Consider the following 558383-nt stretch of genomic DNA (forward strand, 5'->3'; position numbering starts at 1 on the left):
TGGGCGTTATAGGTTGTTTAGCAGCGTCTCTAGTCTCTACTGCTAGATGCCGATAGGGCTCCAGCCCCAGCCATGACAACCAAAAATGTCTCCAGACATTGGCAAATGTGCCTGGTGGGCAATACCAGCCCCTTTGAGAACCACTGGCCTAGAATACTTTTTGTTCAGCATGCAACCTAATTTTCTCTTTGTAAAAAACAACTCCAGAGACCAACAACCAATATTTTTCTCCTTCCCCAGCATATAAGATAATCTCTTGAAGGCAGGTAGAACACATATTTCAATATCTACCTTTGGCATCTTTTTCAAAGTATATCTAGGGTGACAGGTGGGAGGAAATGAGAAAAAATATTTGAACACAGGCCGTATTTTCCACTGGGCTTTGAGAAAATCCCCATCTTGTGTATTCCTAGTATATCTCTGGTCGATAAGCACGCTCATAAAAATAGGGCCTTTACCAAGGCCATGCTTACAGGCCTCCTACGGACACACCATGATCAGGACACTACTGCTTTCTGCATTGGTGGCTGGAGGTAAACGCTGCCTTCCGGAGGCACCGTCCTGCTCCCACTGCGCTCAGTGCTCTGGTTATAAGAAAGCTGGAGTGAAGTTCCGAAGAAGTAGTCAAAGGGTTGGATTCTGGAACCTCTTGGGATCCTTCCAGAAAAGAAATCTCCTCTTTGGGGTCTGGGTGTGTGGCAAGTATAGTTACATGGTTTTGGTCACTGCTTCCTGGACTCACAACCCTTTCTCTTTTCACAGCTCTCAGCTGTGGGCTCCCCACATACCTGCCTCACCTGCCCAGAGTGGTTGGAGGTGAAAATGTGAGGCCCAACAGCTGGCCCTGGCAGGTGAGTCACCCACGCTCCGTTTCTTCCCTCCCTGCCCCCACCACCTCCCATCACCCCTTTGCCCCCCATCATGGGATCTATTGTATTGGTAAAGATGGGAAAATTCACCAATAAAATACATTTCTGTGGCCTTGGTCAACCTTGGACGTGCCTTCTCCAGCTGCAGTAAGGAGCAGCCCCACCCTACCACCCACACACCTGTGTGTCCGTGTGTGTACGGACATAAGTGTGCACATATCCTGTGCAGGGTGGTCCTAGAAGCTTCTTGGAGAAGGTGACCTTGACTACACACCTGTAGGAAGTGAAGGAGGAAACTAAGCTAATATCTGGGAGGAGACTATTCCAGGTAGGAGGAAAAGCAAGTGCAAAGGCCCTGTGGCAGAAGGGAGCTTGGTGTGTTTGCAGAACCTCCTGGAAGTTCATGTGGCTGGATCGGAGGGGAGTGGGAGCCGATGAGGTCAGGGCGGTCATGTAAAGCCTTGTAGGCCAGCATACGGTTTAAGATTTTACACTTTGTAAAAATGGGGAGCCACTGGAGTGTCTGAGCTGAGAAGAGACATAATCAGACTTACATTTAAAAAGGGTAATTCTGACCGTGGTGTGGAGAAAATATGGGGTGAGGGATGGGTCAGGGTGAGGGCAGGAAGAGCAAATAGAAAACTGCAATAATCATCCAGGTGAGAGATGATGGTGGTTAGGACTAACCGTTGAGCTGGCAAGAGATGTAGCATCCTCTCCACATATTCTGCAAGTAGAGCTGGTGGGGTTTGCTGGTGGGTTTGAATGCGGGATCTGAGAGAAAGGCGTCAAGGATAACACCAAGAGTTTCCGGCTGAGCAGCTGGTAAAGCAGGGTTGCCATTTCTGAGAGGAAGAAGCCTGAGAAAAGAGCAGATTCAGGAAGGTGGGGAGCGGTCAAGATTTTGGTTTTAGACCTTAAACTGGAGGGCTATGTCCTAAGGAAATAGCTCCCAAGAAGGGGAAAATCCCAGCAAATCCCATTACAGAAAGATGTTCAAAACAGAGTTATTTTTCAATAGTGTCTTTATTTAAATGGGTGATATTTTGTTCATCATGGATGTGTTTGTGTTAAATTTTTATTCTTTTAATATTGCATCAAAATGTTATTTATCCTGATGACTGAGTTTCTTGGTGCCCCCTTAAATTTTGCACCTGCGACAAGTGCCTTGCTCACCTCACCCTAGCCCTGCTCTCAGGGACACTGAAAAAGCAGAGAGGCCCAGCTCCTTCAGCTACCAGAGTACCCACCCTTCTTCCAGGTTTCCCTGCAGTACCTCTCCAAAGACCAATGGCGCCACACCTGCGGAGGGTCCCTGGTGGCCCAGAACTGGGTCCTAACAGCTGCCCACTGCATCAGGTAACTTGTTTCCTAGTCACCGAGCCCGTTCATCCCACCAGCTAGCTGAGAGCTAGAGACCAAACCACCCTGTGTAAAGGAGCCTTGCAAATAACCACTTGTCTGGCCGCGAAACAAGCTTCTGTCTGTTGGGCACTTGATGGATCAATACATGACAGACTGACTGCCCTGTGCAAGGCACTGAGGGGGAATAGAGGGGCGGGGGAGGCCCATTTCCTGCCCTCTTGGCGTACTACATGCAGCCTCCAGATGTGGAGTTGCATTTTCTTAAACAACTTGATGACTGCTCCAAGCCTTGATACCATCACCTGCAAAACAGCAGATAATATAGTGTAGGTTAAATGAAATGATGCATTAAAGGGCCTGGCACTTAGTAAGTGCTCAATAAAGTGAACTGTTACCGTTCTAAAGGCCCATGGGGAAAGAAAAGTTCCTGCAACATTCATTGTTCACCTGTCTTTTTCCCTTCCTACATAAGACCTTTGCTTATCTCACCCCAGCTGGCACTCACTGGAGTTTTCCTTGGGTCTGTGTGACTCTCATTGCAGGGAGAGGTCCCTTCTCACCACCTAATTTATAAGCTTTATGAGGTGGTGGGGAAAATAATAGAGGTCTGGGAGGCAGGAGTCCTGGCTTCTAGTTCTGGAGTCTCACTAACTAGCCGTATGACTTTGGACCAGTTATACCTCTCCGGGTCTCAGTTTCCCCATCTAAAAATGAGAGGTGGGGGATTAAAGTAGAAAATGCCCTTTGAGGGCAAATGACATCTCATTTCCCCCATAACGACATAGAGTTTACATTATTCTAACTTTTATTTTATATTATAGTTTATAGTTAGTGTAGTGTAATTATAATTGTTATATAGTTATAATGTTATATTTGTAACTAACCAATTGCTCCGGGGAAGAAAAATTCCCAAGTGCCAACTAGGGGCTTACTTGGGCCCATCCCAGCATCATCCAAAGCCAGGCCTCTGCAGACCGTGCACTGAGGTGTCCCTGTCTATCGCAGGGATGGGGACAGAGAGAGGACAGGGCAGCCAGGAGCTGACCCTCCCCACTCGACCCCCTTTCTCCCAGCTCCTCCAGGACCTACAGGGTGATGCTCGGCCGACACAGTCTCTCCACTGAGGAGCCTGGCTCGCTGGCGGTCGCGGTCTCCAAGCTCGTGGTCCATGAAGACTGGAACCCCAACAAGCTCTCCAAAGGGTACCTTCTGTCTGGGTGCATTTGGGGGTTGGGTCGGCAGAGACATACAATCGGGGGTGTCCCACACAGAGCAGTAGGCACCACCCTACCCCGTCTTTTGCTCCTTTTGTAAGGAGAGGGAAAACAACTCTGACCTTTAGAAGTGGAGCCAGCCCCAAAGAGCTCTGACCTTTAGGGTGTAAGCTGGTGGAAGGGAGAGGCAAAGATTGGCAGAGCCACCTGTGTGTCCTGTCAGGTGAGCCTGTAGATTCCCTGTCCACCTCAGGCACTCGCTGGCAGTACATCTGCACTGCGCCCAGCCCTGGGGACACAGGAATGGGTCTGCTGGCCCCATGATTGTCAGTGGAGCAGGACACTTGCCTCCTGCCTTCCCCCACCCTGTGCCCCCTCCCAACAAGGCCGTTTACATTTCAAAGATTCCCTGATACCTGTGCAGGGACAGCCTGGGAGGAACGTGCACAGGGAGATGACAGGGGTCTCAGCTCTGCAAAGCCCAAGAGTAACGATCCCCCTCCCTTACCAGGAAGTGACAACAGCCGCATCCCACTTTTCCTCCCAGATGATCAGATACACTCACACACATACACACACATACTCACACACGTACACACACACTCACACACACATACACACATACACACATACACATATACACACACACACACACACACACACACACACCCCACCACGACCAGAAAGCCATAGAAAGACACAGGAATGCTTTGGGAGATGGGGAGGACATGGGTGAGCAGAAAGTGCAGAAGGGGCCTTACAAGGGGCTTTTCAAGTCAGGAGAACTGCTAGGACAGGTCACAGAATGGGCTAGTGGTCCTGGGGCAGTGACCAGAGCAGTCCAGCGGGAATGGAGAACAAGTGAAGAGGATTATGGGAGCGAGATAGCTAAGAATATGTGTTAGAACTGAGAAGGCCATCAGCCCTAAGGACCTCCTGGTTACCTTTTTTTTTTTGGTTAAATGCTAACCAGTTTTATTATTTTAATTGGGGAATAGTGTGTTTCTCCAGGGCCCATCAGCTCCAAGTCATTGTCCTTCAATCTAGTTGTGGAGGGCGCAGCTCAGCTCCACGTCCAGTCACTATTTTCAATCTCTAGTTGCAGGGGGCACAGCCCACCATCCCATGTGGGAATTGAACCGGCAACCTTGTTGTTGAGAGCTCGCGCTCTAACCAACTGAGCCATCCAGCTGCCCTTTCTGGTTATCTATTGCTGTATAACAAATGACCCCAAAACTTAATGGTTTAAAACAGCAATAATCACTTATAATTCTCTTTCATGGTCTGACTGGGCTCAGCTGGGCAGTTCTCACTCAGGTGTCTCATGAAGTTGTAGATGGACAGTGGTGGCTCATTGGGTGACCAATGAGGGGGTTTAATGGTTCCAGCTAGGACTAGATCAGACACGAAATCAAGGCAGGAACGGTCAACCCTGTCTTTACGCTCTGCCTCTTTGCCAACCCAGGAACGACATTGCCATGCTCAAACTGGCCACACCAGTCTCCCTGAGCGATAAGATCCAGCTGGGCTGCCTCCCTCGTGCTGGTACCATCCTACCCAACAACTACGCCTGCTACGTCACCGGCTGGGGACGGCTGCAGAGTAAGTGGGCCCTGGGAACTCCAAGGCTTGGGAGGCAGGCGTTATCACCCCTGTCCACTCAGGGGATCTCTCCACACTTATCATGCCAGGGCATCTGGGAAAAAATGGGGGCTGTCTTGAAGAGGCAGAATAGTGTAGACTGATGAGAGGTCAGACTGCCTGGGTTTGAATCCCAGCTCCAACGCATACCACCTGTGTAAACTTGGGCACATTACTTCACCTCTCCATGCCAGTTTCCTCATCTGTAAAATGGGAATAATAACAGCACATGTGTCACAGGGTTGTCAAGTGGATTGAAGGAGATAATTCATGGGAAGCCCTTAGACCGGTACCTGACACACAGTAGGTGCTGTGTGTTGGTTGTCACTGTCACTATGATGGAACGAGAGATTACATGACATTAGGCAAAGAAGTTCATCTTTATGGACCAAGGCCGGAGTCCAGAACAGCATTCGCCTCAGGCTTTGGGGGTTCCCACAAAGGTCCCTGGGGTCCGCGTCAGACCCCCCAACTTAACTCTCCCATGTGCCACCTGATCTTGCTGCTCAGAACCTGGCTGCATGTGAGTCTCCTTTGGACAGAAACTCCAAAGTTCAGAAATCCGATGATGCTAAGCCATCAGGAAGGAACAGAGGCGCTGTCCTTCCCTGGTAATATCCCCAGACATCTGGAAGACTCTAGGAAGACTCATGCAGGCGATTGTTCTTTGAGAATGACATAAACCTTTAAGTATAAGTGACATATTTTTCCCAGAGGTACATCAACACACATACACTCACGTAAATTAGTATTGCCCTCTTGACGGGCGTATCTGCAAAAGCAAGGACACATAAAAACTCAGCAGAAATGAGGAGGAGGAAGCATCTCATGCTTATCAAGCTACAAGCACCACCTCTTGTTCATTTACCCAGAAAACACCGAGGCAGAATGCATTTCATTGGAGGCAGTGAGAGCCAAGGAAAGGTCCAAATGCTTGGAGTTTAGTCCCAGCTCTTCTGGTTAGCTATGTCACCTTGGGCAAGCCACTTTGGAGCCTCTGTTTTCTCACCTGTGAAATTGAAATAGCAATTGGCAAGATTAAAAGAGATGACAAAAAAGATATAAAAATGCTTTATACATTTTAAAATAATATGCAAGTATTCATTACTTATTAATCAAAGCGGTCTTGGGCAAGCTGCTTAACTTCTCTCAGGTTCAATATCCCATCTGTCATATAGGAATAAATATTTACTGTGAGGTTTAGCAGGTTTTGAAAAGCCTAAGAAAGCACAGTGAAGCATTGTAATATTACAAATCCTTGCCATTAATAGCAGTGATAGTAATGGAGATTATGGTGACAGTGTCATTAGGGGCCATTAGGAAAACTCTCCCTTCACCACATTAGAATATTTTTCTCAACCTGGGGCCCCAAATGCCAGAAGGTTCACTGTTATATTTAAGGTAACTGATAGAAAACCATGAAGCTAGCTAGTCTCAACCAAGGACAGAGACATAGCCAAGTTTCAGGAACAGGATAGAATCAGGGGCTGGAAGACTGTAAGAAACTTTAGAAACCCTCTCTCAGAATTTCTTTCTTGGTGGATCTACTTCATTCTTCTCTTCCTAGAAGGAAATGGCAGCCATTGCCAACAGCTCCCAGGTTTACATTCTCTCTGGCTGGGATTTCTTAATCTCAATCCCAAATTCCCAGGGAAGGAGCTCATTGGCTTAGGTTGAGTCAGATATTAAGTCCTGAACCAATCATCAGTGGCCTGCCTGAACACTAACCAATCAACTGTGAGGGCACAGTATACACAAGCGTGGTTACTCCCATTGCAGCCATGGATGGATAGGAAGTAAGAGTGACCAGAAAAAAAAGGGGGCTGGCCAAAAAAACCAGTAGGTGTCCACTACTTCCTTTATTCTCAGGCGTTCCTTTGTCCCTTTAACACCTTTTCTCTCATGCAGCCAATGGGGCTCTTCCTGACATCCTGCAGCAAGGTCAGCTGCTAGTTGTGGACTATGCCACGTGTTCCAGTCCTGACTGGTGGGGCAGCTCCGTGAAGACTAATATGATCTGTGCTGGGGGTGATGGCATCCTCTCCAGCTGCAATGTGAGTGCTAAGTGTCGTCCCTCCACAATGAAATGGGGCAGGGGATGGGGAGAGGCTCTCGGGGTCCTAGAATCCATCCTCCCGCGTGCTGGCAGAAGAACTAGGAAACAGCTCCAGACATTTGAGACCCTGACCTTTGTCCTTGTAGTCTCCAGAAAATATGCTTTGAGATTTTCCTCGTAATATTCTCCACACTCCCAGTGCTGGGAAGTCCATCCTTGGATTTCATTGCGGTCTGTCATTACCTTCATCTCTCTTATTCTTTCCTCTGTGTAGGAAGAGAGCCAAGGGGATGTATTCTCTGGGTTAGGGCCTTTCTAAGGTGACATGGAGTTCATTTGTTGAATTAATCCCATTAGTGGCTCAATGTGTCCCCTTATGGTAGCTGCCACAGAGCCTTCCTGGAGACAGGGTCTTAACCAAAAGGAATTGCTATGTGGCGGACTTTGCAGTAGAGTGAGGACAAAGTAAGAACAAGCCTCACAAGTTCCTAAGATCACACTGTGCCCACACAACTCTCTGGCCTAGTGCAGACCGGCCTCCAAGAAAGTCCCTCATCACGGGTGGAAACGGCCAGTGGTGGTTGAGCGCCTGACATTCCAGCTGTGGGACACAGTCTCAGCTCCTTCACTGTCTGTCTGTACAACCCCAAGCAGGTCACAACCTCTGAGAGCTTCAGTTTTCCCTCTTTAGTGAAGTGGAGATGCTAACAATACTTACCCCATAGGCTTTTATGAGGATTCAATGAGGTAAGGCATAGGAAGTGCTCGGCTCAGTTCCAGGCACACAAAGAGAATACATGTTAGCTCTTGTTGGTCTTGTGGTGCCATCTTGAGCTGTGACCACTAGGGCTGGTCCGAGAACATGGCAACTTGCAGTGGGACAATAAAAATGCACGGCAAACATGTGAAACATGGGGCTCTATGGGCAGCCCCTTCCCCTCCTATCGCCCTCCCAAGCTCCCAGAGCCCTCCTGACAGAACTCTGGCCTTCCCCAGGGAGACTCAGGAGGACCACTGAACTGCCAAGCGGATAACGGCCAGTGGGAAGTGCATGGCGTGGTCAGCTTCGGGTCCTCCCTTGGCTGCAACTACTACCATAAGCCCTCTGTCTTCACACGGGTCTCCGACTACATCGACTGGATCAATTCGGTAAGACCTAGACAAGCCCTGGGCTCCACGGGCCCTGCCCTGCTGACCTAACCCCACGAGGGCAATGCCCACCGGGTCTGAGAACCCCCCTCCTTCCTCTTGAGAGCCAGGCAGGAGCCCCTGAAGGAGGCTATAGACCTGAGAAACCCCTGCTGGGTACCCCCATGTGTCCCCACAATTTCTGTGTAGACAAAGTTGGGTGAAAAGACACATGGAGGGTGGACTTGTCCAAAGAGGTTGGAAACAAAGGACACTCCTTGGGCGGTAAGGGGTTTCTTAGGGTTCAGGGGATGTGCTATTTTTGCTTATCTGTGTAGGCCCAGACCCCGTCACCCAATGCTATAAACGTATTTACCTGCAAACCCCTAAACCTGGTAGGTGATGACCGCCACAGCCTTAATTATTGGAAATGATTCCCCCAAACGGTCCCCCAACTATTCTGTAGGTGACAACCATCTTGGTTTGCCCTGGACTAGAAGGTTTCTTAGGTTTCTGTTCACATTTTAGACTGGGACAGGCCAGGCAGTGGGGCTGAGTCGGTCCTCCTCTTTTTGTGAATGTGTCCCCAGAAAGCTGTCTCCTGGGAACTCAAAACCAGTACCTCATAGGTTTCCACACCAGCTCACTACCTATTTTAACAAGGAACACATATTTATAATAAAGACCATAAAAATTACTGTAAAAAAAAAAACAAACAAAAAAAAACTGGCACCAATCTTGGGAGAAGCCATGGTTACAATCAGCAGCAGGTGTAAGCAGTCACCAAGGGAGGGTCCTCACAAGAAAGGCAGGCCTGGGGGTGTCTGGGGAGGGGAGGCAGAGTGAAGTAGAGCAGGGATGAGGAGTCACTGTGTCTGGTGATGAATGGTGGGAGGGAAGAAGACACTCTGCCAATAAGGGGCACTTTTTTTACTCATCTCTTGGCATCACCACCTCAGTTTGCTCTTCTGTAAAATGGGATTTGAACTAGACCAGGTTCCCTCCACATTTTTAGGAGCCAGAGCTCCCAAAGAAGGGGAAGCTGGCATCCGATTTCATTTAATTTTTGGAGAACTGTTCGATTGACTCAAACTAACATTCCGTTACAAAATCAAATATGAAACCACAGCCACGAGCATGTGGTCACAGGAGGAAAACTATGCTATCAAATGGGCATTGTCAAAATAAGCAGGTGGCTGCCTCCAAGTTTCCCATTAATATTTGCCGGCTCCTTGTTCATTTGTCTGTCTGCTGGCATTTCTTTGCCAACAAGTAGCCACAGACACCCAACATTCCAGAAAAGTTTGTTGGAGAAAAGTGTAAGATCTAGAAGAGAGTAGCTATTCATTTGAAGGGTTTGTTTTTTGTTTTGTTTTTGGTAAATTGGGAGAAAGCCACGATTCCGTTTTGGCAGAGGAAAATGTGAGTCTGGCTTTTGAAGTGTCGCCAGCATTTCAAAGGAGTCTGGCCCAAGACTGACTGGACGTAAGGGTGCTTGGGGGCCTTTCCCCAGACAATCCCTAGGATCTTTTTCCAGCCTCAGCTGCTGCGTGAGTCATGGTGCAGCTGGTCCTGGCAACACCGTGAGGGCCCAAACGGGGGCCGGGGCGATTGTCCCGATGTTTTGTCCTAGCATCAGCTGTTTCCAGCCAAAGACACAGCGCAACAGAGTAGGCCACAGCAGAAAGTATGGCCAGATGTCAAGGGGATCCCCGGGAAGAGCAAGCTTCATGAGGCAGCTAGGCAGGGGCCGTGCGTTCTGGGGACAGTACCAGGGCAGGCACGTATGCCTGGTGATGGGTTCCAGGAGTGGCAGAGCCAAGCAACCAGCTGTCCTCTGGTGGAGGCTGCCCCGGCAGCTGCAATGGGCTAGTGAAACCCTGCCGTGGTCTCAGCCCAGGGGCATGCCAGGAGTCCCACACAGGTGCTTGGGAACACCTGCCCAGACAAACCCAGAGAGGTGACGAGTCAAGGTCAGGAAGTTGCCAACAAAAGACTCGAGCAAGAAGGTGACAGGCGAAGACAGGTGGCCAAGGACATTCATCCTCTCAACAAATGTTCACTGAATGACAGTAACACATGGCTCTTCAGCACTCATCATTTTTTAGTTTTTATATTAGAAGATAATACTCTGTAAAAACATGAATATAGGAGTATATCAAGTAAAAACGCATAATGCCCCCCTTGTACATCTCCAATTCCACCACGCCCCCAACCCCAGCCCCCGGAGCTAGTCACCATTATCAGTATCATTTTCTGGAGACTATTTATGACGCATATACACACACGGTCTTCTAGCCAATAGACTTTCATGCTTCCTGGTTCTGCAACTTAGTTTTTTCACTTAACACCACTTCACATTGTACATGTCAGCACTTATATTTATGGCATTCTGTTGAACAGCTAAATAACATTCCACAGTATGAATAGAATGAATGAAACTTTCATGTGGTTCCTATTTTCCACGCTCACACCGCCGCCGCCATCAACATCCTGGGACATACATTCTTGCGCGTTGGTTGAGTATGTGTGCTCCAGAGATCCAGCAGCATCTCTGGCCCATGGAGCTGGCGTGTTAAAATGTGGAAGAGAACACTGCTGACCAGCCTCTGCAAGCAGGTTACAGCCCCGCCCACGGGGCATAATAGCGCCATATAAACAGCAGCGTTTGTTAACAATTTCAGGGCTGTCAAACTCTTGGAGAAACAAATGAAATCTGAGTCTGCCCATCCACACATGCAGCGTATAATTTGTAGTTGCCCTAGCAGATCCGTGAAAAGCTGTGATAACATCTTTTTCCCCTGAACACCATCAGAGCTGCACAGAGTGGCTGTTTCATTGCAGGCCACCTCTGATTGACACAGCAGCAAGGAGCCTGGAGGGAGAAAGGTGGGGACACTGCCAAGCACAGGTCTCCACTCTGCTAGGTTAACCTGGTTCTTTTCTTGTTATGTGTCCTGCAGGTGATGGCAAATAACTAACCCCCAGAAGTCCCCAGGACTGTTTCAGACTTGGAAAGGTCACAGAAGGAAAATAAAGTGACAACTACATAAATCACATCTGGGTGACAGTCTTATTAGTGAACTATCCTCACATCCGGGGCTCTAAAAGCAAGAAAGAGGCCGGGGTCAGGACAGCCTCAAAGACCTCAGGGTCGGGGCCATCTCTGGGGAAGCCCAACGTGTCACTGTCACATAGCACAGTCACCCTGCAGTGCGGGGCCTTCAGCCAGGAAGGCACCTGGAGGCACAGGCTGGACTGAGAATACCCAGGTCTGGCCAGGTCTCTCCCCCGGCTAACTGTGTTCCCCTGGACAAGCAACGTGACCTCCCTGAGCACGTGGCTCCCACTCCAGTCACCTTCCTGGGAGATGAGGCTCAAATGAAATGGGACCGGGAAATGTTTAGAAAAAAGCAAAAGTCTCCTTTATAAGAAAGAACAAACGGTTGAAGCGAAATGGGGATGGGGGGAGAATAGGCAAACGAGAGTTCATATTCACCTCAGATGTTTTCAAAGAACACTGCAATACAGGAAAAATGAGTAATTTTTAAGACTTCATTTAAGATTCACAGATTCCAACTGTCCAGGCTCCAGTAGCCCCAAACTTGCTGATCTCAGAGAGATGCTGGTTGGCGTGTAGCTAAAAACGTTCCCATAGTTCGGTGGTTCTCAAGCGGGGCCCACCCAGGGACATTTGGCAATGTCTGAAGACACTGTTAGCTGTCACTATTCAGGGAGGGGGGCTCCTGGCATGTGGGTAGAGGCCAGGGCTGCTTCTAGACCTCCTACAGTGCACAGGACAGCCCCACAACAAAGGATTATCTGGCCCCAAGTGGCAGTGGTGCCAAGGTTGAAAAGCCCTGCTCTAGAGAAAACGCAAAGATCACAGGCCTCGGTCATCAGCCAGGGAACCAGCCACTGGTGAAAAGCTGTGTGTTGTCCACGGCGTTCTTCAGCTCCTCTTCCTCCATCACTGGTCATTTGTCCCGTTTGGAAGCTGCTAAGAGCCTGTCTGCTGCCAGTGGGGAAAGAACAGACCCTCAGCGGGCTACAGCATCCTTCAGTGTGTGACAGCCGTAGTTGAAGGAAAGCCCAGGCCTCAGCGCCGGGCCTGTAGCACGAAGGTTTTGGGGTGAAACAAGGCAGGATGAGGGGCCCTGGGTTCATTACGTTTTAAAGAAAAGTTTTTTCCGGAGAAAATTAAAACAACCAGGAATCTGTTTGTAAATCCCTTTCTCCGAAACAGCATTAGCGACCTGCGAAAACATAACCACCAGGAGGTCTGTCAGTTTTATTGATCGAAGTAAGAATCCCTTCTATTTCTATTAGGTTGGTGCAAAAGGAATTGGTTTTTGCAACTTGTAAACCGGAATTACTTTTGCACCAACCTAATAGAATCGAAGAGGGGCTGGGGGGAATGTCCCCTGAATGAGTATTTTAAATGGCTCTACCCGCAGCTCCTTGGGGGGGGGGGGGCCGGGGGGGTTAAAAGACAAACATTGTAACCATAAGTTTAGAAAACTCAATTCAAAATTTCAAAATTTCAAAATTCACAAAATTTGAATCAGATTGAAAGGGCTGCTTGGAGAAAAGTTGAGAGAAGCGATGGGACAGGGAGCTGAGTGCACTGCTGGGCCCCAACGAATCCCCCCCCCCCCAGGGCCCCAGGAGGACACTGAGGGTCACATGCCAGGGCCATGGTGCATGGTGGCCTCACTTGGCTTTTCTCCTCCGCTCCACTCAGCAAAGCAGAGCCAGAGCCTACTCAGGAGAAAGGAGTGGTCCCAGCCCTTACAGCCCCTTGTCATGGCACAAAGTGCCTGGGCAGAGCAGGAGGGGCCCACGTGTGCTCTGGGATCTCACTAAGTGAGGCCGGAGCCCTATCGGGCCATCCACCTCTGTTCTCTATTTGGGGCCTCCCAAGGAGGGGACATACTAAGGAGGATTCACGATTCCTGAGGGTCAAGAGTAGATGACCAGGGTGAAGGGTGCAGGGACAGCGCCACCACGTGCCTTCAGGGGTGCCATGCTGTGTCCACTGAGCCATCCAACCCTGGTCAGTGGGGGGAGCGGGAGGTGTCAGCCTGGGGATCCCAGAGCAGCAGTGGAAGGCAGCCCTTGGAATAAGGGGCAAATGTCACCGCAGGCAGTAACATCTTACGGACCCGTAGCAAGCCATTGTGCAGAAGCAGACGGGGTTTCACCATCTTTTACCTGTGGTCTACCTGCTCCCCCCACCAGCCCGCCCTGTGGAGGACACACTGCCCCTCCCAGCAGCCTCTCCCTCCTTGGAGGAAGGTACCACTTACCCTGAGCAGGAGGCTCTGCAGGTCGTCAGAGTGAGCCCACTGCTCAAAGACTCTATCCAGGGTCTCGATGTACCAGGAGCCGCTGTTGGGATCCCTCCAGGAGACAAAACCTTGGGAAAGAGTAAGGCTGAAGTTTGTTGGAGAGCCGCCCCCTCCCCACGCATGCAGGCAGGGGCCACCTCCGGACTCTGGCCCATTTACACCTCCAGCAGAACAGCCCACATCGCTGCGCTCTGTCCCACTCGTGATCTTATTTCATCCTCACCACCACCTTGTGACGTTCGTTATGATTCCCGTTTCCCAACTAGGAAACCAAGGCTTGGAGAAGTCAAGTGACTCCCCTGAGGGACAAGAAAGGAAGGACACTAACAGCTGTCCCACCTGCTATGTGCCAGGCACTGCACTCTGTGATCTGCCAGCCACCGTGTTAATCCCCATGACAACCCGAGGTATGTGTGCCTCCTTAAATTTTGCATCCTAGACGCCCTGCCTGCCTTGCCCTGGGCTGAGGCTTAGAGAGGTGAAGTAACTTGCTCAGGGTCACACAGATGGCAAGAGGCAGAACCAAGACTCACATCCAGGTCTTCTCTTTTACAACACCGTTGCTTTTAGGGCAGATGGGGGGACCCACCGGCTGATGCACTCACCTGGGAAGGTGGAGTAGGACACAAAGATATCACTGGGTGTGGGCAAACTAGATATGGCATCTGGCTGGTCACAGTTGCCTGGGTTGTCCTGGAATGGAGCAGCGTCTGGCTCGGGATTACTGCGAGGGGCCCTGTCCTCAGAGGAAGTGGAGGCCACCTCAAACCCAGGGTCCCTCTGCTCTGTAGGAAGCAAAAACAGACACCACTTGTCACTGAAACACACAGACCGGAGCTCCTGCTCCATGCAGCCTGTCCCCAAGCCAAGCCTGCCTGACTCCCTCCGGAGCCAGGGTGCCGTGCTGGGCAAACACATAGGAAACTGAAATAGAAGCTTTACTTTTTTCTACAACAAAAGTTTTATACAGCCATTAAGTAAAACGGGGGGCGGGGGGCCGGACAGGGGAGGAGTATAGAAATTTAAAAAACAGCTATAAAAATTTACAAGATATATACCCAAAAGCATTGACAACAGGGGTCCACAAATGTTCGCAGCAGCATTATTCACAATAGGCAAAAGGTGGAAACAACCCACGTGTCCATCAACAGATGAATGGATAAACAAAATGTGGTATAGACATCCAATGGAATATTCCTCAGGCTTAAAATGGAAGAAAGTAACTGATACATAATACGTGTGGCTGAAACTTGAAAGCATGCTAAGTGAAAGAAGCCAGAAACAAAAGACCTCATAATATGATTCCATTTACATGAACTATCCAGAATAGGCAAATCCATAGAGAAGAAAGCAAGTTGTTGCCTGGGGCTGGCAGGAGGCAGGAATGGAGAGTAACTCCTAATGGTATGGAGTTTCTTTTTGGGGTGATGAAAATATTCTGGAATAAAACAGTGTGATGGTTGCACAAGGTAAATGTATTTAATGTCACTGAACTGTACACTTTAAAATGGCAAATTTTATGTCATTAAAAAACAAGTCACATTATTCAGCCTTACAAAGGAAGGAAATTCTGATACATGTTACAACAGAGATGAGCCTTGAGGACATTATGCTGAGTGACATAAGCCAGACACAGGAAGACAAACACTGCATGATGCTACTTCTATGAGGAGCCTAGAGTGGTCCAATTCATAGAGACAGAAAATGGAATTGTGGGTACGAGGGGCTGGGGTGGGGGTGGGTACTTAGTGTTTCATGGGGACAGAGTTTCAGTTTTGCAAAATGAAAAGTGTGCTGGAGATGGACGGTGGTGATGGTGGCACAAGGTGAATGTATTTAACGCCACTGAGCTACACACTTAAAAATGGTTAAGATGGCAAATTTTATGAGTATGGTATGTACCACAACGTTTTTAAATTTTTTAAAAATTACCAAAAGAGAAAAAAGAAAGAACAAAAAAAGAGAAACTAGAAAGAAAAAAAATTACCAAAAACAGGTCACCGAATAGCATATAAAATATGACCCATTTGGCATATAGATCATAAATAAAAAGATAGGAAAGAGAGAGGAGAAAAAACAAATCTGGAAGAAAACACATCAATTGTTGCCAGTCGCTACCTTTGAGGTACAAGCCTGGGAGTAGGGATGACAGAGGACTTTTACTTTTTCACCTTTTTATACCTCTGAAGTCTTTGATCCTTTTGTATGTTCTTTTAATGAGCATGAACCACTTTTCATCTCATCAGTTTACACGGGTCACTTTGTAATCGGCTGTTGTAAACATTGATGGCCTCCTCCACACCACACATTACATCTCAACATAATGATTCAAAAACAAAACATAGCCCAGCCATGTTGGCCGCACCCAGAGACAATCAGGGCTAACAGTCTCGGCTGTCTCTTTGCAGTCGTTGGTCGATTTTTTACCTGGTGATTCGCAGGGTCAACTAATCGTGCTTTATTCCCCAGTCACAACCTCACGAGGATTTTCCTCGGGTTATTATAAAGCCTTCTTTAAAATCATGGGTTATAACACAGATGACGACACATACACATAGGGGGTACCCCTGGGGTACAGAGCACCAACACAGGCACTGAGGAAGACATAAAGTAAGAAGACGGGGTCCTCTGTCTAGAGAGCTAAACGCCCAAACTGAAAACACATGCATTGAGACTTGGATAGAAATTTTTTAAAAAACTATACAAAACTCAGCTTTTTGGGGGCGTTGGGAGGTGGGGATAGGAATATAGTTGCGCAAGTTTCCACTATTATCACACAGTGCCCCCTTTAACACAACCGAGGGGAGAAAAATCGCCATTCTTGGCTTCTGTCTTACAAATACCACATGAGGTGGGTCTTCTGTGTGATTCTGTCTTATCTTATCTTACCTCAGCTGCTGGAAAAGCACAAGCCAAACTTGCAAGCCACCTCTGCCAGCAGGCAGGACCTCGCAGGACGCATTTCTAGATTCCAAACGTATTCTTCCTCGCAGCTCCTCTATTTTGTTCTGTATCATTTGTATTTCTGAAGCTATCGCAAATCCTCTTACGGGAATCAAAGAAAGCATCACGTCATAGGTAACGGTATCCATGGAGATGCTTACAGCTTCTGACCCAGTAATATGTTAAGGAAATAATTCAGCCAAAGCGCTCTTTATAAAGACATTTGTGGTCATGTGAGCCAAAAATTAGATTATCACCTAAATGGCTTACATTACAGCAGTGGTTTAGTAAGTGACTGCATATCACTGAAATGGAAGAGTATAAAGCCATTTGAACTAGGGATGACGAAGACTGTGGAGATGTGGGGAAAGGCTTAAGGGATAATGTCAGATGAGTGAAGCAGACTGAGCCCGTGAGCCAAGAGCAAAAGGTAAAAGCCAAAAATGAAATAGTTGTGTCGGCCTCGCAGGTGTCTGCATGACTTTAAGTTGTCATATTTTCTGTCTTTTCAGTTGTAAAATCCAAACTCCCCCAAAGCAGTGGAAGGCCTGGTAAACAGAGGGGTCAGGGCAGGATGGGAGCCACACACAGCTCAACCGCAGAGCCATGGGGGTGGCGATGCTGCAGGAGGTGTCCCAAGGTGAGTTCCTCGGAGTAGAGCTCCCTGCAGGGTACAACGGGCCCCTCCACAAAGAAGGCAGCTAACAAGAGCTTCGGTAAAAACAAGCAAAGGGCAGAGTGGCCCGGAGTGTTCCTTCCGGAGCAGGGGACTGGGACCCAGGCTCCGATGTGAAAAAGGGGAACAGTCCAGTGGGAGAAAAGGCACCCGGCAGACAGGCCCATGAGCAGGAGAGCAGACATCTGTGGTGGGAAACAGCCAGGAGGGAGGGAGGTTCACCCAGGGAAGCTGGGGTCCCATCTTCAGGACACAGTGACAGTTCTGGCAACCCCATAATAATAACCCCAACACCTACTGATCTCTCACCCCAGACAGCTGAAGCTCAGAAACTTGGTCGTTTGTATTCTCACCGCTAATGTGCAGGGACCAGGATTCTGCCTTATTATCGTTTTGCCTCTCAACCCCCCTGCTGTACTGCACGGAGGCCCCCCCAAGCCTGCAAAGGGGGCTTCGTAAATCTATGAAAGCTGGACTATTCTACAGCTGACTTGTGTCACTGCTTCTGGTTGTTTACTTGGTCAAGATCCTGGAATGTGCCCCACGTGTCTGGGGATGACTTGAAGTGGAACAGGGGAAGGGACCTGAGATGTGAGCATGGGACTATGGCTGGGTCCACCTGGAGAGCTGGGTACCGCAGGGGGGAGGGGGCACTCCAGTGGAGGATGACCTAAGAACCGCCTAAGGAGACAGGGATGGACAGAGGGACTGCCTGTGAAAAATGGAGCAGAGACAATGGGATGTGAGAGGGGAATATGGTGACAAGAGAAAGGGTGGGTCAGACAGGATGCTAACTGTTTCTTCATTCATGGGTCAGCCTCATCCTACAAATCTGACGCAAAGGCCTAGCTACAGGGTTATACATTTCCTACATGGCTTTGTTCTTAAAGTGCCTCGATAACTCAAAACCCTCTGTGAGGCAGGACTAACTTCCCATAAGAATAAATATACAGAGGGGAGAGGGGCTGTTTGCTCAGCACATAAATTCCACCACCACTGTCTCATACTGCTCTTCCTTCTGCCTTCCCAGCATGATCGCTAAAATTCTGAAGAGGCGTGACCCAAAATGAACAGCTTGGCCCAACAGAGGCTGCCCAGCTTTGGCCAAGACCATCACCACGCCATGTCACCTTGTATCATGCTCCTTGTTCAATGACATTCCACACCAAAGTTACTGACTTAGAGGTACGTGTTTCTGCGCTGGTGCCCGCACTACCTCTTAATGAAGGGGTGGATGACCATGTTAGAGGACTTTAAAATGGTTTTAAACTGTAACAACAGTGAACTTTAAAATAGCAACATAAGAGTCACCAAAATCCAGGGCAGACAGTTCTGAGGCAGGTAAACCACAGGACACCCCACCAGACACAGACAAAGACAAGGACATTTGGGTATTTCTGTCCTCAGCTGACGTGCCACCCTCCATGTGGCAACAGCGTTAAACACAAGATCACACAGCCAGCTGGGGGCTAAGCAGGGACCGGATGGAACTCCAAAAGCAGCTATTAGGTTGGTGCAAAAGTAACTGCAGCTTAAAAGGTTAAAAAAAATTTTTTTGCAAAAACCGCAATTACTTTTGCACTAACCTAATACATTCCAACTTTGGAATCTTGCTGTTCCCACTGAGTCATGTTGCTTTGTTTTTAAATGAAGGGAGTCTATGTTATTTCAAATTTTGCTCACAGCTATTTTTCTATGGTTTTGTTTCAAATTTAAATAATTAGAATCAACATAAGATGCAACCATACCATGACCTTTGTGCCAGGCCGGGGACTCAGCTGTAGGGCAGACAGGCCTAGCCCTGACCTTGGGGATGAGGCCATGTTAGTACAAGGACAAAGTACTGTGACAGGGAAGAACAGGCGCTGCATGAGCACAAGGGCTGGTTAATCCTGACTGTGCAAGGAAGTGGGTATTGAGGGAAGACTTCCTGGAGGAGGTGACAATAAGTTGTCACCAGAAGGATGGACGAGGAAGAGTTGGCCAGGAGACAAGGCAGAGGAATGGCACATGGAAAGCCTGAGGAGCAAGCCAGAGCCTGTGACCTCCTGGGAAAGCTGAGTGGTGCTGGGGCGAGCACAGCATGCCAGACTAGGGGAAGCACAGTGGCTGGGACCAGATCACCCAGGGGCCCATGGGCCCCACCAGTGAGTCCAAAACCACCATGAAGATCCTCCGTGCTGCTGAGAATGGATATGGCATGGGCACTAGACCAGAAGACCAGCTAACTTGAACTTTCCCAGAAAACTGGCCCCCCCTTTCTCTGGGGTAGTGGAAAGGGGGTCTAGTTGATGGAGGTCAGGAGAATGATGATAAAGAAAATGGAAGAGTATTTTTCTTTCTCTTCCACGTTGTTGATTTTTGTCAAGTCTCTGGAGTTGAAGTTGCCAAAGTTACAGGAGTCCCTGCTTCTACTGCATTGTGAGAGAAAGACTCTCACCTCGCAAGGCGGGACAAAGTGGAGGCTGCTCTAGCCAGATGCAGGTGCTGCCATCCGGACAACTGTGACCCCTGGAAGACCCCTTGGACGTGGTGAGGGGCTGGATGGAGAAGGAAGCCGCTCCTTCCCCCCTAGATTCACCTGCAGAGGGGCTGAGGGCCTGCTTACCTCCACCACAGGCCTGGATGAAAAAGAGCTTGGGCTTCCCTCCCAAGCTGGGGCAGCTGGTTCCGTTGAAGATGTTCACAATTCTCTCGACGGGCACAGGACACCCATCTGTGCCATAAATAGCCCCTGGGAACTGGCGGTGGCTGGCCTGGAAGACCAAGAATCCTGGTCATAAAACCAAGAAGTTGGGTAGGAATCCCTGTCCTGAAGCTTTGGGGGGGGGGGGGGGGCCATGCATTACAGAGCAGGTTCATTCTGGATGGGCCCTGGGCAGCTTCTATTCCAGGGGTCTCAAAGTCACACATGCCTACAGGGACCAAGACAGCCTAATGAGAGTGCCGGCCAGCCTCTTCTGGATCCGTGGCTCTCCAAGTGTGGTCCCTGGGCCATCAGCATCTGCATCGCATGGGACTCGTAAGACATGCAAATTCCTGGGCCCCACCCAAACCTCCTAAATCAATCACCCTGAGAGTAGAGACCAGCAATAGGGTCCTTCAGGTACCTCTGCTGCTGCTAGACGTTGAGAACCCCTGCTCTAGATCGAGTCCTTGGCAACGTTACGTGTATGGCTCTGCATGAAGAGGTCTGGGGTAGGGCCCGAGAGCCTGCCCTCCCACAAGCTGCTGGGCGATGCTCATGCTGCCAGTCCAGGGGCCACACTGGGAAGGATCTAAGGGGCAGGCCCTGCCCAGCTTCAGGCCGCACATGTAACCCAGAGGGGGACTACAGGACCCCAGCTTGTAACCTCTGATCTATCCAACGCTCAACTTACAAGATGAGGAAACTGAGGACGAGGAAGGGGAAGGGGATTGGCCACAATGACCCAGCACACTCGTGGCCGAGCCCAGAGTGTCCTGACTCCCAGCCAGTGGCAAAGGGCCCAGAACAACACCCAGCAGGACCGAGGCAGGAGCTGGGAGCTGTTCTGTGCTGTGCCTGCTCTGAACAAAACCCGGGGGAAGGAGCTTTGTGAGCAGCTTGTCTCCTCCCTGCCTCTCCCAGACGGCTTCTCCCTGGAACACCCCACCCAGGAGGAGCATCCAACTCCTCCGAGAGCCAGGTGGCTCCCAAGAAAACAACAGGAGGTAGACACGACCCCACGGCTCTACCCACAAAGCCCCGGGTAACTTGGACACAGGAAGGAATGGGGCTCCCGCACAGCCTCTCGCTACAGCCTTTCTGGGGCACCTGCCCAAGGAGCTGAGGCCTCCTACCTCACAACCGTGAGAGAGGATGACCACCACACAGCAGTCCAGAGCGCCATGGTCCCGCCGTGCCAGCTCCACCAAAGCCTGGACCATTTGCTACAAGAGAAGGTTACAGGTGAGCTGGAACTTTGATGGATCCAGGTTCCCCTCCTGGGCCCACCTGAAGGCCTAGGAGCACCTTCCGTCCTCCCAGGGCCAATACTGAAGGTATGGCAGTCATAACGGTCTCAAGTCACCGTTCTTGGGGAAAAGGTGCTATGCTTGGGCACTACTCATTTAATCCTCACGACGACCCTAGGAGGTGAGGACTCTTCTTGCTGTCTAGACGAGGAAACTAAGGCTCAGGGGTCACACAGCAGGGAGCAGGAGAGCCAGTCCTCCGCCCAGGTCTGTCTGAGTCTGAAGCTTAAACTGGTAACCACTGAACCACGCTGCCTCTAATGATCCTACAGACCTATGGGCTCGTCTTAGGGAGTCACTTGCTTTTGGGGTCCTTCATAGGACAATGTTCCACCCTGGCCCCCACCCCGCATCTCCACAGACAGCGCTCACACCTTGCTCGTCAGGTTGCACTTCACCTCCACCGAGAAATGGAGCAAGCGGAAACGGTGCGTCAGCTTCTCACAGTCGACATTGGAGCCCGAGCGGGTGCTGAGCCCCAAGCTGAAGTTCACATTGTTGATAATGAGGCAGTAGCCACAGGGGTCTGCGTTCAGGACGTATGCCTGCCAAGCACAGGAACCAACGTAAACCAGGGCCTCCCTGCACGCCTCAGGAGGGGAGGCGACCCCCTGGTTTTCACTCGTGGGGTTGACAGTCTGGAGGGATAAGACAGGAAACGGGGTCTGCCCTCCCCCTGAAGGAGTAGCAGGGTCTACACGCAGCACAGCAGGGCAGGAGCAGAGACTGCAAACCAGACTGGGGTGAGCCCGAGCTGTGTGACGTACGAATAGCTAAACGTGGGAGAGGAGATTAGCTCCCATCACAATACTCAAGGATGGGACTGCTAGCTCAGAAATCTAGCACCCATAGGTAGTCACCCCAAAAGGACCTTATAGACCATCTAGTCCAGGGGAGCACCTGAGTCATGTGGGCAGCTCTGTCGGCAGACTCATGCCCAGACCTACCATCAGAACGTTGACAGTTTCCTTGTAATTCTCTCCCATATCAGTCTGTTCTTTTTGTTCACGGTACTTCACATTATTTATATGTATATATTTCTTTGTATAATGAGCCTCTGCTAGGCTGATGGCTTCACGAGCAGGGGACTAGGGGACTAGAAACACGAGTGGTCTGTTCCCAGGTATCCCAGCACGGAACCCAGGGCTGTCACAGAAGTCACACAATAATGAGTGAATGAGTGAGTGGCTAGGTCTGGGGTGGGTGCCATAGCTGATTCTGATGCCCACCCCTCATTAGGTCTGACCCCCTGACTTCACAGATGAGGAAAGAGCAGGGTTGACAATCTGCTCCAGGAAGAACTGGGCTCGAGTCAGGGAGCTGTAGAGAGTCTGGGCCTGGGACCCTCTCTCCAGCTGGGCTGGGTTCCCTGGGCTCCTGACACAGCTGCAGGGAAAGACCTGGGGAGTGGAGAGCCGAAGGGCCCAAAGCCAAGACAACTAGCCCCAAATCATCTGAAGACTCACCACATCGGCGTTTCCCCTCAATTCCCTCTGAGCACCTGGAGAGAGAAAGAAAGAGGAAAAACATGAATGTCAGGGTCTAACAGGGCAGGAGCAAGGGACTATGTGAGGACAGCCACCACAGAAACATAGGAGTGGGAACTTGGGAACCTTCAGACACTGCTGGTGGGAGACAAGGGGCACAGCCACCTTGGAGAACTGTTTCTAATAATTAAACACACACCTACCCTCTGACCAGCAATTCCACTCCCAGGTGTACACCCAAAAGAACTGGGCACAAAAAGACTTGGCCCCCAGTGTTAATAATAATGCCCCAAACTAGAAACAACCCAAACATCCGTCAACAAGTTGATGGAGAAACAAACCGCGATACAGCCATACAATGGAACACCACACAGCCTAAAAAGGAATGAGCTACTGACTGATACGTGCAACACCAAATAACCTCAAAAACATTATGCCTAGTAAAAAAGAAAAGAAAAAAAAAAAGCCAGAAAAGTAACTATATATGGTGCAATTTCATTTATGTGAAATCCTAGAACAGAAGGGAGAAAGGGGAGCTCCAGGAGAGTAGGTGCTTCCACTCTGTGGAACTCATGGGACCCAACACACAGTAGGTCCTCAGGAAATATTTGCAGAATGAATAAGGGAGTAAAATTGTCATTTTGTCCTTCAATGTCAAACGTTTTCATTTCAATTAGCTAGAAGTCAACTAGCCACCAGTCTTAAAGGTCATGGGGTATTTTTTTCTTTTTTAAGCAAAGAGAACATGGTGGCTACCTCCATGTCATGTTGTTTCATGTCACTTATGTGCCAATGATGGTGACATTCATTGCTCAGAGCAGGCCTAAACCCCTTGTTGGAACTATTCTCTCGTCAATGTAAAAGTCATGGCAGAAAAGCATTCACATCCCGTTTTTAAAAAAAGAAATGGTTTTCCCTAGCCTGAAGACTTCAATTAGTCCACAGGCTTAATTCTGAAACAATTGCTCATTTTCAAAATTTTACTGTACCCTAAAAAATATAACCATTATCCACTACTGAGGAATTTATTCATGTCCCAAATTAGCAATAATGATCCACACTATGAGAAAGTGACATCAAAATGGCAGCATAGGAATTTTCTACTGCCTTCTGCCACAAAGAACTCCGACTTTGACAATCACCCACAGACCAGCATGCCTTTGTAGAAGTCCAGGAATCTAGTGGAGAAGATCTAGGACACTGCTGATGCAAAAATAAAATAAAATAAAATAAATAAAATAAAATATCCAAATCAGATGCACTGAAGAAGCCAGTCAGCAATGATTGGATGAGGTAAGGCTTCTTCAAATGCAAAGACAGCAACACAAAACTTCAAGGAACATGAAAAATCAAGAAACATGACTCCACCAAAGGAACACAGTCGTTTTCCAGTAATCGACCCCAAAGAATGGAAATATGAACTCTGTCCAATAAAGAATTAAAAATCATTGTTTAAAGGAAGCTCAGTTACCTACAACAGAAAGATAACTCAACAAAATTGGGAAAACAATACACAAATAAAACGAGAATTTTAAAAGAGAGGTAGAAATCATAAAACAGAACCAAACAGAGAAATTCTGGAGCTGTGGAATACAATGAATAAAATGAAAAACTGCAATGGACAGCATCAATATCAGACTAGATTGCACAAAAGAAAGAATCTGTGAAGCAGAAGACAAGTCATTTGAAATTACCCATTCAGAAGAGAACACTTGCTTTTCAGAGGAGGGGCTGCCAAAATTAAATCTCCTGAAGGGCTACCAGAATATTCCACCCATCCCCTACGAGTACTCAGAAAGACAACACCAAAATTAAATTCTGAATCTCAGCCTGCCCAGCTGTACCAATGGTCATTTCCCAGTGACCATTTGTTATGCCCACCCACCAATCACTCTCTCGGTACTCACGGACATCATTGAGTCCTCCAGGACCAATGTCCTCTGGCCCCAGCACCTCTGAAGTGAGTTTTCCTGGGATCGGCTTTGATGGATACTGCTTTGCCATTCTCAGCTCCTCTCGTTTGAGATCAACTGGTCCGAGCACCACAGGGATGGGATCCAAGGGTCTGATGGCCTTCGGATCCTGCTTGGCTGCCTGGCTACTTGTTCTCAACAATGAAGCCAGGCTGGTCTGGCCTGTGTCCTCTAAGCAGGAGATGAACAAAGGAAGGGCCTGCCTCCCTCGAGTCTCCAGATCTATGACCAGCTGCCTGGCCTGATCGGGCCGAGACCCAGAGCCTGCTTGCTGTTTGGAAAGAAAGACATGGAACTATTACTCACACACTTTCCTGTGATGCTCACCTCATCCCTCCACTTCCCTTATAGCATAAATCTAAACAATCAGGCACGTGGGTAAAAATTGAGACTGCCTTAGCGTATCTATTTAGTATTTTGGAGGCGTCTACTATGTGCCCAGCACTATGCTAAGTGCTGACAATACAGCAGCAAACAGTCTCAGTTCTCAAGGGGCAAACGACGGGTGGGGAATGAAACAGACACATCAATGATGACACAACAAGGAGAGATGTGCCACAGGGAAAGCACATGGGACTAGGAAGGTACACGGGCACCTGAAAAGCCCTGGGGGTCAGAGGGTTCCAAGAGGGGATCTTAGCTGAGGCCCCAGGGAACATTAGGAAATGAATAGTGAATTCCAAGAAATGAGAACTGTAAGTAGGGGGTGGGGAGCAGGAGTGAGGGAGGAGGCATTTGTGTGGTCCTGCCAAGAAAGCGGTGAGAAGCCACTAAAGAGTTCTAAGGGGGTGACAGAGTCAGATCTGCCTTTCAGGAGTTATCCTGGGGGACAGGGTGGACAATTATAGGGAGTAAAACCATAGCCAGGTCAGGTGGCAGCAAAAATGGTGTAGGTGGAATATAGAGAAGTGAGAGGACAGACCAGAGAAATAAGGAGGGAGAATCTACAGGACTTGGTCGTTGATTGGGTAGCCTGTGAAGAAGGAGAAATGGTCATGGTCAAGATTGACAGGTGTGGGGATGGTGGGGCCTGTCACTGAGACAGAGAGCAGGGTGGAAGCAGGAAGAAGATGCTGGTTAACTGCTGGCTGTCCTTTGAGATCCAGCACTGGGCCAAGTTCCTCAGGAAGCACAGGAATAAGACACCACCCTGTCCTCAAATATCCTACAGCAGCACTGTCCAAGGGAACTTTTCAAGATGAGGGAAATGTCCTTTATTTGTGCAGTCCAATAGGGCTGTCCAATCAGCCACGTGCGGCTACTGAGCACGTGGGTCCTATGACTGGGGAACTGAATGTTTTATTTTGTTTAATCTTAATTACTTCAGGTTTACATTGAAATAGCCACATGTGGCTAATGGCTACTATATTGAACAGCACAGACCTAAATATATAGTGTCACTGAGAAGATAATTCTCACTAGAAAAACAGTTAGGTACATGTCTACTTCTCTACAAATAGATTGTGGTGTTTTGATTTCTCTCAACAGTTACTAAACCCTCACAACAAGGCAGACACTTGTTACATGCATCATTTTATTTAGTGCCCCTCAACAACCTTTAATTACAATGATCCCCACTTTCAGGAAGAGGGAAACTGAGTCACAGAAAAGTGTTGCAACTTGTTAATATATAACAAAGCCAGGATGAGGGCCCGGATCCATGTGGTTCCAAAGTCTGTGTGTTTATCAGCCAAACCAGTGTGGTGAAAGGGCGGCCTGTTGTTCACACAGCGTTCTTTACAAATTCTGAATTGTTACTAACATTTAAAGTCAGGGACTTTGACATCAAAATCATGATTTCCAGCTTCTCTTTAAAGACATGAAAAATCTGGCAGCACCAGCCCAGCATTCTGGCATGACTGTTACCAGTGCAGAGGTCCTTGCCCCTCTTGGGAGAGAAATCAAGAGAATGGGCGTAACAGTTTTGCAGACAAAAAGGTTTATTAAAGCAAAAGCTTGACGCATTGAGGGAGCACATCTCGAAAGAGAATGGGTGTGGCTCACTCAGGTTTATAGGCACAGTGGCTTTATGGGCTCTTGGGGTTGGGGGCCATTCCTTCCTCTTTCCCTTCTCCCTCCCCAAAGTATATTGAGGCTGGTCCAACACTGCTGCCAGGCCAGAGCAATGGAACCCCGATGTTCATTAGCATTTTAAATCTCCACCTAAGGGAATGTTTTTCACCATGATAATGAGGAAAAGTTAACAACTATAGGACAGCTCTTTTAATCAATGTGCTTGTGACTAGAAACGTTCCCTGGACCACTCATCTCTCCTGCAATTATGGTATTGTTTCTTATAGGCCTGGGGATGTGGTTCGAGATTGTTCTCCCCAGCTGCAGGCTTGGCTAGGGCTACTGTGACCACCTACTTGACTACCGGCCATATAACAGAGACAGCGAGCAGGGCAGGAGCAGGAAGAAAGAAGCTGGAGGTGGAGCTGGAGGGCAGGGCAGAGACTGCCTGCTGTAGTGCCCACACGTTGGGCATGTGAATGGGTGACCACTGTGGATGTATCTGAAGGCAAGGATATGGTCTCACACCATTTCCACCACTCAGTATAGGCCACACAGCAGATGCGCAAAAGGCTTCTTTTAATATTAGTCATTGCTAATTTTCCACACGACACTTGTCCTATTAAAGACTTCCTCACTGGGTCAGGCCAAGCTCCTGGGTGATGCAGAAACTGGACACTCGGCCTGTAAGCAGCCCACAGGACACTGGCCAGGGGCCTCCAGGAAGCCACACACACCCACTGCAGCCCATGGTAGGAAATCCCCGGTGAACTTGCCTCACCTCACAGGCCTGTGGTAAGGGTCAAATAAGACAAAGATATGAAAGTGCTTTTAAAGAGAACCTCCAAGGTTTGACTTCATTATTCCCTCCATTACCTGAATTAAACCGTTCATCTCCAAAACCCCTTACAAAACATAAACTTAACATGAGGGGCTGGCCAAGGAGGACAGGGCAGCCAACCACCATATGTTGAGCCCTTACTCTGTGCCTGACACTCCACTGTTTCACATCCGTTATCACATTTAGCCCTCAGGACAATACTACTGTTGTTCCCGTTTCACGGCCCAGGAAACGGGCTCAAAGAGTACAGGTGACTTGTCCAAGGACAGGGTGCCAGGTAGTCTGATGCCCTGGATCTCCGTGCTAGAGGAGGAAAAAACACACATGCCTCCTTGCTGGCAAGAGCACAACGCCGCAGCAGCTTGCACGCTGGTGGTGCAGGGCGCCGAATGGCTTCAGCAAGCCCTCAGGTAGGTGCCTGGGATTGTTTGGGTCGGCTGGGCAATTTAGTGGGCTCGCCGCCGTGAGGGAAATCGGGGTTCCCACACAGCCGTGCCCCAAACGGGGGTGGGTACTGGGTGGTACAGATAGGAGAGGAAGAAGTGGGAGCTCCGCCATTAAGTTACGCTGTCCCCATCTGTAACAGAAGTATGCGCGCGATGCGGGAAGCCGGGGGCGCCGGCTGGATGGGGGCGCACCTGGATGTCCTCGATCATGCCGGGCGTGAAGAGCTCGCGGCTCAGCAGAACGTCCCAGAGAGGGGCCACCTGAAGCTCGCTGACCAGCCGCACCCGGCACCGCCGCAGGACCTGCCGGTCAGCGTCGTCCATGGCGAGCAGACGGCGGGGACACCGGCCGCCTCCGGCCGCTTCCGGGCCACGGCTACTGCGCCCAGCCTGCTCCCCAGGACCCGCCCGAGGTCCAGCCACCGCGTTGCGCTCCACCCCCGAATCTTCCTCACCCCGAGGTTCCAACTCCCCGGCCAGGCCACTTCCGGCCCATTTGGCTCCGCCTCTGAGCCCTGTCCAGCCCCCAGGACCCACCCCCCGTGGCACCGCCCCCAGTACACACCCACTCGTCGACGCCCCGCCCCACGTCAACGCCCCGCCCCAGACACACCCTCGCGTCACTGACGCATGCCCCTCGCCAAAATTCAAGACCACTCACTTTTACCGAGAGTCGGGGTGGGTCACTCTACTAATAAGAGAGACAGCCCTGCCTCGAGCCACAGTCTGTCCCCGCCCCCACTCAACCCCCTTCCGGGTATGGCTCCCCTCTAGGCACCCCTGCCCCCAATTAAACCTTCCACTCGGGTGTCCGGATCTTATCGTTTACTGTTCCAAATTCGTGTGTCTCATCCAACCAGCCCACACTTCATGGTTTTCCATTCCCCTCGTCCCTCCCTCCCACCCTTGCTCCTCCCAAACAACGACAGAAAACGGGCAGAAATCTCGTCCTCTGAACTCCCAATTTGTACGGCTCATCTGAGAAGTAATTGATCCTGTTTATTGAGCATTTGCTAGGTCTCAGCCATTATGCTAGCCACTTTGCATTGCATTATCTCATTTATCCCTGACTACAATCCTACCAGGGAAGTATTTCCCCCCATTTTATATATGTGGATGCTGGGGCTCAAGGAAGGAAAGTCACCGTTCAAGAGCACGGAGGTAGAAAGTGGCAGAGGGGGGCAAGACGTAAACTCGAACCTAACTCAAAGCCCACACTCTTAACCGGGAGTCCACCTTTAATGTATTCTTTTGAGTAGCAAAATTTCAGCCCCATTTATTCATTTATTCCACAAATATTTACTGCGATCTTGCCTGTGCCGACGTCTGTGCAGGCATCGAGAATACAGAGGTGAAACAAAGCAGACACAGCCCTGCCATAGGAGCTTACATTCCAGTAGGAGGAGACAGACGATAAAATAAAAGATATAGTATGTTAGTGATAGATACAAGGAGATCTAAATAAATAAGTACATACATACATGCATACATACATACATATATACAAGGCAGGGCGGTATGAAATGTAACTCTCTATATCCCTAAAGAATCTGTCTCTGGCTCAATGAAAGTTTTCCTCAGTCACCTGTGCCCTCTCCCTCTTACCCCCACCACACACATCCCTTTCCTTTGCTAAAGGCAGGGATTGGCACATTCTAGGGTGGAGCTCGCTTTTTGGTAAACGGGTTTAGAAGTCCTGGGTTCTAGGCCTTGGGCAAGTCCCTGCCCATCTCTGGGCCTCAGTCTACCCATCAGCATATGGAGGAGTTGGACTAGAAAGGATCCCTAAGGTCCCTTCCAACTCTGACGCTCTAGAATTCTATGAATAGGCTTAAAGAGAACGGAGACCAGCGTTTGCTTCCCCACCCTAACAACCGTTGCTAGACGAGGGCCATCTCCTGGTAGGACTGGAAACTCCTCCCTGGATCGGGGAGGTCTTTTTCGCATCCCATCATGCATCGCGACTTAGCCTCGCTAGGAGGCACGTTTTGACCTCTTTGGTCACGACCATGCCTTTTGGGCCCGCCAAGGAGCGCGCCTCGTTCCTATGGCAACCGCGCCAGGTCCACGCGCAGACGGTGGGTGACAAGGGTCAAAATAGATTCGCAAGTAGAGGCCCTCAGCCGGTTCAGTGCGCGCCTTTGGTGAGCGGGGCCTTTAAGTATCACGTGACTCCCTTCAATCTTTTCCCCTCCCCAGGCCCCGAAGAGCGCTGGTGTGGACCAGAGGCTACCTGCCAGCGGACTAACTGGATGTCGGAAGCTGCCGCCGTTTAGGCTGGTGCCCTTTCCCGGTAACTCCTTCCCGGCGTGACGCGCGGAGCCGCGAACGCGGCGGGACCGGGCAGGCTCAGGAATCTCCCTTCCGTTCCTCCTCGTTCCCGGTCCCTGCTGGGCCTGCGAGGAAAGGGGAACCGACTGGGCCCGGCCAAGGGCTCTCGGAGGAGGCGGCCGTCTCCTGGAGGGTTGCGACCTCCGGCGGGTGTTCGAAGCGGGGCTCAGACCCAGAGTGTGTCTCCGGCAGCAGCCGCTTAGTTTAGGGAATATTGCCTGAGGTTGGTAGCCTACCTGTTGGGCAGGTTGTTTTCTGCCCTGGGGCCGGCGTCGTCAGGCGGTCAGCAAAAGAACTTCACAGCCCCCACCCACCCCGCACTTGGGGCCTCTAACGAACTCTGGAAGCGACTGACACAGTTGAATAAGGCAGTGGTTGCACAGCACGGCAGAAAAAACTACCAAGTACCACTTACTGACTGTTGACCCTATGCTCAGTAAATCCTTTACATACATTTAACCCCCATGTTGATCCTTTCTGGATGGTATTATTCACCCCCCTTTTTTGAATAAGGACAATGAGGCTTAACAAGTTTAACTAACTTGCCCAAGGTCATAAAGTGGTGGAGGATGGCTCCCAATCTTCGTCTGATTCCAGAGCCCAAGTGCTTACCCAGCAGCTACATCACCTTCGGATTTTTAGCGCGCTGGACCTGTTTTGTAGGCTAGAATAGGTTCTAGGTCACCTTAACAAAGAAACTGGTTTGTTTTTGGATTTTATTCAGCATGCGTGCAATCCTAAACATTGGTCATCAGGTTAGTCAATTTTGTGAGGACTCCCAGTCAGTATTTAGACTTCCACCTGTTAAAATCCACCGCTGTTAACAGCTTTTGCCCACCCTCTTAAGTAAGCTATCAACAATTGACACTCGAACCTTGAAACTTTAGTGATTTATGGGAGTCAAGATAAATTTGGCCTTGATAAAACTTTGTATAACATCCCAAAAAGCATAATCCTGGAGTGTGTCAGGGCAGTCATACAGCACTACCTTGTTCGTAAAGCAGCCAGGATTATTTCCAAAACCCACAATGAATGCAGTCACTACACTCACCAAAGATGGAGCTTTAATATTTGAAGACTGTGTCTGTCTGGTCTACAGTCTTTGCCATTAATTCCCCTTCATGTGGAAAACTAAATTTTTTCTCACCACTTTTTCTCAAATAGTGAAAAAAAAGTTGAGCATTTCCTGAGGCCTCCATTTATAATGACCATATTGCTAATGATCAGCTTCTCATTTTCTTGTTCAAATGCACTAGGTAAGAAAGAATAGAATTGGGGCATATTAAATCATAATTGCATAGTTTTTAAAGAGCATTTCACTTTCGTGTTTGTACTTATTTAACACCCAAGAATGTCACAACTATCTCATTTTGTGGTTTTGCACATGGTAAATCTTAGGATTTCATGAATTTATTTAGCATATACTCAGTGAAGTATTCTTAAGTCTCATATTTTAAGTTTAAACTATCACCAGTATAAGGGAAATAGTGTATTGAGATGTAGTCACCTTGATTTTCCTATGTATTTTTCCCCACATTCGCTTATTATTTCATCTCATTCATTTTCAGTCATTTCTAAAGCGTTTCTAATCCAAGGATCCTGGAGAGTCGCTATTAATTCTTATTGCTCATCTTTTCATCTATAATAGTTCTCGTTTGTGATATAAATAGTAGCGAGATTATTGATTTTTTTTAAATATGGTCTAACAGCTTGACGCTTTTCCTGCAAAATACCTTTTGTTTGTTTTGTTTTTCATCTCTGTATCTTATACCTTTACCTAAAAAAGCAAGACTTTCCAGGTTTCTACCACTGAAACTTGTTGCCTCTTCAATCATTTCAGCTCTGGAAAGGAAGAGAAATGGAAGTGAAAAAGTTGAGCATTTCCTGGCAGTTCTTGATAGTTCTGGTTCTGATCCTGCAAATTCTGTCTGCGTTGGATTTTGACCCATACAGAGTCCTAGGGGTCAGCCGAACAGCCAGTCAGGCTGACATTAAAAAGGCTTATAAGAAGCTCGCCCGGGAATGGTAGGTGAAACAAAGAAATAGTTTAATATAAACTAAGCAGTTTTAGCAGGGGAATGAAGCCTAAATTATGATTAGCTTTTATTTGTCTCTGTTTCTGTGTTCAATAAATATATAATATATCTGTCTAAAATATTTTATTTGGGAGAACTAATGTTCATGTTATTCTATAATTTTTAGTGATGTGACCCAAAGCCTGTATTACTGTGAAACCCCTTTAATTGCCCTACATACTGTTAGCATATTTAATGTTAAAGTAAAGTAGGAGGGGAACTTTAATTTTTAAAATATGTATGTAATCGACAAGGGATAAGCTACCCTTCCCATGATGTTATTCATAAAGTAACTCTTTATGAGTGTCATTGCTAATGGGAACACTATCCAATCCTATTTTCTAGATTATTAACTTTTTAAGCTTTCACAAAAATTTTACATTAAGAGCTTTTTGCCCTTGATTTAAAGGGACTATTCAGGAATTGAGTACATTACTTTTAAAAATTATAGCAAAATCATAATTTTACCTATGGATATGGAATATGCTAGAGAATATATTAATACAAGTGTTTGTGAATTAGCAGGATAGCAATAAATTTAAAACTTATTTTGGACAGACATGATCAATTTCTTCCACTAATGCTGTGGACTTACCAAAGAAGTAGAAGTGTTGGATTATATAGCTGGAGGGGAGCAGCAGGAGGAGGAAAGGAGGGAAAGGACACCAGCGACTACAAGCTGGGTAAACCAAGCATCAGTAATGAAAGGCTTGGGACGGGAACCATCATTGATGGCCTTCTGCATGCGAGGCTCCAGGTCCTATGTTTTCTATCTCATTTAACTCTCATGATTAGCCTATGAGGGAGGGTACTGCTGTCCCTGTTTTACGAGTGAGGAGATCTATGCTCAGAGTTAAGCCTCTATTACCTTTGGGTTCCATAGTTTGACCCTCTGGACCAACAGGTAGTTTATTGCTTTTTTGCTTTTTGATCACTTACCCATCTGGGCAGAAGTAAGAGTGAGTGGGTTAGTGTGTGGGTGGGTAGGAAGTTATGCAGGAACAAAACTGCCACTTGTAGATGACATTGCAAGCTGCGCATGACTGCCTGACACCATTCTTCTTCAATCAAAGGTGTATCTTAGTTTTAAACTGATTGCAATAAAGGTAAAAGATAGTTTTAAAACATAATGTTTTGAATAGACAGATATTTTAGACCATATTCATATCGGTGAGGAAACCAGAATTGGATACTAAAAACCCAATCTCTCGTTATGCGTGGCCTCTTTCCAGGGACTCTTTACAGCAAAGTTGCTTTCAACATCATTTCCGACTCTTGCCTCATGATGTTTAAAGCAAAATGTATAAATCTGCAATGAATTCATAAGGTAGCAACATTCTTTTAGACAGGATATGGCCTTTGACAACGTTTTAAACACAGAAATGATAGCTTAGGACCTATTTAAAATGTATAGTTTTAACTGCTGTCTTCCAGAGCTGAAAAGGGTGTTATGATATTAATTAAATGAGTCATATGCTTCTCTTCCTTCATTAGAGTCTCTCTAGGAGTAATTCATCACCATAGAAATATATAGAGTATCATCCAGTGAAAGTCTAAAATTTTACTTTATGATTGTATTTTTACTATACTGTTATTTTCTGCTGTGTTGGCATTGGCAGTGTTTTATCGCGGAAATAGTTTGTTTCATTTTGTAATGGTTTCATATGCAGTGAACATAGTAGTGTTTCTTCCCAGTTTGACTTTTCAGAATGAGCTACTAATTGTTGAATTGGATCTGTAGCCTTTCTCTACTGTGGTTTACTACTTAATAGTGTTGCTTACACTTCTCAAGAGCTTTCCCCTCCCTTGCTTGGTAAAACCATTTAAAATTGGATTTTCTCTCAAGAAAACTGTTTCTCTCCCAATAATTAAGTTTTATCATAAGTACTTTTCTTTTGTCATCTACATTGGCAAGATAACTTCTACCAAAGAAAAAGGCATAATAAAATTTGATTTGAAGCACATGGTCAGTCACCTGAGCAATAATTGATTTGTCTAATACTTTACTGTGTTATTTTTTTATGTTTATTATCATTATTTTTTGTATTTTTCATTTATTTTTCAATTACAGTTGACATTCAAACTATATTACTTTTTCTACCTTCATTTTTATTCCCTTAGAGGTAGGTAGACTGACAGTAGATACCAAATACAATATTTTCTTCATTTTGAAATGTAAAGGATGTGTATTATATTGCAGTTTGTGAAACATTTCCTATACACTGAAAATAGCATTGGACGGTTCTTTCCTAGAGCTGAATTTATCCTTTCCTAAAGTGTTTTCAACTTTGTGGTGTCTCCCTGCGATTAGGAGAATATTCCTTATACGCTGAAACTGTCCTGTGGTTTCCTCCCAATTCTTGGGCCTTGGTTTCCTCTGTTCCAAGATCTGTGGTTTTAACCCAGCTGCCCTCAAAACTCTCTCTCTGGTTCAGTCTCTTTATAAGTCCCTTCCTTCCCTTCTCCCCCTACAGAGTTCTTTCTGTGTGTTAAGTCTTCATTTGTATGATCGCATAATTTTAGCTTCTCAGCCTTTAGCCTAAGTTTGAATATTTAAAGCACTTTTTTTTTTGTCCTCCAGAAACATGCTTGAAACTGCCATCTTGTTTCGTTAAGCTGTACTATTTTCACTATACCTAGCTGATATTTTTCCCACTAATATTCATAACAAGGATTAAACAGTTGAGGAAGGAGTGATGTCCAAATTCAATAGCCAACTGTTTGAAGTTTCTTTATTTTTAGAGAAATCAGAATATGTGGTATTATTCTTTCAGATGTGATCCTGTTGGAATAAGTTGGTCAGGTTGTAAATTTTTCTTATTCCAATGTACTTGATGCTGTTTTCAGGAGTCATTTGCTTCCCAGTAGATTGTTTCTCTTTCCAGAACTTTTGCTTGAGGAAATTTATTAGAAGTTAGCAGAAGTGATTACTTAAAGAATAAGCTCTGTAACAGTCTCTTAATAAAATGAACATTGAAAAATTAGTTCAGCCTCTGCTTTCCAGGACTTTAAAATTCCCAAAGCTAAAATTGATGATAAGCAGATTACAGAATAATATATGACTGCAAAATGGATAATTGCCAGTTGCGCATAGTAGCAAATATTAATTCTAATATTAGTTGAAATCACTTTACATAAACTGTAGACTTTGCTCACATCTTATCCATTTATAGGTAAAAGTCAATCATACGTAGGTAGAATGGGATAACCACAGTAGTAATGAAAATTAAAATGTTCTAATTTGAACATCAGCAGCAAGATGTTATGTTTTTACTAAACAAATTCATGTTGCAGCTAAAGCTATTTCCTATGTCTGCCTGAGTTGTCAGAAGAAATACCTTCATTGATATCATTCTAACATTGGGCTGAAGTGCTGCCACCCTGGGAAAAGCAGTTGGTTCTTATGGATAAGTGACTTCAGCCTTGAGCCAGCTTTAGCCATGTTTAGGAGCAGTGTAAAGGCTTATACATTTCCCACTGTTCCTCAGTGAAATGCTGCAGCACTGTCTCGTGTTGTACTTTGAAAACGTGCCCAGCTAAAGTGCTGTTAGAAGAACTTGCGCTTTTTGTGTGTGTGTGTATTTTTTATTTTATTTTATTTTTTCAGTTGTGTTTTTCCAGGACCCATCAGTTCCAAGTCACGTAGTTGTTTCAATCTAGTTGTGGAGGGCGCAGCTCACAGTGGCCCATGTGGGGATCGAACCAGCAACCTTGTTGTTAAGAGTACTGCATTCTAACCAACTGCGCTAACTGGCCGCCCCCAGAACTTGCCCATTTTAAAGTTGCATTTAATATCGTCATGTGAAGCAACTGATTGCTTCTACCATTTATTTTTAAGACACTGTCCTAACAGGATAGCCTTCCTGTTGCCTCTGATATAGTGAACTGTGTGTATAACGATGTTAATTGACCACGTGTGGAATATTAAACCCATTCTCACTGCCTGCCCATTTGTGTTTCAGGCATCCTGACAAAAACAAAGATCCTGGAGCAGAAGACAAGTTCATTCAAATTAGCAAGGCCTACGAGGTACCGTGTCAAACTTTGTGATGCATCCATTACCTCTTATAAGATATGCCTTAGGTAATGAGTTTTATAAAGTCCTCTCATATGGGACATGCTCCCTGTAGCCTTGACCCAGTTTCTAGACGATGGTCGAGAGACCGTATTTGGCCACATCCAGTAAGTTGAAACTAGTGCCTGAACACTTCAGCTCTTGGAAGAAAAATGGCCTAGTTTAAAGGTTTGAATTGGAATTTTAGAATTACCCTGAATGTATGTTTCTATTGCTTTTCCTTTTTAAAAACTTGTGTTACATGCTCACTTTGGCAGCACATATCTAGAAACTTAAATAACTATAGACCAATTTGCCTGTATTTATTAAAGTGACACAAGGTTACAAATACATTTAAACACAAGATTTTCAACTATTTTCCAACATGTCAGCTAAAGTAGGTTGATCGTAAAGACTCGTACAAGATAAGTCCACGGCAGCCTGATTTATGTGGGGTAATGTGCTTCAACAGACAGAGCTTAGTGTCTAGAACGACACATCATCCTAAAACAGGTTCTCAAGTTTTAGACTTCAAAGTTGTTTCTAAGTTAAAACAAAGCTACGTGCAAGACACTGAACTCAATTCTGCTGTTACTTTTTGATATTCACAGATTTTCATATTCTGGTTTGAATTCTTCCAACTTAAAGGGTGTGACCTAGTCAGTTTTCTTGTGGTTGAATCCTAGTGATGAACATTATGTTAAGTTTTATTCGTTTTACTGAGGTGTTTAGTATTGTGACAGCTCAAAATCTTTAAATCCAAGATGAACGTGAGTATCTCAACAACTGAAGTAATTTGGTCTTGAAATACTCAGTGTTTCTATGGGAAGAAGAGTTTCCTGGTATGTTGAGTGACTGCATTTAGAATATCTAATCGTGTCAGATCTTTACATTTATTTTCTTATGTCTTCTAAGCTGCTTACAGGAAAGTTCTTTGAGTAAACCTTTTTTTGTTCTTTAATTTCTTATTTTTTTTCTTTCCCTGTAGATTCTTTCCAATGAAGAAAAGAGATCAAATTATGATCACTATGGAGATGCTGGAGAGAACCAGGGCTACCAGAAGCAGCAACAGCAGCGAGAGTATCGCTTCCGCCATTTCCATGAAAATTTTTATTTTGATGAATCTTTTTTTCACTTCCCTTTTAATTCTGAGAGGCGGGACTCGATGGATGAAAAGTATTTATTGCACTTTTCACATTATGTGAACGAAGTGGTTCCAGATAGCTTCAAGAAACCCTACCTCATTAAGATCACCTCAGATTGGTGCTTTAGCTGTATCCATATCGAGCCTGTTTGGAAAGAAGTAGTTCAAGAACTGGAAGAATTGGGTAAGATAATTTTATTCATTGGAAGATGTTTATATAAGAGAAGGTAACTTTTAAATCTTGAATTTTATGGGGTATTGGGGAGAAGGAACAGTGCGGTTTCTCTTCACAAGCTCACAGTGACTGCTGTTTTCCAAGGGTACATTTTCACAGAAGGGAAATGTATCAGCCACTTTCATTTTGCATTACTAATTTGAAGCTTTTTCTGTTTAGCCTCCCAACACCTATTTGGGAGCCTACTACGTAGGGGAAGCTTAAATTTATTGGTGAACAAAGCAGCCCTCAAGCATCAGTTTTAAGGCTGGGAGGATTTGCAGATTATTCTTTTTTTTTTTTTTAATTTATTGGGGTGACAATTGTTAGTAAAATTACATAGATTTCAGGTGTACAATTCTGTATTACATCATCTATAAATCCCATTGTGTGTTCACCACCCAGAGTCAGTTCTCCTTCCATCACCATATATTTGATCCCCCTTACCCTCATCTCCCACCCCCCCACCCCTTACCCTCTGGTAACCACTAAACTATTGTCTGTGTCTATGAGTTTTTGTTTCTCATTTGTTTGTCTTGTTCTTTTGTTGTTTCTGGTTTACATACCACATATCAGTGAAATCATATGGTTCTTTGCTTTTTCTGTCTGACTTATTTCGCTTAGCATTGTACTCTCAAGATCCATCCATGTTGTCACAAATGTTCCTATATCATCTTTTCTTACTGCCGAATAGTATTCCATTGTGTATATATACCACAACTTCTTTATCCATTCATCTATCGAAGGACATTTTGGTTGTTTACATGTCTTGGCCACCGTAAACAAAGCTGCAATGAACATTGGAGCTCACGTGTCTTTATGTATAAATGTTTTCCGATTTTTGGGTAGATTATTCTTACAGTACTTACGATTTCACTCTGTGGATTAATTTGCTAGGGCTGCCATAAGAAAATATCACATAAGCAGCAGAAATTGATTTCCTCACAGTTGTCGAGAAGTCCAAGATCGAGGTGTCGGCAGGTTGGTTTCTTCTGAGGTCTCTCCCCTTGGCTTGTAGATGGTCCTCTTCTCCCTGTGTGTTCACATGGTCGTCTCTCTATGTGCACATGTGTCTGGTGTCTCACTCTCTCTTTCTGTGTCCTAAACTCTTCTTATAAAGACACCAATCATATTGGATTAGGGCCCACCCTAACGACCCCATTTTAACTTAATTACCTCTTTAAAAGCCCTGTCTCCAAATACAGTCACATTCTGAAGTTCAGGGGCTTAGGCTTCAACAGATGAATTTAGAGGGCGGGGACAGAATTCAACCCATAATGGTCAATGGGTCATTCAACCCATTCTTGATTATGGATTAGCCTTGTCTTTGTTTACAGTTACCATTTAGTGCCAAGCAGATTTTAGTGATCCAGGGAAGATACTTATAACTCTTAAAAGTTGGAATTACTGAAGTGTGTGTGTGTGTGTGTGTGTGTGTGTGTGTGTGTTACAGGCATTAGCAGACCTATTTTTGAGTAAAAAGGGACAGACTCAATCATAGCAGCTGAGGGACCGGGAGGTCTCTGGAGAGAGCGTACCACTAAAAACCATCAGTTCATTTATTCTAAAACAGACATTTCAACCTGTTGTTCAGAAGCACCCAGGTACTCAGATTTGCCAAAATGCTTTCCTGAGACTGAATAAAGAAGATCTTGGAAAGTGAAAGAACCTGTTTGGCACAATGTCTGACATGTGGCAGGCAGTCAGTAGATGCTTGCTGATGGTGCAGGATGAGTGAATGAGCGGGTAAGATCAAGTAGGAGTCACTGATTGACCAGCTCCTTCATCACAAAGCTTAACTGCAATATACCATTCTAGGTGGTATATTGGAAACTATTTAACGTCCCTAGTCTAGGAGCTGACATTAAAAGCCAACAGCAGAACATAAAGATTAAACCATTGCATAATTCAGGACAATAATGCATTTACACCAAAGTGCAACATTATATTTCAAGCCTTCCAAGCAAGCATACATGATGTGAGATTATGTTATGACCACGTGCTTTGGAGTCAGATAGACCAGAGTTCAAATCTCAGCTCTGTCATTTACTGTCTTTGTGTCCATAGAGAAATTACTTACCCCAGGTTTCTTCATCTCTAAAATGGGTGTAATACTGTCAGACCAACAGGATTGTTACGAATATTAAATGAGAAAAGTTTTTATTAAGGACCTTATACATATTAAGCACTTAATAAATGAACAGAGAATTTCTGATTGATTGAGTTTTCTGGTTTACCAAACTAATTTATTTTTTTTAAAGATTTTATTGGGGAAGGGGAACAGGACTTTATTGGGGAACAGTGTGTACTTCCAGGACTTTTTTCTAAGTCAAGTTGTTGTCCTTTCAATCTTAGTTGTGGAGGGTACCCTTCAGCTTCAGGTTGTTGTCCTTTCAGTCTTAGTTGTGGAGGGTGCAGCTCAGCTCCAGGTCCAGTTGCTGTTGCTAGTTGCAGGGGTGCAGCCCACCATCCCTTGTGGGAGTGGAACTGGCAACCTTGTGGTTGAGAGGACGCGCTCCAACCAACTGAGCCATCCGGGAGCTCAGCGGCAGCTCAGCTCAAGGTGCTGTGTTCAATCTTAGTTGCAGGGGGCACTGCCCACCATCCCTTGCGGGATTCGAGGAATCGAACTGGCAACCTTGTGGTTGAGAGCCCACTGGCCCAAGTGGGAATCAAACCGGCAGCCTTTAGAGTTAGGAGCATGGAGCTCTAACCGCCTGAGCCACTGGGCCCCAAACTAAAATTTTTGAAAGCACCTATTCTATAAACTCATTTGAAAATTCTTAAATGTACTAGTCAACTTTCTTCAAGTCACTCACAAGCAAGCACCAGCTTTTAACTTATTTTCAGCTGAGTCTTGAAAGGTGATTAGCAGTTGGCTGGGCAGGAAAGGGGAAGGAACACCACAGGCAGAGGGCGCAGTGCAGGCCAGGAACCGGATTTTCAGGAGAGCCAGCAGCAGGTGTAGGTGAGAGAAGCTGAAGCAGAAGAGCATGCTGAGAGCCAGGTAGTAAGAAGCCTTAAATTCCATGCTAAGGATGCTTGGCTTTATTTTATAGTATATAATAAAGCCAGGGAAAGTTTTTACATCGAAGAGTGATCTAATTAGATCTACGCTAACGGTTAAAGCTATGTGAAGAACAAATTAAAGGTGAGGATGGAGGCTGGGAGGTTACCAGCCCTGGCAAGACAGCGACCACTGGCCTCAACTGGGGCAGTCGAAATAGAGAGAGGTAGACAAGTGTCAGGTCTTTTGTGGGTAGGATCGTGGCGGCCTGGAGGGACCTGGCTCCTGGAGACCATTTGAATGTGAGAAATGAGAAAAAAGAAGGTGAGGGGCGGTCACGATGGACTCTGCATTCTGACTCAGGCTACTGGATGGGCAGGGAAAAATGGAATAATTGAATTTGGGGAGAAGTGGTTCTCAATAGTAACTACAGTTTAGACATACTGAATATGATGATGTGAAAATAATACAAGAAAAATAATAGCTTATATTTGTTGAGAGTTTACCATATGCTAAGCACTATTATAAATATCAACTCATATTAGACAACCCTTTGAGGCAGGCGCTATTGTCATCCCTTCTACAGATTCTTAGCTCCCTGTTGACCTTGTCAAAGTCCCACAGTTGGTGCTGGGATTTGAACCCATGTAGTGTGGCTCTATAGTCCATATACTGAACCCGATGCTGTGCTGCCTTTCAGGTCCATAAATCTTTGATGACTATCTTTCCATTTTTTTTGGTTCATAATCCTAATGAGTCAGGACTCAAAATGACAAGGATGGAAGGAGCTGGATTTAGATCCATAGAAGTAATATTGATTAGTCTGTTCCCCTGCTCCACAAACCTCCTCCCAGCCCCACCCTTTGGAACATCCAGATTAGTTGAAGATGCCTGATAGTCAGGTTCCGCTTGATTACAGTTGGGCGACATTGAGATGAGATCATTACAACATTCGTGGCCGTGCCCTGTCCACATGAAGCAGCCCTACCCTTTAAGACAAATACTGCAGAAAATGTTTCTATTCTGAGTTGACAGAATGAGCAGACATTCTTAAAGATCAGCTGAGTGGTCTGGGGAGGCTTGGACGTTCTCTCAGAATAACATAAAATGCCCGAATTGCCACGCATGAACGAACTAGAACAGTTCTACCCCGAGGAGAAATGGTGCTATTTAGGGGGAATCTACAGTCATGCAGTGCGGTAATAACTAGTGTGCAAAAGCATCAGCATTTAGAGAAGGCCGTGCTGTGGAGGAGGGCCCACAAACAGTCAGCACTGCCCCTGACCTTGAGGACCGTACCATTTAGTTGAAGAGCAGATACGTACCCCGAGAATTCACACCAGCCTCACATGTGCAAGTTCAGGACACTATAGTCAGTAGAGGATGATTAGGAATTCATTCCATGTTCTCATTTAAAACTTTTTCCTTGATGACCTAGTACTATGTTAGACACTACATATGTTCTAGTAATAATAATAGTTTTTATGGAGAATTTCATTTGTTTTTCATTGTGCTAAATGCTTTGTATGGATTATCTTACCCCCAAAGCAATCCAATGAGGGAGGGACTGTTGTTATCCCTATTTTACAGATGAGCAAACTGAGGCCCAGGAAGGTTAAGGAACTAATAGAGGTCACACTGTCCATAAGCAGCAGTGTTGGGCTATGGACCCCGGAATCGAACTCCAGATTCACTCTTTGAACCACTGTGCTGCACTGCTTCAGAAATAAGTCAGACTTGGTCCTTGTACCCAGGACACCAAAATGAGAGACACACCTGAATCATCACAGCACACACAATGCAGGCAGAGCTACCAGGGTGGGGAGGAGGTTCGTGTCTTGAAATCAAAACTCATTTTAGGGAAACCCAATTTAAATAATCATGCAGTGATTATTCACCATGCCTTCTTATTTAAAAAGAAGGAGTAATGCCTCTCTTTCAAGGAATTGCTAAATATCTAACAAATTCATACTGTCTAGGTAAAGGGTCTACCTAGAAATTGGTAAAAAAAGAAAAAAAAAACCTGCTTTAGCTCCATGTCCTTGATTTTGTTTTATTTCACATTATTTTGCATCTCAGTAGTTTGCTTCTTAACAGGGTGTATTTAGCCAGATTTGAGAATGGCATGTTCTTCCATTGGGCTCCCTTAAGGCATATGTGAAAACTGAAAGAAAAATGAATGTGTGTGTGCTACAGAGGGGAAAAAGGGTTCCCCTACACATTTTGGAGTGTGTAATGAAAGCAAATAGAATTTGGCACCTCAAAACAGAGTCATGACTCAGAGATGTTTAGTACTATACAGAAAGAAGACCCTCTTACAACCTAAAAAAAGAATTTTAAAAGTATTTTTGATTCCCCTGGATCGGCACCTTAGCCAGAAACATCAATAACGCCTATAAAAATCTAATAATGTTTCTGAAATAGGTCACATGTGCTTTGCCTCTTTTAAAGTTTCAACCCCAGTTCGTTTGGATTCTGGGTTATGCGGAATCAAGATAAGAATACCTAAACAGTCTCACTCGCTGTTGGCCCAGCCGAGCTCCCTCTGTGAATCCTGAAGTTTGGAGTGTAGAGAATTTGAAGGCAGAGGAAGAGACAATGGAAAGTGTTGTTCACTGTGACTCAGCGACCCTAAGTCACCACCCGTCATTATGGTCATTTTCCAGCCTGAGTCCCAGGGAGAAAAGAGTGCCTTACTCGGCTTTCACAGCTTGGAGGGCGGCTGTGGAGGGCTTCGGTCTGGACTTTAAATGACTTTTGGAATCCTTATTATGCTCTTAAATACCTTCCCAGGAGGAAAAATACCACCAATGGAGACAGCGGATATTTATCATTCTTTATTCTATTCTAATCCTTATGATAGTTAATCTATAGGGGAGAAGTAAAATTCCTCCAGAGTTTAGAAATGGGACTATAATAGTTAGTCTTAGTCCTTTGTAGAAATGATCCAAGAAAATAGCCTTTATAGATTGGAAACGCTGACTATAATGAAGGTGATGTGTGTAATTCCAAGGACTCAAAAGTAATTTTAAGTCAAAGAAATGAAACCTAATCACTTGTATTCTATTTTCACTGGAAAAAAGCTATATTGATGGGAGAATAGGACAGGTGGGGAAAGGACAACCTAAAGATGGAGGGTTTGGCATTGTTTATCTCACTCTGTACAAGGAAGAGGCAGAGTCTGTTGGAGGATAAAATCCCACTCACAGAAGAGACAGTCTCAGCCTCAGACTTCACATGGTCTGGATGACGTCATAATAATAGTAGTTATAATTCATTAGGCACCTACTCTATCCCAGGTTCCGGGTTAGGTTCTTTTTTATACTGTCATTGAATCCTCAAGAGCTTATCTCTCTTTTACAACTAAAGAAACAGACGCTCAGAGAGGTTAAATGACTTATCTAAAGTTACACAGCTAATGGGTAGCAGAGCTGGGCTTTCAATCTGGATCTGACTTTGAATACTTCATTTATTTGTTTAAGAAAACAGTGAGTGCCTACTAAGTGCCAAGAACTGTTCTAGATATCAGGAATACAGTAGTGAGCAAAGTAGCCCAAAATCCCTGCATTCGTTGAGTTTATATTCTAGTGAGTGGACACAAACAAACAAACAAAATATGCAGTCTGTCAGATGGTGACACAGCATGATAAAGCAGGGTGGTACTGGGGACTGCTGGGCTGACTGGTTGCTGTATTAAACTGGGCAGACGAGGAAGGTCTTCCTTAGAAGGCGGCCCGGCCCACAGGAGGTGAGACAGTGTTTCAGGGATACCTGGGGGAAGAGAAGGAGCAGCAGGTGCAGAGATCTCTTCAATTCTCCTTTGCTCTCCAAAGGCTGCCTGTATCCCGCATCCTGACTTCAGGCCCGTCAGCCACCTTTCCGATGACTCATTCGGTCCTTGTGTGTCCCAAAATCTGGTAGCGGGCACCCTGAATGACACCTTTACTAGAAAGGCGTGCTCCGCAGGCTCGGGTAGTAAATTGGCATCTGGTCTGTGCAGCAGTCCCTGGGAAGGTCCTTCAGGGTGAGGCGGTCGCTAAGAAATGGATCCCTCCAGTGTTCAGAACCTGGGCTGGAGGAGGTCGATGGAGAGGGGGGGATGCCGGCTTCGCACTCAGATGGGCCTGGGTTCACATCTTGGCTCCACCACATACTGACTGTGATGCCAGCTTCTCTCAGCACCAGTGTCCTCATCCATGGAAAGTACAATACTCACACTCAGGTGTTTGCGAGTATGAAAAGTGCTAGTATCTGGGAAGTTCTGGGTGCGCTGCCTAACTTAGAGGGGCTTAAGGCCCCGGGGCTGGTGCTGTGTGGCCGCTTGCCCTCCCTTGGTGATGTCTCTTCTGGCTTTGCATAAAACCACGTCTCTCCGTGTATACTCTTGTTCTTGCTTCTGCCTACATAATTCTTACGTGTACTTGGATTTATTGGCCTTGTTCCATTTTATTGTTAACTCCTATGAGTGATATAATAGTGCACCAGACTTGGCCCTAAAACATCCAGTTTAGATTCTTGTTCTACAATGTTATTAGCTCGACAAAGTGGGATAAATCCCTTAATTTCTCTGAATCTCTTTCTTTACCTGTAAAGTGAGGGAAGGGGATTATGTGATGTCTAGGCTTCCTCCTTTCCTGCCCTTGAGATACTCCAGGGGTCACACCTGCAGATAGATTTGTTTAGTCTACTCAGCAGTTTTAAAAGTAGTAAGTTTGTGACCCCTGCCATTTACTCAGCAATTCCATTTTTGGAATTTAATTAGGAAAGAAGCACACAAATGTACAAAGATGTATATGCAAAGATGTACAAGAATGCCCATCAAAATATTCTCTATAACAGTGAAAGCCAAAAGCAACTTCAGTGTGCAAAACGAAAGAATTGGATAAATCGAGTGATGGCCCAGTTTCAGTGAGCTCCGCCTGCATGCCAAGTTCTGTTCCGGTGTTTGGGATGCATCAGTGAACTAAACAGAGATCCCTGCCTTGCATTTTAGAAGGGGAAGACAGACAATAAAAAAACCGACAGGAAAACAAAAGTGGGTGATATGTCAGAAGATGGTAAGTTCTATGAAAAAAGGGAAAGTGAGTGGGTTGAGGGGGTTCCTGAGGGGAGAGGGAGCTTTGAAAGCGGGAGCCGGGAGTCTCCTCGAGAACAACTTGCAGATGGTGAGTCAGTCAGCTATGCAGATGTCATACGCACTCCAGGCAGGAAAGCCAGCGCCAAGGCCCCGAGGCAGGAACATGCCAGCATGTTTAAAAAAGAGCAAAGATGCTGGGGGCTGGAGCGAGGTGAGTGTGAGGAGGGACCAGAGAGGAAAGAGGTGGGGGGCAGGAGGGGAACCAAGGGCCAAATACAAATGGGACTGGCCTTTGTGAAGATGGAGGCTTTTATTCTGAGAGAAACGGGGAGTCTTGGCAGGGTTTGGGCAGAGGAGTGATACGCGTATGACCCATGCTTATGTCTTAGAAGGGACAGTCTGGCTACTGTGTTGACAATAGATTGTGGGGAGACAAGGAGAGACGATGACCATTTAGGAGGAGTTGCAGCAACACAAGGAAGAGAGATGATGACTCAGACGAGTTTGCAAGGAAAATGGAGAAAAATCGTCAAATTCCTGGCATAATTTGAAGACAGAACCCACAGGACTTGGTGACAGATTGGCTGTGGGCTGTGAGAGACAAGAGAAGTCAAAGATGACTCAAGATTTTCAGCCTAAGTAATGGGGAGGAGGGAGCTGCCATCCATGAAATGGTGAAGGCCTGGGAGGGAATAGTTTGAGGGAGGAGATCACGAGTTCGATTTTAGAAATGTTGACTTCCAATTACAGAGAATATTTGGATGGGCATTATGGTACATCTTGGTATACACATCGTTGTGCGCTTGTGTGATCCTTTCCTAATGAAGTTCCAAATGTTAAGCTTGAGAAGTCTGTTAGACATGCAAGAGAAAAATGTATATTTACTTACTATTAATATTTAATGTACCTCCAGTATTTAGCAGAGTAACTGAATAACCAAATACATTGGTTGAGTGAAAGAACAAGAAAAGTTATTCAAGTATTACATGAAATAAGTATCAGATGCTCCCATTGTATTGTGTGCCTGCGTGCGTGTATTTGTGTGCAGACACACATATATTTGTATAAGAAAAGGTATAAACAGATAGATGCCAAAGTAGCAGCAGTACTTATATGGGATATGGCTTTTGAGTGATTTTAACTTAATTTCTTTCTCCTTTTGAGAATCTGTATTTTCTAGTATCTTCATAAAATGATTTCTAGAAAAACGAGACATGCTCTGGAGAGTGAGAAGACTATGACTCATATCGATAAATCATTTTTTCCAACCATTACTGAGTTGTTGAACCCTTGGATTATTTACATATTTCTTCTTTATGAGTAGGAACACTAAACATATTGTTCTCTTTTCTTTTGAAGTATTTCATGGTCTACTCCCAAAATTAGAAACAACAGATAAAGAGATAGAAAGATTTGTAGCTCTTCTTAAATATTGCCAGATTGCTCTGCAGAAAAACTGAAACTGGATTTAGAATTCCAGCAGTGAAAGAATGTTAGACAGTCTGCTAGAAAAGATAGCCCCTCCTAGTAAGTCGGAATTTCAATTTCACACCAAAAAATTGCTTAGCAACATTGCTTCAACTGCCAGGGGCACAAAAAGGCTTCATGGAGGTCTCCATACTTTTCAGGTGTGGGAATCGGCGTGGTTCATGCTGGGTATGAGAGGCGCCTGGCTCATCACCTGGGAGCACACAGCACACCCTCTATCCTAGGAATCATAAATGGGAAAATCTCCTTCTTCCACAACGCCGTTGTCCGTGAGAATCTACGGCAGTTTGTAGAGAGTCTTCTTCCAGGGAACTTGGTGGAGAAAGTAAGTACCTGGCTGAGAAGTAGAGGTGCCTGGGACTGCTAACTGCCCTCTCTGTGGTCATCTCAGACCTGAGTTTCATTTCAAGCAGGGCAAGACACATATTAATTAATTAATTACTCAAACTAAATCATTTCAGTGAAGCCTGTCAGAGACTGAAAATTGAAACAGATGAATTTGAGAGACTGAAAGAATTCCTCCCTGTTAATAACCACTGTGAAGATTTTCACTGTCATAGGAATCTGAGCCTAAAATGACAGTGACTTATTTTCTAAACAACAAAAAAAATCAGACCACAGCATAGGATAAAGGGCTTCTTTCCGACTCATGAATTTGTTCATTTAAAGATACTTCTCCTATGAGTATTCAAATTATATCTGATTATATATTTAATGATCCTATCTATAGAAAACACCAGATTCCATGAAATCAAATATTATTTTTGGAACTTTCAAGACTTAGTGATGCAATAGTATGAATAAATTTTATAAACAAAAGGTTGAGCTAAAGAAGCCAGGTACAAACAGTTAACACTAGTTTATGATTTTTATATTTAAGAAGCATTTTTTTCTTAAGTTAGGGATCAGAGAAACTAGAACAGGATTCTGGTTTGCATTCAATGATTTATTCCTTTAACAATACCAAGGAGACTGAACATAGCAGACATTGCCATTGTATTCCTACATGTACCATATTCACAGACTGTCCTGCCAGGATCATTGTCCACAGAATATTTGTTGGGATTAGCCTGAAAGGAAATTGTCAGAGAGCATTGTAGGCTCGTAAAACAATGACAGGTTGTCCTGCTAGGTCCTCAAACCTTTATGTAATAGCTGTTCTGTGCCAGGCACTGTGGTAAGTGTTGAGGACACTTTCCAAGGAGCTCCCAGTCTAGTGGGTGATTATTTCCATCCGATGTGTTAAGAGCCTGTCCTAAAGAGTTGAGAAAGGCTTCCTGGCGGAAATGAGCCCTATACTGAATTCACCAGGTGAGGAGAGAGAAGTAGGGAGTGAGCGCCAGACCAGCAGAGGTCTGGGACACGAGACAGTCCACTTTGTATGAGGTAGTCATTAGTGAGTGGGAGAGGACCAGATGAGAGCGGTTAACAGGAAAGCCCGCTGTGGGGGCCTCAGAGGGCCTCACGCCCCTTTAAGGAATTCGGGCCTTGGCTTGCAGGTGATGGAGCCGTTGAAGGGGGTTGAGCAATGCGGTGAGATGATCAGGTTGAGGTTTTATGTAGATCACTTTGGAAGCAGAGTGGAAAGATACTTTTTTGAATTACTATAGAAAAATTTCTAGATAGAAATTTTATTATGCATGTTTTTAATTTGTTCCCTCAGTAAGATTATTTTAAGTCATAAACAGGGAAACACTAAAGTAGCAATTCAGATGGCAATAAATGAAATTATATAATGTATAGATGGGGTGGGCCCACTTATTTTTATTTAAGCCATTTTGAACAGCAATTGTATTATCTTCTGCATTACATTAAGGTTAGTAAGTGTGGTCTATAATTAAGCAAGAACCAACTTTGAAACCTCAATTTTTTAATAATATGGTCAGTAATTGTTTTAGAAAAGATTATGATTTCAGTCCGTAAGAGTTAGAACACATGAAAATACGAGATCAATATCTGTTCTTTAAGTAATTTTAGTCAAATGAAGACAAAAGATTAGTTATCTGGATTTCTTATTTTTACAAAATATTTTATACATATTTGATTTTATTTATCTATTGGCTGGATTATAATACAGCTGTTGAAAAGTAAATATTGAAACTAACATCCTCTTTTCAATTTAAGGTTACAAATAAAAATTATGTCAGATTCCTCTCTGGCTGGCAGCAGGAGAATAAACCACACGTCCTTCTGTTTGATCAAATGCCTGTTGTACCACTGCTATACAAGGTACTTTATGTGCCGGGGTAATGTTTCCTCTTATTTTGGTGGAAAGAACTTGTACTCTGATTGTCCTTTCTGTAACTAGAAGCTTATCTCATGAGAAATGTTTGAAGACCACACATTTGCCTGAACCGCCATACACTGAGCACCCACTAGTGCTATTGTTATGCTAGTGCTTTCCATACACATAATATCATTTCATCTTTTGAAGAGCCCAATGATATAGATATTATCCCTATTTTATAGACCAAGATACTGAAGCTTAGAGTAATTGTATAACCGACTAAGGTCTCCGTACAGTATGGGGAATATTGATTCCCTTGAAGCCTGTCTGACTCCAGACCTGCCCTCTGAATGACACCCTATTCTACATAGCACACCTCTGGTTGTCACTGTGACATGAGACCCGAGAGGGAAGTGTCCTGCTTGACCCTTGGCACGGCACTGCCATCCTACATAATTGGGGTACAGGTAATTCCTCCAATACTCCATGTCTCCGACCCAGTACAGATCTCAGTAAGATGCATATTTTGCTCTAGCTGAAAAAAAAGAATTAGTTGTGTTCAGCTTTGTTGACACAGTGTTCGTGCATGGAACACCATAGAATTCCGACAAGTGTACAGAGGTCTGTAGCGGCCCAGGCGAGCTGTACAGTAGCATCATCCCCACCCACTGATGTGAGCTGGTCCCTCCTGATTGGTCATTTAGACGCCGTGCTGTCAATCTCATTTCTGCCTGTCTGTTGTGCCCTAACAGCTGACTGCGTTTGCGCACAAAGACTACTTGTCATTCGGGTACGTCTGTGTCGGCGTGAGAGGAGCGGAAGAGATGACGAGGCAGTACAACGTCAATGTCTATGCCCCCGCCATCTTGGTCTTTAAAGAACACGTGAATAAGCCTGCAGATGTCATCCAGGTACGTGAGAGTCGCCTGGTCTCAAGAGCACGCTCACATTTTATCTCGGGCCTTCATATACATACTAAACAGCAAAACTGAACAAAGCCGGCGAGGAGGAGAAACTAGTAGTTAATTTCTTCCTTCAGGGGCACACAATTTAAAAACAAGTTTGGTTTTCATCTGATTTGATACTATTTTGCTTAAAAAATAATCTTTTGACAGAAAGTAGAATGGTGGTTGCCAAGGGGTGGGGGAGGAGGGAAAAAGCAGTTAGTGTTTAATGGGTGTGTTTTCAGTTTGGGAAGATGAAAATGTTCGGGGAGATGGATGGTGGTGATGGTTGCAGAACAACGGGAATGTACTTAATGCCACAGAATTATACACTTGAAAATGGTTAAAATAGTAGATTTCATGTTATGTATATTTTACCACAAAAATAAAATAATAAATAGTAATAACTTTTTACCTATAAAGTACTCCTGTTGGAAAATCAATAACGTTATTCTAAAATAAATTACAAAAAAATTTTTTGGTTAATTATAAAACAATAGTAAAAAAGGAATTTAAAAACCATAAACTAACTCAGATAGCATATAGTGAATATCTGATCTTAAGATAGGAAAGGGCTAAAGTCATTGGGAAAGCATTGTTGAAAAATCTTAATAACTTGGTTATAAGTTTTAAATTTTTATATAAATACTTTAAAATTTAAAGTTAAACAATAAGCTGGGGGACTCTTTACAGCCAATATAAAAAAGTTGATACCTTTAATTTCAAAAGAGCTTCTTTTAGAGTGATGAAAATGTTTTGGAACTAGGTAGAGGTGATGGTTACATGACATGGTGAATATATGCAGTGCTGCTGAGTTGTACACTTTAAAATGGTTTATTTTAAATTATGTAAATTTCACCTAAAAAAATTTTAAATAAACCTCCCCCCCCCCCAAGATGGGCTAAGAATATGAACAAAATTCTGAGAAGAGATTCAAGTGACTAATAAACACTTTTAAAAATTAAATCTCACTAATAATCAGAGAAAAGCAAATTTAACATTTTCTTCTCCCATTATATTGTTAAAGATTTTCAAAGTAAAAACACTCAGCAGTGTTGAAGGTATAGAGAAACAGGCATTCTTTTTTTTTTTTTTTAACTTGCTGGAGGAAGCTTCAAAAGTTTTCCAAAAAGCGATTGGGTGATAACTGCCTGGATTCATACAGCAAGAGTACTTCTAAGTACCTGATAGTATGTGCCAGACACTGCTCAGCGTGCCAGGATCCACCCCGAACAAAACCAACAGACCTCACCACCCTGTGTTCTAGTGGGGAAGTGAGACACTCAGCGTAACGTACTATTGGGGTATGTTACACAGTGATAAGTGCAAAGGAGGAAAATGAAGTGGGAAAGAGGAATGTGGAAGATTGGGTGAAAAGGTTCACGTTTTTAAGGTAAAGTGGCCAAGAAGGACCTCATTAAGATGACGCTTGAGTAGAGACCTGAGGGAGATGAGATTACCTTTTAGGAATCTGTCCTCAGGGAAGAGGAACTCAGACAAAGAACTACACACAGAGATGTTAAGTATCATTCATAATAGCCAAAATGAAGGGAAATATAAATATTCCAGCAGTGGGATAATTGTCGGGTACGTCCCAAACAGGGTCTATTCTATAGCCATTTAAAATGACAATACAAGAATACTTAATGATGGGGAGAATTTTCATAACATAATGATAAAGAGCAAGCAGGATGCAAAATTGTATGTGCAATTTAAATGCTGATCCCAATTTTACAAGAGAGAGAGAGAGAGAGAGAGAGCATGCATGCATGCATGCATGTGTGCACACACACTCAATGTGTACACAGGAGAAAACTGGAAATAAATACATCAAAGCAGTAGTGATTATCTCTTAATGGAAAAATTATACATTAATATTTGTATTTTCAAAAATCCCTATAATGAACGTGTATTCTTTTATATTTTAATGTTATTTTTAAAAAATCAACAATGACCCTTTGACTTACTTTCTCTTAAAGGAGACTAGAATGGGAAGAATGAGAAATTCTATAAAGTCCTTTATTTCATTCATTCAGTAAATTCATTGCCTGCCTGCTGTGTAGTAAATACAGAGCCAGTTCTGACATCTAGAGATAGTTTCTGTCCTCAAGCAACTCACAGTCAGGAGAGGAGAAAGACCTAAAGGCAATTTCCACCCACCATAATAGGCATCTCACTTAGATATATGGTAAACTCTGGGTGCCATGTGGACATGGAAGGGTACCTGAGACTAGGGAAAGAAGGGAAGGACATTGTGTGTGGCAGAACCAGACAAATTGGATAATAAGGAAAGAAAAGCAGGTTTAGGAAGAAGGTGATCAATTCCGTTATGGACGTATTGAATTAGATCTGCCTATAGGACACCTAAGGGGAGCTGTCCATCAGGCAGTCAGGTATAGAGATGTAGGTGCTAGGACAGGCGGCTAGCTGGGGATAGAGATTTGTGGGTCATCGATGAATGGTTAGAGGTTGAAGTCTGGAGTATGGGGAGATCTCCCAGGCATCATACGTAAAATAAGGAGTGAAGGGGGCCAGGGACAAAACTCAGGACAACCACCAGCAAATAAAAAGAGAGGGTGCCTGGTGGTGACTGAGAAGGAGCTGAGAGTCAGGAAGAGAACAAATGCCAGTGGTGGGAGAGAGAAAAGATCATCCCCATCCGAGGTTAATCTACTCGTGTGAAGATTGCCTAAATTGCTTTTTAATAATAGCTTATACACTTGAGAATTGTTTTTTATTCTCTGGGGGAAATTGTAAATCAAGTACATTTGCAAAATTGCTGGTACAGTGGATGCTTTACCAGTGTGCTGTTTCTGGATGTGAAAATGCATGCTTGACATAACCCAGGTCTTCCTAATGGCAAGTGGCTTAGTTAACCCCAGAAGCACTGGTTATTTCATGCAGCTGTATCGAATCTGTTTTCATCTGCTACACAGTATTTGTGCTACACCTATTATTGTAATTTGTTTTTCATTCTTCTGTTCATGGACATGTCAGTGCTTCAGGAGCAGTGCTACCACGCACATCGCACATCGTATGTGTCCCAGTGGCCTGAGCACAAGTTTCTCTAGGGCAGCAGTTTTCAGAATGTGGTTCACAGACCCCGGGGTGGGCGTGGGATGGGGGTCCCAAAGGCCCCTTAAGGGAGTCTGTGAGATCAGAACTATCCTCATAATGATGCTCAGGCGTAATTTGTCCTTTTTCTCTGTTGACGCTTGCACTGATGGTGCAAAAGCAACAGTGGGTAAAACTAGCAAGTGTAAACTCAGGCCCGGGCCCCAGACCCCCATTGACCGTGCTCTCCACCTGCCGTGAAAATAAACCAACAACACGTATGTCACTCCTAGCCTTGATGAAGCAGTAAGACATGTTAACTTTATTAATAAACAAACTGACCCAGAATACACGTCTTTTGATAATTTTAATATTCTGTGTGACAAAATGGGAAGTATGCAGAAAGCAGTCAGCTTCATGTCAAAGCACCAAAGGTTGTCTTGAGAACAAGCATTTGTATGATTGTGAGATTTGAACTAGAAGGAATTTTTATATTTCATCTAAATGTTCCAGTTTAAATAACTTTCTTTTTTTTACTACGGTCAAGCTTATAAAGTAGTTTACAGAACCTACGGGTTTATTAGCAAAGCATGGCTTTTCACAGCTCATGGATAATCTAACATGGCTGAAATAAAGCTGAAAACGTTGTTTTTTTTAAATAACTTTTTTCTTTAACTTCTGCAACATAGGTAGTGATTCCTCCTCGTCATCCTCGATAGTGGTTATTTGTGCCTTCTCTTATTTTCATGATTGGTTTTACCAGAGGTTTGTCTCTTTTATTAGCTCTCCTAAAGAACCAGTTTTGGCTTTGTTAATTCTTCATTTCTTTTTCTGTAGTTTTGTTTAGTTGATTTCTATTTTTATCTTTATGATTTCCTTCTTTCTACTTTTATTTTTTGCTGTTTCTTTTTAATTTCTTGATATGGATATCTAGTTCATTAATTTCTTTTCTATTATAGTTATTTTGACATTACCCTCCAATTACTACTTTATCTGCCTCCCAAAGTTTTTTTTTTTTAATTTATTTTTTAAATTTATTGGGGTGACAATTCTTAGTAAAATTACATAGATTTCAGGTGTACAATTCCAAAGTTTTAATAAGTAGTATTTTCATTATTCATTCAAATTTAAAATATTTCCCAATATCTGATATATTGTCTACTTAGATCAATAGGTTATTCAGAGTGTGTTTCCTAACATGAAAGAATTTTCTGGTTTACATTTTATATGGATTTCTAGATTGTGGTTAGAGAACCTGCTATATATAATTTCAGTCCTTCAAAATGTATGAAAGTTAGTAATAAAGTGGTTATCATATAATTTTGTAGTCCACCTTTTGTACTTTGTAACTTTGTTACTTTGGAGTTTATCTTAATTGTTCACTTTGCTACAAATCTTAAATAGAAGTAAATTTGCCTAAAATTCAAAATGATTGGCTTTTTAAATCTGCCAACATAAAACAGTATACAAAGGTTAACCATGGAAAGAGCACTTGACTTTTCTTTGACCTCAAATAACTACACCATTGCTTTCAGCCTGACATTGTTGTAATAGATCACATGTTTATTTGTTCAAACAGATCTTTCTTATTTTGTTATATTACTGTAGCCAGGGTCAGCCATATTTTTATTAAGCTTATAAGTAAAGCCCGTTTACAGTGAGAAAACTAAACGAAAATCAACTGTTTTCTTCGTTTTTCTGTAGGCCCGCAATATGAAGAAACAGATCATTGATGATTTCATCACCCAAAACAAGTACCTATTGGCAGCCAGGCTCACCAACCAGAAGTTGTTCCATGAACTCTGCCCTGTGAAACGGTCTCACCGACAGAGGAAGTAAGGACTCAAGCCTTTTCCTCTGCTTGTCATTGCGATAGAGGGGCCGTGTCACATTTTATTACAGGGCAATTAAACATCTACTCTGTGACAGTCAGAATTTATGCTTTCTGTAACAAATATTGACTAACTACTATAATAGTGGTGGGGGGCAGATTAAGCCAGGGTCCCTTAAGACCAAATTATTGCATGTGCCAGCCTAGCCTAGGGGTCAGACAAGATCTCCCTGGGGTGTAACACTTTAGCTGAGATCTGACGAATGAGTAGACTTGAGCCAGGTGTCAGGGAGAGATGGTTACTTTAAAGAAGCATGGAGTATGAAAGAGTTATTATTCCGACTAGACTATTCCATGCAGGGTGAGTCTTTGCAGGTCTTGGAGGGGGTCTTGGAGAAGAGCCAGGATAACAACTAAACAATGAGGAAGTATAGGATACTGAGGAAATGTTAAAATAATTAGCTGGGAATGGGAAGACCGAAGCATACTTACTCATACAAATTTGTTATCAAAAAATATAGTGAACATTTAAATTTTTAAAAATTTATTACAGTAAAAGACACATTGTGATTAATCCCTCTCAAAATACTCCCCCTCACTTCGAACATACTTATCCCATCATTCTTACCACTTTCTGAAGCAGTTCTGGAAGTCCTCTTTCGTAAGTATCTTTACTTGCACTGTCATGGCTGCCTCAGTGGCCTGAATCGATTCAAAATGTTTGCCTTTCATGGTCATTTTGACTTCGGGGAAGAGCTAGAAGTCTCACGGTGCCAGATACAGTGAATAAGGTAGGACACACCATAATGGTTTTATTTGACAGAAATTGCCGTATCAGAAGCGATGTGTGACATGGAGCCTTCCCGTTGTGATCACAAAATACAGTGAATGCTGCTACCGAGTGCCATCCAACTGAAAGGCAGGGATCTTCAATACGGGAAGCGGCGCGTCAAACCATAGTAACAGTGTGTGACAAGTTTCAGCTTGTTTGGTACAGTCAGTCAGGTGTGATCTACGGTTGAGAGAAGGTGTGTTTTAAAGTGTGCTGTAAATCATCCTCCATCATCACAACGCTCCGTGTCACACATCTGATACAGCAATTTCATATAAAAACATTACAGTGTGTCCTCATCCACCTTATTCACCAGAATTGGGATCGTGTGATTTCTGGCTCTTCCCCAAAGTCAAAATGACCATGAAAGGTAAACATTTTGAATCGATTCAGGACATGGAGGCGGCCATGACAGCGCAACTAAAGACACTCACAAAAGAGGACTTCCAGAACTGCTTCAGAAAGTGGCAAGAATGAAGGATTAAGTGTGTTCAAAGCAAGGGGGAATATTTTGAGGGGGATTAATGGCAATGTGTCTTTTACTGTAATACATTTTTTAAAATTTAAACATTCACCGTATTGTTTGATCACACCTCGTATCTAAAAACTCTGGAATACAGGGAAAATATTTGTTATACCTTTAAATTAGGATTGTTTTACCTATGAAAGGTATCTAGATATGTAAGGAAAAAATATTGGTCATATTATTTGAAAAGATCGCTAAAATAGTGTTTAAAGTAAGAAAATTTCCCTATATTTCCAGACTTTTCATATTCTTTTATAGATTAAGAAAGAAGAAAGACTTGATTAGATAAAAAGGAGAATATGCTGGACTTTAAGGATTGTTATTTACACAGCCTTCAAAAAATATCCCAAACCCACGTACTTCTCACTTTTTACCACTGCCAGCCTAGAACAGGCCACTGTCACCTCTCATCAAGACCACCACGTTAGCCTTCTAACCAGTGTCTGCTTCCATTCCACTCTTGTACCTTCCGGTCAGTTCTCCACACATCAGCCAGGATATTTCTAAAACCATGAATTGGGTCAAGTCACTCCCCAGCTCGAGGTCTTTGCCCTTGTAGTTCTCTGCCTGGAATGCTCTGACCCCATTTTCTCTTATGGCACATTTTATTCAAGTCTCTGCTCAAACGTCACCTTCTCAGGTGAGCAACCTGTCTAACGGAATATGACTCCCACCCCACGCTGGACTCTCTCTCCCCTCTTCTCTTCTTTAGTTTTCCATAACACTTGTCACTGCTTGTCATGATCTATCTATTCACTTATTGCCTGTCTTCCCCACTGGAATATAATCTCCACAAGGGTAAGAACGTTGTATGTCTTACCTGGCATATAGTAAGTGCTCAGTAAATATTTGGGGGAGTGAATGAATGAGTGATTAGCTAAACTTCCCATTGAAACCATTCCAGTGGAAGCCCTTCAGAATCAGACTCAGTGGCCTCTGGCCTGAGAGATTCGACCAGCCCTGCCTGTGGTGGAAAAACTAGAACAGATGGCTTCTGACAGGCCCTTCTGCACCAAGGATTCAGTGACCATTGCCTTAAAAGAAATCCCTAAGTATGGGAAAGTTTGGTTTGGGGGAGACATCACCAGTCTCCCCCAAAAGAAGCAGGTCATGAATGCCTTGTAACACACAGCTTTCAGTAGTGACGTGTGTTCACTTCTGCAGATGAGCCCTCTCCTTCTTCAGTCACTCGCTGTTAAAGGTTCTAGTCATGGCCTCGGGGACTGGTTATAAAGCCTTCTCTTGTGTTGTGCAGATACTGTGTGGTGTTACTGACTGCCGAGGCCGCCCAGCTGGGCACACCCTTTGAGGCCTTCCTGTCCTTCGCCCGGGCAAACACACAGGACACAGTGAGGTTCGTGCATGTCTACAGCGATCGGCAGCCAGAGTTTGCCAACACCTTACGACCAGACAGTGGGACATTCGGAGGAAAGTCAGCAGTGAGTCGTGATGTCTCTCCTGATCCCAAGCTCTTCACAAGCACGTGGCCCTTGATTCTGTTTCCTCCTTCCTCAGGGTTGTTTTTGGTTTTGTTTTGTTTTTAAGATTTTATTGGGGAAGGGGAACAGGACTTTATTGGGGAATAGTGTGTACTTCCAGGCCTTTTTTCCAAGTCAAGTTGTTGTCCTTTCAGTCTTAGTTGTGGCGGGCGCAGCTCAGCTCCAGGTCCAGTTGCCGTTGCTAGTTGCAGGGGGCGCAGCCCACCATCCCTTGCGGGAGTTGAACTGGCAACCTTGTGGTTGAGAGGACACGCTCCCACCAACTGAGCCATCTGGGAGCTCAGTGTCAGCTCAGCTCAAGGTGCCCTGTTCAATCTTAGTTCCAGGGGGCACTGCCCACCATCCCTTGCGGGACTCGAGGACTCGAACTGGCAACCTTGTGGTTGAGAGCCCACTGGTCCATGTGGGAATCGAACCGGCAGCCTTTGGAGTTAGGAGCATGGAGCTCTAACCGCCTGAGCCACCGGGCCGGCCCCCTCAGGGGTTTTGAATACAGATTCCAGCAAATCCAGAAACCTCTGAGCCTGTTTTGAAAGCCTACTCTTTTTTTATTATTATTATTAGTTTCAGGTGTACAAAACAATGTAATAGTTAGTAGACATTTCACCCCTCACAAAGTGGTAACTCCCCTCCCCCAATCTACTACCCCTCTGACATCGTATATAGCTGTTAAAATTCCATTGATTCTATGCCCTACGCTGTACTCCACATCCCATGACCATATATATATTAAACTATGGTTGACATTGTTAGTCAGCTTCAGCTTCAGGTGTGCACTGCAGTGTCCCTGAAGGCATCTCCCTAATAAGACAAGTGTCCATCGGATACCCTATAAAATCTTTACAGCTTTATTGATTATATTCCCCAAACTGTCTTTCGTATCCCCGTGGCAATCTTGTGGTTACCAATTTATGAAAGCCTTCTCTTCTTAAGACAGTCTTTCACCCTGGTGATTTCACCTCTGAGATTGTCAGCCGTGGGCCTTCACAGAAACTACTTTTCTTATGGCTAAAGATTACAGAGCATCAGCCTTTTCACCAGTTTTTCCCCGCGGCAGGTCCAGTCTTGCAGAATGCAGTTTGCCAAATCTTCCTGAGACTACCAGTACTATACTTTCGACATTTCTCCCTCCTTCACTTCTGCCTTTCACATCATCCTAATTGTCTGTCCTTCCTTCCACATCCTCTGTCATCACTCTCTAGAGAAGCATGAAATTCTTCTCTGTCTCATCATTTTCGTAATCATGGAAAATCTCTAAAAAACAAACACTTCCTTTCTTATTAAATTAAGGCAGAAATTGTAGAACAAAGTTTATTGAGAAAAAAAGAGCTTTATCTTTTAACAGAAGCTTTGGAAATTCATAAAAATAATTTCTCCTGTCAGAAAAATTTAAATCTCTTGCAGATGCTTTATACTGATCCCTATTTGTATTTGAGCTTATTGCTGACTTCACCAGACCCTTTTTTCCATCCTCCCTGTAACTTACCGTTCTTTTGAGGCTTCTAATGGTTTTTTCTCTTTTTCTCCCAGGTTTCTATCTTAGAAAGACGCAACATGGCAGGCAGGGTGGTCTATAAAACCCTGGAAGATCCCTGGACTGGGAGCGAGAAGGATAAATTCATCCTTCTGGGTTATCTCGACCAACTGCGGAAAGACCCAGCTCTTCTGTCCTCGGAAGCTGTGCTCCCTGACTTGACCGATGAGCTTGCCCCTGTAAGCATGTGGCCCAGGAGCGTGGGCACTGGGCAGGGCTGGTGAGCCCCCAGGGCCCAAGCATAGGTTCAGCACCAGCGCTGTGCTGAGAAAGGGCTCCCCCCACCGGCACTTGGGAGTCCGGTCCTGACCGTCATCCATTTTCTCTCTCTAGATTTTTCTCCTTCGGTGGCTGTACTCTGCCTCTGACTACATCTCAGACTGCTGGGATAGCATCTTTCACAACAACTGGTAGGAATATTGTTAGATTGCATTTCTTTTGCTCCATTAATAGCAGGACCACTGTTTTTCTTTTGGAAAGAATCTATCCTTTGCTATGAGTGTATACTCAATATGGGCAAGTAGAAGAATGTTTATACATTTTCAACAATGGTTCCACTTTTCTTTCTGTAACTTCACTTATTTCATGTTTGCTGATTGAGACTTTCCCACTGGTTGGGAAAGAAAAGATCAGCACCGGCTGCCCTTCCAGACAGAAAAGTTTGGGACCATCCTCTTCATCAGGGCACCTCTGGTGCCCAGCCCAGGGCCTGACCCGCATGGAGTCCAGTGTAGAGATATACAAACCCATTGATGAATTAATCAGAGATGGAAGGGATATACCACTCCCACCCCAAGAAGATTGTGGGCTTCTGAAGGATGGAAGCCCATCTCATTTGTGTTTGTGATTCCTGGCACCCTGCACAGCTCCTGGAAAATGGCGGGCCTTTGATGAGTGTTCGTGGGTGAATAAAATTTTAGAACACCAGTCCTGTAGGAAATTGTGAAAGGTCAACTTGTTCTCCCTACTCCACCCCTCTGGGCCACATTTGAATTAGTCCAGCCAGGAACAAAACATTCAAAATCAAGGAAATAACTCCACAGACTTTTTAGTCACTGAGACTACCCTTAATATCCGAATGTTCTTCCATGATCACAAGTTAAATCCTTTGTTACCCCTCTTACTGTTCCTTTTGCAGGATGTTTTAAGCACCACCTGTGGTACTGAGATCTAAAATCAAACTTACAGAATAAGCCATTTGCAAATTAAAACAGTGAGGGGAAAATCTCCGCTTATCCCACAACACCACCACCCCCCCAAAAAAAATAAAAAACCCTCTATTTGTATGAAATTAGAAAGTTGCTATGAAAGCTTTTTGGTTTGGGCTTTTTTGGGTTTTGTTTTTTTGAGCCAGAGAGAGGAAACCTAAAATCATTAATTGATACGTCACAGCAGCCCATCTCGAGCTGAGCAGAGTCTGTAAATTCGTTCACTTTGTTTTAGGAGAGAAATGATGCCCCTTCTGTCCCTGGTCTTCTCTGCCCTCTTCATCCTCTTCGGCACTGTCATCGTTCAGGCTTTCAGGTAACAGCCTCCATCCCTCTCCATGCACTTTCTCAAGGGAGAGCCCCAAACCTCATGGTGGTTTGTCCTCTTGTGCTGTAAAACTCTTTTTTTCTCACTTTAGTGACTCAAACGATGAGCGCGAGTCAAACCCTCCAGGTAAAGAAGAAGCCCACGAGAATGCCGGGAAGACTGAGCCCAGCATCACCAAAGAAAACAGCAGGTTTCTCGAACAAAACACCAAACCCACCTCCCCTCAGCAGCAGACCCACAGTCTATGTGGTCTAATAAAGCAGTGTTTGAATATGGACATATTCAAACATATAAGAACTCTGGTTCAGCTCCTTGTGCGTGAGATGTGGGCGTAGGGAAAAGTCACCGCCGATCCGTGTTCACTGAGACCCTCTAGGCATTTAGACACTGGACCTCCATCCACTCAGCACCATTGGTTTCTCAGTCTCAGATTTAATAATGAGGGCAGGAAGCAAAGAAGCGTGTCAGAGATGCTAGATGAGCCAGAAGAAGAAAGTGATGAGTCACTATAACTGTCAGTGACCTTCATCCTGTCCTAAAGCTGCTTCTACACCGACTGAATGGCTCTTTGTAGGCCCGGGATTGCCCAGTCGTCGGGACCACCCCCGTCCTGCCAGAGTGTCAGGCTCGAGAACATTAAATCACATATGTTGTCTGATTAGAGCATAGCATTTTCTTCCACTTGTTCCTTTTAAAAGTTACGGCCTTCCCCTATCCTGATAATATCCTAACTCCTCACTATTTCTCCACAGCAAGCTTCCTAAAAAAGGCTTTGTGGAGGTAACTGAACTCACGGATGTGACGTACACCAGTAACTTGGTGCGCCTGAGGCCAGGCCACATGAACGTGGTCCTTATCCTGTCGAATTCCACCAAGACCAGCCTGCTGCAGAAATTCGCTTTGGAGGTCTACACGTTTACCGGGTAAGCTCGAGTGTGTGAGCGACAGATGGAGAAAAAGGGACACAGAGCAAGCACATTTGCGTAAGGAGGGGACCAGAGGAAAACCCCATCCTTTCCTCTTGTATCTGTGCAGCGAGAGGTTGGCTGTGACCTTTCTAACCCAGAAATCTAAGCCATCATGAGGGGACCTTTTTCACTCCTTGACTTCATTGTCCTGTTGGTTCTTCCCTGAGCCCTTTCAGGAAACTATTCTGGAGATCTTGTGTATTTTTCTGAAGCTGGACACTGAGAATGACGTTAAGTGACACCCAGCAAGGGACGGGGAAATGGATGAGCGGAGTGTTGCAGCCCTTGTAGCAGCCCTTGTAGCAGCCCTTGTAGCAGCCCTCCGACCCCCACAGAAATCCGTCACATTTTTTCTACATCCTGGCCCATATGACACGCAACCCTTCCTATTACTTGAAGTCTGACTCAGGTATTTCTGTTCCCTGCAATTGAATGTGTCCGGAAATACCCTAAATCCTCATTCTCTTCTTCCTACAGGAGCAGCTGCCTACACTTCTCCTTCCTGAGTCTAGATAAACACAGAGAATGGCTCGAATACTTACTAGAATTTGCTCAAGATGTAGCCCCAATCCCAAACCAGTATGACAAGCACTTCATGGAACGTGACTACACTGGTTATGTACTGGCTCTGAATGGCCACAAGAAATACTTCTGCCTTTTCAAGCCCCAAAAAACAGTGGAAGAGGAGGAAGCCATGGGGGCCTGCGGCGGTCTTGACTCTCCCCTCCATTTGGGTGAATCTCGGGGAAAATCTTCGTGTGGCCTTGGATCCAGGCCCATCAAAGGAAAACTGAGCAAGTTGTCCTTATGGATGGAACGCCTGTTGGAAGGCTCCTTACAGAGGTTTTATATCCCATCTTGGCCTGAACTAGACTGAGAGGATTTCAGAAAGAGACTTGAACTCTTCAGGCTTTTTAACAGGCCCCTGTGAACAGGTATTTTCAGGATTCAAACTATCACAATGGACAGAGTATAGATTTTAGATGATTCTTCTAGAACAGTGGCTAGAAGAATCTTTCTTTTGTCCCGTTCTAACCTAGGAGTAAAAAACACCACAAGTTGAATTCCCTAGATCAAAATATTTTCCTTTGGGTTTTTTTCCCTCATTTGAATGCCGCACTATTTAAAATAGACTGCTCATTTCCGCTCCCTTTCTTGTCCCCTGCCGTGCTCACAGCACCCTCCCCTGTCCTGTCTGCTATGGGAGAAGCACCCTATAGCGGTACCTAGCCGGAACCTCCCAGAGCCTGGTGTGCTCATTGCTGGGTGGGTCATGTACCCCCCCTCCCTGTCCTGCTCCCGGCCCCGCGTGCTGCTGCCACGGTGCATGCTGTAACGGTGGGGCGACCCACAGCAGCTTCTAGGCCCTGCATCTTGAAAGGGGCCTGGTTCCAAGCAATCTTACATTTGATGGTTTTTCTGGTAGTAAGTAGCTAAAGTCTATTTGGGGGTATCCCCCTACAGCAGTTTGTCAGCCACGGTTTTAAAAGGATGGGATGAGTGGGGGTTCTGCATGTGAGTTTGGTTTTCTCCCCAAGGCAAGAACAGGGACAGCTGGGCAGTGACTGAAGGGGACCCCGTTGTGAGCGTCCCATCAGCCACCTCCCCAGCACCAAACGTAGCCAGGAAGGATTCACACGGCAAGAAGTACTGTAATGACTTGAGCCATTTACGTTTTCGGATGCCTTTCTGCCTCTGTGAGTTTTAGGGTATGGATATTAGGAGCCATAACTTTAATCTTGTTCTCTGAATGTAGAGATAAGCTGCTATAAGCCAGTAGATGTTCAACTGAAGACACATTATTCCCACCTGCCATGAGTCAGGCTCAAGGAAACTTTTCACTCCAGTGATGTCTCTTTAGTAAAATACCAGACGTGTCTTTGTATCAAGAAACCTAACATTTCTCAACAATTGTATTTTGAACACTGTTACCCCAAAAGTGCTGTATCTTCAACTTCTCTTTTGTGACAAGTGAACCAAGACTTGTTCTAGACTCCTGTTTTGCAAAAGGCTTAACTTTGAGCTTCTGGCCTATATTTTGATGTCTCATCTTAATTGTTTCACTTGTGACTTACAGCTGCTTCACTAGTAACAGGATCAGACCTGTCATTAGCTTGCTGAGCTGCAGTGCACGATGGACTCCAGGCTGGATCATACCAGCCAATTAAAGAGCTTACCTTTTCTTTTCAGGGCAAAACCACCAGTGGAGTTCGGACGACCTCAAAGAGTGGTCTGTTCAAATGTCACAGCAAATTGCTCTTTAAAGGCAATTTGTAAAGTGAAGGGTCAAAATCAGTGATGGGACAAAATAAGTTAGTATTTTCTTCAAACATAATTGCTTTAAACTAAACCATTTGGATCCTGAATGATTTAAATATTGAGCTACAGTGGCAAGTAATAAATTATTTGAGCCCAGGAATTCCTATAGTTTTCACGGAATCGATAGCTTTATGGAAAAAAATAAATCACTGCCAGGCTCTATTGTTCCACATGATCCCCTAAAAGTGGATGCTTACTGATTGCCATAGCTCACGGCACCGGCCCAGGTAGAAATGATCACGGAGTTCATTTGGATGCTTGATGCACCAGTCCTCAAAATTATTCTCTGGGTCTTTTATGGCCAGGTTGCTTATATGACTATGTTTTGATTCAGTGGTAGGTTTTCATTTTTAATTTCTGGTATTAATGGAATTCCTGACCTTAATTTCTGAAAACCAAAAACTCCCCAGATTTATTCATTTAAAAAAATGTTTTATCATTAAAATAAAAAGCACCTTCAGACAGCTGTACCTTCCATTTGTACTAAGAAAGGAGAGTGAGAATAGGATTGGCAAATATTTCAGTCCAAAAACTGGCAAATATTTGGCAAATATTTCAGTCCAAATCCTGGCAAATATTTCAGTCCAAAAACTCTTCTACAGATCTCTTTGGGGGCTGTTAGAGCTGTTGCCCAAGAGGACACTAGGGAGCTTTTATTTTAAAATGAACTTTACCCTTGACCTCCCACGCCTTTCCTCCCGAATGCTGTTCCCATTAATTTGTATACTTCTGTGTCAAATGTACAAGCCATCCATCGTCATGCTCAGCCTGTGCCACCATTTCTCTTTCTGATGTATGGAATCACACAGACCCAGTTTCGGTTTTAACTTCCTAGTCTTCCGCTATGTATCTTGCAACTGACAACACTGATACTTTTCGAGGTAGGTTTTACTGGTTGATAGAGACTGTATGTCATGTTTAGCAGATGGAGATGAAAACTGAACTTAAAAAAAAAAAGTCTTTGTAGAATACATGCCCATTTGAAAAATATTTTTTTATTGCCAAGGTGTCAGTTGCACAATTTTGTCTAACAGAGAGGTCGGCAGCCCCAACTTAGCAGTTTCAATGCACAAGAAATGCCCTAGCTTCATTAGGCACTACAGTCTCGCTGTCATCACTTATTGACCATGAAAATTTGGTTGTAGTTTTCAAACAATAGGTTGATTTCCTCCACGTTCAGTATATAAATGTTTTCCTGATACAAAGAAAAATGGGATCTGTATGTGTTTTAAGTGATTTGCTTTGTTTGGGAAATGGGATTAGCAGTAAACCCTCAAACTTTTTTTAAAGTAAAATTCTCTGAAAGCTGATGCAAAACATTTTAACAAATGAAATATTGTTCACATCCGAATACCTGCCATTGTCCCTTGAAAACAAACGCAGTGCGGCAGCTGCTGCATCTATCTGTTCAGTTTGTCAAGGAGAATAATTATACTTTTGAGACAGATCTGAAAAGAAGGTGAATATTTTGCACTTTTGATACTCTTAGGAACAAATAACTTATTTGGCAAATGGTGTCTTTTTTATGTTGTTTTTGTTTTGTTTTGTATTGTGAACAGGCACTGAAGCTGATGTTACTTTCGTTTTAAGAATATTACCAAGTGGAAACAAAAATAAACTATTTTAATGTGTGATGATTACTTGTATCTCCTCCTGCATGACAAGGTGATGATTTGATCATGGACATATCGATACAACTGAATTTGCATGAAACTCAGCCCAGGCTTAAGATCAGCGCATCCTCACTACAGATTTCGGGGACTGCTGTCACAGAAGATGTGTCAGCTTTGAAGAGTAGGTGACACAACACTGAGGCTTGCAGGCAGTGGTTAAAGAGGTGTCATCAAGGGCTCTCTGGAGGCCACCTGGTGTCATCTGGTTTCAGAGCCATTTCATGTACCCTCCTGGGCTTGTGAGTGTGAAGTTTATTAGGACCTGCGTGTTACTTTCAAACCTTTTGTTTATGTTCAGGATGGTCCTGAAACCAAGATGCAGCCCTCGGCTCCTCAGAGGAGGAGCTATATTTTGAAGGAAGGTACTATAGAAATGTGGAAAGTTTATGCAGTGCTATTTCACGGTCTTTCTTTTATTTAATTCCTCCAGTTTTTAGACAACCTTGACCTAAATTCTCCATCCCTTTCCCCTTTATCCTCCATCATCTTTCATTAAAGGAAAAAAATCAATGCAGCACAAGCACTTCTTTTTTTTTTTTAGAGTTGTACTGAAGGCCCTGATTTTACAGCCACCAGTGACACTTGCAGCACACTTGCAGCAGAAAGTTTTATTGGCATAAACTCTTTAGTACTCAGACTGCTTGCTCTTGAAAATTTGTCATTGATGCAATCTGTTTTATCTTGAAGAGCACGAGATTCAAACGACTGTCACTTTGGGGAGAACACACAGCATCTCAAACAGCAGGTTAGCTGCCAGGAGGGCCGTGTTCCCTACAAAGAGGTAAAACCCGATGTAAAGACCCCAAGCCTCTCAGGGCCCTTCAGCCTTCCTCCCTTGGTGCTTCCTTTCCAGGGTCCCGCCTTCCATACTTTGTGGGGCAGGGGGCCTGACCATCCACCCTGCAGACATGCTTTCCCAGGCATTCTGCTCCATCAAGCGTCATTTGGAAATAGTATTTTAAAATTCAAAAGGTTCTTCGTTTTTTCTGAGAACAAATTTTCCCTCAAAGGAAAACCGATAATAATGGTGCGTATTGTCTTTATTGTATACCCTCTGAGGCTAATTGGCCTAACTCTATAAGGTTTTCTAAATTAAAATTACTGGGATGGCATGTGTACTAAATCTCTCTCCTAAGCCAGCTAACTCCCCACTTTATTAATTTTAATAAGTATTATTTATCCTTTGAGAATCTCCCCACTTTATTAATTTTAATAAGTATTATTTAGCCTTTGAGAATTCACTTTTCAATGAAATATCAAAGGAGGATGGAACTGTGCCACCAGATCTCCAAACCGAGAGCTGTTTTTCTTTCTCTTGCGGACTGGTGGGCAAGCTCATAATCCTTAGCTACCTCCCAGGGGTTTGTTAGGGTTCATTAGGTCATGTTTGTAAGGTGTGTAATAATAGGTTTATTTTCTTCATTGTAGGTTGTACTCAGCAGGTTCCCAAGTTATCCAAAAGGACCCATCCATCTGCTACTTGCTAAATAAATTAATATCATTTAAACTAGCAGCTGCCTAAAGATCACAGATTTCTTGCTTACTCACCCGAAGGATCGTATGGCGGTGAAACTTCCACAAGGTCACAACCTACCACATTCAGGCCTTGACAACCCCGGATGATCTCCAGAGCCTGTCCAAGACCAAGCCACAGTGTAATCGTTCCCAGTGAAAAGCAACCAGGAGAGGCCTCAGTGGATTTCTCCCAGCACGTGCCTGCCTTCTGACTGGAACTGTTGCTGGAACTGTGGCTTTCCCTCAGTAAACATTTATTGACTGCCAGAGGCACAAATGACCAACGCACAGCCCCTGCTCCCGAGGGCACCACAGTGTGATCATGGAGACAAGCAAACCAACCATTCCTATGCCAAGTGAAGGGCTTCAAGGAAACCAGGGTAGAATAGTATAAAGTACACATAACAGAAGAGGGGGCAGAAGGCCACCCCAAGGTGGAGACACTTAGCTCAAGAACTTAACCAAGCAGATGAGCAGGGGAAGGGCAGCCCAGGCAGAGGGAAAGGGAAAGACACGTGCGAAAGGCGCTGATGTGGAAGGAGAACCAGTAGTTAGACGGGGCCGGAAGACAACAGAAGTGAGGGGAAGCGGTGGTAGGAAGAGAGTTGCTTTGTCTGCAGGTGAAAAGCCCAGAAGGATGATTAGTGGAGGAATGAGGATTGTGTTTCAGAAATCTCTCTTGATGGGAACTGAGAATGGCTTTGGAGAGGCAGGTACGACCATCCTTTTTTCGAGGATGTGAGATAATTAAGTTTAAGCAGTCTTCATTTCCTCACAAGTGGAGTCCCTACTAGTTATTATGTCAGGCGCTATTCTAGGCTCCAAGGATAGAGGAGTGAACAACACAAAGACCCTCCCCTCCTGGACTTACCCTTCTACTTATAACCTCACTCCAATTCTGCCTCCCCGGGTTCACGCTCAGCCCACCCTATGGGAGCTTCATTTGGGTATTTCTAAAACTCTTGAATTACCTTGGTAGCTGGTTAATCCCACTGTGCGCACTTTTAAAATATAACCACAAAAATGTAATATCCCCATGAACCGACTGCAGGTAGACCAGAGGCAGAAAAATCAGGTAAAGAACCGTGAGATCCCAGATAAGAAATGGGCCCTTGCTAAAATCAGCCACTCTTCAATAAGTGAGTATTCAAACCTGCAGTCGGCCCAGTAAAGGTCTGCGTGCTCTGCTTTGAAAATCCCATCCTGACTCCCGAAGACTCACTACAAGGCCCAGAAAAGTAGGGAGTTAAAAATCCTCCCTCCCAGGAATGGTCACTGGTGGAGCCTCCTTACCTGACTGGGAGTGAGACCAGCAATTTCAGGAGTCCCCGTCCCTGGGGCATAGGCAGGATCCAAGCCATCAATATCAAAGCTAATATAAATGGGTTTGCCTCCCATCTGCTGCCTCACTTCCCCCATCAGAGGAACCAACGACTTCATCCAGCAGTCTTCAGCCAGGACCACCCGGAAGCCCTGAGAAGGTAGGAATTGAAGGGCGAGAAGTCAAGGCCTCTGCATGGCAGCACTTCCTGGGCATTTCCTATGTGCCAAACCCCATGCTAAGCTCTTCATGTGCATGTCACATCGGACCCTCAGTCTTCGTGAGGAGGGAACTGTCATCCCCATTTTACAGGTAAGGAAGGGAGAGACGATGGCTGGTAAAGAAGCAGGGAGAATGTCAAAGCTGACCTATGGAGATGGGATCAGAGAGAAGCCTGGCCACAGCAAGAGTGAGAAACTCAGGACAGCTCATGCCAGCACCTCCTGAATAGCTCTGTACAGGAGACTGGCCTTTGCACACTCTAAAAGCAGGGGATGTGGGTCTTTCCTGTTGGGATCTGGTCCTACGTGTGTACCTGAGAGCCACTCCGCCTAGTGGGCATGAGGATGAGAACTAAGATGGCGGCCACCTGCCTTGGGTTTGGACTGCCTCAGCTCTTTTCCAAGGCAGCACCAACCAGGGGTTGGCTTGTTTCTGCTTGCCTCCCCACCCCAACAAGAGGCCGATTCTACCTCATGAACTAACATCCTCTCTCCTCTCTGCTCCACGCGACCCTCGTGATGCCAGCTCAGCCTTTCATCCCCATTTTCTGAAGTTGATTCTTAAAGCCCCTGTTGAATCCGTAGACACCATTGAGTGGGCAACGGAGAGAAAGGTCATTTGTGGGCAAAGGACAGTGGGAGGGCCGTTCGGTCTGTCACCTGGCTCCGGCTGTATCTGTAGGGATCCACGGTCGCGGAAGAGCCCCGGATGCCAATCTGCACTACACGCTTACAGTCCAGGAGTCCCTCGTCCACGCACCGGCGGAAGGGCGTCCCGTGATAGATCTTCTCTCCCAGGGCTTTGTCGGCCGTGTCCGTGTGGGCATCCACGTGCAGCAGCCCCACAGGGCCATGCCTGATGACAACAGGGCAGCTCAGAGGCCATGCTTCCTTATGGGGCCTGAGCACAGCCACCCTCCAGGCCACCAAAACTTGATGACAGTTCATGGCCAAGGAGGGGAGCCCTGGCATCAATCACCAGCTTTGCAACTGGTTTCTGTCTTCAAATGACTTAGCATCTCAGAACAATAAACTCAGAGAAGTCAGGTCAAAAATAGACATGTGCTTTAGCTGCCACCCACTACCTAGCACCCAGAATTTTCTTCACTTAGAGATGGAGAGAGCTGGGAGGATGACAACGAAGGGTGAGCTCCGCTGACCCAATCAGCCACCTTGTCTCCGGCTGTGGCACCAAACGGCAGCTTCCGCCCAGCTCTCTCCATAATCTCCATCAACCCTGCTGGCCACCCAAAAGAAACATACAATCCAAAGCAATGCTAGGCAAACACAGCTTTGAGAAAAGACTTGTACCCACGCACCCCAAATTAGAATTCTACCCACATGTCTTTCCCATCTATGAATTCTGGAGCTGCCACCACCTTGGCCCATCGCTCTTTCTCAAACTAATTAACCAAAGTTAGTCAATCCCTGGTAGACTTCCACTACCAGGAAAGCCAGCTTCTCATTTTCTGGGAAAGGTGCCCTTGCAGGAAAAACCAGGGCCTCAGCAGCCTCACCACTGAGACTGTCAGTATTTGTGTTTGGCCTTTGAGAAAAAAAAAAAAAACAAGTTAACTCGGGTTGTGGATTTCACTAGGGGCTCATTTTCTAAAAACAGAGGCAAATGCTGAGCGTGCATACCAAAGAAGAGCTGGAGCAAGGCAGAAGTGTTAATAATAAATTGTCTTGGCTTCCAGCTGGTGACTGACAGAGACACCTGGAGCCCAACCTTAATTTTGATCCACAGAAGCAACTCACTCGGGAAGTTCCTATCACCCCCAATAACCTGAGCCAGCAGAGGTCACCTGATGCCATCCTGCTGCAAACAACTTATTCCCTAGCTCCCGAATGTTGAAACCTTGCTTGGGCCCAGACATTTGAGACTTACTTTTTTGCCATGGCTTGCAATATAGGATATGTAATTGTGTGATCTCCACCTGCAAAAAAGAAAAAAGACATCTGGAATGTGGGTAAGATTAGAGGACCGTGTATTACACAGAATAATCTTCAATTTGTCCAATTCTGCCTCCCTTTCTATTAGAATGAAGAACTGTAGTCCCAGCTAAAATAAGATCTTATTCAGCAGTGGGGAAACGGCCACTGGATGTTTGAAATTACATTGTCACTTAAAAATTAAGTGAATCAAGGCATACAGGTAAAATACCCAGAACAGCTCTGTCTGATAGAACTTTCTGAGATAATGGTGTGCTCTCTAAATGTACTGGCCAATATGGTAGCCACTGGCCACATGGGGCTATTAAAATGTGGCTCATGCAACTGAGGAACTAAATTTTTAATTTTATCTAAATCAATAATTAATTATTTAATTAATTAAATAATTAATTTAAAATTAATTTGAATTTAAATAGCCACATGCAGCTAGTGGCTGCCATATTGAATAGCACAGGCCTAGAATAGTATTGCCATTGATAACTATTAATAAAAACAATAGCTAACATTAATTAAAGCTCAAAATATGCCAGGGATAATGCTGGCATTTTGGATGCACTTTCATTATATGTCCCTCACACAATATAATGTGGTAGATGTTGTTATAATTATTATTCCCATTGAACAGGTGAGAAAATGAAGCACAAATAGCTAGTGAGAGGTGGAGCTGAGATTCTAAACTATGCCATCCAGAAACCACACTTCTTACTATTATGCTCTGCAGCCTAAGCCCTCTAATTTGGCAAAAATAAATTTGATATTTAGAAAAAGGTCTATGTCATTTTAACTATTTGTGAACCAGCAGAGAAAGTAATGCTGCAGTCAGAGTGGGGCAGTAGCGGGGCGGTGGAGAAGGGGAAAGCCGCCCGATAGATTGATATAGACCTTGATGAGGAGGGAACTGCGCTGTGCAGGTCTCCTCTCCAAGTCAAACAATGTCCTTGAGATAGTTCAGAAGTCACACTGAACCCCTGTTGGCAGCCTTCCCTAGGCCTGGGACCAAGGGCTGGGCAAAGGTAAGGAGGGTGAGGCCTCTGCTTGCAGGGATGCAAAATGTAAGGGATGCCAAAAAACTCAGTAATCAAGGTGAATTCTGTTTTAATGTAATATTTTTAAAACTCAAAACCAATGCAAAAAAAAAAAAAATCCATGATGAATTTTACAGAAAGATGAGACCAGTAACTACTATTGAACCTTACTGGAGCTTGAGGCAAAAGGGGAAAATCAGTAATCCTGTTGACTTTTTTGGCACCCCTTAAATTTTGCATGGAGGCAAATGCTAGTCTTCGTCCATCCCTGTTAGTCAAAGTAGTCCAACAGTTAAATATCCTCTCCCCACGGGTTCAAATACATAAATTAATGATGTTCTCTATCCTACATCTCCACATTCACAGTGGCTTGCCCTGGACAAGTAGCTGTACCCCAGCCCAAGATGAATAAACCCTGAGCGAAGAGACCTGCACTTGCCCTTGAAGATGCCATTACCCAAGGTCAGAGGAATACAGCCAGCGGCCACAATTTTCTGATAGGCCTCTTGAATTAGGCGGCAGCTGTCCTGAAGGTTGTAAAGATTGACATTCACATCGCCGAGGTCTGCAACCATGAGGGACTGGAAGGGGAGGGCTCCTGTGCTCGGGTTGACTGTCCGAAGCATCACTGATTCTTCCCGGATCCGTCGGGGTCCAAATCTGGAAGAAGAACCATCCCTAACGGCTTAGAGGTCCTGCCTAGGCGGTGGCTTCTCAGACTCTGCACTGGTGACATTTGGAGCTAGATGTTGTGGGGAGCCACACTTTGAATTGTAGGATGTTTAGCAGCATCCCCCGTCTGTCCCCACTAGATGCCAGTAGCACCCCTTCTCCCAAGTTGTGACAACCAAAAATGCTTCCAGACACTGCCAAATGTCCCCTGGAGGCAAAAATAACCCTGGTTGAGAACCACTGATCCAGGCTACAGATTGAAGAGATTAAAGGCACAGATTTAGGAACCCACGCATCACCAATTTACTAAATGGCATTCGATAATCTCTTAATCTTCCTGGGCCTTAATCTTCCTAACCTGTAAAATAATTATGATATTTACTTTACCTTGTTGTAAGAATTAAATGAGCTCATCCGTGCAAAGCGCCTTGCGCTTAGACATTTAATAAATGGTGGCATTTAAAATTTAGACCAGGAGTCAAATGTAATGTGGCTGAGCTGAATCAGAAAAAGCAGAAGCTCAATAACTAGGAAAATGAACTTCCTCTGACTTGATCTTAGGAAAACTGCCTTAATTTGAGCAATTCTTGCGTCAGGTGACATCTAGAGGTTTTCAGAAGGGGCAACCAGCTTCTTCTGTTCTCCAATGTAATGCCCCCTGCCACTGTAAACTGAGGGTAACCCTAGCCACCACCCCAGCAATATCGGGGATCAGGCTGTGGAGAAGGTCTCTGAATTACCTTTCTTTACCAATGGATGACACAGGACACACGTGTTCAGTCCTCAGGATTGCTCGATGAGGAAGGATGGAAATAAACTTTCTCTCAAACTGGCATTTTGGGGCGAGGCACCAGCTTGCACCCCACCCCCCTTGAGGTGAGCGGAGTCGCCACTTTGTGCCCAGTGACCCTCATGCTGTTCTGCCACGTGTCCCTGAGCCCTTAGGCCTTACCTAGCCCCTGGCCTGTTGGAGGTCCCAATGTCCAGGGGCACCCCGACGAAGGCGGCGTCCAGCCCCTCAGGGGAGGCCTGCACAGGCAGCCGCATCATGGAGCAGACGCCCACTGGCCGGGCCACGAACTCGGAGCTGGGGGGCTGGTTCCGGGGGGCATCAGAGGCCTGGCGGTTGAGGCTGTGGCCGGGGTTGTGGAGCCCCGAGACAGGACGCGAGCCCCCGCCTCCACAGCGGGACACTAGCAGCCGCAGCATGCCCCCTGTCCCCAGCCTGCCGGACGGCTGGTCCCCGCAGTGGCCAGGGCACGTGTGCCAGCGCCCAAGCCGCCCTGGGCTCAAAGGGCAGGGGTGTTCGGGGGATCAAGGGTGGGGGAGGGGCCCCAGGGACCCGGCCGCGCGCTCCCCACACCTCTGTGTGGACTTTGGCCCCTGGCTTCTTTTATCAGTAGAGCCAGGCGCGGGGCTTCCCGCTCAGGCCCACACTCGCTGTCCAGTGAGTCTGTGCCCTCCAGGGCCCTTGTAGTTTCTCCTATTCAGAGTAGTAGTTTTTAAAACCCGAAAGATCAGAAGACCTTTCTCTAAGAGAGAGAAATTGGACATTTAAAAAAATAATAATGTATTGAGAAATGTCTGGGTAGGATTCTCAGGAAGCAGAGTCTTTCTAAATCACCTTTTAAAAAATGGACAGGTGAGCCTACTGAGCTGCGGTCCTCATTATTTCTAAGAGGGGGAAAGGCACATGGGGGGGGAAAAGCGATTTGTAATGAAGTAAGGTAAGCCATTTCGTGGTGTTATATATTTTTTAATCTCTAGAAGTTGAGATTGTATTAAAAAGACCCCAGTTTGCATTACCTTGTAACCTTGACTCGAAAGTCACACATTAAATTGCACACCACCGCAGCCTCCACTCTGCAGGGCCGCATGCAAAGTTTCCTAACGGTTCATAAGGGATGGTCAGTGCTGGAAGGCTGTGTAGGAAGTAAGTCCCCACCATTTTCTGGAACAAATGCAACAATCTCTTGGTTATCCTTTTAACATCCCATGCCCAGGTTCTGCCACTATTTCTTTCATATTGCTTGTCCTGAATGTATCATTTCCTTACTTCTGGTTTTTCTTTTCTTCTCACAAATATTTGAGTGTCTACTATGTGGCAAGCACTATGTGCCAATTCTCCAGCCTCTCTCCATCTTTCGCTACTGCTGAACACTCCCTCCTGTTGAACTTTCCTCAGTGGCCTCTTTGACCAAATGTGGTCCTGCTCTCCTTACACCTCTTAGGCGGCTCCTTCTCGAATGGCAATCTCTTTCAATATCAAGGTGACAGTTTTCACTTATAGGCAGATAATCCACAACCCAAATCCTACCTCGCCCTGGACTCAGTCACTTGTTTGCTAACTCCCGACCTGGATGTTTTGACAGCACCTCAGGAGGGCTGCAAGTTCAGCAACTTCCCACCTCCCTCTCGGATCCTGCCCCCGGCCCCATCCTTTGGTAAGTCCTGATGGCTTCCTGCATGCAAGCCCCCCACTCCTTCCCTCTGCTGCCCCTCCAACTGGGCTCACCACTGCTAGTATCACGTAGATTTCTCTGACAGAGAAGACTTCCCAAAGCCAGTCCAACTTTCTAATCGTATTTCCCATTACACATCTTCATGTACTTGTCTCTCCAGCCATTGCCCACCTTCCACAGACCCGCTGTCTTGCCCCCTAACTTTGCACCTGCCACATCCTGTGCCTGGGATGCTCTCGCCCCACTTCCTGTCTCTACAGGATCAATGTGCAGCTGAAGCCCATGCTCAAAGTACTCTCTCTGAAACTCTCTTAAAACCTTAACAATTTTCTACATGGGATAAATATGGGATCTGGAATCAGAAAAAAAAAAAATAAGTTACATCAGTGTATCTCAATCATTCCTGGCAGAAGAGCTGTCATCCCCATTCCCATGGGTCTGGGGGCGCAGCTCAGAGTAGCGCTCCATGAGCCACAACATCTCTTTGAAATTTCATGTTTGCTTTTGCACATTTGTGCAGTTACTAGATTTCATAACACATGTCTATTTTAGCATAAAAATATATTATTGACCAGTTAAATTTCCCCAAAAAACTTGCAAGTAAAGCTGTCACCCCAATAACTTAGATTTAACTCAGTCCCCCAATGTGTACATCCCTGAGGCTCCCAGTCAGGGACGTGTGGATGAAGCAGGTCAACCTGAGCGACTCTCCCTTTTGAACCAATTTCCTACTCTGTAAGTGGGATGATAATCCATACTGGTTGTTCTTGTGAGGATTAAATGAGGCCGACTGTGAACGACCACTGTAAACCACACATAGATAAGTAATAGGTAGTGTTATCATTGTACGTTTTATTTCCTCTGCTGCAGAGTGTCCCAACCAATGGTCATAGCACACTGGTGTATTGCAATTGGGTGACAGGTGGGACACCACATAAAGATCCCATGGCCCTTGGGGCCACCAGCTAGGCCAGCCACCTCTGGGCCATCCAAGAAGAGGACGATTGAAGCAGAGCAGAATCTGACATCCTGACCTGTGATGCCCACAAGTTGGTAGCAGGATCAGTGGCATTCGCTGCTTGCCATGTGTTCCCACCTGGACATCCACCCCAGGGGGCCAGCTGCAGGATGCACGGCTGCACAGCATGGACAAGGGCCTGGGCCCCTGCTGGAGGAGTTGGTTGCCAGGGACCCAAGAGGAGCAAGAACCCAAGGTACAACTGGTCAGGGTGAAGGGGCAGGGAGACTGGTTGGGGGGGGTCTGGCCAGAGCAGGCCCAGATGACTGACCCAAACCTGTCTTCACGTAGTATCAGATATTTCAGTCCATTTTTTGGCTGATATCCAAGCAATGTCGAAGCTAACTTCAGAATAACTGCTTTAACAATGCTTGTGGGCAGGGTGATATTAAAAATATTCAACATCTGAGATGGCACAGACATTGACCAATGAGAACAGATGCCAGCTAGACATAGACAAAGAATACCAGTACATAGCAAGGGGAGAGCAACCCTGAAAGAACCCTGAAAGAAATCAGAGCTCTGTCACTATTTAAAAATGCTTGTTATAAAAGAATTTGATGGGCTTCAAAATCTGTTAATGTTATCATAAGAAATTTCCATTGTACAATTGTTAGTGAAAGAAAAACAAGACATTCCTTTAAATATTTTCACGTTTGTAAATTTTTTAACATTAAAGTGTTTAAAGTTTTTATTACCTACTTGAGTTTCTAATTATTCATGGCTATCAAAAACTTGAAGAGACCCTTCTTAAAAAGTCCTGGTCACTTATTGCACATAGCCATTTCAAGCATAAAACCTGATATTTAAAAAAGTTATAGTCAAAGAAGAAAGCTAAAATTTTGAAAATATTTTATTTGGAAAATTTTGTATCAGCTCAATATTTGATACTGTCTCTAATACTTTAAATCACAAATCACAATTATACAATATGTAGAAAATGTAATTGATTGTTTTACCAAAACATACTGATGTCCCTAAATGCACACATCCCCCCCCCCCCCCCCGCCCCAGCATACCTTGGTGGGACAACAAATTGGTCACTTCTGTGCGCACCATGACAGAATGAAGGTTCCACAGCACCATCCTAGTAAACTGTAAGTTCCAATATCGGCGGCCTCCTTTCAGCCAGCCACTGAGGGCAGTGCCCTGTAACAAACACGTAGTATAATAAATGTTCGGTGAGCGAGTGAATGATTGAACAGAACTTCTGGAAGCTCTGAAGAGCAGCTCTGGGGAGATGACTGTTTCAGCCCAAACACTGTGACAACCATAGAGCACGAGGAAAACACCAGGTACATTTCAGCTGTCTCCCCGGATTCCCTTTGGCCTGGAGCATGACACAAGGGTTCCACAGGAGTCAATACTTAGAACTTATCTGTGCGTACACAGGCTCAGCGATGGTCTTGCAGCAACTCCAGCCCCCACGGGACACCTGACACTTATCTTTAGCTTCCTTTGTCCCTGGCCATAAAGAAAAATGCAGATGTTCAGAATACTTTTATTGAAGTTTGTCTACATCTCTTCTATTTATTTTACTGACAAACTTGCACACTCAGCAATGCCTCAGGGTATGCTTTACACACTCACATGGCGTTCCCTCCAATAATAGCATCATTTTTTAATATACAAAATAAGAATATGTACTATTTACGATAAGAATAGTTGTTTGGTCTCTCTATTCAGCTTGTCAAATGGACATCTGGAGCCTGATTAATCCAACCACTTTTATCCAGACACCAAGTAATTAGTCCTCTTGGTGTCCATCTAGTCCAAAAGGAGAAAAAGAGGGGAAAGCGTGACTTTATCTAAGGAATGACCCACCCAGTGAAGTTTAAGTAATTTCACTGTTACGCAGTTTCAAAGTCAAGCCAGGAGAGGGCACAGAAAACTTTTGCTTGGTCATCTAACAAAGAAAAGAAGAGAATTCAGGAAATGGACAGAGCTCTCCCTCAATCAGCCGTCAGGTGACACACGGGTAGGTTGCTTATTCAGTCTGATTTGAACCTGAGATCACAACAATTGTATTATAAAGTAGGCTATCTTAATGCAATCTTTGCACTATTTCATTTTTTCTTGGAGAAAATGTTCAGATTTTTGCAAACCCCAGCCAGTGTCCTGTGCATTTCTTTTAGATGGGATTCCTCGTTGTCTCTCTAAGGAAGTCAACTGCTTCTGAGTAGCTCCTTTTCATCTGCAAAGTGGAAACTGTAAGAGCTAACCTGTCCTGACTTCCTGGTGACGATGTACAGCTGAAAGTACACCACCAACCTGGTCCTTAGAGAGAAAGGCATTAGACAAATGCTACTTATTAATTATAAACTATATACTCTGGGTAAATAGATCTGGCTCAAGTTATTAGTGACTGAATATTCAATATTTGATGACTAAAGGGACTGTAGCTTAAAACTGAGGTTCTAAAGTGACACAAAGCTACATGACACGTGGGAAAATGCTGTTTAGACAAATCCATCTATGAGCCAACTCATGCAATTCAAACCAGGAGAACATCATTATACGTGTTTCAAAGGTAAGAATGAATGCTTCAAGTACAGATAGAGATCTCATGCAAATAAAGCACGCATGACACAATGTTTCCTGTAGTATAATAATCAGTGGTATAAGTATTTGTTTTAATGACTTGCTTTTACATCCCAATGTCCTTGAATTCAACACGATATAGGTTACATTGCATTTGTCCTTCCTATAAAATAAATAATACATATTATTTATATTTGATAAGGAAACTGAAGTGCCAAGCTAGTGATGTCACTGTATAATGCATGACAACTTCCTCTCCAGCATCCAGAATTGGAGATGGTCTTACCCGACAAAGGTCTCAGTCAGACCGGTTGGGAGGGCATGTCATCATTTACTGGTAGCTGAGAGGAGGAAGGTATTCCCTTGTATTGACGTCATTCTCATAGCTCTCAAAATTATTTCAGAGCACCACTTTTAACACTTAAGTTTCAGATCCAGGCTCCAAATATTCACTTCATTACTTAAACCTGGTTGCTGTAATAGCTGGAAGCTAAATAATTTATCTCAGCTCAGAGTTCACAGAACTGAACAAGAATTCAGGCTTTCTGATTTCTAATCTAACATCCTGTCCCCTGCCTTGTGGATGAGTCAGACAGACACTTTTTCTTTTGGCATCACCCTTTATTTTCTCTCTTAATTTAAACATTTTAATCTTCCTTTTAAGATCTTTTAATTTTTTCTGATTACAGAAGTAATGCATGTGTGTTGGACAACGCGAAAATCCACCATAGTCTCTGCCTACCGAATCAAGGTTATATTTTAATGCATATAAGGCTTTTGAAATAAATCAAAGCTGGGTTTAGCCTATATAAAGTGGTTGGCAACTTCCTTTTTCGCCTTAAAATGCCTTGGAAATCTTTACCATAAGCTTTTCTAAAAATCTGCTTTACTTAGCTGTAACTTATATACCACAAAATTTACCTATTTTTAAGTGTACAATTCAATGATTTTTTTTTGGTAAATTTGTGCATCCATCACCATAACTTAGTTTTAGAACATTTCTGTCATCCCCAAAAGTGCCCTCATGCCTGTAAATAAGCTTTTTTAAACACGCATTGTTTTTGATAATTATAATCATGAATAACAAGTCCCAGAAATTTCCATTTTGTCTAGCTTTCATTTGCTGCTGGCAGACAAGAAGAAAATTGCAAAAGCCAATCAACAAATGTTGGAAGAAAACACCATAAGCTGATCGACAGCTGTTTGCTCAAAATAGTTTATTCATCCACTCCAGCTTTTCCTGAGTGTCAGCCAAGTGCCAGGCTATTGGTTAAGTCTGTAGGAATATAAAGACAAGATAATAGCTGTCTTCTCCTGGAATAAACTGGATTTCAGTATTGTGTTCAATAGTTTGCAACCTAACTTAAAAGTTTCAATATTCAATGGTTTTGAGTGGTAAGTGTTCCATCCAGATGGATGGGTGTGATATATATTTTTAAACTTTTATTTATTTTAAGTATGTTTTTCCAGGACCCATCAGCTCTAAGTCAAGCAGTTATTTCAATCTAGTTGTGGAGGGCACAGCTCACATGGCCCATGCGGGGATCGAACCGGCAACCTTGTTAAGAGCATCACGCTCTAACCAACTGAGCTAACTGGCTACCCACAGATGGATGTGATATTTTGATTTCCACTTCTGAAAGTCAAGATAGAGAAACAAAGACCAGATTTACTTTCCCACCTAAAACAACCAAAAGAGTGACCGAGAAATATGAAACAATGGGTTTTCAATATAGTGGACATTGGGCCACCAAGGACAGTAATCCCTGAGAAAAGGACAACAAACGAGGTGAGCCCTAGTACTGCCTGGTTTACTGCATTGTTTCCAGGCTACAGTGCAGGGAAGGAAACTGAGGCAGAGCTCAGTGCAGTCCCTGAATTGAGGAGACAGAACTGAAGAGTCCAGGGAGACCAAGTCAGCTAGAGTTCACAGGACAAAGTACCAGACAGGAGAGAGTTGTACAGAGAGAGGGAGGCTCCCAGAGACGTGGAGAGGGTTTTTCCAGTATTCAGCAAAGTACTGCTTTGCACACGTGTGTAAGAAAACTACCTGAGGCTGGGGAAAGAACCATTTGGAAGGATTAGAGGGGAAGGTGCTTGATGCACATACTGGGCTGGGAATAGTGCCAATCCCATTGCCAGAATAGAAAAGCTTATAATTTATGGGACCCTGGGAAGAATGCTCATGATGTTCTTGCCTCAGGGAGAAAAATCAGCCCTAGAGTTGGCAGTGCTCGGGTCATGTCTAACAAATCTTAAAAAGCAAGACCCAAAAGAATCAACCTATTAGGTTGGTGCAAAAGTAATTGCGATTTAAAAGGTTAAAAATAATTGCAAAAATCACAGTTACTTTTGCACCAAGCTAATCTTTGCAAGTAACTTCACTGCACTCCAAAACAAAGCTCAAGATTTACAAAACTATCCAGCACTGAACAAGGTGAAATTCACAATATCTGGCATCCAATCAAATATTAGCAGGCATGCAGAGAAACAGGAAAATGTGACCCATAATGAGTAGACAAATCAATCAATAAAAACTGACCCAGAAAATGACATAAACGTAAGAATTAGCAGCAAAGACATTAAAACTGTTATTATAACCATATTCTGTATGTTCAAAACGTTAAGTAGAGTCATGGGAAAATATTTTTTAAAAATTATAATTGAACTTTTAGGGACAAAAACTACAATCTGGGGGGTATAATTATCTCCTTTATATTGGATATGACCATTTTATATGTGCAACATAAAGCTGCAAAAACGGTTTTTCTCTCTCTTCTAACAAATATGTCATGCTAGTAATTCAACCAAAATCACTGCTTTCATGTTTCAGGCATGAACTCGTCTCCCTTCCCTAGTGCATTGGACTCAACTTTGGACTCTATAATTCATTTTGTTAGCTCTGGTCCATCATTCTAACCTGTCTAGATCTCTTTGAATCTTGTTCCTGTTGGCTGACTTATTAGTGCTATCTCCTGACTCTGTGTCAACTGAACACTTGACAAGCCTGGTGTCTTTCACTTCATCCAAGTTGCCAGTAAAAAATGCTGAACAAGGCAGAGTGCTTTAGCACAATCTAGATAGATCTCCTCCAAATGAAATGGTGCCTTAGTCACTATGCTTTGGGAAAACTACAATTCTGAGATTAAAATCACATTGGATAGAATTAGTGGTAGATTAACTATTGCCCCCTCCTCTCCTGCAAAAAAAGATTACTAAACTTGAAGACATAGCAATAGGAGTTATCTAAAATTGATGAAAGAAAAAATATTTTTTTAAAAAGGACATATCAACATCGAGCTTTGGGACAACTTCAGGTAGCCTAATATATGTGTACTTGGAGACCTCAAAGGAGAGAGGTGGACAGAAGCATTTGAAGAAAGGCTGGCCAAATTTTTTCCAAATTTAATGAAAACAAAAACCCATACATCCAAACAGCTCATTGAACCCCAAGTACAATAAACATTAAGAAAACCATAGTAGCATACCTGTGTCAAAGACCCTTCTTGGGACATTCAAATCTCTCATTAATGGTAATATAACGATTTTCATTAATTTTTACATACTCGTATATGAAACCCCATCAATTCTATAAATCATTGTGCTGCATTCCTGGATATCTAATTTTTCTTATACCATTTAAAATTTCTTCTTTTGTAAATACAGCATAAATTGGTTGGTCTTCACTGCTTAGTCTCTGTGTTCAGACCTGCATTTGTGTTCTCAGTGAAGAAACTTTTTAAAGAACCAAAAGACTTTGGTTCCTCCTCCAAAGAGATGCTTGGTGAGTCAGTGGACGTCAACTCTGGGTCTCTGGGTCCTCTGAGTTAAATATGTCCGCCAGTGTCAAGAAATTTCACCTTCTCTACTTAGTTAAAGCCTTTAACAGTGAAAAGGTTGATAGTTTTAAGCCCATTATTTCAAATATTGTAAATTCTCTGATGTTCAAACTAACGAAATAACCAAAATGGATCCTGAATTCTATGTGGACAACTTTACCTGCTATTTGTCATTTTCCATCACTATGACTTTGCCTTCACATGTAACTGAAAGTTCACAGATGTTAAGAAATTGTTATTTTGGCCTACAATCAGAAAAGGAAAGGAGGCAGTTGTGCCATTAACTAGGAATAGCAATTACCGAGGGCCATTACTATTCTATGTATGCATCAGGCCAACAGTGTCACACGCACCTAGGAGCTTGTGAGATACGCAGAAACTCTCAGGCCCTGCTCCAGACCCACAGATTCTTAATATGCATTTTGACAACATCCCCAAGTGTTTGCTATACACACACATTCAAGCTTGGAAAACACTGACGTCTGGGAAATAATTTCTTGGATCACGTTTTCTTATGCATGCAACAAAGGATAGTGAAACCTGCCCACCTTATTTCACAAGTTGATTAGAATGAAATAAGTGAAACCCAATCCAAATATGTTAGGTACACATGAAATATCAAACTGTCTAACAAACAGTGAGCTATATAAACAAGTCTCACGCACACCGCAAGTATTTCTAGATTGAAAATGCTGACCAGCAGAAAGACTACCACTGTTCTTAGAAATTCCAAAGCCAAAGCCTTTAAAAAACAAAAATCTAATATATAAAGTAAAAGAAAAAAATGCATTTGACGCTTCACTTCTGGGAATAGTGGTTGGTTGTTTGTTTTCAATCGAAATGTGTTATCCTTCACTCTACAACTATTCCAGACACAGTCGTTTCAGGAAAGTAGTACCGAGTCCCATTTCCCTTCTGTGGCCAAAGCGACGAGCCTAAATCTTGACGTAAACTGTAAGGAAGCGGCAGGAAGCCACGCCTGGGCCTTCTACCAGGCACTAGTTTCTTGGCCCTGCCAACGCCTCAGTCGTACACCTCTGCCCGAACTCAGAACTAGAATCTGAGCGGGTTCTCTCGAGCTGAGCTGCGCAAGGCAGGAAGCTGGTGAGTGAGCGGGCATGACCACCACGGCCCTCCTGCACTCCGGTCGCCAAGTACTTCCCGAAGGACCAGGAGCCCACCTAACCGCGGATGCTGGGATGCCCGAGTTCAAGCTCGAAGTCGCAAGGGGGTGGGGGCGGCCACCAGGGCTTCCGCCACAGGGGACGCGGCAGCATCTAAAAGCCCTCGCAGACACCAGAGCGTCCAACAGCACGGGCCAGGTCTGAGGCTTCAAACACTACTTCCCGGAAAAAGCCGAGTAGTCGCAGACTCGCCCCGGCAGGAGTCGCCTAGCAACCAGGAGCCCAGAGCGCGGGCGCCTTGCATTGGCCGGCGTGTGTCACGTGGGAAGGCGCCACTGCCCACTGGGAGGTTACGTTATAGGCAAGTGAAACGGCGCAGGCGCCTGTCCGCAAAGCTCTCGGGAGGCGGTCGTGGTGACCGAGACCTCGGAGCACTGTCTGGAGATTCGGCTAGGTCCTTGCAGAAAGTCCTGGCCTTGGCTGGCATGACCAAGATGGATGAAACGGGCAGTTGGGACTTTTCTGCACTGGCTATAGTGGACCGATGAAGCGGTGCTAAATGTGCTCGTGAAAGTAATTTCTCGTTCAGGAGCATTTCCTAAGAATAAGACTTGTCACATGCTGAAAAGCGACCTCCCGGAACAAAGTTCTGAACAACCGGTTCAACACCAGCAAATGTTAGGATGGCAAGAAGAGTCGTGACAAATAAGGGGTGGAAATTAGGGATGCTAAGGGTATTGAGCCTGGAAGTATATTCAGCGCTGGCTTGAAGAGACACTGCATCTAGGGCAAGAGGAGATTTGGGGGGAAGGGTGGAGAGCCTTCTGGCTGAAGTAGTTACTGGAAAGGTAGAACTTCCATTGTGAATTTCGAGAACTAATTCAACTCCTCGTGAGCAAGGGGGCTGGACCTGGTCATCCCCATGTTAATGAAATCTAGGTCCCAAGCGTGCGCACCAAGGCGTGTGGGGACCCCGCCACAGGCCTGTGAGTCCTGGCCAAGGAAACGTCGAGTGTGAGTGGGATTTGAGATAACTGGGGTGGCCTAGCTCTTCTTTTTCAAAACTGCCCGGGAGTTTGTTGGTGATACCGTCTTCATTCTAATCAATTTCCCTCTAGCAAGCAGAGGAGCTCTAGAATACCGGCGTATACCTGGTGGCCGGCCTTCATTCCTTTCTTTCACACCCCAATTCTAATGCATCAGCGAGTGCTCTACCTTCAAAATGAGTTAAGAATCACCACCTCTCACTACTGCACACCCTGGTCATAACCCCCATGATTTTCCACCTGGGTTATTGCAATTGCCTTCTAACTAGTCCACTTTTGCCTTCCTCCACAAGTCAGCCAGCGTGATCTTTTAACACACATATCACATCATGTCACTTCTCTGCTCAGCACCCTCCAGTCGCTTCCTATTTCAGTCAGTAAACGCCAAGGTCCTTGTAATCGCTCATCACAAAATACAGTCTCATGAGCTCCTGTCGGCTCCTCATTCATTGCTTTCCAGAAGTGCTATTCATGCTGTTTCTTGAACAGGGTAAGTATGCCTTTTGTATTTTGTGTTTTGCACCTGCTGTTAACCTGTGCTGAGGATTCTCCCCTGATGTCCACATGACTTACTCCTTCACTTCTCAGATGTCATCTGCTCAGATGTCACCTTACAAGATAGACTGTCCCTGACCACCCACTGCATGCCCCAATTCCCCACTCCACCCTTTCTACCACTCCCTATCTGCAGCTTGCTTTTCCTCCTTCTATAGCACTTACCGACACCTGACACATTTAATATGTTGTCTACCACCCCGTACTAGAACGCGAGCTCCAGTGTGGATTGGAACTTTGTCTTGTTTCCTCCTGTACCATAGTACCTAGAGCAGTGTCTGGCATGCAATAGGTGTTAATAATTGTTTTTTGAAGAAATGAACAAATGGTCTATGCCTAGTATGGTTCTGTTGCTAATTATGGTGAGTGGACCAAAGCTGTTCCAAGTGGTTAAAAGACTTTGAACATATAATATTGTAATGATTTTGACATTGGCAGTAACCACTCTCAGAATGCTTTGTATCCACTTTGTATCTTAAATGCTGGCTCTATACTTTTAGCCATGACTGAGATTCCTCCCTACTGTGATGTGATGTTCCAAGAAGAAAGACACTCACGGTTTTCATGAAAAAACCAGGAGCTTCTTGAAGAGAATGAATAGAAAAGAGCAATGTAACTACTGAGGTGGGTATTGAATAGGTATATATCAAGAATAGATCAATAAAGCCCTGCTCAGATGTCAACAGAGTAGGTGCAGTAGGCTTGTGTCAATCCAGAAGCTTCTTGGGGAAATATACCTTCCCCACCAAATTCCCTTAAGCCTAGAAATGTGCAGCGGATGATGAATCCTTTATTCTCTATTAAAATGCAATACCCAAGGGAAATAATATTGGGTTTCAGCAGTCATTAGTAATTTAGTGTGAATTAGTCCAGATCCCCCCCCCCTTTTTTTTTTAAGATAACTCTTTTATATTTTTTTTTATTGGGGAAGGGGAACAGGACTTTATTGGGGAACAGTGTGTACTTCCAGGCTTTTTTTCCAAGTCAAGTTGTCCTTTCAATCTTAGTTGTGGAGGGCGCAGCTTAGCTCCAGGTCCAGTTGCCGTTCCTAGTTGCAGGGGGCACAGCCCACCATCCCTTGCGGGAATCAAACCGGCAACCTTGTGGTTGAGAGGACACGCTCCAACCAACTGAGCCATCCGGGAACTCAGCGGCAGCTCAGCTCAAGGTGCCATGTTCAATTTTAGTTGCAGGGGGCGCTGCCCACCATCCCTTGCGGGACTGGATGAATTGAACTGGCAACCTTGGGGTTGAGAGCCCATGCTCCAACCAACCGCCTGAGCCACAGGGCAGGCCCCAGATCCTTTCTTGAGAGCAGGTTTTGAAAAGGCAAGGGAGGAAAGTAGGAGCACATGAGAACTAAGGAACAGGTGGAGAGAAAGTTCCAGAGCCAAGGAAGGAGCATAATGTTGAGCTTGCCAAGGACAAACTTTGGCCTATTTTGTAGTTTTGCCTAGGACTGACTCTGGTAATTAAAGTACAGCAGGTTCTCAAATAACATTGTTTCATTTTAACACTGATGAGAAAAAAGAAAAAATTGATTCCCAGCTGGGGTTACTGTCTGTGTGGAGTTTGCAAGTTCTCCCTATGTCTGCGTAGGTTTTCTCCGGATACTCGTTTCCTCTCACATCCCAAAGATGTGCACATGAGGTGAATTGGTGTGTCTAAGTTGTCCCAATCTGAGTGAATGTGGCTGTGTGTGTGAGTGCACCCTGCAATGGAGGGGCATCCTGCCCAGAGTGGGTTCCCGCCTGGCACCCTGAGCTGCCGGTTGCAGGCTCCAGCCACCCACAACCCTGAACTGGAATACAGGGTTAGAAAATAATTATCTTACTTGTTTTGATTAATCTTTCTTAAATGTATAGCTCACATTTATTTCAATGTTTAATATTAGAAGTGTTTGGGGTCTTTATTCAGATGTTTTTGTGACCAGAAATATACCATGGGAACTTCACTCTTGTTTATATTAAAAAATCTGTGGTGAAATTGGTTTCATTATACCTCGTTTTGCCTAAAGTCATTTTCCAAGAACCTATCAATGATGTTCAGTGAGGACTTACTGTACATAATAATCTCTAGCTCCAAATTTCTCAATAGGCAAATTATGGCACTTATGATTATAGCTATAATTACCTGAAAGTTTTGATAGCCTGATGGGTACAAAGTACATTGGAAATGAAGAGGAAGCGTTGACCTAGAATATAGTGGGACTGCAGCGCTATCAGATTTTAGGAAAGACAAGCAGGACAAGGAGGAGGCGTTGCATTATACATACGCACATGATCCTGGCTGGCCTAAGAAACAGGAAACCAAATGAAAAGAGTGTTTGTGTTCAGGTAAAATGAGTAAAATGGGGCACTATCTGCTATCAGTTGACATGCCAGAAACAATAAGGTGAGATAAGCTTCTTTGAGCAACCAGGAATGGATGATGGAAAATTTTAAAGAATATATACACATGCTTAAAAAAAAAAAAAAAAAAAAAGGCAACAGGTCACAAATATCAAACAAGCACCTCAGTGTTTGGGGGATGAAATTCTTTTTTTTTTTTTTTTCCGATCTCAAGCAGTTTAATAGTCTAGTAGAGAGGGACAACAAGCAATCAAGTAAATGCAATCAAGTTCTCTGAGTTCTGTAGATTACAGTGAGAGCACATAGAGGGTGTGTGTGTGTGTGTGTGTGTTCAATTATAGAAGTGAAGAAAAAAATCATTTCCTTTACTAGAGAAATTTATGTTAACCTTTGTAAGTCACCCTTCATTTTATTTTTATTTTTATTTATTTTTATTTTTTTTTTGCCCAGGTTTTTTATTATTATTTTTTTTTAATTTTTATTTTTTATTAGTTTCAGGTGCACAAGACAAAGCAAAACTTAGACGTTTATCATTTACATCCCTCACACTGTGTGAACCCCCCTCCCCCCATCCACCATCCCCCGTACGTTCCCAAAACCTCTCACCTTCCCCTTATCCCCACCCCCCCACCCCCCGCCCCTCTAGCAACCCTCTGTTTTTCCTCCATGTTTCCAAAACTGCCTCTGATTAGTTCATTCACTTATTGTTTTCTTTAGATTCCGCATATAAGTGAGATCATATGGCATTTGTCTTTCTCTTTCTGACTTATTTGGGGGATGAAATTCTTATTGTAGGAGTTTCTCTGCTCAACCAGGGTAGATGCCTTTACCGATTTGTACTTTCTGGTAGAAAAGAATTAGGCAATAATCTAGAGGGAGACAGAAACTTTGCTGGTAGTGACCATATGGTAATGAAAGCGAGGGGTCTCCGCACATAACATGCAGGGCATTTGTGCTCTAGTTAAAGGTTGGAAATAGATATTTTCACCCTTAAAGTTTCTTCCAGTTAAGAGACTGCCACTCACTAGTTGTATGAACTTGGGCAAGTTGATTAAAACGCCCACACTTCAGTTTCCTTATCCATGAAATGGGAATGAATACTAAGAGTTCCTGTCTGAGGTCTTTTAGAAGGATGAAATGAGGTCGGACTCGTAGCAGTGTAAAGTAATGGTTAAGACTGTGGGCTCCAGTCAGATTGCCTGGTTTGAATCCAGGAGCTGCCATTTATTGTGTTTTTGGTCAAATGACTGCCCCCTCTCTGTGACTCAGTTTCTTTATCTGTGAAATGGAGAGAACACCTCAGGATTCTTGTGAGGATTAAATGATTCAACACACAAAATGCTTAGAAGAGTATCTGGCACAAAGTGAGCATTTGGTAAATGTTAGCAATCGTTGGCAAGATTTTTGACACTGCGTGGGACTCCTTCTGTCTGGTAGCCCTGTTTGTCTAGGCTTTCTCTCAAGGTCCACCCCACCCCATTCTGACTTAGAATTAAGTACTAGAAATGTCTCCAGCCATTTATGGTTGCAAGTAATAGAGGTGCAAAGTCTGTCTCAGAGTGATGAGAGAGAAGTGGGAGTCCCGGCTGTGAGCCAGATCCCCAGAGGCAACTGAGCAGAGTCCAAAAGGTATGAAGCCCAAGGGGAAAGGAGCTCATTGGTGAAAAGCTGTGGGAACCTTCTTCTCTAGAAGTGGTTCTCTCAAGAGAGGTGGGAGGGGAGGGAATGAGGAGTTCAGGGAGATTAGACCAGTGAGCAGAGCTGTTGGCAGAGGGCTCTGCCACGTGGCTTGGTGGATCCAGGGGGGAGGGTGTAGCACTGTGTTTCCCCGAAAATAAGACCTAGTCGGACCATCAGCTCTAATGCGTCTTTTGGAGCAAAAATTAATATAAGACCCGGTCTCATAATTTTTGCTCCAAAAGACGCATTAGAGCTGATGGTCTGGCTAGGTCTTATTTTCGGGGAAACACGGTAGAAGATCCTACCATTCCTAGAACTAGGGGTCTGAATGCTGATGCTATAGACAGAATACATCTGGGTCACTAGGATATGTTGAGTGTATTTTGCTTCTTGAGTTTCCTTTCTCTTAACTCATGAGTCATTCCTCCTTCTCCCTCAATCCATTAGCAAGTCCTGTTGACTCTTCAGAATACCTCTCTAACCCACCTTCTTCTCTCAGTCTCAGCTGCTATCTCTCTAGTCCATCATTTCTCTCATCAAGACTCCTGTTGTAGCCCCCTAAACATTTCCCTGTTACTCTTTTTGCCCCCAGTAAAACCCATTCTCCACTTAGCAGCCAGTGTGAACTTTACAAATTTTTTACTAGCTTTATTGAGATATAAATCACATATACAAATCGCCCAAATGTTTTATTCAGTGGTTTTTCGTGTACTCACTTGCTTGTAAAACCATTACCACAATCAATTTTAGAACATTTTCATCACCCCAAAAAGAAACTGTACTCATTAGCAGTCACTCCATCCCCCACCAGCTTTAAGCAACCACTGATATACTTTCTGTCTCAATGGATTTGCCTTTTCTGGATATTTCATATAATTGGAATCATATAATATGTGTCTTTTGTGACTTGTTTCCTTCACTTAGCATAATGTTTTCAAGCTTCATCTATGTTGCAGCATGTATCAACACTTCTTTTTTATTGCCAAATAATCTATTATATGGATAATACCACATTTATTTATTAATTCATCAGGTGATGGATGCGTGGGTTGTTTCCACATATTGGTTATTGTGAATAATGCTGTTCTGAACATTTGCATACAAGCTTTGTGTGGATGCATTTTCATTTCTCTTGGGTGTACACTTAGGAGTGGAATTGCTGGATCATATGATGATTCTGTGCCTAACTTTTTGAGGAACTGCCAAACTCTTTTCCAATGTGGCTGCACCATTTTAAGTTCCCAACAGCAGTGTATTGGGGTTCCAATTTCCCCACCTCTTCACCACCTCTTGTTATTTATGTCTTTTTTACTATACTCATCCTAGTGATTGTAAAATCATACCTCATTATGGGTTTGATTTGCATTTCTCTGATGGCTGATGATGTTGGGAATCTTTTCACATTGGCCATTTGTATAGCATCTTTAGAAGAAAGAAGAAATTCTCTTCATAAGCGCAATGTCGCATCTTTAGAAGAAAGAAGAAATTCTCTTCATAAGCGCAATGTCTTTTAGAATCCTTTTAAAAAATTGGGTTGTCTTTTTATTGTTGAACTGTAAGAGTTCTTTATATATTTTAGATACAAGTCCTTATCAAATATATGATTTGCAAATATTGTCTCCTAGTCTGTGGGTTTTCTTTTCATTTTCTTGATGGTGTCCTCTGGACCACAGACGTTGGACCACGGAAGTTTCTAGTGTTGATAAAGTCCAATTTATTTTTTTCTTTCATGTGCTTTTGGTGTCCTATATAAGAAGGCTTTGCCTAATCTAAGGTTACAAAGATTTACTTCTGCATTTTTGTCTAAGAGTTTTATACTTTTAGTCTGTGATCCATTTTGAGTTAGTTTTGTATATGGTGTGAGGTAGGGGTCCAACTTCATTCTTTTGCATGTGGAGACCCAGTTATCCCAACCATTTGTTGAAGGGACTATTCTTCCCCCATTATATTGTCTTGGAACCCTTACTGAAAATTAATTAGCTATAAATGTGAGGGTTTATTTCTGGACAGCATGAACTTTTAAAAACATAAATCTGATGATACAGTTTTCCTACTTAAAACCATCATAATGGCTTCCCTTTGTAAGAGTCAAATGCCTCACACTGGCCTACAAGGCAGTACATGATCTGGTGCCTTCTTACCTCTCTGACTCATTTACCACCTTTTCCTCTCTCCCGCTCACTCCAGCCCCACTAGCCTCCTTTCTTCTAACAAGATGCTAAGCTCTTCTTACCTAGGGACCTCTGTATTTCCTATTTATTCTGCCTGAAAACTCATCCTCTAGGTGCTTCAAATGGCTGATTTCTAATTCCTCAGGTATCAGCTCAAATATCACCTCCTCAGAGAAGTCTTCACCGAAACATCCTTCCTAAGGTATGTCCCTTCCACAAACTTCCATCCTCCAGTTACTCTCTATGACATCACTCTATTTCTTCTAAAGTAGTTACCAAATCCTGTACTTATTTTGTTGATGTTTGTGTTATTGTCTGTCGCTTCTACTAGAATGTGCACTTTATGAGACGGGCCTTATCTGTCTGCTTAGGCTTCAAGTCCGTCTGTCCAAAATGATATATTGCACGTAGTAGGTGCTCAAAATAAATGTTGAATGAGTATGTGAATAACTTAAACTTTCTTCTAACTCTTAATGAGTAGAGTATATGAAAGTGGGGGAGCTCAGAACTGCTCAGTGGTGTGTGTACCCTGGGTGAGCAGGTGTGGGTTTATATCAGTTAGGACTCTGAGTTACAAATTTTGGAAACCATAATTCAATATGGTTGAAGGAAAAATGTATCTCCTCAAATGCCCATCAACACAGAATGGATGAATTGTGGTATATTCATGAAAACAAAATGTAAAACAATGAGAAGGTACAAGCTACAATTATATGCAATGATATGGACAAAACCCCCTTACTGTTGAGTGAAAGAAGGCAGACACAAGGCTCCATGCTACCTGAGTCTGTGTACATAGAAAAACAAGCAAAACTAATCTATGCTGTTAAAAATCAGGATAGTGATTACACTTGCAAGGGGTGTGGGAGGGAGAGTTAGTGATTGGAGGGGAGTATAAGGGAGGCTTCTGAGGTACTGGTAAAGTTCTGTTTCATGAACTGAGTGCTGGTTACACCGGTCTGTTTAGTTTGTGAAAACTCATGTACACTTACGATATATGCACTTTTCTTTTTGTATATTATACTGCAATTAAAAGTTCTCTTTTTTAAAAGTTTATTCACTGTACCAGTTATTGTTGCTTTGTAAAAAAAAAAAAAAACACAAAACACCCAAACTTAGTCATGTAAAATAATCATTTTATTGTGCTCATAGATTCTGTGGGTCAGGAATTCAAAAAGAGTACAGTGGAGACAGCTCCATGACGTCTGAGGCCTCAGCTAGGAAGACTCAAAGGCTGGAGATGACTCAATAGCTGAGGTTGAAATCAACTGGAATTCTCTTCATTCATGCGCTTGGTGGGTTTTCCTGGTAACTGGCTTTGATCTCAGCTGGGTTGTTGCCTGGAATATCTATACATGTTCTCTCCATGTGGCCTCACTACCTGGGGTAGTTTGGGCTTCCTCACAGCATGGCTGTTGAGTTCCAAAAGCAAATGTTCCAAGAGAACCAGGCAGACCTTATATTGCCTTTTAGGACCTAGCCTCAGAAGTCACACAGTGACACTTATGCTAGGTCAGTCTGCCATGATTCAAATGGAGGGACATATGCCCCATCTCTTAATGGGAGGAATATCATGATCACATCATAAGAAGAAAATATAGATGGGAGATACTATCATAGTCATCTTTGGAAAATAAAATCTGTTACACCTGGGCACCTGAGCACTACCTAGGAAGAAAATGTAACAGAAAAATTAATCAATTCATTATTTCAATTTCAACTGAATCTTTGATACCACCTGGCAATCCTATTTCATTTTTCTACTGAACTTGCTTTAATTTGGCAATGGTTATTTCAAAACTTCTCTGCTGTAGTAGGTACTATGTATGTCTCACCTAACACCCATTCCCAACCTCCTTTCTCCCGTCCGTGTCCTTTAAGAAGGTGAAAAAAGCTAAACACTCACTTTCCTAGCCTTTCTTACCTCTGTGTGACAGTTCTGGCTAGTGAGATGTAAGCAGAAACATACTGGGGAACTTCTGAGCAAGCTCTTACCTTGAACAAGAAAATTATGCATGGAGAAGAGGCAGCCAGCCATACTGTGACTCTCAGGGAAAGGCCAAAATATATGCAGAAATATTGGCTCTGACACAGTCGAGTCACTGAACCAGTGCAGCTGTCTACCTCGAGGCTTCCTATCTTGGGAGAAAAATGAACCCTTATTTAAGCCACTGTTAGACTTTCTTTAGCTCATACAACCACACTTTTCCATACCCTGCTCCTCCATCTTCTCTCTCTAGTATCCTCAGATGGCCTTCCCTCCTCCTTTATAGAGAAAAGTCTTCAGCTGGTCATTCTCTCACTTTCTTGCCACCAAACCTACCTACTTACCTGCTTCCATAGTCATCCTGTTTCCTCCTTGCCTTCCATTATAACAGGAGATGAGTCCCTATTCCATGGATGGGGGAGTGGGGGGTATATGCCAGTGTTGCATCCATTTTATCTTCCTCTTTGTTTTGGTTTTCTGACTCATCCTCATGTTCTGGGCCTCTATCACTCATCAGCTATGTGGCCTTAAATAGGCCATTAGAGTAGCAGATATTTTATCCAGTGGATTCTAAGCCCAATAAAGTCACTGCACTAGGTGCTGGGGTATGCCTGGGCTAGGAAAGAGACACCCCAAGTAGAGAGAAAACAGTTTACGAGGCAGGGCAATGGAGCCTTGGAGGAACTGAAAGTCACAACGTGGCTGGGAGGACAGAGCCTAGCACGGAGGGCTCAGGAGGCAGGGCTGGAGAGGAAGACGGGCCAGAGCCAACGGGGCTTCTATAGACTAGGCAGGATGATGAATTTGGTGTTCACTCTAAATCATCGGGACAGGAAGTGAATTAATCTCTCTGAGCCTCAATCTCTACTTCGGAAAATATGTTTTAGAACTATGCGCTTAGTTCTCAGTCGACTATACTCGCTTCAGTTTCTTAAAGGCGAAGACTGGTATTTTTATGCAGCTTTGTATCCACATGGTGGCGCTTAATAAATGCCTACTGGATGAATAAATGAGATTGCGGAATCCCCCACAGACTATTACATCAATCAATCAATACGTTTTATCTTCATTGCTCTCCTTACTCTCCTTCCCTCGTCCTTCCTCCGTCTCCCGTCTCGTACCCACCCCTCCGACACTCTTCTGGCTTCCCGCCTCCCTGCCCGGCCCCGCCCCCAGCTGCGTCGCGAAGGCAGGAGAGGTCAAGGCGGGCTTTACGGCAGCCGCGTTGCGGCGGGGCGGGGCGCTGGGCGGCCGCTGCGCTTGGCGGCAGGGGCGGGAGGCAGGCCGGCAGGCAGGCTGGCGGACTCGCGGGCGGGTGGCGGCGGCTGTGCTCGCTAGTGAGGGAGGGAGGGAGTGAGTCACTGAGCGTGTGTGAGGGAGGGAAGGAGCGAGCCGGCGAGCAAGCAGCCGGCGCCGTCCGCCTGCAGCGCGAGCCAGGCCCCGCCGCCATCCGCATCCCTGCGCTGAAGCCGGGCCGAGCCGAGCCGAGTTGGGTCGGGCCCGGGCCATGCTGCTCACCGTGTACTGTGTGCGGAGGGACCTCTCCGAGGTGACCTTTTCCCTCCAGGTCGACGCCGACTTCGAGCTGCACAACTTCCGCGCGCTGTGCGAACTCGAGTCCGGCATCCCCGCAGCCGAGAGCCAGGTATGCCGGGCAGCGAGCGGGGCCTCTTTCCGGAGCTAGTCCTCCCGCTTCGGGGCCTCACGTCCTCCCTTTGCTACCGATGAAGAATTGGGGGTGGAGGGAGCAGGATGGCCATTCCCAGCTCGCCCCCGCATCCGGGAGGGAGCCGGAATCGGTAGCTGCCCCCACACACTCCGAGCTTGGGGTGGGGTATCGCGGAGAGAGTGGAGAACCTGACCGTAGACGCACCCGAAGCAGCTTGAGGGACTCGTGGACTGTTGTTGGGCGGCCTGCCCCACCTTCTGGCTCATTGGCCCCTTCTCCCCAATATCCCCAGTTTTGGGTGTCGTGGACCTAAGAAGAAACCCTAGGTTTGCAAGAGTTCATACATCCTGCTTCCCCAACCAGAAATACCAGTTAAGATCGCTGGTAGATAGATGTTCATCTGCTTTTTGGAGAGGGTTCCTGTTTAAGTAAACACAATTTACCTTTAAATGTACAGATTTGCACTCTGAGTGAAGGAAAAAGTTTGAGACTGGCACTACCTTTTTTTGAGGCCTTTGGATATGCTCTATCCCTTTTCCCTACCACATTGGTTTCTGGTTAAATTCTTTAAAAAAAAAAAAAAAAAAAAAAAAAGCACTTATTAGTGCAACTCAAACTATTTGTTTCTCTGGTTTCTTCCCTGGTAATAGGCCCAAATCCCTCTTTCTTTCAGATCACAATTCAGAGTTTGGGTCAATTCAAAGCTCAGTGCTTTATGAGGATATTTGCTTTAAAATGGCCTAGTATCTTCTCAGTGTGATTTGCTTGTTTCATTTCCCTACCCTGCTGGATAGAAGTTAAGCTGCTCTTACATTGTAAATAAGCAAAGTAATTTATTCTCAAAATGCTTTGGGGCTGCCCCCAAACAGAATGAGTGACAATAGCACTGTGGCCTTCATACTGTAACAGTTAAATCCTGACTTGATAAGCAGACCTTGGAAGACATAGTTTAAATATTAAGAAAATTGTAGAAGTCCTCCAAAGCCCCAGAATGTAAATCTTGATTTCCTACTGCAGTTATGAAATAGTTCCAAAAACTATTGCCCAACTACTGCTTGTTCTGCCCTGTGTTATAGTAAACAAATGGGTCAATATTTTCTTCAGCAGTGAGTATGATTCCTTTACACTGCTAACTTTAGAACGTTGGCATAAAGCTGAATAGCAAGAAAGCATTTCAGGGCACAAAGTGTCACTTAAATACGCAGTCTGGCAAAAGCTAAAAAGAAATTGGTGAAGGGATTTTTTGCAACTTCTATAAAAAAGCAAATCCACAAACACTTTCTGTCAATGAATTCTTCAAGTGGAGAGCTGGGAAAGGAGTTTAAGTAGGGAGGGGAGATCAACTTAAGTTTTTGAAGGTGGCTTTTTCCATTGCTGTCTTCTTCCTGGCTATTGTATTACGCTGGTTATAATCACCAACTGGTAAAGGAAATAAAAAAATTAAAATGTAAGTGGATTTTGTTGTTATTAGGGCTTGGAAGAAGACAAAGACTGAGATTGTCTCTATTCCTTCACTTTTTGAGATGGCTGTAACAAAAAAATAAAGAGGGTGTCAGATTGAAAAATAAATAATTGCATGGTGAAAGCAGGCACTGTCCTTTGCCAGCTCAGAATGTTAGGAATACCTAGTAATTGAACAACTAGGACAACTCCAAATTCTTATTTGTTAGGTCAACATTTTGGCATTTACTTCCAAGTCAAATTAGCATATGGAAACCTGGGCTCCAACTAGCCCTAAGCCTGTGTTACATAGCTATAAACAGCTCCTGTTTTTCAAGTTTGTTCTGTTGGCTCCATTGTAACCTAACACAGTATCTATTTTAAGATGTCTGGTGGTCTGTTGTCTTTCAGTTGCTCACCCATCAGGCAGGAACAGTATCCACCCTAGACATTTGAGTCATTTCCTTTCGCAAAATCATAATAGTAAACATCGTTATAGTTTTTACCCACAAACATATCTTCACTCACTTGAGGTCCATCCCACCTTTACGTCCCAGGTTCTCCTGCAATTACCCATCTTCCCTTCCTCCCTCTCATAGTTCCCCTGGTCTCTTTACCTCTCCTTTTGTTTACCTTCCCCATTCGCATCTTTCACCTCCATTTCTAAAGGGAATATATTTTTTTAAATGTTCCTGGCTATTCTTTTCTGTCACCGTGTGTCCAGACCACTAGTCTCCAAACTTTTTCGGTGATGTATCCCTCTGAGTAAAATGTTTTAGAACATGCATCTTTGTGATGTATATAAAATATATACACAAACTAACGCGTATTATGTATATGCATGTATATTACAAGTACACTATATACATGAAGAAATACCTTATGTGCATTACAAACAGGCCCAGAATAGAATTTAAGGAAGAATGAAAAATGGAAATGGAAATACAGATATTTTCTATTTTCTTCCTAAATCCTTAAAGAATTATCTTGCGAGGATCACTGGTTTAGAATTCAGTCTTTCACATCAGCGTCAGTTGTGCAGAAGCATACACTTGGAAAAGGTGTTAATTTTTAACAGTTCTGGTCTGATTATAGTAGTTATAATGCGATGATAACAAATTTAGAACAGAAACCATCTCTACTTGTACATGTGATTTAAGCTGGGTGTGTTCCGTCTCTTCATACAAGTGTGGACTTGGAAGCCAGTCATGACTGTGTTTGATGCTTTGATGCAGACGTGGCTGGGCAAACTTCAAACAGTTATCAGAATTTAGCTTCACTTTAATGTCCTTGTTTTTGAAACATTGTTATAATTTACCCCTGTAGGTGGCATGTGGTAAAAAACGGGTGCAGAATATGTAAGGACTCTCAAATGAAAGACATATTTAAATGCCAAATAATGGCAGTAACTATGATCCTAGAAAGGCAGCTCGGCACACAGCATCATTTGCGGTTTGTAAGACACTATTTTAAACCAGTGGAAACTGAAATTTTCTTCTGTAGCTATCTTCTATTGTAGGAAACATAGAAAACAAACTTTCTGTATGCTTATTTTTACAGGTAATTTTCATGTATTTTCTTCCTGATAAATATGTATTCATTTTAGAAAACTTGTAACAAAGAAAAGGGTAAAGAAGAACACAATTACTTATCTCCTCATAACCCAGAGATAACCGCAGTTTACTTTTTAGCGTATTTTTTCCCTAACCTTTTTTCCCTTTATATAGTTAAAATGTATCTTTTACACATGATGGTCTGAACTTATTTCATATCTTTCTTCAGTCAACACTACATTGTCAACATTTTTCCATATGTTATAAATTCTTCAAATTTATAATTTTAATGGTCACATGATATACCATTATATAGACATACTGCAGTTTATTTAACAATTTCCTTATTGCTGGGTATTTGAATTGGAGAAAATTGAAAACAGTTATGAGTAACATTTCCATGGATCTCTATATACTTAAGGCTTTGTCTTCGTTTCTGATCATTTTCTCAGGATAAATTCTTAGGGAGTTGCCAAGTCTTTTGAAAGACTTTTACTAACTTGCCAAATTATCTTCCAGAAGGGTTGTGAAAGTCAAGCTGACTATTACATGGATTGTAATATGTAGATCACTTAGCATACAGTGGGCTTTCAGTTAATGGTAGATACTATTATGAAGCCATTCAGATGTGATTCCAAGGGTTTTGTGGCCATTTTATTGTCCCTAATGCTAGAAATAATATGATTTCTGTTGATTGAAGGTGCTCGTTCAGAGACCAGAAAGCATTGGACATCATGCTTAAAGGTCTTGGAGTTGTATTAATTAATTGTGAAATGTTGATTAAGATTAGAATTCAATCTCTAGGGGGCCTCCTCTGGGTTGAGAGCTAGTAGTTGTGCCACTTCTGCAGATTGAAACCTGTAGCTGTATACATTTTCCAGTTGTATGTTTTTGTAACTGTCAAAACTTGAATTTTGAGCTTTGTAGCTTTTGAGTTGGGTATTATGAATGGTGGAAAGCATCACCAATGCCATTACCGAAACTCATTTTGTTTTAACTATGTAGGAGAAATTTGAAAGCATTGGTCTCGTAGATACTAATATTAAGTTGGAAAATTGGTCTGATTTATTCTGGGACTTAAGCTGTAAAATAATTGTCTTTCTTAGACTCTTAAGGCTATTTTGACAAAAAACAGTTCTCTGTGGCAATGATAATTTCATTCAAGCTTTTGTTTATTTCATTTGTGTCCTTGGATTAAAATGGAATACACCTACTGCTTTGTCATTGTGAAGAATGTTTGCTCCTCACCCACGTTCTCCAGTCTAGTATTTTTAGGAAGTCAGGGCAGATAGGAATATTCCATATTTCACATACACATTTGACGTTAGTGATTATCTGGATTTTACATTTTTATTGTTAGGTCAAGCTGCTCTCCTTTAAAAAAGCAATGCCATTGTCTTCTGACGAAAGGATGTGCTAGCTGAGCGGTGGAGTGGTGTGTGGCATCTGTAAAGTGGGAGTCCAGAGAGTGAGGGAGGGATCGGCAGTGTTCCTTTCTTCGTGTTCAGCGCAGGGAATACATTGAGCAGTGGATCCCCCTAGTGAGTATAGGCCCTTCGTGGTGATGATGGCTTAATAGCTCTTGCTAAGGTCACCCAGCTAATTCACCAGGCCACACTGGACTTGGGTTTGGGAAAGTCGTAAGTGGTACTAGGGAAGAACGTGGGCTTGAAAGTCAGGCAGATGTGGCTCCAGTCCCATTTCTCTTAGTAGCTATGTAGCCTCATTCTATATCTGTTTTCCTTTCCATAAAATGAGACAAATAATGCCTGAAATGAGAGCATGTGAGGATTAAGTGGGAGATGAGAGCCTAGTATGATGCTGGCTCTTCGTAGAAGCTCACTCAGTGGTAGTCTACTGTTTTATGGTTGTTGAATTTTTTGTTTTTTTCGCTCTTGAGGATCGTTTTAATAATATATTTGGGGATATATTTGAAATGGAACAAGCGTATTGTGACTCTGGACCATTTATTTATAGTTAAGTCTCTTTAGCTATTGTGTTGTTGTTGTTGTTGTTTTTATTACTTTCAGGTGCACAAGACAAAGTAATACTTAGACGTTTATCGTTTATATCCCTCACACTGTGTGAACCCCCTCCCCCATCCACTCTCCCTCTGACATCGCACAGAGCCATTACATTTCCACTGTCTCTATTCCTAATGCTGTACGCCGCTTCTTGTAAGTATATATAGATATAGATACACAAATATATACAAACTTGTAGTTGGCATTCATTATTGTTCAGCTTCAGGTGGACAGTGCAGAGATCAGGCATCTACATCATCCCTGAGGTGGTCTCCCAAATGGGACACGTGTCCATCGGATACCCTACAAAATCTTTACAACATTATTGATTACATTCCCCAAATTAATTTTCAAAACTCCGTGGCAACCTTGTGGTTACCGCCTGTTTTCTAATCCCCTCACCTTCCCCCTTATCCCCACCCCACAGCCCCTCTAGCAACCCTCAGTTTTTCCTCCATGTTTCCAAAACTGTTTCTGATTAGTTCATTCACTTATTCTTTTCTTTAGATTCCACATAGAAGTGAGATCATATGGTATTTGTCTTTCTCTGTCTGACTTATTTCACTTCTGGTTGTTGAATTTTTGTAAGAGTTTACTTGAGCCAAGCTGACGACATGTGCCGGGAGCAAGAGCTCATGCTCCCCGCTGTCTGCTGTTTCGTCAGGCTCTCCGTGTAGCTTTTCCAGCTTGAAGAGAATCCAGTGAGCTTGTGGCTGGAGCTTTCTGATTCTCCTGGGTTTGATGTCTTGTTGTAGGTACATAAATGTTCGAAGTACAGTTAGGTATGTTGAGTGATTGTGTGTCTCTAAATATACTGATTGAATTTCTGAGCCTGGGAAATTAAAGAATAGGCCTTGGATCTCTGGTACCTTCATTGTGGTGGCTTCACGATGCTGATGCCACCTTGTGAGAGCTGCCTGCGTGGCATTTCTCTTGGCACGCCTCCTCTTTCTTGCTGCACACCTCAACCTGCGACACTTGTCACTTCAGATTGGTGGTTTTTCCAAGCAGTCCCACAAGTTATAAAATGACTGTCGGGTTGTATTGCAAACAGTCTGTGTCGATTCTAGCGTACTTTTACAGTGAGGTAAATACTTATATGACAGAGTACTAACGGGTTGATAAAATTACGGTTGAAATCTGTTGTAACATGTTTTAACTTTGCAGGTGAGGGGAAGAACTAACAATACTTTTTCTAGCCATATATAGAACTTACAAAGTATAATTGGACCTAAAAAACTCTGCAAATCAGTTTTTTGCTCATGCCCAGAAGTGTTTGATTTTTGGAAGGAACTAAATTCAGTTTCCTGTTAGTTCTGTTCATCCTTTCAGTGCACTTTCTGAGACCAGATGTGGCAGATCATTTTTTCCCCAGTTTAAATCCTATCTTTTTCAGGTTCTGTGTCAGGCAGTCTTAACTATGAGACCTATGAGGACATGTGAGGCAACATTGTAAAATGGTAGTGGAGCAGAGAGACCTGGAAGGGGCAGCTATAATGATTACCTAGCTCCAACTGCTTGCTTGACAAATGGGAAATGTGAAGCCTGGACCAGCTGAGGGACGGGGCCCCCGTCCGAGCCAGGACACAACTCAAGTTCCTCAGTTCGTATGTGGCCTGGTGAAAAGCGAATTGTTAGGAAGAAAACCTTTCAAAGCCTGAGTCTATTCTGAATGCCCCCCTGGAGTATATGATGATGCAGGGTACGTTTTATGTTCCTTCATGGTAAAATTACAGTGTGCCTGCCCTTCATGCGTTCCTCTTCTTGCCACAGCACATTGTTTCACCTGTATTTATGCTCTCAGGCTTTCTTCAGTGTTTGTGTGTCATAAAAATATTTTTATTAGTAGTCCATCCTTGTTCTTTTTGTCCATCTGTGTTTAATTGTTCTTTTCTGAATATCTTCCACTTTTATCTTCCACTCATAAACATGAGTGATCAATCTTTGGGTGGTAAAAAAGAAAGAAGAATGCGAGAAGGTTGGGGTTGGGAACCTTGTAGACTTGCCAGTGTGCAAGAGGATTTAAAAGTGGACACATTGGGATATAATGTTTGGTGTAGTAACTAAAGTTAACAATACTGTATCACATGTTTGGCAGTTACTAAGATAGTAAAAGGTTCTCATCACAAGAAAAATAATTGTGTAACTGTGAGATGATGGATGTTAAGTAGACTTATTGTGCGGACCATTTTGCAATATGTACAAATATCAAACCATCGTGTTGTATACATGAAACTAACAGTGTTCATATGTCAGTTCTGTCTCACCAAAACTGGGGATGGAGGTGGGGTAGTGGCCACATTACATTATTTAATAGTATTAGTTAGCATACCCAGAGTAAATCATTCCCATTCCCTCCCCGCTCAAAAGTCAATCTAAAATTACATCTACTACTTCCATAGATTCATTTGTCCTTTAATTCAGCAAATTTGGGGGTATTATTTATTTAACAGGCCCTGTTCAATATATAATATGTGAGGTGAGGGTGATTAGAGAAGGTCTCTGAAGAGGTAATGTTTGGTTGGAGACCTAAAAATGACGGAAGAAAGGACATTCTTCAGAGAGAGAGGGGAGCATGTGAAACAGCCTTGAAAGGGAAGTCATTATTCGAGAAACAGCAATCATGGTATGAGATCAGGTCAGAGGGAGATCCAGGGGCCAACTTATTTGGGCCTAGAGGTGACGGGGAGGACTTTGGCTCTTATTCTGGGTGTGAGGGGAAACCGTTGGAGGGTTTTGAGCAGGAAGCGACATTATCTGATGAAAAGGAAAACTGGTATTTCTGTTTTGCCCCATGTTACTACTCAGTGCTTTGTTCTGTGAAATCTTTCTCATTGTAGATCGTCTATGCTGAAAGACCTCTCACAGACAACCACAGGTCACTGGCTTCTTATGGCTTGAAAGATGGAGATGTTGTGATTTTGCGACAGAAGGAGAATGCAGATCCTCGACCTCCAGTGCATTTTCCAAGTAAGACATCTCAGAATGACATAAGCATCAGTCAAAGCGTAGTGGTTCAGTTTTAGGTTAGCTTTGGATTCAGGCTGTCAGGATACAGATCCTGACTTTGCCCTGTGCTTGCTGTGTAACCTTGGACAAGTTAATTCCTGAAAATCAGTTTCCTCATCCGCAAGATAGGTGCTATCATTAACCCAACTCCTGGAGTTGATGAGAAAAGAAGACATGTAAAACCTTCAGCACATAATATGAATGTAAGCTTCTGTTGTCACCAATGGTAATTCTGTCCTTGGGAAGGACGGGAGAACCTACATGTGCCTGGGCCCTGACTGACTTTTGCTGCTTGGCGTCTGGAGTTCAGTGGCGGGCCTTTGGGGAGCATTTTACAGTCAGTCAGGCACTTGTACCCACTTGTCACATGATCTCTTAAGCCAGATGTAAGGGAAGAGATTCCTCTTTACAATTTATTATCAGTAACAGATGAAACTCTGATTTTAAATAATGTCTTCCAAGTTACCTAGCTAATAAGTGAAGGGATAGGAATTAAAATTTGGTGCTTTTTCCATTACAGTGAGCTTTAATGAACATTAAGTGGCTAGACCACCAACTTCGGGTTCTTTCTCTTAATCATGTAAACAGAAACTTATTTTTCTTAAACGCTCCATCCAGAATAGGTGTTTATAATATGGAATCTCTGCATCAGAATTTAGGAGGTTTGTGTCCCAGAAATAAGAAACAATTGTGGGACGGTGGCCATGGAAGTCGGAATCCGCTAAGGAGTGTGTAACAACTCACCTGCCGAATCAACTAGCCCTGAAAATGGATGGCGCTGGAGCGTCGGGCCCATACCCAGCCGTCGCTGGAAAAAAAAAAAAAGAAAGAAAGAAACAATTGTGTGGGCATGTGTGCATTACACAGGGACAGGGCCCAGATTTCTTAAGATACTCCAAGGGGTTTATGATCTACAAACGTTTGTCAGGTTCTAATGTGGAACTACTTGATGAAATGTCTTAGTTTTTTTCCATTCCCTGCCGTATCCTGATAGACTTCTTTAAACAGGGTTTAGTCTCTAGGTCACTTGGTTTTAAAAGTTACGGTAACAGCTGATAGGTGTCCGGGTGATGACAGACTCCACTTAGAACACAGTCTTCCATTCAGCCTGAAACTGGGGCTATAAGAGATGAGCAGGCACTGTTCCTCCCAGATTTGGGTTACCTTGCTCCCTGGGGACGACTGTTAAACTGTAGAGAGAGGAGTGGTTCAGACACGCCAGTCAATAAAAAGCAAATCTTCCTTTGATCAATTTGATGCAAATGTTAGTTCTGGAGATGTACTTCTTTTTTTTGGTACTGTCCCGTGTGGACAAGAGAGCCAGTAGGTGAAAGAGAGGATGGGATCTGGTCTATAAGGGAAACAGGTTTTTCAGAATTATTCTGAAGTAAATGGACTCAAGATAAATGTAACGGGGTTGAAGAAAAAAAATTTTTAACCCACAAAGAAAGCCTGCCTGTGTGTGTTTTGCTAGTGGGTATAGATTACCTCACAGAGAGCATGCCACTCACATCACCTTTTCATGGTTGGAAGTTCATGCACATATGCGGGCTGCACCACACCCACACACTCGTACTAGCTAGCAGCGGAGGGCTGTCTGAAGAAAGTGACTCGTTGAACCCATGCTAAGATGCAGAGTTGAAGCATCCCGTTTATATGTGGTCCAAGCAGCTTGGCCCAGACTTGGGACAAGTGTGACCATTAAATAACACTTTGGGATTAAAGACATGTAGATTCACTTTGGGATTAAAGACATTAAAGACATGTAGAGTCCTAGCCCTCATTCTGGCTCTACTTTTCTATTTTTTTCCTTTTCCTTTAAAAAAAAATAAAACTTTTAAATAACAGTTTTATTGAGATCATTCACCTACCGTACAGTTCACTCATTTGAAGGATATAGTTCAATGGTTTTTAGTATATTCAGAGTTGTGCAGCCATCACTACAATCAATTTTAGCACTTTTTTTTTTAATTTTTATTGGGGAATATTGGGGAACAGTGTGTTTTTCCAGGACCCATCAGCTCCAAGTCAAGTCGTTGTTTTCAATCTAGTTGTTGGGGGGGGATGGGTAGCTCACTGGCCCATGTGGGAATCGAACCATAACCTTGATGTTATGAGCACTGTGTTCTAACCAACTGAGCCAACCGGCCGCCCCAATTTTAGCACATTTTATCACCTTAAAAAGAAACCGTGTTCCCATTAGCAGTCATTCCCCATCTGCCCTCAAACCTCCTTCCTAGTCCTGGGCAGCCATCAGTCTACTTTCTGTCTCTGTATTTTCCTATTCTGGACACTTCATATAAATGGACTCATACAATATTTGGGTCCTTTGTGTAAGGTCCCCTTTCATTTTACTTTGCTTATCAAAGTCAGCTGAACCTGAAGTACAGAACCTGGCGTTGTAGTTTCTAAACCTGTTACGTCTTTTGGTGTCCTCAGCACCGAGAACCTGTGCGGGTTCCTTGTCTTCTGTTTTCCTCTCCCGTGAAATGATTACACCTGCTGGCTCCCCTGGGGTCTAAGACGTGTCAGCAGTGATACACAGATGAAAGTGCCAATTGGAAGAGCTAACGTGCAGCACAGAACTTGACAGCTAACATTTGTGCTGTTGACTTGATATGGGTGGTATTCTTTGCTCAAGGTGTCGGGGCTCTTCTAAGCATGTGGCAAAGCAGACCGGGACGTTTTTAAGAACCGCATCCAAATCCACGCAGTTACATTTGTTGAGACTAGCTTTAATGTTTTTTACACAAAAATAAATGAAAACTTTTCTAGGATATTTTATAAACCAAAGATTTGGGGTTACTACCTTTGTCTGTGGCCCCCCACACACACCCAACACACTTCTTTCCTTCTTGTTCACTTTCAGACTGCAATCTTTATATTCAAAGTCAGCATGAGGAAAAGCAAGGGGGGAGGCTTAGAGCATGAGGAAAAGCAAGGGGGGAGGCTTAGAGCATTACCGCTTGCTGCTATTACATGCCACGCATGAACAAATGTTCTGCTGTTTCCTTCAGATGCTTGTTTTCATGGAGTCGTTTGAAGTAAACTGAATCGATTTTCCCCAACAGACTTACCCCGAATAGACTTCCGTAGTATAGCTGTGCCTGGCACGTCAGGTTCCCGGCAGCGGCAGCCACCGGGAGCACAGCAGTCCCACTCATCTCCCGGAGACATAGCTTCATCCCCTCAGGGCTTGGACAATCCTGCCTTGCTCCGAGACATGTTGCTGGCCAACCCCCATGAGCTGTCCTTGCTGAAGGAACGCAATCCGCCCCTGGCAGACGCTCTGCTCAGCGGAGATCTTGGTAAGCTTATCAGTTTGGAAGGCCATCGACTGACCTGAGGTGAAGTGCTTGTGTCACAGCCAATGTGGAGAAACTCAGGCCTAACTAGTGTGTTCAGCCCACTGTGTCACATGATTCCTTGAACATATGTGTTGGTCTAGGAGAGAGAAATTGGTGCTGATGTCAAAGGCTAAGTTAATTGGCAATAGCAACAGAATTTCAGGGCTACAGACAGTTCAGAAGTCCAGGTAGACCAGCCCCTTCCATTTACATGTTTTTCCCTAATTATTTTAGCAGCATATACCCAGGTACTGATATTTTGACCTATTTAATTAAACCCTTAATTAAAGAAAACACCAGTAAGTCACCTGATGACTTTCAGTTCCAGGAAATGGCCAGAACCATCAGCCTGGATGGCAAAATGGAACCCCCTTATTCTCTCGCCCCCCCCCCCCAAGTTTAATGATAGCAGGGTTGTTACCAACAGTTTTTTGGGAGCTTAATTGAGCCATTCTTTTATTTAACAGGACATTTATTTTTAGTCATCTTTATGAATAAAGTTTTCTCTGTAAATTTCTCCAATTTTACTCTTGGGTTTAATATTTGTGATTAAATTTTAAAATATTTCAGAATAACTCATTCCTCAAGTAACCATTTTTTTAAATTGAAGTAATAATTTACCTACAGAGAAATACACGAATTTAAGTATACAGTTCGTTGAGTTTTGGCAAACTCATGCAACCACCACCCCAATCAAGATACAGAACATTTCTGTCTCACGCCAGAAAGTTCCATCATGTTCTCTCATAGTCAGTTTTCTCCCTTTATCATAGGCTGTCACTATTGTGATAATCATTATAGGTTAGTTTTGCTTATTTTTGATCTTGATGTAAATGGAATCATATAGTATGTCCCCATGTCAGGCGTGTTTCACTCGACTTAATGTTTCTTAGATTCATCCATGTTGTGTGTAGTAAGTAGTTCACGTGACCATTATCTTGGTTTCTTTAATTTCTTATGCAGCGTATCTAATTGCCAGAGACCATGATGATGGCACATTCAAGCTTATACATTTAAATGCACCCCCATTTAAGAATGAGCAAAACAAAGATTCTTGTGACATGTATCTTAACAGTAAGCACTATTTTCTCTACTAGTTTTCCTGCCTATTACCTATCAGGTGCTATCGATCGGCCAACAGTAGTTTGCATTTAATTTGTCTGCTTTAAGGCAGACAGTGTCAGAAAGCTAATGAAACTAAAAGAGGAAAAGGGGGTTCATCGTGCTCTATTTTATTTCTAGGGAATAGAGCAATCAGAGCAATGGGGACAGGAGGAGTGGGGTCACTTCTCTGCCACACAGATGTCATTCCCCACTGATTTAAATTGAAAAGTCGTTATCTCTGAGCAGAAACAAATGTGATGCATAACTTCTTATAAGACTAAATGATTTTTGCAGGTACTTTATTTCTTTACACCAAATTTAGGTGAAGAAGTAGTCTGGCCTCAGATAGAAAGTAAATGTAATTGCTCATTAATTTGGGGGCATCCTTTCTGCATCTCTTACAGTTCTGTTTGAGAAATTGTTTGATGTGGAGAAGCACTAATAAAGAATGAAATGTAGTGGTACTTAAGATGTTTCCCTTATTTTTGTAGAGAAATTTTCTAGGGTCCTGGTGGAGCAGCAGCAGGACCGAGCCCGGAGAGAGCAAGAAAGGATTCGTCTCTTTTCTGCTGACCCTTTTGATCTTGAAGCTCAGGCAAAAATAGAAGAAGATATAAGGTAATGGCACCTTCACCTCAAGAGTAAGAGAGTCCATATCTCCCAAACTACAGGGTTCAGTTATTAGTTAGGCACCTGCTTTGAGGTGCATTCCTTATTTTGCATTTGAGATAATAACTTCAGTCTTTGCGGTTATTCTCTCTTCCAGTTTCCTCCTATTTTGATGCAACCTTGCAAAGGTACCAGGTACCTAACTTAATGACTTTCTCGTCTAAAATCTTAATAAAGACTCCCTCATTAGCCCACAGTTCATCATTAAAGCAGCCCCAGGCAGATGACCTCAGGACTGAGCAGAAGCCCCCAGTTTGGTGAGGCTGCGAGGCTGGCTACACAGGCTGGTTGGAATCCCTTTCCTTACGCATTATGCGGGAGCCCTGATAAAATCCAGGGCTAGAACTTGATTAGATCAGGAGAGAGAGAGAGAGAGGCCTGTGTATAAATGCAACCTTGTAGTCCTGAGTCTTTCCTTGCGCAATTCTTGGATAAACTGACTGCCGGACACATTCCCAGCTCCAGGTTTTGAATGCTGTGGTTCTCACCTGAGGCTGCATTCATGTCACATGAAAAGCTTTTAAAAATGCAGATGCCTGGGCTCTACTCCCAAATGTGAGGAATCAGAGTCTGAGGGGTGGGGCCTCAGCATCAGCTCACGCCTCCCGTGGTCACATCTCTAGTCACAAGCAAGACGCCGTTCAGTCAGTGCCTTTGAATAAAGCTGCTTTTTCCCCCCAGGATTCACTTTTTGTTGCTAGTTGTGAAGGCCTTAGTGTAACTAAGAAGAATATAACTAATGATCCTACTTTTAGGGGCTTTGTCGTCCTCTTTGGTCACTAAATGAAGTCTGAGTTTGTCACTACATTATACTGTCAACTTGGAAGTCAAATAATGGTTTTCTTATTTCTCTGATGACATTTGAAATCAAAGAAACGTACATTGTCCTCCAGAATCACTTGACAGCCCTAAGCCGTTCACCTGTGTTTTTGTTGATTTTGTGTCCCCATTAATTGTACCAGAACTAATGACTATCTGTGAGAAACATCTCACTAGTTAAATCTATCCAGAGAAATAGGAAGACATTTGTGTTCTCTGAACTAGACCACATTGCAGCTAGAAGGGAACCTGACATAGTTCTCAAGAATAATTGCATTCAACCCAGGAAGCAGGAGGGGTGGGAGGCAGTGTGGGAGGTCTCGTGGCCAAACCACGGCACTTAGCTATTGGAAGAGAAAAAGTGAAATGAGGCATATCCATATGCTTTATGTTTCTTTCCAGGGGGAGGTAAAGGAAACGGGGTAACGCATACATTCTTCTAAAGGGGAAAACCTTGTGCCTGTAAAGAGACTCTGTATACAGAGCCCAGAATAGCCAAAGTAACTGGTATTATCTCAAGATTTTTTGCTGCGGCTTACCTTGTTTGGAGTCAGTGCAAGGTCAGGAGTGTGCAACTAATTTTAGGTTATTTCTAAATAACATGGCACAGGAGAAAAACTGTGTAATTATATCAAATGCCTATTAAAGTTTTATTTGGTATGCTACACCAGCAATTACACAGGGTGTATGTACGCCGAAGTGTAATAGCTTGCATATTTGCCTGTCTAAATGAGTGTGCCTTAGACTTTCTGAGAAGTTTAATATTTTATTACAGAATGGCCAGTGAAACCATCAATTCAATTGGGCTAGAGTATTACTACTAAAAGGATAGGCACTACAGTTTAGGGCAGGGGTCAGCCAACCTTTTCTGTTCAGGGCTAGATAGTAAACATTTTAGGCTGTGTAGGCTATACTGTCTCTGTCGCTGGTGCCCGGCTCTGGCAGCGCAGTACGAAGCAGCCGTAGGTAATACCTGTATGTAAATGAACGGTGTGGCCGTGTTCCCACAGACAGACTGGGGGCTGTAGTTTGCCAGCCCCTGGTTTACAGTATAATTTACCTAAACCTTGGACCCTATTCTGTTAGGTCTCAGCCTTCAGGTAAGTGGCCCAGCCACTGCTCAGTGTCTGTTAATGTTGGTAGTTTTGGGTTATGTTTTTAAAAGGAGGTTGGGGATTAAGACATGAGATGTTGGAGTAAGCTGGAACTCCTTTTATATGCTTTTCTCATATGGTAATTAGAATAGGTTCAATTTCTGAAGAAATGATTTGATGAACCAGGTGAACTGTGATACAAATGTGTGTCATTTTCTAACTGGTAGCTAAGTAGGTAGATGGATATTTTCTGAGCATTTTTTGAACATCTGCTCTTACGTTGGCATTGTATAATGGATGCTTTATACTTTTCAGCAATCCTGTAATAGGAATTATCCTCATTTTACAGATTAGAAAACTCAATCTGGAGATTAAGCAGCAGATACAATACACGCAGTTGAAACATCTGTGTATTATATTTGCAAACAATGTTTAATGCACTGGACACAGGAAAGGTACCCAAATACCTAAAAACCCTCAGTTAAAATTGGAGCATTCATGAAATTCTAACGTTCTACGGGATAAAAAGGGTTGTGACCCTTACTCTCCAGAAGTTTATTTTCCTGAGTTTCTGAGTTTGTAAAGAGAACAAATGCAGTCATTTTACAAGAGGGTAATATGTATGCTTTTTTATTTTCTGCTAACTGTACGTCTATTCTCACTGCCTCCTCCTGGATCACGTATTGCAGGAGAGGGCACCAATTTCCATTTCTATGACTCAGCTGCAAATTGGGGCAAAAGATACATACAAATCTGTTTTTAATATGTGACTTTGAAACAGATTTCCCTTCATGAAAATAATGCTTTTAGTGTACCTGGTTTTGGTTTGTTACAGGCAACAGAACATTGAGGAAAACATGACAATAGCTATGGAAGAGGCTCCGGAAAGTTTTGGCCAAGTAGTGATGCTTTATATTAACTGCAAAGTGAATGGACATCCTGTGAAAGCCTTTGTTGACTCAGGTGACATCTCCGTCTTTTGTGTTTTTGTCTCTCCATCCACCCTTCTGACCTCATACAGGGAGAAGGGGAGACTCCGGTGTCCGTTAAAGATGGCAGTAGTCCTTTGGACTGCTAATCAGTAAGCCTGGGGGTTACTACTTCACTGGCAAGTCTTTTTTGGTTTGTGATAGGTTTGTTTCTTTAATAATTTCATAACCAGTTTTGTGTTTTGTGGTGTCTCCTTTATATCTTCCTATCTCCCCTTATTTGGCATCCTGGGTTCCTGGGGGAGTCAGTGGGTTTAGAGTAAGGAGTATAAGAAAGAGCTGTGTGGAGTGAAGGTCAAACAATTATTCCCCCCTGGTCTGTGTGCATCACTCTGCCGGGAGCTGTGAGGAGTGTAGGCTGTAGGGGGCATGGCTCTTGCCCTTAAAGAACTTAACAGGTCAGGAGGCAGGGAGTTTCGCACCTGAGAGTTCACGTAATCCCTGTACTGACTGGCACCGTATCTCTCAGTAACAACTCTGCTTTTTAGTAAGACCACACATAGGGCAGCACCAGGTGGGTGTGACAGTGGTCTCGTGTGTCTTGATTCTGGGTCTCACGCAAGGCTGTGAGATAGGATGAGATCCTAAAATATAAAAGCTCCTGCTTGAGTACATTTTCCTCCATTTGTTCACCCACAAGTACTTGAGCACATGCTAGGTTTCAGTCATCGTTAAGAAATTGTATCTTGAGATGTGTATATTCTTAGGAGAAGTAAGCTGCTGATTATTCAGTTTTAAAAAATGTCTGTTGAGTGCTGTGTGCAGGGCCTTGTGCTGAGTGTGTGAAGGTAAGACCGACTAACTGATGCTTCTCAGGGCCCCTATGAGTGAGAGAGACAAGTGCATAAGAGACCCTAGTATAACACTCAGCGTTTATTGAACCCCTGCTATGTGCCAAGCACCATGCGAATTCATGCTAAATTAACTAAGGTGCTTAATATTATACCATCTTACTCAGTTTTATTCAATCCTCATACTATCCCTGTGAGCTGTGTTCTACCATTATCCCTATTTTATAGATGAGGAAACTCAGAGAGCAGTGAAGTCTCTCTCCTAGGCACACACAGTTCACGAGTAGTAGACTTTGGATTCAGCCCCTGAGCTGCTCGATTCCAGAACTCTTAACCACTGTTCAACAATCAGGTGCATGTTGGATTCACATAGAGACCACATTCTTACACTGCCTGGGCGCTCAGGGGTGCCTTCAAAAGGGCATTTGCGCTGAGCTTCTCCACGGGCAGAGGACTGGGGCTTCGCGCTGAGGCTTGAGAAGAGGCGGGAGAGCAGTGCAGAGGACCCTTCTCATCCTGGGCTTGCTTCCTTTATATCAGTAACTAGCTTTTGTGGAGTAGAGTGGGGAGGGAGAAAGAAAAAAGGAAATTGCCTTCCCAAACTCCCTTTTCCTTCCTCATTGCTGGGCCTTCTTCAATCTAACCTTCCCCAAATGGCAAGAGCTTTCAGTGTCCACAAAGTTGAAGTTGCCTAATATGAACAAGAAATGTTGGAATTGATTTGAGGGGAGATCACTGGGAAAGGACAGTGAGTTGGGGAGGAGGTGGGTCTTGAGCTGGGCCTTAAAGCATAAGTGGAATTCAGAGAAAATGACAGCAGAGAAGGGAGGACTCTACAGGAGGGTCCAAGTGAGTAAGTGGCAAAGGGAACAAACTCCCCCTCATAAAGCAGGGGGTTTAGATTAGAGCATTTGGAATATAAGGCTGTCGTCTGTGTCTGTTCGGGTTGCTGTAACACAACACCATAAACTGGGTGGCTTATAAACAACACAGATTTATTTCTCATAGTTCTGGAGGCTGGAAAGTCCAGGATCAAGACGCTGGAAGATTCGTGTCTGATGATGGCCCGATTCCTAGTTCATAGATGGCAGTCTTCTCTAGGCCCTCACACGGTGGAAGGGGTGAGGGAGCTCTCTGGGGTCTCCTCTAGGGGCACCAATCCCCTTCGTAAAGGCTCCACTCTCATGACCTAATCACCTCCCAGAAGGCCCTACCTCCTAATATCACATTGGGAATTAGGTTTTAACGTGAATTTTGGAAGCATACAAACATTCAGGCTATAGCAACTGGAAATAGCTGGGCCAGAATGAGGTGGGATCTGAAGCTGTGTCGATGTGATTTGAAGCTGATCTTACAAAGAGGAGGTAGGAGCCATTGAGTATCTGAGCAAATGAATGGGTGATCCGAAGGAGGTGATATTTTATGAAGACAGTGACAGATCTGGAGAATTCTGTACCTTAGGGTCAGAACAATTTCCTTGCTTTAAATTATACATCTGCAGAGTGGTTTGGAAACTGGAGAAATTACCCACTAGCAAGGGGGACAGAATATGAGCTAGGCTGATCGCTGTGGTTAGAAGGAGGGTCAGAAATAGCAGAAATTGCATAGAAGTTACTAACAGGATTGGAACCGTTTGAGAGGGGGAGGAGACTAAAAGAAGAGGACTCAAGCGAACAATGCCTAAGTTTTATGATTGCAGGAAAACAATTCCGTTGGCAAGGAGAGGAATCCAAAGAGAATTATTTGGGGAGAAAGTTTTACAGCTGTTGGCTTTTAAGATAGAAATGTCCAACACACAGGAATGCAGAACTAGAGTCCATGAGAGAGATTAGCTCTGTAGGTAAAGATTAGAGAAGTGTGTCTTCCGCACAGGCCAACTCCAGTGGGGGTGAGTACACGTCACTAGGAGAGAGAAGACCCTCGTTGCCCGCTTCCTGAGAGGGAAGAGGGTCTGGTTGTTGGAGCAGAAAATGGGGAATTCAGTTCCAGTTTTTTGAGAGACTGTATGATGTGTTTTTAAAAAATTAGAGCATCCCAAAGTTTGAAATAAAAATAGCTTAATGTGATGTTAGAGATACTCAGTGAAAACGGATCTGAATGTAAAGTCGTGCTTACTTGAGCCTTTCCATCTGTAGACAGTTTGAGTTTTTGGAAGTGCTTTCCAGGTAGTTTTGCTTCCTATTGGTCAAGTTTTTCAATATCATTTAATTATTACATTTAAACAGAACATATTCTTTCCCTCAATGTCAGGTTTCTGCACTGTTTCAGATTTCAGTGTGGAACTGAAAATGGAACTAAGTGTGGCAGGAAACCTGCTAGGTAGGGATAATGTCACACAGACAAAAGCCTGGGGTTAGACTTGCTTTCTGCCCTGTTCTTAGTGCTGCATTTTTAATCTTATCACAAATGTGGATTTTGTCTTTGTCATCTGATGTTTTCCTCCACCTCTAGGTGCCCAGATGACTATTATGAGCCAAGCGTGTGCAGAAAGGTGTAATATAATGAGGCTGGTGGATCGTCGGTGGGCAGGGATCGCCAAAGGAGTGGGCACCCAGAAGATTATTGGAAGGGTACATCTAGGTGAGCAAAAGGCGCTGGGAATCTTCGTAGGGTAGCAGTTAAACAGTTTTCTTTTGGGCAGGTGCATCTAATCCACACAGCCTAAGCCCTAGAAATTGTAAACCCTATGTTAGAGTAACATGTATGTGCGTGTTTCAGCAGGTTACAAAAAAATCAGTCTTCTGTGTACTTCTGTTTCCTGTTCCTTACAGATAATCCCTTTCAATGGTTTCAGCTGATTTCTTTTGGTGCTTCCCTCCATATTTCTAAATAACATGTTCATGGTGCTGTGTACTGATAGGACTGGTTAATACTATTGAGAGCATAGCCATCTAATTGAAAATAATTGCTCTTCCTTTTCTTGGAATTAATAATGATCTCTTTTTTTGATCATTGAGATTTTTTTGTGTGTTACCCTCCCCAAACACTTACCAGGTTGTGTAAATCTCCTTTATGCCTTTCATCCTATTGAAGATGCTTCTTTCACAGCCTGGACTGGTGGCTCAAGGCTGCTTCATAGCTGCTGTTTGGGAATTTCCCTTCACCAGGTCTTGAAAATTTCCTTTCCCGTTGGGCTTACGTTAGATTACGTGAATTCCCGTGTCTTCCTCTTTTTATTTGTTCCTCAGTTCCCAGTAAGTTCCTGAGAAAAAGTGCATGGGAGTAAATTGAGTCCTTAACTATCAGAACATGGCGTGTTTGGCTACATTGTGCCAGTCTGGCTGAGTTGGAAATCCTTTTCCTTCACAATTTGTGTCAGTGTTGCTATGGAGAAGCTGGCTGCTATTCTGATTTTTGATCCTTTATGTGAAAGATTTCTTTTCCATTTCTAAAGCTTATAGAATCTTCTCTTTGACCTCAGTGTTTTAAAATTTTACAATAATGTACTTGGGTATAGTAGGTAGATCTCTTTTCATCCACTGTGCTGTGTACCTTTCAATCCGGAAAAGTGATTCTGCTAATGGCTTCCTCCCCTCTGGGATGTCTGTTACTCAAGTAGGATAACCTCCTCTCCTGGACTTGTCCTGTAGTTTTCCTTCTTTTTCTTGTTTTCATTGCGTCCTGGGGTTTTTTTGGCAAGGTTTCAACTTTGCCTTCCAACTTTTCTGTTAACGTTTTATATTTTTTTGTCTTTTGTGTTAAATGGTTTTCTCACATGTCTGGTGATCCTTGGCAGCTGCTCACATTGAAGAGTAGGGCACCAAAAGTCTTTATGGAAGGTTACTCGGGTGGGCAGCCATGGCGTTCGTGGGTGATCTGTTGGGAGGGAGGAAAAGGTCTGAGTCAGTAAGCTTTCACTGAATCCCCCAGTTTTCAGTTAGGTGCTTGTGGTGTCCTAGTCCGTCTTCCTCCATGCCCACCTCTATGGCAAGAGCCTCTATTTCACCCTTTTGAGAAAATAAACCACCCGAGGTAGTTACCTCGCTGAGCAGAGTACAGAAGAGGAACCCCAACATCTAACTGCCTACCTAGACCTTCAACCAGTCTTTCTGCTTTGGACCCTCCTACCCCTATTTGCAGAGACACTTGTTTTAACCAGTTAATCAGCCTCTGGGGAGTTCTGTGATGTTAATTGGGTTGCTTCTTAGTTTTCCTTACCATCATGTGGTTTTCAGTTGAAAAACTGTGTTTCACTTGTCTATTCCATTATTTTTGGCCTTACTGATTTTTACCGTTAATTGAAAAAAAAGCTTTTATTGTGATTTTTTTTTTCCTTTTAAGAGTAAATGGAGATAAATACATGTTTAATCATCTCTAATCAAATTGTTCTTTTTGGGTTTTTTTCTTTAATTATCTATTTAATGCTCATTGTAGAGAATTTTGAAAGTGTAGAAATGTGAAAATACGTTAAATCCTTTTAGTTGAGAATCAACCATTAATAGCATTTGGACATATCTCTTTTTGGCCTTATTTACATGCATTTTTTTCCTTGTAAAAGGTGGTCATATGATGTATAAAATTTTATATTCTGCTTTAAGAAAAATTAACATTCATAACATTTTCCCAATGTTACTGTAAATTTCATAAACATCATTTAAATAAATGAATAGCATTCTGTTTTTTAGGTTTAATGGTCAACTTTTGGGATATTCTTTTTTTCCCTAATATTTTGTCATTGAAACATGTCAGTGGATTTTTGTGTAGTTTTATGCATACTTTGATTTTTTTTTCCCTTAGTCAAGATTCCTGTAAGTAAAACTACTGAATCAAAGGTTATGAATACTTTAAGACTCGGTATTGCTAACTGGTACCAGTCTGATTTCTCTAGCACTTAACGAATATTCATCTTAAAGTCCTTCTACCATCAAGTATTATTAGTTTTTACTCCTTTAATTTGCAGATAAAAAAGCAGTTTCTTATTGTAAGTTACTTTTCTTTCATTGCCAGTGATAGTTTTTTCTATTCACTTTCCTTTTTCATATTTATTTTTTAATTTATTATTATTTTTTTACATTGAATATTATTTTATATTAGTTTCCGGTATACAGCATAGTGGTTAGATATTTATATAATTTACGAAGTGATCCCCCTAATAAGTCTAGTACCCACCTGACACCATACATAGTTATTACAATATTATTGACTATATTCTCTGTGCTGTAGTTTACATCCCCATGATTATTTCATAACTACCAATTTGTATTTCTTAATCCCTTCACCTTTTTCATCCAGCTCCCAACACACACACACCCCCCAGCCCCCCCATCTGGTAACCATTAGTTCTCTGTGTCAGAGTCTGTTTCTGGTTTTTTGGTTTTTGGTTTTGTTTGTTGTTGTTGTTCTTTAGATACCACATATAAGTGAGATCAAATGGTATTTGTCTCTCTCTGTCTGACTTATTTCTCTTAGCATAATACTCTCTAGGGCCATCCATGTTGTTGCAAAAGGTAAGATTTCTTTTTTTTTTTTTTTTTAATGGCTGAGTAATAAATATTCCATTGTCTATATGTACCACATCTTTATCCAGTCGTCTACTGATGGACACTTAGGTTGCTTCTGTATCTTGGCTATTTTAAATAGTGCTGCAGTGAACACAGGGGTACATATATCTTTACGGATTAGTGTTTGGATTTCTTTGGATAAATACCCAGAAGTGGAATTGCTGGGTCACAAGGTAATTTTTTTTTTTTTTTTTTTTTTTTTTTAAATTTTTGAGGAACTTCCAAACTGTTTTCCATAGTGGCTGCAACAATTTGCAGTCCCACCAACAGTGCACAAGGGTTCCCTTTTCTCCACACTCGCCAATGCTTGTTTTTTGATTTATCGATGATAGCCATTCTGACAGGTGTGAGATGGTATCACATTGTAGTTTTAATTTGCATTTCTCTGATGATTAGCGATAATTGAGCATCTTTTCATATGTGTGTTGGTCATCTCTTTGGAGAAATGTCTATTCAGACCCTTTGCCCATTTTTTAACTTGTATTTGTTGTTTTGGTGTTGAGTTGTGTGAGGTCTTTCTAAACTTTGGATATTAACCCCGTATCAGATGTAACATTGGCAAATATCTTCTCCCATTCAGTAGGCTGTCTTTTTGTTTTGTTGATGGTTTCCTTTGCTGTGCAAAAACTTTTTAATTTGATGTAGTCCCATTTGTGTATTTTTTTCTTTTGTTTCTCTTGCCCGAGGAGACATCAGTAAAAATATCACTAAAGGCAATGTCGGAGAGTTTGCTGCCTGTTTTCTTCTAGGAATTTTATGGTTTCAGGTCTTACATTTAAGTCTTGAATCCATTTTGAGTTTATTCTTGTATATGGAGTAAGAAGATTGTCCAATTTAATTTTTTTTTTGCATGTATCTGTCCATTTTTCCCAGCGCCATTTATTGAATAGACTGACTTTACTCCATTGTATATTCTTGCCTCCTTTGTCATAAGTTAAATGACCATATAGGCATGGGCTTATTTCTGGGCTCTCTATTCTGAGCCATTGATCTATGTGTCTTTTTTAAGCCAATACCTTGATGTTTTGATGACTGTGGCCTTGTAGTATAGTTTGATATCAGGTAGCATGATACCTCCAACTTTGTTCTCTCTCAAGATTGCCATGGCTTTTTGAGGTCTTTTATGGTTCCATATAAATTTTAGGATTATTTGTTCTACTTCTGTGAAAAATGCCATTGGTATTTTGATAGGGATTGCATTGAATCTATAGATTGGTTTGGATAGTATGGACATTTTAACTATGTTACTTCTTCTTGTCCATGAACATGGTGTATGCTTCCATTTATTTGTATCATCTTCAGTTTCTTCAATGTCTTATCATTTTCTGAGTACCTTTCCTTTTTGATATATGTGTCTATTTACTAGAGTTCCCATTTTCTCTTTGATTGATTTGTACAGAATAAGATAATTTGAATCCCTTATTCTCGTATGCTTTCCCTACACGTGCTGTGTTTTCCCGAAAATAAGACTTAGCCGGACCATCAGCTCTAATACATCTTTTGGAGCCAAAATTAATGTAAGACCTGGTCTTATTTTACTATAATATAAGACCAGGTATGATATAATATAATATAAAACCAGGTCTTATGTTGATTTTTGCTCCAAAAGACACATTAGAACTGATGGTCCATCTAGGTCTTATTTGTGAGGAAACAGGGTAGTGGGATTGAAATTGGGTAGGAATAGCACAAATTGGTAAATTGGTTGCTTCAGAGTCTAAAATCCTAGACTTTTCATGGTTTTAAGTGAAAAAATAATAGGAGGAGACAAAAATAGTACCGGTTCCTTGTGGTTGGACAAGTTGTATACTATTGTGCAACTTTGACTGTGATAGGCATGAAGAAAACCATACAACAATGAGGGAATCTAAACAGGGAGAGCTGTACCATGGATAGGAAGACTCAATATGTTGAAGGTGGTAATTCTTCCACAGTCATCAACAGAATCCTTGTTAATACCATCAGCATTCCAATAGGTTGGTGGTTCTTTTGTTTTGGTTTTTGAGACTTGATGTGCTGACTTTAATTTTTTTGGTGGGGGGTGGGTAGAATATTGGGAAACAGTGTGTTTCTCCAGGACCCATCAGCTCCAAGTCAAGTTGTTTCCAATGTAGTTGTGGAGGGCGCAGCTCACTGGCCCATGTGGGAATCGAACTAGTGACCTTGGGGTTATGAGCACTACGCTCTAACCACGGAGCCAGCCTGCCGCCCCTGGTGATTTTAAATTTTATATGGACGCTTATTGAAGAAGTAGTCATTATACTCGGAATAACTTCCCCTTCTAGATATCAAGACGAAAGGACTAGAACAGAAACAAATTATGCTTATGTGAAACTTGATAAATAAAAAGAGGAAGTATAGAGCAATGGGGAAAGTTTCAGGAAATGGTGCTAGGGCAATTGGGTATCCATGTGGAAAAAATGAATTGGAAATTGAACCCGGCCGGCTTCACATCACACACAAAAGTCAACTCAAGGTTGATTAAAGACCTAGATGTGGAAGTCAAGTCAAAGCTTTCAGGAGAAAATAGAGAATATCTTGCATAGGGAAGGGGTTCTTTCAAAGACAGGAAGGAAGTTATTTGATAAATTCAATCACATTAAGATTATATGTTGCCTTACAGCTGCCAAGCCATTTGTTCCCCCGTGCTCTTCCCAGGATTTCACAAGGGAGTGCCTCAGCAAACTGAGGCCCGATAGAATTATATCAGTCCTTCCCCTTCAATGGATTCCTTGGAGTTGTGCGTGTGTGTGAAGGCAAAGTACAAGCTGGAACACAATGGGAACTTTCGGAAAGACAGCCAGCAGGCTACTAACACACAGATCTTGAGATTAACAATCTTTTACTGCCTTAGAAGTTAACCAATAAAAGCTATGCGTTGGCCCGATTCAGGGCTCAGTCCTGGAGGCTTGAGTCCCTTCCCGATTTGGGGTTCAGTCATTGAGGTGTGAGTCCCTTGGCCCCGCTTGCGCACTATTCTTGACTACTGTCTTTTCTCAGCCCTGCTCCGCCCTTCTCGCTTCCCACAGCTCGTGTTATGCTGGACGCGACAATTAAGAACTTTTCATCAAAAGATATCATAAAATGAGCAAACACAAGCTGGGAAAGAATTTTAGTAATACATATAACTAATAAAGGATTCATATTCAGAATATACACAAATTCTGTGTTTGTCTTTCCTCCAACTCAGTAAGAAAGACAATATAAAAAAATTACGGAAGCAGTTCGAGAGGAAACCCAAATGGCTAATAAGTATATGAAAAGTTGCCTAACCTCATTATTAATCAGGGAAACACAAAATTACTCCCAGATTAGCAAGATTTTAATCTAATAGTATTGAGTTGGTGAGAATGTGGAGCAATGGGAACGTTCATGCACTGCTGGAAACATTTTAGAAAATAATTCAACATCATCAAGCAAAGTTGAGCCCAACATCCCATAGAACCTAGTAATTCCGCTTTTTAGAACATACCTTAGAGGAACGCCTGGCACACCAGGCGACAAGTACAAGAACGGTCCTGTTAGCGCTGCTGTGACAGCAGAAGCTGGAAGCAACCTGGAAAGTCCTGCAGGAACGGAATGGGCACATCAGTTCTGGTGTGTTAGACATGACAGTGCTCTCGGGGAAAGTAAAGTGAAACATACAGCCTGCAGGGATCAAGTAGCTCAAAATTTTTTTTTCGAGTAGAAGAGCAAGTCACAGTTTAGAAACACAAAACTAAACAATGTGTTGCTTAGAAATCATACAAAGCTGGTAAGAACTGTAAGAAAAGCTGCGGACAGTTAACACAAAATGCAAGATCGTGGGGAGGGTGGGAGGAGGCACAGAATAAGTTGTGACCAGTAGGACATGTAGGAGAGCTCTGACTTTTCTATTTAACTTGTGGAAAAGATGTGTGGGTGTTTGTCTTATGCTTTATACTGTACACATATTTCATACACTCTTCTGTTTATAAGATATACTTAGTAACAAAGTAAAATTTTTACTCTTACGTATAAAGAGGAGTAATTGATGAAAGAGGCAAGGCAGGAGGCTCCAGGCAAGCACAGGCCCTGGTGCTGTCTTTGGTTTGGCAAATAGAAACTTGATTATGACAGGTAATGATAAACAGTTGATTTTTTGGAGGCTAATTTAAAAGGTTTAAAGTATACTTATTTTATTTCCCTTTTAGAAAACCTTTTGTAAGTGTATAGGAAGTGGGTAGTTTACTGGGCTCTTTCTTTTTTAATCCACATTACCAGCTGGTGCCTTCACTGGCTTATAAGCTGATTAGTTTTATAGGATCTTCTTTTCATAGTTAATTCACCTGTTTGCATACTTTGCCTTGGCTTTGACTGATTGCAAGAAGCAAGGCACAGAATGATAGATATTTCCAAAGCTTGCCTGGGGCTTTTGCCACAAAAATCAGTAACCTCTTCTCCATGTGCTTTAGCTCAGGTTCAAATTGAAGGAGACTTCCTGGCGTGTTCCTTCTCTATACTTGAGGAGCAGCCCATGGACATGCTTCTGGGACTGGACATGCTGAAACGACATCAGGTAATGAAGAGCTTTCCTTTCTTTTTGCATTGGCTTTTTGTATGTTATGTGGTGATTGTTGCATCATTTCTCTCAGCTGTGTATACTGGAAACTAAGAAGCATGACTCCTCAAACCTGGAAAGGTCCTTAATGGATGATGTCATGCAAAGTTTGAAATTATAAGTAGAAACAGAATCTGTTTTTGTGAAATCTCTCTGAATCTTAAATCATACCATCTGTTTTGAGATTATAATGGGCAATTTGGTTCTCTTATGTAATTTTTAGTTTCTGATCAGAACTCAAGTAATTTTTTGATGGGTTTGTAGGGAAGTGTAATTAACACACTGTTTTACCGCAAGTGTAAATTTAGTAAGTTCTTAGTAACTGGTCAAACAATATACTTGGGAAGAAGAGCTTTGAGATTAAGGAAGAAGGTATACATAAGATGTTGGGAATGGAAATGTTTATTTAGTACAGGGACAATGATTTGTAACTATTCATTTGCAGTGATATTTATATTTCTACTCTGAAGCCTAATAATTTGTTTAAGATAAATTCCTCTCAGTGAAGAAGCAATCCGTCTATATCCACTGGGTAGTCAAATTTTTCACAGCAAGGTGTCATATCTAGTCAATATTTTTTATGTCACTTATACTCTTTAAAATTTTTTAATATTAAATTCCTGCAAAATATATATTACATTGGTGTTCTAATCAGGGTACAGGATTTTAAGTAGAAGGAATGAGTGAATGCATGTATAAATAAAACCTTTTTTGTCACTATCTTTCCTTAATTTTTTAGTCACGGTATAGACCAACTTTATAGATACAAAGCATATGTACGTGTAACTGTCCTATATTAAGTTATAAAAACACACAGAAAAGGAGGATAACATAAGTACGAAATAAAGAATACTTTTGTAGACATTGCCTTGCCTCTGTACCACTTTTGAAACCATTATTATAGAGTTTCAATATGAGCTATACTTTTACACAGTAAACGAGAAGTGAAATATAAAACTGTGTAAATGGTATGTCTCAGTTTTATAAGGAAAAGTCATGTTTGTAAAAGGTGGGGCTGCTGATTATGACGGACATTTTCCCAAATTTTGTACAATGAACATGTACTACATTTAAACTCAGAAATGAACAAATGTTTTGTTAGACAAATAAAGATTATTTTGCTATAAAGTTTAAGTATTTAAAAAATTCTAAATTAAAAGGCAGTGTCACCTAGGTTAACATTTAAATACTTTTAGGTAAGGTCGTTTGAGCCATCTCTCTCTGTCAGTGTTGCTCTTTATGAATGGAGTTTTAAATTCGGGATCATAATTTTTCTGCATGGTGTTTTACCTGCTGTCATCAGTCTGTGGTTTCTTCCTCTTAAGTGTTCCATTGACCTCAAGAAAAATGTACTGGTGATTGGCACCACAGGCTCGCAGACCACCTTCCTTCCCGAGGGAGAGTTACCAGAGTGTGCCCGGTTGGCATATGGGGCCGGCCGAGAGGACGTGAGGCCAGAGGAGATTGCAGACCAAGAATTAGCAGAAGCCCTTCAAAAATCCGTACAGGATGCAGGTACTTGCAATGTCCAGGCTCTCGAGTAATACTCTTGTGATTGATGGTAAGCCAGTGAAGTTCAAGTCTCAGGGGATAGGGACCTTTCCAGTTCGTCATCAGTCTCATCGTCCTGTCACACGTGTTCCCTTGTCCTTCTACCACCTCCTTCCATCTCTGAATACAGTAAAGAACAACTCCGTGTTCAACCGATCAAGAAACAGCAATTCATTGCTGTGTGCAAGATAGATGGGGCGTTACTTGCTCAGGCGCATTTTGGTAGGCTTCCTAATAAAAAGTCTTGTCTTTTTTTTGGTTTTCCTTGAGAAAATTATAACAGTAAGTAGACGCTTCCTGTTGAGTTTAACAGTATTTCCCTGAAAATTTCTTTTCCTTAGGTTCATTTATATTGAAGAGTAGCGTTGTCAATGTGACTAAGCAGCCCTAACCTTTTTCATATCTACTGTAAGTACTGTCACCAAAGACAGAAGAAGCAACGATAAGAAGCATAATTGAACATTAAGCAAAATACAGTTTTTATGCTATTAATGAGATCACACTAGTGTATCATTAGGTCAAATTAGAATAGTATGGAAGCTATTGAGAAGAAGCTACCTAATACTTTTTTTTTTCTAAGTCTCAATTGTTGTAGCTTGTTTAAATCTAAAGACCCAAGCCAAGTTTTCTGGGTACAATGGAAGGACACAGTTTTGCTGAGATCCCACTTCCACGGGTAATTTTTCCCCATATTTTCCAGAACAATGACTCTGGGATGCATTTTCTAGAAGCTGAAGAGAATTAACTTTTAAGTTTGGGTTATTGTAAAATCTTGAGCTCTGATTATTCATCAGTGACTAATATCACACATTGTGTTTTCTGGTAGTGAAATGTATTAGAGCTACAAGTTCAGAGAATAGCTTTCTGCTAGACAAAAAAGCTAAGAGCTTTAAAAATAAGCAGCCAGATTTTGCCCATGTTTATTAATGGAGACCATCCAATGGTTTAACCCGGAGCCTCTTTAGAATGGGCGTGGGTAGCAGGTTGAATTTTCCAAGCTGGCCTTGTTCAGAATCTAGTCTACCACCACCTTTTAGCTCAGTTTTTCATACAAAGTACAGTTTGGGTTGTGGCTTAAGTCTTTTGTAGGAAGGGGAGAATTTTGAACAACCAGACAGAGAGAGAATAAATTCACAGTTTTAGTTTTCTCTGCAAGACAAGCTTGAATAAGTTTGACATACCTGCTTAGAAAGTTTTACATCGTCTTAGAACCTGTCAGCTACTATGTATTAATAAAATGGGATCTATTATCATTTTATGAAATCTATTCCCCCACCACACACACACACACACACACACACACACACAGTTTGGTGCTTTTGAGAAGCACTCGCTGATGGTAGCAGTGTTTTCTAACCTCATAACAGTTACTCTTTGGTTAATTACCTTCTTTTAATAAAAAGTTTAGGAGATGAAAATGGAAAGCACAGATGTTTTTAGGCATAGTGAAGGCGATGTGTCAATTTTAAAAGATTAAAAGGAAATGGCTCTTCACCCATGTGACATTTTGTTACTGACAGTGGCTTGTGCTGATTTCTGTGATGTTTAAATATGAAGTAATTCTGCAACAGCAGGTCCTCTTTGTTTGGAACATTGACTTCCTAGTATCATCAAAATCAAAACTGCGGACATAGTAGGTGAAAGTATTTTTGCTAAAAACAGTTTCTTTGGTTGCTACTCTATACCAAAGTATCTTAATCTTTTCTATCAATTGAAAAATAATTCAGAGTAGGGGCTGTATGTGATACGTTTTCTAAAAACTGATTTAAAGATAAAGAAGCTAAGCCAGGTTAGATAATCAGGTTCGGTTTGTTTTTGTTCTAAAAAGAAATCTCCACTGAGAAAGAAATTTGGAAAGTGACTGTTACGTGTGTTCGTTCACCTTTACTCCATAAGATGTCCGTGTCATGTGATTCTGTCTGTGGGTCGACTTTTTTTCACTTGTCTCACACGTTTGCCCCTGAATTCTCTGTGTGTAAAACTAATGTCTTTTCAAGTTCCATTGAAAATCTGTTGAAGTTGACACATTAACTTTGTGTGTTGTGAGAGAACTGAAGCAACCAACAAATCTTTTGGATATTCAAACGACAGAAACATTCCCCAGCTTTGACTCTACCAGTTCCTGATGTTAAAGATGGCAAAGGAATGGAGACTATAACCCCGCATGCTGTGTGGTTTGCATTGTTAACCCGAGTTTGCTTGTCTGTTTCCTAATTCAAACAGAGCGTCAGAAGCCATGATGCATGTAGTGTGTGTGTACTGCAGCTGGAGTGGGCCCCAGACCAGGTATTTATAGACACCGCCTTAAGCCTTCCATCCAGTCGTCTGTTGTCTACAAGTCTGTATCTGCAGCAGTTTGGGAATATAGCGTCTGTCATTCACCATTTCACCTTGTTTAATCTGGTTACAACTAGCCTGTAAATATGTTTGTATGTTGGCATACATACATATCTAATCATAATTTCCTTTTAAATATTTTATCAATTATTAGAACAGTCCAAGGTGGGGAAATGCTGGTAAAAGCAGCATCCATCTGACTATTGAAAATATCAAACCAAGAATATCAGCATCGCAGACACACTTGGTTGTTGGCGATAGCTACGCTGTCAGGGGTTTCCTAAGTCCTTCTTCTGAAAAACTGGAAGTTCTTTTTTCACATTACTGCCCAAAACTACCTGGAGTTACAGAGGGGCAGAAAATGTCCTTATGGTGAAGAAGGAATGGAAACTTGGGCCGGGGGACTTGCCCAGGGCCACAGAGTCAGTAGTACAGGCAGGACTGTAGTTTTCCCTCTCCCTCACCCGACAAGTTTCCCACAGGAGGCACTCTGCTTCCATTGTCCTGTAGTGTAAATATGGTGAATGTCGGCCTGAGCACATTGGCTGATTTATCAAGAGGAGGAAAGGCGGTCCTTTCAACTGTCAACCTAGGACTTTATAGAGTTTTGCAGGCTGGTTGTAATTAGATGCATAGCACCTAATTTCTTCTTTCTTTTTCTCATAAGGATGGGTTAAAAGCAAGCATAGTTGAATTATTGTTAATATCCATTGTCCTCATCCTCTTCTCCTGTCCTATAGTACTGACCCAGTCCTCCCCCATGTTTAGGACTTAGGCCAGTGAAACTGATCATCTCAGCTACAGGACTAGATTCTGCTTTCATAGTGAGAACAGAATCCATTGAGGCCGTGTTCACCTTGACCTCACCCAGTTGTTACTGTCATACCAGTTGCCAGAAGGCCATTATCATACCCCTCCCCATGCTGCTAGCCTGGATATTTCACTGCAGTGCGTCTTTTCTGTTCACATTAACTCAAAATTGAATCTCTTTCAGAGTCAGCCTTAGGGATTGAGAAATAAAACTAATAACTGTCTTAGACGCAAATGGATGTAGTTTGCACTGAGATAAATGCTGTTTTCCCGTTTACCCGTAAACTATAAGATGATTTCACAGGAGTCAGTGACTTTCCTGACATAATGCCTTATCATCCCATGCTGGTCCTCAGTGCTGGGTTAGAATAATTGAGATCCCTTTGAATTGCAACTGCGTTGCTCTGTGACTTAATTAAGTCACGATCATGCCCCCATGTCAGAGGCTAACGTTCAGCATCAGCCCTAATAGATCAAATTGGGAAATGATTTCTGTGACCAGCCTTTGAGTTTTAAAAGTCGTATAATAATTGCATAGAGGTTACGTTTTAACTGGATCAGTGGCAAAAGGAGTTGAAACTGATGTTTAATGACATTGTGATGTTTACACTGAGGTGACGTTTAAGCCCGCCATCTTGTGTGAGTTGTCAGTAAGTTGCAATGGATCTAAATCATCATTGCCTATTGAAAAACTATTATGAACCATCTCCTTCCACTGCCCACACAACCTCCCACCCCCCATTCCCCTGCCCTTAAAATACTTAAATGTTCTTACTTAGCTATACTATGTTAGTGTGATAGATAAAGCAACTGATAATCATTCTTAAAGCTTCATTATTTGGTAAGATGATGATTGGGATTTACTCTGTTTGATCTTTAGCTATATTTTTGTTCTCTGAGTCATGCTCACATAGTTTTATCATGATTTTCAGGACATTTAGGTAGAAATAAATTAAGTAGAATGTTTGCTTCTCTGTCTTCTGGAGGTCCCCAAGTATTATATTCTTCTTTCTCTTTATAATTCCCGCTCTGTCCTAAATAATGCCTGGTTTTAGACTTCTCCTTTGTAACCTCAGTGTTCACATTTGAAACACTAAGCACGCATTGTGATAAGAACCCTTCTCATGCAGAGAGCTTCAGAATTTGTAATGTGCTTAAGAATCACCTGAGGAGCTTATTGAAAATGCAGATTCCTAGGTTTACTCCCAACGATGGTGCCCCAGAATCTGTATGTTTAGCAGACATCCCAGGTGATTTTAGGGCAAGTGGTAGAGAGAACACACTTCATGAAACTATTTTGAGGTTCTGAACTCACTGAAGATAAAGATACATAAATGTCCTTCAGTCTTGGGCACTAACCCAGCCATTATGTGGATGTTTATTAATAGCATTTAAGTTAAAATGTTGAATTACAATACACACATTTTATTAAGAACCTGCTTTCCTCTTATTTTGATGCTGTGATGTTAAATTGCCTACCACGGTGGGAATGATTCTTGTATGAGTCTATGAATATAAACAAACCCAAGCTTACGGACCTGATTTTGTTGTATCCTGTTCAGATTTGTATCCTCTGATAATATGGTGGCCTTTGTAACCTGCAAATTAATCTTTTTTCCTTTCCCTTGTGTTCCATGTAGAGAAAAGCGGTGAAGAAACTACCTCACTGGGAATGTCATCATTACCAACTTCAGATGGATTTAACCATCCAGCCCGTCCTCCAGGGCAGAGTCCTGAGATTGGTAATCCTGCGCGTCTTGCTCACTCTGTCTCTGCTTCAGTCTGCTCTATCAAGCCCAGTGACCCAGACAGCATCGAACCCAAGGCTGCGAAGGCTGTGAAGGCTTCGGCTGACTTCCAGATAGCCTCTGAAAAGGAAGACCATCTTCCTCTACAGGACCTTTCTGATCGTGCTTCTCTAGCAGACCAGAGTCCCGCTATGCCTTTGCAGAATTCATCCGAAGAAGCCATTCTTGCAGATAATCTGGAGAAATCTCCTGCTGAAAGAAGCACCCAAGGCCTCAAGTCTCATCTCCACACAAGACAGGAAGCTAGTTTGTCTGTCACAACTACCAGGATGCAAGAACCCCAGAGGGCCCTAGGTGAAAAGGGTTGGCATCCAGAATGTCAGAATCTGCGTCAAGTGAATGGCCTTCAGCATGAAGAACCAGGAAACGGACGGCATGAGGTTGTACAACAGAATGCTCCACATGACCAAGAACATCTTTGTAACACAGGGGACCTTGAACTTCATGGAGAAGGGCAACAGAATCAACCAAAAAGCGTTGATGTGGAAGCTGCAATGAAAGGAGACAGGCTACAGCAGAATGTGGACCTTCCAAACACACAGAAAAATATTCTACGTTCAGGATGCTTTGACTGCTCAAATTCCGAAACATTTATGGAAGTAGATATAGTTGAACAGTCCCTAGTGGCTGTGCTTAATTCAGCAGGCAGTCAGAATGCCAATGTCAAGAACATTGGTGCAGCTGATCTCACCTTAGATAACCCTTTAATGGAAGTAGAAACATCAAAATGTACCCCTTCATCTGAAATTTTGAGTAATTCCATTTCTACTCAGAATTTGCAACTCCCAGAAAGGAATGCTGAAATGTCTGGAACCAATAAAGCATATGGCAATGGCTCCCCCTCTTTAAGCCTTTATGGCAGTTGTCAGCCCTCTGTGGAGTCAGCAGAGGAATCTTGCTCATCCATAACAGCAGCCTTGAAGGAACTTCATGAACTTTTGGTCATTAGTAGTAAACCAGCTTCAGAAAATACATCTGAAGAAGTTGCCTGTCAATCAGAAACGGTAACTGAGGGCCAAACAGGTGTTGAGGACCTTTCTGAAAGATGGACCCAAAATAAGCATCTCCCAGCTACCCAGAATGAACAGTGTTCCCAGGTCTCTTTTCATCAGGCCATATCTGTATCAGTGAAGACAGAAAAATTAACAAACACCTCAACTGGCACTGGAATAGAAGATGTAGAAAGTATTAACTTCAAGGATTCAGGTGATGGCCTATTAACTGATAAGGAAGGTGTCCCCAAGTCTAGGGAATCAGTAAGCAGGAGCAGTTCTGTCACTCGAGCCTCTGCCAAAACGTCAGATCAATTACATTGCACCTTAGGTGTAGAAATTTCACCCAAACGTTTAGCAGGTGAGGAGGATGCACTCAACCAGACTTCGGAGCAAACTACACCCTTGTCGTCAAATTTCGTATTGGTTAAAGATTTGGGTCAGGGCACGCAGAACCCAGTGACAGACAGGCCTGAGACCAGAGACGATGTCTGTCCGGAAGCAGGACCTGCCAGCTATCCCTCAAGTCCCTCCATTCTTCCACCATTAATTTTTCCTGCCGCAGACATTGACCGGATTCTCCGTGCCGGCTTTACTTTGCAGGAAGCTCTTGGGGCTTTGCATCAAGTTGGTGGAAATGCAGACCTTGCACTTCTTGTTTTGCTAGCAAAGAACATTGTAGTTCCTACATAACCATGGAAAAGTGGGCTAGACCATACTCCATTCCCTTTAAAAAAAAAAAAAAAAAAAGCTATATATACACACTCACCACAAATACAGTATATGTAGAAACCTGCAAGCAGAATGTTGAGCCAGATTTTTTTTTAAAGATTTTTTTCGGCCAAAGTAATTTATGATCTCTTGTCTGATGAATTTGTCTATTCTATTTGTTAAATTTTGGGCCTTTTTAAATGTATTGGCAGTATGTGCATACAAAAGCTTTTTATTCTCATTGAGATGATGTATTCTGGAATAAAATTGATGGTTTTCCGTATAGTATACCAGTTTAGAATGAGAGTGAATGCTTTGAACAGCAGAAGCCATGAGAAATCCCACCACCCGTGCAGCTGAAAGCTGATCATCTTCACACTTTGGCTGCGTCTGTGCTATAGGCAGGTATGGCTTGCTGATTCAGTTGTCAGTTTACAAACTTCTGACCGCATGGTTTGGTGTTTGGAATTCCACCCAGTGCTCTGTATATTCTGATCCATCAGTTATAACGGGAAATTGAAGAATAATGGAGTAATATCTCCTACAGTGGTGTGTTATTGTGCGTGTGGTTAGGATTTGAGATTTTAAAGGGATGAGTCAAAAGGATTTAAAACTTGGGTTACTTTGTATATCACAGGCTGCTGCGTGGATTGGCAAATATCTTGGATGGGATATTATGGGGGAATTAACATTCAATTGAAACATGGTGCTACCCAGATTTAAGAAAACTAATTCCATTTGCAAATGTCTTGATGACGTTTCAAGAACTGTGAGTGAAAAATAATGGCTTAAAACACTGGAATTTACTAGAGACTGGGTTTGCTGGCATCTCATTGATCACACCTCAACCCCTACTGACTAATGGTGAACTTAAGTTCAGCTAATGGGCTGGTCGCCAGCAGTTTATTTCCCTTCTAAACTCGGCTTCTACTAGAAGTTCTAAAACTCAGTCTGAGCTGTGATCTGGGTGAAATGTTGAAGTGTGAACCTTGTCACACGGGTTCATCTTGGTGCTTGACATCGTCAGTCTATTTTGGTGAGTGCCCTTCATGGCAATGGAAATAGTAATTGCAGTTTCTGACTTAAGTGGCCTTGGTAGAGTTTTCCATCCCTTTCTTTCCTCAGGAGTTTCTTTTTTTAAACAAGATTTGTCATGTTTGTGTTTACCATGTCAAGTTAGAGTGGGGCATAGTACGTAGATGTATTTATTGTGGCCTTTTTTTGTATGAGGACTAGCCATGGAAGACACTGTCCTGTGGGCCCCACGGTGCAATAATCCTACTGGATAGATTTTAGATATTTTTTTTTCTTTGGGGGAAAAAAAAATCCCTGCTCTCTTATGTACTTAGCAGGAATCTGAAATGTTGGCTTTATGGAAAAGAATTTTGAGTATGATAATTCCCAATTCCAGGTTACTGTTTGCAGTGTGTTTGAAACATAACCTTTGAAAGGGTGATTTGTGAACCTAGTGTTACATGATTTTGTCTAAAGTCTGACTCTCTGAAAGCTTGTTCTTTCCATCAAAATTCAAGTCATTTAGCACAATCAAAATGGAGGCTCACATCTCAGGAGTTTTTGAAATTTTAATTTGAGGCACTTAGAGACATTTCTACCCTATTTCATATCCTTTCTTTTGGCTACGGGGTGGTGTGTGTGTGTGTGTGTGTGTGTGTGTGTGTGTGTTACGGAGACTCTAGTAATGTGATGGAAAGTCGCATAGATCCATCATGATCTTCTAAAGTTAGGAAATGGTTGACGGGAGTTGCAGTTCACTGTTTTCAAGAGGGTGCTCAGAGCAACAGGCTAGCCAGATTGTCTTTAAAATGTTCTTTGAGACAATCACATGTTGCAGACCCTTTCGCCTGCCCTACACCAAAGATGTAAGATGCACTAGGAAACTGCTTATAGGATTTCTGTCAACCGACTCTTAGAGCTGTGATTGTAATTAAGTAGTTGGTGCTATGACTGAAGCAAAATCTAGTGGCAATGCAGTGGGCCCTTGTATTTGTTTTATGTGTGGTGATTGGGAATTTATTCTAAGCTTATAAATCTTTAGGGCCAGGCAGTGGGGTAACTTGGATGGGGGGACTTACCAGTGACAGTAGACCCCTCCATAGAGGCTTGTGTGAAGATGGGCCTCGGGGTTTTCAGTGTGAGAAGGTGGCATAGTCCAGTCAGAGGCGTGGCCACTGACTTCACAATATGGAGATTTGGGAATCAGTCCTAGGGGGAATAGGAAATACCAGTCTGGAAGAGGTTTCATTGCAATAGCTTTTTTATGTGTATGTATATTTATTTTGAGGAAAAGAACTGAATAGGCCTAGAATTGTACATGTGTCCTTGTTAGGAATACTTTGAATGAGCTTAACCCACTTGCCAAATATTCTTGTCCTTTTCACCTTTTCATCATTTAGTTTTTGATGTATAATTGCTTTTGAGTTTTAAGATCTCATTTCCTGTCCATCAAGTAAAGTTGTTGATATTGGTAGGGTTTTGAATCATTTTTATATTCCACAGTTCTGGAACGCAAAGGGAATTAAGGATCATGACACTAGTGAACCTTCATTATCAATTTTTAGTCAAAGTGCAGAAATCAGAGATTAACTTCTCCAAGAATAAGATAAAATCATTGTGAAACTCGTTGCCAACAGAACTGATAGCGGCCGGCCAGTATAAAGGGCCACTTCACTGGACAGCTCCTTAGCCATAACCAGTACTGGACAGCTCTCTGGTTAGCGCTTACCTCTAAGGGTGGGCTCAGTTTATTCACCAAAGAGAGATTTTTATTTTATTTTATTTTTATGTATTGGGGAACTGTGTTTTTCCAGGACCCATCAACTCCAAGTCAAGTCGTTGTTTTCAGTCTAGTTGTGGAGGGCGCAGCTCACTGGCCCATGTGGGAATTGAACTGGCGACCTTGGTGTTAGGAGCACTGTGCTCTAACCACTGAGCAACCGGCCACCCCAGAGAAGATTTTTATGTATAACTTACACATTTTCTCTGAAGTTGGTTCCTGTGTGTGAGAATGTGCTTGGTAACCAGACAGCCATATCTAGGCTATAGATTTTGCCCTTTGAAGCTGGTGAGAAGTCTCCATTTGTACCTATTTAGGCCTCCAGACCTTAGCCAATAGTCTTCATCCCACAGTTTGGGCTTTCGCTGTTAATATACAAAGATTATCAGATGCTTGGCAAAGGGAACCGGAGTGATGGTATGTGTTAAAACTGTTTTGCCTTGAAGCCTATTAAACTTTCTAGAACTCCTCACCTCCATATGTACTAAAGGGAGACAAACCCCATGCATATTTTCCCAAAGCATTTCTCCCTCTTGCTTTGGAAAGATACATGAGACTTTGTGTCGCTGATTTTATAAACCAGTTAAAGTGGAATCTGCCTGTTCTTCCCTTAGCACTTCTAGCTCTAGTAAAAGCCATAAAAATTTAATTGGTTTAACCGTCAGCTCATGTGTATATATACATGTGTGACTGACAGATATCCTACAGTTAATTTTACAGTTTAAAAAGCAAACAATTTTTTTAAACAATTTTCGTATCTACAGATATATGGTTCATTTGTGGTGGTTTTTACCCCACCATATATATAAAAAACAGCCTTCCAAATAACTAGCCAGGAGAGTCGCAGTGTGTTCTGATTTCCTTTTCTTAACTCTTTGCCACCTGACCATAACAGGATAATTGAGCTGTTACATATTTCAAACTTGTCATCACTGGTAGCGTTTCATAAGGGAAGCTAACTGGATTATGGATTCTGCCGTTCTCTAGCACAATACCAAAAAGCCAGCTTTCTGCTTTGAATTGGGTGACTTAGTGTAGTCTGTGGCTGAACAAGAAAAAAACAAGAGTTATCAAGAGTTTCCCTTCCTAGAAGATGAATGTTACCTCTCAGGAGTTGCATCAAGTAGCTTTTTCTCTGAAAGAATTAAAGTAAATTCAAAGCATATCCTTGAGAACTGGCAATGTAAAATCGTGGCTCAAACCCTATACTTTCGTGGTCCCTTGGTGGGTGTCACGAGGAGGAGTTCATGGAATAAAGTGAAGAACTTAGGGGGTGAACCTTCGATGTGCTTGACCCTCTCTTGTGCCTTAGTTTCTCCAAATAACAGAGGCATCAACTTTCGGTGGGGAATGAATGTGGAGGTATCAAGGGGAAAAGCTTGGAAACACCCTGGAGATAGAGCCGTGCATGGAAGGGTCCTAAGGCTCACCTTGATTCATCCAGAATTATCCTGCATGAAATCATTAGGTCTCCCCAGACAGAAGGATGATGATACGGCTTTTTTTGCATCAGGAGTACTGAAGAAAAAAAAAAAAGTTTCTAGATGTTTATTATGTTCTTTGCTGTATTATCTATGGTGGTGGTTAAGGCCGGAAGGAGTTCAAGAAAATCATCTATTTGAACAGGAAACCGGCACTCTTGAAGGCTGCGCTGTCTGAGTCTGAACAAGAATTCATTGGTTCATTCATCAGGCATAAGTATCTGTGTGCAGGTACTGGTGAGCCCTGGGGATACAGGGGTCATAAAACAGACTGGCAGCCTGCCCTCGTGAAGCTTTCAGTCTAGTAAGGAGACATGAAACAAATTTTTGCTTCAAGAGCAAGATCTGTGTTTGCCCATTAGCATGCTTTTATTTTAAAAGTCATACTAGAATGATTTTATTTGAATTCAGAGAAGATGGGAAATCAGGCTCAAAATTTATTTAGATGTGAATCAAAAATGCTCTAGAAAATGAAATCTTTTTAAAAAATGGAATCATAGAAACCACTAAAAAATAATTCAACATTTGGTAAAAATACTTGAAGAGAAAAGGTATCAATTTTATACTGCGGATGGGGGGTGTTGGCAGGGTTTAGAAGTGCGAGTAAATGGAAGGTGATAATAAATATATACCAGGGACAGTCAACTTTCCCTGCCATCAGGACCTCCTTCCATGCAGGGTGGAGATACCACGTGTGCTTGGCACCCTTCCTGCTCCCCCTTTGAGCATGGCTACCCTGGAATACTGACCATCTGGACCAACAGGACTTAGCAGTGGACTCTGCAGCTAAGTCAAGATGTGAAAATGGGACTCTAGAGCAGAAAATGTAGCAAGCGAGGGCCTGGGACTGGATGATGGGCAGAATTGAGAAGAAGATTGAAGGCTCTAGCAAATCTTTCTATAGGACAGCTCCATTGCAAGGACATTTATTTGAAATGTCATCACTTATGTTATAATCCTGAGGCGTACAGGGAGAATTCTGGACCTTAACTACTCACGAGATTCACAATGAGAAAGCTCACAGGTTTATCAGTTATGTATTGGTGATTGGTAATCTGGACCCTCTGGAAGCTGTAAGGTGAAAGAATATGGCTGATGTTTTAGGGCACAAGCTCGTGGAATGAAATCTGCGGAGGGAATGGTTGAAAGATGTAGGAGTTAGAGAACATTTCTTTAAAAAGCTAAACATACTATGGAAGACCTGGGATGGGGGCGTGGAATACGAAATTAGATATTTACAGAACTGTATTTCTTTAAATGTATACCATAAGGTTTTCATTAGCTGACTTGGGGAAAGGGCATGCTGGGATATTTTTTCCTGGGAAAATACATGTCTGATGGGAAATGATGTTTACCAGGAGTTTGTTGTACACACCACCTTGAATGAATGCATCTGTGGCTTAAAGAAAGGCAGACCTCGATTCATTTCCTACCAGATGGTCAAACTGGTTTATTTCCAGATTGCTTCGGTCTGAGATCACCTGATGCTGACCAGACTTCTTTTTCCTTCCCTGAAGGCCCCATAGCTGTGGCCCCATAGTTGTCTGAGTTTATGCCACCCATCTGAGACCTTTCCCTCTGAATGATTACATTTCCATTCTCTCTTCTCCTAATCATCCTTTTGAAATAGTTCTGGTGATATACTCAGAGCAATTCACCATACGGATTGCATTGGCTTTTTTCACTGTGCATCTACGATGAAAACTGATTATTTGCTCATTTAATTCAAAATCTCATCTTCTTGTCAAATTGGGCCAATGGCCTTTGCACTCAAGTAAGGTTTGTTTACCAGTTTTGTAGCCATGTTTGGCAAATCTTAGCAAATCGAAACTCCTCTTTCCCCCAACCTTATTTGTTCTTGCGATTACTCATGTATGCCTTCCTGACTTTATGCTTTGAGACTACTGCATCTTACAAGAACTGGGCTGACCGGCAAAATAGGCTTGCCAGTAGCTCAGTCACTCCCATAATGCTTTGGTTTTGAGAGTTGGAAAACTCTGAGAACTTAAGGGAACCAAACTCAGGAATCCCAAAGTTGGTTGCATTGTGCCATTGGTTTAGGGGCTGGACATAGGACCTGTCTGCAGCTGAGTGAACTAGATGCATTTGGGTTTGAGTTTTTGTCACATAATGAAATGTAAGTCAGCCCTAAATAATCAAAACACTTTATTTTGTTTTTCTTTTTTTAATAGGAACTTTCTGAAGAAAAGTGATGTGTAAAACATTTGATATTTAAGACAATAAAGTTTTTATCATAAAACTCTTGTTTGATCAATTTCTTTTAAATTGAGGTGGTTAATTAACTTTTGTCCTTGTCTCTCTCTGCCTGCCCCTTTAAGTAACTTATACTCAAGCTCTGTGACTTGTGGCCGTGTACCTGAACCGCAGAAGAAATGGGCAGCTCCAATCCATTAAAGTAACTTCCAGATAAGCATTGCAGGAGGACTGCTATCTGCTGATGTAAAGACGTATGTTTTGTGACTGCGCCAGCAGCTGATGTTGGATAATAGAAATAACACTGTGACAGGGTATTGTTGTTCACTTTAGTCTCTAGAGCCAGGCTGCGTGGGTATGAATGCCAGTTCGGCCACTTACTAGCTGTGTGACTTTGGATAAGTTGCCTAAACTTTCTGTGCCTCAGTTTCCTTATCTGTAAAATAGGGACTATTAGTGGGGCTATAGGGATTAAATGAATTAATACATTAAAGTCTTTAGAAAAGTTCTAGCCCATAGTAAGTGTTCATTAGATGTTAGCTAGTAGTATTCATTGTATCACGTTAGAGATTTGAGAAAGCTAAGTGGAATTCCAGAAGTTGGGCAATTTTTCTAAGTCTGATAGGAAGGGAGGGCTCTGCTCCATGCAGTCAGTCATGAAGGGTACTAGGCTATTAGGTCTGCCCTCTTCACATGTGGCTTCCAGAATTACTTTGAACATCAGCATCCAGCTGACATACCAGGAAAAGAGGATGAGGGTTGTTCGTGGAAGTTTTTGTACCAGGCCGGGGAGTGGTGTCCATCGCTTCTCTAGCCACAGTTCCCTGGCTGGCGCTCGGTCACGTGGCCATACCAAACTGCAAGCGAGGTTGTGAAACCTAAACTGTAATGAGTAGTTTGGTGGTCAGGCGGCAGGCCTTCGATTTCACCACATATAGACCAGACATACCCTGTCCCCCAAGGAAAGGGCCCCGTTTCCCAGTGGGGCACTCAGCTGACCGCAGCCCAGAGTTCCCTGTGATGCCCTGTTCCCTTCAGGTCTCGATTGTGGCTCTTTATGGTCTCGCAAACTGGAGATTATTCTACTTTATGTACAAGTGTTGGCGCAGGGACAGAATAACTGCAATCAAAATTACAGAAAAGGGCTAAATTATCACCCAATAACTGCTGCTCTGTTCAAAGCTATCAGTGTGCTAATGGGATTAACCAACTATACCAATCTTTACCTGTGGATTTTGTCCAAAAAAAAAATTAGAGCTAGGGTGGCTTGGTTCCTTCTAGAAAGTTACTAAAGCCAACATTTTTCCTCTTCACATACCTGAAATTGAAGTGCCCTTAGTGGGAACTTCTCCGTCACCCCCAGCCTGCTCCTCTCAGTCTTCCCCTGAGAAGTAAATGGTAACTCAGTTGGTCACTCTCAAACCGACTACTTTCACAACCTGTGTCCACTCTACCCTGAATCCTGTTGGCTCCACTTCAAAATATATTCAAAATCTCATTTCTAGGAGCTGGTGTCAGGTACCATCACATCACCTCTCACTTGGGTTATTGCAGTAGGTCTCCCTGCTCCTGCCTTTTACATGCCTACATTCTGTTCTTAGCACAACTGCCAGCATAATTCTGTGAAAGCAGATCACCCCTCTCCTTAAAACCCTTCCGTGGGTCCCCGCCTCACTCAGAATAAAAGCCAAAGCGATCATAATGCCTCCACGCGCTTGTTTTCCTCCCTGCCTCGATCTGCTTCCCGTTCCCTCCCCTCAGCTCTAAGCCACCCTGATCTCCATATTCCTTGAACTCCCCGTGCTCTCTCCCACCTGGGGCCTTTGTTGCTTTTTTAGTCTGGGATGCTCTTTCCCCAGATACTTTTCATGGCTTTTTCTCTCCCTTCAGTTCTTTATCCAAATATCACCTCAGTAAGGCCACTCTGGGGACTTTACCTAAAAGTGAAGTCAACCACTCTTCGTATGTCACTTCCCTTCTTAATTTTTCTCCTTAGCACTGACCACTACCTAACACTCTGCATTTTATTTCTGAGCCTTACCTAGTATCTTTCTCCCCCATTAGGGGGAGGGTAGGGATTTATGTCTGTCCTTTTCATTGCTGTATCTCCCGTGCCTCGGACTGTGACTGGTGCATAGTAGCTACCCAGATAGGTTTTGAGCTGTGCCTACTGCCAAGGATGCTGGGTAATGTAGTCCAGCACTGCCTGGTTCAATGCTATCACTGGAGAGAACAGCTAGAGGCCTCTGCCACACTGGGGAAGAGCATCCCAGCAAAGGCCCTCAGATGTGAACACATTTGCATGTCTAAGAAACAACAGGTTGGTGGGGACTGGCACACGGAGCAGAGAGATGAAATGAGTCAGAGAAACAGGCTGGATCAGATCAGCTCTGGCCTTGGAGGCCAGAGAAAAGAGTAGGCATGTCATTCCAGATGCTATGACATGAAGCTGTTGGAGGCTTTTAAGCTGGGAGGTTAACTATCCAATTTTCACCAACCCATTTTGCTGACCGGACAGTAATGAGGAAAAAACCGGATGTCCAACATTTTAAAATCACCTAGATTAAAGCTGCTTCTTTTGGTTTACCCAGTCCCAGAGTTCTAGATTGTACTCATAGGTGCCCTAGTGAAGGTGTGGGAACCTGGACTAGTGCTGTTATGTACAAACAGTCCTTAGGGATCAGCTTCACAAGCCTGATGGCCAAGGAAATAGTTACTCCCTTCTCTGGAAACACAAATATATTTGCCTTGAGTTGGAGGGAAAGAGGAATTGGTTCCTTAAACCACTTTTTTTTTTTTTTCATTTTTTTACACTCAATTTCCTTTTTTTGACCTTTTAAGGATGTGGCGGGGTGAAGCTGCTAGAATATTTTCCCTATCTTTTTCCTCTCTGAGGCAGTACACAGCTTTGGGAAGAAGAGTGAAGGAGACTGGATGGGCCAGGACTAGGGTCTCTCATTGATCTTGCCTTCTTCCCAACTTCTCTCATCTGATGGAGTTTAGAAGTATGAGACTTAGGTGAGGACAATATTCAAAAAGAAGAAGAACAAGAACAACAACAAACTCATTTTTCCTGTGTCACTGATTTTGAAACCAACAGGGTGATTCGCTCGAGGCCCTCACATGAGTCAGTCAAGGCTTTTGACTCTTGATGCCTCAGAGTCTCATGCACTTTACACGTGATCAGCAAAGTCTTGTGCAATAAATGGGTATCAGTTTTGAGTTTAAATGACTCCCAATAACAGGATTGACAGGCATCCTGGTTTGGTTTTGTTTGTTTGTTTTGGATTTGTTGTTTCATTTTTTGAGTTGCCTTGTTTTTTGACAGGCAAGGATGGATTCCGTATTTAAGCTCTGGACATGGGGCAATTATCTGCACGTGAACACCCACACTTGGCCCCCTCCCCTCTGCTGCAAGAAGTCTTGTGAGACTATAAAGTGTGCCTCGCTTCTCCCACCCACTCACAGACCTATGCAGACCTTAGGAATTTGGTAGGCTATGAGACCGGATGGTCCTCCTGAATGTTGTAAAAAGTTGAATGCGTGAAGATGAAAACAATATGGCAGAAATGCCACCGCCTTCTCACATCACAGGCATATAGCTGAGTGATAAAAATGCCTGTCGACACTGTCATGTGCCCGAGCCATTTATAGGAAGATGGTGCTCAAGAGGAAAGGTTGCCCAGAAGATGGCTTGCTACTTAACATAGTAGAAGAATCACAAACCTGGTTGGTTCTACTTTGGACTAAACAGATTCTCATGAGCCAAAGTTACCTCCAAGAGGTTGGGGCCTGTAGGCACCCTAACCTGGGTGCTATCAGGCTGGTCATTGAAGCCGGCTGTCCCCCTACTTGCCTTCACACACCTTTACACACCTAACTATTTCTTCTCTTGAAGTACCGTGTCCTCTGCTCTCTGCCTTTTCTGTACCTGTCCAGTGACTACAGCCTCCATCCCTACCTTTGCCCAGCTCCATGGAGACTGTTATCTCTTATTTTTCCAAACTCAGTTCTAATAAGAAAATACCCTGGGTATAGAGACTTTGCTTCTTTTCCTAAAGGGTTAGACCAAGCTCCTGTGGAGTCACCTCCTAGAATAATATGAAGAAATGTAGGGGCCGGCCCGGTGGGTCAGGCGGTTGGAGCTCCGTGCTCCTAACTCCAAAGGCTGCCGGTTTGATTCCCACATGGCCCAGTGGGCTCTCAACCACAAGGTTGCTGGTTCAACTCCTTGAGTCTGCAAGGGATGGTGGGCTGTGCCCCTGCAACTAAGATTGAACACGGCTCCTTGAGCTGCGCTGCCTCCTGGATGGCTCAGTTGGTTGGAGCATGTCCTCTCAACCACAAGGTTGCTGGTTCAACTTCTGCAAGGGATGGTGGGCTGTGCCCCCTGCAACTAGCAATGGCAACTGGACCTGGAGCTGAGCTGCGCCCTCCACAACTAAGATTGAAAGGACAACAACTTGACTTGGAAAAAAGGCCTGGAAGTAAACACTGTTCCCCAATAAAGTCCTGTTCCCCTTCCCCAATAAAAATCTTAAAAAAAGAAAAAAAAAAGAAATGTAAAGGGATCCTTGGCTCCGAAAAGGATATAAATGGTTTCTGGGCTCCCCTATTTGCTGTCCGATTTTAGGTAACTTACGCCCATCCCTCAATTTCTTCTGTACAAGAATTGTTGTACGAGGATACGTGAGACAAATGCAAAGCACTGAGTTCAGTGCGTGGCCCATAGTCAGTACTCAACACCTACCATCATCATCATCCTTATAAACAACTCTTGCTCTAGATCCTGAGGTGGTAATTGAATGATGTTAATCCGTTTCTCACGTACTTGTCCTCTTTTCCTTTTCCTCATACTTTGTTGTCCCCTTATCCAGTCACGTAAGAAAACAAAATACCATCATCTTGGGTCTTCCTGGGGAAACTGAGGGATTGCGAGGGATCTTTGGGTGTGTGTGGGGTGGGGTCCATCTAGAATAACCCGTAGAATCAGTGTTTCAGATAGGTACTGGGGTGACTAGGTCTGGGAGGCTGAGAGTGGGGTGGCCTGGGCAGAGAAGAGGGAAATTGGGGAAATGAAGCTGAGAATTGGCGTGTCTCGATGATAAAAAGGGCAGTGATCATTGTCATATATACATATATTGAATTATGTTGTATAACTGAAACTAATATGTGTCAATTATATCTCAATTTTAAAAAGTGGAAAAAAGTATATATTGACATTTAAAGAAAGAATAAAAGGAGAGTCTATGGATGTATCAGGAATATATTTATTTGGGACCAAATGAATTAAGTGAGCCAGGTAGGACACTAAGCACTCTGAGTGCAAGTGGCTGTAAGAGACCGGTGAATTTGGAGAGGGATGTGTTAGGGGGTTAAGGGGATCTGTTATAGTGGGTTTCAGGGCTGAGGGAGTTGGGGCCCTCAGGATATGTGGACCCACTGAAGAAGTGGGATAAGGGTAAACCCAAAGGGGCTTTGGGACTGAAGGTGAAGTAAAGAGGATGTGATTTGGAGGTGGGGAAGAACACCAGGCAGCTGAAACAGCCTGAAAGTTCCCGGCTGGGTGGTGAGGGTGAGGAACTGAGGAGTGGAGCGCCAGGGTGGGGTGACCAGTGAGGGCCAGAGGGCTGGGGTCTCAGGGCAGGCCGAGGGGCGGTACTGGGGTCTCTAAGTTGCCAAAGCCAGGGAGCCGGGGTCTGTAGGCTGAAAGGAGCGGGGGTCCGTGCATTGAGGGGGTCTTGGGGTTGCCGGTATGGCGGGGGGGGGGGGCTCTGGGCCCCCTCTGGGCTAATAAAAGGGAGGGTTCAGGTGGGGTCTGCGGGCTGAAGGGGTCTCTGGGGTCCCCGGGACCTGCGGGCTGAGGCGGGAGTCTCCGGGCGGAGGTCGTGGGCTGACTAGAGTGGGGTGCCGGGGCCCGAGGTCTATGGGGTCCCGGGGTCTGTGGGCTGCCGAGCACAGGGTGCTGGCGGCCCGAGGTCCCTACGGGGATCTCCGGGGCCCGGGAGTGTCCCGGCGCCGGGGCGGGGCCCGCCTCCCAGCTGACAGCCGGCGTAGGCACCGCCCTCTGACGTCAGTTCCGCCGCCGCCGCCGCCGCGGCGCACAGCCCGTGGCCTCCTTCCCCGCCGGCCGCGCTCGGGAGCCGCCGGGCCGAGGCGGAGCGAGGGGCCAGGTGAGGCGAGGGCCGGGCGGCGGGCGCCGGGCCCCGCGGCCGGCACGACGGAGCCCCTGCACGGCCGGCGGCAGCGGTTGGCGGCGGCCCCGGGCCCCAGGCGCGGGAAGCGGCGGCGGCGGGGCGGCGGCGGCAGCGGCGACATGGAGCCGCGGGAGGTGAAGGATCGGATCCTGGAGAACATCTCGCTGTCGGTGAAGAAGGTGAGCACGGCTTGCTCTCCCGGCCCAGCCCCGAACCCCAGCCGGACCCACCGGCCGGGACCCCGACCCCATCCAGCGTCGCCTCCTTACCCCGGTCGCTCCCCCGGGCGGGGGTCCCTCCTGTCACCAGGGCTCGGGGACACCACGCTTCCCCTCCGCGACCCCGAGGTCGAGGAGCCGCCGGGAACCCGGGGCGGATGGAGGGGAAGCGGGGCCACTCACGTGAGCGCCGCGGCCGCACGAGCTATTTTTAAAAAACAAAGTTGAGGTCAGTGTCCTCAGAGCTTTCACCAGACAGGCCCGAGGGTCTTGCCTCCCTTAGAGGGGCCACGATCCGCAAGTACCCCCACTCGAGCTGCAGAGAAGCCGTGGGAGGACGCCGGCCCGCAGCGCATCTCTGGGCCGCATCCCTGTATCCTAGGTCCTCTCTGGGCTCCTGCATCTCCGAGAGTCCACTGTCGGGCCAACGACCGGTGATAAACGGCTTGCAATTTTCAGTTCTGGGTGACATTGCCTCTGGTCCTGGGAACTTCCCGGAACAATCTTGCTCAAGGATGGTAGTTTTAAAGAGGCTTTTCATAGCTTTGATTGAGAACGTGAAGCAGCTGGAGATTGCCTTTTGGATGGTGACTCGCACAACTTGGTGACACCACAGACACTCAATTTGCAGTGTGGAGCTCCTGCAATAGAGATCATTGTCCCAATTCCAGATAGAAAAAAAATATTACCTATTAAGGGTATATAACTACGTGCGAGGAAGTCAGCTTATCTGAAAAAGAGTCCATGCTGGAAAGTAGAATTCATATTCAGTTAAAACCAAATCAGAATTGACAGTCATTTGAGGAATGTTGTTGGATTTTACCCCCCTAATTCCTGGCTCACCTGGAAGTCTTAGAAACTGGGGGTAGGGATGACTTAGAGGGGGTGGAAAGGGTCATCACATTACATTTTATCATTTCGACAAACCAAAATGAAGACAATTAATTAAATCAACAATTAGATTTAAATAACTATTTTTCCCCACTTAAATTCCTCAAAAGTAACATAGGCAAGCAATTTTACCTTTCATAAAGATCAACAAGGCTTAAAAAGAAAAATAGGTTCCAAATGCTCTTACTAAAATGTTCCTCCAAAAGCACAACTAAAAACAGATATCCAACAAAAGTTTTGTTTATTTAATTTTCCTGAGCTTTGCTGATGTAATTGGGGTATAGTTTTTGTTTACTCAAGGAGTGCAGGATGAGCAAATACTACTTTGTTAAAAAGCAGTACATGTTTTGTAATGGAAGAAAAAGAAAGATTGCTGACCTTTTTGATCTAATCTGGGCTGATTATGGCTTCAGGAAGGCCAGGCGTTTTGTCTTTGGATTTCTCACGAATAAATGGGGAAAGTCCGGGGTAGAAAGATGATAGACATGCACACTGCCATCTGTGTGAACACGGATCTTTTGAAGGCAGAGATCCACTCTGTCAATCAGAGGAGTAAATCATGAAAGAGTTGTTTGTCAAGATTCTTATAATTGTATGCGTTTGGACAAGCACTTTTATTGAGCTGTAATGCATGCCAGCCGGAAGATGTAAGTTGCACGCTAGAAACGGGAAACCTGTCCCCAGGTGCATCACAACCGAAGTCCTGACTAGCGTCACGGTTATGAACATGAATTCTGGAGTCTGACTGCCTGGGTTGAATCCCTGCCCTGCCAGTTAATAACCGTGGAACCTTGGAACCTATCCTCACCCTTTCCGTGCCTCAGTTTTCTCACCTGTAAAACAGGGATAAAATGAGGGCTGTTGGGAAGATTTAAGGAGAGTTACATGTATGTAGAGTGTTTTGCACGATGTTTGATCCCATCTTAATAATTTGTCTTAGTCTGTTTGAGCCGCTATAACTAAACTATCATAGAATGGGTGGCTTATAAACAACAAATTTATTTGTCACAGTTTCCCTCTTCCAGGTTGCAGACTGCTGATTTCTCCGTGTCCTCACATGGGGTAAGGGTGTGGGAGCTCTCCTGGGGTCTCTTTTATTAGAGTGCCACCCTCATGATCTCTCAAAGACCCCACCCACCTCCTAATACCATCACATTAGGGGTTAGGATTTCAACAGATGAATGGGGAGGGGGGTGGTACAAATGTTCAGTCTGTAGCATAAGTGGTAGCTTTTTCTGCTTTGTGGTAGAGCCAAGGCCTCACTTTTACAAGGTCTGAAGATGGCTGAATGCCCCACCACCTGAAAGTTGTTATACAACACCATCCGGACTTGTTACCTACTTCCTTTGCGAGCTGTGTTTCAGAGAGCGTTTCAGAGAGTTTTATGAGTTTTGCATCGTGAAGTGCATTTGCTTCTCATAGGAGTCAGTTCAGCTATAGCAGTAGGCGTTGAGGGCTAGCAGCCTTGGGGTCACATCTGTCCTGGAATGCTAGTCTCACCTAAATTTGTTATACGGTATCTTGAGAGTCACTTCAGCTTTTTTCTTCCATCCTACCACTAGTAAAATGGTTTTACTGATCCTCTTAAAAGGATATTGCATGAAGAAAATGAGATGTACATTTCTGCAAAAAAAAGATCCATTGTGTATTACTATGTTTGCAGAGGATATTTTAGAACTTTTTGTTGAAATAGAATATACCTACAGAAACTAGAACATATCTTCTCCAAATGTGTAGCTGGGTGCATTCTCACAACACATCCACATGTCCAGAACCTACTGTGTTTCCCCGAAAGTAAGGCCAGGTCTTGTATTGAGGTTTGCTCCAAAAGACACATTAGGGTTTATGTTCCGGGAATGTCATCCTGAAGAATCATGCTAGGGCTTATTTTCCGGGTAGGTCTTGTTTTGGGGAAAACATGGTACATCAAGAAACAGAACATAATCATCAGCCCATCCCCTGGCTCTTCTCCCAAAAACTATACCGTCAACTGTAACCGCTCCCCAAGCAGTATTGTCAAGTTCGGCTACTTTCACACCTGGATTTTGCGATGGTGAACATGCACTGGAACACCACAGGGGTGACATGGCTGTTATCCTACCGGCATCCAAGGGAACCTGTGTTTTTTTTGTGTGTGTTTTTTTAAAGATTTTTTATTGGGGAAGGGGTACAGGACTTTATTGGGGAACAGTGTGTACTTCCAGGACATTTTTCCAAGTCAAGTTGTTCTTTCAATCTTAGTTGTGGAGGGTGTCATTCAGCTTCAAGTTGTTGTCCTTTCAGTCTTAGTTGTAGAGGGCGCAGCTCAGCTCCAGGTCCAGTTGCCATTGCTAGTTGCAGGGGGCACAGCCCACCATCCCTTGTGGGAGTCGAACTGGCAACCTTGTGGTTGAGAGGACGCACTCCAACCAACTGAGCCATCCGGGAGCTCAGCAGCAGCTCAGCTCAAGGTGCCGTGTTCAATCTTAGTTGCAGGGGGCGCTGCCCACCATCCCTTGCGGGAGTCGAGGAATTGAACTAGCAACCTTGTGGTTGAGAGCCCACTGGCCCATGTGGGAATCGAACCAGCAGCCTTCGGAGTCAGGAGCACGGAGCTCTAACCGCCTGAGCCACCGGGCCGGCCTGGGAACCTGTGTTTTGATGTGAAGGCAGGATTCCCGGAGGGTTAGAGAGATAGGAGAATCTAATAGTACAGGTAAATGAAAATGATAAACATGAAAGCAAGTTCTGTATGTTCTAGAAAGAACGAGAAGCAGAAACAGTCCAGGTACCGATGATAAAAGATTGTGTTTGTTGATTTGTTATGTTTATAATTAAAGAGAAACATCCTAGTCAAAGACAGTGTTGGCATTTTGCATTGGCCCATGGTTCTACTAAGTAACATCTCCATGGGAGGAAACACTGCGATTTTCACGAGAGTTTTGTTTTGTTTTGAGGAGTGGGAGTGCTGCCTGCATCAGCAGTATGAGCAAGGGCTCTGTGCTGTAAGAAGCAGTCACTGCCCTCCAACAGTTTGTATATTGGTTGAAAGGAGAACTTAAAAAATCGCTAGGTTAAAGAGAAGCCCTCAGAGAAGGAGGCCTTAGCTGAGTCTTGACAAATTGGAAGAGTACAAAAAAGAAGCGGGCATCAAGGTAGAAGCAACAGCCTAAGCACCGCGAAGTAAGTGGGGACACCCAGGTGGTCTTCTAAGGACCGTGAGGAGACAGACTAGCCTCAGGAGTGCTGAGGGTTCTGCTACACGTGGCTGGAAAGGGCTGGCCATGGAAGCTGTATAGCACAGTGAACACAAAAGCAGGTTTCAGAGGTGCACAGACCTGGGTCTGGGTTTGTCACGGGCTGTGCTGAACCTGACAAGTTACGGGGCCTCAGTTAGCCTCAGCAGTCACAACTTACTCATGGTGCTCTAATGAGAATGAAGTTACAGGAGCTAATACGCTTAAAGCATTCAGCACAAGAGCTGGCACATAACAGGGCCCAAAGAAAATATTAGCATCATCACCGGCAAGTGTCTGTGTGAATGCTGCAGTTTTCAGTCAGTCTTACACTGCACGTCTCTGTTTCTTCAAGCCCAGAGTTTGTCAAACTTCTTCTTAAAAGGCCAGATGGTAAATATTTTCAGCCCATATGATCTTTGTCGCAGCCACTCAGTTCTGCCCTTGTAGCTGAAAGCAAGCACACACAGTCCATACCTGTCTGGGTGTGGCGATATTCCAGTAACCTTTGTTTACAATGACAGGCAGCAGGCTGGATTTGGCAGGCTGTACTCTGTATACGTACATGTGTGCGCACATGAAAAAGTCCTCGTCAAGGTAGGCTAGGGATCACTTTCAGAGACATTGGTGTGACCCGTCCTATAGTCAACCAAATATGTAGTGTAACTGATTTTGCACATTCTGTCAGGCTTGCGGAATGAATGTGGAATCTAGTAAACTCCATCATGTGCCCATGTATTCAGTTTTTCCGAAATATTTACTGATCACCTTCCAATATGTCCCCGCTGTCCTAGGCCCTGGGAGGGTCATAGTGGCAAGATCCCTGGCCTCACGTCATGAATATTCCAGTAGGAGGAGATGAGTGGTAAGTTAGTAGACAAACCAATACAAAGATGATTTCAGATTGTGTTAAGTGTTAGGAAGGCATTGGGCAGGGTGATGTGACAAAGAAATTGACAGGGGAATTTGCTGTGGACGATGTGGCCAGGAGAGATTGCCTAAGGAGGTGACATTGCATTCACCAAGGGACAGTGACTACTAGGATAGGAGAATTAGACATTAGTCCAAGAAAATGGACTAATTTTAAAAAACACATCAGAAGTGTGTAAAATAAAAGGAAGCGATCCCTGTCCTCCATCTCCTCAGCCCCAATTCCGCTCCCTTTGAACAGGGTAAATAAATGAGACTTGATCACGTAACCCTCCTTCAGGGAAGGCTCCTGGGTCAGGATGAGCTTGCCTCACCCAGGACAACCTAGGCCTCTCACCACCTCAGTTTTGGCTCACACGCTGCCCCCCCAGTGTAGGCTCTCTGAGCTCCTGTTTCTGGCCAGGCACACCCTGCGTGGGGTAGGGGTCTCCAGGTGGGGGCCCACTGATGCTGGCGAATAAGCAGCACTCGTGTCCAGCCTAGCCTGTCACTGCCGCTGGAAAGGCTGTCATGAGTGGTGGGCTTTTTTCCCCATTTTCCCACTCCTTCAGGCAGGTGAGACCTGCCAGTACACTAAAAATCAGCTGGGGCAGCTCATTTCTAGAGAGGGCCTGGTAGTTAGATAGATGTATGTGGGAATTACACTGACCATTTGGTTTCAATCAATACTTTCATTCTCTCTGGCTTTATAGAGAAACTCTTAATAGTTAAAAATCTTAAGAGTTCTAAAAATCCTGACCTGAGTCACCCCGTCAGAGATCTAAATAAAATAATATCTACACACGCATTTTATAAACTGCAGTGCTAAGGGTCGGGATTGCTTCTCACTTCCTCTTCCCCTGCCTGTCCTCATGTTGGCGGTAGCTCTTTCTCTGCGCCTTTCCTCTCTCACAGAAGAGAGGCTGTCTGGTGAGGGATGTGAGGGGCCCAGAGCCCCCAGCCAGGAATTACAGCTGTGCGCACCTGACCCCACGAGGCAGCTCCCAGGGCCAGCATTGGACACTAGTGAAGGGGTAACCGCTTTCTCTGAGCCCTGCCCGCCCATTCCATTTTAAGATATGGTTCTCCTTTTACAAAATGCTTCTCTAACATTAGGTTTCTATTTGGAGCCTTGTGACACTGGGGTGCTTTCTGTCCCCGCGCAGAACGCCCTGGGCCCTCGCTTTCTCTGTGGCGTGGCTCTAGCCTTAGGCCCATCCAGACTGAAGGGCCCTGCCTAGTGAGTGGAGGCCTGGCAGACACCCCCCTGCACCTGGGCTTAGACAGAAACAGGTTGCCACGTGGCAGCACTAGGTCCCCTTTTCAGTCGGGGTGGGCTACAGCTGTCTCTGCAGTCACCCTGTAGTCACAGTTGGCACTCAGAGTTTCAGTTGAAGCGGTGGCGATTCCTGCAGGTCCCCCTGAAAACTCATCCAGCTGGAACCCATTGTGAAAAGAAATTCCCAGCAAAACTGAAAATCTGTTGCTGGCTGACAAAACCCTGAGGTCTGAAAAGTAATGCTGAGTAAGGGACGGAGCGGCGAAGACACGTTTTAATGGGGAAAGAAAGCTGGTGTTGGGAGTGTGGGCACTGAGGGGAGAGGAAGGTTGGCATTTGTAGGTACCGCGGGCTCTTCGGTGGGTCATTCTCCTCCCTCGAGTCTTCCGTGCTCATCTGGGGCATCAGGACTCACCACGGCAAGAGGATGATGCCACTAAAGCTGGCGGTGCCCTTTTGTCCCAGGAAGGCGGTGGGGCTTTTCTCCACTCGGAGAGCAAGCTCTCCCAGGTGGCCTTGCTGCTGAGGAAGCAGGTTTCTCACTTGGGACCTGGAACCCCAAGTGCAGTGTGGAGTGACCAGCTCTGGACCCAGAGCTGTCCTCCTTGGGAGTCTAAAGTAGGCAGCGGGGGGGTTAGTTTGGGTTAACTTTGCTTTCCAGCCCTGTCCTTACTGCTGCTCGCTTAAGGTGCAAACATCCTAGGCCTTCCGAGAACTGTTTGAGGCAGGAGAGTAAGGACAGTTTCTGGGAGAGTCCATTTGGCTGGAGCAGGAAGGTCAGGCCATTGATCTATTGGTTATTATAACTGTCCTGCGTCCTGAGAATGGTTCCTCTAACTTGCTAGCAAAGCAGTTGGCCCTGCCACCTTCTGCCTCGTTTTGTCAAAGTATTTGTTTATCTGTTTCCCCTTTGCTTATAAGTGTTTACAAACATTATAGAAATACATAAGAAAGTCTTAGTTTCCTATCATCTCCCTTCCTGCCTGGGTGACTATACTTAAGAGTTGGAACTAACAGAGGCTAAGAAACCCAGTAATATATGAGAACAAGGAAAGGACTGTTGTATAGTTGAAATCCACAAAAATCTCAAACTCAAGCTTTGTAAATAGTCAGCCTCTCTTCACACTTTCACCCTACGTTCTTTATTTTTGGTGTTACCGACCACGAAGGCATGAAATGTCCGAACACACTGAGAGGAAGGGTGGAATAATACCAGAGGAATCCTCACACTTAACTTACGGAGCACCTGCTGGTTACACACGTTTCCTCAGTCAGGCTCACAACAAACTTGCAGGATAGGTCATGATCCCGGTGTCATACGTGAGGGAAATGAGCTTGAGGGACGTCACTTGCCCAAGATTATAACCCTCCTAAGGGGCAGAGCTGGACCTGAACCATGTTTCTGGCTCTTGCTCTTTCCATTTCTCTGACCCTTATTTATCTCCATGATATCTGCTTGGAAATTACAACAGATAACCCGTCTCCACAGGCCAGTCCTCCATAAAACTGCTATTCATTTCACAGATATTTGTTGCATGCCTGTGATGTGCTGAGCCCTCTTCTTGTCACAGGAATCAGTGAGCAGAACTCACCAAGCCCCTGCCCCTTGGGGCTTACACCCTAGAAGTGGAGACAGGCGTTAAACAAATCCCAGTGGAGTAGGCGTCTACCCCAGGCCTTCCTAATGGCCTTTAATAACCATTCATTTGTGATCCATGGAGTTCTTGTCATGCTTCCTAACTCTATTTACATTTTCAGCCTCTAAAGTCTCGGACTGGATTGCACGGGCCTTGGAGTGGAGGCCAGGGTCCCCCCAGTGTCCTCCCAACCTAATATTGTGATTTAGACAGGGACTTGGTGGCCATTTTCCTTAGCAACAAGAGGGTTGTTCGGGTAGAGGAAGGTTTCATGAGGTCACGTCATAGGTACAGCAGAGGAAGAGGGAAGTGAAAGATGAACACCGAACCAGTGAAGGCTCCCTGTCTTTGAAAGACTGATGAAAATGAGCCTTTGAAAAACTCCCTTCCTCCTCCCATCAGTGCCACACAGAACATTGAACGTGGGGCTCTCAGAAAATAGTACAGGGTTTCTGCCAGCTTCTGCTTCCATTCCAGCAGTGAAAGTGTGGAGTAGAATCGTGAGTGTGCGTGTTCTTTCAGGCCTTTGGTTGGCTTCTAGGTCCCTGGTGTTTGCCTGGGGACCTCTTGGCAGAACCTCTCACCATTTTCCTCCCCACTTTGAAAGCAGTCCTTGGTTCCTTCAGAAGAGGTCAAGCCCTGTGCTGAGTTCAGAGGCAGAACAATCCTAGGACCTTGGGGCTGGGACACTCCCCTTCCAGGAAGGAGAAGCATTTAACCGCTTTTGGAAACCATGTTCTGTCATATTATCCAAAGATCTGTGCCCAACTGAGCCAGTCCCCTTCTGCGATCATTGTTCCAACACCCCAAAGAAAGCATAAAAAAATGAAACCCACGGATCATTCAAGTACCTGCTTTTTTCAGCTTTTCCCCCCTGTATACCATGTTTCCCCAAAAATAAGACTGAGCCAGACCATCAGCTCTAATGTGTCTTTTGGAGCAAAAATTAATATAAGACCGAGTCTTATATTAATTTTTGCTCCAAAAGACGCAGTAAAAAGATGCAGTAGAGCTGATGAGCCAACTAGGTCTTATTTTCGGGGAAACACGGTGACTTGCACTAGCTGCCAGTAAAAGAGAGAGCCTAACAGCTTCCCAGCAAAAGGGCTAATGAGTAATGATTTGGGAGGTGGGAAAGAAAGCTGGATAATTGGGTGTGTTTAGTGACAAATGAATGGTTAAGAAGCATTGGTTTCACCCAGCATGCTTACGGAACAATGCAGGCCCATGGCAAACAAACAGCACATGTTTTATAACAACTCTACATGTGGGGGTCCCAATCAGTCCCAGGATGCCACCCAGCGTGGGCACAAGCCCCTCCTAGACAGGGGCATTGGCTGAAAGAAGTGTTTTTCATGGCCACCGAGAAACCAGTCTGATAGTTTCTGAACTGCGGGAGCTCTGATTGGTTCTCATGTATGGGTGATTTCTGGGTTCTCTAGTTCTGTAATCTCCTGTAATTGATTGTCACTGGAAATGAAAGATTTTTTCAGGCTACAGTGGGGTGGGATCTAAGATATTTTAAGATACGAGAGTAAGTCAGCAGCATCGTGGTTGCCTGGGGTTGGTGGAGCAGTGGACACCCAGCCGTCTGAAGCCTCTGTAGACACTCATGTTTTCTAGGAAAGAAGCCATGAGGACATTCCTGACATTGTCCCCACACTTCGTTACACAGAGTGTTGGGAATGGGCCAAGGCCCCTCTGCCCTCCTCAATGAGGTGTAGGATGAGGACTTTCCAGACGGTTACAGCAGGTGCCCTGAACTTCACTCTATCCCCAGGTGGGATGAAAGCAGAAGGGGCTCCAGGAAAGCTACCTCTGGGTGTCTGAGCACACCTGGCCAAGACTCGCAGTGAAACAGGACCGCTGGACACAGCCAGGAGGTGCCTTCACCTCCCTGGGCCCAGTCTCCCGCCTAAAAATGAGGGTTCTGGCTAAGTGATTCTTTTTCTGATTTTCAGTGCATTCAGAAGCCAAAGTTTCGTTCACTGATAGCCTGTCTCTTGCTTACTCCAACTCCCCGCACGTGCCCTCCTGCTCAAGGCATTCTTACGGAATGAGAGGCCTCAGGAAACTCTGCTTGCAACTCCACCCAGCCTTGTCTGAGATTCCAGTGGAGATTCTCCACAGAAAGCTGTTGGCTGTGGCCTTCCATTCCTTGGATTATGTAAAACAGGCATTATTGCTCTTAGAAGCTTTGCTGAAACTTAAAAGACTCCAGCCTGCTGCCTTATTTTTATTTATTTGTTTACTTGTTTATTTTTGACGGGATGGATGGTCAGCACTGGCCTTTCTCGTCCAATCCATGAGCATCTGTGCCTGAAGCCAGCGCAGGCTGTTGGTGCAAGATCAGGGTGGGGAAGTCGATTTGGTGGCCTCCTAAAGGGGACATTGGGTAGGTCTAACCACACCAACCCTTCTCCAGCTGTGACGACCCCTCTTAGGGTCCCTCTCCCTGGGAGTGTCCAGGTGTCAAGGTTTGGGGACATCCCAACCCCATAGGTAATAAACAGTATCACGTGGCTTGATCTCTGCCTTTCCCCTGAGGGTCTGCCTCCGAAAGAAGGTGAATGTCCCTGAGCCCCTGAGGGGTGGTTTCACCCATCAGTCGCCACTCTGTGAGTAGAATTCCAAAGGCAAGATAGGCAGTGCCCTTGCACTTTCCACAAGACTCAGCTCTCGCCCCCAGCACTCCTGCAGCAGCACCCAGTGAGAGGCAGCCTCGGGGATTAGGTGGCCTGCAGCTCGTGGCTCTGAGTTTGAGTTGAGCTCATGTAACAGGGCCATCCTGGACTTAATTTCTAAAAGAGGTGATTTGAGGTCAGGCAGCAGTCCACCCTTCCTTCATTTGGGCTCTGTTCTGCTTTTGGATTTCCACTCCTAGACCTGGCCTGCTGAGGCTGTTCTAAACATTCTGTCATTTAAATATCCCTGGTCTCCACAAGCCACTAGGGACGCTGCTGTTTCCTGGCGACCTCCTCCCTGGGCAGCGGAAGAGAGAGCAGGTTTCTGGTGCATTGATAGGTCTGTGCCCTCTGTGTGCTGAGCAGGGGTGCAGTGAGCCCCCGCGGTGGTCGGCCAGTTCACACAGGCACGTCTATAGCCCTGTGTCTCTCCAGCCTCGCAGACTCTCCTGCTGTTGTTGGGGCTGGATTTTTATCCTGCTCTGCAAATATAGGAGTGGGACCCTCCCCGCCACAGTTCAGCTTGTGAGCAGGCCGCAGAGTTCGATTTCAGATCTCCCATCTGTTTACTGAGCAATGGCACAGGCTCTTTAGTCTTGACTGACCAGGGAGAAAGAAAGGAGGGCACCTGTGACACTCTTTATTTTCATTTGGCCACTTACAATCTTTCACAGCTACCTGTAAATTAATCTGCTAGGGACCAATTCTGGAAGGAGTTCTTGATACCGACCATAGAACTAGAAATCATTTTGTGGTTGTATGTCTAAAAGAAAGACAAGACGGAGAGGGCTGGTCTGTGGCAGCTCAGAGCAGAGAGTGGGACTAACCCTAATTAAAATGCTCTGAGTCAGGCATTTTTGGCTTGCTGGAGTGTGCCACCCACATTTCCCCACAGCCACGGGGTCTGGCACAGTCTCGTGACGGCCACTCCTCCCAGGGTGCTCTGCGGGGAGCAGTGTCCTCCTGGCTTGGAGAGTCTGGGGTGGGTTGAGCCCAGCTCTTCCCAGCCTGGTGCCTGAGCAAGCCCGGGGCTCAGGAGCCAGGAGAGGAGGGCAGCTGAGTCAATCCAGGGTGTGGTCTGAGAACATGCCTGTGAGGGGAGGCCTGAGTTTCGGGAAACCACGGCTTTTCCCCCCCATTATTATTACTGCTTTAAATCTTAGTCCTTCTCTTCATTCTCAGCTGACCTTGCTTATTTTTAAGTATTCTTCTGATGAGAACTTTTTCACCCTCCCACTATCTAGCTTACCAGCCCACTTGCATCTGGGCTCCCATCTGTGGCCACCACTCTTCTGGGACAGTGGATCCCATCCTGTCTTTCCTGCTCAAGGACTCGACTATTTTGCTCCACCCCCATTTTCTTTTGGCAAAACCGGTGAGAGGGTTTTTCTGGATTGCTGTCTCCTTTCCTTCCTTCTTTCCTTCCTTCCTTCCTTTGTCCCTCTGTCTGTCCCTCCCTCCCTCCTTCCTCTTCCCCTCTCTCTCCTAACCACAAATAGTCAGTGCTGTATAGTATACTGAAGCCCCATGTACAGCTCTTACCATCTCATGGACGGCTTGTGTCTGCTAACCCCACATCCCTCCGTTATTTTGAAGCAGATCCCAGGCATCCATACATTTTTCAGTAAACACTGCTCAAAGATTAGGATTTTTTTCTCGCATAACCCCATACCACTATCACACTTTAAAAATGTAATAATAATTTTTCTTCAATAGCATCAAATATCTATTAAGTTTTCAAGTTCCAATTGCCTCATCAACCTCATTTTAAAAATACCTCGTGGGGCCAGACTGGTGGCTGAGGTGGTTGGAGCGCCCTGCTCCTAACGCCGAGGTCGCCGGTTCGATTCCCATATGGGCCAGTGAGCTGCGCCCTCTACAGCTAAGATTGTGAACAACGGCTCTCCCCAGAGCTGGGCTGCTGTGAGCAGCCAGAGGTGGGCGTGAGCTGCCGTGGGCTACCGTGTGCCGCTGTGAGTGGCCCATGCGGCAGCTGGTGAGAGCTGCCGTGAGCTGCTGTGAGCGGCCAACCAACAACTGGCAACCAACTGCCTCAGCCAGGGGGAGCGCAAGGCTTATAACACCAGCACGGGCCAGGGAGCTGTGTCCTATACAACTAGACTGAGAAACAACGGCTTGAACGGGGCTGAGGGAGGGAGGCAGAAGAAAGGTGCGGGGAACCTCGTTTTCTTGAAGCAGGATTCAGATGAGTTTCGATTCTCCTTGACGAGCTCCTGCCAGGCTTTCTTCCCTACCCCCTCACGGGAACTGCTTTTGCCAAGGTTCCCAGCACCTCCCTTTATGTGGGAATGTGACCCTGATGAACTGATCATTCCTGCCCTTTGGAAACTTCCTTCACTTGTCTACTGGAACTCACCCTGTCCAAATTTTCCGCCCACCTCACTGGCTGTGCCTTCTCAGTCTAAAGCAGTTGTTCTCAGCCCTGGCTGGACATTAGAATTACCTAGAGAGTGCTAAAAAGAAATGCTGGTTCCTGGGCTCCACCTCCAGAGTTTCTGATGTAGCTGATCTGGGAAGGCACCTGGGCATTGTTACGTTCCTCCAGTTCTCCAGGTGGTTCTGTTGTGCAGACTGGGTGAGGATCCCTGATCTGACACTGGACTGGCTCAGTACTCAGATGCTTCTCTTTCTGCGTTTTAAAGATGATCTCATCCAGGTCCACAGCTTTTAATACCATCTAAAGGCTGATGGTGCTGACCTCTCCCTGAACTCCAGAGCCATTTGTGCAGCTGCCCCAGCCTCAGGACCTTTGCACCTGCTGTCCCTCTAACTAGAATACTCTTTTCCCAGAAACCTCAGGGGTCATTTCCTCAGTGAGATCTTCTCTGACCCCATATTTATAACTGACCCCCTGACCTGCTTTGTTTTTTTATAGCATTATTATTCCCTAACATGATATTATATATTTGCACATAGTTTATCTCCATCTGCCACCAGGATGTAAGGGCAAGGATTTCTGTGTAAGAATAGTATCGGATATACACATGGTGTGTACTCAGTAAATATTTGTTGAAATATGTGAATCTCCAAAGCTTGTCTCCCTCTCTAGCCGCGGCTGAACTGAGCTTTGGGCAAAGACACAGCTCCCAGCCCAGCCTGTCACAGATGTGCATTCCTTTCCACCTCTCCTCGGGGCTCTAGACCAGAGGTCAGCTAACTTCTTCTGTAGTAAAGGAGCAGATAGTAAATATTTAGTTCTGCAGGCCATACAGTATCTGTTGCATCTACTCAACTCTGCTGTCATAGCATGAAAGCAGCTGTAGATAGTACAAAAACAACTGACTATATGCCAATAAAACTTTGTTTACAAAAATAGGAGGCAGACCCACTGGCCATAGTCTTCCAACCCTGAAACACTCACAACTACTTGGCAATCTGATCAGCAGGATGAATTTCTTCCCAGAAGTGGGGAAGCTCCTCCTGGAGCAACTGTGACGTGTATTAACCAAATGATACACGTCTTCACTGGGAAGGTGTCATTGTGGGGTGAGAGGATGGAGAGAGTAATGGGCAAACCTTTCTCTTAAAGAAGCCACACTGGCTGTTCTGGGCCTGTCTTCCAAGCAGCAGAGCTGCAGAAGACATTGAGCTTATATCCACCATGTGACATATAAGAGAGCGGGCAGCACTTCTCTTTCTTGGGTTCTACAAGTTAGCATAGAGTGTGACATTTTATATACATTATTCATTTAGGGATCTTGAATCCAGATTGGATTAAATTATTTAAAATCCAGCTCTGCCCCTTACTCTGTGACCAACTTTATGGTGATGATTAAATAATGTGCTGTGATGATTAAATAATGTTTGCAAAGTACGTGATCATCATAGCTGCTAACATTTATTAAGTGTCTTCAAGGTATCATGCACTTTGATAAATATAGTAGAAGTAGTGTCTGAACCCTCACAGAAACGTTTAGAGAGGGTACTATCCTCATTTTACAGATGAGGAAACCGAGGTTAGAGAGGTTAAGTAACTTGCCCAAGGTCACACAGTGAGTAGCAAAGCCCACATTCAAATCCAAGTTGTCTGACTTCAGAATCCATACTCTTAAGCGCTCTGCTGCCTTCCTAGTGCACCTAATAATAAGCACTCAGTAGACGGCGATGACTCTAATTGTAGCCAGTTTTGGCTTCCCCAGCAAGTATTGTATGTGACCGAAGAGTGATTTGGAATAAAAGTCGGTCATTGCGCTTCTAGGCTGAATTATGTTCATTATACCCGGTCCATTAAGTCTGTTGCTCAAGGGCCCTCATTTATTCAGTGTTTGCTTTCCTCCCAGTCCCCACTTTTTCAGAGCCTGCAGATCTTACTGGTGCAACAAGTAGCTACTGGCTGAATACCTCTGTATGTCGTTGACTAACTCTCCAAGTAGGAGCTCAAGCTGTTGACAGCTCCTAAAGTGCTTCCCTCATTGATTCAGAGACATTTCCTCTCTTCTTCCTGCTCCTCTCAAGAACCGTGCTGGGTTGTAGCCTTGATTCAAGATCTCCTTGTCCCCTGAGATCATGGAAAATTTTTATCAACCTGCTGTAAAAGAGCGAAGAAAGACTATGCTTTGGAACCACCTGCTAGTGAGCTAGTGAACAGAAAAGCAGTCATTGAGAGCAGGGTACCTCGTCGTGTCTTTGCACCTGAGCTATGTTTAGCCAAGTGCTGTGTCATTAGTTTGACTAAGACTGGGGTCATTATTCCTAATAACTTTGGTAAATGTTTATTGAGCACTTGCTGCTTCCCAGGACCTATGCTAAGCCTTTTGCGTGCTTTATCATTTGCTCCCCTCCACCAGCACTGTCCAGTGGAACTTTCTGCAGTGATGGAAACTATCTGTAGCTGTATGTCCAGTGCAGTGGCCACTAGCAACGTGTGGTCACTGAGCATTTGAAATATGGCCAGTGCAACTGAAGAACTGAACTTTCTGTTTAATTTTAATTAATTTAAATTTAAATAGTCACATATAGCTAGTGGCTACTGTCTAGAGAGCTCAGCTCTAAGTAATCCTTCTAACCCATTTTACAGAAGAGAAAAATGAGATTTAGAGGTTTAAGTAATTTGCCAAAGGGGCTCAACTCGAGTAGCAGAGCCAGGTTTTGGATCCATGATTCCTGCCCAGAGCCCCCCACTCTTCACCGCCATGTTATACATTCTTTCTATTATATCTTTTGCAGAACTTGTTTCCGTGTTGCAGACTGTTCCCTAATGCATAATACCGTGTATATGTATGCAACCCACCTAGAACTAAATGTGCAAGACCTATGTAAAGAAAGCTATAAAACTTACCAAAGGATATAAAGAAAAGACCTGTATAAGTGGGGAGGGGGGCGGGTGAAATCCATGTTCCTGGATGGAAAGATTCAGTATTATAAGAATACTATTTCTCCCCACAAATAATCTCTGGATTCAGTATAATTCTACTACAGGTCCAAAAGGGAATTGTAATAAAATTTGATTCTAAAGAATGTGCCAGAATAGTGTAAACAGTTTTGAAAAATTATAGTTGGGGGATGGGGTGGACTCGTTCTGCGCATATCAAAATGATGAATAAAGTGAAAATAATTAAAAATAGGGGACAGCTGCAAGGGATGGTGGGCTCCGCCCCCTGCAACTAAGATTGAGCACGGCACCTTGAGCTGAGCTGCCTCCTGGATGGCTCAGTTGGTTGGAGCACGGGCTCTCAACCACAAGGTTGCCAGTTCAATTCCTCGAGTCCCGCAAGGGATAGTGGGCAGCGCCCCCTGCAACTAAGATTGAACACGGCACCTTGAGCTGAGTTGCCGCTGAGCTCCCGGATGGCTCAGTTGGTTGGAGCACATCCTCTCAACCACAAGGTTGCCGGTTCAATTCCTCTGAGTCCCGCAAGGGATGGTGGGCTCGGCCCCCTGCCACTAGAAAACGGCTACTGGACCTGGAGCTGAGCTGTGCCCTCCACAACTAAGACTGAAAGTTCAACTTGAAGCTGAACAGTACCCTCCACAACTAAGATTGAAAGGACAACAACTTGTTTGGAAAAAAGGCCTGGAAGTACACACTGTTCCCCAATAAAGTCCTGTTCCCCTTCCCCAATAAAATCTTTAAAAAAGGAAAAAATAGGGGACTGCCACAGGAATAGACAAAGGACCAGTTAAAATAGTCTAGAAAGGTGGCATAATAAATCACAAATCAGTAAGGGACCATTAATAAATGTGGAAAATGGGTTATCCATCAAAAAAATAATAAGCTGGATCCTTATGCCCTATACAAAGATCTAAACCTAAAAAAGGAAACCAAAGAAGTCCTAAAACTATAGAAGAATAGAGGTACTTTTGTAATATTACACTGAGAAAAATGGAAAACTATAAAGGAAGGTAATGATAGATGTGATTACATAAAAAGTAAAAATTTCTCAATAGGGAAAAAAATACCAAAAGCAAAGTTAAAAGGTCATTTGACACTGGGCAAAACACCAAAAAAACAAAACAGAACAAAAAAACCATAGCAACAAACAGGGTTAAATCCTTAAAAAACAAAGAGCTGTAACAGATAAGTAAGAAAAAGATAGGCAGCCAGAAGAAGATTGAGCAGAAGTATTGAACAGGCATTTCACAGAAAAATGAAATACAAACAGTTAATAAGGATGGTCGACTGCATTAGTGACCAGAGAAATAAAATTTAAAACAATTAGATACTGTTTTTCACCAACTGGACTGGCAAAAATTAGACTGATTATATCCTTGTTGGCCAGCGTGGTGGGAATGTACCGTGTTTCCCCGAAAATAAGACCTAGCCGGACAAACAGCTCTAATGCATCTTTTGGAGCAAAAATTAATATAAGACTGGGTATTATATTATATTATATTATATTATATTATATTATATTATAGGAGACCCAGTCTTACAGTATAGTAAAATAAGACCGGGTCTTAATATAAATTTTTGCCCCAAAAGATGCATTAGAGTTGATTGTCCGGCTAGGTCTTATTTTCGGGGAAACATGGTAAATGAATCCAACCTTTTAGAAGGGCAAATGGCAGGTTCCAGCCCAACTGTAAATGTGCGTGTTCTTTAGCTCTGCTGCTCCACCCTGTGCACTCACTGTACACAATACCCACACAGGGATCCACCCATGTTTGTCACAATAGTTTGTGTAGTAGCAAATTGGAGACAACAGCCATACCTAACAATGGTTAAAGCATGATACATCATATTTTAGAATACAATGTGGCTATGAAAAAATATAGTGAACCTATATATAATGATATGGAAATATGTGCTTAATACAGTGTTAAGAAAAAGCAAATTTTAGAACAATGAGTATAGTATGATCCTAGTTTGCTTTTTTCTTGTTTTTTTAATTAGGGAACAATGTGTTTTTCCAGGACCCATCAGCTCCAAGTCAAGTCGTCGTTGTTTTTTCAATCTAGTTGTGGAGGGCGCAGCTCACTGGCCCATGTGGGAATCGAACCACCAACCTGGGTATTGTGAACACAGTGCTCTAACCAACTGAGCCAACCCAACCGGCCGCCCTGACTTTTTTTTTTTAAGTCTATGTATGCAGGAAAAGAACTGTACACACACCAAAGCTGTTGACAGTGGGGAACAGGGAGCAGGAGGTCTTTGTATATTTATACCCACTTCCATGTCGCTTGCACTTTTATGATGAGCAAATATTGTCAGGGATCTGGCTCTGGATCTGAGTTCCAGCCACGGCTCCCTCACTTAGCTGAAAATCATAGTGAAGGACCTAACTTCTGCTGGCCACCTTCTCTGTTTAAAAATAAATGGATAAAAATGTAAAACTTTTCCATGTTTTCTAAGTGTTATGCTGGGTATGGCTACTTTTATACTAAAGAAAATGCATAAGTCTGTTGTTGTTTTTTCAGTCAGGGAGTTACATGAGATCTCTAAAGATCCTTCTAGCTCTAACATCTAAGACTCTCTGATCTCAGAGTTGCTTGGATTTTGAAATTTGAAAAAAAAAAAAGAAAAACCTGGACACTGACTTTGTGGTTCTAAAGTGTGCAAAACTTTGAGCCATTCTGAGAAGGAGTTGTGCAATTTTCACAGGCACGTTGCCCTTCCTTTCAGTTCTGGAAACCTTTCCTCCTGGGGCTCTGTTTTGCCTGCCTCTCAGGAGGGAGGGCAGACCCAGAAGGACTGAGGTCTGACCCTGGCCAGCAGGGCTGCTGGGCTTACTTTGGGCCACAGAGAAGAGAGACTATTTTTGTTGTGGGGGCTGAATGGTTGGCCTCTCACCAAGAGCGCATGCCTGTTGGTGTGGTTGATGTATCTTGCCTGCTGCTGCCGTCTCCACCACTGCTTCCAGAAAACACTTGAGAACACGTTTGTGCAGCGCCAAGAGCTTAAACCTGAGATGAGTGTACAGGGACGAGTGCTCTTTTTGTGTGTCCTTCCCCATCCTGGCCATTGGAAGGGCAGCAACAGACCAGAGTATGGCTAGAAGGAAGTTGGAAGGACTCCTCCTGGGGCTTTACTTGAAAGGGGCCCCTGCCTCCTAACTGGTTGCAGAGAACTCCATCCAAGTGTCTGGGCTTTCTTAGCCTTACATAAGCTGGTAGAGCTGCCTCACCTTCCTCAGCGGGTTTGCTCAGTGCTACGCTTCATCTCGCCTGCTCAAATCTCCTTTGATCAGTCCAGCCGGAGACCAGTGCCCAGATCCATATCCAGCCTTGTCAGGTTACACAGGCAAACCCAGGGTCCATCAGCCTCTGGCAAGAAGGCATTAGAGCAGGTGCCCCAGGCCATCAGCCCTTAGTTTGTGTAGACGAGCAGCTCGAAGCAGGGCCACCATGTTGCACAAATCCAGGAAGGAAGGCATTTACACTGACACTGCGATTCATTTATGGGGCTAACACTGTATGTGGTGCCCCTGGGGTTGTGCAGCTCGGTGACTCTGGCTCGAAGCCTGGGACCCCCTGAGACCTACCTATGGACTGTGACTGCCTCACCAGCAGTGAGCTGTCCTCGTGCAAAGCCCTTCCTGAGTGCCTCTTGGGGCCTGGGCTCTAAAGATACAGCCTTCGGCCTTCAGACCCTCCAGTGCCGGATGAGCAGGGCGCAGGCAGTTTGAGGTTGATGCCCTCCGTCATCACAAGAACATTGTTTGACTGGTTTTCTCAGCTACCCTCTCGATTCCGGGGCTCCTATAGCCCTCCTCTAATCCATTTCTAACGGGGTTGTTGTTTTGTCCCCTGCAGTTGCAGAGCTACTTTGCTGCATGTGAAGATGAGACCCCCGCCATCCGGAACCATGATAAGGTCCTACAGCGTCTGTGTGAGCACTTGGACCACGCCCTGCTGTACGGGTGAGCTGGGCTGGTTTCTAGAGAAAACAGGGCACAGTGGGGCATGGCCAACGCCGCAAGGAGCCTCCAGAGAGAAGTCCCTAGCCTTGAGGGCCTTTTATTTCTTCTTTTCCTTTCTTCTTTCTTTCAGAAAGAGGTTTGTCTCACTCAAGGGGGGCGTGGGCTGTCTGTAGTTGTCCCAGTAAATTGTCTGAGCAGGCCTCCATGACTGGGAGAAAGTTAGCAATGGATGAAACGATGGTGTGAAGGCTGGTTGCCTGTGGGTCCCACTGGGGATCCATTGCTTCCAGCCTTGAGCTCACTTCTAACACGAGGCTGGTGGACCGAGTGACTGCAGCTTCCCAGGGTGGCCCCGCTTAGGTCACAGCAGCTCCTGTCTTCCTTTCGCAGACTGCAGGACCTCTCATCTGGCTACTGGGTGCTCGTGGTGCATTTCACCCGGAGAGAGGCCATCAAGCAGATCGAGGTGCTGCAGCATGTGGCCACCAACCTGGGGCGCAGTGAGTAGTGGGGCTGCGACGCTCAGAAGGACCAGCCCCGCCCTCCCTGGGGGTAGCTCAGGGCTCATGTGTGGCCTCAGGGTCAGCCCTGGGAGGCAGATTGCCTTGTGGTGCCCAGAGGCAGTGGGGCGTTCCCATGCCACACCCTCCATATGGCCTCTCTCCTCCCTGGGTGACGGACAGTGAGATGCTCAAGAGAACCAGACTCCTATCGAATCCTGGCCCTAGCACGTAATGAGGAGTCTCGCTTCTCTCCCTGAGTGAGGAACAGTGTTAGTTAGCTTATGGGATCCTGCAGAATCCTTGCATTTCTCAATCCATCTGAAGTCTGTAGTCTGCCCTCTTTATCAGAGCTTCCTGGGTAGTGATAGGGCTGGGAAAAGAAAGATTTCAGGGGTTACCGCACTCCAATAGGAGACAAGGCCACTGGGGTATGTGGTCCCCTCAGCCATTCTTTCTTCCTTTCTGCCCTCGCTTGGCACAAAAAAGCCAGCACACTGACAGACCTTCTTTCCTGTTACCCTGCCCTTGTTTGCAGGCCGGGCCTGGCTGTACCTGGCCCTGAATGAGAACTCCCTGGAGAGCTACCTGCGGCTGTTCCAGGAGAACCTGGGTCTGCTGCATAAGTACTACGTCAAGTGAGTGTCTGGAATGGTCCGTCTCCTGTAGCCCCAGAGCTCCCCTTGAGCCTCGTCCCACAGTGTGCCACTTCCGAGGCCTGGCCTGGCATTGCCTGCTGAGGACACGTCATTAGAGACTTGTCTGTTTAGCACTTCGGTGCTCTGCCACTGGCCTATCCTCTACCCAGGCCTCCGACCTGACTAAAGCGTTCAACCTTTGCTGGGGTTGCTGCAGGAACAGAGTATTTATGGCAGCTGCTGAGAGCCGCACGGGCGTTATGCTACAGGCTCCATATTGGAAGACACTGGCAGTACTGTGCTGTATGGCCTCAAACCCAGTAGGAGAATGCTGGAAAGGGGGAGGTGAAGGCTGCATCAAGCTGGGTGCCCTCCAGAGAATGGGGATGTCACATGTCAAATTTCAACACTGAGGCTTGTTGGCGAGGTAGGGCCAAGCTGGTAAGCCTACCCAGAACCGCCATTGTCCCTTCTCATGTCTCACAGGAATGCCCTGGTCTGCAGCCATGACCACCTGACTCTCTTCCTGACCTTGGTGTCTGGGCTGGAATTCATTCGATTCGACCTGGATCTGGTGAGACACCATGGCTCTCGCTGTTTGTGGGGGCAGAGGCGTGGGTGGGGTGGGCTCGGGGTTTCATTTTTCAGGGCCCTGTCAGGGAGGCTGTTGGGTGTGACGGGGCCTGAGCAATGCCTTGTTTATTCAGGTGAGGGAAGGGTTCCGGGTCTGAACAGTAGAAGTGAGTGGAGGCTATGATTCTCTGTTGTTTATTTAAGTCCTGGTTTAGCTGACTCCTTCCGATCTCTGTCCCAACTTGGAGAAAAGCCACACTGCCTGGAGTATTTTAGTGCTGAAGTGCTCTCCTTGATGTTTAGGACATAGTGTTTGAGAGGAATAGGCACAGTCATCCCTGTGCCTGCTGGCGTCCTGGCAGTGTCACCAGTTCCATGCTTTCCAGCCTCTCTCTTCACGCTGTCTGCCCTCCCTCCCTGTCATGCATTAGAGAAATATGGTGCTGGCCCACAACGAGCCGAAGGGGCTCCAGAGTGCCTTCCAGACTCGTCGAGGTGGATGCAGCTGCCCCATCTAATTGAATCACTGTCCTGGGTCCCTGCCCCATCAGCACAGACTGAAAAAGGAACTTGGCTACTGAAAAGTAGTAGAAATTGGAGAAAATGAACAACTACTAGTATAAGAGGTCGAGGAGGACTTTGAAGGCATGGCTGGGTTCTGTCATCTGTCAGCCTCAAGTCCACAGCTTGAAGAGCCATAACCATGCACATTACAGTTTTTAGCAGCTTGTTTCTGAATTTTGCACCTTAAGCCCATTGATTTCCCCAAGAAAAACTAGCATGGGGGAGAGTAGGACAGGCAGACCCATGGCGCACGAACCTGGACTCTGCCATTTGTTTTCGGCCCACCCGAGGCCTCTCCCCACCCAAACCTGCCTTTCCCGCTCTCTCCTTAGGACGCCCCTTATTTAGACTTGGCCCCCTACATGCCTGACTACTACAAACCTCAGTACCTGCTGGACTTTGAAGACCGCCTTCCCAGCTCAGTCCATGGCTCGGACAGCCTGTCCCTCAACTCCTTCAACTCTGTCACCTCCACCAACCTGGAGTGGGACGACAGTGCAATTGCCCCATCTAGTGAGGGTAAGTGGCCCCAGGGCAGGCAGGAGCCCAGAGTGTGCTGTGAAACTGATTCTGGAGTCACTGACGCCTGGCTGGGCCTCGTCTTTCTTGGCTAGTTTTGGTCCGGTGGGTGAAATTTAAAATTAAACAGGATCAGCCGTTTCCCAGCTCTTCATTTCCTCCACGTCCCTGTGGTGGCTAAATAACTGATTCTGGGGACAGAAAGCCAAATGATCTTATTAATGTTAGACCGTTTTCCAGAAGGCTGCAACCACATGCCCGGGGGCAGTTTCCTGAGCTCGGAGGGATTAGCAGTGTGACCTGGAAACTCTTCTTCCCATAGCCGGGGTGAATGTTGCCCATTTTGGGGAGGTCCCATGATTGTAGGCAGAAAGAAGCTAAGGAACCACTGAAAGAAGAGAGCCAGGTGGGTGCAAAGTTTTAGGGGGAAACCTCCAACCTGCCACTGTTTCTCATGAGTCCATCCTATTTCCGAGTCCCTAGTGTGTCAGCCATGATGGCACCCAATGCATCAAAGACTGAAAAAGACTCGTCACGTCTGCAGGTCATTTTGTTGTCTTGATCCAACAACGTATTGGAACAGCCTGATTCCTTTCAAACCTTAGGCCTCTGTGTTCATTTATAAAACTGGCTGTTTGCCCACCTTCATCCCATGGGGAAACCACATCTCTTCATTACTGCATCCCATCTTACCTCCAGGGAAGGGGATCCAAGCACCAGGTCAGCCCCTGGGGCTCACTAGAATTGCATCGGCATTGAGACCTTGACCTTTGTCTTTATTTCTAATTGTGCCATGGGCCATGTCCTGGGAAAAGGGCAGTTACTTTCAGATTTGCTGTTAGCAAGACTTGCGTTGCTTGTTGTCGAAGCAGAAGGTAGCAGCTTAGTCCCCTTGGGTTGGACTCCTGGGCTGCCTCAGAGAAGTTAGAGGGATGGGTCTTGAAGCAGCAGCTAGACTGTCCATGGATGGAGGTGTCCCCCTGAGCCCACCTAATCTCAGCTGCTGGATATGGAGGGAAGGAAGACAAGGGAGAGAAAAGGTCAGGTGCAGGGGGGCCCGCCCACATCGTTCTCTGCCAGAACCAGGTTCTGTGCTCTCAGATGTCTTTCTCATTGGTCAGAGACTACTGGGCCCCTGCCTGAGCTGAGGCAGCTGGGGTCCTAATGAGGTTGTTAGATAAAATGTAGGAAGTTTAATTTTTTCCCTCTCTTGTTTTCTCCCCGTGTCTCCCCCCTATTGTCCCCACCCTCCCTGTCTTTCCACTGCCTGTTTCTAATCTCCAGTTTTGTCCCTCGTTTTTGTAGATTATGATTTTGGAGATGTGTTTCCAGCAGTGCCGTCTGTACCCAGCACAGACTGGGAAGGTGGGACAGAGTCCGCTGTTACCCTCTTTTCCTGTTTTGCAATGTTTCCATGCCAAGCTTGCTGCATGATTCAAAATCAAATCATTATTTATAACAATGTCACTGATCATAATAAAGCCAAGTCTGGTGTTCTAATAGATGGAATTCTGCAGCAGGAGAACTTGATCTTTAGCCCGAGGCAAATTCCTTCTTCTAGGGCAGGATTCCTGCCTTTATGCAGTGGCCATGCAGTCACCAAGTTAACTGCTTTTCAGAGACACACAGATCACCCTTCCTGATTCTGATGTCAGTTGATGCACCGGATGTGTGTAGGGAATTGCCAACTGGTGGTGGTCTGACTTTGCACATGTGAGTTGTAAGCTCCTGTAGGTCAGATGTGCTCCTGTGTCAGAAGCATCAAGAAGCAAAGACAGAGGGCTTGATTCCTTCAGTCCATTCTTAATGGCTTCCTCTTGGATATTTCTGAAAGAGATTGAGGTCCAAATGAGGGAAATTGCCCACACACAGCTGAAATTTCTTACAGGGCAATTCTCTGAAGTTTTAAGGCAAATCAAAATAAAATCTGTCCACCCTCCCACTGTGTCCACTAGGTGGCAGTAATGCTTGGGCATTTTCCTGCCAGTGACCCCACTTCTACTCTTGTGAAAATTCGCAGAGCTATTCCCAATGTTCCCATGATTACTCAAACCATAGGGCATGTTTCTGGAAAGGTTATTGCTTCCTCCTCAAGTCTGAGGCTATAACCAGATCCCCGGATTAAAGAGCTTCTTGCCCTGTGGGCTACTTCTGCCCCAGATGGAGGTGGGGGGTGCAGCCTCTGAAGGAGGAGGTGCAGGTGCTCTCCCCACTGCTTCAGAGCTGGCCCTTCATCATTAAAGCCATGACTTCTGAGTAATGGATGACAGATGATCTTTTCCCAAGTAATGTGCCTTATGAAATTGCTTAAGTTTGAGGGAAATAAGATATAGCATTGGGAAAAATACGTTCTGTCACCTGGCCAAGAGAGTAGCATGGAAGAGTCCCACATTTTAGTTAAGATTAGCTTGAAACCCAGAATTCCATCATGACATCACTTATCCTCTGGCCTCTCTGCTTGCAGCGCACATGCTGGGCGTTGACACTTCCCCCTCTGGTTCTAACAACTAACCCCCTCCTGACCCAGCTACTTGCTGCCTGCTGCAGTCACTTGACAAGCAGGGACTGACCTTCGTCTGAAGCCCTGCAGAGCTCCCTGTGGCCTGAGAACAAACAACCCCGTTGTTGTATTGCTTGTTTGGGCCAGCCAGGCTCCAGGGCAGGGTGAGATTTGTCCCAGCAGTGATCTCCTGCTTTCCCGAGTTCCCCGAGCACGAAAGAAGTCCTGAGCATACCCTGGCCGCCCACCTGTGGAGGCCTGGTCTTCTCCTTAGACCTGGAGGAAAGCAGGATGTGGGGGCAGCTCCAAACTCTGGGTCCCGGGGTGGGGACTGGGACAGCTGTTCCATGGTCCTTGGCTCACAGGATTGGTGGGGGCCCCAGCTTTGACACCCACCATGTCCGGTGGTCTGCTCACTCACCTCTCGCATTCCTCCCATGAGCAACTGCGGATCTCCAGGGGCTGGAACAAGAATGCGTGGGCTTTGCAGAAACCTTTGAGACTGAAGGGCAAGGTTTTCTGCATCTGAGAACTAAGGCTCCATGGTCCCAGGACATCAGAAGAAAGTTTCAAATATTGCTAGTGCTTTTCTGGCAGAGCTGGCAATTACTTTTAGCCCCCTCCTTTGTCCCTATATTAAAACACAATGTACTTTTTTAAAAATATGGCTGATGTGCTGTGTCAGCAGACAGCTAGCTGCCAGTGGTTTCCAACATCCACTAGGAAGCTGACTGCAGTTGGGCCCTTCCAGATGAGGCTGAGGTAGGAAGCATGCTTGTGGCGTCTCCTGGGCAGATAATGGCCAGCAAGATGTGTGTGAACTGGCTAATGGAGCGTGGACAGCCTGTGCCCCTTGCTCTTAACCCGCCAGCCAGGCCTCAGTTCTCTGCTTGGGCGGCTCCATCTGCCACCAGACCAGACAAATGCACTGTGTATGCTTTTCCTGCTGGTGCCACCTCCTCTCCATGTCCTATTCCAGTGACCTGGGATGGATGGCTGGAGTAAACCAGCAACGCTCTGGAGGGGCAGCACCGTCCTCCACCCGCCCGCTCCCCAGGCTGGAGCCAGGGGTGAGAGTGGACCCGTAGGCCAGCAGAGGTCTGAGTGAAATCGGGTTCTCAGGACCCCCCTTCAAGGAGTACTGGTCCTGCCCCCTGGAGTGTGCTGGTGGGTTGTCAGGGAGACAAGCAGCCACTAAAGGGCCCATGAGGCACCTGTTGGGGGGCAGCCCCTCAACACAACTTTCTTGTCTCCTACACATCTTCTCTGGTGCTCTGGCTCCTTTCTGACCCTCCCCATGCTCTTCACTCCTCTTGGGCTCCCTATCTTCTCAGCCTCTGCCCCCCACTCTGTGCCCCTCATTTTCTCTGATCTCTGTTCTCTCTTTTGTTCCTTTTTATCTGCCTCTGTGGGGGACCCTTCAGAGGACTTTGGGTGTCTCAGGCCTGCCAGTGCCTTGTGGTGCTAAAGGGGTTTCCGGGTACCCTCTAACATCCTCTCAATGACGGGCTCCGAGGTTAACCCGAGGGGTGTGTGGCCCATCTCCTCTCAGGCATCACAGCCACTGCCCCTGAGGGACTTCAGCCTGGAGCTCTTAAGTCAACTGTGGCCAAATTGCTGTAGCTCTCAAGAGCCCCCAATGATGGTGATGATGGTTGTCCCTCCAAGTTGCTCTTAAAGCACAAATCCCATGTCCTATTGGGTTGGGGCTTCTACTCTTGAAATACGGCCACGCCCGTCAGATTTCCCTGGGAGGAACTCACCTGCCTTCCTCTTGAGATAAGGCATGGTTTCGGGGCCTGGGGTCCCCAGATGGTGTGTGATGGGCTGTCTCCTGTTTCCTGTTCTCCCAGACGGAGACCTCACAGACACTGTCAGCGGCCCCCGCTCCACTGCCTCAGACCTGACCAGCAGCAAAGCTTCCACCAAGAGTCCCACCCAGCGCCACAACCCCTTCAATGAGGACCAGGCAGAGACTGTGTCCTCCTCTGACACCACCCCTGTGCACAGCGCCTCTCAGGAGAAGGTGGAGCCCCACACCCCGGACCTGCCAGATGCCTGCACAGAGCTCGAAGTCATCAGGTCAGGGGGCGGGGGGGGTAAGGGAGATTGGGTGAGCACCCTCGTGTCCATCCTGTGCGTTCCTAGTATCACGTTTTAGTCAACACAGACAGGGACGTTTTTGAGGGAGTTGGGCGTCTTCCTGAAGACTGAGTACCCCTCCCCTCCTTGGTCGTACTTTGACAAGAGGAAACAGCAGGCCCAAGCCCGGAAGACGGGACACAGGCAACAGCCATGGCGGCCTCTGGGGCCCTGCCCAGGCTGCTGGGATTTGGGTCCCATCCATCCAGGACCAGAAAGCACCTTCAGACTGGGCTTCTTTCCAAGGGAGTTCTTGGACGTTAATGCATAATTTCCGAGATTTGTACTAATTCTAGTTCAGTGTGGCTCATTCAAGGAAAAGTATCTTTGTCATAGCGACAGGGACATTGAAGGGAGGAGGAGGTGGATGACAAGTGGGGAAACTCTTGGCCCAGAACCTCCTGGGCTCCCTGACCTCCCCTGGCTCCTGCTTTTGAAATTCTCCGCACTGAAAAGAAGACGTGTGTGTCCAACCCCCCCAGAGGCTTGCTGGCCCGTGACCGGAGCCAGGACTCCACTCCCACAGGCTGGTTCGCTTGAGCCGCTCAGACCCGGGGTTGCTTAGCCAGGGCGACTCCAGCCAACTTGGAACCAGGGAGTGGGTGCCAGGAGTTGGAGCCCCAAAGACTTTGAGTACATTTCTGGTTGACTTGTCCATGATGATACCTGATGGGAAGTGAGGTCAGCTCAGGGTCCATTGCTCCCGTCCTAAGGGAAGGGCTGAGTAGAAGGGCCACTGGTCTGACAAGCTATGGCCTGTGTTCCCTAGCCCACAGCTAGCTGAATTGTAGGACCTGCTGATGACTTCCTGTGGCTGCTGCCACCTGTGCCTCCTCGGGCTGGTCCCTGCCTCTGCCAGCCATGGGGGATTCTGTGGGGCCTTAGCCGCTATGGCACCTCCCGTGCCCCCCCCCCCCCGGCACAGGGCCTCATACCCAGCACTGCCCAGGACTCTGGACGCTCTGGCCGTGCCCTCAGAGGGCACATGCCCACAATCATCTCTGTGACCATCCCCGCTGGTCTAATTTCCCTCACGACTGCCGTGCTCACATGTTCATTTCTCCCCATCATTTCTGTCCCAGGGTCACCAAGAAAAAGAAAACTGGCAAGAAGAAGAAGGCCAGATCGGATGAGGAAGCAAGTCCACTTCACCCAGCTGCTACCCAGCACACCGATGCCAGGAGGGGGCATGGTGACAGCTGTGTCAGCAGCCCAGGCCTTGGGCAGGGTTCACCAGACACCACCTTTGCTTCTCCCCAAGGGGAGGAAGAGGGGCCCGGCAGCACAGCTGAGAGCAGCGAGCGCTCGGAGCCCAGACAGGTGGGCCTGCTCATCCCTGAAATGAAGGACACCTCCATGGAGCGCTTGGGACAGCCCCTGAGTAAGGTCATCGACCAGCTCAACGGGCAGCTGGACCCTCGCACCTGGTGCTCGCACATCGAGCCTCCAGACCAGTCCTTTCGGACCGGCTCTCCGGGGGATACCCCGGAGAGGCCACCATCTTGCGACTTTAGTGAGGGGCTTCCAGCCCCAATGGACTTCTACCGCTTTACCGTCGAGAGTCCAAGCACTGTTACATCAGGTGGCAGCAACCATGACCCTGCAGGGCCTTGCCAACCGCTGCATGTTCCTGGTAGCCCTGCGGCTGCTGGCCAAGAAGAGGGAGGAGGAGGAGGAGAGGGACAGGCACCTCGGCCCCTAGGGGACACCCTGGGGGAGGCCCAGGAGCCAGAGACCCAGGAACTGGACACCCCGTTACCCCTGGTCAGTGAGAGGCCTGTACCTGAGCCAGAGCCTAGGACCCAGGAGGCTCTCTGCCAGCTCAAGCGAGACCAGCCCAGCCCGTGTCTGAGCAGCGCCGAGGACTCGGGGGTGGATGAGGGGCAGGGGAGCCCTTCTGAGATGACCCACTCGGCGGAGTTCAGGTGAGCAAGGCTGTCAGCCCCTTGCGTGAGAGACGCTCCCAGTCCTTGAAGCAGGGGACACTAGGTATCTGTCCTCCAAGTAAACTAAGCCTAACCCCCAGGAGACCTAACCTGGGCTGGGAGGAGGGAGTGTGATCCTCCCCTCCCTCATTTTGGCTCCTGGTTGGGGACAGAGCCACTACAGCTGTGTTGCCTCTGGGTGCCTGTACCGGCTCCAGGTGCCTGTACCCCTCTGGGTGCCTGTACCCCTCTGGGTGCCTGTACCCCTCCGGGTGCCTGTACCCCCTCCAGGTGCCTGTATACCCTCCGGGTGCCTATACCTCCTCTGGGTGCCTGTACCCCCTCCAGGTCTCTGTTCCCCCTCCGGGTGCCTGTACCCCTCTGGGTGCCTGTAGCCCCTCCAGGTGCCTGTACCCCCTCCGGGTGCCTGTTTCACCTCTCCCACTCCTGCCCTAGCCTGACACATTGTCCTCCCCACACTTGTCCCTCCCACAGAGTAGACAACAATCACTTACTCCTGCTGATGATCCATGTGTTTCGAGAAAACGAGGAGCAGCTCTTCAGAGTAAGTCCCAGGAACTGGAGAACTCGTAAGAGCCAACTGCAGGGCGAGGCGGGACGGGCCCGAGCCTGTTCAGGAGGGGAGCGTGCTGCCCGGGCGGGCCGGCAGCCGCAGTGCCTGACCTGTCTGCTTCGGGCCCGCAGATGATTCGGATGAGCACGGGGCACATGGAGGGCACACTGCAGCTGCTGTACGTGCTGCTCACAGACTGCTACGTCTACCTGCTCCGGAAAGGTGCCTGTGCCCCCTCCCCGAGCCCCCCACACCCCAAGTCCCTCGGCTCCCTGGTGTGTGGTGATGAAAGTGCTCTCCACGGAGGGTATTGCTAGTAGTCCCAGCAGCCCCAAGACATGAGCCTGGGGCCTCCCCTCTATGAGCACCCGTGTCATTCTCCTCCTCCATCATTTCGGGTCACAGGGCATGGACGGGTCTTCTCAACGAGAGGGGCCAGGCCCTAGGAAATGGGGCGGGAGGGCGGAAAGAGGCCAGTGCAGGTACTAAGGCATTGGGGTCTCCTCTCAGGGGCCACGGAGAAGCCGTACCTGGTGGAAGAGGCTGTTTCTTACAATGAACTGGACTATGTATCGGTGAGTTCAGTCCCCACAGTTGGTGTTTGCTGTAGGGCAGGGCTCCCGGAGCCACTCACCCTCAGGGCTGCAGAGCAAGGCCTATCCCCTGTCACAGCCTCTGGGGTTGGGCACCAGCTCATCTGTGAGCAGCTTCTGTACATGATACTGAGGATAAGAACCAAGCTTGAAGACGCCGCTTCGTCCGCCGTATTCCTGACCGCCCCTCCCTAACTCGTGCCAGGGTCCCAGGCCTCTGGAGCTTTACCTCGTGGCGACCCCAGGGTGGGTTTCCTCCCTCCCCAGCGGCCCTCAGTCTGGCCATGGCTGCCTCTTCTGCCAGGCAGCCGCCAAGCCCCGTGTGCATGTGAAGGTGTGGTTTCTGGCAGGTGGGCCTGGACCAGCAGACAGTGAAGCTGGTGTGCACCAACCGCAGGAAGCAGTTTCTGCTGGACACAGCTGATGTGGCCCTAGCTGAGTGAGTGACAGTTCCTGCCTTTCACTGAGCTGCTGTAGCCGTGCCCTGGACTACTCGTCCTTGGGTGGAGGGTGGAAAGTGGGATACAAAGAAGTAGAGAACAGAAATATGTTCCCTCTGGGACCTGTAATCTGGTCAGAGAGGCCGCGAAGAGAATAGGCACACTGACCTGTGTTCGGCCTAAGTGACCTACAGAGAGGAAGGGGGCTGGCATGGGAAGAAGCACAAGCCATGCTGCTGGAGCCTCGCGTGCCCCCACATACGTCCATACAAACGTGCGTGGAATGAGAACGTATTGTTGTACAAGTCCTCGCCGTCAAAACCCAAGGCCCCTTGGCCATTGGGAAGAGTTAGGCCTTTTCCCAGTCACCACTGGATGACCATGGTCTGCTACCACCACATTTCCCCACCCACTGCCCTGAGCTCTGGTTCCAGCCCAGCCCCTCTCCCAAGTTTCTGTGACCCCTGCAGGCCAGGAGCCCTCGGCAGTAAGCCTTGTATCTTTGAGGGGTGGGGGGCCCCCAGGCCTCTGACAGCAAACCGCACTCCCTATGCAGGTTCTTCTTGACGTCCTTGAAGTCAGCCATGATCAAAGGCTGTCGGGAACCACCCTACCCCAGCATCCTGACTGATGCCACCATGGAGAAGCTGGCACTGGCCAAGTTCGTGGCCCAGGAATCTAAGTGTGAGGTAAGAACCTGGGGAGGAGGGGTGGTGTCATCCCTGAGACACCAGCCCTGGTATTAGGGTCAAGTACAAATAGATAGTCTTCAGCATTTCTACATCATCCACCTGGGAGGGGCCCCCCTTCCTTAGGTCCTGTCCCCAAACCTCCACTTGGGGTGTTTCCTTGCTCTTTCAGTGGCCACTCCTGGTGCTGGCCCAGACCTCACCATTCTGTCCTCTGCCCCTCCCCAGGCGACCTCTGTTACTGTGCGCTTCTACGGGCTTGTGCACTGGGAGGACCCCATGGACGAGTCCCTGGGCCCTGTCCCCTGCCACTGCTCACCCCCCGAGGGTGCCATCACCAAAGAAGGCATGCTGCATTACAAGGCGGGCACCTCGTACCTGGGCAAGGAGCACTGGAAGACTTGCTTTGTGGTGCTCAGGTAAGAGTCCCTGCAGCTTTGGCCTTAGGCTGGACCCTGAGGTAGTTGGGCTGTCAGGTCCCCAGTAGGGAGCTCTTTGCGGCAAGTCACTGAGGAGAGGGCGGTGGCTCCCTCCTCCACAGGGCTTAGGATATCAGAGCTTCTCTGTGAAGCCAGCCGTCTTTGGGACCCAAGGAAGCCCGCCTGGAATGCCTTAGGCGAAGACCTGGGCTGGGGCCGCACTAGCTGTCCCCAGGAGAGCCGAGGGTGCAGTGCTCCCTGCTGTCCGTCTGCAGTTCTCGCTTCACGCTCCCTTCCACAGAAGACAGGCCCCTGGCCTCCTTGGCCTCTGGGGTTCAGGCCCCAGTTTGTGGGGAGGGCCAGGCCTCACCCCTGCATGTTGTCCCCCTGCAGCAACGGGATCCTCTACCAGTATCCCGACCGCACCGACGTCATCCCCCTGCTCTCGGTGAACATGGGGTGAGTGTCCCGGGAGATGGGGAGGGGCAGCTCATAGGGTCTGGCATCGCTGCCTGGAGGTCAAGGCTCCGGCTGAGTCTGGGGCCCAAGGCTCCTGTTGCCCTGGCGTTAGCTGGCTCTGCCGCTGTCAGCTCAGCCTGGCCTCTCAGCCCCACCCCGTCCAGCAACCCTGGCCAGTGCCCTGGGTCCTGCCGCGCGAGCGCTGAGGGATACAGGAACCCCAGGGACGGGAAGAGGGGGGCTTCCTCTCAGGGAAGCAAGAAGAGCTTCTGGCTGGAAAGGGTCCAGTCTGATTGGGAGGCAGTCCCTTCCCTGGGAAGCTCCTGACCTGATGGGGAAGATGGACACACGCATACTGTGTTTCCCCGAAAATAAGACCTAGCCGGACCATCAGCTCTAATGCGTCTTTTGGAGCCAAAATTAGTATAAGACCCAGTCCTAATATTATATATATACATATCTATATCTATCTGTCTATCTATCTACATATATACATATATATACATAATACGTATTATATCTTATATTACATTATATTATATAAGACTGGGTCTTATATTATATTAAAATAAGACCGGGTCTTATATTAATTTTTGCTCCAAAAGACGCATTAGAGCTAATGGTCTGGCTAGGGCTGATTTTCAGGGAAACACGGTACTTGGAGAAAACATTGGGCCTGTAGAGGGAACATGAATGAATGTGCACTGATTCTGAAAGGGCCAGAGCTAAGAGCTGATTCTCACCCATCACCTGGCCATGTTTAGGCATCTAGAAGGATCTTGGCGATTCTGGACATAAAAGGTGTTACACAGAAAGGAGTGGGGCTGCCTAGCAGGCCTCTCCGGAGAGCCAGAGGGGTCCTCCAGCCCTTGGCACTGTGGGGCAGGCCCTGTGTCCACACGCCTGGAGCTACCCCAGCCTCCTCACTCCCATTTCACCCCTGTCCTCTGGCCCAGGGGGGAGCAGTGCGGTGGCTGTCGGAGGTCCAACACCACGGATCGGCCCCACGCCTTCCAGGTCATCCTTGCCGACCGGCCCTGCCTGGAGCTGAGCGCCAATAACGAGGCTGAGATGGCCGACTGGATGCAACACCTCTGCCAGGCTGTGTCCAAAGGGGTGAGCCCCTCTTGCTTCCATCGTTCACCTGGCCTCCTGACCCCATCCTGTGTCCCTTCCTCAAACCCATGCCAGTCATGGAGCAACCTGTGAGGACCAAGACGGGGAACCTCCTGGGGACAGCCCAGGAGTGAACCCTAGAGCTCAATGCCACCGGTGGCCTGGACACTCCCACTGTCACCCCATCCCCACCTGTGCTCCTGAGGTGGGCGGAGCCTGCCTGACCACTGGAGGGAGGGGCAGCGGGCTGGCTGGGCCCCTGCAGAGCAGCACCAGGAGCTCCAGCTTGTTTCTCCAGCCCCTCTGCCCATGCCCTTCAGGTCATCCCCCAGGGGGTAACTCCCAGCCCCTGCATCCCCTGCTGCCTGGTGATCACCGACGACCGCCTCTTCACATGCCATGAAGACTGCCAGACCAGCTTCTTCCGCTCCCTGGGCACAGCCGAGCTGGCCGACATCAGCGCCGTTTCCACGGAACCGGGCAGGGAGTACTGTGTCTTGGTGAGCCGGGTCGGGGGCGATGGAGGCCGGCCCTGAGGAAGGAGCACTGCGTCTGCTCACCTGGCCCTGCTCTCCCCAGGAGTTCTCCCAGGACAGCCAGCAGCCTCTGCCTCCCTGGGTCATCTACCTGAGCTGCACCTCCGAACTGGACCGGTTCCTGTCTGCACTGAACTCGGGGTGGAAAACCATCTACCAGGTACCGAACTGCCCGCGGCCCTGTGGAGCGGAGCCATTCCCTAGGGAAAGGAGCTCTGCGTGGCACAGACCGCGGCAGGAGTTGGCCTGGGAACAGCCCTGTACCTGTAGCTCTGGGACAGACATGAGCATTTAGGACCAAAGGGCTGGGCGAGTCTGAGACGAAAGCGGAAAGTGGAACCCAGGAAACACCATTCCTGACCTCGGTTCCACTCAAAGCACAAATGAAGTGCTTCCGGTGGGGCTGAGGCAAAGAGCCCTTCCAGGTAGGCAGGACACTCAGTGCGGGCAGACGAGAGCACAGGGCCTGGTGTGTGGGGCCCACCTGAGAGCTGGGGCGCTCCCGAAAGTAGGAGGCTCAGTGAGAATCACCCCGTCGTCCACTCGAGCCCCTTCTTGAAGGGAGGAGAAGAGCATGTGGACACAGTCCCCGGACCAGGCTGCACCTGGTGCGGAGGGACTCCGTGGCCCTCACGGGTGCCCTGCACGCCCCGCACAGGTGGACCTCCCCCACAAGGCCATCCAGGAAGCCTCCAGCCAGAAGTTCGAGGACGCCCTGAGCCTCATCCACAGCATCTGGCAGCGCAGCGATAGCCTCTGCCGAGGCAGAGCCTCCCGGGACCCCTGGTGTTGAGGTGCTGCCAGCTGCCATCCTGGTGGGGCAGGAGAGAGAGGCACGCCAAGCAGCATGCACTGTCATCGCTGTGTCATTGTGCAGCTCGGGACTAGGCTTCCACCCACCTCCGCAGCCCCTCCCGCCCCAGGCGGCTGAACCACCGAGTGGGGCTTGAGACAGGGTCTGTCCCCTCCTAGGGATCCAGGATGGGTGCTCAACACCCCTGGGCACCCTGCCGGCAGGTGGACACTGGAAAGCACCGGGGGCAGAGGGTCCGAGCCCCATGGGCTCTGTAGTTGCACAGCCTCCTCCCCAGGGCCACTGCCTCAGTCCACGCCATCTCTTCAAGATGGCGATGAGAACAATAGGCCTCTGAGGGGAGCAGAAGGCCTGGGAGGGCCCGAGTCCCTTCTTCCTCTCCTGGGCTGGGAGCCCGGGCAGAGGCTCAGGCCGCCCTGGGGGCCCTGAGTGCCCGGCCATCCTTGTTCATTTTTGAACATTCACATGGCTGTGTAGAGAAACTGGGACACAGGTCTCAGTGCATGTCTCCTCGTCACTAACTCCATCCCCAAATGCACTGCTGCCTGCCTTCCAGGGTCGGGGGCTGGGGGCCAGACTGGCCCTGGCTGCCAGGAGGCGCTGCATGTCCATGGCCCCCTGCTCCTGTCTCTCCCCGACCCTGGCAGTGCCCGTGGACCCAGGAATGAGGCTGTCAGCTTTCGCCAGGAGCAAAGGGGAGGGAGGAGGGCCTGGAGAGGAGTGGAGCCCACCAGCCTGGTGTCCACGTTGGTGCCTCCTGACCATCCCCTGCTTGGCTCGAGTCGGGCCCTTCCCATGGGCCCTCTGGGGGAAGAGGTTAGGTGGTCTGGGTTTTGTTTTTTAAATAAAATAGACATGTTATATTGCCAAGACATCACTGGCCTTTTTTGACCAACGTGGAGGTGGGGGAACTCTAACCCCTCTTCTCAGGCCCCTTGGTCCTTCTTTCAAGAAAGAAGACCCACACATGTTCCTTCGGCTGCCCTGTGCTCACACTGGGAACCAGGTCCCCTGTGGCCCCCATGGCACTGGCTGGCTGGAGGAGCTCAGGCCCAGAAGTTTCCTGGTCTGACCACTGCCCTCCCTCCTGTTTCCTGCAGTGGCCAGGGCCGGGGCAACTCCAGTCCTGGGGCATGTCTCCACTGCCTGGGTGGGGCACTGCCACCTTCCCACCTTGGGGGGTAAATGCCAGTCACTCGGGATAAACCCGAAAGAGTTCAAGCCGTTCCCATCGCCTCTTACTGAGCTGCTGCTCTGGAGGCTGGCCACAGGATGCCAGGCCTGCCAGGCTGGGGAAGCTCTGAAGCCCTCAAGCCATTCATCACTGTGACTTCCAGGGCCTCACACCTGGGAGGAAAGGGGTGGACACAGGAAGAGGTGCGTGTGGAGGCTACAAAGGTGGGGTTCCAGGTAGGGCGGCTCTGCCTCTGGTTTTGACTGGGATGTGGGTGATGCAGGGTGGCCCTGGCAGGAGAAAACTGATCAGGGGGTAGAGGCCAAGGTGGGCAGGGTGGTGCTGGCCCCCTATCTGAGCAGCCTGGGGCTCTCCAGAGACACAGCCCAGGAGGGGTTCCCACCAGGAGGAGGGTAGGACTGGGGGGCAAGTCCTTACCAGGTAAGTAACCAAAGCCACTGGTCACTCCTTGAGACATGACAGCCCTTATTTTTCCCCAGGGTGCCCCCAGGCCGGGGAGATGGGGACCACGTTTTATTGGGTGAAGCAGTATGCTAGGCATGCTCTTCATACATCTCTAATCCTCCAAAGAAACCCTGAAGTGGGTACCAATATTCCAGTCTTACAACTTAAGAGACTAAAGCCCAGAGAGAGGAAGTGACTTGCCAAGGTCACACATAATAGCAGAGCCTGGGATTCAGGATCAGTCCTCTATCTCTGCTCTCACTGACAGTGGGACCATAGATTGTGGGACCCAGATTGAAAGACTGAGGCCGGGAAAGGAGCTGTCACATAGACAGCAGCAGGGGTGGGAGTGGGGCAATTGCTCAGTTGCCCAGGCTCTCTGTGCCAGGAGCCTCCCGGGGCAGTTGCACCATGCCCTGGGCTCTGAGCTGCAGCAGCCCTGACTCAGCCAGCGGTGGGGCGTGGCACCAGCCCTTTGCCCCAGGGAGGGCAGAAGAACAAGAGTGTCAAAAGGAGGTGTCTCGGTTGATTGGCACCTCCTCCCCGCCCTTAATCTCCCACTGGTCCCAGGTAACCTTTCCCCCAGATCCCAGGGTCCAGGCCCGCCCCTGCTGGGAGGTGTGGAACATAGAAGCAGCTGCGATTGGTCAGAGCCGGCGGGGGTGTGTCCCGGGCGCCCGCAGCCAGGCAGCTGAGCTGAGCAGGTGGACTCCGAAGACAGAAGACAGATCAGAGACAGATCAGGGGTCGGTCGTCTGGCAGCGGCAGGCTTGTCCCACTGGATCCCCGTCCTCCAGACATGGCCCCAGGCCCCCTGGATGTCCAGCCCTGTGGCCCTTAGGGGGTGCACACAGCTTAGGTGCCGCCACTCCAGGGCCGGGCACAGCCGGCCACTGGCAAGAACATGGAGACAGTGGCCCCAGCTGTGGACCTGGTGCTGGGCGCCTCGGCCTGTTGCCTGGCCTGCGTCTTCACCAACCCCCTGGAGGTGGTGAAGACGCGGCTGCAGCTGCAGGGGGAGCTGCAGGCCCCGGGCACCTACCCTCGGCACTACCGGGGCCTCGTGGCCTCCGTAGCCGCTGTGGCCCGTGAAGACGGGCTGTGCGGCTTGCAGAAGGGACTGGCCGCCGGCCTCCTCTACCAGGGCCTCATGAACGGCGTCCGCTTCTACTGCTACAGCCTCGCCTGCCAGGCTGGCATCACCCAGCAGCCAGGTGGCACTGTGGTTGCAGGTGCTGTGGCTGGGGCATTGGGAGCTTTCGTGGGGAGCCCTGCTTACCTGGTGAGTCTTGTCTCCATCCTCCACTGCCCAGTGACCCCGTTCCCTCCGGGGCTCCGAAGCTTCCAGGCTGGCTTCAGTGGACAGGTTGCGGGGCAGGCTGGGTGGGGCTGCTCCCTAGAACATCCTGGCCCTGGCCTGGAATCTGTCCCTTGCCCCAGGGCACCAGGCCCTTGCCCTAGCATGGATCATCAATCAGCGCGCCCCTGGGGTCCCCGCCCTGCAGGTCCTGAGTCATCGTAAGGGCAGAGGGTAGCAGGAGGGGTGCCGGCTGAAACCGGCGTGGGCACTTGTGTGGCCCGTGCAAGTTAAGAGTAAAGCTTCCATGGAGCCAGGGCCGGGCATCCTAGGCTGGACGCAGTACCATTATCCTCTCACTCAGTCCTCAGAACAGCTTTTCAAGGGTAAGCAGACAGGCCGGACGTTAAGTAACTTGCCTGAGGTCACTCGAGTGGCAGATCCGGGCCAGCTCCAGAGGTTCACCGCAGCCCTATTCCACACGCCCCCTCAGCCGCTAGTGTGGGCTCATGGAGGTCCAGGTGTCAGGGCACAGGGAGGGATGTCCTCCACACAGAAAGCTCAGCCCTCTGTCACCTCTGCTCTCACAGGTCAAAACTCAGCTGCAGGCTCAGACGGTGGCTGCAATAGCCGTGGGGCACCAGCACCACCACCAGGTGGGACTGTCACTCCCAGAGCTCCCCAGGCTGGGTGGGCTCCTGGGCTGGCAGGGGCTGCCCAGTGACCCTGTACTCTCTCCCCACAGAGCATCCTGGGTGCCATGGAGACCATCTGGCGGCAGCAGGGCCTGGCAGGGCTGTGGCGGGGCGTGGGCGGGGCCGTGCCTCGAGTCATGGTGGGCTCTGCTGCCCAGCTTGCCACCTTCGCCTCTTCCAAGGCCTGGGTGCAGGAGCAACAGGTGAGGAGCTAGGGCCACCTGTGCCCACAGACACACAGGAGTGAGGAGGGCCATTTGCCTTCTCTCTGTCTGTCTAGGCTCAAGTCACCCTCTGACATCTCCAGCTGGACCCCCACACAAGGAATCCCAGGGGGTGGTGACAGCTGGGCCCCTGATGACCTTGGGCCCAGCAGGAGTGGGGAGTCAGCAGTGTACCCTGAAGCTGTGAAGGAGCTTGGGGTGGGGAATGGCTGGAGGGGCCTTGTCTCCTCCCCTTCCCCCAGCTCTTCTAGCCTGCAGGCGCTGGGAAGGTGGGTGGAGGGCAGATACAGGTGTCAGCTGCCTGTACCGTTCTCACAGTGGCTCCCAGAGGACAGCTGGCTGGTGGCCCTGGCTGGAGGCATGATCAGCAGCGTAGCTGTGGTTGCAGTCATGACCCCCTTCGACGTGGTCAGCACGCGGCTATACAATCAGCCTGTGGATGAAGCTGGCAGGGTGAGCAGGGGACCAGGTGGTGAGGATGTAGGGAGCTGGAGAGCATGCCCCCAACACACACACACACACACACACACACACAAACAGGCCAAAAACACACAGGTAGGTGACATACTTGCAATCACATTAATTCAATGTGTGTGCTGAGCATCTATGTCCTAGGCACGTGCTCAGTACTTTCACGTCTGGATTTTATTCTATCCTCACAACCACTTCCATTTTTCTGATGATGAAAATGAGGCTCAGAGATAACAAGTGACTTGCCTGAGGTCACCCAGCTGGTAAGTGGAGGAGCCTGAACTGAAATCCAGGCCTGACCCATGTCCTCAGAGACGCATCCCGGCCATCATGTACACAGCTGCAGTTTGCCCCCCACACGCGCGACAGGCTGAGTTAGGGAGGAAATCCACCTGTGTGCCACTCGCCAAGCTGAGACCCTGGCATGGGGCCGTGGCTGCCTGGAGGAAGAGACCCCTTTTATCATTTCACAACCCAAAGGGCCCTCTCTCTGTAATTTGCCCAGCTTGGGGGGAGTGCCTTTTCTGATGTGCCTCAGAAGCCCCCCCACACAGACATACCCTGTTGTGCCAGCCTGAGCCCCATGGCCCCTGTAGTGATGCCCACCGTGTCTGTCCCCAGGGCCAGCTGTACAGGGGCCTTGCTGACTGCCTGGTGAAGACCTGGCGTCTGGAGGGCCCCCTGGCTCTCTACAAGGGTCTGGGCCCCGCCTACCTGCGCCTGGGCCCCCACACCATCCTCAGCATGCTTTTCTGGGATGAGCTCCGGAAACTGGCTGGGCGGAGCCAGCACCAGGGCACCTAATTGGCATCCCTTGCCCCCGCATCGTGGAGCAGCTCAGCACCTGGTGCCAGCTGGGAATGTGGCCACAGGCCCCGGCCCTGCCACAGGCCTGACAAGAGTGTGGACAACTCTGGTCAACCCAGCCCCGTGGCCCACCGACCTGCTCCAAATCACCACCCTCTTTGTTCTCCAGAAAGTTCTCTTCCCTTCCTTCTCCGTGTGGGGTTGCCTTGTCCCATAGCCTTCCTCATCGTTATGATAACTGCTCCCAAGCATCACCATGAGCTGGGTCACTTACACGCTTTAGTTCGCTTCGTCCTCAAACAACAGTGTGACACGGTAATATCCTCTGTTGCTGATGAGGAGCTGAGGCTCAGAAAGGTGAGGTGCTTTGACCAAAGCCACACAGCTTTGAAGTGGCAGTGCCAGGACTGGAGCGTTCTGCCCAGAACTGTGCCCTTGGCAAGAACCAGGACCAGGGGGGCTGGCGTACATACGAGGAGGCCTGGGGGTGCACCGTGAGGCTGTAGTGTCATCTGTGTTAGTCCACTAGGGCTGCTGTAACAAAGTACCTTAGACTGGGCGGCTTCAACAAGAGAAAGTTCTTTCCTCTCAATTCTGGAGGTTAGATGTCTGAGATCAAGGTGTCGGCAGGGTTGGTTTCTCCTGAGGCCTCTCTGCTTGGCTTGCAGACAGCCGCCTTCTCTCTGTGTCCTCAACATGGTCTCCCCTCTGTGTGTCCGTGCCCTAATCTCCTCTCCTTGTAAGGACACCAGTCACGTTGGATTAGGGTCTACCCCGGTGATCCCATGTTAACTTAATCACTTCTTTAAAGACCCTGTCTCCAAATGCAGTCACATTCTGAGGCACTGCGGGTTAGGACTTCAGCAGACGAATTTGGAGGAGGGACACAGTTCAGCCCACAGCACCGACTAAGGGCTTTTACTGAGGCCCCCTAGGTGCTCAGCACCGTGGGCGTTCACACAAAGCCTCATGACAATCCTGAAAGGGAGCCCTCGAGATGCCCGTTGTTCAGAGGAGGAGGCTGATGCCCAGGGCAGGGAGGTACCGTGCCCAGGTGAGTAGCAGAGCTAGGCGTCCTCATCCTGGCCTTTTCCCCAAGCTGTAGCCACACTCCCTGCCTGGGTGTGTCCCAGGCCAGCACTGACCTTTGTGCTACAGAGGACACCAGAGTCCCAGGAAGGGGCAGGACTGGCCCAGGTCAAGCAGCCTGAACTAGCTTCTGCGCCACACACCCCATGTCTTGGAAAAGCTGTTCCCCAGGGACACTCCTACCACACACTCCAAACCAATAAAGTTTTCTATTTTGTTTACTTCAATGACTCTGCTCTGCAGGCAGCTTCATCTCCTCCACTCCTGAAGCCCCCACCTTGGTTCTCTACCTCGGTCTCCCCCACCCGAACCGCCCTTGGCTCTCCACCTCAGTCTGGGAACGGAGGCTCCAAAATAATTCAACAGGGGAGGCCTGCCACCTAGCGGACACAGGGAGAACTGTCATTGGGGGCTGCCCTGTGGCTGAGAAGGGAAGGGAGGGCCCCAGAGCTGGATCCCAACCTCAGCCTGTGGGAGGAGAGACACCCTCCTCCAGACTTTAGGCCGAGAGAGCAGAGCCTGACCTCGGGAATATGGAGAGATAGATGTCCCCTTCCAGCTCTTAGGCTGAGAGGGCAGAGCCCAGACCTAAGGCTGGGGGACAACAGATGACAGACAAGGCCAGGGGCTTCAGGAAGGCACTAAGAGAGGCTGAAAAAAGTGGGCGCCCAACTTGAGCAGGAATAGAGACAGAGACTAGCCCCAAAGATGCCCTCTGCCCCATGCTGCCAGATGAGCGACAGCTGGGCAACATCGCAGGTTTAAGGCCCCTGGCTCTGCTCTTCTCCCTCCCCTCCCTGCCCTGGGCTTTTGACCCCTCCCACCCTCTTCTCCTCTTGCCTCCACTCACACCTTTGCCCCATGACGTCAGTCTCTCGGGTGCAGAGCTGGCTGTGGCTGGGCCTGGATCCTAGCGGCCATGTTCTCTCTGCCGTCCCTCCCCTCCTGGCTCCCTGGCCTCTCCTCCCTCGAGTGGGGCTCCAGCCTCCTTGACTCCTTCCTGCAAGGTGAGCGCCTCCTCCCCGCCCTCTCCCGGCACCTGCTCCAGGCGGTGCCGGTGGACCCCACCCACGTGGGTCTCCTACCACCTAGGCTGCCCCTCCTTTAACCCGACCAAGCCTGCCTACCCTCCCTCCGTCCCTCCAGGCCTCGTCGGGGCCTTCGGAGTCTCCATCCTGAACAACCTCCTGAAGGTTTACTTCTTTGTGAGCTGTGCCAAGTGAGTGCCCACCAGCCCAGCCGCTTTCGGGGACCCCTAGGCCCCAAGCCATGACTTTGGTCTCTGAGGGAAGACTGGGGGCAGGAGACCACCCGCCCTCCAGGGAGTGTGGCCGGGGGCCCCTGCACCCCTTCCAGGGCCCAGGCTGGTGGTTCTGCCCCTCTGCCTACGCCCACTCTGCCCCACAGCCACCCGGAGCTGCGGCTGGAAAAGGAGCGGCTGCGGGCCCGATGGGCCTCACTGGAGACCGTGCATCTGGCCGGGCTGGCCCTGATCCTGACCGTCATAGGGGCCCGGGTGGCTGCCCTGGTGGTGCTGGAGTTCTCCCTCAGGGCCGTCTCCACAGTGCTCTCCCTGAGCAAGGTGAGGCTGCAGGGAGGTGGGGGGCGTGCACTGCCGGGCCCTGGACCTTGGTTTTCACCCCGGGACATGGGAAGTTGGACCCACTTGAAGTATCTCATCTCCTCACCACCCTCCGTTGTAAGATTGAGACTAGAGTGCAGATTGCTTCCCCGGGTTGTGACCGCCAAGGCAGTCTCCACTCGGAGTGGACGTGACCCCAGTCCATGAAGATGCTAGTGGCAGCTCTTGGATATCAGGAGTTTCCCATATGCTAGATACATTGCACGCATCATGCCACTTGTTCTCACAACCACAGGGGAGAAAGGTTTGTGTGATCTCCATTTCACAGATGGGGAAACTAAGGGTGAGTGGCTTGTCTGTGGTCAACCCGCAAGAAGTAGTCAGGCTTTGAACCCAGGTCTTCATGGCTCTGAGACACCACCCTTCAGCAAGTACATAGTTCCCAAGTAGTAATCAGGATTAAAAGTAAAGCCAGAAGAAATGGTCCCATTATTCCCTCTTTGAGAATGAATCCAAGGGTTCCTTCGGCCTCCAGCCTCCTGTACCTGGAGCGTCTGTACCTTGAGAGCCCTCTCGATGCCCCTGTGGTGAGGGGAGGCCTGAGGCCCACCATTGCGGCCCCTCTTCTGCCACCTCCCCCACCAGGGCTCCCGGGGCACTGAGAGGCTGCAGCTGTACCTGCTGTGCCAGTACTCGCTGGGCTGCGGGCTGACCTGCGGCCTGAGCTTCCTGCAGGAGGGTTCCTCTCACCGCACTCTGAACCTGCTGCTGGGCCTCGGGCTGGCCGCCCTGCTTAGTACGGTCGCCCAGCGCCTCTGCCGTCACGTCTGTCGTCTCTACGAGCTGCACAGCAGCCAGCACTACTGTGGGGTCTGCCTGGGCCTGCTGGCCAGCGCACATGGCCTCCCCCAGCTGCTGGGCCGTGCCCTGGCCGTGGCCTTTGCCGTGGGCGACCTGGCAGCCGTGGCTCTCATCAACCGGGACTTCCTGACCACGTCGGAGGCTGTGCGCTTCTGGACACCACTCACCATCTGCTACACCCTGCTGGTGATCTACATGCAGGGTGAGGGCTACGGGCAGGGCCCCGGGCAGTCGCTGGGCATTCATATCCCACTGTCTGACCTGGGCCCCACAGTGTAGACTCCGGGGAAGCCGACATGTCAGCGACAACCCCGCCATCCTTAGGCAGAGCGTCCAGCCTGGCGGCTACAAGGTGGAGCAGCTCAGAGAAGGGTGCAGCAGGCAGTGGGATCCCCGAGGAGATAGTGTTTGAATTGGATCTTGAAGGATAAGCAGGAGCCCCCTGAGAGAGGGGAGGGAGGAAAGGAGAACCTGGGAGAGGGAACCTTGTGTACCAAAGCCCAGAGGTGAGAGAGAGTTTGGCAGCCTCAGACAACTGAAAACAGCTGAGTGCAGCTGTCACCCCACGGGCATGGAGAGGGGATGAGGCTGGCCAGGTTTACAGGGGCCAGATGGAGAGCCCTCGTCAGTCAGGCTGGGCAGTCTGATGAAAACCCATTGCGGGGTATTAAGCAGGGGAGAGTGACCTGGTTAGATGTGGGCTCTAGGAAGAGCCACCTGGCTGCAGGGTGGGGGTGGGGTAAAAGTGGCAGGCCCAGGAAGGGTGGTCAGGAAGAGAGAGCAGCAAGTGCAAAGGCCCTGAACTGGCAATGAGTTTGGCGTGCTTGGTGAGCAGTAAGGAAAGCAGGATGGCTGGGGGTATGAGCAAAGGGCAACGACTCGGGGATGAGATGAGGCTGGAGAGCAGGCACCGGTCAGATCCGGCAGGACCTGGTAGGCAAGGTAAGGAGTTTATTCCAACTGCAGTGAGAAGTGCTGGAGGATTATAAGCATAGGAATGATTTCATCTTGCTGATGTGTTTAGGTCACTAGCTGCTGAGTAGACACTTGAGTTGTAGGGTCAAGAACGGAAGCCAGGAGCCCAGGCTCCTATGAGAGATGAAGGTGGCTGGGACCAGGGGGCACAGTGGAGTGGCGAGGTGCACTGTGGTGGGGATCTGCTCACCAGAAAGCTTTGGCAGGGCTTACTGATGGGTCAGAGGGGGAGTGCCAGCAAGAGGAGTCAGGCCGACTCCTGTGGCTCAAGGCTGGCGTGCTGTCCTGACTCCAGGAGGAGCACACTAGCAGGAGACTTGCAGGTGGGCAGTGAGGCCTGAGAGGCAGAAGTGCCTGGTGCCCTGTGGATCCCAAGAGTGAGGGTAGGGGCGAGGCGGAAGGGAGAGGGGCTGCAAGGGGAAGGGAGGGCTCACACTAGAGAGGGTGGGGGGAGCTGGGAGGTCCAGCCCCAATCCAGCTGGACCAGTCTGGGCCCCGGGAGCAGGGGGCAGGTGGTGACAGGCACCTCACCCCCCGTAGAGGAGCAGCGGCTACACCCCGGCCTGCAGAGCCAAATCCAGACCGTGCTGGTGCGCATGGGCGGCCTGTTCGTGCTGCTGCTGACCGTCGGCCGCTGGCTGGACCTCCTGGGTATCCTCATCTCCCTGCTGGGAGAGCTCTGGTGCCTGGTGGGCGTCCGCTCTCTGCTTGACCTTTGCCAGATACAGGTGGGCACCCCCACCCCATGTGTCCCCCAGACACTGAAGCCCTGCTCCAGACAGCCCTGGGAGTCCCAACAGGCCCAAGTTTAAGAGTTGGAGCAACCTCTCTTGGGGTGGGGAGCAGAGGGATCTGGAATCCCCTCCCACCTGGTGTTAACCTTTGACCTGTGCCCCAGAGGCCCCAAATGGGGGGAAGGTTTTGGATAAATGAAGGTCTGGGAAAGGCCTGGTGACTCAGGTGGTTGGAGCACCGGTGCTCCTAATCCCGAGGTCATGGGTTGGATTCCCACATGGGCCAGTGAGCTGCGCCCTCTACAGCTAAGATTGTGAACAACAGCTCTCCCTGGAGCTGGGCTGCCATGAATAGCCGGAGGATAGTTTGAGCTGCTGTGGGCTACCGTGGTCTATCCTGTGCTGCCATCAGTGGCCGGTGACCAGCGTGGGTGGCCGGCAGCCAAAGTGAGTGGCCGGCAGCCAGCGAGAGCTGCCGTGAGATGCTGTGAGCAGCCGACTGACTACCGGGGACCAACTGCCTCATCCAGGGGGAGCGCAAGGCTCATAATACCAGAATGGGCCAGGGAGCTGTGTCCTACACAGCTAGACTGAGAAACAACGGCTTGAACCGGAGTGGTGGGGGGAGGCGGAAGGGAAGGAAAAAAAATGAAGGTCTCAGGCCCCCCAGGGGGTGGGGAATTGGGTGGTGACCTCCATCATTCCTCCCATCTCCCCTCAGGGTTTTTCATCCCAGAAGCCCTTCGTGTCAGCTCCAGTCCAGCCCCGGTCCTCAGCACCTGCCCAGCCGCAGGGGACAGCTGCCTCCTGACCTGCCTCAGCAAGGACTCAGTCTGTCTCAGGCCCACCCAGGCTCACCTGGGGGCCTTGACCCCAGCATGCTGCCTGGAGACAGAGTGCCAGGTGGGCCCCCACCTGAAATTTGGGGCGGGCACTGGAGCCCCTGAGGTGGAGGAGAAGGTTTAGGGCTGGGGCCCCCAAAAGTGGGGCACCTAGAGGCCACTAGGTTAACCTTTCTTTTTCTCAGGGTGGGCAACGGACCCACAGCACTCTCAGACCTGCCTTTGGGGGCAATGGAGATGGGGGACAAGTACAGCCTTAGAACGGCTTCCCCCTTTACTGGCCTGTCTTGCCTTCTCCACGAACAATAAAGATGGTTTTCTCAACCTGTGCTTAGCATCATGAATACACAGAAAGGAAGATGCTTTTTTGAGACCAAATAGCTCTTCTGGCTGGGGCAGGCTCCTGGGATATGTGTCAGGAGTTTACTATAGAAGTGGCTCCGGAGGTGACGGGGGTGTGATCGGATGGCCACGTGGTCTAGTATCCACTTGCAGTCTTAGGTGGATGGTGCCCATCCTGTCCCTTCCGAGACTGAGATACAGCTGAAGGGAGCACGATGCTGAAAAGGCCTCTGTCGGTGCTCTTGGGTGCCCTGCCCCTGCCCCTGACTTGTCTAAGACCGTGAGGATGCTTCCCATCTCAGCCCTGTTGAGCCTTACGTCCCCTGCAGGACCCAGCTCCAGGCCACAGAGTGTGTAGGAAAAAGTTGGTTCCCAAAGCTTCTGCTTACCTGCTCTGTGCCCTTGGGTAGGCTGCTGCCCCTCTCTGAACCTGTCAGCACAACTGCCGTGTTTTAGGTGCTTCCCATGTGCCAGGCCCTGCGCTGAGCATTTTTATGATCTCATTTTATTCTGACGTGATTCCCATGGCTGTGTGGGACTCACATGACATCACATGAAAATCACATGACATCATGTGGGAATCAGGTACTATTCCCTGAGGTAGGGACTAGTATCCCTTTTTACAGATTCAGAAACTGAGGCTCAGAGAGGTAAAGTAACTTTCTCAAGGGCACACAACTAGTTAGTGGCAAAGTCAGGATTTGAATCCGGATGGCCAAACCCCCAGAGCTCAAGTGCTTTGCATGCTCTTCTTGTTGAATGAAGAATTGGGGCCAGGAAGACTAACAGAGGTAGGCATGAAAAATATGGCAGGTCCACTCCTAGCAGGTTCTGGAACGTGGTTCTGGCCACCTTTTGTCCAGGGTAGCCTGAGGCTCCATCACAGTCATGTTCTCCTGGCCCACAGGGCAGCTTGCTTCCATGGGGATTGAGGGCTCCAGCTTGGGACCCTTTCTCAGGAGGGTTCCCATGTGGCAAAGCGGACTCCCAGCCAGGGGGCTTTCACAGGGTTGTGAGGGTCAGGTTGTCAGAGTGGCAGGGGAGGTACCAGGGGGGAGGAGAGAAGTTTCTTGGAGGATTCCAGGCTCCGATGGGTCCCTTTTCTCAGCAGAGGCCGCCATGGTCATCTGAAGGCTACTGCTTTGGAGCAGACAGAGTCTGGCCTAGGATTCTTCATTCCTTACCTTGAGGTACACCTGGGGCATGGGAGCAGGCTGGTCCCAAGGCTGGATGGGCTGGTTTCAGCTGATTTCAACAGCTCAAGCACCACCTCTGATCCCTTGCTGTGTCCTACCCCAGGAGGAGACTCTCAGCTTCAGAGTAGCTCAAGTGGGGGACATGACTGTGGATGTCCCCTTCCCAATGCAGGACCCAGCCCCCCTCTGCCTGCAGGAAACTTGCCCCAGTCCAGGAGGAAATGGCTCAGTTAGGTTGGCACAGGGCCAGCCCCTTGCCAGACCCAGACTGGGCACCAGGTTCCAACTATTCAGATGATTTTGCTGGAAGTTTCCCCAGCTTCCTGGCCCCTGCACAGCCTGGGACCTGGTGCAGACAGGGCTGGGAGGGATTGGACTCTACAGTCCTTTCCTTTTTATGGGCTCAGGGACCCTTTTCCAAACAATAATTGGGCCACGTGGGCTGGAATAGGATTCTTTTCTTATCTACTAAATTATTTTTGTGAAAAGTCTGACAAGGGTATAAAAATTAGATCACTCTGAGGCATTTAACAAATCTCCAGACCAAACAAAGAGAAATGGGCCTGAAGTCTAGAGGGTAGAGGGTATCCAAAAGGTATGGTCTGGAACTTGTTCCCACAGAGACCGAGAGAGCCGGGAGCCTGGGCCCTGCCCAGCATCCTTCTGAAGAGGTGGGAGCCAGAGACCCCCAGTCCCTGTTAAGAGGAAATGGTAACCTTTGGGGAAGCTGGGATTGGGGTGAGCCACCCCCTCCCTCCCGAGCCCACTTGTGGCTTTTCTGATCTGTGGCATTGTCTCTCAGGATGTCTTGCATTCCTTTCCCTATTCATTCATTGACATACTGAACATACTGAACATCAGGTGAGGGATACAGTGATGGGGTTCTGGGGCTGTGAGGGGTGTATTTGTTACCTAAAGCTGCGTAACAAATGACCCCAAAGCTTAGCTGCTTAAAACAACAGATTTTTATTGTCTCACTTTTTGTGTGGGCTGGGAATCTAGGTGCAGGTTGGCTGGGTCCTTCTGGCTCAGGGTCTCTCACAGGCCACAGTCAAGGTGTTAGGTGAGGCTCTGATGTCATTCTGAGGCTCGTCTAGGGAAGGATCCACTTCAAAGCTCGCTCACATGGTTATCAGCAGGACTCAGTTTCTCATGGGCTCTTGGGTCAAGGGCCTCAGTTCCTCTCCACTGTTGGCCGGAGTTTCCCTCAGTTCTTTGCCATGTGAGCCTCTCTAGAGGGCAGCTCACAACATGGCCACTGGCTTCCCTCCGAGCAAGCAAGTGAGGGAGAGAGAGAGAGAAAATAAGCAGGACAGAAGTCACACTCTTTTTGTAATCCAGTATAAAAGCGACATCCTACTGTGTTTGCTGTATTCTATTAGTTAGAAGCAAGTCACTGGGTCTCGCCCATCCAGTGGGAGGGGAGGGGATTACACGAGGGTGTGGCAGAAGGTGGGGATCCTTGGGGGCCATCTTAGAAGTTGCCTTCCACACAGGGCTTCTTTGAGGAGACCTCAATGGACTGAGGGAGCCCGCCTAGCAAAGAGCTGAGGAAAGAATGTCCCCCACTGAGAGAACAGCACAGGTAAAGGTCCTGAGGTGGGAACATGCTGGGGGAATGTTAGGAACAGCAGGAAATTCGTGTGACTGGAGCATCACAGAGGATGGAGTGTCATGAGTGAGGTCACGGAGGTGGACAGGGGGCCACCACTCAGGGCCACGTGAGGGTTAGGATTTTATTTCCCTGCAGTTGGCAGCCCGCAGAGGGTTTGCACATAATCTGACTTACATTTTTAAAGGACTTCTCTCCTTGCTGTTTTTAAAAGAGACAAGTGTAGAAACAATAAACTAGCTTGGAAATATTTGGAATAACCCACATGAGGTGACAGGGGCTTGGACCAAGATGGTAGCTGCAGAGGCAGCCACAAGTGGTTGGATTCTGGATGTATTTTGAAGAGTTGATAGAATTTTCTGATCCATTAGATGTGGGCTTAAAAGAAAGAAAGAAATCCGGGGCCCTTCGATTTTTGGCTTGAACAACGTGGTGAATGGGCTGTGGGGACTTCTGAGGGCAGAGCAGAGTTAGCTCTCACAGGTGCAGTCACTGTTGATGGAAGATCCAGGTGCTGGGAGGTGTGTGACATGGTCTGGGGTTCAAGGAGGCCTCGCTGAGAAACAGCTGTTGAAACGGAAACCTGAAGGTTGAGGGGAGTTCCCAGGCCAAGGGATGGCGGTGAATCGCACGCAGGTCTTAAGGATCCTGAGGAAGGATACTTACCTGGAAGGTCACAGGGGTGGGAGATGCTGTCACAGACATGGGCTGGGGTGGGATTACCAGGGCCACAATAGGGTTTGGCCACAATAGGGGTTTGGCACCCCCCACCACCACCACCACAGAGCAATTGGGAGCCACAGAAGAGCTGTGTGGGGCAGGGGTGCAGGAATGGGGCATATGCTACAATGACCACATGCTGTCCCAGCAGGATGGTCTGGCCAGTATGAAGAATGAATTGTAAGCAGAGCCGGTCCAATTTTAAGGGCCCGCTTTAGGAAAAAGAATACAAAGTTCGTATGAAAATGAATATGGCTTGAGAAAGAGAAAGAAAAGCACAGCGGATTGCTGGAGCCCTAGAGATTTGAGACCATTCTTCTGACAACGTTTGGGAAGTTTGCCAGGAACACTTAGTAGAAAATGCTTCCTAAGTGTAACCTGGATATGCCCCTCACCCCAGAACACTCCATGACTCCCAGCAGCCCCAGCGCCACACTGGCCGAGGAGTGAGAGGCCTGAGCGGAAGTTTCATTACCTACACAGGAAAGCCACCTCTGGCTAAGAGAGAAGTGGGGCGGCCAGCGGAGGGGTGTGGCATGGCCTAGACCATGTTAAATTTTAGTTAGGAGGGGTCTCAGGGATTGGGGTTGCTGAAATAAAATGCTGCCGAGTACAGGCTCCCAATGGGGTGGGGCTTCAGGGAGGGGGAAGGGATCAGTGAGGGAACAGGCTCAGCACTGGCAGGCAGCCAAGGGCTTGGAGCACGCTTGGGGACCTCCAAAGTGAGTGACGCTAGGATTTCCTCCCCTCTGCCCTCGCAGAACGGGGCTCTCACCTTCAAGGCCAGGGCCAAGGAGGGGCCCTCTAAACCTGCTAAGCCTCAAGCCCCCTCCATGGCCCACCCACACTTCCTACCCCCTCACTCTAGAGCCTGTGCTGATTTGCTAAATGCATGGCCTGGTCATGGGAACCAGCCGGTTCAGCCAGAACCAGCCCAGGCCCCTGGACCAGGTGGGGATTAAGACCCAGACATTGTTATCACAGCTGGGAGGCTGGGCCTTGGCTGAACCAAGTGGACCCAGGGTGGGGCCTGAGAGTGGGGGACTCCATGTGGCTATACCTATGGCTCCCCCTTGGTTTTTGAACATTTCCCTCCAGATGTGGCGTGTTCAGTAAAGGGGCTTGGAGCTAGACTACCTGGGTTCAAATGAAACTTACTAATGGATGTGACCTTGAGCAAGTTACTCCCAGTGCCTTGGTTTCCCCATTTGTTGAGAGGACTGAACAAGATCATGGAAGTAGGCACTTAACCCAGAGCCTGACCGTGGCCTCTAGTGCCCCTCGCCCCCAGAAGGGACTGTAACTCAGTCTCAGCCACACCCTTCTGATGTGAGGGGTCAATGAGCATATTGGAGTAAGGGGACAGGGAAGGAGGCACTGGCAACAGGCCACAGAAGCAGGAACCCATCCCAGGGGAGGAGGGGAATGAAGAAGTCCCCGCCTCCCCCATCTCGTCCACCCAGGTAGAGAAAGATGATTACATTTGCGTTTTCACTGGCAATGTTCTCTGAGGAACTAAAACTCTGTCTCCCTATCCCTCAGAACAACCTTGTGAGAAGTTGATTATTGTTTTCTCTGTCTCCCCAAAAGAAAATTCAAGGCTGGAAGAGATTAAGTGACTTGCTCAAGGTCACAGAGCTAGTAAGTACAGGAGCCAAGATCCAAATTCAAGTGGGTCTGACCCCAAAGCCCAAGCTCTTATCAGCTTACTACCCTTTACTACCACTCCCATGATTTGTGTATCCAGCTACTTAAGACCTATTCGTGCATTTTGTAGGGATTACTGAGCCCCTTCTACATGCCAAGCATTGTACTGGGTACTGGAGACACGGAGATTGTTAAGACATAACCCTGCTCCCATTCTGGTGGAAAGTTTATTGGTACAACCCTGCAGCTTTGGGATGTATCCAAGGATGAAAGTGACCCCTAAGTCTACTTCTAGGCTTCTCAAAAGTGGTGACAGGGGTGCAGAGTTTGCTAGGAGGAGGAAGGATCCAGACCCAAGGAGTCTCACCAGTCTTCATCATGACTCTGCTTTAAGCAATATAAATACCATTTTAACTCGTTGAAGAAAAAGCAAGAAAAAAGAGTGCGTTGGCTCCAGACATCCAGGGGACGCCTTCAGGAGTCAGGTCCGTTCATCCAGCCGCTGAAGTGATGAAATCAGTTATCTCTCCTCCTCTATCATCTTTGCTCTCCTGTCCTCCATGTTGGTCCAAGTGTTGGCAAAAATGATGCCAAGCTTGCATCCTGACAGCCTGGAAAAATACTGACTCTTTCCAAATAATCCCATCCAGGCACTAAGAGTAGGGGTGAGCTTCCCCAAACAGAAACTGGATACTGTTACCAGAGTCCGGGAAAGTGACACTGGCTGACAGAAACCATGTCCCTTAGATTATCCCATGGGACTAAGTCTCTTCCTTACTTTCAGCACCTTGTCCATCTCCCTATAAAATCCTGAAACCTCCTTCATCTGTAGGATGGGAAAAGGAAAGGAACTCACCCCTGAACACCTACTAAGCACCAGGCATGTTTATCCACATTCCTCCTATCAAATCCCCACAATGAAGACACAGGGAGGTACTGCTACCCCCAGGTTACAAGAGGAAACTGAGGCTCAGGGAGAAGTGACTTGCCCAAGGTAACAGGCTTGCAAGTGTCAGAGCTGGATTCGTCACGGATATTGATGTTACTCATATCTGTGCTCGCCCCAGCCCCGCCCCTGCTACAGTGCGGGGGGGGGGGGGCTCCCACTTCTCTGTATTGATTCACCCCCTGTCCAGCCCTGAGCACAGGGCCCCCCACACAGGAGATGCTCAGGAAATGTGTTGAACGGACCTGTCTCTGAACGGGCATAGAGGAGGATGGAGAGAGGGGCAGGAGCAGAGCTAGATGGCCCCAGCGGGAGTGGGGCGGCTTCTGAGACTGCTGAGGAGTGGGCACCCTTCCCCAACCTGGATGTACAACGTCATGCAGCTGCACATCTGGGCACCCCCAGGCTGGGCCTGACAGTTCTGCTCTGACCTGTCCCCAGGGAGCCTGTCAAGGGGGACGGCAGTTGGACAGACAGATGCTTTCTGTTCTCCAGGTCTCTGGGCCCCGGGGACTTCAGCTCAGGGAGCCTTGTCCCTGTCCTCAGATCTAGCTGTAGAGCCTGTGGACCATGTGAGCAGAGAGCTCTGGAAACCAGGCGAGAGTGATGTAAGAATAGCTAGCGCTACCATCGGTGGGACAGCGACCGCGGCCCTTTCAGTGCCTCTGTCCCCAGCAGTTGCAAAGGGAGGGATTCACATCCCCATTCAAAGGAGAGCCCAGCTCTCCTATGTTACAGGTGAGGAAATGGAGCTTCAAAAAGGGAAGGAACTTGGCCAAGGTCAAAGCCAGCTCCTGAGAGCTGGGAGTTAAGCCTGAGTCTGACCTCAAAATCCATGTTTTCCCTACTGCCTCCTTCCTCCTGTTCTCATGGCTGGCCCCTCCTCATCTCAGCTTAAATGCCCCCCCACCCACCCACCCAGAGAGGCGTGCCCTACCCTCACCTGCACCCTTTATTCTGTCTCAGTCCTTTATTCATTCGCACTTCACCACTGGTAACTATTATATTAATTGTCATTAATGTCTCCCCTATCTCCCTGTAAGTTCGATGGGGACAAGGATTGATGGTGTCTGGCTTGCTTCCTGCCTAGCACATAGTAGGTGCCCAATTAATGCTTGTTGGATCAAGCCCTCCTCCTACTGTTGGCAGCAGGTGCCATGCTCCCCGCCCCTTCAGACTGGACAGCAGCAAGTGTCCCCACTGCCTTGGGCCTGCCCCCAAACCTATCTCCTACCCCTTCCCGGCCACGCAGGGTCTCAGCTGCCCTTGCTCAGTTGCTTAGAAGAAAGCTGGTCCGAGGCCGGCAAGGAGGGAGGAGGGGAGCAGGGCCTCTGAGCTGGCAGACAAAGGGCGTGTGTTCTCATCCAGCGCACTTCCTGGGTTTCCATTGCAGGAAGCTTGGCACCTGCCAAGGTGACACTGACACCTGGGTTGGTGCGGGAGACCCTTGGCCAGGACACGCCTCTCTACCTGGGAGCTGCAACAGAGGTGGGACAGGCAGCCAGGGGTGCTGGACAGCAGGTAAGTGGTGGTAGCCAGACCCCCACATTTCTCTTTGATCTTCCTTCTTCTGAGCCAGTCTTAGCCCAGAACATATCAGAGGATGCCTGGGTCCAAGAGTGAGTCCGTGTAACCTTGGACAAGTTCCCAAGTCAATTCTTTGGTGCTTCATTGTCCCACGGGGGGGCGCAGTGAGGTGGCTTGGGGGAAATCATGGAGGTGGGGGAGGGCAGCTGCATTTTTCTGTTTTAAATAAGCTTCTGGTTCACAAAGCACTTGAGAAGGGGGTTCTACAGCTCAAAGTGTCTGAAAACCCCTGGGTCTCACCTTCCTCCTTAAGGTCCTTCCCATGTCTGGCGTTCAGCAGTTCTCTCCTTCCTTCTGGGGGAGGTATAGTGAAGTCTCATTCTAAATGTCGCAAAGTGGGAGGCACCACTGCCAAGCCAGGAATGAGCCCTGCCAGGCGCTATGGCAGCCTTGAGTGCGAGTCTCCCTCTGCCTCAAGAACTCTGGCTGCTTCTCTGAGCCTCAGCTTCTGAATCTGGGGAGAGTGGCAGTCACACGGTCCCTGGGACCAACAGAGCAGCGAACCCAGGGGCACCTACTAGTCTGGGCTTGAATCCAGCTCTGCCACTTGCCCCTTGTGTGGCCTTGAGCCTCTCTGGGCCTCACTTTCCTCATTTGTGAAGCAGGAATAATCAGCCCCACTGCACAGGGCTCTCCTGGGGATCAAATGGAGAGCAGACCTGTAGGCCAGACACCGGCTCATAGGAATCCCTATAAATGGCAACCACTGCTATTGCTGCTGTTGCTATTGCAGAGTGGCTGTTACCGGAACCCCAACGTTTTGTTTTGTTTTTTTGAATCCACCTACCTGTGCGCAGTGGCCCAAAGAAATGCACAAACATGTGTTTATAGTATAGAAAGAACAAATAGTTTAGTATCGAACTGGCCAATATGGAAACAGGGAGCTTATGCTCAAAAACCTGACTCCCCAAGAGTGTGTAGGTTACAAATTATATAGGACAAAATCACAAGACACTGTAGGTTAGGGGGTACGGGGTTGTGCTGGGAGCTGATTTGTGGGAGGTGAGGTAAAGGTAGTCTCTCTGGTCTGATGGGAAAGTAGCCAAAGGGTCGTTCCACTCAGGGCTCAGGAGGTCAAGATGTTATCTTGGCTGCCAGATGTCCAGATTGACCATTGGTCAGGTCTAGGCTACTGTCTTCTGCTGCCTTGGGGTTGCTGATGATCTGCAAGGAAAGACTAGTTCTCTGAGGGGACCGGGGGAGATTGAGAGAGAGATCTAGAACTAGGATTGAAAGCTAATTTTAATGAAAGTCATAGGGACTCTCAGTTTCAGCTGCGAGGACCAAATGAAAAAAGGATGACAAGAAGAGGGTGAGGTATTTAAGGTGGGGTGGGGGTGGAAGAGCGTGGGACAGGGTTCAAGGCACACCCCTCACAACCCCCGTGAGCATGAGCCCCTCAAAAGCAGCCCAAGGACCACCCTGACCCGTGTGACTGCAGCTTCGGGCCAGCAGAGGACAGCCACACCATGCCTGGCCTCCCCCCAGATGGCGCTGGGTCCAGTGCTCCTCTGGCCTCCGCCACTGTGGCTTTAATCAAAAGAACAATCTGTTTGCCTCTGAATCAGACCCAGATTCCTTTTCCCAGCAATGTTCCCTAGGCCTCCAGGGACTCAGGCGGCCCATCCCGGCTCCATCTCCTGCCCCAGGGCCCAGGCTCAGCTTCCCCTCCCCTCTCCATTATATATCCACTCCAGCTTGGAGGTGGGAGTGCAGGAGGTGGGAGGGGGTCCATGACAGGTGACCTGATTGTCTGCTGGGCCTTGCCTACCAGACCTCCTGGAGGGGTCTGTCCCCCCCCCAGAACCCTGGGACCCAACTACAGAGGGCTGAAGAGTTCCAGACAGGTAGTGACAGCTCAGGACACCAAATCCAGGTGACCTGTTTCACTGAGGCACACCCTAAAAAGGCCCCAAGCCCAGCATATATTGACCATTCTCTGTGCTCTCCTCACTGTCATTGTCATATTTTATCCTCAGGCTGACCCTGACAGGTAGGCAGCCATACCCCGGTTTTACAAAGAAACAGGCTCAGGAAGGTGGAGTGACTGCCCAGGTAGTTAGTGAATGGCCATGGAACCCGGGTCTAACTGACTCATAGGACCTTGGGAGCTTCCAGGCCAAACTGAGGTGTAAGCGCCCCTTCCACCTGACTGGGCAGGTAGGGCCACCAACCCAAGGGGAGAGGGAGAATAAAGACCACTCAAGATGCACAAAGGACACGGGGTGGGTGGGTGTCAGTGGGAGAGCCCTCCCACCCTCCAGGCCTGGGCCGGGGGAAGGGAGGAGGGGTCGAGGGAACAAAGAGAGGGGGAGGGGGCAGCGCGGGGCGCGGCCGACCAGGTGGGGGGGCAGGTAGGGGCCGCTTCCGCCAGGCGGGAATCCCAGGCCCCCTCCCCCAAGCCTCACCTTTTATGGTAAGGCGGCCGGGGCTGCGGGGCGGAGGGAGCCAGGGGGCGGGGAGGGCGGAGGGGCGGGAGGCCCGCGCTCCTCCCGGCTCTGCTCGCTCTGGCGTCGGACCGGAGCCGGCTGGGGCGCGGGCGGCCCAGGTAAGCGGGGTGGGGGTTGGGGGGTTCTCGCCCTTCAGGCGTTGCTCTGGCCACACACAAGTGACAGTGCGGGCAACCCCGGGCCGAAGCCTACCCCGCCCCCAGCCGGGACCCCTGCCCCCTGGAGGGGGCTGGGGAACGGGCTGGGGGTGGGGGCTGCCCTTCCGTCCTCAGTCCCTACATTTCTGTCCCCGGAGTAGGAGGTAGGGTTGGTGTCCCTGCCCAGGAGCGGGACGCCAGGGGCGGGGGTGGGCAGGGCGGAAGCTCCCGCACAAAGAGGACAGACAGCGTCCCGCACATGGAACGAATTAAAGTCCCTGGCGGTGCCCCATGGTGACCCGGCCAGCCGCCCTGCTTGGCTGCTTGCGGGAGGGCGCCGGGTTTCTGGAGCTCCGGGGACCTGCGGGCCCTTTTACCCAGCTAGGTTAGGGGAGGGGAGGGGGGGCCCAGGACTGCCCCTCTCTGGGCCTTAGACCCCATAGGTGGTTGGGACAGGGTGAGCCTGGGCGATCCCCAAGGTGTGTGCATGGTGGCATGGGTCCTCCTCCTGCCCAGATCTGAGGACCCACGGAAGACGCTGGGCAGTGTGCCTAGATTTCTGTTCTTCATAATGACAGAAGCTAAGTCCTGGGCCTCCTAGGACCCCCAGGAGCCTAGTCCCCAAGGGTTCCTCCTCCCCCCCAGAGGCTGACTAACCAGCTGGCCTTCTCTTTGCACTTACTGTACCAAGATCTTGAGCACCATCTTTCCTTTTATTCTCTCAGCCAGCCAGCGGTCAGGACAGACCTCATTATTCTCACTTTATAAACAACCTGGAGCCCAGAGAGGTTCTGTGACCTGCTCAGTGTCGCCCAGCAGGAAAGCGGTGGGACCCCTGTGAACCCAGCTCTGTGCCTCCTCCACTTCCCTGGAGTGGGAGACGGGGAGGGGGAACACCTGTCTAAGGCTGCAAAGTCCCCTGCGGTGGAGGGGGGTAAGGGGTACAGTCACACCTCCATCTCCCTTAAAGTTTAATTCCAAACCAAGCATAGATTGCTTATAGAGTATCAAAGAACAAAGCTTAGGGGCTGTTGCAGAGTTTTGGGAAGGGGTTAGAAGGAATAGGACAGGGGACAATGGCAGGGGTCACTACCGCCAGCCCCTGGAGGCCCTCCCACTCAGCCCGGTCTGTCCCTGCCCTGGGCTTTAGCTTAAAGCCGGCTGGGTGGCTGGCTGGCTGGATCTCAGCCTCCTTCCTTCCTCTTGACAGGAAATGACTTTCCTTCCCTTTGTTCCCACTTTCTCCGCTTACCCAACTGGATCTCAGATTCACCCTCTGGGGGAGGAAGGATGGGGGTGGAGAGTCCTCTGGGTGCCCCACAGGGAGCTTTCTCACATGTACCCCACTCCAGAGTAACGTGGGGGCAGAGGGACTAGAGGGAAGTTGAGCTTCCCTTTCCTGCCGGGGCCTGACTACTGACCCAACAGACCAGGCTTTGAAAGTCCCCAGCTTGGCCCCTTCCCTTGGGGCCTGAAGTCCCAGCAGGAACCGCAGGGAGTGTGTGTGTGTGTGTGTGTGTGTGTGTGTGTGTGTGTGTGTGTTGGGAGGGGGGGGTGCCCAGCTGTGAACATCTGGCGTCAGCACTGGGAAGCTTGCCTTGGATGTTTTCCGAGAAACCGCCAGATCCAACTTCCTTAAGGGGTGGAGAGAGGGTCAGAGCTGGGTGAGAAGGGGGTAGACGGGGCATCCACAGAAGTCTTGGGAAAGCCCAGAATACACTGACCACAAGGTGATTGGTTCAGATTGGGGCATTCTGGGGTGAGAACAGGCCTGAGAATTTGGGGGCCCCCATGCCACCCAGGGATGAAAAGGTGTGTCTCAGGTCCTAGGACACCCTGTGGACGCAGATCAGCTAGCGCTCCATTAGAATTCCTAGTCTGCCACGGATGGCCTGTAAAAGTCACTTAACCTCTTGGGGCCTCACGTGGCCCATCCATGAAATAGGGGCAAAACGGGCTGTTTTGAGAATTAGGTGAGTTTTGAGGCATAGAAGGCACAGGGCCCAGTGCATGGCACACAGCGCCTGGCACCGCCAATGCTTTATCAGCCAGTGCTGTGTTGTTTCTTATATTTAAATCTCAGATGCACTCTGAAAGTTGTTTACAAAAATTGATAATTAAACTTGTAGCAAAGTATAAAACCAAAGACTGACAGTCAATATAAGCATATATCCTTCCAGACATCACACAAAGCAAGAAACAAAAGAGAAAGATTTTAAAGAACTTTTGAAGGTTTCTTCATAGATTGGTTTCTTTTTCAGAACAGATATTTTATGAACAGACTGAGCTATACATTTTAACCAAACATATAAACCAATTTAGGAGGAATTTACCAGCATATGTTTTTGTTGTTATTGTCCATCAGTCACCAAGATTGCCCATGGGGGCCAGTTGAAATTCATACAGAGGGAGGCCTTGGAGTGGCCCTCCTTACCCCACCCCTACCCATCCCACCCCACTTCTCGAGGTTAATTCCCTAGGTCCTTAATTACTCTCCGCCCCACTAAACCAGGTGGTCAAAAAAGAGGCTGAGGCCAGAGGACTTTGGACTTGACTTGAAAGTGGTAGGGAGCCATGAAAGACTTTTGAGTAGAGGAGAAACAGCTTTACAACTCTGGAAAGATCACTCCAGGGGCAGGGTAGGAGGGAGGATTGGAGCCCATTGGGGCACCTGCCTGAACTAGGGCCATAGTTTTAGAGATGGGACAGAGTGAGAGGATCCAGCAATAGAATTAGGACCTGACTGGATATGGAGGCTGATGGTGGGGAAAAGGGTGCTGGCTTGTGGACTGGGCAGGGAGAAGGCCCTGGGTTCTAATCCCAGCTCCACTGCTGTCTGCCCCTGAACAAGTGTTTCCTCATCTGTAGTGCCTCTCCCCCAGCAGCGCTGGGGGGATTTATGAGTTAATGGGCAGAAAATGCTTAGGGCATGGTGAGCACAGAGTAGCTCTTGGTAACCAGCAGCTCCTATTGTTCTGTCTGCTCTGCCTCCTGGAGGCCGGCCTTGAGGCTGTTTCCCTCCCACAGCTGAGCTGGGCTCAACCTTGGGGACTTGAGCTCTCCCAAGAGAATGCAGTTCCCAGGTGAGGGAGATAACTTAGGGTGTGACCATTGCGGGGCGGGGTGGAGCTGTAGGAGCTGTAGGAGCTGCTCCTTCCTCACGCTTCTTGGAGGAGGAACGTTAATCATTCCTGAGGTGAGCAGGGTAGGGTTGCCCTTTGCTCCCCCAGGTGTGCAGGTTGCGGGGAAGGGCAGTCAGGCCTGTTGGGATCCATACCAAGTCACCGGGTGGACACCTGCCCTTCCCCAGAGGACATCGCCAGCCCCTTCTTTGGCTGCGTTGGGTGTCGCTGGCATGGTGGGGTGTTGCTCCTGTCTTGTTGGAAAGAGGGAGGCTCCATGTCCCCAGGGTGGAGGGTCAGTGTGTCCATGTGGAATGCACCCCGTGCCCTGAGCCTTGCCTGATTCCAAGTTCCACTTTGCCCCCATCCCACCAGGAGCCGAGGCAATGGCCTCAAAGCCTGAGAAGCGCGTCGCCTCGTCTGTCTTTATCACCCTGGCATCCCCACGTCGAGGTGAGCCTGTGGCTGAAGGACTGAGGCGGGCAGTTTGTGAGCCCCGGCCTCGCTTCCCCTGGAAGTCTCCTGCCCCCACGAAGGCACCTGGTGCTGGCTCGGCGGGGAGGCCTAGTCCCTGGACACCCCCTGGCAGGGCTGTGGCCACAGTGCCAGCTGTACCCCCTCAGGTCTCCAATGGAGGTAAGAGGGTAAGAAGTGGGAGTGAGACTGGGTCTGAGGCAGCACTGAGATGGGGAGGAAAGGGCAGGCTCTGAGGTCATTCATTCATTCATCAAGCACCTACTATGTGCCCGGCAAACTCTGGAACCCACCTGCCTGGGTTTGAATCCTAGTTCTTCCACTTCTTGGCTGTGTGATATTGGTAAGCCACTTAACCTCTCTTCCTCAGTTTTCTAATCTGTAAAATAGGGATAATGATAGTACCTTCCTCAAACGGTTGTTGTGAGGATAAAATGAATTAATACATATGTTTAGCTCCGCACCTGTCACGTAGAAAGTGTTAGATATGTTACCTGCTGTTATTGCTCTGGGCCCAAGAGTGGGTACTTGAAAAGAGAGACAAGGTTTTCAGCCTGCATGAAACTTACATCTTTGTGGAAATAGAGACAATAAAATATAATGTCAAGAAGACACAAGTGCTATACAGAAATAGCTTAGACCTGAATGATGGTGGAGCTGGCAGGCCGAGGTGGAGCTTGAAGGACCGGGGGAAAACCATGTGCAAAGACCCTGAGGCAGGAATGAATCTGGTAAATTGAAGGACCTAAAAGGTGATTTTATTTTCTCTCTGGCTCTTTTGTTCTCTTGCTGTGTGATCTCAGACAAGCTGTTTCCTTGCTTGGTTTCCTCCTCTGGAAAATTGAAATTTGGTCATGTGAGTGATGCATCCATCACAGAATGGATACTTCATAAATGACTGCTCCTTTTACATGTGCTTGGTCTGAACTGGTCCTGCTGCCGTGGTGACAGAGAGCCTTCCAGTCCTCTGTCCCTGCCATGTCCATGGAAAGTCTCAGCTGTTGGGTTGGGTAGCAGCAGTGAAGCACGACAACCCAGCGGCCTGAGGCAGGGGGTTAGCGCATCATCTGGCAGGGCACCAGCTGCACTGAGACGCCAAGTGGGAGAGACCAGCCCAGGATGGCAGCTGAGCCCCCCAGGGTCCCCCCAGGTGCCTAGTCAGACATCCTGCTGTCCCTAGCGAGGCTAGGGCAGCCCTGTGCAGCCATCACCATGGAAACCACCTAGAGCCCAATAGGAAATGCCAATCACAGGAGGTCAGAAAGGGGCAGGAGAAAGCCACACATGAGAGTACATGGATATTCACATAACACGCATCTTCATTATGACTCAACCTAAATTGATCTTTCCGTCCTAACCATGCCTCCTAAGAACACAGCCTTCTCCAGCGGCTTCTCCGTATAGGAAAACCAGGATGGTGATGTCCCAGATTTACACAGCAGGACGTGTGACCAATGGGGAAAAAAAAGTCTCTTCTGTGTAGCAGAGGGAGCTCAAGAAATATTATTTTGATGCCAGAATGCCAAAATTTCCAGGGCATTTCCCTGGAATGATAGGCAGAAGATCCCGGAAGTGTGGTAACAAAACCAGGCCTTCCTCAGAGCGGGTAGCCTCACAGTAACTGATCAGCCATTTTGTTTGCCAACTGGGAGAACTCGAGCAGAGCACAGCACATCTTGGGGTTCAGCCTTGCTCGAGTTAGATAAGTCCTACGTGAGCAGCTTGGTCATGGCCTGACCACAACACAAAAGCAGGCCCTGGGGCCCTGCCAGCTGTTTAAAGCCATCTCTACAGCAGGTTTCTTCCAGTGCTTATCCACTCAGGAATCCCCCCGCATTTCTTTAGCCCTTTCATCCTGGCAGAAGTCCACGTCTTCCACACCCCCAGGCTTCCTCCACTTGGCACTGGACACTCGCCCAGCCACACCACCTCGCTCATTCTCTGGCTTCTCTTTGAAAGGCTGCTCCCCGCCCTCTTGCTCTCAGCCACCTGAGCCGAATTATCCTGGTTCACCCCCTTTCTGCACACCTGCCCCGTGACCCCATGTCCCTCACTCTTGAATTCCTACCCTGGCAGATACCTGCCCACCCTTCACAGCTTGTTCTCTGCAGCCTAGGAGAAGTGGAGAAGCCTTAGGGCTCCTGGCTCCTGCCGTGTCTCCTTCACCTGGCTCCTGATTCACATTAACTCATCTGGAACGCGGTTCTTATACTTTAGTGGTGTCAGCATATATCACCCCCCCTCCTCCCCCTTCAGCTGGGGTGGGGGCTTGTTCAAACACAGCCGGCTGGGCCCCACCCTGCCTGTTTCTGACTCAGCGGGTCTGTGGTGGGGCCTAAGAATGTGCATTTCTTCCCCATTTCCAAGCAATGTTGGGGCTCTGGTTTGGGGACCACATTTTGAGAATTACCGTTTCATCCAAAAGCAGAAAGCAGGGGCAAAGTGTGGACTATAAGAGTAGTTCTCAAAGTGTGGCCTTTGAACCAGCAGCATCGGGAACTTTTCAAGCAATGTACATTCCTGGAGTTACCCCTAGCCTGCGGAGTCAGAAGCTGTGGGGGTGGGGAGCAGCCGGCTGAGTTTGAACAGGCCCCCGGAGAACAAGCTTCCTGTCTGTACAGTCCCCGTGGCCCCTGGGAGAAAGGAGCGTTCATTATCTTCATTATCTTCATCAGCGAGGTGCCCCAATGAATTAGCAGAGAGTGGGACCAGAGCCCAGGCCTTCAGGGCGCAGGGCCTCGGGCACTTTCCATCTGCTTTCCCTGAGTATCTAGGGCAGGGCAGTCTGACCTTGTTGGAGCCCGGCTACCTTGGGCCCATAGTGACAGCAAGTGGGCAGATGCTTCTCTGTCCTTTACCCTGAGGCACTATTAATAGCACTCAGCCCATATGTGGCAGCGACAGGGTTTTTATAGGCAGATTCATAGCCGTGCACTACTCTGCCTTGACCCCCCAAGGGAGCTGTCAACCCCTTGTCAGGGCAGCATGGACGGGTGCGAGTTACACTATAGTCAGTTCCTGGATAGCAGAGGGCCTAGGGCTGCGGCAGGAGCTGGGTGATCCCCCGCCCACCCCTCCCTTCCTGACAGGAACTCTGCACCCAAGAGGCTGTGTGCAAGGACTAGCAGGTAGGATCGAGGGCCACCCTCTCGATGTCATTCCTATCTTGTGTGTATGTGTGTTTGCTGTTAGGCTGTTGTTGTGTGTGTGTTCTTTTTTAATGAAACTTTCAAACATATGCAGAAGTAGAAAAAACAGTACAAGGAACCCTGTATACTCCACATCCAGTTTCAACAATTACTAAGATTTTGCCACATGTGTTTTGTCTATCCCTCCCTCCCTGCGGCCTTCCCTCCCGTCCTTCCCTTTCCTCCCTTCCTCTTGTGAAGTATTTTAAAGGAAATGCCAGTAATCAGGTCATTTCAGCCCCCCGATTCTTCAGGGTACATCTCTAAATATGGCCATTTTGTTACATAACCACAATGCCAAACAAAATCAATAAGAATGCCTTGGGATTCTCTAATGCTCTCTCCATAATTAATTTCCCTGAATTGTCATAAAAATGTCTTTTAACTGTTGGATTGTAGTGGAATGAACGGTTTACATTATGCCTTATCTTTCTTTTGAGTTACATCATTCAGTGGAGGTTTAAACTTTTCCTCATCTGCAAAATGAGAATTAAATGAGATGACTCATCCTTTGAATCAGGATCAAATAAGGTCTATACCAGCGCTGTCCAATAAAAATATATCGTGAGTCACAAATGCAAGCCTGGTATGTAATTTATAATTTTCTAGGATCCGCATTGAAAAAAGTAAAGAAGAATTATGTTACTTTTCATAACGTATATTATGCCAGTATGTAAAAACTGTCATTTCCGCATGCATTCATTATGAAAGTGACTATGAGGTAATTAACATTCCTTTTCCTGTCCTGAGTTGTCCAGCGCATCTCAGTGTGGACTTTTCACATGCTCAATAGCTACACGTGGCTGGTGGCGACTTTATTGAACCGCACAAATATATTGCGGTTCATATATTATATCTGGTTGTTCTCCAAAGTCTCTTCATTCGGAGGAAGTTCCTTCTCTTTTTCTCTCCCATGCCACTGACTTGTTGGAGAAATAGGGTGTTTCTGCAGAACGTCCCACATGCGATGATGGGATTTGAGCACCAGTTGGAGGGCTTAAGATCCACATGGTGGGGCCCCACTCAGGACTTTCTGATTCTGCCCAGACCCAAAAGGTGCATTTCTAATGCTCTCCCGGGTGGTGCTGCCGCTAATCCAGGAGCCACACTTTGAGAACCACCACCTTAGGGGCTGGTTTTGCTTGTAACCCAAGTGTGCCTGAAACCCTGGCAGGGGGCTCTGGCAGGGTTTCAGGCACACTTACGCCCAGGTGTGGAGGGCTGCTATGGCGGGCTTTGACACTACTGTTTTCTGGGCCGGTGCCGTGTCCCATCCACTGTGCCTGGCCTTTCTGTGCATTATGTCGTCATCTTCACAACAACCCTAAGCAATCGATACCCATTTTCCAACTGACACTTGGAGAGACTAAGTCTCTTGCCTGAGGACACATATCAAGTCAGTGGCAGAGTCAGAGATGGATCCCAGGTGTGGGTGACCTTGGACCTGAGCCCTTAGCCGCCTCGCTGTACAGCTTTCTGGGCAAGTGGACACCTCCTCTGTTCACCTGCAGAGACTGTAGCCAACCCTCTCTCCCTTTCTGGATGCAGGATGTTCTCTTCCTCCTCCTGCCCTGGATGGCGAGGACGCACTACCCGACCTGGACCTCCTCCCACCTCCGCCACCGCCCACACCGGTATACCTGCCTCCTGAGGACGAGCCCTCTGCCTCGATGGGGACATTACTCATTTCGGAATTAGAGCAACTGCACCTGCCCCCACCCCCGCCCCCACCACAGGTATTGCTAACCCCTAGATCCCTGACGAAGTCCCATGGGGTACCGAGGAGAGTCTGAGCTTTCTAAGCCTTTTAGGGATTTTGAGTCTGGATGTTGTTTGGTCCATTCTCCTGCCTGAGGGCAGGTCCTCTTCGAAGCTCTCTGAGGCTGGTAAAAATTTGTCTTATCTTTCAAGGTCCTGGAGAAGGGGTGCCACACCCTTTCCCCCTCAGGTGCCCCCTTCAGCTCTAGGAAGCCTACACTTCATCCTCTGCCCTTAACAGAGGCCATTGTAGAAATGGGAGGGGCTCCAGGCCAAGGGAAAACCTGATTCTAGGAGGTTCCTTAGAAGTAGAAGGAAGTAGCTTTGACTGGTCAAGGGAACCCAGGGTGAGGAGCTGGGAGGCCTGAACTGCCGCCTCCACTGTAACCTTCTTGCTGAGTGACTTCAGACAGGTCACTGGCTTCTCTGGGCCTCAGTTTCCGCCTCTGTACAATGGGGCTCATTGTGCCTGGGGCCACCAGATGAGGAGCAGAGCTGAGAGGGCTGTGTGGGGTCCCCACTGGATGACTCTTCCATCCCCCACAGTCCCCGGAGGAGGGGCCTCCACTCCAGGCTCGGCCCAGTGATCCCTGGCCTATGGAGGAGCTCCCGCCTCCCCCAGAAGAAGCTGTTGGCTTCCCCGAGAAAGAGGCATCCACAGGTATGGGCACAGGGCTGGAAGGACTCTGGGTGGTCCCCGGGGATCCTCGTGGGGCTAGCGTGGGCTTCCAGGCGGGAATTGGGAGAGCAGGGACCCAGCTCACAGTTCAGGGATGGGCCTTGTAAGTTTTACATCAACTTTATTTTTAGTGTCTTAACCATTTCTCCTCTATAACTAAAATCCATTTAAATTTGGCCAACAAAATTTGCTATAAAAGCAAAAATGCTTTGAATTTCTTTCACTATTTAATTTTTTATGCATAAGACCCTCCCATAGCACAAAATAGAACACACGAAAGGGTACACAATGAAAAGCCTGCCGTGTGCTCCGTGCCTGTATCACCCAGTTCTCTCTCAGATAGACAACCTCTGTTGTTAATGTCTTGCATATCCTTGCAGACATATTTTCTGCAAATGCAAGCAAATATAAATACGTCTCCCTCCCATTTGTCCACAAACAGTAGCAAACTGCAGTTCTGCACTTTTTTTCCTTGTACATCTTAGAATTCATTCCACATCAGAACATAAAGTGGCCCCTTATTCTTTTTCACAGCTGCATAATATTCCTTAGCAGGGCCCTACCATGTGCATTGAACCAGTCACCTGTGGATGGGTGCGTAGGTCGCTTTTTGCTGTAACAAATAAGGCCGAGATGAATTGCCCTGCATGTGGGTCGTTTTGCCCATGTGAAAGTTTGTGGGATAAATTCCTAGAAGAGGAAGTACTATTGTCAAAGGATACGTACATTTGTAACTTCATTATTTTTGCCAAATTGCCCTTCTGGGTCAGCCTGATTTCCACTCCCGCCAGCAACTGTCTGCGTGCCCGTTTGCCCACAGCCTCGCCCACACTGGGTGTTACTCATTTAATAAATGGTATTAAGTCCTTACCAGGCAATAAAAGGCCTTCTCTACGCCATGGTTAAAAATAATTCTTCCCTGGTTTCTTCTAGTGTTCGTATTGTTTCATTTTCCACATTGGAAATGATCTGGGTGTGAGGTGTCATGAGGGAGCCCCCCTTTAATTTTTTGCGGATGGCAACCCAGTTGTCTTGACACTGCATCTCTTGTCAAAGGCCATTCACATTGCTTTTTATTGCTCTTCATGTCCCTCAGGCGATGAGGCCATACTCACAGCCCCCCAGGGGTTCGAGGTAGACACCTGGTGCTCTGGGCACGTTTTGGGTGGTGAGCAGGTATAATACCCCCAGACTGGGCAGGTCATTGCCTGTGTCTCCTCTACCCTAGACGTCTGTGCCTTCTGCCACAAGACTATATCCCCCCGAAAGATGGCCGTGGAAGCCATGAAGAGGCAGTACCACGTCCACTGCTTCACGTGCCGCACGTGCCACTGCCATCTGGCTGGGCAGAAATTCTACCAGAAGGATGGGCGGCCCCTCTGCAAACTGTGCTACCAGGTGACCCCCCTACGGCAGTTCTCCAGGTGCCGGGCACTGAGCTGGGCACTTGGGAGACGTTATATTATTTCATTCCCCACAACAATCCTGGGAGGTAGGCACTATTGACCCATTTCACAGATGAGGAAGGTGAGGCTGAGAGGGAGGGGAAGGAGCTCAGACAAGGTGTATTAGTTCCCTGTAGCTGCTGTAACAAATCACCACAAACTTGGTGTCTTCAAACAATACACATTTATTCTCTTGCAGTTCTGGAGGTCAAAGTCCAAAATCAGTTTCACTGAGTCAAAATCAAAGTGTTGCTCTCCCCCCATGGCCCAGGCTCTGGGGGAGATCCATTTCTTTGCCTTTCCAGCTCCTAAAGCAGCATTCCTTGCATTCCTTGGTTCCTTTGTCCATTTTCTTTTCTTTCTTTTTTCTTTTTTTCACTTGTCTGAGGTAGGAAAACAAGACTTTGTCCATTTTCAAAGTCAGCAGGGTAGCCTCTTGCTTCAGTGTCATATTTCCTTCTGTGCCAAATCTCCCTCTGCCTCCTTCTTCCAAGGACACTTGTGATGGCCCACCTGGACAATCCAGGATAATCTTATCACAAGATCCTTAACTCAATCACATCTGTGCGTAGTCACATGTTCCAGGGATTAGGGCCTGGTTCTCTTTGGAGACATCACTCAGCCTGTCACACAAGGTCACACTCCAGAAGGCGATGGAGCTGGGATTCTACCCCAGGCCCATCTGGTCATGGAGGCTGCCTGTGGTCTGGCCGCTCTCTCACCTAGAGCCATAAGGTTTCAATGCATGGTCTAATGCGGGTGGGGTAGGTCTGTGTCGCCTCTGGGTACCACATGCAGTCTGGGAGAGCTACTTTAGATGCCAAGGTATTGGAGTTGCTGACTCTCCAATGCTATGTGGTGGCGTTTGTCGGTGTGATGTACAGACCACCCACAGACGCACTACCTGGGTGTGCACAGGCCTCACCGTGTCCTCCTGAATTGGCTGAACCTGGCAATCTGCATTTTTAAGTCTTTCAAGTGATTCTGATACACACTGAAGTTTGAAAACTACTGATTTGAGGAGTTAGAATTAGGAGTTGGGACTACCTAGAAAATTCCAAATGATTTGATCGCGGGCAATGAGGAGGCACCATGGGAGGAGAAAGGAACCCTCTACCCCATCAACATGCAGTGGGGATGTCTTTACCCTCCTCCCTCAGCTTGGAGCCAGGCAGGGGTGAGGCACTGAGGGGAAACGGGTGAGGGGAGGCTTACAACTGGAAGCAGCCAGGAGGGACTTCAGCTGTGTGCTGGGGAGAGAAGGGCTGCCCCCAGGAAGGCAGGGAGGGGAAAATGGGCCCCCACCTGACAGATGAAATCAGGATAAAATGAATAGGAGCACAGCCAGGAAGGGAAGGAGACATGTCGAGGAGAAAAGATGGACTGGTTAGAGGGAGGCCTTTTGCTCTGCCTCAGTGATATCTCTCTACCTCTATATCACTCTCATGCCTCCTCATTCCAGAATGGATTTGAGGCAGTTTATAAGATTAAAAGGTTGTACATAGTCCTATAGTAAACAATGTTGGACACTTAAAAATGTGTTGAGAGGAAGGATTTCATGTTAAGTGTTCTTACCACAATAAAAACAAATTTTTTTTTTAGAGAATGCAGATAATACTAGTAGATGTAAACTAAATAAATCAGAACAGAGGAAAATCAAAGTAGAAAGTGAGATGAGACCAAAGAGAAAGTTAGTACCCCCAAAATATGTGAAAGAAAGACCCCCTACAGTTGTTCCTAAAAGTGGAGCATGGAATTTGATGCTGAGCTTCCAAGTGGCCAAATCGAAAAGAGAAAGCGTTTTAATGTTTATTGTCCATAAGATAAAAAGCACACCCGTTCCTCCAGGAATTCCTTTTCTTGACTCTGAGATTTAAGATAAATATCTTCTATGGTCCCTAGTAGACACTGGCCTTAAGCATTTCCCAGTAACAAAACATGCCATCATAGATAGCTACATGGCATGATTCCTCAGTGTAAGATGACACAGTGCCAAGTTCGATCCATTTTAAGAAATAGTGGAGGATTAGAGGTAGTAGTTATAGGCCAAATGCATGAATTTGAGCTCCCCTCCTGTATCCATGGCCTTTTGGGTCCCTTCTGAGCTGGTCAGAAGCCCCTTGTGGCTGACATGGGCATATGCATGGGATGGTTCTCTGCTCCAGCGCACCCTGGAGAAGTGTGGCAAGTGTGGTGAGGTGGTCCAGGAACACGTCATCAGGGCCCTGGACCGGGCCTTCCACCCAACCTGCTTCACATGTGTGACCTGTGCCCGGTGCATCAGGGACGAGAACTTTGCCCTGGACAACCAGAATGAGGTGTACTGCCTGGACGACTTCTATAGGTATGAGAGGGGTCCGAGCACCGAGGGGACAGGGTGGGACTCGGGCAGAACAGAGGAGCTAAGCCTGAGTGCTGGGGGCTGGGTCAGAGCTTTCCTGCAGAAACCTGTCTGCCTGTTCTACATACCCTCCATCTGACCGTGCATGTGCTTGCCAGGCGCTCCACTTGCTAGGTCACTCCACTTGTTAGGTCATTTCATCCTCAAAAGTGTCTGATCAAGCAGGTAGTATTAAGGGTTCCATTTTACCAAATGTAGAAACTGAGACATGCACTGGATAAGTACCCGAAGTCTGCCAGCTGGTAAGTATGGAAGCTTCGACTCAAACGCCCGTCGACCTAACTTTAGGGCCTTGCTTTCAACCCCCAGACCACAGTGCCTCCCTGGAGCCAGAAGAAGCAGTGGCTACAGGGATATCTGGAGGCTCAGTCCCTGCCCTCTAGTTGTTCACTGCCCACAGGGAGAGATGGATGTGCCTCTTAAAAAGAAAGGCAAGAAGAGGAAAAAGCAGTGACCTATAATACAAGACAAATAGAAAGGGCCTCCACCACACTGAACTCACATGATGTCTCTGCTTTCTCAAATTCTAACATTCCTCACTCACTTCCTTGCCTCGAGCTAATTGTACCCTGGGAAGCCGGGTCTAATTACACGTCTCTCCATCCTCTCCTGCCAGGAAGAAATAGGCATTTGTGGTTGTAGCTCCAGGTGCAGTCACATAGCAACAGGTCTGAAATAGCTCTGGGATGAAAACTAGAGCCAGCCTCCGTTCTGACAGCTAATTTCTGTGGTTGTCAGCATGAACACCTCCCGAGCATGGGTTCCTTTCCCTCTAGGAAATTTGCCTCTGTGTGCAGCATCTGTGAGAATCTCATCATCCCCCAAGACGGGAAGGATACCTTCAAAATCGAGTGCATGGGAAGAAACTTCCATGAAAACTGCTACAGGTGTGAGGTGAGTGGAACAATGATAATTTAATGACATGCTGCAAGTCGTGTTCCAGGACCTGGGGTGGGGGGTGGGGGCGGTCTCTGCTCTCAAATCGCTCACAACCCAACAGCAGAAACAAATAAGAATAGAAATAATTGAAATAATTACAAATGGAGTCTATTAATCAGAACTCTTTGAGTTAATGATAGAAACCAAAATCAACCTGCTTTCTGCAAAACGGAATCCTGGGAAGTCTCATGGTAGTTATGTCATTAATGATATCAAATTATACTATCAAGGCTCTCTCTCCGTCTCTTGGTTCTGACTTTTTTGTGTTTGCTTCATTTTCTCTTCCTGTGGGCTGGCATCCTCTGTGAGGATGGGGATACAACACATGGCCATTTTTGGCCCAGGTTTACATCTTTTTAACTTAGAAACCACATCCAGGGATCCCAGTCCAATTAGTCCCAAGAAAGCCTCTGATTGGCCCAGCTTGAGTCACATGCCTATTCTGGACCAATCACTGGCCAGGGGCTATGATTAACAATCCCTGCGCCAGGAAGGCAGAACCCTATGAAACAGAGAGGTTGATACAACTACAGAGAGGAAGAAGGGGATGCTGGGCAGGCACACATAACAGATGTCCTTTCCAGGTGCTGGGAAAGAGCATGTGTAAATCAGATTAGGGACTAAGGCAGTGATCAAGTCTAACCAGGGTGGTGGAATCAAAGGTATTCTTACAGAGGAGGGCATGCCCTTTGTCTTACAGGATGAGCAGGAGTTTGCGAAATATTCAGACAGGGAAAAGAAAGTCCAGAAAGAGACAAGGGTCTGTGAAAACCTGCATGAGCAAGCCTGAAGAATCAGGAAGTGGAAATTCCTAGGTGTGTCTGGAGTATAGAATGCAAGAGCGTGTAGTCAGAGAGGAGGAAAGGGCCCCCTGTGCCAGGCTAAGGAGTCTGGACCTTGGACTTCAGGGAGGGATGAGGCTGAGCCAGGAGGCTGGTTAGAAGCTGGTACAGGAGTCCCAGCAAGAAAGGCCCAGAGAGTCGTGCAGGTCCCCTGGCTCAGAAGGGTCCTATGCTTGAAGTTCTGCTGTCACTGTCTTGACATTTTAAATTTTTGAACAAGGGGCTCTGCATTTTCATTTTGCGGGATCCTACAAATTAGATAGTCTTGCTGGGGAGGCTCCAAGAATCCTCTCCTACCTCTTCCACTGTCGCTTCCATGCCACTGATGTTTCTACCATCCCTAGTGATGGGGCCAAAGGTCGCAACTTTTATGGGTGTTGCCTAAGTGGGGACGCCCAGAGCAAATCTCTGAATCCGCCATTGAGTAATTCTAAACATTTATTCAAACCGATGCATGGAACCAAGAAGCCATTTTATTTTCACTGAGGGTGACAAGGAAGCTTAGTGGAGAAGTGGACAGATTGCTTCGTATGTTATCTTTGTTGATTAGAGTTCATGGTCCAGCTGATAATGGATCTGGAAGAACATTGATGAAACTCAAATGCTGTTATCACCACCACAGCCTTCCTAAGGTCCAGTGGTAATTAGCATTTTCCTGAGCCTGGCTAGTGAGCAAATAACCCCTCCCTCCCTGCTTGTCCTTAGTCAGCTTGGCCTTGGGCTACTGTGAGCAGAACCCAGGCTGCTGCAGAAAGTCAGAGTTTGGACTCTAGCAGTTTCCATTTCAGATGGTAAGACTCAACCCACTGTGGCCTGGAACCAAATAGAGATGCTGTTTCTTTAGAAAGGGAGATGGGTTTCAAGGTGCCGCTCCTGTCCATCATTCCTGCGCACTTTGTGGTCCGTGTTATTTTTGAACAATATGTTTATACCTGGATGCTGTTCTTTACTTTATAAAATGCTTTCGTGTACTTCGCCTTACTTCATCCTCATGACGGTCTTGTGAAGTGGGAGTTATTGTCTCCATTTAAGGTGAGGAAACTGAGGTGGAGAAAAGTGGTTCCAACCCTGGTTTGTCTGGAACAGGTATAGCCAGCTTCCTGCCAAGGTACAGCTCACTGCCAGACTGTGTGACTCGATCATAGTGGAGGTGTTTCTGCACTTGATTCTAATTTAGAGTAGTCGTATGTGCCCCTTTCGGATTTTAGGTTTGGCACTTGATGTGTTGAGAATGCCGAACAAGTGGCGGTAGGAATAGCACAGATGGCTTTAAATAACCCAAGTCCCGTTTAGAGACTGGAGGTGCAGTTTCAGAGAAGAGACACACGAGGGCGCCGTCAGCAGGCTCTGCTGCCTGGCAACCCTGAACCCAAAGTTAGGGGGACCGGCCCCTCTGGACTAATTAATGCAACTTCCAGAGGACACCAGCCATGCCCAGAACCAGATCCCTGGGCATTAGTTGTTCCCATGATTACCCCACAGCGTGTGCCCAGGTGAGGCCCAGATGAGGCCCAGATGAAGTACAGATTAGCCGGATAATGAAGTTATCAGTTTGGGCCCCAAATCTGCATTCTCCTTGTTCTGAAGTCCTTTGGTGATCTGAAAAATTGGGATATTGAAGTGTGTGCCAGTGCTGAAGCTGTGCAGGCAGTGGGACAACGACAGTGAAAACACCCCTGGACTCTAAGCCTGGCGACCTCATCCTATCCCAGGTCTGGAACCAGCTATGCAACCTGGGGCAAACCCCGTGCCTCCCTAGACCTCAGTTTCCCCATCTGTGAGATGAAGGTCTGGACTAGATTGAATGATGCACACAGCAGATATTTATCACACACCCGGGGTGCACCAAGCCCTGGTCTCAGCGGGATCTCGCAGGAAGTGGGGTTACTGCCTCGCGGAGTTTATGTTCTAAGGGGGCTCTGCTGGGTGTTTGTTAAGGTCTTTCTAGCTCTTTCCATGATTCCTCAGGGGACCTCTCCCAGTGTCCTCAGTCCTCCCCTCAGCTGACTGCTCTTATCACTCACCCTGTGTGGATGAAAGCCCTTGTGCCTGGTCTTGTCTTCCCTGGTGAGGACCTGGCCAAGGTCTGCTGGGTGAAGAATGAGGAGCTTCCTGCCTCACCCTTAGGGCGTCCGTTCACTCAATTCATTTCATCAGCAAACGCGAGGTGAGCCCCCACCCCGGGCGGGCTCCGTGCTGCTGTGCTCAGGCATGGGGTCCAGCCACATGCCCCTTGTCCCTTGTCCCCACAGGACTGCAGGATCCTCCTGTCTGTGGAGCCCACGGACAAAGGCTGCTACCCGCTGAATGATCGCCTTTTCTGCAAGCCGTGCCACGTGAAGCGGAGTGTCGCAGGGTGCTGCTGAGAGCTCCCCCCAGGCCTGGGGGCCCTGAGCCACCCACCAGCCCCAGTTGGGGTCCCTTCCCTGACTCGGTTTCCCTTCCTGACCTCCTGCTCTTGCACACTTTCCTTCCAAGCTGCAACAGCGACCAGCCCGTCATGTCCGTATCAGGGACTGAGCCACCCCAACCCCGGTCCCCTCCCAGCTCAGAGGGGGGTGGCAGGAGACAGCACCCCTCAGACTTTCACCTCCTCCTTCTCTCCTCTGGGCACTGGAAGCCTTCCATACCATAAGCATCAGGCCCGTGGTGCACATCTCTGAGGCTCTGGCCCCTCTCAAGCGCTAGCCTTGACCCCATTTCCAGGGATGAGTTGGGGCAAGTCTCCAGGTGGTATCCTGTGTACCTAGCCGTGACACTTTAGTTGTCCCATAGGGGGGTGCTGAGATCAGCTCTGGCTTGCAGGACTGAGCTGTTTTAGTAAAACTCCCAGGTCCCTTAAAAAGCGCTTTTTAAAAAATGTGAGGTTTAAATAATGGAGAACATTCTTTGGATGAGGGGGTAGGTGGATCTTAATAGGAAATGTCTCCCATTTGTTCATAAACGCACAAGAATGTGACCTGGCGGTGGGGTGGCCATGGACTTCTCACCTGGGCGACATGGGGCTAGGCCTAGCTGCAAATCTGAAGAGCAGGGGCAGGAGGAGAGGGTGACATGCTGAGGCCCAAGGACATCGGCAGCCCCTCCACCCTGCCTCTGGCATTCCCCTTTGCAATCGTGAGTCAACAGACACTGGTTAAGTCCTGTTGTCTGCTGGGGAGCAGGGCACAGGAGTTCTGAGTGTTCTTCCAGTAGCTTCGACCAGGGCTGTACACACACCACAGACACACACCTCCAGGACAGTGCCAGGGGCTGTCCCTTCAGCCCCACGACCCACTCAGGCCCTCCCGCCCAGGCTGCCCTGTGACCACTGCCTCCTCAAGGCCTCAGCTAGAAGATTTTTCTTCCCTTTTATGGAAAATCACTTTTGTTGCTTGGTAACTTCTAGATACTTTATAGGGCATGAACAAATTAAACAAGGTGTGCTTTGCTCCCTGGGGTCGTCTCATGTACTGCCCAGCTTATGAGAATACCAGGCTCCACGTCCTGGGAGAAACTGTGGAGCCTGTTAGAGGCTTCAGACCAGAACATAGCTTCTTGCCCGAAGCTTAGAGCAGCAAGCCCCCAAGACCAGGCATTCACATACTACGCCCACAATTTTTGTCATAACTAAGGACCTCCTCTTATTGCCTTAATATTTTCTTTAAACCAACATACTTTTTTTAAAAACTTACTTCCGGCTTTAGTCTTGCGCTAAGCAATAATATATCCATGCAGTCACGTGTTGCTGAGCTAGTTCTGTTTTGTTTTTGTTTTGTTTTTATTATACACGAAAATAAATGCGCAACTATTAGAAGTCTGTTCCACCCAAGATCTCGCCTAGTAGCCCTAGAAAAGCGTTCCTTGGGCATCTGCTCATGGTGGCACAAGTGTCCAATGCCTGCACCTTCTTCCCAAACGGGGCCTCAGCTCAGCGCCTCTGGGAACTCGCGTCCCTCATGAAGGCTTGCACTGGCCAACTCAGGCATGCTCTCCTGGACATGGGCCACCAGCAAAGGGGTTAGCTGCAGGGGCTCCAGGGTGGAGCCTTTGCTGTAGGAGGCCCTCTAAGGCCACCAAATCCTTCAGCAGAGTCAACACATCCTCAGGTTGTCACTGCAGGTGAAGGAGACCACACGTGTATTGACAGTGAGGCTTGCTGGGCGGGTGCAGCTCTAGAGAGAAGGGTGCATGGTGGGAAAGAGCACTGGGCTTGGGGGACAGGCAACTCAGGTCCCAGACCTGGCATTGCCACTCAATAGTGTGGCCTAGTTCTTAATCCCTGGAGCCTTGATGTCCTCGTCTGTAAAATGGGAACGACACTAATATCTATCAGAGCATGTTGCTGTGAAGGGAAGAAATGTTGGGCTGGTGGACTCCTAACTAGCTCATGCGTCACCTCCCTCTGGTGCTGGCCAGCAATTTGTCATCACTCCTTTTACCAGCATTCCTCAATGGTCCTGTTGAAGCCTATCAATCAGAGACCACCGGGGATGTGCCCCTAGTCAGCAAAGTGGGATTTATTGTGCTGCTGTGGCCACACAGCATAGGAAACTGCAGTCTCAGTACTTGGGCAGGTACTGAGGAATTCGGGGAGGATTTAAGGAAGTGGGGGTTTGCTCCAGAGCTGTGCTGTCAGCACAGATCAATTCTATGACTGAGAAGTTTTATTTAGGATATGGCACTGCAGCTGTGGTGGTGAGGGGAGCGCAGTGGCTCACAGGATAGGGCAGGCTGGTCATTTTTGCAGTTGGCCTAAAGGCACAGTGCTCAGAAAGGACATAACCACAGCGTGCTGTGAGCTCGGAGCCCACAAAGCCCAGCTCTGAGGGCCCCGCTTTTCTCTCTTCGTTACCAAGTTTGGTGTGGTGTGCTTTTTCCTGTCATGAAACTGTAATCTTGTGCTGTGATTCCTCGTGTCCCAGCCTGTTGCTGATTGGTTGTTTGGCGGGGTGGTATCTGGATGCAGTTCTGCGGGGTGCCTTTGTCTTCCAGGCTGCACAGTTGTGAATCACTCCATAAGAGGACACTTCTAGGGAGATTTATGCTATGTGAAATAAGCCAAATACTATATGAGTCCACTTAGATGATGTACTTAGAGTAGTCAGATTCATAGAGAAAGAAAATAGAAGGGTGGTTGGTTAGGGGGCTGGAGGAAGAGGAAATGGGGAGTTGTTTAATGAGTACAGAGTTTCAAGAAGAAATGAGTTTGGAGATGAATGGGGGAGATAGCTGCACAACAAAGTGAAGACTTAAATGCCACTGAACTATACACTTAAAAATGGTTTAAGATGGTATATTTTATTGTTTTACTACAAATATATACATATATATTTAATGTCCAGAGACAGCAAGAGGGGCTGATAAAGTGATATAGGAGTCCTGAGAGGGGAGACGTGTACCCTGGATTGGTGTCCTAGGAAGGCTAGCCATTGCAGTGTGCAAACCCAGAGAAGCTGCTGACGGACCTGGGCTTTCTGAAGGCAGGTGCCGTGTACAGCCACTAGAGGGCAGCATGAGCTAGCGAACTGGGCATGGAGCCCTGGGGCACCAATGTCATCATGCCTCTGGGGGGTTGGTCCTCAGCTTTCCAGATGCAAGATGGGAATACTTCCTGCCTGCCCACCGCACGTGATTGCAGGGAGGAAGAGAGAAGAAAAGAACTGGAAAACAAGACAGTGAACAAGCGATGTGGCTGTGGAATTGCTTCAATTAGAACACATCTTCTTGGAGGGAGACCAGTGCCTCAGGAGGCTGAATTCCTCATTCACCCAAACTCCTATCTGCTAGGAGAGTCTCACCTGGGAGCTCCCGCACTGCCACACTTGCAAGTTGGTACTTGGGAAGCTGGGCTCAATAAGCATATACTCGGGACAGGACTGGATGGGGTTGCTGGGGAGCCCAGAGCCCCTTTTACTGGGCCACACCCGGGTGCTCGGAGGTGTGAACTCCACCCAGCATGTACCAGCCCCTCCAGGGTGACCCAGTGCTGCTCCCTACACTTGTAGGGACAGAAGTGGTAGAAATGAGGACTTAATGGAGAGCAGAAGGGGCTGAGGGTCGGGGAGAGAGGAGAAGGCTGGGCTGCTAGGGAAGAATCCCGGCCACCACAGGATATTTTCAAAGAAATGGTTTTATCAATTTAAAGTGCACTTCTCGTAAAGTGAATAGCTACTCAAAAAAAAATTTTTTTTTAATCCAATGAAGTAGGTACTGTTAATATCCCATTTCAGAGTCAAGGAAGTTGCACATCAGAGAAATGGCGTAACTGTCCAGGGCTGCACAGCAGAGGTCAAACCAGGTCCAGCGAAACTACAGCCTTCTGCTATAGACTCATGTTACAAACACCCATATTCTAGAATGTTCCAGATGCCAAAATCCAGCTGAAAATAAACCTTACATGTCTTGTACCCTTCATCTTCAAAGTTGCCGATTTTAGGCTGCCAGCCTCTTGCTTGCCAGTGAGATGTAATTTCCCCAAGTCATTCGAAAAGGACCTTGCATTTGTACTGTGTAAGTCATACCAATCTCGTGAATGAGCATCAGGTTAGAGACCGTGGAGCACACCCTATTCATGACCTTCCTTCTGGAGAAAAAAATGTGCGCTTCAGTGGAAAACTACACACTGTCTACAGCACACCTTCTGGAATTCCAGCCTTTCATTGTCTTTGAGCTATTGTACAACTCGGTAAATGGCAGGTCACTGATAAATTCCGTCTGTCTGGTAGATGGTACCCCTTACCCCCTGATGGAAAAATCAGTTTTGCCTCCACGTGCACATTCATTTCATTGTTCCTGACCTATAAATGTGAATGTTCTTTTCTTGCCCTTTTGAGCCAGTGGGTTATAACATCCTCCTGGTTCCCTTAGGAGGTAAATAAAATGTTTAACACATCTTAGTTTTACATTTGTATGGAAGTCATGATTTTACCTTGTTTTGTGGAAATTTTAACACTTCCTTCATGGATGGTCTCCTTTAGGCCAGGAGAGGTGGTGTTTAGCAGTGTTAAGAAGCAGCAGGCAAGGTGGCAGCGCCCCTCTCACCCCAAAAGCAGTCTCCAAGTGGGTGTAGACTCTGGTCAGGTGGACGGCACAAGGTCTTACAAGACCTAGGCTACCCTCTGGTTGAGCCCCTAACTTGACCTTGAGACAACCTCTTTGGGCCTGAGGGTGAGGAAGGACAGCAGAAACCTTTTTCTTTCTTGAGTTCTTGTTTGGGGTGAGGCGGAAGATGTCACATGATAGATTTTGCATGACAGGAAGCAGATTTCAGCAGGGTTCAGCAGGGTTTAGTAGCCTGCCTGGAACTGGAACCAGGCCTGACTGGCTGGGAGACTTAGGCTGGGACCTGCCTGCACCTCTGGGGACCGGAGGGCTGCCATACTAAGGGCGGGGGAGGGGGGCTGGCCCCGGGCTGTTCTGCACTTGTCCTGTGGTGTCTTCCCAACACCTTGCCTGGTCATCCCCATCTTATAGGTGAGGAAATAGGCTCAGGCTCAGGCTCAGGGGAGATGCTGACTTGCCCAAGGACACAGCCAGCAGCCACAGTGGGACTACTACACCCCAGGATTTCTTTTTTTCCCCCTTCTTCTGCCTCCCCCGGGCCCCCCCACTTGAACCCGAGGTTCAAGTTGTTGTTTCCTTTCACAGCCTAATTGTGTAGGACACCCTCCCTGGCCTATGCTGGTGTTATGAGCCTTGCGCTCCCCCCTCACACACCCCGGCTGAGGCAGTTGGTCACCGGTTGGCCACTCACAGCAGCTCACGGCAGCACTCGCAGCCTGGGGCAGCAGCTCACACTGACCTCCGGCTGCTCATGGCAACCCAGCTCCAGGGAGAGCTGTTGTTCACAATCTTAGCTGTAGAGGGTGCAGCTCACTGGCCCATGTGGGAATCAAATCGGTGACCTCGGTGTTAAGACCACGGCGCTCCAACCACCTGAGCCGCCCGGCCGGCCCAACACCCTAGGATTTCTAACTCTCAGTCTTTAGGGCTTGGTCAAAGCAAGGCCTGTCCAGCTCCCCAGGAAAGGTACCCAGAGGGTGAGTGGAGGGCTCCCCTAAACATAATTCTTCAAGAACTTGGAGTCAGAGAGCACTGGGCTCCTTAGTAATGATGACGCTGCCGGTGGTAACAACAACAGGGACCATTTTGTGGGCAGGTAGACACCCATAGACATGATCTCATTTAGCCCTGGATCTTGCCTTGAAGTAATTACTTATGATCCATCCTTCAGACAAGGAGACTAGGGCTCAAGGTCATACCCTAAGTGATTCTGGCCCTAAATACCAACCCCTAATCCCTTTCTTCTGCTGCCTTACCCTCTTAGCTATGTGACCAGGGCAAGTCACTCACCTGTCCGAATCTCTTTCCTTCATCTGTGAAACACAGAGAATTACCATTATCATCCCATTTAAAGGGATAAAATAATATCTGACTAAACGCAATGCTGGTTTCCTCATTCTGACAATGTGCTGTCGTTATATAAGACGTTAACAAAAGGGAAACTGCTGAAGCATGTTAGGAAACTATGGTCTTTTGCAACGTTTCTGTAAATCTAAAATTATTGCAAAATTAAAAGTTTATTACCTTAAAAAGTAACGGGATAAAGGGGAAAGTCTGCGATCGAGGAGACAATATCTGTGATAGGAAAACACAAGGACAAGAGGAGTCCATCAGATACTGTTCTACAAACGGGCAGCGTGTTGGGCTGGGAGGAGAGAAAATGTCTGGAAAAGGGGGTGGGGGTCCACTGAGGGAGGAGAGGGCAGAAAAGGGGTCGGGGGGGGGGGACCAACCCGATTTCTGTGGAATCTCCTTATTCCCAGGACTCGAGTGAGTCCCTCGTGGCCCCGAAGGCCATGGCCAGGCAGCCAGTATAAACAAGAGCTTTGGGGCTGGTGTTCCCTAACCCTGGTGGCCTCTTGAGCCTGGGAATGCTGGGATGGGGCTCCCCTCTACCCCAGCAACCAGGAGATACATGCAAAATGGGAGATGGGTGGTGAGGGGTTCTCAGAAAATCAGGATGACCTTTAGCCAGTGCGGGTGGCAACTTTTTTTCTCTCTGTAAACAGAGAAAGGACTCCTAAGGAAAACTAATACAGCCCAGGAATCTTAAGCTGCTCCTTTAAAGCCACTGGGATCTTGCAAACGGCAAGCCCATAGGGAGAGACTGACCCAGCAGGGGAGAAACCTGAGCGGTCTTAGCCTGAAGGCCTAATCAGAGGGCGGATCCGAAAAGGCCAGGGAGAGTTAAGAAAGCTCTGTTTGGGGCCTGTGAGTCATAGGCCAGGCAGCTTGGGGCTGTGGCATGGCTGGAGCCCAGCTGGAACCGCCCTCGAAAATCTACACCCCTCCCACAAGCATCCGCTCCCCCGCAGGGCAGAGCTCTGGGGTGGCCTTGCACCAGGCCCCATGTGGGGGAAGCAAACCGTGGCTCCAGCTTGCCCGGGAAGCTTCCACTCCATGCATACATGCATACATTCATTCATTCATTCATTCATAATATATTTATTGACCCCTTCTGTATGCTGGTCACTGCCCTTGGCACAGAGCTCAGATGAATGAGGAAGACAGAAAAGAGAATGGCTTTTGCTAGGTGACACACAAAGCTGGCAGGTCAGGAGAAGTCCTAAGGAAGGTGCCATTTAAGGTGGGGCACAAAGGATGATTGACAGAGGGCTCAGTTAGCTGAGGTGCAGTGTGGAGAGGACTTCAGGCGCTTGCTCTCTGAGCTGCGCACAGCTGAATGTGTTGCTGGGGGTGCGGAAAGGGCACGGCTGACGGCCAGGTGCTGCAGGAACAAACCATCAAGAGCCTCTTAGGCTGTGTGGAGATGCTGGGACTGTTTTCCTGAGGGCAATGTCAAGATGGAGGAAGCCCAAGCACAGGTAGAATTCCAGAGCTGAGGAAACTGCGGAAGTGGAGACTGGAGCCCAGAAAGGGTGTGAGACCTGCCAGGCTCACACAGCTGGTTAGTAGCCACACCCCAGGTGTCTTGACTCCAGAACAGGACTTTTCCCACCCCTCCCACTGTCTCGATTATCTTCCAAGACCTATTTGTAAACCCAGGCAGCCTATCGCAACATGTCTACACTGAGGTGGAGGAACCTAGGGTGCGTGTAGGTGGGCGAATTAGGTCAGTGTTATGAATAGCCTGACCCAAGTCGATGATCCTGTCTGGTGGGAAAGCAGGCGGGCAGTCTTCCTGTGGGGTAAGAGGTGACTTGCCCTACATGGATGACGTGAGTCCCTGGGAAGCCAGGCTCACACTTCCTCCTTCCTCTGGGCTTTGATCTCAGCTCCCTGGAGGGAGGCACTGCTTAGATTCCTGGGGGCGGCCATCCTGCTTTCCTTGCTCTGCCCTATGGGTCCAGTTTGGGGTGCCAGCCAGCCATCTAGTCCCCTAGCTCCCCCACACTTCCTTTCTGAGGCCCTGGTAACTTTCCGTTTTGGCCCCGTGGTCTGATTCAGGCCTGACCCATCACTCGGGGTGTTGACTGCAGGAAGTTATAAACTTCCCTCTCCTACTGCTGATTTGGGCCATGTATTTCACTGCCCTGTGCTATGTCCCCTCCTTTCCCCAGGAGGATGATCCAATATAGCAAAGAACCTGTGGCTGCCCAGCCAATGGAACAAAATAAATGACTGCTGGGTGGGTTTCCTTGGAGACCAGGTCACAGGGGACCCCTGGACTGAGGATCAGAGATGGTAACCACAGTGGCTATCACTGATTGAGGGGCTACAATGTGCCAGGTGCTAGTGCAGCCAACAGTCCCAGGAGGCAGAAACATTACCGTCCTCATTGTATAGAGAGAAAAAGGGCATGCCACATGGGGAGAGAGAATGACCGGACATCTGGGCAGCAGCAAGGGCCCACGAGGGATGCACGTCTTGGATTTGAAGTGAGACGGCTGGCAAGGTGGAGCGTTTTTCTTCAGCTGTTTGCCCAGGTGCAGGGGTAGCGTAGGCGGACAGCTGGCTTTGACCAATGTTGGGGTTTTGTCAGGGAAGACCAGTGACGTGAGGAGTGGGGAAGGCTGTGGAGGTGGCAAGTGACTGGGAGGGAAGGGCAGTGAGGAAGACTTGCTGAGGGACTGTGACAAGGGTGGGCCCCGTGACAAGCGTGGGCCGTACAGATTGCTGGAGCTTAGGTACAGTGCTAGAGATAAGGAAGGAGGTGAGGGTCAGAGGTCAGGCAGTGGGAATGAGGGAGGCAGCGGCACTGGCCGTGGGGCTCTGAATATTCGAGCACCATTGCTCTTGGGATGTGAGTTCTTTGTTTCGTGCTGTATCATCAGTGCAAGCTCCATGGAGGAGACCCTCACTGAGTACCTGTGGAGTGAATGAGGGGCTACCTGGGGGAGTTCGCAGTGGAGTGACATAAAGGATATTTTACTTTCTTCCTCCTACCTTCATTTTTTAAATAACAGCTTTATTGAGATATAATTCACATATCACAAATGCACCCGTTTAATTTTTTTTTTTTTTTTAGCCAGTAGCCTTTGGTATATTTACAGAAGTGTACAGTCATCACCATATCTATTTACAGGACATTTTGATCACCCCAGAAAGGAACGCTATACTCATGAACAAGCACTTCCCGTTTCTCCCTCCCCTGGCAACTGCTAATCTATTTTGTGTTTCTATGGATTTGCTTATTGTGGACATTTCTATAAATGGAATCATACAATACATAGTCTTTTGTGCCTGGCTTCTGTGGGGACAGAGTCCCAGAGAGCAGTTTCCAGGCTCTTGGCCTCACGTGGAAAGGTGCTGGCTCAGGTAGTAGATGGCCGTTAGCTGTGGCTAATTGACCATCAGCTGTAACCAGTTAGCCAATTAGCCACTGATATAACTGCCATGCTGCGCTGGTTGGTCAGTCGGTTGGTTGACAGGCAGAGAAGCGGACAGCAGGTTGCAGGTCATGTGGATCCAGCCTCCAGTGAGACTATAGTGGTATCACTCCCCTATCTATGGCTCTGTGGGTGTTCCTTTTTGGCCTCATCATATCCTGCGTTCTTATGTGGGGAGCGAGACCAGAGACCCTTCAGGCTGCCTCGCACAACAAATGGCGGAGTGAGCAGGGTCCCCCGCACAACACTTCTTTCTGTTTTCAAAGTTCATCCATGTTGTAGCTTGTATCAGCCCTTCATTCCTTTTTTATTGTCGTCGAATTGTATCCCGTCATAAGAATTTACCACATTTCATTTATCCATTTGTCAGCTGTTGGACACTTGGGTTGTTTCCATTTTTGGGCTATTGTGAATAATGCTGCTATAAACATTCAGGTACAAGTTTTTGTGTGGACATATTTCTCTTGGGTATATACCTAAGAGTGGAATTGTTGGGGCAATACCCTGTTTCCCTGAAAATAAGACCTAGCTGGACCATCAGCTCTAACGCATCTTTTGGAGCAAAAATTAATATAAGACCTGGTATTATATTATATTACATTATATTATATTATATTATATTATATTATATTATATTATATTATATTATATTATAGACCGGGTCTTATATTATAGTAAAATAAGACCGGGTCTCATGTTAATTTTTGCTCCAAAAGACGCATTAGAGCTAATTGTCCGGCTAGGTGTTATTTTCGGGGAAACAAGGTATTTACATTGTTATGAATTGGAATAAATTCTTTACAATAAGCACATAATTCTTTCACAATAAACCAATTTAAAAATATTCATTTTTCTAAAAAGATAAGCTGAATCCATAAGAAAAAATAATGGCCCCAAATTTGAGGTAGGGAAGAAATAAGGGCTGGCTGACAGCCAGGACTGAGGGAGGCCAGCATCAGGTTAGTATGTGCCTTTGAGCAAATCACCGCCCTTCGCAGGGCCTCACCTGTGAGTTGGGGATGGGGTGGGAGTAGGCAGGGCAGCAGCTGAGGGCTGAGCTGGAATGAAGACCTGTCAGGCTCCTCCCAGCCCTGACAGCTCAAGATCTGAAGGCAGGCTGGGTTCCCACACCTGGTTAGAGAGACAGATTAAGGAAATGATCTGGTCTTTTGAGTCCTCTCCCTAAAAGGATCAATGCTATAATATCGGTTGCCTAGGCAATAAGGCCAAATTCAACCCAGAAGAATGCTTTAGGTCACACCCTCTCTAATCCTTAATATGGATGAATAGAAATAAAGCGATATTTAACTCTATCTGCCATTTACCTTTCACTCTAAAATGCTTCTCAAACTAATATGTACGTACACACACAATCCTGGGCCCCTTGTTAACATGCAAATGTCGAATCAATACGTCTGAAGTGGGACCTGAGATTCTGCAATTCTGAGCTCCCAGGTGACGTCAGTGCTGCTGGTCTCCAGGCCACCATTTAGTTTTATTTTTTTCTGTTTAAAATATAATGCAAGTTTATTATAGAGATTTTGAAAATACAAATAAAAGAAAACAAACATCAGCTGTAATCCCAGCATCCAGAGAATTCATTAACGTTTTTGTATTTATTCTAGTACAGACCACAATTTAAATAGCATGGCTCTATCCCTCCTACACAAGGGAATGAATTGGCACTATACATTCTTTGTCATTATTCATTAGGGAAACCTGTCCCTATTGCATGGTATTTTGATGGATCTCTCATAGTTGTTTGATGAGTAGATGAATGAAAGAACAAAATGCTTATTCCTGTTCCCAGGAAGAATGTGAGGAGAAATAATGTCATTTAACTCTTTCAATAACCCTGTGAGATAAGAAGGTTATCCTGTTTTGTAAATGGAGAGGCACAGAGAGGGCGAAAGGCAGGGCTGTGTTGTGTTCACCAGTGCTTGTGCCTCTACACTAGAGCACCTCACTTCCTGTTTCCCACCTCCTGGTGTTCACTGGAGCTGCCTTTCAGCCATGGATGTATCAGCTAGCCCCAGACAGAAAAAGGATATAAGATATCTAAGCCCTAAGATCTCCTATAGGTATGCAAATTTATGTAACAAAGATGTTCCTCGCAGCATTATTTATGACAGAGAAATGCTGGAAACTCCAGGCACACCGTGGAGTTGCTAAAAGGTGACATGAAGCCATGCAAACTGCCTTCCTGTTAAATGTTATCACCTCTCATTTCTTTCTTGGTTTTCTTTACTACTTGTTTTGTTTCTTGTCTATCCCCTCCAATAGAATGTAAATTCTTTGAAGGCAAGGATATTGCTGGGTCCCTAACTTCTGAGCACATGGGAGGGGCTCAAGAAATACCTGTTGAGTGAACATAAATATTTTGAGATAGCAAGTTAAAAAACAAGTTGCAGAATGGTATGCATAGACTGATTCCATCTCTGTTAAAGGAAAAAAATGTTTCAATTTGGGTAGATAAAAATCTGTAAGTCCGCATATTCATTATCTCGGGGGTTGGGAATGGAGATTATGTGTGGTGATTCCCATTTTCCATTGTTTCATTCTGACTTTTTTTTTACTATGAGCATGATTTCTTTAGTAATAACAAAAATAAATGTTTGTAAAAGAATAATCATCCAGACTCCTTTTCATGTATGCAAGGATGGCTATAAAAGAATGTTTATTCCAGCACTATTTGTAGTGGCAAAAGCATTGGAGGTGACCATTTATCCACTTTAAAACATACATTGTTTTAATTTTTTACAGTGAACATTGCAATGGACTGAATGTTCATGTCCCCCATCCCCCAATTCATATGTTGAAATCCTAACCCCCAAGGTGATGGTATTTGGGGGTGGGGCTTTGGGGAGATGATTAGGTCAGGAGGACAGAGCTAGCTCTCATGATTGGGATTAGTGCTCTTCTAAAAAAGACTCCAGAGAGATCCCTCACCCTTTCTACCATGTGAGGACACAGCAGAAAGACAGCTGTCTATACATGAGGAAGAGGGCCCTCGCCAGACTCTGAATCTGACTGTGCCTTGATTTTGGACTTCCAGTCTCTAAAACTGTGAGAAAATACATTGCTGTTGTTTATAAGCCATGCAGTCTAGGGTATTTTGTTATTGAAGCCCAAACAGACCAAGACAAACATATATTTGTATAATTGTTACAAAAACAAACAAGAGGGTGGCGATATGTAGGCTAGCTGGCTTGTGACGCAGAGAGCAGGCGGCTCCCTTGGGGCCCACGGTCCAGGAGCCGCTGCACCTGACTGAGCCTACTTAGTCTTTTTTTTTTTTTTTTAATTTATTGGGGTGACAATTGTTAGTAGAATTACATAGATTTCAGGTGTACAATTCTGTATTACATCATCTATAAATCCCATTGTGTGTTCACCACCCAGAGTCAGTTCTCCTTCCATCACCATATATTTGATACTTAGTCTTTTCTTGTCCCAGCACACCGTGCGAACAGCACAAACCGTGCCTGGCAACTGTGACCAGGAGTGGAAACCAGGTGATCTGCTGTAGAGACCAAATGCCCAGATCTCCTTAGGGACGAAAGACAGAAGTCCTGACGGTACCACCGGCTTGCCACCAGATCCGCCCATCACCTCCCAACATGTGAGCTTGTCTCTGGAAGCTGGGGTCACTTTCTCTCTGGCTCAGCTTTCATGGATTCCCAGCTCACCCTGACCATACACTCAGGACAGGATAAACAAAACCCCTAAAGCGGGGGAGCTGGGTGTGTTCTCAGAGCATTCTGGGAAAATAAGATCCAAGTCTCAAGTCTGGCTCTCTCTGTTGGGCAATTTCCCTCCCTCATTGTCCCACACAGGTTAGAAGGCACGGTGGTGAACCTCTCTTTGATAATGATTTCCCCAACAACTATTGATGCAGCTGGCAAATATTTGAAGGCATTAGGACTTCCTCCTGCCTTCAAAAATGTGACAATGTATGACCACAAGTTCAAAAGAGACAAGTACTTCCAAATGAGGGTCCTGCAGAGACTAAGAGGTCCCTGGAATGCATCCATTCTGGGGGCTCCCGGTCCAATACCAAATGAAGAAATGCTGAAATAGGTTGACAGAAATTATAGTCTATTTTAAATGCTTACATTAAATGGATGAACCCTTTTAAGACACAAATCACATTGCAGGTTTGCTAGTCACAAGATGATAGGAATTATAAAAATATTCATGCACAACAGCCCATAGGCTATGTGACCTGGAAATATGACACACGTTTAAAGTTGTCTGATGGATGTCTTCTTTCATGCCTGCCTGGGAAAATCAGCACAGTATGTAATGGTTGGTGCCTGCCCATGTGTGATCATTCTCTGTCATATCACTCACCTAGTTTGTTTTCATCCCCACACTTATCTCTGTCAGAAGTCGCCTTATTTGTTTCCTCATTTGCCAAATGCCCCCTTTAGAATACAGGTGCCCCGAGATAGGACCCTTCTCCATGCACTGCACCACTGGCACATAGTAGGCACTCCATACATTTTGATTAAATGAATGGATATGTGATATCTTCATTTATCTTCGAGTGTGGGTATACACACACACACACACACACACACACACACACACACACAAAATGGGATTTGGTGCTAAGAGAGACTGCATTCCATAGGGCATGATGGTCCCCAAGGAGACTAGCAGATCTCTGGGGTTCTCCTGAATTCAGGGCGGTGATACTTGAGCTGGATTTGAGAGATGAGTGTGATGGGGACTTGTGGGAAGGAAGAGGCATTTTCCATCTCCATCTGCTCTTCTCTCCGAAGGACAGTAAGAGGGGAGAGGCTGTTCAAGAGACCATTGCTAAGTGAAAAAGCACGCTTCAAAAGAGTTTATCTAAAATGGTCACGTTATTGCAAAAATCAATAATGTTACTAACATAGGAAAGGTTGGGGAATCCACACCACCTTGTTGATGGTGTTGACTCTCAGGGTAGAGCATTTGGGGGAGATTTTACTTCTCATGCTTTGGCTTTACACAGTGCTTAAACTTTATATATATATTTATAATCAGTAAAGAAAGGTAAAAAACAACCTCGTTACATGGAATTGTTTCACAATGTCTTACACACTTTTCTCTTTCCTTTCTGCCTAGAAAGTTCTGTTTCGTTTTTGGATGAGTCAAAATGACCAATTACAGGAATGCATTTGAAACATGCAGGGTTAATTTGTCTTTAAGCAGAATACCCCTAGACTATAGGACCTCGCATTGATTTTAGGATGTGCGAAAGAATATACGTAACATATTTAAGTCAGGAGGCATAATAAGCTGTGAACTTGGTGCTCAATTTAGGAATTAGAACATTACTGATAATGGGTCTTTCTCTGTCCCATCCATCCCCTGAGTCCCCACCAGAGGAAACCACTATCTTGAATTTCGTGTTGAACAGTCCTTTCTTTTTGATTGTCATTCCCATTAAAAAAAATAATTTTAATGATAAATGCATACATCCTTATTCAATATGTCTGTGAACATTCATCAAGTTGTATACCTATAATGTGTGTATTTTCTGTACATACATCTGTATGTAAGAACATCAATAAAAAGTTAACAACAAAAGTAAATAAATTAAATTTAAATTTAAAAAGTTAACCACAACGTAAGTGCCGGTGCTCAGAGAGTTCCACCCTAACAACAACGTAGGAGGAACTTGTGCCCTGGGCTCTGCTTTAGAAAACCCTGCTCAGTGGCAAGTCCACAGAGCCAAAGGGATGTGCCCATCCAAAGGCCACAGCCCCACTTGTCCACATTGCTCTAGGTACCCAGACTCTAGAACTCTGGCCCGAATGCTCTGGGTCGACCTCCAGAGCCTGCACAGGTCTCTTCCAGGGTCCATTCTTCTGAGAGTTGACTGTCTTGCTGGTGTGTGCACCTCTAGGCCAGGTGAGTGGCCAAGCACTCTTTTTGTAGGAAGTGTGGCTGGCAACTGGATGTGGAGGCTGGGATGTCCACACATGTGGGTATGAGGCTCTCGAGGTATCGAATGGCAATCGCGGTGGGAAGAGAAGAAAGGGGAAAGGCCAAGACCAACTCTCTTTGAATTGCCACCTCTAGTTTGGAACTCCAAAGGGTCTAAGAATTTTACATTTGAACCTGGCCTTCCAAATTGTTACAAATGTGTATTTGTCAAGATGGGAGGAGAGAAAAACATTCCATTTAACAGTTTAACTTGATTTGTAGCTTTTATATATTTAGACCTAGGTATGTGAATCTCCACTGGTATTTTGTTCCAGGCCCTGCAGATGTTAGGTTGAAGCTGTGCTCAGGGCCCATCCCCAGAGGGGACGAGGTTCTAGGATTTTTTCAAAAGCCCCTCAGGTGATTGTTGTGTGCAGCCAGAGTTGAGAATTTCTGTTTTAATATGTATTTTTATTAGTTTTGATGGAGCTATTGTATCAGTTCTTTCCTTTACTGTCTGCTCAGTTTTTCTTGTGTTTTTTTTTTTTTTAAAGATTTTATTGGGGAAGGGGAACAGGACTTTATTGGGGAACAGGACTTTATTGGGGAACAGTGTATACTTCCAGGACTTTTTTCCAAGCCAAGTTGTTGTCCTTTCAATCTTAGTTGTGGAGGGCGCAGCTCAGCTCGAGGTGCAGTTGCCAGTTGCTAATTGCAGGGGGCGCAGCCCACCATCCCTTGCAGGACTCGGAGTTGAACCAGCAACCTTGTGGTTGAGAGCCCACTGGCCCATGTGGGAATCGAACCAGCAGCCTTCGGAGTTAGGCGCATGGAGCTCTAACCTCCTGAGCCACTGGGCTGGCCCAGTTTTGTTTTGTTTTTGTTTTTTTAATCTTAAGAAACCCTTCTTTACCCAGCATTCACAGCAATTATCTCCTATATTTGTCTGAAAGTTTTGCTTTCATATTTAATATCGGGATTGATTTTCATCATGTGTAGTGAGATAAGATCGATTGCATCTTTCCAAGTAGATTACCGATTATCCCAGTACTGTTTACTCACCAAATCATCCTGGCCCCAGATTAGCAATGCCATGTGTATCTCACCTCAGGGGTCATACAGGTGTGGCTCTGCTCTGGGACTCTTTTTCCTGTTCTATTAGTGAGGCTTATCTTTCTGTAATTCACGTTTATCGCTTGTGTAATACGTTTATTTTTCTGTTAAAAAAAAAAAAACCACTCTCAGGAAAATCTTGGAAACTCATTCACCCATATCTATGATTGTTAATGGTGGTAAAATGATACACTTCCCAAGGTGCTTTTAACTGAACAGGGATCACACTTAAAGCGAAAGGAGAGAAGCTCCAGTAGTGACGTTTCAGCTGAGCCAGCCACTGAGGTGGGTGGTATGGATGTGGAAGCCAGCATCATGACGTCCCTGAAATCATGCCACCCAGGTGGCAACACCTGCCGGACACATAGGCCAGTCCTAGCACATGGGTCAACATTTCCCATCACTGGGACAGGGGCAATTTGAGGAATTTATTTACTTTTCTAGTAGACAGAGGGGGAGATTGAAAAGGGGAAGACTAGAGAAGTACTGGGTTGGCCCCTGGCATCGGAGGGACCTGCATCCATACCTTGTTATTGACCGTGATGCTTTTTCCAGGGTCACGTTCAGCCTTTGTATAACAGAATTCTGCTTAGGGTGGTAGGCTTTTCTTAGATGAACAACTAGCTACCTCATGGAAAACACTAGAGCAACTAGACTTTTTGGATCCTGAGGGCCTGAGTTTGAGCACTGGCTCTGCCACCCTGAGGCTTTCATGTGAGTCTCAGTGTCCTTTACAAAGTTAGGCTAATGCTGCCTCCATGAAAAAGTTCTAATGAGCTGAAGTATTGGAAGGGGTTTCGTAAGTTACAAAACTCCTGCCAAGTGTTTGCTCCATGGATGTCTGTCTAGCCTTCCATATGAATGTCATCTTACATGATTACTCTCCGTAGTCTTTCCTAAGGGGGAAAAAGAGAGACACTTGAGTTTAAGTTTTGTAATTCACTTACCCTAAATAACACTGAGCAAGAGATGAGTCACAACACATGAGTTACAGCCCGGACATAGCTTGTTGGAACCATTCCCCAACATTTTTAGCCAAAACGCTGTCCATTCCTCAGTGTTCTCCCTCTTCTGCGTCCCACCCCAGCCAAGGACTGACTCAGACTTAAGGGAGAAGTAGCATGAATTCAACAACCTTGTATTTAGCAACCTTCTTATATTCCTACACCGAGCCGGATTTTTTAGGTAAGGAGAGCCCCAGAACTAGAAGTCTTCAAGCGACCAAATCAGAAGTTGTCAGAGATGTTGTAAATGGGATTCAGGCATTTGATGAGAGGTTGGACTAGAGAAACACTAAGATCCCTTCCAACTATAAGTTCTACGTGGAAGAGTTCCTGCCTTCTAGAAGTGTACAATCTAGTTAGGGTGATAAGACATGAACAATATGAACATTTGTAGGAAAAAGGCCAAAATGAATGACAATGAAGAAAATGCTGTAAGACCTCAGAGACCACTGGGGGCTGGAGAGGGACGCAATTTTGGAGGTGGAACTGAAGGAATGAGTAGGATTGGGAAGGGGAAAGGAAAGAGAAAATACATTTGTGGGAAGTGCCTGTGGACAACGTTAGCCAAGGCTAGGAATTCGATTCAACAATCATGTACTGAGTGCACCTCTGGGGCAGATACAAACACAAATCAGAATTTCAGTCCTGAAAGAATTCTGAAATATCATTTTGGTGTTACTCAAGTGACTTCCTCTTCAAGCTGAAAGTGGTTGGTTGTATGGACAATGGAGTTCTTTGTTCCAGGGCAGTGAGTCACTGAAGTAAGGTGGAAACCTTACCCAAGGTTGGCCCAACAGCATCACGGTGAGTGGGCTTCTGGACTCTGTCCTCCAGCCCATTCAACCCATTTTTAATCGACTGCTTACATAAAATCTACTTCTATTTGGATTACTTAAACTACTTTCTGTTTTTCCTAACTGTTCTGACTAATATAGCATGTAACAAATGGATACTTTAAATTGTATGTTGTGTGGTGATAGAAGTTGTCACAGGGCACCCAGAAGAGGCCCTGGCACAAACATTCATTGGGGTAGCACTGAGATTGACCAGGTTGCAGTAGGGAGGTGGCTACGCTGAGAGGAAGAAGGCTGGGAAGATTCATTTCACTGGGTGTCTATAGCCAGACATTCTTGTAGGCACTGGAGCTTACATTCCAGTGGGAGATGTAGACAAAAACAAGTAAGCAAGAGACTGCAGGGAGGGGCCGGCCCGGTGGCTCAGGCGGTTAGAGCTCCATGCTCCTAACTCCGAAGGCTGCCGGTGGGCCAGTGGGCTCTCAACCACAAGGTTGTCAGTTCAATTCCTCGAGTCCCGCAAGGGATGGTGGGCAGCACCTCCTGAAACTAAGATTGAACATGGCACCTTGAGCTGAGCTGCTGCTGAGCTCCTGGATGGCTCCGAGCGTTGGTGGGAGCGCATCCTCTCAACCACAGGGTTGCCAGTTCAATTCCTCGAGTCCCACAAGGGATGGTGGGCAGCACCCCCTGCAACTAAAATGGAACATGGTACCTTGAGCTTTTTTTTTTTTTTTTTTTAAAGATTTTATTGGGGAAGGGGAACAGGACTTTATTGGGGAACAGTGTGTACTTCCAGGACTTTTTCCCAAGTCAAGTTGTTGTCCTTTCAGTCTTAGTTGTGGAGGGCGCAGCTCAGCTCAAGGTGCCATGTTCAATCTTAGTTTCAGGGGGCACTGCCCACCATCCCTTGCGGGACTTGAGGAATTGAACTGACAACCTTGTGGTTGAGAGCCCACTGGCCCACGTGGGAATCAAACCAGCAGCCTTTGGAGTTAGGAGCATGGAGCTCCAACCGCCTGAGCCACCGGTTGGAATCAAACCAGCAGCCTTTGGAGTTAGGAGCATGAGCCCCCATGTGCAAATCTTGAGGCAAAGCATTACAGGCAGAGCAAACAACAAAGATAAAGCCCTGAGGTGGGAATGAGCATTGTGTATTTGAATTACCCTTGCAAGATATGGTAAATATTTTTCAACTGGGTGAGGTATGCGGGTTTAACCCGTGGAAGCACTCCCTTGGAGTTGAGTATCAGACAGGTATGGCTTAATAAGCCAGCCTGCATGACCTGAGACAACTAAAGTTGGAAGGATTGAACCAGCTGTCACTCAAGGAAGGTGGGTTCTTGGTCTGTAACGGCCAATCAGGGCAGAAGCAGCAGCAACATTGCAGCTTGCTAGTCAATGAGAGGCTAGACACAACTAATCCAACAAGGCAAATGCTACTTACATTCTGGACACTGTTGGGGGCATTGCAGAGCTCACAGGTATTCTCACGCACATTGTTAGTTCTGTAAGATACAGAGGATAGTTCTTATCTTCGTATTGTAGATGAGGAAACTGAAATGAAATGATTTACCTGTTATATAGTGAGCTACAGGCCAGCCTGAGACTTATTTTTCCTGAACCCCAATCGAGTGTTCATTCCTTAAAGAAGAGTCATAGGGAGTGGCCAGTTAGCTCAGTTGGTTAGAGCACGATGCTCGTAACACTGGGGTTGCTGGTTCCATCCCCACATGGGCCAGTGTGAGCTGCGCCCTCCACAACTACATTGAAACAACTACTTGACTTGGAGCTAATGGGTCCTGGAAAAACACACTTAAAATAAAAAAAAAGTTTAAAAAAAAAAGAGACAGTCATGTGAACCCCAAGACGTTAAGACCAGAACTCTAAATAGCTGATGAGTGGGGGAAAAACTTCCTTCTGTCATATCTCTACTCCCTACCTTCCATTTCCAGACATACACAATTTTGGGGGCCTCTCTGTTCCTCTCAAAATCCATGCTTAATTTTCTATCACATCCTTATTAATATTAAACGATAAAGTTAAATATATTGTTTCAAATGCAAGAATATTGCATTTGAATGAGGGACAAATCTTAAGTCAATGAAACAAGTAATTTCTGGAGTAGCTATCCAATAGAAAAATAATGTGAGCTGTACATACACTTTAAAAATTTCTAGTAGCCACATTTTAAAACAGGGCAGATTAAATTAATTTTAATATATTTAAATTCAATTGATCAAAATATTGAGTAAAACACATAATCAATATAAAATATTCATGAGATAGTTTAAATTCTTTTTTTTTTTTTGGTACTACCGTAGGTCTTTAAAATCTGGTGTGTATTTTACACTTACAGTACGCCTCCATTTGGACTAGCCATGTTTCAAGTACTCAGTACCACCTGTGGCTTGGACAGTCCCGGGCAATGCAGCTCTAGAAGCAGCACTGCCAGCATTTGAGACTGACCAGTATGAAGTTGGCAGACCCTTTTTATTGGACAAAGTGTGTTCTAATGTTCCTCATACCACACTAGGTATGTACTGGGTCATCTTCCAAGCATGTACTGGGTCATCTTCCAAGAAAAAGAAATGAAAAGGAATTATAGTTAAGTCAACTTTTGAGATTATGTAGCCTACAAGTCAGCAAACTTCAGCCCTGGTCCAAATCTGGCTCGCTGCCTATTTTTTTTTTCTTTTTTTCCTCCCTTGTCCACCTCCTCCCCTACTCCAGTTCAAGCCATTGTTTCTCAGTCTAGTTGTGTAGGACACAGCTCCCTGGCCCCCAGGGCAGCCCACGGCAGCTCAGCTCCAGGGAGAGCCGTTGTTCACAATCCTAGCTGTAGAGGCCACAGCTCACTGGCCCATGTCGGAATAGAACTTAGGAGCACAGCACTCCAACCACCTGAGCCACTGGGCCGGCCCGCATTTTTTTTCTATAGTCTTGGAGCTAAAAATGGTTTTCATGTTTTTAAATAGTTAGAAAAATTGACAAAAGAATGCTTCATGATATGTGGCAATTAAATGAAATTCAAACTTCAGTAATAAATTCTGTAATAAAATTGTACTAGAATGCCTCCATGCTCACTTGCTTATATTTTGTCTGTGGCTGCTTTTGAGCTACAGTGGCAGAGCTGAGTAGTTGCCATAGAGAAGATATGGCCCGCCAAGGCCAAAATAGTATTATCTGGCCTTTTACAGAAAAAGTTGGCTGAACCCTGGACTGGACTAGTAACTCCGATTCTAATTGGTGGGAAATTGAGGCACAAAAAGAGAAAATGGCCTGAGATCACAGTCAGCCAATGGCTGAAAGAATTCCTTGGTTCTCTGTTAGTGTTCTTTTCAGTATACTATCATATCAAAGCAGATAAACAAAAGTTTCTCGGTTTATCATGCCAACGACCATTTGGTCCTTTAATATACCTTCTTTCTGCTCATTCTCACACACAGGCCCTATCTCGATTTTCAGCATGGGCAGCTGCATCTGTAACCTCCAGAGGGCAGCACTGGCTAAGGTGACTCCAGAGTGCGACCTCTTATCCAAGAGATAACTAAAATGAAAAAAGAAAGAAAGAAAAAACAGGTCAAAAAGGCCCTGAATTGCTTTTGATGACATGCACACATAGGAGTGCAAATGTAAGACAGGTTTGATCTTTATCGTTTTGGACAAATTGCCAAAGGTGGAATTCCCACATCTAGCTAAAATGGAAGGTACAGAAGCCAAATCAGCAGCAAAAGGTGGTAATTTCAGAGAGAAGCACCCTATTTTCTGAGTATTGGGGGAGCATGGGGAGGAAATTAGTTTTCCAAGAGCGCTAGGGACAGTCTTAGTAGGCAAATGGAGTCGTGCTCATGACCCAGATTTGTCCTGGTTCTGTGTGGGCTGAAGAAGGGGTTCCGTCTCTTCATTTTGGGACGTCTAATAATCAAATGGGGCTAGTGGGGCTTGCAGCCTAATATCAATGAGGTATTTACGAAGTATAATTAATGTTTGCAGTGGGCTTTGAGATCCTTCAGCTTAAAAGGTGCCCTGGGCAAGATGCAAGATGGACTGGTGTTATTGTGAGGGCAGGTATATTTTGTGGGTGTCACCACTGTTGTTGTTTACGGAGGCAGTGGGGCGGGGGGGGGGGGAAGTAGGTTAAGACCAGGTGGCACAATCTTTCAACGTGACCTAGAACTGGGCCACAGGAAACCTGTATAGGCAGACTATCACATCAGATGGTGTAGAGAAATTTCACTGAGAATGCATAAATCCCCAGAGGCAGAATAGTTAGCTTCATGACACATAATCACACCTAGAAGAAATCTGGTGGGGCTAATTAGAAAAACACATATGGCAGTTCCGGCTTTACAAGGAAGGGGACTGAGTTGCTTTACTCAGCAAATATCTTTCGTCAGCTTGAGCTTGACTTCCGAGATTTTCTGAGAACTGAGTATTTTTCCTAAGCAATCCTAAAATGCCTTGTGCTGGGTAACAGCAGGAACTAGGCTGGTTGCCTAATTAAGCATCCCCATATTGCAACACTTAAAAACACTTAAGGGAATCCCAATGAGTTCCTAATGTCTGATTCCTAAATTTAATCCTAAATTGGTCCACTGAATCCTCTTGTATGACCTTGGCTAATTACGTAATATCTAATTGCCAGTGATAATGATGAAAAATGGAAAATGATGGCATGAGTTAGTTGATTCACTTCTCCTTGCCGGTATTCCACCAGGACCAAAGAAAAGGGCTTCTCCCAGGAATACAACCTCAGCATATTAGAAATTGCTTTCAAACTCAAGCAATTAACTATATTACTTACTTTAGTCCCAATACTAAAAAAAGGGAAATGCACTGAATGGGATTTTTTTTTTCAGCCAAAACTTTGGTCTAGATTTGTCCTATAATATGTGGGAACACCATGTAGATTTATCATGAAAATAGTCCAGTGTAGTGGGGTATATTTAAAAATCCTCGGCAGAAACATCAATAAATTTATAACCTTATTCTGTTACCTAGAAAAGTAAATCCACAACTCCAATACTGTATTTGCTTTGGAAATTATAATCCATGAAAAAGCGAATGAAGAAAGAAAAGAAAAAGAGAGGTAATATAACACTCATGTGCCCAGTATTGTAAATGTAACTGGAATGTAATTTATGACATCCACATAAAGCTAATTGACTTAGATAGTTTTGGTTTTCTGGCTTTTGTATATTTTTGTCAGTTGTGTAACATTACCTGGTTTATCCGGTCAAATCCTATTTTATGCAATGTTGTATTCTGTCCTTGAGTTTCAAACCAGTTGATAGAATCTTTTTTTTTTTCAGTTGATAGAATCTTTAGGTCTCATTACATCCCTCTAAGAAAAAAAACCCATCCAACTAATAATGATTCTATTTCCACATTTATATTGTATTTCTCATTTAAGGAGTGAAAAAACTCAGTAGACTTTATCTTAACTCTCCCTAACAGAAACATCTCAGATTTGAATAGCACTTCTCAGTTTATAAAGCACTTTTACATCCATTCTCTCATTTCATAGGTCTTCAAAACAACCTGGTGGGGTAGATATGACATATGTAGTGTAGTTATTTAATAGATTCATTTCTAAAATTAATTCAATGACTATTTATTGAACAACTATTGTTTGCTAGACACTGTTTTAGATAATTAACATTCGGTGGGAAATAAAACATACCAAGACCCTGCCAGAAATGTTTGGGACTTGCCCAAGAACACAGATAGTAAATCCAAAACCTTTTTTTTTTTTTTAAAGAATTTTATTGGGGAAGGGGTACAGGACTTTATTGGGGAACAGTGTGTACTTCCAGGCCTTTTTTCCAAATCAAGTTGTTGTCCTTTCAATCTTAGTTGTGGAGGTTGCCCTTTAGCTTCAAGTTGTTGTCCTTTCAGTCTTAGTTGTGGAGGGTGCAGCTCAGCTCCAGCTCCAGTTGCCATTGCGAGTTGCAGGGGGTGCAGCCCACCCCTTGTGGGAAGCTCAGCTCAAGGTGCCTTGTTCAATCTTAGTTCAGGGGGCGGAGCCCACCATCCCTTGCGGGACTCTAGCAACTGAACCGGCAACCTTGTGGTTGAGAGCCCACTGGCCCATGTGGGAATCGAACGGGCAGCCTTCGGAGTTAGGAGCACGGAGCTCCAACCACCTGAGCCACCGGGCCGGCCCACATTGGATGTTTCTAACCATTGATTATAGTTCCGCCTTTTGGAGAAATATAGAACCAGCTTTGTTGGGATTTTTTTGTTGTTGTTTATTTTTGGTGATGAGTCCTCTGAATAGTTGAACTTACTTATCTTCAGGTGAAACATCCCTAGTTCATTTATTCTGCATTTGTTCAAGAAATATTTCATTGACTTTGAAATTAAATTACAGAATGGGAGGAGTCTGTTGCAAAAGGAAAGCAGAAAAATGGAATGATAGCCGGGAAGGGAGCACGTGGCTGGGGAAAATGGTTTCAAGAGAAATTTGTTTTTAAGGTGGAAGAAATGACAATACTTTTTCACAACACTACTGATACAGTTGAGAGTTGACGTGGGTGGGAGGGAGTTGACTGTATCCATGTCCCTAAGTGGGAGAGAGGGACTAGATATGTGAAGGAACTGGCTTTACATAGGAGTTTAAAATAGTTCATCTAGTGAAAGACCGGAAGCCAGAATGTATGGGTCCAAATGCTGGTGAACAGATGTGCTTGAGCAAGAAACACCACTAATATACTAAGAGGCAGAGTCAAGATAAGTAAATTATCTATGCTTCACTTTTCCAATTGAAGATGGGAATGATGATACGGTACACAAATCAAAAGGTTTTGGAGGGCCGGCCCGGTGGCTCAGGCGGTTAGAGCTCCATGCTCCTAACTCCGAAGGCTGCCGGTTCGATTCCCATGTGGCCCAATGGGCTCTCAACCACAAGGTTGCCAGTTTGATTCCTTGAGTCCCACAAGGGATGGTGGTGGGCTCTGCCCCCTGCAACTAAGATTGAACACGGCACCTTGAGCTGAGCTGCTGCTGAGCTCCCAGATGGCTCAGTTGGTTGGAATGTGTCCTCTCATCCACAAGGTTGCCGGTTCGACTCCCGCAAGGGATGGTGGGCTGTGTCCCCTGCAACTAGAAAACGGCAACTGGACCTGGAGCTGAGCTGCGCCCTCCACAACTAAGATTGAAAGGAAAACAACTTGACTTGGAAAAAAAAGGCCTGGAAGTACACACTGTTCCCCAAATAAAGTCCTGTTCCCCTTCCCCAATAAAAATATTAAAAAAAAAAAATCCAACGTGAGATTTGTACAAATATAGTTTCAATGTCTCCAATATAATGGATGCTACACCTTTGCAAAGTAAGAAAAGAGATATAAACCTTTTTAAGATATAGTATTCTTGGACCTCTCGAGGGGTTGAATTTTCATCACATACCTCCACACCAGCAACCGATGCACTTAGACCTCAGAAATACATCTCAAGTCAACTAACTGGCTTGTTAAAAAAAAATGGTCCTTGTTCCTCAGCTATATTTTGAATTCTACATCACTGATTCTCAGGAGGTGTGAGAAAAGTCCCACAAAGCAGATGTATTAGAATCTCCCAGAATTTTGATATTCCATTCTAGGGAGACAGTGTTCCTCAACCCCCAAATGAATCACCACCATTATGAATCAGTATAACTGATGAAAGTACAGTGAGTGCTGGAACAAGGGAAAAACAGTTGAAGATTATTCTATATAAACTGGAAAAACAATATTTCATGAGTAATTAGAATATGTAAACTCAACTATATAATATGCTAGGCTTCATCCAAATTGATAAATATTTAAACTATTGTTTCGACGACTATTCAGCATGTTTCAGGACAAAATATACATAATACCTTATATCTGTATATTATCACATGCTCCAATAATGGTAAGGTAATACAATTGAAGATAAAAATTTTAGCTTCTGTATGTGTCAGTATACAGGAGACAGAAGGTGGAACTTGAACCCAGGATGATAAATACAGTTTCAAATAAAGCACGTAGCCAAACTAGTTAACTATTGTTCACTGAGGTTTGGCGGAACTAGAGCAGGTGACAGGTGACAAAATCCTGTTGAAAGGAAAGATCTGGGCACTTAACTCCTAGGGCGTTACCATTCTTGTGATGGAGTCAGTTTGCCACCAGTGTTCCAATATTTTTACAGGAAATACAACAAAGCGGCACAGTCCTCAGTGATACTGAGGTATACACTCGAGAAACCAGGGCAAAGTCTGCTTTGTGGCATCTCTAAGCCTGACTGCAGGACTGGCTGAGTCACCTCAGACCACTGGTGAGCACTGATGGTTATATAAATTCCAGGAAAATCTCTGTGCTATATTCTTTGTCCTACTGACCAAATTCTTCCAAGTACTGACTGAATTCCAAGCTCAGGATTTGCAGATTTTATAGGAAGTAGTGTTCTTCTCCAAAGAAATTGTATATTGTCCATGTCGTTGTGAAACAGGTACAAGTTTCGAAGCAGGCTATATACCCTGAGAGTGTAACAATTCTTCCAGAAGCCTAATAGCGTTGAGTTCCCGATTCTTGCACTGATCCAAGAACTTTCTGAAACTAAAGATATTTTCTACCATCACAGTCCCTGGCATCTTCTCCACCCCCAACTCCACTTTCCCAAAGACTTGCTGATTTTTTTCTTCAACCCAATCAAGCTTTTTGCCCCCACTGCTCTCGTCAAGGTTACCCATGACCTCTATGTTGCTCTAACAATCAATTCTCAAGCCTCATCTTAACCTCGCAGCAGCATTCTGGTGGGTCACAGACTCCTTCAAACATTTTCTTCACCGGAGTCCAAGACACTACTCCTCCCTTGGTTTTCCTCCTACCTAGCTGGTTTGCTCCTTCTCAGTTGCTTTGCAAATTCCTGATTTCTGTAAAGTGCCTCAGGGCTTTCCTGGTTCTTTCCTTCTACAGAAGGTGCCAAAAAATGTATATACATTTTATGAAAGGAAAACTGTATTAAAATTGTAATACTCAGTATATACCAATAACAAAGGATGAATACAAATCACGTTTGACTTCTGCAATTACAAGAGATGCTCAAAGTGCTTACCATCCGCATCCAGACACTTCTGATTACGGCAAACTACTGCTTGAGCAACGTTGACCAAAGTGTCCACTTGTATCGCTGTGCAAGCTGTTTCAATTTCTTCCCCAAGTACCACCAGTATAGCCAGTTTTCTGCTGGTGTAGCTGGTTTTCCATGGTACACCAACCACATCCTTTAAGGTCCCCCATAGGTAGAAGTCAAGGAGTGTTAAGTCAGGAGAACATGGGGGAAACTCAACCGCACCTCTTCGTCCTATCCATTGTCCAGGCAAATTCTCACTGAAATTCTCATCGAGGTAAGTTCTCACGTCTCGGTGGTCTTGCACTCCTTGAAGGACAATGGTGCTTCCACCATTTTCTCTGACTGTTCTGCCTGTTGCATGTTGCATGGTGACGCTGATGCTAGCATTCATTTGATTAACGCCATTTTTTAAATTTACATTTTTATTGGGAAATATTGGATATTGGGGAACAGTGTGTTTCTCCAGGGCCCATCAGCTCCAAGTCGTTGTCCTTCAATCTACTTGTGGAGGGTGCAGCTCACTGGCCCATGTGGGAATTGAGCCGGCAACCCTGTTGTTCAGAGCTCGCGCTCTAACCAACTGAGCCATCCGGCCACCCGATTAACCCCATCTTTTGAGTGAACGTCATACTATTAATACACATTGCTACCATAATTCAATTCAACTCCAAAAAGTAATACATAGGTAACATCTCTTAAAATGTGTATACATTTTTTGGCACCCATGGTATATCTGCTTACTCCCTTGGTGATCTCATTCAGTTCTGGACTTTGAATGCCATTTACATGCTGACAACCCTGCCCCCTACCATATATATTATATATAATGCATAATATACGAAGATGACATATATAAAAAACTGTATGATCAGAACTTCCTCCTGAACTCGATGCATATCCAACAGCCTACCTCATGCTTCCATTTGAATATCTAATAAATACCTCAAACTGAACGTGTCCAAAATGAATTGAAATCATTTTTTCCTCCCCTCCCCTTTTCCTCCCCTCCCCCCACCCAATTCCGGATCAAGCCGTTGTTTTTCTGTCTAGTTGTGGAGGATGCGGCTCACTGGCCCATGCTGGTATTTTGAGCATTCTACCCCACCTGGCTCACAGCAGCCCAGCTCCAGGGATAGTTGTTGTCCATAATCTTAGCTGTAGAGGGCACAGCTCACTGGCCCATGTGGGAATTGAACCAGCGACCTCAGCGTTAGAAGCACGGCACTCCATTCACCTGAACCACCCGGATTCCCCAAAATAAACTCTTGATATTCCCCTGGAAAACTGTTCTATCCAGTGTTCTCTATTTCAGTTGATTGCAACTCAGCCTTCTAGTTGCCCAGGTCAAAAACCTCAGGCTCAGCCTTGACTCTGCTTTTTATCAACTCCATGTTCAACCCCTCAGAAAGTCTTCTTGGATTTATCTTCAAAATATATCCAAGGTCCCTTAGTCATTGAAGCCACCCTATTTTTTCATTTGGATTACTGAAATAGCCTCCCTCACTTGGCTCCTGCTTCTATCGTTTGTCTCTTATTCTCAACACCTCTCAAAACCTAAGTTATATCATGCAACACCTCCACGCCAATTAAAAACCAAAGTTCTTCCGCTGTGGTCTACCAGTTTCTATAGATCTTACTCCCACTCCCCTTACCTCTTTAACGCCCATCATCTCCTGTCATCTCCCCTTTGCTCATTCTGGTTCAGCCACACTGGTTTCCTTGCTAGTTTTCATATATGCCAGTCGTGCTCTTACCTGAGGACCTTTGCACTTGATGTTCCCTCTGACTGACCTCTTTCCTAGGTACCCAGTTTGCTCCCGTAGCAACTTTAAGTCTTCAAATATCTCAATAAGGCCTACCCCGACTGCTCCATTTAAAACTGCAACACGTGCTTCATCTCTCTTCTCTATTTTCACCATAGCACTTACTGCTCTTTATTTAATTTCCGTTTAATTATATTTACTATTTCTTCTCACCCTTCCACTACAACCCCTGCCCCCCCCCCGCCCCTATACCCCCTTGCCTTCCCCAACCAGATTAGCTTCTAAGCTCCGTAACAGGGAAGTTTTATTCAGCGATGTATCCTAAGTACTTGGAATAAGGTTGGCACAAGGTTGATGCTTAAAAATTATTTGTTAAACATCTCGACTTGCAGAAGATCTCGACTTTTAGAGAAATCTTCTTGATGTACCACGTTTCCCCGAAAATAAGCCCCAGTTAAGATCGTCAGCCAGACGGACACATTTAGTATGTTATGTGTTATGACAATGTTCCAGAAGAAGAAGACATGACTGTATTTGAATAAATGTAGATTGTTGTACATGAAAAAATAAGACATACCCTGGAAATACACCGTAATGCGTCTTTTGGAGCAAAAATTAATATAAGACCCGGTCTTATTTTCGGGGAAATACGGTCGGTATAAGACCCAGTCTTATTTTCCGGGAAACACAGTATTGTCTAACTAGGCCATTTAAACTATGATGCCAAAATGATAAACCTACAGTTTTCATATAATCTGCACAATTGTCAGGATAAAATTTGGTTTTAGGTTAGACCATTTGTACTCCGGCAGGACAAATGTTGGGTTGTTCCAGGAGTAATTTTTATTTTTATAGATGTGTTTCTATTTTTCTAAGAAACATACTGTTGGCTGCAAGGATATGTTCTTTGAACTCCAAAACTTCTGAAGTGCTGAACTTCTGAGTTTTGCCTCAAAGGGGAAAAGACTACTACAGCATGTGGGAATGCTTAACTGCTGCCAAAAATATTTTGAAGGACTTCCCATATTACCTAAGTCTTTAAAGGAGCTCATTTATCTTTACCAGGAGAAGGTTACTATTATTGTTAAATTCCCTCCTATTCTAGAATTTGGCTTGAAAAGCTGTCCTTTCCTGGAACAATGGATAGAGATACTTAGTATTTCTATATGTTGTTTGGAAAAGTTGCATACAAGCTTCACCAAATGCCAAAACAAAATAATCAAAAAACCAAAAGGATGAGCCAAAGAGGCCTAGCACATACCACTTCTATTTTACACTGGCTGCCTTAAGGGTCTAGGTATAATTAAAGGTTTTGGTTAATAATTAAATTTCATCCAGCGAACACAAACTGGTACAAATTAACTCAGAGCCTCAGTTTTAGAATTAGAAAAATTACACGAACAATGGATTAGTAATCTTGGAATTCACTAGCCCTGCCTGGCTTGACAAACTGGAGACCTAGGACTACAGGTATAAAAGCATTTTCACTCCTGCGGCGGATCATGAGATTGTGGTATTTCAAAATCTGTTTATTTGAACATGGCTCTCTGTAAGTCTAAAGTTCACCTGTTTAAGTGTTTGGGCTTTTTGGCCTAGGAAGTTGGAAAGTGTATTGAAGCCAACATTAGGATGGGGGAGGAGGATTATTTCTAAATTTCTGTTTAACTGTTTTGCAAACGTCTGGCATGAGGGAGAGGTGAACAGTGCAAAATACTACCTGCTCTTAAGAAAACACAAATTGCAAACATTTTTGTGGTGCAAAAAAAGGTGTGCTTTTTGTGTTAAATGTAATAGTTAAAGGTGTGAAATAAGTATGCATTTCATAAATGAAAACAAACTCTAGGAATTAAAATTTAAACAGTTTCTTCTACATCTGTACAAAGTAAAAGACAAGTTGTGCAATCATTGTCTGAATTTCAACTGCTTGGCTAATTAGGGGCAAACTATTTTGTCTGCATTAGTAAGATATATCCTAATTTCCCAATAATATTAACAGTTCCATATTATTTTATTGCGGAGGAAAAAAGTAACAGCATTTAAAAATATTTAACACATTTCATGAGCTCTCATCACCAAAAGAATATATATATTGTGCTTTACAGAATCTTGAGAGAGCATAAAAAATTAAACTACAAAATAGTTTTAGCCAATCTGGAACTAAAACAAAACTTGGAATCTAACAGCCACTCCTCAGATGTTTCTTTCTTCTAGAAGCCATCAAATCCTGATCTGTGCCCTCAACAATATATTTTTTTACGTTTTCATCCTATCATTATGCGCTTAACCCCCTATTACTGAAACAGATAACCACCCCCCTGTAATTACATATAGTAAGAAACAAAACAAAAACCCTACTGTAGCTGTGACACCAAAAGACTTGAGCCAGGAAAGGCTGGCTCGGTTAGAACTCATGCTGCTGTGAAGAAAAACAAACTTAAGAAAAAAACTTAAACAAAAATACCTTGCACAAAAAGCAAGGCTGGAAGACAAATTTAGCAGCATTACTCTTGAATTTCCTGGCTTTGTTGATGCGAGCCGCCAAGTTAACATTAAAATGCCAAGATTCACATTTAAATATTTCCCTTGAAATCAGAAAAACAATAGCTCTTTCAGGATTTGAAATGACACTAGAAGGCACATAATAGAGATTTTATTGAGTCAATTTGTTATTTACATACTCGCATGAGACTTAAAAAAAGAAGTTAAATAGAAGTCGTTCTCAACAGACAGAAATAAGATAGTCTAAACTATTGTTCCAGTTTATGGCTCAGATATAATGGGTTATAAAAACCTTATCTGAAAAGAGTGGCGCAGTGCGTGCTTCACAGCCAGCCAATGAAAAGCAACGTCTCAGTTCTCCTACGGCTGACAGCACTTCAAAGGCGCCACTTTTTTTTTTTTTTTAAAGAGACCGACCTCTCAGTTACGCCGGTGTTTAGCACCTTTGTTGGGTCTCCACGGGCGAAGCTGCGCAGTATAACTTCTATGTACAGCGCCATTATGGTTCAAGGCCGGGGACGCAAACAGGTTTACTACTGCCACCAACACAGGGCTCCAGGAAGCGCCTTCCTTCTCAGGGTGAAATTCCAGCTTCCCACGGTTGAGTTCTGAGCACTGCCTCATAAAATGTATCCCTTTCACATAGCAAGGGTGGGGCGGAGAAAGCCCCATTTCTAAGGGCTTAGTGGGCAGGAAAGATCGTGGGCTCTGTGCACGCCTCTCGGCGGCTTTTCTGGGTTTCACACGCCACGCGTATCCAGCGAGCCTCCGGGGCGGTCCGCAAGCGTCGAGCCCCAAGCGTCGAGCCCGGAGGCGAAGAACAAAAGGGACGCGCTCGCCTGTGCTTCTGGTGGGGGGAAGCCCGGGCGCTGTCGCCAGCCCCGCCCCCTGCTACAACGGCCGCCCCTCCCCCACCGCCCTTCCCCCCACTCGGCCGCGCGAAATGGCGGACGCGCCACAAAATGGCAGCCGGGCCAGGTCACAAGCGGGCGATGACCGAAACAAAAAAGGCGCCGCGGACCCCCTGCCCCCAGCACGACCGTGCCGGCCCGAGCTTCCTTTCGGTGGCTGTCAGGGGCCAGCCCTCCTCGGCACTGGCGCGCCGTCGCGGCCCCACGGCCATACTCGGCCTTCCCACGCCGCCCCATCCGCTGCCCCTCGGGTCCACAATCGACGCGGGGTCCCTTTGTACGGGTGCTGCCTTTGCTCTTCCAAATTACCCCTCTCCAGGAGGCGCTCACGTAAAAAGGGATAAAACTGGAAAGAACTAAACAGTGGAACACCTGCGGGCCACCTCTGCCCACCCAGGACGCCCCTTAGGTGCAGGAAGGGAGCGTCCCTGCAGGGTCTCCACACTCGCAGCTTTAACTTTGTCACCAAAGAGAAGAAAGGAGGGACCAAAGAACCTCTAAATGAGGGGGAAGGAGACAGGGGTTAAAGGCCCCCCAAAACCAGTACTTCGGCAGCCACGTGGAATCCTAACGCCATGAGCCCATACTCCAGAGCGCAGCGAAGAGCCGCGGGAGCCCACGAGCGCGCACAGGCAGCTCCAGAGGGCGGATGCCGGCTTTCTCTCCGTCACTCAAACATCCAGTGAGCGTTTTAGGCTTTTCATCGCCTCCCCCAACCCCCCCGCTCTCTCCCTTCTTCCAGTGCTGAAGGGCCTCGGGGGCTGGGCACAGGCAGAGGAAAGAGCGGCTGCTGAGGTCCCCAAAGCTTTCCCTCTGCCCTGAGGGTCTCGGTGGGGTTGGTCTTTGCTTTGGCCGTGGCTCCATGGCTGGAGGGAGGGCGGTGGCGGTGTGCTTTAGATTTTTTGCTTTCTTTCTCTCAAATGCTCGCTTCCGTGTGCTCCCCATCCCCCAGCTTCCCTTGGGCTCCGTCTTTCCAGAAACTTCTCAGAAACTCAGCAAAAAGGCTGAGGCTCCGCCACCACCTCCCTCCCACAACATGCGCAAGAGACTGGGCAGTGAGCGCGGCGCGCGCGCGAGAAAGAGTGGTATGTGCACGCGCACGCGCGCTCCCCTCGATGGGCAGGGTGGTTCTCGCACAATGAAGGGAACAGGTTTTTCTCCCCTCCCCCAACGTCCCGTCGTTGCGCAAGCGCGTTGGGACAACTCCCCTGGCCTTTGAGAGAAGGGAGGGCAGGCCCCGAGCGCTCGAATAGTTGCACCGCGCGCCTGCGCACTGGGTCGTCTTCGCCTCGCCGTCTTTTCCACGCTGCTTGCGGTAGCGGCTTTGATGTGAAGTTCCTCTGAGCGGCTCCGTTGTGCCCTACTCACTGTTCCTCAACTTCCACTTGCGGAAACTGTAGGCTCTTGAGGAGTTATTAATTCTGTACCGCGGGTTTCCTGGAGATTAGCCTTCCTTTGTGCCTAAGGGCTGAGGTTGGACCGTGTCTCTGGCTTCCTTCCACTCTTGCCTGCGCCATGTTTGGAATGGCTCCTGACTGGATTCCCTGTCTGGTGTGTGGAGGAGCTTTCTCCAAACTGGGGAAACAGCCCTGGCCGAAGGACTGCGTGTGGGCGGGCTAGCTTCCATGAGGCGCTGTGTGCAGTTCTTACTGAGCCAAAATAAAAAGGTGTCCTTTATTTGGAACGCTGCCCTTGCTGTGCTCGTGCTGGCGGGGATGGCCGCTAGGTTTGTCCTTGGTGTGTGGATGCGGACAAACAAAGGGCCCTGGCGGACAGCTCTGTCTCCCTTTGCAGAATTGAGTTTGCAGAATGGTAACCATAGTAACCGTGTTTACTCTTAAAGTGACTCCCCCCCCTGCCCTTCCCTTAGGAATGTGGTGGAAATTATTGCCGAGGTTGTGGGTTCTTATAAAAAATAAATAAAAATAAAAAACCACCCCCACCCCCAAAAGCTCTTTACCTTGCCATGTAATCCGTTTCCATCCAATCCCGTTTTTGAAATCCAGCAGGTTAAGGTTCCCTTGGCAGGACACAGGCTGGTCACTTCTCCAGTGTGAGCTTGTTTCCTTGGAGTGATTGCCTTCCTATGTTCGTTAGCGTGTAATGTACCTTGAGATCCTCATAGATACAAGATTTAAAAGAGGGAGCTTGTTTGCAAAGAAAGCACCTTGCAGGCTTCTAAAGACTGACGTGGCAGTTCAACTTGGGATTTGACCGTCACGAGCTGCATTTTGTCTCTGAAGTTGTTTGGCGGTGCTAACTTGCCGGCAGGTGCGAAAGTACCATTGACAGCGTGGAGTCCGAGGTCAGCCCAGGTCATCGCTCTGGGCGGAGCCACTCAAGTGATTCCTAAGGAAGGGAGATCTTTTTTCCTGGTGGGAATTTTGAGTTGATGCTACATTCAACAGGAACTTTTGACATATAAAAAGCTTTCTGTTGGCTGTTGAAGTACTAGTAAGCAATAGAATTCTCCCCCTGCTAACAAGGCTATAATTTGAGGCTTGGAAATGACCAGATCAACGCTTCCTTGAATTTGCAGAGTTTCTGTGAGATTCTGTTTTTAACAAATTATGGTTAACGAAAATCTTTAAAGTCAAAGTTCCTACAGCAAGGATAACACTACTAAATGATGGGAAGAAAATATTGAGTATGTACGCTTTATAATTTTGAATAAGCATAAAATCAAGTTCTTACGTGCTGTCTAATATACTCTGGAAACTGATCTTGAGGGAAACTATAAGTTGAAAACAACGAAGGACAAAATATCTTGGTGTGAAGCCACTTTTTTGGGTGAATTTTTTTAAAGTATTAATAAAAGGTTTATGCTTGGGTGTGCGTTTATCTTGTGGGGTGGGGAAAACACAAACCCCCTTTTTCAGTTCATCTCACTATGCCACTCCCACCAGCTAACAGTATACAGTGAAATCTTTAGATGTGACTCTTGCTGGTTCTGTTTTCTTCGAAAAACCATTTAAAATTAATCTAGCATCTTTAAAGAGAGTTATCCTGAGGCATTCTCTTTTCAGCCAAAGTATTTTCCAAATAGAAATGTAAGGGATGGTTCCAAGGACTTTCGTTGTATATGGCCTGAAAAAAAACACCATTATCTCCTCTATTAAAATACTGAAATTTAACTGTTTAAAAGCCTTACAAATAATTCCAGTATTTAATTCAGAAATGCATCATGTCCTATACTTAGTCTTTAAATAGAATGTGGTTTTATTTTAAGCCAAGAGATTCCAAGTGTCTAATTATTGACATATAAGAAAGCAATCATTACTATCCTGAAGATTAATGCCAGATATTGAGGCAGTTATGTGATTTAAATAAGCATTACTATTAAACAGCAATTATTGAATAAAATGGAAAGTTTTAAAACATATTTTGAATGAGTATATAGGTAACTTTTTTATTGCATTCTCTACTTAAAACTAGAGTCAGGCCTTTGAGAGGAGAGGTATGGGAACTTAAAACCCTAAATCTTAGGAAAATTTCAATACATATGTAACAAGTTACTAAACACATTTTATTTGGTATTATTGTTTTTGAGGTTCCATGAGTGCACTTTGAATAGTGTTCTCTGAATTAGTAGCTTTGATTTATATTATTTATATTCTGTTTACTTCCTCATGTTTAAGTTACAACCTCCTACTTGGGGTTTTTTGGCTAATGTATAGCACTTATAGTGAAGAGGTTAAGTTTTTTTCTCACATGAGGATTAGCTGTAGAGTTTTAAAAGATTCAATGGAACCTCTGAGTTAATGTAGAGAATAACATTTTGTTCATGTGGGATCTGGTAACATAAATATGTTGATTTAATGTAGTCAAGTATCAACATTTCAGAGGAATCCTTAACTAAAGTAATCCAGACGCTGACTTCCAAAAGTCACTTTATTATAACTTTTTCTAATTATACAAGCAATACATATTAACCAAAGAGAAGTTTAGAAAATAGAAACTGTTTAAAAAATAATCACAGTCTGCCACATAGGTACAACCATGATTAGTATTTGCAAATATTCTTCCAGTGTATTTTTTTTTCAATACCATAAACAGTGAATTGTATTCATAATTTTAAATATTAGGTACATTAGCAGTATTTCCTCATAGAGGTAAAAAAATTACTTTTAGCAATTTTCCAGGGAAATGGTAGACACGTAAGAATTGATTTTTTAAGAGAAAATATCAGTCATTATATGCATTTCTGGAAAACTAAAACCAACATGGAATAAATTATTTAGCTTTCTTAGAGGGTTGAACAGAAAAGTAATTATAAAGTGTTAGCTTGCTGAAAGAATGATTTAGAGAAGAACTAGCTAGCTAATACTGTTCAACTGATTGGAGTTCTGATTATATGTAATTTCACCAGAGTGAGCCTTCTATATCAAAATAAGTCTGTTAAGAGACTGCTTTCTTTCACCATTTGATCCTCAAAACTAGCCAGATGTCAAACACTCTGAGAAAATATAGTAATGTTGGTTTTATTTTCTGTTCTTTTTTTTTTTTTTTTAAACTGATTATAATAATAGAAGGGGTTTGTTAGTATTGTCAAGTTCTCATGTGGTTGGGGGCTTTGATCATTTTAGAGCTAGTTAATATATTTTTATATGATGCCTTTAGAAATAAGTGCTTATATTTTAAGTATATGTTTTCATGAACCAGTTTAATTTTAGTTGCTTGGGACTTGATTTGTAACTAAATTCTTGTTAAATATCTGGTAATTGTTCTGTTTAAATGGTGATATTAATTTATCTGCTCTATTGGCAAGGTTAGCATTCAAAACCTGAGTTTGAGGCTCAGATGCTTTCCCCAACTGGGCTTCCCTTACACATGACTGAACTCTTTTGAGCACATCTAGCATGCTAAATACAGGAGCTCCTCACAGTATGAAAATAACACCCGATTAAAAACACATCAATTTTAATTCTTCTTTGCAAATGGCTCTGCTTTAATGTCACCTTTCTCAATTATCTTTAATACTCAAATGAGGAAATTCACTTCAATATCCATTTATCATAGATGAAAAAAGAGATCACACCCCACTTTTTGGTCTTTTTCAATGAATCTCAATTGTTAATTGTTAAAGTAAATTAAAAAATCACAGAATAACAGAGTGGGTTGCCTTTCTATTGAAAACATACAAAGATAAATGCTTATAAAGAAATTATGCCCTTGTAAATATTTGTAACAAGAACAAAAATAGAGAAAAGTTTTCCCAGTGTTTCCTGATATATTGCCAATAAAAATGAAAAGCACTGAGAAAAATCAAACACTTGATTTGAAGCTGTGCTAAGGGCATGTACTTTATTACTTTTGTTGTCATTAAGATGTACTGTTAGGTTGGTGCAAAAGTAATTGCGGTTTTTGCCATTATTTTTAACCTTTTAAACTGCAATTATTTTTGCACCAACCTAATAATAACTTTTGTTGTTTAATTTAGAGTTTTGCAATAGAAAAAGTCAGCAAAAAACGCAAGTAACTGTGTACTTGATATGTAATCACTGCATATTGATTTGACCATAAGACGTGGTTATAATCATAAAAATGTTATAAATTGATAATGGTATGTTTTTAATTTCAACTGATGCTTACTTTTGATATTAATGTGAAATTAGCAGTCATGATATTTTTATGGTATGTTACTTTCCAATACTTTTACTTGTCTCATTTGATAGCTTCTAGCAACCATACTAGTTAGAGAAAACAGATGTTTTTATCCTCATTTTGCAGATAAAGATATTGAGATTTTGAGGATTTAATTGACTTGCTTAGGCCATATAGCCAGTAACAAAATTGGAACCGGAATTTTTTACTCTTAACCCAGGGCTATTTCTATTTTACTAAATGTCTTTCATTCATATCCTCAGTGTTTTTCAGTATCCCCCAAAGTTCAAGATCTACTGGTGTTTATTATGCTGAAAGAATCAGTAAGGAGCATGAACCTGCAAATATCTTTTATAGAGATGAAGAGAATTCCCATCTGAATTGCTCATTTGAACCGAGCTTCTATCTGTGAGCTATTTTTCCTTCAAATGAATCTGCTATATAAATATTAGAGTAATATTTTTTGGCATTATAGAAGCATATTAAACATTTGAACAGAAAATAATTAAAACTTGTTTTACTCATTAAATAATCTGCATGTTTAGGCTGTTGACATTTTATAAACTGAGTATTCTTTTTTGAGAAGTGTATATCAGATTAAAAAAAAAAAGAAACTAAAGTGAATACTTCAGTTGATATTTCTGGTGCCCCTAATTCTGCAAACTGGTGTTTTAATGAAACTAACACTTGAAAAGAATCTGAGTATGAGGTGCTATCAAAGGATGTTTAATGGGATTTTGCAAGCCTTTATATTGTTGAACAGAGACCATTTCTCAGTTTTTTGATAAATCTCTGGTAAAATGAGAAATGATATTATCTTAATTTGACATTTGCTCCTCATCTTTTTGACATTCTGTGATCTCGAAAGGTCTTTGGGAGAACTTTAACCCAATTTTGCTTAACTATTTGTATGTTGGTAATCTTTCACTACAATTTCTTCTCCACTACTTCCCAAAAGGTGGGGGTTTGAAAGTATTTGTAAACAACTTTGTCCATTTCAAATTAAATTATGAAAATTAAGCATCTACTCTGCTTTTCACGTGGGGAAACGGAACTGCTATAACAAAACCTTTAGACCAATCTAAGAGAACTACATTTCAAAAGAAATTTTAGTTGGTAAACATGTTGCTTTCAATTTTCACTTAATGACCCTTATTCTTGTGCCATAAAGAACGTATTATAAATACATCTTAATTGGTTCTTATTTTCTTCTAGCTTATCCTTTTATTGTTCTGTGGTAGTCATAGATGGGTACAATATACCATATTTAACAATTTTACTAATCTGTCTTCTAACGATTTTGCTTCTACAAGGCTCTGCGGTGTTTTCCAGACCTTGAATTTTTCTTCAGCATGGTTTTTAACTGAAGGCTGCATTCAAGGTGAGACATGCCCTTTATTTCTCTTTAAAACTGCAAGATGTTGTTTTCTGAATCCTCTTCTTTGTCAGTTGCTCCTTTAATACAATTGAGCTGAGCCTCTTCTATTCTTCACAGTGACACTTTGGTTTTTCCCAAGAGGTTTCAGCTAATTCAGAACCTATCAGTTTTAAATGAGTAATTTACATCATATTTTAAAATGTGTTTCATATTGTGGTTGCTTATATTGAAATGCATGCTTCATGGAAAAATGCACTTCAGTTCAAAGCTAACTGCAGCCACATATACAGAACTATATGTAGTTCATGAGTTTAGGAAGTAAAGTGCTGGCCTCACACTCTTATGTTATAGTTGTGACAAAGAAACGGCAAAATGTAAATGGCTAATCCTACATCTGAATGCAGGTTGATTTGCTTTTACTTTTACTGAGGAGTCAATTCCATAATATTTTCAGAACAAAAATTTCCATTTCATTTAATGATTGATTTGCATGAAAACAAGGTTAACCTCTGGGGAGGCACTAAATACCTTAACTAAATTATGAATGAGTGGTGCTTTTTGTGATGGTGCTTTTTCTGTTTTTAACTTTTCTAGACTTCCTCTTTATGTTTCTGCCTCTTACTTAAAGTTCCCAAAAGAGTTTTTTTAAAAAAAGTGTGCCAAAATAGACAATTAAACATAAGCCAGGAAAATTGCATAGAAAACAAACTAGTTAAATTACCTGGCTCAGAATCTAGAAGTTTTAGAGGTAACTTGTCAAAATTCCAAAAATAATGTCAGTGGATGGTAAAGTTACCCTCTGAGTTAGCATATCTTTTAATTGTTGCATCTGTGTAAGTGAGGGGCTTGCTTAGCCTTCTGAAGGTCCTGAGAGAGGAGGGAAGAGAGGTGATCTCAACTGATCAAACCTGCTGAGATCAAGTTTAAGTACAGTATAGACTATTAAACCAAATACAATAAAACGTTAATGTGATTCAGTTTTTTACTCTCTGACACAATCATTATGGAACTTATGACAGACTATATGGAAAACAAAACTACTTGGAACTTTACCATCTGTGGAGCAAAAAAATTTAATTATGCAGGTGATCTCAGGTACTAGTGCCATTGATTATGGTGACCATACTTTCCAATCCAAAATAGCATAGTTTGATAAGTTGGCTTGTATTTAAGGAGACAGTGAATGAAACCAAATATTTAAAATATGGTCCTACCAGAAGCACCACACCTCAGAGATTTTATTTCTGTAGATAAAATATGGAAAAGAAAATTGAGTTGCTGACGTAAAACAATTCCATTTTCTTGGACCAAATACAGTAGGCTTAATTTTGAGCGTTTTCTAGGGTTCTGTAAACTGGTCTTTATATAAAAGTTCAACTGTAGACCTTAAAAGCCCTTAAAGCTGGAAAGGCCGGAGATCTAATTCCTTACTCTGCTTAAATATTAAATTATAGTAAATCCTCTCAGGAGAATAAGATTAGACATGTAACCGTCTCTTTTCAGTTCCATTCCTAGTATACCGTAATTATCAGCAAGAAGATCTTGCAAAAGGTTTTGTAAGATCCTTTATAAAATAAAGTTGCTTAACGTTACAAGCTAATGATTCTTGGGAAGGATGGGTCTGAGCCGTCATTGCTTAACTGGGCGGTGAGAAGGGCGGCCTTGTTCTGACACTTTCCCAAGCAGGCGGGGATCCAAGTGCCCGGAAACGGTCAGGAGCTGCCCGAAGGGTGAACAGGGGAAGGTGTTCTGGCTTCTCCTAGGAGAGAGGCCTTGGCGGCCGCTTTGATACACACCACTGTCAAAACCAAGCCCCCCTCTTTATTCTCCCAGGCCAGCGCCTGAGACCTCTGCTCTAGGGGCTGGAGGCCGCCTCAGCCTCCGCACGCGCGGCGCCAGGTGCCTGAGTGCCCTCCCCGCTGCTGGCTCCCCTCGCGCCTGCGCACCAGGAATGAGCGCGCGAGCATTCTTTCCAGGCCCTGTGTTCCTCCCTTCCCCGCGCGCCTGCGCGCCGGCTGGGAGGAACTCGGCGTCTCGGCCTCGGCGGGCGGGCGGGCGCGGGCGCGCCCGCGGTGAGGGAGGCGGGGCGCGCGCGTTGGTGGGAAGCGTTCGGCTGCCACAGCGCCAGCTCGGTCGTAGTTGCTGCCGCCTGGGTCCTGCTCGCTCCTCCTCCCCACTCCCCCGCCCGCCGCCGCCCGGGCGCATGCGCCGCCGGAGCTCGAGGGTCGGCTTCGGGTGTGTGGTGGCGGCAGAGCGGAGCTGCGAGGCCCGAGAGTCAGAACCTGGGGGAGAGGGATGGTCTCTGCAAGAGGGGGAGCCGGAGGAGCCGCCGCCGCTGCCGACGCCACCGCCGCAGCCGCCGCCGCCGCCGCCTCGGCGCCCGCCTCCCGGCGCTGACGGACTCGTACGAAGCCGGCGAGGGGGAACTCGCACCAGCGGTCGCCGGCACACCGCCCAGCATGGTCCGGGAAACCAGGCACCTCTGGGTGGGCAACTTACCGGAGAATGTGCGGGAAGAGAAGATCATCGAGCATTTCAAACGGTGAGTGACACGAGGCCCGGGGCCGCGCTCTCTCTTCGGGCGCCGCTGCCGGCTCCGGCCCGTTGCCGGCCCCTCCCCGTGCGCAGAACTGGTCAGGGTACCCGGGCCAGACCCACGGAAGGGCGCGGGGAGCGCGCGGCTACCTGGCCGCCCCTCAGCTGGTGTCGCGGCGTTGGGCCTTGGCAGCGCGGGCGCGGCTGCCGCCCTCTGCCTTCCCTGTGAGGAGGCTGTTGCTTGGCCTCCGCGAAGCCGGCGCCGGGAAAGTGCCTCACTGCGAGGCACCGGGCGGGTCGCGCGTCCTTGCGTACCTCTGCCCTGGCTCCGAGCTGCGGGTTCGGCCGACACGGCAGAACCTAGCAGCGGCCGGCCGGGGGCCCGAACCGTATCCCGACCCGCCAGCCCTCTCACGGCCAACTCCGGAGTCCCGCAGCGACTCCCGCTCCTCGCCCTGCAGACGCGCGGAAATGTCTGACCTAGAGAGGTTTTTGTGCGCAAGGACAGGTTATATACAAAAGTCTTGGTAGGTAATGTCGGAGCATCTCGGAACTGGGAAGACACTAGATTCTAGGTACCTCTCACGGAAGGTGTACAGACCTAGAAACCATGGAAATGGCAGACACAGTTTTGGGGTTTGCGGGGTTGGGTAGAGGGTGGTGTTTGAAAATAAGTTGTGTATCTGTTTCGGCTCTTCACCTCCCTTCCTTCAGCCTCCGGGGTGGCTGGGTGAGGAGGCTGGTGGGGACTGGTGCGTGCAATGGCAGATCACCTCAAGTGGTCAGATCCCCGCCTCGCACAGGCGCTCGGAAGCCCCGGGTTCCCCACCTCCGCCGCCGCGCTGGCGGTACCACTGAGCAGCCGCCTTTCAGGGAATGGCCTTTCCCTCCCACCGAGAATTCTGTAATCAATGGTAGGAAAATGTAAGCCTTAAAAAATTAGGAGATGTAGCTTAAAAAAAAAAAACTTCCCAGAATGTTTTTTGCCTATGAAATGTAGGAATAACTGTTGTTCTTGATGCATCTTGCTTATTCAGTAGTTAGCGTTTGTTTTCTTCGTGAAATGTATGCGTGCCATAACTAATAGAGTCTTCAATATAAAATACCGACAAGGACGATTTACTTACACTTGGTGCAGATTGAGGACTGTTGCAGATCTGTGATTGTCCTCGAAAATTAGTTTCTTCCGCTACTCAAGACCCTGAAAGGTTTTTAAGTTTGTCTTACTCTTAATTCCTCTTACTATCTAGTGAGTAAAGGAAATTATGGAGCGCCCTTATTAGTGAGTCACCATGGGAAAAATAGAATAGATTGCGTCGCTTGCCCTGGAGCAGCCTGCAGAAGGAATGGAAACAGCGGCAGCAGAGCTGCGCTCTCTTTTAAATGGAGGATCATTGATTCTGTTGGTGGTTGCTGTTACTGGGGTATTAAATCTTCTTCACCTCTGGAGCGCGCGTCTGCGCGTGTCCGCGTGTGAAAAGGAGCCGGGAATAGTGAGGCCATTCATAACCTGCTGTCCTCGGCAGGACTGGGGGAGGCGCGCTTCCAGGGACTCTCCTGGTGTTTACTACGCTGTGCTGAGAAACCAGGAGAGGGGAAGGCCACGAGCGAAAGCTCGCTTCTGTCCCCAGTGATAAAGGGAGACCTCGGGCTCAGTTGGGAAGCGGATGGGAACTTTCTCTCCCTAGAGCTGCTCCACCCCTTACCCCGCCCCTCACCCCAATATCTCACTGTTTTGGTAAAAATATCACTTAGTTCCAGATTATTGGAGTGGAAAAGCCACTTAGATGTGCTCACTTTATCTCCTTGTGGACTTTCTCTGTAGGTCTCTGCCTGGGAAATTGGTATGCACCGACGTGCAAACACGTGCATTGCAGCATTCACTTTGCTCCTCAGTGTTCTGTGGCCAGACGTGTCATTTCGTATTATGCAGATTCCAGAGTCATTGCATGCCTATCGCGGGGAGTTTGACCCCTCTACAAAATGAAGTGTTAGGGAGAGGAAAGAGAAAATCGTCCAAGGGAGTTTTGGAAGGTTTTTAAGTGCATGGTGCTGCGGTCCGGCTTGTGTGAATGACTTTCTAAAATGGCGGCCAGGACCCACTTTATGTGGGAATCAGCAGAGCAGATCTCAGAATGCACATAGGGAGGAGGGGGAGGAGGATGCGAGCTGCCTTGAAAAGCGGCGGTCTGGAGGAACGTTACTGTATTAAAGAGGGTTTAGCTGGCACATCGCTCACTACTGCATGTAAAGGAGTATTTTACCTATTGCAGAGAAAAATCAGATGCTACTGATAAAAGCAGATTATCTTAAAGACTCAGCAGACCGTGTGTCCCTGAAACTCCTTTATTTTAAAAGCAGCTTAAATTTTTTTTTAAACAAATTTACTTAGTTCTTTGAGTAGATAGTACATTCTTATGGGTTTAAAGAGTGTAACCCCTGATACTGGGATTTCCAGTTCCCATCCTCCTCTTCCTACCTTCGCCCCCCCCCCCCCCCAACAGGTAATCTCTTTCTGGTTTCTTGTTTATCCTTAAACGTACAAGAAATGTTCTTGCTGATTCAGCTGTGGAGCTAAATGGACCTAGTTGGGAAGAATTCAACGCCTTTTATCCCTGTTGTAGAAAATGTTTTGTAAAATGTGTGTTTGCTACCAGGAGGAAAAGTAAAGCCAAACAATTTAAGTGAAAGGCATAAAAAGGTAGTTGAACCAAAATAGCTCTGCAAGAAAATTTAAGGATATTCATTCACTTCTGGTGTCTTCTAGAAATCAGAATGAAAAATACTATGCAATGCCTAAATTAAAGCTGAGGTTAAAGTGCCTACTCTTACCCTTTTCCCCAGCTGATTACAGCATTAACTAATAAGTGTCTTACAGGATTAAGAGGTGTACATTGGGAATATATTATATAAAACGTTTTCAAAACGAATATTCTCATAACAGTGAGTAGGCTTTTGTAGTTAAGTGTTTGGATTTTTTTAATTATTTTTTTTTTAAGGTTAAACGAGACAGCTTTGGGAGCAGGGCAGCTTAGAGGCATTTTGGGGTTGGGGTTGGTGGAAGGTCAGAGCCCATTCTTTTTTTTATTATTTATATTTCGATCCGTGTTTTTGGTAGAAAATAGACTGAGGGAAGGATGCTGATTTGGCTTTTCCCTCTGTGCCCGAGAAAGACCAAACCTTTAAAACGTAATCAGAGCATTTTCACAATTTGGCTTTACCTTCTTGGAATGAAAATACATCTATTGTGTTCATTATCTTTACAGCTTTCAGTATGCTGGTTGGAAAAAAATTAAATGAGGACTATTTCTGAATCAGATTTTAGTTAACAAAGATCCATTGCAGGGACTAAATTTGCACAATAGAGAAAGTCCTTTCCTTTGTATGTTAGCTGGGTTGAAGGGGGAAGGGAGGAGTTATACAACAATTGCTTGCTGTCTTCTAGTTGTAAGAGGGAGAGAGAGGTGTGTGTAAAGGCGACTCCCTGAATTAGAATGAGCAAATGAGTAAAACCCTTTAAAGAATATAAAATTCTTATTTTCAGATTTTAAGTAAATCACATATTCAGGTTCTTCTCATCCATCCCCCAGTTTAGAGAATAGGTTAGATTATGCAGAGGTTGAGCAACGTAGCAGCTTATGTAAAAATTTTGTCAAAGAATGAGACCTATCTAAAAAATGTATTGTGTTCTTGTTAATTATAAATGTCTTATCACAGTGGTTTTCCTGAGTTTAAATAGCTGGAATATATGTTGTTACATGTATTTGAATATCTTTACTTCTGGGACAATATAAAATATTACGGAAGAGTTTCCTTGTCCTTACATACTCTATATAACTGGAGGAATTTTTAGATTTAACAAATTTGACTCAGAGTAGTCTATATCATTGCTACATCCTGTCTTTTGAGTCCAGCCAGTTTCTATGTAGAAACACCTCTGTTTTTGAATGTTATAATTTGGAATATTTTTATGATAGGTTTTGTACATTTTAACAATAAAAAATTTCATTATTATCTTGAGAACGAGCATTAAAAAATTAATACAGAATACTTGAAATGTTATATTTTATTTCTGAGTAGAATGCCTGTGGCAAATTGGAGGAAAACATAGGGCTCAGTGCCAGGAAAAATGATGGTGTTTGACTTGTATAGCGGGCACCTTTTCCCAACTACCTTTCTTGTAGACTCTTGATTATTCTAGCATTGTATTGTTTGATATGCTTATGAAGAGATTTCAAGCTTGATTTATGAGACATTTTAAACCCTGTGAGCACTAATGCTTAGTCTTCCAAGTCTCACTTTCCCCTTAGTTTGAAATTTTGCTGAAATAAAAAAAATATTTGGAATATTTCATGAAAACTAGCATGTCTATTTGGAGACTATATATTTCTCTGCTTTTACTTTGAAGAATCTGTATGTAGTGGTTGAGCTGTAGTTAACTAGTACACAGTATTTATAGTAAAACATTATAGTCTGAAAATACCTTCAGTGTTTTTAAAATTGGGTTCCTAAGTTTCATTATAGGATGATTTGGAATAAATGTTGTTCAGCGTATTGATGACATGTATTAGCCTGGTGAACAAGGAGACTAAAGTAACATTTTTCTATAGTTAAATTTCTAAGCTTTACTGTTTGTTTAATTTATTTTTAATTTGTTATTATTTGCCTTACAGCTACTCATAATTTGAATGAAAAGAATGTACTCTATTGTGGAAACCAATTAGAATGTTTAATCATTTTATTGGAAACCATATAAATTTTGTGTGATATTTAGATGGTTTTAGTGTATGGAAATATGCTTTGCACTGAAAACATGTTCTTGGTGTAATTTTAAAGTAGTGGCAATGTTGAGATTTTTACCCCATGTGTCTATGTCTACCAAGTTGAAAGTTATAAACATGTAAAAAAAAAAAACACCAACAATGGAATGTCTCTATAAAACCAGAACTTAAATTTAGTGAATTCATGGATTTAATTAAGATTTCAAGTATAGAGATGAATTGAACTCTGGCATATTTAAAGATTTTTATTATGTAACGAACTGCTCCAATTATTACAGTTAAGGAATATTTGTGGGAAAATTCAAATGGGAAGTAATTATTGGTACTGGATTCCTGGTCCAGCATTAAACTCTGGGGGTATGTGTATGTCTTTGTGTCTATGTATTAAATGCTGAGTTTGAGAACATTGACAAATGAAGATTTTCTCATTATAGCTTGTATTGACTTTGTTACATTTCATGTTTACACAGTATATGTACTTTTACATATAATACATTTATGGTTTCTTTGATTCTTAAATTGACTCAGTGATTTTTTTTTAAACTATTACCTCATTATTTTATTCCTTTGATTTAAAGAGTAGGCATTTGTACTCTTAAAAACATTTAGTATGTTACCAAAGTACATTTGGCATATAGTGGTTTGCATCTTTTATAAATCAATAAATAGGTAGGTGGTATTTTTTGTGTGTGTCTCAACCATTAATTTTTAAAAATTATACTGTCTGCAGTAAAGGCTCTTTTACATTCAAGATTATTTAAAAGTCACCTTGGGTTAAAAGAAAGAAAAGTATCACTTTATTGTATCAAAGGATGTTAGAATCTTCAATGAAAACTACTACTACTTAGACTAGAATTTAGAAGGAGGTACTTAAACATCGATAGGAAAATACATTATTTTCCCTAGCCTCTTATTAAAATTTAGTATTTCCTTCGATTATAAAATAGTAGTATCATGGTAGTACTCACGTGGTAGGAGGACTAGTACCTGTGACTTAAACACCAACACAAATCAGTTGTGTTTTCATATTTACATTACAGTTGTAGATATTTCATTTATGTTCATCACAACTTGGAAATTACAGTAGCTATTAGATCTGCTAGATACTTTTATTAATATTTAATGTATTAATAAAGATGCATATACCAGGATGCCAAAAAAATGTGTACACGTTCTAAGAGGTGTAAGTATTAGTTTTCGAAGTTGAATTGAATTACAGTAGCAACGTGTAGTACGATTTCACTCAAAAGATGGCATTAATCAAATGAATGCTAGTGTCACCATGCGACAGGTAGGACAGTCAGAGAAAATGGAAGCACGGTTGTTGTTCGAGGAGTGCAAGACCACTTTGAAGTGGTATTTGAAATTCGAGGACGTAGTGGAAGTACAACATGGGAGGCCTGAGTATGCAACAGAACTTCCAACTTAACACCCCTTGACTTCTACCTATGAGGGACCTTAAAGGATGTGGTGTAGCATAGAAAACCCGCTACACTGGCAGTACTTTGGGAAGAAATTGAAGTGGGCATGCGCAGCAATGCATGTGGACACGGGTCAGTGTTGCTCAAGCAGTAGTTCGCCGTCATCAGAAGTGTCTGGACGCTGATGGGAACCACTTTGAACACTTCTTGTAATTGCAGAAGTCAAACGTGACTTGTATTCGTCTTTTGTTATCCGTGTATATTATTACAATTTTACTCTTTTTTTTGGGGGGATAAGGGGGAAGGGGAACAGGACTTTATTGGGGAACAGTGTGTACTTCCAGGACTGTTGTTGTCCTTTTCATCTTAGTTGTGGAGGGCACGGCTCAGCTCCAGGTCCAGTTGCTGTCATTAGTTGCAGGGCGCGCAGCCCACCATCTCTTGGAGTCGAACCGGCAACCTTGTGGTTGAGACGATGACACACTCCAACCAACTGAACCATCCGGGAGCTCAGTGGCAGCTCAGCTCAAAGTGCCTTGTTCAATCTTAGTTGCACCATCTCTTGCAGGAGGCGAGGAATCAAACCGACAACCTTGTGGTTGAGAGCCCACTGGCCCAGGTCGGAATCGACCGGCAGCCTTTGTTGGGAGCACGGTGCTCCAACTGCCTGAGCCACCGGGCCAGCCCCTCAATTTTAATACAGTTCTTTGCTTTCTTAAAATCTGTATACCTTTTTTTTGGCACCCTCTGTATATTACGATATGACTAATAAGTGTTGTAGATATATTTTTTAAATTCTGCCTTGGAGAATTTTGAACATACACAAAAAAGTAGTAAATGAATGATGTACCCATCATTCAGCCCCAACAACCATCAACCATGGCCTATCCTGCCTTATAAGAAAAATAAAGCAAAGGAGGGGATAGAGTAATGGGGGTAGGGGTGATGAGGAAGGCCTCTTTGAAAAGATGGCATTTGATATGCCAGAATGAAGGCTTCTCCACACCTAGATTGTGGGTTTTTTCCCATTTAAAATTTCCTTTGAAATAGTTCAGGAATAGTACAAGGAATTCCCACATCCCCTTCACCCAGATTCTCCAATTATTAACATTTTGTCACATTTGCCTCATCTATCTACCTCTCTCTCTCGCTCTCTCGCTCTCTCGCTCTCTCTCTCTCTCTCTCTCTCTCTCTCTCTCTCTCTCTCTCTCTCTTTTTCTCTCTCTTTCTCTCTGTCTTTCTCTGGCGTGGTATCCTATTACCCTTAACATTTCAAGTGTATACCTCCCCCAAACAAGGACCCTCCCCTGCGTTGCACCATACCGCGTTCCCAGTCAGAAATGAGCATTGGTCCAACACTTACCCAATCCATAGATCCCATTCAGATAATGCCAGCCAGACCAACAGTGTCTTGTTTTCCTTTTTGGTCCAGGATCCTAGCCTGTACCATGTTTTACCTTTGGTTGTCGAGTTTCACCTTAATTCTCATGTGCCTGATAGTCTTAAAGAGCATAGCTCTTTCATTCTGCTGGATGACCCTCCACATGGGTCTGTCCAGTATTATCTCATGACCAGATCAGGTCATGCATTCTTGGCAGGAATACCAAAGACGTAATTCTTTGCCCTTCTCGTAGTGTCATAAAGAGGCAAACAATACCAATACATCCCACTACTAATGATGTTAACTTTGATCACCTCATCAAGTTAGTGTCTTCACCATTTTCCCCTTTTATTTGATGAGCATTTTATAGGGAGATATTCCAGTATTACCCTGATAGTCTCTTCCATCATCAAACCTACACCCACCAGCTTTAGCATCCATTGATAACCCTTGCCTGTATTATGTACTGTGATTATTGCCAAATGATGATTACTGTGATTCCTTCTACATTTATTCTACTGTAGACAAGAAACTCATGATTTCTATTGTTTTCAATAGGTTTTAGTCCAGGGTTTATTTATTTTGAAACCCAGATCATCCTAGATTTGATCAGTGGGAGGGAGTTCCTTCAAACTGTGGCCTTTTGATGTCTCCCCATCATTCTTTAAGCGTTTCTTTATTTCTAGCACAACAAAGGCTCATTTTGTACTTTCCCATTTCTCCAAGAAGTCCTGGTTCCTTTCAGTGTAGGATGGTATTTACAAACCAAGGTCTGGGTGTTCAGTTTACACATTGCTACAAAGCTAAAAAGATGCATGTATACACAGGTGTGTGTATATGTTTACATATGTACGCAATACATATACCTGTATATCATATATTTGAAAACTGGGTTTACAAATGTTCCAATACATGAGGATTCTTCCCAACTTGCCCATTTTCATGTCTGTAAATCCCTTCTCAGACAGTGAGAAACCTGACTCCCATTATTCTTAATGTATTTACTTATTTGCTCAGTCAATTATATTCTCAATGTAGCTAAAATCCCAACCACTCTGCCCTCCCCCACTTCTGCTACCTCTGAGCACAGTGCCCCTGCTGCCTCGGCATCACATCCCCTTCTCACCTACTCTCTTCTTTGCAACCTACATTTTCAGGAGGGAAGGAGGGCAGGCAAGGAAAAGAAAGGAAGGTGGGAGTGGAAGTGATGCAGCTTTTCGCCCTCAGTTTTTTCTCATGGGAGACAACTTGTGGATGAATGATAACCTACCTCTGATGCCATTTTTAAGCAGATTAAAGCTGCCTCACTCTTAAAATTTTAGTTTTGGTTTTACTTCTACCACTGATATTGTGATGTGAGCTTAATCCTTGGATCACTCTGAGCTTTATGATATGCTGAGTCACACAGAAGGGGGTGGGGAGTGAGAAGAGTCTTTTCTTAGGAATAATATTAGCAGTCATCATCGCTGTATTTATTTAGGTTTCAGGCAGTCACATTAAGTGGTCTCTTGGCAACATTTTGTGCTGGTCCTACCTCCCCCCAAACCTTACTGACCTCAACCTTATTTCTTCTTTTTTTCCAGTGAGAAAATTGAATTTTTTTTTCAATCACAGTTGACGTACAATATTATGTTAGTTTCAGGTGTACGACATAGTGATTAGACATTTACATGCCTTATGAAGTGATCCCCCTGATAGTACCCACCTGACATCTACATAGTTATTACAATGTTACTGACTATATTCCCTCTGCTGTACTTTACATCCCTGTGACTGTTTTATGACTTGCAATTTGTACTTAAAAAAATATGGGACACTTCATGAATTTACGTGTCATCTGGCGCAGGGGCCATGCTAATCTTCTCTTCCAATTTTAGTATATTTAGATAGTGTTGCCAAAGCAAGCACTCTTTTCTTTTTTCTTAATTTATATTTTAAATTGAGGTATAATTGACATAAAATATTATATTAATTTCAGGTGTACAACATGATTCGATATTTGTATATAGTATTGCAAACTGATTACCACAATAAGTCCAGTTAACATCCATCACCTCACATAGTTACAAAAAATTTTATTTTTCTTATGAGGATTTTTAAGATTTACTCTCCTAGCAAATTTCAACTATGCAATACAGTGTTAACTATAATCACTATGCTATATATTACATCCCCATGACTTATTTTATAACTGAAAGTTTGTACCTTTTGACCCCCTTTCGCACATTCTACCCACACTCTAAACCAATCTGTTCTCTGTATCTGTGAGCTGCTTGTTTTGTTGTTGTTGTTGTTTTTTAAATTCCATGTATAACTGAGATCATGTGATATTTGTCTTTCTCTGTCTGACTTACTTCATTTAGCACAATGCCTCAAGGTCCATCCATTGTTGTCACAAGTGGCAAGGCTTCCCTTTTCATGACTGAATAGTATTCCATTATATATCACATCTTTATCCATTCATCAGTAGATGGACACATATTGTTTTCATTTCTCGGCTATTCTAAATAATGCTGCAATGAACATGGGATGCATATATTTTTTCAAATTAATTTTTCTGTTTTGTTTGGATAAATACTCAAAGTGGGATTGCTGGATTATGCCGTAGTTCTACTTTTAATTTTTTAAGGAACCTCCATACTATTTTCCATAGTGGCTACACTCAACTTTTTCTCCTCCATCTACACCACTCTTGGCCCCCATCCAAGGGGTTCCTTAATGAATTAAGACGATTATTCCTTAGCACAGGACCCCAGAATGCTGGAGTTTGTATAGTTTGTATTATTTTGAAGTAGATTCCAGACATCTTATTTTATCCATAAATATCTCAGTATTTATCTCTAGAAGATAAGGACTGTTTAAAGATGTACCACAATACTGTAGCATATCTCTATTTCAAATACCCAGTCAATATTTTCAAATACCTACCATGTTTCCTCGAAAATAAGACCGAGCCGGATCATCAACTCTAATGTGTCTTTTGGAGCAAAAATTGATATAAGACCCGGTATTACATACTAATATTATATTATATTATATTATATTATACTATATTATGCTGAGTATTATATAAGACCCGATCTTATATTAAAATAAGACAGGGTCTTATATTAATTTTTGCTCCAAAAGACGCATGAGAGCTGATGGTCTGGCTAGGTCTTATTTTTGGGGAAACATGGTAGTCAGAATTCAAGGTAATAATTGTTTTAAGAATCTTTTTTTTAAATAAATACAGTCTCTAAATAAGGTACACAAATTGTGATTGATGATATATATATGTGTGTGTATATATATATATATATGAAAAAGTTTTATATAATTTGAAAGCAATGAAATGTACCTATTTTAAGTGTAGTTTGTTGAATTTTAAGAAATGTAGGTATCCTTGTCACCACCACCACCACCAGTCAAGATACCCCAATTTGCTTATTGAGTTATTGATGGTCATTTGGACTTTTTAAATCTGTAGGTTTTACTCTCTCCTTGCAACTTAAGTTGTTGGAAGCCAGGTTGATTGTTCTGTAGAGTTTCTTACAGTGTGGATTTTGTTGATTACATTCTTTTCCTGTGATATACATTAAGATCGCCTTTGTCCTCTGTATTTCTTTTAAGTTCATAAGTGGACCTATTCTTAAATATTTTGATAATTGTATTTCAACATAATTGGTTTTCTTTGTAATCCTGTGCATTTTATTTTATTTATTTAATAATATTCTAAGAAGGGGTTTATAGGTTTCACGAGACTGTCGTAGCAGTCTGGCATAAAAAGGTTAAGAACCATTGGTTTAGACAAACCATTAGATTAAGAATAGAGTGCAGCAGCATATTTAAGTACTAAATTTAGCTTTGATATAAAAAGGTTGAGGTAAAAAAGTTAAAATCACCAAAAAACTTTGAGACTAGAAAATGCAACAAAGATAGTGTACTGTGAATAGCTTTATTCCCTCACCACCCTTTTCCTCATTGTAAATTTACATGATTAGAACTGCTGTTTTTATTGTGGGGACTTTCTTTCTGTTTTTACCCCCCTAACCCCACTTTTATCCTAGAAATCATGGATTCTTGAAATTTGTAAGGTTGTTCCTTTTAGTTGGCTTAAATCCTTTCAATGAAATGAATTTCAGGCACATCCATAGTTAGAATTAAATGTATAATAGATACTGACTTCTATTATATAGGTAGGCCCAGCTTTGAAGAAAGCAAGATTTGTGGAAATCACAAGTTTATAGAGAGCTTCAAAATTCAATCACTGTGTGATGCTGTGTATAAAATAAGGCACTTTAACTCTTCAGTAACACATTTATTATCTAAAGTGAATATATTTAATTTCTCCCATTTTTCATAACACATAAAGGTCACTGGAATGCTAGGGATATTTTAAAAGTATATATTAATGATCAATTGGATTATAAAAGAGTTTAATATCCAGAAATACTGTCTGGCCATCATACGAAACATTGGTGTGTCAGTTACTGTGAAATGAATCATTCTGCTTACCAACTATGCTGTTCAATCAAATCTTTCTGGGTTAAGTCTTAAGTGATATTTGTAAAGTTTCAAATAGTTTTAAACTGTATTGCAGTTACTTTTTAAAAATGGTACGTGTGGATTGTTATACCCACACATCTAAGGTATATACGTAAGTATATACTCTAGTTTTTCTTGTCACTTACATCTGTATTTTTATTAGGAAGTTAACCCTTTCCACACTGTTTTTTGACATAGATCATTCCTTTTCAGCGCAAGTTTGTTTTGTCATTGTAAAAGTAGATGTGTAAAGAAACTTTCATCACACAGCTTTGGGTCTCACAGGGTTATGGCATTTGATTTTCTTTGTGTTGCTTTTATTGGAAATTTGTTTTTAAAACATTGTTTTCCTGAGAGGATTATCTTCCTAAAAGGCTTTTGTTTGTAGACAAAGCTTTTTAGTTCTAGAGATTATAACTAATGGAATAAAATGATGAATGGGAAAATATGCATATTTAGTAAATTTAAGGAATGATTGGTTTAGAGACTAGTGATTCATTTTTTAATTTGATGGGGTTAATTTCATGCCTAGTTTTTTAGTGGGAAGCATGTTTACTTAAAAGTTCATAAAACATTAGAATTGAGTGGAAAAATCCAAAGACCTTTTAAAATTGAAGAGTGATAAAGAAGAACCCGTTTCCTCAATCTGGAAGTAGAGGTAGTTTTCAAAGATTTTATAAAAATACTCATAGTGGTGTATGAAAAGAATATGGAATTTATGTATATTACAAAAAGGTGGGACCTCATTTTTGTTTTGATTCTATCAAGCAACTGTTTACTATGGAATAAGGATAACAGTCACTAGTGAAGTGAAATATTAGAAGTATTCATAAATTTCCCAAAGTCTTTTAAAAAACTTCTAAGAAGTATGAAGTAAATTTCCTTCTCAGCAATTATACTGCAAGTAATAGTCCTGTTAAGCCGAATAGGAAGCATACTTTAAAAGAGCCCTTTGCATTTACACCAGGGATTCTTGGTGTGGATCTTTGCTAACTTATTTTGTCTCTTGGCTCCTGCCACTTTAACTTTGTTCTTTCCAGTCTTCCCTTTTTGATCAGCTTGCCTTGGTCCTTTTTTCTTCATCTGACTGATTTATTCACTGCCATTAGTTTAAGAAATGGTTAGTCACGATCACTTGCGTTCTATTTAAAATTATTCTTGAGCTTTTCCCAGTAAAGTACTATGTAAATCAGATACATCTATGAAATTACTATTGAATTGTTATAAGAACAAATGTCCAAATGCTAATGTAGTGGTCATCATGATTATCTATATTCCTGCACGATGTATTTTGATTCTTGCAGTATAGATTCCTCCCTCCTGTTCTTTGGAAAAGTACATATGAATTCTTTCTAAGGTGGTCTAAAAGATCTGGGCTTCCTATTTGATCTAACCAGTAGGATTTAAAGATCATGGACTCTTTGGAATTTTTCTCCTCATAATTGGGTAATCTTTCAGAGATTTGAAATCTCAGTTGAGCACTATCCTTTTGTTAAAAATTAATTTTACTTAGTAAGTAGTTTCTTATTAGATTGGTATAAATGGTTTAAAATTACACACACACACACAGTTCCAAAAAATCTATAAACATTTTAAGAAAGGAAAAAAACTTAAAATTGCAATAATATATACCTATAACTAAAGATGAATACAAATCATATGTATACTTTTTTTGGCACATGACTTGTGTTCATCTTTTGTTATCGGTATATATCGAGTATTACAATTTTAATACAGTTTTTTCCTTTCTTAAAATGTGTATACATTTTTATGGCACCTTCTGTATATATATATTTAAACTGAAGTAATGGTGTCTGTAATAGTTCTGAAGAATTTTGTCATTCAAGTCTTTACTGAAACTTTTCCTAAGGCCTTTTCCTAAGAGTAACTAGTCATCAAGTTTTCATGTGCAGGAATCTAGGCACTCGCCATGGATTCAGTAAACGAATATAGTAGTTTTGTTGGTTGAATTAAGTGTATCCTTAGTCTTCAAGTTTTCTTAAACCCTTTCTAGAACCAATAAAGATTTTTTAATATAAAAGTTATCTATTAGTTTCATAGCAGCATTATTTACAATAAGATCAAAGCAACTCTCGTGTCCATGACCCATAAATGGATAAACAGAATGTGCTTATTAGGTGTACGATAGGCAGAATACACACAGTGAAGTATTATTCAGCCTTAGAAAGGAGGGAAATTCTGACATATGCTGCAATACCTTGAAGACATTATGCTAAATGAAACAAGGCAGTCATAAAAGGACAAATATTGTATGATTCTACTTATATTCGGTACCTAGAGCAGTCAAATTCATAGATAGAAAGTGGAATGGTGGTTGCTTTTATTTTACTGTTATAAGAAGTGCTGCAGTAGGCAGTCTTGTACACTGTTTACAGACATGCGCAATTATACACATATGATAAATTCCCATGAATGGAATTTCTGGGGATGTGTACTTAGTTCTTACTAGTTACTCTCAGGTTGTCTTCCTAAGATATTTCTCTAATTTATACTCCTGCACACTGTTTTGAAAGTGCCTGTTTTCTTAGACTTTGGCTAATACCTAGGTATTATTAAAATTTAAATCTTTGTGTTATTTGGTACCCTTTTTTTTTCTTTTTAAAGATTTTATTGGGGAAGGGGAACAGGACTTTATTGGGGAACAGTGTGTACTTCCAGGCCTTTTTTTTTTTTTCCCCAAGTCAAGTTGTTGTCCTTTCAATCTTAGTTGTGGAGGGCGCAGCTCAGCTCCAGGTCCAGTTGCCCTTTCTAGTTGCAGAGGGCGCTGCCCACCATCCCTTGTGGGAGTCGAGGAATTGAACTGGCAACCTTGTGGTTGAGAGCCCACTGGTCCATGTGGGAATTGAACCAGCAGCCTTTGGAGTTAGGAGCATGGAGCTCTAACCGCCTGAGCCACTGGGCCGGCCTGGTACCCTTTTTAAAACGTGGGTTTTCAAAATTTTGAGTGAAGTTGAGCAGCTTCTAAAAGTATGTTTATTTTGTTTACCATTTGTGTGTATTATGTGTATCTTTAAAGAACTTCTTGCTCAGATATTTTGTGTTTTTTTGTTTGAGCCTCTGTGTCCTTTGATTTGTAAGAATTATTTGTATATATAGGAAATCATTTCTTTCTCATCTGTTACAAGTGTTTTCCCCCATTTGTCTTTTGACTACATTTTGCTATTTGGGAGCTGTAATTTTAATGTGGTCTTTTCTTTTATGACTAAGGGATTTTATCTCATGGTGAGTTTTTCCTAGATCCAAGATTATATAGCAAATATATATATGTGTGTGTGTGTGTATATATATATATATAAACTTATGTACAGTGGAGACAGAACAGCAATGGAGAGAGAACAGCAATCAGCAAACTATTAGAAATCATTCCTCCTTTCCCCTCTTCCTTTTCTACCTGTTCCTCCATCCCTCCAGTAGAGAAACATCATCTCAGGGTATTAGCTGTTTCTAAAATGAGACTACGGGGGCGGATGGGTGGCTCAGTTTGTTAGAGTGTGAGCTCTGGGCAACAGGGCTGCCGGTTCGATTCCTACATGGGCCAGCGAGCTGCGCCCTCCGCAACTAAGACTGAAAGGACAACTTGAAGCTGAACGGCACCCTCCACAACTAAGATTGAAAGGACAACAACTTGACTGGAAAAGTCCCGGAAGTACACACTGTTCCCCAATAAAGTCCTGTTCCCCTTTCCCAATAAAATCTTAAAATAAAGTAAAATGAAAAAAAATAAAATAAAATGAGAGTCGGCTCTGCGGTTGACTGCCTTTTGCTGGTTTTAGGAATTCTGAGTCTGTTTTTTGCAATTTTAATAATTATTTGTACTTACTCAAAAGATAGAATGATTAAAAGAGGAACATATTATTTAAGAATAGTTTATAAATCTATTTTATACATAAATTTATTTCACAATAGATTTCCTGAAAGAATTCTGTATCACATGAAATGAAGAGAGCAGGTTTTGGCTTTCATCATTAATGGCTTAGTTATCTTCCCAGTCAGGCATGCTTGAAATAGAAAATGTCTTCTAAGTGTGCCAGTTACAGGAAACGTGGCATATAGTTGATTTATATTGAGATAATGTAGCCTCTTGTGACTAATGGAGATATAAAATCTTCTGTATTCAAGGACAATGACAAGTACTATTTTATGTCCTTTTTTAAAAATAAATTTTACCGAGATATAATTCACATGACATAAAACGCATCCTTTTAAGTATACAATTCAGCGGTTTTCAGTAATATTCACAGAGTTGTGCAACCATCACCACTAATTTCAGAACATTTTCATCACTCCAGAATGAACCCCGTACCCATTAGCAGTCACTCCCCATTCTCCCTTCTCCCTAGTCCCTGTCAACCTGTAATCTACTTTCTGTTTCTGTGAATTTGCCTGTTTTGGAACTTTTATACAAATGGAATCATACAACATGTGACTGGCTTCTTCCACTTAGCATAATGTTTTCAACATTCATCCATGTTGCAGCACGTATTAGAACTTCCTTTTTGCTGAACAACGTTCCATTATATGGACACACCACATTTGTTTAATCCGTTCATCAGTTGTTGGACATTTATGTTTCCAGTTTTTGACTATTATGAATAATGCTACTATGAGCATTTCTGTACCTGTTTTTATGTGAACATGCGTTTTCAGTTTTCTTGGGTAAAAAAACCTAGGAGTAGATTTGCTAGGGTCTGTGGTAGTTTTTTTCTTTTTTCTTTTTTTAAGATTTTATTGGGGAAGGGGAACGGGACTTTGTTGGGGAACAGTGTGTATTTTTCCAGGACTTTTTACAAGTTGTTCAGCTTCAAGTTGTTGTCCTTTCAGTCTTAGTTGTGGAGGGCGCAGCTCAGTTCCAGGTCAGGTTGCCATTGCTAGTTGCAGGGGGCGCTGCCCACCATCCCTTACAGGAGTTGAACCGGCAACCTTGTGGTTGAGAGCTCACTGGCCCATGTGGGAATCGAACTGGCAGCCTTTGGAGTTAGAGCACGGAGCTCCAACCGCCTGAACCACTGGGTAGGCCCCTCTATGGGTAGTTTGAAGTTTAGCATTTTGAGGAACTGCTAAACTGGTTTCCAAAGTGGTTGCACCATTTTACAGTCTCAGCACTGTTTTTAGGTTTAGATTTCTTCTTATCCTAATTATCACTTGTTATTATCTTTTTTATTTTAGCCATCCTTGTGGGTGTGAAGTTGTATCTCATTGTGATTTTGGTTTGTATTTCCCTAAAGGCTAATGTTGTTGAGCAAATTTTGTATGCTTCTTGGCCATTTGTATATATTCTTTGGAGACATGTGTGTTCATATCCTTTGCTCATTTTAAAATTGCATTATCTTTTTCATTGTTGAGTTGTAAGAGTTCCTTATCAGATACATAATTTCTTTCTATTTTCTCTAGGTTTATATCAATTTTTGGTATTTTAAGTGTTGTAATGAAACGTGATATACGATAAGTATTGCCATCTTATTTGTTTATGTCCAAATTGCAGGAGTTTTGCAATCTAAGCATATGATTCTGCCTTTTAGCACACTTTATTTCCAGTCATTGGTTTAGGGAATAAAATAAAGGTCTGACACAGACGGGAAACCAGTCTTTTGGTCTAAATATAAGATCAAGTGGGGTGATTTATAAATTAGTAATTCCTTCATAAAAATATTTTGCCATGAAAGGGTAATATGTGTTGATATTACTGCATTTTTCCAGATAGTTTGGTGGTTGTAATGGATATTTATGACTCAACTGTCTGAGTTTGAAAGAGGAGTGATTTTGAATCTTTATAATATAAAAAGCAAACACAAACATTTATTTCTTTACTATTTTATATCCTTTTTAAAAAATGAATTTTATCGAGATATAATTCACATGGCATAAAACTCACCCTTTCTCCCCCCTTCTTCTGCCCCGCCCCCCATGCTGGTTCAAGCCGTTGTTTCTCAGTCTAGTTGTGTAGGACACAGATCCTGGACCCATGCTGGTGTTATGAGCCTTGCACACCCCCCCCCCCCCCCCCCCGGCAGTCGGTCACCAGTCGTCGGTTGGCCGCTCAGCTGCCGGCCACTCACACTCGCCATCGGCCTCTCCTGGCAGCACACAACAGCCCAAGGCAGCTCACGGCAGCTTACACCAACCTCCAGCTGCTCACAACAGCCCAGCTCTAGGGAGAACTGTTGTTCACATTCTTAGCTGTAGAAGGTGCAGCTCTCTGGCCCAGGTGCGAAGCGACCTCGGCTTTAGGAGCATGGTGCTCCAACCACCTGAGCCACCGGGCCAGCCCAAAACTCATCCTTTTAAAGTGTACAATGCAGCTGTTTTTAGTAATATTCACAGTTGTACAACCATCACCACTAATTTCAGAACATTTTCATCACTTCAGAATGAACCCCGTACCCATTAGCAGTCACTCCCCAACCAAGCTGCAGTATTCATCTCTTAGGTCTTTTTACCCCTATGGCATGTTCATTTACTCTTTGCTTTCTGTCTGTCCATACTTATTGATCAATAAGTTTTGCTTTTTTATTAGGAACAGCTTGGCCATAATGAGATGGAAGGGTGGAAAAGTGGGCAATACACAAAGCCATTGGTAGTTTGATAAAATATATAATCTTTGAAAAGTGATATATTGGGTTTTAGATGAGTGGGTGTCTAGGTTAATTGCAAATAGCCTCTTCTAAGAGGCTATTTAGAATCCTGTAACTCTACCTGGAATAGAAGGACAACATTGAAACTTTAGAAGAGATCTCTTCACCTGGAAATAGAGCAGTAATGTTAGTAATCACTTAGATGTGATCTTTTAACTCTAGGAGTTAATTGGGCAAAGGAGGATTAGATGAGAATTTTAATGTATTATCTCATCGTTGTAGAATGGTGGACCTATTGTCATGTTTCAAGAATGACTTGGGGAAAACTGTTTTCTGTACTACGAGGACTTGTGTGACAAAGAAATATGTGGCTATTGTTTGCTATCGCTTATTAGGGTTAGTTGCGGAAGGTAGGATTAAAATTAATTATTGCATTCTTATTGATAACCCAGCCAATAGTAGTTGAATGCAGTGCCTTCTGGAAAGAAAGGGGTATTAGGAGAATACACTGGGTTTTAGCATACTAATGGTCTTTAGCTTTGAATAATTGGTGGTGTTTTGGAAATTAGGGAATCAGTTTCCAGTTTACACTAGGAGGAATCTTCTTTTCACCTGTCAGAAAATTGAAAATTACAAATAAAATCCTAGGGGTCTTTTTTTTTTTGCTTCCTAATGTGAGTCAAGTGCCTAGAATAGTGCCTGTTGAAAACCATATAGTTAATATTTGAGTCTATAAAAATAATAGTCTCTTTTCTTCCACTATATCACATTGCTTTTAAATGTAAAATCTGAGGCCATTAACACATTGACATTACATTCTTAAAGGAACTGCTAAGGACAGTCAGTGATTATGACCTAAATTGTCAGATGTTGAAAAGAGATCAAACATTGTAGCAACCCTGGCATTATTTTGGGTAATCTTTAAATGATCTCTTAAAAATTTAGAGGAATACAGTGTATGTTGATCAATTGGGTGTTTTTTTTTTAAATTTTTTTTTATTGGGAAATATTGGGGAACTGTGTTTTTCCAGGGCTTATCAGCTCCAAGTTGTTGTCCTTCAATCTAATTGTGGAGGGTGCAGCTCAGCTCCAAGTCCAGTTGCCGTTTTCAATCTTAGTTGCAGGGGGCACAGCCCACCATCCTATGCGGGAATTGAACCGGCAACCTTGTTGAGAGCTTACTCTAACCAACTGAGCCATTCAGCCGCCTCTCCAGCAGCTCAGCGGCAGCTCTTTGTCTTCAGTCTAGTTGGGGAGGGCGCAGCTCACTGGCCCATGTGGGAATCAAACTGGCAACCCTGTTGGTAAAAGCTTGCGATCTAACCAACTAGGTCATCCGGACGCCCCTCAATTTAATATTTTTCGGTGGTGAAGATTTTTTGTCAAACAAGCCAATTTAGTATTTTTATTTTATTGTATTTTTGAAGATAGACCTATTAGGTTGTTATACTGCAAAGTTGTAGCAATCAAGCGCAATTTCTTAGCTTTATGCTATCATACTTTTTAAATTTAGGTTTTCTTAATTTTTCAAAATTATAAATGAGTTAACTTATTACCATAACCAGCGATTATGTGATTTTTAGAAACTGATTATTTTGTACACATTACTGGAGACTATTCTGTAGAGTCTCTGGAAACCTGTAGCAAAAGCTTGAGGTTGTTAAAAAAGGAAATACCTAATTGTGGTTTGATTATTTTTGCTTTTTTTTTTTTTAATTAGGAAAAGTCAGATAACTGTTTTATCTTGAATTCTTTTTTTAGAGGCTTTAAAAGTGTTTATTGTTAATTTTTTTAAATAACTAATAAATTCCTTACATGTTAACATTTTATAAAAAAAATTTGTTTTTTTTTTTTAAATTGAAGTTTATTGGGGTGCAATAACTTGAATTCTTGACTACTGTAGGAAATGTATCATTTTGGAAAGAGTAGACAAAATCAGGACATCACATTTACCAGCTGAGTTTTCATAGATACGAAGAATTAAGCAACTTTTTAAATTTAATTTGGGAGTTTCCAGTCTTCTCAGTATAGAAGTGTAATATAGTTTTGTAATAACCTGATCAAGTTTTCCCTTGTTAAGTTTGGAGATAAATTTGTGTTTTGTTTCCAAAGTGTATTCTCCTTATATAAAAATGATAGGGACAGTGAGCCTACCCTTTTGAGGAAGGAGCTGACTTGACTTTGTTCTACATGCATCATCTATGCATTGAGTATCTGGTCCCTCTTTCAGTATTGCATTTAGCTCTGTTATTTAGGATTTAACTTAAACATTCGTTTGCCCTGTATTATTCTTTGTCTAACTGACTTTTTTTGATGGGAATTTGGCTACTGCTTCCCTCTTTTTTCTTCTTGAAAACCTATGCAAACTTGGACTTAGTGATAAACTTTGTGTGTGTGGTAAAATGTACATAATATAAAATTTATTAGTTTAACCACTTTTAAGTGTATAACTCAGTGGTATTAAGCACATTTACAATGCTATATAACCATCACCACTATCTGTTTCTAGAATGTATTTCATCCTGTATAGAAACTCTGTACCCATTAACCAATAACTCCCCATTTCTCCTTTACCCCAGTCCCTGGTAACCCATTCTACTTTCTGTCTCTGAATTGCCTGTTCTAGATAATTCTTATAAGTGGAATCATAAACTGTCCTTTTGTGCCTGGCTTTTTAAAATTTAATATGATGTTTTCAAGGTTTATCCATATTGTAGCATGTATCTAAACTTCATTTCTTTCTATGTCTTAATATGTTCCATTGTATGCATATACCACATTTTATCTGTTCATCTATTGATGGGCACTTGGGTTGTTGTCTTTTGACAATTTAAAATAATCCTGCAGTGAACATTGGTGTTACACATAATCTATTTGAGCCTCAGTTTTCAGTTCTTTTGTGTATATGCGTACGGGTGGAATTGCTGGGTCATATGGTAAATCTGTGCTTGATTTTTTGAGAAAATGCCAAATTTTCCCACAGCGGCTGTACCGTTTTTTACAGTCCACCAGCTATGCATGAGGTTTCAAATTTCTCCACATCCTTGCCAACATTTGTTCTTTCCTTTCTTTTCTTTAAATAGTAGCCATCATAGTGGGTGTGAAGTGGCATGTCATCTTGGTTTTGATTTGCATTTCCCTGATGACTAATGATTTTGAGCATCTTTTCCTGTGCTTTATCTGCCATCTGTATATCTTCCTATTTATTTATTTATTTATTTATTTATTTATTTATTTATTTAGTATATCTTCTTTAGTGAAGTGTTTTGCCTGTTAAAAAAATATAGGTGAGTTGTAAGATTGCTTGTATGTAGATACATGTCCTTTGTCATATATGTTGGAAGGTATTTTTTAATGTTTGGGAAGAACTATTTTAGTTTCTTTTTTTTTTTTCTTTCAAATTAGATCCTTTTATCAGTTCATTGACACCAAAAAATTTTGTTACTTCTAGTTTAGTTGCCTTTTGAAACTGGATTTTATGTTTGTGTTTTCCTGTGAGAGGTAATAACTTAAACTGTACTAGAGTATATAAAAAGAAAAGTTCTGTTTTCTGGTAATGTTGTCGGCTTCTTCAGGGGAAGTGTAAATTATGATCTTGGATTGTCAGCAAATAGGAGTGCTATATTTAAAAGTGCTGTGCCTGTTTTTCTAAAAGGCCAAATTGCAAGTGCATAAAATATAATTAACTCCTAATGAAATTTGTAGAATTTTCATGAATTTTTTTTATTCCAAATAATTATATTTCTTACATCACACATGCTTCAAAATATAAAAGGTGCCCTAACATTTTTCTTGGAATAAACATTGTTTTTTGGACTAAAAATGAGAACAATAGTTTATCAAAAACTTTCTTAGATTTATTAATTTATATGAAAAACAGTTTTAATTATACCTAAATTATACATCTTAAAAGCTTTCTTTTAACCCCCTGGAAAAGAAAATTAAATAGCAAAATATTACATTAAAGGAATTAGATTGTCAGTTGCAAAATGACACACAAAATATTTGGTTTTATTTTGCCTTCAAGTAAGGAGTATTTGATATCACATTTCTTTCAGTAGGATCATTTTCACTTAATGAATTAAAATGAAATCTGTAAAATAGCTGCTTTAGTTATAGTTTTTACTTTCATAAAAATCTTTTAAGATTTCTAAGTTACTTTGGTTAATCTTAAATTCAGTGTCTTTTTTTAGAATATAAAAATTCCTGAAAAGTTCTGAGAGATTTGTTTCAGCTAAGTGTTCTAGAAAGGTAAAAGGTAGTTTAGTAAATGTTGCATTTAAGAAATGAGACACTTTAAAAAAAAAAAAAAGTGAGGCGGCCGGTTAGCTCTGTTGGTTAAAGCGTGATGTCATAACACCAGAGTCGCCAGTTTGATCCCCCCGTGGGCCACTGTGAGCTGCACCCTCCACAACTAGATTGAAACAACTGCTTGACTTGGAGCTGATGGGTCCTGGGAAAACACACTTAAAAAAAAGAAAAGAAAAGGAAAACAAGGAAATGAGAGAAATAAAATAATGTGGTTAAAACATTTATAAATATTTGCCCCAAGAAACAAAAATGGTGGGAGTGTAAAAGACATTTTTAATGTCATTTTGCAACCCCTCCCCCGTACATACATAGTCATATATAATGTAAATGACCTAAAAAAAACAAAATTTCAAAAACTATTTTTGTAAAATTATTTCTGTGCAAAAATAATGTTGACTTTATTTTTTCCAGATATGGCCGCGTGGAGAGTGTCAAAATTCTCCCTAAGAGGGGATCTGAAGGAGGAGTGGCTGCTTTTGTGGATTTTGTGGACATCAAAAGTGCACAGAAAGCTCACAACTCAGTCAACAAAATGGGAGATAGAGACCTACGCACGGATTATAATGAACCAGGCACCATTCCGAGTGCTGCTCGGGGATTGGATGATACAGTTTCCATAACATCTCGTAGTAGAGAGGTTTCTGGGTTCAGAGGAGGTGGTGGAGGGCCTGCTTATGGCCCCCCACCATCACTTCATGCACGAGAAGGACGTTATGAGCGGAGACTTGATGGGTAAGTTCCAAGGTTTCTGTAGGCAGGTATTTTGTATTTGATATGGTGAGAAACAGAAACTCATATTTAGGGGCCCCAGATGGATTTAAAGTTTTGGGCATTCTCAATGTTTCCTATTTTGGGTTGGAAACGGAAGTGATTTCTATCCCAGTGGCTGGTGTCTTATGGAATCATAGAGGATATTTCCTGCAGCTGGTTGGATATCTACTCCTGAGATATAAAGTGGTGGAAGATTTTATATGGCAGCATCATTTTTGGAGTTACCTGTCTTCTAGAATTAATTATTTCTTCTCTTGGATAATGTTAAGGCTTTCCTTGGATATATCCCTTATACCTGATGGAGCTATTTGGCTACAGATTTTGTGGTTGTACTATATGGAATATTCCTGGAATATTAGAGCCTACAGATTCTTTTAGAAGTTAATATCTGCTTCTCAGTTTTCACTACATAAAGTGTACAAATGAATTGGATTGTCACAGAAACACCTAACAGACCGTAATGATTCAACCACTTGGATTCTACAAACAATACCTTAACCTGGAAATGTGTACTTGGATGAAGAAGACTGAAGGCAATGTTTGATTTTTCCATTTTGGATCTACACAATTTTCATGTTGGAATTATACTCCTTGATGGAATGGGGGAAATTTGAGATGATGGACGTTCCTAAATCCTGGAATATAGCCATTCTTTTCTAATTGCTGGAATGTATGGGATGCCATGCAGTCGAGATTCCATTAGCCCAGGGGAAGAGGATTACTGTCTTCTTTCTTAAGCAAGTTGCTGTCCAATTAAAAGTACTTTAGCTTTGAACATCTGGTGGTGATCAGTTGTGGATACAGCATTCAAAATTGAATGAGCTGGATAACTACAAAGGTGAACTATTGGCGAGCAACTATGCCGTCCTCATTTGGTGGAATCGTAGAGGATTTTTCCTTTTCTGTCAGCTGCCTGATTCATACTTAGGGCTGGAAATTTTTATGAATGTGGATCAATTTATAATTGTCTACTAACTCAAGAAAGAAGTCTGGGGGTTTGAGAGTTACAGTTTGTCTGGGACTACTTGCTTCCAGTGGAATTATTTTATCTGGTCACTAAGATTTTTTTTTTCCTTGTGGTTCATCTAAATATCATTTGACACCCTTGCCCATTAAGAAGGTGGATTACCCCCATACGAGGGGCCAAAATTGGGGAAGTTATGTTCACAATTCTCTCCCTAGATTTAATTGGGATTATAGGTCGTGTTTCCACACTTGGAAAAGGTTGGTATGTCCTGACCTGTGTATATTAGCCCCTCTCCTAACCCAAGTCAAACTCTCTCTTTTTCCCACTAACTCTAGAAGTATTTAGTACTAATAGATGAATCAAAGAATAGCTATTAGATTCAGCTCTGCTAGCTCTTGTGCCTGCCTTCTGTATCTTCCTAATGGATAAAAACTTTGCAAATTTATAAAATATCAGCTGTAGCAGTAATTCTTCTAGAACTGTTGCCTTTTGCTTCTGTTATATCATTAATAACAGCTTTTACTGATTAACATTTGATAGGGTGCTGATTGAATTATTTATGAAATTTTCTCTTAAATATCAAAGGAAGCTCTCTTGTTTGTTAGACATTGAAAGATCTGTTCAAATTCCAGAAATGCAGTGAATAAAAAAGAAAGTCATTTAATACATTTAAATAGGAAAGATACTATCATTGAATTTTTTTTGCCATGCCAGTTGCTTTTCATAATAGCTACGAAAAGCAAAAACAGCCTGGGAAAGTATGGTTGCTACTAAATGAGATGGTGGGTGAAAAATGAAGATTAGTGGAGAGATTTGGAATCTAGACATGTATTAGGAACATAATATTAATTGTAAGATTTTTGCCAGATATTCTTCATTGGAGAGATTATAATTCTTTTGTATCTTTCATGATTCTTTAATCTCTTTTGATAGAAGATAGATCCAAAGATAAGGTTGAGAAGAAACTCAACCTTAAAGTTGAAATTCAAGTGAAATGGTCTTTTAGGGACTCAGGAAGTGAGTTCTGGTTTCCTACAAAAGTAGAAAATTTAAGATTTCTTTATAAGATTAGACTTGTTTTTAAATACTGACACATAGTTGCATGTGTGTAATTGTACATGCAAAAGTTTTTATACTTCTAGGTTTACAAATATTTGTGTCCTATGGAAAAATTTTTAAGTTAAACCATTGCTCTAGCAACCTTAGAGAATCTTAACAGTTCCCAAAGTTGCCTAATTTCATCACAGGCAACTTGAGTATAGCCAAAGCCTAAGATAACATATTTCCTATAACTATTAAGTAATACATTAATAAATTGAATCATTGAATAGGTGTTTTAAAAATTTCGTGGAATTTGATAGCACAAGGAGATTAAATAACCTTTATTCTTTAATTAAATTTACCATAGAATAGTATGTGGCAACCGAATATTTGATATCCTAAGTGTTTTTGTTTGTTTTTCTTATTAAGATTCCATTTTTATTATTAAATGTGATTGTTTGGGCACAGCAATTTATATAATCTAGTAGTTTTTATAATTACCCAAGAAGTCAAAAGTTAATGAGAAAAAGTTACACTTAACATTTTTTTCTGGACTTCTTTGAAAATGCCGTTACAGCTGGGACGTGCATCACAATAGGGCTTTCATGTCTGTGTTAAAATGTGTCATGGACATTTGGCCTAAATAAATTTGCAAAGTAAATAAAAGTTTGGTATATATTTTAATGAGATGACAGTATAGCACACTTTGATATTCAAATGACGGTCTCTTCTTGTTCCATTAAACTTGAAATGAAGAGGAGATGACATATGTATATTTTTGTATATGAGCCAGAAAATCCCTATTCAAAAGAGCTACTAACTGACTTGCAGAATACTAGTCATGAAAGCCCAATATACAGTTAAAACAATAATTGCTCAGCTGTGAAAATAAGTTTTGGAGTCAAGTAAAATATTAAGCTTGTTAGTATTTGCTTATTAAGTTGGTTAATACTGTTTATAAAATGACCAGTTGCAAAGACAAAGACAATGCTGAAGTGAATGTTTGCATGACTTGCTTTTAGTTTTGCTTGCCCCTTTCTGATTGATTAAATATTTTTCCCCCCTCCTAAATGCAGGGCTTCAGATAACAGGGAGCGTGCTTATGAACATAGTGCCTATGGACACCATGAACGGGGGACGGGAGGATTTGATCGGACAAGACATTACGATCAGGATTACTATAGAGATCCTCGCGAGCGGACTTTACAACTTGGGCTCTATTATACTTCTCGGAGTCGAAGTCCAAACCGTTTTGATGCACATGACCCCCGATACGAACCTAGGGCTCGGGAGCAGTTTACACTGCCCAGTGTGGTACACAGGGATATCTACAGGGATGATATTACCCGGGAGGTACGAGGCAGAAGGCCAGAGCGGAATTACCAGCACAGCAGGAGTCGGTCACCACATTCATCCCAGTCTAGAAATCAGTCTCCTCAGAGGCTGGCTAGCCAAGCGTCTAGACCCACAAGGTCCCCTAGCGGCAGCGGCTCTAGGAGTAGATCCTCCAGTAGTGATTCAATCAGCAGCAGCAGTAGTACCAGCAGTGACAGGTAGGTTAACAGCCTTTTGTTTTAACAGACGAGCTGTTGAATAAATTGTCACTAATTCTTGATGATCAATGCTAATGATTCTTAGCATAGTAGTATTTTCAAAAGAGTAATCTTGGATTATGTATATGATGAGTGAAGAAACTTTGAATAGTGTGTGGCCATTGAATTAACCATCTGTCAAGTATCCAAAGCTAAGTGATGATTTGCAGATACTATTTCATCGTCCAGATGCTCAATATTAAAATTGTCAAAGGAAGAAAAGTGGTAACTGTTATCTATAAAGCAGATCTTGTGCCACTGAAAATGTGGTATTTCTTTAAATTTTTAAATTTCTCAGCTGTATAGTACTAACATTTCTAATTCTGGTTGAAAATTCGTAAAAACTGGTTAAAGATGTATTGGTAAAATATATTTTTGAAACATTTATTATAAATGACTAAATCAATTTATGAATACATTTAAACATCAATGTGGTAGCCAATTTATAAACTCAAGTAGAAAAGCTTTCTTTAAATGTAGGTTGTAACTTTATTGTTTACTAAGGCTGAGTAAGCTAATTTCATTAGTTGGGAATTGTTTTACAAAGGAGTTTTATTCTAAAATTGAAAAATAATAAAGGTAATCTTGTCAGGAAACAGCTTAGAAGTTAGGTGTGTGGATTTTGAAGTCACAGATCTAGGTAGACAATATAGTTTGCTACTTTTGTAATCTTGGACAAGTTATTTAAGCTCTCTGCGCCTCAGTTTTCTCATCTGTTATAAGAACTTTGCATTATAAAGTTATTGTGAAAATCAAAATGAAAAAAATGAACATAAAGTGATTAGCTTGATAACCACATATGTTAAATAAAAACTGCCTTAAATAATTGCTAGCTATTATTATTCCTACTTCAAATGTTGATAGTCTTGGAGCATTTCCATTTCCAGTTGTTATTCAACCTGCTAATCCTAGATATCCTAGTTTTAACTTTAGGTGGTGTATATTTTAAATTTGCAGGATACAAATTCTTTGACCTGATTAAAATGCCCAGGTTAATTATTTATTATTCTTTTTTTGGTATTGCTTGCTTAGAATTAATTTAAGAAAAGTAAATGATCATGTAATTGATGAGTGGTTCTTTTAGGCCTCCTAAATTTTCTAATTTGAAATAATAAACTGAAACATCTTATACATCTATCTAGATATAATTCAAATATTTTGGAAGATGTAGCATATTATAATGAAACAGCACTTCATTTAGGAAATCAGGAGAGTTAGGTTCTGGACCTCGCTTTGCAGCTCTGTGACATGGATGGGAATCCTTAACTTTTCTTGGCTTCATTTGGTATATTGTTGAGATAAAATGATTGACAAGATTCATTTGAACTCTGTAAACTGCCTGTAAAATCCTGTCATGTCCCACCTTCTACATAGAATTATTTAAGATACTCAAGTTTTAGTCATTTTCCCCAAACCTACCTCATTAAAGGGATGCTGCTGCATTCCCTTGGATCAAAACTTACTGAAAAGCCAACCAACTGTGGAGGTGTTGAAGTTAGAGAAGAAACATGATACGGAGGCCTTCAGCGTACATGGTGCGAGTTACAGTGGTTTGGGATCTGGCTCTTAGCTTCGTAGGCTCAAAAGCTTGAACTCAGAGGTGATCTAATGAATTTGATGTTCCCTGTTTACATAATCAAAAAAACAGTTGTGTGCCTCTGAGTATTTATAGTCAGAAAGGTAACTGCCACAAAGGTAAAGGCAGATGAGCTTAGAAAATCTACATGGGGGACGAAATTGCAGTCGTAGAGGATATTTCCTCTTCTGTCAGCTCCCTGATTCATACTTAGGGGCTATGAAGGAGACATAGGACTTGAGCAAGAAGAGATGAGTTTTAGGCTAGACGGGGAACATGGTGGGCAGAAGGAACAACTTGAAGAGATAAAAGTGGGTGGAATTATGTTTTGAGAACAGATAATTTAGAATGACTTAACCACACTAATTTTGGGTTTTCTTTATGCAGAGATGAGCTGTTGAAGGATTTTGAGATGGGAGATAGCTTGTTGAGATCTGTGCTTTAGAAGAGGCATCTGGTGACTTAGAATAGGAAAGACAAAGATTCTGGTTAGGAGGCTATTTCAGTAACTCAGAGAAGGAAGATTTGGACTGTGAGAGTGGAGAGATATTGTATTAAGAATCAGATTTTGTTTTATGAAAAACAATGAATTTTAATGATAGGTCTTTCAGTACTGTTCTGTAACAACAGGACAGGTCTGTGCACACTGCAGAGCCTAGTATATTGCCTTCCTCAGAGTACATGTTCAACAAACAGTTCTGAGATACAACAAACACTGAGATATAATTCTTAGTTAACACGAAGGATAAAGCAACACTGATGTGAATAGCTAAAAGATTTGGTCGTTATACTGCGATTGAAGCAAGTGCACAGAAATAAAATCCTTTGGTGTTCAGAGCATATCCATTATCCCTGGGTTCAGCCTCCCTTTTATCAGATTTCCTCTTTTCCTCTATAATTATGTTGACTTCAAAGTATAATATTTTGAGGTATTATGTAGATTCAGAATGTTCAATATCCTTTTGGAAGAAATAAGTTTGTAATCTTTAAAGTAAATGATTGTGAAACTGACATTACAAGTCCTTTAAAAAATGTTTAAAAATTAATGCCTCATAGTAGACAAAATATAGCTTGGTTTTGTCTATAGAAACAGGTTCCTATTCTGTCTGCATGACTGATTGGGAAATTATTCACCCTCCATCCCCCATAATTGTTACAATTTTGGTGAATAAAATCCTAGCAGTGCATTTCAAATGAGTAAACATGGAATTAATGGCAGTCTAGTTGTGAAGTCCTTATAAATGTCACACCTACTGTTTCTGCAAAACTGTTCACAGTATTTAACTGGTAAGAACCGGAGCTTAATGGTATAAATTTTCCTATATGCATCTCTGTGCTGCTGTATGTCTTTCTTTCTCATGGTCATTTAGGGAGTCACTTATACTTTCAACAGGAAAATTTACGTAAACTTCACAAAAGCATTTATTTTAAAAGCCCTTGACTGAAGATTGTGAATGTACCTTATTTCTGTAGTTTCCTATTACTGGATTTTTCCCCCCCCTTATCATGTTGTAAGAATTTTCTTTAATTCAGGCCAAAGAAATCGAAGGATTTGTGGAAGTTAAATTAGTTCACAAACTTTCCTGATATCTTAAAGTGATTTTGACTGAGCTTTGTTTTCCAGCTTTTTACTTTGATCACAGCCAGAGATGACTGGGCTTTCTCAGGGTCCCTGAACTTGGATGGAGGGAAAAAATTACATCTTTTCCCCTAACCTGTAACAGAAATTAAGCATTGTCTCCTATTACGAAAGTAGGCAACACAAAACCGTAATATTAACAGTATGAGGTACTTTGTTACCGGTGTAAATCCACAGGTAATTTATTGTTGCGCATATCTCAAAATTGGGCTTATATTCATTATTACTGGGAAATAGTTATTAAACTTAATGTTAGGTGTTATTTAATATCAGTAAAGACATGTATTATTGTATCACAGATATTTAAACATTTTAATAATTGTGTCAATGTAATGGATTTCCTTTTTATTCTTATTTATTTTACATTGTACATTTAGAAGCATTCTGAAAATGGTCCATGGATTTCACCAGATTGCTGCAAAGGGTTTCTGGCACCTTTGTAATTGCAGTTAGCTCTTGATTCTACACACTATAAAGGTTTACTGAATGACGTGAGGCAGTGGCACGGAGGGAATGGATGAAAGGGTAATGGAAGGGAGTTGAGATTTGGATAATCCAAAACTGTTTCTTGTTCCATCTCCTCCCGTCAATAGGCTACTTCTCCAAATCTCTGTTTCGGTGAAAGTTAACTTTAGAGTACATTCAGCCATCCATTTATTTAGTTAACAAATAGGGCTATTTTTGCACACCAAATTTATGGAATAAGATAGCAGGTTGTATGGTGCCTCAAGAATAGAACTAGTTTGGATTAACCATTGACTATGGCTAATCCAAAACAAGACCTACATATGTCTAATTAAGTTACCATGTAATTAAATTAGGTGTCGATGGCTAGGTGCGTCTTTCTAGCTTTACCAAAGGCAGCCCCATATTCTGCCCCCTTAAAATATTTTTGGGCTTCTTGTCAGCATTTTCCTATTTGTTCCTCTGCACGTGTTGGTTTGTCTAAAGAAGAATATGTCAAATAACTACAGACTTTTACTGTTTCTAATCACAGAAATAGGCATTTAGATGGAAACCCTTAAAACGAGTACCGTAAGCAAAGATTACTACATGAAAATAACTATAGTGGGTGACATTTCATTATCTCTTGTCTTTGTGGCTTTCAGTAAGCCATGTGGTCTTAAATTGTGCGTAGTTAACTGTTTGAAGAAATCAGAATTTTAGAGCAACCTTTCTTAGATTTAAAAAATTGGAATAAGTTGATTTAAATAATGTATTGATGCAATTTTCTGAACTTTTCTTTGTATAATTGTTACATTATTAGAATATCTTTTGAATTGTCGTATAAGTTGGAAGATACAAGGAAGAAGCTGGGGGACAGTAAGGAGAAGAGAGGGACACACCCAAAAACAATTCCAGGGCAGGAAAGCTGACATGTGAAAGAGCCTTTGTGATGTTTGTTTAAAGCAAGTAACCATGAAGCATGTGGAACTTGGAGCAGACTTTTCACTCTGACTCTATTATGATAGGGCATGCATGCGTGCTCTTGTCCAGTGTATTAGCTTTGCATTAGGATAATTTACTTTTTGTTGAAAGAGAAATGAAAAATATTTCTTATTGCTGGTATTATTTGTAGAACTTGTGTATTTCTTTTAAATTATATGTTTTGAGTAAATTATATCAAAAGTTGTCCACAACCCCACTCATTTTTTCTGTTAGACAGTTTAAGATTATTTTGCCTGAATTATAAACAGTAGTTACAATTTTGAACAAACTGTGGATTTTTACAACAGATATAGTTTAAAAGAATTGTGGTTCTTTTAACTAAAAAAGTGTTAGCGTGAAAGCTTCCACTCTAATAATCATTTTTTTTTTTCTATAAAGGCCAATTCTGCAAATCATTTTGTGAACAATCCAGACATTGTAGATTATAGTTTCCTGAGGGGGAATTTTATTCAAATGCCCTTTTGTCTGTGATTTGATGAGGAAGTTTTGCAGTTCATTTATTTTAGTTATGAGACAATTTCCTTTCAAGTTAATGTAGAAAATCTTTCAGAATTGCTGTCATCTTGCAACCTTGTGAAAGGGTATTGGATGAGACTGAAAAGGTGAGGGGGAAACCGATGGGAATGGTGGCATTGCATGTATCAAAGTGATAGTAACCTTTTATTTCTCTTATTTTGTAAAAATAAGTGTAAGTGTACTTATTTAGAATGCTGATTGAGGGAAGGAATGCTCATTTTATTACCTGTCTATACAATTTGCTATGATGTATATTAAGTGCTGGACACTGTCAGATATGGCAACAGTTTTATTTTAATACATATGTGAAGTAAAAGGCAATTCTTAAAATGTAAAAGGAATTAATAATTAGTGATTTTTTGGGGTGATTGTTAAAATGTTTAATCATAAAAACACATTTGCCTGAATTTTTATCATCAAAAGTGATCTATAATAATGAATAGGCAGATAATTTCTGGGTTCATTTGGAGATAAAAATTTTGTTGCATTGTGCTTTTTTTTTTAATATAAATATTTTTTTAATGGGGAAGGAGAATAAGACTTTATTGGGGAACAGTGTGTATTTCCAGTATTTTTTATTGGGAAACAGTAGTATGTTTTTCCCAGGACTCATCCAAAGAAAATTGTCCTTTTCAATCATAGTTGTGGAGGGTGGCAGCTCAGCCCCAGTTGCCGTTTGTTAGTTGCAGGGGGCGCAGCCCACCATCCTCCACCATCCTTTGTGGGAGTCGAACTGGCAACCTTGTGGTTGAGAGCACAGGCTCCAAACACGCTCCAACCAGCTGAGCCATCTGACCTCCCTGGAGCTCAACTGGCGGCTCATTGACTTCATTCTAGTTGCGGAGGGCGCAGCTCACTGGCCCATGTGGGAATCGAACCTGTTGCCCAGAGCTTACGCTCTAACCAACTGAGCCACCTGTCCGCCCCACAGTGTGCTTTCTTATTCTCAGATATATTTTATAGGGTCAAAATAGTTTGTATTCACAGAAGAAAGTCACTACCACTAAAAATAATGCCTTTTAATCTTAGAAAAAGTTGATATAAGTGAAATAAATTGTATTTGGTGATTAGAAATGATGATTCTTTTTCCCCTGACTCTTCTGTTTGTATTGTAGCTGCATAGGATTGAAGTGAGAGTAGAAATTAATTAAGTTGGTTTTATTGCATAATACCAGCCTTTCTCCTCTTTGCTCCTTTGTTTATACCTGTCAGTTTGAGATAAATGACTTAAATTGATTTTTTGTTGTTTTTTGAGTGTGTAAAGAGAAGGTACTTGTGCCCAGAGACCATTGAAACAAATTATGCTAATTAAAATGTGAAAATCAGTGATTAGATGTTTATTGATTTTGGGTTTAACAAGTGAAGTCTGTGTTTTGGGAGCAGAGGACTTTCAAGGAGGAACAATAAAGTTTTATCTAAGCCTTTTAAGAAGCCAAAGTCAAAGATGATAAATATTCTTAGAAAGGATATTTCTTTATTTTTTGCCCCCTATTTTCATTTAAAATGAAAATATTTGCACTCTAATTTTAAACCTAAGTAAAATACCATGTTGCTTTAAATAGCTGATTTATTTCTGTATTTCACAATCATTCTTTGCCTGCTTTATTATTTTGTCCTTCTGCCCCATTTTACTTTTTTAGATAGTTGAAATTATCTGAGATTTCAAAAGCGAGAATGTCTTGCTGAAAATCAGTGTTACGACTAAAATGTATTCATTGGTCTGGACCTTTCTACCTATTAAATGAAGTTTTTATCTTGAAATTTGCAACTCTTATTTGTGATGGAATTCAATAAAAGCCAACTAGTGGTTTTATCAGCTATATGATTAACTATTATCTCTCCTTGAAATATTGGTATCAAAGTTCTTTACCTACTTGGAGGAAGAAGGGTTGGTGGAAAAAGAACAACAGGTACATTGGTGTAGCTGCAATCCTGGAGAAAGCTGTTAGATTTAAAATGTACATGAAGTCATCTCCTTTTGAGTAGCTGCCTTGTTAAGTACCTATTACTTTCCAAAAGAAGCAGCATTTGCTCCTTCCTTTAATGCAATTTTGGGGCTGTTTAGCAACATGGAATAAATGTTTAGCAGTACGTGCTTTGGCGATATGTATATACCGGGAGTGCCAAAAAATGTATACACATTTTATCTTAAAATGTGTATACATTTTTTGGCACCCTCTGTATACACGTGTGTGTGTGTACGTGTATATATGTGTGTGTGTGTGTGTGTGTGTGTGTGTGTGTGTGTATACCGTTTATATAATATTTTTATTTTATTTTATTAGTAGTACCGTGTTTCCCCGAAAATAAGACCTAGTCGGACAATCATCTCTAATGTGTCTTTGGAGCAAAAATTAATATAAGATCCGGTATTATATATTATTATGTTATGTTATACTATATTATTATATTATATATATATTACATTACATTAGATCTTCTAGTAAAATAAGATTGGGTCTTATATTAATTTTTGCTCTAAAGGACGTATTAGAGCTGATTATCCAGCTAGGTCTTATTTTCGGAGAAACACGGTATTTTTTTCCATTCCATCAGTGGCAGGCAAACTGCAGAGATCACTTGAGCCCACATTTTTGTAACACATTCCTTTCTAGGCTGTGGTATAGTTTATTATTGGGCAATAAGCTGTATACAACCTTCTGTCTTTTGGGGTCATATTAGCCAGACAAGCCTTTTTTGTTTTAAATATGGAAAATGGAAGTACTTGCTTTCTGATTGCCCTGGTGGGCTTAACATCTTTATGGAGATCTATAAATAGATCAGGTTCCTTTCTGGTTTTCATTTTTTGTCAAGTACAGCATTTCAATAAGGCTTTCTAAAGGTGTAGGTGTTCTCAGCATTAGGGTTCTATGTGGAATAGGCAGTCAGTTTTAGAAACAAGTGCTGAGCTAACCCAAATTTGCTCTGTATTAGGAACCCTGCTTTCATTTAAGATCCTCTGCTGCTCGGGAAATGACAACTAGGTAGTCTTAGCTTTGAGAGCAAATGAGAGCTTGTTGTGTGCTGCCTGGGTAGTCAGTGTGTCTAAATATTGTGGGGAAAGCTTGGAACTGCTTGTTTGTGACTCAAACCAGCCTAATCTGGAATCATCCAGTTTGAGTTGGCTGCTTGCCACCTCCCAGAGGCTTCCTTATTTTGCCAGAGTTTCTGCCCGGCCCTCAGCCCAGGGGGTGGGGCAGGGTGAGGGGACCAGGAAGGCTTGTGCACTGACTGGGCAGGCTGTAGGGAGGAGCAGCTAGAAGTGGCTGCTCGCTAAACGGGGTTTGCTCCCGGGGAGGAGGCAGTGCAGACATAGTAAGGAGGGGAGGACTAGAAGCTGGTGTGAACTCTGCTATTTTCAGTCGTCTTTCTGTTGTTACTCCCTTGCTTTAACTGGAACTTGTCTTCTGCCCTTTAGAACCTAAGGCTTGAAAAACAGCTTCTGCCATTCCACTGCTTGGGTACGTCACAAACATGGTCTGCATTTGGTGATAAAGAATTACCAAATTTTATTTTATTAATTACCAAAGTTCCCCAGGAGCTTTATTAGTTAGTCTGTTTGAAGTGAAGTCCTGTCTCTCCTATACCTTTTTTCATTCTTTCCACTTGGATTGTGCTGGGGTTTATTTTGGTTTGATTGATAGGTGGAAGGAATGAAAATAGACTTAGGGTAAACTTGTGACCTGGTATCTTGTGAGTTTTAATTTAATCTTGATGTAACTTTTTAAAATGTTGCTTTAAAAATTAAAAGGTAATTCAAATTAAAGTCCTAAGTAACAACTTTTAAAATTAAAAATGCTATGCCAAATTGTATTTGACTTGGAAGCAAACTCTTAAAAAAAGGCAATATTATATTTTAATTACAAATTTTTAGTGTCATGGTTACTTTGTGAATAAGAGCTTCTTTCTCAGTTTGCCTCTTTGAGAAATAAGGGAGTTAACTGATTAAACAAGGCCTAATTTCTGATCAGGGAACACCCAGAAGTCACTAAGAAATATTGAAGCCACAAATAAAAGAGTACATTTATTTTTGTCTTTCTGATGCCAGTGTTATATAGAAAATGGAAATTTCCATAGCCTTGCTTGTGTTTTAAACTTTTGGAATGAGTTTGAAACCTCTGTTAGTTATTTTACTTATGGTAAAAGTTTACTCAGCAGTTTTGGTGATCTTGTTCTTCTCTTTTACCCTTTTTGGGTTGTCTTCCTTGGAGGCTTTCTATGGTCATTCTCAGAAGCTGTGGTATAATTTCACTTTGCCCTGAACAAGGAATCATTCATGCACAAGAAACAAAGGATAATGTGGTATTCTCATTTTAAAATAAATTAAACATTAGCATTTTCTAAAGCTCAGAATTAGCCAAAATTTCATCACAGGCACTTTCTCCTTACTTTTTAAAAAAAACACACACTTGTGTCTTAGAGTACAAACCAAGTGATTGCCTTTATCAATAAAGGGGAGTTTTGTGATTGCTTCTCTTGTGAGAAATAGAAAGAGCACCCTCTGGTAATTTATTTACTTAAATTATTAGCCATTCATTAAATTATATGCTATCAGAGTTTAACTGCTGCTAGAAATTGTATAAAGTCACCTCTATAGAGCATCTTTCCAAATTCACTTTGTGTGATAAGTGAACTTCTTTCCAGATAGACAAAATAGTAAGTGAAAACATATTTTAAAATTAACTTTGCAAAATAGAGTTGGTTTCTCCTAAGAATCTCAGAGTCATACTCTAAAAACTTTTCTTGGTGTAGAAGAGATTAGAAACATGTTAAGATGAGGGTAGTAAATTACATTCTTAGAATCAGGTGGGAAAACACTCGTTATAGCTTAATAAAATAGGGCTGGCTTAGAATTTGGCTTAGTTAATATTAGTAACCATTTGAGATTTTCTTAATGCCGTTAAATTAAAAAAAATATTTTTGATGGCTTAGGTGCATTTTATTGGTTTTCTTTCATAAAAATTTTTTTTTTAACTTGTGTGAATTGTGGGTGTAATCCCAAACAAAGGATGGTGGGTTGTTGTTGTTTTTTTGTTTTTTTTTTAAATCTTCAACAAAGATAGTTTTAAAGTTTAAAGTGGTAAGTACCCTGGAACTAAATTCTACTTTTTTTTTTTTTAGTAATTCTGTACTTTTAAAGAGGAAATGTGTGGCTTGTAGGTATCATTTTGCTGACTTGTTGGAACTACCTGTAATTATAATGAGAAATATATGTGACTATCAAGATAACACCCTGATAATAGTTTTTCTTAATGGTTTTTTTTTTAAAGATTTTATTGGGGAAGGGGAACAGGACTTTATTGGGGAACACTGTGTACTTCCAGGCCTTTTTTCCAAGTCAAGTTGTTGTCCTTTCAATCTCAGTTGTGGAGGGTGCCATTCAGCTTCAAGTTGTTGTCATTTCAGTCTTAGTTGTGGAGAGCGCAGCTCAGCTCCAGGTCCTGTTGCCATTTTCTAGTTGCAGGGGGCGGGGCCCACCATCCCTGGCGGGACTCCAGGAATTGAACTGGCAACCTTGTGGTTGAGAGCCCACTGGCCCATGTGGGAATCAAACCAGCAGCCTTTGGAGTTAGGAGCATGGAGCACTAACCGCCTGAGCCACCGGGCTGGCCCATTAATGGTTTTTATATATACTATAATCGTTATTTTTAAATGTAGCAAACCTCTCATAAATGGCATCTCTTTAAGCATTAACATGGTCTCTTATTTAGAGGATGATAATGCTTATTTATTGGGGAGCTTTTTGGTTCTAGAAGTTGGTTGCCCAATACTGAATCCACTAGCCCCATGTGGCTATTGAGCACTTGAAAATTAGCTTGTCTGTGCATTGGTATTGATCCATGCTATAACATGGATGAACCTCAAAAACAAGCTAAGTGAACGTAGCCAGTACGAAAGACCACATATGATATAATTCTATTTATATGAAATGTCCAGAATAGGTAGATTTATACAGACAGAAAGTAGGTTACTGGTGGCCCAGAGGTGGAGGTGGACAGGAATTGGCACAAGTGACTGCTAATAGGTGTGAAGTCTCATCCTAGGGTGATGCAAACTTTTAATTGTACATTTTTAAACGAGTCCGTTTTATGGTGTGAAATTATATCTCAATAAAATTGTTTAGAAAAAATAGACATTGGATTTTGAAGATGTAGCAAAAAAAAAATTTTTATGTTGACTGCATGTTGAAATATTTTGAGTATATTACATTTAATAAAACACTAAAATTCACATGTTTTTACTTTTTATAGTGTGGCTACTTAAAATTTTAAATTACATTTTTGGCTTCTGGTAAATTTCTATTGGACAGCACTGTTCTAGAAGTAAGCTCTATCAAGATACAGTGTCACAAAGTAATTTGTGCATCCGCTTAGTGCTTTCCATTTTATTTAAATAGAATCCATTGTTTTTTTCTTTCTTTTTAATTCTCGAGACCCTTCTGTTCTCTTGGAAATGTTGGATTAATGGAAAAAAGGCTTTTTGGGACGCTTAAGCCTAAAGTGTAGACTGAGCTACTTCCAGATTCCACCTTTAACAAATTTGATATTGGTTAAGCTGAAATGCATGCTGATTTCCAGGGTGGCCAAAGGAATGTCTTAGCTGTTGAAAAACTTTAATCTCTAAATCCCTAAATAAATTAGTTTACTCCCCAAGAAGAAAATTAAATCAACCAGATTAATTTTTATTTTATTAAAAAAAAAACAACCCTTGATCTGAAGGTAATTTTTAAGTGATGGCTAATACTTTTGGTAGAGGTTTATGTGTGTATTCTAATGAGGAACTCCTTTAATGGCTTATGTCAGTATTCTCTTCCAGCTGGTTACTGGAAAAAAAAATGTCTAGTAACATGTAGTGGAATTCTGGTGTTGAAATTAGAGTAAGACACACATTTAATAGACACCTGGCTTCTAGACATGATTTACATAACCAAAACTGGGGACTCTGTGATTCTTTGAATGTTATTTCCAATGGTGGAGGGAGGCACAGACTAGCCTTCCAAATGTGCTCTGTCATCTGGTGGTTGGAGCCATTTGGACTGTAGCTTTGAGTTTGTTTCCACTGTAGCAGAGGAGTTGTATAAGCAGAAGGACTTGGGCTGGAATTTCTTAGTGAGTAATTCCACGTCATTTATAAATAAATAAGTTCACTAAATAGTAGATGGCTTTAGGCTTCCTGGTAGGGAGTTAGGTGCCCTTCTAACCTTGGGTCTGGCACTTCCTTAATAGAGTTCAGAAGTGAGAAATATCAAACTTCTTTTTTATTCTGGATAGGAAGGAGATACAATTAATTATAGCATGAAAGTGAAATTGGAAAAAGGAAAAACCCAAAGTTCAAATTTACTTGTGGGTTTGGTAAAGGCTATAGCAGTTGTATGTAACTATTTGGAATTAAAAACAAAATAAAATAATTTTTCACTTGATCTGTATGCCTTCTTGGTTTACGCCTTTTGAAACATTGTAGTTATTCATACAAGAAATATGTCTGATTTTGCATACTGTGTTCAGTTAAGGCAATGAGAAAATCACACTGTTATAATTGATAGTTTAGATTTCTCTTCCGCTTGTCCCTTGAGTGAGGCATCCCGTAGATGTTCTGAAGGCTGTGCTGCCACACAGAAGGATTTCTTGTTTCTCAGGCAGACATGTTATATCTGCTTATTACTTTCAGGGAGCATGTGTGTTTGGTGCTTTTTGGTTTGAGTTAGTTGAGTAGCAGGTTTTCATTCTTAAGGGATTGCCAAGAATGTAATGACTCTGTGGGCCAAGGTTCTTTGGAATTTAAGCTAAAAGTATTCTGGGCCAAGGTTGTTTTGGACACGGTGAGAATATATAGAAAAGTAATTTTTTCACTTTACCCACAATTTTTCACTTAGCAGAATCTGATCACATATCTACCCCCCAAAATCTGAACATAAAATGGTAAGCAGCACTTTGTGACTAGATCTCTCTGCTAGTCCCATCGTCTTATAATTTTTAAAGTTAAGTAGGGAATTTTAGGGCCATTTAAAGCCTACCAGAAAGAAAATAAGCCTCATGATTCTTAGTAATAGATTAACAAGAGCATAGCCTATTTCCATTTTTTTCTATTAGAACAATATGTTCTGAAACCACCTAATTGTGTTTTTAATGCCAACAAAATTATGGCAAAATATACATAACATAAAAATTACCATTTTAACTATTTTTATGGGTACAATTCAGTGGCATTAAGTACATTTACCTTGTGCAACCATCACTGCCAGCCAGATCCAGAACTTTTTCATCTTCTCAGACTGAAACTCTATATCCATTAAACAATTGCCCATTCTTCTCTCTCCAAGTCCCTGTTAATCGCCCCTTCTGCTTTCTGTCTCTGTGAACTTGACTACTCTAGGTACCTCATAAATGAAATCGTACTGTACTGGTTCTTTTGCGCCTGGCTTATTCACTTAGCATATGTTTTAACAATTCATCCATGTTGTAGCAAATGTCAGAATTACTTTTTTTTTTTTTTTAAGATTTTATTGGGGAAGGGGAACAGGACTTTATTGGGGAACAGTGTGCACTTTCAGGCCCTCTTTCCAAATCAAGTTGTTGTCCTTTCAATCTTAGTTGTGGAGGGTGCGGTTCAGTTTCAAGTTGTTGTCCTTTCAATCTTAGTTGTGGAGGGCGCAGCTCAGCTCCAGGTCCAGTTGCTGTTGCTAGTTGCAGGGGGCACAGCCCACCATCCCCCGCAGGAGTCGAACCGGCAACCTTGTGGTTGAGAGCCCACTGGCCCATGTGGGAATCGAACCGGCGGCCTTCAGAGTTAGGAGCATGGAGCTCTAACCACCTGAGCCACCGGGCCGGCCCCCAGAATTACATTTTTAAGACTGAATAGTATTCCGTCATGTTTTTTTGGGTAAGTTTTAATTACCCAGCAGTCCTATAGATTAACATGTTCCTTTCATTTAACTCCATTCAAAGATAATACGCTTAAAAACATTAACTGCAGTTCTAATTGCATCCCAAAGAGTTACTTGTACTTAATCTTTTCTGAGCAAGCTAACCTCATGTAGTATCTTTAAGCTCAGTTTAGTTATTTTCTGTTAAAATGAGGTACTCTTTAAAAAGTAGTCTTTAATAATTTTGGTTTTTTCTCATTTATGTAAACTATTGGACTTCAGACTAGGAAGAGAAATGGAACCAATTTTCATTATTGTGGTTGAATCGATCACGTTAGTGACTATGAACTCTAAACCTATTTATTCTTAACTTCCTATAAAGTGGAGCCAGTACCTGTCTAAAGTTTAGACATGTTTGATATTTATAAATGCTCATAGGTGAAAGCTTGATGGAAACTAGAACTCAAGAAAAGTTAATTTCTGAGGTCTAGATTTTCTAGTGTACTTAGAAATTCTTAGGAAATAAATTACTGATTTTTAAATATCAGTAATGAAAGCTGATGGCAGCAAGAAGAAAACTTACTGCTGATGGATTGTGGTTCTATTTCTGCCTCTACCTTTGTCTAATAAAAGAAAGCTTTCTTCTTTTGTCAGTTTCACTCTTTTTTTAGTTAACTGAGTTTATCTTTTTTTTTTTTTTTTTTTAAATCAGATCTTTTCCCATCGAAGTCTTTGTAGTTTCTAATGATGGAAGAAATCTGTGGACCAGTACAAAATTGAAGTTAAAATACTGGTTGCATAATCAAAAACACATTCTTACTCTTTAATATATCAATACAGTTTTTCTCAATAAGTGTCCTAAATTTGATAAATTTTGACAACTTTTCATTAACTTTGGCTTTAAAGAACTTAATTTATCACTTATACAGTTGAGAACCAGAGTGCTTTCCCCATTTTGTTGTTGTTGTTTGTTTTTTGTGTTGTTGTTTTTTTTTTTTTTGCAGTAGTTGTAGAATCACCATTTAGAGCTGACTCATTTCTCTGAAATCATTTTTAAGGAACTTCACCTGGATAAACCAGGGCAAGGGGCCCCTTGATTCAGCAGAGGCTTATTGACAGAAAGCAGCAGGTAGCCAGTTACAAACTGGCTAGTTTGGAATCTCTCACCTTTTTCTAAGGAACAAAGAGAAGAACAGCTCACTTTGTATTTACTTCTTAGGTCATCTTTGTGTGTGTGTGTGTGTGTGTGTGTGTGTGTGTGTGTGTGTTAAAATAACACAAAATTTACCATGTTAACCATTTTAAGTATATAGTTCAGTGGCTTTAAGTACATTCACATTATTGTGCAATCATCACCACCGTCCATCTCCAGAACTTTTTTCTCTTTCCAAACTGACACTCCCTCTGTATCTATTCAACAACTCCCCATTCCCCTCCCCCCCAGCCCCTGGCAGCCACCGTTCTACTTTCTGTCTCTGTGATTTGACTACTTTAGTTACCTCATAAATTGAATCATACAGTATTTATCCTTTTGTGACTGGTTTATTTCACTTAGCGTAATGTCCTCAAGATTCATCCCTGGTGTAGCATGTCAGACTTTCGTTCCTTTTGAAGGCTGAATAATATTCCATTGTATGTCAGTTCCCCATTTTGTTTATGCAGTCATCTGTTGGTGAACGCTTAGGTTGCTTCTACCTTTTGGCTATTAAACATGTTATGAATGTGGGTGTACAACTATCTGTTGGAGTCCCTGCTTTCAGTTCTTTTGGTCATATAACCAGAAGTGGAATTGCTGAGTCATATGGTGATTCTCATTTTTTGAGAAACTGCCGTACTGTTGTCCACAGTATTTACACCATTTTACCTTCCCAGCAGCGATGCACAAGGGACCCAGTTTCTTTACAACCTTGCCAACACTTGTTATATTCTGTTTTTTTGATAATAGCCATCCTAATGAGTGTGAAATGGTATCTCATTGTGGTTTTGATTTGAATTTCCCTAAAAATTAGACATGTTGAGCATCTTTTCATGTGCCTTATGGCCATTTGTATATCTTTGAAGAAATGTCTGTTCAAGTTCTCAGGTGCCCATTTTTGCATCTGTTTGGTTGTTTGTTTGTGTTTTGCTGTTGAGTTTGATCATCATTTTTTAAGGCAAATTTTAAATGTCTTAAAGTTATTAAAAAAATAGAAGTTTTACTAGTTTCTTCTGAACATGGTACTTTGGTGGGGAAAAATCTAACTGTAATACTAAACTACCACCTTAAATCCCTGGGTTGAGGGTAAAGAAAGCTATTGAACCAAGAAACCATTTTAATATGAATGGAATAGTTTTCATTGATGTAAATCTTACTAGAGTAGGGGTAGCAACACTGTATATTTCACCTATCATTTGTTTAAAATGTAAAACTTTTGGCTACAAGTACTTTCATCCTGCTATTGACACAGTGAAGCCTGTATCGTATGGTAGAAAGCTATTTGCTGTTTTCCTTTTGGTCATGTTTTCCAAAATCAAGTGACACCAGAATGTTTCAGATCCCAGCTTCTTCTTGAGTAGTCTGATTTCAGAACTTGATCTTTTTTCTTCACTTTTTTTTTTCTGTGAGTTTCAGAATTATCCAAAGATTTTTACGAAGTGATGCATTAGTAATAAGGAAAACAGTCCCTTTTAAGGATCCCATGTTTGATTTGCATCTTAAAATATGTTTTCAAAAGAAGGGAAAGCAGTCAAAGAAATAAATGTGGGCCTTCCCAACTTTGGCACTATTCATATTTGAGGCCAGATAATTCTTTGCTGGTGCCATCCTGTGCACTGTAGGATATTTAGCAGCATCCCTGGTCTCTAGCCACTAGATGGCAGTAAGTCTCACCCCACCCCTCCACAGTTGTGACAACCAAAAATGTGTGTGTTTGGGGGGGGGGGGGGGGGCGCTAATGGTCCCCATTGAAAGCCACCAATGTCTGATATAGGTATTCACAATGATTGGATTTGTGAATGAAATAGAACAGTGAATCCAAAGATACTGGATTTTGTTAGACATTTAACACATTTTCTTTTGTTGTATGTTTTAATTGTGCATTTGCTTTCATCCCAGAAAATGTTTGTTTTTAAAAATAATTTTCACAAAGTTCTAGATGATAGGATCCATGAAGTGTTTTTTTAATAGATATCAGTGATTTTTCAGTCAGGTTATTAATATGTGTCAGGTAAAGTTCTAGAACCTTAGAACAGCCATTATTTTCTTGAATAATTAATAAAACATTAAAGAAGAAATATTTTGCAGTTTGCAACAAAGTAATATTTTATCAGAAATTTTAATTTCACTTTTAGATACTGAGTTTAGTTATTACCTACATTTTACGGAGTGTGGTGTACTTCCCTAGGCATGAATTTTGAGTCACTTGTACAGTTCAAGTCAATAATTGGAGGCACATCCGTTACACAATGGGCACCATATTAGGCTCTACATTTACAAAGATGAATCCAGTGTTTGACTGTCAGGAGGCTGATCAATGAGTAGTTATGATACAGAATGAAGGGATTTGAGATAGACATTGTAGTAAAAGAGACTCAGGAACACATAGCTAGGAAACTAGTGAATACTGTGGGGTGGGGTGGGAGGACAGGAACAGCTGCAGAGCAGGAGGTTAACACTGGAGCTAATTCCTTGAAGGCAGGGCAGGCAAAGAGGGATAGAGAGGTGTCTTCACCAGGAATGGGTAGGGACAAGAGCTCGCTCTCATATGCTTACTGTATGCTGGGTAGAATGCTAAGCACTGGATAATCATTCACTCATTAAATCCTCACCGTAGCCCCTCACAAATGGTAGGTATTATCACTATTTACATGTAAGAAAATTAAGGATTAAAGAGGAATTAATTTAACCAAGGGCTTATAGCTAGTAATTTTTTTTTTAAAGGCACCCATGACTAGGAACTGGTTTAATGATCTTGTGTGGCTAGGTCATTAGTGGGTAGGGTAAGAGGGTCATAACAAGGGAATGAGAAGGAGCAGCTAGTTAGGGCCAAGATTTAAAGGGTCCGCTCTCCCTTAGTGAAGAATGTGGATTTTATCCTGTAGGTATGTATGCGAGAGCTAATCAAAGATGGATGGAAGGTTGGAGGTAGGTGGAGAGTCATAAAACCCTCGAGTTAGCAGGACTGTCCTTTGAAAGAAGGTCATGAGGTCTGGTAACGCACTAGGGAAGTTAAAGTTTAGAGAGGCAAAATGAGGTGCTTTACTAGATCACACAGTGCAGTATTTCCTTCCTCGTTTTCTTACAAAATACAGAGACTTAGTATAGGTTGCCTCAGAAGTGGCAGATTTGAAAATGAGATCATGTCAGACTGTCTACTTGTGTTTGTTTTTTTAACCTTTCTGGGCTCAGGATCCTTTACATTCTTAAATATTTGCGCTTTGGTTTGTTTTAGGTAATATCTGTTGACATTTGCCATATTAGAAATTAAAACTTTGAATTTGAAATTTTTATCTAATTCATCTGACATACTGTTTCTTTCCTTTTTAAATTTTAATAGTTTATTTGAGCAAATATTGTTTTTAATTGGGCATTGCCAAACTGGAAGTGGTTAGGAGCACTCCACTAACAGGAGCGAGTGGAAAGACTTTTATAGAAAAAAAGCAGAAGCAGAGCAAGGAAATTATTTGATCGGTTATAGCGTAAGCCTTTGCCTTATTTGGAAAGGTGTGATTGGCTGTTTGTGATTGGCTGTCCTTAGGTTTGATTTCTTAACCTTGAGACATTTACAGGCTTAGGTTTTGGTTTGCTTACTCAAGCTGCTTAGGTATTAGAATCACCTGTCTAATGGCTTCCTTATTTAATTGATTTAACAACTGCCCCCATTTGTTCATCCTATCGTACATGAGAGATTAACCAAAAATTGTTCAGGTCCATGGAAGAATTGTTTTTGCTGTTCATCTTATCCATTTTGTTTCTTTAAGTGCAGTGAGACTATCTGATGTATTGCTGATGGCTGCAAACATGAATTTAAGACCCTTGAGAGGATATAGTCCACCAGGGATACTATAACAATGATGGTCAGACAATACCAAGAAACGGAAGTCTGCTCGTTAGGGCTCCCAACCAAACCAGTTGGTACCAGAGAAATCAAAGAATGTACCTGAAGTGGCATTAACCTGTTTTGTTTAGCCTGTTTGTTAATTTCTTGTGTTTGCTACAATACCAGAGGTATTGATCCAGGTACAGCAGGAGGTATTGGCCTATGGCACAGACTTACGGCTTGTTCAGCCAATAAGTAATCCAGAGCAATTCTATTATTTAAAACTACCTTAGCAAGAAAGTCTGGGGACTTTTGTTGTGCCTCTATGGCCTTAGCGGTAGACTTAGCAGCAGTTGCCAGAGTTTAGGAGGGAGCATTGTCTTCCTGTGCATGAACAGAGAAAAGGCAAGTAGAGAAAAGGCAAAAGGAATGAATGAAAAAAAGTTTCATGTTGGAGATGAAGCTCTTCATCCATGATCTTGGGAGAACTGTCCACCTTAAGATATTGTCTGCTTCTGAGGAGGAACCTCTAGTCAATTTTAATTTTAGATCTCCAGCTGTTACGACATACTATTTTTTTAAACAAAAAAGAGTGAGATGAGTGGCATGGTTTTATCTTTTTACAAATCTTTTAAATGTCTGATTTAATAAAGTAGTTTGGTTCTCATAACTATTTTTGTATTCAAACTGTGATTATATGTTTTTTGTGTGAAGCATACAAAGAAAATCTGGCCTCACACAGATATGTAATTGAAATAGGAAGGACCTCACAGACCTGCCCCCCGAAAGGACCTCGGGGCCCCCACAGCACCTCAAACCTCATTTAGAGAGCTGCTGCACTAACAAGATATGATGTCTTGAAAATTTGGAGCTGTAAAAAATTTGATGTAGGGAGATTCTTATCTGGTATGGTGATATTTTCCATTTAATAAATTAGATGATTTTTACCCCCTTGTTTGATGGAAGCACCAAGGGCAGTGGGCATATTTTGAATTGCCCAAACCTGATGGAAAATCTGCATTTTGCATCTTTTCCCTCTTGACTCAAGCTTATATATTGATTATGTATAGAGAAAAAAAATTATTAGCTACCTAATGGAAGATGAGAGATTGTTGGAAAATTGTCACTTGAGATTGTATCTGCTTTTAACAAATGGGCCCTCTTAACTATATTAATTGCAAAGTTTTCTAGTTGCTTTAATTGCTCCTTTAAAAAAATCTGTTTATGCCAGATTTTTGTTTCTCAACTTAATTTGGTTAAATACTTTTTAATCTTCGAGCTTTAAAGAACCCAACATAGGTACGTATTTATCATACTCAAATGTTTACAAATAATACAGGGACACAGATATAGAAGTCACTCATTGGATGTTACTATTGTATGTGAACAAACTTAGTCCTGAGTCATCTTATAAATAGTATATCCAATGCCTTGACATTTTCAATGTTTAGAGTCAAAAGCTCACTGTAGTTCTGTGTATAAAATGGCTGTAGGGATAGTTGATTATTTGATGCCACAATTTGGTTTAAGAGAATCCTGGCATCCCATATTCTGTTTGCTTATCAAGAATTGTTATGTAATCAGTTTACTGTATTTCGTCATTATGGAAATTTTATTCAATCAGATCTGTTTCTTAGTTTTCTTAGTAATCCTGATTTAAATTTATAAGCATATAACAAATCATTCAGCCTTTATTTTTATTGTCTTATGTGCTTTGGGGGAAAGTGTAGCTAGATTTCTTTTAAATTGTATTTCTTTCAAGTTCTTTATGATTTAGAACTTTTAATTGATGTTGAAAATGTAATATTGATGTGGCCAAGTAAATTTAAAGTCCACTTTCTTAAAACTATTAGTTGATGCACCATCATCGGTACTTTTAAGACAATTTAGATAGGAATGGCTTCTGCTTAACTACTTTTTGGCTTTTAAGAAACAACTAAGTACTATAGATCTTATGTTTTGGTGAACTTTTGTGATTCTTCAGTGAATATGAAAATAAGAATTTTTAAAAATTAAAATTGACACATATTCTGGATATTTGGGCTTTCTGTCAGGTTAGTAAGATTGAAAAGTATTTAGGGGTCTAAATTTGTGCCCCCATATTGATTCAGGATCTTAAAATCCACAATACATTTAATAGACTATATTGCAAATGTACATTGCAGTTTAGGTTAGCATATCAAAATGTGAACTCAAAAGTTCTATCATTTTATCATTTGATAGTTCATTTTGAAACCTTTCCCCCTTTCTAGTTATCACTTCAAATTGGTCAGCAGATAATTCTGCAAGTTGAATTCTGCATCTTGTTTCAAATTTGGTGTGGTAGCGGGAAATTCACCAAGAGTGTGATGACATTTATAACAAATCTAATTTCTATCACTGTTTTGTACTTTAAAATCATTTTACCATTGATTGATCATCTTCCCCTCCATTTTTATAATACAGACATATAGAGCTTGTTTTTGCTGCCTTATTAATTATTACAATAGCCGGAAATTCTGCTCTTGCCCATGTTTGTTTATTTATTTACCGACTATTGCTAAGGAATTTTGATGTATATAATTTTAATAGTATTAGACTTAATGTATTTTCCTTAATGGTGATTTTACAATTCATTGGAATTAAGTTGCTAAGTCACACAACATATTCTATACTGTCGGCATCTGGTGGCCCTTTGAATAATCTTGTATTACTTGGAGTGCTTAATACATATAACAAGTGTTTTTCTCCTTTTCCGCTAAAACATTAATTTTGTTAATCCTTAATTTGAATGAAAATATAGTATCCTATTATTCACTTAGTACTGGTAACACTACTTTTGCTGTATGGTCTAGAAAAGAAAATTATTTTTACGGTTGGGAAAACTGAAGCCCAGTGATTTATAGGTGGCCTGACAAGGATGACTTGTGGTTCTATCAGGAGGCTTTTATCCCTAGTAGTTTGTATTTTGTAACTCATGTATCTCTGTTTGGCTCTTACTGGCATAGGTTATTTCCTTATGTTTCATACTGCAGAAAGCTCCGATAAGCTCATGAAGTTTTCTTTTTTTTTTGTCTTAGCATGTGAAAGAAAGACAAAAGTGCTGTGTAAATTCTTAGTTATAGCTCCGTTTTCTTATAGTATTTATTTGTTTACTTAAAAAAAGAAAGCAATAGCAAATTTCTCTCAGATCCTAAGGTTGGATTTATTAATCGGGCTGACTTACAGATCGTCTTGGATACAAGAGCTGTAATCTTAGCACAAATGACAAAAACCATCCATCTGGTTTTTCCTCTAGTGAGTGTGCTTAAAGTGGATTAACCCCCAGCATTATATGAGATAAGGCTTCCACAACAGGGAGGGGTGAGTATGAAGCAAAATTTCAGAAACCTGTAAATAGCAGAACCTGTAAATAGCTTTTTATCAATCTATTTGAGAAGGCTATAAAAGAACTGAATGGCAATTAAATATTGAAAACGGCAACTGGACTTGGAACTGAGCTGCACCCTCCACAACTAGATTGAAGGATAATGACTTGGAGCTGATGGGCCCTGGAGAAACACACTGTTCCCCAATATTCCCCAATAAAATTAAAAAAAAAAAAAAAAAAGGACTGAAAACCATAGTAGTATTGCACCTCGAGTACTGAAGAAAATTTTATATTTTCTCATAGTTCTTAAGCATAAATTGTTTAAAATCTCTCTCTCTTAGTCTGACCATGTTGGTAATATTTTCTCTTTGTCTTTCAATTGACTGTCTCCCTATTTGAGGATTGTATTAAACTGAAGAGTAATCAATTCAATTTCACTGACTTCCATTTCCCACACTATTCAGAGAGAAAGCCTAAACAAACAAGACTCAAGTAACTTACATAATACTTATTCATTAGACCTTTAACATTTTTAAATTAAAGTTACCTGGGAAATTACTTTGGATATTTATATTTCCCTAAAACTTAGTTTACCCATGAGGTAAAGTAGTAGTAATAATAACAGAGCAGTGCTGCTTCCTTTATTGAATGTCGTCATATTCCAAACTCTGTAAACCTGTGGATTACTTTACTTAATTCTTAACACTATGAGATGGGTCCTATTATTTTCATTTTACAGATGTGGAAACTGAGGCTTAGCAAGAGGTTAACTTGTCCAAGAATGCAAGCTGTATGTGAGAGCCAAGATTTGAATTGAGATCTCTAATCCAAAATCCATATATCCACTGTTCTATCATTATTACCCTTAAGTGAATTGTGTTTATTATTTTAATTTGGAAAAAATTATTCAAAGTTTGCACAGAATGAAATATTTGTCTTTAGGTGGCATGTGGTGGTTCCACATTCTTAGGCCAGTGTTTGCTGTCTTCTGCTATCTTTGAAGGTAGAATATGAAAAAAATGCAGAAAGTGAAAGGTCTCTTGAAATCTCAGACCTAAGATTTAGACCTTTTAATTATTGCTACTTGTTGATTTTAATAAGTCTTGTATACTGCTCATTTTCTGTTTGTCTTTTCACTGAAGTTTTTCTGCCCTTCTGCAGCACTGATTCCAGCAGTACTTCAAGTGATGACTCTCCAGCCCGATCAGTTCAATCTGCAGCAGTCCCCGCACCCACTTCCCAGTTGCTTTCATCCCTGGAAAAAGATGAGCCCCGTAAAAGTTTTGGGATCAAGGTTCAGAATCTTCCAGTACGCTCTACAGGTGAAAACTGCACCTTCCATCTTTGCTACTGTTGGGGAATGAGAGACTGAGCAACTTGAATTCTGTACTTTTTAGTGACACTAATATTTCGTGGTTCATTAATATTTAATGCCATGTATAAAAAAGCAAGTGATTATTATAACTTTATATGGTTTCTAGGTTATATATACAAAGATTACATGTTATTTTATTCGTACTTATTATATACACATACACATACATTATACATGTTCTGTGCATATACATAAACATAAAGATTGTATGGTGCATGTTATAAAAGAAAGCATGGTTTATTTTTTAATAAATATGCTTTCTGGATTAAATATTTGGTATTAGGGGAAATTTGGTATGATGAAATTGTAGAAATACTCTTTTCAGTTAGACTTATTATACTGGTCTGGAGTCCTGTGTTACATGAAATAACTTCAGACATAAAATTATGATAGGAAACCCATTTCAAAATACTAACAGTTTAAATGAGGAAAGTCATTAATAAAGCTATACTCTTTCTTTTATTCCTGATGTTTTTAATTGAGAATTAACCATAATATACTGCTATTCCTACAATAGGCATATTGAGTATATAAACAATGTTTAGTAGATGATCAAACCAACAGAGACCAAACTAAGTATTTCTTAGCTAAGTGCATTTCAGTGATTACTTAAATTATTTATGAAACGGTCTATAAAACCTACATACCAGGTTTGTGACTAGAGATATTGAAACACAAATGCCGATGAGCTTTTGATTTAGACTACTTGGTAATTTAGGAATGGATAAGAGGTAAAATTGGCTTGTCTTTCTATACAATTTTAATTTTTATAATGAAGCAAATTAATACAAGATGGTATGATTCATCTGTAAAAGGTCTCGAAGTTTAGCATGTTGCCTGCCATTTCCCACACATTTTTATCATTGACATGATGCTTAGAAAGCCATGCAAAGTCTTTAAAAGTCTTATATATAAAGTTTTTGTTATGAGGTTTAAACATAACCAGAAGTAGGAGCAGCAAAATGAACTCCCCCTACACTATACTCCAGATTTAAAAAATCATCAATAAATCTCCTAACACCCAATTTATTTTCAGAATTGTACAGTAGTTTCCAAAGTGTCTTTTTAGAGTTACTTTATTTGTAAAGTAATGTTTTGATGTTAACAAAACTGAGGTCAAAAATTGGGCTAATGATTTAGTAGCTTATTTATTTACTTGTAACTAAATTAGAAAAATAAGTAACTTGTTTTTGTTTGGGTATTTAGATACAAGCCTTAAAGATGGCCTTTTCCACGAATTTAAGAAATTTGGAAAGGTGACTTCAGTGCAGATACATGGAGCTTCAGAAGAGAGGTACGGCCTGGTATTCTTTCGGCAGCAAGAGGACCAAGAAAAAGCATTGACTGCATCAAAAGGAAAACTTTTCTTTGGCATGCAGATTGAAGTAACAGCATGGATAGGGCCAGGTAAGAGACAAGGAAGCTGAATTTTAGTATAATTTGTATTCCAGCCTATGAAAGGGCAACATATTCTCCTGAATGTGGACACTATTACAGATTTATTTATTGACATATTACTAGTGCCTTCTATTTATTTATTTATTTATTCATTCATTCATTCATTCATTCCCGCCCGCACCCCTCTAGTACCTTCTATTTTAAAGAGTGGTTACATTTATTATTCAACTTAATAAAATACGTTGTTTTGGTTAGAGAGGGTAAAAATTGTTTTGTTTCTGTAAGGGAGAAATGCTGACTTTTAAAGTGAGTATGAAAGGCAGAGTTTAGCCCCTTGTTGAGTCCTGTCTTCGCAAAAGGATTAAATTGATCGAGGTAAGGAGATAGTTCCTAGGAGAATTACAACAGAATTATCCTGAATTAGAAGACAAACTACTTGTTGTATCAGTTCGAGGGACTAGTTAGACCAGTTTTATTTCTATTATGCCCAGCACAAATTGGATCTGTTATTCTAGCTTCTATGACCTTGAAAGGTAGTGACAAAAAAGCAGGACTAAGTCTTATGAGTACGACCCATTGAGAATTTCAAGGGGACATTTAATTAGCTTGAACCAACCTGTAAAAGCTATTGTAAGGCAGGAAGTCTTCTCAGGGATGGCTTGGGTCTGTTTCTCCTGTTCAGAATCACCTGCAGTGTTTGTTTAAAATGTAGACTCTGACCTTAACCCAGTTCACTGGTTCAGAACTCGCATACTCAAGTTTGGGACCCCCTAATTTAAGGCAGCTTGTGAGTTAACTTTCTAGAGGAATGAATAGAAACGTTAGAATTATGTAGTCACATTACATACTAAGACAATTGAACTATGAGACAGACTTTGAGTGGAATTTATATGGTAAACATAACTCATTTTCTTGGAATATTCATTTTATTTGATAATTTAGAAGGAAAAAGTAGAATTTCCCTGGTAAGAATGTGAAAATGTTATTTGTATCTTAAAATAGGCATAGACGTGTTCGACTGAATACTGCAAAATATGCATGATTTTGTGATAAAACAGGAATTCAAAGGAATATTATCTTTTCAAAGGAATTATATAATAGGTTATGCCTTCATGTCCTGCCTTTCTGCCATGTTTGAGATGTACTGTCATCAGTTCTACGGGGCTAAGAGCAACTGAGGAATTCTTATTTATTACATTTGGAATAGGTCAGAACTGATTTGAGGAATAATATTTAGAATGTCATATAATCTATATAGGTTTTTAGAGCCATCTAATTCAGGGTCATTATCAAGTGGTGGGGCTAGCTTGAGATTTTTGCTGTAAAAAGCATTTTACCTAATTATTTAATACCCAGATGTAATTGGATTTTAACCACCTACCAGTGAGGATTTTGAGAAGTTAGGTTGATTCAAGCATAGGAAAGCTGAAGGTACTTTTTCCACATGGGACAACATGAAACGATGTTCGAACAAGCAATTGAGTATGGAGATTTGGTTGGAATTGTGCTTTTGGATGTTGTAAGTCATACATGTTTTGTATTGAAATGTATGGAGCTGGTTGCTTCCTTAGGTCAAGGACCTCTTGGAATTAAAGAGATCCAAATCCAAGAAACCCAGCTTTGCAGATAGACCCCTGGTGGCTTCTAAAGAAGACTGTGCTTTCTTACTCCTAGGCACAGTATTACAATCCCCTAAACATGAAATTGCAGGATAAAAGAGTTTTTTCAGTGAAATGTGGGTGTTAACTCTTAAAATCGTCATGAAGACTAAATAGATTACATGTGGAAATACACTGTTTTCCTTTGCTAAACTGAATTTCAGATTTTGAAATTTTTACTGAGACTTTTGGTGGAAATGAAGCTGTTACAGATTTTAATGGTTGCAAATCATGCTTTATCCTTCTGATTCTGCCTTTTGGAATACAACCCTCAAAATGTGTCTGAATGATTTTTTTCTTTTCTTTTTAGTTTTTCTCCCCTTTAAAATGAAATATTCCTAAATATGTGCCCTCTATTAGTTAGTTTCAAGAAGACCTAGTTGATCTTGAAATGAGATCTACCCCTGTGAGATAATAATGAAAACATAAGAGGCAGGTATATATGCTTTGGGCAGTGTCTGGGTCCTCCCTCTCTGTGAAAGTCCATATTCTTTGATGACACTGGTAAGATTAAGCTGAGCTACCATTAGAGCTATGAGACTGGAATAAGGAGTGAGAGGTATTCTGGCTGAGTTCACTCAATAGCTCAACAAGTTGAGCCTTTTTTATACCAGTGTTGGCGTTGACGTCAATGGCTGGCACTGAACACTTTGTTTCAGTCAAGTTGATTAAATATTAATTTTTGGATGGCTTTGTTTTTCTTAAACAAAGAGAGAGAACATATAGGCTGCCTTATAATTATCAACAAAACATTGAATGTCCCTGCCCTCGACCAAGTTAATAAATGGAGCTTCAGAGAAAGCCTGTCATTGACTTAGACATTAACCCAGGGCTTTTGATCATAAGAAATGTAAACCTTAAGAGTCATTTAGTTGCTTTCTGCTTGTTATTGAGGTCCATGTGACACCAAAAGAAGATCTTTCATAAGTTGCTTCAATCAGTTTTCATACAATTACTATTGTTATATCTAAAAATTGCTGCAGTTACACAGTTGGGTTATGTTAATTAGTAGGAGAAATATAAAATGTAAATATTTTATAAAATGTTTAAAATAAATTAACCAAGTAATGAAGCTGGACTATTTTCATCTGAGTTTTATGTGTATTTTAGATTGTGGTTTTATACTCCAGTTTAAGAGCCAGCTACATAATTTTGGAACATAAGATTAAGCTAAAATAATTATATTAGTTGGGGTTTAAAATCTATTTCTGTGTTGGTGATTATTTTTAAAACAAGTCAACTTAGCAGATTGAAATTAAGTCTACTTTTCTATTTTAAAGATCAAACAAAGTGTTACTTCCCCCAGCTTTGGGGGCAAGTTTCTTTAGCCTTTGTATTCCTCTTTTGCTTTGGATTTAACAAGAGGCAGATATTTCTGAGGAGTGTTTCAGATTGTATGAGTACTCAAGCCCAATATTTCAGAGATTTAGTTTCTTAAATGTAGGTTTTTCCCATAACATATAAATACACATTAAAACACCCTCTTCTCTTTTTACTCTGCCCCCATCCCATGTACAGAAACAGAAAGTGAAAATGAATTTCGCCCTTTGGATGAAAGGATAGATGAATTTCACCCTAAAGCAACAAGAACCCTCTTTATTGGTAACCTTGAAAAAACCACTACTTATCACGATCTTCGCAACATCTTCCAGCGCTTTGGGGAAATTGTGGTATGTTGGTTTTTCCAATAAAAACAGTTTTAGATCTTTGTCATCAAACGTAAAGCATAGTACAGATTATATTTACAAAGATATTTGGATGGTATGACGAGTATTCTTCTCATTTATCCTATGTGTTTTTAACTCCTGTTAAAAGATGATCTAGCAAGACCCACGGGGGACTATTTTTGTGTGTACGTAAAAGTGTATGTTTGTCTTTATTTTGTTCACATATATATTTTCCTTTCCATTTTTCCTTTTCCATTGGATGCTGTTTTAATGCCATCTCCAGGCCTGTGGGTTGAAAGGAAAATCTGGAAGAGAAAACGTGTTTGTAAGAAAGAAGCAACAGAGTGGTGTATGGTTATTGTGTTTGTAAGAAAGAAGCAACAGAGTGGTGTATGGTTATTGTGTTACCACGGTGCTCATCAGAAGTGCCGTGGGCATCACTAGAGCCCGGGACGTCACACTGGAAGCTCAGTTCTATTTGGAAATTTTAATCAGAATCTCTTTTGATATTATGCAAGCCATTGTTAGATTCAGAAATAGAAGGATTTTTCTGTTTCCTAAGACTCAAAACTTGAATTAATTTATAGAGAAAATAGTTTGTACCCTTGGGATATACTATTTTGTTTAGTGTTTGAAAAAATAGGGAAATTATTTGTCTTTTCAAGACTTTCTCTATTTTAATAACAGTGAAGACATTGCTCTAGTATATTTGTACTTTGAAGAGTAAAAAAAATAGTTTTGGGTAAGAACAGCCATTGTTAATCTTTCAAGTGTGTGTGTGTATTTGTCTATCCATCTATTTTACTTACACACTAATCTCTAAGCAAAAGAACCTTATTTTTTTAAATGATGTAATCTAGTCTTCTGACTAAAATATTATTTGTGCTGGAGGCTGATCTTACCTCATCTTATCGAGACTGTGGGCAAGAGATAGAAGTAGTTGGTAGAAAGTAAAGAAAAAACAGAAGCTATTTAGAGAAACATACCAGCAAAACATTCATCTTCCTTTCTCTTTCAGTTATTTTGATTTTTTAACGTTCTTTTGTTGTGCGTGTAGTATATACTTTTAATTCCAGCGCTACTGCCTACCTAGATGAGTGACTTGCTAAAATGGAGTAATTATTGTGTTTTAAGACCTGTGCTTCTCAATAAGGTGGACACATTAGTATTCTGTTTGAAAACCATAATCTCATCATGTTTGCTATTGCTCTTGAGTGCCACTATTTTAATGAAACACCAACTTTGGGGAAATGGTCTGCTACTTACTGATAACAGATTATGTGATTGTCAGAAAGAACCTATTTAGTGAGTCTACCCACCAGTGTTCTTTGGAGACTATTTCTCTTCAATAGAGTTATCCTGGGTTATTACATTCTACATAATGGTAAAAATCAAATTGAGTGTTTACTGTTACTTAGAACAATTTTGAGTATAAATTATTGCTTTTTAAAAGGACCCATCAAACAGCTCTTTAAATGTATTACTCATTTTGTTCTTTCAGATTTTGACTTTTGGCTTGTGACTCGTAGGAGGCCTAGATAATCATAATAATTACTCTGTGATATCTGGCCCAGGTCATTATTGTTTAAGTACAAGTTTTGCCATACAAGTGTCTGGTTTCTCTGGACCATTTTCAGTGTAAGCCAGGTTTTTTCACCACCTCTAACTAGGCAGGACCAGAGTGTCAGGTGTGACTACAGGTTTCGAGCATGCCAAAGGGATGGGGGGTGTTTCTTTAATGCGTTTTCACAAAGTGGTTTTATTTATATATCCATTCAGTCTGGATATGAGAGATTGCTGTATTCATCAATCTCCAGGCTTGGTTCAGTGACATATACTGACACAATGAGCCTTCTAAATTAGGGTAGAATATTTTAAATCACTTTTTGAAAAACTTGATTTCTTTATAATTCTTACTCTTTTCAGATATTGTGTGGTTTGTTTTTTTGTTTGTTTGTTTTTTAAGAAGGGCACAGCGCACAATGGCCCAGGCAGGGATCGAACCCTGGCCACCTTGGTGTTACTAGCACCACGCTCTAACCAACTGGGCTAATTGGCCACCCCCAGTTATTGTATTTTTAATGGCCTACCCCAAGTAAGGAATTTAGATGCTGCAGAAGGGAATTATTTTTTAGGTGTTTGTTGTTGTTTTTTGTGTTTTTTTTTAAGATTTTACTGGGGGAAGGGAACAGGACTTTAGTGGGGAACAGTGTGTACTTCCGGGACTTTTCCAAGTCAAGTTGTTGTCCTTTCAGTCTTAGTTGTGGAGGGCGTAGCTCAGCTCCAGGTCTAGTTGCCATTATTAGTTGCGGGGGACGCAGCCCACCATCCCTTGCGGGAGTGGAGGAGTTGAACCGGCAACCTTGTGGTTGAGAGGACGCGCTCCAACCAGCTGAGCCATCTGGCCACCTGGGAGCTCAACGGTAGCTCGTTGTCTTCAATCTAGTTGCGGAGGGCGCAGCTCGCTGGCCCATGTGGGAATCGAACCAGCAGCCCCGTTGCCCAGAGCTCGCGCTCTAACCAACTGAGCCACCGTCTGCCCTATTTTTTAGGTTTTCATTAAATAGGCTGCCTTTATTATCATAAATTTCTCTTAAGACAGGTGTTATGGATTTTAAATTTTGAATTTTGAGTTGCAGTGCAGTTGCTCTTCAGCAAAAGGCTTCACGTGGAAAGGATTTCAGGGTTTGTGTCTACAAATGCTGTGTTGTATAGTTTTTAGACTAATTTAGTTTCATTAAGATGTAGTTTTAATAAGAAAATGATTTTTGAGAAATACGTGCCTCAGATGGACTTGGTTTATTCTGATTTATCTTCTTGTGGGCATAGCACTAAGTGGTATCCATTGGCCTTTTCAGGATATTGATATTAAGAAAGTAAATGGAGTTCCTCAGTATGCATTCTTGCAATACTCTGATATTGCCAGTGTTTGTAAGGCTATTAAGAAGATGGATGGGGAATACCTTGGAAACAATCGCCTCAAGGTAAAGGAATTTGCATAAGTTATTGTACTGTTATGATTTTTAGGATTTGGAATATTTTTGTGCATTTGTGTGATTATTTAAAATTGCAGTAGTGCAGTTAGATAACCATAAAAGTAGTACACTTCTCTGCATCCTCATTCTGGTATATATAATCTGAATTAAGACTTACTTACCCAGGCAGGATTACTTCTTTGTTAATTTTTGTTTGATTTTAACCAAATGGTTCCCACTTGAGATGTTGGTTTGATAAGATTCCTAGAGAAGACAGGTTTTCTCAGAATTCTGTAGTTGAATAATTGGTGACTTTACTAACAAAAATTTTACCTTTTATATTCAGCTGGGTTTTGGAAAGAGCATGCCTACAAACTGCGTGTGGTTAGACGGGCTTTCTTCAAATGTGTCGGATCAATATTTAACACGACATTTCTGCCGATACGGGCCTGTGGTAAAGGTAGGTGGGCGGTTTGGGTGTGTAGTGTAAAGCTACTTCTGACTCCCTTTTCTTGGTATTCTGTCCTTTCAGTCCCATTTCTAGTGCCAACCTTTTCTTTAATAACTCATATATGAAAATTATCCTTTTTAAAATTGGCCTAGAAGGGCATTTGTATCTCATGTTTTAGCTTATGATATGAATATTTTGAAAAACTATTTTGAACCAGCCAAGATGATTAATTTTGAAACTAATCTGCATAATACTGTTAAATAGAATGTTTCTTAGGGATTTTTATAGTTTTATTTCACATTAAAATTAGACAATCTAATTATGTAATTGTTCACGTTCACAATAATACGTAATTAGACTTGATTTTTTTTTTAAATGATGATGACTTTAAAGAGACTTTTCACACAACAGAATATTCGTCTAATCAATGTTTATGTAACCCACCCACAAACAACGGGAAAAGGGTCTCTGGACCCTGTTTCATTGTGTGAAGGTAAAGCTTTTAAATCCTTGAAAGCAAATTTCCACTGTAGTAGGCATGTTGCATAATTTTGACACTTCTTTAAATGTAGCTTTTGTTGTTTGAAGAAACACACATCTTAAAGATGGCTATTGTAAATACAAATGCATCAGCTTTAAGACAGTAGTGCTACTTATGACCAAAATTCCCTGAAATTTTTTGTTTATTCAGTACTCTTTACATTTTTTTCCTCTCTGCCAAGGGTATTGATTTATTTGAGCCAAAACTAAAAGAATACTTATTTAAATATAGCAGGTCCCTGAATAACTGGCATTTTGTTCAGCATTATTTCATTATAATGTTGATGAAATGCCACAGGGACTTAACTCTTGTTTATATCAATTAGACTGTGGTAAAATTGGTTTGATTATACATCATTTTGCTTCAAGTCACAGAACCTATTGATGACGTTAAGTGAGGATTTACTGTATGGTACAGTAGTACCCAGTCAACCTGAAAAACGAAGTAAAATACAGAAAAATAAAATAAAGACATAATATACCTCAAGCCACAGTATCCACCATTTTAAACCTTAGGTCCCTACACATTTTACTGTGTTTTCACCACAACATGCATCATCAGGAAAAGCCTGAAATTTTTGTCTGGAATATAATGTATATATTTTTTCTTAGCAGTATCCTTGTGACTTAGGATTTTCTGGGGACTGACGCTAAGTCTAGTGAATGAGGCTCTTATTAGTTTTTTGTGTTGTTTTCTTATAGGTGGTGTTTGACCGCTTAAAAGGCATGGCCCTGGTTCTCTACAATGAAATTGAATATGCACAAGCAGCTGTAAAAGAGACCAAGGGGAGGAAAATTGGTGGAAATAAAATTAAGGTGTGCAGAATGACTTTTAAACAGAACCGAAACAAAACCATATTCAGATCTCGCCCTCTTAATTACTAGCATTTTGTAGGCAGCGAGCAAGGGGAGTGGTTTATAACATAGGCATTGTATGGCCTCAGTTTTTAAGGGAGATATTACAATTTTTATGCTTGGCTTTTTTAAACTGAGAGCGCGGGGTTTTTTAAACTATTAGGCACAGAACATTCCCTAAAAATCCTCTCATTCAAGGAATTGTGCTTCTCTACACCCTGGGTACCTGATGCTCACGTGTATACTCTTGGTGCAGGCTGGCCCGTAGTCACCTGTTGGGTATCTGCACACCAGAAGCTCAAACTCTCAGTCAGTCCAGCTTCCTGAATGATCCTCTCTTCCTCTTCTTTCCTCCTCTCCTAAAGAGTGGATAACCATTGAAAACATGGCATTGTGTCTAGTATTTTTGTTTAAAAACTTGTTCATGACAGCTTGAAGGAATTTATAAATTTAATAACTACGATGGTTACATTGAAAAGTCTTTTCAAAATAAGATACTGATAGATGATGGGTATCATACTCTTATCATAGGCTTTAGTGAGTCTGAGGCCCAGCTGTGAGTAAAGTGTAAATGTTCTTCCATATTTTATTTTATGTTCTAACTGTGGTTCCAGCAACTTTATGCACAGCAGAGATTGCTGGATTTAGTTGATCTGATTTATTTAATTGGCAACCTAGAAGCCTGCCAGGTATTGTTTTAATTTTCCATTTTGCTTTTTTCGCTCCTTCAGGATTGGGTTCTGGAACTTTAAATTATAATTTTTTATTAAGATATGTGTAGAAATTGAGGGAGATTTCAGGTTAACAAAATATAGTTTCAGTTATGAGGACTTTCACTTAATTGAAATCAGTTTTGCTTTCTTGAAATTTATCCAGAGGGCTATTTTGGGAAGAATTTTTAAATTTGGTAACACTTCCCATTATCGAAATCTGAAATTTGCATCAAACACCTGCTGTTCTTTTTTTTTTTAAGGTGGATTTTGCAAATCGGGAAAGTCAGCTTGCATTTTATCACTGCATGGAAAAATCTGGTCAAGATATCAGAGACTTTTATGAAATGTTAATAGAAAGAAGGTATGTATTTTAAAGCTATCAGCATAACTTGAATTTTTAAATTTCTGATACAGTTTAGGTGGAATTAAATTTTATTTTTCATCCTTTATTTCTACTCTTATTACAAAAAAACCTCTTCCTTTGTATCCCTTCATACAGAAATATGTTTATTTTTGTGAATCTAGTTTTCATGTGGCTCATGGGCTTTGGGTAGCCTATCTACATTTCTTACTGATTACTCCTACAATTTGAAAGAATAAATATTTTGCCAGATTAAAACTTTATGTACAAATCATCCCACCATACAGTTTTAGATTATATATGACAACACTTTGAAGTACATTATAAACTATTAAATGCCCTGTATATTTAGTAATGACAATATCCATCCATGCATGTGCTCATACAATTAACTTAAAAACGGGGAAAAAAAGCCCAGACTTTCAAAAGACTATTAAGAGCTTTGTTTTAAATTCAAATCTCTTAAATAATTTGTGAATTAGTAAGCCAAAACATATAAATTGCCATCTTCAGCAATGTAAACAGTAAACCTTATTTCCTCTTGTCAATTTTTTTAATCAGTCATGGTATGTAATATTTGATATTTTTTCTGCTGCTTGTAGGAAACATTATAGCTGAGTCATGTAAGGTCTTAAAGTCTGAATTTTTTGTTACTTGAAACTGCCCCCAAACTGATAATTGATTCTTTTTTTAGACAATATATTAAAATATCCTAATGTAATGTCACGAGGTTCTTCCATAGCTGATCACATTTGAAATTGAAAACTAGTCTACGGCCATACCACCCTGAACGCGCCCGATCTCGTCTGAAATTGAAAACTATCATCCATATGATGAAGCTGTTTGTCCAAACATGCCTGTGTGATTAAGTCTTCTGGAATGTTGCCACTAGATCTCCACCCTGTACATATGTGTTAGACAAAAGGCTGTGTGTGAAAAAAGCGTTTAGACATTGAAGTTCAAGTATAAAAAAGGGCTCTATGACAAGAATGAGGCAAATCCTGATCATGCTGCCAGAAACCTGTTGAACGCATTCCCTTTTTATTGCTACTTCTTGCCACTTCATTTTTATTTAAATCATAGATGATAAATATTTCTTTGAGTCATTTCCTTGTGGAGTATCGTGTAGTTGTCACTGAATACTTGGAAAGTTTTTAAATGAAAAATGTCCCCCACAGCCAAAATCCTAAAAGCTCAAAATTCTAAGGTTTTGATGATTTTTCACTAGTAGAAAGGATCAAAAATCAGCAGACCTCCAGCCACAAAGTCAGTCTTGATGTAAGGCTTTTCTTGATTGTGTGTATGTGTGTGTGTCTGTGTCTGTGTGCACGCACACACATATGCAAGAGAATGCCTGTGTCTATAGAGAGAGAAAAAAAGTTCTTGATCCTGGCTCCCCAAGTAACAGTTTGAAATTATTGTTAATACTTTTAAGTGCTTACAGGAATTCTGACCCATAAGTGAGTGGAAAGTGTTGGTGGTCCATCTAGTAGCACCTAAGACATACTAAAAAATCCATTAAGATCTTCTGTGCATACATTAAATGATTCAAAGAACAATGTCTTTTGGGGATTGGATAATATTATGTTGGTGTTAATTTTTGTATATTACCACTTAAATTCACTCATTTTACTGATGATCTCTGGCTCTGACTTTGTTCTTTGGTTTTTACCCATGGTTATTTTTCCCTGGTAAATGGAGTTTATCTCCCAAAGTAGGAAGCAGGAGGGTGTGGGACTTCACTGTGATTCAGTTTTGCCCCATTTAGTTTCATATGTGGTAGTTTTTATGGAAAATCAGAAAATAGTCCAGAGAGGGAGGATTCTTGCAGTAGAACTTAAGGATCTTTGCTTTTTTCCATAAAGTGGAAGGAAGTCATCTCACTGAATAGTTGATGCATGAATGAAAAAAATGCTTTACCTCTAATGATAGTTCAGCTCAGGAATGTAAATGATGACCCATTTGCATAAGGGCTTCGCAGTTTAAAAGTAATATTTCATTTATTCCCTCAAATACTGTGTCAGGAAGGTAGTATATTTGTTTCCCAAGTTGTGGTAAGAATATCTTTTGGCAGAAAAGTTATGAAAGACTTAGAAATGTGGGGTCATCAATACTAATGCTCATTATAAGTCACAACACCCAACACGAAAAGAATAAAAAAGGGTGAAACCTAATGCAAGCTACACCTGTGGTTTTACATTTCCTGGTACCCACATTAAAAAGTAAAAAGATGTGACAGCAAGGATGGGCCTAGAGGATATTAGGCTCAATGAAATAAGTCAGACAGAAAAAGACAAATACCACATGATCTCACTTACATGTGGACTCTAAAGAACAAAATAAAGAAAAAAAAGGAAAAGTGAAATTTTATTTAACTTAGTATATCTAAAATATTATTTCAACATATAATCAAAGAAATTATTGAAGTATTTTCTTTTTTAAAAAAACTATTTCTATCAAATCCAGTGTGTATTTTACACTCACATCTCAATTCAGACTAGCCAGATTTCAGGTTCTCAGTAGCCACATGTGGCTAGTGCCTGCAGTATTGGACAGTACAGGTCTAAGTAATGACTAAATGATGGCAAAGATTTTTAGAAGCAGGACTGTAATCTCAAATGTATGGTTCAATGTGTAAATGACAAGGAAACAAAAGAACTAATACATTCTTCTTTGGGGTTTTTTTGGCAGAGAGGAACGAAGGGGATCTTATGACTATAGCCAAGATCGCACATATTATGAGACTGTTCGTACTCCAGGCACATATCCTGATGATTCCAGACGGGACTATCCAGCTCGAGGGAGAGAGTTTTATTCAGAATGGGAAACTTACCAAGGAGACTACTATGAATCACGGTATTATGACGATCCTCGGGAATACAGGGATTACAGAAATGATCCTTATGAACAAGATATTCGGGAATACAGTTACAGGCAAAGGGAACGAGAAAGAGAACGTGAAAGATTTGACTGTGAGCGGGACAGAGACCATGAGAGGAGGCCAATCGAACGCAGTCAGAGTCCAGTGCACTTGCGACGCCCACAGAGCCCTGGAACGTCTCCCTCACAGTCGGAGAGACTACCAAGTGATTCTGAGCGGAGGATTTACAGCCGGTCCTCAGACCGGAGCGGAAGCTGTAGCTCACTTTCCCCTCCAAGATATGAAAAACTTGACAAATCTCGTTTGGAACGCTATCCAAAAAATGAAAAGACAGAGAAAGAACGAACTTTTGATCTTGAGAGAGTGGAAAGAGAAAGACGCCTAATAAGGAAGGAAAAAGTGGAAAAGGACAAAACTGACAAGCAGAAACGAAAAGGAAAAGTTCATTCCCCTAGTTCTCAGTCTTCAGAAACAGACCAAGAAAATGAAAGAGAACAGAGCCCTGAAAAATCAAGGAGTTCTAATAAACTGAGCAGAGAAAAAGCTGACAAAGAAGGAATAGCAAAAAACCGCCTAGAACTCATGCCTTGTGTGGTTTTGACTCGAGTGAAAGAAAAAGAGGGGAAGGTTGTTGAGCACACTCCTTTGGAAAAGCTGAAAGCCAAGCTTGATAATGACACTGTCAAGTCTTCTGCTCTAGATCAGAAACTTCAGGTCTTTCACATGGAGCCTGCAAAATCTGATGTGTCTAAACTGGAATCTGTTAGAATGAAAGTGCCAAAGGAAAAGGCACTTTCAAGCCACATAGAAGTGGTAGATAAGGAAGGCAGGCTTAAACCCAGGAAGCACCTAAAACCAGAGCAGTTTGCTGACGGGGTAAGCGCTGTGGATCTGGAGAAGCTGGAAGCGAGGAAAAGGCGTTTTGCAGATTCCAATTTGAAAGCAGAAAGGCAAAAATCAGAAGTCAAGAAAAGTAGTCCAGAGATGGAGGATGCTCGGGTACTTTTAAAAAAGCAGCCTGACGTACCGTCTAGAGATGTCATTCTGCTGAGGGAAGGAGAGTCTGAAAGAAAGCCTGTGAGGAAAGAAATACTTAAAAGAGAATCTAAAAAACTCAAACTAGACAGACTTAATGCTGTTCCCAGCCCGAAAGACTGTCAGGAGCTGGCCAGTATTTCTGTTGGGACTGGCTCAAGGCCCAACTCAGACTTACAAGCAAGGCTGGGAGAACCAGTAGGTGAATCTGTGGAAAATCAAGAAATCCAATCAAAAAAGCCCACTCCCTCAAAACCACAGCTCAAACAGCTACAGCTATTAGATGATCAAGGACCAGAGAGAGAAGATACTAGGAAAAACTATTGCAGTCTTCGTGATGAAACAGTTGAATGTAAATCAGGCCATGAGAAAACACATTCAGTAAATACTGAAGAAAAAATTGGCATTGATATTGATTACACGCAGAGTTACCGAAAACAAATGGAGCAGAGTCGTAGAAAACAGCAGATGGAGATGGAAATAGCCAAGTCTGAGAAGTTTGGCAGTCCTAAGAAAGATGTAGATGAATATGAAAAACGTAGTCTTGTTCATGAGGTAGGTAAACCCCCTCAAGATGTCACCGATGACTCTCCTCCCAGCAAAAAGAAAAGGATGGATCACGTCGATTTTGATACCTGCACCAAGAGAGAGCGGAATTACAGAAGTTCACGCCAAATCAGTGAAGATTCTGAAAGGACTGGTTGTTCTCCCAGTATCCGACCCGGTTCCTTCCATGAGGAAGATGACTCCATAGGCTCCCCTAGGCTAATGCCAGTAAAAGGGTCTCCTAAAGTAGATGAAAAAGGTGTCCCCTATTCTAACATAACAGTCAGAGAAGAATCCTTAAAATTTAATCCTTACGATTCCAGCAGGAGAGAACAGATGGCAGACATGACCAAAATAAAGCTATCTGTCTTGAATTCTGAAGATGAACTAAATCGGTGGGACTCTCAAATGAAGCAAGATGCCAGCAGATTTGATGTGAGTTTTCCAAACAGTATAATTAAGAGAGACAGCCTTCGAAAGAGGTCTGTACGTGATTTGGAACCTGGTGAGGTGCCTTCTGATTCTGATGAAGATGGTGAACACAAATCCCACTCACCCAGAGCCTCTGCATTATATGAAAGTTCTCGATTGTCTTTTTTATTGAGGGAAAGAGAGGACAAACTTCGTGAGCGAGATGAGAGACTTTCCAGTTCTTTAGAAAGGAACAAATTTTATTCTTTTGCATTAGATAAGACAATCACACCAGACACTAAGGCTTTGCTTGAAAGAGCTAAATCTCTCTCTTCATCTCGAGAAGAAAATTGGTCTTTTCTCGACTGGGACTCCCGATTTGCTAATTTTCGAAATAACAAAGATAAAGAAAAGGTTGACTCTGCTCCAAGACCTATTCCATCCTGGTACATGAAAAAGAAGAAAATTCGGACTGATTCAGAAGGAAAAATGGATGATAAAAAAGATGATCATAAAGAAGAAGAACAGGAAAGGCAAGAATTATTTGCTTCTCGTTTTTTGCACAGCTCAATCTTTGAACAAGATTCCAAGCGCTTGCAGCATCTAGAGAGAAAAGATGAAGAATCTGACTTTATTTCTGGTAGGTTATATGGAAGGCAGACATCTGATGGAGCAAGCAACACAACTGATGTGATTCAAGAGCCAGTAGTTCTTTTCCATAGCAGATTTATGGAACTCACACGGATGCAACAGAAAGAAAAAGAGAAAGACCAAAAACCCAAAGAGGTTGAGAAACAGGAAGATACAGAAGACCATCCCAAGACCCCACAATCTGCTTCTGACAATAAAGAGTCAGAACTGAAAACCCCACCTTCGATTGGGCCTCCTACTGTTACAGCTGTAACTCCAGAGTCAGCAGCCTCCTCCTTGGAGAAGACAGCTGGTGATAAAACAGGAGAGGTGCCTTCGGGGACAGAAGAGAAGACCATGGAGCCGGCCTCCATCCCAGAAGAAGCAAAACCTGCGTCTGAACTGGCGTCTGTCACTGTGGAACAACCTGAACAAGCAGACTTGCCCCCACGAGCGGACACCGAGAAGGATGCTGCGGGGACTCCTTTAGTTGGAGAAAGTTCATCAGTCGACCAGCTACCTTATCTGGATGCCAAGCCTCCAACTCCTGGGGCCTCATTTTCCCAGGTGGAGGTCAGTGTAGATCCAGAACCTGACAATAACCAACCGCTTTCAAAACCAACTCAGAAGCCTGAGGAAGCTGATGAGCCAAAAGTGGAAAAGCCAGACTCAGCTGCTAATGTTGAGCCTACTGCAAATCAGAAAGCTGAAGTTGTTTCTGAAGTTCAGCCTCAAGCTTCTGAAGATACAGAGGTCGATCCTCCAGTTGCTACTAAAGAGAAAAAGCCAAACAAGAGTAAACGCTCCAAGACCCCCATCCAGGGAGCTGCAGCAAGTATTGTGGAGAAGCCCGTCACAAGAAAGAGTGAGAGGATAGACCGGGAAAAACTCAAGCGGTCCAATTCCCCTCGGGGAGAAGCACAGAAGCTCTTAGAGTTGAAGGTGGAAGCAGAGAAGATTACAAGGACTGCCTCTAAAAACTCAGCCGCGGACCCTGAACACCCTGAGCCAAGTTTGCCCGTCAGCCGAACAAGGCGCAGGAATGTAAGGAGTGTCTATGCAACCATGGGCGACCATGAAAGTCGCTCTCCAGTCAAGGAGCCCATCGAGCAACCGAGAGTGACCAGGAAGCGACTGGAGCGAGAGCTTCAGGAGGCTGCGGCAGTTCCCACTACCCCTAGGAGGGGGAGGCCTCCCAAGACACGCCGTCGAGCCGATGAAGACGATGAGACAGAAGTGAAAGAACCAGTGGAAACACTTAAACCAGCTGAGGGATGGAGATCCCCACGGTCCCAAAAGGCAGCAGCTGCTGGTGGTCCACAAGGGAAAAAGGGGAAAAATGAACCCAAAGCTGATGTTGAACGTCCTGAGGCCACCACTGATGTGAGTCCCCAAGTAAATGTGAAAGAAAATAACACAAAATCTAAGGCTGATAAAGAAGAAGCAGGAAGTGAACAGAAACGTGACAAAAAAGAAACTGGTATGGACAAAAATCCACCTGAAGCTCCCCCAGTTGAAGTAGTAGAGAAAAAAACAGCCCCTGAAAAAAACTCCAAATCAAAGAGAGGAAGATCTCGGAATTCCAGGTCAGCGGCAGACAAATCTGCAACTGTGAAAAACGCAGATGCCAGTGGCAGTGCCACTGTGGCTCCAGGCCCTGCCGGGCTGGCCGTGGAGAAGGAGGCCGGGCTTGTGGCAGTCTCCCCCGAGAAAAGCGGGAGTTCCCCACAGGAGGGTGGTCTGTCATCCCAGCTGAGCAGTGATCCAGCTGATCCAGACAAGGAACCAGAGAAGGAAGATCTGTCTGCCTCTAAGCTGTCCCCGGAAGCAAATCAGCTGGCCAAGCAGATGGAGCTGGAGCAGGCTGTGGAGAACATCGCCAAGCTCACTGAAACCTCGGCGGCCTTCAAGGGGGCGGCTGCAGATACACCGGAGGGCCTCTCCGCAGCGGACAAGGACAAGCCCGCACGCCAAGCGAGCGAGACAGAACTGGCTGCGGCCATTGGCTCCATCATGAATGACATTTCTGGGGAGTCAGAAAACTTCCCAGCGCCTCCGCCTTACCCTGCACAATCTCAGACAGATCTGCAGCCCCATTCTCAAGAGCTGCAGCCTTCGGAGGAGGGCACGGAGCCTGAGACCAACGAGGCCGTGTCTGGCATCTTGGAGACTGAGGCAGCTACAGAATCGTCTGGGCCACCAGTCAGTGCCCCTGACTCTGCTGCAGGCTCAGCGGATACCAAGGAAGCTGGAGGGAACAGCAGCGAAACCTCCCACTCAGTGCCAGAAGCCAAGGGCTCAAAAGAAACCCACATTGCTCTTGCTCGGAAAGACAAAGGGCGCCAGAAGACAACTCGATCACGCCGCAAACGGAATGCAAACAAGAAAATGGGGACTACTGCAGAGACCCCTGTCTCCGAACCCGACCAAGTTCAAAGTAAGAGCCCTGCCACAAATGAGGGGCCAATGGTACCACCCTCCGAAACTCCACAGGAAGAAAGGCAGAGTGAAAAGCCCCAGGTCACTCCTCCAGAGTCCTGTGCTCCTGACCCAAGCAAGACTCCATCCCAGGAAAATTTGTCCCAAGAAAGCAGCATTGAAGAAAAGACTCCAACCAAAGTGTCTGCGCTCCCAGACCCACCCGCTCCCGCACAGCCAGCACCTGTGGATGAGGAGCCCCAAGCTAGATTCAAGGTGCATTCCATCATTGAAAGTGATCCCGTGACGCCGCCCAGTGACTCAAGCATACCCACCCCCATAATTCCATCTGTAACTGCAGCAAAGCTCCCACCTCCTGTCAACTCTGGAGGAATCCCACACCAGAGTCCCCCTACTAAGGTGACAGAGTGGATCACAAGGCAGGAGGAGCCGCGGGCTCAGTCCACCCCGTCACCAGCTCTCCCCCCAGACACAAAAGCCTCTGACATCGACACCAGCTCCAGTACGCTGAGAAAGATCCTCATGGACCCCAAATATGTATCTGCCGCAGGCATCACTTCCACGAGCGTCACAACTGCCATTGCAGAGCCTGTCAGTGCTGCCCCCTGCCTGCATGAGGCACCGCCCCCTCCAGTTGAATCTAAAAAGCCTCTTTTCGAAGAAAAACCAGCAGCTCAGGTAACAAACACCTCCAACACCCAGGCCCCAGAAGTTCCAGTAGCCACGGACAAAGAAAAGGTGGCCCCAGTCATCGCTCCCAAAATTACTTCTGTGATTAGCCGGATGCCTGTCAGCATTGATTTGGAGAATTCACAAAAGATAACTCTGGCAAAGCAGGCTCCGCAAACCCTCACTGGCCTGGTGAGTGCCCTGACCGGCCTGGTGAATGTCTCGTTGGTCCCGGTGAACGCGCTGACTGGCCCAGTGAACGCGCTGAAAGGCCCGGTGAAGGGCTCCGTGACCACGCTGAAAGGCTTGGTGAACACTCCTGCTGGGCCCGTCAACGTCCTCAAGGGGCCGGTGAACGTCCTGACGGGGCCGGTGAACGTCCTCACCACTCCAGTGAATGCCACGGTGGGCACAGTCAACGCCGCTGCGGGCGTGGTGAATGCTGCTGCAGGTGCAGTGAGCGCCACAGCCGGTGCAGTGACGGTCACAGCAGGTGCCGTGACGGCTGCCACTGGTGGTGTGACTCCTGCAACAACAGGTGCAGTGACTGTGGCAGGTGCAGTGATTGCACCGTCAGCAAAGTGCAAGCAGAGGTCGAGCACTAATGAGAACAGTCGGTTCCACCCAGGGTCTATGTCTGTGATTGACGAGCGTCCGGCAGACGCCGGTTCTGGCACTGGGCTGCGTGTGAACACTTCGGAAGGGGTTGTGCTCCTGAGCTACTCGGGGCAGAAGACTGAAGGGCCCCAGCGGATTAGCGCCAAAATTAGCCAGATCCCCCCAGCAAGTGCAATGGACATTGAATTTCAGCAGTCGGTGTCTAAGTCCCAGGTCAAACCCGATTCTGTCACCCCATCGCAGCCTCCGCCCAAAGGCCCACAGGCTCCTTCAGGCTACGCAAACGTGGCCACGCATTCTACTCTGGTGCTGACTGCCCAGACGTATAATGCATCCCCGGTCATCTCATCTGTGAAGGCCGACCGGCCGTCCTTGGAAAAGCCCGAGCCCATTCACCTGTCTGTGTCCACCCCGGTCACGCAGGGCGGCACAGTGAAGGTGCTCACCCAGGGCATTAACACCCCCCCAGTACTGGTTCACAACCAGTTGGTCCTAACCCCAAGTATCGTCACCACGAATAAAAAGCTTGCTGACCCCGTCACCCTGAAAATAGAGACCAAGGTCCTGCAGCCGGCTAACCTGGGGTCCACTCTCACCCCCCACCACCCTCCCGCTCTGCCCAGCAAATTGCCTGCAGAAGTGAATCACGTCACCTCGGGGCCCAGTACCCCGACAGACCGACCTGTCTCCCACTTGGCAGCCACAAAGCCCGATGCACACTCTCCTCGACCCAGTGGGTCTGCTCCGTCCCCATTCCCCAGGGCGGGCCACCCCAGCAGCACCACGTCCACCACACTCCCCACTAACGCCACAGTCATGCTGGCTGCAGGCATTCCTGTGCCTCAGTTCATCTCGAGCATACACCCAGAGCAGTCTGTCATCATGCCACCCCACAGCATCACCCAGACTGTGTCCCTGAGCCACCTGTCCCAGGGGGAGGTGAGAATGAACACACCCACGCTGCCCAGCATCACCTACAGCATCCGTCCGGAGACGCTCCACTCTCCCCGGGCCCCGCTGCAGCCTCAGCAGATAGAGGTCAGGGCCCCGCAGCGTGCGGGCACACCCCAGCCGGCCACAGCGGGTGTGCCCACCCTGGCCTCCCAGCACCCGCCAGAGGAAGAAGTGCATTATCACCTGCCTGTTGCTCGGGCCACAGCCCCTGTGCAGTCAGAAGTGCTGGTCATGCAGTCCGAGTACCGACTGCACCCGTACACCGTGCCCCGGGACGTGAGGATCATGGTGCATCCCCATGTGACGGCAGTCAGCGAGCAGCCCCGGGCGGCAGACGGGATCGTGAAGGTGCCACCAGCCAGCAAGGCCCCTCAGCAGCCAGGGAAAGAAGCTGCCAAGACGGCAGATGCCAAAGCAGCCCCTGCGCCCGCCCCCCACGGCGAGGCCCGCATCCTCACTGTCACCCCCAGCAACCAGCTGCAGGGGCTGCCTCTGAGCCCGCCTGTGGTGGTGACCCACGGGGTGCAGATCGTGCACTCCAGCGGGGAGCTGTTTCAGGAGTACAGATATGGGGACATCCGCACCTACCACGGCCCAGCTCAGCTCACACATGCGCAGTTTCCTGCCTCTGCCTCCATCGGCCTGCCCTCCCGGACCAAGGCCCCCACTCAGGTGAGCGCCAAAAGTCGGCCTTCCAGTACCAATAATGGTTGAGGAGCCAATGTGGTCCCTCAAGTGTGTCACTCTTCATGGATTTAAAGAGGAACTTCCTAAATTTGGAGATGACGGGATCAGTTCATAGTACAGAGAGCTCAGAGACACGGAAGGAGCTCTTTGTGGGAACTGTTGGAGTGCCTGCAGGGGTGGGGAGCGAGGAGACAGGTGACCTCCTCTTAACTGGAGCCCTCACTGCTGAATGCCCCAGAGCACCACCAGTCGGTTAAACCCCTTCCGTGGGCCTGGCTGATAGGAGGTGCCTGCAGCTGACCCTGCCCGGGGCCCGGGGCCCGTTGGTTGGGGGCAGGGTATTGTGCCTAACAGATTCTGACTGTCCCTTTCTCTTCCCACCCAACCCCAGGGCCCCCCTCCTGAAGGTGATCCCTTGCAGCCCGCTCAGTCTGCACAGTCTACACAGCCTACCCAGCCCGTGCAGTCCACACAGCCTGCCCAGCCCTCCCAGCTCAGCCAGCCAGGCCAACCACCAAGCAGCAAGATGCCTCAGGTCTCCCAGGAGGCGAAGGGGACCCAGACGGCAGTAGAGCAGCCTCGCCTCCCCACCATACCTGCAAACAGGCCAGCTGAGCCGCATGCCCAGGTTCAGAGGGCACAGGCAGAAACAAGCCAGACTTCCTATCCCTCCCCCGTGTCTGTCTCCATGAAGCCTGACCTCCCGGGCTCTCTCCCTGCTCCGGCTGCCCCAAAGCAGCCATTATTTGTCCCCACAACCTCAGGCCCCAGCACCCCTCCAGGACTGGCTTTGCTGCACACTGAAGCCCAGCCCTCCCCTAAACAAGATTCTTCTCCACACTTGACTTCCCAGAGGCCTGTGGATATGGTTCAGCTTCTAAAGGTAAGCTTAGGAGGGATCCCCCAACCCCCACTACCCTCCAAGCTTTGTGCTATGTTAAAATGTTGTAAGAACCCCACTTAGCCCAGCAAGCTGCTGCCTAGGGCCGTGTCCAGCATGGCTCTGCTCTCCAGCCATGAGCTCACTTCCTGTTTGTTTCCCCCGGGCAGAAGTACCCCATTGTGTGGCAGGGCCTCCTGGCCCTCAAGAATGACACAGCTGCTGTGCAGCTCCACTTTGTCTCTGGCAACAACGTGCTGGCGCATCGGTCACTGCCCCTGTCTGAAGGAGGCCCCCCACTGAGGATCGCACAGAGGATGCGGCTGGAGGTCTCACAGCTGGAAGGGGTTGCCCGAAGGATGACGGTGAGATGGGGCCCTGGTGAGGTACGGTGTGGGTGGCTCCCAGCTGCCTGTCTCCCTGGCTTGTCATGGAGTGGATGACGAGGGCATGTTCTGTCTCCTCTGGGGTGTAAAACGCCTTCAACAAATGTGCGGGTGAACTTCAAGAAGGGGCGGGGGGCTTTTCGGGCTTTCAGAACCCAGTCCCCTGGGTTAGACAGGCCTCTGCGTTTTGTGAGGAGGCCCCTGATCACTGACAGCTGCATCCATCCCAGGTGGAGACAGATTACTGTCTGCTGCTGGCTCTGCCCTGTGGCCGTGACCAAGAGGACGTAGTGAGCCAGACCGAGTCCCTCAAGGCTGCCTTCATCACCTATCTGCAGGCCAAACAGGCGGCAGGGATCATCAACGTTCCCAACCCCGGCTCCAATCAGGTCAGCCCCGTGCCGTGTCCTTCCCTGGTGTGCGCACAGGTGGGGCTGGTCAGGAGGTCTAATGGGGTGGCGTGGGCTACAGTGCCAACTAGGGTAGTCTAGGCAAGTTTCCCAGAGGAGGTAGGCAAAGGGCATTCTGGACAGGGAACAACAAGCAGAGTGTAATGGGTGTGGCCACCATTGCCCATCCTGGAGACAATCAAGGGACAGCTGAGATAGCAGAGGTTTTTCTTTAGCTTAGACGTAGTTAAGTTAGTTCATGTTAGTTTTCTCCTGGTGGACAAAGTTAGCTGGTTGGGAAACACTCAACCTGGTTCTCTGCATTGGGCCTCTTTGGGGCCTCCAGTTGGAAGTGTTTAAAGAATGTTAGAGGGGTGGGTGATGTGAAGACAGGGGGTCCCACTTTTCTCTCATGCCCTTCTCCAGCCCGCCTATGTGCTGCAAATCTTCCCACCCTGCGAGTTCTCCGAGAACCACCTGTCACGTCTGGCCCCCGACCTTCTCGCCAGCATCTCCAACATTTCTCCCCACCTCATGATTGTCATTGCCTCTGTGTGAGCCACTGAATGGTCACCACTTGGTGTATTTTCCCGAGGCTCTGCAGCAAAAAACAAACACAGGACAACCCAGCCAAGTGGAGGAAGAAGCTGCCGAAGGGGAGACTCCACTGCCAGACGGCCAGCCTCACCCTCCTGCCCGCCCGCCCAGCTCAGTTGGACAGACCCCTCTGGGCAGTGGTGCTGCTACTTGTATGTTTACATGACATTTAGCCCAAGGACAGACCACCAACCAATGGACTCGCAGACACCTTGGGGCTGGGTTTCTCTCTCCTCTTTTTGGAGAAAAGGAACAGGGCAGTGGAATTAATTATTTTGTTGTTTTTGTTTTTAAGAAACAAGAAAACAGAACTGCCTTTGCACTAAATTAGTGACTTGGACTTTTGCACAGTGAAGATAGGCTGTGACACTCTGGATATCTTGGTGTACGTGAACACACATCGCGGACTCGAACGCAGGACTTCAACTTCTGCTGAAACCTTGGGGTCAAGGAACATTTCATTGGGTTGTTTTGTCCCCACCCCTTTCCTTCCCCTTGCTCATTTGGATGTCACCTTTCTTAATTCTCCTTCCGCCACATCTTTGATTCACCCAGGATGTACAGTTTACAATTGGAAGAGAGCAACAGAAGGATTTTCTTTCTTGGTGGGATATGCAGAACTTGGGATGTGTGTATATATAAATATATAATATATATAAATATATATAATACTGACTTAAAAAATCAAATTCCCCTGACATACATTTTTTTTAATCTGTGCCAAAAATGTGTTTTCAGAGAAAATCTTATTTTCATACTCAGACTTTGTATTGTCACTCATTTGTATAAGTGCGCTTCGGTACAGCACGGGCCCTGCCCCCATGACCTGGGAGTGTCTCACACACACACACTGTACAAAAAAGACTGGCTTCCCTCTTCCTGTGACCTTGACCTCTCCCCCCAACTTCCTAACACTTATTAATTTATGAAACTGTTTTTCTCAGCGCAGTTTTGTTTTGTGTGTCCATTGGATTACAAACTTTATTAAAAAATACAAAACATGTCAAGTGTGGATGTGATTGTCACTTGGGTGGCAGGACCAAGTGTCCTTGGCTTATGAGGAATAGCTAGTCCTCATCTCACTTTTGCTTTCTCCCCTCAATTCCCTCCCCGAGCCTGTATATGGGACCTGTTTCCTTTCTGCCACTTAATCTCCCCAAGGATCATTTTACCTTGTTCAAGAGATTTTCGTTACAGACTGATTAGAACCATTTTTCAGTGCTGCTGAGTTGTAAATATCTGACACTTCAAGGTCCTGACTCCTGGATAATGTGGAAGGCACTTCAAATTTGGATACAGGTAAAAATACCCCCTCACGGAAACTCACAAACATCTTGAGCAAGCTTTGGTGAAGACAAAGGGGTAAGCTCTTGTCCCTTCCTCTGCCAGTGACGGTGCTGGCTGGCCCTGGGGCAGCAGTGGCACAGCCTGGCCTGACGGTGTTCTTGTAGCTGCCGCCAGGATGGGGCGATGGGCTAGGCTCCCCCTGCAGCTGCACGAACTACAAGCTGGGAGATGAACGGGGACGGGAACAAGGACCATGGAGTTGGGGGTTTCACTTGCAATATCCAAGGGGCTCCTCCAGACAGACCTACACTTGGTACAAGAAGGCATCATCTTAGGGCTTACAGCTGCTGGGGGCGAACTGTGGAAAACAGGCAGACGGCATCTCAGGTTCCCCTGCTTGCTGCTCCTAGTGAGTACGGTGCTGTGGCCCCCACCTCCCCTCAGAGCTCCTGGCTGCTCTCTGTTCTCCCTCCAGGCCCTCAGCCTTGTGGGAAAGATTCCATTGATTCAGGGCAAGTACGTGTTCCCAAAACATGGCACTGGCTTGGCCATGATCCTCAGGCCAGGGTTACTGTGAAGCGAGTGCAGAACCTGCCTGCTTCTCTAAGACCAACGGAACCGGGCCCGTGACCTGTTGGGTCTGGTTCTCTCTGCCTACCTTGCTCCGGCAGAATGGCCCGAGCTGGGCACTCTCTGAGTTGCCTGGATCCTGGTAAGCAGTATGACCAGCCCCTGCTGGCTCAGTCCCCATCCCGGGGGGGGGGGGGGGGGGGGGGTCAAGGTCATAGCTGAGCTCCATGACAGATAGGGAAAGTGGGGTCTTCAAGGTGAACAGGTGAGAAGCCTCCAAAGGAGACTGGATGAGGGCATGGGGGGCATGGAGCCGCACACTCTGGCCGAGTGTGCTGCCTGCACTGACTCAGGCAAAGCAGCCAGCTTGCTTCTAGACAGGTCCCAGGGCTCGTTTCATTCTGCAGAAGGGACAGTGTGGCATTCCCCAAGAAGCAGGTCTCAGCTGGCTGGTCTCTGAGTGGAGCAGCCCTTCTGGGACATCAGGCACAGCTGCCAGCTCCCCACCCCACCCTCACAGGGAGCTATAGGCAGCATTAGAAAATAATCAAATTTATTCTCTAGGGAACGGGGCCACCCATCCTTAAATAAACAGTCAGGAGGAAGGATGCCTGCTCACTCGGCAGGCGGTGGACATTCTGGGGCTGTGGGGGGTGTCTCTGCCAGAGTGGGCTGGCCATCGGCCCCATCCCGAGGACGGAAGACCAGTTCCCCAGCCTGCAGCACTTGCCCGGCTGGCCACGTGCTGCCTGGCCCGTACTGCTGGTAGAAGTCCGCGTCCGTCTGGAACATGACCAGTGCTTGCGCAGTGTGGATCCGCACATGCTGGGCCAGGCTGTTGGCATCCAGGAACTTGTCCCCACAGGAGTCACAGGCATAGAGGATGTGGGTGTTGGGGTCTGTGGGAGGTGGGGGCCAGTCAGGATGGGAAGGACCCTTGCGGTCCACCGGCTTGCACACCCTGGCCAGCCCTTCTCACCTTCTTCCTGCACTTGCTTCACAGCTTTGCTGATCTCGGCTTTAAGGACTTCCGTCTCGTCGGCGGTCACAGCAGCCCCCACTGGTACCACTGTGGACAGAATCAGCAGAGCCTAAGGCCAGAGGCACCTGCCCCTTCATTGCCAACCCAGAGGCAAGGTGCCTGTGACCACTCTGCTACCCACAGCCCGCACCTGTGAGCTGAGTGACGGCTGTTGCTGCTAGTGCCTCGGTGGCCAGCGTAACCATATCATCAACAGTGACCACGCTGACCTCACCGCCCTCTTCTGGCTCCAGGATTTTGATGCCTGCCTTGCCCTGGTGCACAGTCTTCACGTGGGAACGCAGGTTGTCCACCCGGTTGAAGCCGCGACCGCACTTGTCACACAGATAAGGCTTCTCTCCTGGGGGGGGAGGCAAGGTTCTCTCCTGCCATTGGGGGAGGGGGGAGGACCTCAGTGGCCTCCAGCTTCCCAAGCAGCCCTGTCTTTTCCAATAGGAAGTGTTCTGGGGCAGCCCCCAGAGCTGCACAGAAGCCTCCAGTGGCCCCTGCACCTTCTGGAAGCTCTAAGAAAGTGGGGTCCTCATTTGAACTGAATTGCCTTCAAAGCCACTTACGGCAAGTGTAAGCACCCAAGGCTGGAATCTGGGGGTACCTCCCTTCCCACCACCTCCAAGAGCAGGGCTTGGGATGGGGCAGATGGGCAGGCAGGTACACGCTCACCAGTGTGAATGATGATGTGCTTGGACAGGTCCCCCACGTTCACGAAGGCCTTGCTGCACACGCTGCACTTGTGGGGGCGGATATTGTCATGGTGGCGAATGTGATTGGCCAACTGGCTGGACTGGACGAATCTGCAGAGCCGCAGGGGGAGGGGCTCGCACTGAACTGCCCACGCCTGGACCGGGGGAGCGGGGCTGGGCCTCCTGCCTCATCGCCTAGACTGTAGGGGACCCCTGGACCTAGGCCTGGGCTTGGGCAGCAGTTGGCCCAGTTCCCCACCGAGCCCTAGTCTGTGTTCGGACCCCCTCCACCGGGCAGAGTGCAGGGACCCCACAGCGCCCTGGGCAGGGCGGGACAGCGGGGCAGGACCTCTTGCCGCAGCGCTCGCAGACGTAGGGCTTCTCCCCGGTGTGCTGGCGCACGTGGGCGATGAGGGAGCTGGCCTGGGTGAAGGCCTTGCCGCACATCACGCACTGGCATGGCTTCTCGCCTGCGGGCGGGGGGCAGGAGAAGGTGTTGGTGCCCACGCATCCCCGTGTGCCCTCCCCAGCCCCCAGCCCCCGCTGGGTTTGCTCACCCACCCGTGTGGATGCGGACGTGCCGCTGCAGGGCGCCGGGGTCCGCAAACTGCCTCTGGCAGTGGATGCACACGTAGGGCTTCTCCCCGCTGTGGATCCGAAGGTGCCGCTTAAGGTTCCCTGAGGAGACCGAGGGAGGGCCTGGCGTGGGGCGCCACTATGTGGCTGAGGAGCGGAGGGGCGTGGGGCAGCCAGGCAGGCCTGGCCCTACCTGAGGTGGTGAACTGCTTCCCACACTCTCGGCACTTGAGGGGCCCGTCCGCGATGTGGATTTTCAGGTGGGCCTTCAGGTTCCCCACCTGTGCCAGGCAGCGGGTCAGAGGGCCACCCAACAGAACATAGCAGCCTTCCCAGCAGGAAACAACTGATTCCTGGTCCTCCCGGGGCCTGTGGGTAGCTCCATCTTTCCGCAAGGCCAATGGAATGTTCCAGGCCCCAGCAGTGGCAGGGAAACCACCCCCACCCCACTTCTTTCTGGTCCAAACCCCACCGACTTCACCTGCCTTCCCACTGTCCTCAGCAGAGTTGTCAAGAGCGCCATCCCAGGGGAGGGTCATTTTCTGCTCAGCCACCCACTTGTCCCACTAAGCCTGGGTCCTCGAGGGCCGGCCCGAGGCGGGAGCTCCCGCGGTCCAGGGACAGCAGGGCCTGGCCACAGGCTGCGGTGGCCCCACACACCTGATTGAACTTCTTGTCGCAGTGAGGGCACTTGTGCTCCTTGTCAGTGTCGTGCGTCTCCAGGTGGCGCATCTTGGAGGTGGGGTCGGAGAAGGAGCGGCCGCAGTAGTCGCACTGGTAGGGCTTCTCGCCGCTGTGCACCAGCTGGTGCCGCTTCAGGTTGCCCGACGTGGTGAAGAGCTTGCCGCAGTCCTCGCAGCGGTAGCGCGCCTCGCCCGAGTGCCGCTTCTTGTGCAGGTTCAGCAGGCTGATCAGCCGGTAGCTCTTCCCACACTCCTCGCAGCCGTATGGCTTCAGCGGGCTGGAGGTCAGAAAGGAGAGGAGGGGTGCGTTGCGGGGGTCCGAGGCCCGCGGGGACGAGCAGACGGGCGGGGCGCCGTACCTGTGGGTCTTCTCGTGGGCCTTGCAGGCGGCTGGATCGGAGAAGGCCTTGCTGCACTCGCTGCACGAGAAGGGCTTCTCGCCTGTGTGGATGCGGATGTGCCGCTTGAAGTTCCCAGTGTGCGTGAACTCCTTCCCACAGTCCTGCAGGGCGCGGGACAGCGGCATGAGGGGGCGGGGCGAGGGGAGGGGGCGGGGCGAGGGCAGGGGGCGGGGCAGGGCCGGGGCGGCGCAGCCTCCTGTGGCCGCACCTCGCACTTGTGGATGACCGAGCCATAGGCCTTGGACTCCGTGCGGTCACCGTAGGTACCCGCGCGCAGGCCCCGGGCCTCTGCACCCAGCTCCTGGCCGGAGTCTGTGCTGGCCGACTCCTCGCTCTCCTCGGGGGCCTCTCCTTTCTCCAGCTGCGGCCCCTCTTCCTTGACCATAGTAGGCACCGAGTCCTCCTCTTCTGGCTCTTCTCCTTTCCTGGCTGGCTCCACCTCCATTTCTGCCAGGAGAAGGGCAGGAACTGAGACGCCTCGGAGGGCAGAGGGGGCCTCCGAAGGGATGTGACCTCAGAGTCAGGCAAATGCCAGGAGGCCGACCTGGCACCTGGCCACGTCACCTAGCAGGGGCCTGGCAATATCTGGGCGCCACTGATAAATGGTGCCAGCACTGGTCAGGGCAGCACCAGGGGAGACTGCTGACCAGGACACCTGCTACCGGGAGGATGCAGGCAGGCCACAGCGGGCTACACAGCAGGAAGGGCGCTGTCAGCCAACAAGTACCGCGTGCGGGAGGGAGAGGGGTGCCACCGGCTGCAAGGCTCCCTTATGGCGCTCTGCACCTGGACAGAAGTGCCAACCCTGGGTCAGCAATGCTTCTGTGCTAATGGGAAGCGCAGCCAGGGTGCACAACCAAGAAGCTGATGTCCAAATTCGAGGATGAGAAGATGTCAGCCCAAAAGCTGAAGTGAAAGGGTGGCTTAGAGTGCGGTCAGTTGGAGGGAGGAGGAGAGGGACCTGGGGGGACGCATGGTGGGGGTTGGCCAGGGCTGGGTGGAGGTACCTTGCTCCGAGCTCTCCGACAAGGCAGCCTCGGCCTCAGCAGCAGCCATGCCACTCGTGGGGTCAGGCTTGGGCTCTACTGGCAGTGGCTCCCGGGGGGCGTCAGCCTTCTCTGTCTGCTCTGCACCTGGGGTGGGGATGGGGACATCGGAGGCTGGATTGAGACTCTATCTAGGGACCAGATGGTTCTCCTGGACTAGGCCCCTGGTAGTGGCTCTGGCTCAGAGGCAGGGGGTGGGGCCAGCACATCTAAGCTCAGGCTGCTTGTGCCTCTGCTCTGGTTGGAACACACCCCAAAACAAACAGTGGGTCCTTCTGGGTAACCTGAGCTCAAGGGGTGTAGATGCCTATGCCATCCTACCCCAATGAAGCCCCTCACTGCACTGGGGCCCAGGCTGCTGGGAGGTGATGGGACAGCGGGCTGGTCCCCAGCGTCACAACTCACCGCTGGCCGCACTCTCGGCCTGGCCGCCTCGCTCCTCTTTGGGCTCTCTGCCCGGGCCCGTGGGCGGACTGCCTCCAGCTGAATCCAGTCCGCTCAGTGCAGTGGCAGCAGCCTTCTCCTCTTTGGCTCTCCTGTCCCCTCCTAGAGATGGAACAGGACAGACCTGCCATTTCCCATCAAGTGCCCACCTCTGAGAGAAGCTGGTGAAGGGCGGGGTGGGGGGAGGGGTGCGAAGGGCCCCTCCCAGAGCCTTTCTCAGACTTTACTGCTGCTAATCCTCACCCGCGCTCCACAACACAGGCAAGGCCAGAAGAGGAAACTGAGACCCAGAGAGGTGACACGGAGGGAGGGTCAGAGGCGGAGACCCCATCAAAAGCCACCTGCTCAGGAAAGCCTGCCAATAATCTTACCTTCCATGGCCAAGGCCTCCGTACTGTCCCCGGGGCTGGTGGCCGGCTCAGCGAGTGACTTTAGGGCGTGGCAGGCCGTGATGATGTCCTGCATCTGCAGGAAGCTGGCCACAGCCAGCACATCGTCCACGTTCTCAGAGCTCAGGCTCAGCTTGGCCGTGTACATAAACTCCAGCACCTGCCCCAGGCCTGCCAAGGACACAGACAGCCATCACAGACCCACCTCAAGGCCTGGCACCAGCAGCCTGCCCAGCCGCTCCGCTCGGCGGAGGCTCCATGGATTTGAGAAAAGCGGAGTGGCAGGCCACCATGTCCCCATCTCCTGTGCTGGCAGAGAGGCGGGCAACCTGTGCATTCTCAGCCCAGACAACAACTTCTGAACAGAGATACACCCACAGAGGACAGAGGGTGTGACGTGCACCCTGCATGGAAGACAGAGGGTGTGAACGCCCACCCTACACAGAAGACAGAGTATTAAATGGAGGACAGAGGGTGTGAAAGCCCTCCCTGCATGGAGGAGAGGGTTTAAATGCCCACCCTGTACTCTCTCTACACTGCCACTAAGCACTTCACCACCGGAGGACACTCCAACCAGTGTGTCCACACGGACTTTCATCAGGGCTCTGCCACAAACTCTCCCTCTGACCTCCAGGCCAGTCACCTGACCTCTTTGGGTCTCAGTTTCCACACCTACAAAATGGGGGAACATAACCTTGCCCGACCTCACAGCAGGTCATGCCATTCTGGGTCAGGAGCCCAAAACTATGAGAACCAGTTCCTTCCTCAATCCCAGGGCCTTCCTGACAGCCCTCCGGCCCCAACCCTTGCCACCCCCATCACGGTTAGTGCTGGAATAGGGGGTTCGGGCCGATTCAGCGATGGGAAGGGCCGGGGGCTCAGAGCCCACCTGTGCTGTCGCTCCTGACGAGCTTGTCCTGTGTTCACTCCTGAGCTCATCATGGGCCCTTCCTGCCAGTTCTCCCCTGACCACCCACTTCGTCCAAACAGGCCCCCACGACGTGTTAGGAACCTGGTAGCCACACCCGCGTGGGTCCTGTGCGGGAGGCCTGGCCCCGGCGGGTACCTGCCGCGTTGCTGATGTCCAGGTGCACCACGTCCTTCTGGTCCACGAAGAGCATCTTGAAGTACTCGCTGCAGGCCGCCAGCACGGCCTTGTGGGCCTTGAAGTCAACACCGTCCACCACGAAAGTGCAGTCACACAGAAGCCCCAGCTGCCGCTGCTGGTTCAGCTGCTCCAGGACGTGCTGGCTGTGCTGGGGGAAATCCATGGCTGGGGAGAGCCAGAGGGCCTCGTGTCAGCACGCACGAGGGACGCCGACCCGCCTGAACACAGCCCCGCACGCCCCGGTGAGACGTGCAGGGAGAAGGGCAGGCAAACAACTCCAGGTAACAGGCCGCAGGCCAACACCGACCAGTGGCTCCCAGACGCCTGGGTTCACTGGCCAGGAAAGTTCCCCAAACCAAGAAGCTCGAGGGACCAACACGCAACAGCCACTCTTGCATCTTGCCAGTTAATGACATTAAAAAGTCAAAAAACAAGTACTGATTACTGTCAGCGCTTTTAAAAAACATGGTCAGTTTAACATTTTTTACAAAAAGAATACATGACATAATCTTAGAATAAAGGACAGATCTTTCAATTGGATACACTTGGCTTTAGGAAAACCTTTCTATTTTGTTCTTATTTTTCTAATTCTGTCAGGCGCAGGTGAAATGTGTGATGGGAAGGCAGATGTGTCCTACTCAGCGGCTGTGCACAAGTTCCCTCAGGGGTGAGCTCTCTCTCTCCCTCTCTGTCCCTCCCTCCCTCCCTCCCTCCCTCTCTGATTCACAGGCTCAGGGAACTACATAAAGCTGGGGAGTCCTCTGCCTCCAGGAACCTCCAGGCTGTCCCTGGAGAAAGAATGAACTCTGATCCTGACCCCAAGAGCTGCTGGCCTGGCTGCAGTTTCTCTGTCAAAGGCCCCACTTAATGCCTGGAAATCCCACAACTGTCTCAAGTAAAAGTGCTCAGAAAAATTCCATGGCCTGGTGCCCAGTGGTCACGAAGTGCACAAGCCATGACTAAATAAGTATCTAAAATAGCTCTCCCCTCCCCCTCAGCACCACACCAGTCAGTCTCAAGACAGCATTTTCTAGGGAAAATAAGCAAGTCCTTTTGAGAAAGAGCTAATTTCAAAATAAAAGTCCATGCCCTGGGACCACATGACAGATTCAACAGTGCCAGGCTGTCCCACCCTGGCCCAGAATCTTGTAAGTGGCAGTGGCTTCTCTTCCAGCTCTTCCAGAATCTCTTCTCTGAGGCCAGTCTGCTCAGAGCTGCCCCAGGCTGTTTCTGGGCTGACGAGAAGGACACTTTGAGGCTCCCAGCCCCCCAGGTTTCAGCAGCCCCTCACTGGCTGTTCCTGTTACATCAGCCTCTGGGGGGTGAGTCACCACGCTGCAGCCCTGGAGCTGCAGTGACCATGTACGGTTGTCTGGCTGTGATGAGCCACCTTGAAAGTCACCCCTCACCCACACCCCTCACACACGCGTGGCTTACGCAGCACAGATCAGCTTTGAAGGACACAAAGCCAGCCCACCCACCCATGGCATCGGGGAACTTTTCAGTCTGGGGCAATGTATTTGCTTAGCAGGGGGAAGTCACACGGTAGGTGAGCAGTACTCCACCAAGTAAGGGGGGATGTGGCAGTGGCCACAGATTCAGGTGGCTCTGCCTGTGGAACCTATCGAGCCACACAAGGCGTGTCACAGCGTGCCAGCCTCTGACTTGTGATTCAGAGTTGCTGCTGCAGGGGACCTGGAAACACCCTTTCCCTCCCTGCAACATCCCCAGGACTGCCCTGTGGTCCCAGCGCCCACTTACAAGCTCCCAGACAGAGGCACGGCTTCTTGGACCCCTCAGTAATATCCTCAGTAACAGTGTAAGGGCCTTACACGTGAAGGGCTCTTACGGGTAAGCAGAAGGGCCCGGGTCAGCCCCAGAGTCAAGAGGTTAAGGCAGGAGCAGCGGGGGCACTCAGTAGTTGCTGGACAGCCAGCTCCCAGGCGAGAGCAGCCACAGCAGCAGCAGCAGCAGCACGGAGCCCGCAGAGCGAAAGCAGGCATTGCACGGGACACGAGAAAGGCCTCCTTCCCTACATCTTCAATCCCTGGAAAACGCAAGTTCCCATGTGTGACTGGAATGCCAGTGGGAATTGTGGCTGCTCTGTTCCCGAGCAAGTAAAAGCTAAAACACAGGTTTCTGGAGAACATGGAAAAGAACCGATGTCCAGTCTGTGAGTTAAACTCCCAGGAAAGCCTGAGACCTGAAGGGAGTACACACCAGGCACAGTGCAAACAGAAACAAAGGCAGGTGGCAAGCAGAGGACTGGGCCAAATCATCCCCAGAGCCGTCTTCTCTCTGCGGTGGAAAAAGCCACATGAGCAGACAGGTGTGTGCACATGTGCGTGAGCAGCCTGTGAACCCGTCACCAGTCACCCTCCATGTCCTCAGGAGCCCCAGGTGAAATACCTCCCAAGTGCAGAAAGGGAGGGAGGGAGGGACCACCAGGCACCCAAGCACCAAATCTTCCATCAGCTTCAGAATGAGCCCTTTCAAGTCAGGTCCAAACCCTTTGTCTTGGCAGTGGGCCTGGCTCCCTCACCTTCACCAGGAGCCAACCCAAAACTGAGCTGGGAGGAAGTGTCCCCAAGGCTCAGAAACAAGCGGGGAGCCTCAGAAGGACCCCTGGAGGTAATGAGCTCTTCCCAGCCACCCCACCCCCCCCTTGCTGGAGCTGAAAGCAGAACCCTCCAGCCAGAAACCGACCTGACTTGCAGGGAAGATAAACGTGAGAAAAGACTCCTGGCCAACAGGGGGGGGGGGGGGGGGGGGGGGGGGCTGCCAGCCAAAGGTCAGGGAATTCGTCAGCCCTGCTGGGACCCACGGCTGCCACACACCCCAGAGCTTCCAGGGAAGGGCAGCACAGCCCCGCTCTCCTGGGGGGTGCTCTCATTTTCAGAGGCCTTGGGGGAAGGCTGGTAAAGGTCCCCGGGAGAAGGTGGATGGTGGCCCAGCACCTCCAAGTCCCCGGTCCGCCCCCACACAGAAGAGAGCAGCTGTGTGCCATGAGTAATGTTTTCCACCCAATGCTAACCGCACTCTTCAGATAGGAGATGCCCGCCCAGAAGTGGCTCCTCCCCAAATGTGGGTGTCGGAGGAAAAACCCAGAGGCCCCGAATTCCTCTGAGGCAGCCTGCGAAGTCATTCCAACGGAGAAATTCTCCTAAAAGAGCATCTGTTCTGACAAAATCAAAGAAAGAAAAAGAAGACAGAAGAAACGGGGAAAGGATAAAGAGATAGAGGAAGAAGCAAAAGGGGAAGGAGAGGGACTAAAAAGAAGGAAAGAAAAAGAAGGCCGTTTCCATAAATAGATAAGCAGCACTTACACATATGCTCAGGAGCCCAGTCCTGTGATCAGCCCCCAGGGCGTGTGAGCGCAGGGGGGGAGGCTTTGCCAAGCTCTAAATGGTGTCATCCACAGAAATGGTCTGCCTCAGCATTGTGGATTTTAGAATCGTGGGCACGTGCACACCCCCGGGGCATGTGGGGCTCAGATGCCCCAGGCTGTCTTCCAGCTCTCAGCACCAGCTGGCTGCCTGCAAAAAGGCTCAGAACAGCCCCTTCTCTTCCCAGGGTGATGGCGCAAAGCAGGTGAGGGGCCAGCTGACTTGGTCCTTCCCTCAGAGGGGCTGGTTAGAATTAGAGCCCCACATCTAAACCCATGTGAAATGCTCTAGAATGATCATGGCCATCCTCCCACTGCCTCCTGTGTCCTCTTGTATGCTCTGCAGTGACAGGCACCCACCAGGATCTGGCCACGCTTAGAGGGATCCAGGAAAATGATGCACCTGCCTGGGCCACACCGGGACAATTGGGTACCACGGGCAGGGAGGTGGGAGCTGGCCGTCCTGAGTGCACACGATGAGGGGACCCTGTCTGAGGAGCCTTTAAACACAATAAGATCACCAGACAGTCTGCTTCTCATGACCACTGTGAGTGATAAAGTGCCGTTCCCACCAGCTCTACCCTTGGTATGTAGTACCCTTCACTCAAGCCAAGTGTGGGATCCCGCCCTCCTTATTTCGTCTTGCTGGAAGGATGATAAATGTTGGCCTTAGTTAAAGCTACTTCTAAGAAAGACCCTAAAAACTCAGAACTACAGAAAACACAAACAGAACAAGACCACACAGCCCAATGAACCCAAAGTCTTCATGTAGATGTAGAAAATGAAAGCCCCAAACAGGCACACGACTTGCCCACTCAGAGACGGGCCTGACCTTCCCACAGACTGCTGACTGCAATCGGGCACCTTGCCCACAACACAGCCAGCTGCTCAGTTGTTCTTCATTAAAGGGGCAGACCTCAGGGTCAGAGCTGGGACGCTCTCCTGATGACCAACAGACTGGCTGCACACACAGCCCGGGCCTGCCTCACAAGAAATTAATTTGGGAATGAAAAAGTGAGGGACCTGGGGCCCCCTGCAGTGTGATTCCAAACAGACCCAACGACGCCATCCGGACATGGATGGCCACCTGAATCTGGGTGGCCCTGTGACGCCTCTGACCAACAGGATGCAGTGACTCTGTGACATTTCCAGGCTTGGCCCTTAAGAGGTCTGGAAGATTCTGCTTGGCTCTCTTGGAATCCAGCTGCCCAACTCTAAGAATGACCAGACTCTCTTGTTGGAGAGACAGGACATATGGAGGGTCCCCAGAAGGAACACCAACGTACAGAGGCCACGTGACGAACCGAGACGCCTCTGCTGACAGCAACAAGGCTCCGTATGACAGATACTTTCTTGGACCTTCCAGCCCAGCCACCAGCCGAATACTGTCACATGAATGACCTCAACACCTCGTGGAACAAAAAAACCCTACTCAGTCCACCCACAAAATTGGGCAAAATAAACTGCTGATGGTTTGTTTACAGCAAGAGACAACTGATACAGTTGATATCAGTTCAAAAGGGGGTGATTAACAAAAAAATTGATGATGATGGTTCTCTTTGGATGGGAGGAAGGGCAATCAGGATACAGGAGGGTTCTAGTTCTTTACTTGGACACACTTAGATTTATTATTTAAACTAAATGTGTACATTTCACATACTTTTGTATGGGAACCTATCTCAAAATTTAACTAAATTTTTAATAAGATAAAGTGAGGTACAGGTACCACCCTCAATCGATGCAAAAACCGGGTCGTTTCCAACCGCGCTGCCAGCCGCCCTCGCCCGGGCTGTGTGAGGCCGGGGCCTCAGGCTTCAGTGGAGCCGCAGGAACCGCAAAGGCTCACAGGAGTGGGGCCTAGAGGGACTGGCCATCTCATTTGTCCTTCAGCTCCAAAGCATGGTAAACAGACTGCTGACATACGAGAGGGTTCTCCTTGGGTCATGAAATCCACTCTGCTCAATTCAACAAAACCCAAATCCCAGATCCCAACCAGTACCAATGAAATGGCATTTACGGAGTCTGTTCAACATGCCAAGCGACGCAGTGTCACGCATGGCACAGCCTGGTCACCTGAAAACTAAGAACACGGCTTCTCTGGGTGCCAAGTTCCACACTGCTGCCTCCAAGGCCCAGGTTCTGCCACCTGCCATACCAGCAGGTGATCTCCAGCAAAGCTTCTCCTCGGTACAATGGGGCCAGTGGGACTACGACCCACATCTGTCCCGTGATTAAACTGGGCAACGTAAGCAGAGGGCCTGTGCAGTGCCTGGCACAGGGTAAGCACTCCACAAACTAGCACCACCAGGAAGCAGAGCTGCAGATTACAGTGTTTTTCAGGCCAACGACCCTATCAGATGGTTTCCACATATCCTTTTATGTTGGGCACCTTGGGTGCACTCAATAACTGTTCGGTGACTTGACCTTGTTAAGAAGTTGTAATCGTAACCCATTATTCCTTCTAAATGCAATCTGGAAAAATCCCAGAGCCCAATTAACATTCTGAGAGGGAGAGAGTGAAGGGAAGAGCACTGAGCAAAAGCCACGCAGAGCAATTTTCTCAGGTGGGGAAGCACTTCATGGTGAATGATTGCTCTGTTAAGCCCCTAGAGTGCACCCGGGTGAGGGCTGGCATGCCTGCCCAGGGCTCTAAGTGGGTCCACAGAGCACCGCTCCATCTCACAGTCAAATGAGCACCTGTCAAACATGAAATATTACCCAGGTTATTAGCCAGCACTAAACTGCAGGCAGAGTTTCCAAACTGCCACACAGAGGGAAGCCGGAGAACAGCTGTCCTACCACAAGGACACGCAGATCTCGACCAACGAGTCCCCAGTCCCAGAACATGCGCCCAGCTGCGGGCCTGGACGTGACACAGCCACCTCGAGTCCAAGAGCCTTGAGACACCTGAAGCAGGTGAGCGGGAACACCATTTGGTTTTTAGTTGCTCAGGGTTCCTGATTTTCTAGAAATACAGGTGGCTCCTGTATATATATAGCTTAGCACACACAAACGCAGGCCAAGGGAATGGAAGTTCACAGCAGGCCAGCCTTGCAAACATGAAACCTATCTCCCCAACCCTACCACCCACCCAGTGTGGCCACCTGTTCCTTTTCAGTGCAACGTGGCAGAGGCAAATATTAACAAAACCAGCCCTCCTGGCACTTTCCTCCTTGCCCAGAACACACAGGTCTTCTATTAAGCTACTGTTTCTCAAACTGTAAATCAATTTCCCCTTTAGATAAACATACGAATCTGACTTAGCCCTCTCTAATGACCCCAAATTCTGGTATCTTCTACTGGACAGTAGCTTTCACCCTGAAAATCACTGCTACCTTCTATATAATCCTACCAGCCAAGTTTCAGTAGTATATTACACACAGTGCAATAGATAGATGATGCATTAGAGCACTGTACTCTAGAAACCTACATAAAATTTACCAACCAATGTCACCCAATAAATTTAATAAAAATTTAAAAACAGATTTGTTAGCATTTTCTTTGCTGAAGTTTGTATTATAAAAACAAAACAAAAACACTGATTTTCTTTAAACCTAAAAATAATATCTAAATATAAAATTAAACTGTGGTACTGACTGCTTTTCAAACTGTAACTTCCACTATCTCTAAGATTTAACCACACTTCTGAAGAGGGAGCGGGCACCCCCTTGCCTGCCTGATGGGCCCCACTGCTCTAGGAACGTGGCTGAGTGGGAAGGCTGGCCAGCCTGAGAAGGTGCTGTCCAGTGTCCCAGGAGCCCTTGCCAACTTAGAATGTGTTAGGTCCACACATGCTCTGGGGCCTCCTGAAGCTTGCCACAGGGTACCTTAAGGGCCTTGCTGCCAAAAAGCGAAAATCAGAACAGGTGGGTCTTGTGTGGTGTCTGATCACCGCCCCCCCTCCCCGACATCCCCAAACCCTACCTCAGACTCCCTGAGCGGTGGTGGCATATTGACACCGCCCAAAATTACACCCGCAGGTTGCCTCGTCTGCCCTACCAAGTGTAATACACTCCCTGCAGGGCGGGACTACTACTTCCTTCTTCCTGACAGCTGTTTATAGCACCTACTCGAGGACCTTGCTCTCAAACTGTTACAAATCACGTTGGGCAACAGGCCTGGTAAGGAGCGGTGATCCCTGGCCTTTTAGCCTTTTAGAGGATGACTAACTTAGGTCAAAATATTCTGTGGACCCTTCGAAATGATAATTATACCTTTGGTGCTTATTAACTGAGAAAATAATAGACAAAAACCATTATGAAAAATGAATTTCATTCTATTAATCGCAACAGCATCTGTTGATTCTATTCATCGCAACAGCATTTGAGAAACTTCTATGCACATGAATGAGAGACCGTCTCCATCATACAGGAAAACTGTGGTGACACAGCTGCACAACTCCTGCTAATTACGGCACTCCCCTCCAGGGGTCCTCAGCCCATCAATTAGGAAACAGACACAGAGAAAAGACTCAAGAATGTCACAAACACTCAGTGAGTGCTTATTCTGTGCTTGTCTTAGGTACTGAATTAGAGCTTTGAGCCAACGGGGAAGACAGGTAATCAACTGATAAAATGATGTCACGTATTAAGTGCTGTGAAAGAAACTAAAGCAAGCCAAGAAGACAGAGGCAGAGGCTACTTAATATTTAAGAAAAGGGTCAAGGAGGACCTCTCTGAGGTGACATTTACGCAAAGACCTGAATGAAGTACAAGAGAGAGCTATAAGGCCAGAGACTGTTACAGACACACGGAAGGGCAAATGCAAAGGCCCCGAGACAGGCAGGACCTCGGCAAAGGGGCCGGTGTGCCTGGAGCAGAGGAGGCGAGGCTGGCGGCAGCAGAAGCTGAGATCACTCAGGGTCTGAGAGGCAAGTCAGGCTTTGGAGTTCCTTCTACTAAGTGCCCTGGGGCACCCTCGGAGAGTTGGGAGCAGAAGAGTGACTGCAGGGGGGCAAAAGTGGACACAGGAACACCAGCAGAGAGCAAGAGATGGAGGTGGCTTCCACCAAGGTGGGAGCAGGAAAGGCGTCAGATGAGGGAGACATTCTGGCACCGCCAACATCATTAGCTGATCAAGTAGATGCGGATTGTGGGGAAAAAGAAAGGTGTCCAGGATGACACTAATATTTTCAGCCTGAGAAGCTGGCCAAGTGGTGGTGCCATTTATTGAGGTGGGAATGCCGGCGGGGCAGAGATTCAGTGGGGGGGAAGCAAGAGTTCTGTGTTGGCCAATTACAGCCAAGAGGTCTGCAGTAGAGATGGTGATGAAAGCCACAGAAGAAGGGGATCGCCATGCGCGAGAATACTGGGTGAGAAAGAGACAAGACCAATGTACTAACAAGCAGAGAAGGTGCATTTGAACCCTGCCTCCCGGCTTATCTGGGTAGCCTCAGGCAAGCTTCTCTGAGTTCTAGACTCCTCACCCCTTAAGTAGTAAAACCATCACATACACAAGGATTAAAGGAGATAAATAGGGGCGGCCAGTTAGTTCAGTTGGTTAGAGCCCTGTGTTCTTAACCACAAGGTTACCAGTTCAATCCCCACATGGGCCACTGTGAGCTGCGCCCTCCACAACTAGATTGAAACAACTACTTGACTTGGAGCTGATGGGTCCTAGAAAAATGCACTTAAATAAATAACAGCTTTTTTTTTTTTTTTTTAATTTATTGGGGTGACAATTGTTAGAATAACAGCTTTTTTTAAAAAAAGAAGATAAATAACAGGCAGCATTGCACAAATGCTGGCAAAAATGGGTTAGATATTACTTCTCTAACACTGATACAAATAAACAAGAAATAAGTAAACAAGAAAAAAAATTATTAATTAAAACAGCAAACCTGGTTATCCCAAGTGAAGCACATGGTGGTTCTGCAACAAAGCTCCAGGTCAAAGCCATGGAAAGGCGGTCAGTGGAGACCCAAGGAGCCACCACCTGGTCCGGCGTGATGAAAACGCACACGGACTGTTCCCATCTGGCTTCACACTTCTGCTGTCAGGCCTTTGCTGTGTGACTCGGGGCAGAAGGCCCGGGAAGAAATGCCCACTCGAGTTAAATATGGACGGACCTGGGGGTCTGATCCCCGCATGTGGTGGGCTGAGAGGCAGCGCAGCGGACAGATGTGTACTTCCAACTCAACTGCAGAGCAGGTGCCCTGGGGGCTGGCAGCTCCACGGCGCTAAGGCCAGGCCCGCCTGAGTGCCCACCTTCCACCAGGGGAGAAAGACCCAGACTCTCACTACCCTCAGCTGAGTGCGGAAAGGGCGCCGCCCCCTAGCCATATCTAACATGACACACGACCAAAGGTGAGAAGGACGTGCAGGCAGAGGACAGAGTAAGCAATGGGATGGGGACACGACCAAGAACGGCGTGCATGCATGGGGGACAGAAGGGAGGGGGACAGCAGCAAGATAACATGTGGGTGGACAGGCTGGAGCCAGCACGCAGGGACGCAGGGCTGAGTCCCCCGCACCAGGACTCAGCGTTCATCCTGTTCATCCTCAGCAGACGGGAGCCACGCCAGGGGTTTAAACAAGAGAGGGTGGGCCATGGTTAGGCTCACATTTCGGAAGGTTAGTCTGGCTGCTTCAGCGTTGAGAGCAGACTGAAGGGGAGATCAGAAGCAGAAAAACAAGTTAGGAGGTCCCACAATGCTGGACCCTCAGGAAGTGAAAAACGGCACAATGTCACCCCCAGCTGGCACTGGGAGGATTTAGCTGGTGCCCAGAATCCAACACACTTACATGGGTCTTTCTGAGCCTGTGCAAGTGGCCTTCCCACTAAATATTATAACATCCTTTGGAAGGTTTACAAACATCTTCTTGGAGTGGCTCAGAGTCCCTTAACATTTAGTACCTGACCCTTCCTAGGGGGAAGCTGGGCCATGCTGTTTGTCTAAAACCATGAATCCAGGCTGGGAATTCTGACCTCTTATTCACATTGAAAAGAAAACATTCACATCTCTGGAGGGATAGACACAGGCAAGAGGAACCTCCTCTGAGAAGGGAAAGTGGAGAAAGAAGTTATACTTTTCACTGTATATCATTTCTGCATTTTTTTGTTTTACCATTTGTAAATATTACCTACTCAAAACTTAAAACCGAGGAAGTAACAAAAGGAAAGAAAGAAGAGAGAAAGAAAATGTCCACAAGGTCAGAGTTCCTTTGTTTCTATTTACCATAAAACCTTTAAGACATTTTTTACAAGACTTGGTGACTAAAAACTACTCAACAGAAAAAACACACACACAAAAACCTCATAAGGGAAATGGAAAATTATGGTAATTTCCACAAAGAAATGTGTCACTCGGGAAAACTTTATGAGCAAAAATTCCTTAAGGGTACAAAACTGAAAAACCCCCAGCAGAGCTGCTGGTAGCCTTTTTCAGGCAGAAATGAAGCTGAAGACCTTGAGGGGGTTGGTGGGGAGGGATAGGGACAGCTCTGAAGAGGGCTTCTAGAAAGTTTACTGACCTCCCCTCCCCCAGGCTCAGTTAAAACTCCTGTCTTGGAATCGAGCCAAGCTAGTTAAGTACCTTGGGCAAGAATACTTAAGTCTTGGCACCTCAATTTCCTTCTGTAAAATGGGGATGGCAGTAAAAGTTTCTACTTCATACAGTTGCTGTCGGCCATCGTCATTCTTAATTATTACATATAAACCCATGTCAGCAATATTGATAATATTGATCGAAGAAAAGGGGAAGCGCTGCTTTACTCCTTGCCCTCTCTTCTAAAAATGGATGTGAATATCTTCTCAGTGATCCAGGCAGCCATCACAGACGAAGGGCTTCAACCTGAAGAGACCAGGAAAGGCCTGGCAAACTGCAATGCTTCCTCCACTCAGCAGTAACCAGAGTACAAGGCAGAGGTGCTTGATACACTCTACACAGAAGAAACGATGTTCAACCTCACTAACAGTCAAAGGAAGATAAACAAACACAAGATACCACTTCCAGGATCAGACTGGTAAAAACGGAAAAGACTCCCAGTTTCCACTGTGGGTCAGGGCCCGTTCCCAGGAGCAGCAGCATAAAATGGTACCCTTTGGACAGCAGACTGCCAGTATTGGTGGCAAGAACCACCTTCTTTCTACAAAGAACACAAGGATTTTGGAGGAGCCATGAGGCTTTCACTGAGAAACAAGACAGAACAGGCCAATTGCAAAGGAAGGGTTAGTTGTCGAATGATACTAGCTAAGGTCAACAATCCAAGCCAAAGGAAAAATGTAGGGTGAATACCCGTTGTTCAGAGGTGGATGTATTTGGACTTCAATGTAGCACATGCTTTTCCTGTGACTTTTTTCTGGGTTGATTTCCTCATGAGGATTAGTGGCTGTGAAGGTCCATCCTAGCGTTACGACTTAATAAATGTTGAGTAAAATGATTTCATTGGTAAGATTGACGGATTATAAATGAATGCATTTGAAGTATAACAGATACCATGTGAATGACAAAAATGAGCTATCTCCCTAGCATTTAGCTTTTTTTTTTAATTGAAAACTTTCCCTGTACTGGAAATCTTATGAGCATAAACACGAACACCGAGTATGAACTACCTATGACTATATAGAAACTATATAAGCCAACATCAAACTGTATATTTACGATTCCGATTAAACTAAACTTAATACTTTATAAAACTTGACCGGGCAACACTTAAATGAGTAAGACGGTATTTTAGAGGGATATTTTGGGGGAATCTCAAAAACTTACGTTAGGCCTAAATAAAGAATGGTCAAGAACTCCATGTCTCAATTTCCGCTGATGTTTTTAAATTGCTGGGCTCTTCAAGTCCACAGGCTGAGTGCGGCTCTAAAAGACAGTTTTTGGACAGCAGCCCCGAGGGATTAGAAGAGGCTCAAGCCCCAGCTCACCCTAGAAGAAACAGTGCTGCTGACCTCCTGCCCCTCAAATCCCCTCCACCCACAGCAGCATGAATCAGCAAAGCTGCTGAACGCCTCTTTAACGGATGACTTGCAACCCTGGCGGTTTTCCAGGCCGCCACTTGGAAGTGTGAGCTGGAGACCAAGTGCTCTTAGAAACCAGCAAGTGCTCTCTGGTTCCACGTCCTAAGGCAGCAGCCTGGAGAGAGGGACAGAGAGGCAGACACACAGAAGAGAGACAGACACAGGACATTAGCAATGCCCTGCCTGCTGTGTGAGGTATGCAAGCTAGCCCCAAGACTGCTCAGGAGGGTCACAGTGGGGGCAGTCAGGGCACACTAACTTAATTCTTAGGGGGATGAAAGATTGGACAGAAAGCTCAATGTTCTGTTTCATTCCTATTACCCTTATCTTCTCCACATCCCAAATGCAAATATAAACGGGGGAGAAAATATTTACAGCCTATGTGCTAAACAAGGGTTCATAATCGGGATATACAAAAGGCTCTTAAAAATGAACCAACAATGAATGTGTATGTGACCACAAGCTTGTAGACAAATATTCATAGCAACATTACTCATAACAGTCGAAAGGTAGAAACATCCATCGACTGATGAATGGATCAATAAAATGCTGTATGCCCATACAGTGGAATATTATTTGACAATAAAAAGTGCTGATGCATGCTACAACATGAATGACCCTTGGAAATATTACGCTCAGTGAAAGAGGCCAGTCACAAAAGTCCGCAAGTTGCACAATTCCAATTAATACAAAATGCCTAGAACAGGCAAAGCCATAATGATAGAAAGCTGGTTGCCTAGGGCTGGGGGAGACAGAGGCAAACGGGCAGTGACTGCTCATGGGTGCAGGGTTTCTTTTTGGGATATAAAAATGTTCTAGAATTAGATATGGTGATGGTTGCACGACGTTGTGAGTATACTAAAAGCCACTGACTTGCACACTTTAAATGGGTGGATTGTATGATAAGTGAATATCTTAATAAAGCTGTTATAAAAATTAATCAACAAGAAAGTCTCCCAACAGAAAAACGAGTCAAAGAAATGAACAGGCAATTCACGAAAGAAATACAAGAGGTCGATATACTCTACACAGAAAAAAAACACATGTTCAACCTCACTAATGGCCAAAGAAATATAAATAAGCACAAGATACCACTTCTCGTATCAGACTGGTAAAAACGGAAAAGATTCCCAGTTTCCACTGTGGGTCAGGGCATGTCCCCAGTGAGCAGGAGCATAAAATGGTGGACACTTTGGACAGGAGCCTGCCAATGATGATGCCAATTTTTAATGCATTCATTGGTTGGGTGAAAAACAATGCTTGGATATAACTGATCAGAGAGCCAGCAGTCCAGATGCTATGATTTCCCAACCTGATAGGGTATTTCACCTAGCTCTAAGGAAACTGTGAGTCCTGGTAAAAGTCTGTGCCCAGAGAAAACCCAGCCTTGCTAATAAGATCCACCATGCTAAGCACTCAGGGGAGGTTACTTGCAAGAGAAATCGTAGGCTCATTGTTTCCAAAGGGCAGGGGCATGTGGGGAGAGCACCACCAAGGGTCAGGAAGGGAACAGCTGCTGTGTCAACCCACCTGCAAAGTGTTCCAGATACATACATTACCTTATCAATACGCATAACATGCTGCGCACAGGGTATTAATACGATCACCCCCATTGTACAGACGAGCAAATCGAGGCTTAGAGATGTTGTCACCTGACCTAGGTTGCACTGACATGCCCAGTTCAAGGCCAAGTCCATCATACTCTAACAGGTGCGCTCTTTCCACTTTAGACAAGGACAAAACTTCCTCGGACACAGAATACTAGATTCAATGGATCCTTCGTTTATCCCCAAATGGCAGACTCTGTCATTAATCGGCACTTACCAAACACACTTTTCTTATACTAATGAGTGTTACAAAACATCTTATGGGCTGTCCGGGAGGCTCAGGTGGTTGGAGCGCCGTGCTCCTAATGCCGTGGTCACTGGTTCGATTCGCACATGGGCCAGTGAGCTGCGCCCTCTACAGCTAAGATTGTGAACAACAGCTCTCCCTGGAGCTGGGCTGCTGTGAGCGGACCGACCTGTGACCAGCGACCGACGGCCTCAGCCGGGGGGAGCACAAGGCTCATAACACCAGCATGGGCCAGGGAGCTGTGTCCTACACAACTAGACTGAGAAACAACGGCTTAAAGAGTGGGGGGGGGGCAGAAACGGGGGTGGGGAATCTTATAAAATCAGAAGTGAACATTACTAAGCCTTAGTTCTAATCTTCAGAGTTTGCTGCTGTCAGATGAAACACAAAATTAAAACTCTGAAATATCTTAATTACCTCAGCCAGATGCCCTGGCTGATTCTCACTGCAAAGAGCTATGAATGCTGAAGAAAAATTGTAAGACATCTTTTAAAATGCATCAAAGAACTGGCAAGTGAGTAAGGAACACTGAGAGGTCAAAACAAAATTAAGCAAAGGGTGGAATCCAGAGAGCAAGTGGAGCCTTGAGGCCGTGTATGGAAGGCGTTTGCAGAACCGAGCACGCTTGAGCTCCTCCCACCACTCCACCCAGAAGGGAGGTCTTAGGGGAGGGCATTCCAGAATAAAGCTGGGGCCCCAAATGGTTATACTTCAGTGGAAAGAAGGCTGCACCAAAACTGCCTATATCAAATCATGGTGCCCAATGAAGGAGGGTAAAATCCCCCCTGAGACTTTGCAACCAAACATTAGCTGGTACCCAAATGGAACACAGCCCAAATTCACATTAGAGAACATATTCCTCAGGTAGATTAAAAAGTGATCCCAGAACGAAGACATTAAATTCCAGAAGGGATGAGGAACAATCCAAGTAGTAAATAATAAGTAAATCTAAACCAACACTGAGTTACTGATGTCTTGTAAAATTTTAAAAAGAACTACAATACACACTGATAGAATAAAAGTCAAGGAGAACTTTTAATACAAGTCAAGTGATAGGAATTAAAGTGCTAAGGCCCTTAACTGCTTGAGAGCAGCGTATAAAGACAATGACTAAAACTAGACTTTGGTGAATGACGTAAACTGAGAGATAGACCATGTTCATGGATTGGCAAACTCAACATCGCAAAAATGTCAATTCTATCCAAAGTGGTATGCATTACATTCAAAGCAATTCTAATAAAAGATCCCCACAATTTTTGGGGAATTTGATAAGTACAACCTAAAATGAAGCTGGAAGTGCAAAGGGCCAGGGCCTCACCAGATACCAAGAATCGTTATATAAAAACTTACGCATTAAGTCAGTGTGGTGTTGGCACAGAGATAGAGAAAAAGAGCCCAAAACAGACCCATATATTTGTGGACATTTGCTATATAACGGCTATTGGTAATATTACAGATCCACATGAAAGGAATTTTTTTTCATAATCTGCTATTTTACTTTATAAGGTACAGTCTTACCTTACATCTGTGCATCCATGTAACTACAGAATCATTTTAGTGATTTTTTTTTAACATTTTTTTTTAATTATTAGTTTCAGGTGCACAAAACAATGTAATAGTTAGACATTTATCATTTATAGCCCTCACACAGTGACAACCCCCTCCCCCCATCCACTATCCCTCTGACATCGCACAGAAGCCATTACATTTCCACTGGCTCTATTCCTAATGCTGTACTCCACTTCTTGTAAATGTATGTGTGTATATATATATATATATATATATATATATATATATAATTGTAGTTGACATTCATTACTGTTTAGCTTCAGCTTCAGGTGTACAGTGTAGTGATCAGGCATCTACATCAGAAAGGGATGTATTTTTTAATAAATAGTACTGAAACAATTTGGTACACATAAAAAAAAAGATCAGGGGCAGCCCAGTGGCTCAGGCAGTTAGAGCTCCGTGCTCCTAACTCCGAGGGCTGCCGGTTCGATTTTCACATAGGCCAATGCGCTCTCAACCACAAGGTTGCCAGTCCAACTCCTCGAGTCCCGCAAGGGATGGTGGGCTCCGCCCCCTGCAACTAAAATTGAAAACAGCACCTTGAGCTGAGCTGCCGCTGAGCTCCCGGATGGTTCAGTTGGTTGGAGCGCGTCCTCTCAACCATAAGGTTGCCGGTTCGACTTCCGCAAGGGATGGTGGGCTGTGCCCCCTGCAACTAGAAAACGGCAACTGGACCTGGAGCTGAGCTGCGCCCTCCACAACTAAGACTGAAAGGACAACAACTTCACTTGGAAAAAAAAGTCCTGGAAGTACACACTGTTCCCCAATAAAGTCCTGTTCCCCTTCGCCCCCACCAAAAAAAAAAGTTAAAAAAAAAAAAAATCAGCTCCTTATCTCACACAAAAATAATTTTAAATGGACTACAGTTCTTAATGTAAAAGGTAAAATCATAAAACGTTTGGAACAAAATATACAGGGGACTATATAAACTTGAAGTAGGGAGGAAGTTCTTAAAAAGGAACAAAAAGTGTTAACTGTAAAATTAGAAAACTGATAAATGACATTAAAATTCAGATTTTCTGTCCATTTGAAAAAACCTACAGTGAAAAGACAAACCACAAACTGGAAGTGGATAGTTACAACACATATAACTGACAAAGGATTGGTATCCAAAATAAAAACAAACAAACAGAAAAGCAAAGAAAAAGTCCATATATAATAACAAGACAACAGAAAAATGAGCAAGACATTTAAGCGGTTGTTTCACAGACGCTGAAGCCTGAATAACCAATAAGAGAATTAAAAGATGCTCAACCCACTAATCAGGAAAACGCAAATCAAAATCACATGAGAGATCACTGTACTCCCAACAGATTAGTAAAAATTTTAAAGTCCGATAATACCATTGCTGGGAGGATGTGAAACACATGGAATTTTCAGTTGAAGTGTAAATTGGGGAAACCACTTTGGAAGACAATTTGGTATTATTTGGTCAAACTGAAGACGGGTACACCCTGTGGGTTGGTCCCACCCCCGCGATGCGCCCTGGAGAGGCTGTACATGTGTGTCCCACAAACGTTCACAGCAGCACTGTCTGTCTCAGCAAAATACTGGAAACAAACCAAAGGTCCATCAGCAACAGAAAGGATCAATAAATTCATAATTCATCAATGAAAATGAAATACAACTATACACAACATGCATGAATCTCAAGAACAAGTGTTAAGCAAACAAAATGAAGTCATTGAAGAAAACAACACGATTATATTAAGTTGAAAAACCTGCAAAATTAAATAATACATTGTTTAGCAATACAAATACATGTGGTAGAACTATAAAGAAAAATTGTTTTAAATGGTTTTAAAAAAACTATAAAGGCAAGAGAATATTAGGTTGGTGCAAAAGTAATTGCGGTTTAAAGGGTTAGTGCAAAAGTAATTGCGGTTTAAAGGGTTAAAAATAACTGCAAGAACCGAAATTACTTTTGCACCAACCTAATAAAGGCAAAATTCAGAAATTACCTCGGGGTGGGGGTGGGACAGAATCAGGGAGGGGCACTCTAAAGGTAATGGCAACATTCTTTCTTGTAAACTGAGTGATGGATACATGGGTGTTCCTTGTATGGGTGTTGTTTATACTGTATACATTCTTTAGTAGCTACTGAATATGTAACAGATTTTTTTTCTTTACAAATTTCAACAGTGTTCTTTCAATGTTTTGAAGCGTTAACTTGGGCTGTTGACTGAGTTCCAGTAAACGGGGAAAGTCCCCGACAGGGGCCCACTGAGCCCCGAGACTACTGAAATGAGAAGTGCTTCAGCAGCCTGGCCTCTGAGCTAGGGAGAGACAGCTCCCCACTGGGCAGTGGGGCCGTCCAGTCAGGACGGGAAAGGGACTGCTTAGATTAATAGTTCCAGTACAGGAAGTGGTGAGGTGGGCTGGGCTGGGGAGAACAGGTTCTACTGCCAGACCTTCAAAAGGTCTTCAAGACCAGAAGCTGAGCATGTCTCTGATGTTACAATGAAGCCACCAAGCCTGCTTTCTGGCCTGGTCCCCACTCTGCTGGAATTGCCACCTCTGAGCTGCTGCACGCTGCTGTTTAGACAGGAGCGAACAACTCTCATTCTAATCATGCCCTTTGCTTCCTTCCTTTGAAGCTCAAGGCTTCTCTCTCTCCAACTCCTAACAAGCAGGTTTGAATCCAAGAGTCCAAGCAAGATCTGTATGTATCGGTGGTGATTACATTATTGAGGTCAGCCTTACTGGCCCTCGGACTGGTAAACTATTGCTACCCATGAGGACCTCAGAGCGTGTCAGTACCTATGCTGACACTCAACACATCTGCAGCAAACACTGAATCACTTGATGCTACAATTTTCACTGTTGGACCTGAATTATTTCAATCATTTTTAAATTGTGGCCAGCAAAAGAAGCAGATTACGGTCTCCAGGACAATATGCTTTGTGTAGATAACATAGTTGGAGTTTTCATTTTTTCTAAGGTTGGGGGTCCCTTCCTTTCGTGGTGTCCATTACCAAACAATGTGCCACCCTGCCAGATACCACCTCTTAGTACCTCCACGGCACCCACGCAGGTACCATCCTTCCAGGAATTCCAGGACAGTACAGAATGAGCCACCTGGTCTTTTTCGCCACAAACTGTTAAAACCCTGAAGCTCCGCCCACAAGAGGCCACCCTTTAACAGGAGGGCTCAATGTATGTGCATTTGACTCCTAAAAAATAGTATTCTTCATATGTAGGGACAGACATATAAATGCACAGAACAGTTCTGGAAGGACACACAGCTACTATTAACAGTTGGGAGGGGGACTTACTTTCCACAGGACATTCTTTAGAACTTTCTCATATTTATACCTTGTGCATGTATTCCTATATTAAACATTTTTTTTCTTCCTCAACTCTGCACACTTTCTTTCTTGGCCCTCTCAAGGGTCCTCTTCTCCTAATGACCACATAATAATGCTAATTACCAATTTTGGAGTCAAGGACTCAACTGAGCATGCTACATGCGTTGCCTCATCAATCAATAATCCCACCCAATAAAGTTATGTGTTGTTATCCCCATTTTACAACTGAAGAAACTGAGGCTTAAAGAGGTCAAGTACAGGCCAGCCCGGTGGCTCAGGTGGTTGGAGCGCCGAGCTCCTAACAGTGAGGTTGTCCGTTCGATTCCCACACGGGCCAGTGAGCTGCGCTCTTTGCTGCACCCTCTACAGCTAAGATCGTGAACAATAGCTCTGTGAACAACAGCTCTCCCTGGACAGTTCCGGCTGCCGTGAACAGCCAGAGGTTGGCGTGGGCTGCTGAGTGCTACTGCGGGCTGCTGTGTGCTGCCATGAGCAGCCAGTAGCCAGCATGAGTGGCCGACAGCCATTGACTGCCTCAGCTGGGGGGGAGCGCAAGGCTCATAACACCAGCACGGGCCAGGGAGCTGTGTCCTACACAACTAGGCTGAGAAACAACGGCTTGAACCAGCGTGGGGGTGGGGGGAGAGAGGCAGAAGAAAGGGGAAAAAGTCAAATAAAATATAATAAAATGGCGATTCTTAAAAGAGGTCAAGTACTTGGGCACACATCTAGTAAGCATAAAAATAAGGATGAGTCCAGGTATGTCTGACGTAAGAAGTTTACGCGGCTCAGTTGGTTAGAGAGCAGTGCTCATACCAAGGTTGTTGGTTCGATTCCCCATATGGGCCCCTGTGAGCTGCACCCTCCACAACTAGATTAAATAAAATAAATAAAAGTTTAAAAAAAAAAAGAAGTTCACACTTCTAACCAGTACCCTATATTGCAGTGGTTCTTAGCTGGGGGTGACTTTGCCCCAGATGTTCAGCAGTGTCTGGAGACATTTCTGTTTGTCGCAGCTGGAGGTAGGTGGGTACTACTGGCATCTATAGGTAGAGGCCAGGGATGCTATTAAACATCCTAAAGTGCACAGGACTGCCCCCCCCACACACACAAAGACTTACCCAGCCCCAAATGTCAATAATGTCAAGGTTGAGAAACCCTGCTCTACCAGAAAAAGACGAAGACAAACTATCTTCTGACCTAAACTCTCATAGTTGAGGTCATACTTCTCCACGTCTACCTCCCATATTACAGCCACATACCAAATAAACCACCAGGCCCTCCTCTCTTCAATCAATAGCAGGCCAACCCCACATCACACTGGAGTCTTCTCCAGCCCCATCTGCCAGGTCCTCTTTAGCCAATCAAAGCTGACCACCTATCCATCCAACAGTGTTTACTGAGCACCAGTTACGTGCCAGGAAATGAGCTACACAGGGGGATGCCGGGAAAAACCAGACCGGTCCCTGCCTGTATGCAAGACACTGGTGGTCTAGCAGGGAGACAGACAAGGAACCTATGATTATAATGTGGGGTGAGACTACATTGAGAGGTCAGCGCAGGATGCTAAGAAATCACAGTGCAGGGGCCCCAAACTCAGCTGGGGTCGGGGGCTGGGTAGGGCTCAGAGAAGGCTTCCCCAAAGCCCTGGAGCTTGAAAGAATTAAACAAGCAGAGGGAACCTCCCAAAGGACCCCTCACCATACCTGTCAGAGTGTGGTCTCTGAAAATCCACAGATTGACAACTTTAATTAGAAAACTTGGTGGAACTCCTCAGGAAAACTGGGAGGACACAGAGCAGTCCTGGATCCTCTATGTACAACCTGGATAAATCCTGCCTCAAGGCTACCTGGCTTCCCCATAGGTTTAGGCCTTCCTGGATTGCAATCCTACTAACTGGGCTGTTGCTTCCAACCATTCTGCACCTCGCAGCAGGAGGTTACGAACATTTACACAGCAGATCTTGTCAGTTATGTGCTTGGTCTCTCATAATTCTCCAAACAATCCTGTGATGTCGATATTGTTATCCCTGTTTTACAGATGGGGAAGCTTAGGCACAGTGATGAAGGAACTTGACCTCAGGACATAGCGTCAGAAGCAGGGACTCATACCAGAATCCTCGCTGCCTCTGTCTGAGGGGACGTTTACACTAATCTGCCTAAAACCTGTTGTTCACATGACCTCTTCACCACCTCAGTAGAGAGTTCCCACGTCAGTCATCCTTCTGGGCACCACATTTTTGAACAGATCTCTATGGTGTGTCTTGCATTGTACTGGGCTGATCCATATGGCTAAGAGATCCAGTCTTACTCACGTCCACATCCTTAGCACCTAGCACAGTACCTGACATGCTGGGGGCAGAAACAAGCCTGGACTGCCTGGGCCCAAGCAACATCAACCTACCCAAAGCCGGATCAGCCTGCTTGGGGAGAGGGAGGCCTGGGAAGCATTCCCAGCCCTCTTTCACCAATGCCACGGACTTCCCCTCAGGCGGGGCAGTCAGCAATCCAGTCCCACAGGGGAGGGAACAGGTTCTCTCAGCCAGCTTTCCCTCCAGCACTGAAACAGTCAGGATTCCGTCGTTGGCTGTACACCAGCTGCTTATGTTTGGGGACATGCTGTACAATAATATATATTATTTAAACATTAGAACCTTAAAAGGAATAAGCGTGTGCTCCCCACGGACTTTCCCTCTCTGCCACATGGAGTGCATACACGATGGCAGGAGCTGGAACAGCCAGCTTAGACCATGAGACGGAAGCTTAGGTTTGAGCAAGGAGAGTCACGTGATCAGTGGAACCCTGTTCCTGGATAACTTCACGAATCAGAGTGAGTTGCTTGACCAGCTCTGGACGATCTACTTCCAGACTGTTACGATGCAAGGAATAAATTTGTTTTGTTTCAGCCACGGTATTTTGGGATTGCTTTGTTGGAGCATTTTAAGATTGTACTTAATTAAAACAAGGTGCGAGCACTGCCCTGTGATTACCTGAGACTGGTCTTTGTTGGTAAAACAACAATAATAATGTGAATAATTTCCCCTAAACTAGATTTTGTCATTTGTATAATTTTAAAGTTGTCTTAAAAGGGTGATTTGAATCACGTTGAGCCTCGAGAATGACAAACGGACCTCCTTCCTGGTGTGTGTCATCCTTGAGTATTACAGACATACTTCAGATTTCCAAATGGCCCAGGCTTCTCTTTTCTGACAGTTTGTCTGCATAAACTCCAGCCTGGTTCTCCTCCTCCCACTCATTACCTGAATCAAAGACACCCAAGTGGAAAACCTGATGAGAACCCAAAGGGTACCTGCTTCCCTAAAAGGTGCCCTTTCATTTATCCATCAAACACAGGAACACTCAGAAAACTGAGCACAGCGCCTGGCACAAAGTCAGTGCTCAACAGACGTTAAATCGGATCGTTATCGGCCTGCTGTGGCCACCCTCGTTTCTCACCTGAAATATTCTAGCAGCCTCTCACTTGGCCTCCAGGCCCACTCCCTTTAATACAGTTCTTCACGTGGCCAGGGATCTTTCTAATCCACAGATCTGATTCTTCAGTGGCCATTACCCTCAAGTGTAAACTCCATGACTAGGTTCAAAGGCCCCTGAGCACAAGCCCACGGCCTGCTTTAGGCTGAACTCTCCTCTCTGGGAGCTAGAAGCCAACACGCTTAAGGACAGTTTAGGGTAAGCACAGAGCCGGAAGCCCGGCGACCTGGCTCCACAGTTCACACTTTCCACCACTTCGCTAGTGTAGATCATTTGCTCCGTCCTCAGCACCTATCAGGTGCTGAACTAACGTCTGTGGAACGAACGAACGAAGGAACGAATGAATGAATGACTCTACACAGGGGCAGCCTCCGCCTCCCACTGTGTGAGCCGGCACCTCCCGGGCCCTGGCCGGCCCGTGCCCTCCGCCCTGGCCGCTGCACGTAGCTGCCCCCGGCACCCCGCCACCTCCCGGCCACAGAACGCCCACCCGCTGCGGCGCGCGGGGTCAAGGGGCGGTGACAGCCGGGGGACGGGGGCGGAGATGCTACCAGCTGGGGTGTCACCCGGCCCGGGAGGTGACTCGCGCTCTCTTGCCGGGACATCCGGTTCGCCCGCCCACTCCCCGCCCGCTCCCCCGGCGGTGCCCCCCGCCCAGGGACACTGCCCTCCAGCCTCGCTCGGTCCCCCAGGCCGGGTTCCCTTCCCATTCCATCTCCCTCCCCTCCCCCACACAACCGTCCCAGGCGTCCCGCCGCGCCCGATCCTCCGCCGCCTCTGCCCGGCTCCCGGGACTCCCCCGGCCGCGGGCGCTTGCTCACCCTCACCTGCCATGTCCCGGACCCCACCGCCGAGGGAGGTGCATCACGGCCGCGAGAAGGCCGGGGACGGCACTTCAGAGCAGACAAAGGGCGCCGCCATGTTAGAGTCGGGCGGAACCGACCTCGCTGGCGTCCCGGCGGCAACTTCCGCCGTGTGCGCCGCGACCGCGCTGGATGCGGACGGCGGACAGGCGCATGCGCCTAGCGACCCCGAAGTTCTACATTAACTTCTGCGCTTGGAATTGTTCTCATTGTAACCTTCCCTTGGTTTTCTGTTCCAAATAAAACAGTAACAGCGTCTATGTATTCAGCGCTTACTGTGTGGCAGGCACCGCGTTAAACGCGTTACGTGCATTATCTCATTAAATCTTCTCACCCACCTTAAAACAGTATTATTCTCCCCACCTTTTGGAGAAGGAAAAACAGGTTCCTAAAGGGTTGCCCATTGTCACGCATCTTACAAGCGGTGGAGCGGTAGTTCCAAAGCTGCAGACACCGGGTTATGTTTCCATCTTCTGAGCCAACCATTCCCCACTTCTCTATTTAGAAAAGATCCAGGATTAACCTGGGTGTGAATGACGACGAAGCTTGGAAACAAGTGTCAGCCGACTTGAACTGTCCCTCTGTGAGCTCTTTCCAACATTCAGCACCTCGAGGCCATTGATTTCTCTACTTCCTCACAGTTCATGGGCTTTCTCAAACCCTTTCTTCACTTCTGATCTTGTTTACCTTCCATGATTCTTAGTTTTAACAACACTCTGGCCACTAGCCTAAACTCCTTTGCTGCCTTGTTTTTTTGGTCACATGGACTTGGTAAGAGTTCCAACCTTGGGTGAATCCAACTACTTTTCTCTCTGCCTGCCCCAAAACAGCCAAGCACAGTTGAAAAAAATACCTGTTCCTGACAGACTGCTCCCTACAAATTCATGACCACTGGCCTTAAGTGGGACTTCCACAAATCTCAGTCTGGACAATTTATTAGTCCTCTCTTCACTATGACTAGAGAAACTAAAAAGCTCAGCAGCAGTTGACTTCCTCTTTTCTTTTGCAGGGAAATAAAAGCAAATCTGATACGAACCCTCTCGTCTTCCCAACTATATATACAAATCTGCCTCTGTATTCATCTGTGTTGCATGTAGTCAAACAGGATTCAGCACCCATTCCTTCCAGAATCTAAAAAGTTAAAATTTTATTTCCCAGACTCAATTGCAGTTAGAATCCCAATACAGGTGTGTTCTGCCAGTTTGTAAGATTTGGAAAGTGGAAGTGAGGTGATAGCCATTGGCCTGCTGATGTTAGCTGATTTCTGCTGGCAAGCAAGAGCATATGGGGGTTTGCAGCAGGGCATGGTGGCCAGTCTCCAGTTTCATGAGTGTTCAGAAGCATCTGTGAGATGCTGACAGCTAAATTCATCATTCTAGTGCCTGGGAACCGGCTTCTAGTCCCGAATTTCGATCCATGGAGCCCTGTTGTAGTGATGTGTTCTTGAATACAATAATTCCAATGTTGGCCTCTTGCTTCTCCATCTTCCTGGCTGTGGCAGAAGTCATAGCTCCTGATGGGTGAATTCTATGGTGTTCTGGGAGCCATTACTAGAGGCCCAGTCTAGAGATGCTTCTTTCAGCCCCTCCAATAATTTTATAAACACTTAATTCTCTGCATTAGATCCCTTTCTGCATAAAATAAGCCTAGAAACAACATGAGGGACGCTTGGGATGATGGAAATGTTCTGTATCTTGACTATATCAATGTAAATATTCTGGTTGTGATATTGTGCTATAGTTTTGCAAGATGTTACCATTGGGGGAAACTGGGTAAAGGATACTAATTAAAAAGGAAGCCCAGCGAGGTTCCTATTTCCGTAGGACACTGACCCTTAAGGGTGGAAATCACGGCATTGGATTTGAAGGTGATACAGAGCTAGTGTATTTCATGCAAGGAAAAATTAGTTATAGGAGTTATCATAATGAGTATTGTTGTCTGAGAGAGAATGCCTAATGAAGACAGGCTTTGGTAGATGGAGCAGTTGCTGCATTTAACCTTTATGGTGGGAATGAGGACTCTAAGGACTTGGGGTGGGGGGTGGGGGTGGGGTTGGCTATTTACAAATTCACCGAAGATTTTCAAAAAAGAAATATTTAGGGTTTATATTTTCAGCTCAAGACAGGCTCAGAAAACCAGGGCTAAAAAATGTGTCTTATCTCTTATAGCCATGGGGCTTTATGTAGCCAAATATTGGACAGAACTGGGCCTGTGGGTTGCTGAATTGTAATATAATTGCAAGCTAAACTGTGTATTCACAACCTGACCAGGTGCATTGAATCTGAATGAGAGGCACTTAGGAATCAAAATGGGCATGTTTGGGTGGATGCAGACCACTGACATATGACTACCTTGTTCCAGCTCCCTTCTGGGGATAAGGCTTTCTTTGATTTTATACAGCTCCTCAGAGCTCCTTTCTATCTGCTAGATTGGATGCTGCCCAATTCAAATGGATTTTTGCTAAAATAAATTCTTAAAATTTTTAATATGCCTTAATTGTTCATCTTTTAGCACCAGCAAAGGCAGGTTGAGCCTACCTCACGTCATGTGTCTCTGGCCTTTTTCTGGTCATCACATCTCTTTCTAACCTAGCCAGGAAATGCTCACCAGTTTTAAGGACTGGTGTGATTGATTGTGCTTGCTCAGATAATGCAGAAAAATCTCCCCATCTCAAAGTCCGTACCTGTGATATTGTGATTTATAATACATGGATATATATATATATTTGGTCTCAGTCAGGTTCCTGGCACAGAGCTCCTAGTGTTACCAGCTGTGACAATGGTAACCTCAGTTCTTGTCTTCTTGAGGGAAAGAATTCAGTCAAGAGATAGAGTTTGTGCAAGCATCGAACAGTAAGAAGTTTATTAGCAAAGAAGATACACTCCAAAGATTATGGAGCAGGCTGTCCCCAGAGAGGGAAAAGTAGCCTCTCCTTACATTGCGTGAGTTTTTCTTTCTGTGGGTAGAATTGTCTCCGCCTCTCCCTCTCCAGTATCTCTCATTCTCCCAGCTGGCGTGCCTTGTACTCCTTTCTTGCTCCCGAGGTTGTCTGAGCTCACTACAATAGCCCTGAGAAGGACGATGTATATTCTGATAAGTGGGATGTTTTCCCATCCCTCTCCAGCATTTTTCCTTCTTCTTTCTTTAGGGGCAAGTGTGAGCCCGCTATCCTGCTGAGCTAGTTGTTTTGTGTTTGCCTTTGTTTATGAAATCCTGCAGAGCAGGATATCTGTGTCCTAAGTAGGAGCAGCTACAAGGGGCCTCCTAACTGGGGCTGGTTCCCTCCTTCTCCTGCTCATTTCTACCTTTCTACTTACCTTATCACCAGCACCCTGGAAATTTCCAAGTGAGGAGAGCAAGAAAGGTGTCTTTTGTTACGTTAATGAAATGACTTTTGGACTACACCTAGGTCACCTGAGGATGGGGCCAGGGGACCCAACCAAGAGATTACAGAGCTGGAAACATTCAGTCCCACCCACCCACCGACCTCTGGGGAGGACAAAGGGACTGGAGATTGAATTCAATCACCGACATCCAATAATTTAATCAATCACACCTCTATAATGAAGCCTTCATGAAAACTCAAAAGAACAGGGTCCTGAAAGCTTCTGGGTTAGTGAAGCTGTGGAGATTGGGGGACAGTGGCACTCAGGGTGCAAGGAAGCTCTCCACCCTCTCCACATATGCATCTCTTCCATCTGGCTGTTCCTGAGTTATGTCCTTTGTTGAACTGAATCAGGAGGCTTTGGCTAGAAATAAATGACAAAGATTTATTCAAGGGATTTGCAAATCAGAAACACAACTAGGCAATAGCAGTGTGTTCTGAAGAAGAAAGAAAAGCTGAGAATTCTTATAATAAAAAGTACATTCTTGAGAAGACTCAGTTCTGCATTCTTAGCCTCTGAATTGGTCCAAGATGATAATCTTCCCGGTGTCTGATGGTCTGGATAAAGCATGTGGATGAAAAAGGGGTTCTGTGGACAGTAACCTCACAGGGTGGTCTGATCATAAATTCCCAACTGGGCAGGTCATGGTGGGTAGTCATACCCCAGGCATATAACTTTTTTAGTAAAAGGTTTATCTTTGCCTTAAGCAAGCCCTGTCCGTTGTTTCTGTGCATCTAGGATAAGACACCTTTGAACTAAATATAACCACCCTCAGGAGAGCACATAATCTTGTTAACTGTCCTGTAATCCGATCCCCACCTTGCTCTCTCCCATCTTCATGTCATCCTCCTTACGTTCCCTCCTTAATTTCAAATGCATAAAAGAGCCGCAAAACTGTTATTCCACAGAGCATTTGAGGTCTTGCTCCTGGGCTTATGTCGTCAGTTTGGCTCAAATAAAGTCATTAAAATTCTCTACAAGTTTGGACATTTCTTATGTCAATATGGATGTCCCGATCCTTTTGTAGTTCATAAGGGGGATGATTGGGTGTTCATGCTTTTGCGTGAGATGTGTCTCCCACAAACCGTGTTACGACATTGGCACATTACCTGTCTGACGTGAAAAAAAAAAAAAAAAAGGATGTCCAGTGGTATGGACAGGTGAACATTCTTTCCTAAGTTCTTCAGAGGGTTATCTGGGGGTATAACCCTCAGATATATATATATATATATATATATATATATATATATATATATATATATATACACACACACACACACACCCCCCCAGGCAATGATGCACAACTGGAAAATTCAAAAGTTTAGGCAACAATATGGATGGACCTAGAGGGTATGATGCTAAGTGAAATAAATTAGACAGAAAAAGACAAATATCATATGATCTCACTTATATGTGGAATCTTAAGAACAAAATAAATGAAAACAAGACAACAGAGAGACTCGTAGATACGGAGGACAAACTGATGGTTGCTAGATGGGCGAGGGCTTTGGGGGCTGGGTGAAAAAGGTGAAGGGGTTAAGAAGTACAAATAGGTAGTTACAAAATAGTCATGGGGATGTAAAGCATAGGGAATATAGTCAATAATGTGGTAATAACTATGGATAGTGCCAGGTGGGTACTAGACTAGTCAGGGGATCACTTCATAAATTATATAAATGTCTAACCACTATGCTGTACACCTGAAATTAATGTAAAATAATATTGAATGTCAACTGTAATTGAAAAAAAAGTTCAAAAGTTTAAATCCTCAGGCTAAAGGAAAATAAAATCTATTCCTCATGTTTCAGCCCATTTGGTCTGAACCAGCTTTGTCCCCTTAGCGATACCAACTTCATCTTGTTTTTTGTACTCATTCTTCTCCTTTAATAATAAACTGGCAATCTAAGAAGTAACATCTTTCTCTGAGTTCTGTGAGCTGCTCTTAGCACGTTAATCGAACCCAAGGAGGTGGCTGTGGGAAGCTCCAGTCTACAGGTCAGAATCACAGGACAATCTGGCCTTGACATTGATGTCTTTTTGAGGGGGAGGGTAGCCTTGTAGGACTCAGGCCTTCACCTGTGGGCTCGGCCCCATTTCCAGGTAGGTAGTGTCAGAACTGAGTTAATTGTCACGTGGGAAAACAACACATCAGAGTTGGTGTCGGAATCAGAATCAGAAGTCTCTTAATCACACCTGCAAAGTCCCCTTTGCCATGTAAGGTAACATAGTCACAGGTTCTCCAGATCAGGGCGTGGACATCTTTGGGCAACAATTACTCCTCCACAATACATAGTTACTTCTTATTTATGGGAGTAATACTGTTTCCATTTCATGAAGCAATACCAAGTTTCTTTTTAGAGTATATTTCCGTTCCAGTAAAAACAGTTGCTTTGACTTGAGGATGCTGTAGACTAACTGTGTCCTCCCAAAATTCGTATTTCGAAATCTGATCCCTGTGTGGTGGGATTAGGAGGTGGGGCGTTTGGGAGGTTATTAGGTCATGAGGGTGGAGCCCTTATAAAAGAGACTCCAGAGAGCCCTTATAATTCCTACCAGGTAAGGACACCTGCCAAAAGACAGCTGTTTATGAACCAGTAAGCAGGTCCTCACCAAAAACCAAATCTGCAGACACCTTGATCTTGGATGTCCCAGCATCGAGAACTATGAGAAATAACTCTTCGTTCTTTAGGTCCCCTAGACAAAGACCAAGGACACAATAAATAAGTAGTATTCCATATAGTTCTTAAGTGGGGAAAAAACATACTAAAACAAAGCTGGTGGCGCAGCCAGATAATGACTGAGGTTTGGGAAACTGAGGCCCGGATGAGAAGTTTCCAAGGCCAGGCCCAAGTCAGGAAGAGGCTGAAATGGGAAGAAACAGTGACAATTTGGTAGAGGGCCTGCCTCCCAAAGTCCCAACAACAGACTTGTTGACATAACCCTGTGGATCAAAGTAATCTCCGCACTGCCCCAGGCCAGTTCCTGTGGCTCCAGTGGAATTCACTCAGAGGATCCGGATCTGGGTCCTGTAAATATAAAAGGTTTGTCCTTGGGTGGGGAACTGCATCCTAGAAGAAGCTGAAGAAAACTGCTCCTCCTGCTAACGCTGGGCCAGGCGCTGTGGCAGCAGCAATGGCACCCTCGGAAGACCCCATGGACCAGAGAGCCTGCCCCAACATCATGGGCCTTGAGACAGACCTGGAGACCAGTTCAGGTAAGAGGTGGCAGAAGGCGCCTGAGTCCTGGAGAAAGACCAGCTGAGGGGGCCGGGGAGGTGAGGGGCAGAGGGCAGCGACCCTCCCTTGGGGTTGCTAGGAGTCTCGAACCAGGGGTAGATTTCACTTTTATTTCCTGTGTTGTGGTGATGAACAGCGCGTAGTTAAGAGAATATGTGTGTTTATTATCTGGGCAACTCGCAAAGTTACTTTTTTAAGAGCACAGGCTTTAGATTCAGAGAGACCACTTGCTTCATGGATAAATCAATCGGTTGGTTCACGGCTGCTTCTCCCTGTGCTGGGCCCTGAGCTGGGTGGGGAAGACAGAGCAGGGATCCCCAGGGCAGATGGGACCCGGCACTGATGGTGTCCTCTGAGGCTCTGATGTTATGTGGGGAGGGGGAGAGCAGCGTGCTGCTGCTCCCTGAGGACCACCAATATTTGCTCAAGCTGAGCCTCAGTTTCCTCATCTGTAAAAGGTGGCCGGGGCTTTCCTCTTGTTCAAGGACCTCACTACTCACTGAGTGGCCCGTGGATCAACAGCGCCAGCACCCCCTGGGAGCTTGTTAGAAATAGAGAACCTCAGGCCCCTCCCCAGACCCGCTGGACCCATCTTGTGTGTTGACAAGATACCCAGGCCGCCCACGCACGCAGGGTGAAGTTGAGAAACTCTGAAGGAGTGGTCTGTGCTCCTGGAAGGCAGATGGCTGATCAGAGGGAAGCAGGATTTAATTCTCCTGCTGAGGTCCATGCTTGTAGACGCCCCCTGTATGTCCATCTTTGTGAGTCAACCAACACACAGTTAAACGCTCGTGCAGTGAATGCACAAGTGACTTAACGCAACGGCCTCTCTTGCTTGCTAACACAAACCTTTGGTCTTTTCCTTCCTTCCAGGTGTGAAGCCGGCCCACCATCAGAAGGCCTTCCCCACAGCTCACCTAACTTTCGTTATCGACTGTGCTCAAGGGAAACAGCTCTCCCTGGCAGCACCCCCAGTGCCGCCCCAAGCCTTGAGTCCCAACCTAGGACCTGTCACCCCTCCAATGAAGACCTACATATTGTTCTGTGGAGAAAGCCAGCCCCATCTGACTCAGGAGGGCCCCCTGGGAGGGGGACACCTTTCCCAGGCCAGGGCCACCTTGCCACCTTGCAGAGGGACTATGGTCCCAGCTCCCTCCCCAGTCAGCACACTCTGCTCCCAGGAGGCGCCTGAGGCCAAGGGGAGCCCCTTGAAGACCATGCCCGGGAGGTCTTCGGCTTGGGAAGCAGTCATAGGCTCACTGAAAGCCCTCTCCTCCTGTGTCTGTGGGCAGGAAGACTAACTGGAAGGGCCTGACCGTGGAGGAGGGGCGGGCACGTCAGGCTCCAGTGTCCAGGGGCTGCAATGCCCAGAGCCCACTCCTTCCCCAGCCAGCAGAAGTTTTTTGTGCCTGAGCCAAAGAAGGAGCATTAGATGCACTAAAGGACATCTGACCAGTCACTGAATGCACACTCAAGAGTACCCTACCAGGGCAGCAGGACGGCTCAGTTGGTTAGAGCACAAGCTCTGAACAAAAGGGTTGCCCGTTCGATTCCCACATGGGCCAGTGAGCTGCACCCTCCACACCTAGATTGAAGAGAACGAGCTGCCGCTGAGCTTCTGGAGGGGCGGCCGGATGACTCAGTTGGTTATATCCTGAGCTCTCAACACCAAGGTTGCCGGTTCAATTCTCACCACGGGATGGTGGGCGGCACCCCCTGCAACTAAAGATTGAAAACAGCAACTGGACTTGGAGCTGAGCTGCGCCCTCCACAACTAGATTGAAGGACAACGACTTGGAGCTGATGGGCCCTGGAGAAACACACTGTTCCCCATATTCCCCAATAAAAATTAAATAAATAAAAAAAGAGTACCCTACCTCCTCCTTCCTTATCTTTGTTAGCCTTTCAACACAAACAGGACAAGGCACATCCACATGGAAAGAGACTGATTCACTCATACAGCAGATGCTAATGGAGCATCTTTTACCTGCCAGGCTCTGCAAAATGCCAGCGAAGGCACTGCAGCTTTCTTGGCGCTCATACTCTTGGAGTGAGGGATAAGTGGGAAGAGGGAGGGGAAAAGGGTTAAACAACTAAATAAAGATGATTTTAAACAGTAATAAAACGAGTGCTTTTAGGGGCCGGCCCGGTGGCTCAGGCGGTTGGAGCTCCGCGCTCCTAACTCCAGGGGCTGCTGGTTTGATTCCCACATGGGCCAGTGGGCTCTCAACCACGTGGTTGTCGGTTTGACTCCCGCAAGGGATGGTGGGCTGCACCCCCTGCAACTGGTGGCGGGGCTTGACCTGGAGCTGAGCTGTGTGCTCCACAAGTAAGACTAAAAAAAAAAAAAGGACAACATCTTGAAGCTAAACGGCACCCTCCACAACTAAGATTGAAAGGACAACTTGACTTGGAGAAAATCCTGGAAGTACACACTGTTCCCCAATAAAGTCCTGTTTCCCTTCCCCAATAAAATCTTTAAAAAAAAAACCACAAGTGCTTTTAGAAACTGAAACAGTGCTGGGATGGAAAATGGAGCAAAGAGTTTTACTGAGATGGTGATTGGGAAAAGCCTCTCTGAGTGGGTAACGAAGTATGATCTAAAAACTGAGAAGGAGCCAGCACTGCCAACCACCTGGCTGGCATCTTATCCCAGGACAGGCCAAAGTGGGGTCAGGTGCCCCGGCATGACAAGCAGGGGCAGCACGTTGGCTGCTGTCATCTTAGCTCACATACAAGTGTGTAGGTCACCAGAGGGCATGGGACACAGAATGGGGAAATTCCAGGACTCAGGTTGGACCTGGCAATCTGAGACAGAAAATAAAGGGAACTGGCTTCTCAAGAGGGGCCGGAAGAGCTTAGAAAGGGAATAGAGTATCATGTTTGAACAAATACAAATAAGAGATATTATTTATTGAGCGTCTACTGCATACCAGGTTCATGCGGCCCATTAGAGATACAGAAAAAAAAGGGGGTGTCCCTGGCTCCAGTGGGCTGTCATGTTCCTTAGCAGGAAATGGGGTCATAGGTGTGTGTAGGTACATAGCACAGTGCGAAATGTAAGTCAACCCATCTGAGGAAGTGACTCAGGGCTCTCAGATTAAAACTGCAGAATCTTCATTTATTTATTCAATGACTATTTTTACCAGGTTCCTACAGACACTAGTGGTTGACATGTATTGACCATTTGCTCTGTGCCAAGGAGACAACGTCCTCGCTGTGCCAGTGTGTGGAAGCTCTATTTTCGTATCCATTTCACAGATAAGAGAACTGAGGCACAGAGAGTTTGCGGGATGCACTCAAGGCCCCATGGACTGGTGCAGTTGGGATTAGAACCCAGGCAACCCGCTGCTCAAGTTCTTGCTCCTAACCGTCGGGCCAATGGCCTCTCATCCTGGCAAGGTTTCTTCTAGGTACAGAGGATCCAGAGAGAACAGATGTAACCCTGTCCTCGAGGAGCTCACAGCCTGGCGGGGGAGGCAAGAAAGGAGGTAACTATTGATTGCCATGGCTTCTGATGAGTGCAACAGTGAGAGCACACAGAATGCTGTTGGGGCTGATGGAGGATGCCCAGCCTGTTCTGGGAGAGGATATGAAGGAGAGCTTCCTGCAGGAAGTGACATCTAAACTAAGATCTAAGAGAAGAGAGAGAGAGAAAAAAAAAAAAAGATCTGACTAGTGGGTGAGCCATACGAAGGAAAGGGAGCAGAGGTGGGGAGAGTTCCAGGAAAAAGGGCCAATCATTCAGTCTGGCTGGAGTCTTCATTCATTTACCACATATGTATTGGTCACCACTGTCTGCCTGGCTCTGGGCTAAACCCTGGGATGGAGCAGTGATAAAACAGATAAGCCTCCACCATGAAGGTGCTTATTCTCTAGCAACGTGCACACACAAAACAAACCGAGAAGCCAGAGAAATGTCAGGGACCCCCTCACGTGAGACCTTGCAGGCCATGATGAGGTCTTTAGATTTTTTTTCTTAGATGGGGACTGTCATGCAGGGTGTCATGCGGGGTCTCTGGTCCCGCTCCCCACACAAGAACGCAGGATATGGTGAGGCAAAAAAGGAACACCCACGGCGCCATAGATAGGGGACTCATACCACTATATTCTTGCTGGCGGCTGGGCTGGAGACACAGGAAGCAGGAGCCACACTATCCGCAACCTGCATCTACTTCTCTCTGCCAACCAATCTCACTTGCTAGCTGCAATCCGCCGGGCTAACTGCAATCCACTCTTGGTAGCTCAGCCACCACCTTCTTGCTAGCCCCCATTTTGCTGCCAGCATAGCCACAGCAGTTATATTAGTGGCCAATGGCTCACTGGTTACAGCTGACGGCCAACTAGCCACAGCTGATGGCCCTCCAATCACAGTTGATGGCCATTTACTACCCGAGTGAGCACCTTTCCACGTGAGGCTGAGAGCCTGGAAACTGCACTCCTGGCTCTGTCCCCACAGGGACCTTTGGAAATTGTGAGCAGAGAGTGATGTGACCAGACCTACCTTTTAAAAAATGTCCTCTGGTTCTCGTGCTGGGATCCGAAGGGCTGCACCTTAGTCCAGGCAAAGGGGGGTGATGGTTTGAATTGTAGAAGTAGTGATGGAATAATCTGGACGACATATGTCTCTTCCTCTCTCTTCGAGTTAAGGATCCCTGGACTAGAAGAGCCCAAAGGCCACTCACAAAGAGAGTTTGAGATCCTCAAACAAACAAAACAAGGGTGAGGCCCTTGGCTGCACATCTAGATTTTCACCAGCAGGTGTCGCCCTATCATCAGACTGGAGGGCATCCAAGTCCCACCTAAGTGTGGAAGGCCCAAACCTGCTGGGCATGGACCCCTGGGGCCAGCGACGCAGTGGGGTTTATGTTTTCAGAAGCCAAACTTCCATTCTAATCGACACCACTTTCATCCAAAATAATGATTATTGATATTTCTATATGTACCACAAGCTACCTCAGTTTCTCTCACACCAGTTCTGTGAGGTGGGAATGATTTGTATTGCCATTTTACAGATAAGGAAACCGAGGCACAGAGAGATGAAGTGATTTGCCCAACGCCACCAAAAAGAAAGAGGTGGAGCCCAAATCCGACCCCCATTTGATGTGACTACACACCTGGAGTCATAGCATAGTAACCCCACTCTGTACTGTAGGCACTCTGTTCTCATTTGTTGAATGAGTGAACAAGGGAAGAATGAATATTTTCCAAGGACCCAGCCTAGGGCCTGGCAGCATGTAGGAAGTGTATGGAGAACTAAACAGGTGAGTGAGGCCCTCACTGAGATGGGGTGCACAGGTGGAGGAGACTAGCTCAGTTAGTCTCTTCACAATCCTGTGAGGTGCTATCCCATTTGACAGATGAGGAAACTGAGGCCCTGATGGGTTAACCAATTGGCCCAAGGTCACACAGCTAGTAAGTGGCAGAGCCAGAGTTGAAATGGAAGCAGTCAGACTTCAGAGCTTTATCTACCCACCACACTGTAGGGATGTACTGAAAAATCTGCTGAGGCTATGAATCAATCAATACATGAAAGACTTTATTGAACCAGTGAGTGAAAGTGTGGATAAGCGAATGTGTTCCTAGGTTGGCAGCCATGCTTAATTCAGCACTGTGTCCTGTCTGTTAAAAAAATAAATAAATGGAGCCACTTTAAAATGGAGCCATAGCTGCCATGCCAAGGGAACTGCCTTACACATCTTATGCCTCAAACCTTTTGAATGTTAAAACAGGGCAAAATAACCTTTGGACTGGGCCTAAAGCAACCTAATGCCCCAAAGAACATTTGCAAACACAGCAAGAAAGCAGGTGATGACTACTGGACTGATGACTACCAAACTCCACATTAAAACATTCCATGTTATATTGTCTTCTTTCTATTGGTGTAATTGCTCTCCTTCCCTTCTCATTTCTTTTTTTCTTTTCTATTTTTTTGGGGGTTTTCATTTTGTTTATTTTTTTGCCTTGACTTTATTTCTTAGTCGGAACATGATTTGGGCTTCTGCCTGAGTCAATGCTTCCTGAATAGCTATTCTTACTGATTTCAAATAAATGCCTATTGCTCTCACTTTGAAAGGCCATTTATGTATGTATGTACGTATGTATGTATTTTAGATAGGATTCTTTTTTTTTAATACATTTTATTGGGGAATATTGGGGAACAGTGTGTTTCTCCAGGGCCCATCAGCGCCAAGTCGTTGTCCTTCAATCTAGTTGTGGAGGGCGCAGCTCAGCTCCAAGTCCAGTCGTTGTTTTCAATCTTTGGTTGCAGAGGGCGCATCCCACCATCCCATGGGGGAATTGAACCAGCAACCTTGACGTTGAGAGCTTGCGCTCTAACCAACTGAGCCCACCAGCCGCCCCCTTAGATAGGATTCTTTTTTTTTTTTTAATGTTATTGGGGAATATTGGGGAACAGTGTTTCTCCAGGGCCCATCAGCTCCAAGTTGTTGTCCTTCAATCTAGTTGTGGAGGGCACAGCTCACTGGCCCATGCGGGAATCGAACCGGCAATCCCATTGTTTAGAGCTCACACTCTAACCAACTGAGCCATCTGGCTGCCCCTTAGATAGGATTCTTGATTTTAATAAGTATAAATACAAGTATAAGACAAAATGATTCTTCCTTCAGGTATGTTCAGTGCCTCAAAAGTTAGTTATATGATAAATAGTACCTGTTGAAACCTATAAAAGATGAGACATTCTAAGGTGCCCTAACAAGCTAAGTCTGTAACACTGAACTGCAAGGCCATTTTAATTGTGATACAGGGCCTTTTTATTTTTAAGTTAGCAATCCGCAGTGCCTTAAAGTGCATGGTACGTAGTAGGTGGTCAAGAACTGTGGGGGTGAAGGGGGGGGGAGCAGTTAGCTCAGTTGGTTAGAGTGAGGTGCTCTTTTTTTTTAAGTTTTTTTTTTTTTATTGGGGAAGGGGAACAGGACTTTATTGGGGTACAGTGAGTACTTCCAGGACATTTTTTTCCCCAAGTCAAGTTGTTGTCCTTTCAATCTTAGCTGTGGAGGGTGCTGTTCAGCTTCAAGTTGTTGTCCTTTCAGTGTTAGTTGTGGAGGTCACAGCTCAGCTCCAGGTCCAATTGCCGTTGCTAGTTGCAGGGGGTGCAGCCCACCATCCCTTGCGGGAATCGAACTGGCAACCTTGTGGTTGAGAGGACGCGCTCCAACCAAAGGAGCCATCTGGGAGCTCAGCGGTAGCTCAGCTCAAGGTGCCATGTTCAATCTTAGTTGCAGAGGGCGCTGCCCATCATCCATCCCTTGCAGGACTCGAGGAATCGAACTGGCAACCTTGCGGTTGAGAGCCCGCGCTCCAACCAACCGCGCCACCTGGGAGACAGCTCAGCTCAAGGTGCCATGTTCAATCTTAGTTGCAGGGGGCCAAGTCCACCATCTCTTGCGAGATTTGAGGAGTTGAACCGGCAACCCTGTGGTTGACAGCCCACTGGCCCATGTGGGAATCAAACCGGCAGCCTTCGGAGTTAAGAGCACAGAGCTCCAACCGTTTGAGCCACCGGGCCAGCCCCGAGTGAGGTGCTCTTAACAGCAATGGTGTGAGCTGTGCCCTCCACAACTAGATTGAAACAACTGCTCGACTTGGAGCTGATGGGTCCTGGAAAAACACACTTGGGGGGAAAAAAAAAGAATTGTGTGGGAACGAAGAAAGGAAGGAAGAAGGGACAGATTTACAGTCTTGCTCTATCCTCTGGCTCCCTGGGGCCAGCAGCCCTGCTTTGTGCCCTTCAGGGAGGCACCCAGAGGGCCCCCACCCAGTCTAGTAGCACCCAGACTCCCAAAGACTGTCCATGGGTCCAGGCCCTGGAGGCCTGAGCTTGGAACTGGCCGGCTGGCTGCTCGCAGTGAGCCCCAGGCCAGCTGTGCTGACTGTAAACAACACCCTCTCCCCTGCCCAGAGGTTCCTGCCTCGGGCACCCATCCAGCAGACTCAAGTTACCAAGCCCCTCAGGACCCTCTCTTGTTTGAGAAGGGGAGGGGGGGTGTAGAGACCTTGGTTTTCCTTGTACAGAAAACAACCATAACAATTTTAACAAAAGCTTGACATTTGCTGAGCTTATACTAAAACATAATTTCTTTCTGGTTCCTCACAGCAGCCCTGGGAGGGTGCTACCTGATCTTTGTTTACGAATGAGGGAACTAAGGCTTCCAGAGGCTGCCTTCTCCTACCTCCATCCCTGGGGCCCAGACAGGTTCTTCTGGGAGGGCCAGGGAACCTTTTAGTTCTGCCCTCACCTGCTTTTCCTGGAGAGAAGACCCCAGGTACCAGGGCAGCTCCTCTGCCCCTCTTCTAGCCCCCATCTTGGTCTTGTCGATGCCAGGGTCACATTGGGGATGTCAGGATCCAAATCTATATGAAACAACAATAACTGAGCCCTCCTGGGCATTTCGTTGTGTGGCATACATGAGCTACATCACTACCTAACGCGAAGCCTTTTTACATGTATTACAAAACAACTTTAGCAGGTAGATCCTATTAGCACCATTTTACAGATGGGGTAACTGAGGCACAAAGAGGTTAAGTTACTTGCTCAAGATCACACAGCTCAGAAGCAGCAGAGCCAAGGTTTGACCCCAAGTGGTGTAGCTCCAGAGTCTGTGACTGGCCCTCCATTCTTTACTGGGACTTGTTAGCTTAAAAAAAAAAAAAAAATCCTACAAACATTTACTTAACTCCTTTCCCATGCCAGACTTGGGAGCCAGAGAGCAGAATAAGGCCTTATTTTTCTGCCATTGCAGTACTGGGATCCAAGGCAGATAGGGGAGTGGATGGATGGAGAGAGGAGACAGGGGTGGGGTACAGGGTGAGAGGTGGGGCTTACCTCTGGGCCAGGGAAGGGTGGCCATGGGGATGGGGGAGTTGATCTGGTAGAGAAGCCCTGGCCCGAGGGTCTGGAGGTCTGGGTCTTCATCCCATCTCTGCCACTGATTTGCTGTGTGACCCTGGGCAAGTCCTTGCCCCTCCCTGGACCTGGGTTTCCCTGTCATACCATAAGGAGTCTGGAGTGGCTCCCTGAGGGGACAGGGGTGGCCAACCAAATGGGTGTAGCTCCAGGGTCTGCTCTCCCCCACAGGCATGTGCTCGTTTCATCTGAATTTGAGTTTCTGTTGAAGACAAGGTGTGGGCCTAGGGTTCTTGGGCTCTGTCTGTGACTCTGAGCTGGTAGTTCTGGAGGGCTTTCTGGAGGAGGAGGCTTTTTGGCCTGGTCTAGGTCTTTAAAAGTGAGGAAACCTCTTAGGTCCTCCGCACCCCTTAGGGTCTCTGGAACCACCCAACCTGGACCTTTTCATAGGTCTCTAGCTCTGGAGGGTAGCATCTTTTCAATTTCCCCTGCCTCCTTCCCAGGTCCACTCCAAAAGCCATAAGATGTGGGAGTCCCCTTTTCTTTATGGGATACCAGGGTGGAGGGTGGGGAGCTGTCTCGGTGGGGCCCCTGGAGGTGGGGGGTACTGATCTGGGCTGATCCTACAGAGGGGTTTCCAGAGCCACAGCCAAGGATTCAAATCCCAGCTGTGCCACTTCCAAGCTGGGTGACCTTGGGCATGTTGTTTGACCTCTCTGAACCTCCATGTCCTCCTTGATCCCCACTTTGCCGGATTGTTGCGGGGATGAGGAGTGTGCGTGGTACACTCTAGGCTCTTAATGAATGGGACTGCTATAATTACTCTTCACGGGTTAGGGCGGGGCGCAGGGCCCACAGCCAGGCCTATATTTAGCCTGGAAAGGGTGGGGGACCCTAGGAGACAAAGCACTGCCGCCAGCCTCGGCGCCCAGGGGGCGGAGCCGATGAGAGCCGGCCTCCCCGCCCTCCTCTTCCGCAGGGTCACCTTGGCTGGAGGGCTCCGTCAGTCTGGATGTGCCCAGTTCCTAGCAGCTGCTCTGTGTCCTGTGCAACTCTCATCCCCCAAAACCGTGGTCTGGGGAGGGGGTTGCTGTGGCCTGGGAGAAATGGGGGTGGAAAGTTTTCAATCCCATTGGCCACGTGGGGAGCTCACCCCTTTCCCAGCCCGGGCTGCCCAGCTCCCCCCAGCAGGCCCAGGGGCAGCATCGCTGGGGTTGGGATGCCAAGGTGAGCCTGACCCCGGGTGGGGGGTCGAGGGAGAGGGGGAGGCTGGTCTGGCTCCTCCCCCCAACCAGGCACTGATGAGTGTCGGGGCTGCAAATAGCCCAGTGGAATCAGTGAGTCACAGAGGCTGGAAATACCGCGCCCACTCTCCCTCCCCTCCTCCTGCCTGCAGTTCTAGATGCACTGGCCATCACCCCATCACTCTGATTTCAGTAGCGCCTGGTGGGGTGTGGGGTGTGTGTGTAGAAGGTCCCTCCAGAGAGTACCCAGACTCCAGACTCCCTGAACCAGCCACCTCCCAACCAGGTTTCAGCTTGGCTCTGCCCCAGGAGCTGTGTGACCCCGGGCCAGTCACTCAGCCTCTCTGGTTCTCAAAGCCCATTTGGTACAAGATAGCCTTCAACAAGGCAAATGACTCAGTGCAGCTGACCCACCTTTGGTGTGCCTATGCCTGGGATATTTCATGGCACGCAGTAGCAGTGGCTGGCTAGCAGTTGGAAGAGAAGGCACTGCAAGGTTTTTCATGGAAATAATTCTGGGAGTCCTGCCAAGGTGGGTCTGGGAGCCAATGGAGGAAGCCAAAGGACACCCACATTTCTGTGAGGTCTTGAATTTTACTTGAGCTACCACCCCCACCTCCAAATCCCAAGGAAGGCATGTCTGCTTATCCTGGGATTTCCCACCCCAGTTGCCTCCAACCCCATCCCAAATTTGAGAACTTCAGGCAGGTGATCTCCAGAAGTCTGTGACATTGTCATTTATTATGTGTGCAGGGTACAATGCCAGGACCCTCCCATGCCCTCTCCCCATCCCAAGTTGCCCCCTAAGGGCCCGAGTGGCAGGGGTGAGAGACTACCCTACAGAACACTGACCCAAGGGGCACAGAGAGCAGAGCTGGCTCTGCCACTTGCCCTAGTCCCCCCCCGCCCCCCCGCCCCCCCCCCGCCACTAACTGAACCACCCTTTCCCCTCACCCCTGCTTCTGTATGTGGGAGACTGAGCCAAGGGGTATTGGGGGCAGCTGGGGCTCCCCAGAATGAAGGCTGACTGGAGGTCCCTGCCCTGGCCTGGGGGCTAGGAGGGAATTGGGTTGGGGGCTCTGTCTATGATTCAGGCATTCTCCAGCAGAAAGATGTAGGGGCAGGGGGTATAGGTCAAGAGAGGCAGAGAGAGAGGCGCCACTTCCCAGTGCACAGAGGGGTGAGGGCCATTGGCCATTTGAGAACAGCTTTCTGGGATTACATCCAACCTTCAGTGGGCAAGTTGGGCACTCAACTGCTCAGAGACTCAGTTTCCCCATTGACAAAAATGGAGATTGAAATCTGACTTTAGAATGTTCTGAATTTGGCCTCAACCAATGGTAACGCTGAGTATTTGAAGGATGACAGGTATGTGTGCACATGTGTAGTTACACACAACAACCCTATAGATTCATAGATTCAGGAGAGGGAAGGATGGGGGAGGTGACTGGCCACAGGGAAGGTCAGCAAGACACTGGTCCAACCCTGAGGCCCAAAGCCCCATCCATGCTCTCTTTCCCACTTCTGCTGGCTGACTTGTCTACCGTGGAGTAATCCCCAGGAGCCCAGGCCGGGAGTTGTGGGGAAAGAAGGACCAGCCGCACCCCTTAGCCTGGCCTTGCCTGGAGGCACGGAGCAGGTAACAGATGGCAGGAGTTTCACACAGTTTTTCACGAACCAGCTGTATTGGAAAAAACCCACGTGTATACAGACACAACGTGGCCCTGCCCTGGCACAGCTGACTGGTGGGGCACCAGGTAGGCAGGCAGTCTGGCAGCTGGTTTGGGGCTTAGAGAGTAGCAGAGGCGAGGTTTCCAACATGGTTGCCTCTTCTGGCCCCCTGTTCACCCTGGAAGTTCAATTTAGATGGGTACCTCTGCCTGTGATCTCCCTCTGCCTCTCCTGCTCCCCTTGGCCAAGGATGTCCTGGGTCCCCTTCCCCCACCCACGCCCTGCAGAGACTCCATAGATCAAAGGATCTGTCCATCTGTCTGTCCTGCAGATTATTTGCCCAAAGAGTCTGCCTGTCCCAATTTCCCCTTCCCAAAGTGGGTTCTCTGAAATGTCCCCCCCCCCCAATCCCTTTATTTTGGACTAAATGATAGGCCACATCTGGACTCTGGGGGCCACAGGTCAGGCCAGGGGATCCCTGGCATGCCATGGGCAGAGCAGAAGGCCTGTTTTTTTGGGGTGACCCACCTGGGGCCTGGGGGTGTCAGAGCTAGACCATGGGCTGAGATGTTTTGGAAGCTGTCATGAGGGTCTTAGGAAAACTCGGGCAGGCCAGTGCGGGGAGAAGGACGGGGAAGTCAGGAGGGCAGGGATAAGGGGAGACCCTCAGATTTTTATCTCTGTCCGGAAGGTCTGCTGGACATGCTCTGTATGTGGGTGGCGTCGTGCCCGGATGGTGAGGCTGCCGTCCTCCCTCAGGGCTGAGGTCACCGACGTGGGGTCCACATCCTCCGGCAGCTGGCACTTGTGAGCGAAGGTGTTCATGACTGTGCCATCAGCTGCCAGCTGGGGAAGGGTTATAGGTCAGGGCAGGCTGCCTCCCACTCCTGTCCCACTCATGTCAAGCCACAGCCCCTTCTCTTCAGTGTAAGCCCAGCTGGGTCCCCACTTGCTAAAGGGTTCTGTTCTAAGGTGTAGAGGCCCAGCAGAGGGGCTGACCAGAGTGGTGGTGGCCACAGGCCAAGGGCTATGTGGGGACAGGTGCAGAGGTGCTTAGAAGAACTCCCAGTGGTCCCAATGGGTGGGGCTTGGCGGGGGGGAACTCAGAGACAGAGGAGGCTCGGTGGCAGAATCTGGGGCTCCTGAGCAACGAGGAGAAGGTGGCACTGGGCAGAACCAAGCCCTCTTAGACAGCCAGACACATTGGGTGTCTACCGTCAGGGCTGGGCTGGCGTCCCTTCCCCCATGACTTGGCCAGCACATAGTGTCCAGAGGAGCCTGGGGTGGCTGAGTCACTGGTGGGGGTGGCAGGGCTGGCACGTGCTGCCCACTGGTCCTGGTGCCCACAGTCCTTGGCTTGCCTGACCGGAGCGCCTGGGTATCCAGCCTCCCGTGCTCAGGAAGGAAGCCAGGCCATGGGGGATCAGGTGGAGGCTGCCGGCTAAGCCTGTCCTTTAACGGGGACCTGTGGCTGTGGCCCGCTGGGGGACAGCATCCCTGTGCAGGCTGGGCCACACCCTCCTCCCGGTTGTCGGCTTCCTGAGAGCTGGGATTCAGAGACCCTAGGGACCCAATGACACTAAGACCCAGGGCTGCAGGAGTGTGGGGTTTGGAGTGTGTGATCCTGAACTGCAGAGCCTCTGCCCAGCCTTGGGCCAATTCAGGGGTCCCAGGATGTGGGCTGGGTGTTTGGGTCCTGGAGGGAAGAGGACTTGGGGGTGTCATGTGAGGGAATTCCTCCTGCAGCTGCCCAGGTGAGCCCCCCACCAACCCACATACCTGCCGGAAGAGCTGTCCTCACCCAACCACTATTTCCCTCCTCTCATCTCCCCTCTCACCACACCCCTCAGGTGCCCCGTGCCTGCATCCTTCCAGCCCCTCCCATTCCCCGATGGCTCTCTCAGCGGCCCTGGCTCCTGAAGAAAGGATCTGGTAGCCTTGGGGCAGAGAGAGGCAGCCCACCAGCTCTAGGAGCCAGGTCTCCAGTTTGCCCTGGGGGGCTGGGGAAGACACTGGTCAAGGTCTGGGGTCCCAGGATAAGACATGAGAATGGGGACCCTGGGCAGCGGGTATAGGTGCAGAGCCGGGGTTCAGGCAGGGTAGGCGGGCTCACCTTCTCAGCTCGAACCTCGATGTGGTTGTTGGATGTAGTGACGATGATGTCTTCAGGGGAGAAGTCACTCACATCCACTGCAAACTCATAGGCGTCTCCAAGAGTCTTGATGTTGCCCGGTCCCCCAGAACGGGCTGTGGGGAGGGCTGCCGTGAGCTGAGCACTTGTACCCAGAACCTAGGTTTCTGGCTGCTTCTCCTGGGGAAAGGGGAGGCCCCCCAGGCCTGACCTCCCCCGCAGCTGTTGCTCCTAACCCCCCCCCCAGCCTGCCCCTCCTCACTTCTTGCAACCCACCTTTTCCATGGTGGGGATGGGGCCTCACCAGGCACGGGGGGTGGGGGGGTGGGAGAGGGCATGTATGTGGCATAATCTTTAGCAACGCACCCCAGGCCTAGAGTGGGGATGCACCGCCTCCCTCCACCCCATGCAGCCCTCCAGAGCAGCAGCAAGGACCTGGGCGGCCCTATGTGGCCACGGTGCTCTAACTGACCCCCGAGCCACAACTGTTCCTTGGAGGTCCATCTGTTCTCACGGCCACATCTGTCTCGTGGCCACATCTGTTCTGGGGGACACATGTGGCTGCAGCCTTGCAGCACATGTTGCTGGCAGCTTGGCAGCTGCAGCCACACTGGGAGGTGAGCAGAGCAGGTGCCCCTGTATGTGCCTCCCCCCTCCCCTCAAAGCCCCGAGCACTTGCCTGGGAAGGTCAGGGGCTCTGAGTGGGGCCTCATGAAGCTGCCAAAATCCTCAGAAAACATGCTCAAGGCCTTCTCCATGGGTGGGTCCTGGGCTGGGAGGGCACGGGAGGCCGACGAAGATGAGGAGGACGAGGAAGAATGGAAGCTTCTCTCCGCTCTGAAGCTGGAGGAGGTCCTGTGGCTCATCCACGGGCGGGCGGCCGGGCCCTGGCCAGGCGGGCAGGGGAAGACAGGAGAGGGTGCGGGCAGCAGTCTCTGGGGGAGCATGCGAGGCCCCGACTGCCGGCACTTTATAAGGCCCGACCGTCCCTGGGCGCAGGGCCAGCCCCTTGTCTACCAGCTAAATTTAGGCCTCACCGTGGCCCAGAGGGAGCTGGAAATCTTCTCCAGTGAGACGGTCCTGCTGACAGTCCAACACACGCAGGCCCGTGAGGCTGAGCTCACAGCCCAGCATTCCAGGCTGATAACTCCTGCCTCGGGGCCTTGGCATAGCAGCAGGGAGGGGGCCACAGCTGGCCCCTTGCCACTCAGACCCTCATGCCCGGGGGACCCTGTGTGTGTGTGTGTGTGTGTGTGTGTGTGTGTGTGTGTATGTGTGTGGTGTGAGTACTGTGTCTCTGTCTCCCCCATCAGCCTGGGGCTCTCAAGGATTCTGCCTCCCCCATCAGATTGCAAGCTCCTTGCAGCTAGGCTTTTCTACTTCCTGTCCCCTCTCCCTCAAAGTTCCAGCCCTTGGTAAGAGGGGATTTGGGTGGTGGAGGATCAGGGTAGAGAGGCCCAAGCCCCTGGCTTTGGAGATGGCATGAGATGCCAGGTGGAGGTCAGGGGTGGGTGGAGGACCCCCACCTGCTGGATCCCTGTGTGAGGCGAGGGGCTCCTTCCTTCAGGGCAGATAATGTTTACAGCCGTCTCTTAGGAAGGACTGAGACGGCCCGGGGGGTTAGGGGGTGGATAGAATGTGCAGCTGCGCCCCTGCCAGCTCCCACCGAGACCCAGATTCCATGCTTGCCTTCCATCCTCATACTCTGGAAAATTTCGAGGGCCCCAAGAGGAGAAAGGCTAGCGGCCTGAGGCAGGGCTGGGGGTTGGGCCCCAACTCAGGTAATTTGGTAATTATCCTTAAAGATCTAGAAGGGTATATTCCTGGGAACTATCTGCTTGACCTCCAGCTCAGAGGAGATACCTGAGACTGGCACGCGGGAGTTCAGTGAGAGGTAGAGAATTCTGACTTTCGGAGTACCTGCTGGGCTCCTGGCTGTGAGCTTTCCAGCATGGTCCATTTGATCCCCACACAGCTCTGAAAGGAGGTGTCCTTCCCATTTTATAGACAGGTAAATGAAGCCTCCCAGAGAGGTCAGGCTTGTGCCAGTAAGTGGCAGAGCTGGGATTCAAACCCAGATGTATACCTGATCGAAAGCCTTCCAGGAGGCCAGGTGATCAGAACATCCGTGTGTGGAGACAGGCTGGCCCAGAAGACTGCCCCTGGAAGTCCCTCTCTGCATTTCTACAGCTCAGCAGAGCCAGGACAGACAAGTGGCGCCAGGGTCAAAGCCGGGGAAGGCCATTCTGGGAGGCGGTCAGGCCTTCCATTGCTGCCCAGGCTGCAGTGTGGGGCCTCTGCTCTCCTCTCTAAATCCTGCTCTCCTCCCCCATGGAGGCCTCTCTGATTGCTGCAGCCCACAGAGGGGGCCCCTGCCCAGGTGCCCACAGCACTGCCTGTCTTTGCCCACCCCAGCACCTGGCCGTGTGACCTGGTCTTCCTGTGTCTGAGTCCTCTGCTGTCCTCTCTTGTCTATCAGACTGGCATTTCCTCCAGGGCAGGGGTTCGACTGTGTCCCCGTTAGACTGGGGGCTCCTGAAAGTGGGGACTTTCTTTTCTCTGGCTCCCACAGAACATCATTCTTGGGGTGCTCCATCGGTAGAGGTAATTACTGGTGTTGGTGGCCCGGGAAGTGGGACCAAGGCAGTGGCTGGAGCAAGAAGGGTCTGTCATTCCAGTGGGGATGCCTGCCTAGCTCATGTCACCTATCCTGGCCGAGGGGGCGGCCAGGAAGTTACAGCACTGAGGTGAGATGGAAAGAGGGTGGGGGAGGGGTGGGGGGCCCAGAAGCCTGCTGCCCGCCAGGGAAATAGGAGCCAGTGGCTAAATGCAGACACACTGTCATGGTGCTGAGGGCCTGAGTCACTGCTGCTGGACGTCAGCTCTCATTACCCACCCTGCCCACCGTTCCTCCTCCCCTTCCCCCCATCCCTGAGTTGTCACCCACACATATACTGCATCCACTGGCTTCAGTGGCCAGGAGGGACCCTGGAAGGTCATCAAGGCCATTCCCTTGTCTCTGGGCTTGTCTCTCCCTTCAGATCACAGGGACAGAAGGAGCTTTAGAGATGTTCCAATGCCTTGAATCCCAAACCTGCCAGGGCATCCAAATCACCAGAGGGAACTTTTAGCAAACACAGAGTCTTACCCTGCACCCCAATATTCTGATTTGGGATCTTGGGAAGGGCCCAGGAATCTGTTCCCATCAGCTCCCCACACAGCCAGCCCACAGACCAGTGTTTGGAAACCACTCATCACTCAGCAGATATTTATTGAACACCTACTATGTGCCAGGTACTGTTCCAGGCTCTGGGGAACACCTACTATTCGCCAGCGATAGGCCCCTGCTGTGATAGCTTCCAGGCTCCCCTCATTGGACAGAAGAGGAAACCAAGGCTCCAAGTGGTAAAGGACCAGTTGGGAGTGGCAGCGCTGCTCTGGTTTCAAGTCTGGTATCAAGTCTGCTCTCACCCTTTGCTGCTGCCGGTGCTTGATGAAGAGGAGGGAGAAGTTGAGGGACTGGCAGGTAGAGGAAATGGCTTTGGGAGGACAGGGACTGCACCCCCTTGCCGGCCTTTTTCCAGTTTCCTGGTGCTCACAGGACCAGGGAGGTGAGGTTGTGGACATACAGTTTGCCTGGCCAGCCGATGCCGGCTGTGAGATTGGAGCTGGCAGCTGCCCGAGGCCAGAGATGGGTTTGGGATGTCAACAGGGCCGCTGGTTATCCTGTTACTTCAGTACACAGTCGACAGTGTGCCCAGGTCCCTGCAGAACAGCAAGCCCTCACCCCACCTCTCACACACAACACACACACACGTGCTCCTATTTTGGTTTGACTTGGCCTGGCATCTAGGGACAGAGGGTGGCTCAGGGTCCCAGGATTTTAACAAGTCATTGAAGGGCCATCATGATTTTCAGAGAAGGGCTTTGTCTGGGGATGGTGGGGAGGGCAGTTGTCCCAGATCTATTGCCCAAATCTTCCAAAAGTGGCATCAGACAAAAATCCTCTGCTTTGTGCTCAAACAGTGACCTGTTTGATTCAGCCACAGGAGTTTGAGGAGCTCCGGGGAGGGGAAAAGCCACACAGTCTAGATCAGGGCTCAGCTTCTGCTGTGTGACTTTAGATGAGTGACGGCACCTCTCTGATCCTCCATTTATCATCTGCAAAATGGTGATGCTGTCCCTGACTCACAGGTTGCTGGGATGAACTTAAAGAGCCTGGCACGTAGCCAGCATGCAACATGTTCTTGTCCTTCACCATGCCCCCCACGCCCCGGCTCCTACCCTCTGTTGGGCTGGGACAAAGTCTGGGCATTTAACCAGAGCTTTGTCATTTGAGAGGCAGTTTTCTCCGACTGGAGTGGCTGGACACAAGGATCAAGTCTCAGTTCCTCCCTAGGCCTCGGAGCCCCCCCCCGCCCCCCCACCTTGATTCGCTGCCCCTGCTCCAGCTTGTTGGTCTCCTTCCCACCTCTGAGGAAGGTGGGCTGTCAGGACAGGACCAGGGAGGCCTGTGCAGGCTTCAGAGTCAGGCAAACCTGGGTGGGAGTCCTGGCTCTGCCCCTCTGCCTCTGTGACCTTGGTCAAGCAGCCTCACCTCTCTGAGACTCCATTTCTTTAAATCAGTATAATGCTGCTCTCCTCGCCCCCCCCCCCCGCCCCCCCCCCGTGAGTGCTCACTGATTTGGGGGGGAGGTGAGCACAGAGCCTGGCGCACAGCAAGGGGGCAGTAGTGACAGCACCCCTCGCCTTTGCCCCAGGCCTTCCTCCTGCTCTATCAGCTTCCTCTCCTCTCCCTGCTCTGCTTTTTCAAACCCTCCAGGCCTAGCTCTGAAAGTCCAGGGCCCTGATCATCAGCCCCCAAGATGGTCCCTCACCATCCTGCTCTGTGCATGAGCTTCCCTCCAATCCCCAAGTCTGGGGTCCCCCAGCCTGTGGCATGAGCCTGGTGGCTCTGGTAGGTTGTGGGGAGCCCCTGCTCCCCGCCCCTCGGCCTCTCTGGCCTGCACTGCACGGCTCAGCGGGCCTGGGCAGTTCCAGTTGATTTGTCAAGGACGTTTCTAATGGCCATGGCAAACCCCGGCCGGGGGGAGGAAGCGGGCAGGATGTTGATTGGTGGAACATGCACCTGTCCAGGTACAACTGCGCTGCAGGCAAAGAGTCTCTGTTAGAGGAGGGCCGTGGGGAGCCGCAGCAGGGCAGTCAGACACAGGTGAGGGGCTGCTGGGTGCGGAGCTGGGGGTGGACTTGGGTGGAACCTTCCAGAGCAGGAAGGGCAGAAGCAGGAGTGGGGAGAGCAGGGAGCCAGCACCTCATTTCGACCCTCACGGCTCTCCTGGGCCTGGGGTTTTTGTGCCTCAGAGGCCTGAGCTGAGGGGGAAGGGGCTCAGGGATGGGCATGGGGAGTCAGAGCAGTCTGTGGGGACCCCACAGTGAGAAGGTGACTCCACTGGGCCAGGAGACTGCTCTGAGGCAGTGGAGGCAACAAGTGTCCAGGGAGGGTAGGGCGGTGGCCAAAGGACGGGCAGGGGGCTCTGAGGTTTGGGGTCCGGTCTTGACCAGTCTGCTGCTGGACATGGAGGGGCACAGCTAGGAAGCCACACCCCACAGGCATGCCCTTGGGGACACCCCAGGGCACACCAGACTTACGTCCCTCCTGAGAACTTCACACATGCACACGTACACGTATACACACACACACACAGGAAAACGCCACCTCTCCTTTTCACCTGGGAAGTAGCAATAGTGAAAGGGCCAAGTGGCAGGGTAAGGACGCTGGAGCAGTTCACCAGGTGTCCATCTATCTGTCGTCTGTCGGCTGCGTCAGGGACCAGATGGAGGAGCTGATAGGGCTGCGTGAGGGCTCCTCCGGGAAACCTGTGACTCTTCAGGAGCTATGGGGCCCGTGTCCCCACATCCGCAGAACCATCCGAGGTGAGAGGCCCCCTCCCCTCCCCATCAAAGGCCCCTCAGGCATCACTGCCTCCCCAGGCTCCCCCTCCCCCACCCACCTGAAAGCCCAAAAGCTCTCGTTTGCCCCAGACATCACTACCCAGAGTTTCCTGGTGGCAGGGAGGGAAGGGACCTGTCTGTCTGTCCATCTGTCCATGGGTCAGATGTGCTAGGTGTTTGCCCTGTACCTTTTGGGAATGCAGCTCCCAAGGCCTGCACACTGCCGGGGACCTTGCTAGGAGCCCGGTGGGCGCTCTCTGGCCTGACACCAGCCCCACAGGTCCTAGGACAGCCCAGGTGTCCTGCTAGATGCTTGTGTTCTCTAAGCTATGGACCCTGTGGAGATACCGGAGAGAGCTGTCACTCCCAGCAGGCCCTCCATAGCCCTGTCCCTTTGGTCATTCTTCCATAAGTACCCCAGTATGGAACAGGGGTGGGAGGATGGCAGACTGGTCAAATGCCCCCTGGCAGGGCCAGTAGGCCTGGCACCCACTGTGCTGCCACCTTCACTCATCACAAATCCTGCTCTGCCCCTCACATGAGGTGCAGCCCCCTCTGGGGTACCCTGAACTGGACCACTTGCTCTAGCCCCACACAGCCCCTGCCCTCCCTGCCCTGAGCCTGAGCAGACCTCCAGGGAAGAGGCCGTCCCCGTGCCCAACCCGCAGCCCTGGGCTGTGACCCTCTGCCCCGGCTCCAGGTGGCCTGGAGTGGCTGAAGCAGAAGCTGTTCCGTGTGGGTGAGGACTGGTATTTCCTGATGACCCTTGGCGTACTCATGGCCCTGATCAGCTACACCATGAGCTTCATCGTGGGGCGTGTGGTCCGAGGTAAGCCCTGCCTGGTACGCACGTGTGCTCAGGACCCAGGGCTTCCAAGCATGTTCTGGGAGATGCCTCCTGGGCTGCCAGGTGCAGCGGCGGTGGGGGAGGGGTCTGGGTGGGACAAGGCCTGGGTCTGGTCCTGGCTTTGCTCTTGACTTGCTGTTTGACCTTGGGCAGGCTCCTGCCCGTCTCTGAGCCTCAGTCTCCTCATCTGACAATGAGCAAGAGACGCCTGAATGTTCCCAAGAGCCCTTTCCCTCTGAGCTCTATGCTCCCCTCTTCCAGCTGCCGCAGCTCCCTCTCCTTCCTCCCTTCTTGCTCTCAACTCAGTGGAGAGCAGAGGCCACTTGCCTAGACAACCATGCTTCAGCAGGCTCTCTCCCCACTGAGGTCTCCGTGGAAGAGTGAGCGTGGGGCAGGAAGGCTCGAACACAACTTCTCTGGGACACTTGCTCAGGTGTCATCATGAGGGACTGTTCTGCCCCATATATTATCTCGGGCGCTTCACACTCTGTCTCACTTCTCACAATGACCCTGGGAGGGAGGAACCATCACTAACCCATTTGACAGACAGGTAAACAGAGGCTCTGAAAGGTCGAGTCCCTTGCCCAAGGTTCCTCAGCGAGGGAGTGGCAAAACTGGGTCGGGATCCAGGGTCCTGTTCCTGCCTCCGCTTGGGGATCTGCCACTCACTGGGTGGCCTGGGCCTCCCCTCTCCGAGCCTCCATTTTCTGGTCAGTAAGAGGGCACCTGAGGGCTACAGAGCCTGTGGGTGTCTCCCTGACTCCTGGCTATCCATAGCACACAAGTGGCTGTACCGGGAGATTGGGGACAGCCACCTGCTCCGGTATCTCTCCTGGATGGTGTACCCCGTGGCCTTGGTCTCCTTCTCCTCAGGCTTCTCACAGAGCATCACGCCCTTCTCTGGAGGTGAGCCCAGTCACCTGGCCTTTCATACAGTCCCCGCGGACCAAAACCTTTTCATATCCCTCAGGCTTCTGAGAGGGGGAGGCAGGAAGCAGTAACCCTATTTCACAACTGGAGAAGCCAGGCTCAGAGGAGTCATGTCACTTACCCAGAGCCACACGGCCGGAAGTCCAGATCTTGACTCCTGGGTCGCTGATGGCTCTGCTCCCTTTCTGAGAGCTTTACTGGGCAGTGACGGGAGCACTGGTGGCAGGATCCCCTGCAGTGCTGGTGCCAAGGTTATTCCCAGGGAGGGGCTGATGGAGGGCACAGCTCCCCCAGGCCTCTCAGCTCTGCCTCCAGCTGCAGGCCAGCAGAGGGGAGCTCCAGGGATGCGTCTGGGGGCGCCTGAGAGCCCATCCTGGGTTCCCCCCATCCTGCCATAGCCGTCTGTCAGGCCCCGCTAGTAGGACATAGACAACTCAGGTCCCTCTCTGACCCTCAGCTTCCTCGTCTGAAAAAGGGGTGTATGAATCCTAAATCCTAGGGTTTAGAAGAACCTGACAAGAGGGTGATGGGAAACTCTGTGCAGGGTAGTATTGCGTTCAATCCAGATTCTCCCTCCTCCCCCTGCCAAGGTTCTGGAATCCCGGAGCTGAAGACCATCCTGTCAGGCGTGGTCTTGGAGGACTACCTGGATATTAAGAACTTCGGGGCCAAGGTGGTGGGTCTCACCTGCACCCTGGCCACGGGCAGCACCATCTTCCTGGGCAAAGTGGTACGGGCAGGCACGAGATCACCCCCACTCACCCCACCCTGCCCTGCTGCCCCGTCTGCCTTTTCCCCATCGCGCCACCGAAGTTGGGTCAGAGGGGACTCAGGCGAATGTCTTCCTTGGAGGCTCAGTCTTGGGGAGGAGGCAGGCTGGGTCCCCAGAGTGTGACAAAGGGACTGGGGAGATGGGTGAGGTGGGTGTGGAGAGGCAGCCATGTTGTCTCTGGATGAGACTCCTTCTGCCTCCCAACCTTGGGCCCTGAGGGGAACCAGCAGGGACCCGACTCCATGGAGACAAGCTGTGTGCCCTGTGCTCACCCCTCCCCTGGCAGGGCCCCTTCGTGCACCTGACTGTAATGATTGCTGCCTACCTGGGCCGTGTACGCACCAAGACCATTGGGGAGACGGAGGTAAGGGGCTCAGGGAGGGCCCCCCTTGGAGGAATGAGAGGGAGGGGAGGGCAGGGGCTGACTCTGAGCCCGGGTCCCCCCAGAACAAGATCAAACAAAATGAAATGCTGGTGGCAGCAGCTGCAGTGGGCGTGGCCACAGTCTTTGCAGCACCCTTCAGCGGTAAGACTCTCCTTTACACCCCTCCCCTTGCACCCTGAGGCTCCCCCACACAACCACCCCCAATCCCCTGGAGCAGCCAGACTGACCAGCTCACTCCTCAGCCCAGCTGAGGGGCCTGGAGGAGAAATGGGGCTAATTTCAGTCTTGGCTCTTACAGCAGTCTTGCTGGCACAGGGTTGGGATGGGTGGCTGCCCAGACGCATCAGGGTCCTTAGACAGACTTGGGTGTGAGATCCAGCTCTCTGTGTGGCCCTGGAGTTTACCTCTCTGAGCCTCATTTCCTCATCTGTAAAATGGGATCATAACAGTCCCCACCCCGTAGGTCTAGTGTAAAGATTGAGGTGGCTGAGAAGGGCACACACGGGTGTGTTCCCTGGGCAGCAGGCTGCCTGCCCTGCCCTCCCCTCCACAGGACCAAAGAGGAGGTGTGGCCATGTCTGCAGGGCCTAGGAGAACAGGCCAGGAGGGGTCAGGGTGCTGGATGGGTAGAGGTGGGGTCTGCCTAAGCGGCCATTGCTCCCAGGCGTCCTGTTCAGTATCGAGGTCATGTCTTCCCACTTCTCCGTCTGGGATTACTGGAGGGGCTTCTTTGCCGCCACCTGTGGGGCCTTCATGTTTCGCCTCCTGGCGGTCTTCAACAGCGAGCAGGGTGAGTCCCCACTGGACACCGGGCCTACCCCCCACACCCACCCCCCTTCCTCCCCCCTTCTCTTCTTCCCTCCTCCTCTCCTTTCTCGCCCTCCTTCTCTCCATCCCTCCTCCTGTCTTCTCCCCTCTTCTTCCTCTTCCCTTTCCCTGTCTCCTTCTAGGAGGGTAGAAGTGAGCTAACTTGTATTAGGAATGAAGGAGGGGGGGACCCTGGGAGTAGAAGGGGCAAAGCTGGGCAGGGAGCGGGGGCCAGGGCTGGGGTACGAGTGTGGTCCCTGATCCTCACTCTCCTCCTCGCCCAGAGACCATCACCTCCCTCTATAAGACCAATTTCCGGGCAGACGTCCCCTTTGACCTGCCAGAGATCTTCTTTTTCGTGGCGGTGGGGTGAGTGGGTGCCCTGGGCCCCTCGAGCCCAATGGGGGGGGGGTCTCCCCAAGGCTAGAACTACTGTCCTTGGTCGTGGGAGGGGCTCTGGACTCACTTCCCCTCCCCCCAGGGCCATCTGTGGCATCCTGAGCTGTGCTTACCTCTTCTGTCAGCGAACATTCCTCACCTTTGTCAAGACCAATCCAGTTACCTCCAAACTGCTGGCCACCAGGTGGGCTCTGGGCTGGGGCTGGGACCCCTCAGAGACCCTCCCCCAGGGACTCTTAGCCTCCTGAGCCCACAACTCTTTTATATAGAGAGCTCCACCCCCTGACCGTACCCCATCTTCCTACAGAGCCTCCCAAACCTCCCCAGCGCACACCCCACTTATGGGGTCCCCATTCCCTTATAACATCCTCCCCAGGTCCCCGCTGTCACTGTTCCCCCTGTTTACTAGGCTACCAACCCCTCCATATAGTAACGCCCACTCCCCCTTGAGTCCTCACTCCCTCACTGAACCCCCACTCCTCCACTGAGCCCCAAGCCTCTTACTGAGCCCACTCCCTTCCCCAAACCTTGTCTGCCCCCTGGCATTAGCACTTCAAAGTGAGCCCTCTGCCCTAGACGGACATGCACTGGCCCCACGCTGGCCTAGTAGGGCTCTGTCCCAAACTCTCCTATTAGCCTGACCCCTTGTTACACAGCCATGGTGGACTGACTCCCCCAGCTGTCTCGACCTGGAGAGGGCCTGGCCCGTGTCCCTGCTCTTCTGGTTCCTGTCTCAGTGTCAGACCTCAGGGTAGTGAGGCCTGAGCTTGCCTGGTCCCCCCTCCATGGGGTGAGGGAACGGGGAGGGCTGGCACTGGAGCTTACCGCCCCCCACTCCTCACAGCAAGCCTCTGTACTCTGCCCTGGCCGCCTTGGTTCTCGCCTCCATCACCTACCCCCCTGGCGTGGGCCGCTTCATGGCTTCTCGGGTAAGGGGCCCTGAGCTGGGCAACGGGAGTGGGGAACCCCGATTCATTGTCCACTTTGTTCCTGTCATCTTGCTTAACCCCCACCCGCTCATACTTAGAGGGAGAGGCTTCAGTCCGGCAGGTTCAGAGCCATTCCGAGGTCTCCCCTGCCCTGATGGGAAGTGGCAGAGGAGGGTGTCAGGGGGTGCCCCTGCCCCCTCTTACAGAATTCCCACCTACCCTGCTCCAGCTGTCCATGAAGCAGCACCTGGACTCACTGTTTGACAACAACTCGTGGGCACTGATGACCCGGAACTCGTCCCCACCTTGGCCTAAGGAGCTCGACCCCCAGAACCTGTGGTTCGAATGGTACCACCCGCAGTTCACCATCTTTGGGACTCTTGCCTTCTTCCTGGTTATGAAGGTGGGTATTCCGGGGCTCCCCCAGGGTATGTGACTAGTCTTGGTCCAATGGGGGGGTGCCTCCCCACAGAATATAGCGCAGTGCCGGGGCCTTTCACCCAGACTCCCTGACCTGACCCCCATCTGCTGTGTGGTCCTGGGCTAGTCCTTCAGCTGTCTGACCCTGGGTTTCATCATCTTTAAAATGGGGTAGTTACTGTACCTTCCTCAAAGGGAAGGTTGGGAGGGAAGAAATGAGAGGGTCTGGCACACAGTAGGCTCCTTGTCAGGGCGAGGTTCCTTCTGCTGCTCAGTGCCTTCCCTGACACCAGATACTGGCTTGGCGTGGGCCCGGGCATCCTTTCTCCCTGGGACACTCCTCTGTCCCCTGTCCAGTCCTTGCCTTGCCCACTGTGCCCAGTTGCCTCTAGCCTATGGCCCTCTGGGTTCCCCCACCCACAGTTCTGGATGCTGATTCTGGCCACCACAATCCCCATGCCTGCTGGGTACTTCATGCCCATATTCATCTTCGGTGAGTCTGGGGTCCTGATGGTCTTAGGGGTTCAGGTGATTGGGGCAGGGCTATGGCTCCCGGTCCGTCCGCTCCCTCCCCAGGATGGTACTGACGTTGGTCCCCAAGGATGGAGGGCTGTGGGGGCCGGGTCAGCCCAGCTCCCAGTCCTCACCCCAAGTCTGTGACCAGGAGCTGCCATCGGGCGCCTCATTGGGGAGGCCCTCTCTCTTGCCTTCCCTGAGGGCATCGTGGCCGGAGGGGTCATCAACCCCATCATGCCTGGGGGGTATGCCGTGGCAGGTAAGTGGGCCAGGTCCCCACTGGGTGGGCTGGACCTGGAGAATCAGCCAGTGGGTCTGCAGGGCATAGGGTGGTCACTGAGCCCCGCACTGAGCTCCTCACCCTCTCCTGAGCCCCTGTTATTCTCTCCAGCTCCTGTCTTGTCCTTCATCCTCCATCTGCTCCCCTATTGCTCTCCCCCTCACCAAGCCCAGGTATTGGGGCACTTCCAACAGTGGCCAGCATGTGGCCTCTGGACAATTCCCACCCTGACCCATGGCCATAGCCACACCAGCCTTGCCCTCTGCATGAGACTGGCCCCTGGCCTGAGCTACCCTGTCCCGGCTCTGCCCCCTGCAGGGGCGGCGGCCTTCTCAGGGGCCGTGACCCACACCATCTCCACGGCGCTGCTGGCCTTTGAGCTGACTGGCCAGATCGTGCACGCATTGCCCGTGCTGATGGCGGTGCTGATGGCCAATGCCATTGCCCAGAGCTGCCAGCCCTCCTTCTATGACGGCACCATCATTGTCAAGAAGCTGCCGTATCTTCCGTGGATCCGATGCCGAAAAATCAGGTGAGTGGAGCCTGACTCAGGTTGGCTGACAGGGGAGATGGTGTCCAGTGGACTGGGCATGGACCCCCACCCCGCAAATACCCCACTGCAGCTGACCTTGGACGTGGGTGGTGTCGGAGACACTGGCACACAGCTGTCCTCTTGTCTCTACTCTCCCAGCTCCCCGTGTGACCTTGGGCAAGTTTTTGGCCTCCTGGTCTTCCTCCTCTTCCTAGTCATCAGGTTGTCTTCACAACAGGACAGATATCGCCCACTTACGGAAACTGGGGCTCAGAGCAGCGCCGTGACTTGCTCCAGGTCACACAGAGAGTCAGCGCCAGATCTGGGAGGTCGCTGCTCCACTCCCCACTCCTGCTCTGCTGTCCTCACTGGGACATTGCGCGCTGGAGTGGAAATGGGCTTTGAGGTCCTCATGCGACCATACAAGACCAGAGCAGGCTCTGTCCCCTGAGAGGCAGGACCAAGGCTCTGAAAGTTCCAGGTCTCAGGTCCAGCTCCAAACACATGCAAGCTGCCACCTTGCTCTGGACCTCAGTTTCCCCATCTGTAAAATGGGGGTGTTTTTCAGACTTTAAATCTTTTCTTTTTGCCATCAAACTTTTCTTCAAATGACATTCTTTTGGGAAGGCTTCTGAATAAAACAGACCAAAGCTGGGGCGGCCGGTTGACTCAGTTGGTTGGAGCACTGTGCTCTTGACGGCAGGGTTGCCAGTTCGATCCCCACATGGGCCACTGTGAGCTGCACCCTCCACAACTAGATTGAAACAACTCCTTGACTTGGAGCTGATGGGTCCTGGAAAAACACACTTAAAATAAATAAAAGTTAAAAAAAAGGAGGAAAAAAAACCAGACCAAAGCTGGTCTGGGGGCAGGTGGGGGGCCAGGGGCCTGAGAATTCAGAGCCAGGCATTAGGTAAGTTGGTCCCTAGGTTCCTCTCTACCTCAGGGTTCTAGGAGTTGCTCATTCTGGGAATCTCTCAGTCCCTGCCCAAACTCAAAACACAGCAAAACTCCCCCTGGGTACCCCACCTTATCCTGGGGTCTGGATAGCTCCCCACTCCAGGACCTGACAGGAGCACCCCTCTACCTCCAGCTCTCACCGCGTCATTGTGGAGCACTTCATGAACCGTGCCATCACCACACTGGCCAAGGACACACCGCTGGAGGAGGTGGTCAAGGTCGTGACCTCCACAGACAGTGCCGAGTACCCCCTGGTGGACAGCACAGGTGCCCAGCAGGAAGTGGGGGAGGAAAAATGGGGAGGGGCATTTCCTCTACCTTCCTCTTGGATCTTGGAGGATCAGGTCCAGGAAAGGATAAGCAGGGCATTGAACCAGTCAGGCTGACTTGAATCTTAATCCAGGCTCTGCAACTGTGTGACTTTGGGCAAGTCACTTCACCTCTCTTAGCCTGTTTCCTCATTGGTAAAGCAAAGACTATAAACACCCTACTCTGGGGTGGCTGACATGTTGAAATGAGAGAGGAGAGGATTCTTGTAAGGCTGTCCATGGACAGCTCTTGGTATTCTGGAAACCAGGCCCGTTGTGCTCTGGGAATGGGAGTAGGACGATGGGGACACCACTAGGGTCTTCCAGAAGGGCTCTTTCTCTCAGTCTTTCCTTTAAGCATTTCCCAGTTGAGTCCCCTCCACAATCCCTGACACCACGAGAAAAACACCTTTTTAAAGAACAATGTGTCTTGTTAAAAGACACATAAGCTGAATCTTGGGGAGGGATCTACTTAGAGCATCATTTCCCACTGGGACAAGTACAGTGGGAGTGGGAAAGGTAAATAGGGGGGCGTGGGGGACAGCCAGGTCCGCTCAGGGCCACTGTCAGCCTTTGTGTCCCTTTTGTGTAAATGAGACATGGTGTATACTTGGCAAGCATAGCACAGCTGGATTTTGGTCCCCACTTGTCCTTTGGGCAGGTACCTTATATAGTGAACAACCTGCACAGCTGTATGGGTCACCCCCATAATCACCCCAAGATGCAGAAAGCCACTTATCAGCAGTAAACCTCCTTATGACCTGCAGTTTCCTCGTCTGGAAAATAGGGACGAATATAGTAAGGAGTTGTCAGAGGTTCTCATCCTAAATGTCCCATCTAAATCGGGACACCCTTAACACTGTCCCACAGAACATACCCGCTTCCCAGTTGAACATATTTGCATATGGAGGACTCCTCCGAGAGGCTTCACTTCCTGGAACAAAGACAGAATTGGCCTCCAAAACAAAGTCCACTCTACGCTTAGAGCCACAGGAAGCAAAAAACTCGCAACCCACAGGCCTGGGCTGTGGGACCCTGCTGCCCACTAAAGAAATAGCTTTAATTGCTTTGTTTTTAAAGGGGGAGCACATAAAGGTCTAGCTGTAAGGTTTTTGTTTTACTGGATAAGAAGAAAAAATATCAGGCTGTCCCCTCGAGACTTTATACCTGCAAACTCCAGTGATACCCTGCAGTGAGACTTGCCAAATCACTAGCACACAGTAGGACCTCAGAACATGGTGACCTCCTGGGTTCACGCCTTCATTGGTCTGAGCCAGATGTGAAACTTCCTGTGGGAAATGAGGGACAAAGCCCTGAGGCACAGGCATCTTCATGCAGGTATCCCAAACCTGCTCATGCCTGAGGCCCTGCCACATGGGGAACCTCAGCTCAGGGTGAGCAGACTCCCTCTTGGCCCCCTGGCAGCCTTATCCACTGGCTGTCATGCCTCCATGTCAGAAGCTGAGTGACCTTGGGCAAGACAACTAACCTCTCTGTGCCTCTGAGCCTCAGTTTTCTGTTCTATAAAATAGGTGATAATAGTTCCTGACCCATAGGCTACTGCAGGTTCCTGAGAGAACACCCAGCACATAGTAGGTGCCCAGGAAATGCGAGTTCCTTCTTCATAATGCTGCTCACCCCCTCTCCCTCTCTATTTGTCCAGAGTCTCAGATCCTGGTGGGCACCATGCAAAGAGCCCACTTGGTGCAGGCCCTCCAGGTTGAGCCACCTTCCTGGGCTCCAGGACACCAGGTGAGTATTCATGCGGAAGGGTCAGCAGGGTTGTGAGCGGATCTGTGGGACAGGTGGCTTGAGAGGGGCAGCCTGGGAATGGGGAGGCTGGCCCAGGCCCCATAACCCTTCCCCCATCCCCAGCAGTGTCTCCAGGACATCTTGGCTGGGGGCTGCCCCATGGAGCCAGTGACCCTGCAGCTGTCCCCGGAGACCTCCCTGCACCAGGTAACGGGGAGAAGGGGAGAACTTGGGCATGGGGCAGACAAGGACCCTGGGGTAGAGGGGAGGAGCCCAAGAGGGAAACTTCAGCCCCAGCTTCCCCGACACACAGTGTGGCCCTCTGTTCCACTTGGGTCCGCTTCCTCATCTGCAAAACGAACATAGCAACTCCTGCCCCCTTCGAACCTCACTCCCAGGGTTGTTGGGACGATGCAGAGACTAGGGAAGTGCGAGGGATTGGGAAACAGAAGCCTGTGGGTGAAGAGAGGCAGTGGTTAAAATTAGGTCTTTGCATCAAGGCACACATGGGTTTCAATTTCAGGTCCATCAGATTCTCCCTGTGTGATCTTGTGCAGATTATTTAATCACTCTGAATGCTGATACCCAGTACCCCTGCAAACACAGAGACTGAAACATGGGGTCGGGGAAGGGCAAAAGCAGGCTGGGGATCTAAGAGGTCCTAACCTCTCTGTGCCACTGGATGATGCTTGATAACAGTCCTTTCCAGTGGTCCCTTTTGTGGACTCTGGCGACCCCTGGTGGGTCACTTCGGGAATTGCATGCCCTAGTTCTGGTGTTCCACCCACCATCATGCACTCACTCCTCCCTTCCAGGCTGAGATATATGGGGGTGAGGGTACTGCTGGGCAGAGCCCTGGGCAGGGCTTCTATCTTTGCTCAAAGCCCTCAGGTTAGGGAGAAATGGAAGCCAGAGGGGTGGGTTGGATGTAACCTGTCTTTCAGTGTCTCTTATCAACCCCTCCTCCAGGCTCACAACCTCTTCGAGCTGTTGAACCTTCAGTCCCTCTTCGTGACGTCTCAGGGCAGAGCTGTGGGCTCTGTGTCTTGGGTGGAGGTAACAGGTCCCACGGGAGGAACAAAGCAGAGGAGCCACGCTTGAGCAGGCTGGGGGTGGTGGAGGGCACCAATATTTGGAGGGGCTGCATGGGATTCCGATGAGCCCCACTTCCTGGCCCCAAGGGGCCACTGGGCCTGGCTACCCTGACCTTATTTTGTGGCCAGTGGCCAGCCCTGCCAATCTCTGGGCCTCAATGATCTGATCTGTGCAATGTGGAGTCACTGGCTCTAACACTCACCCCAGAATCAACCCTGAGGGGAATCAAACAAGACTGGAACCCCCGCTCTCAACTCCTCTACACCCGCCCTCCAAAATACCCTCTTTCTCTGTTCTAGCTGAAGAAAGCAATTTCCAACGTGACAAACCCGCCAGCCCCAAAGTGAGCCAGCCTGGAAAGATGAAACGCTGCCCTGGTGAAGGAGACTGGACAGACATCTGCCTCCCTTCCTCCATCATGACACACCTCTCCCCTCCAGCCCAGCTCAACCCTTCGGCAAAGCAGGCAGCTCTGTTCTAGCTCCAAAGAGGGCCCCATATTCACCACATTGCCTCCTAGATGGGACAAGTGCTACATACCTTGAAGGACAAATCCCACCCCAGACAGAGCTCAGAATGGGAGACAGCAGAAAACCACTAGTGTGTCCTCAGGAAACGTTTAACAAATTCACCAATGAAGAGACTGGTGTACGCTGTCACCAAGCTCTGGCACAGATACCCTCTCTAGGAGTAGTTTGACTCCCAACAGGAGGGTCCTGAGAAAAATAAAGCCATCCCCTAGAGCCACAGTGCACCCCTCATCTTAGCTCCAAGCGCGCTGACTTGACACCTCAGCTCCTTACCTGTGCTGGCCCTGAGCCAGCTCTTGGGGTCCCTTGTAGTCACGTGGGCACTGCAAGCCTGGGTCCCTGGTCTCTCACTCCTCCTCCTGCCTCCCTTCCTGGCAGGGAGATGTGGGGGAGAGGGGATCCCCCCAGGTCTTATGATGCTCATCCTCATGTATTGATATAAGCAGCACCCTGTGGCTCATTTACCTTCACCCCAGCCCCAGCCTCCTCCTTGGCTGAGCCAGCATTGATACAGTGGGATCCCCACAACCTCGGGCATCCTCCATGGGGACTCTCCCAGCTGGGTGGCAGCACATTGACCAGCTGCGTGTGTGTTGGGGGTAGGGGCCCTCACCTAAGTTCCTCTAGACATCCCCCCAGGAGCCCCGAAGACATGCCTTCCCCAGCAGAGACCAGGCCAAGCTCATCCAAGGTGAATCCACCACTTTAATGTCTTCAGAGAACCTCCAGGGAGATAGGAGGAGGGTACAGGAGGGGGACCGGGGGCACCAGGGTTCAGAGAATGAGAGCTGGACAGACACTCCATGGAGACAGGTATCCTTGTGATGACAGCTTAGGAGCAGATGCTTAGCTACCAGAAGAGCCTACCCCACCTCTGATGGGGGTGGGGGCGGAAGCACAGAGGGAGAGGGAGAGGGACTGAGACCTGGGTCTCCAGACCCTTCTATGGCTGTCTGCCTGGGGGCCTGACTGTTGGCTCCTCTGGGCGGCCTGCCCTGGTGTCTGCTGAGTCTTCGAGCTCGCCAAGGGTAGAAACCCTGCGGGGAAAGGTGCCCACCTGAGCCAAGTAAAGAAGGGAGAAGGGGGATTATGGCTCCCACTGCTGGGGCCGGTCCACAGAGGCACAGAGTGGTCCACAAGGAGTGCTGCCCCCATCTCTGCCTCACCCACCCCATGCCAGCCCAGGGATCAAGAGAGGCCCAGGCCAACCAATGTCCTGATACGCCTAGGCTGCCCACCAGGCAAGGTCACGGTGTGAGCAGGATCCAGGCCACAGAACCGCCTCAGTTATAGAACACCTCATCCTCCTCCTCCGAGAGGGAGCCACTGTCCACTGAGGGGACGGAGCCCTGTAGGCAGGGCCCACCCTCGGGCCCTGGGCCTCCTGGCAGCCGCTGCCGATGCTGCTGTTCAGGGCTGGGGGGTTGCGGGGCAGCAGCCATGACAGGGGGCTCCTCGGGGGAGGGCCAACCATCAGGGGAGAGGCCAGGGGACGAGAAGGCCAGAAGACTGTCATCTTGTGAGGGGCTGCTCGGAAGACCGTCCTCAAGGTAGATGCTCTCCAGGTCTGGAAAACCAAAGGCAGAGGGGTGAGGGAGGGGGTCCTGGACACTGCTCCTCCCCCTCTCCTGGCGTGTGAGTGTGGGCAAGGCCGGAAGACCAGTCTCCAAATCCTGCTTCGTCGCCGCCAAGCTGTGTGACCTTAGGCAAGTCACTGAACCTCTCTGAGCCCCAGTTTCTCCCTGGGGGTTACCAGACTGGTGGCGGCAGTGGGCGGAGTAGTTGAGCGTAGAATCCTCCTGTGCTCTGAGAATTGGGACAACCAGTGTTCTTCCTGGGTTTCCCCTCCCCTCACAGTCAGAGGGAGGATTCAACGAGAAAACGGGTATGCAGGCTTCATGCGGGACCCAGGCTCGTTGAAGCCCTCAGTAGTAACCCTGGGATCTAGGAAGGTGCTTGGTTGTGCTTGGTGTGATGGTTCAGATCCGGGCTCTGAGGCCTCCAGCTGTGTAATCTGGGACAAGTTTCTTGGTGCCTCAGTTTCCCTTACTTATGAAATAAAGATACAAATAGGACCTACTTCCTAGAGCAGTGGTGTGCATTAAGTGAAATAACACATATAAAGCACTTAGCACAGTAAGCCCTTAATTTATATGATCTATTACTATTACTATTATTATCTCCTTTACGCTCATCGTACTTCTTGGGCAATGGGTAGGGCTAAGATCATCAGTCCCATTGTTTGGATGAAGAAACTAAAGCTGAGGGGAGGAGGGGCTGGTCTGAGGTCACGGGGGGCGGGGGGCATCCAGCGCCAGCTCTGCTCCACCCACACCCACCCTGGCACCCACTCGGGCCGTACCCTGCAGCTGGACGATGTCCTGGGGGCTGTTCTCGGGGTGCATCTCCTTGTCGTCCAGCGAGGACCAGGCGCTCAGTGTGGCCTCTGTGATGGCAAACTGCTCAGCGACCCCTGTTGGGGACAGTGGGACCCAGCTCAGAGGGGCAGGAGAGAGGGTGGGGGGCTGCAGTGCCAGGACGGCTGGCACCCGACAGCCTAGGAGTCAGCTGGGCTGTCCATCCAGGCGCCAGTGATCAAAGTGCCCACCTACTGCCACAGCCATCCCATTGTTTGTCCCTGCCCAGACAATGTCCACGTGGGGATGCTCTGTCCCCTGTGCACCAGAGCCCTGGCCGGTCCCTGTCCCTGAGCTCCCCTTGCCCCCACTGACCTGCAGCAAAGCGGGCCTCACGAAGCTCGTCTGGGAGGCAGCAGTAATGCTCGTCCTCGGCTGGGGACAGCGCCCAGCCTGACCGCTGGGCGCTCCAGCCTTTCCACTCGATGAGGTGGGCCACGCGGCCACGCGCCATGGCCGTGGGTTTCGTGATGTGGTCCTTGATGCTCTGTACCACCCCTGGGGACATTGAGAGCAGGCAGGTGACTGCCCTGACACAAGGCCCAGCTCAGAGCCCCACCCCCAATACCCCAGGAACCCCAATAGCTCAGGCCCATCCAATGGTCCGTACCCCATGTACACTCAATACTTTGTATGCAGCCAATGCCTGTGTTCTCAGAGCTACATACCATCAATGCCCTGTGCCTATCCAATCCCTCATACTAGCCCTAAGGCCCCTCACGTAGATGCTCCCCTGCCACTTCCAGCCCCAAGCTCTCCCAGTGTCCTCTCCTAGTCAATGTTCCTGCTCACTTGGTGCTTCTTCCTCAGTCCTTCCACACCTCACTCCCTTCATGACCAAATCCAGACCCTTCTGCCCAAGGGTATCTGCTCCAGGATCCACTCAAGATCCGTTAAGGAACGAGTTCTGAGAGAGCATCCCTGTGCCTAGGCCAGTGCCAGCTCTGCTGAGAGGGAGACCTGTGTGGAGTGCAGCAGGCAGGGAAGGCTTCCTGGAAGAGGTAGACTGGAGTGGGGTTTTGAAGGCAGTTGGGTTGGACAGACCAAGGCAGGACTGGAGGCTATTTCGGAGATGAGAAGAGGATGAAGGCATGGAAGAATCTGGTGTGGTTCCTGAATTACCGGGACTGGGGTGGCAAAAGAGGCTGGGGGGCCCACAAAGGTCCAGACTGGGGGCTGAGAGAGCAAGGCTGAGGGCACACCTATGCTCTCCTTATAGCAATGGGGAGCCACAGCAGGATATTGAGCAGGAGAGTGGCATGTTACATCTGTAGTTTAGGAAGGTCATCCTAATTAGGGGCTTAGGAGCCAAAGGTGGAGACAGGGGGACATTCGGGGCCACTGAAGGGATCCAGAAAGAGATAGGACAAGGACCGGGCAAACGGGGAAGGGGGCCTGGAGTTCTCAGGGGGAGACCAGTAGGATGTGGCAGCTGACAGAGAGGGTTGTCAAGAAGGATTCAGCCTCTCCTTTAACCAAGGTGGATAGCAGACCTGGGAGTCACCGAGGCCCCAGAGCCATGTTGTGAGGAATGGCAATATTGAAAAAAGACGAGGTATCCACAAAGGAAACTGGAGATAGAACACTGTGGGACAATGGGAAAGATGGAGGTGAGGAGGAAGGGGAGAACCCCTGCCCCAAGCAGGGGAGTGCTGGCAACCAGAGGAGGTTTTGGGAGGAGGGGGTTCAAGTGGTTCATGAAGGGCAGGTGAGGTAGAGGGAAGGGGTTTCAAGTGGAGGGAACAGCATAGGCAAGTGTGGGGACAGAGGACAGCAAGGGAGGGATTTAATGAAACGCGAGCCCCGGGTACACTGAGCAAAGTTGGGAACAAAGAGACTGCTGAGAATGGCCCAGAAGGTTGTGGGCCACCCTGGCAGATGGCAGACGCTGAGCCAGAGTCCCTTTGCTGGCCTGTGTGCCCAACCCCCAGTGCTCATACCTGCACCCGTCTCCAGACACTTGCCCTGAGCTGATGGCAGTTGCCTCACCCAGAGATGCCAAGAGCGGCAGGGTCCTCCCCAGAGGCGCCAACCACTGACCAATGGAATGATGTGATGTCAGGCCCCTCACCTCAAATGCCGTAAATTCTGCAGTGGATTCACGCTCCTGAGCTCCTCCAGGATCAGCTCAGGAAGAGGAGACTTCTCCTGCCACCAGGTCTCTGCCAGGCTCCTCCCCTCCACTCCCCTCCCCTGCCCTGCAGGCTCTTCCCCTCCCCTGTGGCTGCCCTCACTCCTACAGGTGGCCCTTGAGAAAATCCTTCAGTAAATCACTCTCCTGACCCAAGGTGGCTCCTGCTGTAGAGAGGTGGAGAGACCATACCAGGCAGACATCTTAAAAATCGGGCCATCCCCTCATCACTTCTGGAGGCCCCAACCATCTAACACATGAGGGCGGGAATCCTGGGTCTCTACTCCCCGCAGAACCCAGCTCGGAGCCTGGCATTGAGAAAATGGTGAAGCCACAATCCTTCCAGCTGCAATTCAGCCTTGCGCCCGCCCCCGAAAGCTAGTGTCTGGGGTGGACAATGCAAACTCCAAAGGCAGGAGAGGGCAGCTGGCGCCTACCCACAAGGGACGAGGTGGCCAAGGCTGCCACGTTGTAGTTGCTGGAGCAGGATCTGGAGTCGGACAGGTAGCCATTAGTGTTCTGGAAGCACCTCTGCAGGAGGGAGGGAGAGGTGAGCAGGTGGGGAAGACCAGCCCGACATGTCCCCCCACCACTACCCTCCCCATCACGCACCCTCCCCAGAGCCCCTGGGCAGTGAACACGGCGGGGTGGTCCTGCAGACTCCCACAGGACCATCCCACCTCACTGTTTTCATCAGGACCCCTCCCCCAGGGCTGGCAGGACTGGGTGCTCAGGCTGGGCTCAGGAGAGGTGTCAGCCATGGCTGGCTAGACTGGGGACGGGCAAATACACTGACCTGCCAAGGATCCCAACAGAAATCCATCTGTTTGTCCTAAAACAAGAGAAGAGGATCAGGCAGGGCTTGGCACATTGTGTGTCATGAGTCTTAGAGTCCTGGGTGGAGGTGTGGGCCAGCCTTTTGGTGCTCCCTGCCTACTCATGGGTGGTGCCCTGGTGTCCCCTGGCATGCAGAGGAAGAAGTGTGTGTGTGAGGGGGGAAGGTGGCTCTGCCAGGAGAGGCAGTGGGTAAAGGGGATAGAGCCCACCTATTCTGCCTGGGTCTCATTAGACTCATGACTTAACATCTCAGGACATCAGCTTTTTCATCTGCAGAATGGGACAATGCCACTGACCTCTCAATTGTGGTGATGCATAAGCGACGTAACATAGACAAAGCGCCTAGGGCAACGCTTAGCATGCGCTCTGTGCTCGGAATTCTTTTTAACAAAGGTAGTTTTATCAACTCATACCATGTTTCCCCGAAAATAAGACCTAACCGGAAAAGAAGCCGTAGCATGATTTTTCAGGATGACATCCCCTGAACATAAGCCCTCATGTGTCTTTTGGAGCAAAAATTAATATAAGACCCAGTGTTATTTTCGGGGAAACACGGTAGGTTCAAAGCCACAAGCTCTGGGGCAGGGGTGGAAATCATGAAGCAGGATTCGAGGCCCCTAGCAGGATCTTCCTAATCTATCTGGACTGAGGACTTTACTCAGTTTACTCTCCAGCAGGGAGTGCAGGCTAAGGAGTCTTGGGCTGGTAATAGAAGTTGTTCTTGGCAAGCCTGTGTTCATTTGAGCGGGAAGCCCTTCAGGGTGGGACTCTCTTTTCTAAACAAGCCTGGTTCAGTCGTTGGATGCCCAGCCTAAACTCAGACCTCCATTCAGCCGAATACCAAACCTTAGGGTCTCTGATCCCACAAGAAGTAGCCAAGTTAGGCAGGGATGGGGGGAGACTGGAATAATGGTTTCTGCTCCCTGTGGGGAGCTGTAGGAGACAGCCCAGGAACGAGGGGTTGGCAGGAGTAAAGGTGGGGATGACGCATGACCCGTTACCTTGCCAGTGACATGGTCTGGAGCAATGGTGGGTGGGCGGCTGGAGGGCAAGTCTGGGCTCAGGGGGTCTGTGCCCTGAGGCAGAGGGCAATCCTTGTGGGCACTTGTGAACAGATCTGGAAATAAGAGAGACAGGAGGAACTTAGAAGAACGCAGTGTTTGCTTACGAAGCTTGTTCAGGCTAGCCTTGACATGGGCATTATTTATTACCCATCGTCATTTTGTAGAAAACAGGCTCAAACCCACAGCAAGTGAAGGAGTCCAGCCAGATCTCCTCCTGCCAGGTCCCCTCAGTGGGAATTACTTGCCCATCTGCTTGTTACCCCATTGTCACCAATTCTAGCACCTACACTCCAGCATTTTTTGGACCCCACAGAGACCTCCAATCCATTTACCCCAGTACTTTGCAGTAGCTCCTCATGGCCTCGCTTCTCTCCTGGCCCAGCGAAGACTCTGCCGTACACTACGAGCTCTCCTTCTCAGATGCCCTTGGCTCTCTCAATCCTCTGCCCCAACCCTCCGCCCGCTCTGTGCCTGGACCTGCTCAAGCCTCTCACAGGGCACCGTCCAGAGGTCCTGGCTCCACTTCTCCGATTCCTGCAAGTGTGCTTCCTGCCAGGTCGACTGCCTCACCTGTCTTTCCTTCTCAAACTGGCACCCCACCTCCTCGCACCCTGCTGCTGGCTTCTCCCCGTCCCTCAGTGAGATCCAGAAGCCTTCGAAAGGCATCACCCATTCTTCCCACCTCAGAGCATTTTTGCCCACATATCTGCTTTCCCTCCTGTGACAAAGAAAGAACGGAGCCGCTCCGCCCCAGGGCTGCGTCCCTTCCCCGCTCTCCACTCCAGGAGCTCTGCTCTCCTGTGTTGTCCATGCTTCCTTCTCCACTGAACCGGTCCATCCGTGTGGTGCCTTCTGCAATGCCTCTTCCTTCCGCTCAGGGACTCTGGCGACCTCCCTTCTTCTTTCTCCTGCCTCATGGAGCCCCCTCAACACTGGGTCTGCCCCCAGCACCCACGCAGCAGCCCGAGCATCTCCCATCCTTTCAAGTCCTCTGCTCCCACATCTCTCCAGCTCCTTGCCCATCCCTCTGTCCCCTTCATGCCCAGACATAGAGCAAGTTGTGTCAGATCTCTATTTGCTCACCTCCCATTTTCTCCTCCACCCATTCCTAGCAGCCTTTCATGAGACAGCTCTTTGCAAGCTGCCAGCACCTCCATGTGGCCACACTCAGAGGTGACTTTGGCCTCATCTTCACTGGCCTCTCAGGGGCACGCTGGATGTCACCCACCCCACCCTCCCTTTTCTCTCTGGCCACGCCCTTCTCTCTGCTCCCCTCCCACCTTGCTGGCTGCTCTTCTCTGTCCTCCTTCCCTGCTCAACCACATCAGCACCCTGGGCCCTTCTCACCTTCTCTCTCTCAGGAGATCTCATGGCACGCAGCTGGTGCCACATTTACACCTCCAGCCCAGATTCTGCTTGAGCTCACGATTGCATTTCCAGCGCCCTACGTGGATGCCCAAAAGGCATTTCAACCAAACCTGTGTCCATCTTCCTCCACTTCCTCAATTTTAGAAAATGACGCAACCGTCCACCCAGCTGTACCAATAAAACTCCAGGAGTTGCCTTGGAGTCCTGCCTTCCCCCATCCGCCCTCCAGCACCCCGCAACCCAGCAACCAGTCCTGCTGGCTCTCTCCAACCTCTGCTCCAGATGTGTCCCTCTCCATCCCCACCCTGGTGGGAGCCACCGTCCTCTCATCTGGACCAACAACCCAAGGCTTCCTCTTCTGGCCCCCCACGAGTCCACTCTCCACCCAGCAGCAGAGGGACGGTACATTCCAGGTGAGACTGCGCCTTTCTGAACACTGGCCACTGGCTTCTTCCACTGCACTTCAGGAGGAGAGCCAGCCCCTCTCCACAGCCTTCAGGGCCCTCCACGCCAGCTCCCACTCCCGGACTCAGTCCTCCCCCTCCCCCTTGGTCACTGTTCCAGCTGCCCCGGCCTCCTTGCTGCTCCTCAAATGGCGACACCTGTCCTTTGTCCATGCTGTCCCCTCTGCCTAGAACACTCTTTCCCCACATCTTCCTGGACCTCCTCATTCAGGTCTCAACTGAAGGTCACCTCCTCCAGGCAGGCCTTTCCTGACCCCCTAACGCTATGTCACCACGTCGGCCACGCACGCCCCATCACAGGCGTCATGCTCTGATATTTTTCTTTATATAAGTGTCCAATCCCTCTCCCCATAGTGAATGTGAGCACATGAGAACAGAGACCCAGCAGCCCTGCTCTCTGCTCTGTCCCTAGAGCCTAGAACCCTGCCTGGCACATAGCAGGGACTCTGTCAACACTAGTGGAAGGATTTCTACCTTTATTGCTGCATTTAGCACCGGATGTCTGGGAAAACCATTTATGTATAGGAGGGCAGGGATCGGCCCTGTCATCGATGCGTCCTAGGGCCTAGCACATAGTGGGCTTGCTGACGGAATAAACAGACTGAATTGCACAACTGGGATTGCTTGACTGAATTCTTGGGCTGAACTGAGGAGGACTCCACCCACCACAGGATAACTGGGAACACTCTTATCATTCATTTGACTAATGCATTTATTAAAAAGTGTTAGCTGAGCAGCTACTATGTGCCAGGCACTGTTCTGGGCACTGGGGTCATTGTGGCGAACAAGACAGGGATGGTTTCTGCCCTCATGGAGCTGACATCCTAGTGGGGGAGACAGACTATTAACCAAACATTCACAAATGAAAAAGATCCATTAGGCAGAGAAAATATAATAACTATGAAGAAAAACATAAGGAGGCACATGACTGGGAGGGGACTGGACAGGGCTTCTCAGAGCTGAGGCCTGAGTATCAAGAAAAGCCCAATTTGGTTGGAGCTCCATGCTCCTAACTCTGAAGGCTGCCAGTTCGATTCCCACATGGGCCAGTGGGCTCTCAACCACAAGGTTGCTGGTTCAACTCCTCGAGTCCCACAAGGGATGGTGGGCTGCGTCCCCTGCAACTAAGATTGAACACGGCACCTTGAGCTGAGCTGCCTCCTGGATGGCTCACTTGGTTGGAGTGTGGGCTCTCAACCAGAAGGTTGCCAGTTCGATTCCTCAATTCCCGCAAGGGATGGTGGGCTGTGCCCCCTGCAACTAGCAACGGCAACTGGACCTGGAGCTGAGCTGCGCCCTCCACAACTAAGACTCAAAGGACAACAACTTGAAGCTGAACAGCACCCTCCACAACTAAGATTGAAAGGACAACAACTTGACTTGGAAAAAAGTCCTGGACGTACACACCTGTTCCCCAATAAAGTCCTGTTCCGCTTCCCCAATAAAAAAATTTTAAAAATCTTAAAAAAAGAAAAGAAAAGCCCAATTATATGAACATCTGAGGGATCTTCATTCATTCATTCATTCATCCTTGCACCCATTCATTCCTTCACCCACTCAGCATCCAGCTATTGCACGTCTACACTGAGCAAGCACCTGGGGACAGAGGTGGGATTAACACTTCGTCCCAGCGCCTGTGGCTCTTTCTAGGTGGGCTGCTCTCGGGCAACTGGAGCTGAAACCACCTGAGAATTTAGAGTGGCCCTTAGCCAGTTCCTGGAGGTGCAGGACCCCAGCTCCTTTGTTTGGGATCAGGACACTCTGAGCTTAACTTTCATTCCAGAGTCCTCTGTTGGATCAGGCTGAGGTCATCCCCTGCAGGATGACAGACACCCTTTCCTCGTTTCTTCAGATACCAGTTGTAGCCAAATCCTGGTTTCAGGGTCTGCTCCACAGACAGCTGGGTCAGGGTCAGGTGCCAGATTGTCCAGTTCAAATCCTAGCTCTGTCCTTTACTACCTGTGGGACCTTGAGCAAGTGACTTTGCCTCTCTGAGTCTCCGTTTTCCTCATCTGTAAAATGGGCAGTTGAGGGAGACTGTTCTTGTCCTTCGGGAATTGCCTACTAGGATCCCAAATTGAGAACAAAGAGGCACGAGAGCCCCATGGTTTGAAGAAAGCCATAGTCGGGCTGGGAGTGGGGGGGGGGGGGTGTAAAGACACCCTCTTCAAGGATCTGCTACCCCAGCCTCAACCACACTTCTGACTGTGGCTACCTCTTTCTCCCCACAAGTGAAATGCGGGGGTTCCCAGACACTCACTTGCAGAACTTTGGGATGCCTGCCAAGGAGAGGCCAGCTTCTCACCCACCCCTAATTGGATATGTGCATAACTGGGGAGGGACAGCTACAGTGGGGCTGGGGCAGGGCCGAGTATGATAAGAACTTGCTATGTGTATGCACTGGGTCATGATGCAAAATATGTTTATTCCTATGGGTTCTAGTCGAACAAAGTTTGGAAGTTGCCACTCTTAAGGTTCCAGTGTGCACAAGCCGGGGTTGCCAAGGTACAGACAGGTGGTGCTGGCTTTAGGCTGCACCTGGGAGCTTTGAAAGGTGCTGGAATATTTCTAGGGACCCTGGCCATCACCTGAGGCTGTTTTAAAACTCTGCAACCAAAGACAGGGAGTCAGGGGAGTCCAAGCCAGAGGAAGCTGGTAGGAAGTCAAAGGCCTGGAGGAGACATGACTTGAACAAGGTCGTTCGTGAAGGAGGTGATGATGGACTTGCCGGACTCCTGGCTCCCAGCCCCTCCCCAGCTTTTCTGCCCCCACTTCAGTTGAGGGGAAGGCGCCTCCACCTCTGCCAAAGCTGCCTTCTCCCCCTGAGGACTTTGGCCCTGTGATGTCACAGGCTGGTTGCCATAGAGACGTCAGGTAGTGAACCAGCCCAGGGTGAAATCACAGGCTGCTTTTCGCTCAGCTGGGACCGCCGCCACGCCACAGCTGGCAACTGGAAAAACACAGCATTTCACGTGGGGTGGGGGCTGGGGGATGGCTTGAGGGGCCCCCTAGCCACTGCTCCTGTGGGCACCTTCCTCTCCCAAGGGAGTGGTGCAGGTACCGCCTTCCTTTCTCAGTCCACACCTTACTCCTCTGACCTCAAGGTCTGAGGCCCCTTCCTTTCCCACTTCCCCTAATCACAAAAGTGACAAGCCTCTGGTTGCCATGGCAACCTGGAGGGGACTATCTTGATCCTTCAAGGAGAGGGGTGTCATACAGATATCTCCTTCAGAAGACAAGCCTTCACCCAGAGCTTCTCCTCTGCTTACTAAGGATGCTTCCTGCCTTCCCATGCCAGCTCCTCAATCTGCTTTTGAGTCCAACCACCAGACATTCATCCTGATGTCTAACCTGCACCCCTCTTGCTGCAAAGCTCCCACACTGTTTTTCTCTGCCTGTTTCTTCAGTCCGTCTGCAGCATAACCACTCAGGCTCCTCTCACCTGCTTCCAAGTCATCTCACCCCGCTAGCTGTTTGATGCCCCATGTCTCAGCTCGTTAATCACCGTGGTTGCCACCTCCCCCCAGAGGGAGGGCCCCTGGTGAACCCTGCTCTTTCTCAGCAGCCCAGAGAGGGTAAACCTCCTCTTGAAACCACACAGTAACTGAGCAATAGCCTGTGTCCAAAGCCCCTTGTTGCCCCTTCCTGGGCAGCCTCGGGCTTCCCCTCGAAGCTTCTCTGTGGCTGAATGCATGATGCATTCCCTCGACTCCTCAGGTGTGGACTGCCCAGCTGGCATGTGCCAGGCTCTGGCCTTGGCATTCCTTTCACAGTCCCTGCCCTGGGTTTAAATCCCAGCTTTTCTCTGCCAGCTCCAGGGCTGTGGCCTTGTGACACAGCCCCTGTGAGACTCAGGGTTCTCATCTGTGAAACGAGAACACTGCATTCCTATCTGGAAAGAGCTGTCATGAGGAGGAGGCACCTGCCCCAGCAAGCACTCTGTAAACAACACCTGCTCTGTCCTCCCTTGTCAGACCTCAGTTCCTCTTTCTGGACCAAGGGACAGCTCTTGGTCACCAGTCCTTTGGTCCTATTCCCAGGGCTGGAGCTTGCCCTAGGGGTTCTGCAGTGGGAGACCACTCAGGGTGAGCCGTTGGCCTCTCTGCCTCGTGAATCACCTCCATGTCAGTGGGCTGTTCCTCTGAGCTTGGCAGAGGCCCAGCCTCAAGTAAACAGACTGCCCCCCACTCTCCAGGACATTTGTTTACCGGTTACCAGGGTCACAGTCATGGCGCTAGCTTCATCAGTGAGTCGGTGCAGCTCAGAGCTGCCCACAGTGGTCCCTTTCCACACCAAACCAAGGATGGAGGGAGACAACGGGCTCCTCTCCAGGACCTTCCACACACCCCAGCTCCTTTCTATTTCCTCTGCCATCCTGTGGCCCAACCTCTTTGAACACCCTGTTCTAGCCTCACCTCCTCCAGGCAGCCTGCCTAGATTGGCCTCAGCTATATTAGGCTACACCCTTACCAGCGGTCCTAATGGGCAAAGTCTAGCCTGCAGTGATTTGCTGCCACTGCTTATTAAACACCTACTACGAGTCAGGTAGTGTCCTAGGCCATTTTATACATTAGCTATTGTTTATCTCTCATAATGACCCTGTTAGACCCATTTTACAGATGGGGAAACTAAGGCTCAGAGACGTTAAATCACTCGTGCAAGGTCACCAGCTAGTAAGTGACAGAAATAGGGTTCACAGCCAGGCCAGTCTGAGACTCCAAAGCTTGTGTTCCAACCGCTAACCAGTGCTGATCTCCTGAGAGGATCCTTAGGAGTGTGTGTCTTGCCTCCCCCATTACACTACTCCATGGGCAAGGTTGTGTCTCCTCCCAGACTGTGAGCTCCAAAAGGGCAAGGCCTCATCTACTTCTTCCTCAGTCTCCCCACAGTGCGCAGTGTAAGACTGCTCCCGGGCTCTGCGAGGCCTGATGGGAGCGTACTGGGGAGCTGGGGATGAGGGTCCTGGTCAGCAGGCCCTGGGTACTGTGGGTGGCTGTGGTCAGCCCCATAGGGCTTGTGCCTTCTCCCAGACAGAATCAGGTATCTGACCTTCCAAAAGAAAGTCCTCAGTCTTCAGTTTCTGCTGTCACCCCCTCCCCCACCCATATCAGTGCCCAGTGCACTGGGATCCTCAGGGTGGGGCCAGGAGGCTGATGGGCTGGTCTGGAGGAAAAGCCTGGGGTGGGAGGGGGCAGGCAGAGAGGTTCTAGTGCCAAGGGCATGGGTGGGTACTCAGAGACTCTGTAGAGAAGGGGGGCAGATATTAACTCTCCTCTGTGCCATACGGATTGTCACCAGCAGTGGCAGCAAAGCCCAAACCAAATGTTAACCTCTTGAGTTATTCCAGAGGGTTGTTTTTTAAAACACTGGCCGCACACTTAGTACCGCTCTCCGTGTGGGGGACCTGAGAAAGCGAAGGGCAGGGGTTCCATGCTCAGGCTCCAGAGTCACACAGACCCGAAGTCAAATCCTGACTCTCCATGTCCTGGCCACATGACCTCAAGTAAGACTCTTCCCGGGGCGGCAGGATGGCTCAGTTGGTTAGAGCACAAACTCTCAACAACAAGGTTGCTGGTTCAATTCCCGCATGGATGGTGGGCTGTGCCCCCTGAAACCAAAGATTGAAAACGGCGACTGGACTTGGAGCTAAGCTGCACCCTCCACAACTAGATTGAAGGACAATGACTTGGAGCTGATGGGCCCTGGAGAAACACACATTCCCCAATATTCCTCCCCCCGCCAAAACAAAAAGCAAAGAAACAAAAAACCTCGAGTTAAATGTTTAAAAAAAAAAAAGACTCTTCCCGTCTCTGAGCCCATCCCAAGGTTGAAGGAGGACTAACTAGGTCATAAAGGTGAAAGCTCAGCCTGGCTTAGGATAAACACCCAACAAACAATTTCTTCAAAATTTCTTCAAAATAGATAATGGACAAAATAGCTCCTGGAAACAGTATTTGTTGCCTTAATCTGGTCCCAATCACTTTCCCCGTGTTTTCAGGACCTCAAGCGCCTGCCACCTGCTACTTTTCCCATGAAAAGGTTGGGGCTTGGAGCCTTTGTAGCTTCCCCTTTCCCAGCCAAGAGGGTCTTGAACAGCTGTCTGCACAGACAGGTAATAATAAAAATGAAAGTAATAGCTAACACGTAGGAGTGCTTACTATGTGCCAGGTACTGGTCCAGGTGCTTTACATGACTAGGACATTGCTACTGGAATTATTCCCATTTTAGAGATGAGAACATTGAGATACACGTACAAAGTTGAGTAACTGTCTGAGGTCACAGAGCTAGTGATGGTGGAGCAGGGATGCGAACCTAGGCTGGTTGGCCCCAGAGCCTGCACTCCTGGCCTCTCAGGCCTGGTACAGGGAAGCTAACTGCTGCCCAATGCTGGGGGCAGGGGCAGCTCTCCCAGGTGTGGTTTGTATCTGGGGTTTGAGGTTTGGCTGGGGCACCCCAGCTCCAATCCTTGGCCTGGCTTCAGGGTGTGTACCTGGCACAGGGAAGCACTTGGGAATAAGGGAGCTGTTAGCGGTTGGTGCAGGTGTGGAGACCAGACTCTTTGGTCAGAGAAGCCCATGGAAGCCTGCAGTTGGAGAGGAGCAGGGCAGGTGCTGGCACAGGGGCACAGGGGCTGAGTGTGGTGCAGAGGCTAAGGGCCCAGGCTCTGAAGTCAGCTTGACTAGGTTCAAATCCTGTCTCTGCTATTTCTTATAGGCATGCTCCTGGGCAAGTCCCTCAACTTCCCTCTGCTCAATTTCCCCATCTGTAAAATGGGGATGGTGATGGAATGTACCCCTAAAATGGTTGACTGTGCTCACACCTTGTTGGAGGACCTGGACCTCAGTCCTAACACTGCCTTGAGTGACCTTGACAGGTGTCCCTTTCTCCCCAGCCTCTGAACTGCACTCAGCAGTTCTGCAGCTCACAGGCAAGTCCCCCAGCACCTGGCATGGGATGGTCAAGTGATGAGGAAGGGACAGTCACCAAGAAGACACCAGAGCCCAGATCCCCCAATACTCAGAGACTGTCCAGAGCCTTCCGGTTCCTGGAGACACACTGAGAGCCCATCACTCCTAAAGAACTCTAAACACTCTTCACTGTTAAAACTACCTTCTCACTCTGGCCAGGCTAGAGGCCTCAAGAGAACAGCTGCAGTGCTGGGCTCATCGACACTGCGAGCGCCCAGCATGTACATGGTGCCTGGCACATAGTAGGCATCATGCTAATATCAGCTTAATGACTGAATAAGTGAATGAACCTCACAAACCTAACCACCACCACCACCACCCGTGATCCCAGCCCTGACACCCTCCTGACACATCTTGAGCCCCTTACCTGAATGTCCTGCGTAGACCCATGAGCAGAGTCCCCTAGAGGCCGGAGGATGGGGGTAGGAGTGTTATGTCACTTCCTCAACATCTCCCAGGACCAGGCCCCCTCCAGGGTCTGCCCAGCCCTCCCCAAGGCCTGCTCATCCCTCTACACCTGAGGAAGCTATTGGGGATGACGGGTGGGGTAGTCGCCCCTGAAAACCTTGTGATTGGGGTCAGTGGATTTGGCCAGTAACCTCCACCCCCAGCCCCTTTCCCCAACTGGGGGACGAAAATGAGTGGTGGGGAGTAGCCCAGCCAACCTCTTCTAAGGTGTTGATCAGCTGCCTGGTGGAAAGCTGGAGGTGGGGAGGGAGACCAACCTGCCACCCTCCAGGGAAGCTGCCTCCAGCTCCCGGTGCCACCTTGGGGAGAGTGGAAGGGCTCCAGCACAGGAGGAAGAGTGAAAGCTGCCAGGCCAGGCTGGCTTTTAAAGCTCAGAGACAGAAAGGCTCAGGGGTTACCGGGAATATCAGCTGTCTCTGTCCCTTCCCCTACCCTGACCAAGGATTGGGGTGGGGACCAGGAGTGAGGGTGAGGATGGGGGAAGGGGAACCTTCTTTAGAATCTGTTCACCCCATTAACCCCTTGCTGTCAATGCGGCTCAGGGACATGGGATAAGGGGACAGAAATGGGGGCATTGAGCTGGTAAGGCCTATGTCTTGGGGGTGGGGGGAAGGAGAGTGTTCTCCTGGTGACCACCCCCACCCCGTCCCTCCAGAATAGTCAAGAGCAACCAGAAGTGTCCTGCCCCTCCAAGACACTCCGCAGGGGGTGTGTGGCTTCTGGGAAGGAGGTGACCCTGCTTCATGCCACCTGCCAGGGTGTGGTTCCAAGTGGGGCTGGGGCTGCCGTGACCTCCACGCTCTCTCTCCACACTCTCCCCCATCCTCCCATGCCCTGTCCCCTGGGGACACCGTGTCCCCCAGGGCTCAGCAGGGCTGGGGTGGGGGTGCGGTTGCTCAGGAACGGCGGGTCACCCTCCTCATTCCCCAGTTTCCTTGGAGCGGCCCGAGGGGACGTGCACGCGTCCTCCGCGCGGAGACCCAAACCCCGACCCCCATCGGCCCAGGGCCTCCTCACCTCGCGACACGCAGGAGCCCATCACCGGGCCGCGGGGTCGGGCCGCTGCGCCCTGGGTGCGTGGGGCTGTCGGGTGCTCATGTCTCCGAGGCTCGGGGCTCACGCGCGGCGCGGGCGCGGGCGCAGCTGGAGGACTGACGGACGCGCAGGCAGGCGGGCGGGGAAGGGGCCGGGGCCGGGGCTCAGCTCGGCTCGGCCTCCACTCCGTGGTGTCGTCCCAGCCGCCACCGCCGCCTCGGTCGTCAGCTCCTGCCAGCACCACGGGCGGGGGAGGGCCCCCAGGGACCGCTCGCCGAAGCCCAGAGCGCGGAGCTGCGGGAGGGTGCTCGCCCCTTCCCAGCCCCCGGCGCGAATCCTCCCCTCCCCCAAACCTGTTGCCGCAACCCGGGCTGGGGGCGGGGGCGGTTGGGGGAGGTTAGGGGGACCCAGGAGAGAGGGGGATTTCCAGCATTTGGGACACAAAATACACAGTGTTAATTTAGTTAATTTAACAGCCACAGCCAGACACCTGGCTGAGCGCAATAACAATTCCATTGTATGCCCGTTTTGCAGGGGAAGAAACAGGTTCACGGAAGTCAGATGCTTTGCCCGAGGTCCCTTAGCTGTGAGGGACAGCTCCTCATTCAGGGACACTGGCCCAGGGTGGAGGTACAGAGGGTGGGGAGAGTGTCCTAGTGGCCTCACTATTGCACAAGAGTCAAGCATCACTCCACTGGGTCTCCCTCAGCGCCTGAAGGGGGGCACCACCTGCCTCTCTGGGCTTAGCTGGGGCACAGGGAACCCAGACAGAAGGGTCTTCTCAGCCCCAGTCTCCTGTCTAACGAATGACAGTGACCTACTCTAATCACTCACACTCACACACATACCTACACACAGACACAGTTTCACACACCCCCCACACACACTTAACAGCCATACATTCTCATATTGATACACACATTTACACACATATCCCAGCTCCTTAGCAAACCTTCCCATGCACACAGTGCTTCAGTTCTGGAAGCTCTCTTTCATACACTGCTTCACCTCACTCCATCCTTACACCCACCTGTGCAAGAGACAGGGCAGGTATCATTGTGTCCCTTTTGCTTGGGAAGGTGAGGAAGCCAAGTTCTCTCTTTTTTTTTTATTGGGGAAGGGGAACAGGACTTTATTGGGGAACAGTGTGTACTTCCAGGACTTTTTTCCAAGTCAAGACTGAAAGTCTTAGTTGTGGAGGGCGCAGCTCAGCTCCAGGTCCAGTTGCCCTTGCTAGTTGCAGGGGGCACAGCCCACCATCCTTTGTGGGAGTCGAGGAATTGAACTGGCAACTTTGTGGTTGAGAGCCCACTGGCCCATGTGGGAATCGAACCGGCAGCCTTCGGAGTTAGGAGCATGGAGCGCTAACTGCCTGAGCCACCGGCCGGCCCCAAGTTCTCTTTAAAAACAAAACAAAACAAAACCAAACCTCCTGATGGCCTGGCAGAGTTTTGAAGAATGAAGAAGGTTTGAGGCAGGGGTGTGGGTTGGAGCTAAAAGCCTCTACAGGTGAAGATCTGAACCTCGTGGGACTGCTGGGGTCAGGGGGGAAACTGGATGGGTACCGACCTTTTTCTCCCCCCACAAGCCTGGTATCTTCTCTGGAGTAAAGCCTGGGTGGAGAGTGGCCCTGGTCACTGGGGTCAGCAGAACTGGATTGAGTGTGGACTCAGCTCACACAAGCTGTGTGACCTTGAGCAAGTTGCTTCACCTCCCTGAACCACAGTGTTTTCATCTGTTAACTGGGGGTGAAAATCTAACCTCACAGGATTGCTGTAAAGATTAATGCGATAATATACGCAAATGACTGGCACATACTAGGCAGTTAATTTAGGGCTAAAAATAAATAGTAGTGATGCTGAACACTGATATGATGCATTACTACTTCACCAAGCTTCCCTACACCCGTGGGAAGCCTGAAGAACCTCCACTCAATGGATGTGTATGGAACACCTACTATGTGCCAGTGTGAACAGGACAGCTGTGCCAGTCCTGGAGTCAATACCGTGTTCAGTTGGGTGCTCAGGTACCCCCAATGCTCTGCCCCTATCATACTAGTGCTGGCCCCCAAATATGGCCTGGGAGAGGATAGCTCTGTAGGGACAGTCTGTCCTGGTCACTATGGGTGCCCCGGTGCCTTGCATTGTGTCAGCTGTGTGCCTGCCCTTGTGCGAAGAAGGAAAGGCGGCTCTGCCTATGGCCAGGCTCTGGGTTCCTGTCCTGGGTGGCCCGGTCCTGGGGAGGCAGAGGTGTCCTTTCTCTTCTTCCTGTCGTGGAGTGACTAGAGCTGGCCTGGACAGAGGGCTGTGACTCACCATGACGCAGGACACTCCACTCACAGCTGCCAGTGCCCCCAGCTGGCAGCCTGGCAGCTCTGGGGGCAGAGAGGACAGGGAGGGGCACCCTCGCAAAGAGAATGGGGAAGACCACAGGGGAGAGGACACCGGGGAGCTTACTGTGCCCCCTTCAGTATAAGATGGGGGCAGGTGAACGAGGCTGGGCTGTGGCCGAACCCAGAGTCACTTGCTCACCAACACAGACACATCCCTGGTGAGGGGTTCTGGCTACCCAGCCTCTGGCATTCATGCTGGTCAGTTACGCACTGACTCAATCCCCTCATTGTACAAACTGGTGCTCAGAGAGGGCCAGGGGCTTGCCCAAGGTCACACAGCAAACTCATGGCAGACTGGGGACTAGAACCCAAGTCTCCTGTCAGCTCAGTCCTGGCACTGGCCTGAGATTGGGCCATGCAGGGAGGTGGACGGCTCCCACTTGGATGCCCACATTCACCTTCCCAGTCCTTGGAATTATGCTGAGGCAGACGATTCCCAGATTCTCAGACAACTCTGAGATGTGTGGTTGTCCTTCCCCGGGGCACGCTGTCCTTTCTCAGCTCAGCCCACAGCCCATCTGCCTTGTGACCTTCCACTACCCTCCCCCAGCACCCTCCTTGCCCCACCTATACGTGGGGGAGAGGAGAGAAGGGACTTCTGGTGGGTGAGGGGACCAGAGGAGAGAGTGCCCAAGCTGTGCCCTTCACACCCCGAATCCCATTCTCCTATCATGATTTAGGATTTCCAACCAGAGTCCCCAGTCGTGTGGCCTGTCCCCACGTCTCAATGACGGACATTCAGTAGCCCTGAGTGCCCTGCCCGAGCTGGGCACTGGAGCGCAGAGAGCAGATGCTGCAGAGTTTGATCGGAGAAAGATTAATCAACAGGAGCCATTACCGCGATGAATCAGACTCAGTGCCTGCCCAGGCAGTCCCGGGAGGGGGGCATGGCTCAACGTGGGGGAGCCATGCCCGTAAATAACTCAGGTCAGGGTGGACAGTGGAGCATCCCCATGCCAGCCAATGCCAGCCAAATGCAGTAAGAAGAGAGTTGCTTCTGCCAAGGGTCGTAGGGATGACTTCAAGGCAATGGTGACACTGCAATGACATTGTGAAGGTTGAGTGGGATGTTGGCAGACAGAAGTGGTGAAGGACTTGGTGTACACGAAGGTATGGAGGCAGGAATGTGGGGGGCACCAGGCGACTGGCATAAACGACATCCAGGGCACCAGTGGGAGAGGATGACACTTCAGACTGGGGTAGCCCACCTCCAGGCCTCAAACATCTCAGGAGATGTACTGACTTTCTCAGGAAAGGCAGAGCTGGGCATGCAGAAAGAGAACACAACTGGAAGCCATACAGATCTGGGTTTGACTCCTGTGCTCAGAACAACACGTAATAGAGGCTCGTATTTGTTGACTGAATTCAAGAAAGTGAGACTTGTCCAAGGTCACACATCTAGAAAGTGGTTATAGCCAGGACTGATGGAGTCAATCATTCATTCATCCAGCAACTGCTTCTTGAGCACCTACTGTGTGCCCAGCACTGTGTAGTGCTGAGATGACAGCATGAATGAGACAGATGAGGTCCCTGTTCTGGGGGTGGGGGGAGGCATTAATCCAGTAACGATGCAGGTAAATTGAGAGTCACAGCTTTGAGAAGCGCTGGGAAAGAGCTATGGAGAGTGTAGAAGAGAAAGACTTGATCTGGTCTCAGGTATGCGGGGGACATCCAAGGGAAGTGACAGTGACAGAGTCACAGCTGAAGGATGAGTGGGCTTGGCTTGGCAGAGAGAACAGCATGGGCAGTGGTCTGGAGATGGGAGGAAGGGACCAATTCCAAGAGGCAGAGAGGGCGACTGTGGCTGGAGCAGAGGGTGAGAGGGAGTGGGAGGAGCTAACTCCTGCAGCGCTTCCTGCTGGGATCTGGTCTTTTTACCTAAAGAGCAATGGGGAGTCCCATCCTCTGTTTCTTCATTTGCAAATCAAGCTTCCTTCCAGGCACTCTTGGGTGGGGTCAAGCCCGGATGAGACTCCCAGTATTTCCCTATTTTTCTGGGGGCCTAGCCTGTCTTGAGGTCCTGCAGGCCAGGGCCTGGGGCCTTTCCAGGAAGCCTGAGAAAAAGGCCACAGGCTGTCCTCAGAACATGCTCACGCTTAGCTCCAGGCTTCCAGCTGGAGCGGGGTGAAAGGTCAGAGTCCCTCACAGGCAACCAGCTGGAATAGATGGGGAAGGGAGTGACACAAAGGTAAGCCCCCCCAGTCTGATGGAGGAGACGCAACCACTGTGCTGGGCTCTGGGGACACTGGGGTGAGACCAGCCCCTGCTCCCCAGCTACCAGCCTGGTAAGTAAACAGGTGCACTGAGTTCATCTCTAAAATGCCTGGCCAAGCCTGTCCACGGTGGCTCTTCATAACAGAAGACCTTCCTCAGGGTTCAGAGGCTGGTAACCCAACTCCTGGGTGTTGGGTCTTTGCAGGCGAGGAGCAAGCCCCCCTGGTATGACCAAGGCAGAGTTACAGTTAAGACGACCCGGAGATGCTTTTCCTGAGCCATGCGTGTCATGCAGCATCTGGCCACCAGGGGGCAGCCTGAGACAGCACCAGTCTTCACTGCTTTTCTTCTCCCTCCTCCCTTGGCCAATTGACCTAGAAAGTACCACGTTGGCAGCTCAGGCCCAGCCACGGTTCAAGGTTGTGTGTGCATGTGTGTCCTCAACAAAGGCGCCCAGCTGAGGGGGAGGGCACTGAAATCCTGCCAGTGCTCAAATCACCAAGTGCTGAGCTCTGGCATGGGCTGTGTCTGCCCTGGTATGGGGCACCTTTTTCTAGCACAAAGGTGTTGCGTGTGTCCTTGCTAAGCTGTGTGCTACAAGGCTGCATCCACCCAGATTTGCACAAAGTCTCCATCTAGGCTACCAACACTCCTGAGCTCAGACATCACCTGGTCCTAACCCCCACTATACAGATGTGGAGACTGAGACCCAGGAAAGGAACCAAGGCCAGTTAGGAGCAGAGCCAGGACTGGAAACTCACAACCAGTGGGGCTCCCTGCTCCACCTGGAGGGTTCAGGTGCTAGCTGCTAGCTCTGTAGGCCAGGCTCTACCTATGGATCCCGGGCTCTAGGGCTCGCAGCTTTCCTGGGAAGCTTAAGAAAGCAAGCCACAGGCTGACCTTAGAATGTACTCACGCTCACCTCCAGGTTCAAGATTGTGGGCTTCCAGATGGAGTGGAGTGACAGGTCAGAGTTCCTCGCAGGCAACCAGCTGGACTAGATGGAGTAGGAAGAGACAAAGGTCTGGTGGAGGAGATACAGCCAGTTTGGGGCAATGGAGAAACAGGCGAGAGCAGCCTCTGCCCCCAGCCCTGGGGAAGCTTCCAGTTTGCTGAGTAAACAGGTGGTGGGGTGTCCCCAGCACTAGGACAGACATCCCCCAGCTCTTGGAGGAATAGGCTTTCTCTTGGTTATCATAGGCCCATCCTCAGTAGGGGAGAGCCCAGCTGACTCAATCGAGGCCATTGGTGGGGGCTTGGGAGGCAGTTTCAGGTGTTGGGGTTAATAACAGCAACGATTAATAGTCATGGCAACTGCAGCCTTCCCATGTGCCAGCTGCTGTGCCGAGACCTGCACTGGTCCTGTCCTTTTTAATTCTCCCAGTAACACTAGGAGGTGGGTCCAAGCTCTGGCCACACGGGGGCAGCCCTTAGCCCCCTCTGTTTTGACCTCGGGTGATTCTGAGCCTGCTAGCCCCTGCAGGCAGGTAACATCCCCTCCATTCCTGCATCTGGATGTTTGCACAAGCTGTGCACTCTCCCTCATCAGTCCACATCACACATGTCCTTTGAATCTCACCCACAGAGATCGTCCCTGTTTCACTCCCCCAATCATGCCTTCATTCATCAAATTATTGATCAAATAGGTACCTGCAGTGTGTTGTTTGCCCAAACAATGGGATACAGGTGAGAGTAATCAGACAAGTCCCAGCTGTCTTGGAAATTAGTGTAGGTGTCAGCAAACGCTAACCCATGGGCCAAATCCAGCCTTTGGCCTGTTTTTATGAATAAAGTTTTATTGAAACATATCCATGTTCATTTGTTTACCTATTGTCTATGGCTGCTTTGCCTTACAATGGCCAAGTTGTATAATTTCAGCAGAAATGATATGGCCCTCAAAAACAATAATATTTAGTATCTGACCCTTTGCAGAAAGTTTGCCAACACCTGGCTTAGAGTCAGTCAGAGAAGACAGGTATTAACAAATCACTGGAATAAATACATAAATTGACAAAAATTGTGAGGAATGCCGGGAGGGACAACAGGGGGCAGGAACTAAGACTTCAGGTGAGAGTGGTCACCACTCTTCTCACCTCCCACCCCTGATACCCTGACCAGGTTAGCGAGGGCAGGACGTGGGCAGCTTAGACAACGTGCTGGGCCCTCTGAAGGTCAAGCATTGGACTGGAGTGGCCTCCTGGGTTTGTTGATGCCAGGCAGGGGTGATGGTCCTACTGAAATCTGCAGTTTGGGCCACTGCTTTCATCTCCTGACCTCACCTGGCCTCACAGTCGGTCATGAGTGCTCCCAGGTCTGCCACCTCCTAGTCCCCTGGGATGTAGGCAGCGCGAGAAGTACTGTTCTTTTTACAAATGGGACAACAGAGGCTCATTTTGTTTAATGACTTGGCCAAGCCTTGCTGAGCTGCAAGCAGAGTTCTTAATGTCATGGGAAAGCCCTGGACTGTATTTAGGACACCGGGGCTCTAGCCCAGGACTTATTCGGGCAAGTCTGTTCCCCTCTGGGCCTCAGTTTATTCATCTGTAACTGAGAAATGGACCTGTAAGCTCTTTTCTGGATCTGCCAGCACGCTGGGGCTCGCCCGTCCCTCTCCAGGCCTCAGTTTGTCTCTGTAAAATGGGGAGAGAAATTTTGGGCCCTCCCACACGGCTGGGCCCGGTCCCAGGCCAGGGAGATCACAGATGAGAAGTTGCTTTGAGCTCGGTGGAAGAAAGGAGCTCTATAAACCCAGGGGGTTAATTAGGGTGATGGGGATTTGGACATGGGGTGATGGGCAGAAGGCACCAGGGCAGTGTGTGGTCTGACCAGCAGAGGGCACTGTGGGAAGCTAAGGCTGAATCACTTTGTCCCTCCCACCTTAGGACAGGACCCAGGCCCTACTGTGTTCCAAGCCTGGAATGCTGTGTGTGGGGACATGGTCATGAATGAATGGGACCCGAGATGCTCTCAGTCTCGGGGTGGGGTGGGGGTGGGAACATGGAGAAAACAGGTCTTCACACAGATGAGCGCTATGGTGGGGGCCAGGCAGGGATGATTGCTTGCTGGGCGCCCATAGAAATCAGGAAGGGAGGTTCAGCCTGAAGCCCAGGTCAGCGATCTGGGCTGAGGAGCCAGAGGGGTAACGTGGAGAAGCGAAGCATGCTGGCTGCCTGGGTTCAAGTCCCGACTTTACCCCCTACAGGCCAGTGATTTCACCTCTCTGGGCCTCGTGGTCCTCACCTGCAAAATGGGATAATAATAGCACCCACCTCACAGAGCTGTCGTGAGGATGAAATTAGCTACTCTTGGGTAACGCTTCCAGAACAAGGCCTGATCCAGGCAAGTTCCTTAAATGTTGCTCTTCTGACCTGAAGTCAATTGTTTGGACGTTGGTCGCTGAAGCCATGAAATGGTCTGTGCCCATTTCAGGGGAACGTGATGAGGACAGGGGCCGCCTGGAGAAGAAAGAGGAGAAGGAGAGAGAGGCACAGGCTGAGATTTGGGGGAGGGGAGCACAAAATGGGGGGCAGGAGCAGCAGGGAGGTGAGGGAGGGAGTTTGGAGGAGTAAAGAGTAGCTAGGCCACCAGTGTAGCCCCAAACTGAATTTCCTGCTGAGTCACCCCTCTTGGCCCCTCCTCAGCTGTGTGCCCTTGGGCACGTCCCTGGGCCTCTCTGAGCCTCAGACTCCTCTCTACAATGGGGAAACAGCTCCTGCATCACAGGGCTTCAAAGTTTACTTAAGATGGCCTAGCTCTGGGAGGTGTTATAAATGACCCCCCTCCTGTTATAATGCCACAGCACCATGAGGGGCGGGAGCTGGCTCTGTCCCGCCATCACCCAGGCCTTTTTTTTTTTAGAAAACCAGCCCAAGAGGAAAACCCCAAAAACAAACACAGCCCAGCTGGTCTCCACAGCCCTGCCTAGCCCTGCCCAGCCCTGCCCTGCCCACTCCGCCTTCCCAGCCTGAGAAGGAAGCGGGTGGGGTGGGTGGGGGGAGAGCTCAGCACTCTGGGAAAGTGTTTTTCCCAGTGGAGGTGTGTGGGGGCGAAGGGGGGCAGCAACCGAGTCAGGGTGGAGCTGACAGAGGGCCCCCAGGACTCCCCTGAGGGTGAGATGTTCCTGTTCCATCAGGTAGGACAGTGGGCATCAGAAGCCCTGGGGAGTTGGTTCAACCTGCAGGTTCCAGAGGCCTGCTGCCCCCCACCCCCAGCCTACCTGGGGTGATTCCCTAATCTGGTGAAGACCCCACACCTTGGGGTCTGATGGAGGAGGCCCAGCAATTGGGTTTTGAGATCTGCTGGGAAGGGCAGAAGCCACTTTGGGGAGGGGATTGAGTGGGGTGGGTGGAAGTGGCTCTGGGACAGGGCCTGTCTGAGGATGGGGACACTTCTAGCCATGGAAATAAGGAAGTCAGATGTAGTGGGGGACAAGGGGGGGAAACACAGAGGGATAAACGTTCTTAGGATTCCACACGGCACCTCACTGGGTGAAGGTCCTTATGTACATGGTCTTTTTGGTCCTCGACCCGCCTGGGAAGTATGGATTGTTTTGAAGACCACTGTGCAGCTGAGGAAACAGGTTCAGAGGCAAGTGCCTGGATTCCCTACCCATCTGCCTAAGAGCATGGGTGGGGCTGAGGGGGTGGGCTGTGTTCTCCTGTCAGGAGGTAGACACAAGAGGCAGGAGGCAAGGGTCGGTCACCGGCGCTTTGGCTAGGGCTGGTCCCTTTGGGGACCCCGAGCTTCAGAGCAGTCGCTGTGACAGTTCCAGTCCCGGCAGGAGGCAAGATGGAGGTCATGGCTGAGCAGGGGCAAGATCTAGCCTTCTGATCCTGGAGGGCTGGGGAGGGGGCGGGCATCAGGGGTGTTGCTAGGCCTTGGACACTGAACCCGAGGAGGGGGAGACATGGCTGCAGGAATAGTAGCCACCTCTCCACCCCCCACCCCCCACCCCCCAGGGAGCCACAGCGTCCTCTCGCTGGAAGCAGCCCCGGCCCTACTGTCCCCCTGGTTCTCATCTGGAAACCTCTGCACTGCCCTGAAGGCCCTTCCTTGGGGCTTTGTTTTTCTGGGACACACCTGTGCAGACCCTGGCAGAATTAGGCGAGGGTTTCTATAGTATGTCCTAGGGAAGTGTCACTGTGGAGAGTGTAGCCACTTCCCCTTCCCCCACCACAGAGAGGATCCAGGTCATGGGGAGTCTGAGTTTATGGTCAGGCTCTGGGTCCCAGGCTTTGGCCTGGAGAGCCTGGTCCAAATTGGGAGATGAATACGAGGTCATCTGGGCTGAGGATGCTGGTGTGGGAGAGGGGGAGACAGTGGGGAGGCAGGAGCAAAACTGTAGGGCCTTGGGTTCCCAGCCTCAGAAACCCCCCGGCTAGGAGCTTGACAAATGATTCTTGGTCCCAAACTGGTTGGCTCCCTCCCAGGCCAGCCTGCAATCCATTTCAGCTCTGTTTCTCTCCCCAGTACGTCTACTTTCCACCATTATCAGTTCTTCCCTTCACATCTTCCTAACCCTCTCCCCCACTTCTAGCTGGGGCCAGCAGTCCTGGACCATCTCCGCCCACGTGCCTCTGATCTAATTTGGACCTTCCCACATTTCTTCTCATTTCTCCATCCCAGCTCTGGGCTGGGTGCCTTCTGGGAGGAGGAGGAATATAACGAGGGGCTGTGGAGTCAGGGTGGGGATGAGGAGATCTCAGAGCTGGAGAAAAGACGCTCTGGGCTGTCTGACAGAAAATGGATGTAGACGGAAGAAACGTCCAGACCTGTAGAGCATTGCTGTGAGTTTATTTGAGCCAAACTGAGGACAATCGCTGGGAAGCAAAATCTCAACGGCAGGGCCAGCCCAGTGGCTCAGGCGGTTAGAGCTCTGTGCTCCTAACTCCGAAGGCTGCCGGTTCGATTCCCACACGGGCCAGCGGGCTCTCAACCACAAGGTTGCCAGTTCAATTCCTCGAGTCCCGCAAGGGATGGTGGGCAGCGCCCCTTGCAACTAAAATTGAACATGGCACCTTGAGCTGAGCTGCCGCTGAGCTCCCGGATGGTTCAGTTGGTTGGAGCGCGTCCTCTCAACCACAAGGTTGCCGGTTCGACTCCTGCAAGGGATGGTGGGCTGTGCCCCTGCAACTAGCAACTGGCAACTGGACCTGGAGCTGAGCTGCGCCCTCCACAACTAAGACTGAAATGACAACAACTTGAAGCTGAACAGAACCCTCCACAACTAAGATTGAAAGGACAACAACTTGACTTGGAGAAAAGTCCTGGAAGTACACACTGTTCCCCAATAAAGTCCTATTCCCCCCCAAAAAAATAGTAGGAAAAATATAATAAAAAAAAAGAAAAGAAAAAAAAATCTCAACGGACTGAGAAAATGTTCCAGACAATGGCAGTTTTGCAGCATATTTTACACATTAGAATCAAAGGAGGAGACATAGGGAGAGTTACATGAAATCCATTGGTGGTAGATTAAGGGGGCGGGAGAAAGCAAAGCAGGAGAAGTCTCTGGGATTGGATAAAAAGTAAAACGGAGGGACACATCCTTCTTTTACATTGGTGGGTACAGGACAGTTAGTAATTAACATGTACAGCACATAGAGATGGTATGCGGGGAACAAGATAACAATGAGGGGTTCTGAGGTCTCGTGCTCTGGTGTGGAGGGTGTGCCCTCAGGGGTCTGGAAAACAAGATGACTGACATTTCAAAGGTACATTATCTTAGATGCAAAAAGACAACAGACAGGCTCACTTCAGGTAAAGATTGACCTTTGTCAAGGAAGCTACAGGCCTAGGACGTGACCACCTGCTATGACCCCTTTTTTTTTTTTTTTAGGAATTTTTATGTTCAAACCTTCCTGTGTGATTATTTTCTGTCTCTGAGTTGTAGGGCCCGCCTTGCTGGCCTCCCCTGAGCTTGTCAGGTTTAGTATGTGGCCCCTTTTTCATCCACAGGGAGATGCAACTGTGGTCAAGTGAGTTAGCCTGGCTCTGTCCTGACCTTACAGGGTGGCTGTGAGGATTTGGGGTGCTGCACCTGCATGCACTTGGAGTTCAAGGAAAGTTTGCTGTTATGGTTATTGGCGAGTGCCCTCACCTGACCCGGTCTCACCCCCTCACTTCACGCTGGGAAAACCAAGGCTCAGAGAGGGCGTGGGCCCTGTCCCGGTCACACAGCGCTCAGAGACAGCTGGCGCCTCCCGAGGGTGGGTCCCTTGGGGCTGGCTTCATTGTGCTCTCCCCAGCAGGAAACCGCTGTGCTCAGCAGCCTGGGCTGCAGGAGAGGAGGAACGAGTTTGGCTACGTGACTGGCAGGCCCTCGGGGCTGAGCCAGGCCCAGCGCTGAGGAAAACAACCTGCTGGGGGCTGCTTGGGCAGGGCAAGTGGGGTGGGGGCACCAGCGTGGAGACCTACTGCCTAGAGAGGGAGAATCGCCTTACCCAGGGGTGGTGCCGGGAGGCGGCCTCAGGGCCCTGTACCCCAACACACAGCTGCTGGGGAAGGGGGAGGCCCGTGGGGGGCAGCAGGACTGCATGGCACTCGTGGCACCTAGGGGGGATTTGTGCAGACTGCCTGCTCATCAGCTCTGATTTACAGGGATTCGGGTGGGCAATGAGGTGGGAGGGTGGGGGTAAGGGCTCAACCCTGGGCTGGGCCTCTGTTGGGCTGCCCAGCCAGGGGGCTTAGAGCCAGTTGGAGTCTCTCTCTGTGCCTGAGTTCTCCTGGGGGCTCATGAGGGACCATTTCATCCCTCACCTCTAGACGCAGAGCTGACTCAGGGCCGGGAGGCCAGCTGTGAGGAGAAGACCCTGCGGGCCCAGGTGGCTCATGGCATGGCTGGTCATGGCAGGCAGGGCACTGAATGCCAGCCCCAGCTGTCAGGACTTGACAGGAGGCAAAGCAGAGCCATTGAAGGACTTGGCTCAGAGTGGTGGTCAGATGAGACTACAGGGAAAGGCCAGACTGGAGGGGAGGCCGCAGGCTGGACAGCAGCAGGGTAGACTAGAAAAGGAGGGAGGGAGCAAGGTTTCATGGAGGTTCAGTGGATATAATTGGAAGTGCTGATGCTGGAGCTGCTGCCTGGGACCTGCCCCTGGTTCCCCCTCCTCCCAGCTCTGTGACACGAGGTGTACCGATGGTGCATTAAATCCCCTGCATCTTTTTCTATGAACATAAAACAAACATGAGGCTGGAGCTGGGTCAGAACAGAGAGCTTCTCTGTGTCTCTCTCTGGACACCCCAACCCCAAACGCCCTGGCAGAGGATGCTCAGAGCTGGGCAATGGGGCACAAGGAAGCAGAGCACATGTGCAGGACAGGGAGGGAGAGCTCTGGCCTGGACAGCAGAAGGGCAGCTTGGCGAGGAAGCAGTTATCCCTTGGAGCGGGTCCAAGAGTGGCCCATGAGCTGGGGGTGGCAGGCATTGGGCAGAACCTCAGTCAAGGGCCTGGATGCCAATCAGTGTCATTAGAGGAGCCAGCTGTGCAGCTGTGACTTAAGGAAATGAAAGCTGTTGCTTAAGGAAATGAAACTCGGGAAGGAGGCTGGAAAAAAAGAACACCCTGCCTGGATGGCGAGAAAGCCCCTTCAATGCGGGCAGCCGCAACCCTGAGCTTCGCGACCTGTCTCTTTTCCTTCTGCAAACTGCCCCACACCCAGGCCCACCTGCCAACTTTGCCTCACTCCTCTGCTCTGAGAGGACAGGGGCCCCCACAGGATGGATATCTCCCAGCTTACCACATCTCTCCCTTGGACCTCTAGGCCCCAGTTTCCTCATCTATAAAATGGAGCTGTAATGGTACTCGCCTCAGAAGGCTGATAGGAAGGATACACTAAACCAGGGGTGTCCAAACTTTTTTCAACGTTTTTCACCAAGGGCCATATTCGGTAAAATACACAAACAGCCGGGCCACTCACTCGAGGTGAAGTACGTATTGCCTCACCTGGTTTATTTAAGTAAACTAAATATATTTTTGGAATTTGTTGCAGGCCAATAAAAAATGGATCGTGGGCCGCAGTTGGCCCACGGGCCGCAGTTTGGACACCCCCACACTAAACCGTATACAAAGTGCTGCTGGTGTGACATGGTGTGGTCTCACATGGGTCCTAAGAGGTAGATACACTCTGTCCATCACACAGAAGAGGAAAACTGAGACTCAGAGAGGATAAAGGGATTTGCCCATACTGTGCAATTCTAACTCTATGACTCCCAAGCCTGGGTTCTTTCCACCGTGATGGCTCACAATGTGGAAGGGAACCGGTGGGTGGGGAGGCTGGGATCCACACACCCTTCACTTGGTGTGGAGAGGGGACCCTGCCCCCTAGCCCTCTCTTCCATCTCTCCTGGCCTGTCTCCGCACCCCTGAGAGGGGTCAGGTCAGCAGCCTCATAAGCATCCTTTTCTGACTCCAGCGTCCGTCTTTGGGCTACTCTCTTGGGTCTCACATGAATCTTTCCCACTTTAGCTATTGCCTGTTTCCTTCCCACTTACCTTGCTGACCAATGGCAGCCACCCTCACTGAGATACACCCCCCATCTACTGATTTGGAGAAGTCACCAACCGCTTTTCCAGGGCACTGTCCTTTCTGGCCCAAAGATATCCTGATTCCACCAGCATCCCTTGCAAGAGGAATGGCAGTTCCTCAGTCTCATAGGGGTTGCTGTGGGCCCCAGAGAGAAATCAGACACAGGGAGAAATCCGACATCTGGTGCTAAGCAAGGGTCCAGAGTCGTCCTTCCGCAGCTCTCCCTTTTAGTGCCCAAATTCAGCCAGAGCATTGAGTGCCCACTGGAACCAAGCAGGAGCCAGCCAGCTTCTCCTGCACACCTGGCCAGGGGAGCAGGCCGTGAAGCCAAGAGCCAGCTCATGGCTTGGGTATAAACAGCAGCCCAGTGGGAAGTTGGCAGCCACCTTCTCTGCCCTTTCCCCTGCCCCCTCCCCATGAGCACCGCCCCAGGGAAAGAGGGTGTCCCAACTTGTTGGAGGAGTTTCCATCCCACACCTTTGGTGGGGGGAACGACTGAAAGGGGCCCACAGAGAATCTTTGTCCTCCAGACCTGCCCCCCCACTTCTCTCAGCTGGTGCTGGGAAAGTGCCAGGGTTCTTGGAACACAAGGCCCCCATCTCATCCACCCCATCCCACCCCAGATACCTTTGCATCTCCCAGGGCCCGTGCCAGCAGAGCAGAGTGAGGGCAGTCTGGGAGCTGGATGTGCCCTGGAAGGGGGCCCCTTTGTCTCGTGTTCCCACCATCTGAGAGCTGCGTCCCTTGGAAGAAGAATTGCAGCGCCAAGGTTTCCAGGAGGAAGAAAATAAATTTCCATCCAGCACTTAACCTGATGCCCTGCAATTTACAGACGTCATCTGGGAGATGGGTTTTGCCACCCCACTTTAAAAATGGGGAAACTAAGGTTAGACCAGCAGCTGAATGAGGGATTGGACTCTGTCTGTCTTCCTTGCCCTTGTCTCCTCAATGCCTGATGTACTGCTCAAATTGTACTTGTGGAGATGAATGAGGTTCAGAGAGGGCAAGTGCCCTGGCCAAGGTCACACAGTCAGAAAGTCACTCAACAGGGAAATGACCCAGGCCAGTTCAAATCCTAAACCTAGGTTGTTTCTAAGACACCCCCCCCCACAAAGGTGGGGACAGCACACATGAATGTGCACCCACCCTGCTGTCAGAGCCCAGGCACTTATATGCACTTACACCCACAGCCATCAGCTGAGAGCCCCACCTGCCACAACACTCAAGCCTGTGTAACCACCTCTGGGGGACATAAACTTCTTCCTATGCTAGACTCACACCCTCCTCTGTCACCACCCCCTCCTCCACGCCTGAAGAAGGCAGGATGGTGCATGCCCTCTTCCACCCCCACAGCCCTGGCACCTTCTCTGCCTCCCTGGGCCCATTAACCACATTGGCACCACCACTCTGGAGAAGGCCAGGAAACCACAGAACGTCAGTGCTGGAGGGGCCCCCCCAGGGTGTCCAGGTGGTCAGACTTGGGCCAAGGAACAGGCAGCACCCAGGCCACAATTGTGGAGCTGGTATCGGGGCAGAGTTGGGGGCTTGGCTGCCTGCAGGGCAATTCCAAGATTTGGGGCCACCTCCCTTGCTGTGTCACGTAGTTCAGCCCCAAGAACAGCTGAAAATGTAGGCTGGAGGGGCCAGAACCTTCTCTACCTATGCAGCTCCAGAACTGCTTAGGGACCAGCTGGGGTCTTAGGTGCCTAGGCAGGGGGGCAGGGGACTCACTGTCCAAGGTGCAGACTGAACCCTCCTGCTTCCCCACTAATAAAGAACCACAACGCAGGGGTGGTCAAGGAGGCAGGGACCCCTGGAAAGTACAGATCAGCAACCTTGGGAGATAGGCACGGATTTATCTTAGATACCTATATTATTCTGGGGTAATCTGAGTGGCGGGGAGTTATGGCACTTGCCCCAGGTCCCCAATCCCTGGCATACCATAGGCATTCCCTAGGTATTTGTCGAGCGAATGAAGTTGCAAGGGGGAAAGTGACTTGTCCAATAGCACGAGCAGAGTCAGCATTTGAACCCAGGTCTGACTCTGAAGCCTCTTGGCTTCCCTACCTCAGCTGAGCTTCCTCTGCAGCCTTGGGACTGACCGACAAGGCATGGCTGGCGCATAGTGTCACGGGCACCCTGTGCGACGACATGGCCAACTTTCCAGGGCTGTTTCCTTTCAAATTGGAAAGAGAAAATCAGCCCTTCCAGGGAGGTCAGGGTGTGGTCCTGTTAAGCATAAGCAATTGTACAGATCACCAACATTAGACCAGGCCACTCAGTGCCGTGATGGATCAAGACAGAAAACAAGACCACTCTGCGATCAAGTCTGAATGCGGAGAAAAAAACGAGCATGGTCTGAACCACAAAAATGACCGCACGTCCCTCTGTCCTGGCTGAATGTGTGACGGCTGCTTCTTGGCCAATCACAGCTTTGGCTTCAGTTCATTCTCCTTCCCTTTTAGATTAAAATTAAGATATGCAATCACAGAATTACCCCCTTCCTGATGGCATCCAACTCGGGGCAAAGCTCCATTCCCTGAGCCCTCCCCAAATCACCTGATGGCAGCTAGAATCCCTTCCTAAATCCTTCCTAACTCGCGCTCACTGAGATGGGACGTGTGGTCATTTTTGTGGTTTGGACTATGCTTGCCCGAGGTGTGTGTCCTCCCTCCTTGCACCCATGAACCCCACTTTGTCCAGGTGTGTGTCTGGTGGTCTTTGGAAGGCACTGGCAAAGGCTTAGGACAACCGAACAAAGCATGCCTTTTTTGTTGATGCCCCTGGAGCCGCAGGCCAGGAAAGTGTCAGCTCTGATGAAGCATGACGGGGTAGGAGAGGAGCCCGTGATCTCGCTCTGTTCCCAGGGGCCAGCATTTCAGGCTCTTGGGCTGGAGAATGGTTAACTCCTTGGTTATCTCCCATAGCACCTGCCGGCTTCCTCTACCGCAGCCCAAATGTGATCCTTGAACCCCAGCACCGTGGCTAGGCATCAGGCATATGCGTGGAAAGGACCGGAGAAGGGAATGAGTCCTAGGCCAGAAGCCAGGAGGTCTGGGTTCAGGTCTTACATCTGCCTCTCATTTGCTAGTGACCTGAGCCTCAGTTTATCCATCTGGGCAATAGGGTGAGTGGGACCGAGTGGAATAAATGATCAAAGGAACCCCTCCCCAGTTAGACTAACTTACCCAACTCGCTGCTATAAACCTTTCACTGGTCAAAACAGAAATCTTCTAGTGTCCCCTCTCAATTCCTGGTTTCCTGAGGGTTAACCAACCTTCCCCTTCCAGGCTTGAAGTTGGGGTGACCCGGGGAGCAGGTGAGGGGCCCAGAGATCCTATATGTCCCCACTCACTAGATTCCTGGCTGGGTAGAGAGCAGTATCACTTGGCACCATTCCTAAGGATTCAGGGCTCCGTGCCTCTGCACCCCATCCCTCCCCATCCCCTGGATCAGGGACCACATCCAAGCCAAACAGCTTGGTGAGGATGGAGCTGCAGGAAGCGCCTCAGGGCCTGTACGGGGACACTCTGGCAGGGGCAGTTAAGGAAGACAGTCTCTGTAGCTTTATTCAGCTCTACTTCCTGCTTCTCCTGTCACAAGGGGATGTGGCCATTCTCCATTCTGCCCCAGGCCGGAGGAGAGGAAGGAGGTAAAGCTGAGGGATTGGGGCAGCCAAGGACGGTGACCTTTCCTGAAAGGAATTGTTTAGAGCAGGTCAAGGGAGTTTGTTTTCCTCAAGTGCGGAGTCCTCCTCTCCTTGTAGCTTTGCCTTTAGGAGGGGAAGAGGGAAAAGGAGAACCCATAAAATCAGATGGGGGGTGCTGGGTGCACCTCCCAGCTTCACCCCTGCTCCCCCCCCCCCCTTGCGCTCCATTCTGATTCACCAGCTCTGCTCTGAGCCTTCCCAGACAATCTTAGCTCTGTCTGAACCACCCTTCCCGCCTCCAGCCCTGTTTGCCAGGCAATTGCTATACATCTTTCAAGCCTCAGCTTAAATATTACTTCCTCTTGGAAGCCTCCTCTGGTTGGATCTCCTTGCAATGTACCCCGTGGCTCCCTCTGCTTCTCCCTTCCAACCTTGATCCCACTGGATTGCAACCAGCTGTCTGTGACCCACCTCAAGCGTAAGGGGCAACCTCTGTGTTGTTCAGAGCTGGTCCCCAGGGCCCGGGACAGACCTGGTATACTTTGGGTGCCACATAAATGTTTGATGGAGAGTAAGTGCAGCAGTGGTGATGTGGGCTCTAGGGACCAGGGCTGAGAGTAAGGGACCTTGGGTTGGGAGAGCTTCTGGTAGCAAAGCTCTGTGTAGGGCTTTGAGATGAGCAGTGCCTGAGATGAGTAGAGACTGGATGTATCCCTGCCTGGGCACAGTCTGGGCAAAGGTAAGGAAGTGCCAGTGAGAAATTATGGCTTTGCAGTGGCTTCTGCCTCCCGTAACAGTGGGGTAGGTAATTTGGACCAACCCTCCTGCTAAAGGTAATTAAAGTTCCCAGATCCAATTTAAAAGATCATCTTCTTAAGACCATCAAACAATTAACAAGATGGTGAAGCATTCCCTAGCAAGAATCTAGGAGAAGGAAAGGATCCAGGGAGGAAAGCCCAGTGTGGAAGACTGCATTTATCCAAGGGCATTTGCCAATCTGGAAGAAACAGGTTTGAAATGGAGCTGTGGTTTTGATGGGTGCTTCATGGGGAGCAGGGAGGGGGGAAATAGAAAAGTTAAGCCCAGCCTTTTGTCTAAGAGGGGGAGCCTAATACCCCACAGTATTTTTTAAGCTGTGACATCCTCAGAATAAGGGTGAACCAGAAGAAAACCAGGCCTTCAGCACCAGGGCCTGGGTGACTCAAGAAATTCAAAACTTGAACTTGAATTAAAGTGGCCTTGGATTAGTAGTGTCTCTAAGTGCTTAAGTAGATTAAAACAAAAAACTTGTCTTGAGGGAAGATAATGATCTTAGGCCTTATATTCTTTTCACAAATAATTTTCAAATACAGTGAGCAGAACACAGTCAAAGATAAACAGACACATGAGAAAACAGACACCATGAGCAAGAATCAGCACAAAACAAAAGACAACAGACATAATTATGTAACATGATAGAGATGCTGATGGTTAGAGTGGTGATCCTACTGCGATCTATAAATGTATCAAATCAACACGTGCACCTTAAACTTGTGCAATGTTATAGGTCAATTATATTTCAATTAAAAAAAGACAACAGAAATAGACCACAATGACTTCATATATTGGAATTATAAAAAATTATGGCCTTAGAATCAGTTTCAAAGATTCTCACGGATAAGCTCATCTTAAAAGGAATATGGAAATGCAAGGGACCCAGAATAGGCAAAAGAATCTCGAACTAGAAGAACAAATTTGGAGGACTCATACTTCCTGATTTCGAAACTTACTGCAAAGCTACAGTAATCAAGACTGTGTGGTCCTCGCATAAGGACAGACATATCAATCAATGGAATAGAATTGAGAGTCCAGAAATGAATACATACACAATGGTCAATTGATTTTTGACAAGGTGTCAAGAAAATTTGATTGGGAAATAGACTTTTCAACAAATAATGCTGAGGCAACTGGATTTTCACATGCAAAAGAATGAAATTGGATGCCTATTTTATACCATTATACACCACCTACACCATTAACCCAACATGGATCAAAGTCTTAAATCTAAGGGCTAAAATTATAAAACTGTTCAGTAAATATCTGTTCAATAAAGAAACTATTGAAGTTTCTCAAACTAGTTGAGCTTTTGTCAAGAATTTATATAGAATTAAGGAGGACGTAAGACAGAGAAACTAATAAAAAAGAAACTTCCCGTAATTGTTCAAACACTTTGCTTGTTAAAGATACAGAGCTAACAAAAAAGCAAAGGGTTATAGGGTGAGCAGTTAAGCTTTGGTTTTATATAGAAGTCGTTTCTAACTCACATTTCTCATCAGCCAGTGACTGACACAAAATAAACCCAATTTCAAGGGTATGTAGGTTACATCCCCACAATTGTTTTGTCACTTCTAACATTCAGCATCAAGCCTATGCCAGTGTGATTACCACAGTCCCGTATATAAGACCAAAGAACACGTGCACGTTTCTAGATGACACGCATTTGTTTGCCATTGATTTGCATACAATCAATATTTTATTACTAGGTAAAAATTTCCAAAGGAACCAAGGAGGGAAGTGTTCTAATATTTCTTTTAAAGAAACTTTCTTTCTCGCTGTGTGACCATGTTCTGCAAGGTACTTGATCACTTTTAGCCACAGTTTCCTCTTCTGTAATATGGAGTTAATTGTAGTGTCAATCTCATAGAGTAGTTATGAGGATTGAGAAGGATAGAAATAAAGATTATGATTGTTATTAATACGATTGTGATTGAGGAATAGAGTGAAGAAATAAAATGGAGTCACTATTGTCAAGCTGCTGAATTACTAAAACCAAGGAGCTTCAGGTATGAGGAAATGGTTCTATTCTTGTTTTAACCAGCCTGGGAACTTAAACTTTTGAACTTTCCAGTCCTGTGTCAATGCCTGGATACACATCAAACTCCAGATAACCCTCTGATTACCCCCCTGAAGGACTAAGGAAAGAATGTGCACGTATCCAGACCACCTGACATCCATTATCCAGACTGCTTACCATCCATTACCCAGACCACCATCATCTCAGACCAATTCAGAAGCTCAGAATGCAAGACTGATTCTTCTCAAGATTGTACTTTTTACTACCATGTTTCCCCAAAAATAAGACCCGGTCTTATTTTACTATAAGACCGGGTCTATAATATAATATAATATAATACCGGGTTTTATATTAATTTTTGCTCCAAAAGATGCATTAGAGCTGATTGTCCGGCTAGGTCTTATTTTCAGGGAAACGGTATATGAACTCTTAGCTTTTCTTTCTTTTTCGGAACACTCTGGGCATTGCCTAGTTGTGTTTTTCGTTTGCAAAGAATTAAGAACCTTGAATAAATCTTTATCATTTATTTCTAAAAAAGAAAAAGTAATGAAATTATAAAACTATTAGAAAAAAACAGGTGTAAATCTTTGTGACCTTGGATTAGGCAATGGTTTCTTTGACATGACAGCTAAGCACTAACAAAGAAAAAGTGTCTAAATTGAATTTGATCAAAATTTAAAATTTTTGTGCTTCAAAGGACTATCAAGAAAGGGGAAAGACAACCCACAGACTGGGGAAAGCATTTGCAACTCAAATATTTGACAAGGGCCTAGTATCCAGAATATATAAAGAACTCTTACAGCTCAATAATAAAATTACCAATAACCCCATTAAAAAAGTGGGCAAGGGATTTGACTAGACATTTCTGCAAAGGAGATAGTATACGCATGGCTAATAAGCACATGAAAAGGCCCTCAACATTCTTAGTCATTAGGAAAATGTAAATCAAAACCACAAGGAGAACCACTTCACACCCACTAAGATGGTTACGATAAACATTAACAAATGTTGGTGAAGGTGTGGAGAAATTGGAATCCTCATGCATTTCTGGTAGGAATGAAAAATTGGATAGCCACTGTGGAAGACAGTTTGGCAGTTAAACATGAGGGGTGGCCGGTTAGCTCAGTTGGTTAGAGCGCGATGCCGGTTCAATCCCCACATGGGCCACTCTGAGCTGCACCTTCCACAACTAGATTGGGACAGCTGCTTGCCTGGGAGCTGGGGGGGTCCTGGAAAAACACACTTAAATAAATAAATAAATAGATAAAGTTAAACATGGAAATTCCCATATGATCTAGCAATTCTACTCTGAGTAAAATACCCAACAGAATGAAAACCATATGTTCACACAAAAACTTATACTTGAACGTTCATAAGAGCATTATTCATAATAGTCCCAAAGTAGAAACAACTCAAATGGCCATCAATAAATATGGTACATCCATACAATGGAATATTATTCAGCCCTAAAAAGGAATTGAGTACTGATACACCATGAATGAACCTTGAAAACATTATGCTAAGTGAAGGAAGCCAGTGACAACACTACATATTCCATTTATATGAAATGTCCAGAACAGGCTAAGTCATAGAGATAGAAAGTAGATTAGTGGTTGCCAGTGGTGGGGGAGTAGAGAGTGGGGAGTGACTAACAGGTAGGGGTTTCATTTTGAGGTGATGAACATGGTCTGGAATTAGATGGTGTGGATGGTCCCATGACCTTGTGAGTAAACTGAAAATGGAAGTGTATGTTTTTTGTTTGTTTGTTTTTGTTTTTAATGGGGAATATTGAGAAACAGTGTGATATTGCAGGATGTCCAGTCGTTGTTTTTTCAATCTAGTTGTGGAGGGTGCAGCTCACTAGCCCCTGTGGGGATCGAACCAACAACCTTGCTGTTAAGAGCTTGTGCTCTAACCAACTGAGCCACCCAGCCACCCAGTGTATGTTTTTAAAGGGTGAATTTTATGATATATAAATTATATTTCAATTGAAAAAAGATCCCCAGAGAGATACTGTTAACTAATAACAATGGCTGACATCTGTTAAGCGCTAACTTAGTAGCAGACTTCTTCTAAGCGTTTTACATGTATGAACGCGTTTATTTCTCTCAGTTTTCCTGTAGGTAGGTACTATTATTATGACATTTTACAGATGAAAACTGAGACACACAGAGGTCACTTGCCTGAGGTGATCCAAGCCAACAGGTCGACGTTCAGACAGGGAGGGGTGATAACTTGCTCAGAACACACCGCAACTCAGTGGGAAAGCCAGGACTAGAACCCCAGTCTCCTGCCTGGTTCCCATCAGGAGGCCCTCAAAATCAGGTCTTATTTGGGCTGGGGTTGCTATTAGGGGTGTGTGTGTCCTTAGAGGCCTCAGGAATGCTTTTGTGGACAATAAAAAAAGAGAACGTTCCCTCAAATTGAACACTTACCACAAGGCCACAAGGTGGGTGCTATGCTCAACACTGTCTCATCCCAAAGAAGCCTCTAAAACCCCTGTTTACCTTCCCCATCTTTGCTGTTGCAAAATTGGGGCCTCAGCGAGATGATGGGACTTACCCAAGAGCACACAGCTATAAGTGGTGAAGCAAAATATTAACTCCGCTACATGGATCACCATCCATGCTCTAACCCGCACACTAGGAAAGACTAGAAGAACGAATGAATGAGAACTAAGGCGTTCTCTGGCAGATCCCAGGTCTACACTGTCACTTGACTGGCTTCACAGGTGCTGGGAGAGGGGACAGGGCCAGAAAAAGAAGTTCTGGGGCTACTGGGAGGGACCGTGCAGCTGCTGGGTTAGTCAGGAGGTACCCATGGCTGGCAGAAAGGACCCTGGGTTAGAGAAGATGGTCGGTGGTCAGTGGGCTGTGGACGGGGAGGGGCCTCCTCGCCAGGAATTTGGGCAGCAAACTGCTATGGGATGCCCTCCAAGTCCTTCTCCCAATCCCCAACAGGCAAGGGCACCCACGGCTTCCCACTGAGAACCTTCTCCTTATATCTACCGCGACCACCCCTCTTGGTCGTGGTTCTTCATCAGGCTGCCAGCTGGGGGAGGCAGGGGCCCCAGTGCGGGCTCCGCACAGAGCATTCTCACCCACGCTCAGCCCACCCCACCCTGCCAGGGAAGGGGCGAGGCCTCCACTCCTGCACCTAGGAGTGTCTGGGAAAGTCAACAGTGACTCAGGGCAGCAGTGGTGGATTCAGTGCAGTGACTATGATGGGGGATCCCCATGGTGAGGAGCCCCCACTTCTGGTTCCCCAAGTCTCCTCACTGGAGGGACCTGCCAACAAGAGCCTATCTCCTCTCACCATAAGGCACACCCCTGACCTCCTCTTTTTCAGTGGCCTCAGTTCTACTGACAGCAGCACCCCAGATCTGGGGTGGGGGACAAGGGGGCCAGGGTACAGTGAGGGGGAGCTTTCTCAGGGAGAGAGACAAGGGCCTGGGTTGTTGGGATATGTGTCCCGGTGACTGGGTCTTATATCCACTCAACTCACATTTGCAGAGAGGCTGTGGTGTAGCGCTGGTAAGGTCAGTAACTCTTAAGCCAGCCTGCCTGGGTTCAAATCACAGCTCAGGCATCGACTAGATGTGCCACTTTGGGCAAGTCCCTTGACATCTCTAAGCCTCAGTTTCCCCATCTGTAGAACGGGCATAACAATAGTGCCTCCCTCATAGGACTGAAATGAGTTAACATATACAAAGTGTTCTAAGCAAAACGCTTAAAACAGCCCCTGGTCGTTCTAAGTGAGCTCTCGATCTTAACACCCAACACCCAACGTCTGGGTACTGCTGAGAGCCAACGTCCCCAGCCTTCATGGAGCTCACAGCCAAGTGGCAGGTAGACGAACTATAATAAGGACTTGAATAAATCAACCGGATCATAATGATTTGGCGATAAGTGCTGGGAGAGAAATAATCAGAGGTTTATGTCAGAGAGTGAAGAGGCAATGTGGGTATCAAGGAAAATTGCTCTAGAGAGCAGATATTTGACCAGATTCTGGGAGAATGAGAAGGCAGAAGTTGTGTGATGTTCCGCAGGAAGCATATTCTAGGCAGGGCTAAGAGCAAGTGCAAAGGCCCTGAGGCAGGAACTAACTTGGCACGCTCTGGGAACAGAAGGGAGGTGAGCATGCTGGATTCTGTTGTAGGGGCTTTTCTGTACATTATAGGATGTTTAGCAGCATCCTGGCCACTACCCACTAGATACCCATAGCACACCCCTCCAACTGGGACAACAAAAATGGCTCCAGATATTGCCAACTCGCCACAGCTGAGAGCCACTGGGTTAAGAAGAAGCATAGTAGGAGGTGAGGTGGGCAGGTTTCAGGGCCCATGGAGCCTTGTAAGCCACCTAGGGGAGCTGGATGATGGGAGGGTCGCAGAAGGGCTGGGAAGTGGAGCTGGTCCCTGCCCTAGCCCCGCTAAGGTATGGACCCGACCCAGCTCTGCACCAGCTTCCTGGATAACTGCAACCTCCACGCTGCTGCTCCATCTGAAGTCACCCTCCTCGCCTCCATCCTCTCCGGGCACAGCCCAGGACCAACCCCGGGGCTCTCCAGCCTCTGAGCTTTGGCTCTTCCAGGTAGATGCCATAAATAGGATGCCCACGGTCCTCAAAAATTTGCCTTAGGGATGGGTGATCTTAGACCCACCGACAGGACAAAAAACAGACATGAGGGGGTCTTCCCTCAGTCCCCCCTCAGGGGATGCATGAGTGGGAAACCCTTAGACTGGAACCCCTGCCCTCCAGGGGTGCTCATCGCTGCTCTCTGGCTCCCTCCTTCTCAAACTCAACCTCTTTCTGGGCCTCTCGTTGTCTCCCACCCCCAACCCCACATCCTCCCCCACCCCTGTCTCTCTGTCTCTTTGTCTCTGTCCTTTGCTGTCTCTCTCCTCTCTGCCTTGGTCTCTTTTCCTCCCTCAACCCCCCTCACTGTCCACCTCCCCCCGCAAGTCTGTCTCTCTCTCCCACAGTGGCTCCAGTGGTTTGGACAAGCTCAGCTCCCTTCTGCCCAGATGACCTCACTTCCCCACCACACACATGCACACACGCACTCACTGTCACACACAAGTACGTACACACACATGCACATGCGCACACGTCTCTGCCTGGGTTTCACTCTGAATCTGAAGAGCCCCAGACCCAGCCCTGCTCTACCTGGCCAGGTCCCAGGGAGGGGAAGGTCCAGGCCAGGTTTGCAGAAGGCAGACTCTGCTTAGGATGCACCTGGCCCACACCCTGCCTGGTCTCTGCACAGCAGCCCTTCAAACCCCTTCCCCTCAACAGCCCTGCCATCTCCTCCTGACTCATATGTCAGGGCCCCTCTTTCCCCTCCCTGGGATGGACTAGCCATCACCACTGTCCCCCACCTTCCCCTGTGTCTTCTGAAAAGCCTGCCAGCCCTGGTCTGGAAGCTGGAGACCTGACTCTAGGTAGCTCAGCCACCGACACCTTGGGTGACCTTGGGCTCATGCCTCAGTTTCCTCCTCTGTAAAAGGGAATCTTGACGTCAGTCTAGCTAATCTGAGGGGAGGGTAAATGGGCTAATTTAGTCCCATGCCTGGCGTGTAGTGGCCACTTGGCAGTGACAGGCCTGAGGCTTTTATGGACAGTCACCGCCTGCTCAGCCTCTCAGGCCTCCCCCCAGTCTGGGCCCTGGGCACCTCTGTAGTTAGCCCCCCACTGGCGGCCTGTCTCCAGGAGAACTTCCCGGCAGACTTGGGGGGTCGGAGTGAAGGGGGAGCCGGCCTTCTGCCTTCTAATTTAGATTCCTGGGTTTATGGCAGGAAGCACAGCGAGGCTGACGCTGTAATTAAGGCGATTCCTGAGGCTGTGGGAGGAGACCAGGAGAGGAGCCCACCGCAGGGCTGGCCCCCCACTTCTCTGCCCCTCTGCCAGAAGTCCCAACCTCAGACCTTCAGCAGGCTCCTCTGCCTTACATTCCCTGCTCTTGCAGTCCACTTTGCAGCCCAGGAAACCAGAGACGGGTAGCTACATACCAAGGGTAACACAGCATGTAGGGACATACCACTTAATTACCCTTGGGGGCACCCCTCTGCCAGCTGTGGTCCAGCCGGGAGTGCAGGGAGAGTCCAGACACGTGGCTTCTTTGTTCAATCCACCCCTAGACCCCAAGCTCCATCTTCCTTGAGTCCCCTCCCCCCACATTCCTGAGGTGTCTGGGCGGAGTCTGGCCAGGGCTGTGGCAGGAGGGGCCAGATCCTGCCCAGGGGTCAAGACCAGGGCAGCAGCCTAGGCCTGAGCACCAGCCTGGAGGTGGCTGGGGAGGGGACCTGAGAGCTCAGCATCTCTGACCATCCCACTTCATGGGTCCCCAGGGTTGGAGCTCAAATCTTCACTGCTCCTCACTGGCTGACCTCAGGCATCTCCTCTCCAGACCTCAGTGTTCTCATCTGTACAAAGAGTGCAGCCATCACCAGGGAGGCTTCATCTCCTCCCTACCCCTGGATAGGCTCCAAATGAGATCCCACCAGAGCCTGTTAGTGCCCTGCTCCAGCCCCCACCCTCCCTCTAGTCCCAGCCCACCAGGCTCTGTGGCCTTGGGCAAAGCTCTATAAAAATGAGGGGCTTGCTGAGCTCCCTGATGGCTCAGTTGGTTGGAGCGCATCCTCTCAACCACAGGGTTGCCTGTTCGACTCCCGCAAGGGATGGTGGGCTGTGCCCCCTGCAACTAGCAACGGCTACTGGACCTGGAGCTGAGCTGTGCCCTCCACAACTAAGACTGAAAGAACAACAACTTGAAGCTGAACAGCACCTTCCACAACTAAGATTGAAAGGACAACAACTTGAAGCTGAACAGCACCTTCCACAACTAAGATTGAAAGGACAACAACTTGACTTGGAGAAAAGTCTTGGAAGTGCACACTGTTCCCCAATAAAGTCCTGTTCCCCTTCCCCAATTAAAAAAAATATTTTAAAAAAATGAGGGGCTTGAACAGTCAGGGGCTGAGATTCTGGGATTTAACAGGCAGTATCAATTCAAAACATGGGGCAGGTGTGGGTGGGGCTGTGACTCTGCTCTGCCAAGTGAGGATATTTTTACAAACATCATCAAGCGCAAAGACACGGGAACCGCCAAGTGGAGGCTGGGCACTCACACTCTGCAGCCCTTCTCCTTGTCCAGTCAGACTGCCTGGGATGCCGGACTGGGCTCAGGGCTGTGACCTGAGGCTGGGCCGTGGGGCATGCATGTGGGTGTGGGCACGCGCACTTGTGCATGTGTTGGGCAGTGGGAGTTGCTGCCATGAAGGGGCAGGGCTGCCTGGTAGGCTCAAGGCAGAGCCAGTGCTCAGCCTGGGCCCCCTGCCGTGAACACCAGCAGGGTGGGGGGGGGGTCCTGGGTCTGGGTAACAGATATGGATCAGGGTGGGGGCTGAGGGGGCGCCAGGCATTCCTCAAGCTGGGGAGAAAGGGGACTTTGTTGCCTGAAACTGAGCCACCCCCGGCCTCCTAGCATGCCCGGGCACTCTGCCAAGGATGGAGAACCCACTTGGGTGACAGTGGGGTGTGCCAAGTCCACTCCTAAAGCCGCTGCCTCCCCCCACCGAGGTGTCCCCTGTCAGCTGTGCCCTCCTCCCAGCCTAGAGCCTCAACAGGTTCTTTCAAAGGGTGCAGATGCCAGCCTGGCAGGGATCTTGGCTAAGGGCTGAAGCTCAAGGACAGATGGAGGTTGGGGCAGGGGTGCCAGGACTAGGGGATACCCTGCCCCACCCCCAGCTGGGGTGGGACGAGGTGTAGACTAATGACTTAGAGCAGCACTGGGGCACTCACTCCATCTCCTCTAGCCCCCATAAACAGGCTCATTTGGGGGGGGGGGGGACATGTAAGTTAGCGGCAGAGGAAGAACTACAGACCAGACCCTCTGATCCCGGAGCTTGAGCCCCTTCCTCCCTCAGGGACACCTGAGAGGAGAGGCCGCCCAGCTGTCCCGAGCTGGACTTCCCTCTCTGAAGGCCTGTCCAGAGGGGCCAGGTCTGGGGTTGGTATAGGCCGTCGCCGGCCAGGGTTTCAAGGATCAGACGCTCCACAGCACAGACCAGTCTGGCTCTCAGTAGGTGGTTAATAAGTGCTCACTGATGCTGCCGGCTGACAAGTCCTGCCCTCTCTAGGCCTCAGTCTCCCATCTGTGCCCCGAGGCCTTTCCCCCCAGGTCTGTCTTTCTGGGGGTTTTGCCTTCTCTGGCTCCAGCTGGCTCTGCCTGCATCTCCCCAGCCCAGGGCCCCGCTGTGTCCCCAGAGGTCTCCCTTCCTCATCTCACAGGCCGATTGTCATGTCCGGGATCCAGGAGGAGGTCCAGCCTGCAGCTTCTCACCACAGGCTCTGGCCCTGCCTCGGAGGGTGACCTGGGCCGGGAGGCATCGGGCCTGGAGCCCTTTTATTTGTTGTCCCACTTGCTGGGAGCCCAGGGAGGAGGGCTAGGGGACATGGGGACAGCGACTGGTGGTGGCAGCAGGGTTTCCAGCCTGACCTGGAGGCCCAGCTGGGGGAGGTGGCTGGCTCTGGAATGCACAACCTCTTGCTGTCCCCTCCCTCTGCAGCCGGTGACTCACTTCAGACAGGGTTAAAACACAAAGCAGCTTCCTTTGTCCCTAGCCCATGCTTAATAGGATTGGGCGGGGTGGGATGGGGGGTGGGGAGTGGGCCTCTGGTAGGGGCACTTCCCCCTGCCAGGCCACAAAGGGGCCCTGTGACATCACATTGCCCCCTGCCGTGATGTCAGAGGCCACCACAATGGATCTTCCCAGACAGATGGCTGGGGATGGGAAGGGTGGGGGGCAGGACAGGAACACCTGCGTCCTCGTCCTCCGTGGAGGGCCAGGCAGGCAGTGACTCTGGTCCCGCAGATGGCTGGCAAATAAATCAACTTTTCTTTTTTATAAGTCAACATTTAGATAATCTTTTTACAAGGTAACAGCACAATTTTGAAAAAAATTAAAGTTGAAATTTTCTTCCCCTTCCCTGTTTACCCCCAACCCCCCAAGTTAAGAACCATTGAGCTGCTCCTTGGTCTCCACTGTTAGTATAAAACTGGAATCTTTAGCAGGGCAATAAGGCCCTCTGGGTTCAGGCCCCTGCCCACCCCTGCATCCTTGACCTTCCCTGCAGCCCGGGCCCTGCCCTCAAGACTGCAGCCACCCTGGCCTTCCTTCAACTTCTGAGCTGAACACCCTTCATTCTTCTCCTACTGCCTCATCCTTCAAGTCAGCTCAGACATCACCTCCTCCAGGAAGACTTCCCTGACCTGCCCCAGACTGAGCAAGTTGCTCTTTCTCTGGGTCCCACAGTCCCCATGCTTGTCAAACCACAGCCTTTATTTTTTTTGAGTATTCTCGAAGTTTCCATGGGTCTCTGTTTTTGGCAGACTGGGGAATCAGTGAAGGTACCACCTGGGTTCTCCCACTCCCCATCCTCTCTTTGGTACCAAGACCATTCATTGATTCCCTCATCAAATATGTGGGGACACCCCGGCTGTCAGATCTGGAGATCCAGGAGCCACAAAACAGGCTTGCCCTTGTCCTCATGGAACTGGCCTCCCCTCCCCGGGCAGGAGGTGGGGGGGTCAGTGACCAATAGTTATAGCATCATGTGAGCCCATAGCTGCAAAGAGTCAAAAGTACACAAAGAAAACATGGTAGGGGTCAGAGGTACCATTAAGAAGGGTGGCTGGGGACTCTGTCCCAGAGGCTGTGACACGTGAGTTGAAAGGTAAGAGGGAGCTGGTCAGCTGTGCCGAGTGTGTGAGAAAGAGCTCCAGGCTCACACAGTAGGGTGGCACACAGTAGGCCTTAGAGACTGCCAAGGCTCATTCACTGCAAAACCCATCAGTGTAGAGCTCTGGACGAAGGTACCGGGTTCGAATTCTGCCTCTGCTACTTGCTAGCTTCCAGGCTTTGGGTCAGAACTACACTTCTCCATGTCTCCTGGTAAGGTGACCAAATAAAGTGTCCAAATACGGACAGAGAGTAAAAAGGAACACTATTACTAATTATACAGGACAATAGATCTAAACTGGGTCCTAGGCAAATGGGGTCTGTATACAGTCCCCCCGACACAGGGGGTGGATAACAATAGTGGCAGTTCATAGAGGTCTAAAAGAAAGGAAAAGAGAACAGGGGCTGCTCAGAGGAGTGACTCAGGGATAGACAGACACACCTCTGAGCATCATTCCAGCCCTGCTGGATCCATGTGCTGAAATGGGGGCATGGGAGAAGTGGGGCTGATTTGTCCCGAACCAATAGGTAGCAAGGGTGATTCTGGACGTCTCTTGGAGGATGGAGGATTTGAGTTGGGCCTAGAAAGGCGTACAACTTCCACAGGCAGAAGTAAAAGAGGGGTGTATATGAGGATGGGGAGGGCTCACTCAGATGGAGAAATGAGGGCAGGTTTGGGGGGCTTGGATGGAGTAAGAGTGCAATGGGAGGGGTGCAGAATTTGGGGAAGTGGGCATTGTAGCTGTGTCCTGGGGCTTTGGGGGTGTAACTGTCTGTGCCCAGATGCTGGGATTGGTCTTCCTGGCCCCCAAGGCCTGGTTCTTGGGGAAAGGACCCTCTCTGCCCAGCAGGAGACCTAGTCACGAGCTGCCTGGCTCTGCCAGACCAATGTGGAAACTGCATCCATCTGCCCAGGCTGCCGAGGCCGCTGGGGAATGTGATGAGGCTGCTGAAATGGGGTCCAGGCCCAGAGGGAAAGAGGGGGCCCCCACCCGACAGGGCGGGATGCGGCCGCAGCTTCCCAGAAACCCAGTCTGGTTCTGCCGACAGAGATTGGCTGACAAGGTTTGGATTGGAAAGCCAGACCCTGAGGGGCTGGGGTGGGGCCTGCTGCCTGGGGCTGCCTGGGGAGAGGGCGTCAGGGGTGGGGAGCAGACTAATCTGTGGTGGGGGTCAGGAGCCCTTCGTGCCAACCAGGATGGACTTCTTCGAGCCCTTCATGTTACAAAGGTTTAAACTGAGACTCAGAGATACCAAGGGACATGCCCAGGGTCCCACAGCAAAGTCAATAGGAGATACCAAAAAAAAAAAAACCCTGTCCTCCTCTTCCAGCCTGAGGGTCTCCTTGCAGTCCTGCTTCCTAAGAACCCCCAGGACACCCCAAATATCACAGGAACAGGCAGTGGGATGAGAGAGGCTTTGTCTCATATTCTGCCTCATCACCTCCTAGCTGTGGGATCTTGGTCTGATACCATAACCACAGAGCCTCAATGTCCCCATCTGTAAAATGGGGATAAATCCACACCTTGCAGGGTCACTGTGATCCTTCAATAAGATGATGTGGATGTCAGGCTTGGCACATAGTAGGTGTTCAGAAACACTGGATCCCTTCTCTCTCACTGCCTGCATGGTCCCGACCAGCGAGCTGTGCAGCGAGCTGCCCGGTGTCTGTGCAGCATGTAGCCCCACACCTCCTGCATCTTGGGATACTGAACAATCTGGCTCCCATAGTCCTACTGGGCCCTTGGGTCCCAAAAGCCTGGCTCCTCTCCCCCTCATTCATTTGTTTACTGAGCAAATATTGAGGGTCTACTGAGCGCCAGACACTGCTCTGGGGAGAGGGCGATGGAAACATGCAGCACAGCATGGGTGAAGGGAGAGCACCACACACACGCATTCATCCAGCCTCTGCTCTAGCAGCATCTGCTATGCAGCAGGCTCTATCCTCAGCCCTGGGCCACAGCTACAAGTTGGGGAGGGGTCATGGGGAGGAGGGCCAGAGAGCTTGCCCATTCCTCTAATTCATTAGGAAATCCAAGGCTGGTGCTGCCTGGTGATGCTGTTTTAGCTTGCCACCCAGACTGGGAGCAGCAAAGAAAGAGGGCGACTCCTGACCAGGCACCCTGGTAATTGCTGCCTTTGCCTCTTTCAGGGCTTGGCGGGTGCGTTAAAGGGCTGCCAAGGCCCTGCAGCTCACAGCCCAGGAAGGGCTGCCGGCTGCAGACCCACTTGCCAGCTGAGATGACTGAGGTCAGAGATGAAGTTTCTGCTTGGGTTAAGAATGAAAGTGGGGCTGGCATCACAGAGCTGCTCATGGCACGACAGCCAGGGGCTAGAGTGGTCTTGGAGCCAGACTGGGGCTTGTTCTGGTCAAATGGGGGGACTCAGGCGCCATCCACAGAGCTCTGGAGTATGGAGAGCAGGGACAGGTTCTTCTGGGGACACTTCTCTGCCCATCACGTAGTGGACTCCCACTGGACATTGGCCTCAGCTTGAATGGCTTCTTCCTCCTCCAGGAAGCCTGCCTGAACCTTGCAGGTTGGGTCAGGTGTCCCCCTCTGGCTCCTGTCGCACCCAAGTCCTTCCTCTCTTAGCCTGGGCCCCACTGTATTGCCACTGCCACCCCGTGTTTACTTTCTTTTTGTTTTTCTTCCGGTTATATTAAGATATAATTGACATAAACATTGGATAAGTTTAAAGTGTACAGAATAATGGCTTAACATACATACGTTGAAAAATGAGTACTTTAAGTTTAGTTAACATCCATCATCTCATATAGTTACGGTTGCTTTTCCTTGTAATGAGAACTTTCAGGATTTATTCTTAGCAACTTTCTTTTTTTCTCATTCTATTTTATTTTATTTTAATATTTATTAAATCTATTGGGGTGACATTAGTAACATTATATCGGTTTCAAGTGTACAATTCTGTGATACATCATCTATATATTGCATTGTGTGTTCACCACCCAGAGTCAGTTCTCCTTCCATCACCATATATTTGACCCTCTTTACCCTGTTCTACTACCCTCTCCCCCATTACCTTCTGGTAACCACTAAAATGTGTATGTCTATGAGTTTGTGTTGGTCTTGTTCATTTGTTGCTTTCAATCCCACATATGAATGGATGTGAACAACTTTCAAATGTACCATACAAGAGTATTAACTGTAATTATCACGTTATACATTACATTCCCAGTACTCATAACTGGACGTCAAAAGATACAGACTTCCAGTTATAAGGCAAGCACATTTGATGGGTTTCATTGAAAACATACGAGTGGCTTAAAGCCCAACAGACCTGGAATTGAAAACTAATTCCACCACTACCTTGCAGTGAAGTTGGAGCAAGTCTCTTAAGCTCTCTGGTCCTTGGTTTACTTATCTTGTGAAGAATTAGCTATCTTTAAACTACTACCAGTAGGCAGCAAAATCTCTCCATCCTAATATTATCGCACAGTGTTACAATGTTCCCAAGATCTACAGAACAGTTCAGGAATGAGAGTGGGACCCACTGCTACCCAATGTGCTGGATGGGCGATTTCTCCTGGAGGGGCTGGTCTTAGACAAGTTTCCTTTCCCATAAAAAAGAGACCCAGGAAGAGATGGTCTTTTCTGTCTTTGGACATGTACTTTATCTGGAGGTGAAGACTGCATTGGGGACAGTCATCTGGGGACCAGCCTGAGGAGGAGGCCAACACAAAGGATGGCAGAGCGTGGACACAGAAGAGACCTGGGCTCTTGATACCATCCCTGATGCACTGATAACCACCTTGCCTGGAATTCACCCTACCACTGGAAGGCTTGTTATATGAGATTATAATTTAGTCTGAATCAAGGTACTTGTTGTTTAAAGCCAAAAGCATTTTAACTAACACAATAAACAATGTGGATTTTTCTGAGGGAGGTGCTACGTAGTCTCTGGATCACAGGACAGACAATACGGATTACATTCTGCCCCTTACAAGCTGTGTCCTCTTGGACAAAGGATGAATCCTTTCTGTGCCTCAGTTTCCTCTTCTGTGAAGTGACAATAATAACTGTACTTACCTCACAGAGTTGCTCTTGCAAGCTTTAAATAAGGTAATGCACGTCAACCCATGTTTACTTTCAATCTGGGTTTGTTGTTTTGTTTTGTTTTTAACTTTTTCTCTTCTGCCTGAGAGCTCCATGAGGGTAGAGTGAGGTTTTCCTCTCCCCCGTGGCCCCACTGCCCCACCTGCTACAGAGCAGGAGACTCCCTGAGGATAGCAGCAAACCTGTCTTCATCCTCTCCTCTCCCCTCCCCAATCTGAGGGCCTGGCGTATGGGGCACTGTGGCATTTGGGGGCCTTGAGCAAGTTACATGGCCCCACTTTCCCCAGAACCAGTGCTGCTCAGACCGGGAGATACCCATCATGGTAGAGAGAAGAGAATGCCTTCTTGGCAGTTGAGGGAAGCAAGTGGAAAACCGTTTTATCAGTAGCTCTGTGACCGCCTGGGCTTGACTCCTGCCCCTGACATGCGTGAGCCCGGTGGCTCTGGCAAGTTACTTAATCTCTGGGTGCCTCAGTGTTCAAATCTGTAAAATAGTAATAACGTTGCCCACCTCGAAGGGGTGTTGGAAGGACTAAGAAAGTAAACACAGGCAAAGCACTTAGGGCAGTGGGTGGCACCCCGTTATCCTACATTAAGTGTTTGCTGATACCTGATCTTAAATTCAAGCAACATATTCCTGCTGCTCTGGGTTTGTTTGTTTTTTTCACTGATGATGTTAACTTGGTTACTGTGATGTTTGCCAGGTTTCTCAATGTTAAAAAAAAAGGTTTTTTTTAACCCTTTCTACACTTCCTTTCTTCGGAAGGGTATCACTAGGTCCAGTCCACACTAGACCGGTAGGGAAAGAAGCTTCACCTACTGGACTGGGGTTGCCTATGTGGATTATTTGGAATTCTTTTGTAAGGAAGATTTGTCTAGTCTCCCCATGCACTTATTTCTTCAAACAATATTTCTATCAGTATGGACTCGTGGATATTTATTTTCTACTTTGGGTTATAATCTAATTCGATGTTATTTGTTGCTGTTCAACCTGGTCTAGGTTTGGCCATTTGGGATCTTGTTCACGTTGGCTCCTGTGTCTGACATGCCCCTATCTGTTTATTTTTTGAGCATTTCCTTCCTGTCTAGCACTACAAGGCGCTCCAGACTCATCTTGTATTTTCCCTACCTCAGCCCCGGAACCAGTCATTTCCCAAAGGAGCCCTGGTTCCTTTTAATTAGAGTGGTATTTAGGAACCAAAATCTGGGTGCTGGGGGATTCATTGCTACCAGGGTGTCTCTGCTTCTAGGTCCTCTAGGGGGCAGAGCTGGGTTTGCTTTAATTAAAAAAAAATTAAGTTTCCCCTCTTGCCAATTGTGGAGAAGTTCCAGACAGCTGCCCACCAGCCTTTGAACACAGACCCCAGTCTGCAGCCTGCAGCCTGAGCAATCCCACATGCTCTCAGAGGGCCTTATGTCTACTGGGGCTTCAAGGGAAAGAGCACATGAGGTCACCTCCCCCTATATGGAGCCACTTCCTGTGTGTACTCCTGCTCACCAGTGGGGCCTTTGTGGCTCAGTTGCTTTGGGAATGGGACTCAGGCCTGGCCTCAGGTGCCCTTGCAGCCCAGATTGCTGTGGGATTGCAGGCTTGCTCCTTACTGGATGGACAGCTCTGTTACTGGTGGTGGCAGTAGTCATAGCCCAGTAACAGCCATGGTCCCACCCAGGGCAGGCAGGACAAGGGTCAGGTCCCAGGAAGGCCTGACTCAGCCACATGCCCAGCACGCCCAGGTGGCCCAGTGCTAACGGAAGGAAGGCCTGGCAAGCCTATCCTGCATTCCCTACCTTTCCCAACCCCAACCCCGCCCTACACTGCAGGACTCATTGATGCTCAGTGGGCCAGGACGAGAGCCGGCTCCCCACGGAGGCAGCTCTCCTGCAGTGGTAGGGAGTCGGGGCAGAGTCCCAGGCCAGACTTGAGACCCCAAGGCAAGCAAACTTCTCTTCCAACTTTGCCAGAATGTCTCCTGTCTTCCCATAGCTCCGAGATGGGAGTCAGGAGGACTGAAACTTGGGCCTGCCTCTACAGTGGCTTCACTTCTGTCTGGGGTGTAGCAATCGTGCCTCACCCTACTTAAATCTTCAGTGGCTCCCCACCGCCCCACTCCTGGATTTGTCGTACAAAGTCTGGAGAACTCTTCAGCACCCCACGTCCCGCCCTAATAATATCAATTTGCTTGCGGTTCCCCTTGCACAACCACACGGTTTCACATCTCCGTAATTCACTCTGCTTGCATCACCCTCTCCCACTGCTTCACTGGTTAATTCCTAGTTGTCCCTAAGGTCTCTGTTCTGGGAGCACCTCCTCCAGGAAGCCTTCCTCCGGTGACCCAGATCATCTCTGCTCACCTGAGTCCCTGGCTACCTGTGTGCCACACCTTCCTAAAGTGTGAACCATCTCTGGCACGCAGGGCAGAAACCTGGTATAGTGGAGAAGGCTCCGGGTTTGAAATCGGGACCCTGGCTTCCCACAAGGCCTCTGTTCTTTCCTGCTATGTGACTTAGAGCAAGTCACCGCACATCTCTGACCCTTAGTTTTCTCATCTATGAGAAAAGCATCTAACTGGGATTGCTGGCCCTGCTTTCAATTCTGGCTTCTACCTCCAACTTGTTATGCAGCCTTGGGCAAGCCCTGTCGCTGGACTCAGCCTGTTTTCTTCTTCTGTAAAATGGGTTGAAGACCCATAAAACTCAGAGGGCTGAGACTCCAACAAGCCAAAACTTGTAAAAAGCGTTTGTAAACCTCAGAGCTCACATGGACGGTCGAAAATTCTATTTCAACAGTTCCGTGGAGACGTGTAGGAGGGAGGCCGATGACTGCTCTCACCGTTTTCCTACCTCCTCGCCCTCCAGAAGTCTTGAGATCAAAGGTGACAGAGGCCTGTTGGCATGGAGGACCAGCTGAGCTGGGCCTGCTCCCTGGCCCCCTGCCCACCTCCCACCCACACCCACTCCCATGGTTCCATGTGTGCCTTGCAAAAGAAGCTCTATTTAAACACTCAGGGTGGGGGTGAGCCCTACACCCCCTCACTTCCAACATAGAAGACCTCTCTATCCCACTGCCCCTCCAAAGATGCAAAACCAAGTTCAGTTTGAGCCATCTGCAACTTTATTCCAGAGCAGAAATGAGTCATTTCCTAACAATAAATATAAAAAAATAATAAATTAAGGTTCAAAAAAAATACCCAACAAAACAAAACTATTAACACTGATGGAATTATGAATGTTGTCTAAAGGGGCAAGAGATGGATGGACTTGCCTCCAGACTAGGAATGTCTGATACACGCCATCCTCTGCCCTGAGCCCTGGCCAGGTCCCCTGCCACACACACATTCTCTCCACAAAGTACAAAATATATATTTAAAAAACCTCAACACAACCAAGCAGCTTGCAAGGGCCCCAGGGAAGCAAGAGTTTGGCCCACTGGGGCTGAGGACAGGGCCTGGGGGTCTGAGGAAGGCACTAGAGGGTTGGGGGAACCACTCTGGTTCTCTCCAGCTGAGTTCGTGGTCTGTCCTCTTCTCGTGTGTGGATGGGCCTTGAAGTACCCTGCTCCCTTGGCCACTGGGTAAGCCCCCCCACCTCCTAAGACAGCAAAAGGGAAGTCAGTTTGGAAACATCCCACCTGTTGGTCCAAAGGCTTTGGCGGGGCTCCTGCCCCAGGGGATGCTGGGAACATGGTAGTGCCTGCTAAGTGCTTGGCTGGCTGTCCTTCGTAGGTAAAGAGGCCCCCCAGCCTGGGGTCCCTAAGCATCTCAGTTTAGGCCAAGGTGTCATCCAAGACCCCCCCAAGCAGAAGCCTCAAGGTGGCGTCAATGAGGAACAACTAGAAATAAATAAGGTCCTTGGTGGCCAGGCGCGGAGCTGGCAGGTAGGCCACTCTGTTTCTTCAAGTATTCTTGGCCGAAGGGGGTGCAAGGCCATGTTGGGGCTCAAATGGGGATCCCCACTGTGTTCACCTGGTCCTTGAGTCCCAATAGGCTGTAGGCGATGCGCTTCTGGTGGCCGGGCAGCCGCACCCCGATCCTCTTGATGTCACTACAGGCGGGAAGAGATGGAGAGTTAGAGACTGGCATGAGACGGGCGGGGAACTATGGGCAGGAGGAGGAGATGGGGAGAAGAGAGAACTGGGAGGGGACCTTGGGGACCTAGCGGTGCAAGAGAGCTCCACTTAGGCAGAGGCCTGACAGGAGAATCCCCACCCTGAAAGCTTGCTAACTTCGACAAAGTGAAGAAAACGACAGAAGTGCCAACTCTGTGAGCAGCTTTCCGCCTCCACGCCTCCCCCTCCCCCCGCCCCACATCACATTTACAGGATTACCTGTGAGGTAGGTGCTCTTTTCACCCTCACTTTGTACATTGGAAAACTGAGGCTCAGAGAGGTGGAATGACTTGCCCAAATCACACAGCTAGGAGGTGGAAGAGCTGGGAATCAAACCAGCTGTGAATGTCGCATTCCCTCCCCCACCTCAGGTCTGTCCCTAATGTCCCCAGCTAAGGCCTCCTCTCTAGGCAGCACTGATGCCATCACCAAGGGCAGGGACCCTCCAAGCGTGCTGCCCACAGCCCTCCATCCAAGGTCTCTTCCTGGCCATCATCTTATTTCAGCCCCACTCCCTCCAAGTTTCCACTGCTGCTAACTGAGGAAAGACTCAGGAAATACTTGCTGAGGGACGATCAAAGGCTAAAGCTCTGCTCTCAATGGGAGAGGCTTGAAAGTCACCTGAGGCAGGTGTTTTCCCTTTAGGAACCTCAATTTCCTCACCTGTAAAATGGGATAATGGTGCCCAACTGGAGAGGGTGGTAGACCCCAGAAATTGGCAGAGGGGGAAGGCAGCATCAGTACCACATAGAAAGATGTGCCCATAAGCCCGTCCCGCTGCCCCCCTTTCCATGCCCCTTCATCCCTTTATATAACCAATAACCACTTACGCTCCCAGAGCCCTGGAGCAGGATGGTTATTGCTCACTCGGGGAGTTTTCTCCTCCGCCATCCTCACCCACCAGCCCCAACCCATGAAAACACCCAGGTTTTTATGGGCCAGCTCCTGGCTGTAAATGGAGCTAATTATACAGTGCAAGCTCCTATTTGTAATTCCGAAGACATGACTTTCTCACAGGCTCTGGGAGCCTCCGAGAAGTGCTGAGCAGGGGGGGCAGACCCAGGTGTGTGGGGAGGGGTAGCTCAGGGACCTCCAGGAGGGCTGGAGGCTCCCATTGTAGCACGAAGGCCAGGAGTTGGATGGATATCTGGGAGAACTTCCTACCCCTCTGCTCCAGTGCCATTTCTAACCTGTACAATTCGGGTGTTGGAAAAAAAGTGCGGTTTTCCCGACCCCTGTAGGTCTCGCAGTGTGCTCCCAGAGAAGCATTTGCACCGCCCGGGAAGAAGGCACCTAGTGAGAAGGCAGGATCCCGGGCCCACATCCAGACTCCCTGACCCTAAAGTTCTGAAGGTGGGGGGTAGTCTGCATTGTATTAGGTTTAAGAACCAGTGGGTTATGTGAGATATAGGAGGGCAGTGGCTGAGACCTGGTCCCTTGGGCCCACCCCCTCACCCCTGTCCCCTCTGGTGGTCTAGGATAGGCCTGCTACACAGTAGGTCCTCAAGGAGTGTCTGCTGAATGATGAACGAATGAACAAACGAATGAATTAATGCTTTAGTGGAGACTGAGCCATTGCCCAGGCCACCTTGGTCCTGTCTCCCAGACCAGTGTGGTTCCTCTGACGGGGGGAAGCTAAGGTTGCTTCTGAGGCCTGTCTAGGAGGCAAAAGCCCTGGGCTGGGAGGCAGGAGGCTGAATTCTAGTCCAGGCCGCCATCAAAGCCTTGGGCGGGTCCTGTCCTGTCTTTGGGCCTCAGTTTCTTTACATGTAAAAACGGGAGGCTTTGATTAGATGCTCCTGAGCCACCTGCCCCAGCCCTATTCTCTGTCAACACAAAGCCCCCCAAACCTTCCTTGCCTCATTTCCTAACCACAGAGACACACCAGCCTGTTTCCCCCTTGGGGATACAGGGCAGTTACCCCATCAACTCCCATCACAGGGGAAAGGAGACACATACATGGAAGAAGCCACCTTTTCCCCGAGCACTCACAATGCCAGCCCTGGCCCCGGGAAATTCAAAGGCTACATTTCCCCAGGGAGTACCTACTGTGTGCTGCCTTGGGCAGACGGAAATGGCCTCACATGTCTGGTCATTCCTTCATTCACTCAGCAAACATTCCATCAGTGCCAAGCCTATGCTGAGGGCATGCGGAGACCATAAGACCCATCAGCCTGTGTTCCCCACACCCTTCCTAGGACATTGTACACAGCAGCCTTGGACACTAAACAGGGCCTTTTGGTGGGCTGAACATTTTTCTGGGGTACAACATCGACTGCTTTCCTTAGCTCCTCAAAACCATTTAGAACCTCTAGTCTAGCTAGAAATCCAGTGACTCCAAAATGACAAAGTAGTGAATGCTCAAACTGAGAAAAGGTGGGTGCTGTGGGACCACAGGGGAACATGTAGCCAGTCCTCTTGGGAGGGGTCAAGGAGGCAGGGAGGCCAAGGTTGGGTGGGGGAGGGAGGACCTTGAGGCCTAAATTCCCATCCCATCGAGAAAGGGCTAAATTCTCCCGAGACCAGCTCAGCGCTTCCCAGGGATCCACGGCATGTGCAGACACAGCCTTCAGGCTGAAAAAATACTTGGAGATCCCCATTTATCTCATTTATTTGAAATAAAGAAGGAGGCAGGGGTGGTGTGAGTCACGCAGTACCCACCGGCTGGCAGGAGGAGGAGGGAGCGGGGAATGACTTCCTGCCTTTATCCAAGCCTTTTCAAAACACAACGCACATGCACACACACACACAGCTTCCATCAGTCCAAGGCAGCCCTGTCCCTGCTCGTGGGAAAGGAATTGGCCGAGGAGCACCCCGGGCTATTTCGGGAAGCCTTTGAGAACATGTGTTTCCTGTAAGCACTTCTCTTGCCCTCAGCTCTGCTCGCCCAGAAGAGAAGCTGCACTGTCCTCAGTGGGAGCCCCTGGAGGAGCAAAGGGGGCTGTTCCAGGTTCCCAGAGAAAAAGAGGAGGCCCAGGAACCCGGGCGTTTGCTCATGGGCTGTGGGCGGAAAGCAAGGGAATAGAGGATTAAGCCCCTACTGTGTACCAGGCATGTCACCTGTATTGCACCAAGGCAATGGGAAAATGGAAACCAAAGCTCAAAGACGGAACCTAATTTGACCAAGGTCACCTGCTAGGAAGTGGCAAATGTGAGACTTGAATCCAGCTATGACTGCAGAGCCCAAGCTTGGGACCCTGACCTGGCTGGCAACAAAAGATATCCTGGGACCCTGTCTCCTCTCTCCACATCTCCATGCCTCCCTCTGGGCAGCTCTGTCCCCGCCTGACTCCCATCCACAGCTGTCCCCTGGGACGGGCTGTGGCCTCGTCTGAGAAGCCTTGATTAGCAGATGGAAGTCCAGTTGAACGGTTTTCAGAGAATGTTCACGCACAGGCCCAAATCCCAGAACTTGTGTGACCCAGAATCGTGGGAGGCAGGGGTCATCCCCTCCATGTGGTTCCCAGAACCTCTCAATCCCAGGGCCCTTTCCTGCCATGAATGTGGACCCCGTACAAGTGAGGCTACTGGGACATAACACTATTTTTAGAGGCACAAAACACTAAGAGGATCATGCTTTCTCTCTCCCGGGGTGGGAAGAGGTGTCTGCCAAGGCCATGCCGGGAAAGGTCCCTGATGCTGAAGCGAGAGGAGACAAGAGCTCCCACAGGACAGTCTGACAAAAGGGAGAAGCCAAGCCAGGGCTGGGCAAGGGGTAACTGGCACTTCTTCGTGCTAGGCTGGCCCTCAGGGCTGACAGTCAACCATGGGGGGTGACGTGCCTGGGAGGGTTTGGCTGGGGCCCTGTCCTGGGCATCAATCTGGATGTCCAAGGGTGCTGCCCATTTCTTCTCGGCGTCCTGGAGAGGAATGCTGCCCCTAACTGCCTGTGTGACCTTAGGTAACCTTTCAGCATCAGTTTCCCCACTTATGAAATGGGGAAGTAATAATAGCTTTTATTCAAAAGGCAAATAGGAAAGTCCATCAGCGAGGGCTGTGAAGGGAAGCTTTTCTTCTCCCAGGTTCCTGGCTACGAACTGTGTGACCTGAAGTAGGCCACGTAATCTCTCTGAGCCTTAGTTTCTCCACTAATGGCCTCCGTGGTCCCTGAGCTCTGGACCCTGACTGATCAGGGCTGGAATCCTACTCTGGCCCTAGTGGCAGGAGGACCTGGGCAGGTCACAGCACTTTTCTGCCCCGGCTTCTCACCTGTCCAGTGAGAACACTCACAGGACCCACCTGCCCTGTTATCATGAGGACTGATTCAAAGTACTCATGCAGGGAGCCGGCACATAGTCAACCCTCGAGAAATGCTACTGTTATTATGACAATTACTATTACTTTCCCACGCTGGAGAAAAGATGCTGGAAGAGGAGGGAGCCAAGCAGAACTGCTGTCTGCCAGCCTGGTTCTGCCCTTCCTGCGAAGCCCCTCTCCCCAAGAAAGGAGAGAGAAAGAGAAAAGAGGGGAGTGTCAGGAGGGTCAAGAGAGGCGAGGAGGATGGTGGAACCTGGAGGCACGGGCGGGACCCTACTCACTCGTTGTTCATCTGCACCACCTTCTCGATGGCGGTGTAGCCGGCCGCCATGAAGTGCTCTGTGTACTGCTGCATCTTGATGGACTCCAGCCACTCAGATACTGTGCGGAAGGGCACCCCCTCCGAGCCACTGGTGCTGGGCAGCCGGATGGACACCCTGCAACAGGAACCACCCACCCGCGGGTCAGGGGCTGCAGCACCCAGCCCTCCCTGGGCCTGCGGCTCCTTAACCTGGGCAAGTTTTCTCATCTGAGCAACGGGAAAGCAAGTCAGGTAGGTTCAGGGAGATAGCGGGAGCACTCAGTGTCACTCAGTGTTTATAGCTACTGCTGCCCCCTACCCCTAATGACGACACCACCACCAATAACCACGTGAAAGCAAAACACTGGGAGCTTCAGGTTCCTAGAGCCATAGTCCCAGCCTGGCCACTGGACAGCACATAAGATACTTAACTGCTCTTCATCTACAAAAGGGGGATAATTATAGGACCCATCTGTAGGTTGTTTAAATGAGTTAAAACATGTTAAGTGCTGAGTGCAGTGCCCGGCACACTTTCCATACATGTTGATTGCTTCTGCTAATGTTACCTGAGCCATTCCCTGGCCAGTCTAAGTAAAGCCCATGCATAACTTCTGAGCCCTTTGCCCACTAGCCCTGGCTGGCCACTACACTAAAGTGGCTCAGGAGCAAAACTGGGGGCCACCATGGGTGGAGGGCATGGGACTCACCGGGGGTCAAAGTCAGCCAGGGTCTTGAGGGATTCAGGAGCTCGGATGAGCTTGTCAAGGATGCTAACAATGTCCGCAAATTTGGGGCGGCGGGCGCGTTCCTGCTGCCAGCACTGCATCATGAGCTGGTAGATGGCGGAGGGGCAGTCCATGGGCGTGGGCAGCCGGAAGCCGTCATTGATAGCTTTCATCACCTGGTGGGGGAGCAGGAACGGTCAGGGTGCTTTCACAACCCCCAAACCCACACAGACCCCCCAGGAGCCCCAGTACATGAAGGTGGACAGGGGAGGGAAGGGGAGCCCCCAAAACAGATAGGATGGGCCTCCTTTCTTGAGCCCTACACACAACCTCAGAGCTGTACAAAGGGCAAGTGCTAAGGTGCTGTCTCCAGAGTTCCATGGAGGAAGGGACTCCTGAGCCTGCTCCCGCACAGGGCTCCTGCACAGGGCTCCCTCCTGCCTGTGGATGTCTAGACAAGCTGCCCCCTTCGGCTTGAGCACTCTTCCCCTCCTTGTCTTCACCTGGCTACATTACTGTGCTTTGTCTCAGCAGAGATGTGACCTCCTCCGGGAAGGCTTCCAGACCTGCGGGCCAGGTGAGGCACCAGGACACACACATGCACACACATGCACACATCCATAGGTGCGTGCACACACGAAGGTACATGCATGAGTACACACAGATACATACATGCACACTCACACGCACACACAGCTTTCTTTGTCCTTCTACTGACTGTAGGCAGGGACTGGGTCTGGAATCCAGCATAAGGCCTGGCCCTCAGTAAACACTGACTGAATAAACCCATGAATGGTCTGTACCAGATGAAGATTAACCCCCAAACTCTTCTCTGCCCAGCCCCTGTGTATCAGGAATGAGTAAAGGATTTAAGTTCCAGTCCAGGACAGGCCTGGGCAGGGCGAGGGGGCTTACCTCGTGGTTCGACAGCTCCCAGTAAGGCCGCTCACCATATGTCATCACCTCCCACATGACAATGCCATAGCTCCACACATCACTGGATGAGGTGAACTTGCGGTAGGAAATGGCTTCTGGGGCGGTCCATCGGATGGGGATCTTGCCACCCTGCAGGGGACCCAGGCCAAGTCACCACGGTCCCCTCTGACCAACCCCAGGACTACTGTAGCTCGGCCAGATAGCACAGTCGGGACCCCTCTCCCATGCTCCCTACAGGTGTTCTTGCGTCCTGAGGTCCACGCCCCAGGAGTGCAGGTGCGAGAACCCCAGAGCAGGGTGAAGGCCCGCCACCCCCTGCAGTGACAGCCCGCTGGCACTCACACTGGTGGTGTAGGTGGCCTCAGGGTCGTCCTCCAGCACACGGGACAGGCCGAAGTCAGACACCTTGCAGACCAGGTTGCTGTTGACGAGGATGTTGCGGGCGGCCAGGTCGCGGTGGACGTAGTTCATGTTGGCCAGGTACTTCATGCCGGCCGCGATGCCCCGCAGCATGCCCACCAGCTGCAGCACGTTGAACTCACCATCCTTCTCCTGCTAGAGCAAAAGGCCTCAGCCGCCAGCCAGCCCAAGCCCACCAGGCCCCGCCAGCTCGCCGCCACAGGCCCCAGCCCCTCCCAGCCCACATCCTTACCCGGAGAAACTTGTCCAGGGCGCCGTTCTCCATGTATTCAGTGATAATCATCATGGGTTTGTCTGCGGGGGGGCGGGGGGGCACAGATATAAGGGGATGGCTACAGTTGGAGGAGGTGGGCACAGCAATGGACAGAGCTCCTGTTCTGGGCCCTCGTGGGCAACCCCTCTCCACCCCGCTGCGGGTCAGGCCCCCGAGGGTCCCCAACCCCCACCTCCGGGGACAAGCCTCACATTTGGAGACAACACCCTCCAGGCGGATGATGTTGTGATGGCTGAACTGGCCCATGATGCTGGCCTCGCTGAGGAAGTCCACCCGCTGCTTCTCTGTGTAGCCAGCTTTCAGCGTCTTGATGGCCACAGGTACCTCCTTTTTCCCCGACGCCTTCAGCGTCCCCTTGTACACCTCCCCAAACTCTCCTGCAGAAGGGCAAGGTGGGAGGGACACTCCAGTCAACCTGGGCACCAGGTGCTCCCAACCCACACGGGCCCCTTGGCAGGCGCGCCAACCTCACCTGCTCCGATCACCTTCTGCCGTGTGACACAGGACGGATGGATCTCGGTGGTGAACTTAAGCACAGCCTGATTGGGGTCCTCGTATGTGTGGGGGTCCACATATGTCTTCAGGGGCTTCAGTTGTTCTGAAAGGAGGAGGAAGGGTTGGGTCACAGACAGCTCAGGGAGGGCCCCTGGGAGAGGCTGCCCCAGAGGAGGAAGAGGCGGCTACATGATAGGCTTGGGGCATAAGGCTTCTGACTCAGCCCCTTTAAGCTGCCCCGGGAAGCCCTGGCTGCCCCGTCCCCACTGCAGAGCTGGGGAGGCCCGTGGGGACAGCAGGGACAGGCAGAAGGGGCTGCATCTCACCTGACTTGGAGAAGTAAACATCCTCTGAAGACTGGCGGGTCCGCAGGCTCTTCCTCCTGAGGCCCCCATGGGAACAAAACACATAAGGAGGTCAGCGGCCTGCTCCGGCCAGAAACCTCCCGACCTTGCTCTGGTCCTGAGTGGGAGCTTGGTGTACTCAGCACTCTGCTCAGTTGGCAGAGGGTGTGGGGAAGGCCGGGGCGGGGTGCAGAGGAAGTGAGCAAGCAGGCTCACTCCTTGGGCTCTGCACCCCGTCATGGCCCTAACGAGGGCTTTCCTCATTAGCGCTTCCTGGAGCTTCCTGCCTGCGTGTCCAGAGGAAGTGTGGACACACAGTTAATATAAGCAAAGTTACTGACTACGCCGTCCCAAGCCCCCACGGCGCGCCAGGCACTGCGCTGAGCGCTTTATAGCTCATTGCATCGTCATGCCCACAGGAGGCAGGGATTAGATCGCTATCAGCCCATTTTCCACATAGGAAACTGAAATTCCCACCCCTCTGCATCCCACCTAAGCCCTTGTGGAGCCCGGGTGTGGGCTCCAACGAACCTGCGATAGATGAAGAAGCCGATTCCTGCCAGCACCAGAAGCAAGACACCGCCAACGACCACCCCGCCAATCACCGCCATGTTGCCAGATCCTTCCATGGCTGTCAGGGGAGAGCAACTGATGACAAGGAAGCCACCACACTCCACATCATGGCAACACCTCATCCTGCACCCAAGGCCCACTTCAGGGACCCAAGACACGTGCTGGGTGCTTTAACTTGTGATGGTTCATGAGGATCTTTATTCTCATGTCATAGATGGTCAATGTGAGGCCTTCCCCTGAGAATACAGTAGGCTCTCCCAGGTATGTGACGCCATGTGACTCTTTCCCCCATGCAGGGTGTGAACTGGGTCTGCTAGTGCCCCTTCCTCCTCACCACACTGCCCTGAATGTACCTCCCTGGGTCCCCTCCTCCAGCCCTCAGTTCGGCCCCATTCCCATGCTTGTAGCCGACCCACACAGGGCTGTCCTGGGCCCTGGCAGACCAGAAGGGGGCATTTCTAAGTTCTTGGATCCATTTCCTCCTCCCAGGATGTCCTAGCTATTCCATTTCAGGGCTCTGGCCTGGCCCACACACGGGTCCCCAACTCACACAATGTCTGGAACTCGTGCACCTTGCTGCCAGCACCCTGGCCCTCCTGCGTCAGCGCCTGCACCTGGACCAGGTAGGTGGTGTCTGGAGTCAGGTCATCCAGGGTCACAGAGAAGTCCTCGGTGCGGCGAACATTGTAGCTGTTGGAGTCCCCCTGTGGATGGCCAGTGTGGGGAGGGGCAGACAATGAGGGTAGGCAGGGCATCAGCTCAGCTCACCAGAGACCACTCCAGCTTAGCGAGGCAACTCACCTACATTAGCAAACTCAATGCTCCTCTTACAGAGAAAGAAGCTGAGGCTCACAGAAGTGAAATGACTCACTTGAGATCGCAGCCCATGACCCAGGTCTGCCTGATCCCCAGGAACTGGCTTTTCCCCCACTCCCAACAATCTCGTCTGGGGATTCTAGAACACTGTGTCTTCTCTCCCACAAATCTCTGCTCTGTGTTGGCTGGCCTAACAGAGGTGACTCTCAGGAAGAGCCCAGACCTCAGTTTCCCCATCTGCAGAATGGAACTTCTCCAGATGGCTCTGCCGTGTGCAGCATCTATGTGACCAGCTGGTCCTCTCTGCTCATAGTCCAGCTGGGGCCAGCCCTGACCTTCTGTGAGTTACCTTCTTGCGGTAGGTGACCTCGTACTTCCACACGCGGCTCTGCTGTGGCGGGGGAATGCTCCAGGAAATGCTCAGCGAGGTGGTGCTGTGGCCTTCCAGCTTCACCTTGGGGGGTTCTAGACAAGACAGTGGGTGGGGGAGTGAGGAGCTGCCCGGGGATGGGGGCGAGGACCCCCAGACCCAGTCCCATCCATAGCTCAGGCTCTTTAGACCCCCACCTGGGACTCTTAACTTCCAGTTCCAGAGCACAGAGCCCTAGGTCCCCACCCCACCACAGCTGGCACCTCAGAGCATTTATGAGAGCATAAGTGATAAAAATAATAGCTGACTCTTGTCATATACTTTCTATGGACCAGGCACTGTTCTAAGAACCTTATATATAAGAATTCATTAAATCTTCTCAATAGCCCTGTTACCCCATTGTACAGGTGAGGAAACTGAGGCTTAGAAAGGTTAGATCACTTGCCCAGTCACAGAGCTTGCAAGTGACTCCAGAGACTGTGCTTTTAACCATTAGTTGCTGCCTCTCTCTGAACACAGCCAGGCCCTGGGTGGCCATCTTCTTGAAGTCCCACCTGGATGACAGCCGCCCCCACCGGGCCCTCACCTGTCTGGTTGATGCTGACGCTGGCAGTGCGGAAACTGCGGCTGACCACCAGGTCTGAGACGCCATTTCGGGCCTCTACGGCAAAGGTGTAGTTCATGTGGGGCTCCAGGTCACTGACTGTCACACTGGTGCGGGTCAGCAGGTCCGGGGGCTCGGAGTAATGCACGCTGTCTTCGCAGGGCCTGCACTCGCCTGACTCCGGCAGGCACTGTTCACAGGTGACCTTGTAGACAATGTCCTCGCGGCCCCCATTGTCCTGGGGGGGCTTCCAGCGCAGCTCCACTTTGGCACCCATGCCCACAGCCGTGAGGTAGTCGGGGGCAGAGGGAGGGCCTGCACAGAGGGCAGAGGGCAGAGCTCAGACCCAGGGAGCCCTGGACACGTCAGCCACCACACCGTGCCCACCTCAGCCACCTTCCCTGACCCACTGTAAACTCACGTGTGCAGGGCATTGACAGGAGGTCCCCTGGTGCCCGGAAGTAGCCTTCCTCACACTCACAATGGGTGACGCCCTCGGGGGATGGCAGGGTGTGGGCAGGGCATTCCAAACAGGGGCTCTCGGACACCTCAGACTTGAAGAATCCAGGTGAACAGGCTGGTGGGCACAGGGACAGACATCAGTCAGTTCAACCAGTTCCCACTCCAAACAACTCCCTGGCCACGGGACCCCAGGCAAGTAGCTAACGCTCTACGGGTCTGTTTTCTCCTCGGTAACAAGTTGCGATGAGAAAATGTATGGCAGGCACCTAGCTCCTGCCAGGCACCCAGGAAACGCCTTATCCAGGCGCTTCAAACCTTTGCATCCTGGCTCTTGCGATAAGAGCCATGCACCTGAGTCTGACATTTGAGGCCCATGTCTCCCTCTTCAGCTTCCTAAGCTTCCTATCTCTCACCTGGCTGAGCATCGGACAGAGCATGCGGTATCTCCTTTAATCTGCGCAGCCCAACCTGACGGGTCCCCACCTGGACTTTGAGCTGCCCAGGAAAGTAACTGTGTCTTCTTCACCGTTTGTGTTTGGTGACGAAATCGCCACCTCGACTGACGAATCAGGCGCACCAGCTCAGGATGTTCCCCCTGCAGGTGCCCCCCCACACCCCAAGACCCGACCGCCTTCCTGTTCCGGGGCTGGCCGACCAGGAAGCAAGAAAGGCCAGGCCCCCAGCATGTTCTCTGGATCTGCTTCCAGGAATGAGTCATTTCCACCACTCACAAGGGCGGCCAGGAAGCAGCTCTTCCTCCCCTGGTGGCAGGTCCCATCCTGGCCGGGCCGGCTAGGGGCTCAGGCACCTGACTCCAGAGGCTTCTTCCTCCCACCGCCCTATCCTGCCCCTGCCCCAAGTCCTTTCCTGGCCCCACAGGCAGGAAGCTGCCCAGACACAGGGCCCACTACAGGGCTGTCCATGGCTTGGGCAGCTGATGAATTCTCCAGAAGCGGGTAAGCTCACCCTAGGAACGTCTTCCACAACCCTACAGTTACAGCCCCCTCCTTCAGCTTACTCTGTAGAGAAGGGTCCTGAGACACCTCCAATCTCAGTGCCACACTCATCAAACACTCTCTGATCTTCTACTCCGTGCCCGGCCCTGTGCCAGGCATAAACCCTGAGATGAGACGAAACCCCGGAACACAGGGAACAGGAGCAAGTGACAGTGTCGGCCACAAAGGGGTGAGCGAAGGGCTCGATGGGTGGAGACAACGCTGGCCAGAGGTCTGATGAGTCATCGAGGGGCTATTTCAGCTGGGGCTTAGAGGCTGAGTAGGAGTTCAACAGGGCAGAAATATTGGGAGGAGTCAGGGGTGGGAAAGAGAAAAACACAGAAAGTATGAGTGGCTTTCTGGGCACAAATGATGGGGAACAACAGGCAATAAGGCTGAGGTTTCCAGGGACCAGATGGAGAAAGGCCTTTACTGCCAGGCCAAGGAGCCGGGACTCTATCCTGAGGGCAATGAGAGCCACTGAAGGTTTGATGCAGAGAAAAATCTTGGACAGAATCTCCCTCCTGTCCAGTCCCCTGTGTGAGCAGAGGTGGGAGGAGGACTCAAATGACACCAGTTCCTTAAGGTCTTGGACAGTGACTTCCCATGAATGACTCTGCTTGCAGAGGGGGCCCACAGGCCACCCCAGCAGCTTCTCTCACTCCCTCCGCCGGTCCTGCCATTTCCTGCACATCAGAACCTCAGCACAGGCTCTGAAAGAACTCAGGCCCACGCTATAGGGAAGGGGGCTTGTCCAGGACAGAGGGAGCCTGGGACCTGACTCCTGCTCTGTGCAGCGTCTGGAGCCACAATCACAAACAGTGATTGCTGGCGAAGCAGCTACTGTGTGTAGCTCCTGGACGAAGCACTTGACATTCATTTAGCCCTCACAATAAGTCTGTTTGTTATACGTGGGCACGGTTATCACCCATTCCTCTTTGGAGGTGGGGAAACTAATTCATGGAGAGGCAAAACAACTACCTTGTCCAAGGTCAGCAAGCTCCTAAGACACGAAACCAAAACCTAAACCCAGGATGCCTGACTTTGAGCCCTTTCCCATGAGCACCTCAGTTTGGAGCAAAGAGGAATCAACGTTCTGGAACGAGCCCTAAGAGAGAGGAGATGGCTTCTGATCCACTTCAACAGGCAGAAAATCCCTAAGACTGATTTCAGAGCAGCAGGGTGTGTGTGTGGGGTCAGGGGGCCCCTAACACAGGTCTTCTCACACTGAGCACATTTATGTCCTATGGGAAGAAAAGGGTGGAATCAACCCCAGGAGGGGGCATTTGTTAGGGTGGCCAGGGTGGCCTCCTTTAAACCCCAAAGGTCCTTCAAGTCTCCTATTGTATTTAAGAAATCCATGTGTATTTTGCATTCCTCTTCATATCTCTTACAATCCAAAAATAGTTCTCTCCTCCCCCAAATCTTCAACTAAAAATGAGAAAGCTGGGCCTTGTTTATCCTGGGATTTCAATTCCCCCAGATGCCCTGACTTGTCCCCTGAGGGGCCTACTTGTCCTGGGTAAGTGCTGGCTCCAGGAGGTCCAAGCTCAGCAAAGTTGGGGTACTCAAGGGGCCCTAGAATCACAATTGCACATTCCCAGCCCAGGCTCTCAGTCTGGGGAGGGGGCAACAAGCCCCCACAGCTCTGGTTTGGTTCTGCTGAAGGCTTTAGCCACCTGCAAACCCCCATGAGGTCCCCACTCCACACCACGTGGCTGCTGCTTCCCAGCCTCCCAGCCCTCCAACCCCCCAGTCCTATGCCAATAGGAGGAAGTGGGCAAAGAGTCGGGTTCCATTCTTTGGCCCCAGAGCCCGGGGGTGGCCCGCCTGCTGCCGGCAGGAAAGAGGGAATTTGGAGAGATTTCCGCTGCGGATGTGCCAGATAATACAGTGAAGAGGCAGCGTCAACAGGGCCTGTGCTTGCCTGACGAGAATGTGCTGCCCCTCCTCCAACCACAGAACTCCAAGGGGCTGTCCCCGGGCCCCGCCAGAGTGTGCCAGTGCTCAGGGGCCCGAGTTCATTTGTAGGACACCAGCAAGTTCCCATGTCTTCCTGACTTTGCCTGATTGGATTTCCTGGCATCCTGGGCAGGCAAGTGGGGACGGGTCACACACTAGGTGTTCACATGTATTCAACAGTCACATGCAAGAAATACTCACTGTCTCTTAGCCAACCAGCAAACTCCTATGCATCCTTCAATACCCAACTTGTATATTATCGAGCTCCTCTACACAGCCCTCCCAGACTGTCCAATTTCTAGCCCCCTTTTGCCCCATTAAGGCATCTATTACTCAAGCTTATGTTTACCAAACAAAACTTGAGCATTTCCTATAGTCTGGCACAATGCTGAGTGCTGGGATCGATGGAGAGATACACACCGGTTCTTCTCCAGGGGAATTCACAGTCTGGCTTTGTGCTCCATTTGAAATTATTTCTGCACATATTAGGAGCCTCTATGAGACTGGCAGCTCCTGGAGAGCAGGAATGGAGTCCAATTTACCTGTGTCCCATGGCCCAGCACAAGGTCTGGCATGCAATAGGTGCTCAGTTAATGTTTGTGGACTGGATGGATAGATGTGTGGGTGAGTGAATGGCAAAACCTATGACATACTAAGCATATTAAACAAAACATATTAGACACACACTCTTGGGCCACAGACATGAGCAGTGTTTTCTGTGGGGATGACATACCAGGATACCCACCTGCCTGGAACAAGAGCCTGGCTTTGGCACACCTATGGAGCGCTTCTCTGGCCCCAGTCGCCTGGCAGGCCTAGACCACTCCAAGCAGGGGAACTAGGGCACAGTGGCTGCACCCTGGGCTGCACCCCGGTTTTTCCAGTTCCTGGTGCCCGCCCCTTAGGTAGAAGCGTGGGGTGACTCAGAAACAGACGCCCTCTGGCATGACGCAAATTCAGCCCCTGGCAGAGCCCCTCCCCCCAGGCCCAAGCACCTCCCAGGCCAGTGGTGGCAAGGTCAGAGGATCAAGAGGTCGCGGTGGCAATTCACCTGGGGCCAGTCACCTCCCCGAGCGGTGCCCAGCTGGTGACCACGTGTACCAACTCAGCCTAAGGCTGTGGAGCATGGACTTTATCTCGTGCCGTGACAGGCAGGAAACGGCAACCCATAAGTTACTGACCCAGCAAATGAGGACAATTGATAACTCCGGGCCCTGGTGGCTTCTCACTCCCCAGCTGGCTGTCATCCCCACAGAGGCGGACATCTCCATGACCCGATTGCTGCCAGCACCTTGCCCCTTTCACACACGCCCTGGGGAATTATCTTGGGGCACATTCCTCCACCAAGCCATGATAAGCACACTCCGCAAACCCTAGCCTCCCCGCCTCCTGCTCTCTCCCTACCACCAGCCTTTTATCTTTTGTTTGCTTTCCCTAGCCTCCTTCCGTTCTGGGGACCCACTCACCTCCACCTCCGGGGAGGGAAGGAAAGAGGGGACTCTCCCAAGGAGCTGCCAGCACCTGAATTTGCCCCCAGTGTGAGCTGAGGGGGGGTAGACAGGGTATGGAGAGGAAGTCCCCATGCCCCCGTCCCTGCAGGCCAGAGGAAACTCCACAATATTGAGGCCGGCTGGCACTCCCCAGGGAGGGGACAAGTCCAGGAGTCAAGAGCACACAGAGCGCCCAGTGCGAGGATCAGCCATGTCCTGACAAAGCAGGGCCCCTACCAATAGCCCCTGTCACAGCCCAGGGCCACCCTGCCTAAGCACCACCTTAGCCAGAGCCATCTCCTGCCTAGGGGACACCTCCCCTTCAGCTATGGACCCTGGGTTAGGCTTAGGCCACTCAGAAAGCCAGTACTAGGACCCTGCTCCTTGCCACATGCAGTGAGGTCACGTGGTCAACCGTCTGCCAGAGTAATCCAGGTACTCAGAGTGAACCACAGCAGAAAGTGATAGGCGGTAGACCCTGATCACTGAGGCCCAGAAGGGACTCAGCAAGGTCACACAGCTTGTGGGTAGGACATATGCCAGCGGCAAGTGGGGACAGTATACTGCCTTTCTCACGCCAGGCCCCAGCTCCTTTGGTCACTGTTTCCTCTCTCTGGGCCTCAGTTTCCTCACCTGTAAAGTGGTGATAAAGTCCTCAGCCCCACTGGGTTGTTTGTGAAGATGGAAGAAAATTTGTGAAATGCTCAGCATGGTGCCTGGAATGGGGTGTCCCTATGAACTGAGGATTGAAAAACTAGAGTAGAGAGGGGACATTCCTAAGTGGCTGGACCACTTAAGGGAGCAGGAACCTCCAAGGAAGGAATTCCCAAACCCCCACTGCCCCCACCTCCAGCTCTGGCCTCGCAGCTGCTGGGCTGAGCCTGTGGCCACAGCCACTGGCCACCTGCTCACCTGGCTGGCAGTCCCCATGGCTGAGGCGCCAGCCGGGGCCCCACCAGCTCAGCTGCCGATGCCAGCACAGGAAGCAGAGACGAACAGGGAGACAAAGCCGCCCCTGGGGAGATGACGGTCAGCCTGAGTGACTCCACTGTCCCCCAGGCAGGGCCGGGTGGAGGGGGGCGGGGGTGCTGCAGTGAAGCTGGCTCATTCCTGACATAGCTCACGAGAGCTCTCCCTGGGCAGTGTGCCCACCTGTCCAACACAGCACCTGCGAGGTGCCTCCCTTTCATTGTCCATTTAACTCTTTCCTGAGTTCTGAGCTTCCTGGAAAAGAACCCTGAGAAACGAACTCTGGGAATATCCTGGACCAGGTGCTGAGTGACCTCAGGGTACCCACGCCCCCTCTCAGGGCTCAGTTTGTCCTCAGTAGTGGCCCCAGTGGGAGAATCTGGGTCTACAGCCTCGTGGAATGTCAGGCGATTGGGGGCAGACCCTGCCCCTCCCTCCATTTCTCCCTCACCATGCTCAGCAACGGCCCTGCAATCACCCCACCTCCTGTACCAGGACCTGCTATCCCGGGGCTGCCCTGAGAGCCAGTCCCAAGGCCAGGAGCTGAGTCAGGGATTCCAAAGGAACCGGTCATTTCCCATCCCGTTTCCTGACCCCTCCTCCAGCCTGGACACTGCTGTGTTGCCTGGATTCAAATCCTGATACAGCCACATCTTAGCTGTACGACTCCAGGCAAGGCTGTGAGCCTCCCTGAGCCTTAGTTCCCTGTCTGTTAAAGGGGATCAATAACAGTTTCCACCTCGCAGAAAGGTGGTATGAATTCAGCAAGTGTCCAGATAAAGCATTTGCTGAGCACGCGCCTGCCCTCAGAGGAGAGCACTTGTCTACAGGAGTTACTATTCTTCTCTTCATTGGCTTCATGGTCAGAGGCTGCTGGGAAAAGTCTGGAGGGATAAAGAGAAGCTGAGCTGGAGGTTCCCAACCATACAGAGGGCCCCTAAAGCACACTGAAGGAAATTTTGGTAGAGGGATCCCAAGGAGGGAAAAGCAGGGCAACAGGTGGCTGGCAGTTGAGAGAGTCCTACCAGTCAAGTCAAAGATTTCACTCTTGGAAACGGTCCTCCCTACCCCTACCGGGGGCCTGCGAGCTCTTCACAAACAAAGCCTGCCAGAACCCTGACCCTCCACCTCCGGGGAAGGGAAGGCTGCCCCCCCTTCCTGGAGAGACCCCCCCCCCAGCCCCAACCGTCCACTTATCTCTGCAGGGCCTGAATCACCAGCCTGTGGAAAGTTTTCAGCTGCCCCTCAACCCCCACCCCCGCATTCTTGTGTGAGGATGTCATGTGGGAGGAGTTTGCCCGACCCACTGGGCTGCCTCAGGCCCCCCAGCCCCCACCCCGCAGTCATTGTCTGAAACTGGGAGTGTGCACTCGAGGTCACCTAAAGCCGGGGCTGTCTGGGGAAAGGGGACTCACTCAGCAAAGGGGAGCTGGGAGGACAACGGGATGGTAGGAAGAGCCAGCACAGAGCAGAGATTACACCACAGGCTTATGGCTAGAAAGGCTCTTAGGAAACTTCTCATCCAGTGGTTTGCAGGCTGTGTTAAGCAAGGTTCTGAGGATTTGTTTTAGGAGACAAGTGGGGCCTATCAGAAAGGGCTTCAGTCTCCTCCAACACTTCAACCCACTTCATAGATTGCAGTATCCATGGCTAAAAACAAAGTATAAAGTCAGCTGTTACACTTGAACTTCAGACTTTATTGGCAGGAAACCTGAGGCCAGAGAGGACGAGAGATTTACCCAAGGTAATCCAGTGGGTATGTGCAACTGCAGGGACTAAACCCCCAATTTCTCAATACCCCACTTATCTCAGCAAAGAAGCTCCCAGAGAAAGGGGATGAGCTGGCCTTCCAAAGGTTGGCCTGCATTCCACAAATGCCCTGCCCCACAGGCGTTTCCAGAAAAAAAAAAAAAAAAAATCATCCATTGAAAAAATCCACATTGCTGTAGAGATTTCCGCTGTCACAGGCCCTGGTGGTGCCAAGCCACAGCCACCCAACGTGAGCTTACTAATGCCCAGGTCCCATTCCCAGAGAGAGTCTGATTTAATTGGCCCCCCTCTCTGGGCTCAATGTGTCATCAGCAGAAGCCCCTCTGGAAGGATCTGTGTCTACAGTCCTGGGGAAGGTCAGACAGGGGGTGGAGCTGGCCCTGTGTCTCCCTTCCACCTTTTTCCTCAACGCAAGATTTTTCAAAAGCTCCCCAGGTGATTCTCATGTGCAGCCAGGGTATGTGAATCCTGGGTCCAATTCACTCACGTCCATGAACAAAAGAGGCGCCTGAGACGCAGAGCGGTTGAGTGACTTGCCTCAGGTGCGTTAACACAGTGAGTTAACAGAGAAGGAACTCGTTCCTGGGACTGTACCAGGTGTCCACAGAGCTGGCATATAGTAGATACTCAAGACATTCTTGTGGGATGAATCAAAAATAACAATCACACTTAAAAGCACTTATGTGTCAGACACTGACCTCAGCACTTTACAAGCATTAAGTCATTTGATTATCATAAGACTCTACAAGATGGACACTGTGTTCATGTCCAGTTTAGAGGAGGAAACCAGACACTGAGAGGGTAAGACACTGGCTTCAAATCACACAGCGAAATAGAGAGCCGGGATTTGAAGCCAGGCGTTCTTCTCCCAGAGTCCTGTTATAACCTCCACACTACACTGTGCTCAAGTCATTCATCCTCAATGAATGAGCAAATCCAGTCACAACGAAATTGAAGTCCTGTGATTTTCATGGACAGAACCACTGCACGTCAGAGCAGGGACGACCTTACCAGGATCCCATAGTCCCAAGACCGAGACGAGGGCCCAGGGACACAGCCTTCATCCCAGCACCCCCTTTCCCTGCCACCCCTGCACCGTCATCACTCACCTTGGCAGGCGTCCTCCACCTTCTCATATCCCTCCTGGCACAAGCACTGACCGATGGGCACGAGCCACTCGCCGTCGACCGCACAGTGCATGCGGGGCTCCTCACCCCCGGGGGGCACCTGAGCATGGTCCACGCAGGTGCCAGCCACGGTGGCCAGAGAGGGCGCGTCGGAACCGGCGACGGTCTCGGGGAAGCGGGCCAGACCCTGCAGCTGCTCGGGGCACTTCTTGTAGTAGACACGGACCGAGAGCAGTGCCACACAGGCACCAATGTCCTGGAAGGCCAGGTAGAAGCCCTTGCGGCTGAGGGGCCCCACGGAGCGCTCCTCCACATTCAGCTTCACGTGGCGGGCCTCAAAGTCGCTGCTGACCGTGATCTCGTCAGGGGCAATGGTGTCAATCTTGGTGAACTGGCGCTTCTGGAAGTTGGTTCCGTAATCCAAGTCCGACTCAGCATAGTAGAGGTTGAAGGTCTCCTTGCAGGAACTGGCGCCCCCGGGGAAGCTGTTGCAGTCACGCACGGTGAACTTGAGCTCGATGAAGATGCGTTCGGCCTCCTCGCGGTAAACCCAGTTGGTGCGGAGCCAGTTGTCCTGGTCGCCGGCCACCACGTTGCACACGGAGTACATGTAGATGGGCTTGTCATCCATGATGTTCTGCATCAGGTCCCACTGTGCGGGGCCGACAGGACAGTGAGTGTGGGCAGGCCCCAGGGGGGAAACTGAGGCGAGGCAATGCCCAGGAGGCAGAGCTGGGCACCGCGGAGACGCTTTCCATTCCTGCTATCCTCATTATACATGGAAGGAAACTGAGGCCCAGAGAGGGGCTTCACACACCCACACACGTTACAAGTGCTGACCTGGGAGCTGTCCCCCTGGCGTTTCTGACCCCCAGTTGTCAGGGTGCAAAACCCCTATGTTAGACTGAGTCGGGGGCAGAGACTGGGAGCTGCATGGGGCCTCAGGTGGATCGCTGAAACTCACTGATCTACCTCAAAGAATTGCCGTGAGGATAAACAACAGAAAGTCTACAAAATGCTGAGCACACTGCCCGGCAGGGATAAGATGTAACAGCTGTCATACAAGGCAGCTGGTGCCACCACCATCATCACCATCATTATCCTCATCATCGTTCACTGGGCCTCCGTGTGTATGTAGTGGCACATATGTAGGGGAAGAGGTTAAGTCAGAAACAATGGATGATCCCTCATCATGTAGATTTTGGTTTCGGGGCAGATCAACGCATGTTCTTCCCCACTCAGAACATGGCTCAGCCTCCTCCAGGAAGACTTCCTAGGTTGGGCCAAGATTGGGCCAAGTAGCCCCTCTGGCTCCCACAGTCTCCATGCCCCCTTTGTCACAGCACTTGGAATCTATGTGGTGACACCTACATCGGCTCCCACACTATATTCTGAGCTTCTTGGGGAAGGGAGTACGTCTAATTCCCTTCTGTATCCTTAGGAACTGCCTGGAACAGAGTAGGTGCTCAGGAAAGTATTTGTTGAACGAATGAGAGAGTGAATGAATGAAAACAGAGGGGCTGAGGAAAGAGGCCTGAGCTGCACTGTGTGACATTGGCCAAGACCTCAAATGCCCTTGGGCTTCAGTTTCCCATTCTGTATAATGACCAGGTTGGATTAGATGATCTGTATTCCCTCCCAGCTGGACATTCCAGGATCGTGGAAGTTCACTAGAGCTACAAGCAGGCCTCCTCAAAGCACTTAGAGACAAGCACTTAACTTATGCAGATCCGGCCAGCAACAGGAACTGTCCAAAGTAGCCCACTGGAGACACATTTCTCCCCAGCTCAGGGCCCCAGAACAAACTCAGCAAGGACTTATTGTGTAGAGGGGGAAACTGAGGCCCAGAGAGCAGCAGTTTCTCCCCTAAGACCAAACCGTAGTCATGCTCAAAGTCAAGGAAAGGACCCCAGTGTCTTGCCCACCAGTCCTGGTCACAGTAGGTCAGAGCAGAGGGGAGGAAACTTGGGTTGGGATGAGGTGAAACAAACTCTGTCCTGAGCAGGAAGGGGAAGCAAGAGCTGTGGGAGCAGAGAGAGGGGCCCAGCAGGAAGGAAACTGATCGAGTTTCTCTGCGGCTGTGGGCACCTGAAAGCCACTGTTCCCTGTCTCTCCCTCACCCCTCACTTCGTGGGCTGGGACCTGGAAGACAGGGTGAGCCTTTAATCCCATCCCTCCCAAGAGATAGATGGAGGGAACCAGAGGGAGGACCCCTGGAGCGTCCAAGGGTGCCTGCTTTGCCAGGACCTTCAGTTGTCTCCCCAGCTCTTTCCGCCTCTCAGGTCCCTTTGCTACCTTCCAATCCCCAGCCCACTCAGCCTGGGATGGCCAATTCTGAGCCTAGTGTGAGAAGCAGGACCCTGAGCTTGAACCCTGGCTGAGCTGTTTGATCAAGGCCGGCCCCATCCTCCCCGGGTCTCAGTTTCCCCATCCACATGTCTCCGCCTGACCTAAAGGCTTACCCCTTTGCCATATGGGTGTGTGAGCCAGCCGAGTTCTCCTTTAGCTGCAGCAAAGTCCAACAGTACAACTGCAAGAGACAAGAGAGGAGGCTGGTGAACTTGGGGGTATCTCCAGGAGTCAGGCCGTGGTGGAAAAGGTGAGAGACCTCCCAGGGACCCCAAGATGGTTTGATGGCTTCCTCAGCCCTCAGAGAGATCCCACTATACAGGGTAACCATATCCAAGAGACCTGTCCCTTGACAAATAGGAAAACAGAGGCCTAGGGAATGGCTAGGACCTAGTCAAAGCCATATCGCAGGTTGGGTGAGGTCTAGGCCTCCTGTCTTCCAGGCCATGGCTCCATCCATGCTGCCCCTCGGTCAGCTCCCAGCTGGGCAGAGCAGGACAGAGCTCAGCCCAGCGGGGGGACAGCAGCTGGACAGAGAACTGGGGCTGCCAGGGTTGTTAAGTGACACCATGCCGCCCCGTCTGCTTCCTGGAACAAGGCCCCTTGGCAGTACTTCACTCACACATGGGGGCCCTCATGTCTACTCCTGTCCCATCTCCCCCAGCATGAAAGACCCCAACCCCACCCAGCCACGTAGCACACACATATGCTCCCACATATGTACGTACACACATGTCTCATGGCACTCCAAGGAGGGAGGGCTCTTAACAGGTGGGAACAGCTCCAGGGAGGGGAGGGGGAACCAGTGGGGGGTGTCTGGAAACTGATCCTCCCACCACAAAAGCCACAGAGCAGGCGGGATAAAGCCCTGAACCCACAGGGGCCTCCAGGAGGGGCCCAAAGAGTCACACAGCTGGCTAGATCCTCTCCTTGGGAAAGTTGCTCCCGCTGCCCCTGTCCCTCATACCCTGGCTACTGGCCTGCCAGGGGTGCCTGTGGCACAACAGATGGAATCCCTTAGAGGGGACTTCCAGGCCTAGAGTGACCAGGTGCCAGGACCATGCCGTCCCCAGAGAGGCACCTGGAGCCTGGGGGAAGGACACACGGCCAGGGGCTTCCCTCAGTCTAGCCCTGCCCTTCAGCATCTCCCATCAGTCCACCCTGGCTCTCTGCCAGGCTCATTGGTGGCAGCCAAGACCCAAGACTCCAGAAACTGCCCCACCTCCATTTCCAGGTAAAGTCCACGTAGCTGTTAATAGGTGCCACCCTCTCTGGAGGGTAAGGAGATTGGGGAACTGAGATATGGAACCTAAGCAAGGTCCCTGGCTTCGGAGGGTAAAGCTCTAAGGTGGAGGCGGGTAAGGGAGCAAGAACTCACTTCCTTTGGACCCTGGAGCAGGAGTCTCAAGAAGCTGCATTCCTCAGGGCCAGGACCTGGAAGAATGACTCTAAGGGACCTCCAGGCAGGCACGGAGCGGAGGGGCCCGATTTAGAGGTGGGGGTGGGTCAAGGGGCCTGAGAGGAGTCTTAGAAATCCTTTCCTAAGGTTGGACCACCCGGCTCCCCTGAGCTGAAGGCCTGAGGGTGAGGCACGGCCATCCGACCCACTGACCAGGGCCAAATCTCTCTAGGAAGGGTCCAGCAGCCCAGACAGGAGAGAGGAAATCCGATGTGGCACCGGCCCCAAGGCTGTAGGGGTAGGGGAGGGTGGCAGGGGGGTGGGGAAGGACACGGATTTGTTCTGACATGCCCAGGGCCCAGGCTTGGAAAACTCACTAACCCCTCTAGCAAATGGAATGTTCCGGCTACACAGGAAGGAATCTGGGGGTTCCTGGCTCCAGCTGGGTGGGTAGGAGGACAACGTGAAAGCTCCTCAGTCCTGCTCGGCACCCTCCCCAGACGGGTAGGAAGCGCAATCCAGGCCTGAGGGAGGGGGCTCAGGCTCCCAAGCTCTGAAGAGTTAACCTGACACGGAGGGACCCCCACCACTCCTGCCACTGCGGCTCCCCTTCCAGCCCCAGGGCTGCCTCTAGAAGTATCACAGGGCTCCATCTGAGAAGAAAAGAAGCCTTCACACAGGAAGGAGCCCCCTCCCGGGAAATTCCCTAGAGCCAATCACCAGGAACAGGAGCCCAGCCTAGTCCCTCCACCCAGATGGGGGTGTGGCTCTCTCCCCCAGCTCTTCCAGGGACTGAGGCACCTGATTCCCTGGAAAGGGTGGGGGCCTGGTAACCTCTCAGCTGCCCTGAAGGCTTCACTGAGAGGCCTGGGCTAGGCAGGGCTCATCCAGGAGCCCTCTGTCTCTCACCCCACACTCAGGAAAGCCCCCTTCTCTCCCTAAAGTTCCATCATCAATGTCATCCTTGCAGGTCCATATTGTTTTACTCAAATGCAATACTACCACCCAGTCCCCTAGTGTTACTCCCTGCTCCCCCATCCCTCTTTAGCCAAGACTGGATAAAGGGGGAGACAAGAGACTAGGGGGGAGGGGAGAGAAGGGACAGGGCAAACTGTGCTCTTACAGAATCAAGAAGCCAAGGACTTTTCAGGCCTCCTGAGCACTCTCCAGGTCTTTTCCCATCAGCCACTTCAAGCCAACTACCCCTGCACCCCTGCCCAGCTATTCCCGCTTCTCAGGAAAATCCACCATGAAACCACAAGGCAAGGGGCCCTGGGCTCTGGCAGCCCAAGAAGCCAGATGCTCAGATCTAACCCTCGCTGTGCAGAGGGCCCTGGCTGGAGTGGACTTGGGCCTTCCTCAGTTTCCCCTTTTGTAAAAGGAGGGCAGATTCAGTGTTCATTGAGAATCCTCCATCGGAGTCTCCAAATACAGCCTGGCTCCTCCACCCACAGGGAGGGAAAGAGAAAGGAGAAGGAAAGTGAGCAGCAGCCTGAGCTAAGGGTGGAAGGGGCACATGTGTCCTTTCTCTGCCCCCACCCCAACCCACCCTTAGGCAGATTCACCACATCCTGAATCCCAAAGAACATGACAAACCAGCGGCTGCCAGTTGGACCATCTTTTCCCCACCACCACCAAAGGCACACCTCCCAGGGAGTCGTTCACAGGGACTTTTGGAGCCTAAGCAAAAAAAAAAAAACGTTCCCCCATCCCAGGACTCTGCAATACACACCCTTCTCCTCCCCCATCCCATGGAAGTGGGGGGCTAGTCATTTACGCTGGGGAGGGCTGACAAGGGGGCACAGGAACAAGGCAGATCAAGGCTTCCAGGCCAGGGGCTGGGGCTGCAGCATAACAATCGCCCAGCAGAGTAAGTCCTGCCTAATCCCCCCCTCAACCTCCCTCCCATGGGCAGCCTTTGAGAAAGGCCTGTAGTGATTCCAGCTGTCTCTCCCCTTCTCTCCAACCACAGTTCCCCAGGAAGGGGAAGGACCAAGAGCTGAGGGGGTGGGGGTTATTGAGGGTGGAAGAAATCCCTGACACCCACTCCTTCTGCAAGTAGGGACCAGGAGCCCTGACTGATCCAAGAAGTGAACAGTATGCCACCCCCCCCCCCCCCCACACACACACACACACCTCCACCCACAACAGCTCCTGCTCTGGCTACTTTTCTTCCCAACTGGGAAAAGCAGAACTTCCAACCTCAGTTTGGGAGGCGGAAAAAGAAGGCAAGGCTCAAGGAAACTTCTCACCGGGCCAGGGTTTCCTCTGCACTTTCCCCTGGTGGAGCCTGCCAAGGCCGTGTTCTGCCCAGGCAGCCGGGGAAAACTTGTTCTCACCATTGGAAACTGAAGCTGGCCTCGCTGGGTGGACAGGAAGGTGCTCTGCCACCATCAGGAGGCCCCATCCTCTCTGAGACCCTAGCTGAGGGGGAACGCCCCCATCCACACACCAGCCAGCCCAGGACAGAGCCTACGGGCCCTCACCCAGGGCGGCTCAGGGAGCGCTGGGGTGGGGGTGGGTGATTCAATCCCCACCCCCGGGTGCTCGGACTCCCTGGTGGCCCTGAGGTGATGGCTCCACACCTCGAGAGGCCGCGCCCCCACCTGCTGCATTTCGTCGTTCTGAGTCACCCCTTGCTCACAGCGCTTGACTTGGGGACTTCCTGTCCGCACTCGCGGCCGTGAACCTGCCCCCGGAGCCTGGGAATGAGGGGTGGGAAGGAGGGAAGGCTGCGCGTGGGCAGTCTGGCCCGAAACTCCCCGCACGCTTTCCTCCCGGACTGGAGGCAAAAGGGGGCGTGTAGAAAATCTCACCGAACAGGGACTTCCGCAGCGGGCTCCCCGCCGGCCGAAGAGCCCCCTCCCCAAAATGAGGAGCCTCCACAGAAATGCCTTCTCCGTAAAATAGGGGTAAGCAGGTTCGTGAATTCAGGTCACCAAAGGGCTGGGTCCGCGCGCGGAAAGCCAACGAGACACCCCATTCTCCAAGGGACCCCCGCGTCCCCGCCAGGACGCGCTCCTGAAGCCGCCGCCGGGACTGCAACAGCGTGGCCGGCGCTGCGTCCCCTTCTCGGCGGCCTCCCAGCCCCGCACGCCCAGGCCGCCACCCTTAGTCCCTGCAGCCCCTATGGCCCCAGGTGGGGATCCCAGATTCGTTCCGATCGCAGCCCGCGCGTCCTGCCGACCCCAGCACTCCCGGCCTGGGCGGCGCCAGGTCGGTTTCCAAAGTTGCGCGCTTCCAGGCGCGCCAGGCTCTGGGAGGCGCGTGAGACCGGTGGTCGGGCCGCCCGGGTTGGGTGGGCTGGGGCGGCCACCGCGCGCACACTCACCTTCCTTGCCCTGCGCCGCGGCAGCGCCCAGCGTGCAGCCCCACAGCAGGGCGAGGCAGGCACGGGGCGCCCAACGCTCCATGCCGCGCTCCTAGCTCTCCGCCCGATTCGTGCCCGGCTCCTGCACGCCCGCACGCCGGCCTTGGTGTCCGCTCCCGCCGGCTGCCCGCGCGCAACTTCTGCACCTCCAGCCCAGAGTCCTTAATGGAAGTTGGGTGAGAACCGGCTCGTGTTCATTCATGCCCCGCGCTGACGTCACCGAAGCCACGCCCCCTGGAATGTCTTTAAAGGGGCCGGGCTAGCACACGGCGTGAAGGGAGGGGAAGTCCCGAGAGGTTTGGGGAGGACCGTGGGGCCCTCTGGACTCACTGGCGCCCCCCAGGCCCTCCCAAGTTTGAGCACCTGAAAGAGCCAGTGCCCCCAGGGCTAATCCTCCGGGATCTCTAGCGGGGATCTGACACGGGCAAGGCGCAGGGATGGTTTTGCGCTGTGCCCCACTGCCACCCTTTGCCCTTTAGAACCGAGTTCGAGGTTGGCCTGAAGGCCTGGGCTGAAATAGGATGGGGGGGGGGCCAAGAAGCAGTTGCCTCTTTAGCAGCATACCTAGGAGAGGAGCTGTGATAGACCCGAATGCCCCTCTTCCTGGACCTTTGAAGTAGGAGAGAGCATTTCAGCTCAGGGGCCTCAGAATACAGTAACCTTAGAGCAGCCACCTCCAGAAGCGAGTTGACATGAATTATCTCACTTAATTCTCATCTGGGAGGCAGGTATCATTATCCCCATTTTACAGAAGAGGAAACAGGTTCCAAGGGCTTAAACAAAATGCCCATAGGTTGCACAGCCCAAAGATAGCAGACCCCGGATTTGAGTCTGGGTGGTCTCTGCTTTAACCACTGCCCCATACTGGGGAAGGGTGGGCAAGTGGCCGCTGTGCAGAACACCTATCCCCTGACTGTGGCACGGCAGAATCAGTTATCTGTTTGACATTTTGGAGGACACCTGCCTCTCACCTGCCCCTTCAAGGGGCCTCTCCCCAAAGGTTCCTCAGACGTGAGCTCATCTCTCCTCCTGACGGAAGCGCTGGCACCAGTGAAACAAACGGGAAGTGTCCTCTCACCCGCCTGCCTAGCCACCCACAGCTGCTGTTGCCCAATCGTGTTTTAGCCAGTCCAGGAGGAGCAGCTGTAGCAGACCTGATTTCCTGGGAGAATCTAGCCCTCTCTGTCTACCTCCTTCTCTTCCACCCCATCCTCTCCTTGACTGCCCTGGACCTGCTGGCCCAACAGCTATGCTGGGCTATTCCTGCACCCAGGTCTTGCTTGCCAGATGTGAACATCTTGGCCGCTTGGCCTTGGTGCGTACCCTTGGGAAGCGGGTCCAGACATTTCCCCGGGAGGGGGGGAGAGTTAATTACAGGTGTTGGGGTAGTGTAATTAAAGCTTTTGACCAAGATGGTGGGAGGAGAGTCTTGGTCTTCTGAGAGTGTGTGAATGTGCAAGTGTCCATAAGAGTGAGTGTGCAAATGTCCATGAAAGTGAGTGCATGTGTATGTGTGTGGATGTGTTGGTGTGCGTGTGTGAGTGTGTAGACATGTTGAGGTGTGTAGGCATATCGGTGTATGTGTATCAGTGTGTGTGAATATGTTGGGGTGTGTGTGAGTGTGTGTGAATGTATTGGTGTATGTGTGCATGAGTGTGTGAGCATGCATGGACAGGAAAGGATCTGTGTGTGAGTGTGAGCTGAGTGTGCCATACTTGGCAGAGATTGAGAATATAGAGAAGAGTCAGCCTAGAGTTTTTGGACATTTCACTTCTCAGAGCCTCAGTTTGCTCATCTGTAAGATACATAAACCTACTTCAGAGGGTTATTGTGAAGCTCAAATAAGGTCACGCATGTAAACCGCATGGGCCATGACTACGGAATGTACTCGTTAAATCTCAGCTGTTATTACGGTTACACGCGGCACAGCCAGAGGAAGTAGCATCTGTGGGAAGTGGGGCATGTAGTGTGCACAGGGCACCGCAGACAGCACAGAGAGTGTGCACGCACACGTGTGTGTATGTGTGTGTGGTACATGGTATGAATAAGTGTTTGGCATCTTGTATTGAACCTCTGGGCTATGGACACTGGTGAATGTAAGACTTCATGTGTGTTCTATGTAAGACTGTACCTGTGTGTTACATGCCATTCGCAGGCTCTCTGTGTTAGATGTATCACTAAAACATGTGCTCCAAGAGGGCAGGGATGTTTGTGTCGGACACATAGTAGGTACTCAGCAAACCTTTGCTGAATAAATAAACTAATGAGTGAATGAAGGCGTTCGCAAGTTCTACGTTGGGTGAAAGTCTCTGAGTGTTGTGTTGGTTGTTTCTTTGTGTGGCATATGTAGGTTTCCATGCATGGCCCCACAAGGTTGAACCCATGTGCCCAGGGTTCAGGCAGGCTCTGCTGGCTGTGGCTGTGTGCCTGGAGGTGCGTGCCAGGCTAGGGACTGAGAGCGCAGAGCTGGGTGTCGCTCATCTATGACAACCAGACACATAATGAGAGCAGAGACCTGTGGGAAGGAGTGGTGTGTGAGGTGGCAGGAGGGTGTGGGGTGGGGGCAGCTCGTTGGTCTTTAGTCACTCACTTGGTGACATGCTCTTCCCTTTCTTCCTGTTCCAACAGGGAGTCCTTCCCGCTCTGGGTGACTGGATGCTGAGAAAGAAAGTTCTTCGGTGAGTCTTATAAAGCGGCACTGAATGGTGGTATTTATAGTGACATAATAAGCCCTAATGGAGATGGAATTATCCCATAAAGGCCCCAAAGAGCCCTCGGGGCCTGAGTGCCACTGCAGCTAGCAAGGCTTCTGGTACAGGGAGGTGGAGCCCAAGTGTGTGTGTGTGTATGGTTGCCCAGCCTCACCAGTTCATCCCCACCTACAGCACACCTGCCTTTTCTAGGACTTGGCTGGGGGCTGGGGTAAGCAGACAGCAAAGATAAACACTGAAACAATAGGTTCACCCATCCCTCCTTTGGTTTGTGCCTGCCTCTGGCCAGAACCCAGAGAACTGTTTCCCAGCCTGGAATGATGTGCCCACTCTCTGCTGCCAGTCTAACGACAATCTCTTCAGTGACGCCCCAGGGATCAGGCCCTCCCTTTGAGTCCCTGGAGCCCCCATACTGCATACACCCCTAGACCCTGGCCTCAGTCAGCTGAACTCTTTCTTGTCTTCTGGAGCCTCTCAACTATCTCCCCAACAAGACTGTGAGCTCCCCAAGGCAAGGAATGAATCTGACACCCTTTTGCATTCCTGGCACTAGCTAGAACAGTGGCTTGCACACAGGAGTCACTTAATAGATGCTCACATTTGGTGGTGACAATTTAAATCAGTTACCTCCATTCATTTTAATTCACATTTCTTGAAGGCTTACACTGTGCCGAGCCACTTTAACTGACGTGAACTCATTTAATCCTCCCAGCAGCCCTGGAAGAAAAAGCTAACTCTATCCCCAGTTTTGCAGGTGGAGAAAATGAGGCTCAGAGAGGAGAACCAACTTGCCTAAAGTTACACAGCTAGTACACGGCAGAGGTAGAACTAAAAGGTCAGTGTGTCTCACCCCAGAGCCCAATCCACCTGGTCTTTTTGGAACACGCCATGTGTTTTCATGCCTGCATGCCTTTGTCTAAGCTGTACCCTCTCCCTGGATATCCTTTCCCCCTGCACGACTCTTACCCATCCTTTAAGCCCTACCTTGGAACAACACAGCAGAAGAAACACTGGAGCCCCCAAATGTAGGCAAGTGCCTGGTCTCTAGTGTGTGCCTAAACAGATTTGGTAGGTGAATGAATGAATGAATGGTGGGTCCAGCAGACCTGGATTCTGCCACTTAACCAGCTTTATGGCCTTGGATGAGTCTTGTAACCTCAGCTGCCTTGTCTGTAAAATGGGCATGATAATAATGGTTTCTACCCTCCAGGACTGCAGCTGGGATTAAATGAGATTATATATGTAAAGCCTTTAGCCCAGTGTCTGGCACACAGTGAGTGTGTGTTAAATCTCAGCTATTGTTACCTTCATCATCAAAAGTCACTTTTGAAAAGCTAGCTGGGCTCTCCCAGGCTAAACAAATCGTTTCTCCCTGGAGCAAAGCTCAGCTCTCACACTGTTAAAACGATTTCCTCACCATCCTTCCCCTTTAGGCAGGGAGCTCCTTGAGGGACAGAGCCCCACTTTTACAGAGCCCTAGAGCTCCATCTTGCCATACCGGATGGAGCCTGGCATACAGTAGGTGCTCAGTAAATGTCTGTGGATTGCACACACGTGAGGGTACTAGGGCCCCATCTTTTTCAAAAGAATACATTCCCCAATTGTAGCCGCAAAGTGAGACTCCACGTTCAGTTTTTCAGGTGAGGTTTTTGGGGTGAACTTGCCTGAGCAGAAGTTTTGCTGAGCTCTCCCTCCCAAATAAGGCGGTTTGAGGTCGGGGGAGGAGGCACTTAAATGTGGGCTCCGGCATTTGGAAGGGGGCATCGTGGGAGGAAGCCCCCCCATAATTGCGGGGCTTCCCCCACCCTCCGAGCTGGGTTAGAGGCTGTGCCGCTTCCTTTGGGGCTTGCTCAAGCTTCCTGGGACCCTTTGAAGTGGGTTCCGGGCAAATCCTGCCCGCAGGGCCTGGATAAGGGGTGGAGCCTCTGGGTGGGGCGGGGCCTCGGTCTGAAACCACAGCTGGGGGCTCCACCGCCAGTATCGCTTGGGCTCCCGCCTTCCGCCAGGATTCAGAGGCCCCTTCCTCCTGCCCCCAGCTCCCGGCTGTCACGCCTCATTCCTCTTGGCCTTCTCACCCCCATCTGGCCACATCCTCCCATGTTTCCAAACTCAGTTTAGACGCCCCCACTCCCAGAAGCCTTCCTTGACCACCAGAGACCACTGGCTTTTCTTCCTTCTCTGAGTGCCAGCCTTTAACCAGGTCTTTTAAAAATCAACGTGCAGGCAGTACCCTCTTGTTGAGCCCTGATTATGCGCCAGGCCCTAAGCTAAGAGCTTTGCAGCACCACCTCACTCACGCACACAAGCACCTTGAGAAGAAGGGCCTCTACCCTCATGTTACAGATGAGAAGTTTGAGGTTCCAAGAAGTCAGCCACTTGCTCAAGGTCAGCAGCCTGAAAGGGCAGAAGTATCTCCAAAGCCCTTGCCTGACCCAGAACCCACCAGGCTCCCTCGACCATGCACGGGGAACTAGTCACAGCATGTCCTGGGAAATGGAATCCTGGGAGATAAGTCCAACCTCTGTATTTTACAAAGGAGGAAACTGAGGCACACAGAGGGGAAAGGACTTCCTGGAGGTCAGAGAGATAGCATGAAGACTAGGACCCTTGCTCAGCTCTCCCTCCTTCTCAGTTGATCACTTGTGCTGTCCTCAGCACCCAAAGACTGCCTGCTGCATGGAAGGTGCCTCGTCACTACCTTCGGAATAAGTGAATTTGAAATACAGAAACAGGGCAGCCCTGCGTCAGGGCTTCTGCACTTACTGTTCCCTCTGTCTGGTCATTCCCTCCCCACTCACCTTTCAGGGCTGGCTCTCTCACCTCCTTCAGGTCGCTGCTTACAGTTCAGTTCATTGGTGATACTTGACCTGACCACTCTAAATAGCTACACCTCACCACCGCTGGACTCCCTGTCTCTCTTCCTTGCTGTCATTCTCCACTGCACTTACCACTAGCTACCACATTCTACATATTAGGTAGGTATCGCTTCTTGTCTATTGTCTGTCTTCCCCTCCCCCCATTAGTGTGTAAGCTCCAGGCTTTGTTCATGGTGTACCTCCCCCAACTGGTCTGGCACTGAGCTTTGAGGAATGGACAAGCAAACAGTGTGGTGGCTTCCCAGCAGAGTGGTACCAAGGACTCACCTAGTATGATCTGGGCTAGTTACTTGTCCTCTCTCCCTCCTTTTCCTCATTGGTACATTGGCGCGGGGCGGGGGAGGGGGGAGACAGGCAGGTAACAGTGGCTTCTCCTCTTAGAGAGGTGTGAAGATGGCACAGGGTACCATATGCCCAGCACAAAGCTCAGCCACACCGGGAGGCCCACAATGAATGTCAGTGAATTCCAGGACTACAGCTAATGGGACTAATGGGGGATTCCCGCTGCTGCAGAAGGTGGGGCAACCAATGCCCAGGGGCCCCAGTGACCTTACCTGAATTCCAGGATCCTCCACTGTGGCCTTGGGGCACTCTGAACTGCCAGGTGCTTTTCCTACATTATCTTTCATCTTTACAATAGCCCCTATGAGTGGCATGTCCCCATCTCACAGACAAGGAAACTGAGGCTTATACAGATGAAGGGACTGCTCAGTCACACAAGTAAAGGCAAAGCCAGGATTTGAACCAATCCCATCAGGCTCTATGACACCCAGCACTGCTCAGTTAACCCCGTGACCTCCCTCCAGCCTTCCCGTCTTTTCTCCACCCTGGTCCCCTCCCCCCTCTGTGTTCTGATGGTCCCACCTGACAACCAGGATCCCCTGGGCAGATGTGGTGAGGAGGATAGGGCTGTGGATGGCCAGGGGCACACTTCTGGTTTCCCATGGCCACCATTTACTGCCACCGCTTACTGTGAGACCTGGGGAAGGAGCTTCACCTCTCACTTGGAGCTTCTGTTTTCTTCTCAGTCAAGTGGGGATAAAAATAATGCAATACTCACCCTGTAGGGGGGACCACAAAAGTGTGCAAAGCTTGGCACAATGCCTGGCACATGGTAAGTCCTCCGTAAATGTCAGCTGTGATTAGTTTTGTCACAGACACCATATTTGGGGGCCCGGGCTGACACAGTACCTGCCAGGGGCTACCCTCCCCCCTTCCTGAGTCCTGACAGTTTGGCTGCCAGCCTGATGGAGGCTGAGGAAGAAGCAGGGAAGAAGGATAGGGAAACTGCTCTGTTTGTTTTCTGAGACCCTCCAAGTCTGACCCCAGCCCCTTCCCCTCCCTGAAAGCATTGACAGGCACACAAGGCCCCATTCATGGACCCAGCCCCAGGCCCCCTTCAGGCCGTGCTCCCTGGATAAACCCACCAGGACCCCATCCAGTCCCTGAGGGAAGAGCAGGGACCCAACACTCCAAGCCCCTATTCCCTCACCCCTCACCAGGCCTGTGCCCTCACAAGTTTACACACATACTGGAAGTGCTGAGAACATAGCAATGGCCCCACCACCACACATGTCTGTGTGCACACACACAAACACACACATACCAAGGCACACAGATCTTGGGGCTGTGTAGGGACCACTTCAGGACAGGATGGGGGGCTCCTACCCCACCTCACCCCTTCTCCTCCTTCCTGTCCTGTCTCCCTCTGTGTCTATCGATCTTAATCACCAGTCAGCCTGTTCCAGCAGGGCCCTGGTCACTCCTTCCCAGATCCCCTCCCCATCTATCCACCCATCCTTCCATGAGTTCATCAGTCTGTCTATAACCAGTCCAGCAGTGAGCAATCCATCCTCACCCAGTCCTATGCATCATTTCTGCCACAACTTCCCCAGCAAGACCCTGTCCCCTCTCTCAGCAGGGTCTCTCATCACTCCTCTGTCCCCCTACCCATCCATCCCCCACCCCGTCATCTATCTCCCTCATCTGTCAGTTTGTCTGTCCATCTATCCATCCTTACTTCCTTCCTTTCCCATCAGTTTGGCCCCTCTCAGCCCTCGCTGTGTCCCATCCATCACTTTCAAGACAGCCCTGCCTAACCAGGTAGTCACCTCCTGGCAGGTCCCATCTGTCTGTCTGTCAGTCTGTCCACCAGCCCATCCATCCATCTGTCTGCCATCCCATCCATCATGCTACAGCCACTTGTCCGTACTTGCCACCATTCACATATTCCCTGCTTGAGGCCCCTGAGGTGCCCCTGCGCCAGCCCTAGGTAGGGGTGTGTGTGTGTGTGTGTGTGTGTGTGTGTGTGTGTAGACACACACGTGCACATCTGTAGTTATCTCTGTGACCTATGACACACATTGTGTTGAAACCTGTGCTGAGCACGAGGGGATTAGGGATTTGGACACAGCCCTGCCTTGAGGAGCTTGTGTGCAGTGTGTGGGGGCGGGGGGTGTAGACTAGGAACCCCTTGGTGGGGACCTGGGGGAAAAGAGTTTGGCTATTTTTCTGTGTATTCTTCCTGTGTACTGTTTGCATTTTTCACCATATGTATCAATGACCTATTCAAAATAAATACATAACTTTTAAAAATCCAGCCTCTATTCTTATCTCCTGATTCCTTAAGAGGGGCCTGACCAGTGCCTTCATGGTTGGGGACCCAAGCGCCCCCACCCCCACCCCCGCCTGAGGCCATCCAGTCCCTTCCCCGTCCTGGTCCAGTTGCTGAGAGACAAACATGGAGCGACAGAGAGGCACAGACATAGAGAGGTGGAAACTACAGAGGAGCCCTGAAAGGAGCCAGGCCACGTGGAGAGGAGAGAGAGGGGAGGAGGCAGAAGGGAGGGGAAGGCGGAGCGAGACTACAGAGCGCACCGAGTTGTGAACTCCGGAGCCCTGCCTGCCCGCAAGTCCTGCCTGGGCGCAGGTCCGGGTGAATTAAGGGACCCCGGGAGGGCAGAGCTTTGTGGGGACGGGGGGCGGGTACGGGAGCCGGGGAGGCCCAGCCCCTGCCCCAGCACCACCCCTCCTTGCTGTCTCGCACCCCGGCTGCCCCCGCTTCCGGCCCTGCAGGTGCCGCCTTTGAGGGTCACCGCGTGCAGTTTATGGCTTGGCCGAGCCCCTTCCCCGCTGCGATGAACCACCTCTGCGCCTCGTAAAAAGGGTCGGGGGGCGGGTACAGGGGCGGCCCCGTCACCATGGAAACGGGGGCGGCCCTGGGGACCGCGACAGGGGACCGGGGCATCCTGGTGCGGTGGGCAGCAACACTTTGCAAACAGTTTGCTTGTTCTTCACCTCAGGTCCCAGCGGCTCCTCTTTTCCAAGTCCCATCTCCCCCCAACCCTCCAAACCCCCCCTTTAAAAGACACCTCCTCCAGAAAACCTTCAGCCACTACCACGTGGCCTGGAGGCCTCAGTGGTGCCTCATAACAGTAATAATTAATAAAAAACACAGCTAGCATTTTGAGCTTTATCTCTGTGTCAGGCACTGGGCTACCTGCCTCACATCCATCACCTTTTGTCCTCATACCAACCCTGAACCGAAAGCACAGGAGAAAACTAAAGCAGACAGTCTGCTCAAGGCCTCAGAGCCAGAAAACTACTACCTCATTCTTGTTTCACAGTTTCCCACGTGTGAAAAGAGAAGGTTGCACCTGGAGCTGACCCGCTGATCAGCCAAGGGCAGGAGCTAGACTTCAGATGTTTGGTGGACAGAGTGTAAACTCCCGACTTTGAAGATCTTTGGATGAGGCACACAGGCTCCAGTGTGTCTGTGATTGTGTATCACACCCACTACTCCCACCGTGAGTCCTACCCTTGTGATCTGGAGTGGGTCTCTCCAGGCCAAGCCCCTGCTGACGCAAGAGCCTTCTCTAAGGGGCCATCCAGCTCCAACATTCTGAAGAGTCTTAGTCATCAAGAGGGTGACTTGTTGGACTGCCTCCCCCCTCTGACTAGATACTCCTAGGGAAAGACAGGTTGTGCTCTCCCGTTAGACTGGGTCCTTCTAGAAGGAAGTACATCTCTGTCACTTCCCCAGCTCTGTAGTCGCCAGAAATTCTCAGACCTGGGTGGTTGAGTAGCTCTGCTCAAGGACAAGCACATCCTGGGGTCTGCCCCTGAGATCTGGGGTCCACGGGACTGGGTTCCTGGTGAGGAAATGCAGGCTCTGCTATGGAAACAGCCAGCCTCATCTCAGACCCTCTGATCCTTCCCCATCAGACTCAGAAGGAGAATGGGGCTTAAGGACCACCTCTGGGGAAGCCACCCCACAGAATCATCATCCTTCTGCTTAGTGAGCTCTGTGTCCAGGACCTCAAACACATGGACAATAGCCCAGTGAGTTGGTCATGTTCATGCCCATTTTATGGATGGGGAAACTGAGTCTCAAAGAGGAATAGTCACTTGACTAAAATCACCCCCAATAAGTGGCCATCCCATACTTTCCCTCAGCACCCTGTTACCTGTTTGTCTCCCCACACACCCCATTCTGACTTGAATCTAGCTATTGACTCATCATCTCCAGTATTGGGTGAGCATCTTGAGGGAAGGCAAGACACAGGGTTTGGTTTTGCTTTGCTTTGTTTTAAATCTGAGGTCCCAGTGCCCAGCCTAAGGCCTGGAACATCCCGGGTTTGTTGAAGACACCTGATAATATCTGTTACCTTCCATACTCCAGGAAGGTCCTGCCTCCCAAGTAAATCCAACCAGCATTTACTTAGCATGTACTATGTCCTGGGTACTTTGTACACATCACACTTGATATAGATCAGCTCATAAAATCCATCCCCTGTCCTGTAACCTATCAGTGACTATTCATGTCCCCATTTTACAGATGAGGAAAACAAGGTTCAGGGCCAGAGTTAACATTTGAAGCCAGATCTACATGTCTCTCACACAAAACCTTTCCGCTGCCAAATTGGCGTTTCCATGGGAGAGAGGGTCAGGGGCACTGAGCCTGAGGACCCTGATTTGGAGATCCACCCTAGAGACAGAATGCTAGTGGTGGGGGTGGGTGAGGGCTCCCTTTGGGGTCCTAGGAACCCTGTCACAGACCTCCAACTTCATATACAAGATTGTGTGCACTTGTGTGAAGGTTTACGAGCAAGAATGTACGGACATGTTGCATGAGCGAGGGGAGGTCATATGTGAATGCCCAGGTGAGTGTGTAGGAATGCATATGTGCCCATGTCTGCATATCCCAGGGCAAGGGGCCGGGGCGGGGGAGGGAGGCAGTGGCATAAGCTGATATTGTACATCCAGGTGTGTTTGCTACTATGATCTTCATCCTCAGAAACCGGGGCTTAGGCAGGCGAAGTGACTTGCTCAGAATCATACAACTAAGGTATCTGTCTGCGTGTGTGTGCAGGTGTGTGTGTCTGTGCCTGGGTATGTGTGTGTGCTGTGGGCAGGGTGGGGTGGGGAGGGGTGGGGTGAAGAGGGAGCTCCAACCCTGTAATAGACCCTCCCTGTCTCGCCGGGCCCGGAGGAGAGGGCGGTAATAACTGTTTTGCACAGAGGATCCACCTCATGTCACAGCCTGAAAGGTGCCTCTTGGCCAGTCTGACAAAGACCCCCCTCCCTAGCCAGGCCTGACCCCAGGCTGATCCCCAGTGTGTGTGCTTGGGGAGGGGAGGGGGGCTCTACCCTGCCTTCCTCACCTCCAAGTCGGCCTGAGCAGGCCCAGCAGTGAGCGTCCATGCCTGCCTGCCTCTACCCTCAGACTGTGAACCCCCCAAGGGAAGGAGGTAGTAACTCCTCCAGCAGATTGGGGGCCTTTTCCAGGAATGGAATGTGTGGCCTCTCATCAGAGTAGAAATATTATTCCAAGGGCAGAGGCCAGAACTTCCCCCATCAGACCAGGACCTCCCTCAGCCCATCAGCGCTAGGGTGCACAGCTCAGAGGAAGTACCACAAACAATTTCTCTTTCAGCCCTGATCCCCCAAATCATCGTCATCTGTTTGAGTCCCCTCCCCCAAACCTGACAGGAGAGCCAGGGCAGTGGCCCAAAAGTGCTAAGCAGGCTGGGAATCAGCCCCACTGCCTCTCTCCTACCCACCCTAGCCCGGCCTCGTCTCCCATGGACTCTGACCACCTCTTCCATCTCTTATCAAAATACCACCAAAACTAGCCCCCGAAACTCCTGGCCTCCTGACCCCCACACCCCACCCTGCCTGCCCCATCTGCTCCATCCTGACACCCAGTGCCCACAACTCATCAATTCTGTTCCAAGAAGACCCAGAGTGGGGCGCAGAACTGGCACCACAAGGCTAACGTCCAACACCCCTCTAACACCCCACTGCGTCTCTTGTTTCTCCTGAGGTGCTCTCCTCTCTGCCCTCAGGATGCCAGAGTAGGGTGGGGTGGGGTGCGGGTGGTGCCCAGGGGCAGTACACATAAAGATAAAGGAATGAATTGGAAGGCAGGCACCACGGGAGATCAAAGTCTGGCAGGAGGGTGAAACCTGTCAGGGGAAGTGAGTTGTCCGTAATCAAAATGACTTGTCCCTAATCAAAAGCAAATAGCGCTGAGCAGGAAGTTGTGGGACCTCTCACTTTCCCTTTCTTCTCAGGACTTGGAGAGACCCTCAGCAGTTGGGAAACTGAGGCCCGGCGGGAGGGGCTAGTCCGGGCTCACACGCCAAGCCTGGCAGAACAGGGGTCCCACCTGCTCCTAGCATAGTGAGTCACAAGCCTGTCGGTGCCCTTTATTCACTAAGGACCTGGCTGCACTGCAGATTTATGAATGGCAGAGGATAACGATAGTGACCCAGTTTTATTATATGAGATAAGAGAACCCGGTAAAGCAGCCAGCATGGGGCCTGGCACATACCGTGTTTCCCCGAAAATAAGACCTAACCAGAAAATAAGCCCTAGCATGATTTTTCAGGATGACATCCCCTGAACATAAGCCCAAATGCGTCTTTTGGAGCAAAACTTAATATAAGACCCGGTCTTATTTTCGGGAAACACGGTAGAAGGTCCTCACTCACTGGACCTGAGCTCCACTGCCCCAAATTCTTTGCAGGAAGTACCTTACCTGATGAGACAGGGGTTTGTAATGGTGGCACTAAATCTTCTATTTTGAATGATACCCCAGACCCAAATCTCAAAATAGCAGATTTAGTGCCACCATTACAATCCCATCTCATCATTCAGACATTCTCCCAACTTCCCCCAGGACTCCCAGCCTGTGCCCGAGGTGTGAACCCCAAGGTGCACCCCCTCTTCTTCAGGGGAAGTAGAGCTTCCTCTTCCCCTCCTGCCACCACCTTCCTGGTAATGGGGATTTGCCAGGAGTGACAGGGTTGCCCAGCCTGCTGACTCAGCGCCTGGAGCTGGGGTTTGCTTAGCAACAGGCAAAGGCTGGGGCAAACAGAGCCCAGGGCAGCCACACCCCCACCACAGGAATGCTGCGGGATTCCTGGGGGTGCAGTGGCACTGCGACTGGGGGCGGGGCAGGTAGGCACCTTCCTCTGCCACCTTGGCACCAGGTCCCAGGACCCCACAGCCACCTAAGCAAGACTTCAGTCCAGTGTGCTGGGGTCCAGCCCACAGCTGGGGCCTGGCATCCTGAGGGAGGGGAGGGGGCCCAGAGTGAGCCATGGACTCTGAAATCTTTACAAGCTGTGCGACCTTGGACCAAGTCTCTCTGAGCCTCAGTTTCCTCATCTGTCAAGTGGGAGTGGGGAAGAAATCTCAGCGGCCTTCTGGTGGAACTGTGGTGAGGACCAGGGCTTAGCACAAGCCCGCCTCACCGTAAGGTCCCCTTCACTGAGGAAGGGGACCCTCAGTTATTAAGCCCACACCCCTGTGTCATAATGAGGGAGGTCTTCTGGCTCTGGGACCCTAGAGGGAAACTGAGGCCCAGCGAAGGATTTGTCCCTCCCTGTGGCCACAGAGCAAGGTCACACCCCAGGGTTTGACTGCCCATTGTGTTGCCCCCCCCAAACCTCTATGCCCACCCAGAGCCCTCACTAGCAAGACCCACATTCTCCCTTTTCTCCTGGGCCAGTCTGAGTCCCAGGGTTGTGAGGACCCCCCAGACCCCACTCCAAACACTGCCGGGGCAGACCTGGCTCTGAGAGGCTCTGGGTGGGGTGCCCTGGCCTTCCATCTCCCCTCTTCCTGGCACTCCACCCAGTGAGAACCCCTGCCCTTCCTCTGCCCTGCAACCAGACCAGGCATTGCCTAGGGGCCTGTGCCACTCCAGCACTCAGCCCCCAGTGCCCCCCTCATCCGGTGGTGGGGGGAAGCTTCCTGCAGGAGACCCACTCCTTCCTTCTGTGTCTGCCCCTGACAGCTGGTGTCTCATCCCCCTCTCCTTGTCTGCCTGTTTTTTTCTCCATCTCTGGAAGAGGCCATAGGACAGGGTTGTCTTAAGCACAGAGGAATCTTGTTTCATGAATAAAGCCCTGACTGGGAATTGGCTCACCTAGGTTTGTACCCTGCTTCTGCCTCTGATTTGCTGTGTGACCTTGGGCAAGGCCCTTCCCCTCTCTGGCCTTCCATTTCCCATCATCACCTACACTGCCAGTCACTGACCATGAGGATGATGGGAGATCAGGAAGTGCCCAGCACATAGTGAGGAGTTCCATGTGAGTGCCCCGAGCCTGCCTCCAGTCCCCCCAGCCTCTCACTGCCTCCTTTAATCCCCCAGATCTGCCTGCCTTTGATACTCCTGTTGGTGCTGGTGGCTGCGCCAGGGTTCTGAATAGGAAGCTGAGGGCTCACAGCCACAGCCATGGGGAAGCAGGCAGGAGAAGAGCCCTCCAGGCCTGCCCACGGGAGGGGGCGGTGGGCCCCTCACCATTCACCACTAAGCCTGGATCTGGACGCTTTTGTGCCAAGAACAAAACCCGGGGGATCAGCTGTTCTCAGACCTGCCTCTCTCAGCTCCGGAAGGGATGGGAGCCTGGGCCTCAGGGTGGACTGCGTCCCCTCCATGGGCCCTGGGATGCCAGGGTGGCCCCAGAAGCTCCCCACTACCCCAGGGTGTGGGGCTGTGGTGGGTGAGCAAACCTGGGTTCAAATCCCACAGCTTACTCATCGTGAGACTTGGGCAAGTGTGTTAACCGCTCTGAGCCTCAGTTCATGAGCTGTAAAGAGGACATAATAATGGCCCAACCTCATGGATGTGAGGATTACAAGAGATGATGCCCTCAGCGTGGCAGTGCCTGGGGCCCAGTCGGTGCTCTCCGAAAGGTAGCGGCTACGAGGCTGGCTTTATTCTTGCCTGGGTACGTGGGGTTTAGGGCAGATTGGATCTAGGATCTGAGTGCAAAACATACGAGTGTGTGTGCGCAGGTGCGTGTGTGTGTGTGTGTGTGTGTGTAATGGGGGGCTCTGTGCAAGCCTGGCCAGGTGTGCTGGCAGACAGCCTGTGACCCACCACCTGCCACCTTTTCCTCTCATCATACCCTCCACAATCCCCGTGGCACACGGCTGACTCCCAGCCAAGTGCCCTGGTCCTGGGGCTGCAGGGGCCTAGGATATGTCCCTTGAGAGGTGACGTGGAGGGCCTCTGAGCCTCTGGGGATGCTGGACCCCTGCTGACCTGCCCCAAAGGTAAAGCCATACCTGAGCCTGTCCCTTCTCAGGCCCTGCTCCTGGCCCTCAGCCCCAGGCCTTATGGTGTCTGATTGCTATCAGCCCGGAATGGCCAAAAGGCTTTGCCATGGGCAACCCTGTGGGGGACATCTGGGAGAGGCCTCAGGGGCCCTGCCTGCTCGGGGGTCTCTCCTGGGACCCTCAGCCTCAGCCAGCATCACGGGACAGGCTCTGTGTCAAAGGTGACTGAGAACAGGGCCCCAGGCAATCATTACTTGAGTTTCCCAGGCAGGGGGCCAGGAGGCCTGTGGCCACACTCAGCCTGGGGCCTGGGCTCCGGCCAACCGTCAGCAGCAGAGATTATTGGGTCAGTTTTATTTTAAACAAAAAAGAACTTTGAGTGGAAACATGTGTCTCTTCCCCTTTCCCCCCTCCCTCTCTCCCTCCCTTTCTCTCTCTATTTCGTTCTCAAATATTTCTCTTTTTTGGTGCCTCCTTTGCTCTGTTTGTTTTCCTCTTGTCTTGCTCTATTTCTGTCCCTGTCTTCTCTGTCTTTCACTATCTCTCTCTCCTTTTATCTCTTGACTTGTCTGCTTCTCTGCAGCTCTTTCTCTGTAGCTTTCAGGGGTCAGGTGTGGTACCAGACTCCGCCGTTGGGTGTGGCCCAGGACCCTGGCAATCCCCTCTCCTTGCAGAAGAAATCCCCAGTGGGTGTCATGGCCCCAGGCCAGAGTGCCCCAGGGAGGGCTAAGAGTCCCCTCCAGGGGAATGGGGCATCTGAGCAGCTGAGGCTCCAGGACGCAACACCTTCACCCTCCTGGCCTTCGCCTCCCAAGTCCCAGGTTCCCCCAGAGCTGCCCCTAGTGTTTCTTTCTATACCAAGAATCTAGTGATAATCCTGGAGCCTAAAACAAGTTTTCAACCACTGATCTGGTCCAAACCACCTATTTTGCAGCCAGAGAGACTGGTGTCAAGGGAGACCATAACTCACCCAAGACCAGAATTAGGGGGGAAGCTGGGCAGCCCCAGGTCCCCACTTGCAGGCAGCATCACCTGCACCTCAGGAAAGGGAGAGTCCCACCCCTCAGACTCACAGTCATGCCATTTCTCAGGTCCCAGGTCTTCCCAAAGGGTTGTCTGCTTCTTGGGGGGTGGCAGTCTCCCCTGAGGTGGTCACCAGCATGAGAGACCCCCTGGGAAATCACAGGCCTTGGCTGGTCACGCTTGCCCTCAGGACAACCGTGTTACTGGGCCCCCACCTCCAGCCTCTTCTGATATTCACCAGGTAGCAGAGAAGCAAGACTGACCATCCAGGAATGGGGTCCAGGTGTGACTGAGAGCATGAGCTTTCCCCTTGCTAGCCTCAGTTTCCCCACCTTAGTAGCAGAAGGCTTGTCTTTGCCACTAAGCATCCTTATCCCTAATATTTTATTGTGTTCTCATCTGCTTTCGTGGAAAGAAACTTCTGGAACACCTGGCCAGGAATGCAGTCTTCCCTCCCAAAGTGAGAAGGACCCTTCTCAACGTGACTAGCTCCCCTTAGTTCCCAGGCTGACTATCCCGTGGGTGTAATCGCCTTAGATGTCACAACCAAGAGGAGAGTCACAGAGTAGGGGACGTCATCATGATCTGGCACCCCATTGTGAAAGGTGTGCCCCTGGAGTGCCCAGGGTCCTGCCGGCGCTCAGGTAGGGATAGGAGGGGTAGGGATAGGGATCCCAGGGGGTTCCTGCCTGGGTGGCGGAGGGGAATTCCTCCCCTCTCTCGTGGTGCCAGGAGTTAAGCCAAGGTAAATGAGGGGGATTAGCCAGACTGGGGCAGGTGAGCCTGTCTTTCCAGGTTTGGGCAAACTCTGTCATCACCACTGAGCTGCTCTACCCTCCCCCCTACCCCACCCCCAGCTTGGCTTCTGGAAAGTGGCCCAAAAGGGAAGGGAGGGCCGGGGGCTGCATGGTCACCTCCACTAGGCAACCCAGGAATCCTTGGGCCAAGGGTCAGGAGGAAAGACAGGCTGTCCTGGAGCCCAGGTATGGGGAGGGGATGAGGTGCCCGTAGCTACAGCCACTGTTCCTCTCTGCCCTCCAGGACCTCCCAACATGCCCCAGCCGGGAACTGGAAGGTATAACCTTCCACAGTCCCCAGCAGCCTTGCTGATCTCCTCACCTCTAGGTAGGAGCATGGAAATGAGTCATTTCATCCTCACAGCAGCCCTGCAGGTAGAAACATTGGCCCCCACTTTACAGATGAGGAAATAAGGCACCGAAAGGGGAAGAGGCTTGCCTGCGTTTAATCAGACCGAGTGCTGGCTCAGGGAGAGCCAGGTTTTTGGCAGCCAGGTTTCTTTGGTACTTTGAAATCAACTGTGAGCAGAAGTATTTACACCACAGCAATTGACAAATGATACAAACCTGGGCGCTTTTTGTTTTTTTCCTTTCAGAGCGCCAGTTAAACAATTACCAGCTCACCACTGGCTGGAGGCCATAGCTTTTACAGTGTCTCAAAAGGGTCTCCAGTTTAGAAAATTTAAGAGCTTACCAAGACTGCTCCCTTGTCTCAAGACCTGTGACACATCTGAGCCTGACTGCAAAGCCAAAGAAATTCCTCCCTTTCTTCCTGACGCCAAGGTTAGATTCTCTTTCTGCTCCACCATGACAACTTCTTGTCTAGGGCAAGAAACTGTCCTGGTTGTCCCTTGGGGCAGGGATTAAAGGTCCTACAGGGTCAGAGTGCCTGGACAGTATGCCCTGCCCTCTGACACCGTGTGATCAATTCCATAAATATTTACCAGGCACCTCACTTAACCTCCCTGAGCCTGTTTCTTCAGCTGCAAAACAAGGCTCTTCAATCCATCCATCCATTCATCTCTTCATTCAGTTAGTGGTTCCCGTGGGCCAGCCAGGTGAGATCTTGGAAAGATTGGCATCAGGATTCCTGCTCTGAGTCCTGGCTCTGCCCCGGCTTCCTGTGTTACGTTGGGCCTCAGCCTTCCCAGCTGTACATTGGCCTCATGTGTGAGGGTTCCTTCCAGCCCCTCTCCCCATCTCAGGGGGGTGTTGCTGGATTCCAGGGGAGGCCATTGGTGAAAGCAGTCCGGGAACTGGAAGCAATGGTGATCCCGGTAACTAGAGAAGCTGGGGACGCAAAGGATTAACAGTGGCCCACACACACCCTGGGACACAAAACACACCCGTGTGATTCACACCAACAGGGTCCCTGTTTCTGTTTACTGGAATGTAGAGTTCAGAGAGCGGGGAGGTGTGGGACACTCAGGCCAGACTTCCTGATGGGGTAACAATACAGTAACAGCTAATATTTGATGAGCAATTACTGTGCTCCTGGGCCTGTGCTAAGCACACGCTTCATCTCATTTAATCTTTGCTCGTACAATATCCATTTTGTAGATAAGGAAGCTCATTCATTCAGAAAATATTTATTGATGGGGAGTTATTGTTTCATGTTTGGGATGATGAAAAACTCTGCAGATGGTTGCACAACAATATAAACATACTTAATGTCACTAAGCTGAATATTTTAAAATGGTTAAAATGGTCAATTTTATGTCCATTTTACCACAGTAAAAAATCAACTTAAAAAGTCTTCATTGATCCCCAACTACCGTATTTCCCTGAAAATAAGACCTACCTGGACCATCAGCTCTAATGTGTCTTTTGGAGCAAAAATTAATATAAGACCCGGTCTTATATAAGAACGGGTATTATATTATATTATGTTATGTTATATTATATTATATCATATTATATTATACCCGGTCTTATATTATGTTCATAAGACACAGTCTTATATTATAGTAAAATAAGACTGGGTCTTATATTAGGTTTTGCTCCAAAAGATGCATTAGAGCTGATGGTCTGGCTCGGTCTTATTTTTGGGTATACATGGTGTGTTCCAGGCACTGTGCTGGACAGCAGTGAATGAAGCCGACACTTACCTCTACCTTCATGGAGCTGATGTTCCAGAACAGTGTTGACCAAGAGACCCTTCTGTGGATGGAATGATGGATGGGTGGCAATGTTCCATGTCTGCTCTGTGCCACGGGGTGGCCACTGGCCTCAGATAGCTACTGAGCACTTGAAACGTAGCTAGAGGCACTAAGAAACTGACTCCATTTTTTTTTTCATTTTGATTAATCTAAATTTCAATAGCCACCCGTGGCTATTGCCTACTGGACTGGACAGCGCAGTTCTGGAAAGTCAGTCACAAGACAGGTCCGTGGCAGAGCTGGGTTAGAACCCCAGTTTGTCTGATCTACCTTTGTCACATGCAAGCTTTTCATCGCCGTCCTTCAGCAGTTGGGACCGCCTGTGTCAGAATCACCAGAGGAGCGTGCAAAAATCCAGGTCCCCAGGTTCTACCTCAGAGCCACTGAGTCAGAAACTCAGAGGACGGGGCCCGGGAGTCTGTATCTTTGTCAGGGTCCCATATGATTCTGATGCACAAGAGGTCAAGTTTGAGACTCACCACCCTACTTGTTAAAAACTCCCAGGTGGGAAGAACTTGAATTAGGTCTGCCCTGTGCTGGGCCTTCTGGGCCAGGACCAAGCCTGCTGAAGGGCGTGTGTCCCCCTTAGGGCTTCCCCAGCTCAGCTCACCCAGTCTTAACAATAACTAGTCCTGGCTGCCAGCCTGTGATTCCTTACCACTGTTCCCTGAAGAGCAAACAGAGATAGCCTTGCCATGCTCTAGACAGAGGGCTGGGGAGGGCTCCTGAGTACACTATCTCATCTCCCACCAATCTCTGGGGCTCTCCAGTCAGCCAGCTCAAGACTCTGGCCCTAGCTGATGGGTGGCAGGACAGAGAGGCTTGGCCTGGCGCTCCACCCTGCAGACCAGCCTGGTCAAGCAAGGGGAGGAAGGAAGCAACGGCAGGCCAGGGGCCCAGCAGGGACAGGGATGGGGGTGACGAAGGCCTCAGGAATTTGAAAACAAACATTTAGCCAGTGAAGGAAGAGGCTGCTGTCGGTTGCTGAGCCAGGGCGGGCCCGGTTCCCTGCTCCCGGGGCAGGGGTGAATCCCAGCCATGGTGACCATGGCCCCTGGCTGGAACCAGTGCCTGGGGAGTTTCCACTCCACCAAGGGGATGGGAAGGTCTTTGGGGGCTGTGGGGTCCCTGGACTCTGCCTAGACATGGGCGCATCCTGGCTAGAGTGAGGAAAGGTAGTGGCAGAATGCAGGGAGCTCCTCCGGGAGTACCTAGAAGGAGGCCCCACCGCCACAGCGGGCCTCATCAAGCATTTGTTGAGCACCAACAGTATACCAAGAATTCAGAGACAAAAGTACTGCTCAGCTGGTAAGGGAAGCAGGCACAGGGGAAGATAATGCTGAGAGAAGCCCAGGAGCCTGTCGGCCCCCTGTAGAAGGAGTCAGAGAAGGCTTCCTGGAGGAGGTGACACCTGAGCTGAGGCCTGAAGGACAAATTCTGCTAGGGCAGAACAGAATCTTATTAATCTCAACCCTCCCTCTCCCAGAGGCGAAACTCAGTTAGTGATGAGTAAGTGACCAGGAATGAACGGATGGATGAATGAATGAATGAGTGAATAATCAACTGAAAGATGTGAAATCTGGTCTCAAGGTCCAGACTGAAAAAATCCATCTTCTCATCCTTCAGCTATAAACTCTCTTTACAGACCTGGGGCTATGCTCCTGTTTGGTATCCAGAGATTCTGAAGCCAGCCTGCATGGGTTCAAGTCACACAACTGTGTGAATTTGGGCAAGGTACTTAACTTCTCTGTGCCTGGCATCCATTCTCTGTAAAATGGAGGTAATAACACTGCCTAGTCATAAAGTTTTTGTGAAGCGCGAGTGAGTTCAGGTAAGTGAAATGCTTAGAACCATGTTAGGCATGTAGTGAGAGCTACATAAGTGATTGTTAATATTCTTTAGAGACTAGCTTACTCATTCATTAATTCACTCACTCACTGATTCACTCCCTTATTCAATCCACCACTCATTTACATACTCCTCCCTCTTCACCAGTCATTTGTTGAGCAATCCTTGTGCCCAGGCTCTTTCCTCCCTGCCTTCTGAGCCCCCATTTGCCAGTCCTGGATGATGCCTGCCTTCTACTAATTACCATGACAATTTCATTAATTCCTCCCAAACCCAAAACAAACAAGAAGCAGCTGTCTGAAACAGGGGTGATGTGGTATGACCAGAACCAGGGTGTGGGCACTAAACCTTCAGTGTGGGCTCCTTGGCCAGGGGCCATCACCCCGAGCTGCCCCCAGGGCTGATGCCCTCTGCAAGGCAGCCTTGCCCACTCCCGTCTTTGACAGGCTAGATTCTTCCAAGTCCCAACCTCACCCAGCCAGCGGCCCCTGCAGTGCCCGCTCCTTACCCATACCTCAGGCTCCGTTACGCCAGGAGCCGCAGACCTGGTATGCAAGCCAGCTCTGCCCAAGCCTGGAGCCCAGAGATGGCTGAGGTGAGAACACCGAAGTCTATCCCATTTCCCAAGTGCACAATTAGAGCTGCGTGTTGAGCAAGATTGCATGTTGATTAATGTTAGATGGGTGAGCTGAAGGTTCCACCGCTTCCTTCTTCCCCACAGACCCTGGGAGAATGGGTCATGTCGGGGAAGAGTCTATAAAGCCACTTCCGGAACTCCTCCTGTGTGCCAGGCCCTGTGCTGGGCACTTTCTATCCTTTGAACAGCATGGCACAGTGGGGGTGATACCTTAAATCTCATTGATGGGGAAACTGAGGCTCACAGAGGTCGAGGGACTTGCCCAAGTCCACACAGCCGGTATGGTCCTGGGGTTTACACCCAGGTCTCCTAACACCCCATCTTACCCCAGGAACAATCAAGGTTGGCATCTAGGGAATTGGAGAAAGGCTGGGTATGGCCATGGGGTGATGTTTGGGCCAGAGGGTGGGGCAGGAGAGAAGGAGAGCAAGAGAGGCAGGGCCAGGTGCTCGGCAGGAACAATGGTGCGGGCGGGTAATGGGAGCCTGGCCAGGTCTGAGGCTCCTGGGCAGGCCCTGCTGGGCCATGGAAGCAGCAGGCTCATCCTGTAGAGCTGCCAGAGTGGTACTAGTCTCGATCTGCCAACTCAGTGATTGCACTGGCCTTTTCCTGGAAAACAACAGACATGTGGAGGTGTCCAGGAGGGAGTCACTTGTTTGGGAAAAGGGGGTGTGGACACTCCATCCTGCCTTGCAGCTCCTCCCCTGGCCAGTTCGTACATACTTTCCTCCAGGTGTTTGGGCCAGCCTTCTACTGAATGCTCGGACCCCCAAAAACAGTGGATCTAGCAGCCAGAGCTGACTGTGGGGCTGAGTCCAGGATGCCACTGGGATCCTTGTGACCAGTGCTGCCAGCCACCACCTCAGCCAAGCAGTACAGCCTCCCAGGGCACCTCCACACCTACCTTCTGCAGCGCCTTTTTCCCGCCCCAACCTGAAGGGGACAGGTGTAGATGGGTGCTGAGTTAAGGTGGATGTGACACCTCACTCTTTTTTTAGAGGATGCTATGGTCACAGCTTTAGAGATACCAAAGGTCTCCATGGGATAAGGTCTGAGGTATTTCACTGCCCAGCTCAGCACAAGACTTCACCTGGGGTTAGAGGAGGGACTGGGTCAGGAGCACCCCAATCCAAAGGCAGGAGGGAGGGACAGGCGGCCCCCACTCACAGGCACCTGTCACGCACTGAAGGAGATAATAGGATCATCCTCACACTCAGGCAGGACATGACGGAGAGAATGAGGGCAGAGGCCTCAGGAGGGCCAGGAGCAGGCAGGGCCTGTGGGCATCTCAGTAGCATCACTTCCGCTCCCTACGCCTCAGTGCTGTGCTGGAAACGATTACGAACAGGTTCTGGTGAACGGCTGGGACTTGGTACAGGAAGCTGATTTCTGTAGGGGGAACACTCATCACACGGCCAATTTCCAGCACCAACCTGACGTTGCTGCTTACAGAGCTGGGAAGAGATATTCCTGAGAGCCAGTCTGAGGGTACTCTGTACAACACTGGCTCCTGCTGCCCATCACCGTCTGCCCACCTCGCAGAGCTGCTGTGAGAACCAGGGGGCTGAACGACCTGCATGAGCTTTGTGAGCTGGGGGTAACTGCAGAGCTAGGGGAGGTGGTTGCTATAGCGAAGCGCTGGGGGCGGGGCGTGGGATGGTCGGGGGTGGGGAGGTTGAGGAGGCCTCCTGTCAGGTGGGCCTGGGTTCAAAGACTCTTCCTCTTACTTGCTGTGTGATTTCAGGCAAGTCTCTTCCCCTCTCTGAGCTTCAGTTTCCTCCTTTGTAAAACTTGGGTGATACAAATAGAACCTTCTCAGAGGGTGGTTACAGGGGTTAAAGGAGGCAATCAGTGGTGATGAAGTGGCAAGCAACGTTTAGGACACGGAGTGGGGATTTTTATTGTTCCCTGATGCAATCAAGACCGTGGCATAGAGACGGGACATCACAGGCCAAGGAGATAGTCTCCAGAGCCTCTGGAGACAAGTACCTCTGCTCTTCCCCTAAACCCACCTTCAGGGCAGTCTCAGAAGGAAGGTGCTCTGGACTCAGCTCAGACACCCCGACATGTATTCAATAAACTTTAAGTACCCCGAGTGCCCATCCCATGCTGGGACCACCAAAAAAGTCAAAGCACTGCCCTCGAGATGCCAACTGTCCAGTGGGGGCAGAGATGGTGTCATGCCCTGTGACGCTGCAGCCCTGGAGGTCGGGGTGATGGGGGCTAAAAGAAGGCTTCTGACCCTAGGTCAGCGAGGAGCTTCCTGGAGGAGGGGGCCATGACCAACAACCATCTTGCTTGTTAGATCTTTTCCTCTCAGAGCTGAGGCCAGGACTGCATGTGATTCTATTTCTCCCAGACTGTGCCCTCCCTCGCTCCTGCCTGGCCCCCTGCCCTGTGCCCCCATCCATCGCTACAACTAAGCATAAGGAGGACTCACCTGTCACTGAAATGTGAAGTGTGGGCAGGGAGGGCACCACCCTCAGGACCCCTGGGTCCCAGCCCTGGGCTCTGCTGCCCCCTGGTGGCAGAACTGGGAAGGATGCTACTCTCCCAGGGAAAACCAGTTAATGAACAGCAATTACCATAAAAAAGAAAATAATGATGATAGTCATCACTTCACAGTTTGTAAAGTAGCTTCTCAGTCAGTCAAAAGCTGCACAGAGTAGAGCGCAGGACCCTGGACTGAAATCAGATGAGGATTTAAGTCCTGCGTCAGGTTCTAACTGGTTATGTGACCTTGAGCAAGTCATGTCACCTCTCTGAGCCTCAGACTCTTCATCTGTAGAATGGGTGACAAAAATAAGGTTGTTGCAAAGATTAAATGACCTAGTGCTTGTTACAGAGACTGAACTGAAGACGACAATACCACCATTGTTATCATAATAACACTTGCCAGTCTACAGTATATCACCTCCCCATTGCATAATGCTTTTTGCAAAGTCCTTTATCAAGGTGGCACCTTCTTTAATCTGCATTATTAGTCCCATTTAACAGATGAGGGAATTGAGGCCCAGAGCATCATGGCTTGTAAGTGGTAAAATAGGACTCAAAGCCAAGTCGGCCTGACTCCAACTCAAGTTCTCACTTCTCCACACCTCGCTTTGGAAACTAATGCACCTGAGTCCTTATTGCCTCATTTACATAAGCAGGCACAGCCTCTGCCTCCTTTAGCCTCTTCTTCCACCTTCTCCCACACCCACGCCGCCATCTGGAATGCTAGGTCCAGCGGCTGAGCCTTCTCTCCTTCCTGACCGAGACCCCAGCCCTTGGGGCAGCTCATGAACCAAGAGCTGGAAAGTGGCTTCCAAAGATCATCCCGTCCGTCCCCCTGCACCCCACCCACGGAGATGACTGTTCATCCTGTTCTTCACGCTGCTCAGGGGAGGAGATTCCGTAACTCTGCTTCCTTCACCCGCCCAGGTGTGTGTTACAGTTCCCACAGTCGGGAAAGTCTACCTTTTGTCTAACCAGAGTCCCGCCTGCTGCAGTTCCAGCCCATTCTCTTTTCTTCTTTCTCCCAGGAGCATCAGAAATACAATCTGGGGAGGACACTGGAGGCCCAAAGACAGGGACCCTGAAATGAGGAAGGGTCACTCAGGGATAGGAAGTGAGAGCTGAGCCCAAGTTCAAATCCAGGTCAGAGTGGCAAGAGTGGCTAAGCCAGCTCCTGATGCCCAGAGCGGCCTCAGCCCAGGTGGGGCAACCTCACCCACAGCCTGCAGGCACCCAACCCATCCCCCCCGCCATTGTGGCTCATACCAGGGGCTGGCGTGGGAAGCAGAGCTGGTCTGAGGGGGCGTGAAGAGCTCAGGCTCAGGATTCATGGGAGATGGGTTCGAATCCCCTCAGTCCTTCAACAAACATCTCTGTGCCAGGCACTGCACTGGGCACTGTGGGCACAGCCAAGGTCCCAGGGACTGAGCTGATGCCCTCATGGAGCTCACAGTCCAACGGGGAGGTAACAGTAAACAGGTCAATAAATGAATAAACAAGGAACCCAGAGTGGCACGCAGAAGGCTGGTGAGACCCCATATGCGAGGGTGATCAGGGAAGGTCTCCTGAAGAGGTGGCTTTTGGGTCAAGGCCTGAATAACAAGAAGGAGCCAGACTTCATAATCCGAAGGGAGAATATCCCAGGGAGATGAGCAGCCAGGGTAGAAAGCCGAGATTAGAATGAGCTTGGAATCTAGAGACCAACTAGAAAGACGGCAGGGGCAGCAAACCTGTGTGGGGCTCTAGTGTATGGGCTTGACCAGAGCCTTGCTCTCTGATGTCAGTTTTCTCATCTGTAAAATGGGATCACCAATACCGCTTAAAACGGAGATGGCCACACACCGGCCTCATCCCAGGTAGGTGGCCCATAAGTGGTACCTGGCATATTATCATTGCTCTACTATCAGCTCCATCAATGGCATCCTTCAGGGTTTCATTTCAACACCATCCCACAGCCCAAAACCACCCCCACCAGTCACACAGTGTTGCCCAACCACTTAGTCAGGTATGGAAGGGTTTTAGGTCTCATCCAAATGCATTGCACTTCACAGTTTATAAAGCATTTCCTCTGATCCTTCCAGTGCCCTGTGGAATTAGGTTGCTGTAGAAATCTTTGGATTTCTGTAGAAATCAGTCCCTGGCACATGGCGGGTTCTCTAAGAAAGTCAAGTCGGGGTCCTGTCGCTCCCACCCTCTAGATGAACTTTCAAATTCCAAAGGCCTTTCTTACCAAACTTCCTCCCTCTGAAGAAAGGATCATTTTCCAGCCACACAGAGCTCTAAGCCTGGAAGATTCTGGCTCACAGCTAAGCTCTGCTGGGATCAAAAGCTGACTCTCCAGGCCGGCCTGGTGGCTCAGGCGGTTAGAGCTCCATGCTCCTAACTCCGAAAGCTGCTGGTTCGATTCCCACATGGGCCAGTGGTCTCTCAACCACAAGGTTGCCAGTTCAACTCCTCGAGTCCCACAAGGTTGCCCCCTGCAACTAAGATTGAACAGGCACCTTGAGCTGAGCTGCCGCTGAGCTCCCGGAGGGCTCAGTTGGTTGGAGCGCGTCCTCTCAAACACAAGGTTGCCAGTTCAACTCCCACAAGGGATGGTGGGCTGCACCCCCTGCAACTAGAAAATGGCAACTGGACCTGGAGCTGAGCTGCACCCTCCACAACTAAGACTGAACAAGGACAACAACTTGAAGCTGAACGGCACCCTCCACAACTAAGATTGAAAGGACCACAACTTGACTTGGAAAAAAAGGCCTGGAAGTACACACTGTTCCCCAATAAAGTCCTGTTCCCCTTCCCCAATAAAATCTTTAAAAAAACACACCCAAAAACTATGTTAAAAAATAAAAAAGGTGACTCTCCATGAAAACCCAGGAAAAATATTGGAGCTTGGGTGGCTGGTTAGCTCCGTTGGTTAGAGTGTGGTGCTGATAACACCAAGGTTGCTGGTGCGATCCCTGCATAGGCCACTGTGAGCTGCGCCCTCCTTAAAAAAAAAAAAAAAATTATTGGAGCAGAAAGGCTCCTTGGACCCTCCAACATGGAAGCAGAACAGGAGCGGGCCAAGGTCAAGGTCAGATCAAGGAGTTGAGCCAGTGACGTGTCTCTTCCTCTCTTCTTATCAAGCTGCTGGTTCCCAAAGGAGGGCAGATCCTGGCTCTCTGCTTGGCCATGTCCCTGTCCCATCACCTCCATTTCATCTCTCAGGCTGTAGCTTGGGCGGCACTGCCTCCAGGAGGCCTGCCCTGAACCCCTGTGAGAGCTGACTTCGCCCTTATTTGCCCAACCACAGCCCTAAGGTTTCTCCCACCAGGCTACTGAGTAAAGTTTCTGTTGAAGTGCAACTCCCATAAAAGTACACAGACCTTAAGTGTGCAGCTCAATGGATTGTCCCAAAATGAACAGCCTTCTGTAAACAGCACTGTCAGACTCCTCCCCCACCAGTTACTGCTCCAGCCTCAGGGTACCCCCTCCAGACCTCTATCCATCATTAGTTTTGCCTGTCTTTGTACTTTATGCAAATACAATAATCTGAGAAGTCCTCTCTTACATCCGGCTTCTCTCACTTTATGTCTGGATCCGTCCACGTTTTCACACATAGTTGCAGATGGTTTATTCTCCTTACTGTATAGTATTTCCCTGTGCGACTAGGCCACACTGTATCCATTTTACCATTGAAGAGCTTCTGAGTAATTTCTAGTATTGGGGCGATTAGTGCATAGCACTGCTGAGAACATTCCAGTCCGTGTCTTTTGGGGCACGTATGTAAACATTTCTATTGTGTGTACACCCAAAGAAAGAAGTGGAATTGCTGGGTCATAGGCACAGACTCGGCTTTGACAAATGTAGCCAAACTGTTTTCCGAAGTGGTTGTGCCAATTTACACCCTGCCAACGGTACAGGAGGGTGCCTGCTGCCCGCGTCCTTGCCAGCTCTCCACACTGTCTGCGCTTCATCTGTCCATTTGTCTGTGTCACCGATCAGGGTGAGAGGATGCTACTTATGTCCCCCTGCCCACGGGAGACACAAGTGAGAGAGAGGAGAGCAAAGGGAATTGGAAGGGAGGAGGAAGGGGAGAGAGAGAAGAGGAAGAAGCGGCGGTGGGGGAAGAAGAAAGAGGGAGGGTGGGAGGAGGAAATCAACAAAGAAAGCAGTGAGTCCCTCCAGTGGAGCCCCAGAGGGGGGGTGCCTGCTGGGGCTACAGCTGGGGATCCTGGTTCACTCTGAAACCTCAGTGTACCCTGAAAATAAACAATTGAATAAGATAGTTTTAGCAGTTTCATTTCGGGATAAAATCTTAACAATAGGTTCGGCGTTTGGGGACTATTGGGAGCAGGGGTACAGCAGGATCCTCCCTGGCACTGCAGAGAAGGGGGTTGGCACTGGGTGCGGAGGGGGTCGCAGGGAGCTGTTGAGATGGGCTCCTCGTTTGGAGACTGGCTGAACAGACACCCTCGGGGGCCAAAGCCCCTGCCCCAGGTGTGCCTGCCCCATCTCCTGCCCACTACCACCCCACTTTCCTCCTCCTGCTGCAGCAAGCAGGAGCAGGGCCCTGGGTCCTTGGCCAAGGCCAGAAACCAGGGCAGGGTCTACTGGGCAGAGGCAGGTACCACTGAGAGAGGGGCTCTCCCTACATGTCTTGCATGGATCCACCTCCTGGGCAGGTGGGAATGAGGGAAGTGGGCCTGGTGCAGCTTGCACAGCACTGGTCTCCCTGCCTGGCACATGACCCCAAAGCCAGGTGCCCCCCCCCCGCCCCACCTCAGCCCCCAGTAGTCTAGCCCAGACTCAGGTGTCAGCCAGAACCCGGACGTGCCAGGGCAGGTTGAAGGCAGGAGAGCTTGTATTCTCTGCTTTGCCGACCTATACCAACCTTGGCTCTCCCCACGCAGATTCAGCTGTGCAAGAAGCAGAGGCCTTTGGTCTTCACTCAGGGCCCAAATCCTGTTCTTGGACTTTCTGAGTTCCTAAAATCCTTAAAGGCCAGAAGCCTCACCTACTCACAAGGGCCCCCATGCACTGGCTATGCAGCTCTGACACAATAAAGGCCACCATTTTTTGCAGCTTCTTATGGCCCAGGCACTTAAATACTTTATTTCACAGTGGCTCCAAGAAGAAGGTGCAGTTATCACCATCCCCATTTTGCAGATGTGGTAACTGAGACTTAGAGCCATTGTCTTGCTTAAAATCACGTATGTTCACATGTGTGTATATATGTGTATGTAAACATGTGCATGTGTGTATAAAAATATAAGGAGATATATATATATGTGTATATATATATATATATATATGTGTGTGTGTGTGTGTGTAAAATTTCCTACCTCTGTCCAATGGGAGGGCCTAGAAGCAGAGACACCCAGTAGCAATGAGCACACCCAGCACCCAGATCTTGGGTCCTAAACACTACTCTCCAATAAAAGGAACCACACTCCATAGAGAAATGACTGTTTCTAGCACTGAGGCAGAGAAAATACAAGAAGAGTCTGGAGCATCTTATAGTGCTAGAAAGTAAGGAAATGCTCAAAAAAACAAAAGGATGGTGGGATGTCAGACAGACATAGGAGCTAATCTGAAAGAGCTCCCAATGGCCCAAACTGGAACAATTTGAACAACAAAATAAATACCTCAGTATTGAAGTGTAACCCAAAGGATAAGATAAACGAATGCATGATAGAAATAAATGATTGATGAAATAAACGGGGAGGGGGGAAAACAAATCTTCCTTACAGAAGACTTCCAAATAATACATGTAGATACATCTTCCAGAAGGTGGGACATGCCTCCAACCCCGACTCCCCTGACCTGAGTGTGGGCTCCACTTGCTTCCAGAGAAGAAAGCCTGGCTGACACCCACTTAACCATGTAACCAAGGTCACATGCCTCCCGAGATCATGTGATGAGAAGGGCACTTGGCCTCTGCGGTTTTCTTCCCCCAAAACCATAACTCCTGTCTGGTCATGAGAAAAACATCAGATCCACCAAACGGAGGGACTGTCTAACAAAATACTGACCAGAACTCCTCAAAATTGTCAAGGTCATGAAAAACAAAGCAAGTGTGAGAAACTGTCATGGACCAGAGGAAGCTTGGGAGATGTGACGACGAAAGGCAATGTGGGTTCTTGAATTGGATCCTGGGACCGAAGAAGGACATTAGTGGAAAAACTGGTGAAATCCGAATAAAGTTTGGAGTTCGGCTAATAGTCACGTACCAATGTTGGTTTCTTCGTGCACCATGGTAACGTAAGATGTTGACAACGGGAAAACTCAGAGAGGCGTGTATGGAACTCCTTGTACGATCTTTGCAACTTTTCCGTAAATCTAACAGTGTTCTAAAGTAACAGTATTTATTTAAAAAAATTACACGGGGTATAAACATCTGAACCAGAATTTAAATTCCAGGGTCCCCGCGCCCTTAGCCTCCTGCACCATCTCATGTAGAAAGTCATCCCCAAAGCCTTCTTCACGGGCGTGAGCTTCTCCCCACCTGCCCATGTTTGCCCTCTGGGGCCACCCCAATTCATGTTTGCTTTGCTCCATGACCTCCTTTTGAGGGCTGAAGGATGCTCCCGTCCCCCCAAGTGTTCTCTATTCCCAGGTCCTTCCACTCTCTTGGGTGACTTGGATTTCAGTGAATCGTCCTCCCCAGCATTTGCCCCTCCTTTGCAGCAGCCATCAATTCCACTTGGGGATCCATGGAGTTTCAGGGCAGACAATTCCTCAACCTGGCTCCAGGGACAGAGCACATGACCTAGGTGGTCTATCAGCACACACCATCCATCCCCTGGCCATTGTGATCAGCCCAGAGGTAGCCATGTGATCTAAGCAGGTCCAAGCAGAGAGCATCCCAGGACTTGGGGAATGCTGGGACAAAGTGCTCTTCTTCCATGTTGGATGTGAGCCTTAGGATGAAGGGGACACCAAGGATAACAGAGTAATGAAGAGAGCTGGGTCCTCAGTGATACCTATGAGCCACTGGATCCAGCCTTGCCTGAAGCCCACACTGCCTCTACACTTCTCAGTTATGAGAATGGTAGTAGACTGGGAAATGGTCCCCCCAAAGGCATCCATAATCTAATGCCTGTGAATGTTATCTCATATGACCAAAAAAAAAGGGGGTGGATAGGTCTTTGTCAATGGGATTTAAATTAAGAATTATGGGCTGGCCCAGTGGCTCAGGTGGTTGGAGCTCCGTGCTCCTAACTCCGAAGGCTGCCGGTTTGATTCCCACATGGGCCAGTGGGCTCCCAATCACAAGGTTGCCGGTTCAACTCCTCGAGTCCCGCAAGGGATGGTGGGCAGTGCCCCCTGCAACTAAGATAGAATACAGCACCTTGAGCTGAGCTGCCTCCCGGAAGGCTCAGTTGGTTGGAGTGCGTCCTCTCAACCACAAGGTTGCCAGTTCGATTCCTTGAGTACCACAAGGGATGGTGGGCTCCATCCCCTGCAACTAAGATAGAACACGGCACCTTGAGTTGAGCTGCTGCTGAGCTCCCGGATGGCTCAGTTGGTTGGAGCGCAACCTCTCAACCACAAGGTTGCCGGTTTCGACTCCTGCAAGGGATGGTGGGCTGCGCCCCCTGCAACTAGCAACGGCAACGACCTGGAGCTGAGCTGCGCCCTCCACAACTAAGACTGAAAGGACAACAACTTGAAGCTGAATGGCACCCTCCACAACTGAGATTGAAAGGACAACAACTTGACTTGGAAAAACGTCCTGGAAGTACACACCATTCCTCAATAAAGTCCTGATCCCCTTCCCCAATAAAATCTTAAAAAAAAAAAAAAAAAGGATTATGAGATGGGGAGCTGATCTGGGGTGGGAGGACCCAAATGCAATCCCATGCATCCTTACAAGAGTGAGGCACAGGAAGATGTGACATAGACACACAGAGAAGAAGGCAATGTGACCACAGAGCCAGAGACTGGACTGAGGCACCTGCCAGCCAAGAAATGCTGGCAGCAAACATAAGCTGGAAGAGACAATGAGCTGGAAGGAACAATTCTCCCCTAGAACACATCTCCACTACAGATGGAACGCGGACCTCTGCATGCCTGGATTTGGGCCCAATGATACTGATTTCAGACTCCTCGCCTCCAGAACTATAAGAGAATAAATTTCTGTTGTTTCAAGTCACCTAGTTTGTCATAATTTGTTATAGAAACTATAAGGAACAAATACAAGAACGAATAAATCCTCTTTAATATTTAAGCCTATTTGAATTTACTATTTTGTGAATTGCAACCCAAAGAAGTCTAACTGATACAACAATTCCTCTCCCGTGAAGAGGTAAAATCTACAGAAGGGCAAATCCCCAGTGGGGGGCAGCCAGAGACCCTCCTGATCTCTGGCCGGGTAAATGGGGTTCGGGTAGGGTCAGCATCAGATGGCTCTCAGACTCCAAGCAAAGGCATGATGGGAGTTTATTTACAGACAAGTCACAACAATCAGGGCCCACACCGGCTCTGGCGAGAAGACCCCAAGTACATACAGGTCCCAGTATCCATTAATACCAGGCCCCTGCTGGAGGGACCAAGAGTCAGGCAGGGTCAAGGGCATGGAAGGAAGAGGGCCCCACTCATTGTCAGATATCAGAGGTCACCTGTTGTGGCCCCCATGCCAGAGGAAGAAACCGCCCTTGGCCCTGAAGAGCGGACACTGAGGAGCATAGGACAGGCTGTATTCTCGATGCCTGGCCACAGAGCAGAAGTCCCCGTAGCAGTGGCATGGGGCATGGAGACACTGCAGGGCTCCTCCAGACCTGTCCGGGAGCCGGGCATGAGCTGGTGTCCTAGGCCATGGCTGCCCATCATGCAGGAGGCTCCCCCAGTTTGCGGGTGGCACTCGTGATCCGTTTATTCTCCCGGAGGTTTCGGAGGCGGGCACTGAGGCTGCTGATCTCCTCCACGTAGGCATGGGGAACCCACCCCTTCTCACCATCTGCCAGGCGGACCCCCTCCAGCCAGCCTGGGGGCACACAGGCCAGGAGCAGCATCAGTGGCAGCAGAGGGACATGAGGGCCAGCTATGCGAGGGGACACAGGCCCTGCACACCTCATCTGCACCCCCGGGGCCCGGGGAACATCATCTCAGCATCTTCCAGCTCCAGAAAGGACCCTGCCTCTAGCTGTGCTTGTTTTTCCTGACATCCTGGAAGAAGGGTATTTCCTACCCTCCCCTGTCAGTCACTCTCAATCCTACATCTTTACAATCAGGAAGTTCCTCCTCTTGTCTAACTTGATTCCTGTACGCTGTGGTTGATCAACCCTTGCATAACCTTCTCCTGTGAGGTCTTAGCCATCTAGCTACCTCCTGCCCACACAAGTCCCATCAGGGGCGCCTTCCCAGGAGGTCCCTCTCACCGTCACTGGTCCGGGTCCTCACTGCCAGGATGTCAGTCTTCTCCAAGGTCAGCTCGTCTGGCTGCAGTGCCTTGTATGTCCTGACACACTGAACCTGGGGGTGGTCTGACAGCCCAAGGGAGTCTGAGAGAGTCCGCAGGGCATGATGGGTCAGGCAGGGGGGCAGGGAGGGGCAGTACGAGGAAGTAAGGGGGTGGGAAGGTGGCTGCTGCTTCTTTCCCTCGGCCCCTCCTAGCCCACCATGGTCACGCTTCTCCTCTCTTACCCTAAACATAGCTCTAGGTGAATCCAGTCCCCCCGGCTTTGGTTAGTGCTTCGGTGCCCAGGGCTCTCATCTCCCCAGCTCAGTCCAACACCTTGCTCCTGACCTCGAGGCCAATGTCCAACTGCCCCCAGACACCCCCCACGAAATAGTAATGGCCGCTTCATGTACCCCTTAGTGCTATCTGCTGCTCTCTCCAGTCTATCCTTCTCCACTGGGATTCAAGCCACATCACTCCCCCATTTATAACCCTCCAGGGCTTCCTTCCTGTTCTTCTTAGAATGAAACCCAAAGTCCTCCTTGCAACCTACACAGCCCTGCGTGGTCTGGCGTTGTCCCCCTGCTAATCTCCTCTCCTCCCCTCTTCTTCCTCTCTCCATTTCACCCATGAAGCTCAGCCACACTTGGTCACCCTGCTGTTCTTCAAACACTCTAAGCTCCCCTCTGCCTCAGGGCCTTTGCACTGGCTGTTCCTCCTTCCAGAAGTGCTCTCCCCAGGTCTTTTCATGGCTGTCTCTCCTTATCCTTCAGGGGCCTTCCCTGACCACCTCTTTGGAACGGGAAGCTCACCCCCAGCCTAAACAGGACTCTTAGCTCAAGCCAGAAAATCTGCTCCCATCCAGGCCCTCAATTCTCACTATCACACAAGGTGAGCTGGTAGCACTGGGGAAACCACAGGTTTTGGGGCCACGCCTGGTTTGAATCCCAGCTCTGCCACCTACTGGCTGTGTGACCTTGGGCAAGTTACTTAACATTTCTGAGCCTCAGTTTTCTCAAATGAGAAATGAGTCCACCTAACAGAGTTGTTGTAAGGACTAAGTAGAATGATTGCATATATAAAGCCTCTAACACCAGGCCTGACACATGGCAGGTACTGGCTCAGCCCTAACTCCCCTGCTCAAAAACCTTCAATGGCTACCTAGTACCCTTCGTCAAGGTCTTCTGTGATTGGGCTGCACCCTGGCTTACCCGCCTCATTCCACACCCAAAGGACAAGTCTCTATGTCCACGGAGCACCTCCACCTGCCACCACCACCACCTCCCCACACGCCCTGGCCACTCTGGTTCCTGCCCTATTGCAAATGATACAAAGATAGAGACAGATCTGGGTTCTGTCCCAGCTCTGCCACTTGCTAGTTGGGTGAACTTGGACAAGACATTTCATCTCTCTGAATCTCTGCTTTCTAACTTGGAAAATGGGCTTCTGTGGGGATGAAATAGGAACATATAGAAAACGTTGTCAACTCCTGTGTATATGGGGGTCGGCCTGTCCTATGTGAATCCTGCCCATCCTTCAAAGCTATGCAGAGCTGGCTGATTCATCTCTCTCCCTAGTAGCCCTGCTGGTCACGTGGCACCCAGGATTGGAGGGAAGGAGCAATGAGGTACCCGGCCCAGGGGAGGTTGGCACAGAAGGGAGGAGGGTGGCAGGCTGCTACCTTTCCCCTCGCTGATGACCTCCTTGTCCTCCTGGCGGCTGGACGGGCACATGGCGGAGATCCATCGCTGCTTCTCACTTCTGGGGAGGGGAGGCTGAGTTATCACAACATGCAAACTGCAGCCAGGGTGTCCTGCCCTATGCCACCATCTTAAAGCCAGAGAAGAAGGTCTGTGCCTGCCTGCGGGGTCCTCTCTCCCCACACACCCAGGCCCACTCACTCCGTCCTGGCTCTCAGCAGGAACTGGTGCTTCGCATGCTGCCCGTGGAGAAGCTGAAGGAGGAACACGTGCCCAGGGATGCCCTGGGGCTTCAGGCTCAGGTCCTTCACCTGCAGCTCGGACATCTTGGCATGGACAAAGACAGCAAACTTCCCTAGCCTGCAGGGCCGGGGACGCAAGGTCAGCCTGGCCTCGTGCTCAGGCTCCCAGCCCCCACCCTCAGGACCAGGCAAGTTCTGATTAAAGGCAGAAGAGGTCATTTGCCCCTCTAGCACTCTCCCCAAGGAAACTTGGCTGCGCAGGGCACCACCTCCCTGGCAGCCAGCAGTCCCCAAAAGGAATTGGGAGCTGTGTTGCTGCCAGCTCACTGACAGGTGGAAGGTGAGAAGACCATGCTGTCAACTTCTCTCTGAGCCTCTGCCCTGAGCCCCGGTTCTAAAGAGCCAACTGGGCAGCAACTCTGATGAGACCTCTGAACCATTTAGTGTCTGACTTGCTAACTGGTCTGGAAGCTGAAATTTGTCTCTTGTTTGCCACTCTATTCCCACAATATGGGTCCAATAAACACTTGCAGGAAGGATGGGTGAGTTGGAGGGGAAGTTGAAGATGTTCCGTAGGTCCTTTCATCCCAGTTCATCTAAAAAGAACTATCTCCCACTCCAAACCAGATCCCTTCACTATTCCCCATTCCAATGAAAGATCCCACCAAGTTCCTAAGAGGAAACTCAGTCGTCATTCTCCCTTCTCCCTCCCCCAACCCCACTCCCCACCAGCTATGTCCTATCTGTCAATCTCCTTATAGTCCCCAGAATTCACTTATCCTGAGCCCCCTACCTCTTCTGGAGCATCTACTCTCACCTGGGCAATTGCAAGAACTTCCAGTATCTCCCCTTACAATCCATCCTCCAAATTGGTTAGGAGTAAAACCACGCCTCTGCTTAACTCTCTATGCTCCCTACTGCCCTCAGAAAGTACAGCCTCTGTACCCTGACTTTCAACACCCCAACTTCTCTCTCCTGCCCTTCCCCTCTTCAAATCCAGCCTTCATCTCCCCCAAACACATTTTGCTCTTATACCTTCTGGTGACTTTGCTATATCCCCCCAAACTTCTCTACCTGGAAAACTCCTACTTATCCTTCAAAACCCAGCTCATATGCCTTTTCCTCTGTGATGCTTTACTGGTTCTCACCCAACACCAGGGTATGCTACAGTACCAGTGTACCCTTCCATCAAAACCCTGACCAGGAGGTTATCAGGATGCATTTTCACGGGTCTGAGAACTCCTGTGAGCAGAGAACAAGTCCCATTCGTCTCTATATGCCCAGTACCCATCAGAGGGTCCACTAGGGAACAGGGGTTCAGTGATGCTTTATTGAATGCACAAATAAATCAGGAAGGAACTCTTCCCCTAGCATAAGATGTCCATCCTCCATCACATCTAGCCTCAAGGCTTACCCCACTCAGGAAGTCCTCTCCCTCATCCCTCACTTATACTAATCACAGCCAAGACTGAGTGAGTGCTCACTATGTCCTAGGCACTGTGCTAAGCTCTTCATGAATTATTATCACATGGACTCTCCCTACATGGTAGTCTCTATTTTACAGGTGGAAGAGAGGATAGTACAGTGGTTAAGGGCCTGGGATGTGGCATGAGACAGACCTAGTCTCCTCCTGGCTCCTGCATTTAGCAGTTACATGCTCCTCAGAATAACAAGGGCGCCTACCTCCCAGGGAGCTGTTTAGAGGACTAAGGGAATGATCCACACAGGATGTCTGGCACAGAATAGGCACTCAGTAAAGGTTATTTATTATCATTATGACTCAGGGCAGAGCTAGGACTCCAGCGCTACGCTCTTAATCCCTGCTCTAATTGGCTTAAGCTCAGAACAGCTTCAAAGTCCTCTGCACACAGTCTAGCCATGGATTCTCAGGTCTGGAAGATGAACTTGCCTCGAAGTTCCGCCCTTCCTGCAGGAGCCTCCTAGGCTCAGGCTGCCCTGGCAACACAGCCTGGCACACGCTGGCATTCCCTGGCCCAGTGATGGACTGGTTGTAAGCCCACTGGTGGGGAAGAAGGGAGTCTAGCTCCAATCTATCTCCCCCTGCACCCTGCCCCGACTCACTCCTTCCGCCGGGAGAGCAGCAAGCAGTCATTAAAGAGGTGCAGGTACACCGCCTTGCTGGACAGCTTCAGCTTGGCGGGGGGCGCCGCAGGCAGTGGTGCCAGCTCCACCAGCTCCCCATGCCGCACCAGCCAGCGGGCCTGAGAGATCAGCGGGAAGATCTGAGCAGATGAAGGAGGCAAGGGAGAGGACAGGTCAGGCCCGAGGCAGCAGGGCAGAGAGCACAGGCCAGGGATGGGAGGCTGTGAGCAGTGATGAAGTGGCCTGAAGACCCCAGGGAAGGAGGGGGCAAGAGCTCCCCTTTACGTGCCCATCCCGCCCCCTGCAGGCACGCACCTTGCCCTCGAAGTGGATCTTTTTGCTCAGGTGGATGAGCTCCTCTGTCCTCTTCATGGACTGCACACTGGCATTGCACTCTTGTACCAGCTGGGGAGGCCATGGGTGGGTCACCTGCAGCCCCCCAACCCTGGCTCCCAGAGCCCAGCCTCAGACTGCCCCCTGGGAACCAGAGGCTCTGAAGGCTGGGGCTCTTTTAGAGACACAGGAGGTTCAGGGAGGCCCTCGGGAGCCAGACAGCCCCCGCCCTGCTAAGCTCACCTCCTTGAGCGCATTGAAGGCCTTGGTGGCCATGGCTTCGTCTTCAGAGCCCTGTGCTGTCCGCTTCAGGATGTTCTGGAGGGCGAGGTGGGTGCAATGAGGCAGGCCATGACCTCCCCCTCTGACCCTGTCCACCTGTGGGTGCCCCAAGGGACTGGCGAGTAGGCACCATGGCATCTCCCTTGCCCAGCCCTCACTCTGCAGCCTGGTGCCCTCTAGGTACCTCCACCAGCATCTTGAGGCGGGTGATCCTCTGAAATGGCAGGATGAGGAAGGAGGTGAGGGGCAGACGTTGGCACACAGGAGACTCTTCCAGGCGAGCCAAGATGCTGGGGAACTTGGGTTTCTCCAGGCTGGAAAATAGGGAGAGGTCTGGGGTCACAGGTGGGCCTGAATTCCTGGGATCCATGACCCCAGCCACCCTGTTGGTGCTACAGGTGACTTCTCAATACATCCTTCCTGCATCCTGGTTACAGAGCACTTTTTCAGGGACCCCTCCCTCTCAGGCCACCCTTCCACACTCAGTACTCTGCACTTACTCCAGCTTGAGACTCCCTCTATCCTCCCCCCTTTCAAAGTCCCCAGCCCTACAGCAGGCGCTGGTAGGTGCGCTCCTGGTAAGCCTGGTTGGTGACGTAGGGCAGGTAGACGCGGCGGAAGGCCGGGCAGTGGTGCAACACAACGTCGCACACACTGAAGCGCAGGACATCAGCCTCCAGACGCTGCTCCAGGTCCTGCAGGAACCTGAGGGGTCGGCGAGCGGTCAGGGCCAGAGTGAGACCCCAGACTTAGGAACCCGACCAATCGCAGGCTCAGCCCCCCACCCCAAGGCCAGGCTATTCCCTCACCTCTCACTGGTGCTCTTGACCTCGGGCAGTTTGGAAAACAGCCACTGCTTGTCCTGCGTCCCCAGACACTCGCTCAACTCAGCCGAGCCTAAGAAGTGACCCACGGCCACCGACAGGCTGTGGATGTATGAGGCCTCGGACGTGATCAGTTCAAACTTGGCCTGAGCAAGGGCGGACGCGGGTTGAACGGGCTGGGCCAGCCCACCCCGGATGCCCTTGCCTCCAATATCTTATTCCCAACTCTACCAAGCCCAGGACACCACCTTCCTAGACATAGCCGCACCCCGTGTCCCTGCCCCTCCACTAGCCTCACTCCTGATCTACTGCCTGGTGGGGTTCGGGACCCGCCTCCTGCCGCGCACAATCGTTCAAACCTGACTGGGACCCTCGACTGAGCTCCTAACACCGCCCATGGAGCCCGGCCCCAGTCGTTCTGTGGCCCCGCCCTCCCACTGACCCCGCCCCTGCTCCTGGCCCCGCCCCGGCCCAGGCACTTTCGCTGCGGATGGCTCGGCTATTCCCCAGTCGGGACTATCAGCGATCCCTCCTCCTCCTCCGTCTCAGCGGCATTCCGCCCCTCCTCCGGTCCTGCGTTATCCTAGGCCTCGCCCCCGTTGGCCCCGCCCTGACCCCGCCCCTTTGCCCAGCCTCTCAGCTGGCCTCCGGCTCCCAGGCTCCTCAGTCTCTGCTGGCAGCTAGCCCCGCCTTGTCAGGTCGTAGCATCCACCTTCACATTAACGGTCCCATCGGCCCCATCCTCTTGGGCCCCGCGTTTCCCGCGGGCTCCCATGCCCACCTTCTGCAGTTTACAGTCCCGCTGGCCCGGTACCCCTGTGGCCGGGTCCCGGCTAAGTCCAGGGATCACGTGTTCCTGGCCCGCCCCTTCTGTTGCCCCACCCCCTCTGGGCTCAGGACCACCTCCCAAGACCAGTAGCCCTGCTGGACCGCCCCGCCGGGTCCCCGCGCGCACCTCCTGCAGTTTGCAGTCGCGCAGGCTCAGCGTGGCCAGGACGCCGCTGCCTCGCACATCGGGGATGTCCTGCCACAGCGAGAAGGTGGAGCCTCGTGCCGAACGCTGCGCCCGGAAGGAGCTGCTTGGGGAGAGGTTGGCGCGCGGCGGCCCGGGCCCCTCCTCCGCTCCCTCGGCCTCGTCCCCAGGGCCCTCCTCCTCGCGCTGCTGCCGCCGCAGTTCGCGGGCGCTGGCCACGTCGCTGTATTCCTGGTAGAGGACGGCTGGGCGGGGAGAGGGGCGGGGGAGGGCTGTGGGGCACCCGTCCGCTGCCCGGCTCCTCCCTGACTCCTCCAAGAGCCCGCCTCAACAGGCCTTTCGACGGTTCAGGTAGCAGGACACTGAATTCATTCATTCACTCACTCACTCATTTCATGAACACTGCTTGGGCACCAACTGTGGGCAAGCCTCTGTGCTGCACACTGAGAACCTAGCTCTCTCTCTCTCTCTCACACAGGATCCCTACTTCTCAACTCTCAAAACCCCAGTTACCCAGTTTCCCCAAACCCCCAGGCCCTTCCCCCATGACCTCCTCCCACGTACAGTTAAGGAGGAACCGTGATTGGCGTCGCTCGCTGTCACCCCTGGAACCCAGAGCTGACTCTTCCTGCGAGTGCAGCCTAGGAAAGAGAGAACGTCAGGGCTCTTCTTTGCCTGCACCTCTGCCTCAGGCCTGATCCCAGAGTGGGAGGTGGTACCTGGACTCCGGCCAGCTGCCATGGCCCCTGCTTGGGTCAACAGGGGCTGCCATCGCCACACCATCCACCCTCATCTCCACACTGCGCGACTCCCTTCCAGATGTTTTCCCTGGAGAGGGCAAGAGCTGAGAGTGGGTGGTCCCAAGAGTGGCTCTGGCCACCAAGGCACCACACTCCAGCTGGCCAGCAGCCAGTCTCAGGTGTCCAGTGAGTTGACCTTGCCCCACCCTACATCTGTTTCATGGGCTGCTTTTAGGGCCAACGAGAGGAGCTGGTACCTTCCCGGGCTGCTCCAGTGCCTGACCCAGGGGTTTGTGCCCTGGCTGCCGAATTCCGCCCCAGGCGCAGGGAAGAGTGCAGCCGGGTCATCAGCTCAGAGGCGGAGAAGCGCCTCCGCTCAGGCCCCTCAAGGCCCACTCGGGTGGGCCCAGACAGCTCCAGCGGCCTAGGATCCTCTGTGTTCAGGGTCTGCTCTGCCATCTGGCCAGGCTCGAGGAAGACCGCTTGGGGCTCTGGGCTGCCAGGGGCCTCTTCACGCTGGTACACCCGCATCTTGCGCCCTGCAGGGAGGTGGGGTGAAAGCGCAGGCTGGCATCCACTGGGGTCTCTCCCCACCTCATCTCTGCTGCTGTCCCATGGCCCTGAGCATCTGGGTGATGTGCCCAATTGAAAGGGCAATGTTTTTGCTGAGATCTGGTCCCCAGGAAATGGGATCAACAAGAGTAGAGAGAGCACACGCCTGACTGCAGGTGGGCAAAGGGCCAGAGAGCCCTGCACCGCCACTCACTTGCTGTGTAACTTCAGACAAGTCACTTATCTTCCCTGAGCTCCAGTTCCCTATCACTAAAATCTACCACTTGACCTGCCTGTTTGGGGAACTCTGGGGCTTAAGAGTCCTAAAGAGCCACCCAACTTCTCCCGGATCTGCCCCACAGGGCCACCACCCCTCATCCAGAGTAACTCACAAGCTGACTTCTTCTCTGAGCCGTGGCTGGCCCGGCGCTGCGGCTGTGGGTGCTGGGGATTCCAGGGTCCTTCCAGAGGTGGGGGCTGGGCACTAGGACAGTGTGGCCAGCTGCCAGCCCTGCTGGGCCGCATCCCTCCACTGGTGGAGATCTCGTTGTCTGGGACTCCTGGGGATGGGGGCCATAGCAGCCCTTGGAGAGGAGCAGGGGTCCCCAGGGACCAGCGGCTGCCAGGAACCTGCAGCTCCTCTGGGGTGACAGGGAAGAGATCCAGACACACAGGGCTTGGGGGCTGCAGGGTGGGCAACTCCGCAAAGGACAGACTCTCCTGCTGGCACACAGCTACTGGGTGGCGGGCAGTGCTAGCTGGCCCGGCCAGGTGGGGCTGGAGGGTGGCAGGTGGCCCACAGTCCATTCCTCCTTTGCTCTGCCGCTCACCTGGGCCTGCAGAGGAGAAGGTATCAGAGCCAGACACAGGACAGCCGGGCTGGCCAGTAAGGCACCATGTCCTGGAGGCCTGGACAAACCTTGTGTGTAGACATATGTACACACGTATGTACAAGCACACTCACACACCTAATTATACAGGAATAGCTAATACTTACATCGCACTTAATGAATGATAGGCCAAGTGCTTTATACATTTTAACTCATTTAATCCTCATAACAACCCTGAGTTGATGCTATTATTATCCCCATCCTATAGGTGAGGAAAGCGAGGTGCAAATGTTATTTGGGGAATGATGAAGCCCAGGCAGTCTAGCACCTGAGTGTGCACTTTTAACCACCTTGTACATTTTCTAACTCTCGTTGACATGACCCGATGTCGCTACATACACTGTCACACAAGTCTATGGATGTTCCATGCACATCCACACACATTTTCCCCCGAGTACACACACTGACATACATACTTTCACAGATACACTCACACATTCACACACACTTTTGTGCATAACTACATATTTTCACACACACACACACACACACACACACACGCTGACCCATCAGATATTTACATATCCACTCAAGCTTTCTCAACACTCCAGTTCCATTCACACTCACACACCAGGATGCAGACACACACAGACACAGGCTGAGAAGTCCTGGCTTTGCTGTTACCCAACCTCCTCTCCCATGCCCAGAGTTGCAAGCTTCAGCGCTGAGTGGTGCCCACACCCATGCCAAGCTGGCTGGGAGGGTCACAGACTGGCAGGCGCGCCATTACGCAGATCAGGCTGGGCCCTCCCAGGAGAAGGGCAGGGAGGTGTCCCAGACCCCAAGCTTAGGGCGAGGGAGAGTATCTTCCCTACCCCAGCTCCCAGCCCCGGGATCAGGCCAGGCTGAACGGGTCTTGTCTGGGCAGGAAGTCAACCCAGGGAGGCTGCCGGAGCCTCAGGACAGGCCTGATGATTGATCCAGGGGTCCAAGCCCCCACAGCCCTTGCCCTGTGGCCCTCTGCTGCTGCCCTCCTGCAGCCCCTCACCTCTCCAGTTGAGGCCCGCTGCTGATGTTCAGCTGCTCCGGCAGGGGAAGCCCTCTCTGCCCAGCTGGCTGGGGGAGATCCCACCCAGACAAAGAGTTTGATTCATCAAACCCTGTGGTGAGGCAAGCGGTAGGGAGGGAGGGAGCAGGCAGCGGCTGGGCGGGGGCCTACCCTAGCCTGGCCTCATTGTGGGCAGGCGGGGCAGCAAGGACCCCCCCACCCCAGAGGCCCCTCAGGCCAAAGGGGCAGTGCCCAGCCTGGCAGGGCCAGAAGACCCAGGAGACAGAGACTGAGATAGACCTAGAGAACAGGGACCCTTTAGACAGCAACTCAGAAATTGAGACCCAAAACACTGAAACCAGAAATCATGGACTCTGAGACATTCAGGGACCCAGAGATGGAGACAGACACTGAAAATTTCAGACGGACCAGATACTCAGAGACAGATGTGAAGCCCAGAATACGCCAGGGAGACAGATGGACGAATGTTTCATGTCCCGCAGGGTTGCCAGACCAGTGGGGAAGCCAAAACAAAAACAGTTACAATTCAGGTTGGCAAGAGCAGAGCCAGAAGAACCATCAGAGTAGGATGCTGGGCTCCACTCAACCCTAGCATTCCAGGAAGGCTTCCTGGAGGAAGTAATAGCTAACCGTTCTGGCTGAAATACCCAGGGACCCAGTGCACATACATAGGGAGAAAACCTTGGCCTTAAAGAAGCAGTGACAGTGTCAGTGACTCTGGAAGAGAGTGAGGGAAGAGAGGACCCAGTGGGGACAGCTGGCTCTGACTGGGCCCCACTCTCTCTGCATAACCCCTCAACTCTTCCCTGGTTCTCTTCATCCCCTGCCTTGGTACGGGTGGGGGTGGGGGTCGTCCTAAGGGGCAGTTACTGCTTTAGCTTGTACCTTAAGCCTCTGTCCATCTAAGCAAGTCTCAGTTTTCTCATCTGGCAAATAGAGTAGTCCTGTCAACTTTGCAATGCTAATATCAAAATTAAGGATTACGCATGTAGCACATAGTGGGAACTTTGTCGTTGATAGTCATTCTTCTGATTATGATTAGTCTTTCTCAAGTCAAGGGGATGGCTTGGGCCATCACACAGATGGGGAAACTGAGGCAGTGAGGGTGAAACACACCCTCTTTCTAGGAACATGTGGCAGGAGACACGGGACCACTGCCCACCAGACAGGTCTCTTTCTCTCCAGGAACCATAAGTCCTCAACACAGAAGTCCCACTTGCTTCTGTAGGCACACAGGTGCGAGAATACACACATGCCCCTGCTCCCTTATATTCTGAAAGATTCTCTCCACTTGGGTTCTGGAAGCCCCTGGAGGGCAGGAAGGAGCCTCCCCCCCACCCCCCACCCCTTCAGTTGCAGAAATAACTGAGCAGAAAAAAAGATGGAGCTCTTGGGGCAGGAATACCGCCTCCTAAAACCTCAAAGAAGAAAGCTGGGTGAATGTTGGGTGGTGGTAGAAGGCATTTTGGGGAGATGGGGTTGGAGGCAGGTCCCTGGAGGGGGAAGCCAGGAGTGAGTTAGCCTCCACCTCTGTCCAGGCTGAGGGGTGATGAGAATGACCCATCTACCTGGGCTGCTTGCCCTCCGGCCTTCCAGGGATGTGACCCACTGACCCTCAATGCTGGAGACCGAAGAGGGACCGAGTTGTGTTCATATTGTGTGTAGCTCATTTCTGCTAGGAAAATAAATAAAAAACCTCAGGAAGAGAACTGGCCTAGGTAGCAGGGACATTAGCTACGCAAGACATGACCACAGGATACTCGAGCACCCACTAGGCAAGACATTCTGGAACCCATCGGGGAAATCCCCTGCCAAGATTCAAAGCCCAAGTGACACGGACCAGCTGTGTGGCCTTCAGCAAGTCACAGTCTGTCCCTGGGCCTCAGTGTCCCTATCTGTAAAGTAGCCCCAAAGGCCCCTTCTGGCTGCCCTTTCTAGGAAACCTGTGTCATCATGAGTGTCTCTGCAGGTTGAGAAGGATGGGGAGAGGCCAAAGGTCCCATCCAGTGGGCACTGCTAATCACAGGGACAGTGGGAACACTTGGCAAGGCTGGCAGAGACGGTCCTTGGACACCACCATGGTCCAGGGAAAGCATCTCTGGCTTCCTGTGCCTAGCTTTTCCCTGCCCCCTCCCTGGTGCCCCTTGCCCTGCTGCCCAGAGGAGTAGGGACGCTGCCAGGGACCCCCAGCCCCTTAAGGGGCAAAGGCAAGTGGAAGGTCATGGCTGGAAAGGGGTCGGAGCCAAGCACGCTGTGGAGCCCCAGGAGGCCGTGAGTGGGGACCAGGATCAGAGGCCAGTCGGGAAGCACAAAGGACTCACTTGGGAAGACTGGCGGGAGGAGGATGGGGCTGCTGGCAGCCAGGTGGGGCCCTACCTCAGCCAGGGAGCTCCGTCCAGCCTCCAGCACGGTCCAGGGCTCCAGGCCACCCTGGGGGCTCTGGGGTTGCAGCCAGGTCCTCAGGGGGCGATGTCAGCATGGCCCCTGAGCCCGGCAATGCAAGCTCCTGGGTATTGTGTGGGGCAGGGAGGGGGGAGGTGAAGGCGGAGGGAACCTCGCAGGCGGGCAGGCGGTTGTCTCAACGTGCCTGCACCCCGCCCCCCTTCCCCAGAACCGGTTTGGCCAGTCTGGGGTACAAGAGGGGGGCTGGAACAATGGGAGTCCTATGCCCAGGAGAGGCTCTGAAGGACCCCAGACTGACGTCCTAAAGACAGGGAGGCACTGCTTTTCCTCCTAGGAGACAGGTCTCCCCTCTTCTAGAGCTTCCCAAGTGTGAGATGTACTCAGGAGGCTCCTTGGGGCTGAGGAGCATCCTGGGAGGACCACAGAGAACGTCTCAAGCCTTGGACTCCTCAGAGACCCTGAGACCTCCTCAGTGTGCTGACCCTCTCTGAGCTGGCTGCAGCATCCACAAAATGGGCACACTCATCTCTATGACTGGCAGATGGCAGTCCTGACAGGTGATGATCTGGCATCATCCTGGCTGGCCTTTCCAGCATCACTGCTCCTCATGAATGACCCATCTTCCCCTGCCACCCAGAATGACACACCTCACCATCTCCAATGGCCTCCTCCACCAGGAAGCCTTCCCAGACTCTAGTCCACACCAAATGAGCCCTCAGTAAAGCAAATAGCCCAAGTAGAACCAGCCTCGGGTAAGGAGGGCCTACTCTGTGCCCACCAGGCAATCTTTCCAAGCCTGTGAAAAGGGAAGCTGTTTCTCCCTAATACTACCTGCCTTGTATCTGAGCACTCGGCAATTGTCCAGGCACTTAGTATTAACAGGAATATGTACAAAAACACTAATACTTCTGTTGCTAATAAGTCACTGTGTGCCAGGCACGGTTCTAGATACTGTTATTGCTCCCACTTGTCAGAAGAGGACACGAGGCTGTACAGTTGTCAGGGGCATTATCCCATTTAAATCTCTCATCAGCTCTATAAAGTCCCTACCTTACAGATGATGAAATTGAGGTTCCAGGGTTTAAATAACTAGCTCAAGGTCACACAGCTAATAAGAGTCAGAACGAATGTTCAAATCCACATCTGTCTGACTCCATCACCAACCTGGGTCCTTAACCACTACCCCGTACTGCCTCACCAGGCTTTGGGGAGGATCTGGTGAGAAGTGTGTGAGAAACCCTTTGGGAGGGGTCTCAGCTGCCCGAATTAACTCCTTTTATTATTATTCATACACTGCAGGCCTTGATGAACACATAGGAAAGTGGGTCCAGGGCCCAGACCCCAATGAACTCTCCCCCTACCAACTGGTGACCATTCAATTCAAAGTGATTAGGTCAGTCCATAGCCTCTTATCCCCTTTGGCGCCTCAGAGCATCGTCACATAATGAGAAGACACTGCACACAGTGGGTGGGGACCAGGTGTCCGTGGAGAGGTGGCAATCGGGGGAGCAGAGGGAGGTTTATTGTCAACATTGCACATAGGACAAGAGACGAGGAACATGGGGAGGGAGACAGCGCAGGACTGGGGGTCTTCAGAGAACTCTAACCCTCTCATCCCGGCTCCAGGTGGACCTTGGAGACGCTGGCCAAGGTACTGCCTAGACCTAGCCAGAAGCAGAGGACCACAATCGAAGGAGCATCCTGGGAGACCTAAGGTCCTGGAAGGGCAGTCCCGCCTGGGCTCCGGACACAGCGTCTCTGCTGCAGTGGACAGAAAGCACGACTTGGTCAGGCTGAGCTCTCTGGCCCTCCAGAGTAGAGGAGACTCGAGCAGAGATGTTTCAAAGGGGGCGTGGCGTGGGCGGAGTTTGGTGAAAGGCGGGGCCAGGAGATAATTATAGGTAATCTGGCCAAATCCTCCCTCTTGGGAGAGAGCAAACCAGTGGGCGGGGCCAAACCAGAGGGCGGAGAAAGAAAGCTGAACTAGGCCTGGAAGCCGGCAGAGGGGGCGTGGTCAGAGGGGTAGAACCAGGGTCAGCAGGTCTCGCTGACCGAAAGCTGCGCCTCGCGATTGTGCGCCAGCGCCAACTTGCCCAGGTAGCGCTCACGCTTTATCTTGATAGCCAGGGTGGCTAGCGCATCGGCACTAGCCAGGCTATGAGGTGCAGGAAGAAGAACACCACGTGTTGGGGAGAAGGGGGGCCAAAGAGAGAATGATTGCTTTAGCAAACTTAATTTATGGAGCACCTACTAAGTGCAAGGCACTATTGAGAGCATTTTGAGTATTCATTGAATCCTCACAACAATTCTAGGAAGTGAATATAATGACTACTCCTGTTTTACAGGTGAAGAAACCGAAGCATAAACAAGTTGGCATTTGTCTAACGACACAGAGGCGTCTTTCCACACCTCTAAGGCTGGGGAGCCTGTATTCTAATCCGAACCCTTTAGTACTGGGGACCCTGTTAGAGGTAGGGCTTGAGAAAGAGGATCTTGGGAAAGCTGGAGGGAAATGCTTCCTCTCCTTCCTCCAGGTCTATGGCCAAGAGATATGTAGTAGTAGTAGGTAGTAGTAACATCAAATCATTGAGCACCTACGAAGTGCTAGGCACCCAGCAAGCGCTTGACATGGAGTCTTCCTAACGATCCTATGGAGTAGATCCCATTCTGTAATATATCCCCATTTACGCCAGTCGGCCAGAGCCTGAACTTGAACCCAGGTTTGTCCAACGGACAGATGGTTGAGCTTACCCAGAAGGCGATGAAGACCAGACGCACAGCCAGCAGCTTCCAGTTCAAGAGAACGAGGTTCCCCTGCATGAAAAGCCTTGTACCTGGGTTGCGGAGGGCAGAGGCGGGGTAACCCTGTGAAGATTCAACTCCCCGTGGGACATTCCCAGCCCTCCTTGCTAGAGCCTGGCCCTGCCCCTTCAGCAAGTGCTCCCAGCCAGCTCTGCCCCACAGACTCAGCTTCCAGCCCTCCCGGCTTAGGTGGCAGTCACTGGGGCCAAACTTTGGTTGGCAGACATGCACCTCACCCAGGGCTTAGGGGTTACACGGGGTGGCCGCACCTCCCTGCCAGAGCATGGAGCTGGCCCCCTGCTCCTTGGAGGCCCCACAGACAGATCCTGCCCCTACTAGGGAATGATCCCCACCTACCAAGAGCCAGCCACCCGGGAGTACTCATGTCCTCGTTCTGAATGCCAAGCAGAATGCAGTACTGACCAGGGTGTCCCACAAACCCACGGGCCACTGCATCATTGGGCAATGTGCCCTCCCACTCTGGGACCAGGCTGCAGCTAAACTCCATGCTGAGGGGACCCCTCTCCCCACTATGCCACTGACCTGCTGGACTTCTACCCACTGAGAGTTAACACTGGAGCCATGTCCCCCCAACCCCCACCACCCAGGTCCCAACAGACCCAGAGGGCTATGTGTTCCAAGAGGCCTTTGAGACCATGGCCCATATCTACTGCTCAACCCATGAGAAGCCAATGGGGAATTTCTGGCCCAGGAAGAGGGGGTCATGCTGCTGTGGGGGATGGGGGGGGCAAGTTCTTTTGGTGATTCTCCCTACCACTCCTTCCAAATGACAGGGGCAATTACAGTCATACCACCTCCTGGGAGCCTAGCCCTTTAAGACTCCTAACTAGTCCTCATTCAAAACTGGAAGCTCCCTGAGAGAATAACCAGCTCTTGTTTCTTTCTGTGTCCCCGGTATCTAGTCCAAGGTGCTCAACGAAAGGCCACCACAAAGGTGGCGATGAGCTCAAACTGCAGCACTGGGAGGTGGGGGTGTCAGGCCTGTGCCACCCAAGGAGGAATGAGGAAATGAATGCAGGTGTCAGAGTTTCACATCTATCCAATGAGGCATTGATACGTTACAGAGAAAACTAAAGCCCAGGGATATCAAGGACCAGCTTTAAGGTCAACAGCAAGACCTTGGTAGAGACAAATCTGGAGGTTCAAGGATGCTGCTGCTTTTCTGGGCCACTGCCTTGGAGGGCAACAGCCTCAGAGGATGGGAGGGGGGTCCTCACCTGCCTTTCAAGAATGTCACATAGAAGGGAGAGGAGTAGAAACTGACAAACTGGAAGATGAAAACTGAAAGTGAGGGCATCTTCATGGACGGTCTGGGTTCTGTGCATCTCTGGGCAAAGCGCAGAGCTGGTCAGAGTTCTGTTGGGTGCCAGGGGCCAGGTATAGCCCATTGGGTCAGTCCATATGCTCTGTCCCCAACCCTCCTTCCCCTAATGCCAACCGTTCACTTGAGGATGGCTGAGCAGTCCGGTGACACCAAGGGTGGAGCTGCAGGTTAGGAGGTACAGGTAGACCATGACGCAAGGCTCCCAGTTCCCAACTGACACCAGGACACCCGTGTGAACCCCTGCCCTCACTCACCCCACTTGGTGAGCTGCTCAGCCAGCAAGGGATAGACCTGGCCCAAGAGGGGGTCAGCCCCAGGTTGAGCACAGGGCTGCTGGTGTTGACATTGTTGCCAGCCAACGCAGAGTGACAGCCTTCACCTGGAGCCCAGCCATGTGGAGCACTGCGAGGACTGAGGATGCCCACATTGGGCCTGGAGCTCAGAACCGTGCTCCCACCCTCCATGGTCCCAAAGGACACTCCTTGGGTCATGAGCATTGGGCTGCCTGCAGGGAACATTGCAACGCTGACAATGCCATAGTAAATGATGACAGACACCAGGAAAATCACCACCATGCAGAGCTGGGGGGTCAGCAGGAAAGGCTGTCAGAGCTGGACGGCAGGCCACCAAGGTCCCAGCACCCCTGGAAGGGACACTTTTTGCAGAGCAAGGGCCTAAAGCCCCCTCACCATGATGAGGATGACTGCAGAGCCAGTGAGTAGGCGGGAAGCCTCAAGGGACCAGGCTCAAGGGATCACACGGCCCTGTAGGCTTCTGTGAGGGGCTTGAATGGTTTTCCATGTATCCCATGAGAGCCCACTGGATGGCTTTTGAGTAGGATAATGCAGGATGTGGTTTGTATTTCCAGGATTGCCCTGGCAGCTGAGAATGGATTAAGTGGGGCACACATAGAAGCAGGGAGGCCTGTTGGGAGGTGACTGCAGGGATCCAGGTGAGAAAGAATACTGGCTTGGACGGGGCACAGGGTGTGGGGTGGCAGTGGAGATGGAAAGCAGCAAACAGAGGCAGGATCAATGACTAGATATTTGGGTGGATAGGTGGGTGGCTGGATGGGTAGGCGAGTGGATGCTTCTCCCCTATTTCCTTGTTCAAAGCAGGGTTTCTCTTTGAGACAAAGGCTCCCAATGTTTACCATCATCCTGACACCAGGAGAGGGTAGAAAAGTAACCCAGGAAAAGTGTGGGAAGCAGCTAGATTTGGATCCTGGCATGTTGGACTCATATGTCTCAGCTCTTCCCAGCATGCCTGTGGCCTCGGGGAACTCTGGGAAGCAGAGTTGTGGGTCTGGAGAGTTGGGCATCACTGCGGTCCTGAAAGTCACTGCAGTCCCAGTGTGGGCCAAGGGGCTGCTCTTGCAATTCCAGAGTTCCAGGAAGGCCATGGCCCAGGAGGACATGATGATGCTGAAGAACAGTTCCTGGATGGTCACATAGGTAGCTCGGGTGCGAGGGACGGAGAGAGGACACGCTGTAGGGCAGGGCCCAGCACTGCCTTCCCAGCAGCCAAGCCCAGGTGCTGGGTCCCAAACACCTACCCATTCCCTTGCTTTCATGCCTGGCTCACCTTGGCCATGGGGCACATCTCAGAAATATTCCATGTGGCACAGGTATGCCAGAGTGTTCACATGAGGTAGGTACCCCTGCTGGCAGGTCTCCATCCTATGAGGGTCTATTATCAACCAGCCAGCTGACCCAGCCTACCGAACCCATCCTCTAACACTGCGCCCCCCCCAACCCACTCATGCTGGTATGTTGGTGCCCATGTTGACTAAGCCAGAGATAAAGACCAGGTTGTTCTCCAGGGCGGCAGGCAGCAGCCAGGCTGTGTAGCAGCAGGCAGGGGTGATACAAGGCCGGTTTCCATCTCTGTACTCTACTCCAGGCTCCACCCTCCGCACCAGACTCCCCTAAGCAGGCAAAATAGATGACTACCTTCTCCCCAAAGTACTCTTTAAAAAAAAAAAAAAAAAAAAGATTTAATTGGGGGAGGGGAACAGGACTTTATTGGGGAACAGTGTGTACTTCCAGGACTTTTTTCCAAGTCAAATTGTTGTCCTTTCAATCTTAGTTGTGGAAGGTGCCGTTCAGCTTCAAGTTGTTGTCCTTTCAGTCTTAGTTGTGGAGGGCGCAGCTCAGCTCCAGGTCCAGTTGCCGTTTTCTAGTTGCAGGGGGCGCAGCCCATCATCCCTTGCGGGAGTCGTACCGGCAACGTTGTGGTTGAGAGGACGTTCTCCAACCAACTGAGCCATCCGGGAGCTCAGTGGCACCTCAGCTCAAGGTTCCGTGTTCAATTTTAGTTGCAGGGGGCGCTGCCTACCATCCCTTGTGGGACTCGAGGAATCGAACTGGCAACCTTGTGGTTGAGAGCCCACTGGCCCATGTGGGAATTGAACCAGCAGCCCTCGGAGTTAGGAGCACAGAGCTCCAGCCACCTGAGCCACCGGGCCGGCTCCCCAAAGTACTCCTGTACGTGACCCAGGGACTACACTTGTTGCAGCACCCCCAGTGGGCCCGGTATGAGTACAGCAACTGGCAAGGGGTGAGGTCTGCCCCAGGCACCTGGTACCAGGGCAGCTCAGAGGGGCTCTAGGGGAACAAAAGGAGGGAGGGACGCAGGGAAGTCCCAGAATCCTCTCCGGATGCCCTGACAGTGGAAGAACGCTGAGCGTGTGTTATCTCTGCCTCAGGCAGTGAGGAGGCTGAAGTGTCCACCAGCGGACCAGCAATGCCCACCTCTGCATATTTCTGCTTCCCAAAGACGGTGGCGGGCCAGCATCTCTGCCACTGCCAGGGAGAATCCTGGGTCAGCTCCACCCACTTAAGGTCCCAGATGGGCCCTCCCCAGGCGCTGTCTCATCATTCGGTGCCTCTGCGTGTTGTAAAAGTAGGAGTCGTGGGAATCGTTGCCCAGGAATCTACACAGAGCAGGGGTCAGAAGCTGATGCTCCGCCCAGTCTCAGGCCTCACACGATGGAGTTCAGAGTCTCTGGGCTGAGGACAGAGGAAGAAGATGTGCCAGCTGCTAAAACCAGAGAGCCCATTTAACCACAAAGTTCACCTGGGCTGGGTGTATTCCAGCCAGGTAAGTATCTGCGGGGGATTGAACAGGTGGGAATTGGGGACCAGGAACCGCTAGGACACGGCTTGGGCACCGGTCTCCAGAAAGGACAGGCCGGAGATTTAAAGTAGGTTAAGGCAGGAGTTGCCTTCCAGACAAACCAACGACGAGCAAATGAGCCTTGATGGGACTAAGTCTGAAGTTGGCGTCCCGCCCCTCTGCTGAAGGCCCTGCCCATTCTGAGGTCTCACTCCACCTCGCTCTTCCAGCAGGGAGCAGCGGAAGGTGCACAGGTGGAAGTCCAGCGGCTTGTTAGGAAGATGTTACTGCAGAGGGGTTGGTTGCACAGATGCAAGCGCCGCAGCAGCTCCGCGGAGTCCGTGTTGGGTCCAGCATGGGGGACAAGCGCAGGGTCACCAATACCTGGGAAGATTCCACCCCCAAGATGACCTTGCCCGGGACCACACTTCTTCCCACCTGCAGCGGAGGGCACAGGCTCAGTTCCTCCGAGTAGAACACGAGCAACTCCCAGGGCGCGCTCAGTTTGGCGAAGTGCACGGCGCAGGCGCGGTGTTCTGTGGGACCGCGCTCCTGGGGGGCCGGGTCTCGGGTGGGCCAGAGCCCGGAGCCCCTCCCTTGGCGATCCCGGCCAGGGGTGACAGATCCCGTTCCACGCGGGTCTTTGCTGCCTTCAAAAGCGCTTTGACACGCGTTTCCTCGTTTACATTTCAAACCAGGAGAGAGAACTAGCACCCGCATATTACAAACGTAGAGGTAGATTCTGAGTAGGCCGGGGTCATATAGTAATGGCTGCTGTTTCCCATTTATTGGGTACCTCCCATATGCCAGGCCTTGGGCTGAGGGCTTTACACACTTCGCCCATTTGATCATGACAGCCCGCTATGGGGCTCACAGTACCAATAAGTCCATTTTACCGATGAAGTGCTGAAATCGCTTGCGCAGGTCAGAGCCAGTTAGGAGAGTCTCGGGGATGGAGCCCACGCAGGCCGCCTCTGCAGCGCTCACCTCCGCGAGGAGCTGCCTGCCCACGCGCAGGTTCCAGAGGAACTTACCGCGCCAGCGCAGCTGCAGGAGTCGCTGCCGCTCGACCCGCCACGGGGGTCGCGGCTTCTCCACCTGTGCCAGCGAGGGCGAAGTCTGTCCCATTGCAGGGGCAGAAGAGCAGTTAGGAACGGTCTGCCCCACCTTGTCCACATTCATCCTGAGTGGGGAGTGGAGGTATGTGTGTGCTGTACTAAAGCCAAAATTAAAGGAAATAGGGGCACGTAGGGACGAGTGGGGGGTATGTGCCTTTGAGACTTTATGGTGTAATTTCTGGCACCAAAACTGGGAAAAGACAACTCCCTGATTTCCTGGTGGCCTTTGACACGCCACAGTGGCCTCTGCTAGGCCCTGAGAAGAGCTTTATCTGGAGCCCAGACTTTCTCCCTGGACGACGTATACAGGACCCACCACACAATTTGCAGTGTCCAGAATTTCAAGATGGTAACAGCAGAACATGAAAGCAGGTGCCGGGCCCTGTGGACCGCCCGGGGACAGGCCCAGGAAGTTGGCCTGGATCCCTGCGGGTGTACACGCCCTCCCTTCTCACTCACTCTCAACAAACTGAGCTCACTCTCAGGGCTGAGCAAACAATGCTGGGATGGGGGGGTGGCCAGGCTTCAAGTTCCAGCCTCACTGTCCTCCCTGCTTTGTTCTTTCCCAAGGAGACGGTGAAGGGAATGGTTCACACCTTAGTTTGGAGTGAAGGTGGATGATGGGTGATTGTTTGACTGGGGCAGTGCTAACTAACCAGGATAAGACTGGCCTGCCCTGCCGAGGGGATGATCTGGGTTATTTCTCCAAGGCAACCTTCTGGCTCTTGGCAGAGCTGGTACCAAGAAGGATGCTGAAGCTTCCTTTCTGGGAGAGTTTTAAGCCCAGAGATAACTGGCTGGGATGGGATGCGGGGTAGCCGGTGATCACACACAGGTATGTGTAGCACGAGGGTCACATTCAGGCCCAGAGGCTGTCACCAGGTTGCACTCCTACACCTTGCTGCTGCCCTAGTGTGGTAAAGTCAACTGGAACTAAGAACAGAGGGGACCGTGCTGAAGGCCAGCTGCCTGGGAGCAGAGCCGAAGGCCGCAGTGGCATATGGGCTGTGCCGCTGTGAGGCCTGGGGTCCTGCCAGGGACATTCCCTCTCTGAGATACAGGAAGCTCAGGCCTCTGCTCTGAACCAGAGTTGGGGTTAAGAAAGTGTTAAGTTAGTCCTTCAGGTCCTGGAAGGGTTGACAAGCCAACAGGCAATGCCCATGATGGACAGACATAGCAGGTGCCATGCAGGCGATCAGTGTGCTCAGGAGTGCAAGCAGGGGGTACATGTATGAGCCTCCTGTGTGGGCCTGGAAGGGGGGGAGTGTTTTAGGACAAGTGCTGGTGTGTGCGCACACATGATCACGTGTGCGAGTGTGGTGTACAGAGCTGCCAGTGCTGTCTTCTCAAGAGCGGGCTCCAAGGGCCAGCAGGCTTTGGGGGTCACGATACCTAGGCCCTGCCAACTGGGTCAGACTCAGGTCAGGCCTCAGCCCAGGGGCCCAGCTATGGAGCCAGACGGGGTATCATTAAGGGACTGTCAGAAAGTATAAAAGCCCCCTTTCGTTAGCACCCTCCATGCCCCCCACACACTTTAGCCAGCACTCACCAGTGCCTCTGGCTGATGCGGCAGGGATCAGACACAAGAACGGGCAAGTTCACTCACCTTCCGGCTCCTGTTCTCGCTGTCTTCCCACACAGCAGAGCTGCCCAACAGGCCAACTCACTCCGTGGCCCGCCCTGGTCCAGTCCCTGGCCCTGCCCAGTGATGCTGGCAGGCCCCTATCCTACCTAAGCCTAGCCTGACAGCTTCATGATCAAAAGAGGCACTGCAGAGCAGGGCTCAGCGCCTGGATGCACAGGTGGACTACATTTCCCAGCCTCCTGTGCAGCTCTATGTGACCATGTGACTAGGTGTTGGCCAATGCAATGTGGGCAGAAATGAGGCACACCGCCCTAGGCCAGGTCTACAGAAACCTGGGTGACTGGCCTTCCACTTGCACTGATCTGTCTGCTGACTGGATGTTGATGTCAGGGCAACCTAGGAAGCCACGGTCTCAGGAAGATCTCAGCTTGGGTCTCTGAACCAGTGCATGGAGCGCCAACCCCTACCTTCACCTCCACTTGAGGTGAGACATAAGAAAAAAACTTTATAGAGTTAAGCCACTGAGATTTCAGGGTTTATCTGGTATAGCAGATGGTGGTTCCTTAACTAATACAAGCTCTTGATTGAAAGTCACTTGAGGTCGAGGGCCCTGCTGGGGCATGCCCTCTCCCCAGTCAACCTCCCTGGGTGCTGCAGGGGAAGGACAGCAGGAGATGGTGGGAGATGCCTGAGTCCTGGGCCTACCCATGCAGCTCCTCAGTTTCCAGAGCCTAGACTCCCAGGGCCGAGGGAGAAGCCAGTGGGCTTCAAACCACTGCCCCACTTCACTGCCATGAATTCTGCAAGGAAAGTGCTGCTGGGGCAGAGCCTTTGCAGGCCACCATCCTCCCTGACCAGGCCCCTCTGGCCCGTCCTTAGCTAAGATCAATAGTCCTGCCCCAGCCCTGGGCCCTGGGTCCTGCCCTCTGCCCTGGGTCACCTGAGGGTCAGGAGTAGGGATCACAGGTGCCCGCTCAGGGTGCTACCACACCTCAGCTGGGGGTGTTGTCTGGGGTGTTGGGGAGCAGGCCAGCTGCCACCTGGTCCTGGTGCCACAGCTGCTCCACCAGGCCATTGAGCACGTGGGCAACGTCAGCCAGCCCAGCCCGCCCATCCAGCGTGCGCCCATCTGCCAGCCGCCGCCCTGGCACACTCTTCACCCGCAGGAGGGGCAGTTCCCAGGCCTGCCGGAAGGCTGTGAGGTCACGCTCGGGCACGTCTGTGTGCATGTACTGGTCAAATCTGGAGGAGGGTCAAGGAGCCTGACCAGGCACCTCTGCCAACTACCCCATCACACCCAGTTCTCCCTCCTCCCCGGAGCCCCACAGCCAGGGTCTGGGGGAGGCCCTGCTACAGCCTTTGAGATAAATCCCATGGGGCTGGATGCCACAGCTGGGTAGAGGCAGGGTCTGCACCTTGCCAAGTGTGGCCTCTGACAGTCCTAGGAGCCACCCAAAGGATACTTGGAGCCGATGACCATTCTGACGACACCAGGGGCTTCACCTGTCATGCGGGCCAGCTGCCCAGGGAGGTCTTCAAAGGAGGCACGGTCAGTGAAAGAGAAGAGGAAGAGGAAAGCGTCTGTTTTCTCCTTGCAAGCCTGGGGATGGGGAGACTGATTCAAGGCTTGTAACCGTGGGATCAGTGCCCTCCTATAAGCTGCAAGGCCCCAAGATGTCTCAGCACAATCCCTTCTTTCACAGACTGGGAAGCAGAGGCCCAGAACAGGGTGTAGCTGGTCCCAGGGCAGAGCCCTGGCTGGGCCCCAGTCCCCAGGGCCAGCTCAGAGCTCTCCTAGCTGGGGCAGCGCCCTCAGTCCATTCATGCCCAATTCTGGCTCCTGCAAACCAGGCAGGCTGGGCTCAAACTCCTGGACTCAGAAGCCCACCTCAGACAACCAATCCCACCAGGACCCACCCAGGCCCCCCTACCTGCTCACCGGCAATATGTGATCAAACTTTTTGAGCGCAGACTCCCCGCAGTCCCAGAACTCAAAGCGGAACATGACGACACGGTCACTGGCCTGCAGCTTGGCCGGCCAAAATACCACAGTGGTCTGGATGCCTGGGGAGGGCAGGGTCAGCCACTTAGCATGGGAGAGGCAGAGGTGGAGAGGGTGGGGGGCCAGGAAGGAAGAGAAGGAATATGTCCCTGCCCTGGTAGGTCTCCGGTCTGATGGGGAAGGCATAGTCACAGACCTGGGAGAATTCTCAGTCTCATGTGGGGGAACCGATCTGCCCTGGAGGAGCCTTCAGTCTACAAAGGAGACACAGCTTTCGCCCCAGCCATGACAAAGCAGCAGTGTCATTCATATGCACAAGGGGACACAAAGGCCGAAGGATACTGGAGGATGTTGCAATATGATGGTCAATCAGCATCCAGTGGAAGGAAACAAGAAGGAAGGATTAGTGTTTCCGAGAACCTACCTTGTGCTGGCACAATGCTAGGCAACCCCCAGCAACCCCCTGGGGTTGGTACTACTATCCCTGTGGCACAGAGGAGCCAATGTAGGCCCAGAGAGGTGAAGTGACTTCCCAAGGTTGCAGAATACATGGTGGGGCTGGTTACCATGTGTGCAGTCCAGCGCCAGAGTCTTTTCGTCACCCCAGAGAAGGCCTTCCAGGATGGACTCACCAGTGGTCTCGTGGTGTACCACGGGCACCTCCAGACCAGCCAGCTTGGCCACTAGCGCCGTCTTGCCCACGCCACTCTTCCCACACACGAAGATCTTGTAGCTGGCCGTGTCAATGGCCATGGGCGGGGGCAGCACTGGTCGCTCGAGCAGCCCTGGGGCAAGGAGGGAGTCAGGTGGGGTCAGGGGGTCAACCTGCACTTGCCCTTCAGACCGTGGGTTGGACAACCTCATCTCTAAGGGCTTTTTCAGGGCTAACCATCCACGGTACTCTATGCCCATTACAGAGGCCTGGGACCCAAGCAGCAGTCCTGGACAAGAAGCTCTGCTGAGAACACTTATGCTCTGTGAGCTGAGCCAAGGCCTACTTCAAATACTACCAAATTATTATTTTTTGAAGTTCGATGCATGAATGGTTTTTTATTGATATTATCACGTTCTAGATTTCTCACATGTAAAAGCAAGGTTTTTTTCATAATTCTTTCCTCAGTGGAGAAATATCAATAAAAGTATTCCCCATTACTGTAAATAAACTCCTTAGAATCAATATATCAAGATATTTATGAATGTTTTAAATTTAAAACTTGCAGAAAACTGTCTAAATTATGATACATCTGTAGGCTTAGGACCTGAAAGTCCTAAGTTGTGGGTTGCCCTTTCATTTTCCGGTCGTAAGCCTTCTGCTACTTTGTCCTGGTCAGAGCAGGACTCTCACAGCTGATGGCCAGGCCCCCCTGCTGGCCTGTCAGCCCTGCCCTGCCGGTGGAGTTGGCTTCATCCTGGAGACAGCGGGATATGAAAGAGGCTTGTCTCTACTCACCAGTCTTAACATGTCTGTAAGATGTGATGTTGAGAAAGTTCAATGGGAGTTGTGTAAAGTGCCCAGCAGAGGGCCTGGCACCTGGTGAGGGCTCAGTCAACAGCCTCTCTAGTGACAGTAGATCTTGGCAGGGTTTTGCCCGTTTCCTGGCTCTGGTGATGGAATTAGCTCTACAGCGATTTGGGGATGGGGCCCCAAGGATAGGGCTTCTAGGGGTCCCCAAGGCTGAGAAGTACAGTGCAGCAGGCCCTCTCTGCCCTGCTTCTCTGCTCCACTCCCCACCCCACAGCAACAGGTGACACTGTTCTACCCATGGAATGACATGTGACAGGCTGGGGGGTAGGGACACTTACCAAACAACCGCCGGCGGTTCTTGCGCAGGATGCAGGCCAGGTACTCCTTGCCCTCGGCGCTCTCGTGCCAGTCTGGGACAATCACCGAGCCCGGGGCGGGTGGTCTGGCCATGGCTGGGCACCCTGATGACGTAGGGAGATGGCAGAATGCTGAGAGCAGGGCGAGAGGGTAACTGTCCCAACCTGGACCTGTGATCCCTCTTAAGCTGCCCTCTGACTCTCCCGTGGAGCCACAGCTCCCTCCTTGGGGGGTGGAGCAGTTAAGGAGTCCCACCCTTCTTTTTATCCCAATTAGCATTTTTAGAGTCCAAGCTCCCTTTCACTGTCCTGGTAGGTTGGGGAGGGGGAGGTTACACATTCCCATCTCCCTCCTGTTACCCAGAAGGCACAATTCCATAGTACCGTCTACATCACCGCCCCCAGTGCTCCCTGGGGGGCAGCCATCCCATTATTGCCCAGAGGGCATTTACATGGCCCCTCTCCCTTGTCACCTCCGGGATGGGTCACACAGCCCTGTTTCTCCTCTATCTCGTTGATACCGACTCTTGGGGCCACTCGGCCCTCACCATCAGCAGTGCTCGCGGACGAACAGATCCCTTTAAAAGTCAGCCTTGCGTTCCCGCCGCCCAGCCCGCCAGGCCTGCTTCCGCCCGTCCTGAGTTTGGCTTCGGTGCGCGTCGCCTGGCCAGGAGCTGGTGCATGAGTGAAGCGCATGTGCGGAGGGGGTTGTCATGGCGACGCTGGGGGCGGGATTAGGGTGCTGGGTTCTCGGCGGCGGGTTGGTCTGCAGCTTCCACCGCTCAGCGACACACAGGACCTTTCCAGCCTCTCTGTTCCCTCTTCTATAAAGTGAAGGTAAAATGCTGTTACCTCCTAGGGTTCTTTACAACAGTGCCTGGTCCACAGAACTGATCAATGAGTATTATTATTATTATTATACTATTATTATTACTACTACTCTATTAATCCTGTTTGGCAGGACCTCGAGATGATTTAAACATCTCTGGCTTCACAGATGGGGAAAAAGCAGCTCAGAGAAGTCAAGGGACTTGCTCAGGTTCTTAAAAATGAGTCAGAGGCCCACTGGATTGTACCTTCAAGTATTTATTGACTGATTCATCCCATTCATTCAACAAATAACTGCTGAGTACCTACCATGTGCCGGGCCTGGTCTACAAAAGACACTGGGCCTGTTACTCAGGAGGTGTGTGATCAGTGATGACTATTAGTTGGACAGGATGCAGCTGGGTCATTACTGGGAGGTTGTGTATTAGCTTAATTTTTCCCAGTGTCCTCTTGCATTACCTTCATGTAGGGCAAATCCCTGCTGTGTAAGGAATAACCTATGAGTTGAAGTTTACTGAAAGCCAACTAAGTGCCAGACAGTGGGTGCACTACAGAGGTTACTTCATTTACTTCTATAAACAAACCTGTGCAGGAAATATTCTCTCTTCTTTTTTTAACACACTTATCCCATCTTTCTTGCCACTTGTTTTTTTTTTTTTTAATTGGGGATGGAGAGCAGGACTTTATTGGGGAACAGTGTGTACTTCCAGGACTTTTTTCCAAGTCAAGTTGTTGTCCTTTCAATCTTAGTTGTGGAAGGTGCTGTTCAGCTTCAAGTTGTTGTCCTTTCAGTCTTAGTTGTGGAGGGCGCAGCTCAGCTCCAGGTCCAGTTGCTGCTTTCTAGTTGCAGGGGGTGCAGCCCACTATCCCTTGCAGGAATCGAACTGGCACAACCTTGTGGTTGAGAGGACGCGCTCCAACCAGCTGAGCCATCCGGGAGCTCAGCGGCAGCTCAGCTCAAGGTGCCATGTTCAATTTTAGTTGCAGGGGGCACTGCCCACCATCCCTTGTGGGACTCGAGGAATCGAACTGGCAGCCTTATGGTTGAGAGCCCACTGGGCCATGTGGGAATCGAACCGGCAGCCTTCGGAGTTAGGAGCACGGAGCTCCAACTGCCTGAGCCACCGGGCCGGCCCCTATTCTCTCTTCTTTTACAGATGAGGAAGCTCAGAGACATGATTGTCTGAGGTCACACCACGCACAGGTGGTCAGTGGGAAAACTAGACTCAGAACGCAGGGTTTTTGGATTCTGAAGTTTGTATCTGTTCTGTCCGATTGGGCCAGTGTGTTTTTAAAGCTTTGCCCCAGCCTAGGAGGGCTGTTCCTAGTAAAGCTGAAAGTAGCCAGAGGACCACAAACCCACAAATCATGGAGGCGCATCATGTCCAGGGGGGCCGAGGGGACGAGGATGTGTAAGACAGGGCACTTGCCCTCAACTTGCTTCCACTGCAGCTAGGAAGAGATAGGACAAATGAATAACCACTCCTCCAGGATTCTGCGTTGAAACCGTTGCCCATACTCCCAGGTCAGCAGTTCCCTTTCCTGCGGTCCTTACCATATCTGCCCATTGTCATGGTTATTCATAGCGGTGTGGAGCTCCCGCCACTGACCGGTTGTGCCTCAGTGGCAGGGCTCAGAGCTGACTTACCTCTGGGTTTCTAGACTTCACATCCAGCCCTGCACTGGCTTGGCTCGTGGAGGACTCAGGGAGAGTGTGAAGAAATGCAGCAACTTGGCAGAATGAGCTTACCGGTTAACCGGGAGGCCAAATAAGATGTGATGTCCCCTTGGGCACAGACAGGGAGGCTGGTGGGCAGAAGAGCTGGTGGCCAGAGAATTAGGGGAGTCCGTCTTCAGTGCCCTCAGGAGCTCATGAAGAGGACACTTCCCTGAGCACCAGGAGCCCGTTCAAAACATGGATTCTTGGGCTCCGTACCCAGAGATTCTGCTTGGGGATGTCGGAGGGGTCTGTGAGCCTGCATGTTCAACAAGAAGACTGAGCAGTTCAGAAGGTGGGTTCTATACCAGTCTACTTGGGCTGCTGTAACAGATTGCCACAGACGAGGTGGCTTAAACAACAGAAATTTGTTTCTTCAGTTAGGGTAGCTGGAAATCCAAAATCAAGATACTGGCATGGCTGGGGTCTGGTGAGCCTCTCTTCCTGACTTGCGGACGGCTGTCTTCTCACTATGTCCTCACGTGGCCTTCCCTCTGTGCACACACTCTTGGTGTCTCTCTCTTTTTATGAGGACAGTAGTTTTATTGGATTAGCGCTTTGACTTCATTTAACCTTAATTACCTCCTTCAGGCCCTATCTCCAAATAAATCACATTAGGGGGTAGGTCTTTAACACGTTGGGTACGGATCACGAGAATCTTCGTTTTTTTTCTGAGCCATGCGTTAAGGACGGATAACAAGAATTCTCGTTTTTACTGTTGACTCTTTTTACTTTGCACATTTTACTGAATTATTTGTGTTTCATTAATAACAAAGGAAGCTGCTTTCTGCAGTATCACACCAGGAGGGATTACTAACATCATAGGTGAGTAAATCCTAAGAAATTCCATAGAAAAATAATAAATGACATAGAAGCATTTACGCTTTAAAGAGAAGAGTGCATTTTAAAGTAGTTTCTTTTAAAAACCTGCTGGAACAGAGGGGTATGAGGGATTTAAACCCCGCCGTACGCAACGTGTTAACATATAGATTGGCTTATAGTAAAAACAGGGTCTACAGATAGACCTCACTTAGATCAACACCCCTGCTGGAGACAGGAAATCAGTCAACGGTTGGGGCCTGGGAGCGAGGTGGTCAGAATTGTATTTCTGAAGGATGCTTGTGAACCATCCTGGTCTAGTGAGTTCCCCTCTCCTGTGCCCCTTTGACCACTAACTTGTATGTCCCCCCGAAGCAAGTTCTCCTCTTCATAGGGCCTCAGGTAAAGCAGGTGGACCATCTACCTAAAGGCTCTTCTAGTGTAGAACCTTCTGATTAGTCCCCTCTTTTCTTAATGCTTTGGTCTCCCCCACCCCCCCAGATTGACCGAGCACTTCCTAGACAAGGCCCCACAAGGCCTCGAGAGGAGGGTTTATAAAGGCAGGGATGCAGTCACCAACTCTGAGGAGTAGATGGCCCGGGGGCAGACTCAAACACAGGCCTGAGGACCTGGAGGGCAGGGGCGAGTGGGCCAGCCAGGGAGGTGAGTGGAGAAGGGGAAGTCAGATTTGTGTTTTCATCTCCTGCACCCTGCACTGCTTCCTTCGGGGTTTCCCTACTTGCCGCCTGGGATGCCACACAGAGCCAGAGTGCTCTTTTTTGCCATGTAAGTAAATCCAGTACCGTGTTTCCCTGAAAATAAGACCTAGCCAGACAATCAGCTCTAATGTGTCTTTTGGAGCAAAAATTAATATAAGACCCAGTCTTATTTTACTATAAGACTTATTTTACTATAAGACTGGATCTTATATAATATAATGTAATATAATATAATATAATGTAATACCTGGACTTATATTAATTTTCGCTCCAAAAGATGCATTAGAGCTGATGGTCCAGCTAGGTCTTATTTTCGGGGAAACACGGTAATATCACACTCATGATTATAGTCTTCCAATAGTTTTCACTGCACTCAGAACACAATCCAAACACCATGCCTTCAAGGCCTTCTGTGATTGGCCCCTGACCTCTTGCTTTCATTTCAATTGCCACCCTCTTGCCCTGGCCTGCTGTACTCTGGCCTTTTTCTGTTCCCATTTAGGGCCTCTGCGTTATAGTTCCCAGCACGCGGAGCAGTCTACACCACCCTCTGTACCTCACATGGATGGCTGCTTGCCCTCGCTCAGGTCTCAGCTTGAATGTCACCTGCACAGAGAGGCCTTCCCCCTCTATCACGCAATCATTTGCCCCCGTGTCCCAGGCTCACTCTTTCACAACGTCCTGTTCTTGGTCCTGAAATTTTAAAATGTATTATCTGTCTCCCTTTCCTAGGAATAAGCTCCAGGAGGACAGGTGCCTTGTCTTTTTATATGTATCCTTGTATTATTAGTTTCGTAGAGCTGCAGTAACAAAGTACCACAGACTGGGTGACTTAAACAGTAGAAATGTATTCTCGGTTCTGGAGCTTAGACCTGAGGGCTGTGAGGGAAAGATCTCTCAGGCCTCTCTCTCTGGCTTGCAGGTGGCCATCTTCGCCTGTGTCTTTACATTGCCTGCCCTTTGTACGAGTCTGTGTCCAAATTTCCTCTTCTTATGACACCAGTCATATTGGTTAGGGTCCACCCTAGTGACCTCATTTTACTTGAATCACCTCTGTAAAGAACCTATCTACAAATATGATCGCATTCTGAGGTATGGGGGTTAGGACTTTAACATAGGACAGGGTGGGGGGCACAATTCAGCCCATAATAATCCCTACTACCTAGAAATATGTCTGACGTATAGTAAAAACAATAAAAATGTGTTCACTGACTGACTGCCTATGTATGGTTGCAGCTTGGAGAATGGCCTGAAGAATAGCGAGCTTGGAAGAAGGACCAGTCAGGTAGTAGGGTGAACCTTCCAGGCACAGGTGGACGAGGACATGTATTTGTCAAATATTTATGAGCACTCCCTGTGCCAGGCCAGACACTGGGAAGACAGTAGTGAGACACAGACCTTGCCCTTAGGTATTGCACACTCTGGTGGGACTGAAATAAAGAACGAGGCAAGTTCACTTAGAAGCAGGGCAGTAGGGTAGAGAGGAGGGGCCAACTGAAAATGTCAGATTCCATTTAAATACAGGATTTGGGGCTGCAGCTGCCAAATCACCCCCAGAGTTCTTTCGAGGCTGGGATGTACCAGGCTTGGGCGTGGCAGCAAAGTTGGTGTCCTTGACCTGCACAGCCCCACGTGTCACTCCTCTGCCTAAAACCTTCTTACTGGCTTCCCCTGGCACCTGGCATAATCCCCACGCCCGCCACTCCTTCCCCATGGCCGACAAGGCCCGCCTGCGTACTCTGCCCCAGTCACGTACTCCAGTCACACTGGCGTTTCCTCTCCTCCTGGCACTTGTCAAGTTCATGACGGCCTCCGGGCCTTTGTTCTTGCTATTCTCTACATATGGAATGGTCTTCCCCCATCTATCCATGGCTGCTGCTTCTTACGCTTAGGTCTCAGCTGAAATGGCACCTCCTCACAAAGGGCTTCTCTGATGAGTCCAACTGTTATCATACGTTGTCACATACCATTTTTATTTTCTTCATGGTACTCGCTTGGAATGGTCTTGCTTAATTGTTTACATATTTGTCTGTCCCTTGTCCCCTACTCCCACTGAAGGGCAAGTTCCACGAGTCAGGGACAGTGCCTGGCACACAGTAGGTACTATACATTCACTTAATGCAGGAAGGCGTGCCGGCCAGACAACTCCACCCCCACCCCCACATCCAGTCAGCCGCCAGAGGCTGAGTTTTCTCCCCATGTATTTCTCTGTCCTCTCGTCGCCACTGCTGCGATCCAGGTACCTGTTCCTGGGCTCTGCCTCTCATCCTCCACCTCCAGTTCATTCTCCAGTTCTGCCTTGTCCACTCCAGTCACACGGGCCATCTCAACGTTCCAGAAGGACTGGTCACACCCAGATCTCTGTGCCTTTGCTCAGGCTGTTCCCTCTACTGAAACACCCTTTTACTTTCTTTCCCCGGCACTGGCTGTAATCTCTCTAATCCTTGCTTCTTGGGGTTCCCAAGCACTTTATCTGACTTCTCTCCTGATTGGAGCGAGTACAAGTTTTTACCTTCAATGACTCAGATGTTTAAGAACTAGAGCTTTGTTTCCTCTGGCTCAATTTAATCTCTCTCTGCATGCAGGCATTTTAATCCAGTAATTTCCTGGTCAGCTTAAACACAGTGATTTCTCATTCCCTACAATTTAAACACTCAGTCTCTTCAGCCTCGTTTCTTTTCATCTCCCCCTCCTCTGGCACTGGGGCTCAAGCTGGGGTGGAAGGGGGGGCTTACCCCAATGCCAGGGAAGCATGGTGGGTTTGGGGGGGCACATGCTTCTTGGGTATCGTGTCTCCTGGGCTTTTGTGGGCCTCCTGCTCCAGAAACTCTCCTCCATACCTCTGCCATAGCCCCATCCATGCTGACCTATCACAGGTGTTCTTTTTTTTTTTTTTTTTTTTAAAGATTTTACTGGGGAAGGGGAACAGGACTTTATTGGGGAACAGTGTGTACTTCAGGACTTTTTTTTCCAAGTCAAGTTGTTGTCCTTTCGATCTTAGTTGTGGAGGGTTCTGTTCAGCTTCAAGTTGTTGTCCTTTCAGTCTTAGTTGTGGAGGGCGCAGCTCAACTCCAGGTCCAGTTGCCGTTGCTAGTTGCAGGGGGCACAGCCCACCATCCCTTGCGGGAGTTGAACCGGCAACCTTGTGGTTGAGAGGGCATGCTCTAACCAACTGAGCCATCCGGGAGCTCAGCGGCAGCTCAGCTCAAGGTGCCATGTTCAATTTTAGTTGCAGGGGGCAGAGCTCACCACCCCTTGGGGGACTTGAGGAATTGAACTGGCAACCTTGTGGTTGAGAGCCCGTGCTCCAACCAACTGAGCCATCCGGGAGGCAGCTCAGCTCAAGGTGCCGTGTTCAATCTTAGTTGCAGGGGGCAGAGCCCACCATCCCTTGGGGGACTCGAGGAATTGAACTGGCAACCTTGTGGTTGAGAGCCCACTGGCCCATGTGGGAATCAAGCCGGCAGCCTTCGGAGTTAGGAGCATGGAGCTCTAACCGCCTGAGCCACCGGGCTGGCCCCCACAAGTGTTCTTTCTTCCCACTGTGGATTCAGATCATAAGCATCTTTCCCTGCTCCACCTGCGGGGATGACCTCTGGTCATCAAATGCATGGGTCGCTGTGCACTGTCCTCAGCCCAGAACATGCCAGACCTCCTAAAGCCCTTTGGTATTCTTCCTGGAGCAAGGGGAGTCTGTCGGAGGCCTACAGGCCTGCCAACATCTTGCATTACTGACTGCCAGAGGCCAAGCCGGGGACCCCACAGAAAGGCTCTGTCCTCACCTGCCCCTGGCCTCAGTTTAGCAGGGTGAGGCCGGGGCAAGGCGAAGACCAACTTCGTAGTTCTCTGTCTTCCAGAGCAGCCATACTGTCCCTGGCTGGCTGTGTTGGTTACAGATGGTTCTGACTCCACATCCTTCTTATCTTTTTAATATGCTATCTGTACTGTCTTTGGCCTCAGAAGCTCAGGCTTTGTCATCTTTGTTCAGTTTCAGTCTCCCTGGTTTGTACAAAGGTTGTAAGCTCCGCAAGAGATGGGTCTCTTTGGAGTCACCTGTGTCTCAGTGCTGGACGCTGAGAATGATCCCCAGGGTGGTCCTGGCTTCTCCTGGTCTTCCTATGGGAGGGCGGTGGTCCAGGACCCCTGGCTCTGGGAGCTTTCTTCTTCCTCCCGGGCTTCTGCCTGGTAAGGCCTGGCTCTCAGCCCTCCTTCCCTGCAGTGGGTGAACAGACAGGCTCCCTGGTGGAGGCATGACACACTCTGCCAGGCCTCTTAGACCTTTTCTTAAAACATTAGCTTAGCTTTGTGCACGCTGACAGGGCCTGGGCCCAGAGCCCAGCCCTGTGGGGAAAACACTAGCTTTCCCACAGGTGGGGGCTGGGGCAGAGAGTACAGGCGGGCTAGCCTGGAGATGGTGCTCAGAGCACGGCACATGCCAGACAAGGGGTCCTACCCAAGCTGTGCCAACAGAGGTAAGGGGAACATGGGCCCTTTTCTCCTCCAGAACATTCGGTTTCCTCCTCAAGACTGCCCGTGACAGAGCACCCAAGTCTCAAAGCCTTTCACAGGGTGCCCCCAGGTGGCCTTTTGGGGGAAGTACACCCATTCCACAGACGAACAGTAATTGCTGGTTCCAGCTAAATCGCTAACCTGTGAGGCTGGCAGCATCATGGCCATTTTAGTGATAAAACTGAGGCTCAGAGAGGTGGTCAGTGTGACAGGGCCATCTTTTGAACCAAGGTCTTTCCTGGTCCAAACTGTGTGCCTATGTCCCTGTCTTGCATCCTCTCTAGGAAGTCCTTTCAGAGTCCACAAAATGTCTCAAAAGTTGAAAGGGCATGTAGGGGTTCCTTGGTCCCATTCTAGATCTGATGCATAAATCAGCTCTGTCATCCCTCGCATGCAAGTTATTACGCTCGGCTTGAACACTTCCAGCAATGGTGAAATCATTACCTCACAAAGAATCCACAATATCACCGAACCGCTTTTGTTGGTGGTATATTGTAGAGAGAGGAAGAGATGGGGATATTTATGGTCATTGAGAGAAGGCAGACCTTAGCTGGGGATGCGCCCCTCTGCCTGGGGGAGGTGAGAAGGTGCAGAGAAGCCAGGTGAACCCGTCACACATGGCAGCACTACAGCCCGCAAAATGGCCAGGTGATGCCTTCCGCCCTGCTTGGACCTGAGGGTGCTCCAAGCCTAGTCTTTCCCAGCTTCCCTGGATTAGGGTGACGTGAGGCAGTCTTGGGCCGAAGAGCCAGCTCAGGGTAGTGACATGGGCAAGGCCTTGGTCTCCTCGTCTGAGTCAGTGAGCCCTGCACTGCCCCCCACAGAGCCAGCTGGAAAAGAGCTGCAAAGACCCAGGAAGGAGAAAGGACAGTGCGCAGCTGCCCCTTTCCTAACTAGACCCAAATGTGCACAGGCCTCTGGCCCTCTCGTACCCAGGGGCGTGGCCAGGGAGTGTTATGTTAGGTCTGCACGGGAAGGTGGTGGCTGCCAACTCCTGGAAGGCCGTAGGTGAGTCACGGACCTTCTCTGAACTGTGATCTCAATATTAAGGTTTCTCCCCAAATCGGCACGCTGCCTCTTCTCTGCTCGCAACCATCCTTCGACCTGGGCTGTCACACTGCTGTCTTCTTGTTCTGATCCCTCCAGCGCGGGACATGCTCATCAGTGGTCAGGAGCGTGGCCTCTGGCATGGACAGACTAAGTTAGGAGAGCCTTGCGGGCGGCCTGCCCTGGAGGCTGGGCGTGTGGGGTCTTCCGCTGGCACCGATGTCTGCCTCCTGCCCCAGGACCACCAATCACCACTGGCATCCCACCCACTGAACATCGCCTCCTCTGCATCCCACAGACAAACCCACGCAATGCTTGAATTCCTCCAGTGACACCTAACTGGTTCCACCTGTTACATTGAGCTCTGAACGTAACAAAGTTCTTCCCAAGGACCCTGAAACCTTTTCCTGTGAGCTTCTACCCCCTGGACCTGGTTCAGCCCAACAGACCCACAAGGAGCCAGTCTCACCCTTTCACAAGTGCAACTGCAGACGCATTCGAAACAATCATTCTATTCGACCACCAACTCAGTACCTGCCAGCACATGGTACCAGCTGGGCCTTTGCACCCGCGGCCCTTCCTCACATCACATACTGGTTTGCAGTAAACGGCACAGCCAGCCTCAGACTATATAGTGTTAGAAGTGGAAGCCTCATCCTGCAACCTGGGAGGAGAGCTGCAGGCCTGCGTCTGGGCCAGTTGATATGCAGTATGTTCTGAATGAAAGAACGTTAAGTGCTTGGCACAAAGACCCAGGGGAATAAGAAACTGGCACATAGTCGCTAAGTAGCCTCGGGGCTGCAGTCCCCTATTATCCTTAGGGTGCCTGGCTCTTCCAGGCCCTCACACGGGTGGGCGGGCTCATGTCAGCAGCCCCCAAATGACACTACCAGACCAGGAGCCAACAAAGTGTGCTTTGAATCCGGACAGAATACCTCATGTGCCCAGAGGCTGAATTCAACTAGCAAGCCAAGGAATAAAGTCCAAAAGGGAGATAAAACAACTGAGACAGTTCTGACCCGATTTATGGCACAGCTGCTCCTTACTGCTCTGGAGAGGCAGAAGCCTCCAGGGCTCTCCTGACATCTAAGACGCCCCAGGCAACGGCAGCCACGCAGCATCCTTCCTACGGCCATGCTCCTACCAATTTACACACGGCGCCCCGCCCTTTCCTTCAAAATCCTGTCTTTTCTTCAGGGGCTAATTATCACAGCCACCATTTTTTGAGCACCTACTATGTGCCAGGCACTTTTTGCTGGCGCTTTTCAAAACCAATTTTAGTTAATCCTCATGATCCTGTTTAAGATAGAAACCACTGTATTTATGGACAAGAAAAACTGTATCCAAGGGTGAGCAGTAAGTAGGGGGAGCCCCGGCCTCTAGGGCTTCAGGCCCGAGTCCCCGACCACTATTAGCTGTGCTGTTTCAAGACCCAGGAGCCTGTGTCCTCACCTTTGCTTAGGAGGCCGTGATGACGCAGATGTCGTTCTGGCCCCTGGGCCTCTGCTGCAAGCTCATCACCTCCTGGGTCTCCACTGCAGGCTGGTACTGAGACTCTGAAACACCGACTCCTTCAAGCATGATGGAGAGAGCTGCTTTAGAATTAAACGGCATTGTTCTCAGGGAAGGGCAACTGTCCACCTCTGCCCGGAAACACAACCATCCTAGAGAAGGATATTTCCAACTACTTTGCTTCCACCTTCAGTCTCCAACCTCAACTGCTTTCCATTCATTACAGCTTTGTTTCTTTTGACTAATAAAACAGTGAAGACAGTTCTGTTCATTTTGTTTTATTTGTTAAATTGCTAAAAAGTCATCAGGGGGAAACATTAACAAAAAAATGAAATCGACAGAGATTTAAATATCAATGAAATCAAATCCACTTTTCATTCCTACACTGTTATGTGCCTAAAATGATCAGCTCAGGGTAAGCCACCCGGGACCCCTGAGTTGTATGGGAAACAACACTCACAGCACCAGCTTGGCCAGGGCACACTGGTGTGCACTGACGTGAACCCTGGTTGGTGGGAGGGGAGCAGAGCAAGGAGAGTACAGATGGAGGCAACGCCTCAGGGTCGCTCATGGGACAATGAGCATGGTGAGGGAGCCACTTACTGGTGACCATGCAGAACATGCCTTCTGCAGTTTGTGGGGAGGCTGCACAGGGCCCAGGCCTCAACCTTCAGCTTCCTGGCTGCTGGGTGTGTGCAGACCCTCCCCACTGACTTGTGCGCTGGTAAGAGACCACAGATAACGCAAAGCAGAGCACATCACCATGCCAGGATCACCACAAGGACGAGGACAGACAGACAGACAACCCAACCAGGAATATCACTTTGAAGGGGGAGGAAGGAAGCAAAGCAGGAAACCCAGAAAGATAACGTGAAAGGGAAGCGTCCCTTCGTTCTGCATCAGCGGGTGGCTTTCTGCGCTCCCAAGTGAAGACTTCTTCAGTTGGTTTTCTTTCTTCCTCCTCTTCTTCATTTTAAACAGTTCCAACACAGTTCCTAGAACAGTTCATGGTTTCAGCTCTTGATATAAAACTCAAACATTAAAATCAAATCAATCCACAGAGGGCGGCGGGGAGAGTAAGCCCAGTATTGCCTTACAACTAAACTTATGCTTGTTTCGACACCGAATTTGTGCTCCCAAAATGTGCGTTGGGGTGGAGATTGTGGAGCCCACCACCCACGTGTAGAATAAGGGTGGAAACATGAAGGGAAATGCAGACCCCTCTCTGCTGCCCAGACTGCAAAATGAGAAAACAGGAAGCTCTGTCCAAGAAGGTAAGAAGAGACTACAATTCCCACTTGAGGTCAGTGAGGTGGCCGGTGAAATCAGTGTGACATGGGGGCTCTCAAAGGCACGCTTGCAGGAAGGGAAGGGGTTAAAGCTTCAAGTAGAAACAAAATGTATTCTAAATACTTAAATACTGATAAATATCTGCTTTAGGCGCTCCTGAAGGTTTAAAAAACATATTTTGTCTCATTTTTCTCAGTGATTTTTAAGACAAAATTGGCATCCTATCAAAACCGGACTTGTGATTAAATGTCATCTGACTGAAGCATCCCCGGGCTGTGGAAATGGTCACCTCAGCTGAGACATCTGAAGTCCCACTGCATGTGCGGCTTCTCAAGGGCCAGAGGAGACTGTCGCCTGGACTGTGCTGAGTCGCTCTCCCAAGGTTCCGCAGTGCAGGAGCCACCAAGACCAACCCCACCGCAGGCAGACGAGGCAGGTTTTTCTTAAAGAGCTGGAAACAGACAGTCTGGTTCCAAGTGGTGTGGGTAATACTGGGATGCCAGGGAGTCCCAAAGAGCTGGGTTACTTTCTAAAGGAATCATCTGTTACCTGCCTACTTGGGAAAAGTAAAGGAACCAAGTTAACAGCTGGCTTAGGAAGGCCCCAGGACAAAGGGAAAGATTACAAAGTTGAGATTCTGCACTGTCAGCCTTCCCAATATTTTGTAGTTAAACAGGAACTGAGTTTGGAGGCACTGTCCATGCACAACACAGGGTCATAAACAAGGCTTGGCAACAGCAGTAATGCCCAAATCGCCGCTAATGCTCTAGGCTAGCTTTCTCCTGTAAGGACGCACATGATCTAACAGTCTTTGCCAAAGGACTGGCAGCAGCCCCAGAGTGGGGAGTCTGGAAAGCTAAGTGCTGAGCTATGAGCAGTTGGACACCACAGAAGTAAGCACATGGTAGTTCCTTCGTCCAAGGGAGCACACAGAGCAGTTTCTGGACCTCATACCCCTCCCTGCCTCCCTGGGAGCTGGCCCTTTCCTGGCCCAGGGGGGCTTTCCCACTAAGACCACATTGTAAAAGCTAATGGCTAGGGGAAAGGATTCAACATGATGTAACAGGACAAAACATACTTCTCAGACAGACTGCTGAGTGCTGGCTGAAAGCCAGGACCCAGGGCCAGCTGCAGCAGGCTTGTGCTTGGGAAATGCTAACAAGAAAAAGGGGAGTGTGGGGATGGG

General features: G+C 48.2%; 17 protein-coding genes, 3 long non-coding RNA genes, 1 other non-coding gene and 1 pseudogene across 53 annotated transcripts; 12 read left to right on the forward strand and 10 right to left on the reverse strand.

The window, feature by feature from the left end:
* Nucleotides 1-460: 460 nt before the first annotated feature.
* Nucleotides 461-11330, forward strand: LOC148755335 (chymotrypsin-like elastase family member 2A). Its single transcript, XM_088790167.1, has 8 exons — nt 461-533; nt 763-851; nt 2131-2228; nt 3308-3436; nt 4914-5050; nt 6998-7143; nt 8142-8294; nt 11237-11330. Exons 1-8 carry the CDS (start codon nt 494-496, stop codon nt 11252-11254), a joined length of 810 nt encoding a protein of 269 aa, XP_088646293.1. The 5' UTR covers nt 461-493; the 3' UTR covers nt 11255-11330.
* Nucleotides 10358-28729, reverse strand: CASP9 (caspase 9). The gene is made up of 9 exons (XM_088790164.1): nt 28192-28729; nt 24634-24970; nt 22706-22740; nt 21614-21784; nt 21066-21155; nt 19852-19999; nt 14230-14409; nt 13583-13692; nt 10358-12529 (listed from the first exon to the last, which is right to left on the reverse strand). Exons 1-9 carry the CDS (start codon nt 28321-28323, stop codon nt 12440-12442), a joined length of 1293 nt encoding a protein of 430 aa, XP_088646290.1. The 5' UTR covers nt 28324-28729; the 3' UTR covers nt 10358-12439.
* A 1250-nt stretch (nt 28730-29979) lies between these two features.
* On the forward strand, nt 29980-66293 carry DNAJC16 (DnaJ heat shock protein family (Hsp40) member C16). Of its 7 annotated transcripts, XM_088790159.1 has the most exons (17): nt 29980-30077; nt 30199-30292; nt 31495-31586; nt 32171-32355; nt 36368-36434; nt 37448-37787; nt 47530-47714; nt 49514-49618; nt 50369-50527; nt 55319-55449; nt 58059-58242; nt 59833-60015; nt 60170-60246; nt 61280-61360; nt 61464-61562; nt 62125-62295; nt 62818-66293. In XM_088790159.1, exons 4-17 carry the CDS (start codon nt 32189-32191, stop codon nt 63215-63217), a joined length of 2349 nt encoding a protein of 782 aa, XP_088646285.1. In that variant the 5' UTR covers nt 29980-30077; nt 30199-30292; nt 31495-31586; nt 32171-32188; the 3' UTR covers nt 63218-66293. The 7 variants fall into 7 exon arrangements, with proteins under 7 accessions (XP_088646285.1, XP_088646283.1, XP_088646286.1 ...); XM_088790157.1 differs by lacking the exon at nt 31495-31586 and having other exon boundaries at nt 29981-30077; XM_088790160.1 differs by lacking the exons at nt 31495-31586; nt 32171-32355 and having other exon boundaries at nt 29985-30077.
* Nucleotides 66294-66925: 632 nt separating this feature from the next.
* AGMAT (agmatinase (putative)) lies at nt 66926-77675 on the reverse strand. 2 transcript variants are annotated; one of them, XM_088790165.1, is made up of 8 exons: nt 77539-77675; nt 74846-74926; nt 72825-73027; nt 71278-71326; nt 70050-70245; nt 69141-69320; nt 67881-67965; nt 66926-67103 (listed from the first exon to the last, which is right to left on the reverse strand). In XM_088790165.1, exons 2-8 carry the CDS (start codon nt 74914-74916, stop codon nt 67030-67032), a joined length of 858 nt encoding a protein of 285 aa, XP_088646291.1. In that variant the 5' UTR covers nt 74917-74926; nt 77539-77675; the 3' UTR covers nt 66926-67029. The 2 variants fall into 2 exon arrangements, with proteins under 2 accessions (XP_088646291.1, XP_088646292.1); XM_088790166.1 differs by lacking the exons at nt 74846-74926; nt 77539-77675 and adding an exon at nt 73992-74315.
* Nucleotides 77676-95087: 17412 nt separating this feature from the next.
* Nucleotides 95088-130898, forward strand: LOC148755339 (protein DDI1 homolog 2). Of its 4 annotated transcripts, XM_088790171.1 has the most exons (10): nt 95088-95458; nt 103340-103469; nt 106580-106816; nt 108451-108577; nt 111377-111504; nt 114773-114901; nt 122256-122359; nt 123727-123916; nt 126176-126238; nt 128740-130898. In XM_088790171.1, exons 1-9 carry the CDS (start codon nt 95321-95323, stop codon nt 126190-126192), a joined length of 1200 nt encoding a protein of 399 aa, XP_088646297.1. In that variant the 5' UTR covers nt 95088-95320; the 3' UTR covers nt 126193-126238; nt 128740-130898. The 4 variants fall into 4 exon arrangements, with proteins under 4 accessions (XP_088646297.1, XP_088646294.1, XP_088646296.1 ...); XM_088790168.1 differs by lacking the exon at nt 126176-126238; XM_088790170.1 differs by lacking the exons at nt 126176-126238; nt 128740-130898 and having other exon boundaries at nt 123727-124080.
* A 6951-nt stretch (nt 130899-137849) lies between these two features.
* On the reverse strand, nt 137850-139221 carry LOC148755340 (uncharacterized). The gene is made up of 3 exons (XR_016018541.1): nt 139141-139221; nt 138418-138483; nt 137850-137982 (listed from the first exon to the last, which is right to left on the reverse strand). It is a non-coding gene; the product is annotated as an uncharacterized LOC148755340 (long non-coding RNA).
* A 3962-nt stretch (nt 139222-143183) lies between these two features.
* On the forward strand, nt 143184-179322 carry PLEKHM2 (pleckstrin homology and RUN domain containing M2). Of its 3 annotated transcripts, XM_088790172.1 has the most exons (20): nt 143184-143475; nt 163343-163449; nt 163840-163949; nt 164488-164587; nt 165074-165161; nt 166057-166243; nt 167549-167608; nt 170597-170825; nt 171968-172810; nt 173306-173375; nt 173516-173606; nt 173895-173959; nt 174328-174416; nt 174974-175106; nt 175335-175525; nt 175919-175984; nt 176941-177100; nt 177421-177600; nt 177680-177796; nt 178295-179322. In XM_088790172.1, the coding sequence occupies exons 1-20, from the start codon at nt 143416-143418 to the stop codon at nt 178427-178429; spliced, it is 3081 nt and encodes a 1026-aa protein (XP_088646298.1). In that variant the 5' UTR covers nt 143184-143415; the 3' UTR covers nt 178430-179322. The 3 variants fall into 3 exon arrangements, with proteins under 3 accessions (XP_088646298.1, XP_088646300.1, XP_088646301.1); XM_088790174.1 differs by lacking the exon at nt 167549-167608; XM_088790175.1 differs by lacking the exons at nt 143184-143475; nt 163840-163949 and having other exon boundaries at nt 163393-163449.
* Nucleotides 179323-179461: 139 nt separating this feature from the next.
* Nucleotides 179462-184899, forward strand: SLC25A34 (solute carrier family 25 member 34). The gene is made up of 5 exons (XM_088790177.1): nt 179462-181371; nt 181977-182042; nt 182132-182284; nt 182624-182758; nt 183398-184899. The coding sequence occupies exons 1-5, from the start codon at nt 180994-180996 to the stop codon at nt 183578-183580; spliced, it is 915 nt and encodes a 304-aa protein (XP_088646303.1). The 5' UTR covers nt 179462-180993; the 3' UTR covers nt 183581-184899.
* Nucleotides 184900-185043: 144 nt separating this feature from the next.
* On the forward strand, nt 185044-189990 carry TMEM82 (transmembrane protein 82). Of its 2 annotated transcripts, XR_016018542.1 has the most exons (7): nt 185044-185679; nt 185819-185891; nt 186080-186254; nt 186900-187317; nt 188631-188818; nt 189546-189727; nt 189852-189990. XR_016018542.1 is itself a non-coding variant. In XM_088790176.1 (6 exons), exons 1-6 carry the CDS (start codon nt 185592-185594, stop codon nt 189633-189635), a joined length of 1032 nt encoding a protein of 343 aa, XP_088646302.1. In that variant the 5' UTR covers nt 185044-185591; the 3' UTR covers nt 189636-189990. The 2 variants fall into 2 exon arrangements, 1 of the variants encoding a protein (XP_088646302.1); XM_088790176.1 differs by having other exon boundaries at nt 189546-189990.
* Nucleotides 189991-197531: 7541 nt separating this feature from the next.
* FBLIM1 (filamin binding LIM protein 1) lies at nt 197532-218962 on the forward strand. Of its 2 annotated transcripts, none has more exons than XM_088790179.1 (8): nt 197532-197650; nt 203801-204061; nt 208636-208823; nt 209392-209506; nt 210753-210922; nt 213135-213313; nt 214147-214264; nt 217404-217650. In XM_088790179.1, the coding sequence occupies exons 2-8, from the start codon at nt 203812-203814 to the stop codon at nt 217515-217517; spliced, it is 1134 nt and encodes a 377-aa protein (XP_088646305.1). In that variant the 5' UTR covers nt 197532-197650; nt 203801-203811; the 3' UTR covers nt 217518-217650. The 2 variants fall into 2 exon arrangements, with proteins under 2 accessions (XP_088646305.1, XP_088646304.1); XM_088790178.1 differs by lacking the exon at nt 197532-197650 and adding an exon at nt 200161-200264 and having other exon boundaries at nt 217404-218962.
* Nucleotides 218963-226604: 7642 nt separating this feature from the next.
* LOC148755345 (uncharacterized) lies at nt 226605-252586 on the reverse strand. Of its 3 annotated transcripts, none has more exons than XR_016018544.1 (5): nt 252045-252586; nt 239238-239365; nt 237263-237372; nt 228351-234913; nt 226605-228116 (listed from the first exon to the last, which is right to left on the reverse strand). It is a non-coding gene; the product is annotated as an uncharacterized LOC148755345 (long non-coding RNA). The 3 variants fall into 3 exon arrangements; XR_016018546.1 differs by having other exon boundaries at nt 226605-231056; nt 233967-234913; nt 252045-252581; XR_016018545.1 differs by having other exon boundaries at nt 226605-231791; nt 233967-234913; nt 252045-252581.
* A 6568-nt stretch (nt 252587-259154) lies between these two features.
* Nucleotides 259155-335518, forward strand: SPEN (spen family transcriptional repressor). Of its 3 annotated transcripts, none has more exons than XM_088790180.1 (15): nt 259155-259608; nt 283027-283347; nt 286471-286947; nt 310558-310718; nt 311978-312178; nt 315346-315497; nt 318353-318478; nt 318816-318929; nt 320163-320276; nt 321289-321389; nt 324081-332244; nt 332651-333142; nt 333310-333504; nt 333756-333914; nt 334341-335518. In XM_088790180.1, exons 1-15 carry the CDS (start codon nt 259526-259528, stop codon nt 334470-334472), a joined length of 10992 nt encoding a protein of 3663 aa, XP_088646306.1. In that variant the 5' UTR covers nt 259155-259525; the 3' UTR covers nt 334473-335518. The 3 variants fall into 3 exon arrangements, with proteins under 3 accessions (XP_088646306.1, XP_088646307.1, XP_088646308.1); XM_088790182.1 differs by having other exon boundaries at nt 259171-259608; nt 283027-284610; XM_088790181.1 differs by lacking the exon at nt 286471-286947.
* Nucleotides 268987-269084, reverse strand: LOC148755347 (U6 spliceosomal RNA; annotated as a pseudogene).
* Nucleotides 335519-336904: 1386 nt separating the features above from the next.
* Nucleotides 336905-366290, reverse strand: ZBTB17 (zinc finger and BTB domain containing 17). 3 transcript variants are annotated; one of them, XM_088790185.1, is made up of 16 exons: nt 366136-366290; nt 342696-342902; nt 342185-342301; nt 341612-341800; nt 341202-341342; nt 340758-340883; nt 339959-340197; nt 339709-339851; nt 339327-339627; nt 338860-338947; nt 338652-338768; nt 338440-338560; nt 338071-338201; nt 337541-337750; nt 337348-337437; nt 336905-337267 (listed from the first exon to the last, which is right to left on the reverse strand). In XM_088790185.1, exons 1-16 carry the CDS (start codon nt 366140-366142, stop codon nt 336984-336986), a joined length of 2511 nt encoding a protein of 836 aa, XP_088646311.1. In that variant the 5' UTR covers nt 366143-366290; the 3' UTR covers nt 336905-336983. The 3 variants fall into 3 exon arrangements, with proteins under 3 accessions (XP_088646311.1, XP_088646309.1, XP_088646310.1); XM_088790183.1 differs by lacking the exon at nt 342185-342301; XM_088790184.1 differs by lacking the exons at nt 341612-341800; nt 342185-342301.
* Nucleotides 366291-370572: 4282 nt separating this feature from the next.
* LOC148755349 (small nucleolar RNA U13) lies at nt 370573-370676 on the forward strand. Its single transcript, XR_016018804.1, has one exon. It is a non-coding gene; the product is annotated as a small nucleolar RNA U13 (small nucleolar RNA).
* Nucleotides 370677-372623: 1947 nt separating this feature from the next.
* Nucleotides 372624-375203, forward strand: SRARP (steroid receptor associated and regulated protein). The gene is made up of 2 exons (XM_088789920.1): nt 372624-372771; nt 373667-375203. Exons 1-2 carry the CDS (start codon nt 372690-372692, stop codon nt 374092-374094), a joined length of 510 nt encoding a protein of 169 aa, XP_088646046.1. The 5' UTR covers nt 372624-372689; the 3' UTR covers nt 374095-375203.
* An 8422-nt stretch (nt 375204-383625) lies between these two features.
* Nucleotides 383626-387667, reverse strand: HSPB7 (heat shock protein family B (small) member 7). The gene is made up of 3 exons (XM_088790187.1): nt 387385-387667; nt 386688-386821; nt 383626-385420 (listed from the first exon to the last, which is right to left on the reverse strand). The coding sequence occupies exons 1-3, from the start codon at nt 387650-387652 to the stop codon at nt 385241-385243; spliced, it is 582 nt and encodes a 193-aa protein (XP_088646313.1). The 5' UTR covers nt 387653-387667; the 3' UTR covers nt 383626-385240.
* Nucleotides 387668-391822: 4155 nt separating this feature from the next.
* LOC148755352 (chloride channel protein ClC-Ka) lies at nt 391823-404332 on the forward strand. Of its 4 annotated transcripts, none has more exons than XM_088790188.1 (20): nt 391823-391917; nt 392533-392639; nt 393358-393486; nt 394282-394410; nt 395025-395164; nt 395493-395570; nt 395654-395732; nt 396256-396381; nt 396683-396767; nt 396880-396981; nt 397642-397726; nt 397956-398129; nt 398570-398639; nt 398811-398921; nt 399261-399474; nt 400568-400701; nt 402406-402494; nt 402618-402701; nt 403464-403550; nt 403889-404332. In XM_088790188.1, the coding sequence occupies exons 2-20, from the start codon at nt 392540-392542 to the stop codon at nt 403934-403936; spliced, it is 2064 nt and encodes a 687-aa protein (XP_088646314.1). In that variant the 5' UTR covers nt 391823-391917; nt 392533-392539; the 3' UTR covers nt 403937-404332. The 4 variants fall into 4 exon arrangements, with proteins under 4 accessions (XP_088646314.1, XP_088646315.1, XP_088646316.1 ...); XM_088790189.1 differs by having other exon boundaries at nt 402621-402701; XM_088790190.1 differs by lacking the exons at nt 400568-400701; nt 402406-402494; nt 402618-402701; nt 403464-403550; nt 403889-404332 and adding an exon at nt 399634-400130.
* A 474-nt stretch (nt 404333-404806) lies between these two features.
* FAM131C (family with sequence similarity 131 member C) lies at nt 404807-421209 on the reverse strand. The gene is made up of 7 exons (XM_088790192.1): nt 420854-421209; nt 410506-410621; nt 409464-409499; nt 409105-409198; nt 406852-407034; nt 406482-406592; nt 404807-405686 (listed from the first exon to the last, which is right to left on the reverse strand). Exons 1-7 carry the CDS (start codon nt 420873-420875, stop codon nt 405403-405405), a joined length of 846 nt encoding a protein of 281 aa, XP_088646318.1. The 5' UTR covers nt 420876-421209; the 3' UTR covers nt 404807-405402.
* A 37180-nt stretch (nt 421210-458389) lies between these two features.
* EPHA2 (EPH receptor A2) lies at nt 458390-485591 on the reverse strand. 3 transcript variants are annotated; one of them, XM_088790194.1, is made up of 17 exons: nt 485375-485591; nt 480758-480825; nt 478278-478947; nt 469942-470097; nt 469503-469835; nt 468896-469011; nt 468281-468434; nt 467689-467788; nt 467140-467195; nt 466791-466916; nt 466510-466695; nt 466277-466338; nt 465967-466179; nt 465604-465753; nt 464671-464864; nt 463944-464099; nt 458390-459341 (listed from the first exon to the last, which is right to left on the reverse strand). In XM_088790194.1, the coding sequence occupies exons 1-17, from the start codon at nt 485454-485456 to the stop codon at nt 459236-459238; spliced, it is 2928 nt and encodes a 975-aa protein (XP_088646320.1). In that variant the 5' UTR covers nt 485457-485591; the 3' UTR covers nt 458390-459235. The 3 variants fall into 3 exon arrangements, with proteins under 3 accessions (XP_088646320.1, XP_088646321.1, XP_088646319.1); XM_088790195.1 differs by having other exon boundaries at nt 459100-459341; nt 465967-466176; XM_088790193.1 differs by having other exon boundaries at nt 459100-459341; nt 465967-466176; nt 466277-466695.
* A 32121-nt stretch (nt 485592-517712) lies between these two features.
* On the reverse strand, nt 517713-545428 carry LOC148755355 (ciliogenesis and planar polarity effector 2). Of its 8 annotated transcripts, XM_088790203.1 has the most exons (17): nt 544739-544886; nt 543568-543720; nt 527057-527500; nt 526370-526651; nt 526092-526200; nt 525937-526013; nt 525355-525617; nt 524385-524545; nt 524128-524280; nt 523760-523889; nt 523537-523611; nt 523276-523365; nt 522940-523100; nt 520817-520975; nt 520597-520676; nt 518896-519018; nt 517713-518501 (listed from the first exon to the last, which is right to left on the reverse strand). In XM_088790203.1, exons 1-17 carry the CDS (start codon nt 544848-544850, stop codon nt 518344-518346), a joined length of 2730 nt encoding a protein of 909 aa, XP_088646329.1. In that variant the 5' UTR covers nt 544851-544886; the 3' UTR covers nt 517713-518343. The 8 variants fall into 8 exon arrangements, with proteins under 8 accessions (XP_088646329.1, XP_088646325.1, XP_088646322.1 ...); XM_088790199.1 differs by lacking the exons at nt 543568-543720; nt 544739-544886 and adding an exon at nt 530940-531094 and having other exon boundaries at nt 518896-519000; XM_088790196.1 differs by lacking the exons at nt 543568-543720; nt 544739-544886 and adding an exon at nt 530940-531094.
* A 61-nt stretch (nt 545429-545489) lies between these two features.
* LOC148755356 (uncharacterized) lies at nt 545490-556168 on the forward strand. The gene is made up of 2 exons (XR_016018547.1): nt 545490-545593; nt 554495-556168. It is a non-coding gene; the product is annotated as an uncharacterized LOC148755356 (long non-coding RNA).
* The last annotated feature ends 2215 nt before the right edge of the window (nt 556169-558383 follow it).

The sequence above is a fragment of the Rhinolophus sinicus genome, chromosome 14, assembly GCF_057876585.1.
Source record: "Rhinolophus sinicus isolate RSI-liver-muscle chromosome 14, RSI-T2T, whole genome shotgun sequence".
Taxonomy (NCBI): domain Eukaryota; kingdom Metazoa; phylum Chordata; class Mammalia; order Chiroptera; family Rhinolophidae; genus Rhinolophus; species Rhinolophus sinicus.

What these genes read in the sequence shown, in the direction of transcription:
- CASP9 (XM_088790164.1), bottom strand. Translation starts at nt 28,323, where the DNA reads ATGGACGACGCTGACCGGCAGGTCCTGCGGCGGTGCCGGGTGCGGCTG. An exon ending in GCATGATCGAGGACATCCAG is followed by an intron (nt 24,971 to 28,191) that starts GTGCGCCCCCAT and finishes CTTTCCAAACAG; the next exon opens with CAAGCAGGCTCTGGGTCTCG. An exon ending in AGTGCAACCTGACGAGCAAG is followed by an intron (nt 21,156 to 21,613) that starts GTGTGAGCGCTG and finishes CTTCTCTTGTAG; the next exon opens with CAAATGGTCCAGGCTTTGGT.
- SLC25A34 (XM_088790177.1), top strand. Translation starts at nt 180,994, where the DNA reads ATGGAGACAGTGGCCCCAGCTGTGGACCTGGTGCTGGGCGCCTCGGCC. An exon ending in GGCACCAGCACCACCACCAG is followed by an intron (nt 182,043 to 182,131) that starts GTGGGACTGTCA and finishes CTCTCCCCACAG; the next exon opens with AGCATCCTGGGTGCCATGGA. An exon ending in CCTGGGTGCAGGAGCAACAG is followed by an intron (nt 182,285 to 182,623) that starts GTGAGGAGCTAG and finishes CCGTTCTCACAG; the next exon opens with TGGCTCCCAGAGGACAGCTG.
- LOC148755339 (XM_088790168.1), top strand. Translation starts at nt 95,321, where the DNA reads ATGCTGCTCACCGTGTACTGTGTGCGGAGGGACCTCTCCGAGGTGACC. An exon ending in ACCTCCAGTGCATTTTCCAA is followed by an intron (nt 103,470 to 106,579) that starts GTAAGACATCTC and finishes TTTCCCCAACAG; the next exon opens with ACTTACCCCGAATAGACTTC. An exon ending in TATTGGAAGGGTACATCTAG is followed by an intron (nt 114,902 to 122,255) that starts GTGAGCAAAAGG and finishes CATGTGCTTTAG; the next exon opens with CTCAGGTTCAAATTGAAGGA.
- LOC148755352 (XM_088790188.1), top strand. Translation starts at nt 392,540, where the DNA reads ATGGAGGAGCTGATAGGGCTGCGTGAGGGCTCCTCCGGGAAACCTGTG. An exon ending in TTCTTTTTCGTGGCGGTGGG is followed by an intron (nt 396,768 to 396,879) that starts GTGAGTGGGTGC and finishes CCCTCCCCCCAG; the next exon opens with GGCCATCTGTGGCATCCTGA. An exon ending in GCTCTGTGTCTTGGGTGGAG is followed by an intron (nt 403,551 to 403,888) that starts GTAACAGGTCCC and finishes TCTCTGTTCTAG; the next exon opens with CTGAAGAAAGCAATTTCCAA.
- SPEN (XM_088790180.1), top strand. Translation starts at nt 259,526, where the DNA reads ATGGTCCGGGAAACCAGGCACCTCTGGGTGGGCAACTTACCGGAGAAT. An exon ending in TTGGTGGAAATAAAATTAAG is followed by an intron (nt 320,277 to 321,288) that starts GTGTGCAGAATG and finishes TTTTTTTTTAAG; the next exon opens with GTGGATTTTGCAAATCGGGA. An exon ending in GGGTTGCCCGAAGGATGACG is followed by an intron (nt 333,505 to 333,755) that starts GTGAGATGGGGC and finishes CATCCATCCCAG; the next exon opens with GTGGAGACAGATTACTGTCT.
- HSPB7 (XM_088790187.1), bottom strand. Translation starts at nt 387,652, where the DNA reads ATGCTCCCCCAGAGACTGCTGCCCGCACCCTCTCCTGTCTTCCCCTGC. An exon ending in AGAGCCCCTGACCTTCCCAG is followed by an intron (nt 386,822 to 387,384) that starts GCAAGTGCTCGG and finishes CCCTCCCCACAG; the next exon opens with CCCGTTCTGGGGGACCGGGC. An exon ending in TCGAGGTTCGAGCTGAGAAG is followed by an intron (nt 385,421 to 386,687) that starts GTGAGCCCGCCT and finishes ACCCTTCCCCAG; the next exon opens with CTGGCAGCTGATGGCACAGT.
- PLEKHM2 (XM_088790172.1), top strand. Translation starts at nt 143,416, where the DNA reads ATGGAGCCGCGGGAGGTGAAGGATCGGATCCTGGAGAACATCTCGCTG. An exon ending in CGTCTACCTGCTCCGGAAAG is followed by an intron (nt 173,607 to 173,894) that starts GTGCCTGTGCCC and finishes GTCTCCTCTCAG; the next exon opens with GGGCCACGGAGAAGCCGTAC. An exon ending in ACTTGCTTTGTGGTGCTCAG is followed by an intron (nt 175,526 to 175,918) that starts GTAAGAGTCCCT and finishes GTCCCCCTGCAG; the next exon opens with CAACGGGATCCTCTACCAGT.
- DNAJC16 (XM_088790159.1), top strand. Translation starts at nt 32,189, where the DNA reads ATGGAAGTGAAAAAGTTGAGCATTTCCTGGCAGTTCTTGATAGTTCTG. An exon ending in AAATTAGCAAGGCCTACGAG is followed by an intron (nt 36,435 to 37,447) that starts GTACCGTGTCAA and finishes CTTTCCCTGTAG; the next exon opens with ATTCTTTCCAATGAAGAAAA. An exon ending in TCAAGAACTGGAAGAATTGG is followed by an intron (nt 37,788 to 47,529) that starts GTAAGATAATTT and finishes CATACTTTTCAG; the next exon opens with GTGTGGGAATCGGCGTGGTT.
- SRARP (XM_088789920.1), top strand. Translation starts at nt 372,690, where the DNA reads ATGGCACCCTCGGAAGACCCCATGGACCAGAGAGCCTGCCCCAACATC. An exon ending in AGACCTGGAGACCAGTTCAG is followed by an intron (nt 372,772 to 373,666) that starts GTAAGAGGTGGC and finishes CCTTCCTTCCAG; the next exon opens with GTGTGAAGCCGGCCCACCAT.
- FAM131C (XM_088790192.1), bottom strand. Translation starts at nt 420,875, where the DNA reads ATGGGCTCCTGCGTGTCGCGAG. An exon ending in GGGCTCCTGCGTGTCGCGAG is followed by an intron (nt 410,622 to 420,853) that starts GTGAGGAGGCCC and finishes TCTTATTTCCAG; the next exon opens with ATCTGTTCACAAGTGCCCAC. An exon ending in TGAGGCCCGCTTTGCTGCAG is followed by an intron (nt 406,593 to 406,851) that starts GTCAGTGGGGGC and finishes TGTCCCCAACAG; the next exon opens with GGGTCGCTGAGCAGTTTGCC.
- ZBTB17 (XM_088790185.1), bottom strand. An exon ending in GGCCGAGAGTGCGGCCAGCG is followed by an intron (nt 340,884 to 341,201) that starts GTGAGTTGTGAC and finishes TCCCCACCCCAG; the next exon opens with GTGCAGAGCAGACAGAGAAG. An exon ending in GAAGCAGTTCACCACCTCAG is followed by an intron (nt 338,769 to 338,859) that starts GTAGGGCCAGGC and finishes CGGTCTCCTCAG; the next exon opens with GGAACCTTAAGCGGCACCTT.
- LOC148755355 (XM_088790203.1), bottom strand. Translation starts at nt 544,850, where the DNA reads ATGGCCAGACCACCCGCCCCGGGCTCGGTGATTGTCCCAGACTGGCAC. An exon ending in GAACCGCCGGCGGTTGTTTG is followed by an intron (nt 543,721 to 544,738) that starts GTAAGTGTCCCT and finishes TCCTTGCCCCAG; the next exon opens with GGCTGCTCGAGCGACCAGTG. An exon ending in CTGCTGAGAGCCAGGACGGA is followed by an intron (nt 520,677 to 520,816) that starts GTGAGTGGGCCT and finishes TCCCCTCCCCAG; the next exon opens with AAGTGAGAAGCAGCGATGGA.
- LOC148755335 (XM_088790167.1), top strand. Translation starts at nt 494, where the DNA reads ATGATCAGGACACTACTGCTTTCTGCATTGGTGGCTGGAG. An exon ending in CCAACAGCTGGCCCTGGCAG is followed by an intron (nt 852 to 2,130) that starts GTGAGTCACCCA and finishes CCCTTCTTCCAG; the next exon opens with GTTTCCCTGCAGTACCTCTC. An exon ending in CGGCTGGGGACGGCTGCAGA is followed by an intron (nt 5,051 to 6,997) that starts GTAAGTGGGCCC and finishes TCTCTCATGCAG; the next exon opens with CCAATGGGGCTCTTCCTGAC.
- AGMAT (XM_088790166.1), bottom strand. Translation starts at nt 74,248, where the DNA reads ATGCTGCGGCTGCTAGTGTCCCGCTGTGGAGGCGGGGGCTCGCGTCCT. An exon ending in TCCAACAGGCCAGGGGCTAG is followed by an intron (nt 73,028 to 73,991) that starts GTAAGGCCTAAG and finishes TTCTTCTTCCAG; the next exon opens with ATTTGGACCCCGACGGATCC. An exon ending in CTGGTCTCACTCCCAGTCAG is followed by an intron (nt 67,966 to 69,140) that starts GTAAGGAGGCTC and finishes GGTCTTGGACAG; the next exon opens with GCTCTGGAGATCATCCGGGG.
- TMEM82 (XM_088790176.1), top strand. Translation starts at nt 185,592, where the DNA reads ATGTTCTCTCTGCCGTCCCTCCCCTCCTGGCTCCCTGGCCTCTCCTCC. An exon ending in GCTGGTGATCTACATGCAGG is followed by an intron (nt 187,318 to 188,630) that starts GTGAGGGCTACG and finishes CACCCCCCGTAG; the next exon opens with AGGAGCAGCGGCTACACCCC. An exon ending in TTGACCTTTGCCAGATACAG is followed by an intron (nt 188,819 to 189,545) that starts GTGGGCACCCCC and finishes ATCTCCCCTCAG; the next exon opens with GGTTTTTCATCCCAGAAGCC.
- FBLIM1 (XM_088790179.1), top strand. Translation starts at nt 203,812, where the DNA reads ATGGCCTCAAAGCCTGAGAAGCGCGTCGCCTCGTCTGTCTTTATCACC. An exon ending in CCCTCAGGTCTCCAATGGAG is followed by an intron (nt 204,062 to 208,635) that starts GTAAGAGGGTAA and finishes TTCTGGATGCAG; the next exon opens with GATGTTCTCTTCCTCCTCCT. An exon ending in TGCCTGGACGACTTCTATAG is followed by an intron (nt 213,314 to 214,146) that starts GTATGAGAGGGG and finishes CTTTCCCTCTAG; the next exon opens with GAAATTTGCCTCTGTGTGCA.
- EPHA2 (XM_088790193.1), bottom strand. Translation starts at nt 485,456, where the DNA reads ATGGAGCGTTGGGCGCCCCGTGCCTGCCTCGCCCTGCTGTGGGGCTGC. An exon ending in GGTGGAGGACGCCTGCCAAG is followed by an intron (nt 470,098 to 478,277) that starts GTGAGTGATGAC and finishes TGTGCCCACCAG; the next exon opens with CCTGTTCACCTGGATTCTTC. An exon ending in CGTCAGCATCAACCAGACAG is followed by an intron (nt 469,012 to 469,502) that starts GTGAGGGCCCGG and finishes TGTCTTGTCTAG; the next exon opens with AACCCCCCAAGGTGAAGCTG.